Source organism: Colias eurytheme, chromosome 11 (genome assembly GCF_061535395.1).
Source record: "Colias eurytheme isolate Ceu_HAF_F1 chromosome 11, ilColEury1 Martin Lab GWU primary, whole genome shotgun sequence".
NCBI classification, from domain to species: domain Eukaryota; kingdom Metazoa; phylum Arthropoda; class Insecta; order Lepidoptera; family Pieridae; genus Colias; species Colias eurytheme.
Window position 1 is genome coordinate 2,774,705 of NC_142990.1, and position 520,908 is coordinate 3,295,612.

Genomic DNA, 520,908 nt, shown 5'->3' on the forward strand with positions numbered 1-520,908 from the left:
TGATGTCCGGTCATTTTCACGGCGTATGAGTTCTTCACTTGTTTGAGCGCAATATCTATATAAGAGGAATTCTGTTCTCGACTTCATAGTCAACGAACAACCTCGCAAGCTTTTAGTTCTAGCAAATAATGTGTTATTGATCTGTGAACATGTTCAGGACATTGTGTATACGTGTGTTGTGTGTGTGTGCGTTGGCCAGGACTCAAGTTATCCCGGGGAAGGCTAGGACAAATGATGGAGAATATAACAGTGTGAACACGGACGGTTCTTTTGATTTCGGGTACGTTAATTTTTGTGCTATGTTTTAATTTTTCTTCCTTAATAAATTCCTTGGATGTATTTTTAGCAATTGAGCAGAAATAACAATTCCTTATTTTGTTGTACTTTCGTAATTATGTGAAAAGGGTTCTAAAAAGGAAAAGATAATCTTATTTTTTTCAATTTTGCATTTTTTATTTATTTTTCTTAACATAGTAGAGCTTAGCATGATGATCTATTATTCGTGTGTTACAGTATTTATACATTTATATTTTTTTCAAACTCACCTTTTCATTCACATAATAGATACGCTAACAAAGATCGAGGAGCCAGCTACCACCTAGCTCGTGGTAATGCCAACGGGGTGGTAGGAGGCAGGTTTGGGTCCCGGGAACCCGGCACTGAAGAAATTAAGGAAACTATTTATACTGCTGGTCCTAGAGGGTGAGTTACATTTCATTATATTACTAGGTAAATACTATCCATAATAATAAGTAACAAACAAACAAAAATACTTAATTGTGCACCACAGAGAGAAGTACAATTACGGATACAATATGATACAATAATAAATAAATAAAAGTACTATCCGAATGGTATCTAGGTATCGTAATTTAATAAAGTATTATGCAAAACAATGGAATTCATTCTTATATAATTATTTATTGACAAAATTTTCATCTAAATGATGAATATCCGAAAAAAAAATTCTAGCAATCGAAAACTTAGGAAACACCAATATGTGCCTAACTACGTAGTACAAACTGTATCTTGCAGAAGAATTATTTTTTTCAGATTCTTTAGCAACTCATTAAAAATCTACTTCGCGATCGTACTACATAAATGTTAAATAATACGTGATTATTTCCAGATTCCGCGCAAAAGGTCCAAATGTTCACAGAAAAATTGATCTCGACCAGCGGCCAAGAGGGCCGATTGGAAACAAAGACGATCCCTACTTCGATCCCAACGAAGATCCGAGTTATTCTTACAAAATCGACACGAGAACTTACTCCAAAAATGAAAATGCTGATAGCAGAGGGGATGTTAAAGGTAAATAGTAAATAGATAATATAATCTTCATTTAATAAAAGATTTTTCATTGTAAAAAGAAATATCAACCTATTACTTAAAAATTTGTTTATCACTAATGATACCTGACATTTTTCTTTAATTACGCGATGTTAATAAAGATGTTAGAATTAAAGTATTTATAACGTGTTATATTTTTTGAAGTAAATCTTCAATTGTGAGCAAATTCTGTAAACATGCTTCTAATAATTATTGGTAGAGCAATATAGGGCTTTGAATTACGTGACTACAATAAAACAACATTTCAGGCCACTATTCATTCGTCGACGATATCGGCGAACGACATGACGTATCGTACATAGCTGGTAGGGACAGTGGCTTCCACGTATCGTCTGCTTTCCCTGACTCACCGCGGAATATCGGAAGTCCTTTCCATAGAGCACCGTTAGTACGGAACGAGAAAAACCCTAGAGGCAAAACTGCCGTACAGCGAGGTTTGGATGGCTCATACAGGTGACAGATTCAGTTTATTACAATATTATTCGTGTGTTACAGTCATTGTCCTATAGATGAATTAGCGTCTTTTATAAGATAAGCTTCTAAATTTAAGGAATTGTAAAATCAGCACTTGCTGATCTATATCTACTTAGATATAAAAAAATCTATTAGTACTTAAATAAAAAAATGTCAAATTGTAATGAAAATTTAATAAAGATTATAATAAAAGTTGACCTCACAAATCTAACTGATAAACTTATATTTAGATTTATATCTGCTGGACCAGACCAAAGACGAACGGAAAGCAGCGATTCCCGCGGCAACGTCAGAGGATCTTATAGCTTCTTAGACGATAAAGGAGTCCAAAGGTAATCCTAATATTTATGTATCTCACGTTATTGTACAGTTTTGACAGGCATGTATAATTGCCAGACGAAAACAGACAATTGTCCAAATAACTGTAACTAAACAATACCTAACATGAATTCATTGGAATCTTTACACTTTCAGAACGGTACACTACATAGCCGGACCTGGCATCGGCTACCGTATAGTGAAGAATAGTAATGACCCGTTCATTCCATCTTACTTCCCGACGCTACCGAGCCAGTATGATCCAGCGTTCAATGACGTTGGACCCGTCGTAGCTTCCGTAGCACCCGCGTATGCGCCGAATGATGAAGGCAGTGATGACGTGTTTAAAGGTATGTAAGACGAAGAATGAATGTTTTTGCTTAAATTAAATTGTTCTCTTATGCTCACATTCTCAGAAAAGAATAAAGTATAGAAAGGAGAATGGGCATTTTACTATGGAAGTTGGGCCTGAACACTTGAGTTGGACCAATACACATGAGATATTGATTTTATAATAGATCATAACACATACATAACGGGAAAAATATATATAAAAAAATAATCAACCGGGTTTTTGTACAGTCACATCAAGTTTTATTACTTTGTGTATACTATTTTTTGCAATTAATAACTGTTGCAAGACGATGACAATATCTTTATGTTACTCCTATTCACTTTCACTTACAAAGACGTACTAATCTGAAGCCTTCTAATAACCAAAATACACTAATATTATGTTTTGTAACAGGTACCTATACCGTGTTTATTATATTTCAACGTAGTTGGACGTTTTTTATGGTTAAACTCAGTCACTCAAATGACATTTAGGTTTATATTTACTTCACTCGAATTAAAAACACCGTTATTGTGCGCAAAATAAATAAAACTTTTTGCCTTGACTGTACAAGAACCCGGTCGATTTATTTTTTTATTTTATTTTTTTCGTTAGGTATGTGTAATGATCTATCACAAAAACAATATTTCGTGTGTATTGGTCTTAGCCCAAGTTTCAGGCCCAATTTGCCCATTCTCCTTTACACCGGTAGTTAACATAATTGTTCTCAGTAACGTAAAGTGAAATTTTCAAATTCAATCACTTCCACTTCTTATTAAAGTGAGTAAAAATAAAATCCTGATGCATAATTCAAGAACTCTAATTACTTTTAAAATGTAGAATGAATATACCTCAGATATCAAATTTAAATTGAGTGGATAGAGTTGAAGTGTGTAGACAGTTTTTTCATGTTACGGTAATATCAATCATTTATAGGTCCAGACGGTACAGCTGCATCAGGACATGTAAAACCACCGCCGTTCCCCACCTCCGAACCAGACAGACCTGATAGCGATACTAGTTCAGGCGTTAGTAGTTCTGAAGACAGCCTCAATGGATCTGATAGTTACGGTCAAGCACCACCCCTTAGACCAGAAACAGACAGTGGAGACATAAGCTACGTTGACCAAGATTCGTCCAGTTTTGGAGGCGTAAAACCAAGCAAAGGACCAGGTGATGAATAGCACCGATAGAAAACAATTGACGTTGGTGATCTTGTATTTAGTAATTAAGCCGTGGCTTTGATAACTTATCATGACGATACAAACACGAAGAGTCGCCGTTCTTTTAGTAAGGAAAGAACGAATGATATTTTTAAATGTTAAAAACAAGATCACAATATTCAATTAAATTGCACTGAATGAGAGAGAGCTTGGAATGAGTTTAAAATTGCTTGATCGCAATAAATTGTTGTTCACAACCCAACTGGTTTTTATTACACCATCACCTCGGCACAAGAGCACCGCGTTAGCGCACGAACTTAGTAACAATTACAACTTGCAGGCAAACCTTGGCGACCGACCAGCAAACCTTTTAGGCCGACGAAGAAACCTTACGTACCGCTAAAGCCTTCTCAAGCCCCATTTTTTAAAGACGAAGACGATTCTGAAGCCGACAAAAATAAACCACAATTCGCTGTAGGATTTAATGTACACCATAGCAAGCCCGGATCGACAATTATTAAAAACATTGGCAACAATTATTTTGGAATTCCTCCAGGAGTGTCGGTGCGGGCTCACGTCCAGAGTATAGACTTGTACCCCTTCGGCGCTAAGCCCATATCGCCTTCAGAGGCGCTTGAAAACGACAAAGTGTAATTATATTTCGAAATTAGTGCCAAGCCATATAAACTTCAATAAAATGTGAAATTTGTGGACATTTTTTAAATATAAGGTGATATTTAAATAAAAAACGTTACTAAGAATTTTTTGAAAAATTTATTTGAACACGACTGTAAATTTAACAAAATGCAAAATAGTAACTATTACAAGGAGTCTAGTAATGTTGTTCTTTGTTCTTTTATAATTTACAGTGGCATCGCTCCAGAAAACAATTACTCCTTTCTAGTTTTCCTTCTATCCTATAAATATGGTTATCTCATACATATATTAAAGTATATATATTAAAATTAAATTAAGTTCATATACACACGATGGTCACCATATTTATAAGATAGTCTTAACATTATGCAAAGACATAACAGATTAATAAGAATTTATAAATAGGAAGGATAGTTTGGCAATTTTAGTGAAGTAACAGGAATATAGAAACATTAGGCCTACATAAATATGAACAAGTATATATGCGAGATTGAACGGTGTCTAATATATTTAATTAAGTGTAAAATACAATTTTTCTTATGACATAAACAAGTTTCATTTTACTTAACATTAACTTAACATTAGTGCGCAGAACCTATTTATAAGTACATAATAAAATATAATATAAAACAAGTTTTTATGCTAAATATAATAATATTACAAAAATATAATTAATAGACTGTTGCAGTATAATAAATAGTAAATAATCTGAACTTTGTTAGACCAAAACCTGTGTGCAGAAATAGACTTAAAAGTAGAGTAGATACGGAATCTCTATATATATAGCGCATCATAACAGTGTGAATATTTTTTTAACAATAAAAGTATAGAAGGGTTCTGTTAAAGTAAAGAAAAAGCTTTGTAACTTAGTTGTGACAGAACTAACACATAGAAAACATTAGATTTATTCTTTTTATTTTTAAAGTGAAACTTTTATTACATCGTCTCAAACTTTTAGGTCTGTGTAGCGCATGTCGCGTGACGGTCGGCTGCCGAGTAGGTATAAAGCAGTGTTCGGAAAGTTTCACTTTTACTGTGGTTTCATAAAACCACACAACATTTTTTTTATAATACATTGTACAAAAAAATTGTTCTAAGACAAGTTTATAATCTGTTGAAGAACTTTGCGCCAAAATGTCTGACAAAATAGGTTACTTAATACTTATATAATATTTTTGCTGTATATTTTTATTTGCACGTACATTTTAACGCAGAACGCCTCGATCACAATATTTAACAAGAGATTAGCAAAATTAAACTACCCAGAAGCCTTGCTCTGCCTTAATATTTATATATATATATAAGTAAAGTGTATATTTGAAAAATATTAACTATGAAGCATTCCTAAATGTAGAAAGATTATAAAAAGGCCTAATTGCGAATTATAATATCAAGCAAAGTTACAGTGGAAAGTGCTTGTTTAAAGGTAAATATCTAATATTAGGAAATATTTACAAACAATTCATAATATAAACAGGTTTCTTCTCTACAAATATACATTTGGAAGAAGGCTCGTATTTCAGGTCTACGGTCATAGATACTTAAGGCATAAGTTAGGTAAGCTAATTAAAATAGTGCAAGGAGGATACAGTTACAGGTATTTATTTTATAATAATCCGCTAATAAGCTTCTCTTTGAAAATCCGTTAAAATATCTAATTCATGAAGGCTATATTTCAGTTTAAATAAGCAATGAGATGCGCTGTCAAATTAAACTATGTACCTGGTCGCAATTTTTAATTCTTTAAAACACTGTATAAATTCCATTCTCAAAAGCATATTATGTTAAATAATTAGATGCTGTCGCCTACAGCTTCGGCTCATTTTACAAATTTGGCTCCCGGCCAAAAGCGTCGTCATTTAGGTACAATAAAATTGTAGGGTGTTGAAAAAAATCAATAATACAAGCAATTTGGCGCCTTTTGTTAGGCGTTATAATAATAAAAAAATATTTAATACAGATGTTCAATGGGAATTGTAAAAAACACATAGAACATTCCCAAGTCAAGCAACCTAATATTTTCCGCGCCTATCATATTTATACAGGCAATTACGTCTTGGATCGTATTTTAAATTTACAGGTAGTATCTACCTTTATACTTAAAAAGCTTACACTAATCGAAATTCATTCAAGCATTATCAATAAGTAAGTATTACTATATAGATGAACAAGGCAAAAACGTGAAGGTTTATCATAATATTATGATAGCAACTAAATTTTTCAAGGAGTCGTTACTAACCGACTTGGTATTTGAAATATTAGCAGATGGATTATTCACATTAATTTCACAGCCTTCATTTAACCTACGGCTTTTTTATTCCTAATAATATATCTATTTATACTTACTAGAAACTAGAAGCGACCGAAACTTGTCCACAGATAAATAAAGTGGGCTTTGATTATCAAGATGAGAAATCTATAAGTCACTAACAATATTATGTGGTTATCATTTGTTAAAATCATTGTTTTCTTTACAATATGTGGACACGTATAAATTTCCCTATATGATGGGGTTTTACGACCTATACACGCTACGGCATAAAGCCGAAATTTCATAATTTACAATATTAACAACAACGATGTGATCATTTACTTAATATAAATTCTTATATTTTTTTCATAAGAAATAAAGTTTTAGTACACATAGTGTGATGACACATGTTAGTCAAATAAAATAAAAATAAAAAACTCATTCAATATTTAATCAAAAACAAACTAAATCAGTACACGAAATGTCTCAATCGAAAAGTTAATACGTTAAAATTAAATTCATATACATATTAAATTATGCTACTTAAATAAAATTCGAGCAAATTGCCTAAGCACCAATCAAGGGAAATTATTATTATTTGTGCTTAAATATTATTTTAAATTAATTATATTAATACAAGTTGTATGACATTTTTCATACAATTAGTCTATTTTGTGCAGTTCAAGCGTATGTAATTGAAGCATTTTTAATTCTGGCAAGCGAAAGGAACAAATAAATGTATAGATATAAAAATATTTGAGTCTTAGTTATGTCCAGAAAGACTAATATTCTGCACGGACTAGAAAAATTCTACTAAATTCTTTTAAGATTAAATTATACTAATACAATTGAATAGTATTAAATTTATTAAGCTATTGCATAGCTTCTATCGCGGGATTTGAGCGCGGGGACCGAATCGAGAAATTCCGTAACGAAAAAACCTCACGCTCCCCACTCCGACGGGCTCGGAGGTGTGGCTTGAAGGCATAGCATGCAATAGCTTTACCGCGGCAGTCCCCGAGTGCCACACATCTTTTTTTAATCCGATTATAGTAATGCTGTTTTCAAAAACTAAATACATATTATTTAGTCGTACTCAATTTCGTTTACAAACAGAGTAAAGAAAGGATAAATTTCTCCATTGACTTTCAACAAAAATAAGTTACTTAAACAAAACAATTCCAAAAAACAGTTAAAATACGACTAAAATAATTTAGTTTGTAATAACAGACAAGAATAATTAGTAACAGAATGTTTGTTTCATTAAGTTAATTGGCACAGATTAAACTATGTCAAAATAATTATTAATAATAATTTATTTTAAACACTAGTAATACAAAATATAGCTAGAAAGGAAACTTCAACATGAGCACGATTTAAAACACTAATAAATATAAAACTTTTTCTAATAAAATTTCATCTAAATATAAATACAATAAACTCTTACTAAAACAAATAATTTAATATTTTATTACGTAAATTATCATTACATTGGGCTAAGGACATAGTGCAGATCTTTAAGTTTAAATGTCAAAATTATTAAGTTCATAGTTATTGATATGAATTATTGAAGTTCAAAAATTGATCTAATGGGTAAAAACATCGTATTATAACAACACATTAAATAATGTAACAATTATTACTAAATCATCAATACTTATACGTAAAATACTCGCTATTGTAATAATTATAATAAAGAAAACAAAATAATCACAAACTGCTAAATAAATTAAAATAAAAAAGTCATATAAACTGTACATGTTGCTTGCAAATTGTCATTTAAGTCATAATAAAAAAATCTAAATGTTTTACCCACCCAGTCAATTTTTTTTTTCGAAAATTACATTTTTTTTAATAACGACCATAGACAAATAGAAAGGACTGAAAGGATCTATAAATTGTAAAATAAAAATACATTATGAGGTAGAAAATTAACTGAAAAAATGTGCGCGTTAAATCATTCTAATGCTTTCATTGGTCCTTAGATATTTGTATCTATCAAAATAAATTTTCTAAATTGTTCTATTTACTTGAATTCTGTCCTTTCTCTTGACTATGTACCGACCAACTACACAAAGAATCAATTAAATATCTTCAAAACATTTTTCAAGTTTCATTTAACACAAACATTAAAGAACATTCTAGATAAGTAAGTAGTTAGTCATTTATAGAATAATAAACAACTATAGAGATTTTGTGCGAACAAAAAGCATTTGAATACTAAAAATGTTATGCGCATTCAAAATCAAGCATAAACTCGACATAGAAAATACGCTTTTGTGTAAATGATCTTAAAGTTCACTTTCAAATAACATTTCATAGACATATAATACTGTCAAAGAATTGAAATTAAAACAAAAGATAATGAATAGGATACGTATTTGTTACTATAAGAAAACTTGTGTTCGGACAATATCGTTAACATTTGGTCAACATCCTTAACTAAAGTATTTTACTATTTAAATTTATTTATGTATTTTACTTGTCTTATTATAACTAAAGATGTATCCATATCAATTGGCAAGCCTCTATCTAGTTTTTTGGTTTAAAAATAACTTTAACAATGTATTAACAGCAATGTCAGCTTAAATCTCATATATTTTCAAAATGTGTACCGTGTAATTTTTCACTTTATTTTTTAAAGTGACTTATGTGGTTTTAACAAATAAAAATTATTTTAGCTTTGAGCATTGTTTAAATATAAATTATATTTATAAATTATAATGATAACTTTAAATAGACAATCCAATAAAACTTTAATGGTGTATATTTTTCAAATGATATATTTACCTATTTTTATGTTTTGCAAAACATTTATTTTGGCTTACAAAACAAGTTTTCACAATTGAAAATAATGCTTATCCTATTTTAAAAGAAGCAACACAACCAAACGTTTCGAAGAAAAAAACGAAGAAAGAATTCATAAAACAGATTATATTAATATTAAATTTAATCTAAATGAGCGCGAAACAACATTTAAAGCTAACGCATTAAAAAAAAACTATATCATAAACAAAACACGATACACATTTCGAAATTCAAAAATGCACGACGCAGATTCAACAAACTACTATCTATGGTTCGCGCGTTTTCCGACGCGCCATAGACAACTTGTATTACGTGATTTTTATTTTTTTCGTAGTTTCCTCTAGCATGTCTTTGATTTTGGTCAAGGGTGATCTCTTCTCTTCGGCTTTAATTGGTGGTGGCAAGTGTATGTTTAGCGGATCGCGAAGACGGTTCAAGTCCTTTTGGAGTTTGTCAATCTGGAAAAAAATATTATAATGTTATTAACTAGATTTTTTTCGGTCAGGTATATTACTAAATTAAGGGGTACAATAAGTCGGTTTGTCTGTTGTTTATAGAAGAAATAAGTTTAATTAATTAAGTATGTTTAGTTGATAATTGATATCAATTAAAATATATTATTTCTTAAATGTAGAAAATAATAGAATAATAATAGATTTACTTTAATATCCAACACAGATAAATTCATACTTCATCTACATTAAACAAATTTTCTGAAAAATAATATATTAATTAGTAGAAACACTCTTACCTCATCCTTGAGTTGATTATAATGATTGATGTCTAAACCAATCTTTTTCGCTTTCTTGTGCAAAATAATCAGGTGCTGCCTATCTTTGACGTCGGGCAAGATGTATTCCTGGAAAAAAAGTTCATTCAATATTGGCTGATTGAAATAGTCTATTGAATACGGTACGAAATTGCTATGAAATATAGAGATTAATTACTTAAATGTGCATTAAAATAATTTTAATACAACCGAAATACTTTAAATATTGAAAGATTTTATAATTCATATAATATATGAATTATAAAAACTATAAAAGAGACCGTGTTTTGGCTAACCTAACGAAATTATCAGTCATGTTCAGAAACACATAGAATATTCTAGGTATCTCTGCGCTTTAGCTTATCCATAAAATAGTTAGTTTGTTTGCCGGCCAGCGCAACGCAAAAATTCCACTCATCCTACTAATGCTCTAGATCCGAATATTCGTCCAGAATGTCAGAATAGTGTTTAAATTGTAAAATAATATTATTTGTTATTTATTTAGTAGATAGGTAATGGTGTGGTATAAAAAATTGACGCCTTCAATTCGATGCGCGTGGGCGTAGCACCAAAAACCACTACAGAAAGTGTGGAAAATTAGAAAATCTTGGTTTAAAGTTCTGGAAATAAGGAACTTTCTACGTCCACCAGACGTTTATCGATATAAAAATATAACAAGAATATAGAACCCCAACAACAAAACATAAATAGTGACCACGAAGGCTGAAAACCATTTCCAAAGTCCCATTTCTTTAAGGCAAAAAAATGCTATAGTTAAATAGTATACCCGAACCATTAATGTATGTGCCTCTTACTACCTTCATCAAAATAGCCCCTTTACTTGATTCCAAGAACCTCACCTGTTTCGTCAGTACAAAGTACGCGTACAAGGCCATCGCCGTGCCGTACGTGACGAAGTACGTGACCGGCTCCATGATGTCCCACGAGTACTCCCACCAGGTCAGTCGAGCTAGTACACCAAACTGCACGCCCATCAGACCGAGCCCAACCCACGTAAGGACGGACGTCTTACGGGTTGTTTCCACTTCGAGGGACATGCGTTTCTGGAAGTATAAATTGGCCATCATAGTTTAGAAGAAGTTTATAGGAGTATGTCCAATAATAAACGGTTGAAATTAAATTTTAATTTTAATTTAATTTTAAATTAATTTTTAATTACCCGACTGCCAAAGAAGGAGGGTAATGTTTTTCGAGTGTATGTAAGTATGTATGTATGTCTTTTCCTTTGTGACCACCTGTAGCCTAAACGGCTTGATGGGTTTTGATGTATGAGGTATCGTTAGATTTGTCTTGATTACGGGAGTGTCATAGGATACATTTTATCCTAAAAGTCCCACGGGATAAAGACATAATAATATTTTTTCTAAATTTCCCTTTAAAAAAATATGTATGCGGTATCATTAGATTCATTTCAATCACGGAGTAATTAATATAGCTCTTTTTTTAGTGTGCAGTCGGGTATTTTGTTTTTTTAATAATAATTAACTTGTTTAATTCTAATGATTTATGCAAAAAAACCTTTTCTGTTTGTTTGGAACGTTTTCATACCTAAACTATTAATTGAACTAAAATATAGATTTTCTATGATCATCATTCGATATCAGCATGTATTCCAAAGATGCATGCTTTATGTTTAGCACCTGTTTTTTGGACATCAATAAATAACCTTTAACTAAACACACGATACAAAATCAAAGAAACTCTGACTGACCAATAATCCATAATCCATACCTCTTCCAACGGTTGCAATTCAGTGGACAGCTTCTCCAACTGCGCCCGTAACTCCCGTTCCTTCTTGATCTGGTGCTCTCTCACGTTCAAGGCTTCATACAGTTGGTTCACCAGGTTTCTGACGTCACTCAACCGAGTTATTTCTTCAGCACTTATACGCTCCTGGAATTTCAAAGGTTTTATCTTGATTTCCTTTTCATTTATAAATTTATTGACCATGCGAAGGGTCTAAAATAGATGAAGTAGAAATGTGTTTAGATAATAATTAACTTGATTTTTCAGTACACGATATAAAGTTACATGGAGAATGGTGACCGTAACGCGGTACCGCACATGTTACATAAGCATAAGTAAGCATGTGTATTACAATTTAACCAAAATTATATTAATTCGAAGACTATCATCTCTTATCGGTCATATACTACGCACATCTTCCTATTTTACAATCGTGCCATTCAAGTAGCTGTAACTGTAACCTTCTTCCAGCACTTTAAGGACACAAAAGAAACATTTATTTTGAAAAAGTTGCGTAAGAACCAACGATAACATTAAAATTCCTCAATAAAACGTGAGTGTTAGCAAAACATTCCAACAATTCCCGACATCTGCTGAGTACGCAGTATTGGCTTGTTGCCATGGAGAATACAATTGAAAACGTTGCTCACCTAACGAACCAAGTTAGACAACAGACGATTGTTAGCGCTATCTTAAAATTGTCTATTTTGCAAGGCTCAAGACAAAAGGGGCTGTTGCTTTATGGACAATTAAAAGTTTACGAAATTAAAGGATAAGGAGAGTGGGTAGTTTATAGCAATGCATTATAGTATTGCAATACCTATGCATAGTTAAAATTTAGCATACCTATATAACGCAAATGTTAAATATGCTAAATGAATAACCAAATTATTGGAATGGAAGAAAAATACCAATCACAGGTAACTAAGTAAATCTGGATACAAAGATGTCTTAGTGCAGTACTGTAAAATGTTCTGTCAATTGACAGAACATTTCCGAGAATACCCATGCTCTTCCCTGCTTTAATCCCCGGAGTATCCTATGTTCCGTAATACATTGAAACCTTCCAGGAAGTAATATAACAGCAAATATTGTTATTCGTTATTTACAATTAATATAATAAAAATAATATTTAATCTACAAAACATAGGCGCTGCTGTTGGTCGTGACATGTATTTGAACTAGGAAAAAGAAATACAGCCTCGGCACTAACAAGGATAGTTAATATTATTAAGCTAGAAATTAACACAGATCTTTCATGAGATTACGGTATTTCCCTGGTGCGAGGCTGACCTAAATTGTGAAGCTCTACTGCTCTTTATGTATGTTATACCTTAATTACAAATTAAATACCAAAATAATATCTTTTTTATTACCGTTAACCGAAAATAAAAGATATTTATACTTTCATGTACAACGTAATCAAACCCTGCTACATGAATGAAACAGATTTAATATCAATCGAAGTATTTTATTCACAATTTTCATTGCGTGATCCTTTCAAAATATAAAAGCGTCGAATTTACCTTTCCGAGATTAATTTTGACGGCTTACTCGCGGCCTATTTAACAAAATTTAATTAAGGTTGCTTGTAAGCTTGTTACCAAAGTAATATACATATTCGGAAATATAGGCCGCCGCTTTCATATTGAGCTTATTAACGTGCAAAGTTTGACTAACACACGAATAGGGAGAATGAAAAAGTTTGGATTTTAAAAAATCTGTTAATTATGAGTATTCATACAATACAGATAGTCGTGAATGCAGGCGGAATACGAACGTGCATTTCTGATCACTTTATAATCAACTCTCTATAGGCTATTTCTATTCAGCATATAATTTAAATTCAATGAAAAGAAATAACATTAAATTTTATCGCTTTTAAATTGTGTATGTATATTCACTACACAATTCAATACAATCGCCACAAGCGTTGATCGTGTATAAAAATAAATTAATAAATTAAGATCCATTCTCGCTTCGTAGGTTCCAGAAAAAACAGTTCAGAATTATAATAATATTTGGGAATAAACTCGTGACGTCATACTTTCCCAAACAGTTTTAAACATCTCCTTTGCAGGGATGCACTATATCAATCACCAGTTCATAATCCCATTTGCACTTAGTCGATTTTCGGTTTGCTATTACCATTCTATTTTCTGAGAGCTGAATCATTGTTTACCCCATCACCGATATATTGCATTTGTTTTTTTTACTAAACCTCTTTAACAGTGTCTTTTCAATAAATGTTTAGTAAACACTAAACAAAATATGTATACATGAAGCTGTAAATCAAAATATAAACGCTTGTTAAGTTTATTAATAGTGAAGTTAGCCACTAGGAAAGAATTAATAGCAATTTAGTCAGCTAGCGGTTGGCACAATACCTCATTAGGGGATTGACCTCATTTGATGTTTTAATTAACGCGGAAATCATTTGTAGCCATTCACACTTTCGCTTTTGGGAAAAGAACGCGAAATAGTAATAAATAAAAGAACAACATTATAGACGGTAGTGTAGAAAACAATTAATTATTTATGTACCTATAATATTAAGCCTGGAAAGCCGTCCAAAAAGCAAAAAAAATGTCATCTATATATATGTAGATACCCTATGTACCTAATAGATGTTGTAATTTTTCCGTCTGAATAAGTACAGACTACTAAGAAGAGCGCCATTTAGAGTCTCAATTTCATTCTTCTTCGACCTGGTATCGTATCATTTGTATACGTAGTATATTATTATTTGTCTGCATTTTTGTCTGTGGTATCATGGATTGTGTACTAAGTAGTGTGTAAAATAAAAACTAATTTTGTTATTATATTACTTATCTTATAATTTAAGGAGAGGTGATTAATGCTAAACATTTATAATTTAAACGTGTTTAAATATTACTTTACCTATCAAATTTTGCCACGATACGAGCTTCCTACCTCGTCTGCCAAAACATTGACATAAATCGAGCCATGAAGCCTACAATACTAGCCAACAAGTAACAGCGGAAACAACGCATACCTACAACAGATTCGATACTATACTGCTGGCAAACGTAATTCAACACTGAAAATCGCCTATTGGCAGAATACGGCCGTAAATAGCAAATTCCATAGAGAAGACTTGCTTTGTTTAATGTATCGATACCTCAAAGCGAAACACAATATCTGCTTCTGAAAAGCATCACATTCGTATGAAATTAAATGAAAACCCGGTTTGTTCTCTTTGACTTCTCATAATTACTACGCTAAAAGGTATAGCGAACTATTATAGAACCTTTTAGGCTCAGGAAACGTCTTTGTTCTCAAGTATTATGTTTTGTCTTTGATGCTGCGCTTCGCTTTTATTAAATTTACCTACATTTAAAACGTAATTTACATAAACAAAATTCTTATATTTAATAGACTTAAAAAGCCCCAATTTTCTGTAATAAAATACGAGTTGTCATACCATTAAAATTAATTAAATAATTATCTAAAGTGTCCCATGATCTCGTAAAAAGCATCTTCATAAAAACATAAGTCTTATTTTGAGCCAGCGACATTTAAACCGTATTACACCGAGAAGTCCTGGCTCCACTTAACCTAATTGCGTCGATAATTAGTGGCAAGCTTATTCTTAATCAACCTTGGCTGAATGACTAAGTGACCACAGTCAGGTCATAAAAAAAAGTAAATCGCGCGGGAAATAGAACGTCGAATGCAAATAAAATGGCGGACTGGGATTTTATCTGCTTTAACGTAATTGAGATTTCAGCATTCTCTTTGTCAGCTAATATTCATAGAAACTATTTTTATTCCCATGCGGGATTTGGGTGAAAATTAAGAAATGTTTTCAGCATAAAAGTTATAGTTCAGAAATGTGATTATCACTAGTCTTGCATCTGTTATATTCAAATACATACAACTGTTGCAAACAAAGTTTGATTGTTAAGTTAAGGAAATTGTTCAGTTAAAGCTTAATACGATAACTGACTTTATAGTGTTGTATAAACTAATTGTCAATTCTATAGAAGTAGTGCTTAACAAAAGCGCATTTACACAATTACAAGATACATAACTAGGCAAGATCCTACATCATACATGGATCGTATGCCATTAGTGAAGAATTACTACATGTAAGTACATACTTATTATTGTATGTACTACCTAGTCTAATATTATGCAGGATCAAGTGTTAGACGTAATCAGCTTAATTAATTATAACGGATACAATGATAGGTAAAAATCCTGTTAATAAATTGATTAAACGTAAACTGCCTATAATAAACATTTGAAACACGATAGCATATAATATTTTTAACACATAAAAACATCATTTATCATTAGAAGCTATTCACCGCAAAATAGTTCCATATTTTTATTAATAACAAAGAGAAACACAAAGTTCATCATAATTGCTAAAACAACATGAATTTAAACAAAAATCATAACGTTCTTTCATTAATTTCAATGTTTAATTTAAAATTGTACAAAACCAAGGTAAAAATGCCTGCTGGCAAGTTGTAAAATTAGCAAATAATAAATCCTTTCAACCCCAATTCAATACACTGGGGCAGTATCATTTACTCAATATAATTTTCTCTGAAACCGAAATTAATATCCAACATCCAATTAAAATGTTCCCGAGCAATTCACCAAAAAGCATAATATTGTGTAACTATATAGAGTTGATAAACCTTTCATTTATATAAAGTTTATTTTAGATTATGAAATATGATTCTATACAGAGATGATCTTTCATTTTTCTTTATTCAGTTTATTATAATAAATTATAGAATATGATACTGTTAATGCTCCACAAAACACTGCAAAGATGTTATGATAATCTGCTGTGAGGTTTACATTTTATGCAAGTTGCATTTATTTTAATTAATGTTGATTCAAATAATAATGAGTGTATTTCGATACCTTTTCTAACGTTGTACAACTTGTTTAATTCGACATTATACAGCACTATTCAGAATGAATTTCAGGTAAAATAAGCAAATAAATAAATTAAAAGAAATATAAACTCTATTAAGTTTCTAGCTACTCGTGTAGTTTATACATTACTTCTAGTATAGTATTATATTATCTGTGACATTACTGCCCACTTGTTCCCATCCGTGCTGAATAGCAACAATTGAATATTGCCTTTGACACTCCTAAAAAAGTATTGGTGAAATCATTTTCATGATCGGATCCATACTCCCTAAGAATACCACCTTCAAACACACATAATATATAAATTTTACCTTAAAATAAAATTTGTATTATGTTTCCTAAGACGTCCGTAGTCCATTATGAGAGAGTACATCGCCTTTTTCCCCGTGAAGTCGCTAGATGGTGCTAGTTTTAAGCCCGTCACGTGGTACCGCCGCCAGCGCTGCGAGTGGTGGGAGACAAAACTCACCACAGTTCCGGCAAGCCACCAGAAATATTCTCATTGTTCGTCTCATAAATGATACGGAATGAATGGTGCAAAAATAACACCAGGAAGACCTTATCTGGACTACGGACGTCTTAGGAAACATAATACAAATTTTATTTTAAGGTAAAATTTATATATTATGTGTTCCGTTTGACGTCCGTAGTCCATTATGAGAGAATTGTTTGTTATCTCCTGGTGGCTTGATAAATAAGATGCAACAATGTGATAGAGTAATGCCCCAAAAAGCTTATATACATCCTATAAACAAAGTATATAATGTATAAAATCATGACTTTGATAATTATTGAAAATTTGTCTCAATACCATGCATAAAATACATCCATAATTAATATACTACAAGTATATCTTGTCAACATTTTAATCAGTATAATATGCACTTAAACCTGAGTAGGCTGAAAAATCTCGATTGTGATTACTAATGACTTCTATTTTGATTAGTATTAGATACACTACGACAATAATATTATAATAATAATTCCACCCTGTGGCGGAAAGACGGGGGTTCGAATCCCACCTTGTAATCGAATTTATTATATTCTTTATAAAATTTGTAAGTAAATAATAATGTTTATAAACATATCTAGATATAACTAGATATTTCTCCAAATAGATTGATGATGCTACTATAACTATGTAACATTACCCAGATTTCAAACTCGACTCTAAAAGAGCTCACTTTACCCTGCCACCTATGATAGCCGCTGTAGCTGGTCTCACCGGATGCTGTGTAGTAATAAACAGATTAGTCAGAGAACCTCTTATGGATTGGAAAATGCGCTTGAAACTGGATTCATATTTACATAATATGTGACAATAATTTAGCTAACTTGCGGAATGCGAGGTAAACGCGTCTTCACTCTCGACCCATTGTTTTGAATTGCAATATAAACAGGAATAAACAGAGAACACGTCCAAAAGCTAATAACAGTATAGTAGCTGCGCGTTAATAAATGCAAACAATTTATTAATTTTATAAATCACATAGTTAAATAATTATTTTTATTATGCTGATTTATTTTAAAAATATCTCGATAAGAGTTTTTGAATAACCTTCCTTGCCTTCCGGATTTGTAATTTTGAAAGATTTGTTCTAGCTAAGGAAATACCCTAAGGTAATGTTTGCTTAAATGATCAGATGAAATTTTAATATAATATTATTTTAATACAAACTGACTGATTTTATGTATAAGAATAGTGTACTAAACCGTCAGTTATACATAATTTAGCTAAGTATTTAGCATCCTTTTATAGCCTGGTCAGTGGCCACCAGCAGTCTATGTATGTTTTTTTTTTTTTTTTTAAGCTGTCCATCAAGGTGTACAACAGGTTGACCTATTCAAAATGAGCCATACTTTCAGCTGTAGGTTCTGTATTTGCTTTGGAGCTGAACCTGTCCGTGTTTGTCAGTGAACGATTGAGAGGACTTATCCTGATAGTAGCACGCCTCTTGAGGTCTGGGTGCAAAGAGGGTTTCTTCCACTTGGGTACTATTATAATGAACTCGAGGCAATAGAGCCGGTTGTTTAAGACTGTCTTACTTGAAATAACGTAAGCTGTTTGAGCTGTGATTAAAATTTATTTGTAGAATTCGGCTTCCTAGCTGTACAGCCCTAGAAGGTTGTGAAGTGTTAAAACGTTCAAACTAATAAACTCTTGGCAAAGAGATTTCGTTCTGCCTTTGAATAAAATTTTTTCTTACTACCTCGACAGTCAAGATTAGGAAAGCTATTACTGCAAACATTTCAATGGCACTGGGTCCAAGGTCCTTTCATTCACTGCCAAGACTATCCTGTGAATTGGGTACGGCTGGTAGATATTATACTTGTTTTTTCACTTACTTGCTTTTAAAAGATGTTTTTGAACTAGATCTTTAACAAGAGCGGCAGTTCATTCTTGCCCGGAGGGAGACAAAGGTTTCAAAGTTGATTACTCCAAAGAGGCGTTCCTGTAGCGTTGTGGCGTGTGTCAGTACATCCTTCCCCGGAGGGTAAAAAAAATTGCAACGATGACAAACCTTGATAGGCGTTCCTGTGGCGCTGCAGCGTGCGTAAATGCTTCCATCCCCGGAGGGTGATGAAGGTTTCAAAATAAAAGGCCTGAGAGGCGTTCCTGTACCGCTGCAGCGTGCTGCGCCACTGCATCCATCCCCGGAGGGTGATGGAGGTTGCAAAAATAATAATAAGCCCGTGGGGCGTTCGTGTAGCGCTGCAGCGTGCTCCAGTGCATCCTTACCCGGAGGGTGATAGAGGTTGCAAAAGTGATAAGCCTGTGAGGCGTTTCTATAGCGCTGCAGCGTGCGCCAGTGCATCCTTCCCCGGAGGGTGATGAAGGTTGCAAAGGTAATAAGCCCCGAGAGGCGTTCCCTTGGCGCTATAGCATGCGGCAGTGCATCCTTCCCCGGAGGGTGATGAAGGTTGCAAAGTTGAGAAACCCTAAGAGGTGGTATGCCTGCTTGAGGGACCAACTGCCTGCTATTAAGCCTGTTTTTAGGCACTGACACTTTCAATTTAATTTCCATCGCCAATTTCAAATTTGCTTCCGTGCTCCAAACCATTCGTAGAAAATCTTAGCAACGCTCGGGTGTCAGAATAGATTCTATCGGATTGATATTCCAAAGTAGGTTAGAGACGAACTTTATTTCGAATTGAATTGAGTTGAATTGCAATTCCAAAGTCTCTGCAAGCCAATCAATTGACTATTTGTGCGGAATAATGAAACAATATAACATATGTAAATTTTTCACATTTCTTGCAAAATAAATCATTTCATTTCATTTCATTTCGTTTCAAAGTGGTGTACATGCCGTTCTGGTGAACGCAAATCATTGCCCATGTAAATCACCAAGTAAAGGCCACAGTCCCTTGGTTCTTCAAACATTCTTTGAGCTGACGCTAGCCCGAAGGGCTGATACGTTATCTTAAGTAATTGACCTTCGTTTATGATGTATTTATAATTATAATATCGACATGGTATACAATAGTCTTACAAGGATATAGGAGGCGTCGATACGTACGGGTAGTCGATAGCCTCGCAAATACAAAAATTTATGATTTTATGTTGAGTATGTCATGTCACAGCTGGGTGTGAAATTGAAAATTACTCTGTATTTGCAGAACTTGCTTTTCTTAATTATGAAAAGGGGTGATTAACAATAGTCATGGTGTTCGTTTGACGAACCCCTGATTTTCAATAGTGACTTGAATCTTCAAAGACATAAGTATGATATCAGAGATAAAGAATAAATAAGTATTATTACCTCTTAAGTGAAAACTATGGCTGGTTTTCGAATTACATGGTATTCGAGGGTGACGAGATTAATTTGAGCTTTTATTTGTTGAAAATCTCCCCCCCCCCCCCTTTTTTATTCTTTTGGTGTTTCCTTTTGTATTCATGAAATGATTTGAAACGACTTAAAAAGTCGATCTTAACGGTTATTGAATGTACTGGTAAAAACTGATTGTGACGAGTTTTAAACCAACTTATCAAATCCGCCTATCTGCATATGCTACTAATCATGTTAGTAAGTTAAAAATTCTTTCCACAGCGGGAGGAATTTTATAGGACTTTAAACTTATCAAATCCCCACTAATTTAATGCGTCAGGCAAAAATTATTGATAAATTTGTAAGAATTCGTAATAATTTACCTATTTCTATTGTGCTTACAAGATATAGGCAACTACATTCTACTTGATTCGACTCGTATCGGATGAATTTTCTAATCTAACGAGATTAAGAATTCGTTTTTGATATTTACCCTCAATTCGGAAAAGGAAGGCACAATTCACATACATTTAGAATGTCCGCGTAGCGAATACGATTCAAGGAGGAATAAAATCAAAAGATCGAAACACGTTTCGAATCTGCTTTCGGCAATTAATATACTATCTTAAACCCGATATTTGTGAAAATAGGTTATCTAACGCGTAACATCCAGTAATAATCATTAACGTTGAAAGATTTGTATTGAAATCATCGTAAATCACGTATAATGTATTAATAACATGACTCACCGTGTTGAGACAAAATCTCAAACCTGCACACGAGCGGCTGAACGCGCGCTGGCGGTGCCATACACGCTGCGGCGGCTCCTCGTCGTCGCTGGAACCCGAACAAGAAGAACTCAGCTCGGAACACGTAGAAAACGCGCTGTTAAGACGCTCGACACGATTCGGTAGGCCCTTGGCCTGCGCTATAGTCTTATGGTCGCGATGCCACGCTCGTGGTTGCAGATTTATACTTCAAATAAATCCGATTTTCGTTATTCGTTAGAAATAACGATAACGCAGGTAACACTTGAATATTCATTTCACTATGAAACGTAACGGACTTAAATAAAAACTATTTAAAAAGAAAAAACTGAACTTTCTACTTCAATCTCGAAAGTTCGTATAAAATTATTATTTAAATTTAAACTATGTATGTAATTTAAAATACAGTATTTTAAAATTACATATAATCTAACGACTTGCGTACGGTTTGAAAAACGACGCAACAATGAGAATATTTCTGGTGGCTTGCCGGAACTGTGGTGAGTTTTGTCTCCCACCACTCGCAGCGCTGGCGGCGGTACCACGTGACGGGCTTAAAACTAGCACCATCTAGCGACTTCACGGGGAAAAAGGCGATGTACTCTCTCATAATGGACTACGGACGTCAAACGGAACACATAATAACAAACTTCAGCGCTTTATAATATTATAAGTATAGATATATATATTTACCAATAAACCCCAGTAAACACAGTTGTTTGATGATAGATCGTGACTACTCCGAACTCAGTGGTAGCAAGTATAATTGGATAGGATTTAATTGCCATTGGAATTGATTAAGCAGTGGATTATGGGGAACAGTTGCGGTTGCTTTGTGTTAAGCGGGTCGTGATTCCAATGAGGTATTATTGTGTAATCAATTGCTGCTGATCATAATTTTAATGACATAAACATAGATATTATTATCTACTAAACCTTTACACAGATTAAACATGCTACATTTCAGTGGCTGCAGATCTACAACCCTTATTTCTAAAAAAATGACCCTTCGAAGATTAGACTTTTCATCAATATCGAAAATGTTTTTGTTTCCATTTAATTTTAGATCAGATTCTAGACAATCTCATAGACAAACTTGATATTTTAGAGATACTTTATAAGACGGAACAACGATTAGAAAATAATAATTCTTACAATGTATTTTTCGCTAAATAATACCTGTACCCTCTGCGCGGGAAAATTAATTGGCCCTTGCCATAGTTACGCAGAGAACTATCATACAGACTACATGGCTATATCACCGTCGAGCGCAAATGCGCAATTAAAAGCTTCTGTTTCAAGTTCTACTTATATTGCGGGTAGTATTAATTACTAACCTGTGGTGGACTCTTCACATAGTACTCGGTATCATTAATGACGAGTCTGAAGTCATTCTCCAGAAGCGCCTCGACGGTGTCACTGGACGCGATACGCACTCGGTCGTCAGCCGCCATCGCGACCGCACGCTCCACGCCGCGGTCCTCTGCTTTTAGCTGAAAAAAAAAAACAAAAAAAAATGGTCAATGATACCAAAATGTATCTTCAAAGAAAATTGTAATTATGTCATTTTCCATATTTGACATAGATAATTATTTTATGTTAATTTTGTGTATTGCACATACACAAAATTAACATAAAACACAGATAACAAACAGAGACAAGTAGTGGTATAGGTACCTACAAATTGCGGTCTTATCGCTAGGTAGCGATCTCTTCGAGACTACTATTAATATAAATATACAAATCAAAAGAGGTGTAATATTTTAATTAGCCAGAAATCTTTTTAATCCCGAAAGATCAGTTCAGAAATATTGTGTTAAAAAAACTTCAATCTTCAACTTAATTAAATTTGGATTTAGAATTATCCCATTTCCAATTAGAATTCAGTCAGTACGTCTTTTTAATTCCGAAAACAGTCCAGAGAGATTGGATAAATCTGTAAGTATAGATATTGTCCATTTTTTATTAAGCTTTATAGCATTGTTCTAAATAAATTGCCTTAAGCTAATAACATCTTCGTCACGAAGATAAGAAATGAGTATCTAATAGATGGTTCATTATATACTGTACATGATATTTTATTTGTATAATGAATCTCTCATGAAAAATTGCAACATTATTTAAAATAACAACACAATTTAAATGAAATAAAGATTCAAGATTAGATAAATGTATTCCATACTGAGATTAATAAAATATTATAAACGAAACTAGTTATATTTCAATCCAAACTTAATAAAGATATACCATAGTCTGCTGAATTAAATTCCTAGCTTTGTTAATAGAAAAGTCACATAAAGTCAATAAATTTGCAGTGATTTCGGTAAGAGGCGAACCGCAAATGCAAAATGCTGAACATATTTGGTTCACGAAATGATTTATCGTCGAAGCGCTAAAAGCAATTTACGTTGTTGCTTTGCGAAGTAAAATTGAAGTTTATTAGTACAACTTCGCTTTGGGAATCAATTCCCTTTGTCGTTGAATATAAGCCTGAATACAAGTGGCTGACTAATTAAATGTATGTTGATATAGAAGAATGGACAGCTTACAAACTATGCCAGATAGCGGGTTATGTTAATTTTTTACAGTGACTCAACTATTTAGAGTTACTATTTAGCAAAAGTGCATGTACGGCATATTTGTTTAAATTTAGGTTTTATTAGATTAGTAACACACTAAATTTAACACTAAATTTGAAATGGTGCCTAAATTAACAATAATATCCTATTTGTTAACACTGTCTCGATATTTTTCAACAAGCTAGTGATCCTCGTATGGCGACTAATGTATCTTTAAAGTACCTATCATGACAATGTGCAAAATAATTGTACATAAATTTTAGGAAATCTTTTTAATTATCTCACCTGTTCCAATAGATCCCCCACAGTCTGCGAGACAGGTCGTAGAGTGAACCGACATAGCTCCCGACGCGACGGCAGCGGCACCGTGATGACGGGCAGACCGCGTTTGTATGTCACCGACACTTCTGTAGACAAAGCAAACAAAATACTATTTAATATGTATATTGATTAGAGCCTATGTTTAAATCCCTAAAACTTAACGGTCCAATAAGTGAGATTTAGTTTTTATAGCATTCAAATGCTTTATAAATGAGAATTTTTTAATGAATAGAAACAAAAATAAGTATAAGTGTCACCTGTATAATGGCAAACGACCGGCATTTGACCGGCAACACAATTTTGAAATTGTGGTTTTATATTTTATACGAATAAGTTGTCCAAAGATTGAAAAATCAACCCTTAAAAGTTCAAGTTTTGAGATAATTCTACATATTACCTAGACAATACGTTTCCAAAAAACTAATCAAACAATCATTCCAACCCATCAAAACGCGCCAACATCATCCACCATACACCACATACCATCACCAATTAACACAAACAATAAACACATTATGGTAAGTGAGAAAGAAATGATTCCATTATACCATTAGCACGGCGTCGTACCCTGATTGTTCGCTCCACATACCTAGCCGAGTGTTACTTCTGCTGAGGAAAGCATAATTGCGAGCTAAATGAGTTATTCACTGAGGTATATGGGCGGTTATATAATTGGGGAAAGTGAGATCCAACTGCCCAGCTACGCATGGGCGTAGCCAGCCATGGGCACAGGGTGGGGCAAAAAAAAACCCGGCCAAGTGCGAGTCGGACTCGCGCAACAAGGGCTCCGAATAAACCTACTTTTTATTATGTTGTAACTCTAAAATGTATGTTTTAGCAATTTTTCCTTTATCTGTTGTGTCTGTGCTATAAGACATAGCTTTTAACCAAATTTCAAGACTCTGTGTTCACGGGAAGTACAATGTAGGTTTTGATTCCCTTGCGAATGTCGAAATTTCCGATAATTTGCAGCATAAAACGGCTGTATCTTTTGATTGCGTAGGCTTATAAGTTTGATTTTTTCACAGCTTTAAGAGACCGTAAACTTGAGTATTCGATATAAATTTCAGCTTGATACATCCACGCGTTCTTGAGAAAAAGGGTGTTGACAGACAAACAGACAGGCAGACTTTGTTGTCCGTCTGTCTAAAAATACCTTTTTTTTCAAGAACGCATGGCGGTATCAATCTGAAATAATAATGAATAAAACAACACAAACAAAAGATACAGCCGTATAAGTTGCAAATTTCATCCCTATATTATGTAGTTTATCTTTCTAATACGATTATGTTAAGATTCCTTTTTACCATAAAATATAGGTAGACATGTTTAGTACATGTCTATGTAGTTAAATGGAAAAATAAACCATTTCAAATGGTAGACATAACTCAGTAAATACCTTGCACTTCCGATCCAATTTCATGTTTGTTTTAGGTTAATGGTCACTTATTGACCATAAAAACACAAAATGCTGACAAATCCAGGTGGAGCTTTGCTCGCAATCTTATAGTTTTTGACCGATATCTCAAAAACTATCTACTTTAGGGCAAAAGTTACTTCGACTTTTTAGTAGAAAGTAAAATTTCGCATCTTTTATACTCTGTAAACTTTTTTGTAAAACTTACTATTTACGGTTTATGGCCTATTTAATGAACCAGTTTTTCGTTAAAATAAGTATGTAGGTACATAGTTTTTAGATCACTTTATTCTCTACAACTTTTGTTTGAATTTTTTTTTTAGTACACATATTTTTTGAGTTGTTCTACGTATAATGTAGAAATGCCGCCGCTCGGCGGGTGACGTGGCAGGCCAAAAGTTTTTTTACGGATGTAATGAAAACGAAGAAGAAATTTCCAATGCATGCAAAATTTTTGATTTTTTTTTAAGTACATAATATACAAAAAAATTTAATACATTTTTTTAAATATTTTCCTTTCATTTTCTTTTATTTTATTCTTGCATCCGAATATAAAATAACTACTCAATATTATTTAGTTGTACGAAATATATACGAAACATACATAAGTACCTTGAAATTTTCTATTTTTCGCCAATCGTTAAATAACTCAAAAAGCATTAGAAAAAAGTTTCAAATAAAGTAATCTTAATAAATGGATAATGCATATGTATATATATACAGGGTGTAATCGTTAAGTGTGCACAGGCGATTATTCCGTAACTATTACAGATATCAAAAAACTTTAAACTGATATTGAAAGTACTTAACCCAATGAGTAAAATGGCCATAATAAATTTTTAAAAATAAAACGAGAAATATCTAAAAAATTCTCTTGAAACCCTCCCATACATTTAGTATGAGATATGACTATCCCATGTACATGAGTTGATCCAAAAGTAATTATAATCAATATTAAACCAGGTCATTACAGTTAAAATATTTCGCTAGATAGTCTTCTAACTAGATAATATACTTCGATATTTTTTTTCCAAAACTTAGAAAAAAAACTTTGACTTCATCCGTAAAAACCCCTCAACGCGGCCATCTCTTCGCTATCGTCTTAAAATTTTTTGCTAAGACGGTGTTTTTTGTGCCGAGGAAAGAGATAGAAATAACTAGGAGCTAGATCTAACAAACAGGGTGGGTGTTCAAGCATTTGGAATGCCGATTTTTGAATGGCAGCCATTGCAACTGACGCTTTGTGATCTGGTGCGTGGTCTTGGTGAAACAACATTCAAGCCCGCAGTTTGCCATGTCTCTTTTCCTTACTAACCTACCGCAATCTTTTAATATGGTCTGTGCAGTAAGAGCCTAACATAGTGACTACCTTCTTAAAATATTCCACCAAAATTATTCCTTCGGCGCCCCAAAAAACTGCCGCTTTAATCTATCCCACTAATTTTCACTTTGAATTTCTTCATCGTCACTTTGGAAGCTCGCATCCAGGCCATTAATTGTTTCTTGGTTTCAGCATAAACATGGTGAACCCGGGTAACGTCCATGGTCACAAATCGTGCCAAAAAATTATCCTGATCTCATTAAGAATTTAGAAATTCACCCTCTAAATGTCGAATTGTTGTTTCTTCTTTTTGTCGGCAAAAATTCTAGCACGCACGGTTCACATTCAAATTAATGTAAATACTTGGATACGTGGCCTATTGATATGATTTTTTTGTGATAACTTAGTGAGTACATGAGCAAGCAAAAAACAGTTATTTTATATTTTTATGTACACAGGAAATACCCAATTATCATTACTTTTGGATCAACCTAGTACATTTAATATGAAAGATTTTAGCTTTTTCTTTCTTTTTTGGTTTTCTGCTTAAATTACTTCGCAAATTTGAAGGGAAGTTCATTTCGAAACTGCAAATAGAGCTCCTCATTGTACTGCACAATGAGGACGTCACTTCGATAATCTGCTATGAATACAAAATGTATGGGAAATAAAATGTATGGGAGCGTTTAATGTAACATTTTTGGATATTTCTCGTTTTATTTTCAAATATTTATTATGGCCATTTTACTCATTAGGTTAAGTACTTTCGATATCAGTTTAAAGTTTTTTGATATCTGCAATAGTTACGGAATAATCGCCTGTGCACACTTAACGATTACACCCTGTATATATATATATATATATATATATACAATATATTAATGCCTATGCATTTCATTGATTAATCCAATGTTTAAACTTTAAAGAGTTACTTGCCAAAAACGATTAATCGGCTAATTAAATAGGCCATAAATCGTAAATGGAAAGTTTTACAAAAAAGTTTACAAGGTTTATACCTTGTAAAATTTTACTATCTACAAAAATTCCCAATATTTTTTGCATTTAAAAAAATAGTTTCCGCGATATCGGAGAGATATCTTTCATAAAAACTTTTATGTAAGATTGCGAGCGTAGCTCCACCTGGATCTGTCAGCATTTTGTGCTTTTATGGTCAGTAACTTAACCTAAAACAAAAGTGAAATTGGATGGGAAATTTAGTGCGAATTTGGCTAAAAAAAAACAGCTTTGAATGGGGTAACAGTACTACACTACTTTTTCTGGCACCAAAAGTGGTTTAAATCATGTAACATAGAAGCGCAAGCTTTTTGTTTAGATCGCATTTTTTTGTGTCGACTGACAACAACTTTCGAGTGAGAAATTTTTAACGGATATTAGTTTTGTTGTCAGTACCTAGATAAGTTTTTTAGATTTGGGTAGGTACCTTCCAGGTCAGAGCCAGGGTGGGGCAAGTGCCCCACCCTGCCCCACCGTGGCTACGCCCATGCAGCTACGTATGCAGATCTTCGGGCAGATTAGTTCATTTGGAATCGGTGTAACTACGTATGGAGATTACCGCATTGCATTTGTAAACATTTGAAGTTTCCTTCCTGTCAGAAGAATGCTTATTTAACATAAAAGACCCTAGTACACTGTTAGGAAAATAAATTTAAGATAAAATTAATTGTAGAAGCGATTTCTGCATCTTTGATTTGTTCTTATATTTATATGAATTATGTTACAATTTATGATATTATAAATAGCTACCCTAAATGCTCTACTATTTTTAAGTTCCAAAGTCACTCCTACTAAAAGTAATTTATCTTTCAAGTCTTCGTTCACTTTATGTTTTTCATAGTCTCAGTTTGGCTTTTTAATTTCCTTACGTTCAACATGGGTTGGAAGAGTTTAGTAATGTCTAAAAATTGCAACTTCCTTGCTGTTGCTTAACCCGCCATTGGTGACCTCATATGTCTGTGAGACCGGGCAGTTAAAGAAACCCAAATATTTTTGTCACCGTTTATCGAATTGCACTGTGGTTTCGAGTAGCTGTCTAATTTCGCGCCCCCTACCCTACCACCTGCCAAAACCCGGTGCGTGAGACCGGCGTCACCAACTAAGTAAGTAAAATGGTTATTGTGTATTTTTTTTATTTTACTTATTTTGATAAAGCTATTGTTGTAATTTATAGTTTAATCATATAATTCTATTATTAGTAAGCGTTTTGCTAGATTTGATCGATATTTTACAAGAAATTCTGTGTTTTTTGTTCAAATTGTGAACACTGTTTCAGCATGTCTTACGAAAGTAATCAGTGTCGTCTCGAGGCTCTTTTGCAAGAAGCAGTATCTGATGAGGACAGATTACAAACGTCATCGGAAAGTGAATCTGGAAGTGACTTCGAACCAGATAATTTCGAACCAGATCGCACGTAGTACCAATAACTTGCTCTAGTTGTTTGGCTGTTGAAGATGAGTGATTTTAGTATTATGTATATATTTTTTTTTTGGTCGAAGTATTACCATTTATGTTACTTCATTTTATGTTTTCAGTGTTATAACACTGACTAAGCCTAATTTTACTGTTAAATAATTAAGATTGATGCTTTATTTTTGAGTTTTAAAAAAACTTTGTTAAAATACTTGACAATTTTAGTTATTTCAAAGATGTTGTCTTATGCTAATAAAAGAGATTTGATTTATTAAATACCTATGTTTTATTGACAATAAAAGATCAAATTTTATATCTATCCCAATGAAAAGTAGCATGAACCGTAAATCTATACATATAATAAAATCGTAGGAAAGTCAAAACTGTACATTGAATATTTTTTTGAAAGAATACATAATCCATGATCTATAATCGATATAGAAGCCAAAAATATAGTTTTTAGAATTTTTGTCTGTTTGTCTGTTTGTCTGTTTGTCTGTATGTTTGTCCGAGCTAATCTCGAAAAGTACTGCATAGATTGACTTCAAATTTTGCATGAATATTACTAACAGGTCGTGTGAGGTTTTTTTAAACATATTATCATGCTATCACCTCCGGGGGAGGAGCTGTGAACCTTTACTTTTCTTACGTATTCCGTGAACTACGACAGCGTACAATCTAAAGACTCATGTTTAAATGTTGTTTTTGAGTAAGCCATGCTATTATCTAGCTTTACACTATAAAAACTACGTCATTTACGTAATTTGGGCAGAGAAACTGTTTAATGAATCTTAGTACTATAAAGACAAATTTGATTCAGCGCCATCTATGAGATTTCGTAAAAATCAAATCAATTTACATGTTAACACTACTGAACACAATGTTAAAAATTAATAATTTAAATATAATTATGTTATTTATTTATTTAACTCTTTAACCCATAATAAATCTTCCCTTCCCTATAAGGTGCGCTTATATAATTCGTGTGAATATACTACATTTTTAAAAGTGAGGGTAGATGTATATTATTTTAAGTCAAACTAGACACCATTACAGTTAATCTAATATTGATTGTGTTCATTGGTTACATTTTTAAAAATCTTCGTGTTTTAATAATTCGATCACGAGGCGGGACTCAAAAGGTTAGTTCGTTGATAATTATTATTCCTTCATCATTTACATGTTGTTAGTAAAAATATACTTTGACTGTTAATACTTTTGTTCAGTATTTATCTGTATGATTATTGCTTGGTAATTAATATATTTTCATGTCGTATACCTAATTATAAACATAAGTGTGATGTGAAACTAGCTGGATTTATTTTTACACACTCATTCTTATATTTTGTGTTAATGTTAAAATAGTATTAATAGTGTAAATCATAATATTTTTTCAAAGTTAAAAATATTTCCTTTTTTCTGATGGTGTTGCCATCGAATTAAACCGCGCTGTCGTTTCGTTCACAAAAAGTCATGTTATTAGGACCGAATATGTAGCCGCCTCAACTTACGGAAACGAGAGTAACCTGCGTTGTCTGTTAGTTATTATATAGTCGAATTTAACGTTACATGGAAATTGGAATCTAAATATATGTATACCTACTTATATTAAATCTGTAGAGGTCAATTCTGCACATGAAATATATTTCCTAAATAACTATCATGAGGTGATTAGAGATCGACATCGACGTCAAAAATGTTTGTCCGTCTGTCTATCTGTATAACCGTTATAGAAACAAAAACTACTCGACGGATTTAAACGAAACTTGGTACAATTATTTTTCATATTCGTGAGCAGAGCAGCAACTCCATTTTTAAGCTTTCGTCGCGTGTGCGTTCTTAATGCGTGTATCTTAATGGTTAAAGCTACACAGAAATCAAGTATGAAAGAAATGTTCTCCATATTATATAAAAAATATCTCCCGACATCATAAATGTCTATCTTTTATGGTTGAGCTTAGCTTTCTGATTATATTTGTCTACTAGCTGTCCCCGCGACTTCGTTCGCGTGGAATAGTGACTATGGGACCTATGACCATGGGCTCAGGGTGGGGCAACAATAAAAAAATCATTTTTATTTTCATGCTCCCACTCCCGCGCCCACTCGCACTCCCACGCCATATGCCACGTTCAGTCCCAATCCCACGCCCACGCCCACTCCCCTTCACAATTAGTTCCTACCAGATCAAAGCCAGGGTAAGCGCCCCACCCAGCCCCACCGTGGCTACGCCCATGCTGAATTACTATTTAACATACAATTATTGAGTAAATACGTACAACCATACTGTACTGTTGTACTACCATAAATAATTAAAAGAATTGTTATTAAAATTTCTTACTAAACTGAGCTAAAAAACTTACGTACCAAATTATTAAAGAAAATCAAGAAATGAAATGCCTAACCTATACCAAATAGTTACTACATATTGTAATTAAAAATTATGATTAGTATATATGTAATATCGAAAACCAAAAAAGAAATGCCTAACTAATTCTACGTAAAATTTCTTTTAAATTATGTCATATTATTTTTTAGGAACCAGGGGGGGGGGAGAGGAGCAAATTCTATTTCCTTCCTTTCTTAAACGGATGTTTTTAATAATCTATGGTGTAGCCAGTAGCCACTGATCAGCTTAATCGATACTCAGTTTTTATCAAATCCAGAAACAAATCCAAATTAGATCTTTCCTGTCTCACGCACGTAACTAAAGGCTGAAGAGAGAGAGAGCACGTAACTAAACCGTTTAGACGAAGAAAAGTGTATAGAAAAAGGAATAAATAATTTCATAAACTTCCCGACGATCTTTAAAAATAAATTATAACTTTCATTTTTTCATTCCCACTTTTACCCCTATGTAGGTATAATAAGTGGATGAACCAATTTTGATACACTTTATCTAAGAACCAGCGTCGGAAAATATTCTGCCTAACAAAAAAAACCGCATCTAATTCGGTTTACCTGTTAGCCAGCTACGGTGCCATAGACAGACACACACACACACACAGAAATACATAGCGGTCAAACACATAACACCAGTCTTTTTGCGTCGGGGGTTAAAAATATAATACGACATAATTTAAAGGACATTTTATGTGGAAAATTTACCTATACACCAGGGTAGATAATTTTTGAAACAAAAAAAATCGCAGTAGGATGAAACCCATTAGAAAAGGATATGATAAAAATGTAAGGAAAAATAAATTACGGTCAATCGGAGTTCGGGAAGTGGGAGGGGGGGAGCTTTTAAGAGAAAAAAATGGTTTCTCTCGATTTCTCGATAATAATAACACCTGCTAATTTTTTTCTACATATTTTAATTGTACAGACATCACTTTTCCACAATTTTATTATATGTATTGATGATGATGATTGAGATTATAACACTCTTAGTCCGTTTTAATTTTTATTCACCCGCAAAAGTGCCACCTAAAAAATCTTTATATATCGAAATTCGAGCAAAGTTAAGAAAATGAGAAATAAGAGTTCTCAAGGATCGTTAGAGATAAGAGGCTTACTATTGACCGAAAACAACATGTGTTATGCCGAACCTGAAACCGCTTCACAACGAGAATTGCGGCTCACAGCTGACCGCGAACGGCATGTACTATCCTGTGAGACCGAAACCTTCACTGAGGGTATATATAACGTCTCACAGCTGATCGCAAATGGCATATTGTACTATCCCGTGAGACCGAAACCAGAAGCGTAGCGTGCCTTGGCGGGGCCCCGTATAAAAATTTGTTTGGGGGCCTTTAGGAAGGGTAAAGATTTCTCACAAAAGCGCACGTTGGGGGCCCCCTTGGTGCGGGGGCCCCGTATAATTGATACGGCAGATACGGCGGTAGCTACGCCCCTGACCGAAACCCTCACTGAGAGGGAATTACGTCTCACAGCTGATCACGATCGTCATATTTTATCTCGAGAATTCTGAAACTTTTACTCAATATGAAGACCGTTTGACAAATAATAGGGTGCACCATAATATTATTCGATCTCTCGAAGATGAACATGAGCATAAGCAATGACTAGAGTAGGGACGCGAATATTACCATTATTTGAGACAAGAACGATTAATAAGTTTGTTTAATGAAAGATTAAGAATTGAAACTATTGGTCTCTTTAAACGGACGAATAGCGAGAGGCCCGTCTTATTGCAGACAGATTTCGACATAGTCTTAATGACTTAGAGGTAAACATAGAAGATCAATCTACAAATTCGGTGGTGTGGTCCGACAAAATAATATAAAAGTGGGTTTGCTTATAACCTCACAATTGATTACAGATCATCTTCTGTATAGGCGATATTAACGTAGTATGTTCTTTTTGTAATGCTTTAAAGTGGAGTAAGGAGTCGGCTTTCGTTTAAAGATACGCCGGAACCTTTGAAATCACTACTTTTAAGTTTTAGAGGAACATGTGCAATCTAAACAGTTCTTAGACAATATTAGCTCTTATAGTATTGCGTTTTAAATGATCCTTTGGTGCTCAACAATTATAAGATGCTCCTTTCATTCTTACTTTTAAGATACAAGGTCAAGTTTATCATTTGATAGGATCCCTTTTGCCTGAAGGCCAACCTAAGTTTCTTTAAATATATTTTGTATTCGACTACGACGAATAATCGAATACAAGAAATCAATATTTCTCGAATTTAAAACTGAACTCATTTCACAATTTTAGAACATGTTAATTCATCAGGTTAATCCGTATATATGCGTTTTAAATCGACATTAGAAGCTTTTCCTCAAGATGGTGATATTAATATAAAATTGGTATAAATGCCGATAGACGGAAGTCTATCAGCACTCAGGAATTCCCTGAGCGTGTTATAACGCCCAGGCCGCAGTATTACAATTTTTCCTACAGTAGGGCGACGAATGTATTTTCGCATAGCAACGGAGGGGAACTCGTGGGGGGTAAAGTGACGCGGGCCACGTACCACAAACATGTTTAGTTTGTGGTACCGAGCGCGAAAGAAAGTCATCGTGTTTTTAGTAAAGTTACTATGTAAACTAACGTAATTTATTACTTAGGTACATATTCTATAATGGTGCGCTCAAACTGTTAATCTACATTTAATTTAGATTATTATTTTAATTACTAAGAAATGTAGAATTTAAATCACATTCATTCATGTTTTCCTCAGATATTCGATGTCTATGATTTTCGATGATTTTAAGATTTTCTTATCAGAGTATTCAATTTTAATGTAGTTAAATTTTATAAGAGACAATTAAGAACATTCAAAAATAAAGTGTCACGTATTTTTTTTAAACGACGAATGACGAAAAACGACCGAATCGCGGACGAAGTCGCGGGCAACAGCTAGTTACAGATAAACTCGTAGTCAAAAACCCCGGTGCGTGAGACCGGGGTCACCAACGCTGTAAGTCAAATTCACGTCACCAATGGCGGGTTAAACTACATTAATATTTATGATTAATTTTGTATGAAAATACTGAACGTTACCGCAAGGAGTGCACGAATTCTTCATTTTTATATTTTCTTTCTAAACAAAGAACTGTTCTGTTCATTTCATTTTCATATTTTTCTTATTCACGAACAATAAAGCTAATTATCTAAAAACAAAAGAATGATAAACTCACTTCATTATCTTCAGACTACTGAAATATATTTTACACTGTAATATAAAATTGTTTAAGAGCTTTCATATTCATACCAATGAAAATAAAAATATTGCAATAGTTATTAGACGTTGAGTTTCTCCCTTTATTTGCACTCTTCCATTGATTATTGTTATGCATGCCTAATTAGTTAATTTTAATTTATATCTAGAATAGGTAATAGGGTTAATTGTTCTCACGATAAACAAAAGCTATATTCAACTCCAAATGCTTTTAGTTGCAACAAATTCAACCAACACACAACAACACACCACTATCTAATAACCTATAAAGTTCAAGAATGATTTGAATACCATTCAAGCTTTTTAATTATAAATTTTTAAATAATAGAAAAAATTCGCCCACCTCGTGATCGATTTTTTCTATTCTACCGAATATTTTCCACAGAACCTCATAACTTCCAAAGGAAAATTAAATTACTCATATTATTATATCTTTAACTATCATAGATCAACATCAACCTTGTTTCATATCTATCTTTTGCACAGACGCACTGATTGTCTTCACTTTCTTAATAACTATCATTCCGATCATTTATATCATACATAGTATTTATCGAGTTGTTATTTATTCGACTTCTGATTTTATCGAATACATTCATGGTAATGAAGAAAACTTGTGTTTGCGTGAAAGTGTGATGGAGGCATGATTATTTAGTACATTCTATAAGCTTTGTTTTTTTTTAAACAAAGACAAAATATAAAATATAAAATAAATATCTAGTACGGGACCATTGTTTTGTGTATTTCATAATTGTATGGTTGTAAAATAAAGATATCTTTATTTTTTCTTTTTATTTTAAAGAAGACGTGGAATTATTGAAAGAATTGGCAAAATTATGTAGGTAAAAAAGAATTTACTTACAAAAGCAAACCTAACGTCCTTCAGTGTGGAATTTTATATTTTAAAATAATTCAGCTATGCGATATTATACGGCAATTTCATCGGTCATTTTTTCGAACCAAATCGCCGCTGAAATTTCTGTACCGGTAAATTGAAATTCGTAGAACATTTTTGACTTCACATTTTACTTAGAGCAATCATAAATCAAATTTCCAAGAAAAATACCAGAGCCAGTACACGTATAAGGATGTTTAACAAGATTCTGAGCTCAAAACTAACACACATGCATCATTTTAACTTTAAATTTGAACAAAGCGTGAATAAGAGTTACTTATATATGCATTAACGTCATTACAACGGAATCTAATAACGATTTGTTCATCAAACTGACCAATATATACTTAATCGTAATTTATTTCGCAATTGTTAAGTGTAAATCGATTAGCATGTAAATAGATTCATTATTGGCACTTTCCAATATACGTTTGGCAATAAATTGTAGTCACATCTAAACGTTGCAAGCAGTACATTACGACCGTTACTAACATGTCAGCAAAACATTTGAAATACGCATGCAAATAGGGGAAAAATACCAAGATGTCAATATAGATTAAGGAAAAAACACTTTCAATGTTTGATGTATGTGTTTAAGAGTAACTTACGTATTCCATCTTCGTTTCTATACGTGTTTTATGTAATTTTATGGGTAGCTTATGAAAGTAGAATTATAGAACTGAACTAAGTTTGTAAGGTTAGTTGGTTGATTTAACGCGCTAATATAGGGAACTAGGGGTTAGGTTTAAAAAATTATTTCAGTTTTAGCTAACCCATTTATACGTTAAGAACAATACGAGCGTAACAACGTGGGTAAAACCGCGGGGCACAGGTAGTGGAATTATATGTAAACAAAAGTTACTTAAGTTTCGAAACCCATTATGTGCCAATTTATACTTGATACTGTATACATGTTTAATAACCAATTTTACCGTACAATTTTTCCATCGCTATCGAGGGTGAGGTCTTACAAAGTGCTCACAGTGACAACAAAGCCTGCACCCAACCAAGCGTAGACTTGACTTTTATTCGGCAATGTTTGTCGTTTGCTGTTATTGAAACATTTTTGAATCTTCAACTTAAAAAAAGTGCAAGCGAAGAATGTATTCAATAGCTATGTGCAATTTATATGCTATGATATTTTGTTAATATTAAGGTTCAAAGTTCGCAAAAACATATATGTATAAAGGCATTCCATTAAATAATTTTTAGACAATGAAAATTTGAATTATTAAGCTATATTTAATATTCTTATAAATAATAAATATAACTATCAGATAGGCGCGCGAAAATTCCGCAAAAACGTAAATATAATGCATAAATTATCATAAATGCATTCCATTTATTTGTAGACATTGAAAAACATACAAAATTGCAACCGTACCTTGTGATACATTTCTAGAACGCATTTACTACACGCTTGCTAATGTTTGTATTAAAAAATAATTTGCCCCAACTAGTCAAGTAACCATGAAATCAATCGATGTCAACATTCATGTTTTTAATTAGCTATGAAACGTTTAAAATTCCTTTGATGTATTTAACGGCATACTTTTCCGACATTGTGCAAAATACTTCAAAAACGTTCAAATAAAATAAGAGAAAATTCTAATTAGTATAGCCTTATAATTATTTGTAAATAAATAAAAATATTACAATTCTCCAGTCAGTAATCTTAATAAAAGAATATCAAGAAATCCGAGTAGGGCATGTAGATAGCGTAAATAATGTATGTAACTCATTCCGACCTATTACATTGTCGTCAAGCTATAAGTGATTACGCGTCAAAACATATTTGAATACCAAATATCCATAACTAGTTGTTGCACACAACTTCACCCGGTCTCAATAAATTTTCATTGTACAAACTTTCATCCCCTATTTTTTAGCTTAGGGGTATAATTGTACAATTTTTCATCTCCTATTCTATGTCTTTGGGGGTAAATTTTTCAAAATCCGTAGCGGATGTCTACATCCTAATATTAATTATTAGCTATCTACCATGTCTTTCAGTAGTTTAGGGTCTACGTTGATAGATCAGTCAGCCACTTTTGCATTTCATATACAAAGCTGGCATTAATCGAACATTCAACCTGATTACAGCATAAAGATATCGAATCTCAACAGCTTCATACAAATAGCAATACATTATAAGATAATGCGACGGTATAACCACTCGGGGCGGGAAATCTCGTCACCTAATAGCCCTTAACACTAACGACCCTATGTAGCCTTGCTAACCACATCTTATACTGACTTACGGAGGATTAACCCATTGACCACCGTAAGGCCCGATCGGGGCGCGACACAATAGATTTTCTATTGTGTCTGTGATTCCGAGGACTGATGGATTAAACTGCAAATGTAATCAGGGACAATCACTTACTTGGGTTTAGTTGTAATATATTGAATTATGTAGCTTTTTACACCGGTAGAGCTTCTAAACTTTTGCAGTCTAATAGGAGAAAATTCCCTTTTCTCGTTACTATAAGAAGTATATTTCTAGTAGTAGTAACAGACATTTGACTTTTCTTTAAATTACGGCTAAATACGGCTTTTATTTAAATAGCTTTATCCAAAATGTGTATATTATTCTATCTCAAACTTAATGAAGCATTCTATCCGAGATAGAAATTCATTCAAAATTAAAATTTAAATATTCACACAGAAACCATTCTTTGAAAGTCAATTTGTTTTTTTTAATGATCCCCTTAGGAAAAATAAGGGTGGAAACAACTATAGACATTTTCTATCGAATTTTCCGCTCATTGTCTGTCATTTGCGGCGGAAATAAAGCCTCGCTGGATTCGCTTTCAAAGAGAACCTTTTAATGATGCAACACGCCATACATTTTATATCTATCTAAGGGCTGGTGGACTTTTTACAAGAAAAAGAATAATAAATTAGTTTTACCTGACGAACTAGATAAACATTGAAAGCTGAATACAATGTTTTATGTGACAAATAAGAGTTAATATAAAAAATCATACGAAACCTACAACTTCACAATGTTACAGGAGTTATATATTTATTAAATAAAGTAAAAAAATATCAAAATGTAATTTTAATAGACGTAGAGTAACCTTCTACACATCGCAATATATCATTGTTACGAAAGAAAATAAATATATTCGATAAGCAATAATACGTGTAACAACATAATACTTTCCATATATTCTTCGTCTACGGGTTTCGATCCCATTCTTATATAATATTCATGAAGTCATGTTATGCGCTCGATCAAACTCAAAGTTATAGGAGATATTTGAAGGTCAGTGCTTTTTTTTAAGCCTTGTCCACATCGTTAGGCTTTAATTAATTATTATTATTGGAACACTTATATTTATATGCAATGTAAATCCTTACTTATTAGTTTCTCAATATTACATTTTTGTATATGTAAGTGTGCATTGGAAATAGATGTATTTTCTTTCTTTCAATGTTTATCATACCTTTTATTTTTAATACTATAATTAAAAATGAGATCCTAGAGACATTAGAAATCAAAAAAGTAGATACTTACGTATATTTTAATTAAGCATGTAGGACTTGTATCGGAAAATATTGTACATCGTAAAGTTTTAATTAATTCACACGAATTGCTTTGCTAATTAATTATCTACTCAGAAACTTTTTAAAGTGTTACTAAGAAAACGGCCGAAATAATAACAGACAAAAAACAATATCCCAGCATTGCACACACGGCTCTCTTATCAGGATTGTTAAAACAAACCCTTCATAACCAGTGACTTTTTGTTTATCAAAGGTTCGCTTGACAAATTCCGACGTTTAGTTAAAACGCAAGCACGCTATTTGCATACGAAAATCACATCTAAATATTTATATGAATCACATTCAAACTTGTCCGCTGAACGAAATTTACATTTAAATTTTGTACTGAAAAGCAATTGCCGCTGAATTTAGTTTGATAGAAATATAATTATATATAAGTACGTATAATAAATTCTCATTTGTGGTTCTGTACTAAATAATAAAAATGAATCGCTAAATGTGTTGGTATGCTCAAAACTCAAGAACGGCTGAACCGATTTCGTTAATTATTTTTTTATAAAATTCCTTGAAGTACAAGGCTGGTTCTTATGGAGAGAAAACGTAAACCTTTACCACGGGCTAACCCGGGACGGATCGCTAGTTTTGTATAAATTTAAGCACTGACAGACGTACAGAGGAACAAGCTATTTTTTGCAAAATCTTTGAGGGAATAACTGACGGTAATGTAAATTTCTATACAACGGAGCAATACAATCAGAGCCACAATCAGAAATCTTGACGTGATGTAATCCCAAAACCAATATCAAAGCTACTACTAACCGTATAATTTATGTAGAGTAGATACGTCAATGCATTAATTAGTCGCAATATATTCCAAGATAAACAACTTGACAACCGAACATAACCACAGTAATCAAATTTCAGTAAACACAAACATGTTATTAAAATTACAACTGCATCCATACTAATATTATAAATGCGAAAGTAACTCTGTCTGTCTGTCTGTTACTCAATCACGCCTTAACTACTGAACCAATTTGCATGAAATTTGGTATAGAGATATTTTGATACCCGAGAAAGGACATAGGCTACTTTTTATCCCGGGAAATAGGATAGGTTTTATCCCGGAAATCCCATGGGAACGGGAACTATGCGGGTTTTTCTTTGACTGCGCGGGCGAAGCTGCGGGTGGAAAGCTAGTACTAAATAAATTTAATTTCTAATTAATCAGCACGTAATACCAACATATATGAACGATCAGCATCTTCAGCCTATTATCGTAAATTTTTTACATCTATTTTTCATTATCATCTTTTACGATGTTATTATGGTGATCCTTTACCGCGCATAGTATTGGTCATTTGAACAATTTTATAGGTTATGAATACTCTGAATTAAACATCATCCAATCAGTCGTTAAAGACTTTCACATTAAATAAACAATAGTAGGATAATATTACAAGGATAAACAAGCGGAAGGAAAAAACATAAAATAAGAGGCGTGCTTAATGTTCTTTCCACGCAATCATTCAACCCGCCCTACAACCTGCATGGAGAAATTACAGGTATTCAATAATGTTAAGGGTCATCACATAGTGACTAGCGATTGCGATTTGTTAAAAAGCAACTAAAAAATAAAGTGTTAGTGTTAATATAAAAACAAACATGTTTCTCTTCTAGATATTAATCAACCTAAACTATTTAAAAACAAATATATAAACTGTGTGATATTGCACTAATTAAACGATAGTTAAAAAAAAAATATCAATCACGAAGCTGTGGAGGTTTTATATAACAACATAATCACGAAGAATCACACAAGAATATTTACTGAAATCTTCCAAGAACATAACCATCCTTACAAATACATGTCAGGTTTCGCTTTTCACCATACTATGCCTATGGCTTTCCAAAGGTACAACTTAAACGGATTCCATCAACCTTTATTGAGATGGAGTAAGAGAGGACGCGGAAATATTTGTGTTTAAAGCCACAAATGTGGGTCGCGAAGCTATTTCGCTATAAGTGATCGCTTTATAGGGCAAATAGGTCTGATAATCGGGCATTTTATTTAACGATAGGGATCAATTCTGGTTGTTAGACACAATATTGTGTGGTGTCGGATTGACGTTTGGAGTGTCGGTGTAGCTCTCAGTTATTTAAAATTTTAAAAATAGTTTACTTACTTAAATATACGTTAAATGTGAACAGTTTTTAAAAACACTTCAAGGCGCGTGTACCACAGTGATATTGTATCAACGTACTAAGTTTTAAGTGCCAAGTTAAACAATAAACATTTACAGCTGACGATCAGCTGTTAGCCATACTGGACACAGGTACCCGCTAACTAAAAAAGTGAACATAATACAACAACAAATACTTTTCATGCGAGAATTATCTGTTATATTGCTAAGTAAAACTACATAAGAACAAATATATTGTCCGATATTATTTACTTTGTTAAGTTTTGTAACCAATAGAGGAGATTACAATTTTGAATATAATAATTTCCATAATATAAAGCACTGCTATTAACATCCGCGCCATCTTGCGGTAACATCAAGATTTACCAGGATATTATCAATTTATAATAACATGGCCAATAAGTGCTCCACTTGTGGTAAATTTTACGCGGCAACAGATGGCGCTAAATGTATGAAATGTAATACATTATATCATAGACAATGTCATAATATAAGTCCGCATACAAAACTCAATTCTAATTGGCAATGCAAATCATGCTTAAATAAGATAACTAAAATAACACAAGATACGGATGCCGACGTATTTGTGGATGTGTGTAACGCCGATTTGGGAAAAGAAACACCCACACTTGCGCGCGAGATTCAACTTTTGCGCGCGGAATTGTCCGCATTTCGGGAGGAAATGAGCCGCCTTACTAAAGTCGTTGGCGATTTTAGCTCACGGTTGGACGGAGTGGAGGAGAGGGTGAGACTGTTGGAGGATTGCAACACGGCGAAAAAAGATGCGACTGAAGAATTAGAAAACCTAAAAAGACAACTTAATGAAAATGAGCAAGCGCATCTTTTAAATGATCTGGAAATTTCGGGAGTTCCCGATTTTACTGGTGAAAACACTATGCACACCGTTGTTACACTTGCGCAAAAGCTGGGTGTAAAACTCGAAGAACGGGATGTGATGTGTGCTTACCGTGTAGGCGTGAAACGTGACCGCGCATCGAGTATTGACAGCCCGCCCGGCACTAGCGCTTCGCGGGCGCGCCCGCGCCCTATTGTGGTGCGTCTCGTGCGCCGCAGTGTGCGCGATCAGCTGCTGCAGTCGGCGCGCGTGCGGCGCGGGGCCGATACGTCAGGCATGGATATACCGGAACAGCCGCGCAGATTTTATGTTAACGAACGCCTTACGTCATTAAATCGTCACCTATTTTATCTAGCAAGAGAGGAAGCGAATGCAAAAAAATGGCGTTTTATATGGACCCGCGGTGGACGTATCTTTGCCAGACGTGACGCTAAGTCATCTTCTCATTTGATACGCTCAGAAGCAGATCTGCGTCAGGTTTTTGGTTGCTGAACCATTTAGCAATCATTGTTGAATGCTATATCCTATCCGAAATTATTATGAAACATCCATACTATTTGAACATAATATTATGTATACTATTTTCAAACCTAAAGTCATTACACATTTTTGTTAAGTTTTTTAAAACAATGTATAATAACATATTGTACTGTAGAATTTTGAATCGTTCTTATAAAGACATAGGGGCTAATATTACAGATGTTAAATTTATGACTTTGAAACCTTTATTTAATAAATATAAAATTGGTGTAAGACCTTGTCACCTTATATTATATAATTTTATTTCAATTGCAATAATTGTATCCGTCATGCTACATGCAAATAATACTTGTTACGCTCGGAATGTATTGTGTTATAATTATATAAAATATTACATTGTGGAATTTATATGTGTGGTTGGGTGGCTCGATTTTTTAAAACAATATATGCTTATAATTATTTATATTTCAATTAAACTCATATGTCCATTTCATTGTTATAATATACCCATAATATATTATTTAAAATTACTAGATTTATTATATATGTTTATTTTTTATTATATGATTATTTCAAATATTAGGGTAAAATATATACGAAGAATTTATAATTTTACAGCCAAATGATCAGAAACAAATTTTTAAAAATTGGTTTGCTAAATCCGGGTTCGTTGGGAACGAAACACGATGAGTTGATTGCAGCGGTGGAACGTCACGCCGTGGACATTTTGGCTCTCAACGAAACCTGGCTACGAGAGGGAGAAGAGGGACGTGCTCCTCGCATACCCGGCTATCGCCTTAAACATGTTCCGCGCCCGCCCAGTATTCGTAATCGAGGTGGTGGGGTAGGCTTTTATGTGGTGCGCGGGTTGTCGTTTAGCATACTGTCATGCCCTCCACACCCACAAGTAGAACAAATGTGGATTAAATTAACAATACGAGGTAAGTCTATCGCCATTGGTACTGCATATCGCCCGCCATGGTTGGACTGTGACACATTTTTAGATGCAGTCTCAGACTCACTGAGCACATTTGTGTGGTGCGATTACATAGTCCTCTTAGGAGATTTTAACATTAATTTAAAACAAAATTCAATAAGTTCTAATAAATTCAAACAATTTATTCAGGCCGCGAATCTTACCCAGCACGTTACTGAGGCAACTCATTTTGTTAATGATAGTGAAACATTGATAGATTTAGTTTGCACTAACGCTCCAATCTCGCACATACAAGTAGATCACGTAGAACCTCTTAGCAACCACGCCTTTATTGTTTGCGACGTGAATATTCGAAAGCAAAAATTTGGTTCGAGATGGGTTACCTACAGACCGATTAAAGACATTGATTTGGAAGAATTCAATGATTGCCTGACTAGAATAAATTTAGATTTTATATTTAATTTAGACGATGTTAATGAAATGGTAAAATATATGACAAACTTTTTAATAGTACTTTTTGACAATTATGCCCCACTTAAGACAACAAAAATTAAGGAAAAGAATTATCCGTGGATCACATATAATATAAAACTTATGATGGCGCGCCGAAATGAAGCTCAGGTTAAGGCGAAGAGATATGCTCGATACAAACCTTACTATAATGATCTGAAAAAATATGTTAAGTCCGCAATACTGCGAGAAAAGGATGCCTATTTTAATAAATATGTTAACTGCAACATCGATAAACCTAAAATATTATGGAAACACATAAAGAATCAAGTACATATTAAGCCGGAAAAAGAGATGTCGTTACCTGCGCACATAAATAATCCGGATCTAATTAATGCACATTTCATGAACATACCAGGAAACAACAATATATCACAATACCTGATAAATTACTATGAAACGGAACGTTTTAGCCATAATGTGTTTAATTTCGCTCCCATACGTGAATCTGACACTGTTAAAGCCCTTAAAGCTCTTGAGTCCAATGCCATTGGAGTCGATGGATTATCCTTAGAGATGATTAAACTTGCTCAGTCGCTCATAGTGCCAGCCCTGACTCATTTGGTGAACAAGTCTTTTGATACCAGTATTTTTCCGGACCTTTGGCAAGAGGCTATAGTCAGACCGTTAAAAAAAGTGCCTAATCCACAGGGAATCAAAGATCTCCGCCCCATTAGTATCTTACCTTGTTTTTCCAAGGTAATCGAAAAAATTGTTCACTCACAACTTTCTGGTTTCCTCGAATCTAAAAACATTCTTCCACATCGACAATCAGGCTTTAGAAAAGGTAGGAGTACTACAACCGCTCTACTGGATGTAGTGGACAATATATTGGAAGCTCAGGATGATGGTAAGTGCAGCATTTTGGTCTTGTTGGACTATTCCAGAGCATTTGACACCATAAATATTGAACTTCTTTTAGCTAAATTAATTTACTACGGTTTAAATGACCCAGTTGTTCATTGGTTCAGGAGTTATCTTAGTAAGCGATGTCAAAGTGTGGCTGTAGAAGATGATGATGGCAAGATTTGCTATTCGCAACCTGTAGGTCTTAAGCGAGGAATTCCTCAGGGTACGATATTGGGCCCTTTACTTTTTATCCTCTACACCGCTGATATAATTAACAATATACATCATTGTAAATACCACCTTTACGCAGATGATATTCAGCTGTATATCTCATTTACGCCTCAGGAAAAGCTTACAGCCATCGAAAAACTAAATTCCGATCTCACCCGCATAGCTACATGGTCTGAAGAAAATGCCTTAGTTTTAAATCCTTCTAAAACTAAATTCATGGTTCTGGGGTCTCAACATCACATCAAAACTATTGAGCAAACGATTCCTCCAATATACGTAAATGGAGAGACGATAGAGCGGGTGAAAGAGGCTCGCAATCTCGGCATCGTCTTCGACGAGTCACTGCGGTTTGAAAAACATATTAACCAAACAATTTCCAATTGTTACTACCGGCTGAAAGTTCTCTACCGTATCAGAAACCATTTGTCGACCAAGCTCAGAACTAGACTATGTGATGCCTTAGTGTTGTCCAAATTTAACTATGGGGACGCGTTGTATGGAGATCGAATACTCGCGCGTTCAAAGAAAGCTATACAACGAGTACAAAATGCGTGCGCCCGCTTTTGCTGGGATGTGCCCCCCCGATCCCATATAACGCCATACCTGAACAACGCCAGGATTTTAAACATGCAAAATCGTCGAAGGCTGCATTTTGCCGTTCTGCTGTTTGCAGTCATACGGTCTAATGTACCTTCATACCTTTTCGAAAAATTATCCTGGTTGGGAAATTCGGACACGGTATACAGAACGAGGGCGTCTTTATTTGGTTTAGCTGTGCCTCGACACCACACCATGGCATTCAGAGGTGCCTTTAAATATCGAGCAACTAAATGTTGGAACAATTTGCCTCCACCATTACGAAATAAAAGCAGTTTGCCGAGCTTTCGTAATGGATTCAAAAAACTTATAATACAGCAACAAATCAGCCAACCTTAGTTGCTCTTTAATAAAATAAAAAAAATATCTATATATATAACTATGTATATAAAAATAAGGCAATATTATCTTAGTCTATTTATTTTTACTTTATCTGTTATTTTATTATTTTTATCAGTGTGTTGAATTTTTTACCTTAGAATAGTATTAGCATATGATATATAAGTAAATAGTATATTTAAATATTCTTATGTATACGCATATAATGGATGTATATTTTAAAATGTGTATTTAGATTTATAATTTATTAATTAATTTTAAGTAATTTATAATTTTGTAGCACCTATCACTGCAAACGTCAGTTGCGATATGGGAACCACTGAAAATCAGTGCTGCGGCTCTAAAGCCACAGATTTCCTGAGTGGTATCCCTATCCAACACACATATATTCAACCACACAATACCTTTGACCTATTGTTGTATAATGTAAATGGCATGCATACTTCTTTTTATTGTAATTTTCATATTGTTTTTGTTCGATGCATGTTACTTTGTTGTTTTTTCTTTGTATGTTTTATTTCTTTTATTTTTGTGTGTTGGATTAAATGTTTTTTCTTTCTTTCTTTCTATTGTACGTTGTCCCACATTTATACAGCTTATTTAAGGATACATTTCTTCAAACAGCAATGTTTTATAGCAGTGTTAGTTTTGCGATATGGGGACGACATTTAAACAGGATTACCATGACGTCTTAAATCCGTATTAATACCAGTATGGGAAACTGCCAGTGCTATATAGGTGGTCTAGCGCTATTACTTTCCCACGATGGAATTAATACTGCTTTAAGACACCATAGTAGCCAGGCGTGTTATCTATTGGTAAGCATCACACGCCAACCTTTGGCAGATTTACTGGGGATGCGTTGCGTAGGAGCTAGAGTGGAAGATTGACGTCTTTGCTGCTCCCAGTCTCCGATCTTCTGCGGTAAGGTGCTTTCCCGGTCAGCACCCCCCTCTTGTTTGCTTTTGCCATCTGTTGAAATATATCTTCTTGTATGGAGATAGATGACTTGGACAATGGACATGTATGTATGTATATATAAATTTTCATGTGTTTCATGTCTATAGTTACTCGTTATTTTCATATAAAAGAAAGTTACAATTCTTATAAAACAACAAAACAATGTGTAACATACGAATTAAGAGAAACGTAGTCTTTAGTAATAAATATCGATCACGGACACTGAAGTCTATAATAATAATCATTCTTGATACGCAATAAGTTTCAGATCTCCTTTTGAAGGCAAACTTTGGAATGATATTTACTCTCGTAACTCGTAATATTTCCAACCGCCGAAATACAATCCATTGTTAATACTGTAAAGTCTCTAATAATTCTTGATTATACAGTGTGTCCGGACATGACATACCGATATTTGAAGGGGCTATTCTCCAGGTATTTTTATCGACAATTCAACCCCTCTACAGTCCCCTACCTCACCCCCCTCAAAATGGCAAACCTATCAATTCGGATAGTGAATTTATGAAAATTGTAATAACTTCGAAAGTGAGTGTCACAAAATACTAAATTTGGTTTTATTTGAACAATAACAAGTTATTCTAGGGACCACTTAACAAATTTAATTGTTATGAGTGATGAAACATCTTTAAAAAATTCGAAAACCATTTTGAGGGGGGTGAGGTAGGGGACTGTAGAGGGGTTGAATTGTCGATAAAAATACCTGGAGAATAGCCCCTTCAAATATCGGTATGTCATGTCCGGACACACTGTATATTTCCTTCAGAAGACTATGACCATTGAATCCTATATTAGATCGAGTACTAGGTATAACATTTTTCACACATTTATCCCAGCGAAATGTCATCTTCTTTTATTCTCAAACATAAAACCTGCATAACAATTTAATAAAGCCTTTCGTGACAAAGCTCATCGGATATTCTGGAAAAGTCCAAAAATTGGACGGAAAGTTCAAGCTTAGCTCGAATATTGTCTAAAAATACGAACTCAATTTCATCGTATTCCCGTGCAATGCTGAACGTTTGGGCGTGCACAAATATTTACGTTAGCGCAAAGTTAATAGTACAAACATGTCTAAGTATTCAATCTGATATCACTACAAATTAATTGCGCGTGCATAGCATAATAGCCTTTATATCTAGTAAACAAGTATTGGAACAGAAATGGTGTCTTTATACTTATGTATCTATATAAAAAGTGTAGTATTTGTTTAGTTATGCAAATTTGTCTTTTAATTCACATATATTACCAATAAATACAACTATTCAAAATTTTTCATTATTAATTTCCACTTGTGAAATATAAAGCGCGTTTAAAATATATCAAATAGCACAAGCGAAATCTCTAAAAGCCGTCAACAAAGCAAGAGCTTATTTCACTTTAAAAGTCTAGAATTTGCAGTGCATAAATCTCAGGCGTATTACTAAGTTGTGGGGACACCTGTCTATGAAAAAATTTATAGTCACTTTATACCTAGGGAGTTCCGAATAAACGACCACTACACTGAATTGTTTCTCGAAATAAGCGACGCTTTTAAAACCAACATTACATTGTTTATTTTTTAAGCTCTCTATTATTTTTCTATATAAATTTATGGTCGTGGAACTGATAAGATACATTACATATTTGTATTCTATAAATTATTGATAACCAAGGAAAAAGGACCGTCATCTATAATCATGGGGAAATATAAATACTGCTGAATGAATCTCGGATTGTGTGGTCCCTTTCTTAATAAATTGTGTTATTACTTATTTCACAATAAATGTATCATAAGAACTTAAATATTTATTTATTAAATTACACTCCTTCTAAAAGAATTGCTCATATCATAGATTAATATTTGAGTACATATTACCGCTCTAACTACCGTTTATACTTTTTATTAATCGAACATGCTATTTACAATTACAAGATATTGGTCAATCTTTATCTTAAAGATTACCATCCATAAGTTCACGTAGCGAATTTTAACAGTAACAACATTACTGTTTAATTATCTATCTCTCTCTAACACATTACATTTCTACAAGAGAGAAAGTGACAGTGCAAGCGTTATATATCCGGGGCAAATCTCCGAAGCGAATCGAAATGTGCAATATTCTTTCACTGTGTTAAGATTTACTGACAAATTATACCAATTATTTATGAAAATATTTCGCAAGAGACAGAATTCTCTAGAATTTTAATACTTTCTTATGACGAAAGTTTGATGTAATTTTGACTTAACTTTCTCATACACGTTTCTATCGATCTTAATTAACACTAAAAACTAGTCTTACAAAATTAAAAAATTACACAACTTATTCTCCCCTTTTCTTAAAAAAATGTCACGTGTTGTTAATATACCTTCGTCCATTACCTAGCACACCTTCCTCGGATTTAATAAAGCCCTGATTTCGTGAGTCTTTTCTCTTATATATTTCACGTCCAAACAAACAAAGAGCTGATAAAGTATGTTTACATTGCAATTTATAACTAGCTTCACGCTCACAGGTGGACATTAACTATTCTTTATTTATTTTACTTAAAATATATGTGTATTTTACACAATATGCTAGAAAATATTACGTACGTAGAGTCAGCTTTGCTTGAGATTTGCTTAGCGAGTGAGGAAATCTTTTCTGAGATTGCCTGCTTAAAGTACACGAAACAATGTTTCGCTCCTTGTACTCAAATACTGTTTGAATAAATAAAATTTGGATAAAGGCGTGACTTCCTTATAATTTTCAGTGATTTTTAAATTATATAACTGCACAAGTATATAAATAGACATTTTCACATTAATTATATGTAATTAAACCGCAAAAAATAACCGTTTTACTTTAAGCTTTATGTGTTATTGTGAATTATTTCTTGTGAATATTATCACATTAATCATAAAGGCATTATTATAACTATTATACCGAACCTATTATTACACTACAGCCCTATTTTTGTTATTAAAAACACAAAAACCACATACCTTAATCGCTAGTTTATCTTATATTGTTGTGTAAACTTTCGAAGTATTTAAAGAGCAGATTCTAGGCTATTAGCGAGGACACTTGACTGTCGCTTGCTGTACGTTTTTCATTGAGAAAGCAGCCGCTTTGTAATTACTAGAAACGAGAGCGAAGCGATTTTTAAAGTCGCGATGCGCAACGATTAGCGCACATTATGTGTTTGTAATTTATAAGCAAACGCGATTTAATTGATCTACTAGGTATAAATAATAATTAATCTTTAATAATAAAAGAAAAATATATTTAATTTAAGAAAAAATTTACAATTAAGTAATTCAAAGTGCTGGTCATGTAACTAACAAAACATAAAATAAATAAACCTTTTTATAAACCTATACACTACCATGGAGTTATATTAAAACTAGTTGTAAAAATGGATTCAATATTTCTAAGAACACTCCTATATATATGTATCTTCATATCGCACACTATCCCAAATCCAGTCCGCCAAATTAGTTTCAATTAAGGCGAATTCCCCCGCAATTAGCTCGCGTACGGCTGCGCTTGCGACGCTACGCTTCACATGCCCATACGCGCGGGCACGATACGGTACCCCACACGGTACCTGACGGTCCCATAAAGTGCCCCACGGTACCCCAAGGTGCCCTGCGGTGAGTGAGTGAGTGCAGTGTTATGGGGCAGGATGGGGGCAGGACATAGCGCCGATGGGGACGCGGGGGCATACGCCAGCGACCCGCCAGCCTCTGAACGGAAGAAGGGACATAGCAGACGCCGCAGGTTAGTGGATGGTGTGAAATGGACGATATATTGATGAGTGATCATGTGATTCATGGTTGCGAAAAGATTGAGAAATAGAGCTAAACCTTGATTGTTTACGTTATGTTTACATGAGTCAATTTGAATCTTAATACATTTTAAGTCACAACAAAATGCGCTATATTCCTTAGACAGAACTAAAGATAATAGAGAAAATTTATATTTAATGCTTAATATATTTTATTCTCGTATAAAGTATAACTATGTATTAGATAAGAGTGAGTAATTTAAAAACAAAAAATATACCTATTACAACTTGTCATTTAATATTTCATCTTTCGTTAGTCTTAATTATCTAGTGTCCAAGGTTATTAATGTGTCGAAAGCACAGTCATCTAATTGTCCTCAATAAAGCCTTCTAATTTAGCCACGTTAGAGATATTTTACCTCGGGAGGTTTATAATTTAAATAATACATTAATATCATATGCATTGTTCCCCTTTGCTACACGAAAGCCATTCTCAAACCACACACAATTTTCGTAGCACACACTCGTATTATAAAATTACAAAATTAAACACAAGCCGAAACGACTACTACATTATGTAGACTCAAAGGGCGCTACGAACGCTCGTAGCCTCTCGTAGGCTTTCAAGTTCGAGGGCTATTCACCAGAAGGAAAACATTTAGCCGACATAAAAGACATTAAGATAATAGCCCTTAACAACGTCGGTACAAGGGTTTTTTAATACGAGGAAATAAACAGAAATAATTATAAGCCAACGACCTTTTCAATGTATCTTGAGAAGTACTCTGCAAATTAGAGCCTTGTAAGAGGTACTCTGTGAAATTAAACAGGACTTTGTAATTTTATAATTTATTTTCGTAATAATATTATTTTACTACCCTACTTAACATTGTAACATAATGTGTAATATTATCAAGTCTTGTATAAACGAATGCAATATTATAAAATATATAGTAAAGAAATTGTGTATCTTTGCATGCGTTTAGTTGGAGAGTACAAAAGTCATGAGTTGTTAATAATACAAAACTAATTAATACTATCACTTAAAAATATGATACTAGTATCAGAAAATTTGCACAAAGCTCTATTATGTAACCTACAAAATGTTCCATTTCACTGTCGTATACCAAAATAAATTATATTGCATTACAATTGTACTTATTATTATTTAAATACATCAAAACTCATCAAAAATACCTCGACGTAAACTGCAATTAGTGTAAAGAAAAGAAAACAACAAATAAGAGCGCACATTTTACGCGACTATGCTTATTATATAAAAAAAAATGTGTGCGTGTACTAGAGTACACACGTAAGAAGTGAAACTTCTTTATGTCCTTATTTTTCAAAAAATAATTTACTATATACAATATTAAAGAAATACGTTAGTCACACGCTCGTCGCTACCTACTTAAATATTTACACCGGCCGCTGCTGCAACTCGCTCGCTTCGCTCGCTCGGCTCGTGCGGTAGTTCAAAAGTTAACCTAAGATGCTCGTCGCTTCGCTCCTCGCTACCTATTTACATATTTACACCGGCTGCTGCTGCAACTCGCTCGCTTCGCTCGCTCGGCTCGTGCGGTAGTTCAAAAGTTAACCTAAGATGCTCGTCGCTTCGCTCCTCGCTACCTATTTGAATATTTACGCCGGCCACTGCCGCGACTCGCTCGCTTCGCTCGCTTGGCTCGTGCGGTAGTTCAAAAGTTAACCTAAGATGCTCGTCGCTTCGCTCCTCGCTACCTATTTAAATATTTACACCGGCCGCTGCTGCAACTCGCTCGCTTCGCTCGCTCGGCTCGTGCGGTAGTTCAAAAGTTAACCTAAGATGCTCGTCGCTTCGCTCCTCGCTACCTATTTAAATATTTACACCGGCCGCTGCTGCAACTCGCTCGCTTCGCTCGCTCGGCTCGTGCGGTAGTTCAAAAGTTAACCTAAGATGCTCGTCGCTTCGCTCCTCGCTACCTATTTGAATATTTACGCCGGCCACTGCCGTTTTCAGCTTATAAAGGATTTCGACTTAGGCGGATTTTGATTGGACAGAGAGTTTGAGGTTTATTCTTATAAATTTTGAATTCATAAAATTATAATTGAACACCTGACACCAATCAAGCAAACACGTGTTTACGTGAGTCATAGATTTATTATCGTATACTCCTAAAATGTTTTCTAAGAAACAATAGTGTACTTACATTGTCGGCACGTTCTTAAAGTCGGTAACTTATTTTTGTTCGAACAATAGAGGTAATAAATTCCTAATGATCAAGTTGTAAAGGTTGTAAAATAAAAAATATTCTATATTAAAACGTATATATAATATGTGCGTCATTAATTTCTGACTGTTTCGAAATTTGGTGCAAAATAAAATAGTGTGTAAATAAAATTTGTAAAAAATCAATAAAATAAAACAATTGAGTAAAGATCTATAGGCATATTATGTATGTATTTATACAAGATATGTATATTATATATTTATACAGGGAACTTCTCAACGTGTTATCTATGAAATTATACTTTTACTCAATTGTTTAATTTTATTTACACACTGTTTTATTTTGCACCAAATCTCGAAACAGTCAGAAATTAATGACGCACATAGTACATAATATATACATATTAAGACAGAGGTTAAGCTTAAATAACTTGAAAAATAAATAACATGATCACGCCCACGTGTTGGTGTTTTAAAAAATTCAATCAAAAACTGAGGTTAACTTTAAATACAATTTTAGAAAAATAAATACCACAATCAACATTCAAGTATTAGAAAAAATTGATACCATAATTCCACCCACGTGTTAGTGTATTGAAAAATACAATCAAAAAGTGAGGTTAATCATAAATAACTTAGAAAAATAAATACCATTATTACACCTAAGTAACTATTAGAAAAATAGATATAATTACTTATTTACTTTTTTTAGAAATTCACTGGAATTAGAATTAAAACAAACCCTTTGATTTTGCTGATCACTTTAATATAACATGTATATAGTCACGAGTACGGCGTAACGCAAAAATGTAACGCGCGCGGCGTAACGCAATAAATGTAACGCGCGCGGCGTAACGCAAAAAATGTCTCACAAAATTTTTGTCCACCCCCGATAAAGAAGTTTCACTTCAAAAAACATACGACAAATAATATTCAGCTTTCTTCAATACTTTGTTTTCTCAAGATGTCTGCTATGGTATATGAATAATAGGAATGTTAATAACTGTCTGTACTCGGTACAGTTATCGATCAAGCATTCAATGAGCCAATATTAATTAGGTATACAAGAACAATGCTGACCGTATAAATGTTACGGACGTTGACTGGAGTCATGTTTATGATTATTCTTAAAAAAAACATAGATCTGTCTAAGACTAAGACATGATAGAAATACCAATCAAAGATAGTAAAATGAATAGAAAGAACCAAGTAAAATGATGAAAAAGGAATACTAAAAGAGATAAATATGTAATAATGTTAATTCTGTTGGACCAAAATATAATAAAGACAAAGAGATAATGAATGATGAAAAAGAAATTGATCACTACAATTTCTCTGTTCGATTCAGTTTTATATTGACATGTGACACATACATGGTCAGTGAAAACTTCCAAATAATATGCTCACAGCGGTACAAAAATTTTAAAGCTATTACAAAAAAGGAATTGCTAAGCCCCGTAGGATAAATTCGACGCGACGAAGCGAAACGAAAAACCCGCCAAAACATTTTCCAATTTCAAAATCGAACCGAACATCAACCGTCACATTTTAAATTCGTATTCTACGTTTCAAGACTATAGTGTAGGTCCACACTGCGAGCCTAGCGCGGTTGCGACGGCGGGCGCGAAATATCAAACGTATCAAACGCGCCTTTGCGTCCACATTGAAATGACTATGGCGGAAGCCTAGTGCGACGGTAATGAGCGAGCCAGCGCGCGTAGTTTTCAAACTCTCCTATCCGCGCGTTCTGGCCACACTACGGGCCTAGTCAGCAAGCGACTCAATGCGCGGACGGCGGGGGTATCAAACCAGTTCGGTCTTGTCGCTCGACTTCTTATAATATATCCTTTATTGTTTTTCGTAAAATAGCGGTAAATACTTAATTGTTGAAGTGAAACTTCTTTATTTATAAGTGCGATTCAATCTAAAACACTTATATACACCACAGTAATTTTGTAGGGTATAATCTCAATTCTTCATATAAGATTCACCCGTTATTCCTCTGTTTTATTTATTTCGTGTACAACTTCTATAATGATCTCATCTCAAAATCGGACTGTCCAGTAAAAATAGCAAATCGTCCAAAGTTTGCAACACCCGAAAAACGTCGAACCGCTACTTGAGCTCGCGCGTCGGTGTGGCCACCGCGAGCGCCCGCTCGTCGCGCCCGCCTAGGCCGCCGCCACCGCGCATTCAGTGTGGACGCACACTTAGAATGTCCTCAATACGTTTGATGTATAGAATGTCGATTTTCCACGTTTTCTATAGGATATCGGATCCATAGTGAATATGTAGACGGTGCCGTTTGTGTGCAATTAAATTGAAAAGAAAACTTTTAACTATTTAAATATTCGTACTAAAGCCATACAAAGTCTTATATAATTTATATTTAGATAGCTTCTAACGCAACTTAACTTTTTTAGCTCCGCATCTTGAAAAAGTTGTACTACATTTCCATAAAACTCGCTCCTAACAACATAATTCCCCAATCAAAACTATTAAAAAAGCTTTTGCCTAACAAAAAATCATTGGCTCTTTCCCACTTCACAACTAAACCCCGCTTTGCATACACTATTCAAAGTTCCCTACTCTTTCATTCGACGCTTTTCCTTACAATTCCCCACAAAACCCTCCGGTTAATCTGTAACATCCACATTGTAAACCGTGGCACGGTTGTTACGGTCTTCATTTCGGAAGCTTTTCATATAAGCGTACAGAATAAAGTGAAACAACGTCGCTGTTAACTAATTTTGTTGCCTACTCTATGATATAAATTCAGTAAATGAAACACAACTTTCTTTGTGTGTAATTAAGTTTTGATTTCTAAATTCCATCGATGCCCGTGTAAGATAAGAAGTAGGTAATAGCTGGACGTTACAACTTTTTCTTGGTAATTGTTGATTGAATTGAAAAATTTACCTTCGATAAGATTTAATCGAAATAATTAGTCTAGAACGACGAAAAAAAGACCAATTTTATTTTAAGCTATTGCATATTAGCTTCTATCGCGGACCTTGAGCGCGGGTACCGAATCCAGAAATTCCGTAACGAAAAAACCTCACGCTCCCCACTCCGACGTGCACGGAGGTGTGGCTTGAAGGCATAGCATGCAATAGCTTTACCGAGGCAGTCCCCGAGAGCCACGCGTCTTTTTTTTCTATAAATATAACGATAGATTATCCTAGTCATATAATTTCTACGTTGAAAAGGTTTTAAGCCTACAGGGACTTGCAAACTTGGCATTTTACGGCGGCCAACGTAAAAATGATGGCCACATTTACATAAAGCTATAAGCTGAAAGTGTTATTTTTTACTTGATTACGTTTTTATTTAAACGTTTTAAAACAGCGTTAAATGAGCGAATGATTGCAATTACTTTAATTGTACAGGACCGTTTATTGGATTAATTATTCCGTGAAGAAATGAGTCATTAATAATTGCATCAAATAGCTTATTATTTATCACAGATTACAAACAATGGGAAGTAGTAAAATTGGTGAAAAATTTATTGTGTGTGAAATTTATTTTAAATTATCTCGTACAATGAGATCAGATCGAAAATCGATGCAATTATACTTGCAGATTAATTTTATTGTGCAGCAAGTCATTTATAATAAACAACGTGTTGTGAAATTAATTAAAGTAGTCGTGAAAATTTTTAATAAATTAAACGGTAATTCTCTTCTAAAAATGTATTTATACAAATTAATTATTATACTACTCGATGTCCGCGACATTGTGCGCTTTCAAAAATATTTTTCGTGGCAAAATTATGGATACCATATTATATAAGTTTTACACTTTTATGTACTTACAACAAAACTGTCATTCCATCCAGTTTCTTCAAACTAAATTACTTCTTATTTTCTTTTACGTAAAAAAGTAGTTAAGAAAAAAATAAAAACAGTTCTTCATTCATAAATCATAACAAACATCATAGCTGACGACCTTTCTCTCTCGTTAAAAGAACGCTTAACAATAAAATGTCTTTTGCATAACTACAATTGTGTTTAAGCTTCAGCTATAATTGAGTTTTAGTTTGAACAAAGTATTTGTGCATTATTTGAATTGAAATTTTTTTTATTAAATTTCGACATAAACATTCCGATAGTGAATGCGATAATTATTTTTAAGATAGATATTAAATTATTAATTTATTTTAACTGCTTTAAAAACAGCTTACTATAAAAACTGAATTGCTTCAAATGATCAAAATTGGACAAAGTATAAGCGGGAGCAACCAGAAGGCACTGGATTTGAAATAAAAAAAAAGAATCATCAAAATCGCTTCATCCAGTCGAGTTCTGATGTTATCCCAAAAAAAATAAAGTCGACTAGAGAACCTCCTCCCTTTATTAAAGCAGTTGATAAAATGTTATAGAAAAATACCCCACATTTTTCGTAGGATCATAAAGCAAAAATCCATCGCTCTCGTCGGGTTAACCATACAAACCGAGAATGATGAAAAATAGACCTTTCAATCAATCACCGTCATAACTTATTAATGGAGCCGATTTCTGCGTCGTCAATCTATCTATTAGTGCTGACATAAAACCTAGAGCTGTTACAAGTCTATCGAAATCTCATATCATTTTAGATGTAGCATAAGGTTATCCATTCATATTCCTTTTATTGAAAATATTATATTATTATTAATGTGAATTATTGCAAATAAAAAACACAATATACGCAATAAATAATGTAAATTTTTAATCGCAGAATATGCATTATTGCAGACGAGATTATTTTATAACCATTTACCACCATTTACGCTATCTTCAGCCTACGGTTCTGCTTGTGTAAAATTATGCTTTTCCGTAAGAGTATATTTATTCATTATAATTATAACACACCAGAGACAAACAAACAGATCTACATAATTTCATATATACAATAAAAACATAAAACTTCAAAAATAAATAATTTATCAATAAGGTGTCCAATTTTCGCTATGAATGATTTATAAGTTAAGTTACACAGTTATTTTCGCTTACTTTCCATAATTGGCTACTTTTGAATAAACAGAATTTCAAAAATTAGCCGTTACAGTAAACTTCCGAGAATACCTGGTGAAAGTTAAATTTTTGTTTCAGTTTAAATATTGAAGCAGCTGGCGATATTCATTTTAAACTAAAATACCATTTCCAAGTAATATGAATGCAGTTTGTACTGATACCATCTTTGCAAACTTTTATTCGGACTTTGTAACTTTTAGTGGCTGGTTCGCTGAATTTGCAGAGGAAAATTATCTTTCAAGTAATAGTAATGGATTGCAATTCGCCGGCACTTGGAATGCGGTTTAGAAGGCCGCTAATTGGGGGATTCCTTAGCTCCCTTGAACATATTATGTATTTAAAACAACTCCAAAAAGACATATAACTACGCCTTTAAGCATATAATATACACGATTTACAATATTGTGACACAACTTCACTCTTATTATAAAAGCGTTATATGTAATTATGTGAATTCATTATTAAGAAATTATGTTTAAAACGATCATATCAATTGTCAAATACCGCGATAGTTTACATGATTTATATTTATGTTAATACCGACCGTAACGCGCAAATGAGCTTCATTTACTATTGCGTAGAGAACTATTTATTTTACTAAAACATAAATTAATGAATATTGCAGATAAATGTATAGGTATAATTATGTATTAACTATGTTATTAAATATAACATAAATTAATGTATTTTGTAAATAAACAATCTCTATAATATAAATTATTAAATACATGTATTCATAAGTTTTATCCTAAACAATACAGGCAACTGTAGTATCCATTAATTTACTATTATACCTAGCAGTAAATCAATCTCAATCAATATGTTCATTGTTCAATACCTTAACGTAGTTCCATTCGAGTTTCCGAGATTGGGTTCTGGTAATTAATTAATTATTTTCTAGTTTGTGAGGCGTATAAAGCTAACCAAGTCACGTCTCAAATACATTTCATATTGATAAGATGATTAGGTATTAGGTATTATATAGGTATTAGGTAGTATTATTAATTCAGTTTGTGTATTGGTTTTTGTACGTGCCAATATATTTGTTGCTTTTCTATATATAATCTGCCGGATACCTTATATTATTAAAAATATTATGCTCTTTCTTACAGGAGATGATCTGGCAGCTACGGGCTTAAGCTAATGAAATTATAATACTAAAGCTCGCACATATCTATAGATACAATATCAGCATGTATATAATATGTATGTTAACGAAAACTCTTATTCAATAGAATAGATAGAATAGAAGATTCTTAAGAGGATTCACAAGCTTAAGGAAAATTAACATTGGCAGCCTCTGAAAGCACATAAGTCGTTTCAAACAAATAAGTACGATGTTGAATTACACAGTATACTTAAGACGTTGCAACTGCGAGTGTTGCAAATTATCCGAGGTAATTCAGTTCAAACGACATGAATGGTAAATGTAAGAGGTAACGTTACAAAGTCAAGTGATTCTTTGCAATTTAGTTGTGTTACGAGATTCTGCAGTGAATATGTTTGGTGATAGTATATTCAGGTATATATTAATCTATATTCTATACTAATATTATAAAGCTGAAGATTTTGTTTGTTTGTTTGAACGCGCTAATCTCAGGAACTACTGGTCCGATTTGAAAAATTATTTCCGTGTTAGACAGCCCATTTAACCAGGAAGGCTATAAGGCTGTATATCATTACGCTAAGACCAACAGGAGCAAGCAATGCGAGTGAAACCGCAGAGCACAGCTAGTGTCATAATATAAGTATTCTATAGACTAGGAATAACGATTGCTTGTTAACGTTTACAATTTTAAACTATAGTAGCACATTAAGGCTATTCTATGAATGGCTATATTTAGTCCATTCCGATCCAATAAGCCGCTTCAATTAGACCCTTTTGAAGGTTATCGGAAGACTCATACACCTAATGGATTTCGTATAAACTTTGATATGGGGTAAGTCGTTAAAATATATAACTCTATTTAGGATTGAAGTCATTAAATTTATAACATTAAATTTATCGTCCGTTCAAATATGAATGAGCGTCAAATTTTCTATAAACTAAATTATAAATCATTTAAATGCTATAAAACTAAAAAAAAATATACCGGCAGAATTGAGAACCTCCTTCTTTTTTGAAGTCAGTTAATAATAAATATCAACCTCGTTAAATTTTGCCATTACTTAGCTTCACTGGCCGGCAAAGCACCTTAAACATAACCAATTTTACTAGTGTTTATGTTGACCACTAAGCATTTGATGGTCCCTTCTTATAGATCCACAAAAAAGACCTAACTTACAAGATTTTAACACAAGTGAACCTCCCTTCTTATTCCACAAAAAAGACCAATCTTACGCGATTTTTCACAACTATAAAGTCCATATAAATATGTATTGCACACGGTATCTACGTACATCTGAGATCGCGAGCGGCGGAGTAACTAGAGCATATCCTAACTGGACAATACTTACTTGTCCGTTATCAGACTTGAAGAAATCTTGTGAGATATATTATATTATAATAATAAGTTGTTTTATAACAATGTGATTTGGTGAGTTAAAAATAATTCACTGTTTATGTAGAATTATATTTTTTCATTGCTTTGTTGGTTTCGTTCATTGAATTAGGTGTCTTTATATTGATTTTTTACTCACATTACTGTTGACACCTATCAAAACAACATTAGACCAATCGTTAAAAATATCGATAGGTCTCATCGTACGTAACGCCAAGTAGTGGTAATATTGTATAACTGTGAAGAGAGTTAATTAAATTTTCTTTGAAATATAAAAATAAAAAAAATGTGACGCAAAAATCTCTATATCTTACTATTTAATATCGTCAATCATTAACATTTCATAGAAATCGATCTCATTAGCAATGCATTAAACAATGTAGGTATAGTTTAATTTTATATTCACAAATTCATTTTGTTTAGAAAACAAATCAAATTATTATACAATTTACAAATAGAACAATACTAATTTTATTTCATACGATTCGCAATATTATGAATAGCATAACAATACACGAATTTGCATTTTAATAACTAATTACCAAATAAATTAATTATTATCAGAGTATATTTTATGTGCGTGGCTTTAGTGCCGCTTCATTAGTTATTATGTATTTAATTTAATTATGTGAAGGTATACAGGGTGTCCCACTATTGGTATACTAAGCGTGAAGAGACTTGTAGTTTAGCATACACTGATCACGTAAAAAAATACTTAAACAACAAAATTACGTCAAAAAATTTTTTGCTAAATTTTTGCTGAAAATCCATGTTTTCTTCTCTAGCTTCGCGCAGTCGGTATATACCGCTTCGCTAATGTGAGCATTTTGTCTATGAAAACATAATCTTAAACGATAGCTCACGTGCTGGTGGTAAAGTTGGGCGGGTTGCTTGTTATGGGTGTACACATAGAGTTCTAAGAATTCATCTATTTGAAAAAAATGCGTCTGGAATTTTTTAAGTATTTTTTACGAACACAGCGTATGCAAAACTATAACCTCCTTTGAGCTTAGTATACCAACAGTTGAGACACCCTGTATATTACGATAACTATTATACCTAATGTATTTTATTTGGATATCGTAAGAGAGAGAAAAAAACTAATGTAAATTCACTTTTCCTACAGCCAAAAACTAATACAATAGAGAGAAATATGTTTATATTTATTTGTCTAATTATTTCTGAAATTCTCGTAAATTACTACGATAAGGAACATTCTGTTCTAATTTGTTTATTCCACAAACAGTATTGTTTTCTGTAAAACTATGATTGAATATTCAAAGGCTCTCATACTAAACTTTATCACTTCAATCGTAATTTTATGCCGTCTTTTTTTAATAAATTACAAAAGAAATATTTACTAAGAAGCTAACATTTAAACATTAATCTTCATACTACTCATATCTTCATCACCAAGTAACAGCTAGTTTAATAAATCAAAAATGAAGTCATACATCAAATGTACCTATGCGAAAAAAGTAAATATGTATACGTGAACTTGGTATTCCGAAGAAAAATGTGTTGTATTTCGTTAGGAAGTCTTATTTAAGGAAATGCGGAAGACTCCACCTTTTTGTCATATTGCGGATGTAATACAACATTTACATACCTTAGGTATTTTAAACATTACTGCTTGTTTGAATGTTTGAATCTACAAATACTTATAAGGTACTTTTGCTGCAAGCGGGTATAACATGTTTCAGTAAATGAAAGAAAAAACTATTGTCGGAGATTGTGAATACTATAAAATCTACTTTTTTATGAGTAAATAAATTATATCAGATCGAGGCATTAACTTACATAACAACTATAAAACAAATAATTAGAACCAATTATAAATCAAACAATCTCCACACACACACACAACTATACAATAATCACGTCTAATATAAAATTAAACGTACAAAAATAAATAATAATCAGCAATACGGTAATTACAACGCGCTGAGCCAGCAGAGCGTGACAGCATCTCGCGTTTCTCTTCACCGTTTTTCAGTTGGAACATGGCACTTGGAGCTGCCCCACCACGCTAAATAAACACGTTAGATTATTGAGATTCAACGATAAATGCCAAATATTTGCAACTCTACTTAAACATACGTTGTATATTTCCGCGAGTGGCTTCGCCCAAGTAGTCACAGAAAATAGTCAAAGAAATATCCCATGGCAATGACCGAGGTTAAACTTAGTTTAACCAGACTCATATCAATATCTTACGTCGCTCCATAAAGACGACAAACAAACAAAAAAACACAATACAATATTAGTAAGAACAGTAAGGGTAAATAAGCTCCTAACGGTTACGTATACTGTAAGTCAGCAATCATTGAAATGGATACGAGCTGGTTTCCTTTTTCCTAAAAAACATATTTTCACCTTTGAAACCAGAAATCTACGAATCACTTCGTAAAGTTATAATATGTTTATACATATTATAACTTTAAAATATGGGCTATTTATCTCAATATATCTCAAGACTTGGTATATTTGGTATAGCATACTATTATGAAATGTAATACATTTATTTCTAGTTCTTCTTGTGACATTACCATTCACCGGCAGAATTAACATAAACATAGCACCACTATTTTTATATAATTACGAAAAAACCGCTATAAACATTTTAAACTAGGTTAAAAATATGTTATTCGGCTAATGACAAGAATATATAAAGAAGATTTGCATAAAAAAGCGGTTATAAAGATAAGAAGCAGACGAGATGTCTGTGAGGTTTAAAATATATTTTACTAACATATGCTCGACGCTTCGCTGGCGTTGTTCCTAAAAAAAGTAAACTATGGGTCATAATATATCCAAATACAAAGAAAATGTAGGTATATTTACAGGAAGTGAATGCACAACCACGATTGCCACATAAAAAAAACATAACATTTCACGGACGTCCAGAATAAAAATACAGAAAAAATAACAAGAATAAATTACAAGAAGCTTCTAGAACTTGCCTAATTTGTTTCATAACAAATAATATCTAAGTGTTAAACAAAGACTGACCCGTCTCCTTCATGGTATTACAATTGCGATCACAAGGGAAATGCTTCGAACTAAAACGAAAAAAGGAATTAGGTGACAGAGATTCGCTTTTATACTAGATGTGTGCGACAGTTATAAATGGACCAAGAATGGTTGGATTTATAAGGAAAAGCTTTTATGAAAGCCTACATCTTAATAACATTATCATTTATTAAGTACTTGCTCATTGGTATACGTCATAATATGACATATATTTTTCTTTATAACTTCTTGTGATCATCAAAAGTTATTGTGTACATTTACTTATGGGAGTTATAGGATTCTTTACATAAGCATATAATATAGGTACATATAAAAATCCTTCATACTCATACTTTCAATCAACTCTATTTACCGTTTGATGTGATCGTATTAAGAAAATGATATCATTTTTATACCTATGACTCAGAATATTCTTTGCGTACATATATAACAGGCATCAGCTGTGCGCATCAAATTATTTTTTATCGGTTCGCCTCCCTGAAATAGTGGTTAGATCGCGTCACTAAAAAGCCTTGCTTGTGGATAAAAAGTTTCACTCTAACATGGTAGTACAAGATGATAAGACTGAACATCTTTTTTCCTACTATGTATTGACAATCGAAAGTCTAAAATTCATCTGCCACATGGGAAAAAATCCACTTTTCTAAAACTATCCACATGTTATTTTCCACCTCTCGAACAAGGAAATACAAATAGAATAAAACAGATTATCAAAACACCCCGCTTGCTTCGAGCGCTGCATCATAAAACAACATCGAAGGTTTTCCGCACCTCACGTTTCTATAGAAATAGGAACTTTGAATTGTAGCCCAAGTCGACAGAAATGTAGTCCAAGTCGAGAAAAATGTAGGCCAAGTCGAAATAAATGTAGCCCAAGTCGTGAGTCACGTTTAGATCGAATAAGTGCACAGTTCGCGGTAACAAGATAACGAAGTACGGGAAAATCTTTTCTGAATACAAACAGAACTCGTCGAAACAGCATTATACGACTTACGAGCTATTAATAGTTCGGAGCCTTAAAGGTTCCAAATCCAGTTATGTAACTTTTAATACATTACCTTAGTAGGTAAACAAATACATATCTATACTAATATTATAAAGCTGAAGAGTTTGCTTGTTTATTTGAACGCGTTAATCTCAGCAACTACTGGTAAGATTTGAAAAATTATTTCGGTGTTAGATAGCCTATTTATCGAGGAAGGCTATAGGCTATTATATATCATCACGCTAAGACCAACAGGAGCGGAGCAATGTGGGTGAAACCGCGGGACACAGCTAATTACTTATATTTTACTATTAGAATTGTTAAAGCCAAAGCTCAAATTTCAATACTATAATATTAAATAGAAATATTTTCGAAGAGCAATTGAATCGTCATTACAGCAATTAAAATAGCGTGTTTGGATAATATAAATCTTTGTTCTTAAGTTAAATTACTTTCACGTGTATGAAAATGTTGTATGCTGGCCTTGAACTGCGTGTATCGATAATAATGCTGAAACCGAAAAAAATACTTTTTAAAGAAATTGATGAAAACTGGCGATGATATATTTCAATATTTATAATCCGGTGAAAATCACTCCACAATTAACGTTACAGCGTATTGTCGCTGGTGTGAAAAGTAGCTTTTGTTTGATAATTTTTTAAAGTATTCGATTAAGCCTTTAATTACCTACTCAATATAATCTCGCCCAATTGTATGTAATGACAAAAACGTCATACCTAACCAATTTACAAATTAATTTACGTTTCGAAGAAAGCCTGTCTCCACAGCTTACACATACACACGCCCCTTTCAACATAATACTACCTAATACCTCACTATTGATATGGTCTGAGTGTTATCGGCTACCACACATGAATGACCCTCGTCAATCAAGCACCAATTAGCCGCCAACTATACAGATATACCAGATATAATCTTGGAAATCGTCGCGTGTTATAATATAGCTCTATGTGATTTATTGAATGATGAATGATAGATATAATATGTCGAGTGTTTTATTATTGTAAGAAAGTTTGGTTGAGTATTAATTTTAGGTTTTTATGAGGTGCAATGTGAGGATATTTTTGGGAAGCCTATATTCTAAAATGTTCAAAAAACTTAACTTAAACTTTGAACATCTCAAGTATATTTTAAACGTAATGAACGTATTTTATTTCTTTCTGATGTTTTTAGCAAAGCTTATGTTTCGAATTTAAATGCAAAAATGTTAGACAACTTCTGAACAGAATTTCCCTCAATTCAATTTCAAGTACAAACTTCATTTATGGGTATGCAGTTTTAAATTCAAATTATAATATAAATTTACATTTTATGTTTAATTAACTTATTTTAAAATATTGTTTAACAACTGCAAGCGATATAAATTAATGGGATCAAATTGAATCCATTTTATCTGAAAATTAAAAAGAGAAGAGGAAATAAACATTTATTTTCCGACTTGTTGATTTTTCCAACGGCACTCAACAGAATTGTAGATTTCCCTGATCGAGGTTGAGCATTTTATGATATTCTCGTTTATTATAGGATCAGTAGCTTTCATTTATTATATTCACTCGTAACTATATTTTATGAAATTTAAACCGTCCGTCTGCGCTTCATACGATAAAGATTTCTAGTATCGCACTTACATACTATTTGCAGCGATTTATTTTATTGGTATGAAATATTACATCTATAAATCTTCTCGCACCTATGTTTCGTTTTGCCTAAAGTGTAACCATTATTTAAGTAAATGTATATTTCTTGGGCTTAAAGATGATACAAACTGTGTATAATTTATAATACATATTATATTACTGTAAATAAAGATAGAGTAAAGTAAATCAATATAGATAACACTCGTAATAATCAATCGAATAATTGATACTTATTTATAAGTGTGGGTTCATTCAAGGAAAACACACCCTAAAGAATACCGCACTCAGGAAGCATATAAAATAATTAAAACTAGGAAAAACATTCCCACAAACTCATTATATATGCGTCACGCACGCAATTAGTTAATTGAAACATTTAAATACACCCTCATCTAGTGGGGTGGTTTTAATCCCGTTACATTCAGTAGATACTAGCTTTCCACCCCTTGTGCCTGCTTCGTCGAAAACTCAACAAATTTTATACTAAAACCTTCCTCGAGAACTACTATATCTATTTAAAAAAAACAGCATCAAAATCCGTTGTGCAGTTTTAAAGATCTACGCATTGGGACAGACGAGCAGAAAACGGGAAGCGACTCTGTTTTATACTATGTAGTGATAAGCTCTTATTTTTTATTTATTTGATGTATTAATGCACACGTATGTTTCCTGGTATTAGTCAGGAAAACAAAGCAATATATCAATTGATTCAAATGTGAAGCTACCTTCCGCTGTTTTATCGATTCACCTTTACATAAATTCAACATCGCGCAAACAGAATTTATACGCCATTTCTATACAATGAACTCCCTAAATACTGGTCTATAACGGCTGCATAAAATACAGTTAGACTTTATACTAAACAAGGATATTCCTGCATCTGTATACTTAATGGTATTAACCCTTTCAAGATAAAGACAGCATTATACTGTAATGTGAGAGCAAAAGGTTCAAGACAGACATGTCATCAGTCCCCAAAGAGTCCCCATATTAATTGTTCTCTGTTCAACATACTGTGTAAAATTAATGTTAACACGACGCCATGATAATATGGTAAATACTGCGGATTGGAGCAAACATGACCTAATTCGAAACGAAACGTGTGGAAACGTTTTAAAACGACTTGAATTTACCTACTGAAGTATTAAAAAGGTTTTATAAAAATCATAAATATTATAATGCAAAATACACATGTAAATTATTTATCTAATTCCAAATTGTATGGTATGCCATCCGATTTGCGGTTATAAACCACACACCACAAACCGTGTATCTTTCCTAAACATGTCATGTACATTTATATTCCGAAAACTGTTCATAATATGTCATCACTACAAAATATTATAAGGTTACATCATCTTTAATATAACCATTGGGTCAGTTTAAACTTTAATCTTTTCGTGTTAAAATATGAAATAAAGGACACTGTATAATTTATGACCTAGAAAGATCATAAATTTAATGTATAAAATATTGCCTCACTGGCCGCAAGAACTCTGTAGAGTAGAGTAAAAATGTACTGGTATCAATATCTGAGACGGACCTTGGCCCTGTATGTAGCTTATTATAAAGTAATAAGTCAAAATGTGTATTCCCTATATCATTCAAATTTCAAATACATATACCCAGAACGTGGTGTATTAGTGAATTTATGTATCTTGCCATCTATTCATTTTACTCCGAATAAGTCGACTGTCTTGAAAGTGCCTAACACAACATCTATTTTATAATTCATATTACGACCATACTACGACGCCGACTAATTCTATCTATTGCTCAAACAAAAACGGATAATGTATAAAATAATCCTACTGTCGAGAATATCAAAAACCTGAAAGCCTTTTCCATATAACGTCCAACATTTTGCACTTATCCTACGCTATCTTTTACTAAAAGTACCTATAAGTTTATCAAAGACATGAAAGCTGACACTTACACAATGGAGTTTCAGAAAGAAAACATTCTACTTGATACCTACTTATACGTATACTTATGTCGTCTTTCCAAGAGCACTGGGACATTATTATATTGATAACGCTGGGTGTCATTTACCCATATCATTGTAACTGAGTGGATTTCTGATTTCAATATCAGGGCGATATTTTTTATACGACCTGTGATATTTTCTTGGTGGGTTATGTACAAAAAAGTTAAGTAAGACCGTTTTTTAAGTCCTCATTTTCCTGATCTAATACTAAAACATCGATACAACATAACAATAATCTTCTGAATCTGTGTTCCCCGATGAGGATTTGGAGGTCTTCAAGAGCAGAGTGAACAGGTACATTCTCGGGAAGCGCGCTCCATCTTAGGCCACATCTCAGCTTACCATCAGGCGAGATCGTGGCCAAGCGCTCCCCTATTGTACAGTAACAAAAAAAATCTTTTAAAATATAACAATACGATAAATTTCTCCCAATTTTTCCATGAGCTAAATTAAGGCTTTCGAAACATAAGTCTGGCCGCTACCAAAAGACCAACTATTAAATTAAAAACAATCTATCTACGTGCAAATCATTATAAACTTTACAAAAACCTTCTATCTGCGAATAAACCGCGCGCCATAACAGAAAGCAATACACAAATACACATTGTTTGCAGACACTGCAGTGGACACTTCTATCGGATTCGCTTTCAGACCCGATTGCACTGACCATTCTCACGAAATTGAATCCACTATCCGTAGTTTGGAAGCCAGTACTAAGTTTTCCTTACAAAGTCGGGAATAATAGCTGCCTGTATAATAGAATCTTTGCCGGATTGTTGGTATTTGATAGCACCTACAATTATTTTGGAGTGCTATCAATATTTAATGGAATAGATTTAAGGTAGTTATTTGAGTACGGTAAATGGTAATTATGTGATAGCGTGTTTTGGATATAGAAGCAATAGTTTTGTGTGTTATCTTTGCAGCCCATTCACATCATAATGACGTCATCATATTTTAGTTATTGGTGTTTTAATAAGCTTTATATAATATTTTTGAAATTTATATCTAACTTATTCACATATTAAAACTTCTCTGATTTACGAGCTACGCATAATTCAATAATATCATAATCATATGCATAAAATTTTCAAGTCTAGATAATAATATTTCTCAATTCTATTGCTTAAATACGACAATGGTAGAGAAATTGTTTCCATAAAATATCAATTCCAAATTGGCTATGAATACAAAGGCGGGTTAATTATTTAGGGGTGAATGTATGAGAAACTTCACCCGCTATGATCAAAATTATATAAACAGCAAATTACTGCACAAATTAATTACTAAAAATAAAGGATATTTTTCATATTATTATAGTAAAAAACGTATAAGAAATATTTTACTCAATGTTCAGCAGGTGATACAATTTTGTGAATAATAAAACGAATGAAGGTTTTTTTAAACACGTACAAATCGTTTATTTCCATAATAATTTTCCTAATATACCTAAATCATATTTTAACTAACAAACTAACCAATACCAACCAAAGTCGCCATAATCACAAACCAAACCGCTCTACATATACCTAACCAAAATTGAATTAAACAATTTTGGTAAACTCATTCTTAACCAGACTCTCGTTAAAGCAATTAGAAATTATGCCGGAAGACAATTTCTGTTAACAAGTTTATGAATAATGAAATAAATATTCATGGGGATCCAAATATTACATACGCTTGAGTGAAGATGAAGGCTCAGTTTAATAATTATGAAGGAACCTTATGAACAATCTTTGTAAGTACTCCCAAAATAAAGCCTTATAAACAAGTACAAGCTATGTTGCAACGATATAATTATAAAGTGTATAAAACCGAGGAACTTTTTAATGAAATTTCTTTATATTTTCTTTATTGTTTCACAAGTACAATGAACCCCTTGAGAGGTTTTCGTGGTCTTCCGCATAAAGAGAGAACAATGCAGGACTAATATGTAACTTTCCTTTCAAAGACAGACTAAACAAACATATATAATATTAATAATTATTGTTTTGTTACAAGTACTGTATTCGTTGAAATAGATCTGAAAATATTCTACTAAATAAATGGTCACTAAAATACAAACTAAAAAAAAACCGCATCAAAATTTTGAAGAATTAGGCATACATACGGACAAAGGGACAGAGAAAGCGACTTTGTTTTATACTATGGAATGATATGTACTCATAAACAACATCCTTCATCGAGAATGTCGGTTAAAAGGATAACCCGGTCACACGTTTGGAATTCCGCAATACGCATTGCAGACGCACCCCCCTATGGAGCATTCTACACGTAATTCTTTATTCTTCATGTCACACGACCTCGCTTGTATTTTAATAGAGTAAATATATAAAGAAAGGTTTTCACAACTGTTGATCCTTGAAATGTTATAAAATCAGATCAATTAAATAAAACCGTAACAGTTTCAACTCGGTAAAAAGTAGCAAATGCCACTCTAGCCTTTTAACAACCTTCAGACCCAAAAATTATATAATAAAATCGCTCCATTGCGACGTGACAAAAATAAAAATAAAGAAATACACTTTCGCATTTATAATTATAGTAAGTATTCGTAGATCATTAAACTAGAAGTAAATAAATATTAACCAGCATAACTCGCTAACAAAAAACGGCAATGGTAATACGTTGCTAATATTATTAAGTGCATCAACCGTCCCAGCAAATTGCATCAAGCCGCGACTATCATGCATATTGTACAATCAACTGTGTAGACTCAATTCACGTCGTAATTCAAAGAAACACGTCGGAAATAAGAAGATAAATGCTTTGAATTTTCCGTTTCAAAATGTAATAACTTCCAGAATTCTATACGTTCGCTTATTAATACAATTCTCAAAGGAAAAAAGGTAATGTAAGGTAGCTTTATGGAAAAGTTTTACATTTGTAAAATGTACGTTGTGAAATCCTTTATCAAACGTGGAAACGTACATTAAAAACTTCCTTCTAATAAACCAGTAAAAGTAACAGGAAAATAAATGTCTCGATCGCCTTTGTGTTTACTAATCCTTATTCACATAATTCTTTTGAAATCAGATAATGTTTTAAAGTAATTTAGAATCCTAAAGATAACATTATCTCTCCCTAAAGTATTTCCTCCCTACCCTTGTATTTTATATAAAAAAATAGAAGAATAGGTCTTCTTACATAAAAAAAATAATATCGCGTTATTAAAACAGAAACAGATGCAGTATGTCAGTTAAAAATTGCTTAAAATACATCCCAGCATAAACAAAATGACGCACAATCAAAAATTATTGCCATACTTTCTTTTGTCTCCAGATATTGGCTATAATTTCCCTCTTTATTCTAACCGCAGACCACATTTCAAGTTTACCAACTTAGTACTCTGTAATCCACGAAGTTCCAATATGTCGTTCTAGAATAATATGTTATTGCAGACTTGTAGAGCTTTTAAAAGTATAAAGTCCCATTTCAAATCGAATATATGTGGCAATACCGTCGTACCTAAAAAGTATAGCATACCACTATTATAAATGTGAGCGTAGTGCACGTATCTCGTATTTTACGTTTTAAAAAAATCTCTTAATGTATTTAAGAATTAAAATTATTTATTCAATTCCCAAAACAAAACTTTTATGGAGGACAAAATATGTCGGCCGATAATATACGTCCGTTTCGGTGACCGGAAAGTTTCTATTCAGTACACTCTAAAGAACTAACAGCAAAAAGAACTGCAGACTATAACACAATAAATTATATTTATATGTATTCAGTACAATTTTATTCTTATATCGTAGCTAGTCTTCATAATGCAATCGATTTCAATAAACACAAATTTAACTCTAAGTTTTTGTTGTTTTACATAACATAAAACAAGCACCTTTATAAAGTCAATTTAAACTTTATGCTTGTTCAATCCTTAACATTTAAAAAAAAGTGTTTTTTATTTGATCTTGTGAAAACTTCCACAAATTTTGTTGTTAAGAACAGTTTTAAGCAATTTTCATCAAGTACATCCAACAATACAAAGGGTTCAGATAAAGCACTAATTAAGGATTCCCTCGAAGGACTTGTTCTAAAACGTAGACGATCCTATAATTTGTCTTTGATTTATTTTTCAACGAAGGATTTGTCTCGTTAAGTACACGTCGTTAAAAATAACAATGGGATAATTTTACAAAAATACTGATGAGTCTGCAAAATATTTAAAAGAACGCTTGTTTTTATAACTATTAAAATCGTTATTTTTCCTTTGGAGTGAAAAACATATTTACGTTTATATTTATTTTTAGGGTATACAATTAAAGCAAGGACTTTGACGTCATCATCTTTATTCAGAACCGATTATAGACTTCATCAAAATATATAAACATTTTAAGTACTTGGCGGAAACAAAACACAAGCAACAAACTAAAATAAATACATCTATTTCAAAGTAAACCACACAGAATACATCAGCCAATTTATAACATAAATAGGATCATAGCTAGTAAATAATAAAGTAAAACAGCCCTTTTATTAAACATTCAAGAGCTGATCGGCTTTGCTGAATAAAAAGCTCCAAACTGGATTAAAATGAAAACAAATTACATTAATATCTAAAGCATTTGAATGCCATAAAACCAAAAATATAAATTCAACAAATTATGTACATTGTACAAAAAAAATATCAAAAATTCCATACAAATAGAATCAAAGTATGCGAAATATACATACCTAATATTATAAAACTGAAGAGTTTCTTTGCTTCAACGCACTAATGTCCGAAAAATTATTTCTCTGTTAAATAGTCCATTTAACGAGGAAGGCTATACGCTATATATCATCACGCTAAGATCAGTACGACCGGAGCAATGTGCGTAAAACCGCGGGATACCGCTAGTCTAATATAATCTGACATGTTTACATTTCGCTCCTGCTTTGCCTTGTTGCAAAAACAAGAACGGCGAATTTATTCAAAGCGATTATGGTAATTGTGTGTCAGGCGGCCACCCAACGATTTATGTAAAGCAAAAGCAATTAAAAGTGAAAACTCGACGTCACGCTCACAGCCCTTTCCAGAAGAGTGCCTGCAGTGAAACCGCCTTGTTACCTTACAAAAACTTTTAACGCTCATATGGGCTATATTGGTGTGATTTATACGCTAATAAGCTCGCACTTTTGCGTTTGTTTTTTACGGCGTTTGGCAAGCGATTTTTATCCTACGCGTATTTAAAGATATGACCGCTACGTGCGGATAAACAGTTAAAGCTGACTGCGGGTAAAATGCGAATTACGCACGATTTGCATTCATACTTTATCTCGTTTACGCGTTTAATATGTTATGCCTTCAACAAAAACCTGGCTTCGGGAACTCATAAAAATTTAAGAAGCGAGATCATTACCTATTATTAAATAGACCAAGTTATTTATAACCTTATTTATAATATAGTACTCAGGCATAGAAATCCGGAAAAAAACAATAAAAATAAAATAAACCAACTTTCCCCAACTAATACAGGATGACATATTATATTATGTTTACTACGTACTATTATTTCCGCTAGATCGTTTTTTAGGGTTCCGTAGCCAAAATGGCAAAAACGGAACCCTTATAGTTTCGTCATGTCCGTCTGTCCGTCTGTCCGTCTGTCCGTCTGTCACAGCCGATTTACTCGGAAACTATAAGTACTACAGTGATGAAATTTGATGGGAATATGTGTTGTATGAACCGCTACAAAAATATGACACTAAATAGTAAAAAAAAGAATTGGGGGTGGGGCCCCCCATACATGTAACTGAGGGATGAAATTTTTTTTTTCGATGTACATACCCGTGTGGGGTATCAATGGAAAGGTCTTTTAAAATGATATAAAGTTTTCTAAAAAACATTTTTCTTAAAGTGAACGGTTTTTGAGATATCAGCTCTCAAAGTCGTAAAAAGTATGTCCCCCCCCCTCTATTTTTATAACTACGGGGTATAAAATTCTAAAAAAAATAGAGGTGATGCATGCTAATTAACTCTTTCAACGATTTTTGGTTTGATCAAAGTATCTCTTATAGTTTTTGAGATAGGTTGATTTAACTGTAATTTATTATATTTGCTGCTACGGAACCCTTTGTGCGCGAGCCCGACTCGCACTTGGCCGGTTTTATTTTAACTAAACTTTCCCAAATATTCTTAGCATTTATCGGTCCGGATTTTCCATTCCACATTCCGTTTATCGCATGTTCTCTAATACTTAACAGTTTAATTACACTTAATAGCTCTTTGAGCAAAATATGTCAGCTAATTATTTGACGGGATCTTCAATCAAGATGTAGGAGCGGTCCAGTGATATTATTCGCTTACTTTATTACGAAACAGCATTTATAGCTTCGAGTATGTGGTAAACAAGCGTTTCTTGCTTATAAATATGCAAAGATTCGCTTAAAATTATATCTCTTTCATCAACATCTATTTCAACGCTCCAGGATCGAATTATTATTGTAATAATAGTTTATAGTAATCAAAGGACAATATTGCAAAGCTCCGATCACTTCCAAAACAATAAATACAAGAAAAACAAAAATAACCGAACTATTAAGACACATAGACCTCATAAAGTAACAATAGTTAATAAAAGATCGGTATTTCATAGATAAGTTACGTAACAAAAATGAAAAGCCCAGGTCAGGAAAGCACTGAAGCAGACAGACATGATTGGTATCTTTACGTGCCTTTAGAAAATCTGAGAACTTACGAAACAGGGATTTAAGAATTCACTTCAAGTCTATCGTTTAATTCGATAATACCTTCGATCTTTTGCTATTTAGTAATAAATTTACTGTAAAGAATTGGTAGTAAATTTGAGGGTAAAGTTTGATAGAACAAATGGCAAGTCATATTCTGGTTTTATTACAAGCGCTAAAATCTTGTCTTTGTTACTAATCTAAGTACAATCTACTTTGTTTCCATTCTTCGTTGCTTAAGTCAATAATCCTTAGTCCCAGTATAATTCGTTGCAGAAAATAAGGAGACAGTACCTTTGTAAGTCTATTGATTTTTCAAATAAGCAAGTCCAGAGCAAATTAGCTACCGCTATTTGCTTATTGCAGGACGCTTCCACTTTTTTAGTCTGTAGGAAATGCAGTTTTTTGCTTCTCTGTGGAAGCAAAATAAAAAACAAAATCGCCATTTACATTTCTTTTGAACAGCTAAAAATTAAAACGTAAATTCAAATTCAATAGGGTTTTTCTGTGAAATTCTCTCTGTTATATAAATAAGATTTGAAACGGTTCAACCACAGCGTTGAATAAATATTTTTCGGTTCGCGATAACGTCGAAGTTGAGGCTTTTCCGACTTTCCGCCGTTCCGTTTTTTGTGACAAATAAAGATTTATGAAAACTCATCCATTATGCTCGTTTGTCAAAGTTCTCGACTCCCACGGCCCACTTGAAGTTTGGATTGTTACATTGAAAAAAAATAATTTCGCGACGAAAAAAGTAATAGCACGAACATAAAAATAAAGTTAGACAAGTATGATCATTATTTCAAAACAAGCGGTGTTTTAAAATACATTTCTTTTTCAACAATATCTATACTACTACTTCCAATAAGATAAAACTACATCCTTTATTATATTCTTTAAAACAACGAAAACAGAGCAATATAACGTGGGACATTTTATCCCAGTTAATTAAACCCCTAAATGTCTTTCAGGATAGCAATTAATAAACACAATTCAGGAAGAGTTTCTAACTATCATCCTACATCTGTAACACGATGTAAGGGTAAGGGACTTAATAGAGGTGCCTTTAACATTATATCATTACATAGTATCTATAAAACAAAGTCGCTTTCTCTGTCCTTATGTCCCTTTGTATGCTTAAATATTTAAAACGACGCAACGGATTTTGATACGATTTTTATTTTTAGATAGATAGAGTGATTCAAGAGGAAGGTTTTAGTATATAATTTAATAGGTGTTAGACAAAGAGGGCGAAGCCGCGGGCGGTATGCTAGTAAACCTAAACTAGGTGTATCTTACACACCGTGAAACTTCTATAAAAGGGCCTGAAATAATATCTTCATCACTGAAGGTGTTATTTTAGTCTAGGCATCCCTTAAGACAGATGACATGCTAATTTCGTAGAAATTATAAGACAACATTAGTTTATATGCCCAAAATCAGGTAAATTATTAATAAATCTTATCTTATAGGAACGTACTGTAGGTACCCTATTTATAAAATCTCCATTTGAAAAGGAATTAATTTTATTTTTGAAGTCCATAGGAAAATAAAGAAAATGATCTACTGGCTCTACTATTCAAGTTTATATTTTTTATATAAGTATATTATTGTTCTAATTTGTGGATTTTGTGCATGTTTCTTTTTACTTCTATCCATCTATGAAATGAGGTGAAATTTCACCTCATTTCCCGCCATTCCAAGCACTAGATAATCGCGCCAACCCAACCCAACAGCTCAGTCAAGTCTTTCTTGGCGCCAAGACAGATGCAAATTATGTCCTCGGCGCTACAACATTAATTCTAGCAACGTAAAACGGGACATGTCTTTACAAAGGAGATGTTATACTGCACTTGTGTTGTAGTCTGTACATTAACAGTTTATTATCTGTAATTAAACTACGTTGCTAAGTACGTTACTACGTTATTTGGTCAATATTTTGTGAAGTTGTAAAGTTGGAAGCTAATTATTTTTAGTATTGTAAATATTTATAAATACATGGCAATGTTTAGGTCTGTACATCGGTAGTTAAATTTTTTATTAAATAAGCAAATGGGAGTCTGAAGAAGTTTCAATTTATAAAGGATCTTTCTAATATTTTCATTATTTAAACACAAAACCCGAAAGCTTTTCATCGCAATAGGCAGATTTCAGCAAAAATAAGATGCATACTATAAAAATTCCACCGAACGCACAATCAATTCAATGATCAATGAAATACAATTGAACTTTTCGATAATCTTCTTTTTGTACTATTTTTGTGCTGTCTGCATATTGCAAATCCTAAATGAAATATCTTTTTAAACTTTAAATGCGAGCAAATGCTTATTTTTTGTATAAAGAGCCCTTTGGATAAAAACTAACGAGATTATTTGTTACATATCTTCTATCGTCTATCTTCTGTATTAATATGTTGAGTAGTTTTTAGTTAACACATACCTTTTTTTTAAGTGGGGAAATCTTGCATAGATACCCAGAGCCTCCGGGGAAGGGGCCGTGGGTTATGTCGGATTCCTACCGACCAAAACCCCACTGTTTTCCGTCAAGCCGCATCAACGACGGGGCCACGGGTATGGTAACACATACCTAGTTGTTTTTATTCTTCATTCAAAATTTTCAGCTTACGCTATTAACATTTTAAAAGGTAGCTTTGGCGATAAGTCATTGACGCGCTCTTTATTTAATATTAAGACTACAATCAACTAAACAAATCACAAATGTAAACAGTCAATGTCCAGTTGACATGCTGTATCAATCAAACTCAAGTTAACTCAACATGCTACAGAGGCACGCGATGTTAAACAGACGATTGCTTTATAACTACCTAAAATATTACGTACACAGAAGCTAAGGTATTTTATGTTAGCCTTGTGCATTTGATCTTGATGTATCCTCTACCACTTTTTAATTTTAAGGTGTATCTAATGCACGGGGCTTTCGCATGCCATGCCAATATTTACTAAATATAACTATTACCATAGTACCTACTATGTGAAACAAGCGATGGTATTTTCATCAAATTATACGTATTACTAATTAAGATACTTATAAGTAAAAAAAAAACGAAGTAGAAGATTTTTCAATTATAAATAATACAATTTAATCATCTTCATTTTACAATCTACACAACGTTTTACAAAAAACGAAAATTGCCTTCACGCAAAACCTCAACCAATTCCCAATTCCGAAATTAAGATAATAATTCAAAACGAGACCGGACGAGAGATCAGATCTCAATATCCGACTTGGCTCGAGGCTTAATCTCTTCTAGATGCATTAACTTAGGAAATAAATTGCTTATAGACTGTGCATAGTGGAGCGACAGGGGCTGAAGTCAATCGCCTACGATTATACCCGGAAAAGTTTTATTGCCTTCGCCTTTCCGAAGATGTATACATAAATAATAGATACATAAATAATTTGTGAGGGAATCTATCTTGTAGAATACAGGTCACGTGAATGTGTGGAGTAATATGCGGATAGTGGTGATATTTAAGTGAAAATTTTGCAAATATTATTCTTGTAAAATTAAAGCTGCTTTGTAAATTATGGAATGTGCATAGATTGAAATTAAATAAAAATTAATTAATTATATAATTATCTTGCAGACAAGATACGTTAGTAAAAAAGCATAAATAATTAAAAAATGCATCAGTATCCCGTCCGCTAATTAAGCATGTGAATGAATGAATACAATACATAAGAGTAGGAATATATTTAAGAACGCCTTTTATTAACAACAAGCAATTGTGCTTTACCAAAAAGGCGTTACAATAAAGGCGTTAATACAGGCGTTTTTAATTATTCACAACCACCAGCAGTCGTTTGTTGTTCTGAATTATATAGGTAAGTACATATTGATATTCCAAGTTTTTCATATGGAAGTAAAACAAAATTCCAATTTTCAATTAAACGAGAAAAAAAAACATTTCGTACGCAAAACAACTACAAATTACTGCTTCAACTAATACAGAGTGAAAGACGCAACTGTCTCAACATTCATATAATTTCATAAAACAATTAAATAACTGGCCAACTAAATTCTCGGTCCAAAGTTAATGAAAAATGCAGTGCACATTTCCCAGGAAAAAATACGTAAATGCAGACATGAAAGATTCATTGCGGCCTCCTTAATAACATTTCTGTTTTCGGAACTGAAATTAAAATTTCCGCATGTAAAAACTCTGCTCTATGATTCACTGCTGAATCTTCTATTTTACAGTTTGTACGAGTTTTTGAAGAAATTAATAGAACGTGACTTGTAAATTAGCAATTATGATTTTGGCTGGATCTAAGAATTCACAGTTACTAGGTTATAGGTATGGTCAGATAGTGACTAGACAGGAGGCTACAACTAAATTTGCCTGCCACAGAATGTATATAATAAATAACATAAATATCATTTCATAAACCAGTTAGCGTATATAATTATATATCTTTTTGTTTAATAATATTACAAAGAATAAAAAAAGTTTATTATTAAAGTAACTAACTATAAGAAGTAAGTAATAAACGTCCTTATGCCTAGGCTACGCTGCTACGACGTAACGCGCTACGAGATTGGCACCCGAAAACTTTGTTGACAACTCATAAAAGTTTTCACAGGAACTCGTAGTATCTCACTTATCAAACATGAAGAACAAGATTAAGGATTAAACTATAAAATATGTGTATGAAGGAAGCTTCAAGTAAATTTGTTCAAAACTGATCGGGCGGAAGATGTCCTATGCAGTGGTAGGTAGATTCATACTGGCTTCATTCATAAATTACTATTTTTTTTTATAATCAGAAACAACAATTGGTCAACAAACAAATAAGTGTACAGTTTTAATGTCTTGGACTAAAATTTGGCTATTTTTGTTATTTTGAAAATGAGCTTTAACCGTCCGAATACTTCCAACCTTAAATGACCAACACACGTTGGCAAATGACACTATAATAAAAAGACAAAGAAAGCCCTCATAAACTCTATGGTTATATCACAGTTGACAGATATATACTACGTACATACAGTTAGGAAACTAAGCCCCCCCCATGAAATTATGACGTATAGCTATAGGGCTGTTACTTTTTGATATTTAACCGACTTGAAAAATAAAGGAGAAGGTTATCAATTCGGCCTGTATATTTCTGTTTGCTTTTTTTCACAGTTGATTTTGTGGTAATTTGGAGATTAAAACCCGTTAAAATACAAAAATGGTGTAGCCTAAATATGAATTTACAAGAAGAAACAATCCGAATTAATACAGCTTGTAAAAGTAAATACGTTTTTATCAGTGCTATATTTCGAAATCTTGTTTTGTTATGGACGCCGAAGGCTATCTAATGTACCTAAATTATTTATAATGCTTGATATTTGTATTATACATATATTCAATAATTATTTTAAACCAGAATTTACAATACTTGTATGTAGGTATACCTACTAAATTATTTTTAAAACGATAAATTAAATTAAATTAAAAAACACAAAATATGCAAAAATAAATTAAAATTATTATTATACGAGCATAGAACCTCTACCTTTTTGTTTTAGGAAGAAAAAGAAAATAGTTTGACAGGCTTAGTGCTTGACAAAGTGGAGACGCCACGTATCGATAAAAATACAATAATTATAATATCTATCTTTTTCTTCCCTAATATTTACGTAATTATGCACATAAATTTAAACAAGATTTTTTTAAGGTTTCCTTTTTTTATATTTTCGTGCTCTTCTAGATTGCGTAAAAAATAGATGCGATCTTTAAACAGACTGGACTCCTAATAGGTACTATTTGTAGCTATCATTTTGATAGAAAATATGTCAACATAATATAAAACTCATACTGCCATATCTATAGAAATTAAAAAATAGTCTCTTTTTAACTTGTAGTCAGATATGGTATTTACAAATATATTTATTGAAAGGGCTACAAACTGAAACAATCGATATTTATTTAATGTGAATTGACATCACTTTAAACTTTTTTCCATACTATATTCAAAATCTGTGGATGTGTCACCCGCTACTATCGATCCCCCTCAATACCCTTGTAAACACGCTTGATGGGGGGGGAGCCATTTCGAACATTTTGTATGAAGTTTCCTTACTGTATGTATCTGTATATTGTGGTTATATTCCGGTAGAATTTGCTCACAAGGCCTACAACCACGCCCAATTTGTACTGAAGCTTCATGACACAATTTTACAAGTGAATAAATATATTATGTCACGCTTGGCTCTATCTGTAAAGTGATGTCAACTTGGGCTGCGGTATAGTAGTTTATTTTATACCGAAGAAAGTATGTTAATAACAAGCAAATGCTTTATAAATGAGATTTTTTTTAAATAGAAATAAATCACGTGTTTCAGGCGTATGGCAAAAAGACGCGGGTTCGAACCCGTCGTCATCGAATTATTTTTTAAAATTTGCTTAGTTGTTTATATATTTGGTTAGACGACCTAAAAAGTAATATAGGTTTACATTAAACACCCTATGTTTATTGACAAAGCCTGTCCTATATTATTCACATATTGGCGGGATAAAGGGCGGTAAATCTTCTTAATCTTTAGCGTATGCGGAAAAAGTTGCGTGTTAAGGGTACGTAAGCCGATATAACCAGCCACGTGGTGCGGATATTATTTATTATTGTGGCAAGTTATGCTATTGAATAGAAATAAAGAAATTGTATAAATAAGTTTCAGATGCCATTCTTTGTTAAAAATAATGATTGAATTTATTGTATATTTATTAAAGTATAGTTTTGTGTGTTACTGTATTTGAAACGTATCATACAATGGATGTAGTAAAACCCAAAACTGTCTATAAACAAGAACTAAAACCTGTAACATACTATTACCCACAACAATCACAACTAACCCACTAAAAACTTTCAGTGGAATATTTTACAAGAGGTCGTATATAAATAAAAGCTTTAAACACACCCAAAGAAGCATCATATTGTTGTACTCAGATGATAATAACATTAAGCTCATCTTTTCATCTTATATTTTGTTTCAACGTACCGTTAAAACATTTGTTGTCAATCATAATAACCGTGTCGGCTCCGTTTATTTTGTGGGTTATTTTAAATTGTGAAGGTAAGAGGGATTTAGTTAAATGTATCTGAGCTGAAAACACAGGGATTTCGGTAAAATAGGTTCATACGAGTTATTTTAACACCAAATAAGCGAAAACGTTCTAATTCTTTTAACACTCTATACCTAAATGCATAAATTAACCGAAAAATGTTTATGAATCTGTAGTGAAGACCTAAAGTAAAATGATTTGAATAAACATCTTAAAATGCATGTTTTGTTATCTACTTACAATATTTTAAACAAAGTGACAATACTTCTACTTTGAATATGCTACATGGATAGGCTGAACACAAGAAAAATATAATAGAGCGTTAGAAAACACTTAAATAATAATTAATCAGAAAATATTATCCCATTCAAAGTCCCATTGTTTATTATAAGATACCACAATTCATTTTGCCTATACTTTTCTCAAAATTATAAGCGCACTTCTTGCCAATAAAACACTTTACTAGTCGGTTACCTATGTATTGTTTCACCAAGCTAACCAACCATTCTGTACCAATAGATTTTACGGCAACTCTATAAAAACGCGATTGAAAGCTCTTTTTATCGTAAATCGTAAAACATAAAGGTGTAAAGCCCCTAAGAGATAACACGCCTACGGTAAGTCCCGGACGAAATTAGTTTGACAAAATTCAGGCCTCTTTTAACGCCCACGAAGAAGAGATGCTCTTATTTATATTGCAAAAAGCTATGAATTTTAACAATCGTGGTTTCATATTCGTTCAGTTCCTTTTACGAGTTGTACTTCAAAATTTATTAATTAAATTCATACGCACAATTAAAGTGGTAATTTTAGGAATTGCGTGTTCGATATAATATGCCACACAAATATGAAAAATGTATGGAACTCTGAATTTCTTTCCAATGTTTACAAATAAATCATTTTTAGTAATTATGAACAGTTAATAATCTCATTCAAATAGTGCGAAATAAACAATTAAAGCACATAACGAGCACATATTCAATGTAGTAATTTACGGGTCGTTCCAATTAAAACAATTATTGCTAATTGGTTAACAATAATAATGCAATCATACAATTTCACTTATTACCATATCCGTGTTAAATGCTAACAGAATAATATTAAATTGAATAACCATGTGTATTCTTAAAGCCGACTACTCACGTACCTGCCGCAGGGGCAATATTGGAACAATCTCGGTTGCGCGGCGGTTGGAGCAATTTCTGCTGTTCTCTAAATTGCCCCTGCTTGCTTATACACATCACAATTAAGGAGCCAATTAAGGGTGCAATTCCAATATTGCCCCTGCTGCAGGTACGTGAGTAGTCGGCTTTATTAGCTGACTAATATGTGCAATAACTTATCTTAGTCACGCTAACAAATTGTAAAATTGCATCTTCAAATCGAACATATGACAAAAATGTTTTTACATTATGTATCGCACACGATCGAAATAGCTCGTATTGCACAGGAATGCAATTAGTCCGTAAAAATGTAATTGAATTTTCATCGAACATACCGTCGAAACTAAATTTACTTGCACAAAGGAAATGCAAGTGGTCAGTTATAAAAATAAATGATTTATGAGTGAGCAACTGACTATTGATTGATTGATTACTAGTACTGCAATTAGTAAACTGCAATTGAACACTGTATGTAAAAAAATAACAGAAATCAATCTCTTAGAAAAATATAAATGATCGCGCCTGTGAGTTCACGTGAGCTATTACGCATATCCATTGTAGAGCTAACATAAAAATATAGAACGACTTGTTTATCGCTCTGTGTAAATAAACATAAATGCACTCACTCTATTATTCAAGTAATTAAAAATTATTGTATTATTATAGCTCTATAATTTCCTGAGCGCCGTAGCGGCTGTTATTTTCGGGATAATATTGCCTTCTTTTTGTATAAAGATTTTTTAAAGTAAATGCGTAACATGGGACATGAGCTAATACGAAACGTCTACTTATTTTTATTTTTTTATAATCTTGTCAACTTTATTTTACAACTGCGTCTCATCATCATCATTTTTACGCATACAGAAAAACTCTAATGAAAAATAAAATATTGAACGAAATTGAAAAAAAAAAACAAGCCAAAGCCTCCTCTTTATTCCATACCAATTTATCCTAATAATACGTGTATACTGCTAATTAGTAACCCAAAGGGAACGCTTACACAATAATTACATACGCCTGTTTTAATCGAAAAAGGATAAAACATAAACGCCTCACTAGCACATTCTCTTTAAATAATTTAATCGGCCCTACACATGTAAAACTTACTCAGCCGTATAATACTGGCTACTTACACTTATTTATTGATTAATGATTTAGAATAAATATACCTCATATACAAGTATTTACGCGTAGCATTTTATTTTCCTACATCAAAGGAGGATTATCCTTAGCAGTAAATTGGGAGGAATTAAACATTTTTAGAAGACTTTGTTCTTATTTTTATCTACTACATTTCTTACTATTTATTTGTGTTTTTCTTACTGTTACAAATTATAGGAAAATGTCTTTCATATATAATTTAATTATCAGTGTAAACTTACGAATCTTTAAAAAGAAATACAGAATATGAAGCCTTACAAAATAACTCGGCAGCATCTTAATTAGACGAGATAAGACGAACAACTTTTAAGCAACCGTTGGTGGCTTGTTATGGACTACTTGAGCGCTATTTGTCTTCAATAATTTAAGAAATTCTTAACAAATACCGGAGCATTAAAATTATTTAACTAAACCTGAATGAAATACATAAAATTGCACACAATTAAAACGAACATAGCTTTGTTTATTTTTACTACTTATTTACTCGGTAATTTTTATGTATTCATGAAAAAGAAACAGTCTTGATCACGGATTATATTACAATTTATTCCGATGCGAATACTTTCCTTTGTACGTATTGTCACGAATCGAATTAACGTAAGAAATACATAATAAAAATTATTTACATCATGTCTGTCTGACTGTCTCAGTCTGACGAAAGAGTAGGTATATACAGCTGTCGCAGCCATCTGGAGGTCATCATTGAATGAACGCGCTAGTCATTCAATCAAATAGCTGAATGAACCAGATGATAGCGACATATACAAATGATTCAAAACCATCCCTCCAATCAATTAATTACACTTTAACGAACCAATCAATCACATAAGCACTAGTTAACGTTTAACAGTACGTTTAAATCCTCAAAGCATTCCTAGTACGTCGACGTGACTGATATAGCGTTGAGCGGAACGCGCCGAAACGCATGGGCGGCGCTTGTTTCGAGTGAGAGCAATCGTGTCCGTGTTGCCAATTAACTGATGCAAAAGTAACAGTTTTATTTTACTAGCCCATAGATACACGGTTAAAATAACGCATCTCTGAAATGCGAGCGCCCCGGTGGATAAAGATAATAAATAGTAAATGTATTGTAAGATTTTCTAAAAAAAATTTGCTTTTGCGATGCTTTTTTTTGTAAACCGTATTTGAGAGCCAAAATGGCGTCATCAACGCCAAGTGTCAAGTTAATATGACTGCGTTGTAAATACTTTTTTTTGTATTACGGGTATAAAAATAATTGCAACTCATCTGATTTAATAGTGTAGAAAATTAACAGAGCTACTAGGATATAAGTCGTCTAGCGCCATCACTTACGACATTGGAAATAATACTGCTTTAAGACATCATAGTCCATTTATTAACACCGTACGTATATGTCTGCCTGGTCTTACAAATTGCGCCTTTTTGGGACTATAAGCAGTGCTATTAATATAAACTTACCTTGGGAGTGATTGAGGCTGGGCTTACAGCGGTCGGAATTTAGGGACAGATAATCTACGTTACCTGAGGCATGTAACAAATGCTTATTTCTCAATAGAACTGATACGGCGTGTATGAAGTGTCTAGATGTCTTATAGCAGTACTTATTCCAGTGCGGGAAAGTGATGGCGCTACACGACCCATCTAGAGTTGTCGCTTTTCCACACTAAAAACAGTACTGCTCACGGTAATAAAAGGGTATTTTAATACTGCTTCTTTATTTCTATTAAACACTGACATCTTAATCTAAGTCTCACAATAGTTGTATCGTGATTCGTGATACACGAATGAAACGAATCCTTCAATCATTACTGTATAATATTCAATGTACACACTTGCATTTTTTCCATTTCGGAGATCGTATTAATGAATGATGCTTCACTATCGAATGATTTGCACGTTTCGTGTCAAATATATGATCCAATATTTTTCATCATGTTTTATGTTAATTGGTTCGAATTCAGCTGAAATTACAGCGAAAGCTGTTAATTAAAAATGAAATGGTTTGCTCGTACATTAACCCAGTAGTTTATTAAATTTGAAACTTGCTAAAAATCTGTACGCGATTTTTCCTCCGTTGCAAAGTATAAAAATCAACAAGTGAACATTGTTAGGAAACAGCTCAAAGCTCTACGTCTTAAGACCTCTTGTGTTGTAGCAGCATAAAGCGCGAATTTCAAAGGGAAAAACTAGCAAAGGCGACCCGACGAACTTGCGAAATATCACTTTACAGTTCACTACAGAACTTTTAATCGCTATTTTTGTTTCATTTTGTTACGTTTTATATGATTTTTGTCTCATAAATATTTAATTAAAGATTTATTTCCTACTAAGGATTACATCTACCTAATGAAAAAATATAAAAATTGTTTTATAACAGCTGTCTTTTGTTAGGATCAACAATAAAAATATAGTATGGCTTCGTGTCTATAATGTTTAATTATTACATTTATACATACATACATAAATGTATACTAATAATCTCTGTTCCAAGAGACTAAGTATTTTCAATAATAGATACATATTTGAGCACATAACTCCATCTGCAAGCATTCATTTACAAATAGAACATCTATTTTTCGCGCCTGTGACACATTTTCAGCAAATGTTTAAAGTTTAAACAACATAACTCCACGTTGTTTTCTTGTCTCATTCTAATTGTCTAGTAGACCTTAATCTTTTTTTATAAAAATGGGATAAATTAAACGGGCGAAAATATAATCCTACAAAATTAATTTGTCACAACACTTGGATGTATGGAATTTTTCTAAGAATGTTGTTGAAATAATTTGGAAACAGAAAATATACGAAAGCATTTTTATTTTATGAATGATATTATTATTCATTTTAAAGTGAAACTTTTATTACATCGTCTCAAACTTTTTGGTCTGTGTAGCGCATGTCGCGTGTATCGCGGCTGCCGAGTAGGTATACCTACTCGGCAGCCGACCGTCACGCGACATGCGCTACACAAAGCAGTGTTCGGAACCGTTCGAACAGTTTCACTTTTACCGTGGTTTCATAAAACCACACAACATTTTTTTTCACATGTTAAAGATTTCTACGTAATTATCATTGTAGCTAATTAATGATAATTATTTTATTTTATCAATGCTTTCTATCCCTTTCACGATCGAGAATTATCATTTCAATTATACATTGTAACAGGACAGCATTCAACTATAAAAGAGCATTTGCCACAACTCGTTTCATAGGAAGAAAAAATGTAGAAAAAGAGATACTTTATAATGTAACATTTCACACCTTTATAACCTTTCAAAGAGATTTTACATTAAGAAGAATATCGAAAATCCTGTTCCAATCGTAAATTATTATTTTTCCATTTGCTTCATTACTTTTATTGGTAAACTAGATTAGATTCATCAAAGGAATTTTCTATACCTACCTATAATATTCGGTAGAAGGACCTTTCTACGAAATACAAAATTTCCTTTCTCATTTCTGATTTTCTGTCGAGATACGTATTAATCTTGGTTATTTTATATAATTTAGACTTTTAGACGCAAAATATATTTAGCTTTGGATAAAGATAAGCCAAAGAGAGACCGCACGAAGAGATATATTTTAGGGTCACTGGTCATAGTTATTGGACCTTTACCTACTCAGGTTAATCATGAAATTTAACGTAGCATAACTATTTCTTATTCGTGATCCCAACAATATTAATTGTGAAACGTTTTTGGTGTTTAAAAGCACAGAAGAGACAAAAGAAAGGAATTTGGCAAAACGTTGGTAAAAATAATAATAGCATATTATGATTTTTAAAAGTACCTGTAACGGGTAATAAACAACTTTACCTAAAACGAAGCAAATTGTGGAGAGTGGTTAATGGAATACCTATTTATAGATTTAAAAAAGAACATAAAGATGACTTAAACAATTTTATTCACGACAAGAGCGAAATTTTTGTATTGATGCCAAATTTTCTGCAGTCCAAATTGTTATCCAAGGAATCATTGTGATACAAATTAACGAGGACATTACTCATAAACACATAACATCATAAATTCACAAATCTAAAATTATGCATGACGGTACATGTGAAAAGAATAATTCAATAAATTTTTCATTTGTTTCAGGTAACAGACAACGATGATTGGCCGTTGAGATCCGTGCTGCATATCACTACATAGTAAAAAACAACGTATAAATCTGTCATCATGTATGTATCTTTAAAACTACGCAATGGGTTTTGATAGGCGTTTTTTTTTTAATAGAGTGGTAATTGAGGAAGGTTTTAGTATATTTGTTAAGTTTTTTACCAAACGGACGAAGCCGCGCGCGGAATGCTATTTTCAAATTAAAATACAACAGGTTAAAGTAACTTGGCACGGGACAAACGCATATAAATTGAATGTAATAAAGATGACAAAGTCCATTAGCGTAATGCAAACATTTAAAATAACTCTAAAATTTCAATTTTATTACGACATGTTTAGACTAAATTATGTTGATATAACATTATCCCGGACATAGTTTTCAACGCGTGCATTGCATAAGTAGTTTGTCGATTTATTAAAAGTTCGTTAGAGTTCGCTCAAACCAAGAAAATGTTATATGAAAATTGATGCTGTTAAAAGTAGCACCAAATAAAAGGCTACAAAATGAACTATTACGTGTAAGATTTTCCGTTTATTGAGATTGACGATGTAGTTCAAAGTGAAACGATCGGCGCCAACCAGTTGTGTTTTCAGCGATTTATAAACATTGGAAACATAAGCATTGATTGACTAGTTACTAGCTCAATTTATTGATCAATGAGTTATTATGAGTGAAGTGTGATAAACATATTTGCCTTCATAATATGCTTGGAAAATAGATGATTACGACCTCATGAATCAATTATTTATCTAGACTCTAGAGCGTTATAAAAATTATTGTATTTATTGTTCATTTTTTAACGAATATAACATCAAGCATTTTTAATTATTCTAGAAAATTACCAGCATTTTTAAACGAATACAACAGTCTCTAAGGAATATGAACGAAGTTATATCGATACTCAACTGTTCGGGTAATTGTATCAAAACTTGATAACCATATAAGCCGCAACTCCTTCTGCAAAATGCGAACATAATGTGTTTAATAGCTTCAAAAGACTGGATGAAATTATACTAAATAGAATAGAACGTTGTGGGTGGGATTAATTTGTGTTCTATATCAGATAGAAACTTTTTAGAAATTAACAGTCTAGCCTAAATAAAAGACCTATAAACAGATTATGTTAAGTACATACTACCTATAGTTACGTAGATTTGTACTTGATACTGTATTTTGATAGTTACGTAGATTTTGCTAACAAGGCAGCAATTATTTAAACTCAACTTGTATCTCTGAATTTTGGGGAAACAAAAACAGATGTATAGTTAACTTTTTCAAACAAACATGAGATATGAATTTTCATAAGCCACGTAGTACCTACATAGGTATATTTAATGTCTCATCACAACTGAATACAGTTTTAAAAGCTTGCTCGAAAGTTTTAATAGTTTTGCTTGTTCGTTTGAATATCGTCGAATTTTCCAACAAACTTTCCAACCCTTTGACCCGCTTAGGCTTTGAATTCGTACAATTTTTACAAAGTGGACGAATCTACATTCCCAAGGGTGAAAAATAATTGTTCAAATTTCTTGCTTTTATGCTATATTTAATATTTTAGGGCTCCATTATGATGAATTTGTTTAAATATCAAGGCATTTCCTTTTCACCGGAGATGCAAAAAAAATTAGGAGTTGCAAAATGTGTATATTTTAAATATACAAACATCACGGATTTATGCAAAAACCTTCTATACTTGATCAAACTATAGGCGAGGTGAGATAGAATCACGTCACTATCTCCGTGGACGATTGGAAACCGTCAAATCCCTTGGGGCAATATTTGAGCACGTTCAATCAGTATATACGTGTATCACGAGTGTTGATATTCAAGATTGATCCATCTATTGCCAGGCCATAACTTTATATGTATCAAACGCTGTGTCTAACGCTCACTAGATTGTTTTCGTAGTTATATAGCGCATACACTTAGATCTGGTTTCGCTGTTTCGTCTCATATGCTCTTCAGCTTATCTGTTACTTATAATGACAAATCTTAATATATATAAATCTCGTGTCACAATGTTTGTCCTCAATGGACTCCTAAACCACTTAACCGATTATAATAAAATTCGCACACCATGTGCAGTTCGATCCAACTTGAGAGATAGGATAGTTTAAACATGTAGGTACCACGGGCGAAGCCGGAGCGGACCGGTAGTAAATGTATATATTTTTTCATAAAAATGTTAAACAGGATATCAGGAACATTATCAGCACGCGTTGAAGTTCTTTATAAAGGCTCTTTATAAAATTACTCTATGACTTATAAGTTTAATCATAAATATGCTGATAAGTCCCGATCTACCAATGAGTCCCGAGAAAATAGATCTATCCATTTCAGAAATTAACCGGAAAAACAGACGAGGCAGTAATCTAGTTTCTTATAACCGTTACTGAGGTTCGATATCAGTATATCTCAATCCTTATCGACCTTTAGGGTGCGGAGTCGTTAGTGTATCTTCCCTCTGATTGTACCTATCTAATTTTACTGTTAAAAGGACAATTCCAAAACGCGTGCTACGCTGCGGTAATACTTTAAGAAAATGGCAACATTTTTCCTTGTAAAGAGATCGTCTTGTTTTATTGCTGACTATTAAGAGCAAGATAATCTTCTTGTTTACTTTTATCTATATTTTACAAGAAAAAATATTAATTTGTTAATGTTTTCACACAAATCCAGTTTCGCCCTAGAAGTCGACAGTTATCTGGATAACTGTCGACGAGAATATACCTGGCTATATTCTATTATTTCATTTTGCTCTATGTTTCTCTTTAACCAATTGATTTTTTATAATGATTTATAATTTTGAAAATAAATATTTTAATTAAATTACTATCAATTTACCCTTAAAACATCAATGTTATGTTCTCGATCTGTAATGATGGTTGCGTTAATTAATAATTAATTAATAATCAATATTAAACCCGCCTTACTAAACGATGAATCCTGCCTTACTAAACGCCTCATCGAATTTCCTTGTTAACTAACAACATCTTAATAAAAAATTTAATTCCGTAACAAAACACTTTCATTTATACAACGAACCTTAACAAAACGCAGACAAATTGACGCAATTAACAGGTCCGCAGTCGTTAAAAGAGATTGACTCTTCTGACCTCCTGGTTTTTACTTAATAACAATGTGATTAAGTAATTTTATAGACAATTTCTTCTTGTATTCTGTACATAGATAACGAGAGGTAGAGACAGATCATTTTATATTTTTTTATTAAAAAAATACAGCTCGTTCAATTATATTAAGAACGAATAGAGAATACGACGGCTAATCATAAGTTTTCACGTGTATATTACTTAAGTACTAACGTCGATTAAAAAATAAATCTACTATATTATATAAGTAAATATCGTTTATCAACATAATTAATGTATAACGATATTTTATTTGCCTTTGAAAATGTATTCAATTGAAATTTACACGTACGAATAACAGCCTATAATCCGGGCAACGTAACGAAGTGTAATAATCATCATTCCCTTTGATAATAATTTAACCCCATAAAAGAGGAGCATGTTGTTTTACAAAATGTTTGAAAATAAAACAAACATTACGATAATTATCACCGTAAAATAATCATGTAAAAGAAGCACTGCATTTTCAAAGGTGGGCTTAAAGAGAGTTTCAGTTGTTTCCTTGTATGTAGGCACCTAATATAAGGAGCCAAAGCTGGAACCGACCGTCATATTTACTAGCAGTTAGTTACTAATTCAATATTCATTCTTATTTCCACTTTATATAATAATTTTACTAAAAATTATCATTTCAATAAACCGTCGTAATATCCGTAATATTGTTTAATAAGTTACCATTTGAAAGTAAAATCAATCGCATAAATCCCTATTTACGCTATATCCTTCGCTATTCCTATAGAAAACAGCATTAGGATAGAATAAACGACTATTCCTAGACCTAAATCAGACCATTTAGCAAATATCGTCTATACGATATCGCACGAGATGTCAGGTATCATCAACAAATTGGTTCATGTAGGTTCAATGCCCTCAAATGGAGCATTTTGGATATATTCCAGGGATACTAAAATGTTACTACAATTTGCAACTACTAGACGCTTTAACTGCGTCTAAATGTTGCACAAGCGGCAGCGATGAGCGGAGCGATATAAAAATCTTAATAATTTTTTAACATATTTATAGGTCGTGTTGAACCACATATAATATGTAGTTATACCAATTTATATCGACGACTAAAAGTCGACGAGGACCTACAAAATAACATTAATATACATATACTAATTCGTAGGTCACAAAATAGTTCTATTACCGAACATAATTGTTCTAGCTCTACAATACCGAACTCTAGGGTTCTTGAACAAACATCGAGCATAATTAAAATTAAATAGAGACAAACCAATATGGTACAAATATTAAATAAAAAATTAGACTTTTAATGAAAATAAATGTATATAAACTACAACATTTTTCATAAACATTTACCGCAGCCGCTCGCTCCGCTTCTGATTCCGCTATCGCTTATGCAGTAGCATACGCACAGTCTAAGTACATACTACAAATATATCGTTTTGCTAAGAAGCCAACACTCCGTTTCTGAGGAAAATATATGGTTCATTTTATTTATGTTATAGCTCACAATATTTACAGCATTTTTTCTTTAATAGTGCATTTTGCTCTATTTTCGTGTTTCACTTCAAATTTTTGTTATTTTAATTCGTTTTCAAATATTTCAACATTCAGACTTCCAAAAAACAGCTATTTGAGTAGTCTGAAATCTCAAAAATCTTATAATTATGAAACCCGCGTGTAATGTTTTTTACGTCTGATGAACAATTAAAAAATCAATTAAAGGTAATCGAAGGAAAGTTGGAATCCTGTTTAAGTTAGTTTAGACATTTAATCTTTCGATCGAGTGTTTATTTCATATAATATATTAAAATTTCATAGATATACGTTACATATACCAATCAAGATTTATAAACAGGCCTACGCTTACGACAATTCTAAAACGCAAGTACGTCAACGCAAAATTGAAGAGGGCTGTTTGCTTTCTTAATTACACTATTAAAAGCTTCATTATAATACTCCCAATTATTTCAAAGTGGTTTTCTTTATCGTTGTTTTAACTTGCATATACGAAGCCGCAACGCAGCTTGTTCCATTTTATGCGACCATAAACCGAATAAAGGTTTTAACTATTACATTATTTTATTAAAAACGTCACACGAACGTGCCTTCATGTGGGTATTGTTAATTAATATTTCTTAAGGGAATACTTCGCTTGTTTACGTTATTAGAGGTGGCAATAGTACACTCTATTTCATTGTCGATTATATCCTGCATAGATAAATGTACGTACGTTACTTACTAAAACTACGTTAGGTATCCTGTCATCTACAAGCAGTTTAAATAACCTCTCACCAGGCGTAAGCAATAGAAATCGTTTGAAAATCGTTGTTTTTGACATCACACTCTATCTCACCACGTCTCTTGACAAGCAAAAAGGGAATAAAGTGAAGTGGAGTGAATTATAAAACCATCACACCAGACCGTCGTTAAATGACATAATCATTTCATAGGTACCACAACTTGATCCTCTCGGGACGCGTGAAACTCGGTCAAATTGTCAATTAAAATACCACCTTGTCACTTCGGCTTAAAGCATATTTTACTCATTGTTTGATTACCCTAAAAGCATTCTCTTGGGATATAAGGATTAAATGATTAATCCGAGAGACATGTTCGCACGCCAAATTCGAGAAGTTATTAATAATGGATGCCGAATTACAAGTCAAGAACTAAGTTAATATTGCATTTTAGGCGATGAAATATTCATGTAACTTTATAAAAGTTAGAAGCGGAGTTAACTTTTGTTAATACTTGTGTATACTTGCGCTGGTCTTATGTAAATACAGTTTACTATGTATATTTCTATTATGGGTGTTAGATGCAGTTAGTGTGTGTTAGTTCTCTGAATACAACCTGTACTTCCTGTAGGTTTCAGAAAGCTACATTGGACTATGTAGCTTTAACTTTAAAATACGTAAAGCCCGATTACGGTGTAGAAGACGTATGCTAACAGCAATCTTATATTCAATAAAAACTTGAAAATAAATAAACTGTGAGAATTCTAGTTATGTAGGACCGACGAATGAAAATATTTTTATAGAAATTTAGCTTCTGTATGAAACCTTTGAACAATAGTTGTCATTAGGTATTGGCTTTATAATAGTTATAATCACATATCCTTGCCAAGTACCCACACCACAAGATCCTAAACCAATTAAATATGGAATACATTAACAAAATTAATCTAAGGCGAAATAACTACAAGCATTTGCACATTTGCATAAATCACATGACCCATATCAATCATCAACCCTGAGTACTCTCATTAATACCGTAAGGCTTTGGTAAGGCTACACGTATCACTTTATTCTTGACGTCTACACCCATAAATTGAGATTTTCCGGTCACGATATAAAATCAACTATGTCAAGTATTCAATAACATACAATTATTTAATAAATACTCGTTATAGGATAAGGTAGAGTCACTGAGAGTTCGACCTTCAATGTAACGATAAATTTCCACAACATATTTATTTTATTTGATCTAGCTTGTTGTTCAAGTCACGTAATAATATTATCCAATCCTAAATTCAGAGCAACATATTTCGTCAAAAATATGAATGAAATCCCTGAATATTGAAGGTATTTTAGTCAAAAATGGTTCCTCAGATAATTACGACTATCTCATTCATATAACCAACTTTGATCCTAGAAATTACATTTCTAAACCTATAGGTATACCAAACCCAACCTACAAAAACTTAAAACACCAACCTTTCAGTTTTCACCGCAACAGATGTGATATATTTTTATATCCTACCAACTTAGACCAGAATTATACTTCTTAATACAACCTATATACCAAGCCCTACCTACAAAGACTTCGAACCTTTCTTATTTCACCGCTAGACAAGTGATAACACCGTGGTCACGTATACAAACACGTCGCTGAAATAGAAGACCAACACGACCTTTGATTGCTTTTCCTAATCAAAGTAAAACTACGGAATTGGTGAGACGTGATACGGGGTATTCTTAGAAAGATTGCCAATATATACGGTATATTGTTGAGACAATACAATTGGATTACCTACATGAAGGATCACAAATTATAACTTAAATCGTGGAATGACTACACCACGGAAACGACGTACTAAGGTACGATTTTTACTACATTTAATGATATTGCTGATAATTACACATAAATTCACTATATTATTAATATGAATTATAAATTGCTTTATTTTAAGGCTGCAGTCTAGCAAAATTGCGTTTTCAACAAGTTATTTGACAATTTTTTCCCGGCTAATAAAATGATAAACTGAATTTTTTTTTTCTTGTTTATCAATTAGTGTTATATACGCAATGCGCGTGAATTTTTTCACATTTATAAAGTTACTTTATGTTACCTTAATCAGGCCTTCAAGATAAGTCTCTTTCCCCCAAAGACATTTCGAGCTAAGTTTGTGCACTCACTACGTTGCAACCGATTACAATTTATACAATCTGATCAGCGCATTATTATCCTTATATAGTCGTCATTAAAAAGTGCTGAATACAATTTCCGAAAAACTTATGATTTTCCTAATTAGAACGTTATAAATTCATTAAATTTCCCATTTTTTGCCTTACAAAATCTATTGATAAATACTGCTAAAAGTTATTTTTTCCATTAATTTATTCGAGTTGGTTGAAGACCAATGAGTATTAATCCTTTAAAAAAATTTTTTTTAAATTTTGATAATTCTTTAAATATTAAAAAAATATTTAAAATAATTAGTAAAAATCCTAGCGAATTTCTTTAGTCGCGCTCCTTGGGCCGGAGCGTTCTGACGTGTGCTCTACGCTCGATTTTCCTTCATACCGAAGTGAAAGTTGCTCTACTTCATTAAATTTAATATTTTTGTTAATTGATTATTTTTATCTTAGTTTTGTGCAAATATTCGTATTTTTAAACATTTGATTTCGATATGGAAAATAAACGAAAAAAATACGCGTGTAACTACTAGAAAAAAAATTATCTTCGAACATAAAGTTAATGAAACCAAATAGATTGCAAAGGTGATTGGTAACAATTTCTTTATTTTACGGGGTGTCAGTAAAGGGATGTATATTTCTTTAAAACTAAAGTAAGCTCATAAATTTTCTTATAATATATTTTTTTTTGAAGTTCCAAAAATGAATAAACATTTTTGGAACTTCATTTTCGTTTCGTTTGAGAAATACGAAATATAATATAAACTTGTATTGAGAACTTGAACTTCCCAAGTTCATCCGGGGAAATCCCCATACGGGGAAAATTATTTGTTTACTCCAAAATTATATGCCGAGGTGTTTTAATTTTTTCTTCTAGTCATTTTCAACGTAGCGGCATGTTGTTTGATTATTAATTTTGTAACTTAAATACAGGATGTTGGTTTTATATTCTGATCTTACAGACGCGCTGACAAATTTAGTCCGCCATTTCTAGTTCAGTCCACCAACTCTAAGTAACAATATTAAAACGAATGGATTATCATCACATCATCAAAACTCAGATGTAATGGAAGATCACAATAACATAGAAAATTCAGTGGGTGATGAGAACTACAAACAACAACTAACAAACACAAGTAACAGAGACGCGAAGAATAAAAAAAGAGGACGAAAACGATAATTCGTTGATGCTTTCCCTTTTCGACGTATTGTTAGGGTACATCACCAATCTGCAAAAAACAAAACTGATGATTCCCAATTGCTGATTAAAAATGAAAAACAAATAATCGACAACAGTGGTGAAAATTTGCTGATCACAATGAAACATCCTTCAGTGGTAGCAGATTTACTCATTTAAAATGTATCGGTGAACAGCGTAAAGGAGAGGAGGACAGGAAAACATTATGAATGTGGATGGTGGATTGTATACAGGGTGTAATCGTTAAGTATGTGCAGGCGATTATGACGTTATTATTGCAGGTATAAAAAAACTTAAAACTGATATCGAAATTACTTTACCTAATGAGCAAAATGACAATAATAACTTTTTAAAAGCATAACGAGAAATATCTAAAAAATTTACTTTATACACTCCCATATCAAAAAGGGAAAATGGGACTAGTAGAAGTTAAATGTCTAATTCCGGCAAAAGACATGAATGCGGAAGATGCGGTTAAAAATAAAAAAAATTAATATTTGAAATACAATGCAAAAAATAACACTTTTGAAATACAAATAAGCAGACTTCTGCTTCTGTATATATATAATATATATCTTTTGTTTTCATTTGCGTATTTTTCTATTTTATAATTTTTTAACACAAACATTACATTTTTTTATTATATACAAAATTTGTTTATCCGTTTTATTAGTTAAACTGAACAACTTTCACTAAGAAACTTAGGTCGAAAAAAATGTATAGAGTTATGCATTTTGCAGAAAGCTTATTTTTTTTTATATTTCGTCCAAATTTCTTTGTAAAAGTTGATCAGTTATATAATCCTGAAGTTGAAGATATCAATAGAAAGTATTCGCAAATTTTGTGTACTGATAAAAAAAAATCACCCGGTGTAATTTTCACGAAAATTGTTTCAAATTGTCATTTTTGGTACTTATTACGAATATTAAATTATGCATACGAATGATTTAATTTTTAAAAATTAAGTGGAGCAACTTTCCCTTAGTACATTTGTATTATTTACATATAGGATGACAGGATGCATTTGTTTGCACTACTAGACCAAGCCCTTAAGGCGTTGCTCATGAAAACCGACAGAGGGTCTTTATCGGTAATAAAAGTCTTCAACTTAAGGGTTCCTCGTTAATTTATTTCTGGAGAAAACTTATTCTTACGAAATACATTTATTGTCTTTAAGAGGTTGCCCTTAGACCTGTGGGAATACTTAACGCGTTAGGTCAAATAAACTTGTGCGAAAATCTCAAATTGGAGCAGATAAAAATAATAAAGATATTATTTTTCTTTTGTTTGACATATTTTGTCAGTAATAATATTAAATATGTTATGATTATTACTTTGATTGTCAACTGTTGTTAATTGTTGCCATATATATTTATAGACTTTACATAGTTACACCCCGTTCCATTCTGGATATAAATTCTACGATACCTCTTCCACCTAATTGTCCCTTAATAAAAAATTTCACTTACCTACACTATGCACATCGATATTAAAAACATCATAGCTTTAAATTCATAAAATATTTTTTCATAAAATAAACATACAACATTTTTATGATAAAACTCTAACACACCGTATATCAGATGTAAATAACAACATACTTAAAAAGATTTACCTCGAACCTTTCAGCCTTCAATATTTTACGTTAAGCTCGAACATAACGAGGAAAATTCTCATAAAGAATCTATTCATTCACATATGCGTGAAGAGAAACGCGTACGGTGTTGAAACATACATTTCGTATGAAAAACTTTGAAAAGCTTAACATTTTTGTATGAAATTCGCAACACGAACACATCTAATAATGACACATTCAAAAATTAACTAAAAAATCAACATGCTACGGAATATTGACGATTTAAAATTATTCCTTGTCATCACAGCTTGTCATTAAATAATTCTGCCTTCAAGTTCAATCTTTTCATGTTATTCCCATATCGTTTATGTACCCATTCCACGTCATATCATACATAAATCGTACAAATGTTATATAAATGTTATAAACTTGTAAATGTTATATACTATCTCATCTAAAAAGTTCAACATTAGTTATTTGAATGAAAATAAGCAAGATACTTCTTTATTTTTTCAGAATAACAAATAACGAGTTTGAAAACATACTTGAAAACTTCAAAAGTGCTCTTTAACCCGTGACGCGTCCGGCGCACAGCCGGCACCGATCCCGATAGTGTCAAGGGAGTTCACGAAATCTAGCTTTTTTTATGACTACCGAGTTTGAAAATTTTATTTACCCTATTGTTCTATAATTATATGCCATGTATGATATATTTTTGGAAAGAGGAAGAAACTAGTTAAACATAAAAATGTAATCATGACGATATATTTTTTCTATAAAATTATAAAAAATTGATTTTCTTTTGTTTTAATTTTAATTGCTTACATACTAACACTTACATGATAATGCTGAGTCATCAAATGATCATATTCACGTTTTCATATCACTACACGATTGCCAAATACATTCACTTATATTTTCACACATTTAACACAACGTATTTCACTATGAATAATAACAAATCTCCATTATTCACAAACAAGAAAAAAAGCGCCATTTTGCGTCTTCCGCACTGAAAAGTTGAGACACTTTTTCACTGAGTATTCTTCAAATATCCCTAAAACCAATATCATAAACGTATTCTACGTAAAATTTCCAGTAATATACGTCTCAATTATCACTCATCTAATTATTCCTCTCGGCATAATTCACAATCCAAATATTCGTTGAACAAGACAAATGTCACAAACTATGGCCGATGACGCAACTCAATCAATGATTCACTTTTTTTTTTTTATTTTGTGGTTTTGGTCTCTATTGCCTGTCTCGGAGTCGTGTCGATTCGAATTATAAATGTTTAAGGCATAGAGAAATATTTTTTATACTGGAAACATTCACTTGTAAGAACTACAGGTGACCTTCAAAGTCATTGGCCGCGTTATGAACAGTCGTTGTTACGCAGGACGCTACAGTACCATTTTGAGTTATGATTAACCGTCTGTACATAGGACGCGTCACGGGTTAAATGCTTCTATTCTGGCAGAAGGCAACAATAAAATTTTCAGGGGCTTACTTCGTTATCAACGAGTAACTAACCGCCTTTGGAGTGCTATGCAAAATTCGAGAGAAAACTCATTCAAATCCTATCTAATAAAGATAAGGGTATATATAAAAAAAGAGACATTTGCATTATTTCTAAGTTCTTACCGTTTAATAATAATTCAAGAATATTGTCTTACTATTACTTACTTACTACGAAACTCATTCAAAATCCCCTCAAATAATGATAGGTAAAATAACATTAGAGAAAGCTGCATCAATTCTACTGATTACCATAAATTTAACAATTTTAATTATCATTACATCGTAGCTATATTACGATATTTAATGAAAAATATACAACTCATTTAACTCGCATTAGAAAATAAATTTTACCTATAATAAGTAATGAAAATACTAGAATATACCTAATTAATGTTCCTCTGCTATCTTGAAGACCACAAATAAATCAGTCCACAGTGGTCCAACTAGAACTGATCCAACTTCTGAGATAAATGAACACTAACTAACCTTCCGAATTAAGAAGAATTAGCCGCTCAATTCAACTTACCTGGAACAATATAATTAATTATTTACTACAATATAGACACATTAAAATCAGAAATAAGTAAATATAAAAAGCATTAAAGTGTAATGTATAGTTTGTCCTTTATATTACAGATATTTTATTTAAATAAAATAAAGATAGAGGACATGCATGCAGGTTTCAGTAGCTCAGTACGTAACAACATACTTTCTTGTAACGAAAAACATTTGTTGAAAATAACAGTTTTCCCATTCCCGTAAGTAGATACAGGACACATAATACTTTTAAACTAAAAAAAAAAAGACATCACTTTAAAACGATAGTACTAGCACTAATATCGTGACTTTACTGAATAAAACAAAAGACGTAGGTACCTGCACAAACTAAGACTGACACGAAGTTCAGGTAAGTAAAAGGAAAAGCTCAGATGGAAGGCGTCATAAGGAAAGTTTTGAAGAAAACGGTGACGTTATAGGAAAGAAAATTGGAAGAGAAAATATGCTCATCAATATGCATTAACGTGTTTACACCTGAGCCTTTGAAAATCTGATGTCTTTATACGTTGTTACCTTTATTTTTAGTAACATTTTATCTAAAATCAGTTTATTTTTATTACCTACATTATCATAAGGATGATTATTGTATAGGCTTGTTTAGTATACTAAAAATCGTAGTACTGTAGTAGTAAGTGATTTTTCATCAATTTTGAATACAAATGACGAATTAACTACCTTTAACAACCTTGAACCTCTTTGTTCATTCAAAGGCCTTTCAGTACCATTCACGACCAAAATAGCATCAACAATAAACTAATTATAATAAAAATAACAACGAAAAACTTACGACCAAATAATATTATTAGTACTGAACAGAATACATATGACTTTATCAACCTTCGTCTATAACCTTTATTCAGTCAACTATTATCGAGCTCGGCATAAAGGCCTCCCGGGAGATAATCTCTTATATTGGCCCATGTAGACAAACAAAATACAGTGAAAATCCCTAGATAGAATATCTTTCAAAACAAATAAAAGTTATAATAACAAAAAACTTATAATAGGTTCTTATTATTAAAAAAACTTTATTATAAAAGTTAAAACGTGATCGAGTAAATAATTGTATAGGTCAGTACAATTATTTACTGTAACTGCACTTCGAAAAAACCGCAAAGTGCATGAACAAAATACGATTCATAGCAACAAAAACCGATGTTCTTTCAAAAAAGGTTACATAAACTCGGAACCGACATTGAACTGTTATTTTCCGTGTATTTTATCAGATTTTATCAGTCTATTTGGCAAATAATGAAATAACTAGCGCGCAAGATGAGCAAATCGGATAATCTGTGACAAATCCATTTTGTCGCCTTTTAAATTCGAGCTAATCTAATTCTTAACAAAATTATTATTTCTATTCGATCGTCTAGACTAGTTTTAAAAAAGTCCATAATGTCATATATTTACGAATGCGCATAAAGTACGAATTGAAATATTAAATCATACAAGTTTACTTATTTTTTAACAATTAAGTAAACGAATCTGCGGGCAAAAGAAAGTAATTCTATAGTTTAAGCGTTGTTCTGATACATAAGCTTCATCATTGTTAAATATCAATTTGTTTTTTCGCGTGAAAGAGTAACAAACATACATCCTTTCAACAAAATTCACGTTCATTAATAATCATTATATTAGTTAAAAAAATAGTTTTGTATACTTGTTAATGAACATTGGTCATTAAATATAACACGAGGATATTCACAAATTAAAAGTTACTCGTCATATTAAACCAGGTCAACTACAGAAGTTTTCACCTCGTTGCCTACTTGTCAAGATTTGCAGAAAATTGAGTTCGACATGATAAACATATTTTACATAATCATTCACTGTAGTTGCTTCGAGACACGAAGGCATCATCGCGTGTCTAGACAGATATAACGTATGTAGATTTAAAACTGTATTATTTATTGAGTCTATATAACAACTAAGACTAACCGCCGGTTGCTGATATGTTCTGGTTCATCATCACTACATAATATAAAACAAAGTCCCTTCCTACGTCTTTCTATAGATCTTTAAAACTACAAAACGGATTTTGATGCAGTTTTTTTAATAGATAGAGTGATTCAAGAGGAAGGTTTTAGTACATAATTTCTTAGGTCTTAGACAAAGCGGGCGAAGCCGTGAGCGGAAAGCTAGTGATGAATTATGCAAGAAAATTTAAGTCCAAAAGAGTCACATAGTACAGGAACATTATACGCAAGCGGTGAAACAACCCCTCGGTATGGTAACCAGAGGCATTTCACGTAAATGACGTCATAAATCGTTCGAACTTCATTAACTGAACTAGGAAAAGGCAGGTAGGAAAAGTGCGTTAATATTTTATGAAACGATCGATATCTCGAGCCTTAAAACATCTTAATGTAAATTCCACGCTTGTTAGCTCAAATCACGCGATTTCATCACGTAGAAATGAAGAAAATAAACGGTGTTATTAAATTATTTATTTCTTAACAGACATGTTATTAGAAATTGCTAATGACACGTGAACGTTTTATTTGTATTCATTGTAATTTCTCTTTGCAGTGTTGCACAATTTTTTGCATACGATTGTGTTAATGTTTATTATCTATTAATTGTTTTACGAACGTTCGAAGTAACTTGTAAAATTAAGCAATTTATTTATAGACACATACATAATTTACATTTGATTGTTCTTTCAACATAATGTGTGGCACTGGCAGCTCTATTTTGCACGTACAAATATTTCACGAATTAAAATGAATACTATCTTGTAAATTGTTATTTTAATCCAGTTATATGTATTTAAAGTAATTAAGTGCCGCGCTATTTGATAAAAGCATTTCAATTAATATAATGATATTGTAATTTATTTATTTTTCCAGAACGTTTATTTGAATCCCAGTGGGTTCTAAATCAAACAAATAGTTAAATAACTGATCTTGAAAAGACTAAACTGAAAAATCCTGACTGAAAATCTTACACGTGTTGGCAATAATTTTACGATATTGCGCATTGTAATAACATTTAATACTGTGGCATCCAATAAGAGGATGATTTCATATATATTTATTTATTTTTGGTAATCCAACAGCGTTACATTTAATAAGATATGAATAAATAAAATATGAAATTATGTATGTCAAGTAATATCCGAAAGTGGCACGTCAGAGAAAGCATTCCTTCCGGCACAAAGAGTATAAGCTAGACTCAACGAATCTATCTAGAATACTAGTAATATTGCTTTTTCACCAACGTTAATGAACAACTTAATGAAGAGTCGAAGAAATTTGATTGCCGAAGCGAATTCACGGCACGGGTAGGTACCTAGCCGAGACCTACGCGCTGCCCCGGTTTGGCAAAAAGACGCGATTTCGAGTCCCGCTTCGCGATCGATTTTTCTATTCTTTAAAAAATTTCTAACTTAATGAAATCAATTGAGAACGAAATTGGTATTTCAAGGTCAATAAAAAAGCACCCGTGGTTTAATTTTTAGCACATCATATATCGAAAGCAAAAGCCAATTGAAAATTAATAGAAACGTGACTTGCGAATGTAAAGCCTAGTTTTGATCGACAAATCAGTCTGGCTGCTTTGGCTGGCCAATTGACAACATTTCATTTTTTATAAGGCCATGAAAGAAAAAAACCATTTCTTTATTTTGCTCTTGCGATTATAGAAAAAAAATTATTTCATTTTTTAATCGCATATTTTAAGAGAAATTAAATAAAAATGATAAATGTGATGATGACGTCATACATACGGAGGAATAAAAATGCGCCTTAGCCTTATTTAAAAAAAAGTTAAAAAAAAACTATCACTGACATTTACAGGGTATGGCATGTGTCAAATTTCATATTAATGTCATTTTTGTGAATTATTCATGTAAACAAACTTTTAAATCGTGTTATTGTGTTTTGGTTTTCTAATTTAATCTCATTAGCGTGATGTTTGTTTGATTGGAGTTGGACCAATTCATTTATATTATACAAATAGTGCCTATAGTGTTCATAATTTTCTTGAAATAAAAGACTTTGTTTACTTACTAAAAGTTGTATTTATTTAACACTTTCCAACGTTTTTGGGAGAGTATATTTGTTTCCCAGAAATTTTCAGCACCCCTTAACAAATCCTGCATAAAGTCATCATCATCAGTACTTGTGAATAAGTTTATTTTGTTTAAAATTTGGATCAGCAAATAATAAATAACAATATTTACAAAGCTTGACGAGTCAAAGTGACAAATGTGCCAAAATGTCAACTGTCAAGATTTTTTTTTAAATTTAAACTAGGTATGTGGCAAAGGAAAAAATGTATTCCTCCGTATGTATGACGTCATTTGGCGCTTACGACATTTTAGAATGAGATGATTTTAAAACTCAAAAAGATGAATGAAAACTTCCATATTTAGAAAAAGCAAAAAATACGTGTATCATAATTTTTGATCTAGTTTTCATTAAAATAAAAAAATAAGTAGCTTAAAATTTTGAAATGTTGTCAATTATTGTTACGAGTAACTTGCCTTGGTTTTACGATGTTGTTCTGGATATTACGTTTTACAAAATTGTGTACTTTTTATTTTTATGTCTTTACTTAGGTACTGCATTAGATAACTTGTGTTCTTAAAAATAAGTGTACTTCAAGCAATTATTTACTATCGTACGCCGTTTCGAGGGATGCTATACCTATAAGCAAAATGCGTAATTTTTCTTCCTTTAACAGATTGTGCGTGTCGTAGAGCTCCGAATATTTGCGGTGTGGCAATGCGGTCCACTGTTTCTAAACTAATACATTTTACATAGGTACTTACATAGACATCTTAATTAAATATCTGTGTCTACTTATTCCATGATTTCGTGTTGTGTTTTATTAAGTATAGAAAGGATTTACATTTTAAAGAAAAAAAACCGTAATCAAGTTATTATCTGTTATAAAAAATGTAAGTAAAAAATAGACTTAAACAGAGGAAGTAATGAGATACGCCTAATACTCTCACTCAACAATTTACAACCTTGTTCTTGAAGGGCATCTAAATTAAGTAATTCACCATCTATTGTTTAAGCTTATTTCTCGCATCGATTATGTCCTTATTCTGAATTATGGCATCTAATAACTCCTTCACCACCTTCATAAGTAATAAAAATTACGTAGAAAAAAATATTATTCTTTTCATATTATATTAAAAATAACATGAATAAAAAGGGATCGTCTATTACTATAAAACTCAAACTCAAACTCAAACTCAAACATTTATTTATTCAATTAGACTTCTTAAAGAAGCACTTTTGAAACGTCATTACATATTTTAAAATTTACCACCGATTCGGAAAGCAGTATCTACGGAGAAGAAACAATATAGCTATCGGGGTTCTTTGATACATATTGACTCAATATACGAAGAAGAAAATATAAAAGAAATGAGTTTCTTTATTGTTTCTTGATTGGTCGGAGAAACTAAACTAAACGAAGTTTGTTTCGAGTTAATACGAAATACGGGCTGAGTTAGGAGATCAAATAGAAGGTACAAAAAGATTCTTTATATTATGTTAGATATAAGAAATAAAGTACCTAACTTTCGTTTGTAATCGATTTGGTAAAGTAGTTGTATTCTGAGACTACTAAAAATAGTATTTACATTTAACATAAATATTAAATATTTAAGTACTCTATAAGATGAATTTGCTCCCGCGAAAGTTTCATGTGGCAAGGTAGACAGGGGATGGTATATAAGTTTGATGGTATATATATATGTGTAGTTAGTAATTAAAAATAAAAATTGTAATAGGACATTCTCTCGTGTTTGTACACAGTAGGTTCTAGCGTTGCTACAAAACATCTACCTTTAATCTCGGTTTTCTCTCAGCATAGGTAAGATTTATTTATATTTCCTGTTTACTCCGATTACCGAGCTACCCTTTGTCCCTGTTAAAGTTGACCCTAATAAAGATAAGCCAAAATAGGAGCTTAATACTCTAGCCAAATTACAAAAATAGAAACTCAAGGAAAGGCCGTAGACGTGATCTTTCCAAGGTTTTGCTCCAGGTAAATTAAATTTCCACACAGATTACGTAGGAGCTGCCAGTGCACGAAGAACAATGTAAATATTATGTCATACATTTAACTTAACTGTTACACGACTCTATATTTATGTATATTATTAGAAATATTTCACGGAAAAACTGATAACTATTATAAATTATTATTTGTACACGCTGTTAGACAAATCGTTTGTTTATTTCACAATGCACGATTAACACTTTAATTCTTAAACACATTATTTTAAAATATACACATAATATAAGTAACAATGTAAATATATCATGACATAATTTCCAAAAATTTGACTTACCGTAAACGAAAAATAAAAAATGATCCAATAAACACGCTCTATAACTTTTTAACGTTTTAACGTTTTTAACTTTTAAAGGCACAATGGAATTGAAATTCAGTTTTGCATACGCGCTTGGGCACAGTTTATCAATTGAATGGGTGCACTTAATTGTACATGTTAATAATCACAATACAAAAGATTGCTTGACATCAGGTGACCCACTTATTCGTTTGCCTACTCTGCTATAAAAATGTAACAATTTACCGACGAGGCCTTTCACAGTTGGATCATTTCACATGGATTTTGTGAAAGGTTTTCTGGTTAACAAGTTTATATGTAAAATATTATTATAAGGCATTTATCCTGAAAGTTTAATAGATAATATTCGTGATTATAAAGTATGTAATGATGAAGGATATATTGTTGAGTTTCAGTTTTCTACATACTGCATTGCATAAACCTACGAGATTTCAAAGTGAGGAACAAACAGCAAGACAACATATTCCTTTAACAAAACAAAATTATAAACGAAAGGTCCTAAATCGCATGATATCGTTTCGAGTCCCATTTTATTCCACCTCTTAATAATTGACCTAATCTATGATTTCGAAATATTATCATGTTACTTGCGTTGGTTTGTTTTGAAATCCTATCAAAATGAAACATGTTATGTTTGAAAAATTAATTACGACTATATTGGCACATACTCAATATGGTATTGGTAAACAAAATTTGTGGAAGGTCTCTTAAAATCGATTGCGATTAACATCTTGTCATGTTGTGACCCCGAAACTTTTACCGTTGCATGCAAAAAGCCTTAAAGAGGTAAAATATATGCGCCATAATAATCTTACAATAATATTTATATGGCATGTTATAAAATAAGTTATAAGGCAGATAAGAGTACGCCTTATTAAGCTGTGTAACTTTCAGTATAATTTTTCAATAAATTTAATGACTGTTGATTTACAAGTTATATTAAAATGTATATGGAAATATTGAGTTTTAAATGAAATAATTAGGTCCAACATTAAATAGTAATCTATACTTATAATAAATCTGTAGAGAGGCCAATTCTGTACATGAAATATATTTAAAAAAAAACTATGAAGGGGTGATAAGGGATCGCTACTGATGCCAAAAATGCAATCAGTAAAATTTTTGTCTGTCTGTCTGTCTGTCTGTCTGTCTGTCTGTATATTCGTTATAGAAACAAAAACTACACGACGGATTTTAACCAAATTTGGCACAATTATTCTTCATACTCCTGGGCAGGTTATAGTAAAAGAATCATGTAAATCGGTGTAGAAACACCAAAGTTATACATGAAATACGCTATAAGTCATCGCGCGTGAATACAGAATCATGCCATAAGGATTATTTTTGTGTATCAGTTGCCGCGTTCGACGCGCTTCGCGGCGGGAGCTATAAAAAGGCGGCGGGTCTGCACCCGTTTCGCGTTGTCACGGCATCACGTGTGAACGGCTGAACCGATTTCGATAATTCTTTTCTATTATATTCCTTGAAGTACGAGGATGGTTCTTATGTAGAGAAAACGTAAATATGTACCACGGGCGAAGCCGGGGCGGACCGCTAGTACATAATATAAATCCATTTGTAATACATGCATGAATGAAACTAAAAAGGTTTTTCATATATAGTTGGTTAAAAATTAATGAATTTCTAGAACCCTCTTAAAATCCCGAAAATTATCTGCCTAGTATATTCAACCAAACAAAATTAATTTTAAAATAAAATTATTTATCCACTGCAATATAAACTGAAAATACATTCTGATCTATGTACCTACTAACCGAACAGATAATTATTTGAACAATGCACTATTAGCATAAATCTCCTAAAGTATGGATTACTAAATACTCTTACGTTGTATTTTGTTTTGTCTATACAAATATTATAAAGAGGAAAGGTTTGATTTTTTGTTTGTTTGTTTGTTTGTATGAATTGAATAGGCTCCGAAACTACTTGGCAGATTTGAAAAATTCTTTCACGGTTGGAAAGCTACATCATTTCTGAGTGACATAGGCTAGGTTTTATCCCGGAAATCCCACGGGAACGGGAACTATGCGGGTTTTTTTTTGAAAACGCGGGCGAAGCCGCAGGCGGAAAGCTAGTAAAACATAAATGTGAAGTACATAATTATTATGTTTAGCAAAACAACGGACAATTATAGCGTAGACCTGCAGCTCACAGATGTTATGTATATACATTGTTTTTACGCACAAAATGATGTGTACATTTAAACGCAAAGAAAAATAGAAGTACCTATATCAGGCCTCCGTCACTCGCTCAAGGTCGCGCTATAAGTGCCTACCGCACAGTAGGTCGGTACCGACCCAAGCGGCAGTTGGTTGGCACACGCGAGACTGCGCACCCGCGTCACGTTTCCCGCGCTCGCTACCAAGATGCCCGGTTTTTGCGATGTGGACGGGTGTCAGAGTTCAAGAGTGAATAACAAGGAATTGTCTTTTTTTCAATTGCCTAAACTGGAACAAACCTACCAGGCTACTTTTTATCCAGGAGACACATATAGCGGGTCCACGCGGGTGAAACCGAAGGACTACTATCAATAAGATTTCATTTTTTTATTGTATAATGTAACAAATATAATTAACAATAAAAAAATACTTAAGTGTTTCAGCAACTCTGTGTTTAATTTACGCGCTCGGTACAACCCTAAAGTTTTCGTTTGATGACGCAATCACGTGGCGTACGCGGGAAACTCGCTTCTCGGTGGGTGTTCGTAGAGTACATTTCTTACTGCAGCCGAGTTGCGGCGCATTTTGTAGGTAAATATAGCGTAGGTATTTTAGCTTTTGTATGGGAGTGATGTATCTGTTACGAAGTAACTATTCTCTAATCTGTGCCTATATGTAGTTTTTCACTACAAACTTGAAATAGGAATTGGTTTTTGATCTAAAATCTCACCTAAACTTATAAAATATAAAATATTTTTTCAATCTTACAAATACAAAATGAAAATCTATTTGAATATATTTAACAACGATTTATTTATCAATCGTCTGCCTACGCTGATTGCTAGGCACTACTGAACCAAAAACTGATTTTATCGGAATAAAGATATAGGATCTACTTTCATTAACGCCTACTAAAGTCTATAATTTAAAATTTATATTACTATAACATTTATATACTTTACATTTATACTTATTTATACGAATTTTATAAAGCGCTAAGACCAATATGAGAAATAAGAAATAAGAAAGAATAATAAGAGCGAAGCAATGCGCGTAAACCCGCGGAGCATAGCTAGTAGCTAATATATTATAGGTACTTATGTAAGTTGCTACAGCTTGCTAAATTTTAACAATAGCATTTGAAGAGCATATTATTATTGTTTATGAAATTAACATGACAAAGCTATTTTATCTTGGTTGTTCCATAATATTGACGTTCTTCGTGAGCTTCGATTAGTCGAACGTGATTTGTGTTCAATGATAACAATAATTAGCATAACACGGACGACACTTACCTACCTACTGAATAAACCAATCCAATTATATCGAACATAAAATATTTAATGATATATACCTATTAATACAAATAAAAATGTTTTTCTTTTTACTTAAGTTCTACAGATAATTTGAAATTTGAAATTGAAGTTCTACAGATAATATGAACACTAAATATTTGTGTACAAAATTTGAATAAATACTCAATTATGAAGAGTCATAAATCCAATGACTAAGGCATTTGCAGATCATTTTTACTTCAGTCAATTCACAATCCCATTACCTTTCAGTAATAATAATTTAATTATTGATCATTTAAATTGTAAAATAACACGAAGTCTGGCCAGCACAATATTTGTTCATCTAGAATCAATTACAAATAAATCGAATTTCAGCTGTGAGTTGGGAATTATCTCGCGTTTCATGTTTATGTTGCCTTTTCCGATATTAATCACATACATTTGGATGCATAAAGTGTACACACAAATTAGATTGAGCGGTATGGACATTTCATTTCAAAATACGCTAAAACACAAGCTCGTTAAGTTCTGTTTCTATTTGCACAGCTTTCAGCCCGAAATGTAGAAGTGTTTGATACACTGTATACTTTCGCGACGTTGTGAAGTGGCTGTTGATTATACCACGAAGTTTTTATAAAAGTATTGGTTCCATTCTAGAGTAAAGACGACCGTTTATCAATATTAATATACACTGGCTATTGCAAAAATTAAATTGTTCATAAGATTGAGATATTCATATTCAATCAACAGTTAAATCGACATACTTACTACCCCTCTCAGGCTCTCAACAAAAACATTATTGTTCTACATCTTAATAGCATCTAGAACTCATACATTTACACGTACATCCTTCGATACAAGTCGTTCCAACTTCGTACACTACTTTTACATCCATTAAAGTTACACATTTTATTAACAACTAACTGCGCTTCGCCGTTTCACCCGCGTAGCTCCGCTCCTGTTGGTCTTAGCGTGATGATATTATAGCCTAAAGCCTTCCTCGATATCGGCTATCTAACACCGAAAGAATTTTTCAAATCAGACTAGTAGTTCCTGAGATTAGCGCGTTCAAACAAACAAACTCTTCAGCTTTATAATATTAGTATGGATAGATCGAATAGTATCCGACCAGCCGGTAGAGCGTGAAAAGCCGTTAGTTCCACTACCAACCGCAGCGCACCAGCGCCACAGCCGCACGTGATGCGCCCGCGCAAACAGACGCGTTCCCGCGGCAGCCTCTCATAACTTAACCGACGCGAAACAAACCGCGCGTATAGTGAAAACTGAATTAGTGTTGTGAATTGTGAAGGATGTTCGTCAAGGTAATTCGGCTCACCTTGCACTTGACTTAGTGTATCTCTGTAAGCTGTTTTTGTTATTAAGTTTGTTTTCAGTAACTGTTTCAAATTTTGCTAGCAATATTTAAGCGTAATAATAAATAAGCGACATTTGTTATGATCTTAATTTTATGTTATTATCCCATTGACCACCGTAAGGCCCGATCGGGGCGCGACACAATAGATTTTCTATTGTGTCTGTGATTCCGAGGACTGATGGATTAAAGTAAAATATAGTCTATTTTATTTGTGCATGCAGAAAATTATAGAAATAAATTTTCTTGCGCATCGGAAATGAAAAGTATCACGGTCCATGCTTCATATTTTATAGTATTTCGTGTCGCATTAAAATTTGAAACATGTTCTCTTTTGGGGTAAAATATATTTCTGGGTTTATTATGAAAGATATGTTCATAAAATATTCCTAACTACATAATATACTCAGAAAAAAATTCTGACTGATTTTTTCGGTAAGTTAGTTCGCTTGCGTTAGTTTCATTAAATGTTTCCATAGCTATTAAAAAAATATACTTGCTATTAAAAAAATCACACGTTAATTCTATATACGGCCTTTTATAGGTAATTAGTTGGAATATTAGTTGGCATTAAAGTGTACTTCTTATTCTAGTGAATAAAAAAAAATCAATTGACTTAAAAACCATAAAATGTTCCATCAAAATGCTAATATAGATATTACAAATTTATTTAAATAACCTGCATAATGTACTAACATTTATTATTTACATAAGCCACTACTATCTACTACATCCACGGAATTATGCAAATAATATGTGCATTGCGGATATCTTTATAAAATACATTGTCTTTCGTGTGAACATTTAAATTTTTCGTGTGACTAAATTAAGATATTTTGTTAGCGATTGTTAAATGACGATATTCTAGTTAATTGTTAAAAACACATAATTAATAAATAAGTTACGCTTCTAGTAAGTAATGAATAATTCATTAGTTACTGTTATAATTCAAGCAAAACCTGTGCGCATTGTTAATATATAACTTCCCTATTTACATACTTCCTGTTGTTCTATTTATTTTAAACTATTGTTGGAGAAAGTAAAACTTCAATATAAACATTTAAATATTTACCGCTAACTGAAATACTTTGGTGCGAAATTTCAGCTGTTTCATTTTGATGACATGATCGAGATATAGTCAAATTTCTCACCGAGATACGTTATCTTAACTGATAACGTGAACTGTATTTTGGCCCACCCTGTAACATAATATTCCGCGAATATTTATAATTTTTAACTTTAACTGATTTACTTACTAGTTTATCAATTTCGTTAATTTTACCTCAAAACAAATCAGGATTATTTTAAATGTAACAGTCATGTTATTGTGTGTACATATAGGTCCTACAAATAAAAATAACTTAATATTTTTATAATCATATGTTACCTACGCATTAAATAATAGCAGACGATGATTAATTAGAAATGCATGTTGAATATAATAATCGCGTATTTGTAGCATTTATAAGAGCTTTCTTAATAATGTAAAGCTGTACGTAGTACGTAAACATATTATTAATCTATCGTCACTAGAGAAATCCACGAACAAAATAACACAATTGAATAATTGACGTATAATGTGATACAAGCCTTTACAAGCATTTTACATCATTACAATCAAATACAATTGTCATTTCTTCGCGCATCATAACCGCATTATCATAACCCACGATTATCACAAATACAAGGTCTCACCTATTGTTAATAAGAAATCGTTCCCACAAGCACAAGAAGCCTATTTATTTCCTCGAGGCTAAATCATTATAACATACGTGAAGTAAATTTGGCCTTCAAAAATCACTTTGCTTAAAGCGATAACTATTTTGCGAAGCCGTGACGTTAGTGCTAAACATATTACAGGCCGGGTAAGTTGTATACGACGATAAGACTAAGTACATGCATAGATTGTAGTTAAGGTCTAATTTTATGATTATAAAAAGCTTTATTAGAAGGATATTCTCTTAAATTTTTCCGTTTCTTATCTAGTTGTACTTGTATGGTTATATTGTAGACGATTGTTTTTAAATTATTAATATAAACAAAGGTTCATAATTATACGTACCTACGCATAAATTCATAATTTTTGGCATGAAATCTGACCCGTAAAGTCTTGACTGATAAATTGATACTTTCTCCTTTTTTAGTAATTTATTGCACGTCGTGTTAAGAAGTACGTGTGTTGTTTGTAAACATTGTATAATACAACTTAGGTCATGCTTATAAAACATAAACCCTTTTTACAGCTAGTATTACGTACAGTTAAGTATGTATTCTGAATACATACGATTTTTTAGTGTTATTTCCGATTCTTTCGATAAACGATCGAATGATGAATGTTAACATTTGCATTGTAACTATTTCGCCATTTATTTTACAAGATTGTTAATGCTCAAGTACTGTGTATTCTATCGGGAAATTTAAAACACATGGAAATACTTTCAGCTTTTGTTCCCGAGTCATTGATAAGTAATTTATTTAATTTATGTATTATGGCCATTTAAAAGCGGTCTAGTTGAAATAATTTTTTCGAGTTTGAAAATACTTATCAATAATATATTTTTTTCATACAACTATAGAGTATCATTATTGTTATAATAAACACAAAGTTTTAATGATACTTTCGCTTCACTCAACCATATTGCCGTTAAAACAGCTGTGTATGAAATCCATTGAAAGGTTATAACATTTGGGGTTAACGATCATGCGGGTATTTGACAAGTACGCCACCCGTGTTCGGGAAGTATTTGATAATGTTTTACAATTTATTTACGTCTCAATTGAAACACGGATTGAGTTTCAATTTTCTCCAAAAATTAATTAATAAATGTAACCTTAACCATCGAAAATAATTTGTTTCAAAGAGAATACTTACTCCTTCTTCCTTATTTTTAAGGCCAATCAATTCTGTTTTACGTTTTAAGTCTACAGAGTATTACAAATTTATCTCGAAGACCTTTATTTAACGTCACGTTTTTAAATAACAAGAGCTAAATAAATTAAGCCATCTATTTTTAGAATATTTTGCAAAACAACAACGATTTTTCACACTTAACATATTATTAGGTAGGTAAGTATACCTATTTATGTATTTTTCAATTTTTATTTCCAATATATTGGCTGGATATTAAGCGTGAGAGCGAAGTTTGTATAGATTGATGTTTAAGGTGATGAATTAATTTTTCTAACATTTACGGCCCTTTTTAAACCTTCGTAATTTTTATATTATTAAAGTTGTCGTGATGAAAATTCTTGACAAGAAAGTTCAATAGTAACACAATACGTCTACCGTTTTAGAAACATGATTCCATGATATTTTCTCGATAGAAAAAAAATACAAAGTTCTCATTGTTATTTTTTTATAATCTCTGGCATCTTCAAAATAACAAACGTAAAGTTACGACTTTTTGGATATTAACTATAAAATATACAACCTATACGTCTACCGATTTAGAATTTTGAAATATGCGATGGTTTTGAAATAAACAAGAAATACTTGAAATTAGCGCGCGACCAGCCAATATAGCGAGAGCCGCCCTGTACATTCCTACCCCGATCGCTGCACGAGTCATTCCCGCTACGGCCGTCACACGGGGAACTTGTATCGCTCGCGCAATCGTAAAAAAGGGTGACAACACGATAAGACAAAATGAGACAAATGGGGACAATAAAGAAAATAAGAAGAAGAAACATAAAGGTTGGAGGAAAAAGAATGCTTACAATTGGAACAAATTAATGAAGTAAGTTGGTTTTATTTTAAATTTGATGATAATTGTATTATAGACGATGTTTGATATGTACCCCTGTTTTAAGTACATAACGAATGTGTAAGATTTTTTCATTTATAGCATAGATAATCTTTTCAGAAATCCGGAATCCAGAAGGAAAATAAACCCACTGATTGTTCACAATGTGAACCCACTCCTTCGTAAGTACCTTTATTCAGTCAAAAATGTATGTTATCAACGTTCTACTGGTTTTATCGCATGATTCCATTTTTAGCAAAAAGCAACAAAGTGCAAAGAAATAAAAAATCATGGTGAACTCAGTGGAAGTATGGCGGACATAATATGGAACAGGAGCTCATTGGAGTAGTATTATATTTAAAAAAATACGAAATAATTTCAAGAATTACATTTCTTAGAAGATGGTAGATAAGTATGTTGTATAAAGAATTTGATGTTGATATTTATTTCATTTATACTTACTACACCTGTGCGGGAAATTGCTTAGTAATAAAACAGGTTTATATTCATATTTACATAGTAATGTGAGTTTTCATTTCGAAAAATTTTGTGTAAGTATATTAAATTGAGTTCCTGGGTGATCTGGAAACACAATTGGGCCCGGAAGATGGCGCTGCAGTCACTCCTCCTAATGACATGAACCGATTTGGATGAATATTTGTGTGCACATTTCATTTTTGTGGGATGATTGGTTGATTCGCTTTCACATTAGCTAATATTATGTATTTTTGTTGTTAGAAAGTAAACTTAATTTAATGTTTATAATACATTATTATTGGTATAAATAAGCCTACCTACCCTACCAGGGCCTAACTTTGTTCTGGCTATTTTATTTTGATTATTTGTAATGAATAATTACAATTATAATAGAGTGCAAAAAATAAATACATGCGTCAATATATTTTGTGTTTTTTTTAAACAATTTTTTTATTTAAAAAAATATCATTCCGACCGCGGCTATGCCCGCGTGGAATTAGGTTATATCGTGAATCCTGTTTTATCCCACAGAAGTGTTCAGTTCGGATAAAAAGTATCCTATGTGTAAATCCAGGCAATTAGCTATATTTTATCAAAATTGGTAATGTAGTCTTGACGTGATTAAGTAACAACTAACAAAAAAATATACAAATTAACATCCAAAGTTTCGCATCAGTTTTACTGTATTAGTGATATCTTCCACTCTTGACTTTGACTGAGAAGAATTAGGGTTTATAACTTCTTTCAGAAATAGTACCTTTCATTTCTGGGCATGATGTAATATCTACGTCAGCATCAAATTCTATCTAAATCAATTCAGTAGTCCGCGTTATTGAGTACCATTTCATTTTTTCAGAGTAACAATATTTTTTGTTATTTTAAAGATTATTTATAACCTGTATTATTTTGTGATAAAGTAAACATTACGAAATAATAATAATTATTAATAATGTCTAAGTAGTTGTTGGAAAGAAGATTATTTGTTTATAAGCAAGAAAATAAAACCAATAAATCAACAATTGAATAAATGTATAACAATATTATAACTGTATGACGACTCCATACATGTTTGTCCCGAGTCGGCCAGCGGCAGCGCGGCGAGTTTGCAATGAATGACTTCGGGCACACCGGCGTTCGCGATAGCGAGCTATTACTATTAGACTCCGCCCGCCAAGCAGTGGATTTTTTTTTGTGTATCGTCTTAATAAAAATTTTATAAACAATATACCGGCAGCATTATTAAAAATTTAATGATACCTGGACCCGGGCGTAAAACATGAGTTTATTTCTGAATAAAAATACGCAATAAAGATAGCAATAATGCCTCCAATTTTACCTGTTTCCTCGACGTTATTAAATTTAATGTTGTCATAGATCACGAACATCTTAAGCAAGGCTAAGTCATTCTCTAGTTTACGCAATTCAACACGACATCATGTTTTTTTTTACAATTTCGTATGACATTTATCGTACAAGTTAAGTTTCATATGTGTATAAGGTTGCCCTAAGGCTTTATCAAGGCAAATAATTATTGCCCTTTATTATTACCCTTGTTATTGTAACCGTTCATAATACTATTATTCGGGGTCTACCCAATATATATTTTCATGTCATCAATATGACTTACCCGGCTTACTAACGTGGGAGAAAATTAAATTGTTACAAACAAAATATATGCGAACATACTATCTCTCCATATAATCGGCGCCGGGTCGTTGGAACAAAAGGACAGGAACTATGGTATGAATCCCTAAAATTATTGCGTTGTCGCATACTGAGCCTTATTTATTTGGCAATAACAGCTATATCAGCAGTAATTTTGCCACCATTTTCGCAAGCTTTAATTACCATTTTCGTATGTATTATTGAACTCGCTATGCACCTGTTGGACATCATAAAACTGATCACATTTAGGTACCTGAACGTATGCTTGCTCTTTTTAAGCAATGATATTAAATAATATCTGCATTAAAATATTGTAATATAAATCAGAAATCACGGTCTCTACTACAGCTCCCATCAATGATTTACCGTTACGTAGGTAGATACAAATGTTGCTAGTTATCCCCAAATAGAGAAACATTGCTAACCATTTACTATGCTCTTTAACCGTTTCGAAAGTAAATATGGATTTAATGTATGCAATTACTCATTCGACCAAAACTTTTATGTAGCAATGCTAAAATGTACCATAACGTAACACAGGAATCGAGTGAAGGTAAACAGTATTAAAAGTGCTTAATTAAAATAATCACGTGTAACTGGACGACAACAAGTTAACACGACACTCAAATTGCACAACTGTCCGCCGATTGCACACGAGATCAGACGTTACCGTGAAAGTGAGTCCTATGCAATGACCATTGCCACATTATCTGTAACATTTGTTATGCATTTATGACTATTTATGTAATACACATTAACTACTAACTATATGTGATTCGCATCTCACGTCGTGACTCGCCATAATTTCGATGTTATATGGCTTATTGTCGATTGACGATTAGTCGAGAACCCAAATACGTAACAGAAGTTAGAACTTATTGAGCAAGTTAATTATTAGCTAACACAAACGGAAACTGTCTGAAATGTATCGTAGGAAGTAAAACGAGACCGAGGCAAAATATAGCTTCCAGCTTTAGTAAAACAGCTTTTAAATACATACTCTGATTTCAAAAACCCCAAGATGATGTAAGTCCTTAAAAGTCAATTTCCTTTATGTTGCATATATTAAAAATTCCGTCAGTTATCCGGTAAACATTTTAATTTTATGTAATCGGCTAAAGTGTACAACGGTATAAATTACATTAAATTCGAGGAATAGTTCCAAAGACGATTAGCAAATTTAAGTTTCGTGCGACTAACTGCGGAAGCGAATAATACTTAGACAAAACTTCGCCTTGGCACGAGATTATAAAAGTACAGCAACACATTCATCCTGCTCATAAAACTTGGTATATCCAAACTTTGTGAGGGATGATGTACCTATACTCGTATATACGAGCATTAACAGCGGGTGTAAAAAAAACTTACAGTTAGGTACTGTTGTTTTACTCTTGATATATCTACACCTACCTACACGCTACATTATGCTTGCAAACAAATTATAAGGCTAACAGTGTTTACATGTTAAAACTCTTAATTAAAGTTACACTTGGTTGGTATCGTAATTAACAATGATTTAACCATGTTGGCTGTATGGCAATATTATTTCTTTAACTCATAGATACGTGATTTTGATCGTAATGACACTGACACACAAATATTCCACAAAATACATTCCATTCAATACAAATGAAATGTACGGTGCAACAGCTTACAATACTGTAACAGTGAATGAGTATTTAGACCAGCCAGCACGATCGGGACGTTTCTCAATCATTTACGCTTCATTACTTGACAAAGAAGCACTACCGTATTAGCATTTCAAATTCTAGACAACTGTGATAGAGAAATCTGATTTGCTTATCAATCGAACCGAACATAGTGGCATCGTTAGACACTAGGTTTATCATAACATTTCCGGGATTTATATTTTTTGAAGTAAAACTTCTGTAAAATTTCAAGTTGGCGTCATGGCAATACCGCATATCATCCATGACACCTTACTCCCTCTTACTTCAGTAGGGCGACGATTTTTTTCTCTTTGAATCTTGCCAAAGAAGTTTCACTTTTGACACCCACGCTCATTTATAATAAAATTTGTGTCGTGAAATAAAAACATTATAAGCACATTAAATCATAGCAAGGAAAGGTAAATAGAATAAAAAATATGTCGTATGTTTTGTTATCATTGTTTTTCATCTGGTGACACATCTGCGATTAACTGATTCTGTTCTGTTAAAGTATAAAAATAAAGTATAAATAATTGTTTAAAATAATTGCGTAGGTATATTTATGTTTAATTCTCCTATATTCATTTCGTTTTGTTTACATAAATTAAGTCACAATATAAAGAATTGTACGTGTTTCATTATAAAATGCAAAGCATTATTAAATCGGCAAATTTCTAATCTTTTATATCTACAACGTTACGATAAGGAAGGGACGCTGTAGCCTCCCTGAGCACGTTGCATTGTAATGCCCGTTTATACTGAATGAATATTAAAGCTCGTATTTGCAGATGTGGCTAGCAAGAACGCCAGTAAAAGCCGCTTTCCTCCACCCTGGCATAAAGGGCATTGTAGCTTTTCTTAGTCATATGTTTTATCTTAACAGCATGTATACGGTTTATTATATCAAACATAGCCTCGACCCACAAGTCTAGTTCTTACAGCAAGTCATTGCACTGACACTCTCTACTGATAACATAATGAGACTTGTTAAATGAACGGGGATTGTGGTAAACGCTCTCATTAGCTTATTCCCCACATTTAACAAGCTACTGCTTAAGACAGTTATTCTTTTATTATTATTACCTATACTAGCGGTCCGACCCAGCTTCGCCCGTCGTACATGTTTAAGTTTTCTCTCCGTAAGAACCATCCTCGTACTTCAAGGAATATTATAAAAAAAGAATTAACGAAATCGGTTCAGCTTTTCTCGAGAATTAGCAACAAATTTAGCGTTTCATTTTTATAGTACAGATTGTAAAATTTCCTGCAATTCACAATACTTTTAATAAAGTTTATAACTTAATGCACCACACAAAATAGTTCCAAATTACACGTTGACATATTATTAGCAATAAAGCCTCAAAGGCCATAAAAAACAAATAAGCAGGTCATTGACTTACGATAGTAACGATAATGGAGATTATATATTCAAAATGGTTCACTTTTCGTTTACCAAGACGATTAAGCCGTGTAACTTTATGATCACGTTTGCCAAGCATTGAAAATTTTATGATATCCGTTTAATTTACAACTTTATTAAACATTGTTTTTTAAGCAAAACATATCATGTGCAATGCTGCCTTTTCGGATACAAGTATTGGCCGGTAAGCTAATACACTTTTCCATTCCATGTTGTCCAACATAAAAATAACAATCAAATAATACAATCCTTGATATCTACGCGAGTAGAAAAATTTTCGCAATATATTAAATGTTAGAAAAGTAATATGATATGATAAGTAGGCCAAGCAAACATTCCCTAGATATTTTAAAAATGGTAAGATGCTTTCCGCGGCAGCTTTAGACTTATTTATATTGCCAGGAAAATTGAAACCTTGTTAGCTTTTTCTCGATTCTACGTAAATAATATTTTTATGGCATGTTTTTGCACTGTTAAACATTACAACAAAACATGCCAATAATATTGAAAATCATACATAAACATGATTATAGTTGTTACCATGTTAATGAATGTTTAATGCCAACGTATTAATTGAAAACATTTTGATACGCTGATGTTTATAAAAGCTCTAGGTACATAAAGTTTAATCGTCATTAAAAATAAAGTTAATATAAAAGTCCTCAGTTTTAGAATTACTATAAATATAACAGTTGTGTAATATTTTTGAAACTATTTATAGAATAGATTTACTTGCTTAACACACATCATTAGATAAGGCACGACCATACTGATGATTGCGTAAGTTAAATACGCGTCTAGTGTCCATATATGTAGTAGTACAATAGTATTTAAATTCTTATCACTAAATATTTGTACACTTGAAACCATTTTAAAAGAATATTAAAATTGCTCCACCATTTTTAGAAAATTAAATATCGAGCTATGTTTATTTAAATGAAATTATTATTTATAATTGTTTCACACTATCTACGACAAAATTTCAAATTGTTCTTGAAAATTCAGGTATTTTATTGCTAGGTAATGTAATTGTAATAAAACATTCATGAATGAAATTTCCGTCTCTTTGCGAAGGAAAACTTTTAATGAATTATTGAGTTCGTTCAGACTGACTTATCTCTAAGATTAATTTTCTTGGAATAAATTTCGACAATTGTATTAACGTGAGAAATTTTAAAGGCCTCAAAGACTTCGCGTTTCGTAATATTGTTCGAAAAATAGCATTGAAATACTATATCGTCTCATTTCATATCCGTTTGGGCAACTGATTTAGTTTCAACATACTTACTTGTTTTTTCTATGGTAGGTGTTAATTAAAAATATATCTATAGGTTACCTATACATTACATGAAGATCTAGTAATATTCTGAGTATTGTATCAATCATTATTCAAACATATTCTACGTAAGCATCGTGTGAGTCGTGATTGTATATATTTTGACTGATTAACGACCTTCCTTCAATCACGCTTTTGCTAAAATTACAAAAAAAAATATCTAGTTACTAGGTATATAAAGTGAAGAAATATAATTTCATAAGTAAATAATGAACATGATCTTGACATTTCTCACTGAGAATCTTTTATTTTTTCATATAATATTTATCCTTAAATTTATTATAGACATCACGAAATATTTTTACCGATAACCTGTAATTTATTTGTAGCCTTGTTTGGACAAAGTTATAATTAAGTTATGGTTAAGTATACGGAAAATAGTTAAATTCATCATCTAATGATAATTTATTTTCTAGTTCTAACTTCCTCCATCTATTAAAGAAATCGTAGTGTCTGGTTCAGATTTGTTCACAATTGCCAGTTTCAGAGAAATGTGTCAAGATTGCCTCGCTATCTCCAAGTCAACCGCCGGCCTTTTCGCACTTATCAGCACCCATTACTTTTTGCCAATTAATCATTTGTTATGAACTTCGTACCGATTAAATTTGGCAGCGGTTTCATTTTTTTTAATTCTTTCAATTTTTTTTATACAGACTGATCAAAGTTTAAATTTATTAGTGTGTACAAAAATGATACATGTACGCGATTTATTAAATGAATATTACGTAGAATGTCTGTTAATTTCTAACACTGGAAAACTGCCTTAGTGTCGCAAGGGTGTTTGTAATTAATGTTATTACCTATCCTACCTACGCAATGCGGTTTTTTGTTACAGCTAGAGTCTGAAATAACTCTGTTATTGTTTTAATTATTTCGTAAATATAGATAAATATGTCTTATCTTTTGGATATAGAAATTAATCATCGTGTAATTTTAATATAACATTGTAGCGCACGCGACTAATTATTAATTTTTAAATTTTTATCGACTTACGATTAATTTTTAAACATTTGCAAGTAGAATGTTTTGTAGATTAACTCCTTACGAAAAATAATATAAATAATGGTAAAAGGCATAAGTATCAAAATCCATTCGGTTGTTATTATGTTTACCTACTGCGGTAAGACGCAGGCGCAGCTCACGCGACATTCAAATTTTTATCGGCTTAGGTACGATAAATTTTTAAGCATTTGCAAGTAGGATGTATTGTAGACTAATTCCTTACGAAAAAATCATATGTCTGAATGTTGAAAGCCATATCAAAATCCATTCGGTTGTTATTATGTTTATTGCGTTCAGACGCAGCCGGTGGGCGGTGAATGTGCCTTATAATGGGAAAACCCTAGAAAAACAGATGAAACAAATGACGTTGTAATCACCCTATTAATTCTTTACTACCTTACATTACAGTCGAATTAACTTTAGTTATACCTATTTAGTATGACTAGCATTCAACTTACAGTTTCCAATGAAAAAAATCAATTAAAATAAATCGATTAAAATGTCCTGCAAGTGACAAACCTTCCGTGACCTTCACTCTGCGACCTTAGCACCGTTGTGAATCTGAGCGACAATCGCTATTCAATAAACAGACTCATTGATGCGGGCGATTAAATTTTACGCTTTAAGATTGTACGTTTCAATCATCAAAACATTCGCCGTGAATGTCAAGTATAAAAAATAGCGTGTGTGCCGAGCACACGTGTCAGAAGTGAAACTTTTTTGGCAAGATGCAAAGATACCAAATGCATCTTCATCGTCATCAATCAGTGACGGTATTGCCATGAACTTGAAATTATACTCTCGAACGCGCTTAAAGAAGTTTCACTTCAAAAAATAGTACGTGTAATTTTTTTTATACGTAGATACATACCTAATTCAATGCATGCTCTCTTTAGCAGGCGGGATTTATATGAGCTCTCGACTTTTCAAGAGCGATGCTCTATTGCGTTAATTGGTTTAATTGAACTCTTCAATAAAATTATTAATAGGAAAGCTGCATAAAAATGTATATTGAAAATGGTTTAATCGTTATCTTGAAGTCAAATATAAATAAACAATACCAATTCCGATGTTATCTTTGTTTAATCTGTAAGGTGTGGTGTGTTTGACCAATACAGATAAAAATAAAACTACAATCTACGTAAATTTTAATAGCTTCAAATACGTTGTCATTATCTCTAGACGATATCCATCACATTCATAAACAGTAGTGTACCTACACTTAACGAGCATCATATTAAAAGAGACAATTTAAATGTAACAAGCTTTGTTCTCGCCAAACAATAAATACTCGTGCACGATCACCTACTTCAAACACGAACATTAATCATAAACCACGTTCACCCATCTTGTGTTTTGTCACTTTATTAGTCCCGCATGCTGCTAACCTTTTATCTACGTTATCAGCTATGTGTCGAGATTCTCCTTTGTATTCCACTCGTCCATTAGTGATGCTTAATGATCTGAAGACACGCCGGTACGAATAAATACATAATACGGTTCACGACTTCAGTGCTTGCAAATTTAATCAACGTAATGTATTTAGTTTATTTATACAACTCATCAGACATCAAGAGCACTTACATCCTTGTAACTTTGCTAATTGTAAGCGATAATGCTATTTTGATACAGTTACACTATTTGTTCAGAGCTAATGGATAGAATCTCTATTATTCGGCAATTGGTGCCAATCATTTGCCAATGTTAGATAATAATTTATTGTTACGAAATTTAATCATAATCAAAACAATATTGACACTGTATATGAGTTAACTAAAATTGATTAATTTTATAATTGATAAGAATTTTAGGACAGTTCAAATACAAATAATGTTTCATCCATTTCCTCTTTAGAGAGTTCTCAAAATACTGGTACTTACAACCGCATTCCGTGTTTTAAATGTATTTCAGAGGAAAGCTTTGAGTAGTAATTTCGGCTCCACAATACAGAAAATCCCATTGTAATACCGTACTGCGGTTTCCAGAGGCTTAGTTCCGGAACATTTAAATTATTATGATAAAAAATTGCTTCAACTAACTTGCTTTGCTGACATGGGTCCCTCGAAGGCTATAAGATGCTGGAAATGACTCAATTTATTTTAATGAACATGAATACGAGAAGAGAAGAGAGCTTTAAAATTAAATATTTAAAACCGTTGGGCTAGGAACTTCTGGCTTGTATCTTTTCAATTAAATAACTGAAAGCGCTTGAACAAAACAATGTAGCCTAAGTTTTTAGTTATTTTCAGTGAGAATCGAGCCATGCGCGAATTAGGTCATGCTCCAAGTGTTGAATTACTAAAGAGTGCCAATATATTCAATAGTACATTAACACCCGCTTTAGCGACAATCTATTTCTAATGTACTCTTTGCTTTCCATTTATCTATATTGAGTCATCACCATTTCCCCGTACGGTAGTGATGGTAGCTCGTTTAAATAGTGCAAACTAATCCAGAGCAAGGTGGGATTGTCTCTCTTAGATTAAGTTAATAATCGGGCGATGAGAACTCCGATAGGAATGGATTGAGAAAGTTTTCAACTTCGAACTATTAACGGCGTTTACGAATCGTCACCGTGTTATCTATCAAGACTATTGTTTTATATAACCCTCACTATTTAGTATAATCAATTAATCATATATACAATACTTAATTGAACCTACAAGTAAGATAGTCAACGATAAAATATATCTACGATATAAAACATAATTGCATTATCTAAATATTTAATGAAAAACATTGTTTTTGTTTGTTCAATTATCACCAATCAACGTCTAGTTTTTCGATCCAATCAAGTTAATTGATCGTTATTTTATCACTACAGCTACCGTATTCGATCGTTGATCAAATTTAATTGATCGTGTACAATACGTTGCTAACACAATAGGCGGGAAATGGGAATACACAGAGCGAGCAGCCTCGCGAAACAACTGCTATGCGAAGCAGAAGGGTTTTTTATGCTATAGAAGAGCAAACGAACAGACGCGTCGCCTGGTGTTAAGCGATTCACTCTGCCCATAAGCATCCACTCTTCTAGGTAGTGTTTCTGTTGCTGTCCTCAAAAAGGAAGGTTAGAATGTCAATAAAACAAAAAGCACGAACAATCGTTTCGCTTTAAATTCGAATATTTAAAGCTTGACTTGCACTTCAGTTGGCCTTTTGATTAAAAGGCCGTCGTCTTAAGTGACATTCTAACCCTACAGCTCGGTTTAAGTGGACATGCCTCAAACTCACTTTCCTCGGCCAACACAGGGCCACACAGATTGATTTTGCGAAACAATTGCTTCGCGAGGATGCTCGCTGTGTGGATCCGCCTATTGATAACTGGGGTGTCACGGCCGGAAGAAATGCGACCCAACAAAACATTACAATTGATAGCATCGCGTTCACACGACGATAAGTGTGAATTACATTTTTTTAATTATTATTGTTGTTGTGGTATAATATATCTAACTGTTTTTATTGAGCTTTGATGTCAAATGCAGTTCGCATACATTTTATTTATGAGAATTAATATATATATATTAGATAGTTTCTGTTGAGCAATGCGATCTCTATGCATTTTAAACTTTCTTTGAAACAAACTGTTCACTTAGTAAACTTTTGGATCAGTTTACAAATAAATATCGTTCTGAAACTGCCACACTCTTTAATATCATTTCGTTCATTACAAATAAAAAATTACACACATAAAGCCCAAATAAATGATTTTCTATTATCGCTATGTTATATAAGAAGTTAATATGAAAAATAATCTAGAACTGTGGCCATGAAGGCGAAATAAGGACATGTAGTTTTCTAGTTCACTCGGCTCATTACTTGCGGTTGCCGAAAAGCTTGAGCAAAATGGTACCCATTTAAGAAAAATATATTAAAGTTACTTCTAAATGTATGGTTTGACCTAATGACCCGATAATTTACCTATTTTCATTCAACTTTAAGCATATTAAAGCAATTTAAAATACAATACTGAAAGTATGAACGAAAAAACAATAATCATAAAATTTAATAAAAATCCAATTACAACGAATCTTGTTTTGATATTTTCCAACGGTTAATCGAATAAATATCAGTTCGAACGTGTCAAATGGATTGGCATAACGACCTTTCCAAGTTCCAATCGTCCAACAAAATGTTTAGGGAAAAACTACGTTCGTTGTAAAAACTGAATAAAAGATCGAACATAAATCGTAATAGTAAAAACAACCGTGGTGAATAAATAACAAGCAGAGGTTACACAGATGACTTTTATAATCTTAAAATAAAATCAACTCTATCTCAACAGTTGTACGCTATTTCCACATCTAAATTAATGTTTTCCCGTGAGTTCATCTAGAAAATTCTTATTTAATTAAACATTTTCTTTCTTTCATTTATTAAACGTATAGAAAATAATTTACATCATAAGAATTAAATGTTCCAATAATGCAGCTTTACTATTGTTGCTAAAGATTGGTTAATAATATTGAGCAAAATAGTTCCACTATATTTTATTATTTACACATACGTGTATTGTGACAAAGTGTAGCAAACACTTAAGTTATGTAAATAAATAAAATGTTGCCAAAGAAGTAATGAAACGAAACCGAAAAATGACAGCTAAAATATAAAATTACTGAATAAGTTTACACAACGCCTATATATTACTAGACTTTTGCATAAACATGAGGCGTCAAGTACATTTCGCAAAAAATTCTAACGTATAAAAGTGAGCAATATAACACTCAACACTCCATCGAAAAATATTTATAATTTAATATTAATGCTATAAAACTTCATCAAAACTTCATTATAATGATTCGACGCGGTCATTGTCATGGAGATGAATCGACTTAAATGAAAACTGAAATAACCTTACTTCACCTTGGCTGACGTAGATCGCGACGTGTGATACAACGATACGAAAATAAGAAAGTATTTTCGTAAACACGCCCGATTAACTACGGTTTTTTTTTTATTTTGTGTGGTGTCTCTCAATGTTAGCCAGAAGGGCTTCTACATTTTAACGCGGACGCGGGGGTGAACTGAAGGTTCACCCTGGTAGCGACATGCACAAGGGCGTCCCCCCTTGACGGGGACCACGAACCTCGGCTTGAGCTGTCGCTTGAGTGGAGGAGGCCAGAAGGGCCCTAATCGGACGGGATTAACTACGGTCCTTATAGCTTTAGTCTGGAATATTATGTGAGCCAGAGATATTGAGGACTTTAAACATTCAACGATTAGGTGATGATTGTATTGAGCGCACAGCTACAGGATAAGGGGAATATAATATCAAAATGTGCATAGGATGCGTTCATTATTGTGTTATTGTTTATAGTAAAAATACGATAACATACTGGCATAATTTTTATGTTCTGGGGGAGTGCAATAATGCTATAAAGCAGTGTAGAGAAATGAGGACGCTAGACGATCCATATACTGCTGTCATTTTTCCACTATGGAATTAGTACTCTTCTAATACACTATGGTAACCCCCTAGTTACCTTTAAATATGAATCATATATTCTTAAACTTTTTACTTTACATTGATTCCATTTTAACATTAAACGACTTTTTGTATCTTTTGTCATCATTTCTATATAAACGGTGTTACAAAAAGCTTCTAAATAGAAAGTTCTGGAATATAATGGTAATGTTCAATGGAGTGAATGTTATATACCTACGTCTTCCGACATGGCTTCTGATTGTTCGACAATTTATTGTTCAAGTTTCAATTCATTTTTATGAGTCAAATGTGTCCCGTACAAATTTACGTCACGAAAATAATTTAGGTAACTTTTTCTACCAAGATTATGAATATTTGTTGAAAGCATAACATTTTATCTCAATAGAAAACAATCAACATAACCATAAAAACCTATTATGATAATATTACATTACATTTCAAATTGTTTCGTTCTAACACCGGTACATAATCTGACACTTGAGAAAATTTGTGTTACCAAGGAGCATCCCTTCACGAGGGTTGGCAGTTTCCTGCAATGAATATTTACAATGGACTTTCTTACCGACACAACCCTTGTAACTTTGGCAAGTTTTCGGACATATTTCTCTATTTACGCTACATTTAACCTATAACTTTTATAAGGAATGATTTATCGTAACACCCCTTACTTAATACTAGAATAAGGCGATCCTCACACTGCCCCGCATCACGCTGCATGTTGCATGTCGAAGCACCTACGCGCGTTCCTGCGGGAGTGCAGATCTGCATCATCGTGCGGGTTTTTTGCGCACTCACGCGCGTAGGTGCATTTGTAGATTCACGCACGGCGCGGCGGCTCTCATTAATCATATTTTATTCGCCGTTCTCTGTGGTGTGAGCATCACGATAGTTTTGATAAAAATTGTTAATAGTGTGGAACTCATTCAGGACGCTGCCATTAAACTAACTGTTTGGTTTTTGTACGGTCAAATTAAAAGAAATCGTGCCTATAGAAGATACATGGGTACATCCTTATTTACAAACAAGATCTTTAAATGGGTCATTTGTTAATAAATCGATCGATAATTCAAAATCCCATTCAAAATCACGCGCGGCACTGCGGGATTCGGTGTGCCATACCTTGCGTCTCGCCCCGCAGGTACGCGCGGGGATGCATGTTTCTCCGCGTGTATGCGCGTGACCCGCATGAACGCGCGTGGTTGCATTTTCAGTGTGTTGGACTGTGCGTGTTTTCTATACAAACGGAGATACTTACAAGTAACGTTAAACACGCGGTCACGCAACATGCAGCATGATGCGGGGCAGTGTGAGGATCGCCTAAATATTGTAGTTTAGTTTTGGTTATATGTTTTAGTAGTAATATCGGCTTCGCCCGTGTTAAAAAATAAATAAACTTAAATGTTACTCTAAAGTCTAATCCATTCTCGTATTCATCTGAAGTAAGACCACACAAAATATTTCATTAAAATCAGTCCAGCCGTTTAGGAGTTCATTCACTAACAAACACACCATACCAGTAATAATATGTAGGTAATTATTAGAACAATCGATCGATCTTCCGATGAAATTATAATTGTATTACATCAACGTATAGTGAAATATATAAGTAGTGATTCATTATCGAATCGAATTGGTTGGCATTCTTTCAACAGCACTTTGAACGCAAAGTGATCAATTACTAATCATAATATGAAATATGGTTTACAGTAGACACCTATACTATATAAATAGATATAAAATGATTACTTGATCATTTATGTATATAATTTTATCAAGAATTGTTAACACTAAACTACAATCGTACTTATTTTGAATGCTAAATTTTGTATACATATATTTATAATCTACTAAGATTTTTGGAGAAAAAATATTAAAAGCGATTTAATTTGGTACTTATTTTTTATTTATTTACTGTAATGTTCGAATAACGTAGTGTTAACATTGATAACGTATTGAATAGATAATATCTAATCGGAAATACTAATAAATACTATGCAATCAGTTCATTTCATAAAATAACGTTTTTATAGCTTAAAATTCCTATAGATCCCATTAAACCCATTTGTCTAAATAAATTAAACGTTTCATTAAACAGAATTTACAATTTACATCAGCCCTCAAGAAGCTTTGGCGCTGTGCCAATGTGTCCACAGTGAAATGACGATAGAAAGTCATTGACGTCTGCAACAAACAACTACTAAAGAACCCGTTATCTTTTAATTTAACATGTTTTTTTATTGTATTCATATATTATAAATATATTTTTTATGATAAATCCATAGCTTCGCCCAGTTAAACGAGGCTTAATCATCAATATTTGATCTCTTATATGGTGCTATTGAAACATACCATGACGTAAACCGTTTGCAGTATAATCTTGTACAAACAAATTTATCTCAGATCCAGCTTTTGGACTTAATCTAATCTGGTTTGTTTTCTATTTCAGACATTCGGTGGACTCGGTCGCGTCGTATTCTAGCCAGAATCACGTTGACCGAATACGGACTCAAAATTTCTCAGCGGCTTCTTGTCAAGACGATAGTGACTTTGGATCGATTAAAACAAGTCTCTTCAGGAGGTCTTCATCCAACTTAGAATATCCTGCGAAACGTCCAGACAGCGTCACTTCTAATACAAGCTCTACAAGAAGCCGCCTTCGAGAATTTGTTGAAAGGAAATCGAGTCAGGACGAACATAGATCCGGCGCAAATCCCGTCGTTGATATACAATACTTTGAAAATCCCGCGGAAACGCTAGAATTTGACAGTCCACGCAATTCGCTTGATTCGAGAAAGAATCAAGACGAACGCCCAAAGAAAAGGAAGTTATCAAAAACTAAAGAACCAAACGATACTAAGAATAAAAAACAGGAGAAGTATCAGAGCAAATTAGCAGACTATTACAAATTACCCGTTCAACTGCCCCAGGACGAGTTTTATCAGCACTTGACCAGGTCACGCGCGGCAGAAGAGTTCTTGCAAAAACGCTTTTCAAACTCCGAAACTGAGTTTAGTGGAAGCTACGGCAGGTTGTGCAAGCACAGAGACATTGAAGGCTCCAATTTACGCCGCAGTAGAAGCTTAGCAGTCATAAGAGAGGAAACATTTACGGACCTTCAAATACAAAACCACGGAAAAAATAAGAGATCTCAGCTAATTCCACGAGCTCGTTTATTTGATAAACCTTGTTTTAAAGACAGGTGAGTCATTATTTTCTGTTATCCTTTATAATGTTATCATGATTAAATTAAAAATTCAATGATAATAATTATATTAGATTGATGATGCATTTAAGATAGATGACTAGGTTTAACTAATTAGTGAACCAGATACTTAACACGATGAGATAGAAATCTAAATAACAGTGCCTTGTTATTTAGATTTCTATGGGTAGAACTGATTCATATATGATATACCCATGAAATATGAATTTTTATTGAATCATAATAAACAGATTCACTGTAGTAGTGCTCTATGCCTTTAAGCACTACTACAGTGTTACAGATTTATTAATCTGGCGAGACTTATGGCACTAACATTTCACTAAAAATATTTACACAAATATTCAATATCCAATATGTACACTACAAAAATAAAATTGTAAATTGTTGATTAATTTTATATGTCTATTTCATTACAGGTTAACGGGTCGTACCAAATACCAAACTAAGGAAGAAGTCTTAGAAGGAATATATATCGACAGCACAGTTTCGTGTTTTGCTGATATTAATAGACAAGGACAGGAGGAATCTAACCCAGCGCCTGTTACTAGCGACAATAATTCAGCAAAAGAAGGGTCTGTATGTAACGAGAGTCAACATTCTAAATCAGCTAATGGAAGTTGGGCTAATCTGACCGAAGAAACAAAACAAATAAACTTATCGGAAGATAGTATCGGACATTCACGTAACCCAAGTGAAATAGATAGTTTGGATTCAAATTACGTACGTAAGCATTATAACTTTGAGGCTCATTTAAAAAATTGTAAGGAAGGCTCTCCATCTACAGGCCGATCTCTAGCTTCACCGAGTTGTAAAGACTTATATATTGCTACTGATGAACATGATAGTGAAAATGAATGTGGACTAAAATCAAAAACCCCAAACTCAGCGTGTAAAGAAAGAGGACCAAGTGCGCAAAGTCAAAGAAATAATTATAATGAAATAGATAGTTGTCACGTGGATGATCACGTAACATATGACAAAATATCGATTCAAAGTAAAGAGATTGACGTGAAAAATAATCAAACGGACCTTTATGGAAATTGCAATGAAATAAAGGACAACGGTGACAATCAATCTATTATATCTGAAAACGACGGAACAATATCAAGTCCACCAGATAGCATCACTTCGTATATTTCTATTTCTATTGCTTCATCGACGGAAAAATCGCACAAGTTAGAATACTTGGCACATTCATTAGCAGAAAAAATTGATGAATATTGTGACTCACAGAATCGTGAGTCAAACCAAGTATCTACAAAATCACCTGTATTGAATTCAGAAAATCAACCAGACAGAGAACCTATTTACACATCAGTACAAAAGAAAAAAACATTTGCTGATTTACGTAGAGAATCCTTTGCCAGAAAGCAAAATTCTTACCAAGAAAATATAAATAACGGACACGCTGATACGTATGTAAGTCGGACTTATATTGATACAGAAACATATGATAAAAGAAATACTTGTGCATCAAAAAATATAACTACAGAACCTTTCGTTACTACACTAATAGAAAATCAGTATTACTCCTTGCCCGATATAAATATAAGCAAGTGTCTGAGGAAATCTGAAAGGATTGATGCACAATTAAGAGAAGAAGATCCAGAGGACAATCCTTGTGAAAATACGTATGAAGTGGCACAAACACATTTTAGAGAAATATTGTGCAATAAAAGTAACGAAAATTACGGACAACTTAATAAATCCCTTGTAAATATTACCTCTGACCACAAATTATCACATAATACATCTATTTACTTACCTGAATATTCCGAACCTCAAAGTTTACAAAACTGTACGAAATTAGAAGACGATTTAAAGTCAATTATAACTATTGAAAGTTCCAATGCTGACGATCACGCTAAAGAATTTCTTTTAGATAACCATCAAAACGAAAGAGAAATAAATGAAATAGAAGGCACAATCCGTAACACCAAATTAGTCACCAAATCGGAAAGCTTGGCAGTAAATTCAGACTCTATAAATAGACAAGACCATAAAATACTAAAATCTTTTTCGAATGACAATATACCTAAAAGTGTAACGGGAAAAACAAAGACAAATATCAAGAAGCACTATTCCCTAAGACAACGTGATCCAGTTGATTCTGTTCCAATTCCAAGTCCTGATACTGTAATAAGAGGCCTAAGAAATAAAGATACAAGCAGAGTGTTTTCCAATCCATCATTTGCAGAAGAAATAAAAAATCACTGTCTACTATCTCGAGTAAAATCATTTAAAACTTCTCAACATTCAAAGATTGATATTGTCCCTTTAAGTGGTCATCAAACAATTGTTATAGATCCGCCCTTGAATCAAAGTACAGATAAACCCAGACCTCCTAAACACTTAGAAGAAGAATTCACCACTTGTTCGAAAAATAATAACGATAAAGTAATATCACTATCAAATGAAGAAATACCAGATACAATAAAACCTTGCGAAACACAGACCAAAGAAATAAATTCTACGGAGACTAAGGAGTCATTTTTCACGATAAAATTAAACAAAGTAGTCAAGACAAATCTACAGAAATTGCATACTAATACTTGTGATCATATAGACTTAAATACACAGCAGGTGATTAACAAACCACCATCAAAATTAATTATAAAAGACCATAAAAACTATTCACTTACCCGACAATTTGATACCACGAATAATAAAATGACTCGGCCGCAGATACTACAAGTAGTTGATTCCAAAAGTAAGAAATATAATAACACTCTAGAGAAAAGTAAACCATGTGAAAAACTGGAAACTAATAACAATAAAGGGGAAGACAACCAAGACAGTAACGACTTATCAAGAGTACTTAAAATGGAAAATTGCCAAGTGAAAGATAAATTAGATGATGCTATTAAAACAGACATTGAATACCAAGTAAAAATTAACTCAGTGAAAAATTACTGGTCACAATTGATAGATAAATCTCCTGAACATTTAAATAAACAGGAAAAGGAAGAAAGTGACGCTCCGAATCAATTAAACCAAGGAGAGGAAAATGAAGTAGAAAAAGAAATTTCCAAGCCGTTAAGCAAAGATAATACTAGTTTCATTCCTGAAGTGTCCGTGGGTAAAATAATAAAATCATTAGAGAACGTTAAAATTGTCGACAGCATCAAAAAAATAAGTCAAACTAAATTACAATTATGGAAAGATGATACAGAGAAAGTAAAAAGCGATTCAGAAATAGAAGAGGCACCCATTGAAAAAATTGTAAAAGATAATGTGAATACTCAAAACTTCTATCAAACACCCAAAACCGAGAACAATAAACAAAAAACTGAATCAGACTCCTACAGAGATACTCCAGAAATAGAAATAGTAGAATTAAGCAGTGACGATAACCAAAATCAAAAAACACAAGCAACTTTAATAAAAGCTAAAGGATATGAGAAGGGCTGTGACGATTTTGATCATGTTCGCTATAAAGTTATGAAATCAGAATTGTTTAAGAATAGTATGATCGCGAATTACCGTAAAGAAGCACAATTTGACGGATTACTACAATATTTGCAGGATTACAGCTTTCAGGAACTTCTGACAAATAATAACATTGTTATCATTGAACCAGTGAGAACGAAAGTAGAACCAGCACCTAAAAAAATTAATAACACCGACCCGTATAAAATTCATCCAAGTCAACTAAAAAAGAATGAGTGCTTGTCACAAACAGAGAAGACGAAAAATGCTATACGAAGACACTTTTTCTATCATCCAATAAGAGTAAATAAAGAAATAATAGAAGAAGAATTACCTAATCCGGATACTGTAAAAAAAGTAAGAAATTTATTTGAAGATACATTGAAAATGAAAAGCCCGATGACTCAGGATCCACCATTAGTAGAAGAAAATATAGGCCTCACAAGACGTTCTACATCTTACAGGAACCTGACAGAGGAAGTTAAAAGCAATAAAAGTGTTGGAAGGAAGAAAATAGTACGACAATTAACTATCGATACAAACTTTGGTCATAAAAAATGGGACAATGCCAGTCTGTCCAGTGGAGTTTCAAGTGGTGACTTAAGTTCCAACAATGATTATGAAGCTGATGCTCTTAGTCCATACTCAAATAAAAATATTAAAGATAATGCATATAGTTCAAGCGAGGAATATCTTTGCGATTCCGCAAATCAAGACTTTTGCTGTGAAAGCCAATATGTCAGCCCAGATATATTGAAAAAAATTCGAGAATGCGGAACTTCTGTTACCTATTATGGTGGTAAAGTATTAAATTCTAAAATGGGTTCAAATGTGAGTCCAATGACAAAAGCAATTATGGATGAAATAAAAAGTTTGCAGCGAAACTGCAGCACAAATTGTTATTCATGCCAAACAAAATGTAAGGGAGAAAAATGCGCCTGTTTAATAGCAGATAAGCACAGGCAAAATCTAGCAGAAAAAGAATCACAACGCGCTGTTGAATCTGAAAACATCTCCACCCCAGAAAAACAATTAAGGACAGATAATTTTCCAGGATTTAAATTTAAACTTGTCAAATCAAATAGTTGCAGTAGTCGATTAGAACTTACCGGTACAGATGATAACAAAACCTTAAAACGGTTTAGAAGACAGAATTCAAAAGATGATCCCCCTTTAGTACACGATGAAGAAAATTCCGTGAAGAACAAAATTTGCCGATTAGAAAGTTATAGTAAAGGACAAATAAAAACACCAATTAAAATTAAAAACAATGACGAAAATAAAAAATATCAATCGGAACACAGTAAAAATACTGAATTAAAAACCAAAGACAGCGTAAATAACGAAAATAAATCTAGCACTGACCAGGAAACAGATAGCCAGAAAGATCAAATACAAGATATTGCTTCAGGTGACAGTCACAGTTTTGAAAAAAAATTCTATTACGTTAATAATAATCTAGAATACAACAAAGTAGACACTGTGGGGAAATTTGGAGAAATGGTCTTCGAAGAATTTGAAGTGTTAGAAAACTGCTACGATAGTTTAAATAGCAATAAGTCTTTGAAATAATTTTAAATATTAATTAAGAGCCCGTAACTTTTGCATTGTGATCTGGTTACAAAGATTACTATACTGATATAAATTATTGCTTGTAAATGTAATTTCTTATACATATTAATTAGCATAATTTATTGTGTAGTTTAGTTTTCATGTACCTACTAAAATTAATGTAATTGTCGTTCATCATTTGTATTCCTTAACCTTTTATACCATAATGTCCTGTAGGGTGATGGTATTAGCCCCTATAATGAATAAATAAATGAATATATTATATAGAAATATCACATCCTTTGTTTCTATTTAACCTTACCATCAAGTTTTTCTTCTATCTTTGTGGGTGTTGATTTTGATCCATGCACGCAAATGCTTGTAAAAAAAGCACGACGTGTCGGCCGCCATCTCCAACACCACGATTCCTGTTAATAAATAAATATTAGAAAGCGCTTATCATATTTATTTTGGGTATTTTTATTTATAATTGGATAGATAAAAATCCTACTAATATTATAAATGTTAAAGTTTGTGATTGTGACTATGTAAGTATGGATGTTTGTTACTCTTTCACGCTAAGACTATTGAACCGATTGCAATGAAATTTGGCACACACAGACGATAACTTGGATTAAAACATACGGAACCCCAAGAACGGGAACTATGCGGGTTTTTCTTTGAAAACTCGAGCGAAGTCGCTGGCGGAAAGCTCACATACTATAATTGTATAAGTATTATAAAAAATTTCAGCAGCTGAACGAAAAAGGAATTGACTTGTGGTTGAAGTTACTACTCTAACCAGTCTCAGATATGTTCCACGTGTCCCAGTAGATCATTAGAGACATCAACTTTATATTATTACAAACACATCATCGCGATACGTCGAGACAAGTCTCAAATTCGTATAAAATGACGACCTGCTGCGAATTAATATAATATGGATATTGTACCAACTATGCTACGTGTACATTGAATTGAAGAACACCTCATAGAATTACATGATTTTCATAGAGTATCTTTTAATTTCTCATTTCCTTAATATGTACCATATTTTCCGAGAAGTCACCTGGTGACTGGAAGGTTTACGTAATCAGTGACGAATCTAATGTATTGTGGGCACAATACATAGCTTGCATGAATACACTTACAGATACAAGCCTAGACCTGCCATTATGACTATTTGTGCTTCACGCAAAAAGGGGACTTTATTCGTTAGTTTTAAGGTAAAAAAAAACTTTAGCGAGTTCTAATTTTAACATTAAATTTATTGAAATAATAAATTATGTTTTAATTCATTTTCTAACCTAATGATTTCTAAAATAACTACAACTGGACATGTGCCAACTGCCAATAACAGGTTACTTTTACAAGAGTTAGAAAAGTTTTTAACGGTGTATCACGAACTCGATGACTCCACGCCATCATAAAGTAAGCAATGTTCTAAATAGTAGTCTTATTTTCCTTTTCTTAGGAAGTTCTTAGGGTTCTGAACCTCAAAAGAAAAAAAAACGGTTACTTAATTGTCCGTCTGTATGTCTATCAAGACCCTTTTTCTGAGGATTTCATGGAGGTATCAAGCTGAAATTTATATTGAACGCTCATGAATTCCTTCCCCTGAAGCTGTAAAAAATGAAACAAGCCAACGCAATCAAAACATACACCTGTTTATGCTGCAAATGTTTACATTAGTTCGGGAATCAAAACCTACAGGGTACTTCCCGTGAACACACGTGGTTAGAAGCAACGTTGTATTGCAGATATAAAGGAAACATTTTAAAATGTATACATTCACAGTTAAAACATATAAAAAACAGGTTATACAGAACCCTCGTTGCGCGAGTCGGACTTGCACTTGGCTGGTTTTATTTTTTTACAACATAGGTGATGACGCCGCGCGGATAGCAACTAGTATAAATTAAGCTCTAGAAGTTGGGTATTTCCATTAAACAAGATCAAAAAGAATTTACTAGGAAAATAGAACAGCCGTCTAGTCTACACGAACTAATTTACGTATACAGAATTATTGACACTGTGGAAGAAGACCAGCTGTACCTACACTACTAAAGTATGTACTCAATTGCCTACTTATAAACAGGAAAATTATGTTGACTTTGATATTACTATTTAGCACCATATACAAGTATCAAAGTATCAGTATGTATTTTTAATATCAATTTCCCATGAACTGAGCAAAGCCTAAAAAAGCATATTCTGGACTAACTTTAAAAACTCAAAAATCACGCGTGTCACGAGTGAAGATTATTAAGAAGAGTAGGTAATTGCGCAAATAATTTAAACATGACAATGAGTAAGTCATTATTGCGTGAACTGTCCATAAGCACTGAATAAATAAAATTTCGTGTACATCATGTTATCTAGCATATCATAAGTGAATTGGTCTTTATTGTAGTAGTATTTTCTAGAAAATCTATACCAAGAGCCACACAAACTACACATATACAAAATATTGTGTTATATATTCTTCAAATACATAAATACTTATCCTTGTAAACTTTTAATTCAATTAGCTGGGCTTTAATTAGGTAGGTATACAATATATTAATTTTTAGCTTACCTTTATAATTTATTGCAACATGCATAGTTTTTAAAAGATTAACATTCGTTTTTATCTGAATTGAGATTTTGACGAATAATAAAATATATTGTAACTACATTTAATAATATATTTATAAGGCACACATCCAATGATTGCAGCCAGTTAATAAAATGTTGTCAAGTGAGCTGAGTGCAAGAGAGAGAGCAAAGCATTTAACATCAATTCTTATTTCTAAGGTTGATTGATATTAATTAGCAAGTAATCATCTTAATCATTTTACTGTTGTCTGTCAACCAAACTAACGGATAGCTGCCCGCACATAAGTTTAAATTAAATATTTTTTAATTCTTTGTACATGGTGGTTGTTTTATATTCATAAATAATTGTAGAAATTTATATGGATACAATTTTTTGAGTTTAAAAATATTCCTCAAATTACTTGGATATTTTTTTTTTGAATAAGTGTCAAATATCTTCACGTCAATACAAACAACAACTGGGCAAAGTCCATATTTAAATTCCAGTAATGACAGATATTTATGTGTCAATTCCAGATTTTTTATCTAAACATTAAATTCCATAAAACTTTATTCAATCAGCATGCTACAGTATTCAAATATCACAGAACAATTAAATACATTGATATCTAATAATTACAACATATTATGATCACATATTCCTAACTATATGTCCTAGGCTTAGCCTCCAATATGAAAAAAAATAAAAGTTAATACTAGTCAACCCAAACAAAAATCATTAAAATTTGTTCAGGCATTTGTGAGTTATATAGTGTAAGTAACGCAATCTTCCTTTATTTAAACATAAATACGATGAGATTTTTAGTAGAGACATGCATGTTAAATAATAATAAAAATCATGCACATTAATTTTATAATGAAACATTTATCAAAGTATACAAATCTGTGAAATGTTTGTTGAAATTTTATTTTTTGATTGATCTTGTTTATTTTTAATAGTAGCATAATAATTCATTATTTTTTTTATTGTTATTTGTCTTAATTTTATACTGTACTTAGCACATTGATACTGCACAGGATAATAATTTATGCTTATGGGTACATAATATAACAGAAAATAACAATATATATATTTTTTTTAATAGAATTGAAAATTAAGAAAATATAAAATCCGTATACAAAGAGAAACAAAATTTTGTACTTAAAATGTCCGATATACGCTGTAATTTTAAATAAAATATAATTTTATTTAGGATATGAATAACAAGGATGTTAAAAGAACGTTAATATTTTAATGATATTCATAACTGTCATATTTATCAAATATTGCAGTGTGTACGATAAAATGTCATCGTTATCAGTTCCACATAAACACATTTTACAGGATCATTTATTTATTTTTGTCCAAAACAATTTTGTTTTCACGAAAAATAATAAAAGCAAGTAAACAGAAACCCAATCCAATAAAGATGACATTTGACAGCAAGTTTAAAAATAAATATCTATACTATATATATAGATTCACGTGCAAAACGCTAAGGTCCGAAAATTAACTTGACTTATATGAAAGTACGTAAAAATAAATCACTATAGCACAGAATATAATAGATACTTACTTTGTTATTTGATAAATCTCTAAATATCGGTGATAAACACAAACCACGATTTATTTCTAATTTTGATAAGAGTCGGCATCTAGAAACACACACCGTCGACGCCATCTTTACACTACATAAAAACAAGAGTCAAGACGTACAGTACAACACCCAAATATCTTGAGCTGCTACCTCTGGCGCTGTCTTTGAAAAAAATATTTAAAATCGAAAGAGCATATTTAAATAAAAGTAAATTGACATTTTGATAATTTTATAATTTGTATTCGTCTCGAAAACCAATTTCAAAGGTCAAATTATAGCATAATGATTGTTCTTGATTTTAGTTGTTAAAGTTATTCTAAGTATACAATAATTTCTTCAAAGAAGCAAAAGTTTGGAGCTTTTTATTATATTGTTTTGAATTAAACATGAAGTAAAGATTACATAAGAAATGAAAAAAATAAAAGTTTAGAAATATTTCAACTTGATGTTTGAAATTTTCGCGCTAATTATTTCGTTATGTTGGCAATTTCAAAGTTGCGTTCAATAAAATATATGAAAGTATTATTGCGTAATAATTTAACGATATATTAAAATTTTAAATAATATATAATTTAATATTTTCTTCATAATTAGGTTATGAAGTAAATTTAAATTAAATAAGGATACTTTAAATTTAATTAATAATTATTTTATACAATTGTCAAATAACTTTGTATCCTTGCATCAGCATATATCGTACGAAAAACAATTATTGACAAGTGACAAATGACAATGCCGTTTGTTTGATATCCAGAAATCATAGGTCTACTGAATAAGTTTTTTGTAGTTTTCAAGTATCTGGAGCTAAAGTTAAGCGTATTATGGCTATCCCAGACTATAAATTAAGCGCTGTCCTATGCGGCCACTCCATGGATGTGCGTTGCGTAGCTAAAACAAAAGAGTATTGTATATTATCAGCATCTCGTGATAGAACCGCAAAGCTATGGCATCCGGAAGGGTGAGCCTTTTTCTTTTGTTACACATTTAAATGAGTGAGAAGAAATTGTATATATTTTTCATAATTGAAAGTATTAAATTCTCCACAGGGTGAAAGATTTCGTAAACGTAGTAACTTACAAGGGACATAACAATTTCGTGTCGTGCGTTTGTTGGCTACCGCCGTGTGAAGCGTTTCCCGAGGGCCTGGTGATAACTGGAAGTAATGACAATACAATTCTCGGTTATAATCTGCAAGACGCAGCCGTGCAAATTAATTTAAAGGGCCACGAAAATGCAGTATGTAGTGTTATACCAGGAAGAGATTCTGGTATACTTTTGAGGTATTTACCAATGTATTATATATTTTTACTGTTATTACTGTATGCATATGATTATTCTTCCAATATCATGTCTTAACTAGTTCATACTGTTATATTATAGTTATTTTTTACAATATTTAAACAGAAATTCTTATTAGAATAATTAGTACAAAAACTTTTATTTCACAGTTCCAGTTGGGATAGTACCGGCAGGATATGGAATATAAACTCGCCACAGATGGCTCCCATCATATTGCAAGGACATCAAGCCGCTGTGTGGGCATTTGTAGAACTCGCTAATTGTACTTATGCCACTGCATCTGCGGATAAAACCATCAAATTGTGGAGAAAGGATGGTGGAGTGATAGCTACACTTACTGGTAATTTAAATAAACAGTTATTGTTATTGTACTTATAACTGAGATCATATATTTGATTGCAATGTAGCAACAAACTTTCTGTAGTTAATATTATTTAAGATAAGAAGTAACTATTTTTTGTTGTTTTTTATTCCTATTGTGTATAAATGTGCCTATGTATATTGTTTTCTTTTTATAGTTCTTAAAACACTGTTAAGCTATATTCCTTATAATTGCAAACTTTTATCATTTGTATTTGAACACAGAGGACTGATCTTTTATATGCCCACAAAAATAATGGACATATGAAACAGGCAATTGGACAATTTTAAGGAATCTAATTTGATTCATATATTTAAACTTGTCATTCCAATTTTCCAGGACACACAGACTGTGTTAGAGGTCTAGCTGTAGCGAGTAATGAAACATTTATCAGTTGTGCAAATGATGCTTCCATTAAACTATGGACTAATAAGGGTGAATGTCTTAACACATATTATGGACATACTAATTATATTTACAGGTATGAAGCCAATAAAATGAAATGCTTTTCATTGTTTTCTTTGTAACAAATTTATTTTAGAAATCTGAAACTTCACTACTATACTAAACTGATTTTTTGTCAATAAATATGTCTATTACTGAAAGAGTTACATGCTCTAATAAGTTAGTATTTTTAATAAGTATTTTTTTTTAATTAATATGTAAAATGTATTTTTATTTGACCTATCGCATTTGGTAAATTGTAATGGTAGGAATGGTTTTGTAATATATAAGTAAATGAATTATTTTATAAAAAAATCTATTATTACATTTACAGTATAAGTATAAACCCTGCTGTAGAGCACGGTTTTGCTAGCTGCGGTGAAGATGGTAGTGTTCGTCTCTGGGCAGCAGGGGACTGTGTCAGGGAATTGAGACTGCCCGTGCAGTCTGTGTGGAGCGTCACTTGTCTGGACAATGGGGATATTGTTACCGGTAAGTTTTATATGTAGGATCAAGGAATATAAATAATAAAAAAAATGTTGTGTGGTTTTATGAAACCACGGTAAAAGTGAAACTGTTCGAACGGTTCCGAACACTGCTTTGTGTAGCGCATGTCGCGTGACGGTCGGCTGCCGAGTAGGTATACCTACTCGGCAGCCGCGATACACGCGACATGCGCTACACAGACCAAAAAGTTTGAGACGATGTAATAAAAGTTTCACTTTAAAAATAAAATTGAAATGCCATTTTATGAGTTAGCGAAAGTTAAAAACTCATTTATGGGCCAAGGTATACTTTTTTACAACAGAATTCCTCATAGTATCAAAGAGTTTAGTAGTGCTAAATTTAAAAATTATGTAAAAAACGTATTAGTTCAGAGAGCCTATTACAGCATTAACGAATATATGGAAGATAAAAACCCATGGAGGGTTGTCGCGTAAAAACCACAGGACAGTTCTCTGGCATATTATGATAATATACAGTTACATGTTTTGTAAAATTAAATTGTAATACTGATATGATTTAAAAGAGCAACTATGGAGTTTCTTGCCGGTTCTTCTCCATAGATACTGCTTTCCGAATCGGTGGTAAATGTAAAAAATATGTATTGTTGTTTCAAAAGTGCTTCTCGAAGAAGTCTAATTGAATAATTAAATGTTTGAGTTTGAGTTTGAAATAAAGAATTTGTTTTTGTGTATAATTTGATTTGATATAAAATTGGAAACATTTTATTTCATTGTATTATTACGCAAAAATAAGTTTAAAATATTAATTAAATTAAAGTAGATTTAATAAGCATTTTAAAAACTCAGTCTCTACTTTAGAAACCTATTGATTTATTACTCTAATAAAACATAAATTTTTAGGTTCAAGTGACGGTTTAGTGCGTGTTTTCACAAAAGACCCGGCGCGATACGCAGATGAAGTAACTTTGAAGCAGTTTGAACAAGATGTGGAAAAAATGACTATGGCATCTCAACAGGAATTCGGCGGATTTAAACTTTCTGAGTAAGTTTTGTTGTAAAGATTGAAATTAGATAAGAAAAAAAACTCCTTATAGCTGTATTGTTGACAGGTGTAAAAATTATTTTTGTAGTTGTATCAAATCGTCATTCAGTCACTAAGGTTTTTTAATAATTTTTGTGCACATATTTACACTTGTAAGAACGTATTTAAATGATAACTAACTGAATCCAAGAATGCATCCAGAAAAATAATCTAAAAGTTCAAAGACTCAAGAATTTTGACACAATTTTTTCTGAAGGTCTAAGTTATTTTATATACTACTGACATATTATTTTACCTGATAATCCTATCAGCTTAGAATAACTTCACATTACAAAATGTTTTACAGATTGCCTGGTCCAGAAGTACTCCTAGAGCCGGGTAAATCAGACGGACAGACGAAACTCGTCCGTCGCGGTACAAACGTTAAATGTTACTCGTGGAGCGCTAGCGCAAACACGTGGAACGAGATCGGTGACGTCATGGGTGCTAAACCGGCGAGCGAAGGGAAGACTATGTATCAAGGACAGGTATCCATACTAATATTATAAATGCGAAAGTAACTCTGTCTGTCTGTCTGTTACACAATCACGCCTAAACTACTGAACCAATTTGCATGAAATTTGGTATAGAGATATTTTGATACCCGAGAAAGGACATAGGCTACTTTTTACCCCGGGAAATAGGATAGGTTTTATCCCGGAAATCCCACGGGAACGGGAACTATGCGGGTTTTTCTTTGAATGCGCGGGCGAAGCTGCGGGTGGAAAGCTAGTATATAATAAAACACAATCATTTTCAATAATTCTTGTTTCTTAAGTCTTTATTAGGAGGATAAGGCTCGCTACAGAATAGCAAACCTAATCAAACCTAAGAAAAGCTGGTAAATTTCAGTGTTTTTATTGTATTGTATTTGTTCTAGCTTTCCGTCTGTGACTTCACAAATTTGATCATATTGAACTGAGTTCATTATTTTCTATTTTTATTTGAATTTCTAAAAGTATCTTAGCAACATTTCTAAATGAAAATAGTCAAGTTAATATTTTAATCGTGATAGTTAAAAGCGTTACAAAATACACTTCAATTAAATTGACATTATGTTTCAGGAATACGACTTCGTGTTTAGCGTGGACATAAAAGATGGCGCCCCGCCACTCAAACTACCGTTTAATAAGACTGAAGACCCGTGGGTGGCGGCACAAGCGTTTATACACAAGTGAGATTTTCATTTTTTTTTTTTTTTTTTTTTTTTTTATTATTATATCTGCGATCAGTCGCTAGACTATAAGCGGATATGTTGAAGGCGCGTATGGCAGGAAGGATGCTGCTCCCATTGGAGTCCACCCTTTATTTTATCGGGCTTGGTAGCCGGCAGTGTTGACTAGTCAAAAATGTCTCGTCGCTTTTTGAGACGACGCACGTTTTCAGGTTCAAGCAGTTTTGTAGCAAGAGGGTTTGGATGTTTTCCCAATCGCACTTTGTATGAAAGATGTTGCGTAAATATTTCCTCTTTGATGGTTGGTATGTTCAAGAAAGTGTGGACCTCTTCTGTTCTGATGAACCAGGGAGCACCTGATAATTGCTTGAGAATATAGTTTTGAACTCGTTGCATTATCATTATATTAGAGTTACAGCTTGCACCCCAAAGTTGCAGTCCGTATGTCCATATTGGTTTAAGGACTGTTTTATAAATGAGGAGTTTGTTGTTCATGGACAGTTTTGAGTTTCGACCTAGAAGCCAGTGGAGTCCTCTGTATTTTAAATTTATTTCGTCCCTTTTTTTTTAATGTGTTCTTTCCAGGTAAGTCGACGATCTAGATGCATGCCCAAGTACTTGACAGTATCACAGTGGGGAAGTTGAGTACCGTTTAGTTTTACAGGAGCACAGTTATCTTTGCGAAGAGTAAAGGTCACGTGTACTGATTTAGTGACACTGGCAGTAATTTTCCATTTTTTCATCCAGGATTCTATTTCATTCAGTGCCTTTTGTAGATTTTGGGATGCTTGCATCGGACATTTGTGTGATGCAAGTAACGCTGTGTCGTCTGCAAACGTCGCAACTACTACATCTGAGTTTCTTGGAATATCGGATGTGTATAGGGTGTACAAAACTGGTCCGAGTACTGATCCCTGTGGTACTCCAGCAAGGATATTGTAGAAGCCTGATGTACATTCGTTTTCTGTGACTTGAAATATTCTATTGGATATATAAGATGCCAAAACTCCATAGAAGGTATGTGGTAATAAATTTTTGATTTTGTACAATAGGCCTTTATGCCAAACTTTGTCAAAAGCCTGCTGTATGTCAAGAAATGCAGATGAACAATATTCTTTCTTTTCAAAGGACTTTCTTATGCTTCTACAAACTCTGTGGACCTGTTCCAATGTGGCGTGTTCACTACGAAATCCAAATTGATGGTCAGGGATAATTGATTTTTGTTTAAGGATGTCATTAAGTCTATGGAGCAGAGATTTCTCGAATAATTTGGATGTAGTTGGCAGAAGACTGATCGGTCGGTATGAGCTTAATTCATGAGCAGGCTTTCCAGGTTTAAGTATCATTATGACCTGCGAGACTTTCCATAAATCAGGAAAGTGCCCTAATCGCAGTATAGCATTAAATAATGAGGTAAGAAATACTATTCCCTTTCGTGGTAATTCCTTCAGGACCTTTCCATCAATGAGGTCAAACCCTGGTGCTTTGTTACTGTCCATGATTGTAATGTTCCTACGGATTTCTTTAGGAGTTACTAGTTTTAGAGGAAGATCGAGTTGGTAGTCCTGCATGAGAACTGAATCAATATATGTTTCATCTTCATCATATTCTGTTCGGTTTGACTGGAAAACTTGGCTAAGATGGTTTGCGAAAGCTGTAGCTTTGTCTTGCGGGGATTTAGCCCAGTTCCCGCCTTGAGTTCGAATTGGTGGTTTGTGATGAAGTGGCCGGTCAAAGTTTTTGCATGCCTTCCAAAGTGAGTAATTTGTAGCTTTGGTGTTTGTTAGATTTTCCAGATAAGCTTGCATCGATGCATCATTGGCTTCGGATAAAAGAGCTTTCAGATCCTTGGCGGCTTTATTCAGTTTCCTTTTATCGTTTGGGTGTCTACTTGTATGCCATACTCGCCTCAGTCTCCTTTTTTCCAATATTTTTGTTTTTATGGATTCTGAGATAAGCTTGTCCTGAGGTAGGCGGTTCGGTAAGTTGGGAGTACATGTCCAGCAGCATTCCTGTATTGTTGTGGTAAAAATTCTTGTAGCTTCATCTATATCTGTCTCAGTCTTCAGGGGTATTTTCAGATCAAGCCTATCGTTAACCAGTTTGTGGAACCTTTTCCAATTAGTGCGTGTATTATAAAGTTTTATACTTTTTGAAACTTTAATAGCATTTATGCCAATGGTTAGTATAACTGGGACATGATTCGAGTCAACGTCCAGGCATGTTTGTATGTGATGGAATAGGCTTGATAAACCCTTCATTATAAAAAAGTCAATAACATCAGGCAATCTTTTCGAATCACTTGGCCAGTTGGTAGGATCTGGTGTAGAGATGGTTCCTAACATATTTTTGTCAATACTCTTCTTGAGTTCTCTCCCCCTAGTGTTAGTGAGTCTTGAAGCCCAATGAACATTTTTTGCATTCCAGTCCCCGCCGGCAATAAATCGAGTACCAAGTGTGTTAAAAAATTCATTGTACTGTTCATCTGTTATTTTGTGCTTAGGAGGACTGTAAACAGCAGACACATTAAAATTTCCAATTTTATCCTCAATCGAGATGGTGGCTGCTTGCAAGTGGGCTGTTCTGTATTTAGGTTGGGCATGATGTTTGATGTTGGACTTGACTATAACAGCAGCACCGGCGTGAGCAGTACCATCTGGGTGGTTAGTTGCATATACATCATAGTTACTTATTCTAAAAGTGCTATTATTATTGAAATGTGTTTCAGCCACAAGAAGTATGTCAATTTGGTGTGAGTGCAATAGAAGTTCAACTTCATGTTTTTTTGGAGACAGACCGTCTGGGTTCCAAGTTGCTATTTTGAGTGACGTCATTTTGATATTTTGGACACGAGGGTAGTAATCAGGTTGATTAGTGTGCTCATTTGTTGAAGTATAAGATCAAATTTTTCAGCTTGTCTGAGTAGCATGTCTTCAATGGTTTTGTTTGTTGGTGGAATTATAGGATCATTGTTTTTATTACCTCGTAGTACATCAGAATATCTCATGTTTTTGTTGCTATTAGTATTTTGTGTGAAATTATCTTTAGTATTTAGCAGTGGGTTTTGAGTGTTAGAGTTTTGTATTGTTTTATTTGTTTCTCTATTTATAAGATGTGAGCGGTTCTTTTCTTTTCTTTCTAGAATTTCTCTGTACACTTCACAACCCTTATAATTTGCTGGATGTGCACCAAGACACAGAGCACATTTTGCTGGAGTAGTACGATCAGTCTTTGGGCAATCTGCCGTTCTATGAGATTGTGCACATTTAACACAGCGATAGGGCCTCATACAATAATTCTTGGAGTGACCATATTGCTGGCATCTTTGACATTGGACAATAGTGTTTCGTTTCCGGGGATCTTCTATAGTGACTGCTTGGTGATAGATGAATTTGATATTTTTTACAGCTGTATTGTTCGAATTCTGTTTTAGGTTAGCAAAGAATGTTGAAGTTGGTTTCTTGTCTGGCCCGTATTTGGCATTAATTATTTCTCCAATAACTATATTTCCAGTTTCCTCGATGGCTTCTTTAATAATTGTGATGGGTGTAGTATAGTGAAGGTTTTTGATGACGATTCTACAGGGGCGTTCATCTTTGCTATTAAATGTGTGTCCAATTAAACCTTTTTCTCTGACAATAGATACTGTTTTCTTATAAGAATCTATAGTTTGGCAATTAATGCGTAATTGGTTTTGGTTGACGATTTTGTAAGTAAAGTCTTCTTTGCTAATGATGTTTTCTAATAGTTCAGTAAGCTTATTGACATCTTTGATACCATATAATATTATTGGAGGTGGTTTTGTTACTTTCTTGATGGGTTCACTATTTTTGCTCAAATCATCTTCCCTTTGGTCAACGGGAAGACCGCAGTACTGGTTGTGAATTGATATTCTTTCTGGAGATGGAGAGGATGTTTTTTTCCGCTTGGCATTTCTTAGGGAAGGGACTCGTTGCCAAGTAGGAGGAATAGTGTCTTGGGTTAAATCGGAACTGGACTGAGTTTGGATGTTTTCAATTTCAGATGTTGATATGCTTCTAGGTTTTGACATGAATAAGCTTGGGTGAAACGCTTGTTGTACAAATTTTTTGTTGCTTTGTTTACAAGCAGTGGTTTTATTAGGTGATTTCTCATTATTCCTTGGCATTAGCTGAGTTTCAGTTTCATTTGAAATACAAGTTGGGGAGTTTTCATTATAATTACTCATTTTTTTTCAATGATTTCAATGATCAAACTAGTAGCATGTTTATATTCATTAATCATTATTTACTTATTTATAGTATTATGCTATTCAATATTTTTTTTTTTTTTTTTTTTATTATTTATTATTTTTATAAGTTAATGATATTTATATTCTATTATTATTTATTTAGGTAGTAGCAACACAGGTAATATTGTCTATGGATTGTCATGACATGTCAATGTCATGTCATCTTCACTTGACAATAGAAATGTAAGGTTTAGTTGAGGGTAGTCTGTAGTTTGCAAAAAGTTTTAAGTGTCACTATTGAGTTTTAGCACTAGTTTTTTTTACGAAAAACACAACACTTTCACTGGATAACAATCACACATGAACTTCAGGTTATCTTTTCCACTTTTTTCACTTTTTAACGACATAAACTAGAATATTTCCCGTAGTAACGATTTTATCTTCACGAGAGTATGTTTTCGTGGTTATGACAGTTAGTTACACAGATTTTCATAATCTGTACATTTATTAGTATATTGGATGTATAATTATTTTCTAGTAATTTTTTTGAAGTGAGAACTTCTTTAGCCACGTTGAGCACTTTTTCTGTAATGGGTATAAAATCTTAAACTCGCGTCAGGACACGTGACCTGATCGAAAAAGCGTAAGACGGATGGATATCAAACATGCTCAACGTTAATAATCAAGTTTTCACTTCTGCCGGCACTCCCGGAGTGCAACAAAAAGCGGAACCCTTATAGGATCACTTTGTTGTCCGTCTGTCCGTCCGTCCGTCCGTCCGTCCGTCCGTCCGTCCGTCCGTCTGTCAAGACCCTTTTTCTCAGGAACGCGTGGAGGCATGAAGCTGAAATTTATATCAATTACTCAGGTCTACTGTCCCTTGAAGCTGTGAAAAAATCAAACTTCTAAGCTAACGCAATCAAAAGATACAGCCGTTTATGCCGCAAATTTTCGACACTTGCAAGGGACACCTACAGGGTGCTTCCCGTGAACTCAGAATCTTGAAATTTGGTACGAAGCAACGTCTTATAGCATAGATAAAGGAAAAATTACGAAAACCATAAATTTTTAGTTACATCACATAATATATTTTTTTTTTTAATAATTTTAAACTTACTACACATTTCCTCATAAACGCGTAGAGTTATTAAATTGAAATTCATACCAAATACTCAGGTCTATAATACCTTTAAGCTGTAACAAAATCAAACTTCTATGTCAACGCAATCAAAAGAAACAGCAATGTACGGAACCCTCGGTGCGCGAGTCCGACTCGCACTTGGCCGGTTTTTTTTTTTATCAATACACATCTATTTACTAGAAGGATGGTTGCTGTCTATGAACAAAAAAAAATTATGATATCTATTATCTATACATTGTTTCCATTGTGTAATAAAAAATTTAATATGTCTATAATATTTTTCCATTCTTTTCAGAAATGACTTACCCCAAGTGTACTTAGAACAAGTAGCTAACTTTATAATCACAAATGCGAAGCTGGATTCGTTGCCCGCTCCAAGTAATGGGTAAGTTGGACAAATATACTTTTTACAACTAAATTAGACATTATTTTTAATCAACACCATATTTTATAAATAACTGTATATCCGGCTCGAAGGACCAAAACGAATCGAATATGAATGTGTGATGCAATCTTTAATTCATAACAATTGGAACTTTCGCTTCTTCGGGAAAAATTTTTTGTAGAGAAATGATGCAATTTAAATTTTTAAAAGAAAACAAAGATGTTTTTTGAAAGAATAGTTGATACCTGGAATTGAATGTTCACCGGCGCAATTTCATAATAATTGGAAAAATCTTTTGGATTTAACAAATTAATTTATTTTCTCAAAATCTAGGTGTGTAATTTTTAATTGACGTGACAACGTCTTATAATTCGATAGAGCCGGTTGCACGCACGAAAAAACATGACTCATGCGGTGTTACCTCGCTCTGAGGCGTCCCTTAGGCCTGAAGTGCAAGCGACAGCGCGGAACGAGCGACAAAGAAGCACAATCGGACGTTGTCACGTTCAACTGTCGTCAGTAAACCGACTTTACAGACAACCAATTTTTTATTAAACGAACATTGCCTATAATTTTTAAATGTTTACACTGTACAATGTTTCGTTATAGTTTCGCGTACCCATTGTACGTGCCGTGCAATCTAACCCCAATAGAATCTATAGTATTTTAACTATCCCCAGTTTCGCGGACCCGTTCACGGGCGAGTCCCGCTACGTGCCGGGCTCGGGCGGGCCCGCTCCGGTCCCGCACGGGGCCGACCCGTTCACCGGCGCGTCCGCGTACACCACGGCAAGCGTGCCGCCGGCCGACAGGCTGCTGCCGCACGACTCGTACATACGGTGAGTCTCAACCAAGAAGCTTATATCTAATACACTGGAGATTGCACTATGACCATTAACTTGTAACAAGAAAATATGACGTTGAATGACGCCTGTATGTTTTTTTTCCCTTTCACACCTAACTTGGCAAGTTGGTGTGAAAGGGATAATTCGATAATTCGCTATAATTCGATAGAGCCGGCTGCACGCACGAAAAAACATGACTCATGCGGCGTTACCTCGCTCTGAGGCGTTCCATGTAAGGCTTGAAGTGCAAGCGAGAGCGCGAAACGAGCGACAAAGAAGCACAATCGGACGTTGTCACGTTCAACTATCAGTAAACTTTACAGACAACCAATTTTTTTGATCGTTTTTGGAACAACTTCATTTTTGAAGTGAAACTTCTTTATCAGGGTTGGAAAAAAATTTAGTGTAACATATTTTCGTACGCGTGACATTTTTCCGTTACGCGCCATCTTTTTCTAATCCCTACCACGCGTGATTCGACGTATTTCTGTAAAGTTGCATAATATATGTAGTATGTAAATTATTTTTTGAAAAATAAGGTCATAAAAAAGTTTCACTTCTTACGTGTGTACACTAGTACACGCACACCTTTTTTTTTAATGGTCGATCACAAATTAAGAGTAAAATTCCCTCCAAGCTTGCTATCTTAGTTCCCAAAAAAAAAAATCCATATAGAAGATACCGGGTTTTTAATAAATAATTTTCCGCCATAACCTTAAATGCCAATCTGTCTGCCAATAAGGGAATCTTATTGACCATTATTAAAGAGCTTCGCAGTTTCAAATCGCAAATGTATCCAAATCTTATTTAAATTTCGTGACTAAATTATTCAATCCAAAAGTGTAATCCTATAATTACTAATAATAAGATAAAACTTGCAATCACAGTTGTAGTAATATCCAAGATAATTTATTTCAACATATTTGATAACATTGCTTAGTTGCTTGAGATTCCGCAAGCCAAACTAGAGGGCGCTATCACGCGTTGAATCACGCTATTGAAATTTTTAGTTACTTCTGTATAAGGACTAAGCCCATTTCCATAAAACGGGTTCGTTGGTTCGGAGAATCAAGTTTAATAATAATAAAAAGTTAACGGTTGTTTGTGTCAGCGTTCTGTCCGCTCTTAAATAAATATCGTTTTGTGTATCGATTGGTTGGAAAAATTTTATATAAAAAATAAAAAAAAATAATAGAAAAATCTCCAAAAAAAGCTAGAATCAAAGCTTTACTCTGTGAACTGTGAAGCGAGAATATTGCTTAATCAAAAAAGGATTATAATTAAGAAAGCCTTGGCTGTAATTCATTGGATTCATAGAAACAATTGGATACAGAACGCCTTACGTAGTTATGTATAAGACCAATCCCAGCACTTCTGGTTCTTCAGAAATTCCCGCAAATAAGCCAGAAGAAACCGCTACTATAACTCGTTTTGATGCATACATATTTCTGGATCAAGAGAGTAAAAAAATAAATGGTTGCTATGGAAAACCGTTTGACCTATCCAAATCGGAACGTAATATTCTTGTGAAATGTCTTCTTGCAAATATATTAAAGAAACCACTTTCAGAAGCACAAGAGAAAAGTCTGGACACTGCTATATGCCGATTTATTTCCAAGACTACGACGAGGTATAATGACAGTAGAAGAATTATGGTACAATTTCGGAAAAAGAATAAAGACTGGTTGAGCAAACCTTTTATGAATGACCTTCCTAAAGATATAATTTCGAAACCTAATGTTGTGAACGTTCCTTCGCTAGTTTTGGACGAGTGCCAACAGCAAAACTGATTAAATAATTCAAGTTATTAAATCCTAAGACAATATTTAACACAACTTTCAAATTAAAAACTGTACATTAAAACTGACTGAAGCAAACGTGTAGCAAAGAAATTCTCTTGCTAAATCCAACAATTATTTTTGCCTCTGCATATTCAATACAGAAAAGAGTAAAAAGAATTTATTCTTAGAGACTTATGTCGTGCAGAAATGGAAATTTTTCAATAATAGTAACAGGAACATCGAAAGGCAATTCATATTAAAACAAAACAAAATTAACTATGTATATCTTTGGTAAAACTATTTATAATTTTACATTAAGTATCATAGATGGTCATCATGGAATATCATCTATATTGGAACAACGATTAATTTAGAAACTAAAAATGGTATGGCCCTCTTCATGTTATATATATGTTATATATGTTATATATATTCATGTTATAGGGTTTTTAGGGTGCTTACTCCAATTTGGGTAAGGACGTATCTTAAGACGTCAGAAATATATTGAAAAATTTAAATTTAAATATTGTTTACTTTTAGGTTCGATCAAGCAAATTTAAAAGCGATACACGAAAAATTAAAGGAATTCAACAGCAAAGTGGGCGATGGACTGAGCGCGTTTACAGATGCGCAACTAGAAGATATCGTTAAATTAGGTGAATTGGTAAGAAAACTATATATTTAATATCTATAATCTATACATTATATCTATCTATACTTTAATAAAGGAACTTAATGATGACATGATTAAAAAACTGATTTTTATATTTTAAACATTCAATTTAATTTAAACCTTTCTTGCGTGTAATACGACCTAACTAAATTATATTGTATTTCAATGATTAAAACATCAAAACAATAACTGAAATGTTTTTTTAATTTTATTTTAGAATACAACTTTTAATCCCGAGACTGTTACTGCCTTGAAAAAAATGCTGGAGTGGCCAAAAGGTAACTTAAATTAACTATCGTTTTATTTAATTAATAAAAAGTATGCAATTAAATATAACTTCAACTTACTTTTTCAGAAATATTATTCCCCGTTTTGGACGTAACGAGACTAGCAGTAAGGAACAAAGACATCAATGGGCTAATATTCGACACTTCATATGGACCGACGTTTGTTCAATACTTACTCACTTTATTATCTCCAGGTAATTAATTTATTTTAATTGATTTATTAATATCATAGTGTTTTTTCGCAATTGGTTTTAATCATTTTTTTTTTTTCATAAACTTATTATAATATGCGTGCATAGTCTAAAGTTTTATTTTTATTCATTGACCATTTCATCTTTCTTTTTCTGTTTAACTTAGCAGATAACAGCTTATTAAACTCTTAATAATAAAAAGATTCATTAATTAATCATAATTTTTTACGGTATGTTTTTGTCAATATAACTAAATCGCTATAAATAAATTATTAATTATTACCAATTTCAGACAACATACCAGCGAACCAAATGCTCTCCATGCGTGTGCTAGTCAACGCATTCAGTGACTTACCCGGCGAGATGCTCGTACTAGCCGCGTGTGAAAGTGTCGTGCACGCTATCATCTGTCTCCCTCAGATGAATAATAACGCGCAGGTGAGCGAGCGGGATGGGTATATGATGTGTTTTAAAAGATTTTTTTTAAATGTTGAGTTGGTTCTTATGTGCGTTTAATGTTGTGTTGATATTTTGTTTGCTTAACTCTAACTCAAAGATGATTGATACTTGTAAACTTTACAAGTATTTATGAGCAGTCTTTTTTGAAGACTACCTCTGATTCGAAATGTCATTTTAAAATAAGTTTTAAATAGAATAACTATTTTAAGGAGTGATTATTTATTAACCGACTTCAAAAAAAGGAGGAGGTTATCAATTCGGCCGGTATGTTTTTTTTTTTTTTTTTTTTTTATGTGTACGGTGTACATAACCGATTACTCCGAGGTTTCTGAACCGATTTACGTGATTCTTTTTTTGTTCGATGCGGGATGGTGTCGAATTGGTCCCATAAAAATTTTATTCGGATAGGCCCAGTAGTTTTTATTTTATGAGCATTTTTGTCTGTAATTGTAAATGTTGCAAGTGCAAGTTTGAAGTCGGTTGTTTTTAACGCAGTTATCACTTGTACCATTAAAGATTAAATTGTTGCCGTTGGAGTGATTATTTATACCATTAAGATTAAATTGTTATTAAAATGCCAACTAAAAAAAAAAGAATTCATATAAATTTATAAAGAATAGAAAAAATTCGATCACGACCCGGGACTCGAACCCGTACCTTTCACGCTAATCCGGGGCGGACGCTTGACCAACTCAGCCTCCCGTGACCCGCCAGATTCTATTCTTTATAATATTTATAAAGCATTTGAATGCTATAAAACCAAAAATATCAAATTCAAATTATATTCATAAAAAAATATTTTTTTCATTTTACATATTACATAGTATGAAAATACTTAATTTATTTCTATAAATGTTGTTACAGATAGCCGCATCGTCTCTTGTACTAAACCTGTCAGTCGCGTTGGCCCAACAGTCTGATACAGTGGAGTTAGCGGATTGCATCATACACTTGTTGAATAGGATCACCGATAAAGAGGCTTTCTTTAGGTAAATATAAATATATTGTTTCTGTTGAGATTTTTAAGCTATTGCATAGCCTTGAGCGCGGGAACCGAATCCAGAAATTCCGTAACGAAAAACCTCACGCTCCCCACTCCGACGGGCGCGGAGGTGTGGCTTGAAGGCATAGCATGCAATAGCTTTACCGCGGCAATCCCCGAGTGCCACACGTCTTTTTTTTAATGTTCAAGTTATCATAATAGCCGATATCGTCACATTTAGGTAGTGAAAATTTCTCCGACTCTTAAAATCCCGTATTGATTACGAAAACTTTTTTTGGAAAATTAAATATTAAAATAAGAAAAATACTTTAGATACATATTTATATAATAATTCCATCAAAATAAATGTAAAAAATGTATGATTATACCCCTACTGTATGTGAATCAAAAACTGAATTAATTTATTTTGTTTACAGAGGGCTAGTCGCGCTCGGCACCTTGTTAGCTGAATCTCCAAACAAAGTGATGATTCAAACGAAAATCGTCTCAAACCCGCAACTCCACAACAGACTGAAGGCAGAGAGTTCCACTGTCGACCCTAATTTTAAGAAAATCAACACTTGCGCACTACAAATACTGAGAATGTTATGAAAAAACGTATAGTTCTAACTCCTGTTTTTCCTGATATATGCCGTTAGATGATTATTGAAAGACTAAGTGCCCACGCTCTTCAAATGCCACAAACATCATGAATACATTCAAATAAATGTTAATACAGTCTCGTTTTAATTTAAATTCAATAAAGTAAACGATATTTAATATACATTGACGAACGATAAACAACTCAATAACGTTCAAAAAATGTCCAAAGGCTACTCTCAAAACTCTGCCTACGCGTGTATTGGGTAGAGTTTTCTAATGAGCGGTACAATCGACTTTGAACATTACTGCCACGAAATAAGGTATTAAAATGCTGTTTACAAAGCCTCTCGGACATTTTTGACTTTCTTTGGTGCGTTGATTGTGAGTCTAGTTAATTATGATTATACTTAAATTAAAATACGCTCATATTTAACTGTAATTCATTTCAAAACGCCAATACGTAGTTTATAGGTATCTGTGTCTTTTTATATTTACGATGGCATTCTCTTATTTATTTGTTAGAATAATTTTCGGCTTTGAAACTGTATAATTTAGTGTGTGGTTCTCAAAAAATGTTTTTTATTTTGGTTTGTTATCGTAGTAGATGTTTTTTTTATTATTATTAAATAAATTTAAGGAATAAGACTTTATAATTCATTCATTTCGGCGAATTAAATTTGCTATATTACTATATCACATACATACCAGGTAATCCTGGTTTAAGGTTTTGTGAAATTTTATTCAGTCAATGGATAAATTTGTCATCTTTTTGGCTGTTAAAAATATAAGTAGGCATTTTTGATAATTCAAAAGTTCTATTGTATAGCAATATCGCTATTCGCTATTTTCAAGATTTTACTTAATAGGCGTTAGCAAGCTAGTAAGCCATATCCGTAAACATATATTCTACCTGAAAATAACTATGTATCATATAATATAAACAAATTGATAGCTAAAAATGGGCACTGAATGATAAAAACAAGGTTTTACGGCGTTTGGAAACTATAGCTGTCAAGTTCTAACTCTTTTTGTTATATCTGTGTCATTATTAGTACTTTTGCTAGTTTGCAATTTGAATACTCTTATTGCAATTTTAATTGTAATTCCTCAGCAATTTTAAACAGTTATTAATGTGATAAACAGGAATATACCTCCATGATAAACCTTATTAAATCGTAATGTGGCTTAATCTTAATTGGGATGTAATAAAAAAGCAATATTGAACAATGGTTTAATAAATGAATTTTATACATATTTATTTTATTGTATTATTTATCACAATGTACTGAGTGACAATAAAATTCAACCTTATCCTAAGCGAGTATGATACAAAATTAAAAAAATATCTTTCATTAATTCGATACACATATTTACAATAAACATTTCATACATTGAATTAGTAAAAAATAGTGGATGACTTGATTCAATACATTGAAGCAGCATACATAATGAGTGCGGGTGTTAACTAAATATATATCACCACTTGCAGATCCTTATTTTCAACCAAAATAACATTAAAAAAACAAAGCTCTATCAAGCGAGTACAATCTTGTTGAAGTGAAACTTCTTTATCGGGGTTGGACAAAAATTTAGTGTTACATTTTTGCGTTACGCCGTTCGCTTGACATTTTTGCGTTACGCCATACTCGTGACATTTTTAAGGTTATAAAGAAGTTTCACTTCTTACGTGTGTACTCTAGTACACGCATACATTTTTTATTTTTTCTTCTTCAACTCTTCGAAACGTCGATTCAGATCTTCAAAGTCGATTTCATCGGGTGCATTTGGTTCATTGGACGTGTTTGAATTGGAACTATTCGGCACTGAGGGTAGAATGATATCTGATGGAACTGAGGGTAGTTCTGGAAGTTCCGGGAAGTAGTTATTATTGGTCGGTGGTTTGGTTCTCGGTTGTGGTTGAGGCGCAGATGCGTTACTCGGACTCGGTAAGTTCGGTGGCTGGAAAAATATATTTCAGTTGTACATAAAAATGTAAAACTTCATATTTGTGGTATTTATTAAGTATTTTGGTGGTGTAATTAGTATGAGTGTGTGGAGCTGCCACGGAAACAGTAGCATGTGATACAAAGCTAAAAATCATGTTAATAATCACTTGAAATCTGTTATAATAAAGAGCAGAAAAGAAACTGCGTGATAAAGTATATGGTGATTTTAATGTGTGTTTTTCTTATTTATTTTTATAAACTAAATTGAAATAGCTTTTGTTCTCAGTGGTTGATAATATGCATAAAATAAGGCATAATATTATAAGACTATGATAGTGACTTGAATCTACTATAAATAGTATAATATAGATAAATGTAAAGTGTAGTACAGCATCTAATTTATAACTACAAGCTCTAAATGAAAAACTCGCAAATTAAATTTTAATGAAAAAAACCTTATATTAAATGCTTAGATGTTTGGTAGTCTATAAGGAGGCATTTTCATGTATCTTTAGTTAATAAGATTTTTTTGTTTTATATATCTCTGTCTTTGTCTCTGTATGTTTTCCAATAAAGAAAATAGTATTTTAGTAGTATGTTTTCATTATTACCAAAGAGTGATCAATGCTGTCATAAGCAGGTGGTAGGTTGCACATTTCCTCCTGTGGAAGGAAAATTTTAGGTCAACTTAAAAATTAAAAAATCCATGCTTTGAAGTTTAATGTATGTTGGATCTCAAATTAAAAAAAAAACTTGTGTTAATTGAGGCATTGGAAAAACAGAATAAACTTTATTTCAAGTTAGGTCAATTTATGTGTATAAGAGTGTACTGTTTTTTGTGTAATCATAGCATTTCTAGGGACACAAAATGTTTCTCAAATGAGTCTTATGGTTCCAGACTACATAACTAACAACTTTAAACCTACACAATAATCTACAAAGAGTAAAAAGCAGTCGCAAACTAATTAATTATACAACATTAATTTAAACTAAAAACAAAAAATCATTCTAAATAGCAAAACTAACACAGATCATTAGCAAAATTAAATAAAAACATTTACCTGCAAGAAACTGTTATTCAGAGTCTTAGAATCAACACCTGGTGGTACATTATAGCTCATAGGCTTGTTTTGACCACGGTAATTGGGTGTCGCTATAAAACCACCAGCCTTGCCACCAGATGGTATCTGAAATTAATTACTAGAATAAGAACTTGAACAAGTTCTGTTATGTCAATTTTTTCATAAAGATTCAGACTTGTTTGGGAGATTTACGAATTTATCTATACTAATATTATAAAGCTGGAGAGTTTGTTTGTTTGAACACGCTAATCTTAGAAACTACTGGTCCGATTTGAAAAATTCTTTCAGTGTTAGAAAGCCCATTTTTCGAGGAAGGCTATAGGCTATATATCATCATGCTAAGATGGACAGGAGCGGAGCACTGCAGGAAAAACCGTGGGGCACAGCTAGTGTAATATACAAGTAATTTGAAAACATTCAACGAAAAAAACCCTTATAAGAGTAGCCAAAAGAGGTTTTATAGGATATCATTAGGAATAGATAATAGAGGTTTTATAATTATCATTAAGAGAATAGTCATTTTCCAAATAACGAGTAATCATAATTGGATGATTTCTATTGAGTTTTCTAGAAAAAATTAATGATAGACAAAGTTCATTATACACATATTAAGACACACATTGGCTAAGGATCAATATTTTTAAATAATTAACTAAAAGCTCCAGTCATACTTACCGATGGATAGCTAAAAGGTGTAACAGAAGGTTGTGGTAAATTGGGCATTTGCGTCATTTGGGGCATTTGTGGCTGCGGTGGGTAGCCAATAAAGCCAGGTGGGTTTGGTGGCCCATTTATATCTATTAACAATGCATCTCGAGCTGAAACCAAACATTAAAACATTTGAATAATAACTTTTCTTGTTTTTATTGACCCATTTTTATGGAAAATTGCACAAGATGTTCATATGTCAAAAATATGTGTTTCATCCAGTTTTATCAGAATCACTTTAGAACATAAATTATTATTATTTTATTGACCATGTAGAAACTTTGTTAAATACCTTCTTCCTCCCTCATAACTTGCTCATCAGGGACATATTCCACATTATAATTCTTGGCAATCTCAATGAGATACCTCTCAATAAGTATTTTTGGAGGACTCTGTACTGATAGCTTGTGACGCAGCTTCTCACTAATGGTGTTGACACTTTCATTGCGACAAGCTTCTGCATAAACCTTTCCATACTTGGCTGTCAGTAAATCTGATATCACTTTGAGTTCCTGTTCAAACATATTATCTTTATCATTGTGTTGTTTACAATTGTAGATACTTCACTTGTACATTCATAGTTTATTTAGATTAAGTTAATTTATCAAAAACATGATATTTGCAAATAACCTTCTTGTCTTTTCCAGGTCATTCTAAACAAACATCATATAACACTAAAAACAATCAAATTACCTGTACATCAGTATGCATGCGGGGGGCAACCCATATGAGACTAGATATAGCCTCCGCCAACCCCTCATCTAAATCCTTCATCTGTGTAACTAATCCGAACCGTGCCAATACTAAATCACAGTACATTTCCACTATTTCCATGGCTTCCACCATGTAATCCTCTCTGTAAATTGCGAAACAATTATTTGTAAAAAACAATTTTAATTTCAATAAACTATAAACCATAACGATAACTAACCGGATAATATGCTCCACTCGAATCTTGGCCCGTTCAGTTTTTCCTGAAGCTATGTATTCAGCAATTTCCTTTCGGGCCTTTTGAGCCAATTCTGTTTTCTTTTTCTCCAGAAGTTTCAGGCGATTCACAGACAGCCGAAGATGTGTCTTCAACTTTGTGTAGTTTGGATTTGTTGAAAACATCTTGTTTAAGACGAAATTAGTTTATGTAAATAATTTAACTTAGAAATGAGTACTGATTAATACGATTGTATTGTTTGTTGTAATAATTTATGAATCACCACTTGACCACTATATAACTGTCAACTGTGACTTGCTTGACACTTGAGTTTGACAGTTCACACTTTAACAGATGAATTCATAACCAAGCGTCAATCGGTCGACTGTCATCAACTTGGTCATCAAGTTCATAAAGTGCCAAATTAGGCTGACTAGAGCGCCGCCACGAAAGAAGTCCCATGGCTAAGGTATCCGAACGAATCTTAGAACCTGTGAGAACCTGTTAGAACCACAATTAGAAGGAATTAAATACTTTGGCAAGATACGTTGAAAGGCGAAATCGTCGCCTTACTCCATGACATGAAGTTAATGCACGCGCCTAAAGAAGTTTCACTTCAAAAATCTTCAGCTCTAGCAGCTTATAACACAACGCAAGACTCAACGACTGAACAGAATTTATGAATTTTTTAGGATAATAACTGTTTAAAAAATGCATACTTACCCGCGCGATTGGCGAGAATCTATACTAATACTAATATACTAATTACTAATAATATTATAAAGCTGAAGAGTTTGTTTGTTTGAACGCGCTAATCTCGGGAACTTCTGGTCAGATTTGAAAAATTCTTTCGGTGTTAGATAGCCCATTTATCGAGGAAGGCTATATATCATCACGCTAAGACTTAGGCGATTAACACACGGCACCGCGCACCGCGGCGGTTGGCAGTGAATCCCTACGAGGAACGGACCATTCGACCGCGGGGTCGGGCGGTGTATGTGTGTTTGGTATCAACGGATTTAATAGAGGCCAATGCAACTTGAGAACCGCTTCACCGCCAACCGCGGCGGGACGCTGGCACCGTGTGTGAATCGCCTAACAGGAGCGGACCAATGCGGGTGAAACCGAGAGGAACAGCTAGTCTAGTATAATAAGATTAAGAGTATAATAGTTAAGTATTTTTTTGTTTTCCATTAATCGCTGAGCTGTATATTGCCGATTCTCCAAATATTAACGTTTAATTTATCTTGTACTAGCGGTCCGCGGCGGCTTCGCCCGTGGTACATATTTCTCAATAAAAGGTAGCCTATGTCTGTGCCAAATTTCATCGAAATCGGTTGAGAGGTTTAAGCGGGAAAGCGTAACAGACAGACAGACAGACAGAGTTACTTTCGCGTTTATAATATTAGTAGGGATTATTATTTGAATAATATTAGGCCTGAAAATTATTATCCGCTCAACGGTTGTGCATTTTAATTTTAATTATTTGTTTGTATTCCTTTTGAATTTCATCATTAAATTTCACTGTACGAATTCAAAAGTGATCAATTGTATCGTAGGAGGTACTATAATATTATGCTTGTATGTCCACCAGATATCACTTTGAGTTCCTGTAGAGCCACACCCGACACCCAAAACATCAACAAAAATTTAGGATTTTTATTAGCAATAGAAAGAGGAGAGAAGGGGAATTAATTTTTATATAAAAAAACGTATAAGTATGTTTTTTGTTATAGGACATAGCTACAAGGACATAGAATGAAATAAGCAGGTAGGGTATTTATGTAACTATCGCAAAAAATAATATGGCTAAAATTCAAACAAAATATATTAAAAATTAACATTTGTTTAATGATACATTCATTTACATTAAGTACTTATATTACACATAATACTCTTATGTTCCTATCAAAATAAACATTTGATCAAAACACTAAACATTTAATACGAAATCTTTAAATTTATTTTTAAAGAATAAGTACCTCCTATAGCTGCTCTAAACAAATTATTAATCAGATCTATATATGGCACAGTTACATTTCATCAAAATATTACATATAATTTCTTATTTGTATAAATCTCCAAGCAACATAGAAGTATGAACGTAAGTACTTATATTTTTGAAATAACGTCACTTATTTAATGGTACATTTACTTACAGACGTTTATAAATAGATATTCACATTAAAAAAGCTACAATGAAGAAAATACAATACAATGAACACTGGTATATTATTCTTATAAGCATTCGTTACGCAAAAGATGTAATAACATTATTACACATATGAGTGCATTTAAATATTATTTTTCTCTTGTATATTACATAATTGAGCAAAAGCTATTTCTTCAATTGACGTAGATTGCCAAGTTTTGGTGCTAACTATCACATTACATTCAGCAAGTCTTTACATGGCATGCCCTAAGTTAATAACAAAATACAAGTGATGAATCTAAGCTCGTTTCTAGTTATATTGTCGTGTGTGTGAATTTTTATGTGATAGTTATTGTCACAAAGTTCTCAATTTGAAAAATTTAAACTAATAATACTGCAATAAAAGTCACAATAATTATAATACAAAAACATATAGATAAAGGTACGATTGAATAAACGAATCGAGTAATCTGCAACCTCACCAACTAAAACGATCGTGCAGGTATTAACTTTAAATAAATTGTCAGGTTTGGAAACGTAAAAAAATGTATATAATACTTTTGATTAGGAAATAATACTTTTAAGTTGTAATTATGAACTAATACTTAACTAAAACCTCAGTCATTATTTGCGTTGTCTGTATTTTTCTCCACCCTATTCTCATATTCTTCGTGTAACACCACTGTAGTCGCGCTAATATTGGAAGGACTTTGAGAGTGCGTTACATTTGTGCGATTACTATCTGCTAAATGCTCCAGTTCATGGCTCTCCAAGTTTGGTACTCCAGAACAAATGGAGCTGACTCTCGATACCGACTTCTTTTCCTCCGTTGTAATGTCTTTAGATGAGTTTCGTCCAAGAAGTTGTAGCATTGAACACAAAAAGAACGTAGCATATAACCAACTAACAGACATAATAAGGGCTAAAAACAATCCGATTTGCGAGTAAGGGAGAAGATTGGATCGCAATAAGAATATGCCAGCTAAGCCCGTGGTAAGTGCGGCAGCTGCTGTGGGACCCGACGAAGTACACAAGGCATATTTAACTCTCGATGCTTTTGTACCATTGGCATTGGTATAGCTTAATGCATAGTGTAAACTAAAATCGACAGCAAGACCTGCTGATGTTGAAATAGAAACACTTTCCAAAATATTTAATTTCCACCCACTCAATACCAAAATTGCTATTGTGACAGTCGAAGAAAACACCATTGCAATGAGAGCACAAATGCTAACCACAAAACTGAAAGTTGATGGTAATAAAACGATAAACCCTAATGCCGCTGATAGCAAAAGCGCCATGACTGTCCCACTGGCTAAAGTCCTTTGTAAGTCATAGAACTGAAGATCGGATATAAACCAACCACCTTTCATACTTGGCGGTGCGGACTGCAATTCATATTGGGTCCAATTTTCAACTTGAAGAAAGAATTTATTCATTTCCTTGTAAGACATAGAGTAGGGGACAACACTTTCAAATTCCACTACCAGAGCAGCTACAGTGGGCGGATTTGCACTCCTTAAAAACTTCGGACCCGCTACTCCGGGTAGGAAAATTTCACCTGGAGTTTGATATAGTGATTCTATAGCTTTTATGATACAATGATCAAAAACATCTTTCTTATATGGAAAACGCGAAGATTCGCAACACGGTGTTCTGTTCATTTTATCGATAACATCGAAACAACGTCTACTCATGTACATTTTAAAGCTTTCAATAAAGCAATTTGGTAACAAGGGACCTAAAGTCGGTTGGTAAAAAGGTTGAGCCTTTATATTTCTACAGAATTTGGACAACCATAGTTGCGATTGAGGCTCTGATATACTAAAGTTTTCGTCAAAAACTAATTTACCCCTCGATCCGGGGTCCATATGATTTCCGTTGTCAATAGCTTTGACACCCCATATCCATCGAAGTGGCATTTTCACACCAGATCCAATATCTCTACTAAACTTTTCAAATATAAAATTATCACTATATTGGAGATCATATTTTTCAAAGGGATGGGAAGTTTGGAAAAGTTGAAACTGTTTTGTGTCTGGCAACTGCAGACCTGGATAGTAAAATACTACAATAATACTGCAAATTCCTATAGCACCAAGGATGATTGCTAAACCTACATGCAATCTCATGATACAAGTTGTGATAAATCTATTCAATATTACTTTGATATCCTCTCCAATTTCATTCATAATCCTCCTAAATACACCTAGTAACACATATCTTGATATATACAATTTAACATCTAATATGAAAACTGACGCTGGCAACCAAGTCATCATTAGAAAAAAGTTGACTAATACTGTTGTACCAGCAAAAACACTAAAACAGTTTATGGCAGGAATATAACTAACATATGACGCAAAAAATGCAACAGCAGTTGTTACAGTAGTTATTAATATTGCAATAACAGTATGCTTCAGAGTTTCTTCAAGTATTTGTACCAATATGGTTTCACCAGCACTCGAAACATTTTTAATATCAGATAAACCATTTTCCTGGATAACTATATTATCTCTTATTAATCTCTTGCTAACCATTGTCCAAACTTTTACATATATAAATGCATCATCAGCTCCTATCCCTATCACAACAACAATAACTAATAAATTCATAAATGGAAAAAATTCCAGAGAAAATACATAAATATACAAAAAGTATGCTACACCAAGAGAATATGCTATAGCTATGAATAATAAAATCGTAAGTAAAAGTGACTTGGTATAAAACCAAACACCTATAAGTACAAAGAAGCCGCCCAAACCTATTAACCAAGTGTCTTGAATTATCCAAAGATCAAAGAGTGCATTCCTTAAACCAAAATCCATAGCTGGTATAAGAAGAGAATCACATGATAAATTAGCATTTTCCAGCATTTCATAATACGGCAGTACAGGGCTGCTTGTCGGTAAAGGTAAGAATAACATTGAATTTTTAACATATGAGTTTGTAATATTTTCAGGAGAGAAAGCATCTGAATCTATAAGATAAAACAGTAAATTATAGACAGCGTCATGTTGGGCACAATATTTTGGAACCCTACATCGATTCATTTCACAGGATGACATTAAAGTAAAATTATGGAAATAACCTGCACATTTCTTCAGAACTTGCACTGTTGTATCAACATCTTCTTTTGTAACATTTTCGCATGAGTTTTTGCCAGAAATAATAGCAATGTAATTTGGTACACTCCATATTGGACAGCAAAGTTCTTCTGAACGAGTTGATCTTTGGCATAAGTTGACATACAAATCATTACCCAGTTCGACAAGCTTATTTTGCAATTCACACACATTTTGCATATTTTCAAATGTTAATAGCGATGTTCCATCAGCAGTTGTCACTACTAAGTGAGCATAGTCCGCTACAGGGCCTCCACATACACCAGAAGCATAATTATGATGTCCATACATACCAGATGAACTTGGCATGTCTTTTATAATTTTCCATTGCATTCTAGTATGGTTTCTAAGGAAAACTGTATCTTCGTCTTCAAATGACACATTTTTACCAAAGCTCCAATGAATATGATTGACTGAGATGTTAATTTCAGCAGAATTGTAAGAAGTTTTTGCAAAGGCAGTGTTGTTATTTTGTTTTGTCTTCTTATTACGCCCCTTCTTGTGGCGGTGTACAGAATGTGATTTGTTTTTAATAACTCTATTGGTAAAGGTGTGATTCATACGAATTTGGTCTTCAATTTCTTTAGGGTTTACAGCTAGTCTTCGGGACGGTCTCGTTTCATCTATAAGATTTTCCCAAGCAATAAAACGGTTAGCTAATGTGGTTCCTCTAGTTTCAAATCCAAGCACCGGATCGGAAAAGGAGGGTAATGGGTGACAAACAAGTGGTATTATCGTTAACACTGTGGATATGGCAGCTACACTGAAAAGGATCAAATAAGAATGACGCACTATAAACCTGGCGTAAGCGGACAACATTTTTAAACCTGGATATTCTTGGCTTCATATTTGGTTACTTCATCTTCTTTTGCAGATTTCACTCACAAATATAGTGTTTAATTTTTGCAGCTTCGTTACGTTGTTACATCGCATATTATTATTTGTTACATTTTGGTAAAGTATTCAGACACAGGACGTTTCAATGAAAAATAATAATTTGTCGTTGTTTCAAATCAATAATTCGAATAGAGTACCCCGGCAACCATATTTATCACTCAATTTTTTTTTTAAACAAAAATATAAATAACCCAGGTGTTTGAGGCGGAGACAATTTTGATAAATTTGACTTTTGTCAGTTGTCAATAATTGTTTCATGTCATTGTCATGTCACAGATAAAGTATTTTACTACAATCTGTTGAATGTAAAAATAATGTCTATGATAACTACTTTTTTTGTGTGTGGACTGTGGTGACCTCAGAGGTGGTGACTCAATGTTAGATTGTTAGCTAGAAGGGCTTCTACATTTTAACGCGGACGCGTGGGTGAACTGAAGGTTCACCCTGGTTATGGTAGCGACATGCGCAAGGGCGTCCCCCCTTGACGGGGACCTCGAACCTCGACTTGGCCTATCACTTGAGTGGAGGAGGCTGGAAGGGCCCTAGTCGGACGGGCCACATGACGGCTAACATGACGATCGATAAAATTATAATATTACTCAAAATAAACCGTGGATGAGATTTAATTAAGTCCCATGTATCATGTATCCCGTACACAGTTTATATGTATAGAATACCAGAATATTGTGGTCTCTATTCTGGTAATAAACTTAAAAAATTAAATATGTAATAACGTAATAATTATGTAATTAGTAATTAGACTTAATTATTTATAACGGTAGTAATTAGAATTAATTGGCTATATAAATATTTCTAACCTTATGTCTCACGATATATGTTTTATTTTAAAATCTATAAATATATCTATTATTACGAAAAAAATTACACCTCGTAGCGATAAATGATAAATAGGATAAAAGTGTAGTCGTAGTGCATAGAAAAAAAAAAATTACAACCAAAGCTGGGCTGGAGCGAGGAGTTTGGTCTTGGAGTTTGGTGGGAGCGGTGGGAGTATATTAAATAAAAAGTTTAAAAATTTCATTATTTTTGGCTTGTAAAATTGTTAAGAATGTGTTTATGGTTTAATGTCGTGATCTATTTCTTTTTCTATCTGGCAAGCCTAATTTTGTCTCTGACATCTTGTGATCACAAGACTCCTCCGTTTTGAGTTTTCTGTCAAGGTAGGAATTGGAGGAAAAAAGGCCGTCCCAATTGGGATTATTAGGTTCAGGAGCTCCAATAGACCAAAAATATATCTCCAAAATGAGATACTTTCTAACTTACCTGTTTGTGCTGCTGGTGGCGATCGTGATACCCATATTTTCTATGTACTATCTTCTCAATGGAAAGGGTGAGCAAATAAGTTTCGGATGGTTCTTGGAGAATACTTCCCCCTACATGTGGGGAACCCTGGGAATCGCCTTCGCCGTGGCATTCTCGGTGGTCGGCGCAGCGATGGGCATCCACACGACCGGAGTGAGCATAGTCGGAGGTGGTGTCAAGGCGCCTAGAATTAAGACCAAGAACTTGATTTCCGTCATTTTCTGCGAAGCCGTAGCTATTTATGGACTCATCACAGCCATCGTACTGTCGGGAATGTTGGAGAAATACACGGAACCACTTTTGGATATCACCATCAAGCAACAGAATTGGATGGCTGGATACGTGATGTTCGGTGCAGGATTGGCTGTGGGCTTAGTAAACCTGTTCTGCGGTATCGCTGTCGGTATCGTGGGCTCCGGTGCTGCCTTGGCTGATGCTGCAAACGCAGCGCTGTTCGTCAAGATCCTGATCGTTGAGATTTTCGGATCCGCCATCGGTCTTTTCGGCCTCATCGTCGGCATTTACATGACGTCAAAAGTCAAAATGGGCAACCAGTAACTTAAAGAGAACATTATATTATGTGTAAGTATAACCTTATCATTAAATATTTATTTAAACTATATAAAATCTTTTTTAAAGCAGTGTTAACGAGAAAAAATTGAGATCATTCAATCAAACTAGGCTGCTCGCTGGAATTTTGAGATTTTATTTTATCTCTAACTCAAAAACTTAAGGTAACGGCACCAGTGGTGGACAAGCATCCAGTAATGGACAAAATAAATATAAAATTTAAATATTAAGACCAAAATTAACGTTATATAATTTGGCAATACTTAAAATAAAAGTTTGGTTCATAAGCTATCAAAATACGACACTTCATCTTATTCGGCCAAAACGTTTGAAGATGGCAGAACGTTATGTTTAGTTGCTGCGACTCGTTTCGAAGAAATCCGTTTTTACTAAGGAAATCCTTAAGGAAGTGAGGACACAATTTTGGTTATAAGAATTTTTGTATAAATGTTAGCAAAATTTGATATTACTTTTATTTATAGTAGTTAATTGTACGAAATATTACACGATTTAGTATCATAATAGGTTATGTTGTTTAAATAAAATTCTTCAGTGTCCATAACTGGATATAATTCTATGGATATATCCATTTATGGACATATGTCGAAAATAAACTTTTTTTAAAGATATTAATTACATGCGCTTTTCTGTATTGTCTATTCATTCTGATTAATAATATACCTATCACGACCATTTCAAACAAAGGGTTCCATTATTGTACAACAATTGTCCATGACTGGATTTGCTTTGGTTCCTATAATGGACATTGATATTTTTTGTTAAAATTACACTAATGGGTCCAACAACATAATATCTATCACTGCGTAGAGAAGTCGCATACTTATGCGTATTGTAACGCATCTATCATAGAGAGTTCTCTGATGAACTGTTTGGATCGTTGTCTGCTGCTAAATTCCACCACCATATAGCACACACGCTTAAATTTCATCCACATCCATCTTGACAACAGTTAAAAAAAGCTTTTTGCCTCGTGCTACAATTTGGTATCCATATCGATGGACCGATCAGATTAAGGCTGTTGGTGGATTCAGATTGGCGATTCACTTTACGAGTGTAACGGAATGCCAGGAAACAGAGAGATATTTTTTTTTTTTTTTTTTTTATGTATTAGCGGGCAAACGAGCTGGCGCGTCACCGGATTAATGCGATGATTGGCGCCGCCCATAATCACCCACAAGACCTGTATGGTTGCAGGTGTGTTGCCGGCCTTTTAGGGAAGAGTACGCTCTCTTTTTGAAGTACCCTAAGTCGTATCTGTCCGGAAATGCTGAGCTCGGGAGGTCGTTCCACAGAGGAGTGGTGCGTGGAAGAAAGATATGGCGGAATATCGTGAAGCGGGTAACATCTACCCCCCAAACCTCATGTTGACCACGTTCGCTCTGACGAGAGTAATATGACGAAGAAGAAGAAGTCCCAAAATGGATGGAATGACTGTTTTTTTTAATTATATTTTTCATCCCTGACTTATTGAGAAAAAAAAACCCATATTGGTTTTTCTTATCGGACATAACTCGTATTTAACGATGCATTTGTCCAATTTTTGCCTATAAAATGGAAATTAAGACTGTTTTAAATGTTATAAGTATGCAAAATAATTAATAAGTACTATTTTTTTAAATACATCCCCGATTTATTATATTCCAATCATCATTTTCAAGATTCTATTGATAACTATAAGTCTTCTCCAAGTATAAATAACTGGGGAAACAACATTAGGTACAGTCCATAAATGGGTGTTCATAACTGGATGTTGTCCAAAACTGGGTGTCCATCATTAGATTTTTCACTGTCCAACACTGGTGCAAAAAAGTGGTTTTTTAATTTATAAATAACTTCATTATTTATGCATTGTAATCTTTTTTCTAACATAGGTTACGTTAAACTAACATTGAACTAAAGGTATAACTTAACAATATCCAATAAAGTTAAAAAACCTACGAGAAATTTGCAAAAAACTTCAATTTTTTCCTTAATCTGTACAAGACTGGTGCCGTTACGTTACTGTTAAAATAAAATCCTGTTGTAAATTATATAGTTCAAATATTAAAAATTTATATTATCATTTTTTCATCTTTATAACAATCCACTCACAATAATGCCGTAATGACTCATGCCAATCATTTTACTGCATGTTGTTTTTTTACTTACAGATTATCCCTTCAATATTAAGCAATATTTATTTTACATGTGTTTATGTTAACTGTTAGCTCATAATTTTGGTAGTTAGTGGTTTCAGCGCCTTTTAAGCATTATTTTTAACAAATTCACCTTAGATATAAAATGAAAATCATCAAAATTTGATTTTGGCTGAGGTTTAGTAATACCAATTTTTTCACTGTTTAACAGTGAAAAGGTCTTTCTTTGCATATTTTTTTGCAACAGAGCAACTAATTGATGTAATTTTGACATCATATTATTCAATTTTTCTTATAAATGTGTATAATTTTGTGCTAAGAACAGAGAAATACAATTCATGAGTTATAATAAATTTTATATTATACAGATTGCTTTTACTAAATATGTACATAATAGAATTCATTAAGGCTCAATATTGTGTCATTAAAATCTTCTAAAGTATATGTTTTTATTTACAAAAGTTATCTTCTTGAAGAGATGTTGTATAGTGACAATACGTAAGTCACATGACAGTCAGAGCATGATCATTTATAATAATAAAAAAAAAAAAATATTTGGCATTGAATATTCTCACAATGCTAATTGTTAGCAGAATGTTTTAGTTTACCTAGTTTTGGCTAGTTAATTTTATGAGACAATTTTGGAATGTTTTTTTATTTCCATATAAAGTGAAGTCCCATGTCCCCTAGTGGGGTAAGGGGCAAAAGCATTATACATCTGTTTCACTGATTGATTTTCTTTAGGTAAAAGTAGGTGATCATCCTTCTGTGTCCTGCCAGACTGAGATATTTTTTTCTTCGTCTCCACCGGGAATCAAACCCAGGACCTTGAAACAAATGATAATCTAAATTTAAAATATTTGAACTATATAATTTACAACAGGATTTTATTTTTACAGTAAGCTTTTGAGTTAGAGATAAAATAACATCTCAAAATTCCTGCGAGCAGCCTAGTTTGATTGAATGATCTAAATTTTTTCTCGTTCACACTGCTTTAAAATAGATTACACTACTTACTACACTCACGTGTCAACCAATTAGGTGTATACGTACATTCAATTTTATTAAGATTTTGATTTATGTAAGGGGAAACTTATTCTTAACTTTTAGTGCAATAAAACCAAAGGTAAAAACAAGTATATCTTCAGCTTGAAGTTGCCAAAATCAGTTCAGTTGCGTTTTTCGTGAATGTGTATATTACACACAACTTCATAAACATTCATATTTATGTTTATAATACATTTGAAGTTAATGGTGATTTCTATTGTTCATCGTCGATCATTAATATATTAATTGTATAATACAATTCTCTAAATAATTATTTAATTGAATGTTTTATAAATAATATTTATTTATTTGTTTTCAGTGTACAAGAGCACTGGACCATCTCGCCCCAACCTACAACAAAATGACACCTAATATCATCAGTGCTTGAAGCTATATTTATATAAGAAGCAATTTTAAGCTTGAATTACATATTTAAGTGTTGAACTTGTGTATTTCTGATAATATTGTTTTGTTGATGTGAAACTTTTAATGTATTTAATTTTTTAAATAATCTTGGTGGTTACTGTTTGTGTAATATTTGGTCTTAGCTCCCGATAGCAAATATTTTTTCATCTTAGCTGTTTCTAGATTACAATATTGAGATTATGAACAATAAATACAATTAAGCTAAGACCCCATATTTGAGCAAACAGGTCTTGATTGTATTGGAGTGTTTCTAGACAACGTTATAACAAATATACTTGTGTTGTTTAAACCATATCACAGGGCTATATTGAAATGGCTAGATATACAGTGATTTCTTTAGATATCTTCATTTTAGTTCATTTATATAATAGTGTTCACTACTTGTAAATTGAGGCACAAACACTGTTGTATCTATTCATTTTAAAGCTTTAAACATTCCATGAAATCTTATTACAACTTGTGAAAGCTTGGATTGGTATATTATAACTGTATATAAGTTTATATAACAGATGACTCTACATATTATTTTTCTAACTAGACTCAATGTCATAATAATTAGACCTATTTTTGAAATAGTTTATCTTGTTTCTAACTTCAGTGTTACAAATGTGTCTAGTGGGAAAAATTGCCTATGATTTTCGCGTGCGGCCCATAAACCCCTTTATTTCTTTTTATTGACTTCCACTTGTAAATATTAGTTTGCCTCCTCGTACTTTAAAAACACTAATTTATTGTAAATTTATATTCACAAAAATATATTATAGGTGTCGACATGAATGCTGCTCGATTGCAGAAATCGTCTTGCAAAGCTCAAACCATTTGGGCGTATGAAAACAAAATCGAAAAAGTATTAATATCAGTCGAAAAACGATTTACTGATGTTTATAAGTTAAACATATTTGTGCAAATGTAGATATTATGTATGTTGATGAATAAATAGCTAAAAGTTATTTGGTTTACGTGTTTTTTATTTAATAACTTTGTAATGGTAACCTTGCGTGACGTGACAGTGGTTTTTTTTTCAGATTTACGTACTGAATTTTTAGTCGTTTGTTTGAATGTGATAATCTCAGGAACTATTGAATAGATTTCAATATTTATTTCATCGTTTGATATGTAATAATGTTGTTTAATGCATTTGATTTGAGTTCAAATCCTATAATATAAATTACAATACCCTCCGCTTCTACACCACAGATATTTGACGCTTCACGCTATACTACATAATAGGTACCTACACCTAACTATATTGTTGTAGGTATTACATAATATTATGTATTATGCTGATAAAAAGTATAAATAATGTCACGTGCTTAAAAATTTGAACAAACAGATATAATGATAATCTCTGAAAACCAGCGAAAGCACCAATTCATTCTTGAAAATCACAGTTGAAAATGAATTATTGTAAGTAGGTAGTTTCCAGTTTATCCAGATAAAAAAAATAGAATTTTTATAATTATAACGACAAAGTATATTGTGCGAAGTTATCCTAAACACCGCTAAATTAGGTACACAATCATGCTGCCATTCCTTCAAAAGTGAATTCCCGTATCCCCTTGTGGGGTATGGGGCAAATGCATTCATCTCACTGTACGATTATTATATTATTACGAACAAGCCTTCTATGTCTTGTCAGACTTTGAAATTTTTTGTTTGTTTGTTGTGACCGGGAATCGAACCCAGGATCCGTCGGTTCTACCATCTACGCTCGCGCGCACCTCTGTGCAAAGATATAAAATATGTAGGTAGTGTAGACTGTACAAACTTCTTCACGATCTAGAGATGTTAGATACTAGCCGATTTCTTCGGCTCCGCCCAGGTTGACCATGGACACGAACGGGATCTTGTAACTTGTTATAAATAACTAGCGGTCTGCCCCCGCTTCGGCCATAAGTACCATCCTCGTACTTCAAGGAATATTATGAAAAAGAATTATTGAAATCGGTTCAGCCGTTCTCAAGTTTTGCGCTTGCCAACGCGACTCATTTTTATATTATAGATCGATCGTACGTACCTACCTACCTAGTTTAAAAAAGTTACTGGCAACATTATTTTCAATTTAGGATCAGTAGCGTGGAAATATCTCAAAATTAGTAAAGTCGTGGACCTTGCCCAGGGGTTGGGGCGTCTGGCACCCGATGAAGCCCTTGTATTTACTAAAACTACCTATATATGATTATATAGGTATCTTAACTAATTTAGCGGTAGAAGGAAAGAAATAAAGAAAGGTAGGTAAATAAAACAACCAAATTTTAGCAATAAAATATTTATTTTTTATATAAAATGGAATGTGTATTTGTACCTCTATCTAAAACAATTCCAGAGAGATAGTGTACGTAATTATTATGCTAACAATTTTAGAGGATTGTATAAAACTTTCAAAAGAAGTTCAAAAGAGCAAAATTTCTTGCCAGCGCAATAAAAGCATGCGAAGAATATTTTACAACTCATTAGAAAATTGATATTTTATTATTCGAATACTTGAGCAGGCCAAATAGTATCAAAATTAGTTCTCACATATAATTTTTTGTAGATACTTAAAATCAATGCTAAGGCAATGATAATAATTATAATATCTCTCCCTAATAATATTATAAAATAGAGAGTAATGTTCTTATTATAGGTACTACCGACTCAACTACTATGGCAAAATTATTCATACTACATAAATAAAGCTTTTAATATTTACCTATTTAATTTATTTCTACAATGTGTAAAAGTCTAAGTATTTACAAAATAGGTGGACTCTTCGTAAAACGTTAAAAATGCACACAACACTCCTATTTACGTAATTATATACAAAGAAAGAGTAATAGAAAACTATTATTTGAATTCTTTTAAAAGTATTCAAATTTGTATTAATACAAAGACTTGATCTTGTATGTTGTGATGCTCGATGTTATACAATAATTATTATTAAACTACAAGTAATGTGAACCTGTTACTAACATTGAGATAATATTAATAGGAGACGACACCGCCTACATCACTTACCTATGTTCCACTCAACATATGTCATGTGACGTATGTTGAGCGGTATTTTTTAATGGTTTTAAAGTGAAACGCATCAAACATGCCTTCGTGTGTGTTACGATATTGCACAAATAATACAAATAATACGGAAAAGTGCAAAGGAATAACTTTCATCGTTAAGTACCTAACTAGATAATAATTTTTAAAACTTAGTTAGAGCAAAAAAATGGCGCACAGATTTTGTTCGTGGTGTCTCCTCCATACGTAGTAATATTATCTCAATGGTAACTAAACATTATCTATCTTTTGGTGTCTTATACAAAAATAGCTTATCTTTACACTTATATTATTACTTATCATTAAAACTATTTACACATTTGACTTTGGATACTAACATAATTTTTATAATATAATTTTAATTCATATAATTTGATTCGATATATATTTTCAAATACCATTTAAAATTGTTTTGAGATGATCATTAATTAGGTAATGTTAATAATTTTCGTAGCAGCAAGTTTTTTAAGGCATAAACAATAGACACTAAATAAGCTAGACATACACTATGGCAGTGTCCGTGGGGATATTGCGACAGTCTTTAAAAATGATAGCTAAAATAATTATTATTTGTAACTAATATTATAATTAATTCATTATGTGTACAAAATACAAATAAATTACTAAAATAATTGAGATTCATTGGAAATCTTGTACTATGTAGTCTTATACTCTTGTTTCAGCGTCGTCTTCAGTAGTAGATTTCCTATAACAGATAAATAAAGTAAATTAATGTAAGTTGTATTGATGGTTTGGTGGATATTGGAACAATTACTTATTTTATTTAATAATTTTATAACCATAAAAATAATTAGGGTAAAGAGGTCACAGTTAGTTAAATACATTTGATTACCATGCTATGTTTTTGAATTTGTGAAGCCAATAATGACCATAAATTAACACACAACATTTTTTTTATTCCATGAAACAAATACAATCAATCTTTTCCAACCAATTTCCATTCTTTTATAATTCCTTCAATTGTATTGCCATATCCGCTGTGTAATTTTTTAAATGAAAATTCCCTCTATCCTATAGATTCCTTAATAAAATGTGGTGTTTCATGTGATAAGGAATATTAAATTATAATAACTATAAAAAATAACTATAAAAAATATAAGTAAGTAGGTACAAGTCATGCATAGTAAAAAAAAAATATTACCTCCTCCCTATGGTGAATATAGATGATTTTGAGCACGGTAGCACCACCAGTTAGCAAAGCAAAAGATGATTTTATAAAGAGTGTTTCTCATATAACCGCCACCATCTAGTGATAATTTGTAATTTGTAAAAGATTTTAAAATTAGACACAGTAAAACAAAATTGTATTACTTCTACAGTTTCAAAGTTAAGTAAGATAAAATTATATAATTATTTAAATGCTAATAAAAGTAGTTATAATTGATGAATTGGCAATTATTATTTTACTGTGTCATAAATTCATTTGTTATTCTTTTGAAGATAAATGTTCTATCTCCTAAAAGTTTGTAACTGTGCAAAATAAGTGCACGTTTTAACATTACATGCAAAATTGACTCAAATAAGTTAAGTCAAATAAGTTAAAGGTTTTGGATGTATGGAGTGTTGCTTAAATTTGTATAGAAACGAATTATGAGATGTGATGTCTGATAAATTTGAAAAATAATTCAATTAACCTGTGTTTATTGTAATTTAACGTGAAGTATCTTGTACTTAATTTGATGTTAGACAGGCATAGACAATGAAGGTTACTCACTCGCTAGTTTCCCCCATGCTCGCTAGAGGCGCTCCCATTTGTTGTTGACCGTCAGCTGTATATTATCATTTATTAATATTATTATTACAAAAAATAAATTTAAATACGGTGATATTATTGAAATCAACTAAACTTTAGTCGTACAATATAATTTCAGAGTTCAACTATACATTCAATTGACTTTGGTTATTATGGTGCTATGGTTGGTTATCTGCTAGTTAAATAAGCAAATAAAAAATACAATAATAATGTGTCAAACATGAACTAAAAATATAAAAAAAACACACAAAAATGCAAATGAAATAAAAAGCAGTGTAGTTTACCTGCGTTACTATCACTACTAGGCACTTGCGGCGAGTGGTTGATGCCGCGCATGTTTATGTGGTCCTCCTCAGCTAAAGCAAAGCGGAATATAAACAAAACAATACATTATATTTAAATTGAATAAAGAGTGGATATTTATTAATTAATATTCGATTATTTTTTGAAGTGAAAACTTCTTTAGCGGCGTTGGGTATAAAATCTTAAACTCGCGTTCGCGATTTTTTTTTTGTTAGCCCTTATATTCCATGCGTAAGACGGATACCATTCCAAAATATCAAACATGCTGAACGTTAATAATCAAGTTTTCACTTCTTCTTTTTTTTATTTAACAAAGTATTGGTGATCATCACTCCACTATTTATTCAATCAATAATTCATAAGCGTTTTAAGCTACTCAACAATTGTAATACGTGAAACGAAACAACACACGTGAATCACTCAATCTCTTATAATCAAATCCTAAGTTTATTAAAACTTTTCGAACAACGATTAGCTCCTTTATTATATTGACTACAGCTTACATAATACATATGTATATTACAATATTTCAATATTTTTTTAATTTGCCTACTTATAACTAGATAACTGGCTAACCGAAAAACTTACCAGTATACGGGAAGTGATATTTATCATGCGGGTGGTGTTTTTCCGACCCGTCAGACATTCTATCCGCGTACTCCCCATACTCCATTTTCCTTTGATAATCGTTCTTAAGCATTGTCGCTATTCCTGAATCCCTGAAATCCCTTGGATATCCTTCGTGCTCCCTTGCGTATCCTTCATGAGTTCCGTCGCGGGAGCCGTATACGTCTGTGTTCAAGTATTTGGTAGGGCTGTACCCATAGTCTGATGTTCTAGACGAAAGGTAGGTCTTGGAGCCGTATGGGAGTCGGTACAGATTGGGCGACAGAGGGTAAGAAGGATCGTAGGGAGTCTGTTTGTCAGTTTCGCTAGGGAGCACTCCGTACATTAGCTCGTCTTCCATCATGCCGTATCTGAGGAGAAAGTTTTTGGTAAAATAGTTTGTTGTTAAGATAATGCCATTACAATATTTTAGGTACTTTAACGCGAAACGTTACAGGTGGTTACAGTATTAATGCGTATGTTCTTTCCATACCTTGGTCTTTTGTAGAGCATTAAATAACTTTAAAGTTAAATCAAATTAAAACATCCAAAATTGTAATGAAAAACTTGTAGTAATAATTGGTTCGGATCGGTTTTAGAGAGCTTAAAAGAAAATATTCATCTTTTTTCTTTACAAAAGTACCTATACTTAAGATTAGTATATAGTAGACGTAACGCATCCGCGCTAGCTAGTGCATGTTATTAAGTACCAGTCGCGGGACTTGCGGTACTCGTGCGAGTTGTGCACTCACGGGTCTCCTGCAAGTTGTGGGACTCGTGTAAGTTGCTCGAGTTGACTCACGGGACTCGTGCGAGTTGTGGGACTCGTGTAAGTTGCTCGAGTTGTGTGTTACGGGACTCGTGTAAGTTGCTCGAGTTGTGTGTTACGGGACTCGTGCGAGTTGTGCTACATACCTATTATCTAGCGGCAGTCTCGACGCGTCCACACTCGCCACGTACGTATCGTGCACGTTCTCTAGTATGGAGGGCTTGAGCCGTGAGCGCAGGAACACGTCGGACGTGAGGTCGGGGTCGGGTAGGGCTACTGGAGAGCGCGAGTCCGACCACTCGCGGGACTCGTGTGGGTTGTGGGTGTCACGGGACTCGCCTAAGTGATGAATAATATGTCATTATGTGTGGTAACTCGCCTAAGTGATGAATAATATGTCATTATGTGTGGTATAGGTGTTAAATGATATGTACGTTTGAACGAACCAAGCAAAATATTCATTGGAAATATGGCAAAGTAGATAACGATAGATTTTGTTTTAAAATTTCGATATGAATAAAGTTCAAGCACACAACTGCACAAACGTAACTCTTGTTGTATTTTTTCTACAATATACGAAATTGGACAGCTATCTTGTATGAAGTTGTGTACGAATTATGACATTGTATACCTTCTCTCATATGTTGTGGCCACCGTGACGGCGTTCCCAGCGGCGCGCCCTCCGTGATGTTGGGCAGGAAGCTGTTGCCTGCACTACTGCCACGCTCTCCTGGTGTGGAAATTAATTATTATACATATGTAAGAGACAAAATACGTACATAAAAATCGATTGCAATTTGTAAGGATTTTTGAAATTACAAATTACAAACAACTCTTAACAACACAAATCACTTAATTATTACACATCCATAGACAATATTTTCTAGAAAAAAAGATTTCTTTTAATTTTTTGAAAAAAATAAATGAAAAAACCGTTAAAATTTATAATAAATAATATAATAGGATAAGATTTTACTAATACTATATGGGCTATGTGGCCTGAAATAAATGAATTTTATTTATTTAATAAACTAACGTGTAGCAGAGGGCGGGTGGGAAGACCGCCTAGTACTGGTCTCGTCATCATCCGACGAGTGGCTGGACGCGAGCTCGAGGCTCCGCGCGCTCGCCTCGCTGTCGCTGTCCGTGTTCTCTGTGCCGTGGGACGTGGGTTCAGCGTCTTTGCGACGGCGACGATTTTCTAAAGGAAAAATGGATAAAATGAGAACAAATAAAATGAGAAAAAAAATTTGGTTGTCTGTAAAGTCGGTTTACTGACGATAATTGAACGTGACAACGTCCGATTGTGCTTCTTTATCGCTCGTTCCGCGCTCTCGCTTGTACTTCAAGCCCTACATGGAACGCCTCAGAGCGAGGTAACGCCGCATGAGTCATGTTTTTTTGTACGTGCAACCGGATCTATCGAATTATAAGACGTTGTCACGTCAAAAAATCTTCTAAATCTAAGCTATAACTATCGGAAATATCAATAAAAAAGTTAAAACTTTAAATTGAAATGATTTTAAAAGAGCAACTGCGGAATTTTTTTCCGTTTCTTCTCTGTAGAAACTGCTGTTTGTAACTGGTGATACTGCTTCTAGAAGAATTCTAATATTATAAATAAATGTTTCGAGTTTCTGTTTGAAAAGTTTTTTTAGGTAAGTTTTACAATCACACATTTGCTGTAAGATAAGAAATGAAAATAAAAGTTACTCGAAGGACCAAATATTTTTAAAACTGCTAGAATAAAGCCATATGTCAATCGAATTGAATTGAATTAATTTCATTTGCATACCATCTTTCCTCTTGCTATGATGCAGAGATGAATCAAATCCTCTCAAGTAAGCCGGCATGTCACTGGCGCTAGTGTTGTAGTTTGAAGTCGACGTGCTTGTATGGCGCAGTTGGCCATCGCTTCTACTGAACATAAATCATACAAAATATTAAAGGAATCTGTGATATCGTAAATTATCGTTTATTCGTTTTATTACTGAGCTAAGTTCTGACCTGAATTAACAGAGAATGTGTGTGTGTGTAAAAAAGAATTTACATTTCAGACCATAAAAGCTTAACAGTAGTGTGTATGTCTATCACTTTCACTCACCTGTAAGGGCTGGAACTAGTCTTTGTAGTTGATCGAGACGTTGTAGAAGATGCTGAAATACCGATGTTACGGAGTTGTCGTGCTTCCGTACCACTGTGGTATGCCAGTGAAGACCTGATAGAGAAAAAACAATTTTTTTAAACCGATTTCAAAAAACGGGGTGTGTTTAAAGTATTAAATTGTACAAAATATAACAAGGCAAATAAATAGGAACAAAATAATAAGTTAAAAAGAACAGTGGTTGTTAAGTATTTTTTCTTAAGAAAGTAATTTGTAAAATGAAAATATAGTGCTTACCGGTTCGTATGTGATAAATTCTGTGCACTGGTACTGATAATAACTGAAGTATCAGCAAGCGGAACTTTCTTTCCAAGACATCTTAATACCGACCTGTTGAAAAGTATTAAGTTAAATTTTGCATTAACATTACAGTAATGCACAAAAGTAATTGCTTCGTGTTAGGAGAAACGATGTAAGTTTTTTATTATGTCTCGCTGTTCCAAATGAGCACATACGCTTACGTCACGCTTACAACGGCACGCAGACGCTCACTGCGAGTGCGTCACTCACACTCACCACGGAGACGAGCAAAGCGCAACAAGCTCTTGTCTCGGTCATGGCGAGTGACGTCACTCACTCACTTGCCACTTAACTAAGCGCGCTGCGGAGAGACGAGTGACGTCACACACTCACCGCTTGAGGTTGTCCCGCACGCGCACGTTGAACGCGATGTACCCGAGCGCGGCGGCCGCGGCGTGCAGCGCGACGGCGGCCGCCAGCAGCGAGCTCAGCGCCGCGCGCCGCCCGCCCGCCTCGCTGCCCAGGATCAGCGCACTTGCCCACGCGCCGCACAGGAGAGGCAGGCAGATTATGCTCACCGCGAGTAACATTCTGTGGGAAATTAAGTTATAATAATTTATGACGCTATCATATTTAATACAGTTTAATGGGTTGTTTAATAGTTAAAAAATTGGTTGTTTGTAAAGTAGGTTTACGATCGAGATGTTTACGTGATAACGTCTTATTGGTGGCAGCACTCGAGATGAGACGGGAGATCGGTCCGTCTCTCTCTCGTTATACCTGCGATCGCGCTCGTGAGGCTTTGGTGTGATACAAGTTTCTGAACATGTCACCCGACTAAAACGATTTTAAAAACGTTATCACGTCAATTTTTTTTTTTAAATTTGTATTAATTTCAACATCAATATTAAATTTAAATAAAGGATTGAGTTAAATAATAACAATAATAGCAATTCAACTACAAACAAAGGGAAAATTTAATAGTTGTTTCTCACCTTAGATTCCCGAAGCCAATAACATGGTCCCGTACAGTGAAGGCAGCACGCGTGGCACCCGCAAGCAGTACGACGGCGGCCAGCGCGTACGCGCCCGCCGGTACTACCACCCACCATACTACTGCCTCGTGACAGCTCACCCAGCAACTGCGTATGAGATATTAATTATGCAACTTATTTTTAAAGGTATAAAATATTTTTAGAATTTTATATTTTTGGTTTTATGGCAGTCAAATACAGGTATGTAATTAGAATACATTTTTGAAATGGTGGTTTAATACGTTATTCAATGAATAAGTTTTAACCAAGGATTGAAAAATCGGCTTTAAATAATTTCTGAAATGTCAGTTCATTACAGTAGCGGAGTTTAAAAAATATTTTTTTTTGAATGATTTCAAGAAGGTATAAATTTTGAACAACTAATAAATAATAATAATAATAAGCTCATGCTGTTTGTTTTCTATGCTTTATTTATTTTGAACCTTTACTGACATATATTTCCACCATTCTATGAACGAAACGAATTTAAACAAACGTCCAAATCATCATTTCCATGGTACTCACAAGAGCGCGTTCCCATACTGGTGCTGATGATGCGCCGCAGCGAGCGCCAGCGCGACGGCCGGCGCGGCGTACGCGACCGCGAGGTGCGGGGCCAGCGGGCCGTGGTTCACGTCGCGCACCTCGCGCACCAGCCGCCGCACCTGCCACGCGTCGCACGCGGCCCAGCCCAGCGCCGACACCCACCAGTAGTGGAGCGACATAGCTGTCACTTTGCAGAGGAACTGCGGATGGAAAAAGTTGTTGGTAATTGTAAGGTGTATAGCCCCATAGTGTTGAGAAACAGCATAATTATTTATATTTATTTATGCATTAATTAATTCATTTTATTCAATTTTAAAACATAATATGTAACCTAAATGTAATGCACCACCACCATAAAATATGTATTCCTTATGTTTTTTTGGGTTGTCTGGCAGAAATCGCTTACAGCGATAAGACCGCCCTCTGTACATTTTATAACTTGTATCACTCTTATTTTGTAATCTTGTATTTTTGTGTGCAATAAAGAATTTAAAGACTTAAAAGTTAACTTTCATAAACTTGTTCATAAAATACAATCTCACCTCATTCTGAACCAAAGTATTCCTTGCTTTCAGCGCTATAAGGTACAACAACTCCGCCATGAACACGCAGAATATCAAATGTTTATGTATAGAGTTGGACACTGTTGCCGCACCGCCGCGCATAAGCGACAACGCCGCCCACGTGCAAAGCAGTAGTGGAAGCGATATGCTAAACCCTGTGTATGACGTCACTGATTCTAGAAGAGATGGTTCTGGAATGAACTGGAAAATAATGAAATTGATTAATAAAACATAGCAGGACATATTACATAAAATAAATTGTTATTTATAGGTTCCCATACTAAAATTAAATCGCCGAAACATACCTCTATATCAACTTCGTCGACCAAAACAGCAAAGGTAGAAAGGTGGTTGCATGTACAGTTGATAAGAAGCGGTTCATTAGAATATGGAGACCAGTTGTAGTCTATCTCTGTGTGACATCCAACACGAGACCATTCACCCGTCCTGAAAATAAAAATATTTAAAGTAGAACTTTATACTTTTAAAATGCCTATTATTTTTTGTATAAGAATCCTTACCCTCTTAAAGTTGACCAATGAACACATTGCGGATTCGTTCTCGAGCCAAACGTTTCTCTATTTATATCTAACCACATTTGCAATCTTATTGGCTTCTTCAGTCTTATTCCATTCAAACTTTTATACACTAACTTTTTATCAGTATCTTTGGTTATATTGCTATCTTTGTTTTTAACATCATTTTGATCCATAGTTAACGCCATTGCTTGGGGCTGACTTTCTAGTTTCTCTGCCATAAATGTGGATTCGTTTTCTTGCAAATTATCGTCTGTGTAGGACGATTTGTCTTGTTTTTTGAAAGCTGGTTGAATAACTACTGGGCCGTGGTTGTCTTGATTGCTATTTTCATCAGTAGATCCCCAAGGATTTTTGTTGCTATTGCTATTATGATTGTTAACTTGGGTGGGATGTGGATGACCTTTGTTGACATATGTTATTCCTGTGTGAAAGAAAAAAAAATGTTTGTAGATTAACTTGCACGAAAGGACTATTTGTTTTATAAAAACTTAGTAGAAATTGGTTGTTTGTAAAGTAGGTTTACGATCGAGATGTTTACGTGATAACATAATGCAGTGGCAGCGCTCTAGATGAGACGGGAGATCGGTCCGTCTCTCTCTCGTTATACCTGCGATCGCGCTCGTGAGGTTTTGGTGTGACACAAGTTTCTGAACATGTCACCCGACTAAAACGATTTTAAAGACGTTATCACTTCAAAAAAATGTTGTGTGGTTTTCTGAAACCACGGTAAAAGTGAAACTTAGGCACAAAATTATCGTATTTGTACGATAATTATCGTACGGTTCGACCGTCACGTGACATGCGCTACACAGACCAAAAAGTTTGAGACGATGTAATAAAAGTTTCACTTTAAAAATAGCTTTAAAACTAAAAATCTTACCATCCATATCCTCTATATTATTATCAGAAGTATCCTCTATTTCTTTGGACTCTTTGATCCAAACGTATTCAGGTACAAACAAGGAAACTTGTAGAATAGGAGATCCTATGGTGATATTAACTCCCCAACGTCTACTGACTGATTCGTCCATACGTAACGGCATTAACTGTGATGTGTTCCTCGAGTATTGGAGGTAGGAAAATACTGCGCGGGATTCGTACATTGTCTCTACATTATCTGTGGAAATATTGACAATTGTATTTTTTATCATAGCCACTTACTGCTTATTGAAAAAAATGGTATTTGTGATGTGAGAGGTTAATGCGGATGAAGTCATTATAGTCCTTTCCACCTAAGATGATTTCTGTGACACATCGATTATTGACACGTGTAGAGATGTCGGTTACTGAAATCGTATCAATTGTTTCCGATAATCGATAAGATTCTATATGGAAATGAAATCGATTTGAATAAAGTACCAAAATTAGTTTTTTCGGCATTTCGCCAACAATTAACTAAGGAAACTTAGCAAACAACAGCAACAAAAAGTCAACAATAACAATTAGTAAAAATAACAGAATACCACGTAAAGGCAAGGCTGACGTACTCGTACAGACGATTGACTCGATTGACAAACGATCACAAGATGGGCGCCGATTATATGATTTTCCAACTCTATGATTTTTCAACGATCCATTTCATGTACACGAATTGCGTAGGTATTATATTTTTGTGTTATTTTATTTTATTTTTCATTATATTAAACTAAACAATACTGTTTTTGATTTATAAGCTTAAGATGTTTCATTTTTATATTTTTGGTAATAATGCCGCCGTTAAATAAAAATATTATGCACTAAAATTATTTTGACTTTTTAAACATAAAATACGTAATTCGGAACACGATGAAGTGTCACAGGAATCATCTTAAATGAAAAGGACTATAATTGGTATAGTTAAATTTCTTTTAAAATATAATCTTGAAAGTTTTATCATGCATATAGAATTCGATACTATCGTATTAAATCTGACATAGGTAAGATAAGAGTTCACTGATAATGCTGATAGGATAATACCATACTGAGCAAGATATGACACGTCTCACAAATAACTTCCGTGTAAATATTTTCAATAGTCTTACCTTGAACATTATTTATCCCAATCAAATCCAAAGGCAGCAGAACTCTCGAATACTTATCGAACTTATTCTTACTCTTCACGTAATTATTATACTTTGGGAACGAAACGGTGGGACTGGATGGTTTCTTGCTTTTGGATTTATTAATTCCATAATATCCAGTTGTTTGTATGGGAGAGTGTATGAAGGATGATGTGTCAGGTAGAACTACTCTCTCTGTTGTGTATGAGTCGATATTGAAACGGCTTAGTTGGGTTGGCTCGAAGCCATATATGGATTCCGCTGTTACTATATCCACGCCGATTACTGGAAGATATCAATAGTTATAGAATCTAGTCATTTACATTAGAAAAACAGTATAGCAAAATATTCATGAACATTTTTTTCCTATGAGAGATGATAAAAAAAAATATTTAAAGGTGCTTTCAAAGCTAATTTTCAACAAACATGAAACATCGCTGCAGAACAATTTTATTCAGGGTTTAGGGTAAAAAAGTTCACAATTAGCCAAACAGATAATGCTCTATTTTAGTTAGGTTATTTTAGTTAGAAACACTTACCCATATCACTAGTAACGATTTCAAACGGATTAGTATACGTATCGTGCTGACTCTCAGCAAGTACTGAGATGTACTTATCAAACTGTTGCATCAAATGTTCTGAGCCGCGACCAGTTAGCTCACTGATGCGGCGCCATTCTCTTTGGTATTGCGAGTTTAGGATCGTGTTCGATGATGTTATTATATTCTGTGTGGGCGAATGAATAATGGATTAAGATTTTAATTGGAATAATTGATAAGAATGTTGGTAGTAATTTATTTATTTATTCCTTACATCTATGTTTAAATAATATAAGTTGTGAAAGCTCAAATGGCAAAAAAACCTGGATTGGACTTTGTCAATGCCCTGTAGTAGTGTATTTAATATATCACCTCTCTGTTTAAAAGATATCAGCACCGTTTACCGTATTCATACACGGAGTGAACATGTTTGATTTTTTTGTATGTTCAGTGTTCGCATATATAAGTGCTCTGTGTTTACACACATGACACATCATGGGCAAGTTATCCAGTAGATGGAAATATCTATAAAAAAGACTCACCCGAACATAGTCCTTATCCTGACTGTGCGTAAGGTTCAATCCAGCTTGTCGCAGTTCATACTGTATCAGTTCTAGTAGTATCCCCTCAGTGACTAGAATATCTGCACCATATAAGCGTTCTGTGTTCGCACACGCACTAGATAAATCTTCTGCTAGACGTACTCCGACAAATGTGTTCATTGTTAATTCACCTGTTTCTATTTTGTGCAGCTGAAATAAGTATTTGAAATGGTAATGAAGTTCGTTCAAGTCTTAATAAATGTGAAAAGGGGAGTTAAAATAACTAACCTGTTTTCGTAACTGATAGAACGTGGATGTTGTACAATTAAACGTATCTGGTTCTTGCCATGGTATTACTTGGCTTTCATCGCACATTCGTGTTGCTTTTCCACTTGATCCTATATCAATGAGAAATTAATATTAATCAAGTACTAACATATTGAAATTTATTCAAAAATGGTTTTAAAATTCAGAATAAATTACCTGGAGGGCAGTCGGTGATAGCTTCTATCCCAAATTTAGTTCGTGGCCACCATACTCCAGCCGCAAAAGATTTTGGGCATCCATCATACACAACTGCAATAAGATTATGAGATTATTATTAATGCAATCTTATAACGATTCATCTAAACGAGTAACCCACGACTCGTTTAGATGATATTTTAAAATGACATTATTTTTATGAATACCAGAATACCAGTCAATGACAATCAAATAATTGCAATAGATTACAATAAGTAATAAATAAGTGTCATCTAAAACTCTTTTTAATTTATTTGTAAAGTTGGATTAACAAGCGATTTAAGATGAATTATTTTTTTTCTAATTCTAACAAATAATTAGTTTGCTACACACTCATGCGCCACACCGTGAGGCGTGAGGCACTGCATTTGCCGTGACGTCTAATCCTGGAGCTTTCTGGCGGTAGCGGGGACTATAGACACTCACCCATACAGCCCGCATTGGGCGTGACCTCCGCATACACATTATCGCACGAGTCGCACGCGCGGCCGATGACCCCACGCCGGCACGCGCACTGCCCGCGCGCGCCGCACGAGCTGTTCGCCGAGCCCGCTGCGTAGCACTGGCACGGGATGCACGAGCTCGAGCCTTCGGGACGGTAGTGGTTGTCCTAAAGGATAAAAAGATATTTTAGAGATGAATGTTTGAGAAATAAAAGAGATTTTAAGTTGGATAGTTTTCACAAATAAATTTTTTGTTTTTATAAATAACTAGCTGACCCGACAGACGTTGTCCTGTCTTCGTGCAAATTCTCACACCCGTGACTATTATGCCCGTAATGTTATCGCCTTTTTTTACACTTTTTTTATTCTTGAGTTTTTCTTTCATAAGATCCTTCCCCTGACAATAACGAACAAATGAAAGTAAGAATTATCGAAATCAGTCCAGCCGTTCACGCGTGATGCTGTGACCAAGGGAAATAGGGATTCATTTTTATATATAGAGATTTTCAATACATTGTATCATGTATGCAGTATCAAGTTCACAGTGACCTATAAACAGTATACTGTATCTTGAGTACTGCACCGTTTGCCAGCTGCTAGTATAGTATATACCTTGCAGTGACAGAGGCCGGTGTCCTGCGCGCAATAGGGGTGCAGGCCGCGTGCCGCATCGCAGTCGCACGGGCCGCAAGTACGCGCGCCCCACCACCCGCCCGGGCACTGCGCTTGCGTGCGCTCCTCTATACATTCCCCCTCTGTTGAAATACACAAATAAATTGAAAAATAATGTAAAAGAAATGAAAAAGTGCCAATTGAAATAACATTGACCTTTTATTTTAAAACACAGTCACAAATTTAGAAAAAAACCTGAATACAAAATATATTTTTACAAAAAAGCGCGTGTGTGCCTAGCACACGTGTCAGAAGTGAAACTTCTTTGGCAGGATTCAAAGATACCAAAATCATCGCCTTACTGGGACGCGACCTTGAAATTTTTCTATTTATTAAATTTTACTAAAAAAAGTTTCACTTTAAAAACAAACTCATTCAAATAACAACATCACCACACAATACAACCCAAACATTTACTTCCCATATATACACCACTCACCGCTCATAGTATACCCCACGTGGCAGCTACACATGTACCCACTTGGCGAGTCATCAGGCACACATGTCGCATGTTCCCCGCACGGTTGCAGCTCGCACGCGGCGACGCACTGCGGGCCCACGCGACCGCGCTCGCACTCGCATTCTGTGCTGTCCCATGTGGATATGCATTTGCTCTGGAAAATTGTTTATAACGGAACTTGTGAAACAAACATATTGATTTCCCAGATTAACCTCTCAACCACCGAGAGGCCAGATCCGACCGCGACACAATAAATTTTTTTATTGTGTCGCGATTTTCTATTGTGTCTGTGATTCCGGGGCCTGATGGATTAAGGCATGTGGAAGCACGTACAGAGTACATCAAGGCGCTGAGCTTGCATTCGATATGACCCAAATTATTTCCAACATTTTATATTTTACAATTATATTAAATCAGTTCATCGCCGACGGTCATTAAGAGCACCGCGCATGACTCACTTATTAGATAGTTATTATAGTTTCCGTTTATTATATTATTATTCATGTAATATTAATTAACTATTCACAAGTACGAATAGCCCGTACATTCTGGTCCTTCGAGCCGGATGCAGTATTGCTTCGCAATATTTTAAGATGAAGGGTTAATTTTAATAAGAGAAAGAGTATTTTTTAACCAAAATGTAATATGCGGAAGTACTATAATGCGTGCGACTTTTTCCCTAACCTAAATGTGGAAAAAACATAAACATTGAAAATGATGCATGAAATCAAAGATTATTTGATAAAAGTTAACTATCGAGATGCTGATGATAAGAGAAGATGAGAAGGAAGAAGATTCGTAGTAGGTAAGTAGTATTCAATACTTACATAAGGTGGACATATAGACAGCATGCAATCGGATCTAGATTGACAACCGTCTCTGACATTTTCTCTCACTGTTGGTCTATTCAGCAATGACTGCGCTGTGCCCACACGAACATCCTAAAAAGTTAAAAACTTTATAGTCACTAAAGATAACATAGTTGTAACTTAGCAAGAACCTAGCGATAGTTCTGACATAGGTTTGAGTATAATTGGCAAATATGAGTATTGAGTATGCTATAATTTTTGAGATATGGTCTAAAAGTTTCTATAATGTTTAATGAATTTTTGAATTTTACCAGTTTTTGGTATGTTGAAATATATTACCTGAATGCATCCTTCAAAATATCCCACATCCGATGACAGAATCCCGGATGTAGTATCTGGTCCACCGATGAGTATTTTGCCAATATACTGTCCTTGTATCTTATTGGCCAGCATCGGTAGCAACGCGTTTCTAAGTCCATAGTCGATGGTAACTGATATATCAGTTCCGAGCCATTTGATTTCTATGCGATGCCATTCGCCATCAGCTAATGTTGTGGATGGTAGGAACATGGTTTCTCCATTGTAGGCGTAGTGGAGAAGTCCGGATTTTAGCTAAAACAAGGAAATAATTTAGAGCAGTGTTGAATGGAAAAAACATCTTGAATATGAACTATTAAGCATGTAATCCATTTTTCATAGGTGAATATTTAACTGACATTATGATCAGGATAGATTTTGATCCATAAGTCTGAGTACAGAATATTTAAATGTCCTGTCTTTGTACTCCGTACCTACTCAATCTTCATATCTTCGTTATACTCGAGAAGTCTTTTATTTCGACAATCTGAACATTTTTCAGATCACTGTGCAATCATTGTATTCCATTATGTTTTCTTATTATCCTTCCCAAATATTAGTATCCTGTAATACTCACAGTGAGCAGCACGGAGCTGTTCTGTCCAACTTGCACGGACATAAGGAAGGCGTCTCGTTGCCGCGTGCGCACGGACAGCGCGTTGAGCCACGGCAGTTGTATCGGGCGGAGCAGCGGGTTGAACGATAGGGAACCGTCGCCGCTGAACCGCCAGGGTGGTGCGGTGGCTGTTGGGGAGAGGGGGTTTGAATGATGTCGAAATTTAAAGTACTAAAGTGTTTGGGAAGTTTGCTCATAGATATTCATAGAAATGAGTATGAGAAAATATCTTTTCTGAAATAGATATTCAATACTTATTTCTATAAGTATTGAATTTTTTATTTCAGAACGCTGGCTGAATTAATAACCAAAAAAATATAGTTCTCCGAATGTTTGGACAGTAAACGTTAAAAAAATCATGTTCAAATTGCCTGGGAAGTTCAATGAAAGTGATCAATTTTGAACTTCTCAACCTTACAAAAAAAGCTCAGTTTTGTTAGTTAGTGACTGCAAGCGCTTCTGCGGGCACTACTACCGTGCCATTGTATACTAACCATACTCATATCGCTTACAGCGATAAGACCGCCCTCTGTACATGTTATTACTTGTATGGCTCTTAGTTTATAATCCTGTATTAAGTGTGCAATAAAGTATTTTTCATTCATTCATTCATTCATACTCACACTCGGCGCAGTCCTTGCCCGTGTAGCCCTCAGCACAGTCGCACAGGAACGTGTCCCACAGGTCGCGGCACGCGGCGCCGTTGTAGCACGGCGCGCTGCTGCACTGCGAGCGCTTCTGCGGGCAGCCCGCTACCGTGCCGTTGTCTGCTACGTAGCTACGAACGTAAAATAGTGTAACACATTGTTCTGAATCGCACTTAGAAAACTTCACACGCTACGAATACGCTACACGTCATATATTGGTGCAGGTTTAGCGAGTAGCATCTTACAGGAATTTGCAATTAAAATTTTTTTGAACGTTTGCTTATTTATTTTTATTATTTAGGAATAAAATATACACCCTTTTACACAAACAGGATGAACATATTTACTTCAATCAGCTATTTACTCCTACTGCATCTTTACAATATTTACAAATCGTGCAATAATACATCAAAAGGGGGATGTCTCAAAGCTAAGAATTATGAAATTTTTCCATTCAAAACAGTTCAGAAAATTATTTACCTGTTCAGATCGATAAACTTGTGGTCAATATATAGATCTGAGATGCATCCAATAAAATCCTTATTCTTGACTTGGAAACTGGACGGTATGTTCGGCAAGCCGCCGATCTGTAGCGGGCCGGTGAGGTCCAGGAACCTGTGGATAGCACTGCACAGTTTATTTTCTATGCCAATGTCTGTGACTTGGGTCATTATAGAATTTTTAATGGTTTATTGTCAAATTAGGAAAAGGTTAAGTGTAGTAAAACTTTAATATTAAAAGAGCGTGTATGCCGAACACACGTGTCAGAATTGAAACTTCTTTGGCAAAATTCAAAGATACCAAAATCGTCGCCTTACTCCATGACGTGACTTGCCATGACTCGACCTTGTAATTTTACTCTCAACGCGCCTAAAGAAGTTTCACTTCAATAAAAATTTTATATGTATATGTAGAAAATCTTTACCTGTGGCAAGTTTCGGTAGGAATATCGCAGCGAGGTGGCAATAATTTTCTAGTAAAATTTGCGCATGCATACTTGACACCAAATTCCGCTGCTCCAGCCAATGATAACGCTTTATCACAATCATCTAGGATCATTGTTGCTGTCTGTAAACAAATAAAACATTTTAATTTAGCTCAATAAATTATTATCTTATTCAATACATTAAACTGCGTTGCCAACTGGTTTACTGTATAATAAATGGTTCCTTGTACATTACGCCGTTTACCTTCTTCTATATTTACACCTTTAACCCATTGACCACCGTAAGGCCCGATCGGGGCGCGACACAATAGATTTTCTATTGTGTCTGTGATTCCGAGGACTGATGGATTAATAAGACCGAACTTGTTATCCGAAATTAAATGAAATTCGTTATTCGTAACAACTTGCACAGTGCTACTCATTCTGATTCATTGACCATAATAACACATTTCATTTATTGGCTAAATTCTTTAATCTGTCTTAACCAGACACTCACCCGGTTATAATAATCCACTTGTACGCTATGCCATTCTCCATCAGCCACGTTCCCCTCCACAGTAACCTCTGCCCTTGCTCCCCCTAACGCGAAGCTGAACCGCAGCCCGGTTCCCCCGCGACCCACACTCGATACCACTTCTAGCGCGATGAAGTCGTGCCGCTCGTTGTATCGCCCGTTGTACAGGAGGAGACCGGACGTGGATTGGGTTGCGAATCTGAAAGGTTATGTGTGATGTAATATGGTGAATTGTGATGATTTTTATTTTTCAGGATAAAATATAATGTATCTAAGTACGTGTTTCATTAAGTTGTAAGACACATAGTTTATTAAAATAATAATAGTTTAATAAAACATGATAAATCTAAAAAAACACGCTTTTTATAGAAAACCGAACTAAAAAATAGAAAATTTTATCAAATTAGTGTATTGTCATCGGTCCTCAATAAATCTACAAAGTTTGAACGAAATCTGGCCGTTTAAAGTGGGTCAAAATCGCGCCCAAAGAAGTCGGTTACAAACAAACAAACATACAGGTGAAGCTAATATAAAGTGTAAAAAACTAATTACCGGCACTAACGACAAAAAAACTGATTTCTTGTAGTCTATTATGTAAAAAATTAACTTCACATGAACGTCAGCTTACATAACTGAAGTAAACTTATGATGCCCAATCGCGATGTGCTATGCACTGCGACCCACTACGACATAGCGACCCATCTTCTTTATCTACTCACCTCAACTTCAAATGAAACCGATGCCGTTTCTTAATGCCTGGGAACGTCAAAAACGAAGTGGGTGGGAAGCTCCTAGCACTGAGCTCACACATGGGCGTAGTATAAAGCTCATCTATAGAGCAGCCCTGGCATAAGATACCGCCTTCACGCCGCGCCACACATTGTGACCCGCTACGGCAAAGTGACCCATCGTTGAGATCGCAAGTGGCCTTCGTTAGTATTGTCTCGCAGTTCTCGCCTGGGGATGTGTATAATTGTTAAAGTGAAACTTTTATTACATCGTCTCAAACTTTTTGGTCTGTGTAGCGCATGTCGCGTGTATCGCGGATGCCGAGTAGGTATACCTACTCGGCAGCCGACCGTCACGCGACATGCGCTACACAAAGCAGTGTTCGGAACCGTTCGAACAGTTTCACTTTTACCGTGGTTTCATAAAACAACACAACATTTTTATTGTATTGGTAATGGTAATGCCATTGATGATAATAACATCGCTGATGATAATGATATTGGTAAAAGAATAATTCAAGTTATTGACATAAATAAAAGTAGTGAAATGAATAGTAATAGTGAAGCTTTAGTGAAGGGAATAAATGGCATTGATGTTTAAAAAACATTACTCCAGATATAAACAATAGTGATAATATTGATGGCTTGACATTAGAATTAGAACAATGAATTAGCATGATTATATTGATAAAGCTTTAGGAATACAATTGACTGAGTTATAAGAAGTATTTATAGCAGTAACAAACCTGTAAATCCAGCAGGGCATACGCAAGTATAGCCCCCCTCCCGTCTGATACAAGTCCCGTTGTTCACGCATGGAGATGAATAGCATAGATCTACTTCGGTGTCACACATGTAGTGTTCCCGGGAACCTAAACAAAATTAATATATTTTTAAGAATAAAATGTACCTAATTCTGAATATTACATTTCTTATTATCAGATATTTTGGCACAATAAGAGATCATTTTTATTCAAAGAAATATTGGACTCTATAAAATGTGAAAGTAGAGACGCTTACCTGTAAATCCTTTAGGACACTGACAAGTGAATGTAGTCACAGGATAAATAGGTCTGAATAAAACTGAATCGCTGTTGATAAAGCCGGAAGCGTTTCCAAACTTAAGTACAGTGAGACACTCTTGGAAGTTGAGGCATGGTTCGTGGACACATACGTTGTCATCGAATGGAAGTACCTGTACATTTATAATTTTGATATTAGGATATGATTGCAGTCTATTTCCGGTTACACTGAAAATTAAATACATTGCATAGAGAGTTAAATTTAGAAGAATACTAATATAAATTCTATAAAAAGTGAAGTCCCATGTCCTCTAGTGGGGTAAGGGGCAGATGCATTATACATCTGTTTCACTGATCGATTTTCTTTAAGGACAAGTAGGTGATTAGCCTTCTGTGTCCTACCAGACCGAGACATTTTTTTTTCTTCGTCTCCACTGGGAATCGAACCCAGGACCCATCGGTGTTACGCTCACGCGTCAACCACTGTACCCAGGAGGTGGTCAAATAAATTCTATAGGTCTGTATTTTTGTCATCTGAAATAAATGTAATAAATAAATACAAACCTGTACAGTAGCAAGTCTAGCGAGCGTAGTGCGGTGCAAGTACACTCGCTCGCGCAAGTGCGTGGGCGAGTAGAAGGGATCTTTCTCAGATTCACCCGCACTACGACGCGCTGAGAACGATACGTTCAGAATATTGCCCGATACGTCTGTGTCGTCCTGTGGGAGTAAATATAACAGATAAAGTAAATCCAACCTTATTAAATTAAAATAGAGTGGGAATTACAATGCACCAATACTCTGGTGGACATTTTTTGTTACTGATTGTGTATGATGTGTTTATAGTGTAATTTATTAAACTGATAAATTCGCACACACTTATGCTGTAGAAACGAAACCCGTAAAATTATTATACATTAATTAATGATCGATGATCACAGAAGATCAAAGAAACCTTTCTGTGTAAAATGGGAAAGACTTTGAAGTAAACCAATTTAAATAAAATAGCAAATTTACTGGAATTTCTAATTGTGGATGTAAATAAAACTTCTGACAATAATCCTTAAACTAATACTTACACCATTAAATCTATTGTAAACCTACCTGTATGCTAAATATATAGATATTCTCTTTAGGGCACGGTATAATAGCCGCAAGTCCATCTATAAAGAAGCCCAGTAGTGGAGACAGGAATCTTTCAGCTGTCATATCGTTTAAACGCACTGTGATGGAGTTAAACAACATGTCCTCTGTTATGAGTCGGACTAGCAGTTGCATCATTGCTTTTACTTCGTTTACACCATCTGAAATTAGGTTAAAATGTTTTTATTTTAATTTGGGAGATTTGATAGGTGTGAGGTGTGAAACTCGATCAGGTGGCAAATAATCATGTTGTGTCTTAGCATATTTCACTTTTAATATTTTCAATAACAAATGTTTTTTGTTTTAATATTAATATTTTTTTTAGAATAGGGAAGCACTTGGCCACAATCTCGCCTGATGTCAAGCTGAGAGTTAGTCTAAGATGGTACGCGCTTCCCTAGAAGGTACCTGTTCACTCAAATTATTATCAATGTTGTGTGATAATTGTATCGTATGCAAAATTTAGACTACGATCATGATAGATCAAAATATAATGGTTGATAATTTTGGGATAATACTGAGGAAATTTAATGTACTAACTACTTACCTACTTTTATTTTGCTATAATTATGCAAGGGGATTTTATTTTATTATTATTTTAATTCGAAATAAAAATAACATTGCGGTTTTTACCTGTGACCGAGATTTCCATAGTAGCCAATTTCTGTACATTAGTATTCAGCTGCGGTGAGAGCGTCATCGAACCGGACGTTTCGTTCAATAGAACCAGATTCGCGTTATTTCCTGATACTATGCGATATTGGAGCTGAAAATAGGAATAAAATTGTTAAGAAATTGATCAAGTTTGGTTTCAAGTTTATGATCTGCATTAATTTTATATTATTAATGATCCAATACTTTTCTACCATCACACCTATATTTCGTAATTCTTTCTCAAATAACACAATCCAGAATAAAAACTATTGAATTATTCCATTAAAGAATCTATACAGTCCAGTACAGTACGATATAATTTTCACAAACCTTATCCGAAACATCAGCATCATAAGCAGGCACTCGTCCAAACGGTCCCACAGGAAAGCAATCCTTATAATTATTGAAGATCACTTGGAAATCCTTCATCATTGGCGCATTATCATTCACATCTGTGACCAGTATTTCTATTCTGACGTCATTCCACAATGGCGGACTTGCTGCTCGAATCACGAGTTCGTATTTCTTACGAGGACTTTCATAGTCCAGGTCTACCATTGTTACGAGTTCTGCTTTGTCTGAACCTTGGCGGGTTTCAAGGGAGAAACTGTTTGAATCGTCTCCACCTATGAGAAAAAATATAATTAAATTTAGCCAGTGTGATAAGCATTCATTATTACTGATATCTAGATTTTTAGGTGCATTTAACTATATCCCACAGAAGGTAACGCCATAAAGATGTTAAATCAAACAATGCTAATAATGCCAGTAAAATTGTGTTTTTAATGAAAATATAACTTGCAATATCTACTATTTAGAAATTATTACCGATCAGGAGACTGCACAGAAATATAATATGACTAACACCTTAAAAATTTGACGCTATAAACAAGTATCTTTTAATTTACCAGTGATGACCAATGACTACTATGACAATAAGGTCTTTTGAATAAGGTCTATCCAGTGACCACTGTGACAATGAGGTTTATGAAATAACGCAAAAGAGTTGACCAATTTAAGAAATCTTACCTTTAATAGAATAATGCACCACAGCATTAGCCCCTTCATCCGGATCATTAGCATATATCTCTCCCACTGTGGTGCCGATCGGACTGTTCTCTGGGATGTAAAATGTGAGACAATCGCTTGAAAATACTGGCGGAGAATCGTTTATGTCCTCGATTTTTATGTGCACTATTACCTGTGAATATAATTCAGATTGAAATGTTGGTAGGATAATAAACAACGATAATAAATGATGTAGGAAGAGTGAGACTAAGTGAAGTTAGGCATTATTCTAGAAATGATAACTTTTGTTGGTAGTTTTTGGTCAGAGCAAAATAAATTTGCAAAAAAATTTAACAGTTGTAAAATTTTTCGTTTTAGGAAAAGGCTTAAAAAACAACATTTAACAAAATACGTTAATATTGAGTTATAGATGTGGTAGATTATGGTAGATATTTTTAATCCCTACACTATCCTCTTCAGAATGAGGAATTGGAAATGTTCTGAAATATTAATAATCAATTATGTAGATTCTCTAGATTTTAAACTTACAGTAGAACTCTGCGGAGGTGAACCTCCATCAACAGCCAGCGCTTTCAAATCATACGTCGCTACTGATTCGCGATCCAATGCCTTATTGGTTCTAATAACTCCAGACGCTGGATCTATAACAAACGATCCTTCTTCCCGATCTTTTGGATCTAGTTCATAGTGCACTCGACCGTTGAGACCTACGTCCGCGTCTGTTGCGGCCACTTGAGTTACTGAAGTACCTGGTAAAGTAAAAGAATATTATTAATTTGGCTTGATTGTATCATCCTATGATGAAAATTGCATTAAGTAGGAATAAATTGAAGTACCGCAAAGAAATTATAACAAAATGTTATAAAAATGACACAATAAATTGTCAATGAACATGTTCACATTAAAATAAACACTTGTTTAGAGGAAATACACAAACTTATTTTATTATAGCAAAATATGGAAAAAGAACACATAAATACAATAAAGTTTATTAAATCAGTCAGTCTACCAGTAACGTTAACTCCGAAAACATAGAGTTAATACATGAATAAATAGTAACATACCAACTAAAGCATCCTCCATTATAGTGGCTGTATACAGCTGTTGTTTAAACACAGGCTCATTGTCATTAACATCAACAACAGATATTTCTACATCAGTAGTATCAGATAATGCTGGTACTCCACCATCTCTTGCTGTTACTGTTAGTAAATACCCTGGAAATCCGATTTTGATTTAGAAATCGATTATTTTAGAAATTAAAGACTTTTTAAATGATTTTAAACGCGATTTATTCATTATATTATTTTCCCGACGTTTCGAACACTTTAGAGCGAGCGTGGTCACGGGGAGACTGAGATCGCGTATAAAATCCGTTAAAAAGTCTTTAATTTCTAAATGTATAATACGCGCGTAAAATCAAATACTAGAAAATACTATCGATTATTTTTTCATGTATATCTTAAAGTGCAAAAAAGTGCAAACATGTTAACAAAAATTTGGTAACATTTGAAATAGTAAGAATCTATAAAATATAGATTTAAGGATGAAATGTATGAATTGACTTTTATTCGATCCAATTTCAGCGATAAACGCATTCCAACCAAGTGTGAGTTGAGATCGAACGATAAAACATCTTTATATGGACCGGGCCTTTGTGTTTAAAGATACGTGCTTTGAATGCACGTACAATACGTAATCATTTTGTAGAAATGCTCCGGAAAGAAAATTCAGTCTCGAATCTTACGGATTCTTTAAATTTAATCCAGTACTGACTTTATACTTACATGTAGTGTAAAGAAATAAATTTTTTATTTTGAGTACACAATTTACGTATTTTTGGGGTTTGGAAAGTCATTTAAAAGCTTTCGCCGCGTATATTGTCACCGATAAATAAAAATAAATAAAAATATCTTTAGGTATTTGCTCAAATGTGGTTCACAAGTTATTACTTTAAGGAAAGTACAGCACATTCGCCAGGTACTATTTTAATTTTGCTTTTATCAATCTACTCACCACTCATAGTCTCTCGATCCAGCAATTTATTAGTAGTAATAGCACCAGTTTGTGGATTTATAAGGAATTCCTGTTCATGATGCGCTACAGCTTCGTTCGATATTTCTGAAGTTAATGTATATATTATTTGGGCATTTACTCCCACATCACTATCTGTTGCTGACACTACAAGAACTGTTGTACCTACTGGAGCATCTTCAAACACCTGGAAAATTAATTAATTTACGTGATTATTAATAATAAATTCCTAAGTTTTTATATTAGTCAGGTTTGGGTGTTCTTCAAGGGTCTTAGCTGGGACCAAAAGTGTTAAATAGTTACGCTAGTAATAAAATCAATACTATTGGAAATGAAAATGAAAATATATAATACTTAAAATATTATAAACTCGTTATTTATTTAATTTGGGAACATTATGCTATCTACAACAAATTAACGGTTCTTTCCAACTTACCGAAGCGGTATACGGAGCGTTTTCAAAAACAGGCGCGTAGTTATTAGCATCAGTTATATTAATATGAACCATGGCTGTATCAGATCTTCCTCCAGAATCAGTAGCAGTGACTGTAAGGACATATCGTCGTTCCTGTTTGAAGTCAAGTGGTTGAGCCACTGTGATCAGACCGCGGCCATTTTGTGATGTTATGGAGAAACGACCGCGCGTATTGCCGCCTGTTATCTCGTAATGTAACCTGATAAAATTTAACTTAGTTTAAATCTATAATTATAAATGTTTTTAGGTAAATAGTCGTTTGAACTAGGTAGCCTTTAAATGACTACTTTTGAACACTGTTCAATTCATAATTCAAATGAATGAATTATACACTGTTTCTTAAAATAATAATTCACTTTCCATAATATATTCACAACTTGATCACTTCTTTTTTATAGTGTTTATATCAACAATCGAAATTCACATCAATACTTAGGAGTACCTACTACCTATCTACTATATTCTGACACTAGTTATTCTCTTATTTTTCCATACTTATAGCTTGATCTATCAATAATCTAGTTTTCCTTTCTTTTAAATAATTATAATTCCAACTTACCGATTATCCTCATCAGCATCAGTAGCAGTGACAGTAACCACTGGAGTACCAGGCGGTTCATCTTCAGCCAGTTCCACATCATACTGTGCGGGCGCAAATACTGGGTCATTGTCGTTCACATCTTGTACGACCACTACTACGGATGCTGTGGCTGATCGAGGTGGTGTTCCGTTGTCTGTTGCTGTTACCTGTGAGTTGTTAGTTTTCTTTGTTTAAAGTGGAGTGAATGGATTTTGTCGTGTTATTTCATATAATTTTTATTGATAAGTCAACTTTAAGGATATATCCTGTATTATATTCGGTTGTTGAGCTGAACCTACCATTTTGTTTTAGTAATGTAAATTGGATTTAGATTTTACAGAATTTATTTAAATTTATAGAAAATCTGAAAGCTCTTCATCGAAAGTCCATAAATAGTTTACATATTACACACATAATAATTATTTATAGAAAAAAAGGTAATGTAGCAAATTTTAAAGAGTAATTTTCTAAAATCAAAATGATTATCTCATTCAAATAAATAAAAAGAATGAAATAATTCGAATCGAAAGAAGACCCGTATCTAACTTACTTGTAGCTGATATTTAGACTGCACTTCTCTATCCAAAGTCCCCGAGGTATAAACCCACCCGGATCTCGGGTCGATAGTGATTGGCAGCTCAGTGTTGCCGTTATATTCCTTATCGCTCAAGTTGTATGTTAGTTCGGCGTTCACACCCTCATCCGCGTCGTAGGCTTGTACCTGAGAAGTTAATTTATTTTTAATATTTTCAAAAGTTTTTTTTTAATATTTGGAGTCTTTTTTAGAAGGATTTGTAGTCTAAGTCACCTTGAATACAGTGTCGTCAATACTAGATATGATGATCAAGTAAAAAAAATCCAACTTATTAAAATGAAACTCATAAAAAATTATTATAGTGCAGCCAAATCTGCAATTACATTCGATCCGTCAAAAGGAGTGAACTATCAACTAATATTTTATTGTATAACAATTAAAAAAAAACAGAAATACATAATTTATTCATCTCCAAAAATAAATTTTAAACCATTTAATTATCTATATAAGTATTTATTTAAAATTATATGTATATGTATTATGTATTTTTATCAGCCATCTGGTTTCCATAACACAAGGGAAAGCTTAGTATGGGATCAGATCGTGCCGTGTGTGAAAATTGTCCTGAAATATTTATTTATTTATTTATTTATTTATTTATCCTTACCCTAACAATACTATAACCAACAGGCACACTCTCGCTAACTGACTCTTGGAACAGCGAAGTATAGAATCTCGGCGAGTTATCGTTCACATCCTTGACGTTGACTAGAAGCTGTGTAGTGTTCGATCTGGAGGGACTTCCACCGTCTGCAATATGAAAAAAATTCTTTATTTGTTTCAAAAAATTTTTTTACATAATATTGTTACATATGTTGCATTGAACCCCACACTAGAATCCCCTGTGTTGTGAGGCTCAATCTCTTTCATCGTATTACATAACAAAACAACAAAAAAAGAAATATATATATTTTAAACAAATAATTGCCATTTTAAGTATTGAGAGCGTGTGTGTATATGCGTACGTGTATATGTGTGTGTGTGGTTATGTTTATTTATTGACAAAATAAGTATTGAAGATAGATGAAGAGATAAAAAGGGCGTGTGCCGAGCACACGTGTCAGAAGTGAAACTCCTTTGGTAAGATTCAAAGATACCAAAATCGCCTTACTCCATGACGTGACGCATGACGCGATCTTGAAATTTTACTCTCAACGCGCCTAAAGAAGTTTCACTTCAAAACTTGTGGATTTTAATTATTTAAGGTAGTTTTGTTTAATTAAATTAATGAAACTTGAAAGTTTAATTTGAATAGGTTAAGTGCTTAATTTGAAAGGAATAATGTTCATGAGAAAATCATGATAATAAGTTCATAAAGCTCGGAGTTTGATCAAAGTCAATTAATATAGATAAAAATTCGTATTCAATATTTTTAATTAACTTTCAGAGCCTTTCAGAAGTTTTAAATCGCGGACGCTTTAAACTTTTATTATATCTACATACTAACGTACTACCCGTGGTTTCGTTCGCAAGGCAACATAATGCGATAGCTCTGTTTATTCAAGTAATATTACATTTTACATTGAAGACTGGACTATATTGTATAGACTAACAGTTATAAAATACAAAACTTTGTTTCTCTATTTCTTCAAATTTATCAAATCACATCAAACCATTTCGTCCCACATAAACATACATACATACAAAAACCAACAAACCTTGAGCCCTTATCACGAGCCGGTAGCTCCTCACTTGTTCATAGTCAAGCGGTTTGACAAGCGACACATCCCCACTCAGGCTGTCTATAGAGAACTGCATTTGTGTGTTCCCGCCAATAATGGCATAGCGGATAGCCGCATTCGCGCCTATGTCGTAGTCTTTTGCTCTATGGATTGAAAATAAATAATATAGGTTATGTAAAAAAATAGGTACGTAAAACTGAAGAATAGAAGAAATTTGATTATTGAAGGTGATTCAGTCAGGTATTGCCATAGTATAGCAAAATACTGTGAAATAAATAAATAAAATTCATTTATTTCAGGCCAGATAGCCCATATAGTATTAGTAAAATCTTATTCTAGTGTTAGTACTAGAATTATTACCTACATACCCGTCTCATGATCGACTTGTTTCCATTCTTTTTTTTTCATCTATAAAGAATTAAAATTAAAAAACTTTATGGGCTTCGTTGTTCCGATCATGGGTAAGTAATAATTGAATAAAATATAGAGCAAGGTTAAAAGTTCGTAAAATGCATTACCTATTGCACATGTTATTGTAAGCTAAATTCCAGTAAGCTATCAAGTATAAATAAAGTATTGCAAAGCATTTCCTAAGTTTTGCGACAAATGTCGTTGCTTCCTGGATAGTTCGGGAAACATTTTCAGACAGCTGTCATTGTGCAATACAATTTTATTTTGAAACTTCATTTCAAAGTTAACTTATTGGATTAACGTCAAAAATAACACTTTAGATCAGCTAGTTTTCTTTGATATCGAATAATGTAGGTAGTATAGTTTGATTTTAGTAGGTATACATATAATACGAGCTTTTGTAAAGGAGGTAGGTATTTACAATTTTTATATTCATTACAATCGGATTTAAATCTTGCATATTTAAAACAAAAATGTCTCCATAAATAACACTTAATCTTATCTCTATCTTTAATTAAATAAGTTGTAATAGTAAACGAGAGCGGAACTTCATCCTACCAATTTTACATTGAAAAGACCAAGCGAATTGAAAAGAACAAGAAAACTGAATGTTAAAAACATCGGTAGCATTCAAACATAAGTAACTCACTTTAAAGCTAGAGGGAAATACAATATCCGTAAATAACGAATCGCTGTAGTTATAAATTCGCAGACCCGCCGCGGGTGTTCCGCCGTCTGCTATTGGAGACTCCAATATAAATAATTTTCTATTTGTGTTTTATTCGCGACTTCTATTAAAGTACCTCTTTTCAAAGATAAGTGGGTGAAACGGGAATCGTTATGAAAAATATACGGCTTATTGAATAGACTGTAATTTATGATCTGTTTTAGATGAAAGCTTGACGCAAATAATATATTTGTATGAAGCCAGTTTGGAATAAATTGATGGTCTTGTTGCTTGATGTAGAATGCGGTTTATTGAACGATTCCAAATCTAGCTTTTATGAATAATAGTGGATGTAAAAATTCGTGAATGGACAATTAATAAATTAATGTATTGTAAGGATACATTTTTATAGAGTAATTTTATAATACGACTTTACACTTAAAATGTAATTCATACAATGCTACGAATAAAATATTCCAGCCCAATATAAATAAAATTTACTAAAAAAAACTTACTTGATTCTAGCAACAATAGGGTTGTCAGCAACACTGATGTCTTCATCCACAGTGACGGTGTACGTTTTTTCACTAAACTGCGGGTAGTTGTCATTGTCGTCTAAAATATTCACGTGGATTGTGGCGCTGAAATAAAAGTTAAATTATAATGGGAATTGTAATAATAAAATTAAACATTTTTTCCTACTATTGAAATAAATATAAAAGGAAAATGCTCTACAATGGTTATATACGATAGCTTTTCATCGTATTTCATGCAATTCCGTGAAAATTCGACTTTGAAATCTAATCTCTATCACTAAACGTAAAATCCCTATATTTTATTAAAACATGTTGTAATAAATAAATAAATTGTTATAATAAAACATAACGACAAGGGAGTGAACCCAAAATACTGGCAGAGTTAGCAGAAAGCTTTGCCAACGCGTTGACCGAAATATTTGCTAGTTCTTAGTTTTATGGAATATCGTTTAAAACAAATTGTCTATTTCCATTTTTTGTTGTTTGTTAGAACAAGAAGTCTGTCAGCTTTATTAATTGTTTCTAACAAGTTCTGAGTTCGATTCCCAGTGGAGATAATATGAAAAAGTATCAATCCATTAGGTCAAATCAGGTTAACATCGATTAACCATTATCATAGATGATGTGATATTGATCCGTGCAATTTAGCGTCCTCAAGAGATTCACATACATTTACAAAATTATATTATTAATTAGGAAAAACATTTTTAATCTTTCACTTTTCTTACCTGCTAGATAACCTATCAGCCACCGGGCTAGCCTGGTCCGTGGCTTTAACCACCACCGTATATCTAGACACTTTCTCTCTATCCAAAGATGCTCTCGTAAGTAAGGCGCCACTTCGACCATCTACACGGAATATGTCTTGAGCGTCTATTTCTTTTATATCTATGGAATCATTGTCTTCGGGGTTCAAAATGTCGGCCGTTACGGAATCTATTGAATATTCCACCTGTGAAGGGTTAAATTACTTTGTATTAATTGTTTTCTTTGTTTGAAGAATACGAATAGTACCTCACTATTCTTATGAAGTCTTTAGGATAGGATAGTGTAATGGAGTGTAGTAGTACAGAGTAGATTTAAAATTATTATAGTAAGCATCTATTAAATAAGGTAATAATTTAAATATTGTTATCAAATATACTATTTTTCAAATTTCAATTATTTTTTCACTTAACTTAAATCCAAAAATACTCCGATGGAAGTATTTAAAATTTATTAATATAGTAAATCAGAACCAGGATTAAATGATAATATTTATTTTATGGCTACGCAAAGGGTTATTTTAGTTAATTGAAAAACATGAATTTTCCTGAATATATGTGTACAAACAAAATTACTATTTATATTATGGATGCATTTACCAGTAAAATATATGAAAATTGTTTTGTTAATTAATTACTCAGTAATTGTAAGTGGAATTTTATTGTTAATTTTATCAAATTGAACTGCAATGGATATTTATGGAACCAATTTAACATTTTAGATATATTTATTTATTTTACCGCTACCCTTTTTATAATATGTAACTAGCTGTGCCCCGCGGTTTTACCCGCATTGCTCCGCTTCTTTTGGTCCGGATTATAGCCTATAGCTTTCCTAGATAAATGGGCTATCTTACACCGAAAACATTTTTCAAATCGGACAATAGTTCCTTAGATTAGCGCGTTGAAACAAACAAACTCTCCAGCTTTATAATATAAGTATAGATTCTTCAGATTAAAGTTTTGTGGAAGTGTATTATTATTTACCTCAGAGTTTTTGCCAATATCTTGGTCCGTAGCTTTCAAGGTAAGAACAGTAGTTCCAGGACTGGCTCCTTCTCTTACTGAAGCTTCATATTGCTGCATTTCAAACACTGGCGAGTGGTCGTTGCAATCCAATACGTTAATCTGGGTATAAGTAATATTTATAGATATACAATAAAATATTTGTAGAATGAAAACAATGTAATTAGTGTATAGAAGCATGAGAATTATGAAATCTTTACAGGATGAAAATATGATTGTAACTAAATTTTAATATTACCTACAATTATATAAAATAAAGGTTTATTAAACATAGATACATACAGAAAAGCAAAATATTTTGATAAATAAAATGAAATCTGAGATAATCTCATTAATACGGTACCTACCAATGAACATAAAGTCGTAAATATATCTTTCTAAACAGAACCACCAACCTGTAAAGTGGTAGTACCACTCCTCGGTGGGAACGTATCATCTTGCGCCACTACTCTGAAGTAGTGCACGTCTAGCCGCTCCCTATCCAGCCTGGCTTGCGTGGTAACCACCCCAGTACGGGTGTCCACTGCGAACATGCCAGCTGAACGGGAATCCAGGAGACTTGACATGGAGTATGTGACTGGACTGTTTTCTGGGTCGCTGTTGATTATGGATAGAATTTTATAATTTACTAGTGGTCCGCCCCGGCTTCGCCCGTGGTACCTACATGTTTAAACTATCCTATCTCTCAAGTTGGATCGAACTGCACATGGTGTGCGAATTTTATTGCAATCGGTTAAGTGGTTTAGGAGTCCATTGAGGACAAACATTGTGACACGAGATTTATATATATTAAGATAGTATTAATTTATTTGGTGTAAACGTAAATTTAGGGCTATTTATATCAGACCATAAAATAATATACTTAAGGTGTTAAATTGTGTCATCAAAAGTGTCAAAAGTCTACACACACACACTCAAAATGGAGAGTGTTAGATGTTTGTAATTTGTATTTTCGGTATTTTGTTATACAATCTTACGTTACTTTATGGAACTGCGTTTTAGAATATTTGATTGCGATACTATATGTGAGACTATTTCATAAAATAAAATGCAACTAAACAAAAGTTTGTGAAACATTGTATGGTATGCATTTGTAAAATCTATCTTTTGTTCTCTCTCAAAAGACCTATAACGATATAGGTATTGTATGTAAATTGCGTTGTTACACAGGTATTCGCGAGTCAGCAAAAGAATATAACGACTATAACATGGAAAGTACCTATCATGGAAAATGCTACATAAAAGTTTTGTAACTATTTGTGAGCCAAAAATTCGAATCCCTAACCCTTTCGCTTTCAATAATCCCAGACCGATCCCCAATTATTTAGAGATTGGCAACACATACCCTATTCATTTTGCTTTTTTTCTGAAAATGTATACTACCATTTTAACATAATAAAATGACGTGTTTCTTGTTACCTACAAATCAATAGATATAGGAATCAGATCATCATTTATTAAATGTTTTGTTTACAATTAATTTATAAACTAAAATTACACAATATAAACTAGAATTGATAGAGCAATATAAAATCGAACGGATCATTTATCTGTAAGTGTAATAGTTTGTGTGCAATGCGTTTAAAATTCGGCACCGCTAAACTTTTGTTTGTACGAATAGTACAGATAGCCGGCGGTTTTGAACTTTTAATCATTCGAAAATTTCCCAATTTAACTGCTTTTCCTTTGGTCCTTTAGTGCTTGAATCTGTAGTAAAATAATAATTTCTTGTAATCATTACACGCATCTGAAGCTGTCATGGGCTTTAAATTACATTGAGATTACAGGTATTAAGTTGATATTACCACACTCGTTTCTAATTACATGTGCAACGGTATAATCTTTATACCGTAAAATCCAGTAGTGAAATTGAGGAAATGAAACAAATTGCTCGATCTTTGTCTATTATACAGGGTGTACCAAAAAGTAGTGATGAACGGAAGCTGAGAGGTAGAGGACCTAGAGGGCTATCCGAATCACCCCCATGTATGTTATGCGATTTTTCGTATTTTCGGAGTTATGACGATTTTTTCAATTTTTCACCTATCGCCGAGTACGATGATATTTTCACTCATGCTGATGTCAATGATTGCGGAAGATGCTTGATTTTTTTTGTGTGCTAAGCTGAAAGATAGGCCAATTCAGTATGGTAACATTTACTATCGTTGGATCTTTGAATGGAATAAAAAAAAGAATTAAATGGCAAGAAAGATAAAATTACCCAGTATGTTCACCACTTCAAGGGCCCGTAAAAAAATAAAATCACATAAAAAAAGTTTTCCGTTTGACTTTTAAAAACTTGCTCTATCTATCAGATAGCTACCCTGAAAATTTCATTTTATTATTCAGAAGGCTTCAATCGAAAAATTTAAATCTAAATGTGGTAAGTGCAAAAATTGAATTAACATGATGATCATTAAAACCAATAAATAGGTGTTTAATTACCAGAAATTTTTAAAATAACCCCGCTGTTGCTCAATGCAAGTGCGACATCACCGTAAAAAGTTGTCTTTTAAATGCCTGAATGCCCTTTTATCATTTTTAATGGTTTCTTCTGCTACTATGAATTTCCGGGTCGTCGGGTTCATCCAAATTGTGGCATTCTCTCATGTAGCCGAGGTCTTTTTAATATTCCCATTGAAACAAATCAATGGGGTTTAGGTCGAGGGACCGTGGAGGCCAGGCTTTAAGGCAGGCGTCACCGGCGCATGCGCAGGCTGCAACGACCAATCCATCTTTCAGGGTATCTTTGCCCTTTAGCCTGGCCTGCGCGGTCCCCGGACATAAACCCTATTGATTTTTTTCCGTGGGGATACTACAAAGACGAGAGACTGCCACAATTTGGGCGAAATAACCCGGAAATTCATAGTAGCAGAAGAAACCATTAAAAATGATAAAAGGGCATTCAGACATTTAAAAGACAACTTTTTACGGTGATGTCGCACTTGCATTGAGCAACAGCGGGGTTATTTTAAAAATTTCTGGTAATTAAACACCTATTTATTGGTTTTAATGATCATCATGTTAATTCAATTTTTGCACTTACCACATTTAGATTTAAATTTTTCGATTGAAGCCTTCTGAATAATAAAATGAAATTTTCAGCGTAGCTATCTGATAGATAGAGCAAGTTTTTAAAAGTCAAACGGAAAACTTTTTTTATGTGATTTTGTTTTTTTACGGGCCCTTGAAGTGGTGAACATACTGGGTAATTTTATCTTTCTTGCCATTTAATTCTTTTTTTTATTCCATTCAAATATCTAACGATAGTAAATGTTACCATACTGAATTGGCCTATCTTTCAGCTTAGCACACAAAAAAAATCAAGCATCTTCCGCAATCATTGACGTCAGCATGAGTGAAAATATCATCGTACTCGGCGATAGGTGAAAAATTGAAAAAATCGTCATAACTCCGAAAATACGAAAAATCGCATAACATACATGGGGGTGATTCGGATAGCCCTCTAGGTCCTCTACCTCTCAGCTTCCGTTCATCACTACTTTTTGGTACACCCTGTATATGGTCATTAGTTGCCATTACTTAGTACTAAGTATTTTATAAGTACGTAATAAACTTAGCATTTTATTGAAATGTATTTGATCCTTTTTGTGGCTTTTAAGTTCTGAGTTAATAATATTTTTACCACAAAAGTAATAGTTTTATTTGACAGCGCTGATTTTATAGTTTTTTAGCGCAATTATTTTTATTGAACAGGCGAAAATTCTATCGAATTATAATAATAAAATTATAGTTGCTTTTTTTCATTCAGCAGGCAAAAATTCTATGCAATTAAAATAATAAAATTACTACTAGTTGTAAAGCTTTTGTCTTCCATTAAAATTCTCTCCACATTTTAACCTTCAATTTTACATAAACATTACGCTTTATATACTTTCCCTTTCAAATAAAACTAGACCATGAATATTAGAATAAGCAAATGAGCTGTTTATCCGCCAGTCATCGCACAAAAGAGCGCGTCACCGTTGTAAATTGAGATATTTCAGCTCACGTCTCTATTGTCCGCGGTTGACATTATTTCCGGAACGCATAAAATAGATGACTTCATAAAAGCCCAACGAGCCAGCTTAAAGTCAATTAAAGCGGCAGATGGTTTACGATCAGAAGGTGCTATTTCCATGGCATTCATGACTCAGTGGATAGCGCAATGGTGTCTGTCTGCTGTTGGTTAATTTGTCACTTAAATGCATGAGACAATTGCCGAGAATATTAATAGCTTTATAAAACATTTATAGACCACCACGTATTCGCTATATCTGTCAAGGTATATCGATCAATGCAACTTGTGATGTATTTCTGAACAAGTTTAATATATATTTATACTAGAAATGAAATTGAAAAAAACTTACCGTGCTCTGACAGTTGTAACAATAACACCAGGTGGTTGTTCCTCAGCCACTGATGCTACATATAAAGCCTGCTCGAAGTAAGGAGATTGATTTCTCAACTCCCTTTTCACTCTCCTCGCTATATCTGTATCATTTAGCTCCTGGTGGTGATACACAATTTTCAGTCGATGGTCAGAGTCAATAATATTTGTCCGATCACAATTGAATGTAAATAGTACAGAGACTTTCCACATAGGTTCTTGGATACACACATCATTACTTGCAACCAAATCTCCTTGGCTACTCTCTATAACAAATCTTGGATCACTAACATCTAAAAATTGCACTTTACACATTTTTTGAACCGTCCGTGGCAAAAATGCCGTCAAGGAATTCACAAACTGCGACTTCTTCAAGCATATCCCTTGCCATCTATCCGTGGTCGGTATTGAGAAGCTCGCATACGTCTCTGATATCCACTGCTTAGCCTCCGCAATCTTAATATCTACAGACATATCAAAGGGAACTAATAGAGATCGTTTTCTCCTACTTCTATTTCTAGCAACATAATCTTCGAACATATTGCTCGACCAGGGATCGGCAGTGGACAGAACACTAATTTGACTAGAGCCCAATTCATTTTCTTCTAATAATCTCCAGTCTATACTCTCGTGATATATTACTTCTCTTTTATCTCTAATGTGCTCGTCTTCATACTGCATCGCGGAGTCATCCTGATCGTAGACTCGATCGAAATCAATGTCATACAAGTCAGCGCGTCTCCTGCTGCAGTCGTCGCCTACTATTAAGATTCTAATTGGCAAGCTATAGTAGTCTATATCTCTGATGCGTTCGGAGGTAGAGTCGACGTAGAATGTGAAGAGGTTGGGGTACAGTACGCCGTCACATCTTAACCGCTTGCGAAGGGTAACGAGTCCAGTTGTCCGGTTGACTCGCAGGATGTGATGGACGAAGTTAGCGGTGCGGTGGACATCGATGGTGTACGTTCGTTCGGAGCCAAGTTTATAGACTGCGGCATCTATGACGGTGTGGCCTGGTGGAGCTGTGTCGGGAACTAGGATGAGGTAGGCGCGGGCGGCTGACAGCAGCAAGGCCGTCAACACCGCGTGCGCCCACCGCGTCATTGCTGGGCTTGTTCACCTGCAACACCTGCGCCTAGTTCTTCGTATGTGGTGGCCCATCTGCAACGAACAAAAAGATTACGTTAGATGTTTTGTAGTTTAAACCACTTAAATTCTTTTGATCATACATAGATAATATTATAATAATTCTGTAAGATACAACTTTCTGAAAAAAATGAAATTAATATATTTTCATTCAAAGTGCGATTTGAGTCTAATGGTTATGATGTTTATATTTGAGCAATAGCTTATGGTTGTTAGGAAAACGATGGCAAATCTCGAAATTTGCAAAATTCGAAACTTAATCCCGTATAAGCTGCAAAATAAGCAGTAATAACAATTTTACGTATAATAAGTCGTCTTATCGCATTAAATCCTAGGATTAGCGCGCCAAAACATAATCTCGTGTTAAATTCATAGCGGGTGATAATTACCGTTGGTAGCGTATGGTGGAATTTTGGCAGGAACCATGTGTTTTCGCTCGGTAAATAAGCTCCCATCGAGTGATAAATGATTCAACATCAACAAATCATAGATGCGTATTTAAATGTGGTATTTAAGGTTGCTATTTCTAATAGTTTGGTATAGTTCAATGTGAATATAGAGCGAAAATATTAACCTCAATCGATAACCATTGGGAAATTGTTTAGGGTAATTAAAGTGTAATTATAACACGAAATTTTATATATTTAAAAGGCACATGAAACTTCACAGTTTTTTTATTGTGAAATATATTTTTTATATATTACAATTTAAAATTGCCAATAACTTATGTTGGAAACAAATTTGTAAATGCCCCTTAAATATACGCAATTCATGCACATACAATTTTTATGACTTCAAAAATTTGCAACACTCCAACTCAGATCACAAGCGAAAAACACGTTCGAAAAGGGATTTTTTCCATTACAAAATTGGCATCACCATAGCCCCTAACACTAATGGTGCTATCTATTAAACGTGTCAGGAATTGCCGATTCGATTGCTATCTACGCCATTGCCCGGTCATTTGACATTTATTTATACGACGGATATAAAGATACGAAATCCTAAATGATCGACGGTTTTCATAGATAGTATGAAAGTAGCGAAAAATTTTTTGGCCGTGTTTATTATTAATTATATTATAACTGCAATCATTTTTTGTTGAAAAAATAATTTGTCATAACAATTATGTAGTAGGTAGGTTACATGAATTTCTATTTCTTCTTCCCTTTTATTAAGCTTTTCATTGAAATATTTAAAAACCCCATTTCCTTTTGCGACGGGTGTTTTAAAGAAAAGTAAACAAGCAACTATAACTTAAGTAAGAAACTATTTTCTTCTTTGTACTTAGTTAAAACGGAGATTATTATCTTGTATCTACATTTAAATATTGCAGCTTTAAGCTTAGCCTTAATTTATAATTTAAAACATTACGACACAAAGGAAGTTTAACTTATAAATTGTATTGAGATATTAAATAACGGTATGGTTTTTGTATAACTGCGTTCAATTCCTGTGTAACTAAAAGATCATTTTAATTTAAAACATTTTAATAACTATTATTTTTGTATGTGTGTGTTTTTTTTCAGATTACAAATAATTAGTTAGCTATTGAATATGATGAAAAATGTGAGGCGAAGAAACTTATCAACTGAAACTAAATAATAAAGATTGAAATTATCATCTGAATTAATATTATTAAACGATTTGGTTAGAGATTATATATAATTTTTCACCTGAATAATGTTCTTTTCATGATATTTAATAATAAACGAATACCTAAAACAGATTTCAATAATGTAAAACACATGAAAATAAAATATATTAAAACGTCAGAGATTATTTTTACAAAAATAATTAATAAAATAAACTAAATACAATTTTTTCAAAACATTTCAGCTCATTTCAGGTATTGAAAATTTAATTAATTAATTATTTAAATGTATTGTTCATTTTCCCGCCTATACAATAGGCACAGATAAAAAATGGCTCGACGTATAATTTATATACCACTTAAACAAAGAGGTTGTAACACTATCAGAATTCCAATACCATATTTCAGTACAACAACAACGCACAAATAAAAATTTACGCATACGTATTCGTATTCCTCTTAAAATAATACATTTTAATGCCCCGTTTTGCACAAAGTCGTTTGCTTTCGATTTTAAGACAGACAGCATGCCTGAAGTTATCGTATTATTGAGTTTTCTAAATGTAGTAAGTCCTTTATATGAGAGATATAAAGGGCTACTACATTTAAATATCATATTTAAATAGATTGAGTAAGTAAATAAGTATATGTAACTATATTTTTTTGTGTAGTTATTTCCCAAGTCAAGATTGTATTTTACATACTTATAAAAATTCTTATCACGCGCATCATATACGCTCCGTATGTGGTTACATTTGTAAAATTTGCGACTTGGTGTGAGCCCTTGATGAATAGGGACCCTGGCGGCCCGAAACTATGATCATTTATCTTTCTACTTGATTTACTGCTTTACAGCTATACACTTTCCTTGATTTCATTTAACCTGTGTGCGCAGTAAGTTTAAATTCATCGTATTTCAATACTCGGATGCTAGTGGTGATTAATAAAGTTGGAAGCCAATAAATATAAGTACAATTTTGTTCAGTGGAATTGGAATTTTAATAACATCTGTATCGCTAACTAATTACAATGTGTGATTAAGTGTTGCTTTACAAAAACTTCAATTGAAATATTACCGGTTATATGATTAGTAGGAATGAAATAACGTTAAATTATGATAAATAATTCGACTTATTATAACTTTATTGACGTGTTATATTTTATTGCTAATTTATAAGAATTTATACGTGTATTTTGACAAATTTATGAACATGAAAGTTAACGACATCGTACGCGGTATTAAATTGTAATCTGACAGCTTATTAGTCACGAAGATAATATAATAAGTAGAGTCTTAGAGTAGAGTTTATAACTTCATAAATAACACTCCTTGTTTAACACATTCATGTCATATTTACTCACATATATGTATACAGATAAGCTTAAAATTTTCTGTACCAATGTTTTAATAAAAAAATCCTTCGATAGTGGGAATATTAAAAGGGATTGAGTTAATGATGAAGCTTTTTAGTTACATATAAATTATAAATTTAAATAATAAATTTGTTGCAGTTTATACAACACGTATGGAGAATACTTTTCAAAACACAAAGATGATACGAAGTGAAATTCTTGCTAGATTATATTATAGTAATTATTCAAAAATTCTTAAAATTAATTTAATTTCAATAACATATAATTCTGCTTTCTTTCTACTGTAGTTACTATTTCTTTTTCATATAAAGTACGAAAATACAATGTTTTAGTTTCCTCAAGCATCATTTCCGAGAAAGCTGTAGGTACGTAGAGTTTACTTTGTAATAATATATTTTATGAGAGCTTTCGATGCACGAAATATTGTGACGTCGTAAAGCTCTGTCTCGTATATCGTATCTAGAAAACTGGCTAGTTCGTATCGAATATTAATATTTGTAGAAATGTATGAGTAAATATGGAATATCACTCGTAGGTATTTATTACTTCTAAATCACAACATACGGCTCTCTGAGGTTGCTGCGAAAAGTAGCGTAATTCAAACAATATTACTAATTTCATAAAAGGGAAAGTTTACATGGACATGAATAATGTATTTGATGGACGTACCTACTCAAAGGACTAAAATTGCATATATGTACTTACAGAAATTATGTTTGCAGTACTTAATAATATAGACAACTAGCGGTCCGCCCCGGCTTCGCCCGTGGTACTTATTTACGTTTTCTCTACATAAGAACCATCCTCGTACTTCAAGGAATATAATAAAAAAAGAATTATTGAAATCGGTTCAGCCGTTCTCGAGTTATGCGCTTACCAACACATTTTGCGATTCATTTTTATATATAAGAGAAGATTAGGTATGATAATAAAATAGTATGATGTATATCTATATTAATAATATAAAGCTGAAGAGTTTGTTTGTTTGTTTGTTTGAACGCGCTAATCTCAGGAACTACTGGTCGGATTTGAAAAATTCTTTCGATGTTAGATTAGCCCATTTATCGAGGAATATTCTATCTCGATGTATAGACTATATAATATCATCACGCTAAGACGAACAGGAGCCGAGCAATGCGGCTAAAACCGCAGGGCACATTTAGTGATTTATAACTAAACAATGAAATCTATCTCGTCACGTACAATAATATCATATTTCATGTTCTGAAACTTATAATACCTGTGTTATTATTTTGTATTTAGGATCATCATCGTCGATCATTAATAACTCGAATTTCTATCTGAAAGTAACAAAGCATATTCTCAATGTTCATTATGTAAGCTTTATTTCTATACTACGTCTTTACTACATAATATAATACAATATTAATGTGATAATATTAAGTGCGTTAACATAACCTAATATTATGTTTGGAAATGTAGAGCTATGTTTTATTGAATCCCGCCAAAAACTGTTATTTTTTTTTTTTTATTATTCTTGGCAGTATTTGTACCTCGTATACCAGAATAACATCTCAAGTTTATAAATGCTACCTTTTTTGTCCGTTACATAATATCGGTTTTAGGGCAATAACTCCACTGTCTAAGCGAGCGAAGCCGCGGGCGGTCACATTATAAATTACGCCAAAATGGAAGTCGCGGATAAGAGCTTGTCTATATATCATAAATAATGTTGCAAGCATTACTTCTTTAAAACGTAATGTATTCGTATTAAACATAGGTATGCAGTACTAGTTTTAATATGTTCCAAACACATATTTACAAAATGTACACGCTCTGAATATTTAGTTCGTCAACAACATTAAAACACAATATAGAGTCAGGTGTTAAGAAACTATTTCCTTTTTAAACAGTTTACGAACAAACGGAGTGTTCAAACTGTGAAACATTGAGTTAGTGCAATGTTTGCGAAGTCATTGAACTTGGGAATACTGTAGAAGGCTTTATTGAATGATTTACGCCTCACACTGTTCCTATCTGTGTCTAGAGACTTGGGAAGTTTTTCTTGAAGAGTTTTTTGTGTTTATTTACGGCATTTTCTTTATAGTATTGACAGAAGTACTCACTTAGAATTGTTAAATTTAGTACATTCAACTAATAATCATATATTTTTACGAGATTCAGAATAACTTCATAAGCTACATAAATATATGATATGTATCCAATAAATAATAATACTAAAAAATTTAACAAACAGCTCATAAAATTTAATAAATATTTTGCATGTATTCGATATTAATAAAGTTATTAAACGAGAAATCTGGTTCCAATTAAGCGCCAATAATGTGTACTTAGACTAATTAATCAAATATGAAGAAATTTAGAATACCTCAAGGTAAATTTAAAATTCCTAACTATGTAAGCAGATTCAAAATAGATAAAAAGATGAATGTCTGGAGTCTGGACAACGTGTTTTAAAACAGTGTTAAGCTAAAAAAAAAATCTTTCCAACATAATTATTATAGAAAAATTAAGAAATATGTTTTTACTGGTAAGATAATCTGGATCAGGATAATGGTATAATGTTATTAAATACAATGATTAAATATTGCATCGTCATCGACCATGATAAAAATCTGATATTTGGCGAGTGAAAATTACGATCTTAATTTACGTTTACATACAATGGAGGGTAATAAAAGCGTGTTAACAGGGAATGTTTGATCCATTAAAGTCATCAGGCTTCAATACATGAATTTATAAAGTATTGCCGTATCGACCGCTAGAGGTCGCCGTCCTATGATTGCCATGTAACACTCGATAAAGGGAATTTTATAATATGTTCTGTTCTAGAAACCGTACTGCGTTTTAATCATTGAATACTTTAAACTAGGTTAAACTGTAACTGGTAATTTTGTAAGTTTACAGCAATTTTGTTGCGCCAAGGAATATGGAATATTTTATAGTTTTGCATGTTTCGATTTTACCTAATTGGTAGTTGTTATTAACACTACCGTATTACATTTTGTATAACACAAATGATATATATGTATAAATATATCAGAGTTAACAAAGCCACTTGATGTGAACAAAAACAAAAATCTTATTCAAACACGAACAACAAATAATCACGTAATTCGTCTTCCAACCGCCAAGCTCATTTACTTTTTATGTCCATATCAATTTCATCGACTTCACGGTGAATCCGAATCTGACCAGAAACAAAAATAAAACCTCTAATCATTGTACTAATGGAGACGAATGCGGTGTAATATCAAAGACAAATACAGCCGTGGCTATGATGTATAGCTTTGTTCAATGCTGGTCATTCAATGCATTATACAATTTGGAATTATTGGTTGAAGAACTAATTTTAACACGCTTCAAATGTAGGTATGTTTGTGTGTTTGCATACCATACTCAGTTATCAAGGAATTTTAAACATAAACCTATTTCATTTGATCTGTAAAATGCAGTTACTAATTTATAAGTTTACTTATTATTTAATAACGTTAAAAACTTAACATACATAAAGATACAAACGGAGATTGAACTCTGAAATATTATATAATAATAATATTATAATAAATATTGCATAGCTTCTATCGCGGGCCTTGAGCGCGGGGACCGAATCCAGAAATTTAGTAACGAAAAACCTCACGCTCACCACTCCGACGGGCGCGGAGGTGTGGCTTGAAGGCATAGCATGCAATAGCTTTACCGCGGCAGTCCCCGAGTGCCACACGTCTTTTTTTATTATTTTACTGAAAATATGATAGCTTAACTATAACCTATCAAAGTACCTAGTACCTACATTACTAACTAAAACAATTATCATACATGCTTCTATTCATTTAAATATCTATATACTATTCATAAGTGTAAACGCTACAAGTTTCGGATAAAAACAGCCGGCAAAGGGAGAAAAGAGCGTAACTGAGAGCTTCGTTATCTAGACGCAGACGGCGCACGTGTGAATGGCTATTTGACGTGTCTGATACACTAACTAGGCTAAGAGATGACGAACTATAAATTATAATAAATGAAGAAGAATTTGGAAAGGAATTCAATGGGAGTATGGTGGTTTGGTTATTTTATTTATGCTTTCAATGTGTTCCGTTTTGTTAGATTTCAATCTTTTTCTACTAAGTTTTTTAAGTAGGTTAAAATTTAAAAATAATGGTATTTAGTTTCATAAGCTTGTATTTGTAGAAAGTGGTTATGTAACGTCATTGAAATTAAAAACCATACAAAGGTAAGGTAAGATATATACCTACTTCCTATTTACTTACTTAACGTTACATACAATCACCATTATATTGAAACATTTTGTACACGACGAATACACCAAAACTCCATATTATACTTTTCGTAGAAAATTCTTTACATTTTATCTTCTCAATGAAGATCTGGAAACATGTCTCGAAGGACATCAATGAACTTATGTTGTTACCTTTGTTGTATTGTAAATCATTTCTTTCTTCGCGTCACTTTAATTACACTTTACCGTTTTAAGACTGTGACTCCGCGTTAAAATGTAGAAGCCCTTCTGGCTAACATTGAGAGACACCACACAAAAAAAAAAAAAAAAAAAAAAAAAAAAAGACTGTGAAGCGATTATTCTGAACTTATATTAATGTTTTAAAATATTCATTCTTTAAATTTTAATTTATTAATATCATTGAAAAGCCATGCTTAAACAACAGTAGTTACATAATTTTAAAAAAGAAATAAAACTTTTGTAATTAAAAGCAAATGATTGATAAATTTCATATTTTTCTCCACAGTTTTCTTCATAAAAATATTTCATCATACACACTTTAAACATCGCAATTCCACAAAGAAGACTTAAGATTAAACAATTTTATTTAGCAACTCTGAGCTTTAAGTATTACCTCCTTAATTAAGAGGGAAGTTGAGTGGTCTGGAACTCACAATGCCAGCTATCCTCTCGGTTTCGAAGGGCGTTTATTGTTCTCGAATCGTTTTTCGTAAACTCATGTGGAAATTCTGGAAACTTCGGTTTAATAGGGCTTTAAGTTAAATTTGAACGGCTTACCCGTTTTAATTAGGAAGATTAAGAAACGGTTTCAGTACTTACTGGCAATGTTTCTGGAAGCTTATTTTATAATTTTCCGGACAAAGGAAATAAATAGAAAATATGATGTTCATTCTGAAGACCAGGAAGGTGCGTCTTGATAATATTTTAGATATTTTCACTATTTGTATTTGCCCAATTATTATACAGTGTTCTGTGCCTACATTATTATGAAAACTAAACGTTTTCAAATTTTTATATTTACTTTGAATTTTTGACACTATTTTTACAAGATATTTTTCAATAGACAATTATTCGGGTCACCAAACATTGCACCCCATGATCTATAAAATGGTATTGCTTCAAAAAAGTAATGTAAGCAATATTGAATCACACTTTTTATGAATATGAATACTTTTAACGAGCATGATCATTTGGAACGTGAATGGTTATAACAGTAATACTCTGTACATAATATGTAGTTATAAACTCATTACTGCATAAGCATGGCGAAAAGATCATTTTGTGGCAATAAAAAGACGATCTTAAGACGATATAATAATACGGTAACATCAAGATCTTCGATGTAGGTATTATGTTTTATAGAGTATTTCTGAATACTTCGATATTATATTTACTATCTGTTATTAGCTAACCGCATTTTAATTAATTTTATCTGAACAAAATTAAGGTGACCATAGTTTTCAATCGAAAGGTATGTATAGATTTTCTTGTTTCTTCTCGTCAGTCCAATCAATCAGAAAATTGAAGCCATAACACTTCACAATTAAACAAAATCTCAGAATTCTGTGATATGAAGTAAAATAAAAATGGCTATAATTAAGCAAATAAAAGACATTGATCACCTGTACATAATACCGATCAAAAACTTCCAGATACAGGGAATTAGAAAAGAAAGGTCGGAAATATTTAAAGGGATATATTTTCTGAATAAAACGCTGTAAGATACCGAAGGAACCATTACTGGGGTTACGTTTGAAAAGGAAGTGAAGATCCCATCCATTCACCTCGCCGCAGAGCGTTATATCGTCGATTCAATACAATCCTTTGTGCCGACGGAAAATAATGGTGCACCTTCCAACAAATATATCAAGATTCTTTTAGGTGTGGGCTTTAATAGGATTATCTTTTCCGCTATATTCACTCTGATGTTTCACGTCTGTAATACTGAAAACCATGTTCATTATTGTAAGTTCATTTTTGTAAATAATCTAAGGAATTAAATAATTAAATAATCTAAGGATTGGAACTCTCTACCGAATACAGTTTTTCCACCTTCTTACAATCTGTCCAAATTTAAAGCAAATGTGAATAGGCACCTTCTAGGTAAACATCTTCCAACTTAGCACGCGTTGTCACTTACCATCAGGTGAAACAGCGGCCAAATGTTTACCTATTCACGAATAAAAAAAAATAAAAATAAAGATACACTACTAGATATCATCGCAGTTAATACCGAGAAAGCTGGGAAATCCGGGAATGAACCGCGTAATGACACATCCATAACCAATACCAATACAATTTTATATCAATTCCTCTCTCTTTTATTACCATTCTCATTCCTCCATTTCATCAATTAAATGAAATGATTCTATTTCAGGGAGTTTAACTTTGAAAACCGACCAAAATATTTAACAAAGTCTCATTCAAAGCGATTCCGTTGAAGCTTTGTGCGAAGGCCTATTCACTGTATTGTCTGCTTTGGAATCAGAGTAATTTCTGATACAACCAGTTTCAGTGAGCTTCGAGATAATGGAACTAAAGTATAGATTGTGGAGGAAATTTTCAGTTGCGGACGGTTCAACTTAGAGTGGTCTATTGATAGCCCGGATACTTCGTTTGGGTTGTTATGGAACAAAGTTTATAGAACGTTTCTTTATATCTACAAATTGTAAGTTTTATAGAAGAAAGGACTTACGGATGTATGTGATTTTTAACAATAGTTAAAGCTTTAATATAATTTAATTACAAGCACTCGCTTCACAACATATTTATTAAATCAACTAAATATACGTTAACGTTATAATATCATCGTTTTCTATGAGTAATAAGAGTATACTTTGTTTTTTATATGATATACGTAAAATATGTAATACCTACTTAGACCAATAAAATACAATACAATACAGCCATATTAAATCATCAAAGTGCCATAGTATCCTTTATAAAAATCCTCTTCTCCTTAGTACTTTTCTTAAATAAAAATAATAATAGGACATAAAGTAGGAAGTATGGAGAAACCCAGGAAATTAATAAAGCGCATCAAATTAGCTGCGCGTAGGCGCCCCTATGTACCTATCTAATAACAAGCCACAGGCACTTTGTCTAAAAGCCACCTGTAATTGAGACAATTTTGTATCAAGACGAAGAAGTTTCTTTAGGTACCTTATTAAATGTTTTGAATTATGGAACTTGCGGCTCGAAATAACTTTCCAAGCACGTATTTATATATTTTTATATTGTGTGGTGTAAAGATACTGGTTTATTATGTGGTTTGACAATAAACTGATCTCGGTGAAAGCAAAAGCAATCAAATCTATTTGTAAAGAAAATTAATCAGTGAAATGAATTGTTAATGCCTCTCCCTAATACATAGATAGGTTACTTGACTATGCTCTTGTTCTCTTAATCCTAATTATATATTTGACATGAGTTGAGGGTTCGCTTTCGCACTCCACGGTACCCCGTTTGAATTTTAATCCTTAAGATGGAGATATCCATGCTAAATCTAATCAAAATAAATTGAACGGTAAACCTGTCTAGCGTAACAGACAGTTAGATTTTCATATTTATAATATTTCTATGGGCTCTTTCAACATGCGTCGAAATTTCAATGAATAGACAATTTGAATCAAAATTATCTAAATGTACTGTTTATTTACGTTAAACAAATACCGTATGTTTTACTAAAGACCTTGCCATACAATATTCATAATGGGATCCAGTGTTGTGACGTCATAACTAGATTCATTCGTCATTTTGGCCTTTTGTGGTTTTGTCCTATTCAAATGCACTCACAGCCTGGCCTCATTAAAAACAATTGTTTTAAGCTTTGATACGAAATGCAGTCCTTAGTTTGTGTGAATCGCCTTTCTTTTAGGATAAAAGAGCGTTTGTATGATACCCATATGGAATGTTTGCCAAGATAAAAAATAATCAGGAAAAGTTTGTAGAGCAAACATACAATAATATGAATAACATATATTTTAATGAATAGGTACTAAATCTATTACTTATTTTGTACCGTGGTCACTTTTTGTGTTATAAAACCACACGTTTAATCAAATACAAGTATACTGTAATGATATCTTATAACATTAATTACTATTCATATTCATCGCTATTTTAAATATAATTACTCAGTTTGGGCTCCTGTCTCCCACTTCAGTAATGTATAAAATAAGTTTTTTGTATTATGTATTTAGTAATTATTGATTGTGGGAGGAAATAAATAAATGAATTCGAATCTACGTACTTCTTGTAAAATATACGTATACACTCATTAAAACAAATCTCCAAAACGCGGATACTCCGCTATAAAATACAGGAATCTCAACGACGTCTTAAGAAAAGCAACATCGCAAAGTCTTTCATACCCCAAGGAGTACGGAACCCTCTTCAGCCACGTTTCACGTATCGATGGTACTCAGGGAGTCAAGTGTGGCTCAACCCCCACTCAACAAGATATACATTTACTTAGCAAGGGTACAGGTGTACAGGCATTTGGCCCAAATCTCCAAATGGTGTATAATTTATGTAAAACGATAGGAATAATTCTCATTTATTACGCGATACTTATGAATTTATATTGTACATATTATGTTTGATATTGTTGTGGCGTTAGCATTAATAATGTATGAGTCATTAATATATATTTCTCTTTCATTAATGTATATTATATGATTCTTATATATCTCCCTTCTAATCTCTTAGTGCGGTACGTAAAATTGTATTACTTGTTTGCCAACCATTCATATACAAAATTCATTTTGGGACAGATCGATACGCTATCATCGTACGATATAAAATACTTAAACCTGTGCGTATAACCGATTTCCACAAGTAAAATAAATAAAATGAAACTTACGTAGCTATACATATATTTTGTAAACCCATAAAAAGTGCTTACCAAAACATTCATGTCGTTGTATGGCTTCTAAAAGGTGATCCTTACTATAAGAAATGTAATAGTGTTAACCTCATTTTTAGTTCGGTAATATTACCCTAATGGAGGTCTTATCGAAACTGGGAAACTTATTCATGAGCTTTATAGAATTTTGTGGGCTTTCGCTTTATATTAAAAATGTATATAGCACTAAACAGAGAATCGATTTTGTAATACATATTCATTGTACCATTTGAAATATAAAGGAGACCAAAGAAAGATAAAATTTAACAAAATTGTTATGGTATACCTGTCTTCATTTCGGCGTTATATGAGACTAATTAATATTTTTGTTAACTCATCGCTTTAGCAAGAAAAGCAGATTCAACAGTATCCGAAAATTCCAACGAAGATTAATAGCTAAAGCGTAATTTTGAGTTGAAACAGGCACTAATTTGTAGCCGTGTGCAAGCGTATTTAACCTAATTAGTTAAAATTATGCATGGCGCTGGTAATGCGAATAATACCATTTCATTCATGTGTTTATTCACGTCAAGCTTGGATATTAATTAAAGATGTAAACACTGTGGTTTTTAATTTTATAAACTTTTGAATTGATAAATCTGTAACATATTTAAATGTTCATAGGAAGTGAATGCGAACGTATGGGCATTGAACATATTTTTATGAATAGTTTTGGCCTAAGTAAGTATATAATATATATTTTGATACAATAACTAAAAAGATGAAATATGACTAGAGTCTCTATCGCATTATAAGAGAACTCTAAAATTAAATGAAAGATATTATTAATTGTCTCATATTTTAGTTAAAACGAACAAAAACAGTTCTTTCGTATCATCATTATTTTAGGTTTAAGTTCACTACTTACTATTTATAAACGGCCCCAAAAACTTTTAAGGACCCAGAGAAAAACTTTATTGCTTATAAGTACCGCTTATGACCGTGATTCATTACTTTAATAACAAAAAAATATAACAAATTGCGTAAAATATGATCGTTACATAGAGCTGAACAGTGTCCATTTTCTACGAGGGCTTGACAGATTGCCCCAGTATAATCCCACGGCAGTACACTGAGGTCATAGACAAGGGGATTTATTGCCGAGGCGATGCGTAATAAAAATACCCTTTTTAATAAATCTAGAATAAACATGAAAATTGGATCGTCCTTTTTTCATTGGGTGAAATTGGTAAACGAAATTGAACAGAATACTAGCTGAAGTAGAATGTTTTTATTTAATAAATTCCTAATAGGAATAATAATAAAAATAGGGGTTTCATTTATTGTCCCACGACTCTAGAAATCAAATAAAACTCATTTAATTACAATAACCATTAACAAAATACACATAAAAGAGGTGTAGAAGGCATAGAGAGGTAAAAAAACTTTATAATTAAAGACTGTATCAAAGTTGAGATGAAAATGTGTAAAAGTTTGGCTTCATGACGTCTCGTCATTACAGGGCCGACACAGCTTCTCGCTTACAAAGTTCGCGCAATTTCAAATTCACTGTGCTATGTGTGAATCGGCAATTACATTACAAACGAAACAAAGTTAAAATTGGATAGGACGGAATGGGATTAAATCTGGGGACACGCTGGTCGCTGCGTGAGGCGAGTTTTAGGATTCGATTAGTATGAGCATGGACTAATAAATATTATTAGTCCATGGTATGAGCTTGGGGAGTAAATAAATAAAAAAATATTACTGCGGAATTATTAAAATGTTAATTTTAATGATTTAAAATTGAAAATAACTCGACATGTGTATTTTCCATTCTACATGAAATTAGTATCACATTTAGATACGAATATTTTTTAGTACATACTTACATACCTAATCAATGTATTTGTATCTTTTATTTTTAATATTTTCTTCCTAGAATAATTTATCAGTAGGTACCTTATTTACTCAAAATTATAAGTATGCATCGAGATTAACGATTACATATAATTCTCTTCTTCTCGTAGCTGTATTTACAGAACAACTAGCAAAGGAAATGTTTGATCTGAAATAATTTTCCATATAAAGTATCTTGCAATCAGTTGAACAGCATTATTAAATGCACACAGGTTTAATTAAATGTAAGAGGAACGAAAAATTATATCAACTCGACGAGAGTATTTTACGGTTGACTGACCACACTTAAACGAATTAGTTAGAACTTTTCAAATTTTCATTCAATTGAAAATTTTATTTTAAAACTTCTACCGAAGTGGGCGAGAGAGCTTCAAACGAAATGGGAATTTATGGGGATGTATATCTATAAATGTTTCACATCAAATCGCAATGAATGTTTACTGTTTATAAATAGTTTTACGAAAATTGTTCGACTGGAAGAAATGAGTGAATTAACCTTCGAATAAAATAAGTTTTATGGGGGATACAGCAATAATTTGCGAATATCACAAAATTATAGGTACATATTTTAATTGCTGTTTCGTCCAAATAGACAAACTTATCTTATTTATTTATTAATACTTTATTGCTCTTAGAATTATTACAATAATACTTAACCTAAAAATACATTTAAACAACAAACTTATCTTCTAAAATAACGCAGCTCAAAATATAACAACGTCAGTAATTCAGTATTTAACAATTTCACATTGAATTTCCATTTTTGATTTACGTATTCACGATTTTCCCTGATATGATAATACATTACAAATATTTTGAATTACGTTTAAAAATGTTCACGAGATGTGAATGAAAACCTTCCTAAGAGGATTAATACATATCCGGAACCGCACATAAAATGAAATGAAGTCTGCATCATTCAAAGCCGCAAAGGGTTCATAACGAAAGCCCATCAAATCCCTGAGGGAGATATTAGCTCCACCACTTTGTAAGATGCATGTTCAACTTTATTAAAATTGTCTCAAAAAATACCAGCACGCGACCGATTTTGGTGTTCCAAATTGAATTGTAAGTGAATGTGATAAGGTTTTAAATAGATTGGGCAGATTTCGAATTCGGTAAGCAATTTCCGTTAATACAAGGCTCGAAACCGGTCCCTGTCGTATTCGTCTGCACGCACCTCTCCCACACGTATGATACCTTTCTTATGTGGCGACTTCCGATCGTTTACAGGATTCCTAACATATTCGCCGTTCATACAGAATATTGCTCTTTAAATGTACGTAGACGTAGGTAGTATAAAAATTGCATTTTATGTAGGTACGACAAATAAGAACCAAGAAAATTTGTTTCACACTTTCTATACTATATTGTTATAACATTTTTTATAGGTATGTTACGGTTAAGTTGACTCTATAATTATAATAGTGCATACATATACCAGTTAACTAACTTCAAAATATTGATTTAAATATTAAATTTGACGAACTTTTCTTCATCCTTAATGAGCTTAATCAATACTTAGCAATTATTTATCTAACTTACGTACCAATACATAAAAGTTAACTATGAGTTCTTATCAGGAAATATCACACTATACTGTACTCAGTACTGTCTTTCTTATTAAAAATTTTCCGTATTATATCGTTAAAACAGCGTTATAACAATAACATCTGCACATTCCTACAATACTCAACACTATGAATTCTAGAAACTAATATGATGCCCAGGAGAGTCATCAAAACTTCATTAGTACTGAGAATGCAAAGGCCTTTCTTACTATTGTCCGTACAATATGCAGAGTATGTGTATATAATGATGATAGAATCTCTCGATACAAATAATGTTCAACATAGGAATATTTTATAAGGTTTTTTGACGTGACAACGTCTTATAATTCGATAGAGCCGGCTGCACGCACGAAAAAACATGACTCATGCGGCGTTACCTCGCTCTGAGGCGTTCCATGTCAGGCTTGAAGTGCAAGCGAGAGCGCGGAACGAGCGACAAAGAAGCACACGGACGTGGTCACGTTCAACTATCGTCAGTACCGACTTTACAGACAACCAATTTTTTTATTACTGAACTTTTACCTTAAAAGTCGATATCTTTTTTTGACATTTGTTTCATAAAAAAAACAGTATTTCGACACAAATACAGTTAGACCATAACTAAGCAAAGCTAGAACTTACACAAACTCAAACTTAGCACATAAATCCATCTCCTTTCCGCACTAATCACTCATCTTTCAAAGCGAGTCATGTAACATCCATCCTTTACAACAACATGACAGTAAGTTATAAGCCATACAAGTCTATTGGAAATCAAACACTTCCAATGAATTTACCGTAGATTAGTTCAGAGATAATTTGAAACAATTTGCAGTTCTTGCGTGTGCGGAATCTCACGTATATGGAGTCGACCGGTCCTTTTTTTTTAAACATTTCTTCAACGTGTTATTGCAAGCCGGTTTTATTCTGGATTCTCTACTGGATTACGCTTGTGTATATCAATAGTTATATCTTGAGTAGATATGAAGACAGTTTGTGCATATATTGTGTGGGTTAATAGTTCTTCTTTTTATGTAACAAAACGAAAACTTAAAACAGAGAAGATAGAATAAATTATATTCATCATACTCATAACTCAATGCATCCGTATTGAGATAGTTGTAAAAGTTTACATACTGTTTTAATTTCTTCATAAAATACTAACATTGTTGTAAATGATGGTTTCAACAAATTGATATTATTCCTAACAAATTAAACCTTTGATATTGTACAAGACAAATCTTTCATTATTATTTTTATGTTAATATTTTAAATTGGATGTTAACTTTTGCCAGATAATTTAGTCCATTTCTAAATTCACCTCCCGCAAGAATAACAAATCGCGGATAATGGAAACTTCGGGTTAATCGAGTAACTCATCAATGAACAAAGTCCGTGGGAATATTGTATTTTAATTGCCTTAATGATTAGTATGGTTTGATTTATTTTAAAATGTATTCTATCTAACGAATTAACGAAAAATTTATATACATATTAAAGGTTTTAACGGATTTTAAACGCGATTTATTCATTATATTATTTTCCCGACGTTTCGCACAGTGACCACACTCGCTGCAAAGTGTGCGAATATAATGAATAAATCGCGTGAAAATGTTTTATTTCTAAATCTATAATACTCACGTAAAATCAAACACTAGAAAACTTTATTTATCTTATGTTTGACTTACGAATGTGCCCTTTTAATAATAACCTACTGTTTAGATGCGATAAGTAAATTTAAACAGCAATTTAATTAAACATGCCCATTAATAACACCAGCAAGTCTATTAATTGTCTTTGTGAACATCTTAGCAAGGGTTGGATCGGGTTATACAGGATGTAGAGGGAGTCGACCGCATGCGCACCGACCATTCAGTTTTTAACGTGATATCTTGCTTTTCTTGCTCAGTTAGATTCCTTTGAATGTAATATAATATCAGTCGTGTATTTGTTTAATGTACTTTAATCAATACAATTTATAAATAAATATTCTGTGTTAAAAATTCAAATTCTTTATTAAAAAAGTCACAGACTTCATTAAATCATACAATTTTTGCAGACTAATAAATTAACAGTTCGTAAAATGTTCGCACATTTCGTTGAAATTAAAAAATTACAGTTTACTAGTAGCAGAAATATTAAATATTTCCAGTGCAGCTATATAATTGAAAGATTTTAAAAAGTCGTAAAAGTGAAAACGTGCACCGCTTGTAACTGTCCCGAATTTTACTTTTAACATTTTTCAGAGCTCGGAATATTGTTTTTCGTTGAGGATAGGATGCTATACTTTTCTGGAAATTAATCCTTTCCTTCTTATACATAAAATCCTAATACACTTTATTTCGTATATTAAAAGCAAAAAAAAACACATTTCTAATGACAAACTTTTTCTTAAAGTTATAGTTGAAGGCGGGGTTTGGTCTATTTAGTATTGAGCTCTGCCTAATACATAAGTATTAGGCAGACCTACATTTGATATTTAATATTACAGCTACAAAATTTTGAAAGGCTCGTGGAAAATATAACAGGTTACATTGTTCACTTACCAAAAATATACATATTAAGGGTTCGAATTACATTACTTTTATGCATATTGGCTAGTAATATCACATGCAATCTTACAATAAACTTTCCCAATATGCACCAATTTTTACCATACTATCCATACCGTAATAAATTCACATCCTCTTCACATCAAGCTAGGCTTTGTCGGTGTAGGCTACATGGCGTCACATGACGTCTGGCTTAACTACGTTACGTTGGCATCCGTTTTGGATCGGCTAGAGTCAATTAGAGAGAGCTTTTTGATGGTTAGAAACCAGGCGAGTGGGGGTGAAATTTGATAGGGAAAATGTTTTAAACTGGATAGACATTTAGCAGAATATTAAATTATTTTGGTATTGTACCATGATTGCTTCCTGAAGATTGTACTGCGATGCATAACTAATTAATGTGATAGGCAGTTTTGTGTGATTTCTATCAATACGTGTGATATAGGTTTATATTTAAGAGATTTATGTAACTCTTTCAACCTACATTTAAATAAATAAATAGTTACCTGTTATTGAAACTCTATAAATATTTTGTTATATACATTTTGTTATTTATAAAGATGAAGACATATTATTCACGCGTGTCTTTTCAATCACGACACGAGTTAGATATTTGGTACAATACTTAATATAAAAAGGACACAAATAAATCTTTTTATAAGTTGATAAGGAAAATGATTATTTGTATTCCGAGTTATAACTGTATTATTGTATTGGGGATAGCGACAATATCACCTCAAATACATAGTGTAGATCTCAATTACGGCGAGACACGTAGCGCAGGGGACGTTAATAGTTTATTGGTTAACTTGCCTGTTTGTTTCATTAGGGTTAGTATGGATGGTCTGTTTGTAACATATCTATGGACTATGTTATATAATCGACAGGTAGAAATGTCTGATAGAATATATAGACGTTATATACTATGCACTATGAAGAAGAGTTTTTAGAAATACTGGCGAACTGAATACTTCTAGTTCAATAGAAATACTGATTATTATGCGTCAATTTTAACATTTTTCAGAGCTCGGAATTATGTTACTTACAGATCATCAATAAATTAAGTTAATTTTTAATGTATTTACGTACAAGTTTCGCTTAAACTATGTAACTATAATTATTTATAGACCCATTTGTCACTTATCTTACTATGTAGTCGAAATAGTTTTCAATATCAATACAATCATAGAAATTTATTGACAAAGATAACACGACAAAACTTATAGCACATATATCACATACATTATCGACTATACAGAACCATTATGTAAATATATTACAGGGTGGGTAAACATAAAATATACGGTATTACTGGCGGGACACAGGCGCAAAACTTATCACTTTATAGCGCTGTAAACACCGTTAGTGCTCTCACAAATTTTACACCAGTTCAAACGATTGTTTATTACGACAACCGTGATAGTTAACATTTTATCTGTCTGACGGTAATTATTTATAAACGGGGAGAAAATATTTTTGGATTGCGACATTAGATTTAGAAACCTTTATTTGGATCTCAAGTGTTGTTGAAGTAAGCTTACTTTTCTTTCTTACTACATCAATGAATTCATTAGGTACTAAGGTTAAGCTTTAAGCACAAATCAGGAGAGCAAAAAAATGTAAATTGATGTTTTTTACTTAATAGTCACCAATATAGAAAACTTTTTCAATTCATATCGCACCGAGAATACCAAACATACAATTCAAGCTTACTTCTTTGTACTATGATCGAATAATAAATTCAGAGACCGATATAAAGTGACAAATGAACACCCTATATAAAACCGGTTCAAACGGAAAATCTCATTGTTATCAAAAATATGAGCATCCTTTGCCGCATAACTTTCAAGCATAATGATCCGTGAGATAATCTGAGACATCCGTGTCTTGAAATACGACTCTCAAAACAGTAAACGCCACTTTGCTCGGCCAATTTCTTAAGCCAATTATTAGCATATCCTGTACCCGCATCTATTTTGTTGTTATATCTGTCACACGATATCTATTAATTTTGCCCTAAATAACAGTAAGTAGCATCCTTAAACACTATAAAAGGCTATTAAAAATTATGTCTGTTTTTAATAGGCTCTATACTCTTCTGTTATGTTAACCAAAGTCTGTAATATTTAGTTACATAGGTTTTTATTCAAAGGAAAGTTTCTAAGGAGGACGTAGTTAGGGTACTTTGTAGGGACAAAGCGGAAAATCAGGGAAAGTAAAATACAAATTTAATGCTGACGAAGTTGGTGATTCGTCTGATCCTATTGGTAGGTATACGTATTCAATATGTCTTTCAAATAGATTTTGATTCTTAAACATTGATGTATTGGAGTTATTTTTGAAAATATTGAGTAAAAAAATTACCATTATAAGTAAATATAATTTAAAATATTATTATGGAGAAGTGTTAAAATGTATAATTTGGTCAAAAATTGATCCATGTATATATTTGGTATGAAAATAATTTACTTTATGAATATAAAAAGCAATAAGCATTCACTGCCTCAAAAAGAACACCTGGCAAGCTTAAAATTTATTAGCATCAACAACAAGCAACAATATAACGAATATAAGATAAAACCATGAAAATCAATTTATGTACGACATCCTTATTAAGTATTTGCCCCATAAAATTTATGCAAATATGACTTCATAAAGTTTATGTCCCTTTTACGTTTATGGCAGTGTATGTCATTCCGTTTGCTTACCGAAGACTGCGCTAACCAATTTGCATAAAATTGGATTAAAGTCCACACGGCTCGTATGGTTTAATTCTGTGTTTTTTGTTGGTAAAAGGGCAAACACGCTGAAGGTTTTGTAAGGGAATACGGAATGTTTTACGCATTTTTAAATTCCGTGTGAAATATTGTAACATACAACAACAGAATATACATTTAACAGATAAACATTTATGATAAAAAATCATACATTTCGAATTCCTCTTCATTGATAGAATTGTAACAAAACAAACTATTCTTCATATTATATTATGTATTTTACGAAAACATTGGCAAGAAAGTTCCTTTGAAATTGGTTTCCTTAAAAACCGTCTTAAAATACTATTTCAAATATGCTGTACAGTCTCTTTTCAATCAAGCGCTTTTCAAGATTGAATAGTTGGAAATTTCAAAATCATATTAGAGGAAGGTTCTAGAAATTGTGCATTTAAGCTGGCAACTTCTTTAGTCTAACTAAAGAAACGTCCGTGAATTTTAAACTTCCACGACCTATTGGAACTGAAATCTTAGAACCGCTTTCAAAGCATCTTTTTCCTTCTTTCGAGAAAGTATCGAAATTATTCTTGTAATTTGTGAGACTTTTGATATTGTGAAAAAGAAATGTACCTAGTTAGTTGCCTTTTGCGTAAAATTTACCTTCCTGCGGATAGTGGATGTTGCGTCGTTAGCATATGACATAAAATTTACATGTAAATATATTTTAGTAATATCCAAAAGTTAATAATAGTAACGATATTTTATTCAATTTACTTGAGTTACATAAAAGGTTAGGTTGAAGGTTACATAAAGCAAGTAGATTTTGAAAATGAAAAATGTATTTTTATAGTTATTAAGCAGTGTAATTCTAATTAAAATACCTTTCAACGCATCAGCATTACATCTTACCTGAAAACAAAATATTATTTATTAGCAACAAATCAAATTAAATAATATTCTACACCATTTCAAAGGACGCTATGATGTTAAAAATAACATATAAGTAGGTAATTTATAATTTAAGATTTTTATAAAGATTACCAGTATTTAATGACAACAAATACACTTTGAAGTATAGATAACATAAAAATGTCGTTTAAAGAAAAACATTAAATTGTTAGCTTTGATATCGTCCTAAATACACAGCGGAACTTTGATGTTCGCTAATTGATCCATTCAACTTAACAAACAAACGGTATAATCGCTGGAAATAGCGAAATTATTAATTTAGTTTTAGAAATTAATAAATCATTTCATCACAGTACTATAAAACAAAGTCGCTTTCTCTGTCCCTATGTCCCTTTGTTTGCTTAAATATTTAAAACTACGCAACGGATTTTGATACATTTTTTTCAATAGATAGTGTGATTCAAGAGGAAGGTTTTAGTATATAAGTTATTAGGTTTTAGACAAAGTGGGCGAAGCGGAAAGCTAGTGAATGAATAAAAACACTTTATTAAACATCGTGAGCAGTTTATTTTTGCGTCGCGAATACTTGAAACTGTCGAATTAAACTCTACCTGTCGAACTGGGTCGCAATTCATATTTTTGAGTGCGTTTTGAACAGCCGGAGTGACACTTAACATCCAATTTCGGAAAAGAAATTGTAGTTTGATATCGAAAGAGTTTATTTCACATTAAATGCAGACTATTTCACCACAAATGTTTGAGAGAAAATCTATGTGACATAATTTCAAAAAGTTACTTTGTACACATACGTATACATTTTTCGTGTATGTTTTAGGGATCATATTAATTTGCACTAATTAACACATACAATAAATATATAATATTAGATATTAGATAACTTATAGATAAACTAATCAAAATATTAAACTCTATTTTCAGGTGTTACTGCAAACTAAAGCTGCTACGCTTTAGCAATTTGAAAAGACGCCTTTACGTGTTTTAAAAGTGTTATGTAAACAGACTTTTATTTTGCGCCTTACAAAATAAACATCACGTTAGTTTCACATTTTTCCGAACACCGCTTAAAACCAACCAACGATGCAAGGCTGTTATCCAGGCAGTAAATGTAAATGGTGTCTAGTGGCTACGTCTATCGATTTCAAGCAAGAGCTGTAATTTGTTTGTTTGTATGTAACCACACACTAACCACAATATGGCCTGTGGCATCAACATTGCTAGTTCTGTGTTCATTTGATGTTTGTGCTCGTCTTCATCTTAGGTATGTTAAAGTTTAATACTTTGGTTTAATTACAAACTTTATTGACGTAACGAATACAGCTTAACTAATCTGAATAAATACTATAAGTTGTTTGAAAGTTTGTCAAATTATACGTTTATTAAATTGGTAATCAATTCCGTGTTTGCTCTATAAATTGAGACGTAAGGGACGTTATAACGGGGCATATTTCTAGAATATACTTTTAGAATACGATGAAAGTAGACCAGACTGTATTGAAAGTTCAGTTATTGATTGCTCTATACATCAACGGAGGTATCTAATACTGTAACAGCTTGTCACGATCGAAAGTATGTGGAGACAGTATTGTTTTCCGTATTCCGATAGGAGAAATTATTATCTGGCCACTGTATCTGATAGCACGCTTATTACGAGACTCTGGTATTTCGGTGTAATTCAAACAATTTGCGAACCCAATACGACTATAATTATTACCGTATAGGAATATTTAAAGCCAAAACCTTATCAAGTTTGTATTTTGTATGTTTTGTGCATTATTTTATAAAAAGTTTAAAGTTCAATCGCCGGGTAACTTTAACACTTAATATGTAATGCAAGATTATTTTGTTTTTAACTATTCCTTGTTTTGTTTTCTGTTTGCTGCTTAAAATAAATGACAAACAAACCGACAGTATCACTTAATAAATTGACATTTAAAAGGTATACACACAAATGCTTTTGGATTATTTTGATAAATTCAACATGCATAATAAATAGGCTAAAATAAACTTTTATGACGAAAATGTCGGCGACTGTACGGCCTAATTGAGCGTTAAACATGACAAACTGACCGAAACCATTGCGATGATTGCCCGCTAGCTGCCTACATATTTATAGCGAGTAAATACCACTTTATACTATGTTAATTCATTTACCATTTATACAATCTGCTATAGTTTAATAGCTTTGTATCAAACGCTAGGCTATCATACAGTTTAACGTTATCCTTAAATTTTATGCGAAAGCTTGTCACTAGTACTAAGAAGTATATAGGTAAGTAATAAGTGTCCAGTCGCTCCTCATCCTGTAATCAAAATGGATTTGTAAGGGAAGAGTAATTTGTATAGAATTATAAAGCTCGTATTCTTACTTGAATTGTATATTTGTGATTTCGAAGGCATAGACGGAAGACTGCTAATAAAATTAATTTATTTAATCTCAGGCTCAAATTATAAATTATTACTATTATCACAGATATTTTTAAACACACACATATAACCTATGGATGATTTCAATTTGTATCAATGTTTTATTTTAATTAAAACATAAAATATACTCAATTATTGGCAGAACAAAGAAACATTTGTCACGACGTAGCAAAAACACAATCGGAGCCGCGAAAGCACTAATAAAATAAATAAAATGAAATGAGATTTCCCTTTTTAACATTTACAGAGGCTTCTGTACGTTAATTGTTTTACAGAGGACAGTTTTTAATAAGATAACGTTGTTATGAATTAATTTGAAATAATAACTTTTAGGGACGAAAACGCGTTACTCTGATTTTAAGAAGAACTTATTATATTTGGGCAGAGTAAGTGTTTTTAAATGGTGAAGAGTAATGGAAGAAGTGAATTTCATATTACCTTTAAATGTGAGAATACTATTTTAATTTCGCTTTATTTAGAAGTTTAAAGTTAGTAAAAGATAAAATTGTGTTACAATGTTGAAAGCTCAAATTATTTTAAATTAACTCTACGCATAAATTGCTACAGTTTGTTCCAAAAAGCCGATATGATAAATAACCATTATATCTTAAGTCTCCTTCAGATAATGGTTGTGATAAAATTTCACTGTTCCCAATTAGAAGGATCTACGTTTTTGTTCGCTTAACCTTTTTAAGGACCATTTGTCGGCTTTTCCAATTATCTAGCTCATTGATTAAATGAGATATTCAAATCGTTTTATAGATAAGACTGATATAATCTAATAGGGAAAAAAGACGTGTGGCACTCGGGGACTGCCGCGATAAAGCTATTGCATGCTATATGCCTCCGTGGCCGTCGGAGTGGGGAGCGTGAGGTTTTTTCGTTACGGAATTTCTGGATTCGGTCCCCGCGCTCAAGGACCGCGATAGAAGCTATGCAATAGCTTAAAAATAAACGTAAAATTATATAGTTACGGCACTTCAAAACATCGTACATATTATTAAAGCTTTGATGTAAAAATAAAACAATAATATAATTTGATTTTATAATTACTTTTCTTTGTGTTTGTTAAGTATTATACATACTTACTATCCTTATTATCAAGTAAACCCTACAAACATTATAAAACATTTTGTAATCCAAACTGTTACACAATACCTTTGAATGTGAACACAAATCTTCTATTCAAAAAGATATTAATTAATATTGACGCAACCCTATATAACCTCTATAGTATAGTCTATACAGATAATGAAATATAATATTTCACCATGAAAAGGGAAAGGCTTTGTAATTTAGCGTCTAATTAGACAGGGCTGAGCCCAGAAGCAAGTTACTTGCATATTTTAATGCGTTTATCAACTGCTTGCCACGATCACAGCAGGCTCCCGCTTGTTAATAAATATCTTAAGATATCCCGTTTAAATAACATTATTAAAACCTTGATACTTCAGAAAATATTAGGAGAATAGAGATTGAAAAGTCTTGTAATAGGTTTAAGAGAGAATGGTGAAAAAAGTTTATTTCAAATTATATATTTAATGTACCTAATTCCTATATATAAAGAAAAATGCGTGTAATAAAATTCACAATTAACTTAGTTTTGCTAATAAATTATTTTCATTTATTCTGGCAAAACCTGCATGCAGCTGGGGTGAACATCTTGTTTCAAATACTACAAAATAGACAAAAATAAACTAATAAGTTGAAAGCTCTTTCTAAAATATAAAGGTTGCATTTAACAAGCACGTCTGAAAATGGCCTCAAACCTTAATCTGATGGTGACTCGTAAAAACAAGAGAAAATATGCTTACTATTAAATAAAGAAATACTGTTGTGAAATATATAAGATGTCGATTTAATCGGTAAGTGGACGATGATATTAAGATTCGCGATAAGTTCTGGATCTTCGACATGAAACAAAATAAGATTAGACGTAGTAGATGATAAGACATATACTTATTAACTATTACCACAGATAATGTAATTAATATGTATAACATAAAAAAAATAATGTTCTGGGTAATATGCATATTGTTTTATGCTTTTAAGTAAGTACACCTTGTTTTACTATGATATGATGAAAAGGGCTAATTTGTTACACTATTTATTACTCTTTCTTTGTTTAAGTCCAAAATACATTGCTAGATGTTACTCTGTATTTAATTTACACTTAAGATAAATGTTCGCAGTACTTTACACCAAGAAAGGCCGTATATATTTAGTTTCTCTTAAATGGAGATTCTACGTTTATAGAGAAAACATTTGTAGTGATTTAGTTACTGGAATGGTTAGATAGGCATGTATTTATGTCCCTACGATGTGGATTCTGTTTATATTGACTATTGGTTAACTGATGACGTTATATCTGGTAGTGTGGAAATTTTGCCTACCAATGCAATGAAATATGAAATAGGAGTAGAGCAAATGGCTTGTCAACAATCATAGCATAGTTTTATTGGATACCGTTCAGTTTATGTTCTATGATAATAATAGTTCTCTTGACCGTATTACAGTCACGGCGTCCATTCTTAAGACGATACACAAAAAAAAATCCACTGCTTGGCGGGCGGAGTCTAATAGCTCGCTATCGCGAACGCGGGTGTGCGCGAAGTCATTCTTGCAAACTCACCGCGCTGCCGCTGGCCGACTCGGGACAAACATGTATGGAGTCGTCATACAGTTATAATATTGTCATACATTTATTTAATTGTTGATTTATTGGTTTTATTTTCTTGCTAATAAACAAATAATCTTCTTTTTAACAACTACTTAGACATTATTAATAATAATTATTATCATTTCGTAATGTTTACTTTATTACAAAATAATACAGGTTATAAATAATCTTTAAAATAACAAAAAATATTGTTACTCTGAAAAAATGAAATGGTACTCAATAACGCGGACTACTGAATTGATTTAGATAGAATTTGATGCTGACGTAGATATTACATCATGCCCAGAAATGAAAGGTACTATTTCTGAAAGAAGTTATAAACCCTAATTCTTCTCAGTCAAAGTCAAGAGTGGAAGGTAATATCACTAATACAGTAAAACTGATGCGAAACTTTGGATGTTAATTTGTATATTTTTTTGTTAGTTGTTACTTAATCACGTCAAGACTACATTACCAATTTTGATAAAATATAGCTAATTGCCTGGATTTACACATAGGATACTTTTTATCCGAACTGAACACTTCTGTGGGATAAAACAGGATTCACGATATAACCTAATTCCAAGCGGGTAAAGCCGCGGTCGGAATGATATTTTTTTAAATAGAAAAATTGTTTTAAAAAAAAACACAAAATATATTGACGCATGTATTTATTTTTTGCACTCTATTATAATTGTAATTATTCATTACAAATAATCAAAATAAAATAGCCAGAACAAAGTTAGGCCCTGGTAGGGTAGGTAGGCAGGTGCAGCAATGTGAGACGAACACTGGCTTATTTATACCAATAATAATGTATTATAAACATTAAATTAAGTTTACTTTCTAACAACAAAAATACATAATATTAGCTAATGTGAAAGCGAATCAGCCAATCATCCCACAAAAATGAAATGTGCACACAATTAATATTCATCCAAATCGGTTCATGTCATTAGGAGGTGTGACTGCAGCGCCATCTTCCGGGCCCAATTGTGTTTCCAGATCACCCAGGAACTCAATTTAATATACTTACACAAAATTTTTCGAAATGAAAACTCACATTACTATGTAAATATGAATATAAACCTGTTTTATTACCTACTAAGCAATTTCCCGCACAGGTGTAGTAAGTATAAATGAAATAAATATCAACATCAAATTCTTTATACAACATACTTATCTACCACCTTCTAAGAAATGTAATTCTTGAAATTATTTCGTATTTTTTTTATATATAATACTACTCCAATGAGCTCCTGTTCCATATTATGTCCGCCATACTTGCACTAAGTTCACCATGATTTTTTATTTCTTTGCACTTTGTTGCTTTTTGCTAAAAATGGAATCATGCGATAAAACCAGTAGAACGTTGATAACATACATTTTTGACTGAATAAAGGTACTTACGAAGGAGTGGGTTCACATTGTGAACAATCAGTGGGTTTATTTTCCTTCTGGATTCCGGATTTCTGAAAAGATTATCTATGCTATAAATGAAAATATCTTACACATTCGTTATGTACTTAAAACAGGGGTACATATCAAACATCGTCTATAATACAATTATCATCAAATTTAAAATAAAACCAACTTACTTCATTAATTTGTTCCAATTGTAAGCATTCTTTTTCCTCCAACCTTTATGTTTCTTCTTCTTATTTTCTTTATTGTCCCCATTTGTCTCATTTTGTCTTATCGTGTTGTCACCCTTTTTTACGATTGCGCGAGCGACACAAGTTCCCCGTGTGACGGCCGTAGCGGGAATGTCTCGTGCAGCGATCGGGGTAAGAAGGTACAGGGCGGCTCTCGCTATATTGGCTGGTCGCGCGCTAATTTCAAGTATTTCTTGTTTATTTCAAAACCATCGCATATTTCAAAATTCTAAATCGGTAGACGTATAGGTTGTAGATTTTATAGTTAATATCCAAAAAGTCGTAACTTTACGTTTGTTATTTTGAAGATGCCAGAGATTATAAAAAAATAACAATGAGAACTTTGTATTTTTTTTTCTATCGAGAAAATATCATGGAATCATGTTTCTAAAACGGTAGACGTATTGTGTTACTATTGAACTTTCTTGTCAAGAATTTTCATCACGACAACTTTAATAATATAAAAATTACGAAGGTTTGAAAAGGGCCGTAAATGTTAGAAAAATTAATTCATCACCTTAAGACATTCTAACTACGCAGGAGATATAGTAACTATGTACATACAATTTACAAAATCTAAATTCTAAGAAGTTCTATAAAACGTTAATTCATTGCACTAACGTACCTCGACCATAGATTTATAAATAGTTCCCCGACTTCAAATAACACGGAGTTTAACCATTTAAACTTTTAACCGAGTTTAACTAGGTACATACTTAACTCATAACAACTACCACGAACGGTGGACCAAATAAAAGGAACTCGCTTTTCTCTGTTACAGATAAATCCTAAAGCGTTGCTATAAAAATGCTAATACGTTTGGCAAAATTTCATCCCGTGTGGCCCATTATCAGGGCGAGGCAGATACCCCCGCTATATTTCATACATTTTACCGATTCGCATAATGAAGCCTTCATTTTGGCGTCGCACGTGTTACTGTGAGTCGTAAGTGAATAGCTTGATATTCACATTTTATAGCTATCGATATTAAAATTGCTTATATTTTGCTGGAAAAGCGAAAATGGAAACTGAACTCTCTTAAGCTTTTAGTCTTTTATAATTTTACGTCGTTTAAGATATGCTATTACGTATCTGCGCATACCTACTGTGTATATTTGAGATTCAAAAGTATCTATCTTTTGCGGTGAAGCAAAGTTTACAAGAAGTCAAGTCAAGAAAAATAACAGCTAAAATAAAACTTTACTCTCTCCACATAAAGTGGCACCAAAATTAACCATAAAATAATTAGGCATATAAAAGCTCAACCATGAAGTGAATTAAGGCAAAGACTAAAAGTTTTACTCCGTCCATTTTATCTTACTGACCTTTGTTTCTAGGGAGCGATTCGAGTTGAATACAAATTTTGTCGTTTTTTCTTCGGTTTTACGATTGTAATCTTGTCTCTAGTGGCAGTAAAGGCATAGGGTTTGTACCATAGTATAAAGAGAAAAGTAAGTTATCTTCAAACAAAGGTACATCGCGCCGTTTATATTTACGCGGAGCGCTTGGCCACATCCCCCGTTCATGTACGTACACACAATATAACGTACATACATTTATTTAAAATATCAATAATATGTATTTACAATAATTTAAAATATCAATGTGACAAGTGACAACTCTGCGCCTCGCAAGTTTAGGTACCGTGCGCTCCTAAACGCCGGGAGTTGGCCTACTTTTCTCTTTATACTATGGTTAGTAAGGATGAAATTGGCGGCAATCGAGCCGTAATGAGATGCGTAGCTATTTTGTTGCTAATTAAACCACTTGAGATGTGTAATTCCCTAGGTGCGATTGTTAAACATTATGTTTTGTGTTTAGATCCTTAATTAAGTAAAACTAAGAAGCTTTGAGCAATTAAAGCCGGAAAATATAGAAATTCGTTAAATTATAATAAAATATAGAAAGTTAATTCAGTGGTTACAATAATACGTATATCACTAAATATTATCACATTATTCCTCCTATTATAAACTCCAAAACTACAGCAGCGAGTTTCATTCTGTTTTCGCTAGAGCAGTCGCGGTCTGAAAGTTAGTACAAAAGACAATCAAAGATATCATAGAGGAAAATTGTATCATACTTGCCTTTGTAAGTTCAAACGTAAGAATTATCTAGACCTATATAAGAACTTAAGAAGCCAATCAACACACAACATTCTTACCTAACTTTCACCTTGACGCAACTTTGGGGCTTACTGAGAAAGTTAAATGAACACGTAATCTCGTAAAAATCCCTCAATTAATCTGACTTGTTGAAGTTTCCCGCCAAAACTTTTGTTGATTTAGCGGTTTTCGCTAAGTTGCTACAAGCCTGAAGTTCGCGATGAAAATAATTTCGCAAGCGTGGTTAACATGATTATATTTCTCAATTTATGAAATTAAATATTTACTCTTTTGTACGGGTTTGAAAATTTATATCGAAAATTATTTGTCATGTTTTATAGATATTACCTGCTGCTTGAGTTCTATTTAATTGAAGGTATTATCCTTGTATTATCGCTTAGCGATGACATCGCCCTGTAATTAATATATTTGTTTATGATTTTAGTACCAATACATTGTAAATTCGTAATTAAATCTCTCTAATTGACGTCAACGAGTGCAATTTCTAGAGAAAATACGACTCGCACTTGTCTGGCTTTTAATTGCGCGACGAGTTTTTCTAAAGCACTTCTCGTAATTAATTCATAGTAAAGTCTAATGAGATTTCAATAATTAAGACGATCTCATGCTTTTTATTGTTTATAATTTTACATACAAGATAAGGAACAGTTATAATTTGACCCATATTAAGGTATATTATTTTATGAATTTTAAACGTTTGAATTCTTAGTACGAAACAGAATAAAAATAAATGAACAACAAAAAAATATACGTGTAAGTACCTCCTAAAAAACTTAAGGCAACGCGATCCATCAGATTAGAGTTTTATGAAAACAGTGACTAACATTTGTAACAACGATCGCAATTTATAAACCCATAGAAAGGTTTAGCAATAAAAGGAGCAATCTTCATATCTCATGATCCCTGTATTATAACTTCCCTGCCATTGTCCGAATCGTTCGACCATTCGGAAGGGTACAAATGACATTGTATAGTGATAACATCTTACCTTTTCAGGGAATGTTACATCGATAACAAGGGTATTTATACAAAGTTTATTGCCTTTATGTGCTACGGATCCTTTTAATGAGTTTTTCTACTTACGGGATTAATGCGACGTCGACTCACTAAACAAGCTTAAGAGCCAATGTTTTCAGTATTGTGTCTAATGAATAAATTCAAACATCGACCTTTTACGGAAGCTGAAGGTGTAATCAGATTTTAAATTGTACATAATAATAAAGCAGTTAGTTTAATAGCAGTTAGTTTAATGAGCTTATAAAACGGTGATTTACGCAGAAATTATAGGATTGAGTACACATGATTTAAAAAGGTATTAATTGTTGTTATGCAAAGTCTCTGTATGAATTACAGTCAGTCACAATATGAAATGAAAAGGCGAATGCTAAAAGCTTTTATTTCAGAAATTGTTCGAGTATTTCTTTCGCTGGTGATACATATTAGGCACATTTTGTGTTAAATTGACTCAAAGGAAATAGGTATATTGATTATTCAACCCATACTAAGAAAGTTGTGAATTGTAATAAATTGCGTCTTTAGATATAACAAATATTCTGTAACTTAGCAATATAAACTTTTATCTCGTACGTATACAGTTAGTTTTGTCATGAATAGCAGGCCGAAATAATATGACTTCAATTACCTTATTAGTTAAAATTTTTGCCTGCGTTTCAAAACAATGCTTTTGTTTAAATTACTGCAGTTAAAGTTTATTACGATCAGCACTCAAGACAAACAAGGAAGACATTGATCTGGCTAAAATATATAATAATGTATAATAAACAAATCAACAGTTACATTGGATCGTTATATAAATCCACAGCATTATAATAATGAGCTACCACCGCAGGCGAGACCGCGCGATACGAACCGGTTTCAGAAAATTGCAATGTTCTACTTTGAAACCTATGGTAGAACCATAGTATAAAGAGACAAGTAGGTCGTCTTCCGGCGTTTAGGAGCGCACGGTACCTAAACTCGTTGTCACTAGTCACATTTAGGGCATGCAGAACCGAGTCCGGTTCCAAGTTTCTGAAACCCGGTTCCAAATCGAGCTCAGAACCGGGTAGAACCGGGTTACCCGGTTCTTTTATAATACTTCGGAAAAAATACGAAATTAAACAAAAGTAACTGTAAAAGTACCTGATGGACCTTTTATTTTACGCGGCTTGTGTCTTATTTTATTAAATTAATAAAGAAACAAAATTTCAATACTTCTCTTTATTTATCAGTCTTATAAAAGTACCTTGTTATCATAATATCACATATAAACTTAAACCTTATTCATTAACTGCAAACTGTAAAGCAAAAAACTGGCCAAGTGCGAGTCGGACTCGCGCACCGAGGGCTCCGAACAAACCTATTTTTTACTAGCTTCCGCCCGCGACTCCGTCCGCGCGGATGTCGGTCTTCGCGTGGATGGTTTATTTCTCCATTAACTCTGACAATGACATCTTATTAATATCTATTGGACCCAAATACGGCTAGGCCTATAATAATACGCAACGTGTGTTCGCGGTTCTACAGAACAACGTCTATGGATAAAACTGAAAAATTAAGATAATTTTTTTTCTACGTATTTTTCCAGGATAAAAAGTATCCTATTTTACGCCCAGGATAATAATGTATAATTATACCAAGTTTCATCGAAATCGAACCGTTAGTTTTCACGTGATGTCTTCACATACAGACAGACAGACAGACAGACAAAAATTTTTTTAATCACATATTTGGGTTTGATATCGATCCAGTAACACCCGCTGCTATTTATTTTTTCAATATTTTTAATGTACAGAATTGAACCTTCTACAGATTTATTATATATGTATAGATAATGTTATAACTGTAAAATTTATGTTTCTAGCAATTTTTCCTTTATCTGTGTTATAAGACGTTACTTTTACCAAATTTAAAGGCTCTGTGTTCATGAAAAGTACCCAGCTGTAGGTTTTGAGTCCCATGCGAATGTCGAAATTTGCGAAAATTTTCAGCATTTACGGCTGTATCTTTTGATGCGTTGGCTTGTAAGTTCGACTTTTTCACATAAAAGGGACCGAGGACTTGAGTATTCGATTAAATTTCAGCTTGATACCAAAAACAAAAACATGACTGGATCATTATATGAAACAGTAAAATCAACAGCTTATCAAATTCACGACAAATCTAATAAAAATATTTCCGTAGCATAATTTATGTCAATTTCGAAGCCTAATTTTTTTTTTTGTAATACAACCGTAGGAAACTTATAGCATCTAAGGTTAGACAACCAATCAGAGCCAATCTTGAGGCGTGGCACGAAAATTCGCGATGCACGTGAGTCTGACGTTGCCAGATACAATAAATTTGTTAAAATAATGCAGCAAAATATAAATAATACTATATATTTTAATATTTTAGTCGGAACCGGGAGAACCGGGTTTCATACTATTCAGACCCGGTTCTCAAGATCATCAAAAAACCCGGGTTTACCCGGGTTTTTCGGAACCGGGTAAACCCGGGTGCATGCCCTAGTCACATTGATATTTTAAATAATTGTATAAACAAACACCGACTGCTCACAACAATGGCACGCCCCTCACGAGACCGTTCCATGAGAAGGAACCGAGCGACGATGTGTGCGTGCGTCAAGCTTGCGTACGAACATGAACGGGGAGCGTGGCCAAGTTTTCCTCGTACATACAAACGGCGCGATGTACCTTTGTTCGATGATAACTTGCTTGTTCTCTTTATACTATGGCAGAAGTATCTCTCGATAGCTAGAATCAACAAAAACGAATCAAACTGAATGAAGACATAATGCCTATCTCGATAGGTAAGAAGTAAAAAGCAAAGCGTCACTCGAAAACCGATTAGATTCACACGGCTTCAGTATTAAATAAAAAGTAGATTGAGATAAGTGAAAATGTTTTTGAGTCCGATAACGGGATTTTTTGGTAAGATTATTATTATTTATTACTTCTCGTTACGCTTTAGTAATAATTTCACAGTAAAAAGTATATTATGTATATTGAATATTACCTCACTTTGAAGGTAGCCATTTTTTTTCTTCCCTTGATTTATAACACTCTATAATTATTTACGATTTGAGTTTTACAATCGTATTTATTGTATAGAGCTTGCATGGGCTGTGCTTTCAGTATATACTTGTAGGCATTTGATATTTAGTTTTATAACATTCAAATGCTTCAAAATGAGACATCCATACTAATATTATAAATGCGAAAGTAACTCTGTCTGTCTGTCTGTTACTCAATCACGCCTAAACTACTGAACCTATTTTCATGAAATTTGGTATGTAGATATTTTGATACCCGGGAAAAGACATAGGCTACTTTTTATCCCGGGAAAATGATGTAATTCCGGAAATCCCACGGGAACGGGAACTATGCGGGTTTTTCTTTGACTGCGCGGGCGAAGCCGCGGGCGGAAACCTAGTTTTTAAATAATATAAAAAATTCTTACTTGTATGCATTTAAATTATATGCCAAGTTCCGAAAATCAAAGATAAAAATAGTCTTGGAAAATTGGGAATTCTCTTCACAATTTAGACGTATTATGTGAAAAAGGGTCAAGGGAATTAATCACCTGTCAACCCAACTTTACTGTGAAGTATTGGTGAAATGTGTGAACCGATCTGTTCCTAGCCAAAATAAAATGTTAATAGCCATAGAACATTCCAGTAAGATATGTTTGGTATTATTGCATATAGTTAGTTGGAGCCAGTTGTAGAGTTTTTATCTATGATAATAATTTATCAAAAGTCTGAACCTTGGTAAATATGTACTTATATTAGCGTATATTACTACTGAAAATCGGAAAACTAAAGTATAATTTCATACAGTAATTGTGGTCAAGTGCTTCCCGATTGACAATAAAAAAAAATAATATAATTTTAATACAATTTAAATTACATATCAAGTATATGAACGCGAATATACCAAAATATAACTTAACACTTTATATCACAGAAATTTACATTTTCTGAATTAATCTGGCGAAAGAAGTAGAGGATATGCCCTTGAAAACTGTAACTTTTGTATTCGTTAGCACGACCCGTGAATTATTCATGTCCTCTTGAATCCCTGTTGAAATGTGGTTTTTAATTTTTTGAACCCGGCTATAGTTAGTGTCACTGCCTGTGGCCTTTCATTTGCTGGTGTGGTTTCACGCCAAAATGAAAAATGCAAGTAAAAATGTTTGTTACACAAATTTTGCTTTAACTAATAGTAATACAGTTTCATGAAATGAGTATAAGTATCTTATAATAAATAACATGTATTTTTTTCTCTAATTAAATGAGTAGGTACCTAAAAAGGTACCTACAAAGAGAAACGTTGGAATAAACTGTTAAAGATGTATTTGAAATTATTTATAGAGTCGAGTCGAGAGAGAAATTAATTTTTAATAATTTCGTTTGCTTAGATCTTCTAAGGTTTCCTGCTTGACGGGAAACCTAAGTTTCAATTTGAAATAAAAATTTATTCATTAATTAAAAAAAAGCACTGATTTATTTCAAATTAAACACCGCGAAACCACCCATGGACACCAATTTTTTCTCCCGCCAAAAACAGTTTTACCGGTGCGTAATTTTGACGAAGCTTAACCAAAAAGCCAGTACGCAAAAAGCGTAAACAAAAATCGTCCTATGTAAAAATCTCCAAATAAAATGTCACTCGATGTCGAGACAATGTCGCGTGGATTAAAGTATTTTTCATCCTGGGTTTGTTTGAATAACAGAGCGTGTGTTATTTAGGCTATTATTCTGTTTGTTCAAGGTAGAAACGAGGTGGATGAAATATGGAAATACTTCATTTTTGCACGCTCTTTTTTGCATAAATGAATTTGGGAAACCGGAGTAAAAAGAAGCTCATTAATAAGATGATACAACTTCCTTTGATTGATGCAGATATGGGCAACACACAATATACCAATTCAAAATGAGCATACGTATATTCAGAAAATCATAAAGATTAACACATTTACTCCTATCATGAAAAATAAAAAAATCTTTACATTAAAAGACTAATATTCATATTTTGATTACCACCAAACTTTCAAACGTCACCAAAAACATCTCAATAACAAAATTATCAAATCACATAAATTATTAATACGAAGATACCGCTATCCTAACGTTACACGAAGCCACAAAAACATAATATTCCACCAACATTTTGCAATAACGTTAATGCCTTCGAAACTTTCATAATCAGAGCTCGTTTGTCGCGGACCCTCATGAGCTTAATTTGAATTATGTCAGGACAGACGGCTTCATGCCACTACGTACATATATTCATATTTATGTCCCCCAAGGGAGGCTTCGGTTTTCATTCCAATAAGTGGGGGGGACAAATTCATCTTGTTAAGTACGCGTATCAATTTTTCATTGACTTCCGCGGATAATGCTGGGGTGATTACATTTTCTAGGATTGCAAGGGGATAGTTTTCTAAATTGAAATTGCAGGATGTATGACTAGTAGGTACTATTAATTTCAGTATTAATTTACTACTTTTTAACTTCCGATAGTAAACGTAAAAGTTATTATATGATATATGTATACAGTATGTATATCTACATATTATTCAAATTTCATATCGTCATTTCTATATGATAATTAAAAATATAAATGTCATGTGCACACACAAGCAATTAAAACATTTTTAAATCTACATTAATGTTTTAAAAAATATTCTGCTTAATATTTTGACTAAAGAAACGAATGTATGAATTTCATGTCTTTATTAATTCAGAATATTTTTACGATATCAATCGTAAAGAGCGAGAACTTTATTAAATTTCCAAGAAACCTGTTGTCCAATACACGCAGACTTGTACGCGGATTTAAACATTTAGAAATGATAATTGTAGCAAGCGATTTTGTTACGTACACCCTAACCATACGGACTGTTTTTAAACGACGTATTTTTGGGTTTAAATGTGATACAGATATGTTTTGCATTACTTGGAATGTTGTTAGTTTTATTATCCCATAAACGATTGATATCATTAAGTACTTAATTATCGATACGGGCGCCTTTTTCTTTTTTGTCTTAAACTTATTTTGTAATTATTTAAAACCTTTTAACTGTAGAGACAGGTTTTTTTTCACATGTGTTTATAAGGCGGGCACACAGAGTCAGAAGCCTCGCGAAGCATTTTCCGCGCGATGCTTCTCGATCTAATCATCTATGTGGGTCTACCGATTACATTTTTACGAATATCTTTATGTTATTGGAGAAATTTCTTTATTCATTTTCTTAACATATAAAAATATTTTTATTTGCAATAGGAACGTCTTCAATAAATCGATTATAGTCACTATCCAAACACATTATCAAAGTTGCAAATCCCTCAATTAATTATATAGACATTAAGGGATTATTCACACACACACACACACCATGCGTGTAACGTAATATCCCTTTATTTACGAGCCTAATGAAACGTAAACAATACCCGGGAGTTACACACACACTCTCAAACCGGATATTTTCAACACGTTGCGCCCCGCGGAGATCCGGATAAGCCTGCACTATCCTTATCTGTAGATGACTTAAGTGGAGGCCATTAGATTCGCGATATTGAGCCTTTGAAGGCTGTATAGTAATTAAGTAAAAAGTTTTGAATAAATATGACGTGGTAAACGCTCTTGGAGAGATAAAAGAAGGAAGATGATATTGCCAGTATTAGTTCTACATCTAAAGTTGTATTATCAATACTATACGAAACAGGTGTTCACAACCATATATTATAACACAGACATTCAGAAGAAATATACTTCCAAATAAAATACTTATACCACTTATGTAATATCATAATATCGCGTAATTTCTAACAGTTAATTAATTAAATGTATACGATAATAAAAAATTGTTAATTGTTAAAATGAACCCATTTGCTCACCTTTTCAAAGCTGCCTATTTCACACAAAAAATCTCCTTACCTAATAATCAAAAGCTCTACATAGCGAGTATGTTTCATGGCCCCATCGTCTAATTGATACCAGCTAACAGGCATTAGTAAGTGTAGATTTGATAAGGCGATGCCTTAATGCTCCAGCGACGCAGAAAATCTATTGTAAGTTTTATTGGATAAGACAGCTTGAAGCGCCTTACAAGACTTTGCTATAATCCTATAAGAACTTAGCGCGAGACGTTATAAGAACACATTTTTCATTTTGTATAGCGAAAGGCGTAAATGTATTATTTGTAACACATTGTAAATGCGGTAACTAATATAGGTAAATGGTATACTGGCGTAAAATAATGTAGTATCTAAGCTTTTTGAGGAGATCTTTTGTGAATATGTAATCGAATATAGACTATGATAAATATTTTTAAATAGTTTTGTTATCTTTTACCTACATTATAATTCGTTGTAAAGGATACTGATAGACTAATCCATACTTATAACTTTTATAAAAGAAATCGCTTTTGACGAGATAATTCAACATACATAATTAACAACAAAGATGTATTATAACTTATTAACGTAGTTATTAAACACTAGCTTTCCACCCGCAGCTTCGCCCGCGCAATCAAAGAAAAACCCGTATTGTTCCCGTTCCCGTGGGATTTCCGGGATAAAACCTATCTTATTTCCCGGGATAAAAAGTAGCCTATGTCCTTTCTCGGGTATCAACTTATCTCTATACAAAATTTCATGCAAATTTGTTAAGTAGTTAAGGCGTGATTGAGTAACAGACAGCCAGACAGAGTTACTTTCGCATTTATAATATTAGTATGGATCGTATTAGCTTTATAATAGTACACATTAGCAGTAGGTAATTGAATAATTATTTTATAAAATCAATCGTAGTTAGGATCTTTTAATTAAATCAATTTAAAACAAGTGATAACAGTATCCGACCGGAACCGTTGCTATGGTTTCCACAATGTTAAATTGTGCCTCGAAGCCTCAAAGCAAGCCACAAACTCGGTTTATGAATTTCGATACAGCCTTTTACTAAAAAGATAAACATGAACAGATAACAGAAAGCTATTATCATCCAATTAATGAATGTAATTAAAGATTTCATTACTCGAGTCATTAATTATTTAGAACGGATATTTCTCTAAGATTATTCGAATTAAATTCACATCTTAGAATGTCCTATAAGAAACATATTTAAATATATACGACGTTTTAAAACTTTAAACTTTGGGAGACATTTTTATCTTACGCACGTACTTAAGAAAACTTGTAAAAGAGAATCATAAAAGGCCGGTTTAAAATAAATTCCCGGCAAGACGGCAACCCTTGCTTACGCTCTTTTAAAGAGATAAAAAGACCATCTATAGGAAGTAGCGAAGTGAGACTAGATTCAATACAAACTGTAAGCAAAATAAGTACCTATTTGGGGAGCGAATGAAAGGATTTGGCGAAATGTAGCATAAAATCGATCCCTATGTTGTATTTTTTCTTTAGAAAATAAATGTAAAAGATCAAAAGTTATGCAAGAAACAATGGTTATCTACAAGTGAAATTTCAATTAAGGTGATTATTGTCTGGACTAAATCTAAATTTGGAAGAATGCAAAACTATCGCAACATGTCACCATATAAGATGTTTTGTATTCGTGTATCTTTACAAACCTTTGGCACAAAAACGCCACTTTCTCATAAACTAACAACTCAGAAAGTCACCGTTATCAATGCGAAAGCTGCACAAAAACAGTACGGTACGCTCGCGTAAAACTAGAAGCAATATACGAAAGTGTAAGTATGATTTATCGCCTGTTATATCATTTAATACCGTTAATTACATACATTTGTGTATGTAGTATGTATAGTGCCGCATGACTGCCGGAGCGAGGCGGTTCACTTTCGACGGAGTCTGTCAGTGACAAATGTCCTTGGATCTTCAGTTTATGACGTCATTACGAGGATGGACGTTTGGTTAATTTGAGGATGGTTGAATACCTTTACAAAATTTACATAAATTGCGGTATATTTTGCAACTGTGATTTTCTATTGAGGTAAGTGCTTAAAGAGCTTTTTGCTCAGCAGACAAATTTGTTCAACTAAATATATTTAGTATTTTATCAATCGATAAGAAATAAGCAATTGAATTACTCAGAAGAGACAACAATACAAACTCACTATTAATTTTAATCAAGTCATAAAGATATCACATTAGAACATGTCCGTCCAAATTTTAAACCACAAGTTATGAAATGGTCAACTCAAAAACCGGAATCAAGCTCAATATCTCCCACATTTTACGCAAAAATGATTCTTAAAACCGGGGCCATTAAACCCAGTATTGCTGGGTAACAGTATATTTTATCAGGGAAGTAAATAAAAGAGCTAAGTGTCATTTAATTAAAGGGAAACCTTTGAAGCCCGGTCAGATTAAATTGGTTTTAAATTAATTCTAATTGAATTACACAGTTTTTCTTACAACGAAACGGATTAAGCTTATGACTATTTAACAATGGAGCTCTTGTCATTATTAAATGCATAATATCAATTACTTTTGGGAATTTAATGACCATGAAGTTATATCATCGCGTTGTTGTAAGTAAACATATGGAACGAAATGTAGCGAAAAAACAAAACAAAGGAAAAATATCATTTTATATCTTTTAATAATACTATCATGATCACTCTTCAACTTTATAGTTCACACTATCAACTTTATACACTCAAATCTGAAATGTAAGAACTTAAATCTACCAACTAAACGAAAAATTTGATGCTATTCGTAACAAAGCAAATTGCCCCGTAATACAAAGTTGCGGATACCTCGTAAGAAATTCAATTTAATTTTGAATGGATGGATTTAATAAATTATTCCCGAGTTCGTTATCAAGACTTGTTTGTTGAGAAATAGGTGGAGTTTTGTCATTATTTTTCGACGGGTATTAATGGTTTGAAAAATATAGCTTTGTCTTAGCTTACAAATAGCTGATAAGTGATGGTATGCCGTTGAGTTACGCTATCAGCCTTATTTGTTCAATGAGTTCGACCTTTTCAGTGAATATTTGGTATAATAAATTCCTAACGTTTTCTATACATATTACGGTATCTAATAAACAAAAGCTCCTTGTTTTAAATGCTTTTATTTTTGTATAGGTGTTTTCTTTGAGCTATTGTGAATGTAATTTTTTTCGCAATTGTATGTAAAATACTGGCATAAGTACCAATCAAGAAGCTTATATCTAATACACTGGAGATTTCAGTATGAACATTAACTTGTAAAAAAACATACAGGCGTCATTCAAGGTCATATTTTCTTGTTACAAGTTAATGTTCATACTGAAATCTCCAATGTATTAGATATAAGCTTCTTGGTACCAATTAATAAAATGAATTTATATAAAATACCTGACAACGAGTATTATTTCGAATGAAATTGATTTGATTAAGAAAGTTTAAAGTAACTTGCAAAAGTTTTGCCAAATGCCAGCCCCAGTAGAAAGAGGGAACAAACCGTGAAATAAATTTGAACTTAACGTTTTCAAATGCAATATTGTAACAATTACATTAGTTAATTCGTAAACTTTGTGTGAAACAAAAGAACAACTGATATATATTTGATACATAAAGTCGTGTAGACGGTAATACAGCATTACATGCATTACTGTGTGCATTAGGTGGTGTCTTGCATGAATGACAATGAATGACATGCAAACTACATGCTGGTAGATGATTGATGAAGCTTTCTTTTTTCTATCTTGCAAGTATAACTGATATGCAGCAGCAGTATAACTGATTTGCTTAGATCAGTTGCTATCATGCAAATGTTTGGAGTCTTTCGTGCACTATACTCAGACTACGCGAACTATAATATAAAAATACATGATTTGATTTTTTTGTCACTCATGCAGCATGAGAATTCGCTTAAACGCATGTCATGCTTTCATTACCGTCTAGGGACTACATTACAAGCAATATAAACAAACAATAAGAAATAAAGAAACTTCTTATTCAAATACCGTGTGATGGCCAATTTATATGCCTTTAATTACGATTCAGCTTTGGCCACTAAACCGTTTAACAGTTACAAATCCGGTCTAGCCAGTCTCTATACAGACTTGGACACTTAAAACGTTCCACCCGTTTCTCTATATGGTTAGAACTGCTTAAAATGCAATATTTTAATGTATTTGTAGATAAATGGATAATTCCAGAAGTTGAGGCGGTCACAACTTAAATTTTACGTGAAAGAGCTTTCAACGCCGATAATTTTATTACGTTATAAACTAAATGTTTATTCTTATGAGCTTTAAATGTTTTATCATTTATGTATATCTTTTGTAGCTAGTTATCGATGAATAGTAGCTAATGATGTAGCTAGTTTGTGATAAACTCATTATCTAAATAAGATTAATTTAGAATACATATAATTTATCAAAAGTATATCAGCTAGGTTAAAAAGTATGTATAGGAAATTTCGATTTTTTTTTAATATATAACTCTTATTATGATTTTAATACTATTTAAAAGTTCCTTTATAAGGGTTTCTTTAATATTATGATGCAGTTACTGTTACACACTAACTTATCAGCGACGACAACAATGCCAAGGAACGTTATAATTTTCCCGCCTTCACGTCTCTTCACGAATAATGGCAAAACCGTTAACATTAAAATAATAAAAATAGCATTGCGATAAGGTTAAACAAGATTTGGTGGAATCAAAGCTATGGACAATGCCCTCGTGTATTTATAAACCTACGCTTTTTACACGCATTCGTACGCTTTATGGCTGTGAAATCTTTAATTGTTACCTTTAATTTTTATCTTCGTTAGCATTGTCTGGTGGATTAACTTTTTCCTTTGTATGGAATTATATTTATATGCATATGTCATTTATTCAGCGTTGTTACTCAAATAGAGTGGGCTCTATCTTCTGATCGTAGATACAGCTTTTTAATAAGTAGGTATAAAAGAAGAAAGGTATATAACTCAATGTGGAGATGTGGACATAGGTAGTACTTAACTAATATTATATCATGCTAAAATATAGGCGAAAGTAAGAAATTATATAACGTAGTCTCGTGGGAACAAAATCCTTTAAATTGTCTATAATTTCTAATCGTTAAATACTCGCGTAAATCCAAACATAAGAAAGCACTCTAATCAGATCTTCATGAAGTCATCAAGAGTGACAATATTGACCTATTTTCTTCAAGACATAATGTCCGCTAAATGTAGCGCAGATTTTTAATAGGAAAAAGTTTATCGTAGTACTTATCAACATAGTTTTAGCCAAAGAAAGGATCATACACATAAGTCTTTATTTTTATAAGTAACACGTGTTAAAATAGACAATATTGCAATCATAAAGAATAAAATATATTTTTACATAATATACTATTACGATTTGAGAAACTTAACAATAGTCGGGTGTTGAGTCCCAAATGTGACCTTGGCATCGACCAACGATCTCGACCTTGAACCGGCATCACAATGGACCTCTTTCGTGGAAACCACTGAACTTTTACGAATACGGGTTTTTATAATTAATCTGTTAGCATTACCTGTAATATTATGGTAATAAGGTGATTACGTGACTCAGTTTAATGGGGTAGTTTCAGGTGAGAAATAATGCTTTTGGACACGTTATTTCCAGGCATTTGATTAAAATTATAGTGATTAAAGGCGTAGCTTAAAGATTAAAATTAAAAGAACAATCACAAAGTAGATTTATAAAAATATGTGTATAAATAAAAGAAACAGCTTTTTAGTATTTAGAGAAAAACATTTGAAACTAATCATACATTAACTTGCGTGCGTGTTAATTGAATTAAATTTTAGTCTGTTTAAAGTCTAGACTGAAACGTAAAACTGTCTAAATCTATAAATAATTCCAATAAATATACTCAATTACGATAATTAATTTCCAGAAACGTTACAAGTGTACCGAGTAAATGAGAAAAATAATTTGTTTCTACAGACAGTAAGAGGTTGTTCATTAAATTTTCAAGTTGCAAATTTCGCGGGGAGCTACATAAGCGGCTTGCCAAGAAATGTAAGTTCCAACATTAACTCTCGAAGCTTATGGAGTGAGGGTGCTTTTCCACTAGAGATATATACTATGCAGCTATGCTGTGAAAATGTAATAGCTATGCCGTGACTCTATGTGACCGTTTCTACTGATACTAAACTATGTAGCGGTGCGAGTAAAATGTGCTATGAAGATGCACCGACGCAATGTATAGCTGCGTGAGAAAGATGTACAGATCGAGCTATGTAGGCTTCACGCTGCATATAGCTACAACACTCGTGACTATTGTCCATAACCTTATCTACATAAAAAAACGTATTTTAGTTGAATCCTTTTTCACCAGTGTTAAGCTCTCTTTATACTATGGTTAAGCTATATAGTATATATGCATTATGCTGCTCATTTATATGAATATGATTCATTGGTGGATATCAAACGCATCCACACCCGTGGAAAAGCACCCTAACTCTCGAAGCTCATGGAAGATAACTTTATGAACAATTAGACCTTGTTGCATCAAACTTCTAGCAGCCTGTGGCAGTAGTGTCTCGTGTACGTATGTGGCTTGGATTAAATTATATGTTGTTACAATTACATTTAAATATTATATTATACGTATTTCAAAGCAACAAAGATTTGATTTATTGTAGTACTAGCGGTCCGCCCCGGCTTCGCCCGTGGTACATATTCACGTTTTCTCTACGTAAGAACCATCCTCGTACTTCAAGGAATATAATAAATAAAAAATTATCGAAATCGGTTCAGCCGTTCTCGAGTTATGCGCTTACCAACACATTTTGCGATTCATTTTTATATATAAAGAAGATTATAATGGATGAGTGAGTTATATTCAAAACGTTTATAAATCGGTTTTGAAAATACTTTCACAAGTGGAAAACAACATCATTGATGAATGACAAAAACTTATTTTTAATATAAAATACAGCAACGAGAGCGGGACATCCACACAAAGCATTTTGAAGATACCATATTATATTGTGTATTTTCAGTTGAAACATATTCAAGTTATGACTGTTGAAGATATGTGTTTAGTTTCGTAGAAATATGGATGCTTTAAGCTAATGAATTATTTTTGGTAGGTAAACATTTATTAGTCAATATTTTGGTAGCATAAAATATTTGATCCCAATTGTATGAATTATAGAAGCTATATTTCACAGATATATGTACTTTTGCGGGTCGGGGCTTAAGAGTAAGTCGTATCGAGTTTTTGATTGAGGACTTTAATTGAAAAAAGTTTGGCCAGATGTTTATCCAGCGGGTCGTAAAATATCCCATTATTGTTTGACAGGAAGGCAGGTGACGAGGGTTTCAAGTACTTAAAAGATTTCTATTAAACATTATGCCTAAGATAAGTAGTCTGATGTTCTGATTTAAACTATAAAATTGTAGAGACTTAGAAATAAATATTGCTCAAAGTACATAATATAATAATGTTAATTATATAACTGCTAGTTACTTAAAAAATAGATAAATGTACGAACATAATGTATGACTATGCCTAGTGCATTATTTTGGTTGTTTTTTATCTGGAAAAGGTAATAAGGAGTGATCAAACTGAGACTGTAAAATAGCATTTGATAAAAAAGCTCGTTGTATATTTAAATTAGATTATACACTTTTTTTTTAATAAATGTGCAATTAGTTGGTAGTAGTTGGTAGTGGTAGTAGTAGTAGTAAATTTAAACAGTATTATTAACAACAGTAACAGTCTTACATTTGTATTTTATTCATTATACAAAAGCATATAACCCTATTCGTTTACCAGGAAATAACATAAGTACTACGAATTTGCCAATGTATACGAGTAACATCTTAGTTAGAGTATGCATTTCAGAGTAATTAGGGTGGAAGCTACCACAATCTGTGTCAAGAGTTTTGAAGTAACATACGCATTACTTGTATTTGTTGAGTACGCTTTTCAAGCTCGGGCTTCAACGTATAATCGTTGAAAACATTGAATAAAATATGAAGCATTGAGGTTGGTAATTAATTATGTTTGTTTCAAGTTATAGAATGTATATTGAATGAAAGATTTGGTCTATTTATTGACATCTGTTTATGATGTGCTGATGTATTTAGTTATCTAAACTCTAATACATGCGTATATGTATCCAAAACGAACAGTAACCTATTATCACTATTCTATACAAATATTTGAGTATTCAAACCATCTTATTTCTGATCGTATTAAAAGTATTTTCAGATTTGTATTTTAAAGTTATTTACAATAAACAACTGTACAATATAAAAGTTAAATGTAGTTCGTCCGAACTCTATCTTGAGATCTTATGCTAGCCTAGTTACTAGTTTCGTAATATTACTTAATCTAGATTTAGTCTCTGGAGTTCAAAGCATTTCTTATACTTAAATTACACTGAAATACTCTTGAGTACTCTCAAAATTCTATAACATTAATACTGATTAAGAAATACGGTCTTACAGTTTAAAACGGATTCATCGCAACATTTACAGTTCAGCTTATTCTTTATGTTATAAAAGAAACATAAGCAAGCAATTATTTGTAGTGAAATTAAGAAGAAATATGTTCACTTACATATATATGAACATAAAAACAATTGAAAAAGGCATTTACACCAAGCAGAGCTTTGATACCTATTAAAACATCTTTATTCTATTTAAACAACATCTCAGTACTGGGATAACTACTCAAAATTCTGAATAATATGAATGGAGAAGTAGACACTTTATTTACACGATTTAAATAATCCATGATTATTCATTGCTTCGAAATTATGAAACCGTTTTAAACGCTTTATCTTAAGTCATTTGCAAATCGTTAGTTCGCTCGTAATTTGATAAATAATTCATTTCGCCGGTATAGTTAGTGTCTCAGTAACATCTCATGAAATGCAGAATTGAGTGCGACATTGGTATTTATTTGGACCATTTGTATTCGGGCTACGTTCGGCTGCAGACAGAGAGTGCAAGGAATGTTGTTCCCGAATTTCATTTTATATTCCCGTGACGTAACATACAATTTTACTTTCATGAAATTTACAATTCCCCGGCTCCTCGTTTTCTTATTTGTGTAGATTGCTAAAAATAAATCTGTTATGTTTACCTACTTTGGAAACAACTTTCGTAAAAGCTTATTATTATCGCAATGTTGAACAAATATTGTGAGAACATACAACATAAAATTAGTTTTCTTTGTGATATACAAAGAATAATATTATATTATTTATGAAGTTTATATTGGTGTATCTTGTGCTATAAATATATCTCATCTAAAAGTCGATTTCAGGAACATAACACATTTTATAAAGCCTTTATTGACAGTAAAGTTACATTTAGGGCTGATTTTTCAATGGTTGCGTTGCAGTTGGTTAAAACTTATTCTTCGGATAACGTATTAAACTAACATGTCAAAAATGCATTCTAATCACAGATCTAGTATTCTAATTGTCCGGATTTGACAGTTTAATGGTGACATTTTAATATTATTGTGTAAATGTTACGGCTAAAGGTAGGTGAGAACATAAACTTAAGATTAGCCGGCTAAACTTAGGTTTATTTTCGACGAGGTGTTAATGTTAGTTTGTTCTATCTTTAGCCGGCTAAACTTAAGTGTAACCGCAGGCCCGTGGCTAAAAATGTCGGGGTGGGTAGATTTGGTTACTATAATACATGTAAGGAACAGGGCGAGTGTTTTCTGGCACTTCGCCGGCTGCTGCCGCAGCACGCTCGCTGCGCTCGCTCGGCTCGTGCGGGTCTTAAGAGTTCTAACCTAACCTAACCTAGCCACCAGCTTTCTGCCCTGAGTCGGGGTGGGTAGATTTGGTTACTATAATACATGTAAGGAACAGGGCGAGTGTTTTCTGGCACTGTGCGGGCCCCTCAAGCCCTCCACCGGCCCGGCGCTAACCAAATCTACCCACCCCGACATTTTTAGCCACGGGCCTGCGGTTACACTTAAGTTTAGCCGGCTAAAGATAGAACAAACTAACATTAACACCTCGTCGAAAATAAACCTAAGTTTAGCCGGCTAATCTTAAGTTTATGTTCTCACCTACCTTTAGCCGTGACATAAATACTTTATTGGATGGATAAGTTTTAACCAAGGATTGAAAAATCGGGCCTTAGTTCAATAAGAAATAATATATTGTGTAAATAAAAACATTTTGGTTTCAGGTTACAAAAGTATCTTATGTAAAAGACACCAGTGTTATAATTAAGGAGGTATTGTTGACCGAGTGGCTTTGTGCCGGAGGGCGAGGAAGGAGGTTAAGGATTAGTCCTTTGACCTCCTTAGTTACCGTGCAAAATAAACATAAAATATTTAAAATAGATATCTGCTGCGATTGTTATCATTAAAATGCTACCTACGGCTCGTTCTATCACTATGGTAATTTTTAGAAGAAAGTCGTGTTATTTTAAGGGTTAAAAAAGATACGCTACGAATAGCGTCGGTTAACAATACAATACGGCATAAATAATTGATATTTTTAATCACTTTCACAAAGGTATCACAATTTTATATTCTTTATAACAATAGATACCTATCATAATAATATGTGTGAATGTAATATTCTAGCTCTACAATGGGCGAACCAATTCGAAATATGTTTTATATTCGTTAGGGCAACACTTAATTTTAATATTCCAATACAAAAAGTGTGTCCAATAAACATAACAAATAAAAGGATTTCGGTTGATTAGCCCGGACCCTTGTAGTCGTATTGTCTGAACATTAGGCAATTTGTTCCGAAATTTTAGTTTATTGTAACTTCTAAGCCTCATAATTTATAAATACGTACGCTTATTTATTTGATTGTATCGGTTGATATATTTTAACAGATGGATAAATAATAAATTGGTCGTATTAATGTGTTCTTCTAGTTAAAGATTATTATTTCAAAGTTCTTTGTAACATGATTTTTAATAATTAAGCGCTTCGTTAAAAATAATTTTATTCCATCCTTGTTGTGACATATTTTTTATTTTGTTTTGATAGTCTTTTGTATTAGTTCGTGTGTATGTGTGTGTTATGTCGCTGATAAATGTTTCATTCTTTCCTTTGATTTAGTGCAGATGAAACTTCCATAAAATTGTATCTTTCAAAATATTTTATTACCGTTATAATTAAAGACGTTAAATGATGCTTTAAAGTCACTTATTCAATGAATACATTACACAAACATATAAGAACTACGGCGACACTCAATTGAATATATCAGATTCATTCAGAGTTATAAATATTTATATATCAGACGGGAACTTGTGCCGCTCTGTTGCATGAGAATTGTGGGGCTGGGAACCTTCCTTGAACTTTAATTACCTTCTATAAGAAGCTGATCACTTAAACCTAGAACCATAGGTAATTAATATGCATTGCATAGATTATAGACGCATGTTTATACGATTTGAGTTACGGATTTCCTATGTTTATGAGAATCTTGTACTTTATCATATTTATTTAGAAATGATACCTCAATGTTGCCATATTTAAATTCAAATTTAGTTATATAGTTAGTAATACTCATGTTTTATTGTTGTATTCTCGTAGGTGGTTATTTTTCATATTTACTTCGTTGTCTATTAATTGCGCCTTTATACGCTCATTCATTCATATTCAAAATATGAATAAATAAGCACATTTTAGAATCTCTATTTTAATCAAATTCATTAGCAGATGTTATACATATATATACTGACAGGTGTAGTTAATAACAAGTTTGATGTAAACGATGTCCAAGAGTATAGTTTTCATCTCATTAAGTTAAAATGCATCTTAATGTCTACTAATAGAGGTGTATTTGAAACAATTGATAGAAGTGTGTCTATGGTCAAGGAAATTCCTGGCAGGTTTTTTTGTTAAATAAAAAAATGTTCTGTAATTACTAGAGAGAACGGTATCAGTAACTCAGAGAGCCATAGAGGGAGTCTTGTAACGACAAATAAAATAATGGCGTGTAAGTATGTCTTGTTTTTATCACAGGTTAACAGTAAGAAATTGTTTCTAAGAAACAGTGGGTAAGGAAAAGCAGTATTATGTGTTCTTTATCTAACTATACGCATAAAATATAATATAGATAGGCGGAAATTGGTTTGTAATTTTTATAGAGCGAAGAACATGGAATTTTATCCGGTTTATTTCATTCTGCTTGGGTTTGGGGAAAATACATATTGATTGGTTGGTTTTGTTGGGATTAAATTCAAAATATATTAGACTGATTTTGGAAATACCAACCACACACCCGCCAAGTGTTTATACTTATACACATTCTTGCCATCCGGCTTACACAATTATTTATGAAAATTTCGTAAAATTTCATGAATATTATTCCCATTAACGTAACAGGAATAACTATAAAATTATTTTTTAAATTAACATCAACCTGTCTACTTAACTCCTCAGAACAGAACATAACCAGTCATCCCATAGAGTTATTTATTCAACAAAACGACTAGTCCTGCCGGTCAGACCACAAAGATGCTCTTTTTATTTATGAGAAGGCAGAGACTTATCTAATCTGTGGCTATAAGCTTTCACGATATTATTATCTATGCAGTTATTTTACTATCACTCCTTTGAAGAGGTTTTATTCTGGTCGTATCAGATTATTTACTGGCCAAGTTATTAGCTCAGAAGATTGTTTATCGATTTAAATCGTTTTATAAGAAAACGTGACAAGTTTATTTAGAATATTTATTATATGCTTATGTTATGGATGGTTATGTTGTTCCTTTTGCATTCGCAGCTATTCAACATTTAGTTACGGAATAGGAATAATGTAACTAACTTACATGTTTCCTAAATACAGTTAGACAATTGAAAAGACATTGAAATACTAAATTCAACGATTATTTTTTATCTTTGTTAGGTACTCAATTAACTGACCTGAGATCGTAGATCCTGAGAAATTTGTGTTTAAATTCAGCTACAACATGGCCCAAACTAAGGAAACGTCAATTGCATAGGTGCAAACTGAATCAAACGTCTCAAATTACAGCTAGTCAGCTAGTCGTCTTTAAATATTGGTCTTACATTTGTGGATGTATTTACCTATCCCGATATGACGGTATCTGCTTACGACGAGTTTTTCAAACAAATATGAAGTTGAACGTCTCATATTTGCTTACTATGCAAGAGACGCGTGTCTGTTTATTCGAAGTTCTTCTGCTTAGAAGTAAGAAGTTTATAAGAATTTATAATGCATTTATAGTACTTTAATACGCGTTTAATTTTATATTATTTACTTACTTTCTACGAATTATAATTATTTTACCTTCTAAACATGTAAGTAGAGCATAATGCATATTAATTATTGTAGAGTCGTATGATATTTTGGGTGTTTGTGTGTATGTCAACGCATAATTTTTGTCTTATATTTACCACTAACTCCTATCATTAGAAAAATAAATTAGCGAAATCGGTTCACCTATAATTTTTGATACGAAATTGTTACATAAAATCGTTTGCTACATTGTCTTGTTCGTACCTAGGTAGTAGGTACCTACACTGTAGTGTGGCTATATCAATGTATCAGGGAAATCATAATTCCCATCTTGTCGCGTGGATCGACTGCCTCAGGAGTAACGAACAGAGATTCCCGTGGGTACTACGCAGGGCTATCAAAATATAGTTTTAAGCACAGGTTTTTAAGTTCCGGTGAATAGGTATGACACATAAGTGATTTAATCATCATAAGCATCGCAATAATATTCATATATATAAAAATGAATCGCAAAATGTGTTGGTAAGCGCATAACTCGAGAACGGCTGAACCGAATTCGATAATTCTTTTTTTATTATATTCCTTGAAGTACGAGGATGGTTTTTATGTAGAGAAAACGTAAATATGTACCACGGGCGAAGCCGGGGCGGACCGCTAGTATTCACTAAAATTATACATTTTGTCAAATTCAAATGTTTAGCAAAATTTACTTAGCTTGGTAGTTAACTACATTCAGCATATTTGTAATAGTACCTAGTGACTAAAATTGACAAAATACCTACTTACATTATATTGTACTAAAAATATGTACTGTAAATAATATAATTCAAAATAATCAAGGACTTTCCAGAGCACATAAACAGGATACCGACAACCAAAGAAAAAATTGTCAACATTAACAACAATTACATGAAATCCTTTTTCATATTGAAGTCTACACACATTGAAAAAGCCAGTTAAACAGTTTTACCAACCCTAATGATACCCAAGGCCAATACACATTTGCGATGCGACACACGTCCGCCGCGACCGGTATGCGACTGGCTTTGTTCGATTACCATGCAGTACTATTATTATTGTTAACACTTAATGTTCCCAGTTTTATAATAGACTGGCGCGAATGCACCATGCTTACAAGGCAAGTCAATGACTTATTGTTTTAAATTTAAGGTTTATTGTAAGTTGTATAAAAGATAAAATTGCAAGTGGAATGAAATAATTCATTGAGAAATAAGGAATTACGAAAGATGCATAATATCATATAGAAATTACCTAAGAATAATCAATAATCGGACTTATTTTTAAAACTCTGCGTGCTCTACATTCTTACACATTAAGTTTTAGTATACAAAATAGTCAATTAGTAGACAAATAAAGATTTTATTTGATTCTCATACTATTTAATTCCTCATTTCCAATAAAGCAAGCGTAGCCACAGCTTCTCCTTAGTGTAGTCCATGTAAGATCAAACAAAAGAAACCAAAAAAGTGTGTAACATTTCTTGAACGTTCATCTGTCTTCGTTTGTACCCGATCTAAAACAAAACCCTAATGAATTCCTGCTATCGCTTCAATGGTTCATTCAGCGTCAGTTTAATTAAATCTAACGTTACAAAGACGTAAATGCGTTTTAAAAGCCCATTTTAATTGATCTGTCTGGTGACAAATTATTTCCATATTGCTTACTGGTGATCAATCATTCGGATCGCGGTCGGATAGTGAATGCTTGCAATTAGGCGCCATATTGCATATCTACTTATTGCTTTAATATTCATATAAATATAAACTCAAATACTACCTACCTACTGAAATGAGAGTAAGAATAAAGATAAAATATTCAATATTAGTCGTACGTATTGACTAAAAATAATAACGACTTTCTAAAACCTAGATAATATAAATCCCATATCTCATACATTTAATTTCGGTGTATTGTCTACATAAAACTATCAAGGATGTCCGTACATGTCTGTAATTAGATAAAAAAACATACAAAATTATTATAACGTACTATTCCACTCGTAATTTCCACTAATAAAAATATAACCTTATACAATCTAATTATTTTTACCCACCCATGGAAAATAAAAGCTCTGAATGCTTTAACAATATAATACGTATGTTAAACGGGCATTTATATCGAAAAATCGTTAACAATGAAAATACCTATTGATCGCAGGTTCGTTAGGGTATTTTGTTAACTGCAGCGTAAAAGCACTTTTCAATAAAAAATTACAGCAAATTTTTCTACAGTATTTTTCATGTTCATGCAATTATATGAAAAAACGAAAGGCAAAATACTCCTCATTCAATTAATAGCATGCAAATCCATTAAGTTTTCGATCATTTATAACCCCGACGTATCTTGGCGGATTAGGAATTTTAATTTGGGGATTTTCCCTGTTAGGGTGGTCAAAACTTACAAACAATGTCTACCTTTATAACTACAAACAACGTATACAATAACTGCTTAATTATTATGGACTTATTTATAACTTTATTAAAAGTAGGTGAGGTAATGTTTATTAATCGAAACGGACCGGTAAAATCTTATACAACCTATCGTTATTAGAATTTGAATTAAATCAATAATATTTAATTCGATAGAGAGTACCAATATAACTTCAAGATAATTTAAAACACGTATTTACTTTAATAAAAGCCTGAGAATCCAACAAGAATCTACATATAAATTGAGTTAATTAAAATTTGATTACACTTTCTTGTCTCATCCTAATTAAAAATACACAGCAATAGAAAGATTAAACAAATTCTAGATCTACAAAAATTATAAAAACATTATGCAGCAATATATACAATTTAAAAAATTATATAAAGAAAGTCTTGTACCAAAACACATAGAAAGATTGGAAACATTCATTACACACAATAAAAATGTAAAGCAAATTCTATCGCGCCAGTCTTGTACATAGTATATTGTATAAATAGAATAAATGAATCCGGCTACTACGTACCACCCCTTGTGACTCATGCTCACAGTGCAGACACGTATTTCAATGGAAAACCACGCTGTAGCCAGAAACCAACTTCGGGACGCTTTTTATTTTTCGACAGCGTAGGGTTAACTTACCGTGGATGATTTCCAGCTATTGTTCTGTAAAGAAAACGTGATGTTAGATGTGTTTTATGCAGTTGTTTTATATGTTAGTGGTAGTTATTTTAGATTTTATCAACTTCATGAAATAAATGGGAGATTCATTGGAGAAATTAATTACAAGGAGAACAAAATATACATGTACTAAAGTAATGAATAAATAATTATAGAACTACAGCCGTGCGTTATTCATGTCTATCAGTCACTGTAATATAATCTAGGCAAACAAGATGATATGTTTATCAGAAATAATTAAAAACTTATTAAAAATAACATTTTGCTATGCTATAAACTACACATAATTATAAACAATTCGCAATAATTATAAACAATTAAATAGGTACTATACCTAAACGAAATATTTGCCATTTGGAAGCCGGAAAAACCTCTAAGCTCTAAAAGATAGATTGAGTATTATATGAACACTTAGTATGAACATAATAAACCAATACTCGATAGAATAGTTAAATCATTAATAACATAACCAACGCGAGTTAAAAATCTCAACACGGGGGGTCCATTATCAAAGTGCACGCTAACTATAAAAGTAAACACGTCTGACGAATTGATACGAAGGGGAAAGAATAATGAACAGAAGCTTAGAATATATGGACTGATAAATTGATAATATAGTTAGAGGATAGGTACGTAGCTATTAACTAAACTACTGATTTCTATTATTTTCATATTTCTTTCTTTATGTTAATGAAATTATAGAAACTATGAAAGCGATAAAACATGAAAGCATTATTAATAAATTGTCTCATTATAATTTTCATATCAACTAACAAGTTAATAATGCTAAATAAGTAGCAAGTTTTTTGGCTGTAACTTTTTTTTATTTCTTTTACGTTTCTTTTAATTACAGTTTATTTTTCACAGATTAAACAATAGGTACCCATTTACAATAAATATAACTTCATAAATACACCAATTAGGAACAGTTCTCCAGAGACGTGTATTCAAAGCTTGCTTTAGCCAAACATTTTACATGAAGTGAATCAAAATATTTGTCCATAGCCCGTTCCTACCGTCCCTAATGCGTAAAGTTTGTAAGGATTCAAAGAAATTAGTCTCTCTGAAATTAACCCTCCGTCCAGAATTCTCCCTAGTTACTCTAACAAGGGTTAGGGAAGATGTAGTCAACCTTTTTTCGCTAGTTTTCTAAAGTACGTACATTTCCTGAATGTAAATGAATTGGCCTGCCTAATTGTATGACTAGTCGTAAACGTACAATACTTTTGTTTTATAAAGAAAACTAATATTATTATATTATATTATTATTATTATATATAGGTCTATGTTTGCTTACCACTATTAGATCGTTTTAGATGATTATTTCAGAGATAAAAGGTGTAAGAGCTTTGACATTTCAACAGACTTTAAGACTTTTGACAGAGCACAATCATTTCTGTTACTAATTATAAAAGTGTAAATGGAATAGATTAAATCGATCGACAACTGTTCATAGCATCAGTAAATTTTTATGTCTAGACTAACGTACAAAGCAGACACTTTGTAGGTATTTATATTTTACCACAAAGGTAAGTTATGTGTATAATAATTTTTCATAACGTATCCAAAGGTAAAACATCCCAGCATTTTATACATAACACTATAATCCGCGGAATTATACATTAGCCATGCTCGTATCAACCCCTTACACATAGAAATATGAAAATACGCTGTCAACTTTTTTTTATGGCGGGAACTCAAGTTAATGATTCTGTACATTTTATTGTTATATTTTGTCGAGTAGCACTTAATTTGAATGGTTGCGAAAAGAACAACCTCAATAAAGACGAAAAATGAATGTTTTAGGAAAGCCTAAGTATTACCTAATTTACCGAAAAAATCTGTTGCTAATAGGTAACAAATCATGATATTCATAACTCTCTACCCATCTTATTAAAAGAACCCTAAAAGAAAAAGCGAACCTATAAATCGCTTTAGCATAACATCGCATTTAACTTACCAAAAACGAGAACAAAAGAGGCTTTATATCAAAAATGCAGAGCATTATATTCTGTACACACCTTGTAGCTTTATCTCCATTAAAAAGTTAAAAAATCCTTGAAATGTGCAGAAAATTCACTCTGTAGCACATGATTCATGTTATCTTACATGCCGCTAGCCGTGGAACAAAAACAGAAAGTTGCCTGAAAAACAGCTCGTTTTACTTGTAAAGTTTTTCCGGCGTACGACAGAATTATGAGTTGAAGTTTGTGCGGCAACAATATTTACAGCTATGTTAATTGAAACTATATATTGGTTTGATTTGTTTGAAGTTTTGATTTAACTACAAATGAAATAGTGACCATTTTTTTAAATTTTTTTATCAATTTTTTTAGTTTTTCACTAAAATATTCGATTCATTTGTTTTGTTTTTACTTTTGTAATTTAAAATCAACTATGTTTAAAATCCACATCTCTATCAATTAATTCTCACATGTTTAACTTTCTACTTTTTAATAAACATCTTAAAAATAACTTCTTGTACGAAATAAATTTTATCCATATGAAACATCAAAAGATATTATAGAATCACCAAATGCGTGGTAAAAATTGCCTTAATCAAATCGATATTTTCGCCCTTCATAAACTGCAGCAAATGGAACGGAAGTTAAAAGTTTTCTCAAGTAAAGTCTCCATCAAAGTTATAAAGACGTCAACTTATGATCATTTACTGAAGATTTTCTATAGCAACGATAAACTCTTATAAAATATTTACGTGAACGACTATTACACGTTCGAGAGATTTAGCTGAAATAAGTTGCGAAAATCACTTAGATATGATGATAGATTTTTATAGCATCTAATGCACTTGTGCGTATTCATCTGTGGTAATTCTTTTCTACGTTTTTTTTCGTTGTTGGAAACCGATTAAATAATACAAAACTCGTTTTAAAAAAAAGATTTGATAAAAGGTTAAGCCAAGAAATGGCTTAACCTTTTTTACAGTCATCTAAGACTTCGTAATTCGTATGTTCGTTAAAAAGTTTTGTAGTGCGACAATGCGGCTGTTTTTCTATAATATTTACATATTTATAACATTCAGTTAAAAGTAATAGACATTTGAAAGTGTTTGTTTCATAAATTAACTCAAATAATATAGGAGTATTAAATATCTAAAGCCAGATAATTAAACACGATATTATGGACTTGTTCAAATGCAATTTGCACTTTCTCCGTACACATACATAATATGTTATCGACTATTTACTGAGAAAATATACTTTTATGTTTACCTCGTTTATAGCTAATTCAATTACTGAGAATTTATAAGGCAATTCTATCACCAGAGAGAGATTTCTCTTTCCTATAAATGTAGTTTGTTATTTTATGCAACAACAAATCAACGTAATTGACATTTAAGATATTATTTGCATAAGGATAAAACATTTGTACTTGTATACAGGGTGTCCCACTGTTGGTATACTAAGCTCAATGGAGGTTATAGTTTTGCATACGCTGAGTACGTAAAAAATACTTATAAAATTCCAGACGCATTTTTTTTTCAAATAGATGAATTCTTAAAACTCTATGTGTACACCCATAACAAGCAACCCGCCCAACTTTGCCACCAGCACGTGAGCTATATGTTTTCATAGACAAAATGCTCACATTAGAGAAGCGGTATATACCGGCTGCATGAAGCTAGAGAAGAAAACATGGATTTTCAGGAAAAAATTAGCAAAAAATTTTTGACGTAATTTTGTTGTTTCAGTATTTTTTACGTGATCAGTGTATGCAAAACTACAAGGCCCTTCGCGCTTAGTATACCAATAGTGGGACACCCTGTATATTATATTAGCATATTCAACTTTTATACTACTTGAAATAATATGTAAGTAGGTAATAAATATTCAATAACTAGACGAAAAACAAGAAAATCTTTCATCATCATCAGCCCATATACGTTCCCACTGCTGGGACACGGGCCTCCTATGAGAGTACATGCCATAATCCACCACGCTGGCCAAGTGCGTGTTGGTGGATGACACATGTCGTCGAACTTTTTAATTCTTCGACATGTCGGTTTCCTCACGATGTTTTCCTTCACCGTTCGAGCAGTGGTGATGTTACAACATGCGCAGATAAATTGAAAAATCAATTTATTTCTTGCGCGCTCGCCTGGTCTCGAACCCCGGACTTATCGATTCGAAGTCCGAGGTCTCACCACTGAGCCTCACACTGCTATAGAAAGAAAATCTTTGGTATGTTTTATTTATTTATATTTGTAAAATTGTAATGGATAAACAGTGTGAAAGGTAAGTATTTCTTGAGTTTTGTACGTTTTTATCATTTAAAATATCTCATAAATGAATAAAAACATATAATAAATCGAGTTCGACTCATATTTACTGTTAAACCCATACAAAGGAAATACACTATAGCATACTACTCTCCCATTACTAGTTAATTACTAAAAGATTAGAAAACTTCCCAGAACACGACGATATTCAACAACCTACGCAAAGTTCTCGCGATCAAATACCCGACGTCGAATAAGAAATACCTTCACATAGTTTTACGTTAGTCATGACTCATCAAATGATATCTAATGTTGTATGTGTATAACAAATATGTAATTGTAAATGGAGACAATAAACCCGCGATTTCCATAGATTTAAAGAGAATTTAATAGTGACTTTTATTTAGGTGGTGATGTGCAAGTTACTTTTTCTTGTCGGAGTTTTCTTATGTAATAAATGTTTATTTAATTGGACATTAACATCATTTTCATGTTATGAAGACTAACCTGTAATAAATATATGTATCTTAAAAATCTTAATTTAGTAAGAAGCAATTTGGTAGCTTTTACCAGAAAATCAAGATAGGTACCCACTTAATTTAAAAATTTGGTAGAGAAACCGTTTAATTAATTACAACATATATAAAATGCTTACCTATAACAAATTTATTTTATGACAAATTAATCAGATCTTTTCACTCTAGGTTTTGAAATTTAAATTAATTAGTATCCCATCGTCAGTATCGTAGTCGTTACTATTAGACCGGGAGATACTGACACAAAATTTCGAGTCATTTGTAACAAGGATGGCGGTTCTACAGGGGTCTTAGTACGCAATGACAAAAAAAAAATGATGGTGTGAACGCTGGTACCGGTGGCTTAGTCGCGTGGGCGTTTGTCGAACTCGTCGGAAAAATAGCGAAAGTCAAACGATTTGTAACACAAAAATTTTAGAATTTACCGATAGCCCATAAAAAAGTAGTAGGCGGTAGTGTCATGCCATACTTTTCCGGTGTGACTTACAGCCCGCCATACCGACGCGAATGTGTTGATTTAAATAAAACAATCATTCAACCATTTGTACCAGGCTAACTTTTGCACAGGTAACTATCGTCGTGCAGCCATTTACGAAAATCGCCATGCCATACTTTTCGGACGATTCCAAATGGTCGCCATACCGCCGAAAATCTGCAAAAAATTTTTATTTCGCCAAACTTTTTGTACCAGTATTGCATTTGGATTTTTGGAGAGTATTTGATAAAATGTGACCATTATTATATTTGCCATACTTCTAGTAGGGGGAAAAAGTGCTGTCATACTTGAAAACTTAATTTATTATTAATTTATATAAGTGAAGATTTCCAACACATAGATCTTTGAAATTTTGTATTTATATTTGTTGATCCTCAAACTTACAGGAAAAATAAGTGCCATACTGTTACAAATCGTTTGACTTTCGCTATTTTCCGACGAGTTCGACTAACGCCCACGCGACTAAGCCGCCGGTACCAGCGTTCACGCCATCGTTTTTCTTTTTGTCATTGCGTACTAAGACCCCTGTAGAACCGCCATCCTGTTACAAATGACTCGAAATTTTGTGTCAGTATCTCCCGGTCTATATATATTGTTTTCGAGTTCAAAATACATCTATTGTTCAAACAAAGGCGGCAAACAAAAAACGGTAACACACGTCACAATAACGTAAAACCGCTTTAGAAGTTACAACTAAATACAACGGACTAAACTCTTGTTTCCGAACTGAACAGAGTAAGCGATAAAACTTTCAAAGCACTCCGGTTGCATTCCGATCGAGGAAACATAGGTCGTTGGTCTCTCGTTTGCAATCGTATATAGTATTTAAGGCTACTACGTCATACAGTAGTAGAAAGAATAATGAATGAAATAGTACCAGCAACGTAGAACTAATATTGATTATTGTTAGTCACGCGCTAAAATCGAATGTAGGATGTTCATTTCACTTACCTTTTCCTTACTTACTACCATTTATGACGATGCAGATGGCTGTGTATTTGGTTTTGAATACTCACTACTATATGTACCTATCTACGTGTATTACCTATGTAGCTTCAAATGAAAAATTAACTACATTCATTTGAATTGATGTTTCACTTAGTTATTACGCTGCGCTGCTCTAACGGTATTGGCACAGATAAATGTATTAGTATACTGTATAACTGGTTTTGTATACTTGCTACTATATTACAATTGAGAAATAAGCTATGTGACTTTGAATGATATTATTTATGGGATCAATGGAACGATTAACAGGTTTATGTGATTAATTTAAACTTCTTCAATGTAGATGTTAGATTAGAAGTGTGAGTCGAGTGTTACAACTTTAAAGATATTATAAATTCTAAACAGATACATGTCTTTAAAATATTCCATGCTGCCGAAATCACGACTAAAGACTAGTTAATATATTACTTCAAAAACTTTTCTTTTATTTGCTGATTGCCCTAGCATACGTGATCGAAATAAAAAATTTATGTAATGACTGCGCGACGGTGTCTCCCCTACAAAAAGTTGATAATTTGATGCGGTACTAAAAAGCATTCATGTAAATATCTATTATATACATATAGTACTGAAGTTGGAATATTTCAGAAATTTAATGGTAAGTGACGACAAAACTTAGACACTAATTCGTTAATTACTATACACTTGGGAGGAACCTTTCCCTAACTGAAGGTCAATGTTCAAATACTACCTATAAGTATAAAATGTAGTATCTTGTTTATAAAGGAAAGAATATGTAGGTTTATAAAAACTTTTAACTTGTTATTTTATTTTCCAGTAATATTTTAATGTGCCTTATAGCATCATGAACTGGAGGGAAGCGTTCGATGATCATTATTATTATATCTACCAATGGACAGTGCACTAATTACAATAAAAACTACATTACATATACGTCTGAATATAGTACAATTTGTATGATAAAGTATTCAACACAAACACAATCCTCCCCATTTTATTTTATTGCCTTTTCCAAGCCTTTTCCATTACGCTCTCATATTAATGGTCAAAGATCGTGGGGCTGATTGTGCCGAATAATAGTAAAGTATTCCATTTGTTTTAGGCTACCCAAGAACAATTAAAAGCACAATCGATCGAGGATTAAGTAAAAATAATAAATCAGCGATGAATCGTAATAAGCGTAACGAACAAAAAGCAGCAAGCTATTGTGAATACGCATTTGGGGTAGCTTGCACTAGGGGAGCATCCCCAACAAAGATGCCTAGCAACGCGTTTGTATCGATTTAGAGGCAGACGTTTTAACATTCCCTAATGAACATGGTCAGCTAACAGCTTAATAATAAGGATAATTTTGTTAGAATGGAGTTTTTTAAATATGTATTATCGATTTTTTTGTGTTCGTATTGGTCTTAGATCATTAAGTAATGATCTAAGGTATTGGTAGATTGAACGCAGGATGTGGTTTGGAAACAATTTCCATGAAATAATAAGAGAATTTTTTTTTTCTTATAATATACAAAGTTACTTTCATAAATGAAGACCTAAAGTGTCCATTATTCGTGACTTCATTCCAAAACCTTGAATACGAAAATTCATTGGAAAATAGTAGTTCAAATTTTATCTGGAGGTTCCTACTATAAAAAACGTATGAAAAAAGTGGTTTACCTTTGTAAGGATAGGTTTTGATAGTAAATGTGTACATACTAAATTACTAACGTACTGGAATCTTTATAAGATAAACGCTTGCAACATAATTGTCCTGTTCCCCGTGGATCTAATTAAATTTCTAGCTACAACATACATTGGTATATTGCTAGGAGTATACTGTCCCAGCACAAAACAATAACGTTCCGGCGATTATCCAATTGTCAAGGTCAATTCGGATGGACCTAATGATAGCGGTGGGCAGTCACGGTCATTATATATAAAGCAATTCCAGTAAATAGATGCAGTGTTACAATGTATCTCATAGCTAGTGTGGTTTTGGTTGCGGTCCTGGCGTGGAGTAATGGCGCGCCAAACGATCGTGAGTTATTGCTTTACGTTATTTTGGGTGTAAATACGCTTTTGACAGATTAACCATGATTAATTAGAGATAAAAATCGTTAATAATTAACTGTTCATTCGTCTATAAACTATGAAAGAAGTCTGGATTTGCCTAAATAATATTAGAAGCCTAAATTTGGTATAGCCTAGGTTACGTATGTATAAGTATCCGTATCTGTTTTAGTATAAGTTTCAAGATTTTTTTCCCTGAATTGAAAAGGTGTACGAGAAAAACTCATCGTTGTGAAAAGTATCTCTACATGATAAATAAAGCTTGTAAGAATTTCCCGCTATGAATATGCGCACTATGTTGTTTTATTGCCATCCTTCGGCAAAATAAGTTATTTGATTAGTCTATAACAGTCTTTATAGTCTACGCATGGCATCACCGACCCTGATATTAAAATTATAACAAAACAATATAAAAAGTGTACATTTTGCAAGCGATTGTATTCAATGTCACGTTTACAAACATACGTACTTACTTTTAGTGCAAACAAAAAACAGTGATATAAACATTTTTAGTTTGAGTATTAAAATAAAAAATAAAGTATCTAAATTGATATTATTTCGCAACCTCTGTATCCCAAACGTTTATTCGACAAGATATCCTTGAAGCCAGCATTCATTCCCGATTGTTTCTCAGTCTCAGTGGTCTGTATGCATATTTAACCGTACACGAACGGGTTTACAAACTCTGGCTGTTATCCGTTTATTCGGTTTTTGCGATGACATAAAAGGAAGGCAATGATGGATTTTTTTAACGCAATATTCCGTATGGTTTCACGTTTGTCAATGGCTAAAGTTAGAGAATGACTCAATACAGTTGTGGTAATTATTTAATCTGATATTGGACCATTCTGCTGATAGTTTACCAGATAGACGAACTGCAAGGCATGACTGTTGCAGCTGTTATCTGAATTAATAATCTACATAATATATCATTTGAGTGCTTTATTTTAAGAATCATGTAATCTTTTTTTTTTATCTGTAACGGAAAGCGTATAACTACTAATTTTATAAGTCTTTACCATAGTCTTTACCTAGTATTTTAAATTCAGAATAATTGTATCCATCACAAAAACTGGCAATACACAATTTCTATTTTAATATCAAAGACAAAATAGAATTATATTTAAAGACCTTCAATACATATTTTACAGACAATAATATATTATGCGTAGGTACCACGGCTCGATGGTAAGTCTATAAATACACCTAGCCGTTTCCATTTCAAATAGATGAACCCACGAAACTTTAACCTCCCTCTATTTACCGGGGCTTAAAAGAAAATTTGAATTTATGACATACCTTTGGATATTAACATTTATCAATATTGGTATGTAGGGGAGGAAACTGTGGGCACTCTTTTTAAATTAATATTTGTATGTTGGTACGAACGAAGTACCAACGTAAGTATAGTAACTATTATTTCATCTGTGGTTATTCTTTGATTTTACATTTGTTGTTTTTCATTAATTCAAGGGCCTGAATATGTAAAAATTTTTATGAATTCAATGACTTGCTGAATATGTCAAAAAAATTACTGGTGTCTTTTATATGCCTGACATATTCACCATTACTCCTATATACGAGAATTATAGTAATGTAATGGACTTAAAAATATATTATATCCCTTACATATGGACACGTCATGTCGATTATACACGCATTGTACTATGATAGGAGATCTAATGCATATTTAATTAACAAGGTAGTGCAAATGGCTTTGTTGCAGATGTCTATTAATTAACTAAGGATAATACGGTTTGAGTTATGTTAAACTTTTGTTTGAATTTGTTTTAGAATCGTTTGAAATGTCCAATTAGGTTAGTGTAAGATGATTTCTATTGAACAAACCTTATTATTGAGTTCTTGTCTCAGAAATAACTATTATTAGGTGAGTTATGGTGATGTTTTGGTATTGTTATACAAATATAATTTTTATTCACACACGAAATATGAATAAGAAATAATTAGTGTACAAGTACTTAAATCATCTTCAACTCTACTAAAGAAGTTGATAAATTGTTTCATTCAGTACATTCTTTGAATGCACTTTTAATATATTAAAACTATCTTAAACCGATCGATTATCTCTTTCATTCGTTTTCATAAAAGAGAAAGAAACAGATAGAGTAAAAAAACTGATAGCCAGAAGCCAGTCCATCCATCTTGAGACCCGACAGAAACCCGTTTACCCGAAGCTCCTGATGGTCATATAATTGGTTCAAATTTAACAATGCAATTCTCAACTCTATCCTCTACATACTAGGTCTAGTTTTGAACACAATAGCTAGCAAGTCCTAACATAGTTTGTAATTATCGATTCAAAATAAAAGCATTCAAGTGAATAATCAAGTCTGTAATAATACGTTGGAATATGAATCGGAATGAATAAACAGACGGCGGTAATGATTGTAGGAACTTTCGATCTTGTTTTTTCTTTAATTATTTCGTTCAATTGTTCATTAATGAAAGGTTTGTAAAATTTTATTGTTTATTTAAACGTAAATTAATCTTTAAACATGATTATTAAAAGTAGGTATATTGTCCTAATAAATTATCTAAGGTTTCATTTATTTAAATGGATTTTTAAATACTGTTTAAACCTATGGTTCAAACTCTCAAACATGAATAATATTAAAAAAATGTTTTATTGCTTGGAAATTATCAGTTTGTCAGTTAAAGGTTAGAACACACCCATTAATCCAAATATTAATTACATCAAGTAGATAAAAACGAGAACCCAAAAAATATAAATTCTAAACAGGTAACCGTTTTTTCGGAAATTATTTTGAACCCATGTTTAAACCCGATTCAACCTAATCACTTATATCCCAAAATAATTGGTACCTTTACCAGGTACATTTTGTTTTTAAAGATCACAAAAAATGTTAACACACCTCAATGCTCTTCATCATTGGTTTCAAACAAAAATAATTTATAACATTTCATATGTGTGATATCGTTTTGTAAAACGAATATTTTATTTTTATTTCCTAAAGGTAATGTGCATAAGGATAAAATACATGTTATTATTTTTCGATCATAACTTTTTTTTCAGACTAGCAAAAGCTTAATAAATTTACAAACAGCATAAAGACAAAACAGCTTGTAGCTTTTTTACGCTGCATACTTTCCTATATAGTTACCTAAAGAGAAAGTGTCTATAAAATCAATCATTCACAAATCTCTGAGTTTAGTATTCACAATTCCACAAGACTTTACCTTCTAATTTGAAGTCCAAGGAAATTAGAACTTTGTACGGTATGAAACTCATTTAGGATTCAGAAAGGTAAGTTGAGAGCACTTGTTAACACTAATTAGGACAGACAACCCGTTGGATTCAGCCTCAAAGCCTTTCCGGACGCTCTACAAATTAACGAGATTCCTCTGCAAATATTTAGTAATGAATAATTTGAAGCAATTAGATATAAATCGAAGTTTACATATTATATAGTAAGTCGGTGTTATGAATGTAGATCTACGGCCGTTTCTAGTAATATACTAAATGTATGAATTTGTATTTTCCTTTTTGATGAACTAACGGGTGATTGACATTGAAGAATATTAGAAAGTAAATAGATTATATATTGCAAAAAATATTAATACTTCTTGTCTAGAAAACTTGAAAGAGAATGAACTAGAGAATAAAATTCGGAACAGGAATAGGTTCTCATACGATACGGTGAACAAAGCCGTAGAACGTACAATTAATGTAGTTTAAATACAGAATACATTAAAATTAATTCTAAGACCCACACACACTCTTGATTGTGATTTGTGAATGCTTGTAAGAACAATGTTACATGTAATAAAACATTATATGACCCGCTGTTGAAAAATTGTTATTGCTATAATGAAATAACATTATACCTAAACCAGTTGAGATTTTATCGCAAAGCTCATAAGAGATCTGGTCTAAATGACCCATTTCCAACATATGTTGTAACAAGTTTAGCAGCGTCCTAATTTAGGTTTTGGATTTAATTTAAAATGGTCGAGCTTAGGTCCGGATGGAAATTATAGTGGTTTTACTCGGTGGAATGGATAAGGGTCGATGTGAATGCTATAAATTTATTCCATTTCAATTCCCACAAGGAAATTGGTTACCAAAAGTTATAAAGGGATTAGGAATAGACAAAATGACGCACGCAAATTTAAGCCCTCCTCTCTATCATATCATAAAATATAGATATATTAATTTTGTTACGATTCTTTAATAAATTAATGGTTTCTTTTATGATAATGATGTTTATTACGTCTGTATTGTATGGAAATAAAGAGTAAATTATACTTTTGTTTTAGTTTATTTCCACACATCGATTTATTGAAGCACAGGCTGCAACAGACAGCGTAGCATCCTTGATGATGAATTGATTCCAATACCGTGACCATTAATATAAGTTCAATAGTATTTCTATAGCGATAAAAATGGTGCTAGTTATTCATATTGAATTGTGTTTATATTGTATGTTAAATAATTATATTACACTAGTACAATTTCAAAGATTTATATCGAAAATATTGCATACTTACTAGAATTTAGTGTGTTCATATAAACAAAATGCAGTTAATTAAATAACGACACAAGAAACACGCGCCTAACAAAAATGAAAAAATAAATGAACACCCATAAAAATTAAGTATAATTTTTACGTAATATTTAACGTGAAACGTGATTTCAAAGGATCACGATTAAGTTTATTGCTCCCATAAATTACGAAATAATAATAGAGTTCAAAAGGTTAGGTTTTAACTTGAATCGCACGTGAGCATTAGTCACATGTGAATCTAAACGTAATCTGGGGACTATAAATTGTAAATTTTAATCCGTTTATCTGGCGAGCCCATTGTCCTCTTTGTTTGAAGCGATCAAAATAGATTTTCTGAGGATTAGCAATGGACAGGGTACGGGAACGGCCATTTTTAGATAGGGCCCTGAAGATTTTTGAATGTTGAAGTATTATTCAGTAGAGCATGTAATAACTTGTATTATTTTCGGAGCTAAATTATCACTTCATTTATATGTAGTGATCAAAATTGCAGTGGTGATTAAAAATACATAATTTAACTTTTTTATTGGTGTAGGTACGCTTGCGTTGTCATGGTAATAACGGACATTTCTCTCACCCTCTTAAATTCTTAAGGGCTTGGTCTAGTAGTGCAAACAAATGCATCCTGTCATCCTATATGTAAATAATACAAATGTACTAAGGGAAAGTTGCTCCACTTAATTTTTAAAAATTAAATCATTCGTATGCATAATTTAATATTCGTAATAAGTACCAAAAATGACAATTTGAAACAATTTTCGTGAAAATTACACCGGGTGATTTTTTTTTATCAGTACACAAAATTTGCGAATACTTTCTATTGATATCTTCAACTTCATGTTTATATAACTGATCAACTTTTACAAAGAAATTTGGACGAAATATAAAAAAAAATAAGCTTTCCATACAAAATGCAGAACTCAATACATTTTTTTCGACCTAAGTTTCTTAGTGAAAGTTGTTCAGTTTAACTAATAAAACGGATAAACAAATTTTGTATATAATAAAAAAATGTAATGTTTGTGTTAAAAAATTATAAAATAGAAAAATACGCAAATGAAAACAAAAGATATATATTTCTGACTAGCTTCCGCCCGCGACTCCGTCCGCGCGGATGTCGGTCTTCGCGTCTTCTACAGATTTATTATATTATGTATAATATATAGATTTATATTGATAAACCTAATAAATCTTTTGCTAGCATTCTGATGCTTTATCGGTTGCACTGGATTTATCTCTTTTTTTTTCAATCGCTTGAATGATATAGGATGGGTCCTTGATGGGCATCGAATGCTGAAGTCTCGAATCAATCAATTCTGACAGTAGGCAATTTATGTAAAATCTTGATAATGGTCCATCATTTTATTTTGCCTAAACGGTACATAATTTTTTATATATATTCTATTTTTAACGAATGATTCACTCCAGTCCAAACAGCAAAGACTTTTGAAATACAAATAAGCAGAAGTCTGCTTATTTGTATTTCAAAAGTGTTATTTTTTGCATTGTATTTCAAATATAAATTTTTTTATTTTTAACCGCATCTTCCGCATTCATGTCTTTTGCCGGAATTAGACATTTAACTTCTACTAGTCCCATTTTCCCTTTTTGATATGGGAGTGTATAAAGTAAATTTTTTAGATATTTCTCGTTATACTTTTAAAAAGTTATTATTGTCATTTTGCTCATTAGGTAAAGTAATTTCGATATCAGTTTTAAGTTTTTTGATACCTGCAATAATAACGTCATAATCGCCTGCACATACTTAACGACTACACCCTGTATACAATCCACCATCCACATTCATAATGTTTTCCTGTCCTCCTCTCCTTTACGCTGTTCACCGATACATTTTAAATGAGTAAATCTGCTACCACTGAAGGATGTTTTATTGTGATCAGCAAATTTTCACCACTGTTGTCGATTATTTGTTTTTCATTTTTAATCAGCAATTGGGAATCATCAGTTTTGTTTTTTGCAGATTGGTGATGTACCCTAACAATACGTCGAAAAGGGAAAGCATCAACGAATTATCGTTTTCGTCCTCTTTTTTTATTCTTCGCGTCTCTGTTACTTGTGTTTGTTTAGTTCTCATCACCCACTGAATTTTCTATGTTATTGTGATCTTCCATTACATCTGAGTTTTGATGATGTGATGATAATCCATTCGTTTTAATATTGGTACTTAGAGTTGGTGGACTAAACTAGAAATGGCGGACTAAATTTGTCAGCGCGTCTGTAAGATCAGAATATAAAACCAACATCCTGTATTTAAGTTACAAAATTAATAATCAAACAACATGCCGCTACGTTGAAAATGACTAGAAGAAAAAATTAAAACACCTCGGCATATAATTTTGGAGTAAACAAATCATTTTCCCCGTATGGGGATTTCCCCGGATGAACTTGGGAAGTTCAAGTTCTCAATACAAGTTTAGATTATATTTCGTATTTCTCAAACGAAACGAAAATGAAGTTCCAAAAATGTTTATTCATTTTTGGAACTTCAAAAAAATATATATTATAAGAAAATTTATGAGCTTACTTTAGTTTTAAAGAAATATACATCCCTTTACTGACACCTCGTAAAATAAAGAAATTGTTGCCAATCACCTTTGCAATCTATTTGGTTTCATTAACTTTATGTTCGAAGATAATTTTTTTTCTAGTAGTTACACGCGTATTTTTTTCGTTTATTTTCCATATCGAAATCAAATGTTTAAAAATACGAATATTTGCACAAAACTAAGATAAAAATAATCAATTAACAAAAATATTAAATTTAATGAAGTAGAGCAACTTTCACTTCGGTATGAAGGAAAATCGAGCGTAGAGCACACGTCAGAACGCTCCGGCCCAAGGAGCGCGACTAAAGAAATTCGCTAGGATTTTTCCTAATTATTTTAAATATTTTTTTAATATTTAAAGAATTATCAAAATTCAAAAAAAAAATTTTTTAAAGGATTAATACTCATTGGTCTTCAACCAAGTCGAATAAATTAATGGAAAAAATAACTTTTAGCAGTATTTATCAATAGATTTTGTAAGGCAAAAAATGGGAAATTTAATGAATTTATAACGTTCTAATTAGGAAAATCATAAGTTTTTCGGAAATTGTATTCAGCACTTTTTAATAACGACTATATAAGGATAATAATGCGCTGATCAGATTGTATAAATTGTAATCGGTTGCAACGTAGTGAGTGCACAAACTTAGCTCGAAATGTCTTTGGGGGAAAGAGACTTATCTTGAAGGCCTGATTAAGGTAACATAAAGTAACTTTATAAATGTGAAAAAATTCACGCGCATTGCGTATATAACGCTAATTGATAAACAAGAAAAAAAAATTCAGTTTATCATTTCATTAGCCGGGAAAAAATTGTCAAATAACTTGTTGAAAACGCAATTTTGCTAGACTGCAGCCTTAAATGCATACTGAATACCGATTACTGATACTAAATATGTTTCTCTAAATACACAGTACCTATATAATTACTTGATATATCAGCTTTTGCGTCACCTGTATTTCAGTATCTTAGTATAAAATTATATTTTGTGTGTGTCAAAGTATTCACCAAGGTGAAGGTAAAGAATGATAGGTATTACTTAAATTAAATATACAGACGCGACGTGGGATAAACAAAGGCTCACACGAAATTGCCTATGCGTAAGCTAGACAAATTTGCCTTTTAAAATAAGAAAAATAGAAACACTCTATCGCTAGTTCTTCACATTACATTGAGGTCCTACGCTTAGAGATTTGAAAATTGGTTATTATTTTTACTGTAGAAGTCTAGTTGAATAAATAAACATTAAGTATAAGTACCTAAGTTTCAGTTTAGTTTTCTACAAGAACTACTTACAATATATTTTTGGGGTTGGCAATATATTTTTGGGGTTGGCAACATTCAATAACCAATTTTATTATTGACTTATGAGACTTGATCGAAAATGTATGATAGTATTCCCAAATTATTAACAAATTGTGTGTGTCAAGTGAAATTTAAACAATATTTTAAAAGAACAAATTTTTGTAGGCCAATATTTTTTTTTGTGAATTATAAATATATATGTACTTCTGATTCCATACCCCTATAATAAATAACCATGGGACCTTACGATGCTAGTTCGTCTCTGTGACCTGCACAACGTGTGAGAGATTTAACGGTCCACTGCTGAAATACGCCCGGGCCAAATGTTAATGCTTCCATATCATTTCGTGGATAATTAGATTTGTAGCAGCGCCAAGATATTTATGTATTTATTTCACATTAAAAGGGATTAATAGGCTGGCGTGAAATCAGATTACCTTTAGAGTTTATTGCTTATTTGGTTTCATTTAGCAATAAAATTAAAATAAGTAGGATTAAAGTATAGATTAACTGTATAGAACTATTGGTCTAAATCAAAGGGCACTGGGCAATGATTAACTTTATTCCATAGACCGTATAGATTTCTCTCCTTAAAGTTAGAATATTCGAGAATCCAAATAAAATGTAGTTTACCTACCCATGATACTATTATTTACAGACAGTTTTCTTGTCTTGCATTCAGCAAAGTATAAAATGTTGTATGAAAATTCACGCATAGAACTTTAAAGTGTGCAACTGGCGACCGCGTTGGCTACAAGCGCTTAGGTATACGACGGGATTTCCGCGGTTTACGTCACAGGCATATTAGCTGTTTCGAATGAGCGCCTGCAATTCTGCGCGGGAAAACCACACAATGAGTTCACACAAAACACAACCCTAATTGATCCGCTTGAAGTCTATATTAGATTGCAGGATTAGAGGCTGTTTTGGACGTACCATAGTAGTTGCAATTAACGCGTATGTTGTTTTCGCCGTTAACCTGTCTACATAGTCTAACATTCTCTACTTATTTGTAGGATTATATACTCACTAATGTTCGGTGTTTTAATGTTAAGGTCCCCTCTGTGGTTCTTTTCGGTATAATTTTTGAGGACTTTAAAAATTTACCTTTACGAGGCCCATGCCAACAAAAGGTGCAAGAATTTTCACCTTTTCCGGACTTACTCCGTAGGAATAGTTAAAAACTTTACAAACTATTGCAATTGCTATGGAAATAAAATAGTTAATTAGGGTTCCGTACCTCAAAAGGAAAAAACGGAACCCTTATAGGATCACTTTGTTGTCCGTCTGTCCGTCCGTCCGTCCGTCCGTCCGTCCGTCCGTCCGTCTGTCTGTCAAGACCCTTTTTCTCAGGAACGCGTGGAGGTATGAAGCTGAAATTTATATCAATTACTCAAGTCTACTATCCCTTGAAGCTGTGAAAAAATCAAACTTCTAAGCCAACGCAATCAAAAGATACAGCCGTTTATGCCTCAAATTTTCGACACATGCAAGGGAATCAAAACCTACAGGGTGCTTCCCGTGAATTCAGAATCTTGAAATTTGGTACGAAGCAACGTCTTATAGCATAGATAAAGGAAAAATTACGAAAACCATAAATTTTTGGTTACATCACATAAAATATTTTTTTTTAATAATTTTAAACTTACTACCCATTTCCTCATAAACGCGTAGAGGTATTAAATTGAAATTCATACCAAATACTCAAGTCTATAATACCTTTAAGCTGTAACAAAATAAAACTTCTATGTCAACGCAATCAAAAGAAACAGCAATTTAAGCTGCATATTTTGAAACTCGCAAGTACTCGCAAGGGAATCAAAACCTAAAGGGTACTTACTTCCAGTCGACCTAGAATCTTGAAATTTGGCATGAAGCAACGTTTTATAGCACACATAAAGGAAAAATTCCGAAAACCTTAAATTTTTTGTTACATTACAAAATATATATTTATTTTTTAATAAATATAAACTTATTACTTTTTTCCTCATGAACGCGTAGAGCTATCAAGTTGAAATTCATATCAAATACATACTTAGATCTAATTGCCTTTAACCCGTGAAAAAAAAAAATTGCAGGTTTGTACGGATAACGGAACCCTCGGTGCGCGAGTCCGTCTCGCACTTGGCCGGTTTTTTTTTTATCAAACAGCAAACCTAGCTATTGCAGAAACATGGTCCCCAATGACTAAATGTAACTCTATGTTATGCTTTGTAGATCAAACCGCACTCCATCAACAAGCGATCGTGTATACTTTTCATTAAAACTGAGACAGTAAACAATACAATACACGTGATCCCAGACAATCCCTTCGTGGGCTTTAAATTAAAATCCATTTACAGATAGCAAACTGCGCGGGAGCGTGCCCCCGCGCTTTCAACCCTAAATTTATTATTTCATATCGCTACTGCTATCAATGTTTAATACTTTTATGAAACTAGTTCGGCTGTTCTGCAATATTTAGTATCGTATGCGCGTGTTTAGTTTATTTCTAAAAGTACTGGCTTGTTTATTGTGAATAAGTTTAAACGAATTCCTTTAGTATATCAAAAGGTTCCTACCAATTCCTTTAGTGTATCAAAAGGTCATAAGTAAGTACTTTTTACTAGGTACCTATATAAATTGTTAATGATTACAGAATGCTTGATAAATTTAATAAATTCTAGATAATATATCTTTCCTTCTTTTTGTTCATTTTTTTGTCTCTTTTTAGATGTATAAGTTTTATAGTTGACCTCGACAGCTCGTTTTATTTTGAAACACAAAGGACGTAGTCGTACAAAATTGAATTTAATAAACAATGGAACGATACTTCGAGTATTTATATGCGAAATACAAAATGGTACTCAACGGGCACCGAAGCAATCACTGTCTGGAATTTTTAATATTAATCCAGGAGCAGGTATGGAATTTCAGGGTAGAATTTTAACAATTTTTCATAATATGAATTATGAAATCACATCGAATGGGCCGTGACCCGGGCGTTAATTGGTCACATATTTCGCTTTTGCCGCGCAAACTGCTCATGGTCACGTACGGATGATAATATTCCTGATTAATGGACGCCATTTCCCAGCGATTTATCGAGATTGTATTCTTTTAGTGAATCGTGCGTGATTGTCATTAATAATGTGAGAAAAGCTTGGTGTATTTCCTTTTCAAAGCAACGATTTTCTACTCTTTTATTGTCGTGGTACGAGTTTGTGGTATGAGTTAGTGATATTCAGTTCAAATAAGTTTACTATGTAGGTATGTTAACTTGTTTGTGCATTAACACATGCTAAACAAGCAATGCGGACTGTCTATGGTATGATGTTTGCTTATAATTTAGGTTTTCGTTTAACATTCCGCTACTTTATAAATTATAACATTCAAGAAACTTACTGGAGTCAATATCAGTTTTAGTGACGTAATGAATTTATTCTCATTCAAATTAAGTGTGTAAATCGTATTACTATCCGAATAGCATGGTTAAACAATCTAAATAGAGCCACAACAACACATTTCCTAAATCTCCCATTCATCGTCTTCAAATTGCCCACTATTAATCGTTAACTTTTTATCACGTCCGCTATCAACAAAAGATAAATTGCATCGTCTTTTTGCAACCGTTACGCATTCGTAGCGAGAATTCTCGAACGGGTCAACGACCTCAAGTGATCAATCAGAGATCTACAAAAACCTTGTCACTGGAACGTCGTGTGCGCTTTTGTAAACCTTTTGCATGTGGCAGGTTTTTTCCTGAGAATATATTTGTCTCTCTGTACAACGGTTGTAGACGTAGAATAATGACGCTTAGATCTTCAGAAGAATGTTCAATGTACGACTCAACTTTATGTACTGTCGTGAACAGATGGCCTCTGTGAGGAATGTCGTTTATCATACCATGTCATAGCACGCTGTAGGGACCCCATTTGTGAGCTTTTACCTAGAAACATTTATTTAGATACGCGTTTGCCTAATTACCAATTACGTGATTAAAATACTATATCCATTAAAGCTGCAAAGAACACAGAAGTTATTTTTTTCCAGAAATAAGAGGAGTAAATTAAATAGTAGGCGGGAAATTACAATATTCATACAATCCGACATTTACAATTTAGACGGCGCCATCTTCAACATAAGAACTGTTTTAAAAACGAATCAAGGGCGTGCTTGAATGGAAAATCTCATTTAATATTCATAGGGAGGAGTGGAATTGTCCGTAATTATTATTTTGGCACAAGTTTTGCTATAAAATAACGTAAACTCCCGTTTTTGTCGTAAACCTCTCTGGAGACTGACAAATATGTGCAAATATGTTACCTACCATATAAATTGAATATTATTTATTTAGGTTATTTATTTTGGCTAAGTAAATATGACAAGCAGGCAAATATTTTTCATAATAATATTCGAAGTAGCTGCAAACCCGTTGAATATTTGGATTCAGAAAAACCGTGTTTAATTATATCTCTACCTACACAAATGAAACAATTACATCTATAAAACCATAAGGATACAGATTACTGATACATTTAATTAGCTCAGAATTGTGTATATCTCACTCCCGATTTATTAAATTCTTTATTTTCCAGTTTCCACATAACGAACAAATTTCACTACCCTCTCAAATTTTCCTCGTTTTACCAATATAAAAGACAGCCAAAATAAATCTTTGGAAGTAAATAACCGATGGGGAACGCTAGTCTGTGTAAGTTGGCACGGCAGTTCAGTGAATCACCCAATCGATTTGTAGTAAACAAAGTTGGTGCGTAAATCTAATAGCGGCAGTACACATGGGGCCAAGGCGTTGGGCCAACGTGTTGGGAAAAAATGAAGGATATCAAGATTCCTGTTCACACATTGGCGTACTGATCATTCTGCATTGGCGCTTCAAAGATGGACGTAGTCCGTAGAAGTTCTTGCAGCCGCGGCAATTTATTTATATACAGTGCGTTTAATTATTACGTACATGTGCATCAATAACAATGAGTGTACTCTGCCGTCTGCGATGATACCATTTTCCAATCTCTATTGTCCTTTTTTTATAACTGTACTAGCAGTCCGCCCCGGCTTCGCCCGTGGTACATATTTACGTTTTCTCTACATAAAAACCATCCTCGTACTTCAAGGAATATAATAAAAAAAGAATTATCGAAATCGGTTCAGCCGTTCTCGAGTTATGCACTTACCAACACATTTTGCGATTCATTTTTATATTATAGATAAATAAAACATTATTATGTTTAGATTTTTTCAAATGTTTAAAATGTGTACATTTTACATTTAATTTAATTTTAACTACCTATAAAACGAAACTTTAAAGATTAGATTTTAGATATTATTTTATTAAATGATAATATTATTTATGTAATAAAGCACAATTTGATCAAAATCATGCTCATTGTATATTGTTATTTAATTTTTAAGAACAAGTAACTTTTTAATACTATTTTACTCATTTTATACTTAAATATATTCATTTTTTTATCGCATTGTATGAAAGTTAGATAAGAAAAACATCTAGAATAATATAATAAATAGAAAACAGAACATCTAATTTATTGAGTCATATGGTTTTATTTTTGTGTAGTTCATGCCGCGGATTCCAAATTATTCCTTCATGTCGATACAAATCTACGAATTGTAAAACCTCGGCGCCGCCATCGCTATCGGAACATGGTTAAACGTAAATTTCATTGACGAGTAACGACGACGAGTAACAACAAACTGAACAAGACACCAACGTGTGAACGCTGTTTGTGGAGCGCGCCAAGATCCTTTGATGTGTGCACAAAAAACCGACAACATTCGGTTGGCCTGCCAATATTGGCGCCAACTAGGCTAATGAAGCCAACATACCGCCAAGTAGCTCTCTACACGTTGGCCCAACCCGTTGGCCCAACACGTTGGCCCAATGTGTACTGCCACCATAAGTACTTTTACGGGCTAATGGTCACGTATTTGCGACTAATCCGTTTTGTCGACATACGCTTACGGTGCTACGAAAAATAGTTCGCAACGTATCGAATTGATGTATCTAATGAATGTTTGATTTGTAATAACAAAATTGGCCATTGTTATTAAAAAGTATTTAGATATTAAAGAAATATGAATAAAATGTAATTAGGTATGAAAGTTTAATTTTATCTAAACTTTTTGAGTAGTAAGCTTTGCACTACATATTGTTTAAAAATAATTAAAAGAAAACCCTGTTCAAAATATTACGGTCATTACAAAGAAAAGCAATATTTTTAACTCAAACGGCTACCTACTTATGTATTATCACCTGCGTATCACTAAAATTAATTATTTAGAATGTTTAAAAATTTCCAAACAATTTATAAATCGTGTAAGAAAACATGCTGCATGCTTTTAAGCAGTAACTCTATTATAATACGGTGCTACGTGAAACCGACACGAAGGATATAAAAGTTTTACGTACCTACGGAGAGCGTCGTAATTTTCACGGTGATCGTAAAGAGGCGCTCGATCCCCCATGTTGGAAGAGCATTTTGGCGGGAACCCTTTTTGGTTAAGTAAAAATTTGAAGGTAATGTATTTTTATTTTAAATTAATATTTCAGCATTGAATATAGCTGTTAACTATTTTATTTAATATGCATGTGTTTATTGTAAATATTGCTGTAATTAGATTAATTAATAGAATTGATGCAGATATTATGGTTTAAAAATTTACTGATATAATCTGGCAATGATAAATAAAATAAACAATTAAGTTTTCAATTTTAATTTCGCTTTTAATAACGAACTAGCTACTGAATCATCAAACAAATTCAAAATTTATGTATCCGTCTGATATTCATAGCTTTTTCTCTATCGGAGTAAACCTATTGGAAAGAGATAGCTACAGTCGCGTGTACAACGTTGTGTGGACGCAGGATCAATTCGATGACATGTAATTTGTAAACTGAACATAAACCCGAAATGACAGAATGTTAATCGAGTTATTGCGGGAGTATGCCAGTGCCTACGATTATATATGAATTTATGAGCATGTTAAATTTTCCGCATTAATCCAATTTTGTAAACTATATGATGATTTCAGTTTCTATATTAATATGCTGATGATAAATAATGTTATTATTTGTTATGAGATTATTATGCTTGTAAATAATTCGTATTCGTGTAAGTATGTAAAATAATCTTCTATTAAGATATAGTTACGAACTAATTTTTAGCGATGCATGTAAAAAATAGATTGTTTTGATTTATTGAGCAACTGGTAGCTATGAACTGTCGCTATTGCCTAATAAATCATAAAATTACCATAATCGTCTGCTATAAAATAAAATAGTAATAAAAAAGTTTCTTTAAAAATGCAACCTTTGACTTTATTCGTTTTTGTTTTGGGAGAAATTTAAAATTGCTTTTTCCAAAATAATAGATGGTAATTTAGCATTGAGATATTATTACTACGTACCTTGTACGTAGTAGGTACATAGTATGTATCTCAGTGTTATTTAGCAACTTTTATTTCTGGTAGAAGTTTTGTAATTGACCAACGGTTTGCAAAAACAAATATTGTATATAGTCTATGATATTGTGTCCCTTACAATTAGTTTATTAGTCAACATATTATAATTTAGCCCCACAGGAACTAAAATTTATTTTTGTACAGAACCAATCGCACAGTTTTGTTCTATACCAAGAACACTTCAACCCTAAAATGCGAGCCGAAATTCGATAGGTCAAAAACTTATTAGATGGTCCCAAATACCCCAGATCAATAGTGAGTGCATGTTCTGTACTCCCTCAGTACAGAGGTACCTACGTGCAAGGGTCCTCCCCTCTGAGTCATAAAGAGGGTGGCGGCCCTCACTTTTGAGGGTTTGGTCGATACCGCTCTCTTTTGTTTTCGCACTTTGAACGCATTGCGTCTCGTTTCGCTTAAACTCGATTGAATAGTTGGATAACTATTGAGTTGCTGAATGCTTGCAGATTACAGATTAGCAGTGTGAAGATGAACGGTTCTTGACAACTCTTGAAGTTGGTAAAGAAATTACGTTATTATGTGGTAAAAGTAAAGTTATGATATTACGTGGCACAAATATACTTTTGGAAAGTACTCAAATTTTAAATGCATTTTTTACAATATTTATAGTACCTAGGTACATATTTCATTGTTTTTTCAAAATTTTCTGAATAATTTTATGAATGTACTTAGTAAGATATAAATACGCAAAAAAATTTAAATTGAATATTAAAACTGACCATGACTAGGGCCAGAAAAAATGCACCCCAAATTTAATAGCATCGGTCATTGAACTCGGGGTGCATAGGTTATAAGCACAAAATGTTCAATTCATAATAGGGATGTAAATTACATTTTAGCTACTCATAAATTTATGTCCGAGAATAAGCTTCAAAGAAAAGTCTATTTTTCTTAGTTAAAATAGTAAAAACACGAAAACTGCAAATAAAATATACATAAAAGTTTATACCTCAAAATTTAATAATTGCACATATACCAAAAAATACAACAAATTTAATACATCACTTTAACCCGTACACAAAGTGCAACACATCACGGCTCTACACATTTCCATGGCAAAAATACAAGGACTCCATACAACAACAGCTAACAAGAACAACATTACATCCGCAAATTGACGCCAAACATTGAGAATTGATAAACAATGTGGATAAAACCAGGGACAACGATCATATATCCACATAAACGGTCTCTTCCTTAAAGAGCTCATGAAAAGATTACAATGGAAATCAATGCGTTCTTTACGCCGTTTTTTCTTTATATTGCGCATCCGTTTCTTCGGATTATTAATGTGGATTAAATAATTCGTCGCTGGATATTGTTCCAGTAAATCTGTCGCTGATTTTACAGTTTCCATTGATTGAACACGCTTCGCTACTCTTCTCGAAGTCGCTGCCACGCCACTGTCACTGTATGCATTTTTCAACGACTTTAGTATCAGGTTAGGATTTTCCTTCATTGATTTCATGTTGTGTAAAGTGTGTTTTGGATCTCTAACACATCTATATAAAATGCGAAGCAGGTCGGATACGCCTGTAATGCCCAATTTTGCAACATCTACAACTGATTCAGTCAATAACATGGCATCGCTTGCATCTTTTTTTATTGATTTTTCGAGTCGTAAATTTTCTTTAAGCCGATGTTTTCTTCGAATACTATCGTCCCTTTTTTCTTGCTCGGACAGAATTTTGCGTCTCTTCCGATACGCTATTTCACTTAATTCCCTTTTCTTTTGCCTTCTTTTCTCCATTTCTTCTCTACACGTGCAAACCATTTCACCGGGACTTTTTGTTATTTTATGCATTAGTTGAGATTCTTCTCCACATACCGGACTTCCACATATGCATGGTTTCAACTCTTTTGATTTCTTATCTTCTTGTATGCTCAATCTCTTTTCTTCAACAGTTTTCGCGCACACTTCACTTCCACAGGTGCATTTCTTTTTACCAAATTTAATACCTTGTTTTTTACTTACTTTATTAGATTTGTTTACAGTCTTTCTTTTTCCTAGACAAATACAGCAAACACATGATTCTCCGTGTTTCTGAGACTCCGTTTTGCCTTTAGGTGTATATAGTTCTTTAACTTTTTTATCAACTTCATCTTTGTTGATAATTTTTAAACTATCCGACTCTAGATAAACATCAAACAATGGTTGTGGAGATTCTTTTTTTATAAACTCTTTTTGCTGTATTTTGTTAATCAAAGTCTTTATAGGCAACTTTTCGATTTGTTTCATGAAAAAATAAAAATATTGTTTAAATTGGCTCTCAGATTTGAAACAAACTTTACAATATTTACATTTTTCATCAATACTTTTAGCACAATTTTCACATACATTTTTAGACTTTATTTTGTGGGCGTTTGTTTGTATAGGCAATCTCTTTTTTCTGTTTAATTTTCCTTGTTTTTCTATCGTATGAGGAGAATCCTTGAAATTAACCTTTAAATTTTTCCTTTCTGTATTGTTATGTATAGCCAAACATTTTGAACAAACAAATTTTTTATCATCAGTGGACTTCATTGCAGATTTCATCAGTTTAGATAAAGGTGCCTTATACTCATCGCCTTTTTGGAGTAGATCAGTCTTGAGAATCTTCAATTTATCCAAGTTTGATATATTTTTATCTTTATGCGATAGTTTAAGACTTTTTGAAGTCCTTACTGCAGATACTTCCTTTAAATGTTTTGATTGACGCTCACTATGAGAAGTTTTAAGGTCACCAACGCATGGTCCACATTTTAGGTTTACATCTTTAGTTTTTTTCGGAACTTTTTTATTCGACTGTTTAAATGGTTTTTCCTTGTTATTTGTAATTTCATCACATACTGATTCTGAAAATATTGGCTTTCCTGATTTCAAAGCAGCATTATTAGCACAGCGACATAGGTACCGTTTAATAGCGTATTTATTTGTTTGATTAGAGGAAGAAAATTCAGTGCAATTAAAAGCGTTTTGACTCTTTTTCCTGGTTAAACGTTTACCTTTTTGGGTGTTAGTAATGGAAGGCTTCACAGGGCGTTTTCGGGTTGATGCTTTACCATGGTTTACAAGTGTTTTGCTCACATTCTTTTTAAATTTGGTCGGTTGGTATGGTAAAATAGTTTTCATTTTGTTGGTATTTTTTTGTGATGAAGGTTTATCTTTTTTGTCAGAGTTTAATAACGCAGCATCAATTTTAGTACACACATTTCTGCATTCGGTATTAGTTTTCTTAGATATTTTCTTTTTATTGCTCTGAATTTCTACTCTACGAACTTCAATAACTTGTGAATAAGGCGCCTTAGATGCGATATTTTCATTTTTACTTTTTTGTAACTTCAGGGTACAAAAACATCTTTTTAACTTATTGACTGTGTTAGATCGTTTATTTGTTGTTTGACATTTTTAATTTGTGACTTTTTACTACGCACATTTGCTCGTAATGCTGGTATATTTTTGTTCTTTAAGTTTAAACAATTTGATCTGTCACATGTTTCATATTTACTTGGTTTCAAATCTTCTTCTTTAATATCTGACGTGTCAAGAGGAACTGGAGGTAGTAATTCTTTATAAAATTCGATATTAAGAGAAATATTTGAACCAAATTTGAGAGCTGGTCTATTTTCTTTTTTGAAATAATTACTAAAGCGAGGTATTTCCACAATACCCTTTTCTTGTTCATTGTAAGATTTCAATGATATTGTATCTTTTACTTGAGCTTGTACTTTTTTTGATTTTTTGGATAGTACTTTTGCTTCCACAGACTTATGTAATATTTTATCCTCATTACCGACTTTGTTTGTGCCTGTTTTTATATGTTTTTCTCTACATACTTTAGACTTACACTTATTTGGAATACACATTAAAGGCGGACATTCGTTAGAACACGTCATGTACGATATAGTAGTGGTATTTTTAGTAGATGTAGTTTTTTGTTTCGGTATTTCTCCTTTTTTCTTATTTCGTCCTGGCTTCTTTTGTGCATTGTGGCTATTATTCAGACGTGCTGCACTTTTATGAAATTGCAAAGTGCAAAAACATCTTTTCAGTATCGGATCGGTAACCGTACTGCTTGGCTGCGTTTTGATAGTAGATAATTGTGATGAATCATATTTTTTCACATTATGAAATGATTGCTGTCCTGTAGATTTATATTTAGGTTTTTCTTTTTTTGTACTTCCTGAATCGATAGCTTTTAAACGCGTTGGTATTTTTCGTATGGAATCAGGTGTCGACTTATCTTTAAAAAACTCTATATCAAAGCTAAATGATGAACCTATCCTTACAGTTTGCTTATTATTTTCTTCACGATCTAAAGAAACTGAATGATTTGGTTTCGAATTAGGCACAACTAAAGGCAATTCTTTCTTTTCTTTTGCTGGTTCTAGTTTTAAAGGTTTTGTTTTAACATTACGGCTTTTATGCGTTTTAGTAGGCGTAGAACTAGAGTGAGTCTTGAATTTTATATGTTTAGTCTCTGTTGCATTTTCACGTAATAATCGTTTCTGTATGCGTTTTTCACATTCGTATGGATCACATTGGCCCGGTATACATATACCAGGTTCACATTCATAAGGATCAAGTTTCCATTGTTTTTGTTTATGTGGTTTTATTTCTACTTTTACCATTGGTGAATGTTTTTTTGTATTGTCTTTGAGAGCACATAAACAATTTTTTATGAAAGAACTAATTGCTGATGCTGAAGATTTAGTCGTTTGAACATCTTTATCCACAGCTTTTGATACTTTATCCTTTTTCTTGTCCTTTTTTAATTTTTTATCTTTTTTGACCTTTTTATCTTTTTTATTTTTTTTCAATTGCACCTTTTCTTCCTTAATGTTGGCTTTCTTTTTGGTTTTCTTATCTTTTATAAGTGCCAGCGTACAGAAGCACCTTTCTAAATTTGATATTATACCAGATTTAACAGATTTGGATGTAGTTAATGTCTGTGACTGGCCAGCATGCAAAGATTTCTTATCTTGTACAATTTTGTGTTTTTTGGTAGCAGGTTTTGGCAATTCCTCTTTGTCTTGTTTTATATATTTGGTTTTATTTTTTCGAATTTGTGAATCATCATATTGTATTCTGGTACTATTAAGCCCTGAATCTTTAAAAAATTCTACATTAAAGCTGAAATTCGAACCAATTCGTACAACTTGTTTTTGTCCACTTTCAACTATAGGTTTAGGTATACTTGGCTTCGCTGTCGGTTTTGGCTCATCATCGACATTCTGAAATTGTATCTTTTTATGTTTTTGTTTCTTAGATGTTGGTGTACTGCCAGTTGATTTTTTTGTTCGAGTTTTTGTCTCCGTGCCCAAACTTTTAATTCTTTTATTTCTCTGTTTAATTCGTTCATAACAAACTAATGGATCACATTCGCCTGGTATACAAAATGAAGGCTCACATTCATATGGAAGAAGTTCTTGAACATCTTTTATATCTTTTGTCATCGTCTTAACATTTTTCTGTTGTATTTTTTTGACATTATGGATCTTTTTCTTTTCTTGTTTTTGCTTTTCTTTTTTGCGTAATTGTAAAGTGCAAAAACATCGTTGTAAAAAAGGTTTTGCATCTACTGACGAAGTTTTTTGTGGTACTTTTAACGTTTGTGACATTTGCGATTGGGACTTCAGATGTGTAAAATTCTGTTTATTTCTTCTTTCTTTGGCTACGGGGATTTGAGGAACTTTATTACTGTGCGTATACTTGTCAGTTTTAATAACACTTACTTGATTATCAGAAGGTGAGCTATCCTTATAGAAGTCAATATTAAAACTAAAGGTAGAGCCAATTCTCACTGTTTGTCTTCCAGTATCATGAGGATAAGTAACCTGTTTATATTTTGGTTTCACTATCTCAGAATTGAATTTCGGTTGGCGTTTTGGCTGTACATAAATTGCTCGGGATTTACGTTTATGTACCGTGCTTATCGTTGCACTAGAAGTAGTTATTTTTTTACGCAACACTGTATCGGTACCTTTTTCTTTGCGTTTCCTCTTATTAATCAATTCAAGGCATTCATATGGATTACACTCACCTGGTATACATATACCTGGTTCACATTCATATGGCAATAATACTCGAGTATTTTTAATGGGTTTTGTATTCTGTCCTCTATTTACCGTTTTCACACTGATTGATTCTTCACGCACTGTATTGGCAGTTTCTTTTTTCACTTTTTGTTTTAGCTTACCTTGCTTTTGTAGTTTCAAAGTACAGAAACATCTTTGTACACCTTGCAAAGCTTGAGAAGTTTTAGCCTTTACTTTATATAGTTTCGACTGTGATCCACTGTCTTGAGTATCAGAGTTTGTTTCTATTTTTTTTTCTTTTGTATCTCTCGTTCGCTTTGGTGGTTTTTCTTGGAAGTAAAAATCGTCATGATATTGTATTTTGCCAGGCTTATTTGAACGTTTTTTATAAAATTCAACATCAAAACTAAAATTTGATCCCACTCGAACAACTTGACTTCTATCTTTGGGCTTTGACATTTTCTGCACTGTTGGTTTCTTTTTATACTCGGGTTTCAGAGATACACTGGTTATATGTGATTTGGTGGGTGTTTCCTGCGTTTGACTACTAGACATTGATCTAGAATCTGTTCGAGTACCAGATGACTTAGAAATTCTTTTTTGTAGTCGCCTAATTATCAATTTTTGGCATTCATAGGGATTACATTGCCCGGGTATACAAACACCTGGTTCACATTCGTATGGCTTAAGTTTTCTGTTCATTACTTTTTTATTGTCTACCTGCATATTCATAGAGTAAATGCAGCTATTTAAATAATGAGCAAGGCCAGTTTTTGTTTGATTTATTGATACTGGATTAATGTAATTATCTTCAAATTTTTCAAAACTTTCATAATTTCCTATAACGATTTCCTTTTGACATTTTGTTTGATTTAATAAAAATTGGCGATGTGAAGATTTTTTAATTAGTTTTACATTTATACTTAGATCTGAATTTATTTCCAAAGATTGTTTGCCTATAGAATATTTTCTTTCTTGATTTAAAATATGCAAAGCGCTATTTTTTCTTGACATTTCATATTTTGATTGATTTTCAGAAGTATATTCTTCACTTTTGCCACATAAACCAAGTCGGCTCTGCATTCTACTACTTATTAAAGCTGTATGAACTGTGTACATCGTATTCTTAGGAATATGATAATATTTATCCTTATCTCTCCTACGTTTCTTATATAAATTAAGTGTACAGAAACATCTTTTCAAAATTGGTCCAACAACAGATGATTTGTTTATTTTTTTATTTCTTTCCATTTGTGTATCGATGTCATCCACTGTAATTGTATCTAATTTAATTCCCTTGTGTTTCACTTTTCTTTTTGTTTTACCGTCTAATGGAATCGGTGATAAATCTAACTGGGCTTCCTTTGCATTATAAGTTTTAGAAAACTCTACATTAAAACTAAATGTAGATCCCACAGATACTGAATTTCTTAATTTATTATGAATGTTTGATATTTTGGGGGTATACACGACCTTACTCAAAGGTTTGGGTTTTGTTTTTACTGAAACTTTCTGCACTTTGGTATGTGGCTTAGATTGAACGTAGACATCTTTGTATTTTCCGTATGAATATGTATAACTCGATGTCGATCTACTCTCAGGATTGATTGTACCGAGACTGATTTCTTTTGTATTATTTAAACGTTTCTTAATATTTTGAAGACAAATATATGGATCGCATTCTCCTGGAATACAAGTAAAAGGCTCACATTCGTACGGTTCAAGGTGGTAATAATAGCTCAAATTACTTCCTGTTTTAGTTGCCTTACTGCGCGTCTTTTTATAAAAATTCCCACTCGTTTCAGTCGCTGTACTGGACATCAAAGGCAGATTTTTATATTTCTTTTCTTTGATTTTTTTTGGCTTTTGTTTAATGTGTTTCTTATCTTTCATTTTTGGTTGTAATTTTAAGCCATGGAGATCAAAGCTTTTTTCATGGGTTTGTTTGGGAAGTGATTGTTCATTTCCTGTGTCCCTATAGAAATCTATATTGAAACTTATAGTTGAACCAATGCGCACAACATTGCGATTGGGTTCTGTGACACCATTTTTGGTTTGCAAATTTCCTTTTTCCTTTTTTGGTACATGCATTCGTATCGGTATTATAGCAGACTGTACATGTTTTGCTTTAGAAGTCTTTTCTTTGGGTGTAACGCTTGATGTTGATCTTGTTTTTCTAGAACTGGTAGTGTAAGAATTTTTTGTACGGATTCTCTTCTTAGTGGCTAACCTTTTATTTTGTATTTTTAAACAATGATAGGGATTACATTTGTTTGGCACACAAATACCGGGCTCACACTCATAAGGCAAAAGCTCCGCATTATGATATTCACTGTTAATTTTATTTCTATTAAAATCTCTAGTTTCCATTCGATATTGACCATTAATATTTCTTTCGTAACTTTTAAATGTAGACATTGTACCAGTAGATTTCTGAGATACTGATTTTCGTCTTTTTGGCTTTAGTTTCAAAGTACAAAAGCATCTCTTAAGAGCATAACCTTTCTGCTTTATATCTTTTATTGACTTGTTTAACTTTACCTGCGATCCCTTCTTTCGTTTGGACACAATTGGCTTTCTTCCTAAACGACTAACTTGTGTAGTGGATGATTGCTCAACATCAGTTCCTTGTGATGGATAACTCTTTTTTACTTTTGAATTTGATTTATTCTTAACAAATTGAATGTTAAAACTAGCCGAAGAACTAATTCTAACTGCTGGACGCGATCCCTTAGTTTGTTCAGAACTGAACGATGACAACGTTGATCGTGTCTTTATTTTTCGTTTGTTTTTAGAATATTCCAGGCCTTTTTCTTTGTTTTCCTGAGACCGGCCAGAGACCTGAGACCTGTTAGACCTGTTATTAATATTAACACCCTTCTGTGCATGTTTTGTGCCTTTGTGCACTACGATTTTATGGGCTTGAATGCCAGAGTTTGATTTTTTTGGCAATATATTAACAGTTACTTCTCGACTACTCATTTTTCGCTTACTGGAGTATCTATAGCGTTTATCACGTATTTTCTTTTTGTGAGCTTTTCTTTTTAATTTTTCATAGCATTCTTCTGCAATACATACTCCTTGGATGCAATCATTCTCACATGTCCAATCTTCTAAATATTGTTTCTTGTTCAAGTTTTCTTTAAACTTTCGAATGGAATCCTTTCTGATTTTTAATGCTAATTCTTTTTCAGGACAATCACATATAACAGATTTAATGCTATCCTTAGGTTTTTTCATTTTCTCTAGCGATTTGTTAAACTGCAAATCCCGAATTTTACGTCCTTCTTTTTTTATTTTAAATGACAATTCTTTTTCTTTTGCGGAAATATATTCAGGGCACTCACATATTACAGATTTAATTTTATCTTTAGCTTTTTTAATTTTCTCTAAAGATTTTTTAACCTTCAAATCCACTTTTTCATCTACTTCCTTCTTGGCTTTAAAAGCTAAATCTATTTCCTTTTCTGAAATATATTCAGGACATTCACATATTATAGATTTAATTTTATCTTTAGTTTTTTTCATTTTCTCTAGAGATTTCTTAACCTGCAACTCCATTACCTCACCTCCTTCAAGCATTTTATTTTTTAACTTGGCTTGTGACATTTTTAGTTTATCGCGCGACGATTTTGCAAGGTTCTTCAATCGATTTGTTTTAGTTTGGTATTCATTTACCAGATCGGTATCGAATGCCATTCTTTCTGGAAACTCTGTATTCCTTTTTAATCGATATTTCATCCTCTTAATTTTTTCCAACGATTCGTTAGTATGAAGCGCCAAAGACTCTTGTAGCTTTGTTTTAGAATCATGAAAATTGATCATACCCGCATCTATTTTATTTTTGAGGTTTGTTTTAGAATCCTCAAGTTTTTGTAAAGATTTTTTTGCTATTGCTTTGAATTTATTCGCCTTATCTTTTGTATCTGTACTTTCATTGCTATCTTCGAATTCCGGTTTTGTTTGAATTTTCGCTCTACTACTGAATTGAAACGTGCAGGTGCAAGGATCAGATTTTATATGTTTAGCTTTAAAGCGTACTCCTCTTCTTCTTTTAAATTCATATCTATGTTTTTCTGCCACATGTTTATGTTTGTGATGTTTCTGTTTATGGTCACCTGTCCGCATTTTCAACGAACAACTGCAGCAGCTACAACATTCACTAAGTTTTGATGATTTTATAGCAGCACCTTTATCTACTAAATTAACTAGCTCCAAAATAGCACTGCTTTTTTCTGTATCATCAAGTTCACTGCCTGATGAATAGTGTTTAAAATTCGCATTTTTCTGTAAACTTCCTGTACTATCTGTGACTAACTGAGCTCTAATATCATCATAAACTGCTCTAGTTCTTACCAATTTATCTAAAAGTTTTCTTTCTCGAAGGGGAATATATTTTCCATAGTAAAGACGATCTATTTTAGAGCCACTCACCAAAAACTTTTGTAGAGAATGACCATCAGTATCGCTATTGAATATACAAGACGTACAGGAGCAAGTCTGACTATGCGGTTTTCTTAGAGACTTCATGATGTGTTGCCTTTTCTGTGACTATGTGTAGATAGTCATAAGAAAAAACGCAACGAATTTGTCAATAAAATATCAACATTCTTCCACATAATTTGACAGATTATCCACTTGTCCACTATACAATAATTGGACATCTGTAAAGCGATCAAAAAGTTTAAGTTTAAATGTTTTTGATTAAATTAGAGTACCTAGATTATGTCTAATGATCAGGAAAAAAATGAAATCTCATTTATAATGTTCGGCCTTGATTTATACTGACTATAGATAAAAGCTAATAAAAATATTACTATAATTATCATCCAGAGATCACTTGCTATTACAGCTAACTCACAAATCTAGGTATGTACTGTAAAAGTTTCAAAATAATTTTATATCAATAAAGATGTACCTAACTAAGTAATATCCATACTAATATTATAAATGCGAAAGTAACTCTGTCTGTCTGTCTGTTACTCAATCACGCCTAAACTACTGAACCAATTTGCATGAAATTTGGTATGGAGATATTTTGATACCCGAGAAAGGACATAGGCTACCTTTTATTGCGAAATATGTACCACGGGCGAAGCCGGGGCGGACCACTAGTACTAAATAATCAAATTAAATACCGTAGCTCTTAACTTTTAGTACTATATTTTGTATAATATAATAGGTATTATTTAATATATGGTTTTAACACAATCTATTTTGGATTTAAAATGCGATTAAATTCCGTTGTAGACGGTTCAATATTACGTATCATAGTGACGTTTCCGTTGTGATTAGATTCAGTATTAGATCTCAATCAAAAATCACCAGATTAGGATAGTTCGTTCTAAAACGCTTCTTAATTAAATGTGTCTAAACGAAAATTTTATTTCCTATAATAACCATAGAATAGAGATTTATTATTTCTACAGACTACAATCACAACAGAATATTAACTTACCGGACGAAACAAGTACCCATTCAAATATTTCGACTTATCACACCGTCGAATATTTTACATGATTATAAATTGATGGTCGTTTTTATAAGAACGTCCATACGATGATCCTTATAGTAAACACCTCACATTTAAAATAATTTAGTTAATTATTCTACAAATCTAAAATATCGTAAACATTCATCGAAAGATCATTGTTTATAAATGAAAAGTATCCTTGATTATTTTTGACGTTTCTAAATTTAAAAAAGTATTTTAAAGATACGCTCTATGAAGGTCGGTTTGCAATACAATCAATAATTTGGTATGGCTAAGATAAATTAAATCGTTAATTTTTAAAGATTTCAAAATTAATAATAATTCGAAACATGAAACGAAATATGATTCTTAACATAATATTTTATAAATTGCATTTAATGCTGTAGAGTGTAGACTGACCTAGACTGACAATAAAAATAATAAATATTTTATTAACCAACATTTAACATAATATTTTAAGAGTGCCCACATATTCTTATTGCTTCCTAGGTAGGTATATGAAATTATATAAGATTTTAAAAGCTCTAGGATTGGTATCTAGTATCTACTAAGTTCCAACTATCTACAACAATCTACAAACTATCTATTACTACTTAGTATGATAGTCATTTCCATTTTCGTGTTTTAAATTTGAAATTGGAATACTAGATTAGAATAGAATTTAGCGCACAGGTTTACCTACAACCTAGGTACCTAGTTTAAGTTATAGGTAAGTACACAAAGCTTATTTCGATGACTCTACAACAAAGCGCAACTACCTAAATACATTTTCGTCCCTATCAAATCTTATAAAGATGACATTCAATTATAATTTTTGAACCTTTTGTATTTTAAAAAATTCATTGAGATACTTAGTTACACCTATTCCCCAAATTATATAATTATGATTAAGATTTTAGACAAGGCGGGCGAAGCCGCGGGCGGAAAGCTATAGTATTAAATAAAATCGAAGAACATAACATTCTTCTTGGACAATCGAGCAAAAAGTTCGGAGCTTTTACATTTCTAAGTACATAAAGCCTTATTTTTCCTTTATTTTTAAAGGATAAATTTACATTTTCGTTAAGTACATAAAAACATAATTTAAATAGGTACCTATGACAAAACCTTTATAATTTTAAATTATCATTTTTGAATAAAGATTTACAAAAGTTCACTAATATTCCACTAAGAACTTTTCTTTAATAAACAGTCACAATGATAAATAAAACAACTTTATAATATTATTTGCTTCAAAAAAATACATTTCGGAATAAGTTATAGGTATCAAATAATTTTATTAATCTATCCATAGAAAGCAATTTTTTTTCATCGGAGGTTAGTGACTCGAGACACCTGCGTGACAGGTTGCAACTAAAGTAAGGCTTTAACTTATAATTACTTATCTAAGTTACCTTATCAGTTGAAAATTGTCCGTTACACTCAAATAAGTTCACTCATAAACACTACACAGAAAACACAAAATATTAAATCACTCACACATATTATATTGTATTATTTAATACATCGCGTGTTCCAAACAATAACTTCGCTCAACATAAGTCAACTCCCACACTTGAACTACAAAAGCAAACTAAACTTATCGTAACCGAAACCTCGACGACTGGACACATGAGAGCTTTGAGGTAATCGGACTCTACAACGTTATTACCGCCGTCTATTAGATAGGTGAGGCAACTTTTTATATTGACAAATGTTTACTCTAGATGGCGCTGTTCCAAGTTTATACATTGTGGATACAATGTAGTTCAAACAAAATTTAATAGATGGCGCTAAATTCAATTCTGATTTAATCGTTGAACAAGAATGTTATGAAATTGAAGCACAGACATAATATAATATTGTCTGTGTTATGAAGACACGACGAAATATTTTTTCATCAAATTAAAAAATTTGAAGTTCACATCTGGTTCTGAAATTCAAAACTTGAAAAATATATATTTGCTCTGTGAGATAAACAATTTAATTTTATTAATTTGTACTAAAACCAATGAGTTTCTTTTTCAATACCTATTATTTCAAATAAATATTATGTACTTATGTAGTAAAGAACATTTAGCTACAAATAAATAAAATAGGAGTGTTTATCTGGCTAAACTGGTTTTACCGATGTTGACAGAACTTTCACTGGCAGATAGCTGATGTAATAAGAAGTAACTTAGGCTTGTTGAATAATTCCATGCGGAGTCACAGCAAGTCCAATAATATAATTAAAAAGAAAAAATAATGTGTGATAACTGATAAAATTTTTTAATAAATAGAAATCAAAACACTAAATTTGTCAACATTTTATATTTAATACATAGAAATAATTACAGATGCTTTTTCATAATCGCAACCGCTGTACCACACCTAAGGTACAATGTGAGGCAGGGGAAAGTACCAACCGTACCATTTCTTTCTAACTTCTAACTCATGCTCTTTCTTACCTGGACCCTGTCTCACCACACATACCTAGGGCGCAGTACACACTTGCAGTCAAGCTATAGCTAACATTACTATAAATTATTTATTAACAAGATTAACAAGTAGAGTTTAGTTAACAGCCGTTTTATTACAATTTATTTTTTAATTATGTTTAACAGTGTCATAATGTTTCCATCACTTGTCAGTGATTTTATTTGACAAATTATCGAAAATCAATTGAGGCGCAGCCCATTCAGGCCTGAGTACACTTAAAATAAAGCTTAAATAAATATATCCTAATATAGTTTAATCATGATTTGTTAGTCTCATTATCTGTTCCTGAATCTGAACTGCTGGACGGCCACATAGATCTTGTGTCCTTTTCATTTTCAACATCTTGTAAATATTTAGTCTGTGCTTCCAGCACACTCTTACTGTCAGTACATAAAGCATACGCTTCTAGGGCTTCCGAATTTAACTCTAAAAATGAATGTCCCCATGAGAATTTGGATAAATAAAACTTTGCTTCCCTTTTATGACCAGTGATAAACATAGCAGCAGCTAACGCTTCCACACAGCTCAATTGATACGGCTTCCCGTAATTAATTGGATTGGCCGCAACTAAGAACGGCAGTAATCGCGGATGTGGCGACTTCATACGACTGAATGGAGTCTCGTCGATTTTCGCCCAAGAGCAATCTATCACAGCCAAACCAAATTTCTCAATAATATCCTTGTCATTTGGACTGACGCATTGTGTACCAACAGGAGAGAGCACCAATCCTTGAAACCGCTGACCCAATTTTAAGTTTTTTATTAGGTTATGTCGCAGTAGTTTTCGACCGGAACATTTTTTCGGATCACAGTGATTTAAATCCCACATGCTCACAGCAAATTCGGCTTCAGAACCTTCATCGTCGGAACTGTTTGATGAGTCGCTTTCTTCTGATGATTGGACACTTAAATCTTGCATCCTTTCTGCATAGTCTCTAGGCACGTGCTGGTTTGAACGTTTGCCACGCGCAGCATTCTTTTTACCTGGCGCCATAGCTCTTTATCATTTAGGCAAAAATAAATAAAACACTCTTTTCAACTTTCATCAAAGTAAAGAAAAATCAAACACAGAATGTTTATTTGTTGCAAAACATTTCAGCCTTTTTGACACATGATTGATGATAATACTTGACAGTATATGTCAACGTAATGACAATGACAGACGACACTTTTGCACAGAGTAGCTAATACGAAATTGTTGTAATTTTAAAAACGTTTATTAGCATTACGAAAAAGGAAAAAATATTATAGAAAAAAATGTTGTGTGGTTTTATGAAACCACGGTAAAAGTGAAACTGTTCGAACGGTTCCGAACACTGCTTTGTGTAGCGCATGTCGCGTGACGGTCGGCTGCCGAGTAGGTATACATATTCGGCAGCCGCGATACACGCGACATGCGCTACACAGACCAAAAAGTTTGAGACGATGTAATAAAAGTTTCACTTTAAAAAATAAACACCTTTCCTGTTAATTTCTGTGTTTTTTTTATCAAATATTGTTTTTTAATAGATAACAAATTATTTATGTAATTACAAATTAAACACTTGACCGTAATTTGAAGCTTACTTCATTGAGAAGGCACGTAGCTTTTTCCGCCTATTTTGCCCTCTCTTTCCGTTGTATATATGCTATCTCTCTCGCACACCTCTCCACCAGGTGGCGGGGCGCACGATAATGTGCGGGCGCTGGATGTTTTTTCATTGGCGTCTAGCTTCCGCCGCGAGAAGGTTGTCTACAAGACTACAACCTTGGTGCTATTAAGTATTAAGTATTGCTTAAAGCAAGTGCTAAAAGTGTTAAAAAGTGTATCCCGTCGGATCGGTACAGTGAGTTATTTTTACATCTATTCTAATTTAAAGTCAACGCCGTTGACTCAACGGTATAATCGTTGGACTTTACTTAAAATGCTGAGGTTTTTAATGAATCCTTCAGCAATAGTTTATTTTTCAATATGCTTAAATACTTAATAGCATGAATAAAGATATTTAAAATTAACGATACAACCGTTACATTTTACTTGAAATAGTAACTTTTCTTTTGAAATATTTCATTATGCAATATGTACTAATTAATATTTGAATTTTTAATACTGTGAGTAAAGCTATTTTAACGGTGTTACCGTTCGGCTTTACTCGAATCGTTAATATTACTTTTGTGATTATTTGATATTACTAGATATATCAAATACCCTCTCTTGTATATAGATATTTTTAATTATTTATTTCATTTTTAATAATGTGTTTTTATTACAAGGTTACAAGTGAATTTTTCTTGGAAAAATTACAATTAATACCTACTTAGTATGGATATGAGCCAACTCAAAGCTTTACAGGCATACAATCCATTGCTACGACTTTATTACATTGTCATTATCGCTAGGAACGGTTCGGAATTCCTATAATAGTTTATTACTAAAAATTATCGAACGAGATGAGTCAGCTCCAAGAAGTCACGACATGTCAGAACATGTTGTGATATTATTTTATAAATCGTACGGGAGTTACCGCTCAACTGAATAATGATGGAATTCGCTCATGTATAGTAGATGCGTACCATGAATGTACCACACATTCAAAACTATCCGTAGTCTATACGTGTCCTTTTATGAGTATTATTCTGATCCGTTTTTATGTGAAAATAGACATATTACACACGGCTAATTTGATTGAAAATTACGTTTCCTATGTTTCAAATGATGCAACTTTTTTGTTTAAACGAGTAAGTACCAAAATTTTACAATTAAATTCTTTGGTTTACTGAACTTGTGCTGAAAGGGTTATCGTATAATAATTATCGAGATACCTTAATATAAATTAGATTTAGATACATTTATTTCAAAGGATTTACAATTCACTTCTAACGTTTTAGAATAATATTATAAACTTGTACACCTTGACAAAAAGTAAAAAATTGCGGGTGAGTGGAGATTATTTTGTGCAATTAAATATAACGTCCTACGACGGTATGGTTGCGTTCGTAAGGAATGTTAAAACGGATATAAAGCAACTAAATGTTACATCGATTGCATGAACAAAAATAAATATGAATCGAAGTTCATTTTAAAATTTAGTGAATTGATTTGAATTATGAATTTATTAAATAGTTAGTTCTTTTTTATATGAACATAATAATTAATTACCATTGTCAAATCAATTCTTATTAATTCATCCTGGACAGTTGTCGCTAACATTGGAAAATAAGTTAAAGGACCTTGTTAATTGCTATATTATTTAAATGATTATTTACTGCTAATTTTATATTAGCACTAAGGTGTATTCTTGCTCGAAGCAGAATACATAAATGTGGCCACTACTCCTCGCAGGGGTTAGCCAGGTCAAATCCACCCTCGCAGGGTGTCTCTTAAGCATTTTTTGGCAGGCCCTACTTATTTCTAGTTACAAACATCCCTCGCGCAGCTGTCGCTCGCAGGGAAATGGTGCAAATATATATCGGCCCTCGCGGGGCTTTGATTACAATCGTCCCTCACGGAAGAGATGGTGCAAATATATATCAGCCCTCGCGGGGCTTTGATTACAACCGTCCCTCACGGAGAAATGGTGCAAATATATATCAGCCCTCGCGGGGCTTTGATAGCAACCGTCTCCACGGGGAATATATCAGCCCTCGCGGGGCTTTGATGGCGATTGGTGCAAATATACAAAGGATTGATCATTAAAATGATCATAGATATTTGCTTTCGTCAACGAGGACCCACGAAAGAAGTTTTGGATATGACCGTATCGGATCTTCACTCTTCTAAGGTAGGTAGAAAAAGGTTTTGAAATCTACTTCACAGTGGGCAGTATAGTAATATGACCTAATAAATACAATAAAGGTTAGAGACGTCAAATAATGGGCGCATGAAATTGATACTTCGTATCCTAAAAGGTTACCGCTTACGCTTATTTGATCAGGAAACCACCATTGGTTTACCAATTATGGAAATTGGAATTGAACAAATTGTATTTACCAATGTAAAGCCTATTCACAACAAAGGAAGGCGAGTCGGATCAAATATCATCTCGCAGATGATTTGTGGCGGTGGTTTCGAGGATTGTCACCAAGCCTTGCGTCAACGGTATGTTTGGTATCGTCATTCAATCGCACTAGCCGACCAATTTTCATATAAAAACATCGGAAGAGATTTTTTAATCGCAAAGCGATTGAATGTAACAAATGACGATTGATTCAAAATCAAATTTCAAATTTCAAATTTTAAACGATTGATTACGTATATTTGACCTCTCATAGGCCTATTTTAGTTGCCCGGTCTTGTAGGCAATTTATTTGACTCGTTTTTCAACCCATTTGACCTCATTATTGCACCCATGAGGTTTTTTCTTCAGGGCTCAAACAATAAATCGCTGAGGGATTAGGATAATCGTTTGTTAGACAAGTTTCTTGTCATCCCACCAGGATTATTATATTGTATAATAAAGTTATATACAACTATTTACGTAAAACGTTTAAGTACTCAACGAATACTGAGAATACCGACTGTTGAGTTACATAGGATAGAGGATAAATAACGGAAAGTCAATCTATCCAAACAAAAGCCTCTTATTATTAGATATTACTTGGAACCCCTACCCTAACGAGAAACCAAATGACTGTTCATTTCTTTGCTTTGAGGGGGGGGGGGGGGGGGGGGCAATAAATGAAATGCAGTAGGTACAGACTATACGGCTTTTAAAATATAAGTCTGGTAAGCGAACTAAACTTTGCTAGTTTAGTTCTTGCTATATCGCTGTCCGTGGCTGCCTCGCGTGTTTACGGATGAATAAAGTAATGTCCTGTCTTCGCATCCACAGCTAACTGTCCTATACTGTCATAATCTTAACACAGATTCATTGGACATAGCTCCCCACGAGCTCTGTTCTTCATTTTTCACTCGCACAACTGTGGACAACACGAGAGCAATGCCTGCATTGGTAGCAGTTACAATCAAGGGCTAGCAAGGTAGGCTAGCCATATTACGGATGTTGGAACAACCGACTATATTTAGGGCAATTTTCTTTGTTCAGTGTAACGTTTAGACTGTCGTAGCATTCCTACGGAACAAAGATGGGATCAGATCTGCATCCTTAATGAAGTTAATCGAAAGGAGATACTTTCAGACGACGATAGTATTCAAAATCCACCATATTCCTGAGCATAATAATGCATAGTTAAGCTTATAATCTCTCTTGCCATCATGCTGGGGCCACACTAACGGGAAATGCCATTAATTAACGCGATAATGGACGTTAACTTTAGGTGTAGCCAGTATTATTTAACAACGGCATTAACATTGCCGTTTGGCGAGGCGATAGCTTTATCGCGAGAATTAACGCAATGAAGCGGTCACACTACGTCCATCTTGCTAGAATTTTAGTAAAATTAACGCCGTTTTTATCGCCAACAATCGGCATTTACGTTGACCGTTCAAGTGTAGCCACCCACTTAACGCCTTAAAAATTATCGGAATAGTTATCGCGATAAAGGGCATTAGACGTTAGACGTTAGTGTGGCCCCAGCATTTAGAACGAGCGAGGTTGTTACGATAATATGAGAAATCCTGTCAGTTAGAGACCTGAACGACGCGATAGAGTAGGCGCGAAGGGTGAAGGTATTCTGGAAAGCGGAACTGAAGGCCCGGTCAGCAGCACCAGCCACCTAATAGACAGTGTTCAGTGCTGCACTGCTTTAATCTGCAAAATGACTGACGGTATGAAAATGTGGAGTACATTTTCAAAATATCAAATGATATAGTTGGAATAAAAATCCTATTTGCCTCCGTCTACCCAAAAGACGTATGGAGTAGCTAGTAGTAGTTGGTTGAATTATAATAAGTGGTCGCGCCAATATAAAAATATACGTAAATATATTCTCGATATGAAAGTGGACTGTATTTAGATCTACGTGGTGTTAGCAAAGAGGGATAGACAGGATCATACGGCACATACCTCGTCGGAGGGAGTAGCGTCCAGAACACACGCGCCGCCACGCGGTCAGGGTCCTCCAGCTCGCGGCGGGCAAGAACGGCGTCCAGTCCCACACTCCACACAAACACACACGCGGCGGTGAGCGCGACCAAGGGCCGGGGCACGGGATACCCCGGTGGTGTTACAAGGGCACAATGCCTGATGATCTAGAGAGCCTCGTGGAAGCTCTCCGGCGGTGGCCGAGTCCCGAACCTCGCGAAGGAACGGAGCGAACTCGACTAGCTTCAGCGACAAGCACGTCGCGTTCACGTCTTATTGGACGTGTCACGTGGTTAGTGACCACGCGATGATTGGTTGTGCTCGTATGTAGGGAAGGATGAAGGAACACACCACAAACAATAAACGTTTAATTTCTACATTTACTATTTTAATTATATTGGCGTTACCATATCCACCCGCCCTAAATGGGTCACCATTTAAAACCAATCATAAGATACAGCGAAAAACGACTCTAGGATCGCATAATGCGCGCGGGTTGATAAAAGTCCTAAGAGCCACGGCGGTAATATAAATAACAAGTTCTATGGCTCTAGGAGCGCAAAATGCGAGCGGGATAATAAAAAATCCTAAAAGTCACGGCGGAAATATAACGAACAAATTCTATGACTCTAGGATCGCGTAATGCGAGCGGGGTATATAAATTCCTAAAGTCACGGCGGTATTACAACTAACAAATTCTATGACTCTAGGATCGCGTAAAGCGAGCGGGGTATAAAAAATTCCTAAAGTCACGGCGGTATTATAACTAAGAAATTATAAACGAAAGCGGTGCAAAAACTTAAAATTAAACTTAACTAACTGCGGTAATATATTAATTATTAATGCGATATAACTATTGTCTTGGAAGCGGACATAAACGAACGACCGGGCGAAGGTAAGTTCCCTTAGCGGTTCTAACCGTACAAACGCGCGCGACGTCGTCCTTTGAAGGATGTACTTTCTCTACGACGGCTAAAGGCCAGGTTAGGGGCGGTGCATTATCATTTATTACAACCACGACCGTTCCAGGAGTAATAGGTGTGGAAGGCGTATTCCATTTCTGCCTAACCTGCAAACCGTGTAAGACGTATTCCAATCTCCAACGTTTCCAAAACGACTGGACTAACTTGTCCAGTAGCGAATGCCTATCAAGCAAACTGACGTGATCAGATTTGACTTGCGGCGCGGGCAAAGCGCGGTAATTAAAATAACACGAAACAAATACGTTATGATATACATATATTTAATATGATAATAATCAATGATCATGATAATTATGTGATCATTGCGCGGCAATATCACTGGATGCTTATGCGCATATTCCAGGGCGGAATCGCTTAGACGTCCGATGAGGATAAGTCTGTTGCGAATAAAAGGCCTCAAGCGGTTGAGAGCCTGCGAATAAAATTTATAATAGAGTATATTATAATACTCCTCTGCAAAATATTTATTTTGCAGGGCGGGAATTATTTTATTCTCAGCGAAATTAGGTTCCTCTACGGTCATCATAACACCGCGGCGGGTTAATAATATAAGGAACCTATAAATATAAAATACACGACGCGACGAGACGCGAAGGGCGGTATCGTATAAAGCGCAATGCTTTATAGGCGGGCACACAGTGTGCGCTATTAATTTTCGTTCGGGAATGTCTGCAATAGACTCACCATTGAGACTCCTAAGAGGCCAATCAGATGGGTCCGAACGAGCCCACTGGGATCCGTGGAACCACAGAGGGTGCGATAAGAGATCTTGTGGCGTAATGCCACGCGAAAGAATGTCAGCGGGATTTTCAATACCAGAAACATGGTAGAAATTATCTGATGGGATGTTATACACGACTGTGGGAGCAGCGAAGCCCATCATGTCCCACAGACGGGCGGTAGTTGACAAGATGGAGTGCTTAGTGCACATCACATCGGCGGATGCGGTAATTTTAAAATAAAAACAATCATGAACAGTAGACCAATGCAGACAAAGTAATTTATGTTGCACGGTCTTATCAAACTCCACCGCGGAGGGTAAAAGTTTGTGCGAAGCGGGAAGATTATCTAACACATTTTTGCTATTACTATTCCATTTAATAAGATCCCACTGAGCTCCCTTAAACAAATCGATGAGCTGCTGCGACGCGGAAACTGCTTCACATTCCGTGGGAATTGAGAAGGCGATATCATCCATATACAACGAGGAAGACGCAATGCCACTCGCGAGCGGATATTTCGCGCCGTCATCTTCTACGAGCTGTCTTACCGTGCGCAGTGCATGAAAAGGACTAGACTTGATGCCGAAGCAAACTCGATTAAATTGATAAAGAAGTAGCGGTTCCTGCGGGCTGAAACGATATAAAAAACATTGAAAACGACGATCAAACTCACGCACGAATATCTGCAGAAATTGTTGGCGGCAATCGGCGGTCATGGCAATCGCGTGGAGACGAAAACCTAAAATTATTGTAAACAAATTGCCTTGTAAATTCGGCCCAACATGCAGAAGGTCATTCAATGAACGCTGGCTTCCAGAAGTTGGCATGCTAGCATCTAAAACCATGCGCAGCTTAGTCGACGATTTATCCTCGCGCAGAACAGCGTGATGCGGTATAATATAAATAGGTGTAGGGTCACGCGGATCATACGGAGGCGCGGGTGAAATATAATTTTTCGTTAGATAATCTTTTATGACGTCATCATATGCCAACCTTAATTTAGGTGAAGCTTGAAGCTTTCTTTCGAGGCATATGAAACGTTTTGCGGGCAATATTAAATGAGTCACCGAGAGTGTAGAAATCGTCCTTAAATGGAAGCGAAACAATATATCTGCCACTCACGGGATCGCGGGTTGTAGTTAATTTATAATATTCTTCACATTCAACATCATCGGGATGTTGAACGGGCGGTGCGGTAGGAAGCTCCTCGAGCTCCCAGAAACGCCTGACTAATGAGTCAATAGCGGCGGTCTCTTGAACGTGACAACACGTCAAGGGCGGTTTATGTATGTTAGGTATGGTGGGTACTGAACCCATTATTACATAGCCTAACACCGTGCGCAATGCAGCGGGCGCCGACGAGTCACGAGATGCATGAACTACGTCGGGGAGAAGCAGATGAGGGAACAGAGAAGCACCGATTAATAAATCGATTTTATTTGGCGTACCAAAACTCTCATCTGCGAGCGGTAAATGCGAAATATGCGATAAGACAGAAGTGTCTATAACAGCGGTAGGTAGTAAATCCGTAACATGATCAACAACTAGCGGTGAAATATCAAAAGATATGTTGTTGTCAAGACGCGAATAAAATTTTATATTTACGGAATTACTATTTATAATTTTTTCTGAACCACCGAACCCCTTAATAATAGTACGTTCGGTTTTCTGCGGTTTAATACCTAAACGTTCACAACATTCATTCGTAATGAAGTGACTTTGCGAAGCGGAATCTAAAAGCGCGCGAATAACAAGCCGTTCGCCTTTACAATTATAAGATACGACTTCAGCGGTTGATAATAAAATAGTACATTGTTTATTCGCGGGCGCGTTGCATTGAAATGCGTTATCAGTATCAGCTGTATAGCTAGCGGTACATAGCGCAATGTCGGAGCGGACGCACTCGCCCGACGCGGACGGCGGTGACGGCGCAGGCAACGGCGGTGTGCTGCGCGGCGGGGGGTGAGACGCAGGCGCGGGAATGGAAGATTCGCGTTTCAAATGTAACATTGTATGATGTTTTAATTTACAAATGCGACAATTAAAATTCGACGAACAACTAGAAACTCGATGTTTTACACTGAGACAATTTATACACGCGTTTTTATCCTTTACGTATTTCAAACGTTCCTGCGGACTCATTTTATGAAAACTCGAACATTTATATAAATTTTGATGCGTAATATTTTTACAAAGACAACTATAAGCGGAATCAGCGGTTGTTACGTAAGACTGATACGTCTTAGGCGGTGCGGAAGAAGTATTATTTAAACTGCGGTTATAATTATTCTTTCGAGGCGGTTTATTTATTCCCGAATTTGTGGAAGGACGAATGCGTTCTAGTACCTTCGCACGAGTTTGAATAAATTGAACTAAGTTATCAAAAGTAGGCATTTCACTACCAAACTTAGTCTCGAAAGCGCGAACAGTATCTGAGTCTAACTTCTTCAACGCGATATGAACAATCATTAAATCTGTAATATTATCTAACTTTATATTCTGTAAGGCGCGCACTGCGCTAACAAAGTTATCTGTAAATAAATCAAAGTTTGTTGCGGATGGAGAATGCAAAGGTTTAAAATCAAACATTTGATTTAAATACGCGGAAACCAACATACGTTTATCATCATATTTATCTTTTAAAGTTTGTAATATTAAATTATAATTTTCAGCGGAGGGGGTTATACCAGCTATAACAGTTGTGGCTTTCCCCGTTAATTTACCTAGTAAATAATATAAACGCTCGGCATCTGTAAGGCCGGGATTGTTATGAACAATTGATTCAAAATTCGAAAGAAACAGCGGAAATGAGCGAATATCACCCGAAAATGGTACTAATTCGATAGGCGGTAATTTAGGCCTATTTTTATGCAAATTATTAATATCTCCGTGTGACGGACTTGGTTGCGAATATTGCGATTTAATTCTTATAACTCTGCTATATAAAGACTCGAATGCAACGAGGCTTTTATAATCAGGTTTCGCGGTAGGTGTTAATAATAATAAGCGAGTATTGTATTCGTCTAAACACTTTTCAAATCTTTCACGTAATGATTCTATCTGCGCGGACTCGTCAAGGAAACTTTCCATAAGCGAGGCGTTGTTATGAACGTTTAAAGACAAATCATACATTTGTTGCACCATTTCGAATATAACTTCGCGTTTAGCTAATAACATGGATAACTGCGAATCATTTATAATTTATATCTTCCGAATCATTAACATCCGAAGCGTCACTATCAGGTAACTTAGTCATTTTCTTAGGCGGCATTTTTAATAACAAAAGTATATATTCAAACAGAGAATGTTACAATACAAGTTACAATAACAAGTAATACGACTAAATAAAGTAGGTCAGCGACGCAAGCGTAATATGAACCGAGTATGAATTTTCAATATGGTCGGATTATAACAGCGGATCGCGGAATGACCTAGATAACGTTATAAATTTCGAACGCGGGTAGCGGATAAATAAATATGATGAAATATGTTCGATTTATAATGATTTTAGCGTTATAACTGCGGATAAACGATATGAATATAGTTTAAATTAACTATTTTAATAATAATATACGCGTAACTTAATGTTACGGGCGGAATAAAATATATTTTAAGCAAAAAATAATAGATGACGCAATGTCGATCTATGCGGTATATTATAGTTATTTCACAATGAATGTACTATTAAATCGCTTATTAGGGCCTACAATGAGTATCCTAATAAGGGCGGGTTTAAAATATATTTTATATGAATAGTAGAAGACGCATTGTCGTTCTATTATATGCGGTATATTAAATAGTATTTCGCATTGAAGATACTACTAATCGCTTATTAGGTCCTACACAATGAGTATCCTAATAAGGGCGGTGGAATCATCAGGTATTATCCTGCTCGAAGTGACCACTCAATGGTTACTATCCGGCTCGAAGGTACCACTCAATGGTCGCGCCAATATAAAAAATATACGTAAATATATTCTCGATATGAAAGTGGACTGTATTTAGATCTACGTGGTGTTCGCAAAGAGGGATAGACAGGATACACACGGCACGTACCTCGTCGGAGGGAGTAGCGTCCAGAACACACGCGCCGCCACGCGGTCAGGGTCCTCCAGCTCGCGGCGGGCAAGAACGGCGTCCAGTCCCACACTCCACACAAACACACACGCGGCGGTGAGCGCGACCAAGGGCCGGGGCACGGGATACCCCGGTGATGTTACAAGGGCACAATGCCTGATGATCTAGAGAGCCTCGTGGAAGCTCTCCGGCGGTGGCCGAGTCCCGAACCTCGCGAAGGAACGGAGCGAACTCGACTGACTTCAGCGACAAGCACGTCGCGTTCACGTCTTATTGGACGTGTCACGTGGTTAGTGACCACGCGATGATTGGTTGTGCTCGTATGTAGGGAAGGATGAAGGAACACACCACAAACAATAAACGTTTAATTTCTACATTTACTATTTTAATTATATTGGCGTTACCAATAAGTATAGTTAAAATCCTTTATTACTGACTGGATAAATTTGGCTCTTTTCCTATCTGACGTTCATATAGCTGTTGACTGCCTAGTGTTATGCACAAACACTATTATAAATAAGTCACATTATGTAGTCCCGAGACTTTCGGTATATAAGTTCTGATGTAAATCATAATTATATCTTAAAACTGAATTGATTAAAAGTAACGTACTTAGCTGTAGTAATTGCAGTTTTGGGACACAGATAAGCTCTTTATCATTTTAGTCTCTTGAGTTCAGTATATTTGTTTCCAGTACAGAGTTTATGACCTATCAGTTTTAAATAAATAATTCATGCATTGTACTGAAAGTACCAGCCATGTTTAGATTATGATTGCGACGTTGGCTCTAAACATTAAAAGATACCGCACGGTTTAGTTGGATGTTAAAAATCTGTATTATAATTTAAACCATTTACCTGTTTTGTTATTTTATTGCCTTATTCAAGAGGTGACCTTTTAAATTTACTTCTGACCCCAAAAGTAAGGACCAAGGTCTCTTCTTGTCCGCTTGTAGCAGGTTGGGTTAAAACTGTGTGAGTTGAGACATTTGGTAATTCTATGTTAAGATGATTCAATGATGCTTCTGCAGAGTTCTAATTGAATAAATAAAGGTTTGAGTTTGAGGTATTTTTGCCTCGTCGGGATCAGCTGTTGCTTCATTTTGTAAGTGGGTCGATCAACTTTTAATGGTCCGACGGTACACGCATCATGTCCCTGAACGATAATTAATAAACATGAAATCAGAAAGAGTTAAATTGGTTTTAATTATATTCCTCTTAATATTTTCTAACATTATTGTGAACAATATTTTACTTGCTTTATTAATTTGTGCGTAGTTTCATGGTTGTCCAGAGACTAAATGCAATTTTCCAGTACTATCACATTTGTCCCCAAGCTACTATGCATAAACAAACTTCGCATCACGAACACATACTATCACGACCATAAATACCAAATAGACTTCTTGATTCAGTTCATGATTATTGACATAAAAACATACAAATATTTTTTTTTTATTGGATATAATACGTTTTTCAGGCATTTTACTTTTGTCCCCATAAATCATCTACATGGCACAGGTCTCACAGACAACCGTAATTTAGTTATGGAAACAAAACACAAATGGCGCGGTAGATTCCTAAACAACAAGCTAAACACAACAATTAACTGTCGGGCTCAAACGCCATTTTGATTTGTATAAAATCACGGCAACAGTCGTCCGAGCGATGTTGGTGAGTGTGGGGTGGCTTTATTGTCAGTCCGTCAGACAACTGTGATTAAAGCATAAGTACTTGATGCATTGTTATCAATTATACTACACGAGATGCGCTTTCGTCTATAATTTAGTGTGAGCTGAGATTAATATATAAAATAACAATAGTATTTGCTTGGCGGCTCAAAACGTTAAAAATGTCCCGCGGACAACCAGTCACTGGGCCAACCAAAGTGGTTGTACCATGGACAATTTGGTTGTACCTAGGACAATAATTATATAAAACTTATACTTTAACAGTTAAATAGTTCATGTTTTGTTTATTACTCGGCTGTTTCGGGAACACATTTTTATTACGCGATTTTATGTCTAGTTTAATTGTAATTTTAACATTTCAAAAATCAAGACGCTACTACTACAACTAAGATGTCCCCATATGAAAATCACATTATACTTCATTCATTCAGTTATATCGAGAATCAGTTCATTTTAATTAAGTAAAATCAATAATACGATACGTAACAACCTCGCCTTAATAGTTTTTTTGTAAAAAATATCACTATTTCCGCTTTACTGAAACTTTTTTATATATGAAACATTATTTGGTTGTTCAAAAGACATCATTCGTTTCAATTCTAATAAAAATATTTCGTATTTTGGGTGTAAATAGAACAAATATCAAAATATTATTTATTATTTAATATTAGAAGAATTTGTTTTAATTCTTAAGGGAATTTAACATTTAAAAAAGTACTATTGTGTAAGTTGTCCAAAGGACATTATTTCCCGTGAATAGATCGGTTCGTGAAGGTAAATCCACAAATGTATTAAATCAACTGCACTGCTGCTTATATAATCTTAATCTACGAAGAATTATCTTCTAAATGAAATAGTAAAATGCTGAAAATTAAGTAAAAAAAAAAATACGAGAAAATTATGATCGGGACCTTTAAAAATTGATTGACCCAAGTAACATCTAAATGCGTAATTGAAAGTCGTTACTGGCGCTTTCGCAGATTTACGCTAAAGATAGTGGAAATTGTAGTAACTTTAACTTTTCAAGCCCAAAAAGGTTAACTAAGGTACGCTTGAACCAATCTCATAAGTTCTAATACTTTTAATCATTATGATTAACTTTTTGGTTCTTATTTGATTAACTTTTCATCTGGGATTGTTAATATATTATATAATATAAAAATTTGTGTGATTTATTAGTAGGTATACTATCTGCACACCTTACTCTTTCAAATAAAGAAATAAGTAATTACTTATGTATTCAAATTCACATTGGCGTCACATTGTACACCAGGTGGGTAACAGACAGGTCTCAATGAAGTAAGCTTCAAATTACGGTCAAGTGTTTAATAGCTGTGTTTTACCTGAAAATAAAACACATATTAAATACTTACCTATATTTGAAGCTTACACTTAACGTCTACCTGTTGTGGATTTCGACTCAATGAAAAAACATCCAGCGCCCGCACATTATCGTGCGCCCCGCCACCTGGTGGAGAGGTGTGCGAGAGAGATAGCATATATACAACGGAAAGAGAGGGCAAAATAGGCGGAAAAAGCTACGTGCCTTCTCAATGAAGTAAGCTTCAAATATAGGTAAGTATTTAATATGTGTTTTATTTTCAGGTAAAACACAGCTATTAAATGATACTGGCCGAACTTCGAAAAAATAACGTTGAAAGATAATGTCATTTAGTAATATTTCGTGCAATTATTTTATTATTAAAACTAATTATAGAAATATCTACATTGATACTTGGAAATAAAGTAAAAACACAGCTATTTTTATTACTATTAATTCAGCGTGAATTTTTTTTCTGTGGACAATAAATTATTCAAAATTGATTTCACTCGGGGACGTATGAGCAGCGCCTCCATGGCGGGTATGTTTAAATTTCTATGTTTTTAGGACTCGAGCTAATTAAAATCAGTTTCAATAACTCGTAAGTAAAATTTAATTAAACTAAGTACGAATTAAATAATACTAACTATATTTAAATAATATGTAGTTTACAGTCAGTACCTACGTAAAACGCTGGGTAATCTTAGACTAATTAGTATAAAACTTGTTTACACAATGATAACGAAAATGGATCTAACTATGTGTAGTTTAAAACGTTTCATAGAAACATTAAACGTATTAGGATCGAACTATTCATCATAAGGATGGAATACATGCCTATAATTGTCAGCTAACAACTTTAGTTACCTATATAGGTAGGCCACAGGGTAGGCGGTGTTACTACTGTATACCTAATATTTAGTAATTTGTGCTTATAAGTCAATCCTACTTACAATCCTACTAATCCCACAAGTGAAAGTTTATTAGAATGTATGGATATATTATGTTTGGTGCTCTTTCACATGAAAATCACTGCACAGATTTTGTTGCTACGGCATTGGCGTAGCTTACGTATCTATGCTTGGGTGAGTCGCCAAGTCGCGGCACTCTCCACGTACGCGGTGGGGGTATAAGGCCTGGCTGTTAACCCCTGCCGCCGAAGGTGAACGGTGGCCACCGTTGGGTTTTAGTAGGTATGGCTTCTCGCGATTCCCACATACCCCCTCACGCAGAAAAACTGCAGAGGGGGATGCGTAAATGCATTTCCCAACGTTAAAAAAAAATTTGTTGTTTGTAAAGTAGGTTTACGAAAAGGTTTACGATCGAGATGTTTACGTGATAACGTCTTATTGGTGACAGCGCTCGAGATGAGACGGGAGATCGGTCCGTCTCTCTCTCGTTATACCTGCGATCGCGCTCGTGAGGTTTTGGTGTGACACAAGTTTCTGAACATGTCACCCGACTAAAACGATTTTAAAAACAGCTTACGTATCTATTAGAATAAAGTATAAGCCATACACAATTACAAATACTTACTTTCGCCCGCGGATTCATAAGCAGGAGAAACCGCGATTTCATCTAATGATTAACTAACGGAAGTAAACAATTTATATATGTATTACACCTAACAAACAAACTTGGCTGTATCAAATAAGGATGAAGGTTACACGCCTCTGCAACGTCGTACTATGTGTCATAGCTTCATCTAGATTCTAGTCTCTTACGTATGCCAGTCTTGCCCTAGTATCTGCAGTGTTTTACCTCATAGTGCCTGTTTTTATCTTAAATTTTATCGTAACTATCCGTAAAGAAGCGAATCTTACAAATATACTTATACGTAACTAACTATATAAGGTGAGTTAACTAGTACTGAAATTATTAGTGAATGAGAATTGCCGGTGTTTTATGTAATTTGTTATCCCTTGGGATAGTCATGCTTTAAGTTAGGATGTTTTAATTTTCTTATTAGAGAACAACTCAAGTAATTGAAATTGATATAGACATCTACCTACCTACTAGTAGTCGGAACGTACTCGGTACCTACCTATCTACTTTTTAAATTCGGTGATATATAATTCTGCATCATTTATTGTGTACTTAATTGAAAAAAAAGCATTGATGTGTTTCTAGTCCTATGATGCTATTGAATGCAAATTAGGTTTAGGTATAAACATTTAGGTAGGTATCAAAGAAAAGTGATTTTTAATTTTTACAATCGGAATTTTTTATATGTGTTATAGGCAAACTCCGAAGCTCCGGCGCTCCTAGGTTGGACTGGTCAATCCTCAGGTCAGACTGAATGACTTAGTCAAAGCCCAAACAAATGTAAATTTTCGGCCTTTGACTAAACAATTTTCGTCAAACCTGGGAGAGACTAATTTGGTCAGGCAAACGTCAAAACACAATTTTATTAAATCGGGGTTTGACGAGTCAAACTCCGATATAGGTATGAAGTGTCTTATCTTCGTATATTTGGAAGCATTTTATCATTTAAGCAGCTTTCAAGTCTTAAGAACCGCTTAACTCTGCCAGTTCTGACACCTGATTGGTCAGCTTACGTGATTTTCACTTTTATATTTGAGATGCTTTGAGAGAATGCCGTGTGGCATTAGGCCCGCCTTTTGTACGATGTGCAATAAAGTATAAAATAAATAAATAAATGCTTTGGAATATACGGAGCTTAGTTTGTATAAGATTAAGTATAAAAAAATAACATTTTTAAAATTTTGATGTTTATTGTTTTAATAATTTCTTAAGTAATTAAAATGAAAAATTAATCATTTTTCTGACATGGTGAGGCATTAACTTTAATGTTAATTGTTTTAATAATTTCTTAGGTAATTAAATTGACAAATTAATCATTTTTCTGACATGGTGAGGCATTAATGTTTTAATAATTTCTTAGGTAATTAAAATGAAAAATTAATCTTTATTCTGGCATGGTGAGGCATAGTCTCGTTGATGAAAAATGCGTCGACGACCCATTCCTAGTCGGAACACCGCGGTCCGCGAGATACATTATGAACCTGTTTAAACATGTTCAGATCAACGTTTGACCGAGAATTGCAGTCGCTTCTAGGATTGACTAGGCCAAAACCGAAACAGAATAATTTACTTTCGACGTTTGACTGAAAAGTTAGGAGCTCCTGGGTTTGATTAAAAATACTTCAGGCAAAGGGCGAAATTGAAATGTATTTCGGGGATTGCCTGATGGCTTTGGCCAAACCTAGGATAAACCAGTCCTTCCGCGAAGAGACTGTGTATCGGACTTTGACTATAACATATGTACCTATTTTCCTATCCATACCTATTCAAACTCAAATTCAACTATGAGTTATAAAAGCTCTTGCATTGTCACGTTGCATTTTATTGCATAGTAAGTTAGTAAATAGCACTAGTAATGCAGCTTTTTAATTACTGTCCAAAGACAAAGGACCAATAAAAAGTCAACGCTTTGTTTCGAAAATTATAGGTCATTTATGAGATTAATTTATACATATGTATAGATGAGTATATATAAGTAGAGATAACAACCGTATCATGGATTTATGCGGCAAAATAATAGAGCTTTTAAATTATTCACATTTTGTTGTATAGCATAATTAGAGCTATCGATTTCCCATAGCGTGTAACATTGTATTCAGACATCATTATTGAGACAGTGGCTTTCAGCTATAGCCGCTTTGACATCATATATTTCGTTCAAATCGGTGAGTAAACATTTTACGATAAACTTTTGAAGGGAAAGGTAAAGCATTCTTTAATAATATTCTGTTTTGTAAAATATAATATCTTTAAGTATATTTGTTTAAAAAAAATATTTATGAAGTGAAGTGATACATTAAAATGTAATGCAAAGATAATTTTTTGCACTTTTTATTGACTTTTTAATTTACTATGCTGAATAAACTTATTAAATATAGGTACTCCGTTACTCCGGTCCCTTTGAAAATTTAAATTCCAATTTCCAACAATATTTTCACACTTGAAATGCACATTAATCAATGCTCTATGTATCTTTTAGTATTTTCTCAGTAGATTCAATCGTAGCGGAAAACTCATGAATGGAAAATGTCTGACGCAATAATTACAATGCACTCTATCACTAATAGGACATGATTGTAGACGGTCATATATTGATCTAAATATTTCATGCTTGATGCTTTGAGCATAGAATGGATTGTCTCTGTTCCACATGAATTAACAGCCAAACCTTGTTGAGGTTCGTCTTAGGGTTATCGAATTTTATTGTATGAATTTTAATAGGCAAAAGGAAGGCAATTGAGTGTACTGTTATTGTCTATTGTGAGTCATCGAATGGCTATCGTTGTAAAAATCCAACAAATGCTTAAATACCTATGTGTTTTGATATGATTTAGGATTTTGGCACAGTTAAAAATAATATCGATAACTAAACAACGATATTTGATCAATCGTACCTATTCCAGTTTAAAAAACACTTTATTTTCTGCTGTAAATCTACTCATTTATTCACCTAAAGATTTATTTCTGTCAAAAAGAAACCTATTGTTTTTCAAAAAAGCTTTTCTCAGCGCTAATATGAGTCTTTTGTTTCAGCCTGCTTCAACTACGAGAGTTCGTCGAAGCCTACAGCGAAGGGCGATAAAGACAATAGCCAGCTGAATATCATGGATGCTGGTAAGTTTGTACATATGTTGTTAAATTCGTAAGTTCTGTAACTAGTCGTGTGTAATGTGGACGGTAAAAAGTAGAGGAATACGTGTATTACGTGAAAGGCTTCAGTTATTTGCCATATATTCTTACTGTTAATAAGAGTGATTTATTATCTCATTCATCGTCATATATCTGTACATCATTCAGCATTCTATATTTTGTTAGAGATGTTTTTATTTGTATCCTTATTCCTACCACTCTTCCGAATCAGAGAAAAGTGAGAGCACATATATAATATAATACCATACTAAGGATCAAGATATTGTAGAGCCTTGTTTTATTATTGTTGATGCATTCTATTTTTAAAGTATGTTTATGAACATGTACCTACGTGTATGTCGATACTTGTAAGGATCAACTTTAATTGCTTCAACGTTTACAGTACCGTTTCCCTTCGATAATGCTATAATTATGCGGGCATACACCACTTTTCAATTGTTAAACTATCGGCTACAGCATATATTATTTTTCATTTTACCAGTAAATTTTTTTATAAATGTAAAATAGATAAGCTTTTGAGTAAAACGAACGAAAACTTTCAGGTAAGTATAATAGTTAAGTACCTTATTTAAAAAAATAGGCTTCCTTTACAAAAAGTAGAGTACCTAGAGAGTAGTCTAGATAGAAAAAATAACTTGGTAGGTATTATTCAATTTTAAATGTAAAAGATGGATAAGTACTTAATAGTTAATTAAATTTGGATTAAATCTAAAAGATCTCGCTCTATTACACGTAGGTATATAGACATACCCTACTTTGTGACACACGATGTAGATTGTAGACAATACACCAATTACCAAGCCTATAAAATGAGTCATGGTCGTGAAATACCAAATACATAACAATTCTAGACTATGACAGTGGACATTATCTGTGATAAGCCTAATGGTATATGTGATTCATAATTCATAAATACTAGATCGATATAATTACTAATAGATATATGACTTGCGTCTGTAGAGCCGAAGGTATTCACATTAGTATTAGACTGGTTTAATATTTTTAAAATATCGATTGATGAACATACTTTTCTAATCTATTTCAAATTAAATGAAAAAATAATAGAGGATAACTTTATTACTAAAAATATAATTACTATTACATATTAATACATACCTAGTTAGTAGATAGGTAAATTATTATTTTATTATATTCGACGTTTGAACTTAGCATAAAAATTGTAAGTAAGTAAAAAATAAAAACATGAGTTTTGTTAGTTTTAAGTAATCAAGAAAATATTATAAATGAGTTTTAATATCGATAAAACAACGGTACTAAACTACCGCGTAGGTACTGCGTACATAAAACAATTACAGTAAAGTGCGCTAGAAGTAATTATTACTAGTTACGCGTCCCTCTACTTACACATAATGATTTTGTAAACAACAATTAGTTCATCAGTAAGATCTAGTTTTCATTATTAAAAAGGTTTGATTTGCTATCTTTTCGAATAAAGGAAGTTAATTTAAAATAACCTACCTTTCGAATCGAATATTTCGATATCATATTTTTACCAAGAAAAAGATTTCATATGTAGGTATTTATAGACATTTTAATTTATTTCTTTGCATATATGATTTTTAAATAAATGTATATTTTATATAGATATATTATTTCAATTGCCATACATTGTATAAACTCGGGTTGGTATTCGAATCCTTTTTACAGTGAAAATTGAAAACAAACATTATTCATTACTAAATACTATATAACCAGCCGTCGATTGTTAATTGTGTTGTGTGAGTAATAAAATCGTTTGCATGCTATTTATTTTGGAATACATTTCAGCACGCGACCGACACACGACATCATACAATTCGAGCCCTTACTTTTGACGGCTCTGTATAGTGTAGTGGTGTGAAAAAATATATAAAAAGAAAAAAAGCTATAAAGTATTATACGCAACTTATTATAATGCTGAATTTAATGAGCAGTAGTTTAGTGTAGAGTTAGCAGAGAGAATCTTTTCTACTACTAAAAAAAACGTTATAGTCTGTCTAAATGTCCAAAAAGATGCAATGTCTTATAATGCGAAATCAATAATACAGAAGAATAAAAACATCGTGAAGAAACTAAGAAGTAAAACCGGTATGGTAAAATGTTCCGCATTTTGTGATCAGAACCTTCGTAGTAGGTACAGGTAGGACCCAGGACGTGGTGTATCTACAATGGAAACATAATATTATACAATGGGCTGGAGATAATTTCCTTTCAAAACCTATTTACTTAGTAACTCCATGTATGTTGAATTCATATACCCAATAGGTAGGTTTACACATTCTTAACAGTAGCTAAACGCTAAAAGTACCCAAGCACTAATTTTCTCCAAACACAACAGTGACTAAAACGTATTATTTACGATAAGATCTGTAGCCAGAATTCGTTTTTGGGCAATGTAATGTACCTATTCGCTGAAGGATATTCACCGCAACTTAGCTTCATATGTCCCTGAACTGAGGTAACAAAGGGAAAACTTGACCTACCAAATTTGGTAAAAGCGTTTGTCACGCTTCTCAATAAAGACTCATACCTTTAATTAAAAGAATTCAGGTACCTTTCTGATTCAAGGTTAAATAATAACAGGTAGAGGGACTGTTTTGGTTTCATGTCATTGTTGGAATAGTGAAAGAAAACCTTTAAAGTCATAAAGAAAAGTTTAAGAACTGTAGAGCTAGAGAGAGTCTACCTACATAGCAAAGGAAGATTGAAAAGAATTATTATAAATCAAAATATATTGGGAAATTACTTTCAGTTTCTGTTTTTTGAAATAAAAAGTATCTCAAAAGTTTACCCGAAACAATTGAGGATTATCAATATAGAAAAAAATATCCTGAAAAATTTCAAGCTGACTTTATATAATACTAGCGGTCCGCCCCGGCTTCGCCCGTGGTACCTACATGTTTAAACTATCCTATCTCTCAAGTTGGATCGAACTGCACATGGTGTGCGAATTTTATTTTAATCGGTTTAGTGGCTTAGGAGTCCATTGAGGACAAACATTGTGACACGAGATTTATATATATGTATTAAGATGTAGAGCTACCTGCTGGACTTAAATTTCACTGTATATATTTCATCGTTACCTTGTAATAGTATTAACTAATTAGGTACTCAAAGTAATTTATCATTCGTCTGGCCTCAATAAATTACCACTACGTTGGAAAAATTACGAATTACAGAATATGGGATCGGCTGTTTTAATAGGTTGATTCCTTAGCTTTGGGAACATACCACTAGCTATGTATCTATATTGCTGTATAGTATACGTACCTAATTACTATTAGTAGATATACACACGAAGTGTATAGGATTAGGAATACATAGTGAAGCCAGTCGTAACAAACCCCTTGAACTATGAAGACGTTTACGAACTTTCAGTGTTTTTGTTTGCGTGAAATGTCTCTGAATTGAATTGTTAGTTTAGTTTTTTAGTGGCTCCATCATCATGTATCGTGCTAAATACAGGATGACGTCGAATAGTAAGTTTAAATTTAATTGAAGTTACAGGGTGGTTATATGGATACGTAATAAACGCTCGAAAGGCTTTCTTTTGATATTTCAAGGCTTGATTCTTGAATCTTAGGGCTTATAAATGGAGAATTTCCTTGCTTTTGAGGTCGTGTTTGAGCACAGTAATTAGTTTAGGATCTGTTTTGATTTTTAGTGAACATACCTACTTATTTTTTAATATTTATGGGTATGTTATGCGTTTGCGTTTTTTATTATTATCTATTCCGGAAAAATTCATCGGAAAGTTTGGAAAACATATTTTGTAGCTTTCTAAAACACTATGATTATGAAAAATATCAGTATGATTATGAAATATCAGTAGCTGTGTTATTTTAGTATACTTACCTACTATATTAATTTTATAAATGAAAATATCCTTCGTTACGCGTTTCATAATTCCTATGTAGGACAATAAGTTACATTATTAAAAAGGTCGATATTGATTGGTATCGCCGGGTTTTTAACCCCAATAGATAATGTTGGCTCTAACTTATAGGTGTTTACCAGGGTTGCTAGTTAATTTAAAATGTAGCGCTCGTGGGCGCGTACTGAAACTTTATTTATAGTAAGTATATTAAAATGTTATTAGATTTAGGGCCGATTTTTCAATGCTTGGATACAACTTATTCGTCGAATAATGTATAAAACTACCATTTTAAAAACGTATTCTAATTGCCCGTATTTGACAGTTTACGTGACATTTTAATATTATCGTGTAATAAATAAAAAATATCCAAGCATTGAAAAATCGGCCCATAATTGAGTATTGGTATCCATGTGATACGTTGTATTTTTTCGTATGTAATATTTAACTTCAGATGTTTGTTCGTTGATCTTCAAAGAATCATATCTTTTTTGCTTTAATATTTTTTATCATATTATGTTGTTTAAGCGATTTTTTTGAATACGCGTAAAATATTTTTACTTTAAGTTGTAGCGTTATATCTAGGGCTCAATTCTATCCAACTTGCGACAATGGCTTGATGAGAAATGGAATTATGGGCATGTTAAACTTTTAATCGAAGCTTTTTATTTCTGTACAAATCACAATCAAGTTATAGTGGTCTTAAAAAAGCTTTTCTATTATAATTTGTCCTCAATAATTCTTCGATATATGTAGTTGCCATAAAATAATTGTCTCACAATACAAAAATGTAACCCGCAGTAGCGATGCACCGGCCGCAATCCGCTTCCACTCGCCAGGATGAGGAGCTCATACAGAAGAGCACCAGGGCGTTGGCAAATACAACAGATCCCCTGGAAAAGTTGCGGCTGCTCTGCTTGTCAAGGGGGGCTGTCGGGATCTTGGGGCTTGGGAGGTAGTTATTTATTTTACGCAAGTACTATATACTTAGAAATTAAGCCATTTTTATGGATTTTAAAAGCAATTCACCTATTAAAAAAGAGCGTGTATGCCGAGCATAGGTGTCAGAAGTGAAACTTCTTTGACAAGATTATAAAATACCAAAATCATAGCCTTACGTGACGTGATGATATTGCCATGATGTGACCATGAAGTTTTAATCTCAACGCGCCGAAAGAAGTTTCACTTCAAAAATTTTTCAAATGGCTGTCGCTGGCCACTTATAGTAGCTGTCGTCGTCCTAAATCTTTCGACAAGGCTTAAAAACAATGGCTGAATGTGTGATTATGTAATTATATGGCAAAATGTTATGTAAATATTTGGCTCATTTGGGGCAACAACTTGACAGTAATTACCGTTGATCAACCGGATTAAATTTAATCTAATCAGACATTTAGATGAAGCCTGTATTTATTGCTTGGTTTTGCTTTTTAACTACCATGAAAGAATGTGATTAATGATATATTAACTACAAATCGCCAAGTTTCCGGACTGAGTATGCTTTTGATATTTGAATTTTTTGTTACATCAATCTTACTCCTTATAACAACCTAACTAGCATTTCCACTATGGTAAGCCTCAAATTCTCTTGACGTTACGTCTCGATTAACTGACTATTTATTTGCAAAAATTTCAGAGTATTCCGTAGAATGGACGACGATGGCAGCAAGCAGCTCAACAAAGAGGAGTTTATCAATGGCCTCAAAGAAACTGGCCTCGAACTGAGCAAAGCGGTATATATTATACGAAACTTCGGCATCAGCATTATCATCAATAGCATCACCATGATAATTGTCATTATTATCAAGACCATTTTCTTTTGGTCATAACTCATAAGCTTATGTATTCCACATATTCAACTCTCTGCTGTATCGTAGGTCAATGCCTATATTAGATTAACTATTCACTTAGCTCTAACATTTTCTGGAAATTTTGTTACAAAACTATTTTGTACTGGTTCTAGAGTAGAAGTAATGACAAGTTGAATACAACAATTAAAATTGTTTAAATCGGATGTCCCGAACATTTGCTTTGAAATAATATATCAATAATGCCTTTATGATTAAAAATAGGAGTGTTTAAACGCTATTGTTATCTAACATGAAAATAAATATCAATTCAATGTTTTTCGTTTCTACAGGATGCAGAAAATTTGTTCAACCAATTTGATACGGATAAGAGCGGATCTATCAGTCTTGATGAGTTTCTTGTCCATATTCGGGTAAGAAGCATTTCAATTTCACTTATATAAAAAAAATATTGTACTGTAAATTTTGATTGACTCGTAAATGGATAACTTTATCTAGTTCTGTTTAAATATACCTTGTTTACAAATTGCATAAAATGCAGAACAAACTTACATATAATTTTGACACTTAAAAAAATGTCTCTAACTCTACGTCTATCTTTAAGGAAAATTTATCTGTAGATAAATACTTCAATTTACTGTTTGAAATAATGGCCTCCCTAAATATTATATAAACGTATGTCTATACTCTATCAGCTTATATATCTAAGTTTAAAAAAATAATATTTTCAATATATTCTAGCCGCCAATGTCGGAATCTCGTCGCGCGATAGTGGAACAAGCGTTCAAGAAACTGGACAAAACCGGTGATGGAGTGATCACCATCGATGATATACGTAACGTGTATGCTGTTAAATCGAATCCAAGGTATGTGTGAGGATTTGTAGAGGAAAGTGTGTTTGTATGTATGTTCGAGTCGAGTGTCTAAACGGTGGAAATAATTTTGATGAATGGAATCAAGGAAAACTTTGAAAGGCCTTTACAACGGAATGGCTTTATGAATTTCAATGCTCTATGTAATATTTTTTTTCTTACTCTTCTAATTGCACATGTAGGTAACCATATGTCTAGTGCTCAAAGGGTTGGCGAAAAACAAAAAAGGTGCTAGTTTGAATCCCATGTGATTTCTAAAGACTATTACTACTATAACTTTTACGTATGGCTCAAAATGTCAAATATCAAGATAAGTAGCATTAATGACCATGTTTATTTATAATTTTTCTGTACATTTATAGATACATGAGCGGCGAAGAAACCGCAGACCAAGTGCTGAATAAGTTCCTCGCTAATTTCGAAACGGAGGGCTCTATCGATGGAAAGGTTTGTCTTTTTCTATTATTCATTCTAAAAAAAGTATAGTCACTAGTAAAAAGAGTAGAGTAATAAAGAAAATATTCATTAAATTAACTAAAAGCAATTGTTATGACTAACTATCATTTCTTTTGAAGTCACAATATGGCGCTAGGCCAATCCCATTCTTATTTTAATCGCATTGTGTTTATTTTTTGACACAACGTTGAGATTAATGAAATTGGGGAAAATGCTGAAGTTTTCTTCATCTCAGAAAATCTCTCATAAAAATGATATTTTTAATAGATACATTTGAAAAAATATTTCAGGTGACCCTCGAGGAGTTTATGAATTATTACAGCGGGATCAGCGTCTCCATAGACAATGATTGCTATTTCGATCTAATGATGCGTCAAGCTTACAAGCTGTAAGCGCGAACATATATCCGTCCTTCTCTCACACCTCAATATCCCTAACACGTTTCATGTAAAAGAGAGATAGATATATTATGGCTTGTTTCGACTCATGCGCAATTTGAAGGTGCAAATTTAGTAACATTTTTTGTCGCATTTAAATTAAGAAAACGGGTTAAACAAGCGTATATTGCACTGTTTATATATTATTACTTATGTATGTTATTATAAAAAGAAATATTAATAGATTTATTAAATTATTATTGCGTGATTATTTTAATAAATGGTTAAAAATTTGTGTTGTTTTATTTTTGTATCCGCCCATAGAAATCTTTCTTAATTTTAAAATAAGTGTGGATAATTTAGAGATATAAAAGCATGGTGGAGTAGAAACTACAGGTAAATTAGCTTGGAGAAATTTTTGCATATGTAGTGGTGTGTATATTACTCAGATCTTATAGCGCGTTTCCACTATATCGTTCTGGCCTATACAAAAATGTTTCGATATCCTAACATTACTGTTTAATTTTATACTTATTCCTAGCAACACTTTTGTTTTCAATAAAAATTTGAAAGAAAATGGTTTTGACTTTATAAAAAAAAAAATATATATCATTCAATTTTACGTCCTTGAGCAAACGACAAGGCGACTACCGTGAAACAATAAATTACGTGTCCATAATAATTTGTTTCATAATTAATATTTGACCATAATAATTACGAAACAAAACAAATAAATAAATCGTCACTTGGTAGTGGAAAGTGGAAACACGCACAAAACCAGAATAAACCAGTTTACGCTGTCCGCAGGTGCCACGTGCAGTCGTTTGGTAGCGTTAGAACATAAAGCACACATTTCATTCAAAAATTATAATTATTATGTACGTAGTTTAATTGATAAATTTTGTATTTGTTGATTGTTGTTATTATTTGTTATTATTGTTATAATATTTGTTGAAGTAAATTACATGTCCCGCAGCCGGAGGCCCCAAATGAAAACTCAGATGTACTTAAAAACTACATTTAATAGCTAAAATGAGACTTTTACACCCATGTCTGCACGATGCAGACCGGAGTTAAAGAATGAATTTATACAGTTTAATAATTATAAAGACGTAAGCTTGGATGCTAACTAAGGGAAATCGCATCCACATTCTATTCCCGTGCGAACGGCGTATTCAGCAGTTTTGTATGAAGGCAGGGCCATAACTAGTGTTTAATTTGTGTGTAAGTGTTGTAACTTTATATTGTTAATTCAATATGGCTCCAGTGTTAAAACATGGTCGAGGCAAGCCTTTGACTTCTCAAACTAAAGAATTAAACTTTAAATGTCGTTTCTTTTTCAGGTTAGTAAATTTTTCATTTTAGTAACATTGTTAATGTAAAAGTTATATGTATGTTAAATGTGCAAATATTAAAATAAAGTCTCATCTTTTTCAGAGGAGAAACACATATAGTTTAATTTAAAATCCCTTATATATACAGGGTTACTTGTAAAACACCGGCAACCTCGCAGGACGAGATAGCTAACATCATAAGTAACAACATTTGTTCTACGACTTTTGATAATTTGTTAGATTTTATTTTCATACAAAAATAAATATTCATTTAATTTTCCGTCTGAATATTATAAACTCTACGCCTCCCAAAAATTACGTAAACAAAAAGCGAACGAGAGGGGGAAGGGGGCGTCGCGTCGTCCATCCGATAATGAATAGAACATAGACTTACAAAATATGTTAGGAGAGTACAATAAAAGTTTAAAAAATCATTTAAAAATTATTTATTGCGTTATGCCAAAAGTCGTAGAACAAATGTTGTTACTTATGATGTTAGCTATCTTGTCCTGCGAGGTTGCTGGTGTTTTACAAGTAACCCTGTATAAAATAAAAACTAAAAATAAAATGTTGTTTTATTTTATTTGCTGACCATACACTATTACAAACGCAAAAATTTCTCCAAGATAATTTACCTGTATGTACTACAAAATATATCGCTTTAAGGCTGCAGTCTAGCAAAATTGCGTTTTTAACAAGTTATTTGACAATTTTTTCCCGGCTAATGAAATGATAAACTGAATTTTTTTTTCTTGTTTATCAATTAGTGTTATATACGCAATGCGCGTGAATTTTTTCACATTTATAAAGTTACTTTATGTTACCTTAATCAGGCCTTCAAGATAAGTCTCTTTCCCCCAAAATCATTTCGAGCTAAGTTTGTGCACTCACTACGTTGCAACCGATTACAATTTACATAATCTGATCAGCGCATTATTATCCTTATATAGTCGTTATTAAAAACTGCTGAATACAATTGCCGAAAAACTTATGGTTTTCTTAATTAGAGCGTTATAAATTCATTAAATTTCCCATTTTTTGCCTTACAAAATCGATTGATAAATACTGCTAAAAGTTATTTTTTCCATTAATTTATTCGAGTTGGTTGAAGACCAATGAGTATTAATCCTTTAAAAAAAATTTTTTTTGAATTTTGATAATTCTTTAAATATTAAAAAAATATTTAAAATAATAAGGAAAAATCCTAGCGAATTTCTTTAGTCGCGCTCCTTGGGCCGGAGCGTTCTGACGTGTGCTCTACGCTCGATTTTCCTTCATACCGAAGTGAAAGTTGCTCTACTTCATTAAATTTAATATTTTTGTTAATTGATTATTTTTATCTTAGTTTTGTCCAATATTCGTTGATTTCGATATGGAAAATAAACGAAAAAAATACGCGTGTAACTACTAGAAAAAAAATTATCTTCGAACATAAAGTTAATGAAACCAAATAGATTGCAAAGGTGATTGGCAACAATTTCTTTATTTTACGGAGTGTCAGTAAAGGGATGTATATTTCTTTAAAACTAAAGTAAGCGCATAAATTTTCTTATAATATAATTTTTAAAGTGAAACTTTTATTACATCGTCTCAAACTTTTTGGTCTGTGTAACGCATGTCGCGTGTATCGCGGCTGCCGAGTAGGTAGGTATACCTACTCGGCAGCTGACCGACACGCGACATGCGCTACACAAAGCAGTGTTCGGAACCGTTCGAACAGTTTCACTTTTACCGTGGTTTCTTATAACCACATAACATTTTTTCTTGAAGTTCCAAAAATGTTTATTTTTCGTTTGAGAAATACGAAATATAATATAAACTTGTATTGAGAACTTGAACTTCCCAAGTTCATCCGGGGAAATCCCCAAGGAAAATGATTTGTTTACTCCAAAATTATATGCCGAGGTGTTTTAATTTTTTCTTCTAGTCATTTTCAACGTAGCGGCATGTTGTTTGATTATTAATTTTGTAACTTAAATACAGGATGTTGGTTTTATATTCTGATCTTACAGACGCACTGACAAATTTAGTCCGCCATTTCTAGTTTAGTCCACCAACTTTAAGTACCAATATTAAAACGAATGGATTATCATCACATCATCAAAACTCAGATGTAATGGAAGATCACAATAACATAGAAAGTTCAGTGGGTGTTGAGAACTAAACAGACACAAGTAACAGAGACGCGAAGAATAAAAAAAGAGGACGACAACGATAATTCGTTGATGCTTTCCCTTTTCGACGTATTGTTAGGGTACATCACCAATCTGCAAAAAACAAAACTGATGATTCCCAATATACAAACAATAACAAATAATCGACAACAGTGGTGAAAATTTGCTGATCACAATGAAACATCCTTCAGTGGTAGCAGATTTACTCATTTAAAATGTATCGGTGAACAGCGTAAAGGAGAGGAGGACAGGAAAACATTATGAATGTGGATGGTGGATTGTATACAGGGTGTAATCGATAAGTATGTTCAGGCGATTATGACGTTATTATTGCAGGTATGAAAAAACTTAAAACTGATATCGAAATTACTTTACCTAATGAGCAAAATGACAATAATAACTTTTTAAAAGTATAACGAGAAATATCTAAAAAATTTACTTTATACACTCCCGTATCAAAAAGGGAAAATGGGACTAGTAGAAGTTAAATGTCTAATTCCGGCAAAAGACATGAATGCGGTAGATGCAGTTAAAAATAAAAAAATTTAATATTTGAAATACAATGCAAAAAATAACACTTTTTTCATAGATAAGAATCATGACTATTTTTTCCAAATTCAGGGACAACTAAACGTTGCAGAAGCAGAAGTCTGCTTATTTGCTGTTTGGACTGGAGTGAATCATTCGTTAAAAATAGAATATATAAAAAAGTATGTAACGTTTAGGCAAAATAAAATGATGGACCATTATCAAGATTTTACATAAATTGCCTACTGTCAGAATTGATTGATTCGAGACTTCAGCATTCGATGCCCATCAAGGACCCATCCTATAACATTCAAGCGATTGAAAAAAAAGAGATAAATCCAGTGCAACCGATAAAGCATCAGAATGCTAGCAAAAGATTTATTAGGTTTATCAATATAAATCTATATATTATACATAATATAATAAATCTGTAGAAGACGCGAAGACCAACATCCGCGCGGACGGAGTCGCGGGCGGAAGCTAGTCAGAAATAAATATCTTTTGTTTTCATTTGCGTATTTTTCTATTTTATAATTTTTTAACACAAACATTACATTTTTTTATTATATACAAAATTTGTTTATCCGTTTTATTAGTTAAACTGAACAACTTTCACTAAGAAACTTAGGTCGAAAAAAATGTATAGAGCTATGCATTTTGTATAGAAAGCTTATTTTTTTTATATTTCGTCCAAATTTCTTTGTAAAAGTTGATCAGTTATATAAACATGAAGTTGAAGATATCAATAGAAAGTATTCGCAAATTTTGTGTACTGATAAAAAAAATCACCCGGTGTAATTTTCACGAAAATTGTTTCAAATTGTCATTTTTGGTACTTATTACGAATATTAAATTATGCATACGAATGATTTAATTTTTAAAAATTAAGTGGAGCAACTTTCCCTTAGTACATTTGTATTATTTACATATAGGATGACAGGATGCATTTGTTTGCACTACTAGACCAAGCCCTTAAAGTTTCTAGAATTTCAAGATTTTTGCAACCGAGTACCAATACATTCACTCGCAGATTAATTGTCCGCGGACGTATCGCCACTCGCCAATTGACAAATTTAGCGGGCGCGCCTTGGGGCGCGCTATGAATGGTAGCCATAAGCAATAAAAAAAAACTAATATATTCTTCTTAAAATATAAACAAACATCTATTGTTTATTGTTTGATTTCAATTTACTCTATGGATAAAGATGTTTATAGAAAGATCTGTGATAGAAATTATGTTTTGATAGTTGTTGTGTCATTGTGCTATTTTTTGTGAATTTTTCATTTGTATTCAAAAATGTTATTGTATGTTGCAATTATTATGTTGAAATAAATTAACCGGACAAAATAAACAAAAGTAAATATTTCTTACTCCGTCTGATCTGCCTACAAACAATATTTAAACAAGATTCTGTAAATTAACCCTTCGTGTCACCTTGCAATACTATTCTAAAAGATCAGGTTTTTTACAATAAAATACGTTTATTTTATATGATTCTCAATTTTCAGTAATTTCAAGATGTGTCGAACGGTGCACGCGGTCTTGCAAACCGTAATATGCGGTATCCAAATGCTTGTACGTGTCTTTATGACCGTGATTCTCATGTTGGAGAATCTGATTCGAATGATACTGCAGACCCTGTACAACTTCATATCATTCCTTCTCCAAATGGTATCATTGATACCGATTTGCGCAGTGTTCTTGCTTACGGCACGGTTGAAATGTTTTATGTGCGGTGGCGGTGGACCCTGCCCAGTCAACAGGGGAGGCGCCTGCGACTGCATCATGTCCGCTATCGCGATTATCATCCTCTTCTTCATCTTCAGAGCGACGGGCGTTTTAGACAAAATATTCTACAGCCTAGGCTACATCAAAACCCGGAGCACCCAATTGAGATTTGTGCCCACCCCCGGTGATATTACAGAGTGTTCTAGAAATGAAAGCGATTATACAGATGAAACGGATACTACAACTTATTCTGAACCCACCTTCCTATATTATGAAGCCCTGTCAACAGCTGAAACATTAAATGAAAACCCAACTCAGGAGTATCTTTTAGAAGCAGATGCTGAATCAGTATCTGAACCTACAGAGGAAAAGAATACTGTGTTAAGAAATAATTTCTTTTTCCCGAAGCTTTTAGGACGAACTGAAAATCCTAATAGTAACAAGAATTGGACTACAATATTATCTAACTTTTAATTTACCGACTATTGTCACGACAATATAATTTAAATATGTTTGTGTTTAATAAAGTTTATAAATGTGTACCTTTTTCTGTTTTTGTTCTCAATACATATATTCTAGCTGTCCCGGCAAACGTTGTTCTGATTTCTGCCTTACTCTTTAGAGGGATGAAAAATATTCATCCCTCTAAAAGGCAGAAATCAGAGGGAGAATCAGTCAAGCAGCTTTGGAGTTCTATTATTTTATTTTTATTATTTGATTATTGAAGTGAAAACTTCTTTGGCGGCGTTGGGTATAAAATCTTAAACTCGCTTCAGGACACGTGGCCTGATCGAAAAAGCGGACGGACTTTTTTTTTAGCCCTTATATTTCATGCGAAAGACGGATACGATTCCAAAATGTCAAACATGCTGAACGTTAATAATCAAGTTTTCACTTCTGCGGGCACTCCCGGAGTGCAACCCGTCTTTTTTATATCCATAGAATATCTGCGAAGATGGTCTATTTATGTGTAGATTGACGATTGCTTTACATGTTCGTTAACAGCTATGGGTGTGCTATGGGGTCATATAAGTGGTCCATCACTATACTGAACATCATACAACAACATCTGATGATAATGAGAGCTTATTTGTAATAGTTATATAGACACCTACTATAAACATTAGATTATTAATAAGTACGTAGTTATTTAATACATGGTTTTCAGTCGAGTGTCGACAACCATTTAAATGGCATGAAGCCTTCATGAATTCATGATGAAGGTATTCAAAAAATGCTGAATCCATACAGGAAATTCACAGGAAATTAAAAATAATTAAAACAAGTAAACTAAAAATTACATTGTCAACGAAATGTCATTCTAAAATGTAAATTGAAGGAAGTACCATCACCTGCAGTTTTGTAACTATATGAAAATTTTAAAGTATCAAAAAAAATGAAAAACATTAAAATTAAACTAAAAAAAATATATCCGATTTATGATCTGAACTAAAAGCAACTTATAATGTGCTATACGATTTATGTTCCAATAATTTGTGCTCTGCAAATGATATCAAGGGTGTTTATCGCAACTCTGTATGCGATTGAAGATTTAATACGCCTCTCAATTCATACAGTTCATAGTTACATATCGATGATACTGCAATTTTGTTCTCTTTTACCCATGTGCTGCGCGTTCTGCTTCGTTAAACAATGTCTTAAATCTGGAAGTTGTTCCTCAGGCTGTACACCGAAAATGGGCTCATATTGCGTTTACAATGGGGCTATTATTGTTTGTATCATTCTTGTTACAATTATTTTCTACTACACACACTGGATAGAAAGTTTCTTCCTAGACTTGGGCTTACAACCCTGTAAAATATTCAGCAAAATAAAGCAAGATGCCTGCAATTTTGTTGATAAAAAACCTACCAAAAATATTACTGATTCAGCTAAAAAAAATGACAAAAGACAAAGACGTTATACTATATCCAAAAGTAAAATAAAGAGATATCTGGACAAATATAGAGAAATACAGTCCGACGACGAAGATTATTTTTACGATTCGACGAGCAATTCAATACAGGAGGTGGTAAATGATCTAAAAAGCATGAATCTCAAAAATATAGATGTTAAGAATCAGACCACTTTCAAAGAAATTCCGGTAAGATTAAATAATCGTTCGCGAGCAACTTCAACAGTGTCTTTGAATAACACTGATTTCAATTACTCTTTACATTTGAAAGAGTTTCATAAGTATGCCATTATCGAAAAACTTAAAAGGAACAAAATTCTAGGAAAGGGTTTTAAGAATGAACTCTACTTTAACGGAACAACGACGTAAGGAAATTAATGTCCTATGTATAATAACTTGGTTAAAATGTATTTGCTTTTTCATTAAATCGATTTAGAACACAATTGACTTCGTTTCAACTTATCTTCCTTACTAATTAACCTAATCCTGAGACCAAATGAGATCGTCATCAATGATATTATTAGAGCGTATACGCATTATGCGGGTAGCCGCATTGCGGGTAGCCGTCCGGCTGACCGCAAGCACAATTATGTACGTAATATTCATTTCTATGCGCACTGTGCGGTCTGCGGTAGCCGCATCGCAGTGCGCATAGAAATGAATATTACGTACATAATTGTGATTGCGGTCAGCCGGACGGCTACCCGCAATGCGGCTACCCGCATAGTGCGTATACGCTCTTAAAGTCTTAAAACGGGTTCAAATAAACGCAAAAAATCGAAGTTATTACTTATGGTCAGGATGAGAAGTTGGCTTTTCTTATGTAGATGTTCTAGGATATAATATTACGTGATTCATTGGCAATAAAACCATATTTCGTGGAGTACCTATCTAAGTTGGTCATAAAATTAGATATAACAAGACTATATTTTTATGCTTAGCAGGTCAAAAGTACCTACCTATGTGATCTTCACAGGTGATCTTTGTACGTGACACGACATAATCTTTGGAAATAAAAATATCATTAATTTAAGTAAATACTTAAATAACCAGAAGTTTTTAAATTAATTTTCCTATCAATTTCTGGAATTAAACACAATAAAACATACACAAAAACATAATAAAATTACTATTTGTTCTATACCTACCTTATTTTTCAGTGTCAAGAAGCAAAGAAAGTTGTTATTGTCTTTTGTCATAATTTAATCCTAGCGTATTTAGGTTAGGTTATTTAATATGAGTCTATTTTAATATATTTTATTTTAGTATATAATATAGTGTTATGTTGTTGAATCAGCAATCATTAATGGCCATAAATTAGTTTAGTTCATAAATGAAGAAGAATTATTAATACTGTCTTACAATCCCAATAAGTACTTGATACTATTAAAATAAACTTACTATTTCTATTTGGGTATTATGAAGACAAATAATAAGTGAGCAAAACCATTGATTGATGAAATTTTCCATGTAAGATTTTGCTATTTCATAACAATTAGACTTCTAAAGTTCGTTTATTTGAAAATTATATTGAAATGAAAAGTCCTAAACCGCATCGATCACAAAAGAAAAGCAGCAAAATGAAATGCAAATCGCAAATATCGGAAATTAATCCTCTAATCAAAAATAATGAGGCAAGTAATTTTAGGAAGGAGGTAAATATTTCCCAGTTAATGGAGGCTCCAGTAAATAATCATGCAATTAATAGAGATGTATGCACTGCTAGGGAAACAAAGAATACACCACAAATGCAGCAAGAAAGCGGAAAAATGAATACGTTAGTGAAGCCAAAATTAAGCGTTGGAAATAAGGTTAACTGCAAATTAGCTCGGAGGCCAATAAATTATGATTCTGCTCCTGAACAAAGAAAATATAAGGCGGTTCTCTACAAGGATATTTGTATAACAGGTGAAAAAATAAGTATATGGAAAAAAATTAAGTCTGGGCTTCTTTCATCTATTTCTGATTTCAACGTCAAAAGCAATCCTGTTTTGACCCAAATTCCTTCGAAACGCACTACGACATCAATTGAGAAAGTAAAAGATCTTACTTCTTGCAAGCCACAATACGGGCCCTTTTCACAAACTTATTGGAATATGCATTTTAACTGTAAACATTCGCCAAAAGAAAATTGTGATGAATGTCTTAAAAATAAAAAGCCATTTAAACCAATATGTAGAAATAAAAAAGACGAATGCTTTAAATTGCCGTTATTACAGTTTCCTGATGTTTCACAATCTTATTTGTATAAAACAATGTCGCCCGCTACTCAAAGTAAATCTAATGATAAAATATTTCACAAATTACACTGCTCAACATCATGTAAAGACAACAAAAATTCAAAGGGTTTCAAAGTCAATGTAACTAAGAGTAAAAAGGCGATAATTATAAAATCAAAGCAGTCTCTTTGTCAGACAGAAAATACTAGAAAATACGTGAAAGAAAAATACACTCAGGTATGCAATAAGAATCGAATACTTGTACATAAAAAGCATTCAACTGATTCTTGTGATGTAAATGGAAGAAAAAAAGTAGCTGGTGTACAAGCAAGTGTAAAAAAAAGCAATAGTGAAACATGCACGCAAAAATATAACACGAAATGCAAATATAATAATAATATCTCTGAGAAATATTCGAAACGAAGAAATAATGCTAGACGTTTGCAAGGGATAACAATAAAAAATAGAAATAAATTCACTCCAAAGATTATTGAAATCGGATGTGGAGACAGAGTACAAACTATTACGAAAACAAAAGCACAGGAAGACATCACTGAGGAGACATCGTTGATTATGAAAAAAAATACAGTTTATGGACAAGTAAAAAAATTATTTTGCAAATGCCACAAACGATTAGCCGAACCAGCAAAAAAGGATAACACATCATATTGCTCAATTACAAAAGTTTCTTATAGTAAAAAGACACAATGTAATTCATACTCTAAAAAATCTAAAATAACCAAAACCGTATGCATTGGGACACAGTGCAATTTGTTTGAAAAAGGATATATTCACAAGGATTCGAAAGAAATTGTTAGTATTAATAAATCTCATAAGTATTCTCAGAAGCAAAATATAAAAGCTGTTGCCACTCAGTGTATTTTGCTAAAACAGAAGACTTGCAAACAAAACACAAAAACTAAATCTAAAAAATCAATGAGTCGCATAGGGCCGGAATTGCGTGTATGTACGGTAGGAACTCAATATAATAAAATTATAAAAAGACCTCAGGTATGCACGTGTACAAAAGATTTCTTTAAATCAAAGTCGATAGGTAATTGTTGCTGTTACGTACCTAAGCAATCAATTTATCCATATTATGTTACGGACCGAAAATGCAAGTGTAAGAAAAAGCCTGGAAAATTTTCCCGATTTAATTTTAAATCATCCAAGCCTAAACCTTGTAAATGCGCTGGTCCAATAGTTTTATACACTGGAAAAAACAAAAGGAAAAAGAGAAGCTTATTTTCTAAAATAAAACACAATCAGCCACTAATATATCCAGTCATCTGCGACAACACGTACCTTGGCTATAGACAAGGAAGACCTGGCCATCGATGTAAACATGCAAAAATAAGTCAACATAAATGTCGGCACATTAATAAATGTACTGAGAAAAGGGACAAAGGCATACAGATGCAGGCAACGAAACCATGCTCGCCAGCTCCTTGTACATGTATTGCCTCGTCACCATCCTGCAGTTTTATTAACTGGGCTTTATATCCATGTACTGCCAGTTGTGGAGATCACCATTCGTCCTGTGAAGCTTCCAATCTTTGCCAATTTTTCTTCCCTAATAAAAAGTCAACAATCTGTAGAAACTATCAACATGCACTATTTTGTTTCCCTTGTAAGAGGAACCAGCTATGCAATTGTTTTCTTTGTTTACCTAAAAAGGTTTTTAAACTATTCTATTGTATAATACACAGGGGCAAAAATTCGAGATGTAAACGAAAGAAAAGTAGGGATGTGATGGATTACAAATGCGACAAAATATATATGAGAACAGTAAGGCACAGGCGTTGTAAATTAATATATAAATGTTGTCCATGGATGTACCCTGAATTTTTAAGTTTTCTTAAAGTTTGTAAACAAAATTTTCAATTGTTTCTTGTTTTTATGACGTGTATTGTATGGAGTCCATTTGTATTCATGTTCGAATTGTGTAGAGTGTGTTTTTGTTGTTGTTGCTACAATTAAACTGAGAATTCAACTTTGTTGTTTATTGTTTATTTTTTTTTGCTAAAAGAGTAACCTAGCTTTTAAAGAAAAATTTTCCATAACATTTAACAGCATAATTTAACCGAAACCTACCTGTGAGACTCGCACGTTTTTATGTACGTATATATATATAGATGGCCACATAATATAATTAAAGCAACATAATTTTTTAAATATTTTCGTAACAAAAAGATTTTGAATGTTTATTTAAATAAAAAATAATTGAAAAACCAGTATTTATTTAATATATCACAATTAACTTAGTATAAAATCACTGTGTACAAACAACACAACACAAGAACGCACGAACTAATTCCATCATCATAATACATGGAGTCCAACATAATAGGGCTCCTAAATACAACAAAATATGAAAAAAGTTAGTAAAAATCGTTAAAAGACTCAAACATTGAGGATAACAATTGGGGCATATGTGGTATACCCACAAACAAGGGTGCTTCCTTAATGTGGTAAGGAGCATGTGTCGACACCCATAAAGTGCAGCGTCATGACGCTTTCGCATTCTCTTTTTACGTGATTTAAATTTCCTTTCGTATATTTTCCTCTCCACTTGTGTGCGACCTTTATTGGTAAACGTTTGGAAAACTGCGGAATCCTCTAAATGGTCCGCAAGCACGTTAATCGCGTTCGAATCTGCTATGGTTTTGTAAAATTTTGAGTCTTTTGACTTCCAAGTATCCACAATCCAACGCTTGAAAGATTTCGCTGAATCAAGCGGATTGGTTACCTTGTCTTTCGTGTATAAATAACTGTTTATTGGATCGAATATGATAGATACTATAACCGTAAAAAATCGCCGTACAGTTTGTAAGGTTAAATTAAGCACACCGTTAACAAAATTTCCTAAAAAATTTGTATTATTAGTTTCCTTCATAGCTAGCTTTTCAATTTCTTTTTGAAGTTTTATTTTCTTTCTTTGTTCCTCTTTTTCTTTCTTTCTTTGTTCCTTTGCTCTTTTCTTTTTCAGTTTCGAAAATTTTTTTTCTTGCTGATGAAACTTTTTTGACATATTTTCTTTCTTAAAAATACTAGTACGTTTAGCGACTGGATGTTTCTTTGCGAGTGGTTTACGTTTGACTTTCTTTTTCTTATTTTTCTTAACAGATTTTTTGTCACATTCGCAGTTGCACATACATTCAACATTAGTATTATTTTCCAAATTCCTCCTCACCCCACCATCTGTAACAAAATATACCTATATATTATTTCGGCTTTTACTATTTCGATTCCTTATTGTATTCTTCTCCTTCCAATACAAAACATATTAGGCAATATTTTAGGTACTTAATATATAAAGTTGACTAATAATTTTAGACAATTTTTCAGAACCTATTTCAGTTTATCAAGTATTTAATATCGAGTATCTAGTTGAAGATGAATGAAATTATTATAAATATTTAAAAAAACACCACCATTTAAGGGTGCACTCACACACATCAGTCACCGTCACGGCACGTCTCCGGACAGGATTAAAAAAAAATATGTATCAATAGTTCTAGTATGACTCTGTTCCCACACGACAGTCGCCGGCACGAAATCTATCAGTGACGTCACCGGTCAGGCACGTCAAATAATCTTTCCATACATGTATCATACTTTTATCCCCACTCACCCGGTGCCGTCACGTCTCAGTTCAGTCAGCGTCGTGCTACCGTCAATAATTGCTACATGTTCTCTAGCGTGACACACGTCTAATCACTGACTAACCTGATGTATGTGTTCAATGATTCAGTTAAACCGGCGACGTGACTGACGGACAACATGACGGTGACTGGTGTTTGTGGATACGTACACAAACCGTCACCGATCAGTCATCGGTGACTTGACGGTGACTGATGTGTGTGAGTGCACCCTTACAATGTTTAAATTGTCGGGTAGATAAGTAGGTATATAAATAATGTAATGTTATCTCATCTCATGTCATAAACAAAAAGAATTTTTTGTTGAGAATCAGTACTAATATCCCTACTTAATTTTATAAATGCGAAAGTAACTCTCTGTTTATCTGTCTGTTACGCTTTCCCGCCGATTTTGATGAAATTGGGCACAGACAATCTTTAGACCCTGAGAAAGAACATAGGCTACCTTTTATTGCGAAATATGTACCACGGGCGAAGCCGGGACCGACCGCTAGTATTTAAATATGATATGCATAATAAACTAATAACAAAGTTGATTAAAAAATGATCAATTAAAAATTGTCCTTAATAACTTACATTGATTAATATTCGGACCTAATTGCAGAGCTCGTCTTCGATTTGGATTATAAGTACGGCGGGCAGTATTCCAATCATCAGTTCCGCTGAAAATTCTTGAGCAAATAATATAAAACAGCGATCTCTTGGGCTTACATGTACGTTCATCACATTCGTATAGACCAGGCGAAAGTTTTTTATTTACGCATTTACAGTTTAAAACGGCCCTTTTATTTCTAGCGGATTGTTTGCAAACCCCTGTTGGACATGTTATGCCTGTATGTGACGCGGTTTTTATTACGTCTTTAATTTCTCCCGTGTTCAAAATATTCATGTGATTATTGTCTAAAACCATTTGAAACATAGGATTATTTGTCTTAGGTGAAACGTAATTATTTATTAAATTTTTCCTTAATTTTGTTTGTTTAATGAATGGTTCATCACATGTCGTATCACTGCATTCTACAATAGCTTTTTTTACACATTTACAATTGAAACGATTATATTTATCTTTTCCCGCTAATTCACAAATTCCAGTTTCACATGTATCACCTATACCGTATTGCTTCGCTTTCTTTAATCGTGATGGACATACACATGTCTCATTTTTAGCAACGTTTCCCATAGCTTTTACTTTACTTTTTATTTCGGCTGAGTTTAAAACTTGAAAATTGGAAGAATCGACTTTTACTGCAAATAGAGGCGCCGGAGGCGGTTGTTTCTCTATGTAATGTTTTTTATGATTTAGAAATCCTAATATAACATTGCTGCATTTTTTCTTTACTTTTAAAATTTGATCTCCAGCACCAATTCTCGAAAGAAAATGTTTCATGTCTGGCGAGACCTCTTTTTCTTCCTTATTTTTAAGATACTCCTCTTTATAAATTTCTTCAGTATTAGTTGGGAATGGCTTTTTAAAAGCATGTGTTTGTTTTTGTTTCGTTGTTGCTTTATTGATTTTTTTCTTATCAGATAAAGGTTCTGGATATAGTGTGTTATCAGCTGTAGGCTCGAAGTTAAATTTTACTTTTCTAGATTGGTTACTCTTATTCTTAATCTTTTCCATTTTACTGTTGTTAAACTTATTATTTTTATTATTTTGGGTTGCCCCAGTGTTTGCAAGTTTTGGTTTCTTCGTTTCTGCAGTATTTTCATTTTTCGTGTTAATTTTGTTGTTATTTACCAAGTCTTGGTCCGTACGTTCTATTGTACGATTAGCACGTTTGCGATATAAGCTAATAAGTGACATTCTTTTTGGATTTACTTGATAACTACGTCTCCTCTTTGAAAATAAAGTGAATCGGCTTTTGTTGCTCTTTTTATTTATTGGGTTATCATTATTGATTTCAGTAAGATTTGAAACATTTTTCAAGTTGTATGTTCTATTCTGTTTTCGAAGTTTACATTTACATATATTGTATCCTTTGCACTTTTTATTAGTAGCATTACTTTGCTCAGTCTTTGTGTATTTTGTTTCATATTTATATGGCAACGGAGAAATGGCATCATTAATAAACTTTACAGTGTTCTGAGTGCCTTTATCATATTTTTTTCGTTTGCTTTTCAGAATACTGCCTACCTGATAACAGTAAATTTCGCGTTGCATTCTTAAGGTTATAATTATATTATGTTCATAAACGTTAGATCATTTTTATTGTGAGGTATTTTGAACATAAGAAGTCATAATTTTTCACCTAATATCTATATTATTATAGGCCAAAAATATTTTTTTTACCTAATTTTAAATCATCACTTAAAATTTTTATAACCTCGATTTAAACACAGCTTATTTTTTTTTTGACATTGTAAGTCATAATAATAACAGATGGAACCTTTTTATTGTCAATTTATTATAAGGTTTCATCTCATCTCATAAGTTTACTCTTGGTTTATTTAAATAATTACTGTTCTGTGGTTGTAAAAAAAGGTTTTATTTTAGTTATTTAGCACCCGAAGTGAAAGACACGCAACGTATATAGAACACAATAATTATAAGTACATAGTACTATATTAGGTATGTACTTATAATTATGTTTTATTATTCCTATAATGACCATTAAGTGATAAAGGTGCAATGTGCAGTGTGAATTGTGTACACATATTCCCCATTGCCATTTGCCACGCACACTTCATACTTTATTTGTTTTTACTGTTCTGTGCGTGACTGTGGCACTGGTTGTGGCCAAGTTGTGGCTTCAAGTGTCAAGTGGTGTCAAGCGACAAGCTGTTAGAGCGTTTTCACATTATCCGATCCGATATCGGATATCGGAAGCCGATAGCCGATATCCGATATCGGAGGGAAGTAAAATGTATGAAATATGTACCTGTCTTTCACATTGTCCGGTCCGATATCGGATATCGGAGCCGACACCGATATTCCCAGTGGCTATCGGACGATAATGTTCAGTGTTGCCAACTCAATTTTCGAAAAGGCAGTATACCAACAGCAAAAAAGCACTAGTTTGTGTATTTTCAGTCTTATAGGGCGCTCAATCTTTAAAAAAATTCTTTGCTTTTAACCTAAAACCCTTTCTATTAAAAGAAACCTTTTTTTATTAAGAAAACACACATTTAAGTATTTATAGGCATTTAAAATACGATTTATACGGCAGGTATTTTTATTTGCCGTATTAAAATATACGGCAATTGGCTGAACTGAAGTAAACAAAAATATATTGCGTTCTTAAATTCAAATATCTATCTTCGAAAACATTAGTGTCTATCATCTTTATTTTATCTCATTCTGCCTCGCTCCTCCTCCTACTCGGATGTTGGTTGTGCTGTTTATTGTATTGTTGTCATTGAGTGCTTTGTTTTTAACCGACTTCAAAAAAAGGAGGAGATTTCACACCGATTTTATTTTTATTTTGAATTTACAACAAAGAATACAAAGTTTGAAAACTCTTAATTCTAAAATAATTGCTTATGACAGTAAAATAATTTATGTATCTTTACTTACAGGAAATTACAACAATCATATTACAAATATATTTGAACGAGTGACAATATTATTTTAGGATATTACAGTGTAATAAGAAAAAGAAAAGAAAATGTGAACAAAGATTGTATCACTTAATAAATTTATCATAGGTACTGAACATGAACTGAACATGAACTTTTATAAATGTATGTAGTGAAAAAATGACTAAATGACTAGGTACGTCTTGCTAAAAATACATTTAATAGATTTTGAAAGGTATTTACTAATATGTATTACTAAAACTATTAACTAACTAGGTTGTAGTAGGTATTGATATAAATTTATTTAATTTATAATGTGTTAACATAAGTATATTATGTTATACAAATGACCGATATCAAAACTATTTAGTAAATAGCACATTTAAATAATATGCAGTAATTTGTGATATCAAATCTTTTTTTACATTTTACTTTTCTTTTTTGAAGTTGTTTTTCTTTATCGTAGTTATTTTTAATGTACATGTACAACTATGATATAATATTTGATTTTTTTTAATTATACCTTTTTTTTATCAACTGGCAATTTAGTTTAGTTTTCTCTAAAAATTTCTGGCAACACTCATGATGATATCGGAACGATTTTATCGGACAATGTGAAAGGGCAAATTGTATCCGATATCGGATATCGGCTATCGGCGTCCGATATCCGATATCGGATCGGATAATGTGAAAACGCTCTTACTCGAGCTGTTACTTGTTTGCTGTCAACTAGACACAAGTCAACATTCAAGTTCACTGTTCAACTGACAACTGTCAACATTCGAGTTGGAGTTACAAGTTGCGGTGGACGTAGAAATTGTGTTTTAAATTGTGATTAGCGTTCATTGCTCGGGCAATTTCGACGCGAAGCTATCGTCATTGAATATTGAATTAGATATATGAAGTTGTGAAACCGGTTGGTTCGTAATAACTAATTTCGTGTGTTTGAGTATTATATTTCGTTTTTACGTAATTAAAGAGTCGTTATACGAAAATGTATCTACAATACTTCACGTTTGCTGTTATTATCGGTAAGAATTTTTTTAATTTAAAATGATTGATTCAATTAAAAATCCTATCTGTAATCTGTATAGCTCAATATTCTCAAAATTCTTGAATATATATTTGTTAAAAAAGAACTTACTGTACGTATACAGTTAATAAATTTTAATATACCTACTCACTAGGATTATTTTTTATACATTTAAAATATTTGAATTACATATTTCAACACTTGATTGATTTTAATAAAAAGGTACTACCTATGAAACTAAAGCTTTTTCCAATAAATTTTAATTATTGTTTAGTCCAGAGACTATCTATAACAATCTTATTCAGATTAATACATTTTCACACTATCACAGAAGAGTAGTTAAATAATAATTAGATTATTAGGCCACCATTCTTCACACAATATATTATTGTTTTAAAGTATTTTGAAGATCTAAATGAATAAATTCCTTATTAACATTTTTAATAATTGTAAAGGCTTTGCTGTAATTTCCTATAAATCAATCTAAATTACTACTATTTAAATAATAACCAATCTATTTCCATATTATTATTTTTTTTATTAAATCAATGATAGTACTGATTTCAATAGTAATGATTTCATTCAGGTCTCGCACAATGTCAGTCCACGGAGCCCTCAATAGCAGACGCCATCAACTCCCTGCCTCCAGAACTCCAGGGGAAGGTGGACCAGGCGCAGCTTGAGGCCATCAAGAACAAGTCAACGGAAGTCTTCAAAGAGAAGTGTGATAAGAATGGTGGGCCGGGCGCGTATGACAATGCTGAAGTAAGTGCTTTTATGTTTTAGTATTTAATGCCAATTTCTTGGTGTAGATTGTGGCAATTAAGTTTGATTTATGGGTGCAAAATGCTCAATATGTGGCAATTTCTGACAATTTAAATAAAATTTACAGAAAGGTTTAGATTTGCTTATTAATCAAAGAAACCAATATTTTGAGTGAAAGGGTTTAACATTCACACCAAAGTTATTTTATGAACCTAAAAAAAATGTGTACAGCTCCATTCATTTATAAGTAGTTAATATTTTAAAGAATCTTTTGTTACCTCAGAACCTTGCCTCTTATCTATTAGCTGAGAAATCATAAAGAATAATCATTTTGAATATAAGACTAGGCTCTTTATTAATTGGTGACTTTAAATTATGTCTCCTCATTAAATCAAAAGCCTAGGCTGTTAATGAAATAGCTGATTAAACCAAAAGGCTGCAACATATTTTTTAAATGAATGTATTGAAAAATAATTAAAACAAGCATTAAAATTGTAAATGGATTGTCTATATCAAATTATTCATGCATTGAATTATTACCAAAACATTGTCATGTAAATTATAATTTAATAAATGAAACAATGGAATGACAAATCTACCGGAAGTTCAAATTGTAAAGATAACAATTATTTGTTTTCATTATTACGAAAAGATCGGCAAGGCGGCAATCGTTAAGATATTATGATAAATGAATTAAGACTTGCTACTACTATTTTATATTTATAGCGAACATTAATTAAGATAATTTAATAAAATATTTGAAGAAAAAATAACAAAAAATATCCCTATACAAGCTGACCATGGCTTCTATCGCAAGTTTTTTACCCTATCTACTCGTTACTTTTTTCAATAAGAGTAGCCAAATTACTCGTTATATAGCCGGTTAAAATCCTTTAAAATTGATACAGTCTGGGCCTGTATAGAGACATTTTTAGACAAGAAGTATGCTGTTTGTCGAATTGATTCTTGCAGTCTATCATCTCTTATTAATTGAACTCTTTATATTTGATATGTACCTACAATTAGTTAAAACTACAAAAAATAGCGTCAAATTTCATACGTAACTAATATGCAATTAGGTAATATTACTCTATTCCTTGAACCGTGAATCAGCGGTTTTTTCATGAACGGAAGTTTGATCATTATTTATTGCTATACGAAATTGCCTACAACAATTTTTGTTTCTATCTTGTTCGTAGATTTCTTTAATATTTTATAGAAGCATTAGCTGTGGTTTTACCCGCATTGTTTCGCTCCTATTGGTCTTAGCGTGATAATACATAGCCTATACCTTCCTCGATAAATGGACTATCTAACACTGAAAGAATTTTTCATATCGGACCCGTAGCTCCCGAGATTAGCACATTGAATAAAACATTCAATCTGTTCAGCTTTATAATATTCGTATAGATTATTTAACTAAGGGGGAGGCTTGATGACCGGTGACTGATCTTTATTGGAAAATTACACTACGGTATATATGCAGGTGATGTGCATATTATATCAAGGTAGAAATAACTCCTTATCATTTATAATTCGTTGCGAATTGCGATAAAATTCTTTCTTCGATCACGAACTCTGGAAACGTGTTGTTTTTATGAGGGTATTAATTGTTTTTCTTTTTAATTGTCATATGTAAGTTGATGGATAAACGACGCTCTAAACGGGTTATAATTTAAAACAACCTGTATTTATGTTAGGTAATAGGCTATTTGTTATTCATTTGGTACCTTCTATGCTTTCTTTGTCTCATGGAAAATATCTGCTAAAGCTGAAAATATTAGGAAATCTCTCTATATGTAAAATAGTAAAGTTTTTCTGGTAACTAGAACAAGCTACACCTAAATTAATAATAATTATGCTATAGAATAAAAACAACGATTTGACTAATTTCGATTCTAGTTTCATATAACATGTTTTATCGTTGTCATTTATCATAGGTACTTATTTAAATATGTAAAATTACAACATTTAATACAAGAAATTATATAATAGATACAACGAGGATATTGTATATCGACACCTAAGTAAATACCGCTTATTAGGCATACATTTTGCATATAATACCTACATATTGCAATATTTAATTTATTATGTTGTTGTATTAGAAAATAGCTATATATATGATTATACCTATAAATTATGATTATAATTTATAACTATATAAATTTTAAAGAAACCTCTCAAACAAAGAAGGTCTTGTGGTAAATGTTTTGAAACCTACATTTATAAATTGTTGTTATATAATGCTATGCTTCAATGCTTTGCTTAGGCAATGTTTACATTACAAGTATTCTGAAGAAGGTTCCTGTTCTTTTAACTACCTAACTAACGGTTCTTTCATTGTAAAATAATACCTTTTATTCATACGTTTGTTGTAAGCAAAATGCTAAATTGTAGAAATAATAAATTGTTAATTGCTAAAAATGAGGCGCCATGACCGGCATTTGGGGTCATTGAATAAATAACGATATATGTATTTGTATATTTTTTTTCTCTTTTTTATAAATGTACATTTTTATGATATAAGGACTTAAAATCTACTTAACCTTTAGGTACATAGAACAGAATAAAAATATAAAATATGAATCAAAGGGTCCAAACTCGGCGATGCTGTTTGAATCGTAAGAAATGAGAAAGCAACAGCGCTGATTCTCAGTCTGGTCCATAAAATGTGATAATATTATGATCCTTTTACTTAAGTCACCTACGGTACTTTATTAAGAATGTACAATAAAAAATTGCACGACTCATGATGCGAAGCATCAGAGAGTGCTTTACGATCGAAAAATTTTTTTCGCCTCATTTTTGCAGCTATTCTTATTATTATAGCCTTGTTAGTTCACGGAATCAAGATATTTTGCATACTATTGTCGAGATAATTTAATGGAGATTAATCCCATACTTTTTAAAAATTGATTTACTTCAATAGAATTGGAAAAAAACACCGAAATAGGTCAAAAAAATTTCCTGTCCGTCATGTGTGAAACCTGAAAACACTATAACTTGTGAAAAAATCCATCATTTGAGTTGAATTTTTTTTTTAAATATTCTAATCGACGATTGTAGGTCACTGAATGCGAATGATTAATTAATTCAGTGTCGTTTAATTGCAATTAATAAAAAACGAAAACTACAATAAGTTTTTTTATTTTTTTTTATTTCATAATTAAATGAGCATTATGAGTCGTGCACTTTTGGATTTTCCAAACTTTTTTGATTCTTCAATTGTCCGACTGAAATAAATTGATATTCTCTCTCTATGGTTTTCAACGTATGTTGCAGATGAATAAGGTCAGTCTTATAAAGATTGTTTATATGTATATTGTTTTCCTTGTGCAATCTAAAAAATTATAAACATATTATACGTAGTTCGTTGTTTTCTTTAAAAACAATTGGATAGGCAATAATATATTATTTAGCTGTTTATACATGTCATAATGTGTTTATCTACAGAACGGTAAATATGTGCTAATATTAAATTAGCATATGCCAGTCAAACATCTAAGACCGTTGTACTTGGAAATGTCAATAAACTTTTTTTTATTAAGAAACATGGCTGCGCGGCGTAGTCTCATATATTTACCTAAAAAAATATTACCAATAAATTATTTTCGTAAAGAAATACATTTGGGGATGAACGACGAACGTTGTGTGGAAATTTCCGTAGGTAGGTATATCGATTTAATATGGCTCAAAAATTCAGTAATATACGTAGGATTTTTCTAGTAGGTGTGCATTTGTAAATCATGTATTTTACGCCTAATAGGTACCTATTTAGATAGGTACTTATTAGAAACAGGTCGCAAATTACTCTATAAACACGTTATTTTCAAATTCACTTTGTCCATATGTTAGTCATAAGGGTGAAGAACCGTATGGGGTCACCGTACCAGTTTAACACCCTTGAGTGACTTCCTTGACCATCTGCCCTTAACTGCCGAATCTGAGCAGTGATTCGTTAAATACTGAGGAAATTTGATACAAAGACCTTGTTACTAAGTGGTTTGGCGTATTTTAATAGTTTTTAAAGTTGACACTTCCGTTCTTATAATGTCGTGTGGACTTTGGTGATATTGAATGATGCGTGTGTGGCATTTATGTGGTATTGCGTGGAAAAGGTATTAATAATGTTACTATAAAATTTTAATCCAAAAAATTAATACATAATACTTAGGAACATTTTCATATAAAGTTTGACGCATCTATAATTGCTCCTTAGCAAGGACTTCCAAAACATCGGGAATATTCGTTTTTCATGCTACTGACAATAATTATTATAAAGGGTGATTGTTATTATATTAATTAGTTAATGGTTAAGAGGGTTGAAAATGTTTCTCATTCTAATTGTATTATCTAAAATTTCACAACACCCAGACTGGTCATGGGTATTCCCAACATGAATAAGCTGATTAAATTCGGGATCGTTGTTTTTTGAACTTAAATTTACATACAATAAATTATACAAGAGTGTAAAGATTTAATTTATTGACTAAGTATACAATTTAAAACGGCCATTGCCACAGTTGCTTCACACACATCTTATTGTTAAAATAAAAAAAATGTTTTAAATCCATCATAAGTTTTTATCGTGAACATATTTAAATAATTATATTTCGAGTAGGAATGTTGACATAATATATATCTAAGTATCCACTTGGCCGACAACTTTCTCAAGATTCTTTAAGTACCTACTCCATGTTACTTAAGAAGGTACGCCGTTTACGAAACTATTAAATTTTAGTCAGTAGATTGACAGTAAAAAATGTTGGTTCCCGAAAATATATTTTTTATTTTTTTCTTATTATAAATAAGAAAAAAGTTTATGTTAGTTATACAAGTTATAATTCAAGAACGACTGAAAGGATTTTAATTATTTTTAATATCCGCTTCGATCAGGCTAATTTTGAAAAGTGTTTAGGAAACTATTTGTATGGCAAATTTTATCCCGATCTAATCAGTCGTTTTTGCATGAAAGATGAATATTTGTTTCCTTGCATATTATTTAAAGTGGTAGGATAAAACATAACGAGTTACTAACGTCATATAATTTTACATACATCGAGACCTCGGATGGGCAAAAAAATTTAAATACTTGAGTAAAATCATTGAAATGTGGTTTTTGTCACCATTGTATACGAAAATAACAAGTTTTTTGAATTTATTTAACTTAATATAATTTGTTTGCAGTTCTTTCTGTGGAATTTTACCCTATCTCGTATATTATTATGAAATTTGATTTCAAATTTATCGATACACACTGATACATGAACCAATGCCATCAAAGATTTCTTCATTAACGAATTTCAGATAAGATTAAAACGATATCGACGCCAAATTATTCAGTAATTGTTATGATTTAAACATGATTTAAAGTAAAATAATAAGTACCTACTACTTTGTTAGAATTCAAGTTTTTATTTGTACAATTTTGTACTACTGCATTAGTAACACATTTCAATAGAAATGCCACAATATTTTCAGTTTTAAAAATATAGGAACAATTAACTCATGTATATTATATACTTGTACTTAATAGATATGTGAAACTAGGTCATGACCGTGACTTCGTCCTCGATTAATAAGAGTTTCGCGAATAACCCTAATTGTTTTTCCAAGATAATGCAGCTACAGTTTTTCCTCTTAACATTCAGCTATCTTCCAGTGAAGGTTCCATTATAATCGTTAAACATTTACGAGAAAAATAAATAAACAAAATAACAATTTCGTATTATAAAAATCTTTTCGATATACGTTATAGACCGGGAGATACTGACACAAAATTTCGAGTCATTTGTAACAGGATGGCGGTTCTACAGGGGTCTTAGTACGCAATGACAAAAAGAAAAATGACGGTGTGAATGCTGGTACCGGTGGGTTAGTCGCGTGGGCGTTAGCCGAACTCGTCGGAAAAATAGCGAAAGTCAAACGATTTGTAACACAAAAATTTTAGATTTTACCGATAGCCCATAAAAATGAAGTAGGCGGTAGTGTCATGCCATACTTTTCCGGTATGACTTACAGCCCGCCATACCGACGCGAATGTGTTGATTTAAAAAAAAACAATTATTCAACCATTTGTACCAAGCTAACTTTTACACAGGTAACCATCGTCGTGCAGCCATTTACGAAAATCGCCATGCCATACTTTTCGGACGATTCCAAATGGTCGCCATACCGCCGAAAATCTGCAAAATTTTTTTATTTCGCCTATCTTTTTGTACCAGTATTGCATTTGGCTTTTTGGAGAGTATTTGATAAAATGTGACCATTATTATATTTGCCATACTTCTAGTAGGGGGAAAAAGTGCTGTCATACTTGAAAAATAAATTTATTATTAATTTATATAAGTGAAGATTTCCAACACCTAGATCTTTGAAATTTTGTATTTATATTCGTTGATCCTCAAACTTACAGGAAAAATAAGTGCCATACGTATATATAAGTTTACTTTCGCTATTTTCCGACGAGTTCGACTAACGCCCACGCGACTAAGCCGCCGGTACCAGCGTTCACACCATCATTTTTCTTTTTGTCATTGCGTACTAAGAACCCTGTAGAACCGCCATCCTGTTACAAATGACTCGAAATTTTGTGTCAGTATCTCCCGGTCTATTACGAAGTTACACTGCTTTGTTTTTTGCGTAGATAATAATAAATTAAACAAAATAAATGCCCATTAGAATTTAGATTTAACCTTTGAATATTCACATCTTCCGTGTAGTTCACGGAAACTTGAATATATTATGTATGTGTATAATATACATGCAGCTCAGAGTCGTCTATTGTGAATTTGTGAATATCCGCCAAATGCCTAAAGACAATACCGTAATGGCTACAAAGCTAAAGGGGTAGTTTCGTGAGCACTTGAATGATATTACTAGATACCTACATATAGTATGTATTTCACTTTCGTAACGTTATGCACTGCTATTTTTCTTTGAAGTACCTAATAGATGTTCAGGAATAGTAAATATGAATATAATATTATGTACTTATAACAATTACTACCTGCATACTACATATTTTTTTCGACTTATGTAACGATATACAATTGGTATTTTCGTTTGACCTGTACTGGAATGGTAAAGCGGATTTACACGTATTGCTAAGTTCCCATTCTTTACGTGATGATCTACCAGTGAAATAAATTTTAAATTGGACCAGCAAACAAACAAACTCTTCATATACTCTTCAATTGAAAGACGTGCCAAACGTATCATCAACAACCCTTCCTTAGTTGAAGCTCGGCTGACGGCTCTTGAGTCTTGAGCATCGTCGTGAGGTGGCATGTCTTTCGGTGTTCTACAGATTGCATTTCGGAGAATGTGCGTATGGATTACACAATTTAATTCCTCCATCTCCATTTCATAATCGTACCTCGAGGCGCTCCGAAGGATATCATCCTTTTATTGTGGATATCCCCAATATTCGAACTCGCCGCTTCGAGTCTTCCTTCATCATAAAAACAGCTAAGCAATGGAATTCACTCCCTAACACCATTTTTCCTAAACAATACAACTTGGACCTCTTCAAAGCCAGGGTGAATAGGCTCCTTCTAGGCAGACGTGCAACCAAGTAGGCCACATCACCGCTTCCCATCAGGTGGGATTGTGGCTAAACCTCTGCCTATTGCTAATAAAAAAAAAAAAAAAATAATTTGGAAAATCCAAAAGTGCACGCCTCATAATTTTTTTTTAATAAATATTTATTAATTATTATTTTTGTTTATTTAATAACAATTAAACCACATCGAATCAGACCCTGAAAAATGAAAGGGTTCTATTCCTGAGCATACTCAAGCGTAAGAGAAAAAAAAAGACTCGATTAGTAAAGTATTTCGGTCGCTATCGTGTTAACAAGAAAAAGGATCCGCACATACAGACACACGGACGTCCAAGACAGAACTTTTTTAAACTGTTTTTTAACTAGTTTAAATAACAAAAATGACATCAAAAATATCATGAACGTTAAAAATAGTGTTTTTTCTTAATATGTGTGTGTATGTATTATCTTACAAGTGCAATGTATGATACATAAAGACATTTTAAGTTTGAAAAATCAGATGTTTTGCGCGAAGTGATAGTAGTGGGTACTACTGTCACTTCGCGACAGTGGATTGAGGTGGGTACTGGGTACCTCAACGCTTCGCTTATGAGGCGTGCAATATAATTATACCTTTTAAGTAAAAAAGGATATATCACGGATTGAAGACATTATTGCAATACGGGCCTAATCTTCAAGGTGAAGGCTAATCGTTTAGTCAGTCTTTTTTTGTTTAGCAGAAATACATCTTTTTGACAAGGTCTAAAGGTACTCCTTTTAATGTTACCTATGGAATAATTATGTTTATATGATTGTTTTATGATTTTTACAAGAAACGTAATGCTTTTGCTTCTTCTCAATTGGGCTTCCAATTTTAACTCAAATAAAATTAATTCGTATATCTATCAAAAGCAAGCTATCAAAGCTGTAACTAACTACCTATGTCTTATCTCTGAAGTAAAGATGCAAAGATATTATTTATTGTTAAATATATTATAATGATCGTGAGAACATCTACTCTATGTCAACACAGCATAATTGTTGTATTTTCTTAATTGAATTATTATCTAAATAGCTTCTAATACCAAATCGTCTTTACAAAGATTTTTTCAATATTTCCCTTTTATTATGTTCTTATCTTTCACAATACGAGACTTGTACAATAATAAAATTATCGTAACGACATCCATAATATCTATATTATAATGATAAATTAATTGTCATGACGAGGAAAACCGAGAAAATTTTATGGACATTTTGCCTCGTAATTAGTTTACGTTGAGACATAATTAAAAAAAAATAGCTCTAAGTTTTTTCTTGTTTTGTTTCTATAATTTTTCACTACAGTTGTTACAATATATGTACTTTAAACACTTACCTCTTAGATACCTCCTACAATTTATAACACTTTAGGAAGTCGAAAAAGAATTTTGAATTTGCTCTAAGTGTGCGATAGCCGATATCCCATGTTTGAAATGTTTATGGTTCTAAAAGCCATAAATAACAAACCCACTTGTTTTTAAATAACAATCACTTGAAAACAATCTTGAAGTGGCCTGGGAAGTAGGTACTTATATAATATTATAAGAGTGAGGTACAAATTACAATGAGACCTTAGTCTTGAAAGCACAATGTATAATTGCTGCTATAATTTATTGTGTTTTTATGGAAATTACATTTGTGGTTTTATCCGATACATTTGCATGATGGGGGTTTCTCTCGTTTATGTAAATAAGCGCTAATCAAACAACTTTATTTTTTTTGAAGTGAAACTTCTTTATCGGGGTTGGAAAAAAATTTAGTGTAACATTTTTTTGTTACGCGTGACATTTTTCCGTTACGCGTCTTTTTCTTATCCCTACCACGCGTGATTCAACGTATTTAGGTATGTAAAGTTGCATATAGTAAATTATTTTTTGAAAAATAAGGTCATAAAGAAGTTTCACTTCTTACGTGTGTACACTTAGTACACGCACACATATTTTTTATTCGAATTGTTTGAATCATGTAAAATTTTTAACGATCCTCCTCATATGCCTCCTCCTCATATGCCTCCTCATATACCTTTCTACCTCCTTAGGGAAAGTTTGTATGGAGCGTACCTAGTTGTTCAAAAGTCCGTTAAGATATATCGATAAAATATTGACGCCCAGTGAAGGGCACAGGTCAACTAGCGTACTACAATTCACAAGTGACAAGTATTATCTACGTACATATAAAATTAACCAATGTGCCCTTGTGACCTATACTATTTTAATTTGAGTTCATTGGCATATATTCCGGACGATCTTGAGTATCAAATTCCTTGTATCCTATTTAGCCAACTACGGTTTGAATTGTAAGCAGCTATAAAAATGTAATAGAAGATTGATATCTGGAAAAATCAATATTAATAAATGTATTTTTTTATACTAGGTCATCGGCGTTTTATCCCAAGCACGCCTTGAAGGTTTTCTGTTTTCATTTTTTGTAATCGTTTACCTACACAAAAAGTCTGATTATGCATTACGATTTACGATTACGAACTAAATAATATAAATTATAAACTATAGCCGCTCGCCCCGGCTCCGCCTGTGTCGAAATTTACTTTTTACTTCGCACTGCATACTGCAATTCCCATTGAAACCGCACAAAGTCGCGGATATAAGCTAGTATACACATAGCATCAGAAACATGAAGTTACGATCTGTTTCATAACAGTTTTTCCATCACGTGATTGAACCGGTTTTTTAAACAACCGTACCTTATAACTTGTTATTTAATATTATTTCTAATTAAGTTACATTAGCAACTTATTAGCACTAAAAATTAACTAGTTTGCAAGCCGATAATAAATAAATATTAATATTTTTTTGTTTGCTTGTAATCCATTTAGATGTTAACCATTATGTATGAAAGTAAATAAGGTAATAACATTATACATATCATCAAATACACTAGCTATAAGAAATTACATGTCTACATGTTCGAATGTGTGTTCGAACAATATTTGTAATTTGTATGCAGCCTCTTTTTTTAATAATAAAATATCTAATTAGTTTTTAAAAGATTTCGAAAAGTTTTGAGATTTAAACAAGTTTTAGAATATTTCTAAAACTTGTTTTAAATTTTAATACATTTACGTATTTTATTTGCATAGTTAGAAGGTAAACGACCAGTGAAGTTTCGAGTTTTATCAGATCAAAGGGATCCTTAAAGTATAGCATAATATTGTAGTAGGTAATTTTTATCTAGAGTTTAAAGTTCAAACATCATCATCATCATCTATTCTATGCTATTATATTATTTTAAAACTTTTGTGAAAATTTACTATTTATTTTTTCTACGTAGCTGTAGGGATCAAGATGAAATACTTATTCAAGATGCATTGTTAGAAAAAAAAAAACAAACATATCACCTTAATTCAAACATTTACTTGAATAAGGTTATTTTATATCTATCTCTGTATAATCAATTGTAGAATTTAATGTCGTATAGCAGTTTTATAGAGAAAAGCGAACCGGCAAGAGTAGTCTCTTCTGTTTTCAGATTAAGAATATCTGCCCAAAAATATACCTTATAATAAAATAATTTGAATGTTTTTCTTTCCAGGCAGCATTCAAAGATTTCTCGAAGTGCGTGAGTGCTTTAGTAGATCCTACAAAATTGCAAGAAGAAATCGAAAATGCCAAACCCAATGGTCAAGTGGACGAAGTATTTAAAAGGTACCTATTTATTTATAAATTATTTCTACAATGAAGGTATGTACCCACGATACTTCGAGTTGTTTTTCTCGTTATCTCCCTCCTCTCTTTACAATCAATTTATATTTGCATCCTAACTAACACGATACCTACAATAGTTCAATGTTCGCAATTTTAGATAGAACACGACCTTTTTTAACGATCTATAAAAACCGGCCAAGTGCAAGTCGGACTCGCGCACCGAAGGTTCCGTAGGTATAGCCCAGCTTTTTTCATCTGTTGTAACTTTAAATTTATGCTTTTCATAATTTTCCCCTTATCTATGGTATGACATTGTATCGTTACAAGGTTCTGTGTTCACGGGAAGTAAGTACTCTGTAGGTTTTCCTTTAGTGGTTGGAATAAATCATTTATTGAATTAATAAACAAATCATTGAATTAAATTCCCAGGTATTGCGACAAAACCCCCGACTTCAAGGGCTGTTTCCGCAACATGACGGACGCGATCCAACCTTGCCTCTCTGAGGAGGAGCGCGGGAACATCAAGACGGTGCACAATATTACTGAGCAACTCGCTGAGTTCATCTGCTTTAAGGAGGGCGATAGGATTGCTTGTGAGTTGAACAAAATATGTTTTATGTACACAGATAATATAAAACACGATTTTTGTCTTTGTCTCGTCTTGAAATCGTCTTGAATCTGCTATTTGATTGAATGACTAGCGCGTTCATTGAATGACGACATTTAATTGAATGACTAAAGGACAACTCGTGAAGTGGTTGAACGTTCAACGTCATTTTTTTAATAGCAAATAATCGGCAAATAGCAGATTCAACCAGATACAGGGTGCCAAGCATGTAGTGTGCATGTTGTGTACTAAGCTCAGATAGGTTATAATATTGAAATACAATCAATTTAATTGTACACTTCAAAATGAGTATCGTCAATTGCGAATACAATATCGAAAAATTATCAAACAATACGCGTCAAGGAACACTGCCAATACTCGAATTAATTTTTCCTTTTGAAAGAATGGAAACCGAAGACTGCATTATAAGTAAAGCAAAAACTATAATATTACTAGCCTTCCGCCCGCGGCTTCGCCCGCGTTTTCAAAGAAAAACCCGCATAGTTCCCGTTCCCGTGGGATTTCCCTGATAAAACCTACCCATGGGTTAATCCAAGTTACCCTCTATATGTGTGCTAAATTTCATTGTAATCGGTTCAGTAGTATTTGCGTGAAAGAGTAACAAAAACACACACACACATCCTCACAAACTTTCGCATTTATAATGTTAGTAGGATTGGTTAAGAGTCTCTGTAGACTTTAAAATATCGGTTTTCTCAAGTATTTCAACGAAGGTTATAAGAATATTGAATAGATTAACTGGCCTCTGGACTTTAGCACTAAATCGTTTTTTTGCACGTTACAGTATACATGCAAAAGAGGATGCGAGAGCAAATTATAGGTAAAATTGTGTGGGGGATATATTTTGATATACTATGGGTATGATATAACTTATAAATGTATGTATTTATAAAGTTTTGTTATATATAAAGGGATTTAAAATTAAACAACAGGGTATAGAGTGATAATGTGTTAGTATTTTTTCCATCAATATCAACTTTCATTTATGTCTAGGTTACACTTATATCATTTCATTTTAACGCTTCGTATTTGTTAATCTATAATTTTTAATTTCCGGGAGACATTAAAATATATTAACTAAACGGTATATATACCTAATTAGCGATAGGTAGTTAGGTACTAGTAAGTTTTTATATAGACGTTTGTTTACCGAATGCTTGTGTATTGCGAATTTGTGATTTAAATCACAAATCCACTCTGAATGTATTGATTTCATTATTTATAGAATCTATATGCGATATAAAAAGTCAATGTATTGTCTATACATATAGATCAATAGGTACAATACGACATTCGTGAAAACTCACTATTAGGATACTTGACCTGGTTGCGGTCATCTAAATATAGTTTTATGGATTTTCAATAGTAGCCGTACCCTTTCTACCTTTAGTGTCAATATTCTTACTTACTAGTTACTACTAGTACTCACTGTCAGTAGAATTTATTCACGGAAATTAAGAGTAAAGGTATTTATAATTTCCTTTATATGTGTATTTGGCATCTTCTAAAACAAAAGGAAGCAAATAGTAATAAATTCTATATAATCTTTGTCTAAAATAAGTTTGAGTGTACGAAAATTGTGTTACTTACTCCCTATTATAATAACAATTTGGGAAGAAGCGTCTGTATGATATTTATTTACTAATTACATAGGTACTAAAAGCATCTTAATTGCGGCGGACATTGAAAATAATATAATAATATTCAACATTTCATAAGGGATCATTAACTTTAATCGCAGGGAAAGTAAAAACATTTAACTTTATGAAATGGTAATCATCATTATAATAAGAAACATTTGGGTTATATAATATTATGATTTGGTGCACTTTTTGTTTTTTTGACACGTTTGAGAAGTGAACTTATTATAAACTTTATTTCAGAGATCCAGGTAAGCTTTCTAGTGCCTTTATTTAAACAAATTACTTCTGAAACAAAAGAGCTGGAGTGTCTTTGTGTTGAAAATATGCATTTTTTTGTACAACAGCAACATGGAAATTTCCTGTAATTGCATTTTTTGGAGTGTGGCATTTTTGCGTATTGTTACTGTGTCACTAAGTTAAATGTCTAGAAAAAAGTAAGAATGTAACCCTTATCACCGTATTTGTGTTTTAAGTGTTTTTTTAGTAGTTAAATACTCAATAGACAATTCATATCCTGTTTACTGCTAGATACTATGTTTCCATGTCATTCCGGAAACTAATTATAATAAAAAATGTATGGACTATGGTTTATGGTAATTAACATCGCAGTCTATTGAGATAAGTATTCAGGTGTAAATAACGTGTTATTCTTTGCATACTTGAACTATCTGAAAATTATAAAGGCTTAGAAACACTCTAGGATTCTATTTATCCTACTTAGTTCTTTTTTCAATTATTTTTTTTAGAGTCTTCTTGTAATTTGCGTAATGGGATATTTACTCTTAGATTTTAAAATACAGATATATGAAAAATATGATTGACTTATCATCAGGTACCTATCGTGCTTAAGAAGTACTTCCTCCATACTTTTACCTTGCCCAAACACCACAATTTTCCTTAAGTCTTGTTTTAATTCAATGCCATATATTTTTCAGTGTTCATCTCAGAGAATGGTCCAGAATGCATCCAAGAGAAACAGGACGAGATCCAGCAATGCTTGAACACCACCTTGGGATCTAGTTTCAACTTCAACGCGGGATCCATAACTGCTGATAACATTCCTATGATCGTGTTTGGGGTATGTTATCCTTTCTGGTATAATATTATTATATTATTTAATTAAAAAGCGAAAATTTGTAAGAATGAATACATGAAGGGATATTGTTTGTACCTATATTTGTTACTAGTGTAGCGACACATCGCTCTGAATCGTGCAAGCGAAATGTTTTCACTACAGAGCATATATACTTCGTAACTTTCATTTATTGGAGCCTTACCGGCCGGCCAGTCGTATAGACTCGTGATATCCTTCCTTTTTCAATGAAGGAATTTCACTTTCGTTCCTTCTAGTTTAAGAATTCCACACTAGAACACGCAAAACACCATGTATCATGATGTCTTAATTTACAGCGCTATACGACCTTTAAAACGCTGTAATTTTTTTTCACAATGAAAATACTGCTTTAAGACAATGGAGCAGGAGCTGATCGAATCTGAATGAAACTTTGCACAGAGATAGATGATAGCCTGGATAGATAGATAGATAGTCTACATATACTAATTACATCTGTTGACTAACACACATATGAAAATTATTATAAGAGATTTTTCCAAGTGACCTCTATGTAATAAATATTTAAATCCCTTTCGATTATGGGTGATCAGATCTTTTGGTTGAACTGTTTACATAAATCGTGTTTGAATAGTAGAAGAAAATATGTATGTATTTAGAAAAATAAAATAGGTACTCTTCATTTTATGCAGCTTTTAACTTTAACCGTGTGCTTTGTATAGTTGCCAGACGTTTTTATCTATGATAAAAATTAGGCCGAAAATTTTTATCTGTCGGAGATCCCCCCCCCTGATATTACCGAACGCAAGCGCATGACTCACGAAGTGCACTTGGACATGGCCGTGGTAGCGGACGGGCATTCAAGTGTTGGAGCTCGTGCCGAGCGGACTTGTCTGTTCGAGTCTATATCAGTCTCTATATTAGTTTGAGTTTAGATTCGCTATACAAAGTATTCATTTCAGTTCATTAGTGATTGTCAGTGTTAGATTCCGTTTATGTCTTTTGATGCTCGAAGTTACCCAAGATGCCCAATGTAGAGGATATAACCAGCCCACATAGTCCTAAAATCCAGCCGTCGCCGATATCAGAAGCGGGATTGCTTTGAGCACAAAGAATAAACGTGATTTTTACAATCGTCATGTGGTAATGTAGACGTGTTATAAAATTATTTTGGAGGTGCAAATAGTATCATGTGACGTTTAATCGTAGCCATAAGAAAACCGGTGAGTGCTTACAACATACAACAAGTGGAACAACAACGTGCGTGATGTAATGCCATTGTCCGTTGATCTGTGTTTTGAAAAACGCCGTTAAAGTTATTATTTGTTACTATTTGCTATTTATGATGCGTTAAAGTGCTTTGCAGTGTCTATCATGTCTCTTAATTTATTTTCTGGTAGCAGAGGGACACAGTAAGGAGGATTGTTACCGTATTGTGTAGCGTAATGTGACTATGTTGAGCCCGCTGCGGCTGCTTGTGTTAACTTGCAGGGTGGCGAGCCAAGTGACGCGAGTGCCTATCGGTGTGTGTCGTCGGGTTGTGTGCGTCAGTGGCTTCGTGGCGATATGTGAGTGTGAAGGAAGTTGCCGCTTCAACCGTGTTGTCGCGTGTTTCACGGTTTGACAAGCGTTTGCAGCGTGTGGCCCTTGCTACTACTGAGTTTGTTGCCGAGGATTGCTGCAGCGAGAGATCAGGGCAGCCGTCTTTATGCGGTGAAGGGCTCCACAAATTAGTGACATTTACAGGACAAGTGCGAGGCGTTAAAGTGCTGCTTCGCTGACTGTGTGCTATCAATAAGTTTGTAGGAGACCTGCGTGTGAATGCCATCCGCAGACAGTAGATGGAGGGCGCGCGACGGATCAGCAGGCCTCTGAGTGCAGGGTTTAACCATCGCGAGTCATTTGTTTCATGTGTGGCGTGTCTAGCCACTTTGCATCGGAGTGCACGGGCGGATAAGGTGCTAATGATTGCACTAGGCATAGAATCACCGAAAACAGCAGGTCAGGTACATCCACGTTGAATGGGCGCAATCATTAAGTCAACACGTGCCGTGTGGCAAACTTATGGACAACTGTGAGTCATACATGTTTAGTTTTGTTTTTTTGGTGCTGAGTGTACCCTTATCAGAGATATAATTGCTAGTAGCAAATTGACTAGTAAGCGTTTTTAATAATAACATTAATTTCAAAATAGTCTGTTAACATATTGTAGACAGATCATAACAAGGTTTATGGCAAGTTACAATAGGCGATTACTTTTTAGTAATTTTAATTTGTGTTGTGCCTAATCATTATTATGATAGCGATGCTAGCTTATTAGGTTGAGAAATTAAACACAAAGTTTACATGTGTGATATTCTAATGTGTTACATTATTGCGTAATAATGTTCTTATTAATTGTATCAAGTCTGATACGACAAATTGTTTTGATTTTTATCACGCTTACATTGGCTTCCTTTATTGTTCGTATGTAACGGACTCGATTTTGAACTACCTACTTTAATGAGACAGATTTAGTTCACACTGTGTACATTTACTAAGGAATAGTGACAATACAATAATTTCATCTTATTGAAGCGTGTTGCTTAGTTAATTACGTTTCTCTCTATTATACACTGGTACCGATAGAAGAAAGATACCTAGCGGTTTGGTAGGCTTATGTAGGGACATAAGTCCAACATGCAGAGGCGTGAATTTCAATTAGAGAATTTTAATGTGTTGTGTTTTCGTGTATTATTATTATTACATTAGCACTAATTTACCATCTGAGTAACAGCTGTTGAAATGTGTCTTTTCTAGAGGAAATTTGTGCGTTGCACGAGCAGCAGGTTGCGTAACAAAGTCAATGAGTTTTTAACAGCTTGATTAATGAAACCAAGTAGCTATCTGGCTAGCTTCTGACGTGGAACAAGGTACAGTGCGCTTCCAGATTGTAGTGAGGAGTGGAGTGGATGCTTTGAGGAAGATAGTATCTTCTGTAAACCTATCCAAATGTAAGTTTTGAAAGCGTAGTGTTGAATACTTAGGCTTTGTTATTAAGGATGGTAAAGTACAGTCACATAGCTTATACAGCTTCTTATTTCTGTTAATTTATTAACAGTTTTCGTAAATTATAGCACTATTGTTTATGCTTACCTACGAGTTACAAGGGAAGTAAAATTAATCGGCGATTACTCATCATCACATGAGCAAATCAGTTGAACGTTTATTAGTCTTTTAACATCAAAGCCTATTCTTATGGTGTATGATCCCGGTTCACATAGATCCAAGCGCGGATGGATGTGGTACTGAACTGATACACAAACATGACGGTTAATAACATCTAGTTGCTTACTACAGACGTAGAACTACTTACTGCTTTAGAGTCCAGGTTTTACTCCCATGCACATGAGACCGCAGTTTAAGTTGTAGCAGCATAGCATTGGTTAATGCAGTTATGCACTTCAGGTATTATTTACAGGTTTGCAAGTTTGCAGTGGTGACTGATTGCAATTCGGTGGGAGCCGTTTAGTAAAAAGCAGAGTACCTAGTGTCTTCACGTGTTCACAGGTAGAGAGGGTCTGCCTCCAGTCTTTCGACTTTGATATTATTTGGAGAAAGGGCGCTACGATAAAGCATGTTGTTTGCTTTTCGCGCAATCCACATTCACTGTCACAGTATGTATTTCGATTATTGCAAATTGTATGGGGCAGAATGAAGTCAACATAGCCGAGCTTTCCGTTGACTGGTTGCCAGGACCATGAGAGGCATTTGGACGTGCTGAATGAGTTGTTACATGTTGAGTTATTACTGTTGTCTGGAAGACATATGCGGTAAGGTTGCAAATTATTTGTCAAGGTGCAGATAAAATGGTAAAAGATCAGTGGTACATAATATCCACGATTTAGTCATGCAACTGGGCTACATGTCTAAGTTCGGGCGTAAGTTCGTTGTGAACTTTATCACTTGCTAAATCTCTAAGCCTAGCTCAGGTAGAATTCAGGCAGAACTCTTAAGTTAGTATTCCGTGCACATTGATGCTACAGGGGAACTTAGTGGGAAGAATGATGTTAAGGAGTATGTTTAAGTCTAATTGATTCTTTCACCCGATATGTTTTGCTCTATTACTTTAAAAATGTGTAGAGTGGTTTAGTAGTACTAGAAGTAGTATAACGGCACTAGAGGCCAGTGTTAATTTGTTTTGATAACTAGCCAGTATTATTGATAATCTGGCAGGTGCTTGGAAAGTAAATGCTTTCTCAGTTATTTTGTAAAAAAAAGTTACATTTAGATGTAGTCTCCACCGGGGGTAGTGGTGTTAATGATCAGGTAGATAGTGATGAGTACCTACGCTGAAACGGTGTGCTCATGGCAGTCATCATTCATCATCGTCAACATAATCAGCCTTTTGCAGTACACTGCTGGACATGGAAGTCATCATCATCGTCATCGTCAAAATCATCTGCCTTTCGTACATGAACATGGAAGTCGTCATCGTCATCATCATCAACATCATCAGCCTTTGGTTGTTCACTGCTAGACATAGCAGTAGAGTCTAGCAAACATCGATATTGTCAAGATACGTTAGGTGACGTACGACTGGCAATGAACTTCACTATAAACCGTGTTACAAAAGCTAGATAGCTGAAGGAGCTATTATTTGTTAAAGGAGACTTTGGGGTTAATGTCTGTAATTGATAATGAAGTCTATCAAGTTATGATAAAAGTAAAGCTAACTAATGGAAATTTAATATTGGTGATAATCTTCTTTTCGACATTGAGGAAATAAATCAAAGCAAGCTTGACTTGAAGTTCAAGGATACGCTTAAAATTGTTGAGGTTATTAGTGCCGCTTCAAATCATTCAATTTCAAAATCCTCTCAACAGAGTCAGGAAAATATCCGACCATGAGATTATTAGTAGTAGCTAGTAATGGTAGTAGTTGAAATGACGTAAGAGCTTTGTGTAAAAAGGGAGATGTAAAATGTTTTATCTGGATTTTGTAATGCATTGTAGTGCCGTTTGTTGAGTGGTAGTAGATGCAGTTGCCATTTGTCTCCTGTCTTGTTCTTCGTTACGTTGGTACGTTAACGATTAATGTCGTTGTAGCGACGGGTTATCCTTGCTTTCGTTGGCACATAAGCAAGATGAGTCGTTGTAGCGACGACATTTAGAGTTGTCCTTGTTTACGTTGGTGCGTTTACGAGATGAGTCGTTGAAGCGACGATATTTTGAGATATCCTTGTTTTCGTTGTTGCGAAGCGAGATGAGTCGTTGTAGCGACGTTATTAAGTGTTAGCCTCATTTCGTTGGTGCGAAATTGTGGTGTGTCGTTGTAGCGACGATGTTCCGTGCTTTAGTTACTTCGTTGGTGAGAAATTACGTGACGACCTAAAATGGTTGACAAGAATCAGTATGGCCGAGCAGGATACTGTGAGTATGTAGTCTTTGCAGAGACCTCACACGAGGACGTGTGATCGTCAGAGATGGCCGTGTCGGAGATCCCCCCCCTGATATTACCGAACGCAAGCGCATGACTCACGAAGTGCACTTGGACATGGCCGTGGTAGCGGACGGGCATTCAAGTGTTGGAGCTCGTGCCGAGCGGACTTGTCTGTTCGAGTCTATATCAGTCTCTATATTAGTTTGAGTTTAGATTCGCTATACAAAGTATTCATTTCAGTTCATTAGTGATTGTCAGTGTTAGATTCCGTTTATGTCTTTTGATGCTCGAAGTTACCCAAGATGCCCAATGTAGAGGATATAACCAGCCCACATAGTCCTAAAATCCAGCCGTCGCCGATATATCTATTTAAAAAAAGTAACTTTTAAGTCTTTAAAAAAAGTAGACTATGTACCTCTTAAATATTTAATTATTATCATTCCAAGTTTCATTTAAATTGGTGGCACTAAAAGAGAAACAAACAAACTTAGGAATTTATCATATTTAGCTGTATTCGGTCAAATCAGTGTAATATCACAGATAACTAAATAGTAACAACGTTTTATAAAGCGTTCAGTTTATCGCTGTTATATTAAACAATCGTGATCCATTATTTCACAACAAGTCACATAAAAATGTGATTATAATATCATGTTCACAGTAATCTTGATAAAACTGATGTTCTTGTAAATGAATGAGGTTTATTTTTAGAACACTTGAAATTCGATAATTGAGTACGAATTTTGATATGTAAAAGGTAAGGTCAATGTAGGATAAAAGCAAATGATTGTATTTATTTGATAACGGAGGGGCTACGGCGACTTAGCAGTACTAATTCAAGTGTGGAATTGGTACAGATTGTTAAAGTTATACTTCGATTGTAGTATTATGAAGTTAGTTTCTATATGTCGGAGATAGAATTGAAATAAAAATCCCGTAAATTACTATTGATCAAAAATTATTAAAGTTAATGTGCGAATACTACCTAAATTCGAAAGTCGTTGAAAAAAAGGGTTTAAAAATATGTAATATTAATTTAAAGTACTTACAAATTCAATTTATTTTACAGGAAAAGGAATGCAAACAATTTACGGAACTCCAAAAGTGCGTAGTATCAACGTTAGAAACATGTTCGGCTCCCACATCGGCTAATATTGTGGAGTCTCTCTTCAAATTCGTTCTCAAAGGCACACCTTGCAAGGATATGGCGGTAAGTTATTATTTATTATCTACAAAACCACGATCAAAAACTTTTATCCCCTACTAGCTGCTCCGCGCGGTTTCACCCCCGTGGCTCCACTCCTGTTGGTCGTAGCGCGATGATATATAGCCTATAACCTTCCTCGATAAATGGGCTATCTAACACCGAAAGAATTTTTCAAAGCGGACCAGTAGTTCCCGAGATTAGCGCGTTCAAACAAACAAACAAACTCTTCAGCTTTATAATATTAGTATAGATTTCTATTCTTAAGCAGCAGATTTTTAGAAAAATAAGTAGTCCTGGGGTGGATTTTCAACTATTTCTATTACATTTGTTTTTACTAATATGTAGATGATTTTGCTGTGAAACGTAAACCAAGTTTTATTGAAAAATTTTAAGGATTAGAATTATTGTATTGTATAATAGAATGTGTAAGATTATGAATAAAATTAGTAGTTCTTTTGGAAATGAGCCCTTCTAAATTTTCTTCCATAAAGATGTCTTGTATAGATAACAATGAATGATATAAAAAACATTATGTAAATTTACTATGTGAAATATTTTTTAACATATTTTTCTTTTCTTTTACAACCAACAAAAGGAGGGTAACAAGAGAACTACAAAAGTAAGTTCCTGACATTTCCGTGTTAGTGTTTGGGAGCTCTTTGATGTTCTGTTGTCTATGCTTTGTTTGTGGTTTTTATTTTGTCTATGGAAATTATCAAAATATCTTTTTTGTCCTGTTTTATTTTTGTTAATGGGAAATTTCATAATTTTTGTATGTTTTTGTTTGTAATTGTGCCCAGGTCATAATCATTTACTATTTATAATATTTACATTGAAGACGGCGTGTTTGTATTTAATCATGAGTAAAATCTTTCTTTGTATTTTATTTTGATAGTTATTGCTTTACTATAAATTAATCGATTGTTCCATAATATTTTGAGGTTGTTTTTGGGTTCGCGTGTGTATGTTTCTAAACAAGTGCTATAGGAAATCTATTTTTATCACTTTACGTCTATTTAAATTCTAATTCTAATTAATTACTTACTTTTTCAGGTTGAAGGCAAGAAAGCCAACTCAGCCACGGATCTAACCGTCAGTAGCTTAGCTTTTGGCGCATTAGCCATTGCAGCTTTATTCTAAGCCAAATAATACGACTATTTCTTCCATGACATTCGATATTGAGCCCCGTTATTTCGATACAGTAATTATTAGTTTGGGCTTTATTAACGCTACGCATAAAAGTGACAATAGAAGCCAATTCGACCTAAATACAGATAGTTTGAACAACGATCTTATTGTTAAGCTAAAGTATTATTACGTAATGCGATGAAATATGGCAGATCTGATGTACCTGACTTTATTATTGCAGTGAACTTTTCATTTACGAAATGGTAATTAAACTAAGAATTGTGATTCTCAGTTTCTCTCTTTCTAATGACAGTATTTTAAATCCAATATCGTATGTATAATTTAAAGTAATTTCGTTTTGCAACTCTTTTAATAAACATAGTTTTAGTGGGATATAATATTTTTTTCAATATGTCAGATCTACCATATGTATTAATACAGGTCTGATAGTTAACGTTTGGGATTTAGTTTCCAATTTCCAACATTTTACTATAAAATAACACATTCCATATAACGGACTTGTTACCTTTTAGAAAATATTTATAGAGTATAAGAGTGCTTTAACAGAAGCTTAAACCCTGAGCGAGACGGCTTTAAAATGTTACAGTATTTTTGTAATTAGTGATAACGTGGTGTTGGAAAAGCGACATCTATTGGACATTTCTTTATGTTAAACAACTTTAATCATTCCAATTATTATTCTATTCTATTTTATCCATACTATCATAACTAATAGAGCAGCTTTTTAAGTCATATAAATGCGACTGTAGCCTTACATAACAATAATTATATATTTTTTTCGATCGTTCAAAGACTTGAAAAGTCTATTCCACAATGCTGAAACATGAACTATCATGTCCGTTAATAAATTCTGAAATGTACGGAACTTCATGTGAAATGTCTTTATTCCATCTATTATTTCCAAGCGAATGGACCATAGACAATGTCGCTTTTCCAGTACCTTCTAGATTCCTAGAGATTCGCCAAAAGTTACATATCCTCTAGTGAACCATATCGCCAACGTGTTGCCAAACTATCGCTTCCAGCATTAGGTTAAGGATTTGTCCATGTTTATCTATTTTCATAGACTATAGACGTGATACGGTTTGTACCTGTGTTTAAAACGCCATTTTTCCATAGAGTAAAGAGTAGCCATTGCGTAGTACGTTTTAGAGAATTGAAGTCGTGCGTAATTACCATTTTAAAATGTGATTTTATCGTTGTATGCACTATTTTTTTGTTTTATTTCTGAGTTAATGTACGATATCTGTTTTTTAAATTTCATGCTGTTTTCGATGTTTATGGTATAAGTTTTGTTACCACTTGGTTGTAAAATTGATGTTGTGAACAATTTCAGTTTTAAGGTTCGTGTTTAGATTTTAATGGCAGCTTGTTGTAATGTGACAGCCCTATTTTAGACGGTGAATATAGCAAATAAAGCAATTTATAAGTGTGTATTCAATAGTGAGGAAAAATAAGTTATGAACGTTTTTATGTTATGTGCTGCCATTTTGATAAAAACGTAATTTTTATCAAAATGGCAGCACCTTTTAAATAATTCATTGTTAACGAAATTTTTGACATATTATTGTAAAGTCCCTGATGGGGTTGTCACTTAACATTTTATTTTGTATATTTTCATGTTAATGTATGGCAGCTCAAAAACAGTGCATTTCTTATAAGCAAATTACTTTGTCCTTCGTATACACGGGTGTTATTGTATAATCGTTAAGTTAGGCATATATTTTTTATGACAAAAAATTGTATATTTTCTTATATCTCATACTCATTCAAACAATTGGAACCTATTTTATAAATTGCCTATATTTTGCGACAACCTTGTACTGTTTAAATTTATCATAAAGCACTGAATTGGTGTCATAACGAAGCGATTTTAGCTTTTAATTATTTGTGATAATTTGGTGTTGCATTAAAGTATAATTTTTGTAATGCATTTTCGTTTTATTTATTTACTTGTTCCTTCCTCCCTCTACTGCTATAAAAATACTTTTATTTTCAAAGATAGATAGATTTCATAGTTGTTGATGGTAAATTATAAAGAATAGAAAAAAAGCGATCGAACTTGCGTCTTTTTGCCCACAGTTCATGTTCTATGCTTTATTTTTCTTTATTTGTGATAAAAACAGTTATGTACATTAAAATAAAAGACATAAACTACTCAATTCAGAAAGCACTGTGGCACTGGCATTTGTTACTTTTAGGTGGTATGGTGGTATATATGTCGATAGGTTTTTTTTATATACATTTTGACAATTCAAAAGTGCTTATGCCTTATACCCTTATTGATCAGCGTGATGATAATATATAGCCTATATCCTTCCTCGATGTAAACTATCTACGGGTTGAATAATTTTTTAAATCGGTCCCGTATTGTATTTCCTGAGATAAGTGCGTTCAAGCAAACAGACAAACTCTCTAGCTTTATAATATGAGTACTACAACTAGATGTGAATCACAAGAGAATAAATAATATTCGTGTTACAATAATAAGGTGTAATGAAACAAGTAGTTACAGAAAAATGGTGCGTTTATTATTTTATACAAAATTTGAATGGCACTTAAATGACAGTCTTTTCACGATGGGTGAGTTTAGTTTGCCTGAAACAAAAACACATTTGTTAAATACATACAAAAGTAAAATAATTCACACAAAAAATATTCTTAGATGAATAAAGGGAGAAGAATTTAAATTCAAGATAAGTATTGTTTTACCTTTACCCTAATCCTCAGTAACGTAAAAATATGAATCATATTTGTATTAAAGTAACCACTTTAATATATTACTAGTTAATTAATCTATAATATGTATATTATTATATTTTTTTAAATACTCCATAAACTAGACAATTATACAAACTGGAATGCCGTCTAGACTACAACAATGTATTAATTACATGGATGAATACAATAATTTATTACCTTGCATGGAGTTCCTTTCCTGATGTATCTCATGAGTGATTCAGCCATGTTACCAGGGGTGGGTGTGGAGCATTCCTCAAGGGCTTTGACAACGCAAGATGTCAGATCGTCGAATTTGGCGCATTTCTCCTAAAATAAACAGTAGGTTAATATCACGAAGGGCATTAGCGTACCAAAATATATATGTAAAGACCTTTTTTAACTTATAAAGGTATCGCTCGCGTAAATGAGGAAAGAAACATCTTATTTTGAGGGCTTGTAAAAGAAATAAATATTTGTTTTATAATTCTGCTTATGCTCGCATCGTTTGCGCGTGGTATTCGGTGAAAATAATCTATTTGTATTCTAGAAAATACTACCTATATCGCAGTTCGAAGCGATTGCCACACTAAATCCAAACAAATTGTAATAACTAGCAATTTTTACGTGTAGCAAAATATATTAGTGTGTAACTACCAAAGAATCAAATATTTCATTAATTATTACAAGAAAAACGTACATCAAGAGAAAGGGCTTTTACGGAGTCAACGTCGGTGATGCCCTCGCGAGCCTTGTTGGCGCATTCACGGAGAGAGTTGCTCTTTTCTTGGAAGCACTCGGGGCCTCCCTCGGCGATGAACACTGTAATATAATAGATGATAGATAATGTAAAAGATTTTAGAATGTTGCCTGTAATTGCTATGTAATAATTTTATACCATAATCTTCGTTTTCTTATTCAGCCGACTTCAAAAAATGGAGGTTTTCATTTTGTTTTTTTTTTTCGTGTTAGATTTGAACTTTAATTTGTTGAATTACAACCTGACTTAATTGATGTCTTGGTCTATCTTTAATCCTTCCAATAACCCTATTTCAAACACAAATGTATCAATTTTCATAACATAAACAACAAATCTGTGGTAATACGTACAAGCAATCCTGTCTCCATCCTTGTAGCACACGAAGTCGATCAGCTGGTCGCTGGCGTTCTTGCCGGAGTTGATGTTGTCCCGAATGTTGACGGGCAGGCACGGGGACACGCCCTCCGTGAGTGTGTGGATGCAGGTCTTCAGCTCGGGGGATTTGGCGCAGTACCTTAGAAAATGTATTGTTTGTTTATTAATTCCATTGCAAAGTAATTGCACGTCTACAACTAAATAAAACCTTTCTTTGAAAATGAAAGACGACGAAGTTTCAAACACTTCTGTGAAAAAAAATTGGTTGTTTGTAAAGTAGGTTTACGATCGAGATGTTTACTTGATAACGTCTTATTGGTGGCAGCGCTCGAGATGAAACGGGAGATCGGTCCGTCTCTCTCTCGTTATACCTGCGATCGCGCTCGTGAGGTTTTGGTGTGACACAAGTTTCTGAACATGTCACCCGACTAAAACGATTTTAAAAACGTTTTCACGTTAAAAAATATAAATTCTAAATAGATATTCTAGATATGTACTTAATAGTCGGATAAAAACAAGCAAAAACAAAAAACTTTGATTCTATTTATAATCTACTTACTTCTTGAAGACCTCATCGAGGGCGCCGTTAGGTTTAGCTGCTTCGATTTCGTTTTTGAGAGTTTCAAAGTTGAACAGAGTCTTGACGCAGTCGACGAAGTTCTTGATTGAGTTCTAGAAATGGATAATTTAAGTCAGTTTAATTTATAAACTTGCGATTTAGTTTACTTGTATTTATATTTAGCATCAGATGACTTTTATTTACAATTTTTTTTATGTATAGGAAAATGCTACAAACGTCACTAGTTTTGCTTAAAACACGAAGTAAAAAAAATGACCGTAAATTTCTTCACATCATTATAGACTACAAGCCCGCATAGGACAAAAATATGGGTCAAATGAACCACCAGGGGACATATCTAGAACGATAGCAGAGCAAAAAATAATAAGATTCATCACTATGCCGTCACTTGTAAGCTGTCCAACTGAGTGCAGATGAGAATTGAAAAGTACAGGTAGACTCGGTAAATTTTGGTCATATATTTTTGTACGGCATTATTAACCATCGATAGATCCATTAAAAATAATAAGAAACCGCTCAGTGCCGTACAAAAATGGTGGTCCACCAAGTCGGAATTTTTATTTAATTTCCGAGGGTTACCGGGGTTAAATTTGGTCATTTGACCATGTACGGCATCTGTGTCATACTATTGCTATACTGCTTTTAATCCATTATTCCGCAACGCCGTACAAAAATCATGGGGACAAGGGGAAAAAATCGAGAGTTGCAATCCCCTCTCTTTCCCCACTCCAGGGGGTCATTTGACTAAGTACGGCTTCGGTTCCAAAACATTATCTAGCACTCAAAAGTACTATTAAAAGCAATGCCGTCAAAAAATAATTGTTCTTTTAAATGTATACCAATAATCATCTTAATTTCATCGAATTCTTGATATAAAGAGCTGTAAGGTCATTTGACCCTGTACGGGAACTTTTTTTTTAACATGATATTGTAAAATCCAATTGTTGTATAGTATTGCCGTTCAAAAGAAACCGTTCTAAAAAAATTTATGCGTGTACTAAAGTACACACGTAAGAAGTGAAACTTCTTTATGACCTTAAAAATGTCACGAGTATGGCGTAACGCAAAAATGTCACGCGTACGGCGTAACGCAAAAATGTCACGCGTAGGTACCTATGGCGTAACGCAAAAATATTACTTACACTAAATTTTCGTCCAACCCCGATAAAGAAGTTTCACTTCAAAAAGTTATAGATAAATGCAAAACCAGAAATTTTGTTAAAGTTTAAACATCGTAGATTAATGAAATATAATAGTTTTCTACACTTTATTCGTTGTTTTAAATAGTATTAACATAGATAAATTAGGAAAAAACGATGCCGTACATTTTTGTGCAGACCACATCTTTTAGGCTGATGAAAGCGACGAAAGCTACAATTTTAAGGGTGCTTTATGGCCATTTGATACAGTACGGTATTAACATATTTTTACCCAACTACGGCAAAGCAAAAGGAGGGTTATGGTTGTTTACAGGTCATGTATGTATGTTCATCTATTCCCTCGTAACTTCTAAACTACTTATCAGAATTCGACAAATGACATATCATTAGAAGCGTCTGAATTGTTCACTGGATAACCAGCGACCAGCTAGCTAAAGGCTATATGGGGTTTCACAAAATCTAATGTGGCGCCCTCTAGCGGACAAAACATACAGAGTAAAAAAATAAAGTAAAGATAAATATGCAGTGTTTGGTATCATTTGGAAGCGCTTTACTTGTACATTTTGAATATGTATATATTACTAGCATTTGCTTGTGACTTTACCTGTATTCATGGGCTGATTGCATATAATTCACATCTTTTCGTTCATAGCTTTTTTATTAGTTCATCAATTTAACGGAGTCCATTCCACCTGACTCCGACTTTCCAAGGTGATAATTAACCACCTCGAGCTTCTTAATATTAATGTATATTTATATTTTATTATCAAAATATAAAGCAAACATTTCGTTATATGGATTTTTTTCTTTTTCAGATTTTTCCCCTTTGAACCAACGAAAATGTACGGCACATGAAAAAATATTATCTATGCATAAAATACTTTAAAAATAAATTTATTTCGTGTTGTGTCAAATGACCCCCTGGAGTGGGGAAAGAGAGGGGATTACAACTCTCGATTTTTTCCCCTTGTCCCCATGATTTTTGTACGGCGTTGAGGAATAATGGATTGAAAGCAGTATAGCAATAGTATGACACAGATGCCGTACATGGTCAAATGACCAAATTTACCCCCGGTAACTCTCGGAAATTAAATAAAAATTCCGACTTGTTGGACCACCATTTTTGTACGGCACTGAGCGGTTTCTTATTATTTTTAATGGATCTATCGATGGTTAAGAATGCCGTACAAAAATATATGACCAAAATTTACCGAGTCTACCTGTACTTTTCAATTCTCATCTGCACTCAGTTGGACAGCTTACAAGTGACGGCATAGTGATGAATCTTATTATTTTTTGCTCTGCTATCGTTCTAGATATGTCCCCTGGTGGTTCATTTGACCCATATTTTTGTCCTATGCGGGCTTGTAGTCTATTAGGTATAGTGGGGAAATCTTGCATAGATCCGGCTCCCGGGGATGGAGGAGTGTAATATAGATCTATCTAACGTTTTACAATAATATATTCGTGCTCATATCTTAATCTATCTTAATTTTACCTCAGCCTCGTCGATTTTATCAGCGGCACCGTTTTTGGTGCAGGTGTCCTTTATGGCATCCTTAATTTTCTGACGCTGGTCTTCGCTGAGCTTGTACTCACCAAGGACTCCTGTTGATTTCAATTAGGTTGTGTTATTTTCAAAAAAGGAAAAATAGAATGTTGCTATTTTTTCGCTCGCGTACGCTCTTTTAACGGAGTCGTTCTCAAAACGCAAGAATCTTCTAAACTCGTAGCTTTTATTTAATTTTTTTCGAACCGTGTAGACTGTAGAGATTAACATTTATAGGAATGACATCGTTGTTATCACCTTTTTAAAATAACAACAGAGATTATAAATAATATTAAGCAATATAAACTTGTATTAAGTAGGTAGTATAAACATTTGCTTCAGTAGGTAACCTTTTAACCCTAACTATCTAATCTAAACATACATTTACTCGTTAAGCAATTAAACATTTCTCTGTATTTGTCAGATTTGTATAAACAAGGTCATTAAGAACTTATATATTATATAATTTATCACCTTAATAGTAATAAAGAAGCGTAAACAATACTTCGATTATCCATGCACTACACTAGCGACCCACAAACTAATTTCACAATTATAGATTAACCATTGTTTGAGCATTGATTGTTACACTTTTAATATAACATTAGTGTAACGAATAATACTAATCGTTACCCGTTTATAACTACATATTATATATATTATAATTAAATCTATAGGTCACCCGTGTAACCAAACCTATATCGTATGCAATAAATAATAATACCAAACTAGAAATTTAGAGTTTGGACATACATATTAGCATTTTACTTATTATCCAACTGCATTTTTCTTTCAGTTAAATCACTCGGAAATAAACCAAGAAATATTTACATATTGAAATGAACTTTAGATTTCTTTTATAATTATTATGACTTCTAAATACATCTATTGTACTACGATCTTCGATAATTCGACACAATGTGATAGTATCAACACAGAAACAGGCCAAATAGCAGAATGTTCTAAGCGAACGTAGCGACGAAGTAAATTGGTAAATGGCTTGCACAGGAAGAAGGGGACTTGCACCATATTATGACGATCTGTGACCCAGACTGACATTAATGTTGTCAATGCAAACGGAATTCACACTAGGAACCGACCAGGATATATACCTAACTACTCTGTTACTATTTCTAGCACCATTTTCAATAGGGCTTCTTTATAGAGCTGAAAGCTCTTTAAAGCAACTCTTTCAAAAATATTTTAACGTCTTGTTAAATTGTTTAAATAATTAGTATTGTATCCTAAAATGGACGATATTTTAATTCATGGCTGCAATTTGTATTCAACTACAAACGATTAATTTAAAATAAACATGTAAAAGTCGCTACCAACTGACGATTTAAAAACAAATAGGTTATAAAGTTATCTAAGCTCGGACGGAGCTTTTCATTATAAACAACAAATAAAGTTTTACACAATCATGAACAAGATCTTTAATTTTTACCTACATATCGTGATATCGATATTATTAAGTAGGCACTTTTTATCACCTTTAATCTAAAATGATCCATATGTAAAAAATAAAAATATAGGCTCATATGTGTTATTTTTATATGTAGGTAATTTAAAACATTACGTTTGGACTCTCGGTAATTAAAATCCGAATAAAAAATTATTTAAAACATTACAAGAGATTAACGAATTTATATTAATTAATACTAATGTAAACAATTTAGAAGCAGGTAACATTTAAGTTTAAGCTACATTTATCAATAAAAAAAAATAAGCGCTTTCCACTTTCCAAACGATTTTTTTTTTCAGTAAAGCACATTTTTAAGGCCAATATATTTAGGTACTAAATAGGAACAATATTTATCGCAAACTTTTACACAGTTTTTTATTATTTTTACTCTGTTTTCCTAACTAAGTACTTAAATCGTTTATAAATATATTGAACTTACCGACTGCCAAAAAGGCCACAAGGAATACTTTGAAAAGCATGATGAAGCGTTCAGAACCCAGGTTGCGTGATGACTGAAGTTACATCGGATCAACACAATATATATTAACAGCTATGCTTGACTCAATAAGCGTGTATTCTCAAAGCGTTCGATATGGTTTCGCTTGATATTGTCGTACGACACTTAATTCGATTTTTTTTCTAAATAGGACCGAAATTTGGATTTCCAGGATTGTAAAATAAGTCCTTAATTAATATGGGAAGTACTGGTATATCATGGTAAGTTATTATAATTTTTTCAAAGGTTCAAAAAAATAAAAAAGGACTTTTGTGGCTTCTTTAATGATACTGTAACTTTCATGTAACATTCTTAAATAATTGAAAGCAATATCTTCACAAATTGTTTACTTCATATTGCTATTTTTTAATTTTTCCAATCACATGTCCACTACATCCTTGTATTTGATTTATTCAATTTTATTTATAACTGTAATCAATTTTATAAATATTAACGATCTAAAATTATACCTACCTGTTATTGTCATTCTTATTAAAAAAAACCTGGAGAACTATTTGCTTGAGTAGGTTAGCTGTTATAGAACATTTGAGAGTGAATAATAAACATATTATTGGATAAAAAAATGTAATTCTTGAATAGCAATAGACATATAATTAATAAATTATTCAGTTCAAGCTTCTTTTTATGGCTACGCATTTTATATGGTAACACATACAGATTGATATTACATATAGCATAGGACTTATTAAAGTAGGAAAATCGTCGGTTATAATATGTATTTGCAATTTGCATAGGATTGTCATCTTCTTATAGAAGTTTTTTCTCATATATTCTTTTTTTGGCTTAAATTATAATTTCTTAATTGTATTGATTATGTATAAGCGATGTTTTTGTATAAAATTCTATCATAATCGACAATAGAGTGCTATGCTTTATTAATTTAATAATAAATTAATTTAATTTCAGATTATCGTATTTTTTTTAATGCAGATTTCTATAATGGTAGCTCAGTGAGTCTATCTAGTGATCGCTATCTGGTTGTATTTTGGTATAGATACACACAGGTACATACTCATATAGTCTGCCAATTAGGCGATATACTATTAATTCACGAATAACGTAAATGACAAAAGCGAGTTATAGGTCCTGTATATCGTGCTTAATTTAGGTCTATGAGAAAGTATGACGTTGACGACTCGGGTATGATGCCAGCAATCCAGCCACAGAGTGATGGAGCCATAAAATGTTCTCGAAATAATTCGTTTTCAATACAGAATACACATTACAAATATTATACGGAATCCAGTCTCTTGAAGAAATAAAGTATTAGAATAGGTGCCTAATGATCAGTATTTGAACGGTTGTCAACTGTATTGTAAAGTATCGTTTGACCCCAAGCATCGTATTCCTCGATAGTGAGGGTTATCAATGAATTACCAGATGCTTTCGTTTTTCAGCTTAAATCTACACCTTATGAATAATCGCAAGCACTGATATGATATACGCAATTATTTTTGTAATTTTATAATCGTTTAAGATTTCAGTCTAAGTTTTATTATTATCTAGCTAGATTTAACTAAAATATTTGGGAGTATTTTATACGATTATTTTGTAATACTTGATACATGACAAAAATAGAGCATAATACCCATTAAGAAAAATAGCTCTATTTTTTTTGTTGCCCAAAAAGACAATAAGTATCGAGATATAAGTTTTGGTATAAAAGGGTATAAACAGGGTGACTTGTTATAGATGTAATAGTTTTAAAGGGGTGAAAGTATCTCATTTGGAGTATAAAAAAGTAAACATTACCTAGCCGAAAATTATTAGAAATTTTATTGAAATATTAGGGATTTTATATTTTTTTAATTTTCATATTTGAAAGCACCTTTTACAATTTCAATGTGAAAAAAAAACTTTATATTATTGCGTTAATAAAGTTGAATGTGATTCCAGCTGCATTAGGTATGTAAATAGATTAAACCGTGTAATGTAATTAATTACGGATGATAAAGTTTATTGTGCCATTCGCCATATCCGCTTAGGATGGAAAATTTAACAACTCATTAACAGGCCATTTTCTTACAATTGCCGCTTCCGTCAATGCATCGAAATACATGTCATTGAATGTACTTGCTAAAAAGAATCGATTAATGCTCTACAAATTTGTATCTATGTAAGATTAATACAGAATGATCTATTTAAAAAAAATATCTGTGGCATGCTGGCTGTAGGTTATAAAAAATATATGTAATTAGCTTTTTTTAAAAAATGCGTCTCACCATTTTTACATCAAGAGGTATTTGTAAGTTTACGAAGAGATGTATTTTGTATAATAATATTATAAAAACATATTAACTATGTTCTTTAGTTTCAAGGTAAAGCCCCATCAGATCGAAGTATCTATTGTTTTAAATGAATGAGACTCTAGGGATTTTGTGGACTCCAAGGAGACGTTGTTTATTAATTAAAATAGCAAACAAACAAGAACAATTTATTAGCCAAATATACCCGGAAATATAGTCATAATAACAACCATCGTATATTTACTTATGTTTTGATAGATATTTATCATTATTCCAACGGGTAAACCGCAACTAGCTTCAGTGATAAGCCACCGAGTTAAGTGTAAACAACTAATTTAATTATTAATTGATACGAAAATGTTGTTTTATAAAATATTTCAAGTGATTTTAATTTTATTTTGTGTGCATTATGGATTGTGTAGTGAGAAGTTAAAGTTTAAAAATAAAAAGGGTTATCCCCAGTTCATTAGCATCTTGCCTGTTTCGTTTTTAGATGGAACGGAAAATACTTCGACTCCTAAACATTATAAAACATAATTTATATATTTGATACTCCGGCTTTATATCTTAAATAAATTAATATTGAAATTTATTTGTTTTCATTTCTTTGGTTAAGTATTTTGTTTGTACCGCTGCGTTCCCCGCATCAAACTGTAATTTAGGCATATTTATATACCTACTTAGGTATAATTTAAACTTAAAATGCAGGCATTTTTTTTGCGATATCTTTGATTTGAAAGACATTAAGAATTTCCGTTATCTAAATGAAAGGATACCTTTATTAAATGTGACTAATAAAAATCACATAAACAAGTTATACAGTGTAAAATAAAAAAAAATATTAACTTATGAACACCATTCTCTAAAAGGTCAAAATTTGTAAATAAACCAAAACTTATAAATTTATAAAGTATAGAAAAAAATCGATCAGGAGGCGGGACTCGAACCCGCATCCTTTTTTTCTATTCTTGATAAATTTATATTTATAAAGCATTTGAATGCCATAAAACCAAAAATATCAATTATTTAAACCAAAACTTATTAGGAAAAATAAAACCGGCCAAGAGCAGCGAGTCAACTCGTGCACCGAGGGCTCCGAACAAACCTATTTTTTATTATGCTGTAATTTTAAATTATTTCTTTTATCTGCTATAAGATTTCGCTTTTCACCAAATTTCAAGATTCACGGGAATTACCCGGGAATAAGTAGGTTTTGATTCTCTTGCGAATGTCGAATTTGCGAAAATTTGCAGCACAAACGGCTGTATCTTTGATTGCGTTGGCTTATATGTTTGATTTTTTCACAGATTCAAGGGACTTGAGTATTTAATATAAATTTCAGCTTGATTCCTAAATGCGTTTCTGAGAAAAATAGTCTTGACGGAAAACAAAATGGTCCGATAGGGGTTCTGACTTCTGTTCTTTGGAGATTCAGAACCCAATAGGTATATAAAACTCAAAGGTGACTGATATAGTGATCTATCAACGCACAGCCCAAACCACTGGACGTATCGGGCTGAAATTTGGCATGCAGGTAGATGATAGGACGTAGGCATCCACTAAGAAAGGATTTCCCGAAATTCTTAGGGGAACGGGGAAAAACGGGGATGCACGTACAAAGTCGTGGGCGGAAGCTAGTAACTAATAATATTCTTTGAATTTGAGGCGGGGAGTTAGTTTGATATAAATAAAAAACTTCAATTTATTTGTCCTTTATTTAAAACGTCCAATAATATGAATTGATTTGATGAACGCTACATGTTGATAATTACTATAGTATGTATTTATAAGTTACAATATATCCAAATATTCATGATGCATAGATATCATAAGGAGCCGTTTTTTGATTGGTTGTACATAATTTACCAAATACTTATAAGTTATATGTTTACATCACATATAAAAATCCGTATAAGAAGCGATTTTTCTAGAATTAACTGATCTTATATAAGCAGTTAATCTATTAAGTATTAATATGCATTATTCATCATAACATCTAATAAAATGTATTGATTCTTTTACAAATTCCTCTACGAAGTGGAAAAATCGCTTCTTAGCTTTAAAGAAGTTAGAAAAGCTTTTTATAGTCGACATATATATTGTTACGACTCTACTTCTGTACATATAATTTTCTTCTGTAAGAAGACGCTTAGAATCTAACAGATGTTCATATGTCATACGTATATTAAAAGATGTATTAATTAGAGCTTTCTTTGAAGCTCTGACAATTGTACATTATTTTTTATTAGTCACATCCTTCGCATAGATAATAACTAAACGTTGGTTGCCATGTTGGAAAAAATCGAATATTCATTTTATCTGGCAACACATTCGCATATAAAATAAAACTTTCTACGTTTTGTCACAAGAACTCTTACTTTCATCTTTTACGAATATTAATCTCTACTTGATGAACTGTTGAAGTACCTACAAAATAAAAGCAAAACAAAAATAAAGTATAAATATTTCAAAGTTTATTTTCAGTGCTACATTCATAAAAGTGTCATTATAACAAGGAACAATATTATATTAAATCATTTTCATCGTATGATCATCATCATCAATATGAAATAAAATGTTATTGGAGATCAAATTAAAATTCAAAAGAACTCCTGACATCGATTAAAATCAAGTACCTACTTGAAATAAATAATAAGATCCAATACTTAACTATATATATTAATAAAATATAAATAAAATTCATTTGTGTCCAAGACAAAACAAAAGATATAAAAATCTAAATAAAACTACGGTATAGACTTGTTACACAAGGATACTTCTATATATATCATAATAAATCACAGCTAATTACTTAGTACTAAGCGTAGTTAAATTATTACAAAACCTCTGTGAGGAAAATAATAGTTAAATTAAATAAATAAAAAATATCGGAAAATCATTGAAGATAATATTGCAGCTAAGCCTAACTGTAGTACCTATGTATGTAGCTACGCTGTCAAAAATCGAGTAAATGTAAATAATTTATTATTTCTATAGATATATAGAAATAATAAATTATTTACATTTACTCGATTCTATTCGTCTATGTTTCAACTTACGAACTGATTATCAAATACATTTTTAATATGTATGCGCGATCTTAATTATTCTTCAACCATATTTATTAATACCAGTGCATTAATAACATATCTCTATATTATGTAATGTGTTGCGAATCGACCTTTTTCTGAACAATTTCAATAGAAACTTCATTGTGTAATTTTATATTACAGTCATTATACAATTAACAATGTACTTACCTACTAAGATGTTAAAATTTAATAAAATATATGATCACTAAAATCAAAAGTACAAAGAAATAGCTCTGTGTTATGTCCTTTCATATGCAGAACATATAAAGAGCGAAAAAGGCAAACACAGATTATGTCAACCATAGACTAAAAATGTATCCAATGACAACCTCAATTTTCACACAACATTTATATTATTTAATAGATGATTTTATGTTTTAAGCATCAATTCATGTTTACTAGAAACGGACATCACTCATACATTCACATTAATATTTTTATCGTACAATCAGGTTATAATCGCGCGCCTCTATAATATTAATATAACTATGTATAGCTATAACACAATAGATTATAAAACACTTTCAAAAACGCGCCAACAATTAACCACTTATAAAAAGAAACTTGTGACAATATAATTTTTTCGTTTGAACCATTATAATTTTAACAAGAGATCTCCATAGAATTTTAGTTATTTAGTTTTCAGTCGTATTTAAAATCTAGTGTTATAATGGTAATGCTCTATTTTTTTATAAAATTTCACTAAATAACTTGTCACAATAAATGATTATTTTCTTATTTACCTAAGTTGTAAACACGACAAAAATTAACGATAAGAAAAAAAATCATAAAAATAATGAATTCGAATGTTATTAATTAATTAGAGTTAGATGAGTAATGTCCAATAACAGGAAATTATTAACTAATGCAGATTATATAAAATAAAAAATATTTTAAATAAACCATAGGAAAACGCATCCGCGTGTGTTGGTACTTACGACCTACGCTGTCAAAAATTGGCACTGTTCAATACAAAACTGAAATCATGCACATTATTTTAAAGCTACATGTGTGTACGTAAAGTAAAATGAGACTAAATTTATGTTATATGTAATTATTTTTAACATTACTATTTTGATTTTTTTCAAAGAAAGTTCCAGATTTCAGAGATCAGAGACAATAATCTATTTTAATTTTTTTATTAAGCTATTGCATAGCTTCTATCGCGGGCCTTGAGCGGGGACCGAATCGAGAAATTCCGTAACGAAAAAACCTCACGCTCCCCACTCCGACGGGCGCGGAGGTGTGGCTTGAAGGCATAGCATGCAATAGCTTTACCGCGGCAGTCCCCGAGTGCCACACGTCTTTTTTATCTATTTTAATAATCTCTTTGTTGCATCAAAAACTACGTGTTATTTTTATTTTTTATGTACATTTGTATTGCCATGATGTTTTCGCAATTTACAAAGTCAAAATAATACACTTATTAATACATTTCTATGTATTATACATACTATTTATTTCGATATATAGAATTTAATGTGGGCTCGTTAGTAAATCCGTAACACTTGTACATTAAAGGTGTCATTAAAGTATAGAAAATATTAAATTCTTAAATAAATACAGTTACACATCTTTGCAATACAAACCTTAGGCCATATGCCTTTGTACTTATAAAGTCGTACCCTCTTGTCTAAACATTGAAATTTAAACTCTAAACGAGATATGAGAGTACATTCATAAATGATTATTTTAAAATTGATTTTTACTACAACATTGTAAGTGTCACCTTCAAAACAACGCTCAATTCAACCTCTGTTATTCTTTAACAAGCCTGAAAAAGAAATAAAATTTTATTATCAATTTGACGTATCAAAAATATATTTTTAAACATCCTAATTATTGAGACTGGCTAACAGTTAAAACTCAATGACAAATGAAAAAAAAAACATCCTAAGTGAATTGTCAATTTTTTTTTTTGAAGACCATAGATTATATAAATGTGCACGATTAAAACTTTTCACTGCAAACCTTTTTGTTTGTTAATGAGCGCGTTCAACAATTTGATCCTGGCCTTAATAGATTTGTATTTTTCGTATTCTTCCTCTCTGCCCTTCTTGTCGTCACTTTGGACCTTCCTACTGTTCTGTATTTCGAAGTTTAACTCGTACTCCTTTATTGTTCGACGAAGTACCTAAAATGATATTGTTTCTAATTAATTCAATTAATGTTGTAAATTTGTCATACTTTGGAAAAAATGTGAATCGTTTCCATTATCGAAATTTATTTATCGATACTTTCGCACTAGTCGATAAATGCCAACGATGTAGGTACGTTTTGTAGGATGTAAACGTAAAGTCAGATTGATATAATTTCTCGTAAATGTTAAAAATTTTGGAGTATCGGATATTTGTACCAATTACCTATACCAAAACCGATTTCGATCGAATTGGGTAAGCGAAGTCAAATACAGGACTTTTTAAATTCATTAACCCTGCCTAAGCCTTCTATACTTTAAGATAAAATATAGGTTACCTATTTAATATTTTTATGTTCTTAATCTGCGACTACAATGGAATTTAATTAGGATAATTGTTAATTAATGAGAACATAATTAGATGTCAAATACCAATGATCCCATTTAAGTATTATTTAATTTTCGATTAATTTGAACAAATATTTAATTTTGTAATACTTACACATTTCTGCATCTTGGCCTCACTAAGGGCTCTGGCCAGATCATCCAAGCCCAGGAAATGCAAGCCTTCATTGGAAGGTGTCTCCTCACTTGTAGCAGACTTGGCTGAAGATGTGGATGAAGGCATTTCTTCCACCACCTCGCGTATTAGAGGCGATTGTAACGGGCTTTCTTCTGCTGTTTCCTGTGCGAAAATACACCCTTATTACTTAGGTATAGAGTACAATTTTGCTGAAGCATGAGTTCATCCGTACATACTGATGTATATGTGTCGTTGTTTCATTGCGACGAATTTATATTTTTCTTTTAACAAAACTTCCTGGTTGAAAATGTGTTACAGTGCATGATATCTCTTATCTCCATAAATAGGTAGCTCTATCTTACCTGAGAAGTGTCCGATGGTTTCTCCTGCGAGTCACTGGAGCTATCAACGCTTGTGAACAGCATCGCTTCGTGTTCATGAATAGTCGCTAGTTCACCGTTAGTCCCCATCTGAAATAAAATATATGCCACTATATTCTTACAAATTCGGGAAATACTAAGCATTTTTATATTTAATACTTATATATTAATTGTAATTATTTCTTCTCCAAAATTGAAACCATTATTAGGTAATGGTATTTGCAAGCGATATTTCGTGTAAGATATATTCAAATAATCAGATTATGAGGAAACAACTCAACAAACCCAATAGCGATCCATTATTCTACTTATTGATTCAGCGCAAGATTCTTTGATGATTCAACCAGACATTAAAAACACCTTTATATCCTTTATTAATCTAAGAATGCTATTTATACTTTATATTGCAATAATGAGATGCAAAAATGGTAATTAAGTGGATTAGACTGATCCACTATAAGCTATAAAAGGAATAAACAAGTTAAAGTTATCCTCAGTCGCAGTGGCACGCTACTTCCCAAATAACGCGTTAAATACTGATAAGTGATAACAAAAAACACACCAATGTGACCTACTCCCCTTTTATTACTAGATAATAATATTGACGAAATATTTTGACTTAACAATGTACTAATCTATTCTATCGTTCGATATAATTTTATCTATTACTGAGTTGTCTAGGCAATTACTGATCCCCGGAAGTTCGTTGTTTACTGATGTTTAAATTTCTTCTCTTTTAATTATGAGCCACCTTTATGCTCTGGTACTCTTATTTCGAAGTGGCATTTCATTTTCATTATATAAACTCTACATATCTAAAAACAGCTAGATAAAGGATTAGTAGATATTTAGCACCTTTATACTAAATTGTAGAGTTCGCTTAGTAGTTTTACACTTCATAGATCTTTGCTATTGTGCAACACGCTGGGGTCTCATATAGAATAACCAAATCGCATAATTAATCCATACTAATATTATAAATGCGAAAGTAACTCTGTCTGTCTGTCTGTTACTCAATCAAGCCTAAACTACTGAACCAATTTGCATGAAATTTGTTATGGAGATATTTTGATACCCGAGAAAGGACATAGGCTACCGTTTATTGCGAAATATGTACCACGGGCGAAGCCGGGGCGGACCTCTAGTGTAAAATATGGTCCTGCCAGTATGTAGCGAAATCGGAATACTTTTAGCTGAAAGAGTCGTTGCATTAAAAAAAACTCTACAAAGCAACTCACTATATCAGATCTGGATTGTAGAGCGCGTTTCACAGCTCTATATCTCTCATAGAGGTGTCTAGCGGCACCTCGCTCTGCGGTATTAGCGGCTGGTCTGCCTCTAGCCGCTTCAAGGCGGAGTAAAGCGCGTTGCACACAGGCCTTCTCTGCGGCTAATTGTGCTGAGGTCCAAGTGGTCTCGGAAGCTATAATTCGGCCAGCTGCTTGACGACAACCGTCTATCCACTGAAAGTTAATATTGTGTTGTTATATTTGGAAATTTAGTTAGGGTTGTCGCACATTGAAATTTTTTTAAAGTGAAACTTTTATTACATCGTCTCAAACTTTTTGGTCTGTGTAGCGCATGTCGCGTGTATCGCGGCTGCCGAGTAGGTATCTAATCGGCAGCCGACCGTCACGCGACATGCGCTACACAAAGCAGTGTTCGGAACCGTTCGAACAGTTTCACTTTTACCGTGGTTTCATAAAACCACACAACATTTTTTTTTAAACTAAAGTATTGAAAATGCTTCCAAATTATTGATTGGGTAAATATAAAATATGCAGTAATTTCGCATGGTTCGCACAATAAATATAGAAATTAGTGTATTAATATTAACAGGAATGTCAGATATAAAATGATAAATAATTTAAAATAGACAGGTTGGAAATAAAAGTTTAAATAGATAAAGTGTAAGATAGTTTACCAATATTCCAAGTTTCTTGATAAATATCGAAGAAAACGAATGCAGGATACGGAATGCAGCTATGAAACTCCAAGATAAATGGATAAATTCGGCAAAGCATATATTACTTGGCAAACGGAATATTGAAGTCACACTTGGGCAGGTTGCCCAAAAGTAAACATACATGTAATAAACCTCGCCTTGACCTATCCTACTATTGGAGAGAAATACGTTTATACTACATGATTTAAATATAGTATGAGTTTAGTAGTCACGTACACCAACAAATCAGAATTTGTTGGAAAGTTTTGGCTTTAAATTCAAAACATTAATTTACAAAAGAAACAAAATCCAAACGCTTTGCTGCGTGCTCGTACACTGCACTTACCTCTTCAATATCCCGCACCACATCTACCATCGATTTGTCGCTTTTCAGCGCTGCATCCAGCTTTTCATCTCTTTCCTTCTGCAATTTAGCGGCTTTAACTTTCAGAGCGTATTCCACGGGGTCCGCTTTGATGCAGCGCTTTTCTGTTTGCAAGCGCCGCAGGGTCTCATGCATGCGCGTCAGTTGGACGTCAGTCATTCGATCGCCGGGGGATATAGCACGCCCGTTTTGGGTTTCGAAGTCGTTCTCGTATTTGGTAATTGACTTCTTGAGAACGGCGATCTTGAATGACAAACAAGTCATATGTTTAGCTAAACTGCTTAATTATTATTGAGTACGGAATGAGTATACTATTGATCTTTCTGTTCATCTATATGGACAATTAATTTGAAATTAACCAAATATATTGTTATTTAGTAAAGTATTCGGCCAATTTAGATGGCAAATAGTTTCGAGTTATAACACGTAGTTGTTATTGTACCTATTACATTGATTCTTAAAATAGCGATACTCGGAAATTAGTTCATGAAATGAAGTGAATGCAAACCGTAACTATAAACTGTTTGATTAATGTTTCAATGATCAATTAAAACTTCAAGTACAGATAACATTGAGGGATTCTAAATGCGGCGATATCAAAACGTGTTCTAACTTCTACATTATGTTTGCATGCTTGCCGCTATGTTAATTAAGGTTGAAGGCTAAAGATGCCAATGTACTCCAGATAAATATAAGGCAAAATACTTTTCAGAAGGCGTATTAGGCAAAGAAAAATGGGCATTTTATTTCCATTCGGTACGCAATGTAACATATTCGCTTGGATTTTAGTTTTGAGAATCATATATCTTCGCATTCCACACGATGAATCGAGGAAAATAGAAACTTTATTATTCATGATTAATAAATCTGTTAATATACCTAATCAGGAAACTGTTTCAGGTATCCGAAGTAACTGCAACTGAATACTTAGTGGGGTTTACTACAAACTTACTCGGGCGATATCTGTCTTAGACCATCAAGTAGATTGCTATCCAAATCTCTCAAATATCTCAAAAATCAATCGCGTGTGGAAAAGCGTCTTTATCTTTTATCGCTCATACTAGTTCCCATGTTTCGTTTTTTATCCTCATCACAAACTACTTTGATAATATAAACTACTCCTTTCAAATTTAAAATGCTTTCAGCTTTATTAGTCTCTGACCTATCCTTTTCTGCCCGACCCCTTACTGTTACTGATTAAATAGCACTAAGCTCATCGTTATCATCATATTTTTTTCATACGGCAACCAAAACCTTTTACGATTGTTTTCCAAAGACAGTTTAGGCTATAATACTCCGAGTTTTGGTATAGCCATTAACCAGTGTGGGGTATCCCACACTGATCAAATACGGTTAGCAGATGGCACATGTCGTTGAACTATTTAGCTCTACATAATATGCCAACTTCCTAATGAAGATTTTCTGCAAATTGAAACATACCTTCTTGTTAATTTTCTCAAGTCGTCTATCGGGACTGGGCTGCGTGCGGCGCGGCGGCACGCTTCGCTCGTCTCGACGCGCGTGTTCCGCTTCTTCGCGTCGAGAGCTTTGGGAGCGTTCGGTTTCTTCACATACTGGATAAAATTTGATTAATTAATCCAATATTTTCTTAATAGGCAAACTGTGGGGATTTTGTAATTGCGGCTAATCTTTAGAAATTGTTAACTTATGAGATAACGAAGGCCGAATGTTAAGTGTATTTCAATGTCTTTCAATTATGAAAATCAAGCAATTCACGGTTTGACTGCATTGCAGCTATAGGAATTTCAATGTAGAATATATGTATAAGCCGTGAAAGTGAATTAAAACCTGATAATATGTAAACTACCCACCTTCCGGTTTCTGTTGAACAACGTATTCAAAGTGCGGAGGTGTGCCGCAGCGGGAGTCCTCTGCGGACACATGATCTATTTCCCGGGGCTGTCGCGGGAGGCGGGCAGGCGCGCGGCGTCGCTTTCCGAACTGTGGTCTACGTGCGCGAGACAGCCTTTCTGCACGACGTTCGGACTGCAACCAAATGTTTATGACTAATACATATTTACCAAGCAATCTGCAGTGCTTTATATTTCTTAGTAATGTTAATAATTTTTGCCAGGACAATTTCAGCTATAACAAAAAAGTAGTATTTAGGTTAGGTAGTTGTTTGAAATTGACTGATCAACTGATTGGTCAACTTTCTTTATAGTTTCTTTTGAAATACATATAACTTTTCATTCAGTGAAATTAAGCGCAGCGACTTAAATTTGCTAAATTAAGGGATTTAACAAACCTCAAGACGATTGTGATCATGTAACGGTGGCGGCGGCGGAGGAGGTGGAAGTCGTTCTTCGCTGTGCGGTCTCCTCTCTTTGCGCTCGTGCGCACAGCCCGAGTCGCGACGTTCTCGCCGTTTACGGGCCTCGCGCTCACACTCAGGGGCTGCCATGTCTTCCCTCTCACTCCCCCGTTCCCGATCCTGCTCGCAGCACTGCGCACGCCACCCGTTTGTGGTAATTACAATGCGACGGTCGCTCGAGCAATCGGATGGTGTGCCGTAACCCTAATGTAATGTCTATGTTAATGTGTGTGTTATGCATGGATTGATAAGCTTGAATTCGTTTGCAAATCTGCTAGGTATGTTATGAGATGTCTTGGGCCGTGGTATGAGTACATGATTGTCGGTGTATTAGCAATATATATTGTACGAAACCTACTTGTGTAGATTTATTTGAATTGTACTGCCTAAAGCGTTTTCTACTAGGGCATTGTAAATATTCTTTTAGCTAGGTTTTTACAACGCGGCTATATCTTCAAGGTTACTGGAACCTAGGTAATTTTAAAGAAATGTGTTTATGATTAGATTTTTTTATGTTCGAGTCACTTTCTATCCAATAACCTTGTTTGTGCCAAAGCTAATATTATGAAGCTTATAAATCTTGAAAATAACTCTTCAAAATATCGTGGATCTACATAAAAGTTTATAATAAAATTTTACCCCGTCACCTAGTTAGTACCTGATCAATTTCCAATAGTACCATCTTTGCTTCTTTTTTAAGACTACCCTCGAAAATAAATCCCCAATTTCCAAAAGTAATCGGCCGAAATGTGTTTCTGAAATTAAATGACACCCACATCTAATGTATCTCATACCAAGAAAAGTTTAATTTCGGCGCTTTAATAGCCAATTGTGGATCGTGTGTCCTGAATAAGATTTGACCGTTTGTGACGATAATACTTACGATGCAGTATCTCGCAGCGCCTACTATGGAGTTGAGAATTCTGGAAATGTTGTCCCGACTTCGACTTGCCAGGGTTCCTCTGGGGCCCAAACCTGGGCGAGACCCCGGGTGATAATCCACAACCAATCACTAAACTACCGGGCTATTGTTTATCCTTTTATGTAAAACAAAATGAAAGAAACAAAACGAAACGGTAGCACGGAAACGAGCGCCGTTTTGGCGGTAAACTATTCACTAAAATACAGATTATTAATTGTAAAACAGCACAGAGTCTCTATTTGATGATCTCACAGCTCTGCCTCAACATATCGCGGTCCCGGCACATAGTGTTACAACACGAGCAGTCTTTGAAGAGTTTAATGTCCAACAAACTACGGCTGCTTCAAGAAGTGCGTTGAAACTAGCCTGTAGTTTAGCATTGATAGATAAGTAGTGAGTTTTAGAGCCTTTTAGCTCGCAATAGTCCTAGAATAACGCTTTTATCATCATGATAGACGAAAGGCACATTATTCTATTAGGTTAAAGTAACTTTCAATTTTCGTCTATTGTACTAGACATTTTGGTAACACTTCACTTGTTCTTGAATAACACTCGAAGTCACAGGAAGGTCTGGAACAAAAGAAAATGTTTAAGTACCCAAATAAGAAGTAATTATTTGAATTTTCTTTATTGTTTTACACGTGTATGACTGATGAAATAACCATTAGGTAAGGTACGCAATAGAATACGATTGAATTTCCTTCTCAGAAATAAAACAATTTATTTTTTAACATTTAATTTTAATTAATCATAAATTGAAAACCTATTGTAGTCATCCACTTGGTAGTCATCCAATGATTGAGTTATTAAGTTAAAGATACACCTACATACAGACATACAGACCCAGTTAATACAATCTGTAGGTAGTTAGGTAGTTACATAAAATCAAATAGATATGTTATTGTTATACATGTTTGTATATATAGCTATCTTTCTTAGCTATCCACAATCTTACCATAATATCACAAATTCATTCACGTCCTGTATTGTTCTTCAGAAACTAAATACATAAATTGGACGACTGCCAAGTGCCAAGTTATACCTAACGTGAACTTTTGTCCGTAAAAGCCTAATGGTATAATAGAAGTCTGCTGTATACGGAAGAGAAATTACGCCTCATTTTACTTTATTCTTATTGACATAATATGCGGGTAATTATTTTTAACACGCTTTTATTACCTTAACCGACTCGTTGAGATTCTATTTTTACCAACTTTTAACGAACAGATTTAATTCAAACCTTGTAGTTACACTTAAGGATCGGTGACAATACAATAATTATATGAGTTAATTTTTATCTGTATTTATAATATATAATATAAACAAATAGTTATGTAAACAGAAAGGCGTATTTGACCTGATTTTCGCAGGGTTCGCTGATCGCAAGTGGGCGTGTCACTGGCGGAGCGCTCCTGTACCAATCCCCGGAGAAAAGCCGGTCTAATTGATTACAATAGCTCAGATATATTTCATAATGTTTTCTGGTTTCGTTTTACCGTAATATAAGAATAGGTTGAGGATTGATTTGATATTGCGCAAAATGAAATGGTGCTAGTGGTGCAAATGTTATATTTTTATCGTAACTGCTCTGAAATCTTTTATTTTTGAAATGATTATTTTTTTCCATGTTTTTATTTATTAAATGTAAAGACTACATAATATTCTTTTGTTTTCGTTTTATTGTTTGTCGTTATCCCTTTCGGTAATTAATGTACTTAAATAAAGAATAAAAATCCGTCTAAAATACAGTTCAAAAACTTAGAAAACATTTATACAATTAGGTATCTAACGATAAAAAAATAGCGTTCCTTTCTTATAACATTGTCTTAAAAAATGTTAAATTATATTATGCAGTAGTCAACATAATATAACACCCACTATATACCTAAGTAATAAATAATATGTACTGTAATACAATGTATTGTAACTGTAAAATACATGTAAATACAAAACAAATGCACAAACTGTATTACCTCATTCGGAAATGCATATTTATGACCCTTTCCCGAGCAGCCATTCAGATTCAATACAGAACAAAAGCTCTCTATTTACAGAGCATCTGAACAGACAAGGACGGAAAACGTCCTTGAGAAAAATTCAATAAAACCTTCTAGAACCTACGATATAAAAGTAAAATACGTATAAAATATAGTTTAAATACCTGTGGTAAACAGTTTATTCTGGAAGGTTTATGAAAACTAGGAAGTATTTTCACAGAATGGCGTCGCAGATAAAATGGCGGAGGGAAATGTCCTATCGCGAACGCCAAGCGAGAGTAACTGAAACGTTGGGCGGTGTGCGCCGATGCTCTAATAGTGCTAGACCAACATATCGATAGAAATGTATTCTTGACTTTACAATGTTACAGTTTTAAGTAAATTGAATTGGAAACCACTGATAATGTTATGAAGATTCAAAAGTGCTTCTAGAAGAAGTCTTATAATAATAAATAAATGTTTGAGCTAAAGTTCGAATTGAATTAAAGTAAAAAGCTGTTTAATTTTTAATCATGCGCCTAAGTAGATATTTTATAGAGCTAGAGCTTTATAAGCTCTTGGTCGAAATTTTTAAAAGGTATCTACAGAATTATGCTTTCATAATTTAGTTTCAGTAGGTTACGTTATGAATTATAACTTATAAATATTAGATAACATGCCATTAACCCATTGACCACCGAGCGCCTGATGGATTAAACACATTGTCCATACTCCATTCGTATTTTAAAACAATAACATTTCTAAATACCTTCACCACCTTACTAAAGACATTTTTTTTAAAGTATTTATTGTTTGTTGACATCGATATATAACCATCGATATTTCCACTATACATCACTACACTCGTAAACAAGAGCGGAGCACGCCTTCAAGCCGGCCGGCCGCGGCGTAGCTTACACAGAAGGAGAATTTTAAGAGCTTTCGTAACCTTCCCAGCGTGCTTCCATTAAATAACTGCATAGTCTACTATCTCCGGAGACTTGGCTGAGCTAAAATTATGTTTTAAGTACCTTATGTGTATAATTACTTGGTACGAATATACATTGTCATTAAACCCTTACTGCGTCACTACTTCAGCGCATTTAAATTACTGCGTAGTAGATTTAAAGAGGACATTATTTTTTTGTTGTAATATTTTTTGTCTCCTGGTTTTATAAGGATTGATATACATTAAAACACCCAAAACTATTGAGTCTATTTTACAGTATCTTGGAATTGACTACGGTTAGGTAATTGTTTCAACGCTCACATATTAACTACAACATAATATCATGAACATATTAGGTAATATAATACCTATCTCACTAATACAGATATATAAGTACATATATGTTCTTTATTTGGTAAAAACAAATGATATTTATTTGATATCTAATAGAATACATTAACAAAGAATATAAATCATCAAGAAATAGGAACAATCTAGGTATCAAATTACTTAAAGGATATTCGAGTAAATTTATTGCATAACCAATGTTATAAAATGTAATTGATCGGATCAAATTGCAACAGGCATTGTTACACGTGTTACTGTGTAAAGACTAAAGATAAATTAATCAAACAAATTACTTATACTTACTTATACTTATAATAATTCTGGAAAAGAGCCTAAAGCCTTGTGCAGTGTGCATGTTTGTGGATTGTAAAATAAAGTGAGAAAAGATTGGCCCAAATTTTGACCATATAAAATAAAAATACATCGGTATTATTATGGTTTCCCTCAAAAAATTATGTAAATATTTATCGACAAGGAACGGTAAAGACAACACGTCAACTTATGTTTACTTTGATACTTATCTTTCTTACATAAATATTTTATATATGGAAAACCTTTTACCGACTGTATGTGTGTACATAATAATACGTTAAAAAGTTGATAGGTATACCTATACACTTACGTATTTAATAATCAATCATTTTTCTTTCCGAAGGATGAACTAAAGAAAACAAAGCTGGCATGTTATTTTAGCATTTCTAATAGACTTTCATCCACTGCCATCATCGTGTTTTCAATATGTAATAGGTAACAATCGAATTCCAACCGTTTACATCAACTGTATAATTTTCTGTTTATTTATTCCCGATATTAGATTTTATATAGACAATAGATATGCTAATATGATAAACAGACTAAATCTAAATTGATAAACAATGTTTCCAAATTCCAATGCTCCTAACTAAAAAGAAAATCGTAAACACTACCCTATTTTCGTATTTTGTAGTAAGTACTTGACGATCTTTGTTTACCAACATTTGCCATCATTCTTTCCCGACATCCCCATCCCCACAGAAGATGGCTGACTATCCCCCGCTACGGATCGATGTGACCTTGGCAGTGGGGGGAACCCCAGTAGATAACTACCCTAATGTATAGGTAATTTAATCGTATGCGTGGCTGAAGTCACCAAGGGTAATACCTACTCTATATTTATTGTGCGTATGGTTATGGATATTCAACGATTATATTGCAGCCTTGAAAGCGTTATGAATTCGTTTAGTTCAGTCAGCCTGTGCGTATAATTATACAGATGGTTTTGTGGAAGGATATTTATGTAATAAACAAAGTTTGATTAGTAGAAGGGTTGCTTTTTGGTTTGAAAGGTTACCTAACAATAATCTGAAAAATACTACGTATATGTTTGTCATTTTCACTCGTTTCAATAGAATGCATTTTATTGTGCAAATTATGTGAACTATTTTAAACATTAGTCATTTCAAATTACAATATGTTTAAACAATGTTTCATGTTAGAATACTTATTCAAAAATACTTTGTGAGTAAAGACACTTCTCGAACCGTTTTCTCTTTATTCAGAAGAAACAATTACAAAATTATTTTCCCGCTACGTATCGCTACAACAATAACTTCAGCTCTCATTTTCCTCTCAAGTTTATTCTAGGTCACGAAAACTTCCATACAAGCGCTCTTTGTTTTACTCAAGCCAATTCTTCAATATAATTTTATACATAAATTTCATTTTATATGGTTTCTTTTGCGCAGTTAAATGTTAAGTTGTAAAGTAATATTTTTAGGTGCATAATGTACAAAAAATATAAATATTTGTAAGTACACAAAATACAGAAAAAAGCTCCATATCTCTTTTATAGGTAGCTACATTGGTATACGTATACGAGAACATAATATAGCTCAAAGATAGTTTGGCTAGAACAATAAAATAAAACATACATCAACGTTATAGGTACGACTATTACGTAAACATATCGTCTGATTATTGATGCATTTGATACAATAAACACAAGGTCGATTTATGAGGAAATTGCCGTTTTATATGAACTGCAGTGATGGAAATAGTTCTGCGTGGGTTGCATGCTTATCGCGTAGAGGGTAGACAAATATCGTTCACGGTTAGTTAGCAATAAGGTTGCGAGGTAATTAAGGGATTAGTTCGTTTAAATATAAGTAGTTGGAGAGTCAGAGCTTGTCTTATGTAAATCAACTACGTATTAGCTATCGACGTGAACACATTCTACATGGACACAATTTTTTTACAATAAGTACAAAAAATTACCTATTATCGACAATTTAGGAAAGTATATTTGTCATAAAATACCTACGCTAACAAGAAAAGAGAAAAATCTCACTTCTTATTCATCTTTTTTTGCCCGTTCTCTCTAAGTACCTAATAAATATGAAAAATACCTTTAAAAAAAATATGATTTTGATTTTACCCGATATTCAAAATAATGCAGTTTAAGTTAAGTTTCTAGTTAACAAGGAAATATTAATGAGAGCAGACAAAAAGCTGCTCTACTTCTATTTACGTATAAAAACACTTAAATGCGGTTAGGAGTGCCTATGCTAAGTATGTATGTAATTGAATTAGTGCTTGAGCCCAGACAAAGACATTTCTGTTTCACTACATCGCATCATAGTACCTATCTATAACCGAGCACTACATTCAGGTTTTGCTGAGGGGAGCAGTCGATAGCATCGCGCATGCGTACAAGACCATTTCATTGAGACAAAGAAAATTAGACTCTAAAATTATAAACACTAATAAATAAGAAATTATATGAGGATTTAATAAAGAGGTAGACAAAACAAATTAATCTAATTAGTCTACCTTTTGTTGTAAACAAATTACCGATATCCTAAGAATTAGGTGCATTTTGTAGAGCTAAAAAATTCATCCGTTTTATTAGATCATGTTTCTATTTTTACACGGGCTAAGGAAGTCTTGGTAATAGGATAATATATAATAAGATACCTAACTAAAGTTTTAACACTGTTGGAGAGATTATATTGTGTTTATATAAGTGATTTGTTGAAACCTTACATCGATAATCCACGCAATTATATCGTAGAACAATCTCCTTACTTTCATGTAGAACTTATGATTTAAGGGTAACATGTTATATTATGCTTCAGTTAGATATTGGTATTTAATACCTATGTATATTGACGTACAATTTAATAATATATTATGAATGTTTATGAAACAAGTAGGCTATATAAATACTTATTAATAAAAGTAGAGTCCGCTGCGTCTCTCCATCTGTATGCGATAAACTCATAAACACGTATAATTCTGCTTTCACCAATGGATATAACAGGGAGGATATTGGAAATAGGTATTGAAAAAAAATTATTAAATTACAGACAACGCGAACGGCGACGAGGGCGGAAAGCTAATTTGGTACAAATTCTTCAATAATCTCGATGAACTAATAAATTGAATCTAGATTCAACAGTATTGATATATATTTATGTTTATTATGTATATCAATAAAAAGCCTTCCACTAAAAACTTTGCTACGAGAGTACTACTATGGTTCTACGTCACAGAATAAAACAAGTAGGTATGTATCATTGACTTTTTTTAATGGCGTCACGCTACACGCTACCATTCTTAATTTATTGATAGTCAATAGATATATAATCATTGATTTGCGTGTTATATAATATATAACACGCATATTATTGTATTTTAATGATTGAGGATTAATTTTCTTTCCTTCAATAAAACTATTCTTAGACATGATTGATTGGAATCCGGCTTTATTCTATATTTTCATATAGAATTTGAAGATACATAGTAACTTTTACCTTTTATTTTAATTGGACTAATTTTAGGTGATTACTTCAAAATTAATGTGACTGTAGTGATGGACTATTATTTTATGAAGGTTGGAACCAAATTAAGTAAAAGCTTTCAATTGGAACTATTATTGTAATTAAAGTGTGGATGAAGTCATAGCGCACAAAGGGACCTATTAAATATAAGGTCACGTTTTATTTTTGCTATTATAAGTATTGCTACTTAAGTTATTATTAATTAAAAATAATAATACTTTCGCAAAGGCAAGTAATAGGTATCTGTCATATTATAATAATAAAATTAGCAATCATAATTAATAAACAAACGACGAAAGTACCTATTTAGACGTAAGAACGTAGCACAACTTATTGTCTCATCAATGTTTATTTCAGCATAGATGCATAAACCTTCGAAAGAAAACTAAGCGAAACATTAGTTTTCGCTTTTCAATCTATCACGGAACGAATGAAATTACGGATCGTTTGTCGGGATGTATTGGAATTGTGCCAGACAATCTCACTAAGATAATATATTTGGATATAGACATAGTTAGTTCCTAACTACATTTTACCTAAGTAAGTAGGTAGGTAATAACCAAATGTGTGATTGTATCAGAAAAAAACCCTACACAATCCGTACAGGTAAAAGACATGTTATTTAGTTCAACTCTACAAACACATTGCTGAAGTACCTATCCATCACATAAAAAAGCAAAGCAAGCAACTAATAATTAGGCACTTTTATAGATATAATCGAGCGTAGCTAATCAACATCAGCCCTAATCAAACATCTATAAATTAACAACTCAATTGAGAACAGTGTTTTACAATTTAATTTTTCGTAGGTACCTATTGTAAATCACACCAGTAACATTACTTTATCAAAAGTTCTCGAAAATTTATTCAATTTGGGTGACATGGAGAATATAATCAAATCAAAAAGAAAAGAGTAAATCTAGCGCAATGCTTACCCGGTCATTTAGAAGGTAAATTCTTTAACCGATACAAAGACACAGTGTCTAGGAAATGCCCTACTAGATGTAGGCAAATTAAGTAGGTGCGCAAGAAGATATCTACATATTTTCAATAAACAAAAAGGAGATATTAAGATAAAAATTGTAAAGGCAATAAGTAGACATTTATCAATGATAACTTATCACGCCAACGCAATCCAATTTAAATATTAATGACAACGACATGAAAGTTTTCCCGCTTTTTTTAACCACAGACAATTTCTAATCTTGTCTACAACAACAACAGAAAAGCATCAAACGAAACAAATTCAAAGCGGAAAACAGTTTTACATAAACATTTACTCACCGATCATTCCAGATTCATAGGCTATCGTGAATAAGATGCAGTACTGATCGATGCTGACCCACTTCTAGGTCATACCCCCCTCCGCTAACCTACCCCTCTTATTCTACAGGTGCGGTAGGTTATGGCTGCATTTTAAAGGGAAGAAAATAATACTTTTGTCAGCGTACGGAAAACAATCACTATTGTTCATAATTAGCCTGGTCATTTTCATTAGTCTACTTTTTTATAAAAGATCTTAATTATCCTTTGGTCTCTTCAAAATATGTAGTAATATTCATTCAACATTTTTTTGAAAACTCAGCTTATAGAAGTGTTATGATATACCTACCTACTTAGAGAATTTTCAATTACATTGATGACGACGGACGTCTTAAAATTATACTCATACCTACAAGAAATTTTAAATACCATATATCTTCATATTATAACGGAGAATTGTTAGTAATTCGATTCTTTATAATAGGAACCTACTTTTGATGATCTAATCACTAATGCTTGAAAACAGCCGTACCTACAGGCTGCATGGCATAGCTTTCCAAACACTTGCAAGATGCCAAAAATAAGACTTGATTGATTGATTCCATCTATTAAACCACGGACATATATCAAGATAGACTAAGCGAGTGTATGTACTTCCCGTGTCCAAACTACGATTATGAAACTTACTTGACGCTGGCCTACACTCAGTCCGCGCTTGCAGTTCGCCAAGGAAAGACGTGAAGCTGAATAAAGTAAAATGCCGAATTACGCCGTTATAAACTGTAGAAACTCCACAGCTGTGAGTGGCCGAGTTAGCAGAGATGTTTCCTTCCACCGGTAAGTAATTTTCTAATCAGAATATGCACTATTTATTTTAAAATCAAATAAAGAATATCTGTGGAAAACGATCGTGACAAACACGGATACCAAATCATACGAAATGATTCGGAATACATTGCGGCTTTTACTTGGCACGGTAAAGATCGCGTCGTATGATAACAAGCAATGAATAGCGTCTTCTCATTTTTCTGTTCTCATTTTTCTGTCCAATTTTGTGGTTAGTGATGTTCATTTGATGCAACAGTTCTCGATTCTAATCGATTTTATAATCGAACAGATAAATGATAATTTGAAGGAGCAATTTTTCAGAAAAAAAGGCATAGATTTTTTTTGTCATTTAATACGACTTGACCTAGAACTTTTAAGTATTTTAATACAAAGGTACTAAAAATAAATATTATGACATGGACGCCATTAGTTAAAGTGTCATCTTGGGAGTTTTTTAAGAAAACTCCTTATTGCTTAGACTATGTTTGTTTTTTCAGTTTTCCAAGTAACCCGAACATAAAAGGAAAATGGATCGATGCAACGGGACATAAAGATTGATTGATTGACAGTTTCATTACTTTCTTTCGATGGCCTCTCTAGTACGTAGTACATGGTAACTCAATGGGCATATGTAAGAAAAAGCTAAAACACATTAGTTTACTTGTTAGAATATTAAAAGGTTTATAACTTTATTTTATCATCCCTCTGTCTATGGTAATTATCATTTTTCTGTCTTGAATCGATTTAGTAATCGATTACGATTCATTTATTTGACTACCTCTTAGACATAGATCTAGTTTGATCTGATTTCTTTCGATTTACTTCGATGGGATAGGACGATACTAGAATCGCCGCGCGAGTGGCGGCCTAATCGATTTAGCGTAAAATGAAATTAACATCACTAAAAAGCGCTCGTGACGTCATAACGCGTCAAGGTCAGTACAAAAAATATGACACGCTTGGTTTTCATACAGATCGCGGTACTTGCGTTGTCTACTTATATATACATGTCTGTGTATTAAACTCAAAATAATCAGTTTATCTTTTTACTGCCATGCGGGCAAGATTTATAAAATACTATTACTTTAACACGTGTAACTAAATCATAATATTCCATAATTTTCTAGATCGTAGTGTAGACGGTATACCTAATAGGTTGGCAATTACCTAATGAAACCCCACAGTATTAAAACTATTGAAGGCCAAATCGATTCGTGGTAGAAGCAAATTAAACTTCGATCTTTGTATTGTTCGTTTATTAAAGTCTTGAGTAGGGAATGCAATCCCGATCCCGCGGGATCCCGATCTCGCGAGATCTCGTGTAATTTTTCGGGATCAATCCCGACGCATCATATGACGAGATCCCGTTCGAGATTGACGGGATTGGGCGGCAGTGGTCAGCGACGCAACACACAACCACTCGGGGCGCAAGCTTATCAATTTTTCCTAATTCCCTTGAAATAAGCTTATTGTTTTGATTACCTAATTTACCTACGTTAATTTCCTTACAACCTGATTATTATTTAGTTGGTAAGATTAAAGAATAAAGGATTTTATTTTCTTTTGAGTAATATGTTATTTTAGTTAACCTAACTAGGGGCCATCCATAAATTACGTCCCACGTTAATAGGGGGGGAGGGTATCATCTTTATCCACACACACACACACTCTTTCACACACACGCACACACACACACACACACACATACTCAATACGTATATCCTTTCTTTTAAATTCTTTTAGATTTTTAGTTAAATTTCTCTCATATATATATGTATATATTTTTTTTTTTGCAAAGAGTTTATTCTTTAAAGTCATCAAATTTTCGGCTAAAGTGATACTTGCATAGTATAGAATTGTTATAATATTCAGGTATATATCTTGTATCAACGGACGGATAAATGTCTCCTGTAACACAGGACATTTCCTAGCATAGGAGACATTGTTCAAATATTGCAATTAATTGTACCTACAGCTACGATTTATGTTTTACTTATATGTAAGTTATCCTATAATTGCATGTACATGTATATTTTTTGTTGTCAAATAAAGAATTTATTATTATTATTTATTATTTATGTGACATAATGTGAAAAGGGGCAGGGGGGATCAAAAGCTTTGTGACGTGACATAATAAAACGAAACGAAATTTTTACGCGAGCAAAAAACTTTGAACAGAAAATTTTTAATCTACCTACCTATATGTATTTATTAATAATTTCGCACTCTCGCTATAAGATTATCTCTTACGCAACAACATTTAATTCCTAGAGTCATGTTGTAACTTGTAATGCAAGTGGGACACTAAAGTTTACGATTTTTTAAATTTTCGATAATTAAGATTATTTAATAAGTAAAAATAAGTAAAAAAATGAAAATAACTGTTTTCTTTTGATTATTTTTAGATACATGCATAAGTTTGAAAAATGTGTCACGTCACATTAGGGGGGACGGGGTACTAAAAATGTGACAACGTGTGACAAGGAGTGGGGGAGGGGTTGAAAAGTTCTAAAATTCGCGTGACGTAATTTATGGATGGCCCAACTATCACAAACAAGCAGTTATTACCTTTTTCATTCATCTGAATTCAACATTTTTTTTATATTAGACGGGATCCCGAAAATTCCGGGATCCCGCGGGATTGATATTTCTAATCCCGCGGGATCCCGAATTTGCAATCTCGAGTCGGGATTGCATTCCCTAGTCTTGAGACTGTATTATGTATCTACCTGCAAATATTTCAAAAATACCCTTGAAAAGGTAATGTTTTTGTTGTAATAAGACGATATAATTTTCTCGGCTGCATAGCAATTATACAATCTGTATACGTTTACATAGTTATTAAATGTGACGTAAAAACATTTGATCGATAGTAAAAATGCAATCACCACATTATTTGACAAATTTAATATGTGCCTAGTTTTAAGTATAGTAACTTTCTATTTTCTGTTAAGTTTTGGGTATTTTTTGCCTTGTTTCCTATAAGATTAACCAATTATTAGAATTGAAGAAACTAAGTGAAGAATCTAGTACATATGGGTGTATAATGTTATTGGGTATATTTGAGGGTAAAAATAAAAATCAATGTCTGTTAAGTATAAAATTTATTTTCTGCCACCAGCTCACAAAAGCCTATTTCTACAATACATTTATATTTCATTTAACGTATGAGATTAAAAATAATAACAGGGTTAAGGATTATATTATGTACAAAATATTTAAATAAAATAGCCTATAGATAACTTACAACAAAATATATTCTGTATTTCCTATCTGCATTTTGTATTTACACGACAAAATTAATAAAACATTTAGCACCTGTAATTTTGTTTGGTGCTGATAATTATAATCGATTGAAAACAACATTATTTTAAACAAAAAATACTTCTTTATACAAAATCGTTTCTTTCACCGTCATATCCACTGAACAACACTGCACAAACAAATACCTACTTGTATTTTTTTTACAATACTGTTTCAGATGTTTAATGAACTTTTTTTTAACAGTTCTATGGTTTTTGTTTTTTTGCGTGTTGTTTAACAATTACTAGCTAATAACGATGTCTATTTGGATATATGTTGGGGTTCTGCACATTTGGGTTGGATTGTTGTACTGGGTATCCTTGAGTTATACTGCCTGGTTTCGCCGTCTGAAAGTATGAAAAAACATTGACATTAAAATGTAGGGTAGAAGGAAAAATATTGCATTAGTGCACACTGCACAATTTTCTTAAATTTTAGTCAAATATTGCAATGTCTTATGTCACTAACCATAGATTCATTTGAATTTTTAATTAGTTCACCAATTGAGGCCCACGTCTTGATTATTTTTTAGTAGCATAAAAAAAAACAATCCACAATATTTCTCTACACGAAATAATAATAAACACTTCCTTATAACATAAACTTGCTTCATTTTTTTCGGAGAAAAGTCGACACTTTATAAAACATTAAATGAACTCTGTATTTAAAAACCACTACACTTAACTACTCTACTCTACAGAAATCACTTATTTAACTACCTACTTAACATAATAGTACACTTCTCTATCTAAACTATACCATAAATAAATATCTCTCACTATACCTAATTTTGCACGCCTCATAAGCGAAGCGTTGAGGTGGGTACTACTGTCACTTCGCGCAAAACATCTGATTTTTCAAACTTAAAATGTCTTTATGTATCATACATTGCACTTGTAAGATAATACATACACACACATATTAAGAAAAAACACTATTTTTAACGTTCATGATATTTTTGATGTCATTTTTGTTATTTAAACTAGTTAAAAAACAGTTTAAAAAAGTTCTGTCTTGGACGTCCGTGTGTCTGTATGTGCGGATCCTTTTTCTTGTTAACACGATAGCGACCGAAATACTTTACTAATCGAGTCTTTTTTTTTCTCTTACGCTTGAGTATGCTCAGGAATAGAACCCTTTCATTTTTCAGGGTCTGATTCGATGTGGTTTAATTGTTATTAAATAAACAAAAATAATAATTAATAAATATTTATTAAAAAAAAATTATGAGGCGTGCACTTTTGGATTTTCCAAATTATTTCTAATCTACCCTCACCTGTATATTATTATGTTGCGGTGGATGTATCGAAATGTGTCTAGAAGCCGGTGGCTGTGCGTACACTACACCACTGCTCACCGCTGGGTGGTGAGCTTCACTTAGACCGATTAGTACTTGTGGCGCCTGCAATTTAATATAGCACTTATGACTATGACGATAAGGTGTAAATTTCAATTCATCAGTGGTTTCAGTCAATGGTAAGTGGTATTATAGGTAGGTATATTTTTAGAATATAGTACTTATTCCTATTAGAATATGGTTTACATTACACGACTCGACAAAAAAATTTTCGTTCTTTGTCCTAAAGTTTATACTATTATTTTCCAGTTAGTTATGCACAAAAACGAAAAGAAAATACCTTTTTTCGGTATAAAGTTTGCTTTTGTGATAGTTATAATAATAATACAAATTTTTCAATTTTTTCATAAATTTTAATTTTTTAAAAAGACCGCGTGGTGAGAGTGGGATATTAACGTTTACACTGTGCCGCTAGATGGCACCCGAGTGATAAACAACCATTTTGTATTATTTACAAGCCCAGAATAACTTAAAATGTCGTCACGAAAGTGCAAATTACGATGCTAATGCATTTTGTTTTATATGTGGTCAATTTATTAAAGTTCGAGACGTGAAATATGAACTAAAGACATCTCACGTTCTCTGTGAAGCCTATGAAGCATATTTTGACTGTCCTGTATTTTGAACTGTATTTTGAATCAAGATAAGCCATGGGCTCCACATGTTGCTTGTAGATATTGTAAATGGTGTTTGGAAGGTAAGGCAAATTCCAATTACAAATATTAAGGCCATGGGCTGCAGGATGTCATTAAAAGTACATATGCTGCATGCTCATTTGGATAAATTTAAAAACAATATGGGAGCCTATTCCGAAGAGCAAGGAGAACGTTTCCATCAGGACATCATGAATTTTGAACAACGCTATCAAGGCCAATACAATGAAAACATGATGGGCGACTATATTTGGGGTTTATTGAGAGAAAGTAGCTATGAACATAAAAGAAAAAGCAAAAGTGTCCACTTTTCTGTAAGCTAATTTGATAGTAAAACTTAATAAAAATAATAAACATTTTTATTTCAATAGTTTTATTTTCAATCAAAAATTAAAATCCGAGATTTTTTAAAATTTCCTTCAATCAGTCTTCTAAGCACAAAAGCAAAGTTTTTCATGCCATATATTTTTTTTCCGTCTAATTACGACCTAAACTACGAAATTTAATGCTTTGCAATCAAAGTCAAATTTCATGGTGACCCGTTGTTATCAATTTGACAGTGAGACAGTGCGCCAACCTCCGAACGATATGTTCTTGTGGTGCCTGTTATTATAATATTATAATAACTGAATATAAATCTTGGCTTGGATTATAAATCTTGAAGGCTTTAGAAATAAGATCTAAATTATCCGTGGTTTGGCGACAAGCTCGCCGCTATTCCAGTAACAATAACAAAGTACAACTGCGATTGCGGCGCGGGCGCATACATTAGATTCGTATCGTGTGGTTTATGTGGCGTATACCTTTTTTTTTAACGTTGGGAAATGCATTTACGCATCCCCCTCTGCAGTTTTCCTGCGTGAGGGAGTATGCAAATGTGGCGTATACCTGTATTATAGAGTGTATTCCACTAACCTGAGATTCCTTCTTCTGTTCATTATGTTGCTGACCCTCCCTATTCTTCAGCATATCCAAGTACAACTGTGGTTGCGGCGCCGGCGCATACATTAGATTCGTATGGTGTGGTGTATGCGGGGTATGCGGTGTATGCGGCGTATGCGCATGATGCGCGTATAGCAATGGCGGCGGTCGTTCAGTGACCACGCCCACTACGCCTGAGGTTGGCATTGCGTAGTACGCACCAGACGATCCACTCACATTGGACGCGTATTGCGACGTTTCTAGATACATTTTGTATGGTTAATATGGATTGTACAAGGTAGGGTAGTGGATAAATTGAGCGGTATATTGGAGCGGCTAGCAGCTGATTCAATATACCATTGGTAAATGCCGATTGTAAATGGAGATATAGATTAGTTCATATTTGAGGGGTATATTGAATTGCCTATAGTTAGCTGATTCAATATACGTAACATTTGATGGTTAACTGTATGAAATTAATATTCATCATAATTATAAATATTTTTTGAGGAATAAGTACTTAATATTATTCAATTCTAAGTATTTCTAAGAAATCAATATATAGTAGAAAAAAACGGTTCTTGTTTATTTTTGTGAGTTAAAATTTTTATGCACAATACCTTTAACTTCTTAGTTAAAACTATAATTTATATTTAGGTACTTAATGTTGCTACTACGTAACATTTTAACGCTGGGTTAAGTATAATTCTCGGTATAACGTGAACAATTATGCGTGAGTTGAACCTACAATGGGTACAGAATAAAACAAATTTGATGGAGTTTTTGTACATTTTTTTAACTAGAAATAATAGAGGGAGTGAGTGAAGTAAAATTGAAATTTAATGAAAATGAAATGGGATATATTCTGTTTTATTGCACCAAGGTGTAAATTTATGATTCTATCTACTTTTTAGATTTGAACACGTGAAAAATCACTAAAAACTAAAAAAAAAAATCATTTCTACACTACTCTTAATAAGTTCCTATGATTACTTCAAGACAAAACGAATATTAGTTACATTAAATTAAACCAGACTATTCTACCACATTGAATGCGTTGAAAAGCAAATAAAAAGGAAAAATGGATGGAATGAAAAATAAAATTTGGATTAGTCGAGTTTTAGTATGGAATTAATGCCGAGAAAGAAACAATATTTTAACTTCCATAAGCGATGCTGAGAAACAATGCAATCTTTTTATCCAAAATACTTATTATTTGTTAAAGAATGTATGTATGTATGGGTTAGAAGTTAACAGGTTTAAGTTACAGGCCGTATCAAAATTACATTATTATGCTTCAAATTAACACAAAAAAAACCATATGTTACAGTACCTAGACTTATTGAAAACAGTTCAAAGTAATCGCGTCAGAAAAAAAATCCTAATTCAGCATCGTAAGTGGAAGTTCGAAAGAAATAAAATGCAACACAGTAAAGACAGGTCAAGGCCAATCACGGAGGTACAAATAAAGTATAACATGAAGGTATGAAAATAATGAAGGAAGGAATTTAATACAAAATGAAGTTATATATTGGTTGGGGGGTTAAGTAGAACACAATGAAAAACGCGTGCACAAGCGACATTAGCGACACCTAGCGGACAAAACTCACTGTTCCATAGTACAGCTCGAGCCATTTGTCGGCCCATTCGGCCATCCTCTACTTCTGCAAAAGATTTCACAAATCAAATCAAAATAATCTCTATTCGTATAGGCTTAAAGGCTAATATCCTGCTGATGTAAGTCAGCCCTTTTCTGCGATGGGGATAATAGCTTGTAACAATTATGTGACTGTCTAGATATCAAAATTTTATAATTTTAGGATTGTATAAAATATTTTAAGTGTATCTAAAATTAGAATAAAATATTTAATGGTACAAAATTGAAGAACAATTGAAATACAAAAGTTTAAAGACAAAATGCTGATTGCAGCCGAAAAAAAATTTTTTTGCAAAATAAAAAAAATAACAAAACTTACTATGATCAGAATAAACAGCGTGTTGTTTCATAGACGGTTGGTGCAACCGATGTGCATACAAAGCGTACGTCGGCGAAGGGCTCCGTTGCCGCTTAACCCCCGACTGTATAGGGGCACGGACAATAGTTTGCTGTTGTGGAAACAATTTGTACTTTGAGTAGTTTTTCTTGAACAAAAAGAGAACACCTTGAGCCCCATGTGTTATCTACCACAACATCGAGAGGAGGGTCATCGCAAGGTATAAAGAAAATAAAAAGTTCAAAAAATTTTGGAAAATCCAAAAGTGCACGACTCATAATGCTCATTCGCTGAAAAGAATATATGTAATTTTTAATTTGAATTTTTCGTAAATAGCTATGAAACGGTGCTTAATCATATTGTTACTATTTTCGATACCAATCTCCACATAGTCGATCTCAAGCTAATTAAAAATAACATGATTTAATTAATAAAGTTTAACGCAAGCATGTTTCAAATTTAAAAAAAAGTGTTGTTTGACCAGAATTATCTTTTTTCTATAGGTACCTAAATTTTTTCCGGCTTCATTTTCTTGTATAAATTTAAACTAGTGAGAGTACATATTATTAATCTCCATTAAATCATCTATAAAACGATGTTCAGATTTAGGAGATTCCATGGATCAATCATGTAATTGATTAAATAGATAGCAACAAATTTTTTGATCGTAGAACACTCTCTTATGCTTCGTATTATGAGTCGTGCAAACATAGACAGTTTTTAAAATTGATGCACAACATAACAGAGATAAAAAATAAACACATTTAAAGCGACACCATATCTAAGTAATACAGTTTCATCACAAGGCATGACATTGATATTGTAAAAACAATACCTGAAGCATCCATGTAACGAATTATTAGTAGACCTTTGCACTGCAAGTTAATTGTATTATATAATCTGTTTCAAAATATAAATGGATAAAAATTATACACAGTTATTTTAGAATTTTTTTGAAACTTTAATGGAAACAGGAAATCCTGAAGATTTCCTTTATTTAAGTTTAATTGCTACGCTAGACTAGAGAATTGACCTTAGATGATACTCTATAATTTTACTATTAATAAAATCATTCCCATTTCATAAAATGTTAACACATAAACAAATTTCTTTTGCCTTTAATTTACGAATGTAAATATTCTATTATAATTATTTTTTTTAGGTATCAGCTGACATTATTCTTAACATTGTAATATTATGAATGTATTCAATAATTTTTATTTGTATATTCCAACTAAATTATGTCACATCCCTAACATTGTTAATAAAAAAACAACATTTTAAATATATCAAAATATCGGAATGGCATATACATGAATACCTTATTAAGCATGTTATGTGAATTGAGATGTGAGGGTCGACCCTGGTTCTGTGGGGGTTCCCCTTGCCCTTGCTGTGACGATGGCATCGAAAACATAGGCATTTGAATATTACCTAGAGGCATTTTCATTGGTTGCATTTCACTGAAAAAAGAGGGATTAAGATAAATTTTATCTATTAGAAACAAGTAACAATTATTATTGTTTGTGATATTTGTGTATTATTTGATATTGTTGATTTGTTTTAAAATTTAATACAGTTGTTTAGATGTTTTACTACACTAATAAAGCTAATCAGCTACTTTTTCTATACTATTTAATTCTTTTGTTTACTTAACGAAATTCACAATTTGAAAAAAGGTTGTTTGCGCTTTAATTTCATAGTTATAATAATTTTATGAGTTGTTATAAGTCATAAGAATCCTTCCCTTTAGGACATAAGATGTAAGGGATATAAAATATAAGAAATAATAATTCATATGTGAAACACATTACATCTCTTTTACTCACTTAGCCTCCTTTTGTTGCTGTCTCTTTCTAACCTCATCTTCATTCAACACCCTTTTCAACTGCATGAACAGTTGTTGTTTCTCCTTTTCTAATTGTTTGAGCTTTTGCTCCAATTGTTCTATCTGCTCTTTTGTTTCCTCTGAAATAAATTGTTGTTGTTGTTAAGATTTTAAACATGGTTTATTCATTTATTTTTTGCAAGCATTCCACCTGTGCTGCGTTTTCACACATTTTATCAAAAACCTAAGAAATTATATACTAAGAACTTCCACTTGAATCATTCTATCTGTAAAAATAATCATCAAAATCTGTTATGTAGTTTTAAAGTATAAACCATAAATACACACAGACAGGTACAGGAAGCAACTTTGCTCTATACTATGTGGTGATTTGTACCCACATTTTAATGTTTGAATTATGCCTGAGTTGACTTTTATAGATAAGGGAGAAAAAAAGAGGCTAAACCATACTTTAAAATAATATAAGCTTTACATATTATTATGTTAGACTAGCTTTCAGGCCGTGGCTTCGCCTGCGTTTTCAAAGAAAAACACGCATAATGCCCATTCCCATGTAATTTCCGGGATAGAACCTATCCTATATGTTAATCCAAGTTACTCTCTATATATGTGTGCTAAATGTCATTGTTATCGGTTATGTTCATTTTGCAGGTTTTGTACAGTGTGTTTATGGCATTAATCTTACGGCTTACCCAAAGTCATAACATCCTGTCTTTCCCTGGCTTCACGTTCTTTACGTAATCTTTCTTCTTCCACCTCAGCCTCATATTCTAAAATTATAAAATATTTAAAAATTTTAATCTGTTTTGGAAGCTTCAAATACCAATCTATTGCGTCTTGAAGTTTCGATTAACATCAAATTACCTTCTTTTCTTCTCTGTCTTTCACGTATAATATATCGCTTGAGAGCATTCCACATTTTTTGTTCCGCTTCATTTTGATCTTCAGCAGTTGTAGAAGTAACTGCTGGCATTTTTGGGGATGAGGTTTCCAGGACTGGTGTTATGATGATAGCTGTATCTATTAACCTCCACAAATTAAAATATTGGACTCCTTAAGCCTACAAGAGTTCGTATTACTTATTATTAATAGTACCTATTTATTCTACAACCTAAGTCCTAATCATAAAAAAGAAATTAATTCAAAACTATTTTTTATTCTGTAACAAAATATAGCAAACATCAATTTTCAATAGACAATATCATAAATTCATAAAACCTATCATAGACAACCAACAATTTAACACAGATAATAAAATACAATAGATGATGATAATAATCACAATAATAATATAACCTCGTTAAAATCTGAGCAATGAATATTCTAATCAGTCTTATATCTGAATGTATATTTAAAACAAAAACGAGAATGAATAATTAAATATTCCCGATTCAATTTGTTAACGCGCGTTGAGAAAAATAAAATAAAAAGACGGGTTGCACTCCGGGAGTGCCGGCGGAAGTCACGCAGAAGTGAAAACGCGCGTAGTAGAGAGGGGATAGCTGTCTACTCTCCATCCGTCTTACGCTTTTTCGATCAGATCACGTGTCCTGACGCGAGTTTAAGATTTTATACCCATTACAGAAAAAGTGCTCAACGCCGCTAAAGAAGTTTTCACTTCAAAATTCATGGTCGCGTCATGAGGTAGTAAGGCTGGTGACGATTTATTGTATCTTGCGGCAAGTTGCCAAAGATTTTTCACTTCTGACACGTGTGCACGCACGCTCTTTTTTCATTTCAAGACGAGATAGACTAGGGCCGAAGCCTTCAAAAATGATTTAAAATTAAAAATTAAAAATTAAGTAGGATGAAATCCAGAAAAACAGGAGGGTCCGATTATGATAAATGAAAGGAAAATTGAGTTTTACTATAAATTCAGCTTCACAACTCATTTTTAAATTTCCTGAAATAAAGGAGAAATTTTGCTGCAGCAAACCTTGTTAATACTACGGCCACACTACCGTGATATGCCAATAATTATTGCCACAACTTTAACAACACCTCGGTGTAATCACGACTTATGGCCATAATTCTACAATGCCAATCAATATGACAAATGGCGGTAGGCAATAGCTCCGGCGGCGGTATTCTTTCGCATATCAAAGAAGATTACCGCCGTAATTATTGCGTATGCGGCCACACTACCGTTTGTTCAGTGTGCAATATGAGCTCACCGGCGACGCACGTATCGACCGACATGGAGTGGTCAAATGAAAAAGCGCTCGATGGTGCAAATTTTTGGAATTCTTGGAATTCTTCTCTTTGGGATCTTGGGGATACCCAACAGAAGAACTTTAAACATCGCAGTGTACACAATGATGCGTGGTGTCGGATCAAACAAAATTTATCATTTCCAAATACAATAGATGATTTGAAAGAGAAAAAATCCTTTTTAAAAAGAAATAATCCTTGATGAATTATTACAGAAACCATATTATATATTAATTATTAACTAATATTTTTTTGCTGCGGTAAATGCCAATAATTACCGACATATCTAGGTAAACTGTAGTGTACTTAAGGCTGCAGTCTAGCAAAATTGCGTTTTCAACAAGTTATTTGACAATTTTTTCCCGGCTAATGAAATGATAAACTGATTTTTTTTTCTTGTTTATCAATTAGTGTTATATACGCAATGCGCGTGAATTTTTTCACATTTATAAAGTTACTTTATGTTACCTTAATCAGGCCTTCAAGATAAGTCTCTTTCCCCCAAAGACATTTCGAGCTAAGTTTGTGCACTCACTACGTTGCAACCGATTACAATTTACACAATCTGATCAGCACATTATTATCCTTATATAGTCGTTATTAAAAACTGCTGAATACAATTGCCGAAAAACTAATGATTTTCTTAATTAGAACGTTATAAATTCATTAAATTTCCCATTTTTTGCCTTACAAAATCTATTGATAAATACTGCTAAAAGTTATTTTTTCCATTAATTTATTCGAGTTGGTTGAAGACCAATGAGTATTAATCCTTTAAAATTTTTTTTTTTGAATTTTGATAATTCTTTAAATATTAAAAAAATATTTAAAATAATTAGGAAAAATCCTAGCGAATTTCTTTAGTCGCGCTCCTTGGGCCGGAGCGTTCTGACGTGTGCTCTACGCTCGATTTTCCTTCATACCGAAGTGAAAGTTGCTCTACTTCATTAAATTTAATATTTTTGTTAATTGATTATTTTTATCTTAGTTTTGTGCAAATATTTGTATTTTTAAACATTTGATTTCGATATGGAAAATAAACGAAAAAAATACGCGTGTAACTACTAGAAAAAAAAAAATTATCTTCGAACATAAAGTTAATGAAACCAAATAGATTGCAAAGGTGATTGGCAACAATTTCTTTATTTTACGGGGTGTCAGTAAAGGGATGTATATTTCTTTAAAACTAAAGTAAGCTCATAAATTTTCTTATAATATAATTTTTTTGAAGTTCCAAAAATGTTTATTTTTCGTTTGAGAAATACGAAATATAATATAAACTTGTATTGAGAACTTGTACTTCCCAAGTTCATCCGGGGAAATCCCCATACGGGGAAAATGATTTGTTTACTCCAAAATTGATCCGAGGTGTTTTAATTTTTTCTTCTAGTCATTTTCAACGTAGCGGCATGTTGTTTGATTATTAATTTTGTAACTTAAATACAGGATGTTGGTTTTATATTCTGATCTTACAGACGCGCTGACAAATTTAGTCCGCCATTTCTAGTTTAGTCTACCAACTCTAAGTACCAATATTAAAACGAATGGATTATCATCATCAAAACTCAGATGTAATGGAAGATCACAATAACATAGAAAATTCAGTGGGTGTTGAGAACTAAACAAACAGAAGTAACAGAGACGCGAAGAATAAAAAAAGAGGACGAAAGCGATAATTCGTTGATGCTTTCCCTTTTCGACGTATTGTTAGGGTACATCACCAATCTGCAAAAAACAAAACTGATGATTCCCAATTGCTGATTAAAAATGAAAAACAAATAATCGACAACAGTGGTGAAAATTTGCTGATCACAATGAAACATCCTTCAGTGGTAGCAGATTTACTCATTTAAAATGTATCGGTGAACAGCGTAAAGGAGAGGAGGACAGGAAAACATTATGAATATGGGTGGTGGATTGTATACAGGGTGTAATCGATAAGTATGTGCAGGCGATTATGACGTTATTATTGCAGGTATCAAAAAACTTAAAACTGATATCGAAATTACTTTACCTAATGAGCAAAATGACAATAATAACTTTTTAAAAGTATAACGAGAAATATCTAAAAAATTTACTTTATACACTCCCATATCAAAAAGGGAAAATGGGACTAGTAGACGTTAAATGTCTAATTCCGGCAAAAGACATGAATGCGGAAGATGCGGTTAAAAAAAATTTAATATTTGAAATACAATGCAAAAAATAACACTTTTGTCATAGATAAGAATCATGACTATTTTTTCCAAATTCAGGGACAACTAAACGTTGCAGAAGCAGAAGTCTGCTTATTTGCTGTTTGGACTGGAGTGAATCATTCGTTAAAAATAGAATATATAAAAAAGTATGTAACGTTTAGGCAAAATAAAATGATGGACCATTATCAAGATTTTACATAAATTGCCTACTGTCAGAATTGATTGATTCGAGACTTCAGCATTCGATGCCATCAAGGACCCATCCTATATCATTCAAGCGATTGAAAAAAAGAGATAAATCCAGTGCAACCGATAAAGCATCAGAATGCTAGCAAAAGATTTATTAGGTTTATAAATATAAATCTATATACATACTAGCGGTCCGCCCCGGCTTCGCCCGTGGTACATATTTACGTTTTCTCTACATAAAAACCATCTTCGTACTTCAAGGAATATAATAAAAAAAGAATTATCGAAATCCGTTCAGCCGTTCTCGAGTTATGCGCTTACCAACACATTTTGCGATTCATTTTTATATATAAGATTATACATAATATAATAAATCTGTAGAAGACGCGAAGACAGACATACGCGCGGACGGAGTCGCGGGCGGAAGCTAGTCAGAAATAAATATCTTTTGTTTTCATTTGCGTATTTTTCTATTTTATAATTTTTTAACACAAACATTACATTTTTTTTATTATATACAAAATTTGTTTATCCGTTTTATTAGTTAAACTGAACAACTTTCACTAAGAAACTTAGGTCGAAAAAAATGTATAGAGTTATGCATTTTGTATGGAAAGCATATTTTTTTTTATATTTCGTCCAAATTTCTTTGTAAAAGTTGATCAGTTATATAAACATGAAGTTGAAGATATCAATAGAAAGTATTCGCAAATCTTGTGTACTGATAAAAAAAATCACCCGGTGTAATTTTCACGAAAATTGTTTCAAATTGTCATTTTTGGTACTTATTACGAATATTAAATTATACGAATGATTTAATTTTTAAAAATTAAGTGGAGCAACTTTCCCTTAGTACATTTGTATTATTTACATATAGGATGACAGGATGCATTTGTTTGCACTACTAGACCAAGCCCTTAACCACACCAGTTCATGCAGTAATTTAGACGGTAATTTAATGCCATAATTATTGCGGTAACAGCCCGGTAGACGGTAAGGTAGTGTGGCCGTAGCATAAGACATCGCATCGTAGGTTGTGGCCACGTTGTGGCATTTATGTAATCCTAGTATTATTTTATGCTGTGATTTTATCGTGATTTTAAGCTATGGAATAGGTAGGGACAAGCTCAGAGGGGGACAAGGGTAGTGATTTCAGGAGGATTTCAGTTTATCATTTGTGAATTTTTAATTGTCATTTGTCATTGTGACAGCATTGTGTCAATATCCGCGACGTAAAGAAATACAGTAAAGAAATCTGTGAAAGAAATAATGAAATAATCATTGTAAATTATAATTTAAAATTAGGACACTGGGCAAATGGTCAAAGCTGCACAGTGCAGCACATAGTGCAGAAGTACCTGTAAAGCTAGAATTTACTATTTGATGCACACAACGACTTAAATCAAGGTCTATGACTACTAGCCGACTGTTTATCTGTTCTAATTTTTTATTGATAGCTGAACGATACCATAAAATCAATAATAGTTATCGTAGAAACCTCTGATAATACCTATTGAACAATTAAAGTTATATCAATTTAAATAGTTAAAGCCATGGATGGACCCTCAAGACCCAGGAAGAAGCTCAAAGCAGTAAGTAAACTGTTTGATTTAAGTATTCGAATCAGAAATTCCTTTATAAAAATAATGAATAGTAATAGATTAAATAATATATATATATATACAATAAGTTTCTTGATAAATGTTGAAATATTTTTTTTTGTAAATTTAACCACTTTCTTAACTTATTAGTACTTAGTCTTATATATAAAAATGAATCGCAAAATGTGTTGGTAAGCGCATAACTCGAGAACGGCTGAACCGATTTCGATAATTCTTTTTTTATTATATTCCTTGAAGTACGAGGATGGTTTTTACGTAGAGAAAACGTAAATATGTACCACGGGCGAAGCCGGGGCGGACCGCTAGTTATAAATAAAATAAATGAATAGAATTTATAATGTTAACATATGAAATATTGTGTAGCAAAATAGCATATAATTTGTTAAATTTTCTTTATATTTTAAATAGGTATTTTTCTTTTTGAAGAGAGATCATGCACCTATATATAAGAAAGGTTTTAATTTCCCTAAAAACTCTGTACTTACTAATTTTAAACAACAGTAAAAAATATTATGCTTGTAAGGAATCTAATTTTTTCTTCATTTTATCTTTTTAGTAAAGATAAAGTAAAAAGCTTTTTTATGAGTGTCATAGTTTTTTCAAAAGAAAGTAGGTCAACTCTAGTGAGCTTGTTACAGGTTCGTATGGTAATACCTACTGCATTAGAAGTAAACCTAGTTGAATAAATTCATGTCTGTATTTGATGTTTCCTTAAAAGTAGTTCTATTACAACATCAACATGATACCGATATTCATATTTCAGGACTAATATTCATTATCATTTATATTTTATCAGATGTACTTTATAAGCTCTTATCTGCACTTATTGTGTATTATATGTGATACCATAAATTGTTTAGATATCACTGAAAAACATTCTTTATATGCATCTCTTTGATCTCTTAATTCTATTTAATTTTATTTATCACTAAACCCAACTGCATATGTGTGCATATCACATTTATCTTAATTTTGAATGTAACTTACTTATCTGTAAAGTGATATAATAAATATTGTTAAGATATCACCGACAAACATTGTTATATGCAGCTATATGTTCTCTTAATACTATATAATCTTATTTATTACTATAAACCTGATTGTATGTATGTTGTATGTATAATAAAACAACAGAATGAAGTGCAGAACAGAACTGACTTGTTTTATTATTTGAAACATATATGTATATATACCTATATCACCAAACCAGCCAGTACAGTAAGAAGTTCACATATAACATATTAGATATTATTTTTCTACACCCCCACTATATCTAACAATGTTATATTGATAAGTGTACAATAACAAATAATTCAAACATAAATATGCTGAATGAAAAAATGAAAAAACAATGAAAAAACGTGTTGAAAAAGCTTTTTAACACTCGTACCAAAACGAAATTCTTGTTAAAAAAAACTGCTTTTTTACTGATTCTCTGGGCCCATAACCTATAATAAAACAACAGAATGAAGTGCAGAACAGAACTGACTTGTTTTATTATTTGAAACATATATATATACCTATATCACCAAACCAGCCAGTACAGTAAGAAGTTCACATATAACATATTAGATATTATTTTTCTACAGTATGACTGGATTATGTAAGAGCTAGCGCGCACGAGCAACTTTGTCTCCGCAACTATTTTGTCTCCGCAACTATTTTGTCTCTCCCACCTATGGGCTAGTATGAAAGTGCGCACACGTAGCGACGCAACTCCCCATACAAATTGATGGGAGAGACAAAATAGTTGCGGAGACAAAGTTGCCCGTGCGCGCTAGCTCTAATAACAATTCATTTTATTAATAGTGTCAACAACAAACAATTTATAAAAAAAAATTGGTTGTTTTTGTTGCCAAGTTATATTTTAAATCATTTAATGCTCATTATAATATGCATAAAGTCAGATTAATGCAATGAAATATCACAAGGATATAATATTCATCAACAATAGTCAATATTGTATTCATTTCATTAGGTCATGGAAAAATTTGTTACCACAGTCTTATTAACAACATATGGGCGACGACGCTTCTTAATTTTTTTTTATATTCAATGACATCAATTCTTAATCAATTTCCATTTTATCTCTTTTAATCTAAACCAGCATCGATGACGTTTCTATAGTAAAATTGATTTCATTTCATAGATTGCGATAAATAAGCCGTTATTGTTGTGATAAATAAATAAAGGGAAATAATTTATCGTATACCAAATACTAATCTTATTAAAACAAGCCCAAGATAATAATATTATGACGGTAATTAACAAAAGTATTTTCTCCTATTTATCAATCGAAAATTCTTATTGTGTTGACATTAATATATAATATATAGTGCATATAACGTTTTTAAGTCTTGCGGTCATTTCCTATTTAGGAGGGTCAATGAACTGAGGAATCGGATTGATTAACTAAGTGGTTTATACTTTATAACATATATACATTTTGTAACAGGTTTTGAATTTTAAATAAATTAAATTCTAAAATAATTTTTTACCTTTTGCGGTAGTAATTAGGTACATTAGGCCTATAATAGATAATTAATATTCTAAATTGTATGCTTCATCTTTAGCTGTTACTTGGGTAAATTTCGTAATACTACGACTACGACGACTATTGTTATTATCTATTTTTTTCACTGAAATATAATAATTATTTGTAAGCGCCTATATTTTTATTTATGAGACTCTACGTAATGAGGAAACAGTCGAGTAAATCGCGTTTTCAATTATAATCTAAGGTTATTTATGTATTAACTAGGGTACTATAAAACCTACTTCAAGAACATTGCCGGCAGTGGGAGAGAAATGAACTGTCAAACAACAGTCGATTAGTGTTATTCAATAAAGCGTTCGCGCTGCCGCGGTTACAGTTCGGCAACATTTTAATATAGTCTGTGTTTGTAAACACGAAGACGCTCGCGTCTTTTGGCGGGAAAGTTTTATTTTATTTTTTTTTTAAAGCTAATTATTTTTTTCAAAAATGAGTTTGGAAAAACGGAATAGAAAAGTTGCAGAAACTTTTGAGAAATTTAAAATAGGCCAGTGGGGAAACACACTTTTAAGAACGGTTTGTAGATATTTATTTATTACTAGCGGTCCGCCCCGGCTTCGCCCGTGGTACATATTTACGTTTTCTCTACATAAAAACCATCCTCGTACTTCAAGGAATATAATAAAAAAAGAATTATCGAAATCGGTTCAGCCGTTCTCGAGTTATGCGCTTACCAACACATTTTGCGATTCATTTTTATATATAAGATTTGAATAGTGCTTATATTGTTATAATTAAAGAAAAATAATTGTTGTTTTGCGGATTAAAAGCGAAAGTGTGAATGTGTTGCCAATATTTACCGATAGCGCGACTTCTATGAATGACTCAACTTTCACTCATGTTTATTTCCTCAAGATTGTTGTAAACTGGATATTCACTTTCTACTACATTTTTAGTTTCGAAACCATAATCAATTAAAATTATAACATCATATGATATGTTATTCTATAAAATAATATATATTGTATTATTTATTAAACACATCACATAAGTAAAGCGTAATAGCGAAATTATCCGGAGGAATATAAAATTTCAAGTGTTACAGGTAATTTCAATTCATAAAACTTTGAATTCTAGGTACCTACCGACATGTAATAAATAACTTTGGTACCAACACGGATTGTTATCAAAATTATATATAATTCAATTATGTATTAAACAGCCGATATAAACGATAATCTCTCATTTACCTACTTAATTGATATGCTTATATTTTTTTGATGACTGTGCATTTTTATTTTTGTTTTTGATTTATTTATAAATATGATTATTTAATGAATAAATTAATAACAAATAAGTCATTATTTTCATATTGTTACGATTAACGATTATCATACACATAATAGATAAAACAGCTGTTAAATTAGCTAGACTCTAGAGCCTAGTGTGCGTGTTTGAGACCTAAATCTGCCCATCCAATTGCGATATGTAACATAAATTTATTTATTTAATTGAACTATTAACGGTATGAAACTCTAACGTTATAAATACCTAAGGCCTTTTGTGTGATGAGTGCTGCAAGTTCAAACTAACACACATTTTTGTAATAGAAAAATATACCTACTTATTTTCCGATTTTAAAAAGAGGAGAGATTTATTGTTCCATTATTTTTATATTTTTTACTTAAGTAGATTTATGAATGCCCATAAAATTGTCTCATTAATAAATAATTAATGGGTCTTTACTCTGTAATAAAGCTATTTAGTATGAAACGAGATCACGGTTTTTGAATTGTATGTTTTAACTAGCTTCCGCCCACGACTTTGTACGTGCATCCATTCCCGTTTTTCCCCGTTCCCGCAAGAATTTCCGGAAATCCTTTCTTAGCGGATGCCTACGTCCTAACATCTACCTGCATGCCAAATTTCAGCCCGATAATATGTCCAGTGGTTTGGGCTGTGCGTTGATAGATCACTATATCAGTCACCTTTGAGTTTTATATATATAGATAGGTAAATAGCTCATGTAAATACAGATTTTTACATGAAAATAATATACTTAACTACTTAGGTACCTAACTATTTATTCCTTTTAAATTTTAATGATTAAACTTTTTAATTACCTTACCAGTTTTTGGGTTTGCTTTATCTATTTTGGCATAATATATTATTTATTTTACAATTCATAGCTATTTTATTGATTGCTCTACTATCGGAAATGAAATTAGCAACGTTGATGTTTAAACAGTTGTAAATATGATGCATTTATTTTTAACATAGATATGTAAATTTTTAATTCATAACATAGTTAAAATAGCTTAGTAAACACATTTTCGTCTTACAAATTTAATTGATAATATTTTACACGTGCGGCAGTGTAAAATTTATTTCTAGTAACGCAAATGATAAATATAAAATATGTTAGTATTTTACGTTGTGTAACACCTTTGCCTACTGGAATATATATCTACTCACGCGTAACATGCATATAACTCATAAATAATAGGTACAATATCTATGGAATTCATATATTTTCCGATATGAGCACTTATGCAATTATTTCAATAATTCCTCAAGAGATAAGAGAATTTTTAAAGTCATAGAGCGAATTTTTAAGCGCTAGTCGAGTAGGTACCTACGAGGTTCCGTAGTCGGTATTTATTGTTCACTAGCTTTCTGCTCGTTGTTTCGCCCGCGTTTTATAAAGTTTAACTGACTATAATATACGTACTAAAACCTACCTCTTGAATTACTCTACAAATGGTATTAAAATCCGTTGCGTAGTTTCAAAACGACTTTGTTTTATACTTTGTTGACTCTGAGTTTTATTAGAAACTATTTACTAATCTGAGGTTTCAGAAGTATCAATCATAGGATTATGTAGCTTTTTATTCATACAAACAGCTGTTATTCTGCAGACCATCATACAACGATGAGGCAGTAGTAAAAGCGAAAGCTTTTCAAAGCTTTTTGTTAGAGTTATACTTACTTAAATATACTTATAACAATCTTTAAATAATTGTTTTCTTAAATTTAATATTATTATATTGATTGTGTCGAATCGCATTAGTTTTACATGAATATTAGTTATATGAGTAATATTTCCTAGATTGTTCTTAAGACTACCTAACTACAAGTCCTTTAGACTTTTTCGGGATTAACGAAAATCATATCATAGGTACTTATGATACCTACCTGGTACCTACATGGCGAACGATGTGCGATTGAAAAAAAAAAACAGGGAAAATATTCCTTTTCAAAACATAAATCACTCGGTCAGTTTACTTATTTAATTAGCCTGTACATTTAATCATAACATAAACATTATATAAAAAAAGCTTCATATTATGACCGATTAAGCGGAAAAAGGAAGGTAGAGTTGTAACGCGGACATCATCTTATAATCTAACGTTCATTTATAATTATTATTATATGTAACTAGTCATCTACGTTATAGTTTTTATTGCTATCCTGGTAACTTAATAAATAAATAATTACCCAGTCATACTGCGGCATTTACCATATTTAAGTAAAGACCAATCAAGGGCAAATAGGTTTTTAAAGTCTACTGTAATTATGTAAGTTTCTGTTCATGCAACATGACCTATTAGTTGGAATCGTATTTCTGTTTTATTACTACAATTACGTTCATACATGTAAACATTGCAATGACTGATGCATAAAACATCAAGTTTATTAGTCCCTTGCATTTTATATTTAATATATATATAAAAAAGAATCGCAAAATGTGTTGGTAAGCGCATAACTCGAGAACGGCTGAACCGATTTCGATAATTCTTTTTTTATTATATTCCTTGAAGTACGAGGATGGTTCTTATGTAGAGAAAACGTAAACATGTACCACGGGCGAAGCCGGGGCGGACCGCTAGTATTTAATAAAATAAAATATACGTGATTAAGATTGCAATAATAAGTATCTACTGAGATTAAAATTTATCGTGTGCATTTTTTAAGATAGTAATAATAATTAATAAGTATCTATCGAGATAGGAAGGTATCTTGTCGAATTTTGTAGAGATAATAATTAGCGGTCATTGTAACAAATATGCAATCATTTTATAAACCAGGAAAATAGTAAGTATAAGAAATAATGAGAGTAGGTACACGATAAAAAAGTATTTTCCAATACATTGACCCCAGCAGAATGTTATCTGACTCGGAATTGACCTAGTAACCGATTCAGATTTTAGGTTCATTTCAATATTCAGTGTTGGGAGTATTATTATAAAGTTATGAATTTAATGTCTAGATATAAAAATGTTGTGTGGTTTTATGAAACCACGGTAAAAGTGAAACTGTTCGAACGGTTCCGAACACTGCTTTGTGTAGCGCATGTCGCGTGACGGTCGCTACACGCGACATGCGCTACACAGACCAAACGGTTTGAGACGATGTAATAAAAGTTTCACTTTAATAAATTCCATTTTTCCATAGGGAACAGGAAGTAAAGTGTTAACTGTCCAACCTATTTTTTAACTGACCTTTCGCAAGGTCAGGTTTGATTAGTTTAAAGTTACTTCACGATCAATCGAATGCAATATAGCTTGAAATTGGATTTTCTAGCACGTTCACGGAAACAATTCAAACGAATTGTTTTCTGAAATTGTACTAATGGAAAAATTATGCTACCGAAAATAAAGTTTCTTTCGCCTATTAGGTACATAGATAAACAATTAAACATTCAATGAAGGAAAAACAAGTTAATTGGTTTCAACTATAGCATACCTACCTAATTTATATTATCATGTATATTATTCTTTTTAAAATGTATTGAATTTAAATTGGTAAATATACATACTTACAATACACTAATGTATGATTAGGTATGTTTAACTAAAATGTAGAGCCTCAATTAAATGTTAATTAACTATGGCCTTCATAAACGCCTGAAAACATAAGAAAACACTTCACCATATTTTCCATACGGCTTTATGAGGTCAAATATATTAGCATAATCTATCCTTAATTTAAATCAACGCACATTCCCTAAAAACTTTTTGAAATACCAAATTTCGGTATATAGGCAAATTTCTGGAAGGTCATGTGTTTGCACCTTGTTGTTTTTATTGCATTCTAAATAAGATTTTTATAGGCTTGATGATAATAAATATTCGTTGCAGTGCGCGCAAGTAGCAACCAACGTTGTGGAGCAGAAACACCAAGTTTCCAGGGCCAAGCGAAGCAGGGCCTTCGGAAGTAAGGCCTTCAGGGGCAGCACTGTTTGGTTCACTGGTCTCAGTGGAGCGGGCAAGACCAGCATTGCCTTCGCATTGGAAGCGTATCTCGTATCCAAAGGTAATCCTTTTGTTTTGACAAAATTGAAGGTCGCACTTATCTAAATGACATCAGTCTGTAGAGATATGTATTATTAGTTTTTGGGTAATTGCATTTCATATAAAATAATGTTTAATACTTATAAATGTTTCTGTAAGACATTTCGTAATATAAGAGATGTTAGCTATCACAGAATTATATGCTTAAAACCGAAGTTTATGGTCCGGGAGCCAGCAGCAGATTTTATGACCAAGTTCCTCTCAATCGGTAATTAGTAAAATGCATCAAAGTATAGTATTATGAAGCCTCGTGAACGTCAGCTGGAGCTCGGTTGGGGGGATGAGCGGCTGTAGCCTCCCACGCACGTAGGAAAAAAAATATATTCAGTCATTTCCTCTCAGCTAAAAATTTGTCAAATTGTAGCTAACCCAATATCTCAACGAAAAAAAATAATCAGCTGGTTACAGCATGGTGTATTATGGTGGTGGTGTCTACCAGCTGACGTATAAAAAAATCAGCTAGCAATAAGTTGAGGAAAACCTAGTCAGCTGATGCATATAAATTGGCAATAGATGCTTCTGTCTAACACCTATGTAATAACTTTCAAAGTATCAGCTGACGGTTTTTCCACCAAGATACAGCCAGCTGACTTATATATTTATCCACAGTTACATATAAGCTATCATCAGGTAAATTTTTGTTTGAGAGGAAATCACCGAAAATAATTGTTCTTTTTTCATGTTCGAGACACCAGCTGACGTATAATACACCACGTTGTAACCAGCTGATTATTTTTTTTCGTTGAGATATTGGGTTAGCTACAATTTGACAAATTTTTAGCTGAGAGGAAATGAATGAATGTATTTTTTTTTCCTACGTGCGTAGGAGGCTACAACCGCTCACCCCCCCAACCGAGCGCCAGCTGACGTTCACGAGGCTTTATAATACTATACTCTGATGCGTCTGACGAATTTTCTCTTGAGAGGAAATAATTAACCAAATTTGCACCTGGCTCCCTAACCAACATTATATATTATATATCCTCATTATATATCAATACTTACTGTGAGTAGTAAGTGCAGGACTTGTTATGCTATTATTGAATAATAAAAAAAAATTAAATGTTTCCATATTTCCAATCGATTTCACGTTAACTTAATATTCAATTCTCAAACGTATTTTTATATGAAATCATTTAGGCACCGTTAAATTCTCCTGGTTTTCAATAAAAGAAAGTCGAATATGTAACTATGTATATTGTTCAATTATTTAATAACTTCTTTTGTAATAAACTGCAAACAAGCTGCAAACACACAATTTTTGGAACTTGTTTGAAAAAAGGCGTGTTTACCGTCTACAGTTTGCAAATAAAAAAGTGCAACGCTTTAATGATAAATTTAGATCAAGGAAAAAAAGCTGGTCTTTTATAAAATCAACAAAATTAGGTATTCTATAAAATTGCAGCAAGTTGTTTTATAATACATCACATAAAATTAGATGTTAGGAAAGTTCAATATATCATAGAGCTTATTGCATAATCTAATTATTGAGAAAATTGTAGGGTAAAATATTATTACATAAAATCATTAAGTTTTTGCCTCGAGGTTAGTGTATGATGAGGCCAATTTCTCGAAATAGGTATACGTAAGACCCTTAAGAACTTTACAAGTAGCTTTTTAAAATAACTTGGATCTAGAATTGACAAAAATAACATGTAAAACTAAGTTATGTCTCGGATTATCAGTGAATTTTATTTCGTTGTTCAATTCAAATATTAAAAAGAAGCCAAGTATCATGGTCGATCCTACATGTGTTGCTCATTAGTCTTGTCTTTAACAAGGAATTGTTTATTTTCTTATTACATTTCTCGAAAAATGTTGTCTGATGAGCATTGGATTTCGTAAAACTGTCTTTTTCTAATTTATGGTGTTCGTTGTACAATATTTGAATAACACTATAAAATTTAAAGATAACTGTAAAACAGGTTTCTCCTTGAATTAAACCTTCAAAATGAAAAAAATAATGACAATTATTTATTTGACTCAACAGTACCTATGAACAATTTCAAGGATATTGTTAGGACACAACGACATTTGCTCTAAAATTATAACGAGGAAATATTTCATTATTCACCTATTTGTAATTGAGAAATCATTACACATAATCTACAATTGATAAATCAACTAACATCTTCGAACTACTGGACATAACTAGCACAAATTCATATTTTATCCTTTGACTATGGTCTATGGGCCTTAGACCATATTTTCTCCCATTTCAACACAGGTTAATCCAAACAGCTAGACGCTAGTAAATAAAAATAGCAATATTCCAGGCATTCCAGCATACGGTCTAGATGGAGACAATATTCGCACAGGCCTTAACAAGAACCTCGGCTTCAGTAAAGAGGATCGGGAAGAAAATATCCGAAGAGTGGCAGAAGTGGCCAAACTTTTTGCGGATAGTGGCGTCGTCTGTTTGTGCAGCTTTGTGTCCCCGTTTGCAGAGGTAATGTGATGAATTTGTAGTTTTGGTTCTGCTTGCTGGGAAGACCTTTTTTAGTAGCTTCACGTTTGAATGTAATCAACATGATTGTATGTAGCCGACTCCTTTAGAATAGATTTGGAACTTATTTCAAACGGATAGATTTAATTCAAACTTTGTCTTATCAAACAGGATGGGTGACAAATTGACAATACATCATCATTTAAGCGTGTTTTTAAATTTATTAATTGCCTATTAACAATTATTGTCGAAACGATTTTTTTTAATGGAGATAATAATTATAGAAAGAACCAACAATCATTAAATTCAGGAAACGACTTTCTTTTTAATTTAAATGTAATGTGTATTGTGTAATTAGTTTTTATAGTAGCAATGCGATACTTGTAATGAAGGTTAGCTTTTTTGTTGTTTTGTCTAAAGTATTAATTACATTTTATAGAAATTTGAAGGTAGAAAACAAACATTTAGATTTTGTTATGTCATTTAACATGCATTTTTATTGCATTAATATAACAAAATTGTTTCGCTAATATTTACACTTGTTTTGATAAACATCTTAATTCTTATAATTATGTTCGACTTGATGCAAGGTTAAAATTAAGCCTTTGGTAGATTTCTCTTAATATTAAATAACGATCGCAATTATAAGTATTAATTTGACCTAATATGTTTGTTCAGTTTTATGATTATAAAGTTTGAAAATCGTTTCCATAGTAAGATCGAAAACTTATGAATGAATTGAAATTCAATTATATTCTGTTTTATCTACCTATATTATGTAGGAAGTGAGGTTATCATTTCGAATTATATTTTATTAAATTAAATCTATAATATCTATATTTGTAGTTTATGTTAGGTAGAAATATAAAAAGAGAAATTTACAAAAAAAAAAAACTTATAATGAAATTTTTTGAGATCATAAATATTACTGATATTTTTTTTGTTATCTTAAACACATTTTATGGCTCAAAATTGAATTGTCATTATAGACTGGGGTAGAAGCCTTTAAAAATAATGAAAAGATAAAAAAAATCGCAGTCGGATGAAACCCATTAGAAAAGGAGGGCAATATGATAAAAATGTAAGGAAAAATAAATTACGGTCAATCCGAGTTCGGGAAGTGGGAGGGGGGAGCTTTTAAGAGAAAAAAAATGGTCTCTCTCGATTTCCGACAAAACTACAAGTCCTACGGAAAAAAGTTCAATGGCAAAGTTGTAGGTAATAAAAGGATCTACAACTTTTGTATTCACAATTTTTTCACATAACCTCAAAACTTAGGTGAAAAATTCAAATAACCAAGTTTTTGGTTTTTTATTTTTATCTACTTCAAAATTTATTGTTTTTCTACGAAATTTGGTGAAAACTTATTTTATTATGTCCCAAATACACTGTAATTTATTTGATTGAAAATATTTATTTTTTCGCCTTATTTTGAATTAATACCAAAAAAACAACCTAATTTTCAATCGAAAAGTCACCCGTCAAAATATCAGTTTATTTAAAAAACTTGGGGTGCCTTTTATTCATTGAAATCTCTACTTTCATATGGTGTAAAAAAAAATAAACACCACCATAGTAAATGTTCTCAGGAAATGCATACAAACAGTGTGATAATGAGCTTTTACTAAATCAGGCACACTTCTCGAACTCTATATCCTCTCTTGTATCGGCTTTTCGGTAATATTTCAAAAGAAAAATAATTATCTGTTCTAAGTTTAATATTTTACAGCATATTCAAAACCAAATTGATGTCAATAAAAACATTTCAGGTAGTTCGAGAAGTGTGCCTGATTTAGTAAAAGCTAATTTTCACACTATTTGTATGCATTTCCTGAGAACATTTACTATGGTGGTGTTTATTTTTTTTACACCATATGAAAGTAGAGATTTCAATGAATAAAAGGCACCCCAAGTTTTTGAAATAAACTGATATTTTGACGGGTGACTTTTCGATTGAAAATTAGGTTGTTTTTTTGGTATTAATTCAAAATAAGGCGAAAAAATAAATATTTTCAATCAAATAAATTACAGTGTATTTGGGACATAATAAAGTAAGTTTTCACCAAATTTCGTAGAAAAACAATTAATTTTGAAGTAGATAAAAATAAAAAACCAAAAACTTGGTTATTTGAATTTTTCACCTAAGTTTTGAGGTTATGTGAAAAAATTGTGAATACAAAAGTTGTAGATCCTTTTATTACCTACAACTTTGCCATTGAACTTTTTTCCATAGGACTTGTAGTTTTGTCGGAAATCGAGAGAGACCATTTTTTTCTCTTAAAAGCTCCCCCCTCCCACTTCCCGAACTCGGATTGACCGTAATTTATTTTTCCTTACATTTTTATCATATTGCCCTCCTTTTCTAATGGGTTTCATCCGACTGCGATTTTTTTTTGTTTCAAAAATTATCTACTCTAGTCTATTATGATAACGCCGGATTAAATAAGATTTTGTTTAATTTGAGGAAAAGTTCTTCAAAATGTAACTATTTAGTAATCTGTGATAATAGCATGAATTGTAATTTCCAGCTAAACTGGCAAATTTTAGTGAAAACAAAGTAAGAAAAAATTCTTCGCAGTAACTATATCTCCTTCAGTTGTAAAATGAAAACAGTATAGAGATGAGCTATAACGAAAAATGTGTTTAGATATTGTTCATTGAAGGGGAAAATTCCTGAGAGACAGCTTACCTATTTAGGCTACTGAATACAATACATCTACTACGTATCTTGTGAATACTAATTGTCATCAGGTTATCACAAAATGATACATCCGCGTATTTTCCTTCTTGCACCTAAAAATAAAGAGCTCTATATAAACCTCATATCTATTTGGCCTTTGACTTTATCGTGTTCGATTGCTATTTAATAAGGTTCGTTAACACTAATTAATACTAAATCTTATTCAGATTTGATTTATCGTTAACTAAGTAGGACATGGAATGGGTTATCTCGAAAGTATGGCAATGATAGTGAAGGAGTTCCGAGTTATTGAACTCATGAGAAATGTACTAAAAAATGTTTACTAAATAAGTAAATTGTGGGTCAGCAGTAAACCAGTTTCTGGGAAACTTGATTTGAGCGTTGCAATTCAAGTTTTTTCACGAGCAAAAAATATTTTGTATACAATGCAATATTTACATACTGTCTAGTAGGTAAATATGCTTTTGGAACATTTGCTAGTTTAGTTTTGATAGTAAATCTCAGAACTGGTAAAAGCTGTTTTGAGCTGTCCCTGATCGCAATCTGATTACATAAAAGTCTGTTAATGTTTGTAAGCTAAAACGTAGTTTGCGGCGCCCAATATTAATACATTGTAATTTATAACCTTCAATTATCTAAATTGGTTTTATCATTAGTCCCTTTTATAACCTAGATTTCTTTGTTCATTATTAATCTTAAATAGTTTGATAATTATCAACTGACTTCGAAAAAGAGAGGAGTAGACTGTTTTTTACCACAAAACTTTCGACTGGGTTAACCTATTTACTTCTTTTATTTAAAAGCTTATGTATTCCGGCTGGTCTCATTTAAATAATCTAGTTCTGACCATTTAAAGGTGGTTTAGTAATTATTTTTTTATTTATAGGATAGAGAGGTAGCTCGTCGTACCCACACGGATTCGGATCTGCCGTTCTTCGAAGTGTTCATTGATACACCGCTAGAAGTATGTGAACAACGTGACACCAAAGGGCTGTATAAGAAGGCTCGGGATGGACAGATAAAGGTTTGTTTTTGTATCGACTTCATAGTAATATACCTATTTTACATAATTTTTTCGCAACTTACAGTTTCACATAAACTTTTTAACTTATTGAAATGTGAATTTGCAAATACATTTTTTTTGTTTATGTTCACCCTTACTATAAAAGGAAGCGTGGTGCAAAATTATTACAAGTTATATATGCATGGACGTATAAAAAAAGACGGACGGAGTATCGCCTAAACATTGAGTGAAGCCTAGTATAAATAGCGGTGACACATCCATGTGTGTGTGCCAGGTTGATTGCCAGATGCAATAAAATTACCCCACACTTAAATATTTTTATTTTTCAATTTGATATACTTTTTATGTGTACTCTAACTATTAGAACCTATATATATATATACCTCTAACTATTATAATCAACCACTGGACGCGAAACCAAAGGAAAATGTATGAAAACTTGTTCAACCAATATTGGGGGGAGGAGAGGTAATGTCTCCTTAATTATTATTAAAATAAATAAAATAAAATAAATAAATCAATCTTTTTTTATACGTCCGTGTATTATAGTTTATAATTTCTAATCACAACAAGTTCTAATCTCAACAGTTTGCGTTCTCATGCTATTCTATCAGACGACAGGCGTGTTACCATGATGTCTTATAGCTGTTTTATTGAAAGTGATGTTTCCACACTGGAAATATGCTGAATATATACTGCTTTGAGACATCTGGGTGTGGACTGTGGGGGCACTTATAGTTACCATTCTTTTTCTATACTTTAATAATTAAATATTTAACATAGGTACTACATATAATATTTAGACGTTTTCAACAATTAATGTTTTTTTTATTTATATTTAACTAGCTTTCCGCCCGCAGTTTCGCTCGCTTTGTCTAAAACATAATAAATTATATACTAAAACCTTCCTCTTGAATCACTCTATCTATTAAAAGCCGCATCAAAATCCGTTGCGTGTTTTAAAGATTTAAGCATACATAGGGACATAGGGACAGAGAAAGCGACTTTGTTTTATACTATGTAGTGATTCGGTTTAAATTACAGGGTTTCACAGGAATCACGCAAGAGTATGAGCGTCCAGAAGCTCCTGAGTTAGTTATAGAGACAGTTGGCCGGTCTGTGGAAGAATCCACCATGGAGGTTATTAAGCTGCTTGAGGCTCAGGTATGTTATAAGTGAGATATAATAGAATTGTAGGTTGTTTTGTTCCGGTCGCGGAAGAATTCTAACAAATACCCGCGGCCCCATCATTAAAGCGGCTCGACGGAACACAGTGGGGTTTTAGTCGGTAAGAATCCGACATAACCCACGGCTCCTTCCCCGGGGGCCGTGGGTATCTTTGGAAGATTTCCCCACTATAAAAAAAAAATAAAAAAAAAAGGTTGTTTTGTTCCCTTATAGCTTCTAAACAAACGAGATGATTGTCTTCATTTATAGTAAGCTAATCCTTGTATTTATTGGTTTGGAATAGTTGATGCTGTTGGGGCATAATCTAAACAAGTTTTAAGGCGCCTGTTTTATTTACTTTATAAATCTCTTTTTAACCCATTGAACCCCGAACGGCCCGATCGGTCGGTATTCCGGGGCCTGAGTTATTACAATGTCGAATAAGTAATAACCATACAGAAATATCAATTAAATTCTTCACAGTTTTCACATCTTTCAATTAAGAGCTTGTCTTTTGGTTCGGCCAGTGGCGTCCCAGATTTTAAAAGTATTTGAAAATATGCTTATTTAAAGTGCACTATACAATTACTATGCAGTATGCACTATTAACTATAATTCTGGCTTATTTCGAGTTAGGTTATATGAGATTTTAGAACAAGTTTATACATGGTTTTTACTATTCCAGGGAGTAATCCCCCACTTCGAAAGCGTATCTGGTGTTGAGGAGCTTTTCATATACGGCAATAGATTGAGCAGTGCTATCGAGGAAGCTGCAAGGTTGCCGCAAATTGAGCTTACTAAGCTCGACATGCAGTGGGTTCAAGTAAGTTTTGTTATTTTCTAGCTTAAAACTAACGTAATTTTGATATTTATTTAACATTCAAATGAATTATAAGTACTTATATATATTTTTTGAAACCGAAAGAGTAGAATAAATGCTCTGATTGGGGATCACGGGTGGCTTAGAGGTACCAGGCGTCGCGCCGGCAAGGCGAAAGACGCGGGTTCGAATCCCGCTGTGATTTTTTTTCTATTCTTTAAAAATGTAAAACGCTACGCTGCTACAGGCTGTAATAGCCTGTAGCCAACAAAGTACCTATTATTTCTTAATTTAGATAATGCTTTTTTTATTGTTTTGAGTACTCGACATTTTAATTAGAAAGTGAAGGCTGCGTCCTTCGTCAATTTAATTTGAACTGAATAATTACGTAGTTGAAATGTAATTGAAAATAAATAAAAAAAATTAGAATGATGAATTAAAGTTTTATTGTGAATAATAATAATAATGGATGTTTGCAGGTATTATCGGAAGGTTGGGCGTATCCATTGAAAGGATTTATGAGGGAAATTGAATATTTACAAGTAAGTAATTTTACGTATTTGTTTTAATATTTTTTAACGGGATAACTACCTACCTTAAAATTTTATGTCTTTTTGACTTAATAAAAAAAAATGTCTCGGTCTGGTAGGACACAGAAGGCTGATCACCTACTTGTCCTTAAAGAAAATCGATCAGTGAAACAGATGTATAATAGATTTGCCCCTTACTCCACTTGGGTACATGGGACTTCACTTTAATTGACTTTGATTATGAAATATTCAATATCAAATATTGTTTTTTAATAATTATTCTAATATTAACAGGCGCTCCACTCAAACTGTCTAACACTATCCGACGGCACTATCGTCAACCAATCCGTGCCCATAGTATTGCCAGTTAAAACGGAAGACAAAGAACGAATGACCGGTTCTAAAGCGATATCCCTGGTGTATGAGGGTAAAAGTGTTGCCGTGCTACGGTCGCCGGAGTTCTACCCGCATAGGAAGCAGGAGAGATGCAGTCGCCAGTTTGGCATTTATAATACTGGCCACCCTTATATTAAGGTCAGTAGCTTTTAGATTTTTTGAGAACAAAAAGGTAGATTTCAACATTTGAAGCGATATTTTATTTTGACTTTAGTATTTTATGGTAGGAGTTGAATTTTTCAGTTTATTTTTTTATGCATATTATTCAAATTGAATAAAATTTAATCATACGAAATGAATATTACCCTGTTGTCTATGAAAAATAAATCATTATTCATAATACTTGGTAACTCTTGGTACTTCTCGATGGTACTGCATTTAAGACCTTATTGTCCTCATAATATGAGTGTATAATATGAAATGTACATGTTGGCATCAATTTACGATAGCAAGTGGAATGCATCTCGCATAGAAGTAATCAAAACTTTGTTCACGGCCGTACGATAAACGTATAACGAGCGGCTGATGCGACGTTGCCGGTCCGGTGACGGTGTATGTCGTGCCTTTTAAGCGGACAATAGATTTATAACTATGTATTCACAAAATTAAACTCACTAGTTTCATTTATTTTATATATTTTACACATATAATAATTACAACCTGTTTCGAAAGATTTGTATTCATGTATTTTTCGGCTTATTTAAAATTAAATAAAACAAGCGGAATTAATAAAGTGATTGCCAATCAATTGTAAACATCTACTTAGAAGTGAATTGAATCACTTTTCTCAAGGCACTTTCTTTGAAATTAAGAAAATTTATATAAAAATTATATATATTTTTATAATATTATTCATTTATACACCAGATGATCGAAGAATCCGGCGATTGGCTAGTAGGCGGTAACTTAGAAGTGTTCTCTCGGGTCCGCTGGAACGACGGGCTCGATGCGTTCCGTTTGACGCCCAACGAACTGCGGCGCAAGTTCAGGGAGCTCAATGCGGACGCTGTTTTCGCTTTTCAGGTACGTAATAAAAGAAAAAAAATGTTGTGTGGTTTTAAGAAACCACGGTAAAAGTGAAACTTTTCCGAACACTGCTTTATACCTACTCGGCAGCCGACCGTCACGCGACATGCGCTACACAGACCAAAAAGTTTGAGACGATGTAATAAAAGTTTCACTTTAAAAATATAATTAAATAATAATATATATGGCTTGAAAATAATTTTTAATCATGTAAGAACGTATGTGAACGTACTTTTACTAGGAACAATAAGAAAATCTGAAAACAATGACGATCGTTCATGATATATGTATTCTACGTGTATAAATTTATTTTTTTGATATGCTTCTCTTGTCATTGTCTCTAAAACATGATTGAGGTCTTTAAAACTAAAAAAAAATACGGGATTATTTTTTATTTATTCATAATTTATTTTAATTTGTAGCTCCGCAATCCCATTCACAATGGGCACGCTCTGCTGATGCAAGACACGCAGCGGCAACTTATCGAAAGGGGATACCAGAAACCGGTACTTCTATTGCATCCACTGGGTAAATATTAAAACCTATAGTTGAGCCAATTTAATAGGCAACATTTGACGTCTATCAATTTTATCTTTGAAGAGAGGTAACCTGCTTAAAAACATCGATTAAAGTGAATTAATCGATACTGACTTGAAACATTTGTCAATCGAACTTGAAACACATTTATTAATATAAGATGATTTTTATTCAGAAGTAATCAATGCATTCGATTCTAGATGTCAGATTTCGATTTTTAGAGTAACGTCTCTGGTATTTAAAAAGAAAAAAGGTTTATTGACACAAAATTGTAGCGACGTCAGTTCTTTAATTCAGAAATTGTTTATTATGTTTAGAATGGTTTATCAGTAAAATGAAATCTTAAAATTACTTGTATCGGTCATTATTATTATAAATATGTAATCGTATTTGAAAAAAGTTAAGCAAATGTGCAGTTCTAACAAAACGAAATATCATGTTATTCAATGTCGTCGTTACTAGGTTACATTGTTGAATTTTGTTGAACTGTCAAATGTTGCCTATTAAAATGGCTCTACTATAATCCCTTATGACTATATTCCCTTATTATTAAGACTATATGATATGCATTTTGGTGTTTGTATGTGTTCATTGCTTCATCCTAAAATACTAACTTAACAAATAAAATATTATTTCTAGGCAATATTTTCAGGTCTTTTTTTGCGAATAAGTTTGCACGCCATATCCTACCACATCCTATCCTATTTTGCCACAGTCCTGTTCTATAGAAATTCTATTTACAGTTTAGGCAATCATCATTTTGTTACTTGTGGTTTTACTTAGTGTAAGTGAAACACAGAACATAATATTGTTAAATTAATCAATAACAATATTTGCCACAATCACACTTCCAAGTACTATATTTCATCCATACTAATATTATAAATGCGAAAGTAACTCTGTCTGTCTGTCTGTTACTCAATCACGCCTTAACTACTGAACCAATTTGCATGAAATTTGGTATAGAGATATTTGGATATCCGAGAAAGGACATAGGCTATTTTTTATCCCGGGAAATAGGATAGGTTTTATCCCGAAAATCCCACGGGAACGGGAACTATGCGGGTTTTTCTTTGACTGCGCGGGCGAAGCTGCGGGCGGAAACCTAGTACCAAATAAATTTAATTTCCCAGGCGGTTGGACGAAAGACGACGACGTGCCTCTAGAGGTCCGTATCAACCAACACAAGGCAGTTCTCAACGAGGGTGTTTTGGACCCGCAGTCCACCATACTGGCTATATTCCCCTCGCCCATGATGTATGCGGGACCTACTGAGGTGAGATTTTGTTTAATATTTTAGTTTTGAACGTTTTATTGAAGTGAAAACTTCTTTAGCGGCGTGGGTATAAAATCTTAAACTCGCGTCAGGACACGTGGCCTGATCGAAAACGCGTAAGACGGATTTTTTTTAGCCCTTATATTCCATGCGTAAGACGGATACCATTCCAAAATATCAAACATGCTGAACGTTAATAATCAAGTTTTCACTTCTGCCGGCACTCCCGGAGTGCAACCCGTCTTTTTTTATTTAGAATTACACTTAGGTATCTACTATGTTATTTATGTATTTTTTCCAATATAGCGTAGTTATTCGATTTCCATTTTCACTATTAGAACATAATATAAATATTTAAATATTGATGTGATTAAAGGCATTTCATGAAACCTGTAATATATCGAATTTGATTTGCTTTAAATACACAATTCCTATATAATTAAAATGCAAAATAATGCTCACTCCAAGTCAATTCGCGACTACCCTCAATTTTATAAATTAAATTCCCGCAATATCAAATGGACGAAAAAATTATTATTTTCAAATTTTTTCACGCTATATTCAAATAATTTTTTTTAAGTGAAACTTCTTAATCGGTGTTGGACAAAAATTTAGTGTAACATTTTTGCGTTACGCCGTACGCGTGACATTTTTGCGTTACGCCGTACGCGTGACATTTTTGCGTTACGCCATACTCGTGACATTTTTAAGGTCATAAAGAAGTTTCACTTCTTACGTGTGTACTCTAGTACACGCATACATTTTTTTTATTTCCAACTACCCTCAATTCACACATTTCCCTCCAGGTACAATGGCACGCGAAATGCCGTATGAACGCAGGGGCCAACCACTACATAGTGGGGCGGGATCCCGCGGGCCTGCCGCATCCCGACGGGTCCGGGGACCTGTTCGACCCGCGACACGGCGCCATGTTGCTGGCTGTTGCACCCGGCCTTAATGATCTGGAGGTGAGTAATATTGTATGAACCATAGAAACTAAATAACAAGACACAGAAGTGTTAATACTATTATAAAGGCGAAAGTTTGTATGGATGTATGGATGTTTGTTACTCTTTCACGTAAAAACTACTGAACCGATTACAATGAAATTTAGCACACATATAGAGGGTAACTTGGATTAACACATAGGATAGGTTTTATCCCGGAAATCCCACGGGAACGGGAACTATGCGGGTTTTCCTTTGAAAACGCGGGCGAAGCCGCGGGCGGAAATCTAGTAATGTCATAATTCGTATGAAAACCGCTGTCGCCAAAATCAACACATTTAAAGCGATAGCTAAACAGTACACACAAGTAAACTATGCCTTTTATTGGACAGCTTGATTTTAGTGAAAACTAACTTAAATATTAAATTAAGCTTTTTAATATGTATCCTAACGCACGAATTTACGGTTTATTTTAGAATAACATCCCTAAGTATATGAGACGTTTTGTTTATTTTTGCTCCAATACGAAAAAATTCGGCTTTTCTACAACAGAGGTTGTCAATTTTCAATAGATATAACTTTGAACATAAACTCATATGTAGTAATAAAGTTGAAATTTGTGTTAAACGTGGTAATAAGAATGGTCGACTGTGTCATTCATTTTTATTTCGATTACTATGGTGACACTCGTAATACTTGTAAATCTTATATATAAAAATGAATCGCAAAATGTGTTGGTAAGCGCATAACTCGAGAACGGCTGAACCGATTTCGATAATTCTTTTTTTATTATATTCCTTGAAGTACGAGGATGGTTCTTATGTAGAGAAAACGTAAATATTATGTACCACGGGCGAAGCCGGGGCGGACCGCTAGTATTCTATAATTTTAAGGAAAAACGGCAATATTTATAAACAAAAATACTTACCGGTGAAATTTTATTCTTTTATTAGTATAATTACAATTTATGGAAGAATTTCCGCACTGGGAAATGCTGTAACACACCATGTTTACTCACGCACGTTTCAGGAATAACTGAAGAACGAACTGCTGGTATAGTGGTGGCATGGTAACCACCTGAGCGGCGACAATGTCACGCGCGCTTACCACTTATATTGCCTTGTTATTTAGATTTCTATGGTTTGAACGCGTGCGAAATTATGATGGTCGGGATCCTGCGGGTCCGAGAAAGAAGTAGGTCAAGATCATAAATAGAAATCATTACATAGTAATAGGTCGAGATTCTGCGGGTCCGGGTATATGTTTGTTTCGCGATAATTATGGTGCTACGCTTTACACTAGATGACTACCCAGAAATTTTCAATGTTCAGAGATTATATTATTTTAGTGGTGCATTCTTCAATGCCACATTACATTTGTACACATTCATGCAAATAGCAAGACGACTCACGAACATAATATGTAACTCTCGACTCGATATTCTCGTAGTGCATCTTGCAATTTGCGCGCGCGTTTTAAGAGCTTTTTTCAATGGTAAATAGTAAAAAAAATCAAGAACATTCGAATTTTAAACCTGTTTATTGTTTATAGATCATTCCATTCCGCGTTGCCGCCTATGACGCTTCAGTTGGCAAGATGGCGTTCTTCGATCCCACCAGGAAGGAAGATTTCGATTTCATATCTGGAACAAGGATGAGAGGTATATCAATAAACAGAATATATTGGTTACATTTATTACTTTCCTATTATATTCTTAGAAAATTGTGGTTATAACATGTTTTTCTTATATATTTCTAGTATGTTATACAGACAATTAAATTATAAAAAAGAAGAGGTAAATTATTAACCCGTATATTAAATTTCTTAGTATTTTCCATAATTATTAAAAAAAATTCAAAAAGGCAATTTTATTTATTTCGAGGGCTTAAATCGTTTTTTTTTATGTTTATTATTAACTTAATCATGTTATTCAGGTCTCGCTCGTGCTGGCAAGGAACCGCCAAAAGGATTCATGGCGCCATCCGCCTGGAAAGTATTATCAGAATATTACCAGTCTTTAAAATCCAAAATGGACACAAACTAATTATAGTAACTTATTTAAGATCACTATTTAATAATCGTTTATTTGGCACAAATGTTTTAATTTATATTTATTATATTATATTATTATAAATCAAATATTATTGTGAATATCTCAATGTGAGTGCAATGTTTAATGTTTTTATTACATTCCTATTTTTGTTTGTGTAGTTTTACACATTCCAGTATTTTTTGTCACAAAATAGCGAAATCGATGTATATTACTGTTAATTTATTCGGTTAAGAACAATAGCTGAAGTATTATATTTTAAATATTTAAAGGGAAGGGTCCTTGTTAATTTTTAAAAGATTTTAAAATGTCTATTTTAAACATAAAGTATAATTATGGTGCTTGAAAATCAGACAGATTTATTTAATTTTAATATACAAATAAAGTGATATACATAGTGTAAATGTTGTTTTATTTTCATCCCTTCACAAATTTTGCCATCATACTCGTAATCAATGACATTATTAACTTTAAATAACATTCAGAAATACAATAATAATGCGCTGTTCTTCATTATCAACCTTATTGCTATGAATTAAGATTTAATTTCATCAATATAACGTTTCGCTTTATCGATTCGCTTTTGTAGAGATATTTAACTGTAGAAAATATGAAAATATTCAAGACACAAATGTTATAAAACTGCAAATATTCTGAAAAATAAATAAAATTGTATTTTTATATAAACAAAATTTGTTAATATGTTGGTACCGTAGTAGGTACTATCATGATGTTAGGTTTAGGCACGAAACAAATACTCAAATTCTAACACAAACAATTATTATCAAATTCAAACAACAAAGTCGCTATCAGCGTATGTTGACCCTTATCAGTATGCATAATAATCAGTTCAACAATCAACTTTGTATTGACGTAATAAGGCTCATAATTCCTTAAATGTTTTTGCTTATTTGCGATATAAATGTATATTACATCAGTATAAAACCGGTAACATGTCTTTACGGTTGTGTGTCAGGAAATTACTCGCTAAAAATGCGAAACCAAACGTAAGATGTATGTCGTACTATCCCATAGATGAACATATATTTGGATTGAGCAGTGAACAACAACAGGTAAAAATATTTATTTATTTTTTTGTACTTGTAATAATTTGAGTATTGTTTTTGATAACTATTAAAAACAATGATTTATTATTATAGCACACTTGTATAAAATAATTATTGAATAAAATTTAACTTTTCAAGTAACTAAGTTGATTAAATATGTAATAGTATTTTTAATTTAATCTGGTGTCAGTTTGGTCAAGGTTAAAATGTAAATGATAATTTTACTGGTTGGTTAAACTCGTATATTGTTTTACAAATGTAGGTATATCGAGCACAAATATACATTGTTTTATGTGTTTCTTATAATTGCTCATACATATTTAAAAATACTAGGTAAATAAAATATTAAATAATATTAGGTAGGTACATGTTTAGTCGAATGTGAAAAAAATCACGTGAAAGTAACTACATACCATCTTGCTATCGTGTTTCCACGATACTAAACTACCTTAGTTACAAAATAAATTGAAATAAAATCAGCCGTTTATCTACATTATACATAGTACCATGTCTGGTTCACTACATACAAAAGACGATTAATGCCATCCGTCTACCAATAGATGCCGCTAAGTGTATCATTTTAACCAGCAAGAAACAAAATTAGATTTAATTGCAATTTCATTGCTTTTTATAATTTTTTACATACTTTTGTAAATGGAACCTACCTATTTAATTTAATTTTCACTCGATTTTAACTAATTTTACAGAAAAGTTTATATTCAAAACAACGCCATCTCATGAAACTACTATAAACAAGTTATTCTCCTCCGATTTGGCGATGCTAAACGAATACTAGATGGCACTAAGACGTTTTTACGTTACTTTTCACGTTTTTAACACAGACTAATAATAATATCACAGACCACAGACTTATAATAATATATATTGTGTACTACGTTTTTAATACATAACCTCATTGCCTTTGCAGTACCTATAAAAAATATTGTAAATGGGTTAAAGCCGTTATTAATTATTACTAACTGCGTTCCTGTAGCGGCTTATATTAGGTAGGTACCTATAGTCTGTCCACTTCCACTATAAGAATTGCTTTTTGACAGCTCGACGGGTGAATGGTGATATAGTACGACATAAAAGAGATGAAATTAATTATTTTGGAACTAATTCGTTTTTCATTACCTGGCAACCCTGAATTGCCAATGTAGCTGTCAAGTTGAATAAAAATTTGTTGTTTTTTTCGTGAAGTGGAGAATTATTGAGATAAAATTGTTATTTAGAACTAGAAATTTAAATAAAAAAGGAGACATCATGAAAAAGGTTAAACGTAGCGGTGTCCGTGATGTCGTGTATAAAGTTTTTATTCGGTGTTTGTCCGAATTTCAAGCTGGAAAGTTATTGACTGATTTGGAAAACGTTTACAAACGTACTGCAGAATATACCGGTGAGATTCCATTTATTTTTGCTCAGTACTACGTAAAATAGAATATTCAATTAGTGACGAGTGTTTAATGTATGTATGTATGGCGATTATTACGTTTTCGCAATTTAATTTGAGGTTATTAGTATGTAAACAAAAACTAGTTTTTATAGTGCGACCAGCACAATTTGAGTCAAGAAGTTATATCCAATCCAACCAGCCTCAAATAAAGTACCTAGTTTAGATTTTACTACATAGTATAGTGATAACTGTTTTCATACAGCTATCTATTAATCAATCAAACCATAAGAAAAAAAATCACATTTTAGATTTAGCTTACTAACTACCTACTTACTAGAGAAGCGCAGGGACGCTGGCCTCCTACATTAAAAAAAAATAATAATAAAATAAAGGAAGTTTTAGTTTTAAGCTACTATAAAAATATGTTAAGTGTACTATTTGATTTTATTCATCTTAATTCTTTTGTTATAGGGGTTTCTGAAAGCACAGTACGCAGGATAGTAGAGGAAGGGAGTAGAAATGAAGGCAAATTTTCAACGCCAGCCAAACATAGGAGAGGTAGACCATCAAAACCCTGTACGAAGACATAGAGAAATTTATTATTCACGTTGGTGATGAGAGCAGTGAAGATGACTCAGATAGCTGTTATAGTGCTGAAGAACCAAATGATGATACTGAAGATGCCCCGTACCCTCTTGCCAGTACTTCGAAACAGAGTGATGATCAGTCCTTTGAAGGAGTAGAATATTTAGATTTTGATGAATTATATTAATGTACAAAATTTATCTACAAAAAAAAATAAAAATATGTAGTTTTCAAATCGCCTTGTTTTTTTTCTACCCGACGCGACGGACCCAGAAAGAGGGTAATGTGTTTGAGCTGCATGTATGCTTGTTTGTTTGTATGTTTGATTCTATGTGCGCCTCTGCAGTCTAAACACTTGACCGATTTTTATAAAATAACTAATTCCAAATACATTTAAGTAAAATTTGACCTAGGTAGGTCAATTAAAATACTAATGTATTTTTGTCTTAAATTTATACTATTGCTACAATGAAACAATTATAACGGTTTAAATCGCGGTATTTATTTTAGATAATATTATATAGATTTTTAGATTTTTATTCTATAGTATCAAGATCGCTTGCGTCGCAGTATCAGTGTTGCTATATGAGCGACGGTGGCGCCCTCATTTATTTTCATCTCTTTTGTGTCGCACTGTACCAGAAGTGATGTTCAAAAGATTATCGATTGTGATACCATTTCAATTATAAATTTAAAATATTATCATAAATCGAATCAGGTACGTAAATAATAATTACAACGTAAACGTACTAATAAGATATGTAATAATAAGACCACATATCTATGCATTGTATGTTAAAACTAAACTAACCACATATTTTATTATTTATTGGTTTCTATCTTACAATTCGGTTGTCTTTACGTTTAAATTATATAACATAATAGAAGAGTTTTTCTGTATCGGATATATTTTACAGAGTATTTGTATCGATTATTCTAATCTATCGACCCATTATTGAATAATTCTGTGTAGGCATCACTAAGTGGGCGGGACCTGTCCATGAAGTAAGATAATTATTTGTATGACATTTTAACATAGACAATACAATCCTACATAGGCGTGAAGCTGTCAAAAAGCAAATAATAATATAATGGACAGAGTATAGTGTATTGATCGTTTTCATACGAAAAATGAATTGTCGGAAAACTTGCGAGATTGTGTGAATATTTGATTGCAAGATCTCATTACAAAATAATAATAATAATACAACCTATACTTAAACCGTAGTAAGTATATTATTTCTAGTCACATTTAATTATAAGTATATAAATTATAAATAAATATTAAAGGACAATATTTCACAAATCGACCTAGTCCCACAGTAATCTCAATTAAGGCTTATGTTGTGGGTACTATAGTCTGTCCACTATAAGCTTAGATGTATAATCTAAGGGCGTATTCAGAAAGAAAGCTTGAAACTTATAAGCGCTTATAAGCGCTTATCGGCGCTTATAAGCCCTGGTAACCCGCGCAGGAAAATATATGAACATGCGCTTATAAGCGCTGATCGGCGCCGACAAGTTCCAACAAGTTTCAACAAACTTGTCGGCGCCGATCAGCGCTTATAAGCGCATGTTCATATATTTTCCTGCGCGGGTTACCAGCGCTTATAAGCGCCGATAAGCGCTTATAAGTTTCAAGCTTTCTTTCTGAATACGCCCTAAGACTATAAGAATTGACTTGACTTTTTGACAGCTCGACGGGTGATACCAGAAGTGATGTTCAAAAGATTATCGATTGTGATACCATTTCAATTATAAATTAAAAATATTATCATAAATCGAATCAGGTACGTAAATAATAATTACAACGTAAACGTACTAATAAGATATGTAATAATAAGACCACATATCTATGCATTGTATGTTAAAACTAAACTAAACTAATATTTTATTATTTATTGGTTTCTATCTTACAATTTGGTTGTCTTTACGTTTAAATTATATAACATAATAGAAGAGTTATTCTGCATCGGATATATTTTACAGAGTATTTCTATCGATTATTATAATCTATCGACCCATCATTGAATAATTCTGTGTAGACATCACTAAGTGGGCGGGACCTGTCCATGAAGAACGATAATTATTTGTATGACATTTTAACATAGACAATACAATCCTTCATAGGCGTGAAGCTGTCAAAAAGCAAATAATATAATGGACAGAGTATAGACGATGATAAATATAATTTAATATTTTATAAATACATATATAGATAACACCCAGACCCAAAAACAAATAATCAAGTTCATCACACAAATATTTGCCCTGACCGGGGATCGAACCCGGGACCGTCAGCTCAGTAGGCAGTTACTTTACCTCTGCGCCAACCGCGTCGTTAAGAATATCAAGAAATCATCATAATGATAATAAATCGAAACTAAAGTTAAATACCTACCTACGTCATCTTGTTTTATTTTCTAAATAATCCTATCAGATTACCTTTATATGAAGTATTAACCAAAAAGTTTTGAGATTTAAACCGTAGAAAAGGTTTTGAATGATCCTTTGCGTTTTTTTTCTTTATGCGCCTAAAATTAAATATTTCGACATCGATTCCCATAAGAATGAAGTATTTTCCCGTTATAAAAAGTAGCCTATGTTCATCAGGTAGGTATAATTTTTGCTTCGAATGGTGAAATAATTTTTCAAATCAATCCAGTAGTTTCGGATCCTATCCAATACAAACAAACAAACAATCAAATCATTTCTGTTTTGTAGATAAATACGAAAGTTACTCCGTCATAGGACAAAATAGAAAATAGTGGGACCACGAGAAAATAGGTATTCCCGCACGCGTCTGAACCGATTTTGACGGAAATTTCGATATACATACACGGTACATACCTACGTTGAAAAAGGACATCTCAATTTTGTTGCATAAATATTAGTTGGATTCAAGGTGTAGGAACAGGGATTGAATAAGGCACACGGTTGAAGCCGTAGAATGAAAGTTGGTAATTTATAAGATTAATTTATTGTATAATAAACTACTTCATTTTACTTAAACATATTCTATTTATCATTCATTGACTTATCATAAACTTTTGAGTCTAGTTAGGTACTAGTACCTACTATGTGAAAATTTTGAAAAAAATGTTTTCTTTAGGAAATTATTTAGCATTAATTACCTTGTCTTGTCATTAATTTATTTACCTACTTGGTAATAATCGGTCGAACACTTGTTTAAAGTTTATTTTCCTTGTCTTTTTCAGGTAATCTAAATTATTTAATTTTTGCAGTAGGTAATTAATTCATTTCGGCTTGAACAGACAAGGCCATTAGGTGAAGCGAGATTGCCAAATATGGGTGATCTGTGGGGTGATCTGTAGATTGCCGTCCTGCTGTCGAGCGTTCGCGGTACGGACGCCGCGCTGTTGCCGCACCGTGCATTTTGTATGAAAACAAACGACCGGCCGTGCGCCGTACGACAAACGCACAGCTTCGGCACTGTAGCGACTAGCGGTCCGATACGAAACGCATAAATTGAAAGAGCCATAAGTGTTGGAACAACATTCCACCACCATTTAACCAGTTTGACAAATATTAATAATTTTCGTTTCCAATACCGGAGACATATTTTAAAATCCTGTTCTAACCCTGCATTTGTATCGAATTACAGTTTACAATTAAATATTTATTTTATTTACTGGTTATAATATAACATAACATTATATAGACCGTTATTTTCTGCCTATTTATCATTATAATTATAAACATTGTAAGTATATGTTAACGGAAATGTATGTAATCCGTCATTGTATGAAATTCCCAGGAAATGTATGTAATTCCTAAAATCGCATGGAAATGTGTGAAATAAATTATTTTATAGTACACATTTCCTAGGAAATCCATACATTTCCTAACTAACAGTCGGAAATGTAAAACATCTAAGATATTGGAAGGTACGCGGGACGAGGGGTATGTATGTCGCAATCGGATTGTATAATCCGCCGAATTACAAACGGCCGGCATTTTGTAATATGCCGAAAATTCGTAATCAGAATTTTTTGGTTTGGATAAGGGGGTGGGTTAGGTTAGGTTCGTGTTTTTTAGAACTATACAGAAATAGGAGCCCCACGAAGTGGGGCTCCGTCGGCTCGCGACCGTCTTTTTGTAGAATGTTTGAAAAAGACGAATTTCGGCATATTACAAAATGCCGGCCGTTTGTAATACGGCGGATTATACAATCCAACTGCGACATGTACACGGGGACAGCAGGACGAGGGGACTGATTACCTTAAGGACGCTGTCACAAATCTGCGTTACTCAAATTTAGGTATATTTAACGTCGCAACGTGGTTCGCGGGACATCACGCTCACGTAAACATAGCGCAATCCATTTTATAGACCATCTTCATACTTGTTTTTTTTTTTATATTTTTATTGAAATTGATTCCAGAAGATTACTGGGAACTTTAAAAAATTCATTTTGTTACTTTTATTAGTAGGTACGATCCTTATAAGTATTTTAGTGTATTCAACCAACTTAAAAAAGTGGGACTATTTTACAACAATTTGAATATGAATTGTATTATTGTATACAATATCGAAGCTTTTTAAGAAATGTATAAAATACTTTTTTAAGAATTATTATCATACATAATATTATGTTACCGGCAATATATTAAACCCGGCATTGTATGCAATTCTTAGTAAATGTAGGTATGTTATTCCGAGAAACAGTCGGAATTAAATAAATTAAATTCGTCACATTATCTATACCTTTAAATCTGAACTTTTCCTAAGTAGCAAACACATTTGCAAATGTGGGTGGTTTTTGGGGTAGCTATTAACCAATATGAGGTCAAAACTAAAATCCAAGATGGCGCCGACGAAAATTTGAAATCTTTTCGTCATGGGTGTCATTTTCAAGGAGTTGGAGTAGCTATTAAACAATATGAGGTCAAATCCAAAATTGCGCCGACGAAAATTTGACATCATTTCGTCATGGGTGTCATTTTCATGGTTTTTGGGGTAGCTATTAACCAATATGAGGTCAAAACTAAAATCCAAAATGGCGCGGACGAAAATTTTACATATTTTCGTCATGGGTGTCATTTTCATGGTTATTGGGGTATCTATTAACCAATATGAGGTCAAAACTAAAATCCAAGATTGCGCCGACGAAAATTTTACATCTTTTCGACACGGGTGTCATTTTAATGGATTTTGGGGTAGCTATTAACCAATATGAGGTCAAAACTAAAATCCAAGATGGCGCGGACGAAAATTTTACATCTTTTCATCATGGGTGTCATTTTCATGGTTTTTGTGGTAGCTATTTACCAATATGTGGTCAAAGCTAAAATCCAAGATGGTGTCGACGAAACTCTTACATCTTTTCGGCATGGGTGTCATTATCAAGGTTTTTGAGACAGCTATGTAGGTAATACCAAATCCCCAATGTAACCGTCGATAATTAGGTATATTTTTCTTACTCCTTTAAAGTAAACTTAAATAAAATAACTAAAACGTTAACAACTACAGTTTTGTAGAAAGTCTTAAAAAAAACAAAGAACATTGAAATGCATATGCATTTCAATGTTCTTTAAAATTGTGTGTTGTGTTTTATATTACATTTCTAAATTCTAAATATTAGAATTTAGAAATGTAATATAAAACGCATCTCTGTGGCAACCATCATCTGTGTTTATATTCTGACAGATATTATTAACTTTAAATATATTCGCTAAACTTTTTTTAAAATAAAGTTTATCTAAAACATTTAAACGAAGATAATAAAAAAAAGAACGTGTGTGCCGAGAAAACGTGTCAGATTCATAGCTACCAAAATCGCCGCCTTGCTCCATAACGCGACAGTATTACCATGACGCGATCTTGAAATTTGACGACCATCTTGGATTTTAGTTTTGACCTCATATTCGTTAATAGCTATCCCAAAAACCATGAAAATGACACCCATCACGAAAAAAGTCAAATTTTCGTCAGCGCCATCTTGGATTATAGTTTTGACCTCATATTCGTTAATAGCTACCCCAAAAACCATGAAAATGACACCCATGATGAAAAGATGTAAAATTTTTCGTCAGCGCCATCTTGGATTATAGTTTTGACCTCATATTCGTTAATAGCTACCCCAAAAACCATGAAAATGACACCTATGATGAAAAGATGTAAAAGTTTTGTCGGCGCCATCTTGGATTAGAGTTTTGACCTCATATTCGTTAATAGCTACCCCAAAAACCATGAAAATGACACCCATCACGAAAAAAAGTCAAATTTTTCGTCGGCGCCATCTTGGATTTCAGTTTTGACCTCATATTCGTTAAAGCTACCCCAAAAACTACGAAAATGACACCCATCACGAAAAAAAGTCAAATTTTCGTCGACGCCATCTTGAATTGTTTTACCCCACCAATCTATTCAACAACCCATAAAAAAGAGCATCTGAAAAGTATCAAATATTTCAAATCACGAAAACGACAGTGCACGCACAATAATCTTTTTCTAATTCGTTTTATTTTTGGGACAAGGAGCGATACACCCGTCCTTCCAAGAGCGCTTCTGAGCGCGGTCTGACGACCCGCGAGAGCAAAATGTATGAAGAAATCAACAAGTATTTTTAATTTAGCTAATAATTGAAATAAAATTTTGATTTAGATACAAAAAAATTATCAGAATCTATAAAGGACTTCCCTCCCTCCCTCATCCTCCTCATCCCTCAATAATTTATAGGTAAGAAGATAGATTAGGCTTTTAATTTTCTTAAAATTGTACCGTTTTAGACCCCATTTTTTTGCATTTTATGCGATCATTGTGCTGGTAAAATCGTATTTCAGCGACAATTTTGTATGACGTCGTACAATTTTTATAAGATGATCGTAAATCTGAATATATTATCTTTAAATTAAGATATTACTTTGTTCTCACGTGTAATTGCTTTGAGTTAAAATGGTACCGTAAAATAGCGTTTTTTGTTAAAAATCGGTAGTAGGCAGTAGCACCCTTAAATAAATGAAAATTTGATTTGATTGAATATAAGTTGATTTAAGAAATGTTAATTAGTAAGATAATATGAACATATTATTATTATTTTACGGTAAGACTGTTACCCGATTGTCTCAATAAGTGCTATAATAAAAAAAAATAACAACGTGTTTTATTACAGAAATCATTTACTTTATATACATTTCCTAATACGATATTGGAATTATATATAATTCCAAGGAAGATTATACATTTACTAGGATATGTATGCATTAAATAGTTTATTAAACAATATTTTATACATTTCCTAAGTGGCATCGGCATTGTACACATTTCCTATTAGTTTGAGACCCATTCGTAAATAAGTCTTCAAATAACGTTTGTTTTATTATCTCGAAACTGCAATTAATAAAAAATGAAAATTTTTTTTTTTATAATCAATAAAAAATATCCTGTCCAGGATTTTTCCAGTCAAACCATTTTTAATACACTTAATTTATTATAAAATTGGTCTCATTCTATTATCACGCCGTTGCATTTCGACTTATATTCGGATCTTAGACCACTAGGATTTGTATACAATTCCTTGATTTCATACATTTCCGGTAACATATACATAATTTCATTTTATTTATTTACATTAAGTATATACATAATTACATACTGATATTATATCTACCTATACATATATATATGTATATCATGTTTTAACTGATGTATTTATTTATTAGTATTTATCATATTATATTAATAGAAATATATCTTTCACATAATATACTCATGTTAAATTATCATTATATACAATTCTAGACTGAAACTCCAACAGTCACTTGGGGTCACTGAAAATCAGTGGTGGTGAGGTATTAATCACCTTGCCATCATATACTGAGTTGGCTCCATTTGTCAGGTCACTCACTGCCACATTACAGTTCTTAGGAATAAGATTATTTTTATTTAATTATTTTTCTTTTTATTTCTTTTTGTTTTTCCTTCGTTTATAAATGTATCTCGTGTTGTGATCTTGACAATAAATGTGTTTTATTTATTTATTTATTTAATGTCCCTTACTGCATGCTTTTCATGCAGTTGTCCGCACCATATGTATTGTGGTCTTTGTCCATACACACTTTCTCCAAAGCCCTGCTTTGGTCTTGTTTGATGTAGGTATAAGCTCCTGTATATTAGTAAAAGTTAATCAAATATTTAATTCTTATTTCTTGAAATTTGGTATAGTATTCTTTGTGTGATACAAATCAAAACCAACAGTCAGGTTAGGTAGACTACAATTTACAAAACTGGCAGGGTTGCCATGCAATGGTTGGTGGTTAATGAAACACTTGACTCGACTGTAAGCTTGTATTGAACTGCTTAAACTGTAGAACAACAGGACTATATATTCTAGACGCACACATACAATAGATTACTTACACACTACACTGTAAACTGTAGAATTAATATTAAAGACATAGTTCACTATATATTTTGTAGTCTTTGATTATTTATACAACAGACTAGAAATAAATACTATGTATGCGATTATACCTATTCTAGCCATCCATTTTAGTGTTCCTTAAAATTAAGTACATCTTAGTCAAAGGACAACTTATTGTGTGTTTGCCCGTAATGCACTCATAATAATTTTAAGTTGAATGTTTGTCATTCTTTATGTACCAAACACAGTCACGGCCACGGCGCTCATTCCATTTTACTGGTATTAAAACAGATGAAATCCTTCATGATCCCATATCCTTCTTAGTAGCAAATGTAGAAATCCCTTTCTTGTGTCTACAATGTTTTTGTGGAGAATCGTATTTACATTTGGGATGGATTAATTCTTCTCCTCTCTTGAACAAATTTGTTATTGCGAACGTAAGCAATAAGTCTGTAATAAAACAATCTTATATTGGGTTACAAATCCATAAACCAATCATTAAAAATCATGTTTGTAAAAATTTATGTTCAGAGAAAATATCAGTTTACCATATAAAGCTTATTTTCTGCCGTTTTTCTGCCTGTAGATTCTACATAACCTCCATCAATCATATTTACTTAGCACTTATTTTTCAACAATTAAAAACGAAAACAAACAAAGCTTCTCGTTTTGGTTTTGACAGAATCTCGTAAATAAACTGAACTAAATACCAGTCATAATAATGTAGGTACTCTGTGAGTCAGCTTTGTTTAATTAAAAATCCGAGTAGGTACAAAATATTATGTTGACAGTTGACAGTTGACACTTGACGCCAATGACTTGAAAATAAAACTTAGAAAATAAAAGGTACGTGTACATATATTTACATTAGTGCCATCTAGTGGCTCTGGAAGGAAAAGAACATCAAGTCAGTGTTTAACGTGCCATCTAGTGTGTTAAAAGCAAAAGACTAAGAGATATAATCGAACACGTAGTACGTTATTTCCCCACTGGCGCTTTAATTGCGTAAATTCATAGTGCAACTTTTTTTGTATGGAGTGCACCGTCTGTTGTATACGTAGTATATTATTATTAGTCTGTGATAGTACACACTGTGGGGAGACATCCTTACATTTTCTATATTTTTCTAAAATCTAATGCACTAGGTACATTCGCTATAATATTATGTTTCAATAAAAACATTTCATTACAGCTGAGGCAATCAGTATTTGACTTTGCACAAAAAGAATTGGCGCCGAAAGCAGCTGAAATAGACAAGGAAAATAATTTTAAAGAACTAAGAGAATTTTGGAAAAAGCTTGGAAATCTTGGTCTGCTTGGTAAGTAAAATAAATAATTCCGTTTTTCTGGCTAAAAGTCGCTAAATGCGAAGGTTTCGTTATCATATTGGAAGGTGTGGGGGTTTATTTAGAAATTCATAAATACTTGAAACTAATATTTTAAAAGTAACGTCATTATTGCAAGTATGTACATAGATGCCAATGTTCAAAGATTTTCAACCAAATAGTGTTCACTAATGGTCCAGAAATAAACCGAAAATCTGTGAGAATGAAACTCTTAAGACCTGAGTTAATATATTTTAAATACTTTTTCAAGGAATAACCGCAAGTCCTGACTATGGAGGCACTGGAGGAAAGTACTCCGACCACTGCGTCATCATGGAAGAGCTTTCAAGGTAACCTACAATGATTTTTTCCATAAATAATATTATCCAAATGAACGATTTGAAAGTACTTTTCGATGTATCTATAAAAAAAAGTTGTTACAGCATATTAATTTTAATTCCACTGTTTAATAAGCTTTATTATGTATTTTATTTTTCAGAGCAAGCGGAGGTATTGCCTTATCGTATGGAGCACATTCGAATCTTTGCGTGAATCAAATAAATAGAAACGGAAGTCATGAGCAAAAGAGCAAATATTTACCAAAAGTAAGGTCTCTTTTTACTCTAATTTTATTTATTTCAAATAAATAGGACAATTTCCAGAGATAGTTGAAATTTTTTAGAAGAAATTGACGAAATATTGTTATTGCAGTTATGTTCCGGAGAGCATATGGGTGCCTTAGCTATGTCCGAACCTGGTTCAGGCAGCGACGTAGTATCTATGAAATTGAGGGCAGAAAAGAAGGGAGACTATTATGTCTTAAACGGAAACAAATTCTGGATTACAAACGGACCTGATGCTGATGTATTAGTGGTATGTAAGACTACAAGCTATTTTTAGAATCCATATTTTGAAGTGAATAAATGAAATCATTTTATACAAATAAATATAGTCAGCTATTACAAGTCTTTTCGTAAATGTTTAAAAAAATAAACAAGTTGTATTTTTCAGGTATACGCAAAGACAGATTTAAACAGTAAACCGCAACATGGAATAACAGCTTTCATAATTGAAAAGGACTTGCCTGGTTTTTCCACAGCACAAAAGCTGGATAAATTGGGTATGAGAGGTTCCAACACTGGTGAATTAGTGTTTGAAGACTGCAAGGTGAGTGAAAAATAACAATGTTTTTTGTGGTTGTTAGATTTTACAAAAACTTGAAAAATGCCGACAGGCTAAGCAGGCCAAAAATTTTGCCTACAAATTGTTAAAAAATAACCATAACGATGGCATTAAAAAATTGCTTTACACCATTGAGCTACTATTACTACTAGCAACTCAATGCTTTATACACCTAAATATTTTTTCTTCAATGTGACATTCAAGGGAACTTGAGGGAGAGCGATTGAGATATAAATTTTCGAATATCCATTAATGTATTTATTTTTCAGGTGCCTGCATCAAATATATTAGGTGAATTGAACAAAGGTGTATATGTCCTAATGTCTGGGTTGGATCTAGAGAGGTTGGTCCTAGCGGCTGGTCCAGTGGGACTGATGCAGGCTGCGATTGACACTGCATTCCATTATGCACACACTAGGAAACAATTCGGGAAGAATATAGGCGAATTTCAATTATTACAGGTAAGGTTTTGTACATCATTTTGTTTCAGATTAGGAAGATACATTAAAAGTTCTGTGATTTTTCTGATATTTATAAAAAAGGATGAAATAATTGTAAAAGTAAGTAATAAAAATATTTCAGATATATGAAATGAGCAATGAAATAAATATTATTCAAGTGAAATAAATTCAATATTACCCAAGTTCAACACAAAAAGAAAGTAATTAATTTTTCCTATATAATCACTATTACAGGGAAAAATGGCAGACATGTACACAACGTTAAGTGCAACTCGTTGCTACTTGTATAACGTGGCTAAAGCCTGTGATGAGGGACATGTCAACAGTAAGGATTGTGCTGGTGTGATCCTGTATAGTGCAGAGAAGGCTACACAAATGGCTTTGGATGCTATTCAAATTTTAGGTATGTGGATATTTCATATTAGTAAGTATAGCTTAAACATCTGTGTCAATTTTGTGAAACTGATAGATAGAAAGGTTCAGTTTTTTTATGTTTTTTAGTAAGTAAATAAACATGTTATAACTGTTCTATTTCTTATAGTGAATAAATAATTTCTTACAAGTCAAATTTAAAATCATAATATGTCGACCTTTTCAAACAGTGGAACTAATATTATGGAAAAAATTTGTATAAACATATTTGAAAATATATTCTGATATATTTTTTCTAGTAAAAAAAATTCAAGGAAAATATTCAAAGTAATATTGTTTTTAGGTGGAAATGGTTACATCAATGACTACCCAACTGGCAGAATACTCAGAGATGCAAAACTATATGAAATTGGCGCTGGCACATCAGAAATCAGAAGAATGCTTATTGGAAGGGCTCTGAATAATGAATATAAATAATACGAGAAATGTAGGTATATAAAATAAATTAATATATTTTTACATACCACTTGTTTATTCTTCTTTAAACTTTCTCCTTATTCATTTGTTGATATATCATACAATCTCTGTCAAATCTGTCCAATGTAACTTCAATAATGTAAAAAATGAATTATTGCCACCAGAAACTGACTGAAAAGCTAACCGATAAAGATTCAACAAAATGCCACCATTTAGGTGGTATATACAGCATCTGGCCAGGTTTCAATATACAGAAGTATGGTGTAGCATTTTTGTATTCAGGATATTTTTCAAAATCGGGACTTCTTGGATCCACTCTAGCTGTATTGTTTAATAGTTCATGCTCATGAGGATAGACATATTCTGAGTCCTTTGGTGAAAATAAATATAGCCTTTTTTCACCCACTACTTGTGCTAATAAATTCTTAGTAGGGTCATGATGTAAGGGAGATACGGTGCCTTTAGGCCCATACCAAGCCATTATATTAACTGGATCATTTGTTTCTGAAAAACAGCAGTATTCTGGCTCTATTATATCATCTTTCAGTTCCGGAATTTGATCAAACAGCTGATACTGAGCTAGATATCCTATTGGTCCATCAGATTGATAAATGTAATTGCTAATAAAATCTTTCATAGTGGTTAGTTTTTGCGTCCAATTTGAATCTGTATATTCTTTCCCTATTTCTATAGAAACTGTTCTCAGTCCAGCTAGTTTTATGAAATAATTGTTATCTCTCCACTTAGACAGTGCAGGCCAATGATCAATACATTTTTCTAAAACAACTGGTTTCTCTAACATAATGTAATTTTTATAAAATGTTTCCATACTAGGATTGTTTACTATGTCTATTGAAATAGCTCTTTCATGTTCATAACTTGGATTAATATCTGGTTTATTGTTTATAATTTTGTTTTCAAAGTTATTCTCATCTTGTTTTGTAAATGTATTTACAATTGAGGCACATTTCTGAAGTAGTCTAGGTTCTGCATTAATGGGACATCCAAACATAATCCCAAAGTCTATGACTACAAATAACTCCTTTATCAAAGTATCAGAAAGTGAATTACAATTCAATAACATGGCTAACACTCGTAAATAGGAAGCAATGGTTATTGTTTTACGTAAAAATATTCTCACATCTTTCCAATTCCCAATGTTGACTTGTTCATACATATAATCAATTATACCTTGAATTTTTATTGATGAAGTCGAAGTTATAGTTGTAATATCCTTTAAATATCTAACAAGTATTGCTTTACTGGCATGGTCCAATTCAGAAACTTCATATATCGATGCTAACACAACTGATCTAAATTCTTGAATTTTCTCACACATACATTGCATTTTTAGTAGCTCAGAAGTAATCAATTTCTTTGGAAGACGAACATAAAAGATTATAAAGATATTTTAAGGTTAGGAATTCATTTTAATTCTGAAATATATCTTACAACAAAATTCTCGTCACTTAATTATTTAGAAATGTATTTTATAAGTTAATAATTAATAAGAAGTTTTTAAATTAAATACAAGAAATATATGGAAAAACACGGGAAAAACTATAAATATGAAAGTAAACAAACACCATAGAAAACAGAATAAGAGATTAAAAATATTCTGAACCACAGATTAGTAATGTATACCCAGAACTGTCAAAATGACAGTTGATATTTTTACCCGTAGGCCATCATAAGTTAAAAAAAATGTAAAATCGTCGAATTCGTTGCAGCCAGTCCATTTTATTGTTAGAACTTTTCATTAATCAACCCCTAATTTATTAATTATATACATTATAATTTATCTTTACACCCTTTCCCCTTAACCTTGACCTTTTTAATGTAAAAGTATAGCTCTTGTCTATGGTGAATCATATGACTCGCTGTCATTAGTTCACGTGATCTGTCAGATTATTTTTATTTACATCGGATGTTTTTTATTGAAGTGAAAAATATTGATAATATATCATTTTCTTGATTTGTGTTTAACATGAAGATGAGAATAAGAATCTTAAACGGGATTGCTGTGAAATGTGGTGTGTGACGTAATGGCATTGTTAGAAAAAATCTTTGTTACAAATGGAAAACTAAGTTATGGCTTTAGAAATTCACTCCTTGGGAGCAGGTAAGTCGTAACGTACGTACATTGTTTCTATTATTCGAAAGTTGTCTGAATGAATTGGCGAAAAAGCGAAACAGATCTAAAATAAATTATTGCGGAGAATGTTGGTGACGCACACAGTATTGTCAGTTCTTTGAACAGACTGTCAGTCGTCACCGACAACGACTGGCAAGTGGCAAATACTAAATAGCAAGGGAGGCAGAGGTAGGCCCGAAGCATGTGATAAGCGAGGTTGGTGCGGGGGGCAGCGTGGGCGACTGCCCGATGACGTCACACAGGAAGAGGGGCGGCCGCTACTCAATCAATGTTTACTTGTTATTTACACGCGACCCAGTACACTCGCACATTCCACTCGCATCGGCTGATTGCCCATCCTCCAGCCGTCTAAGTGCATTTAAAGTGTTCTTGTTGCATTTCCCGCATGTAAAGTGCATGTGGTGTGTATCTCTTTGATGCTAGTACATAACATTTGTAGAGAACAGCTGTGAATAATTTGTAAGCGACTATGAATTAAAATGCTATTGAGGTAAATTAAAAAGTTGGTGTTTAGTTTATAATCAAATGATAATAGATAATTGATGGTGCTTTGTAAATTATTACATTGTTAGATCATTTGCTGTTCTTTAATAGAAACTAGCATTATGTAAACAGAACCCAGCAAGCACAAAACACCATTATAACAAACTTATGATAGCACGAGTTCATGTACAAAGCATTATAACCAAATCGTATATCGGCTGTATTTCTTTTATACGACTCTTATAAGTAAAATTTGGGCCCCCCCTTTAGACAGCGTTGAGCTATATAAAGGCAATTTAATAACATTATAATTATCGTATTAAATCATTAATTAAGTCAGTTATGAGCACATGAATAAACAAATGACATTTTTTGCGACTTCATTACAGTCATTATATAGCTTTTAAAATTACAATCTGTTATTAAAATTTCATAACAATGCTAACGGTTGTAATTCCTTTGTAAAAAAGAAAATCTTATTTATTTTAAAAATATATTGATCTGTTTTTGATCGTGCAACGTTATGTGGACTTGAAATATTTAAATGTGAAAATTAATATTGAATGATGGGTAAGTACCGCCTGTATTTCTGAATGTTTTGAGTGAAATTAGCTGCGCGCATCAGTTTGTCGGGTGAAATATACATGTTATTGAGAAAGAATACACGCGCCCTCGCTAATATACTTTATTAGTATATTTTTTTTTTATAAAACATAACCTATTTTTAACAAATATCACAAAATTTAGATTATAGTAATAGTTTTAACAATTAAAGTACCTTATAAAGATATTGGTACAAAATACAAATGATTTCATTCCCTTTCTAGTCAGATCTTAGTAACTTGTATTATTTTTGTAAGATAGGAAAAGGAAAGCAAATGGCGACAAATGAAATTAAAGCTTTAGGCATTTCATGATAGCATAATAGTGCTGTTAATTTTAATATGGTTTGTCACAAAAATTAGAGCTCGTATATAGTGTAATACAAGACACTTATTATGTTCAGCCATATAACAGCACTTCGGAAATATGTTATGATGCTTAAACTCATTATACGTATTAGTGACTGATTTTTATCGAGCTTATCAGGGAACCGTAATTAGTTAGGTACTTGGTATAAAATAAATAAGCCAAGATTTTTAATTAGGCCATTTAAAAAACAAACTTGCTTGTTCTTTTCAGAACCAACATGCCCTGCAAAGTAAAGCGTTTCCCAACATAATATGAAGATGCCGATGAAGAATCTTTTTTTGTTTACTACAATTATTATTAATAAAATCAGTATACTCCTTTTTAAGTTTTCATTTGAATCCGCCTGTTTTGTAGTTTTATTGAAAGCCTTTTTATCCATTAACCAAATTCAAATTACGATGTTATTATTACTCATAGTTCTAACAATACTTTTATTTCGATCAATATATAGCTATATACTGTAGAGATGAATAGATTTGAAAGAAAACGGAGCAAAAGCAATAATTGTTATAAATTCAATGTTAATATAGGATTAGTATTAAATTAACACAATAATGGACTATTATAAAGCTTTTATTCTTTAAAAAACCAACATACGTTCAAAGGCACTATAAAATAATTTATTTATGCTTATTTAGAGCGTAACGTTATTAAAATTACCAATATAAGATAATAGTATTACTATAAGTTTGAAAGCTGTTTTAGAAGCTGTAATTTAGAATTATCCTACGTTTATTTAAGATTTTTGACATTGTAACAATTTTTTGGTAACCATAATATAACAGTTAGCATTATTTGATGAAGCAAATGCCTTTATAAAGTACTTATATTTGGATAGTGACGATTTAAATAATTAATATAACTTCAAGTCATAATTCTGTATATATTTTTGGTTAATATACAATTTATGTGCTTGCTGGGAAGCAGTGCAAACTTGTTTAAACGACTGCAGTTATTATTAAAAGTGGGACAATTAATGTTGAAAGTTTATAGCAAAATAATAGTTAATTTTATTTCCAAAAAAAAGTGTTTTTAAAATAAGATTTTTTATTTAAATAAATAAGTTAGTGTTACTATTTATTTTGCATTATGTTAAAAAGCTAAGTGTAAACAATAATGATTGCATATTGAATGCAAAGTGGGCACATGACTTGTATTGTGCAAGAGAAAGTTTTGGAGGTACCTACAGTTTAAACTCTTCTTGATTTCCCAATGCTGATTATGTATCAAGCTTAATGAAATAATATGGAGGGTTGTCGCGTAAAAACCACAGGACAGTTCTTTGGCATATTATGTAGTTAGGTAGATATAAGTTACATATTATGTAAATTTATTGACATTATTTAAAAGAGCAACTATGGAGTTTCTTGCCGATTCTTCTCCATAGATACTGCTTTCCGAATCGGTGGTAAATGTTAAAAATACTATGTAATGACGATTCGAAAGTGCTACTAAATAGTAGTCTAATTGAATAAATGAATGTTTGAGTTTGAGTTTGAGTTTGAATAAAATCTACATGTAGCTTAATAATCTTTTAAAATTCTTCTGTTAATAGCAATATTAATAATTAATTTATATTGTCTGTAAACATTAATTTTTAATTTTGCGGCAAATAAATATTATTTTCAAATACACTGGCTCACATAATATTTAAATATGGAATTATTAGAGACGTTAAATGATAGTATTGATGATAATAAAAAAAAAACTTATTAGAACATCATAAAAATAAAAATTGTTATTAAAACAGATCTCGTGAAGCAGAATTGGAGCAAGTGCGTTTGCTTCTATACAAAGAGTGTGATAGACGCGGAAGAAGAGTGCTTTTTGATTCGTCAACTATAGAAAAGTTACCAGCTAATAAAAATGATGTGCCAGATTATGGAGAGACCAAGAAGTTGCCATGTATCGTGGAGGTGGTGGATGGATTTAAATATTTCGTAAGTTGATGTTTCATTGATTTTCTTATTATTGAATATTGTTTAGGGATCATAAGTTATATTTTCATAGGTGATATATTGATGATGGTGGGGTGATGATGATAATTCATTTGAGTAACATAGTTTGGTGTTTTTATAGGATATTTTGTAAAAAAATTCTCTGACCATAAGCACTGATAAAGTTTTCTTTATTACTCAAGAGCCCTTGCAGTATTTCATCTGAACTTCAATTTATGTAATTAAAGTTACATAATTACAAGTTGATTACATATTAACATATCGGTGTGTTTTTTTGGATTAATCCATCATTAAATTATTGTGATAATATATTACTTCAAAAAGGTAACAATAATTTTTTTTATTTAAATGATACAAATTAAAAAAAAAAGACGTGTGGCACTCGGGGACGGCCGCGATAAAGCTATTGCATGCTATGCCTTCAAGCCACACCTCTGCGCCCGTCGGAGTGGGGAGCGTGAGGTATTTCGTTACTAAATTTCTGGATTCGGTCCCCGAGCTCAAGGCCCGCGGAAGCTATGCAATAGCTTAATAAATAAAAAAGCTTCTGTAATTCAAGTCACTTAATAAGTAAACATAAATATAAGAATAATAATTATTATTGCGACAAACGGAATAAAAAAAATAATCATACCTGACAAAAATACAATAGTCATTATTTACCTTAGAACGTTTAATTTTATATAATGGCTTATGCGATAAAGCTCAGGGTCAATATATTTCTGAAATATCATCTATGCTGCTTACTAAACAATCTTAAAATAAATATAGAATCTATTTTCGGTGACAGGTAATTGTGTTTTGTGAAAGTGCCGAAACTGTTTTTAGCAACGAATGACGAAAATGCCTTTGACAGATGGTTATGACAAAATAAAAAAAGTTCCATTTTTGCTCTGTATAACTCGGAAGATATTATGACTAATAAGTTTTTGTAGCTTAAAAAGTGTTCATACAAGTTGATCACACCTGCACCGGCCGGTCCGGCAGAAAAAAAAGTGTAAAAGCTAAATATTCTAAATTTTGTACTCGAGAATATTTTTTTTTTTTATAATCATTAAGTACCTACTTCTTTAGTATTAGAAAAATTTGAAAAAAAAATCTGATCACTTGGTCTATTATAAATGATTACTGTTATTAGCTTATTACCTGTTGTTAATGTAAATTTTGTAATCATCATTATGTATCTAATCATAATAATGCTTAAAATAAATATCCTGTTGAAACGAATTTAAACAGTTTTTGTAATATAATGCGTAAATCTTCAAATATCACGTGACATTCAATTTAGCTAATTTGCATTCGTTTCAACGCAAGTCGTGTCGTCTAAAAATGAACTTGCCTTTTTATTTTGGCATTTGACCTAACTATGTATGTTAATTTTTATAGCTTGGCTAGGTATTTCATTCTTTTAGGGTTTAAAAAAAATGGCGACTAACAAATACCTACCTAATATTTTGCGTTCAGTGATCTTTTTTTTCTCATGTAATCAAAAATTATAAGCTGGGTTCTTGTCCGAGACTTTTTCGTGAGTCATTGACTTTTATCTTCATCTCTAGAGCGTTTCCTTTACAGCAACACACGCTTCCAGAAGAACGCTTCTATAGAATCGTTAATGTAATCCTCGCTATAGTACCTGTGTAATACTATATACTCGAGACACGGGTTGACACGGGAAAAAAACAATGAAATATTTTTAATCATTTACATTGACAAAATATATGAATTTTCAAAATAGGCAGCTAGTAGTTACAGAGTTGATTTGGATAACCAAACAAATAAACAAGAATCGCAATGTAATTAATATTAGGTCAGATTTATGGAATGCGAAATTAAAAATTCATATGAACTAGGTAGGTAAGTATATAGTTCCGAATCCATTCTCGTTTTACTCAATGCCGACCTTATTAGAGTTCTCATTGTAAGGTATTATAGAAGCCATACATTATTGTTCACATGAGAAATCCTCGCTATAGTACCTGTGTAGACCTTCATAGAAAATACCATACCCTTGACCTTTCACATGAATCGAGTTTTACGCATGAAGGCTTATTTAATAATCAATAATCATTTAGTTTCTAAGACAGATCCTTATAAGAGAAAATAATAGAATAAAAAAGGGAAGTCCCACCCTCATCTAAACAATTGGTATTTATATCATGTCAGAAGCCAATCGCGATAACGATTTTTCATCAATATAATCGTTTAGATATAAAAATAACACTACAATTGTAACGTCACGAGACTCAATTGCCTGTGTATGTGTTCGAAGTACTCGCATCTATTTTTAGATCACTTTATGTTAGCCTTTTTGATTACAACGTAAGTGATCCTAAAGAATAGTTTCTGTGTGACTGTAATTTTAGCTTCATTGTGATTAATAAACATGTACTATTATGGTTGTGACAAATGGTCGCATGGGATCGTTTAGTGCGACCAATTTGGTATATTTACTCTATATGGAATATAGACGCTATATAAAGTAAATATGCTAATTAAATTATGCTTTTTAGGTTGAGTGTAAAAGTAATTCTATTTTTGTAACAGCTGAAAATACAATAGTCAAACAAACTCTACACAGGTGTGGGTGTTATAACAAATGAGTACACATTAAAATGTAATTCATATATTTTATTTATTTGAATGACTTTAAAATATTAGAAACAGTATGTTTCAGTAATTAGAACCTACGTTATTTTCTCTTCGTGACTTTCAGCAATATTTATTAATTTAAAAATATCTTACGATTGTAAAATATACGGGGCATTTGATTTCAAATCGTTATTAATTTCCTCCTATTGTTCAACGGCCGGTGGATTTTCTAAAACAAAAACTCACAATTGATTACGAGTTTTCCTTGAGGAATTCAGCTGTCCAAACATGACAAGGAAATATTTTCATAAAACCTGACCGTCAAATAATTAGAACGATAGGCAATTTAATTGCTGAATTATTATTGTGGTCGGTAAACATTAAACGTGAATAATGAGCTTACTCCACAATGAAAACTGTAATTAAGACAAGTCTGTTTCAGTTTATTGTGTTTTACCAATGATGTTTACCTATTTTATATTAAGGTAATATTATCGGCGTTTATATCTTTTTATTTTCATTTACGTAAGTCAATAATGAAATTCTCGTATAATAAGAAAGTAATGATTTATTATTATTGTCAACAATATTATCGTATACATCCGTTGTATACATCCATAACAGTGTTGTCAACTCAACGAATCTAAAACCTGTCCACATAAATCATTTGGAATTGCAGTCACGTGACGCGGCTAAGAGATTGAACCATGACATTTTATATGATCAAGTCTGAATGACCCAGAATGACCTAATAGTGTGTTCAAACTAAAGTAAAATAGCTCGGAATCAGAATTATGTTGCTTTTTTACTAAACCTCAATTCTACGGTGTATAGAATATTATGATTGGCTTACAGCATATCTGCTGTTCTTATAGCCTTTTGCTGTAGGTATCAAATAAATTCCACTTTTAAATCAAACTTGCAACAAAAAATAAAAATAAATAAAAATAGACAAGGCATTTTTCGAATAACTACTAGCAAAACACCGTTTTCCTGTCTCTGACAATGTAAAAACCACGCTGACTCAGTCGTATGACTTTTTATGAAGCGCTCTATAAAGAGAGCCACTGACCATACGTCAAATTAATTAAGAACCTTAAACTGATTATTGGCAATGTAGGATTTCCTGGTCTATCTAGAAATAAATTCATTTAAAAAACAACTTAAGTACGAACCGCTATGAAAAAGTTGATTTTAATTTTTAATATTAAAATTATTTTTTCCTTACCATAGATTATAGAAGCTAAAGACCTTCCTTACTATAGAAAATTCTGTTCTGTATTTCTGCTCGATTTTCCTTGGATTATGACCTTCGGATACTGTCCGGTGGAATAATCGCGAATATGTGTCATTAAAAAAGACGAAATTAATTCTAAATTGCCTACAATCACGTGATCTCGAATACGTGTGTCTTGATATGTCACTTCCTTGATTATTAAGGTATTACTACTTACTAGTTCTTTGTTCGTTGATTGCACAGAACAGTTTTTACTGTTCTGTGGTTGATTGATATATTTGATCTGTTGCGGATTATTCGTATAAAAAATAAAATAGAATAACGTTGTCTGTGCATTTTTATGATCATTTTATTTATCTATTGATTAGTAGCTTTATACATTTTTCCCGACTTCGTGCAAAGTAACCGTTATAAACAGTATGTATTAAATAAAAACGTAAATAGCTAAACTAGAATTAAGCAAAATATGAAGGTAGTCTCATAAAATATGTACATGTAATTGCAAACGTTCGATTGTCATTTATTTTTCTAGTATTAAACATATTACTGTTTCCGCATGATTTATATAATTGCTCAAACAGACGATTTTCTTTATAAAATGGCTCATACAGACGATTTTGCTGGAACATTGGCGGCCGCCAGCGGTCGGTGTGAATGATCTCTCGTAGCCCGTAGGGTCAAGGTATAATATGCAGAATTTTGATTTTCTCTTGCAATACATAAAGTAAACAATATGCAGATTGTAAACGAAAACAAAAAGAATAAGTATTACAGTCCTGAAGCAATATTATTATTTTAAGTTGATGTAATAATTGAGAGGAGAGATAAAGCTATGCTAATAGAAACTAGAGAGCCGAACAAATACTACCTCTTAACAGAGGTAGTAAGGTAAATATACTTATTTTATACTAAATTACTCAAAAAATTTCTAAATAGAAAATGTTTGCACATAAATTGCGGCAATTAAAATTAGGTTTTATCACGTAAGTATACATAAATATGCTATGCTAACATAATAATCATTGGTAACAACACATGTCGATGTTTACAACGACCTATCACAATCAAAACTGTTTACCAAGTGCAAACAATATTCCATAGAACAGGTTTTGTTTTGAAGATTCCCCGCCATTAAAATTAAAATACGCATCTGCTTTATAATTTGCAGCAGATGCTTTTCCTTATGCGTCATCTATTACGTTCTTAAGTCGTCAAAGGTTGGCTGATATCTGCATTGCAATACATATTTACAATTGTATGTTTTGACAGTATTTTTTCCTTCATACTTATCGTTTATTATATACTAGAGGTCCGCCCCGGCTTCGCCCGTTGTACATATTTCGCAATAAAAGGTAGCCTATGTCCTTTCTCGGGTATCAAAATATCTCCATACCAAATTTCATGCAAATTGGTTCAGTAGTTTAGGCGTGATTGAGTAACAGACAGACAGACAGAGTTACTTTCGCATTTATAATATGTATTAGTATGAATTCATTATACCAGTTAGCAGGTTTTATGCACTTATTGCCTTGCAAATAAGTTTAGAATTAACAATTATGTATTGTTAATTCTAAACATTATTGTGACCTTGGTTCTCTGATCATTTTTCCTTTCTGTTCCGTATGATTAAGTTCAGTTTGAATCTCACTCAAAATCTCTTTCAATTTTACTTCCTGTTAGAATTAGAGATGTGAAAGTTTAAATTCGACACCATCACAGTCGGTTCGCTGATTAAATGAAGATAAAATCTAGTTTAATATAGATCTTATCTTTAAGTATATTAAAACACTATTTATTTACCTTAAAATTTTGCCACCATGGTTTGCATTTATATTCCTGATATTATATTATTTGCCGAAATCGACCATATTTATTTATATTAAATGTACCTAGATTTAGCTATTTGGCACAATAGATAAGTTAATATTGTTTTAACGTTTGTTTATAATTAACCCAGATTCTATTGTGGTGAGGACAAATAAGAGGAATTCAATTGTTTGAGTTATTTGAATTTAACACTATTTTAAACTAGCTGCTTACCTCACCTCCCCTGGGGTGACAATTTGTTATAAGCTTTCCAATTTCACCAAAATGGCAAAGGAGACAAATCTAACAAATAAAAAATCATTAAAATACGATCGTGTATGATCCGAGTGGTGGAACTAATACTTACTTGTGTATAAGTACATTGTATAGATAATGCTATTATGGTGTCTTAAAGAAATTGTTTCTGTTCAGTATAAGGGACCAGCATCAGACGCGGGCATGCTCGGTGAGATGATATTCGGCGCTGTCGCTATGAACTGCAAGAGTGTGTCATTCAAAATCCACATCATGGACGACCCGAAAAGGTAATTATCTAGAACATAACTGTTGATTATTATCAATCTCATATGTGACATGTATATTTGGATAGTTTTTAATAGATTAGACGTTATTTATAGTACCTACATGAGGCTTAAAATATGTAGTTTAGCCATATCAGTATTTTTAAAAGTTGTTATATTGTCGTCTATAAATATTACTTAGTATGTTGACAAAATTGTATTTGTAATGTCGGACTTCCTTCGATTGTTCACTAATCACTCTGTTCATCTTTGCAACTTCTTTGATGATATTAAAGAAGTTGCAAAGTTGGCATTTCTTATGTAGAGAAGGACGAATTTGGAAGGATCTTTTCTACAAAGACGATATTGCAAGTTTTATAGTTAGCATGTTAATACAAAAGTTTCTGGTTTTGATTGAAGTATGGGGTGATCAAATAAAAAACAAAATTAAAAACTTTTTGGACACTAAACATCTAAAAGGAGAAATGTCCATAGAGATGGGTCACAATGGGTGGTCCAAATAGACGAAGGAAATATCATTGCAGAATTACCGTTAAAACGAAATGTAGAATTTGACCTTAACCCTATGAATTCGACTGTATCTCAACATCTATAAATCGTTCCATTTGTATCACGATCGTAGAAATAGATTGTTTGAATACGCGAATAGCAGCCGGCCGTAAGTGGTGGGAACCAGATTTATTTTGATTTAGGTAATAATCGCCGGTTCAGGCAATTTATTATATGATCGTTTACACAACGAAGTAAAGCGGTTCTTAAGTGATTAAGTAGAGCGGTGATTTATTGAATCACGCTATCGCCATGATAAAATTATCTCGTATTCTAAGGATGGAATTTCAGAACAGAAGTTCGTTTGGGGGGGATAGATACTTAATGATTGTAGTTCCCTGAGTAAATACTGCATAAAATACTCAAACTCGACAATTCTTTATATGTATTTCATAATGTAGTGCTTTGGATTCTTATTGAACTACTAATTGGTACCACCGGTTCAGAAAGCAGAATTTAAGGCGAAGTGACAACAAAAAGCTGTTATCAAGATCGATCTTCTTTTCCAAATTATATTGTTTATGTGTGTAAAGAGAACTCTGTGAACTTAGTCTAGTGTCTCTTACAAATAAAGATACACTTGTTCTTATATAATACGTTTATGTAATATGATATTTTCATTGCACCAGTATGTTCCTTCCATTACCAGTGTCCTTCTTAATGTGTGCTTATCAAATTGCCAAGATACGGTTACATTGTGACCTTAGTAAATATTCCTCAGTATATTTAAACGATTTATTAAATATACATGAGACTATTAACTTTTCTTGTATTGTAATATCATTAGAATGGAATTTCTCTTTAAATTATTTTGTTTAAGTATGTTTTTTCTTCTTTTGAAGACGATTTTTGCTCATCTCTAAATTGATGAATCTTAAGTGCTTTTATATGTTACATTCAATCGTTTATAATTTATATTTACATTCGTTTCTCAAGAAAATATAAATATCAACACCTCGTAACCATTAGGTTACGAGGTATTTTCTTATATAATCATATATAATATGTAATCATATTAGTAGTTTTAATTCATAACACTTTTCTTTATGTCGTTTAAATTTTGCGCTATCTGCTAATGTAACATAGCAGTGTAGGTACATTAATGCCCTAGGAATTGACATGGACCATATTTCAAGTCTATAGTATTAGGTAGGGATATTAAGAATGGTTTTCTAGGATTTTTCTTTCACCCATATTGATGTGTATACAGATGTTATACTAACAGTCAGTATGACTGATATGAAATGTTATGAATAAGCATTTTTCTTCCACCCAGGTTGATGTGTACAAAGATGTTCTTCGTCCCGAACTCCCGGCGGATCAGTCGAGCGGATCGCAAGACGGACATCAATGCTAATGTTACCAGCGAGTTACGGAGTTGTTCCACTCCTATGAATATGCCGTTGAGGGAAGAAGGAGTGTCACTAAGCTTCTCGATTGATAGAGGAGATTCTGGTAGGTGCTTTTTCTCATTATTTGATTGTCTTAACTAGGATATACTAATGATATAAAGTTTAACAGTTTGTTTGATTGACGCTAATCTCAGGAACTACTGGACCGATTTTATACGATCGTATACGTGAATTCTGAGTGTTTCAGGCTATGTAAATATACCATAGGCGGAGTAGGGGCGGACGGCTAGTTCAGCTATATAGTTTTTGGGTAAACAAATGCAGCACTATTCATATTAATTTTATAATTGTGATAGTATATCGTGCTTGTATGTGTATGTGTTTTTACGCTTGTCGGGTTTTTATGAATGTATAAGTAGAACAAAAGGGGGTGAAATACGAGATTATAATGAGGGATGGCTGCCACACAATAGCGTGATATTCACGCGAGCGATGCAGCGCGTATTTTTATTATGTTTATTTTTACTATGAATATAATATGTATATAGTAGAGCCATTTTAATAGGCAACATTTGACAGTTCAACAAAATTCAACAACGTAACCTAGTAACGACGACATAGAATAACATGATATTTCGTTTTGTTAGAACTGCACATTTGCTTAACTTTTTTCAATAACGATTACATATTTATAATAATAATGACCGATGCAACTAATTTTAAGATTTGATTTTACTGATAAACCATTCTAAACATAATAAACATTTTCTTATTTAAAGAACTGACGTCGCTACAATTTTGTGTCAATAAACCTTTTTTCTTTATAAATACCAGAGACGTTACTCTAAAAATCGAAATCTGACATCTAGAATCGAATGCATTGGTTACTTGGGAATAAAAATCATCATAAATTATTGACATGTGTTTTAAGTTCGATTGACAATTGTTTCAAGTCCGTATCGATTAATTCGCTTTAATCGATGTTTTTAAGCAGGTTACCACCCTATGAAGATAAAATTGATAGACGTCAAATGTTGCCTATTAAATTGGCTCAACTATAGTATTTAATATTTATATAGTAAAGAATAGGAATTATGGTTCATTCAACACCAAATTCTAATTTTTTTTTAATATTTTGAAAGATTAGAAATTGGAATGAAAATTTTCGCTATCAATTCATTTTTTTTTTATAATACTGTTTCAAAAGGCACGAAATATGTACAGGGTATAAATACATATTACATACCTTTAAAATGGTCTAATTTAACATACCTACGTGTGATCATAATAAATGGCGGTTGGCAGTAGATTCGAAGCAATTCAATTAGGCATGGGAAATAGTTATTGTGTTTATTATTAGTACCGTGAAATTAAATAGCACTGTATCTGTTGTCTGTATTATGGAGAACCTATGTTATATTGCGTATTTGATATATGTGCTTGATTATAATATTGACATTTTACATAACTTTTTTTGGAAAAACCATTATGAGTAATTGAATCGTAACAAAATATGTTGTAAAGGAACAAATAAATATTACACATATATGCATATAGATTTGAGATGCGATAGTGCAATCGAAATAGCAAATAAGATGAACTGCATTGGCCAATGACAATTATCACCATCTGTTAATTTTTCTTTTGAAAGGGTCGTATTAAATAAAAGGAAGGACCCAAATTGTAAACTGCTAATTTTCATCGAAGTCAGTTTAGTGTTAAACTTCCTTATATACAATATTGGTTAGGGAGCCAGGTGCAAATTTGGTTAACTATTTCCTCTCAAGAGATAATTCGTCAGACGCATGAGAGTATAGTATTATAAAGCCTCGTGAACGTCAGCTGGCGCTCGGTTGGGGGGGTGAGCGGTTGTAGCCTCCCACGCACATAGGAAAAAAAATACATTCATTCATTCATTTCCTCTCAGCTAAAAATTTGTCAAATTGTAGCTAACCCAATATCTCAACGAAAAAAAATAGTCAGCTGGTTACAACGTGGTGTATTATACGTCAGCTGGTGTCTCGAACATGATAGTTAAATTTAAAGAAAAATTTATTTTCCGTTATTTCCTCTCAAACAAAAATTTACCTGATGATAGCTTATATGTAACTGTGGATAAATATATATGTCAGCTGGCTGTATCTTGGTGGAAAAACCGTCAGCTGATACGGGAGGCTACAACCGCTCTTCCCCCCAACCGAGCTCCAGCTGACGTTCACGAGGCTTCATAATACTATACTTTGATGCATTTTACTAATTACCGCTTGAGAGGAACTTGGTCATAAAATCTGCTGCTGGCTCCCGGACCATTAGTATAGATACCTACTTCTAAAAACTCATATGGAATTGTTGCATCTCGTAACTCTTTTTCTATTCATTGCAACCACAGAACAATAAAAACAAATAGAAGTGCTTTAATGTCATAATTAGTATGAAAACCAGTGTCGCCAAACCCACACATTTAAACCGATAGTTATACAGTACACTACAAGTAAACTATGCCTTTGATTGGACTGCTTAATTTGAGTAAAAACTGACTTAGGTTATAAATTCAGCATTTCAATATGTACCCTAACGCACCATGTTACGGTTTATTTTAGTATAACATCTCTAGGTATATTAGCTGTTTTGTTTCTCATTGCACAGAAATTCCAAATTCGAAAAACATTCAGCTACTCCACAACAGAGGGCGTTAGTTTTCAATAGATATAACTTTGAACCTCAACACATAGAAATAAGGTTGAAATTTGTGTCACTCAACATTAATGACATTAACTTGATATTTATCTGATGCTATGCCCTGAGGGATGTCAGCCTTGTTATCGATATCGAGATATCGATAATTCACAAATAAATATTTTTTGTGTATTTTTTTTTCTTTCTATTATACGAGTATAGTATAATGTGTCACATTTTGGAGTATGTTTATTACTACTAAGTACGTCTTTTTATATTATTATTATTAAATAAAAAACGGAATAGAATAGTATTAATCTATATTTACAAAATACAAACAGAAAATATGCATTATTTTAAATCTTGGAACTGCCGTAGGTTTGCTGTATCGGTGGCCTTTGTTAGACTGCTTAGTGCTGTTCGGCATTTAGTTAACTCGTCACGTTGCATTTATCCATTTCTCTTTTAAATTAGCCTCTTTGGAAAATCTGTAAATAAATTGGACAAATGAAAGCTAAGGAAAAATAAAATAAAATTTAATATTTATAATGTTTGTCTTTTCTAAAGTATCGATACTGTCGATATGCGCCACAAGCATCACTAAAGCGACATTCGTTTGTTTATTGCAATAATATTCCAGAAATTCTTGTTTGCTGTTCAATCTATAATAGTACTAATTTCTTACGGATTAAGGTTCAATTTGACTAGATATTTGTATACAATTTTGACAAATTACAAGCGAAGATATAACATAAAATTTTATATGTAAAATAAATAAAAATAAGACTTACCGATGGTATGAAATGCCTCCATTGCTGATATTATTTCGTCTGCTATCATTTTTGCACTCTAATACCGAACAACACGTCCTAATTAATGAAAAAATACGGAAAAAAGGTTTGACAGCTGACAACCGACTCGAATATTTTTCTGCGCACAACTGAGAGCAAGTTAGGTGATCTTACCTTACAAGTGACACGTGGGCCACGCCCACATCACACTTCTATCTACTTTACTGTTCTGTGATTGCAACAAACATGTCAATGAATATTACGTTGCAGTATTGGATAAACTCGTATCTTCGTTTGAGTTCTCCTCCCTATTAAAAAGTCTAATAGTTCATAATATGATGCGTTATAATCATGGAAGTTCTATTTAGTTTTCGTGTTTATTCTAAAGATTCTTGACAGTATATTATCTACACCAGACAATCAGATGTTACATATTATTATCTAAACATATCAATCTTATGCAACAATCACGTTATTTATTTTTCTATATTCACGCCATATTCGCCTTGTTTTTCTCCTTGGTTCAAGAGCAAGTTTTATTACGTCAGTATAAATTAGAACTCTGGAAATCGGAGCTAAATTCATTAGGTGTTCTATGCGTTTTAGGTATTTGGGTAGTTACATAACTTTGTTAATTAATAAAAAACAAAAATGAAGGGGTTCTGGATTAAATTTCGAAAAACTAATTAATGTTCTTTAATGCATGTCGTAAAAAATATTAAACTAGCTACTTACAGCTAAGCTACGAAGTATATATATACACCAAACTTCATAACATCCATTGACCTGCATCCTATAATATTTACTCTCTATAAGAAGTATTTCAGTTATAGTTCAACATGATAAAGAAGAATAATTTTCAGGTTTCTATGGCGACCATTCGTACAGTACTATTGGCTCTAATGTCGATTTCTTCTCGATGCTCGACACGTGGGATGGAAACATGCAATCTGAATATTCGTTTACATGTAAGTATTTACAAAATAAATGTGTTTTTATTTTTTGATAAGTTTGAGTCATTTTCAGATAATTTTCTAATTTATAGTTTTTTATGTGTATTGTTTGAGTTAAAACTTTTTGACTAAGTACAATTTGTATTTAATATGTCACTTACTCCCAACTTATTTACTCCGATCTCCAATCAAAACGAAACAGTTGAAGTCTCCCTTTAATTTACCTATGCTATTATTTACCTTATAACAATATTATGTAATAGTAAAATTACATATAACTTAGGCAACATTTTTCTATCAAATTAGTGTTATTGTAAGTATAACAGATATAACAGACAGACAATTATATTAATTAATAATGTTCATCCGAAAAGAGACACTAAAAAATTTCTACTACTAGAACATCGGCACTTTACTATATAAATAGGCGTGTAATACCCACCAGCGTCGCCCGGCCGCAAGCTGAGCTCGAGCGGCAGCTGGCAACGCAGAACGTTCCAGAGCATGGCGACTCGATTCGATCTCACCTCCACGTCGCTTCGAGTTCCAACGGTGACGACCGTGTCTAGTAATGACTCGCAGGTATGTGGAATGTTCCAGAGGTTTTGGTTATGGAATTATGAATTGTGTTTTTCTTTAAAAAATCTTTGGTTATGTACTTAAGGTGGAAGGATATGGTTGGAAGTTGGTTACTTAATTTTGGAATATGAGTTGAATAACTTGTTGGGATGCGATGTTTTTGTGGTATGTGTGTTTTTGGTCAATTTTATGTATGAGAGATTTTGCTAAATTTTGAGTGTCATCATCATTAGTCGCTATAGAATAAATGCGAAAATTACATAAAAATATAAAAGTAACTTTGTTATGTGTTGCTCTGGCCTTGATTTTTAGCATTTATTTCTAACTTATCATTACCACACACAAAGTGAAATAAAATTTAATACCTTAATAACGTGAATTTACGATTTAAGCGTGTAATTGTTTACACAGGAAGATTACTATCACTCGTGACTCGTCACATGAATGACCGCTATCGTTAAGTCATGTGAACCTCTTATCTGTGTGACGATTTATTATTATTGTTATTTAGGTGCAGTAGTGGTGTGATAATTTCTATTGTTTATTTCGTGGCGAGAATTGTTTGAGATGTTGATGTTTGATGGATCGGGGATTATGTCTATTATCCTTGGTCTTGTATGTGTTGTTTCTGCCAAGATTTCAGTTCTGGCTTTGAAAATGTAACATGTAAAACTGTTTATTATCATGATACATGTCTTTGAAAATGTAACATGTAGAACTATCATGAATGTAGTTATGGTAGAAAAGTAAAAAGCTTATTAATTTACAAAATTGTTGACTCAATTCCAGACATTCCAGAATAGAAAATGGAAAATCTGAATTAGGGCAGTGTTATTTTAGTAATGTAGGATATCATAATTTCTGTCCAAGAACGTATTCGACTGTTATAATAGCGAATGCATTTAGTTTTTACGATGTCTGCTTTTCCTACAATTATTGTAAACTAGAGGTCCGCCTCGGCTTCGCCCGTGGTACATATTTCGCAATAAAAGGTAGCCTATGTCCTTTCTCGGGTATCAAAATATCTCCATACCAAATTTCATGCAAATTGGTTCAGTAGTTTAGGCGTGATTGAGTAACAGACAGACAGACAGAGTTACTTTCGCATTTTTTAATATTGTAGTGTGGATTCAACACGACCAAGTTTAATAGACAACTATGTACTATTCTTAGCTATTATTAGACTGGTTAACATCATCGTAACCTAGATTAACATATCTAACATTAGTTTCAATTACACGACAGCTAAATGGTCGCAGATCAAGCAATTGATCCTTGTTCTATTTGATGAATGCTATTGAAAATAATAGACGAGGATTAAGGAATTATATTGCCGACATTATGTCAACTAAAATGGCTTGGGAACTAACATATTTTGGATTTCAGAAGGTGTCTAGTTATTGAAAAAAAATTCTGTGTAGATTTAAACTGTAGTATTTGTATGCAAAGTTATTCGTTGTCAATCTGTTATTTGTTGCTCGTTCTTATCCTGTGTGGATTGAAAAGTTATTTTGATATAAACAAAAATTAAAGTAAACTTTAAATGCCTCAGTGTTGTGTGAGAAAAATGCTTATTTCCTTATAAACTACTTCTGCCTTCATAAAATGCCCCAAAGATATATTATAACTATCTAATATGTTGTCATACAGATGTACAGCAACAGTGTGACAAGCGGGACAAGTGATAGCCTCGCGAGTTCGTCGGTGATGTCTCGAAGGACCAAATTGGGCTTAGCACTTTTGATCACTGTGGCTGAAAGTGCTGATATGTAAGTATAAACATACATAATATATCTACTATATAAAATAAGTCGGGTTTTCCTTCCTGACGCTATAACTCCAGAACGCACGAACCGATATCCACGGTTTCGCATTCGTTGGAAAGGTCTCGGGCTCCGTGAGGTTTATAGCAAAGAAAAGGTGTCTCTGGTGGCGAAACGGAGTTCGCCCGGTTTGCTAGTACTGTATGGATGTATACTTGAAATTTTACGAGAAATACTGATTGAATTTTTACTGACTTCAGTCTGTAACACTCAGTTATAAACGACCAATTATTTTATAATAAATATGATCTAGTTCAACGAATCGACTCATGGAGGCGGTAAATCTATTTAGCTAAGATAAATTTTAAGAAAATGACAAAAAAATATTAGTAGAAAGTTCGGTCATCCAAGTACTAATAATAATAGACATACCACTAGTGGCAATCAACAGAATCGACCTTATGACTTTTATATTAAAGTACATTTTAGTAGTACACTGCATTTGAAAAGTGATGACTATTTGTTTACTAACGTTACGACATAGATACAATTTATAATAGAACTTGGAAGGTAAATATAAAGTTCCAAAATATAACGTGTTTATGTCAGGTGACACGATAGAACATTATCTCGCTGTTTATCTAAAGTAAACGGATAAACTAAATTATCTAAATATATGCTTAATTTATTTAGATTTAACGCACAAAATAGTGTTTAATTCATATTCTGGAACAAATTTCAAATAATTAATTGCAAATGTTTGCAAATATTTACTACGAATATAAATATTTTTAAATATAGCTAGAAAACCTGTTATAATATTTAATTTGATGAGGTATCATTTGATAGCATTGAGGTAGGTTAATTTTTGGCAGATGTCCCAACAAATACGTATTTATAATATAATAATATTGACTGTATAAAAACAATTTGATATCGTTAAGGTTTAAAGAAAATAAAATAGAAGTGATATTAATTCCAAGTGTATGTCCATTATACATTATTAATTTCCACTCATATTGTCATTTTTTTAACATTAAATTTTTGAAGTTGTGATTGAAAATGTAGAAATATTTATCGGTGAAACATCGAGATTTACGATGTACAACACTCTTAGGGCCGAATTTATAATGCTTGGTTAAACTTATCCGTCCAATAATCAGGCCTTAGTAAATAAAGTATTACACGATAATATTAAAATGTTACGTAAACTGTCAAATACAGACAATTAGAATACGTTTTTAAAATAGTAGTTTTATACATTATTCGACGAATAAGTTTTAACCAAGGATTGAAAAATCAGCCCTTAGGGCCGATTTTTCAATGCTTGGATAAGACTTATCTGTCCAATAAAGTATTACACGATAATATTAAAATGTCACGTAAACTGTCAAATACGGGCAATTAGAATACGTTTTTAAAATGGTAGTTTTATACATTATTCGACGAATAAGTTTTATCTAAGGATTGAAAAATCAGCCCTTAGTAAATTAAACATGTTGATAGTTGTTTGTTGTAATAAAGGTTAGGTACATTGAGTCTAATCAATAGCCGCGTCCAGACCGACCGAGCGTGGCTCGCGAGTCCCGCTCGCGAGCCAATAGCTCGGCCGGTGTGGACGGCGCTCGGGCTTCCTCGGGCGCACGTTGGCTCGGCCGAGCGCCGCTCGACCCCGAGCCATGCGTTGTCGGTTTTTGGCGATGCTCAAAGGCGGCTCAGTCCGAGCGGCTCGCCCGGTGTGGACGGACATAACGACGCTCGCGAGCCAGAATCAAAAATGGATAAAGAAGACAGTATTCGCTTAATACAACTTTATGGAAGCTTCAAAATGTTATGGGATTCGAAAGATCCAGATCATTTAAATAAAAACAAGCGAGTTCCTGTTCCTTTAACAAACTGTTACCGTATTGGTTTCGGTTTTGGTACAATTTTTTAATCCAGATTTTTTGTTTCTTTTTTCTTTTTTTATGATATATCCAGACAACACAAGCGCCGCAGCAGCTAATAAAACGTAGTTTTCCATCGTTGTACGGAGATAAACTGAATGCTCAAACCGGCTCACCTTGGCTCGCGAGCGCGGCTCGGAACTTTTCACAAATAGCTCTGGTGCCACGGCTCGCGAGCAGGAAGTCTGAGCGCGGCTCGCGAGCCGCGCTCAGCCGGTCTGGACGCGGCTAATGGATTTTGTAGTAAATCATGTGACAATGAGTCATATCGTGTACAAATTATATTATCGATACGTAGCGAAAATTAATACCTTTCATCATAATATTTGCACTCGAGATCAGGTGATTTTTATATGCAAATAGCCCAAATATGATACGACGACACTAAAATAAATAATGATGAAGTAGAATGTAAATGTGTTGAATATATTGTTATTAAGAATTTTTCAGAAATTGCGAAATACATAATATTATGTGGTGCAACTGCAAGGTGAAGAAATTGTCTTGATTGCGAAAATGGGATACGATATAGTAACTTTTTCTTGAAATATAGATTGTGATACATTTTCCGGACTTTTAATTCATCTATTATGAAAGACAATGATCGAATTTGGCGTCTTTTTATTTTCGGGCGGCTATCTACCAAACCTTTTTTAATACAAAATAAATAAACCAAACTTATTATTACATGTTTACTTCTAAACAAAATCTGAACTGAGGTACAAGCGTTGTTTCATTAATTATCATCTTAATACATATATGTATATAAATCTCGTGTCACAATGTTTGTCCTCAATGGGCTCCTAAACCACTTAACCGATTATAATAAAATTCGCACACCATGTGCAGTTCGATCCAACTTGAGAGATAGGATAGTTTAAACATGTAGGTACCACGGGCGAAGCCGAGGCGGACCGCTAGTAACTTAATAATAATAAAACCCATAGGGAAGTGATCCGTCGCTGCGTGCAACATTCCAACCAACTGCAGTCGCTCGTGTGTCGATTGCGACTGGCGACGCTCAGAGCGGGCGCGGAACGAAAATTCGTGTCTACCCTACATGCTGCTACAGAAGATGCGGTTAGATGGTAAGTTATAGTTACTGTTACTTGCCACTATTATATAATTTACTGCTAAATGGTTTTGATGTTTTGCAATTACTATGGTTAGGGAGCCAGGTGCAAATTTGGTTAACTATTTCCTCTCAAGAGATAATTCGTCAGACGCATGAGAGTATAGTATTATAAAGCCTCGTGAACGTCAGCTGGCGCTCTGTTGGGGGGGTGAGCGGTTGTAGCCTCCCACGCACATAGGAAAAAAAATACATTCATTCATTCATTTCCTCTCAGCTAAAAATTTGTCAAATTGTAGCTAACCCAATATCCCAACGAAAAAAAATAGTCAGCTGGTTACAACATGGTGTATTATACGTCAGCTGGTGTCTTGAACATGAAAGTTAAATTTAAAGAAAAATTTATTTTCCGTTATTTCCTCTCAAACAAAAATTTACGTGATGATAGCTTATATGTAACTGTGGATAAATATATATGTCAGCTGGCTGTATCTTGGTGGAAAAACCGTCAGCTGATACGGGAGGCTACAACCGCTCTTCCCCCCAACCGAGCTCCAGCTGACGTTCACGAGGCTTCATAATACTATACTTTGATGCATTTTACTAATTACCGCTTGAGAGGAACTTGGTCATAAAATCTGCTGCTGGCTCCCGGATCACTACTACTACAAATTGTATAGTCGTATTAGTATTAACCCGTAGTTGAAACTTGAGCTTATTCTAATAAGCTCTTTTCGAATTTTACTACACGTATCTTGATGATGTACTATTCATACTCAGTAGAATAGCATTTTTATACGAAAATTACCATGTTGAATGATGATAAACCACAGTGATTATAAGCAAAGGGAACATCCTAAAAACCATATAATTGTTTGTAAAACGGTCGGTATAAAATTCGTTAAAATTTGTAGAAAACACGCCAAGCTACTATGAATACGTTCATTTCTAGGATGGTAAACATTGTTTTGTATTCTTTAAGTGCAATAAAGAAATTTGCTCGAAATGAAATTTAGGTCATGATTGAAAGCGTGAAATGATATTTTTTGCTTTTTACGAAGTTTCACTTGTCACATACTTGATGTCTTATACCTATGTATGTTAGTAAACTATTGCTGCTTATAAAGATTGCGGTCTTTAAGGCGCTTTCAAGTCTTATATCTTCAATAAATACATGTTGTTCATACTATTCTATTCTTATCGATAATTTTATAGTAAGTTCTGTATTCAATAAAGTGCTGTTAAATCAGTTAAATTAGCTTTACGTTAAATACACAAATAGTATCGTAGGTGTAATTCTAGGACGTTCAGATTTGTTTATAAGTGCATCGTGAAAGCTGAATATTTAGTTGCCTTGATATTTTACATATTTAGTTCTGCCTACGCTATTACCATCACGTAGAGATATTAAAACTAATTTGTTCGAGCCAGATTTTTCATGAATCAAAAGTTAACTTTTGCTTCTTTTTGATATAAAAAAAAACTCAAAAAAAAATTATACTTTTAGATTTAGTTAATGGATATATAACAGGCGGTGATGCCCAATGCCATATTATTATGGATCGATACATTTTGGAACGCTCTTTAGACATTGCCTCCCATGCTTTCCAAATATAGCGTAGTTAGCTGTACCTACGTGTTTCCTGTCATACGACAGTATTATGCAGTGAGCGTGGCAAAATGCCGAAATGACGATAAGTGACGAAGTATATAATGCATACACGAGTTTGCTACTCTCATATCGAGTAGAACTACACGGACTTCTTTCTATACCTTAGAATTTATCAACTATACGGGCCTTTAACTAAACCCATGAACGTTTACTCGAAGAAAGGTTACTAAAGAAATATGTAAGAATTTGGCTATTCTTTCAGTAAATGATGCAATCGTTTTTAACATTTTTTACGAAGTTTTGACGGGATAGTAATAAAAAGTGACACGTGTAGATGAAAATAGATCATGCGTCCGTTTCGATATTACAATTCGTGAAGGGCGGGGCGATAAAGTTAAATCTCTATAGACTATTTCGTTAATTAAAAATAATGAGAATGTGGACTTCTTAATAATATTTAATTAATGACTAGACGTCAAATTGGATTATATTCTTTATCGTAACATAATTTTTAAAAATAAGATAAAATACTAATTATATAATATATGAAATACCTAATCGATTAAAACTACGATAACGAACATATATTTGCTATCAACCATATCTAATACATTGACCTGTGCAAAAAATACCATTGTTTATCGATACAAAAAACATTTTTGTTTTACTGGAAGCATGCCTTAAAATCGGTGATACAACTGTAATAACATAATATACTGGTATATAAATATGACTATGTTGGTGGATTTATAAAAGAGCGCCGTTATTTTCACCCACTACAAACAGATTTATGATCCCTCTTTCATGATACAATCTATTAAAAAAAACTAAAATTTAGAAACTTATGTTTCAGGTTATCAGACCTAATGTTCGGCGCGCGTTTGCAGCCGGTATGGTTGAACCTAGTCACCAGCGAGCAAAGACAGAGGAATAAAATAGCTGACACGTTACTATCCGATCTGTGTTCTGTCATCAGTGTGGGAGACACGAAGAGTACTAACTTGTAAGTAAATGGAACCTTATGGGCTGTTAAATAAGGTTTATAATAAGATTATTGACTTAAGCAAAAGTTCTTTATGGGATGATTTGCGAAACATTTGGACATGGGTTAAAACTTCTTTATGGAGACTATAGAGAAATAGGGTATAATAATATATAAGTAGAATATTCTTCTGAAGTAAAGTGAAGTTAAAGGTCATTTTTATGAAAGAAAGAATGCGACTCGACCTTTTTTTAAGTTCTTTAATGAAGATTTTGATCAGTGTTTCAATGATAGTGACCAGATTCGTTTTACGGTAGTATTCATATTATCGGACATGTTGATTATCTGTTTATCAAATAACAGAAGATGATCGATTAAGGATAATAATATTCGGATTTTGTCTAAATGGTAGTATCTGACAAGATAGATGGTATTATTGCAAGCTACTGTCTGCACTTAAAATGCCTTGAGATTTATTTTATTTTAATAAAGTTATCGAATAATACAAATAATTTTGGTTTATAAATTATTATCAAATGTTAAAACAATGAAGCCCAATTCAGTGAAATTCATCCGATTATAATATCAATTTTTATATTGCTATCTACATCTAGGTATCTGCACAGACTCAATTAAGGCCTCGAGGCATTTATAAATTGAGTAAGATTTAAATGTTCAGTATTAATAAAAAAGAAAAAACTGCGCGTGATTGAGCGTTCGTTCCTCTTATTATGATCTCTTTATTACCAAAAAATCCTATCTAGATTTTTGTTATCATTAAATCAGACGTAGGTTGTTTTATTATATTTTTTATTCAATTATTTATCTTTATCTTGGACATTTTAAGCATTAGTAATAATTATCAAAATCTAATTTTATTTCGCAGATGATAACAGAAAAAAAAAATCATAAAAAAATTGTTACGTAAAAATAGAATGATACACTGAAATTCTAATCTAACATCTCGTTTAATTTTTTATTACAAAAGAAACTATCTGTTCGAAAAAAAAGATTCTATTTAAGTTTTAACATCACACGGGTACTGTTTATCTGTAAAATCAAAACGTCCCTTACAATTGACGTCTTTGTTTCATTCGTGTTTTGATATGAAGCCAAATGTTAATACTATTGAACCGGCTAGACGTACATATATACTAGTTTTGAAAAAATAAAGAAAAAATATCGGTTTACGTAGTTTACAGTTCACGCTATGTGCTTTTCAGTTTTTTTTTCAATTTTGTTGGATTTTTTGAAGATTTGAGACAAGTGAAAGCAACTTTATGTAATTAAAAATTATATTGTTGCCAGATGTTTGCATGAAATGCTAAACACGTAAAAAGTAACGTGCGCAGGTGATAAAAATATTTTAACACTATATATTTTAAATCGGCCGTACATTCTGTCGTTTTAATGACGTAGCTGCTTTATTACAAACGAATCACATGATTGTTAAGGTGTGCACATAGAGACGTTGAATTTTGATTACTTTACTTTTTATAGTATTTTTTTAAGAAAAATATAGTCGCTAAAGGAATTCCTTATTAATGAATTGTCCTATTAAGCATTTAGATAACATGTAGTAGATTCTCGGATGTGCAAATTATCACGTATATGTCAATTTCATATAATAGTTGTCACACAGTTGTATTTAGCACACTTATTGGGTAAATATAATCTAAACGTTTATATTATATGGGTATTTATTAGCCTAGGATATTAGGATGAAATTCTTGACAGATCCTTGCTTGGTGCATGAAGCTTAACTATTGCAACATATGTCGTAATATTATTTTATAAGAGAATATTTCTTGTTAATACTATTGTATTAATTTAATGTGAATGGACATTAGGAACGTTAAATTGGCTAGTTGTCAATACATCCGTAGCATGAATCCGAATTCGTAATGGTACGTACAGGGAAGTATTTAAGAAATGTCATGTGTGAGCGAGAGACAGCAATTAGTACGCCACAATAAAAGCATTCAATATAATTAGTAGTTAAACTTCGGTTACACAATCGCTTAATCTCACGTAATTAATCCGGTAGTGAGACGTTGATAGATACAAGACGTTTTCTTGGACAGTGTCCAAAGCGCTTTCACGATTAATGATCGCTAAGCGAAAAAAGAAACGCGTGTCTTTGGCCCGTAACTTTTGTCCGATAATTACATACGCGAACGTGTGAATGGAAGCCATGTCGAGAACGCGGTATATTTAGCCGCGGCTTGTATTTTCGCCGCTCATATTTACGTCCTTTGTTTACGCGGCACTCACGTGATGCGAATTACTTTCAAGATTGACGCTTACAAATCGTAAGAATCCGTTGTGTAACTTATGTGGGCGGGATTCGTGTGATGAAATTCGATTCTATAATTGAACAGATATAAAGTAATGTAATGAGGCTTAAATAATTGGCAATTGCGTACTAAACTTCCTGTTTGTAGGATGTTTATGCCAAGCTATCGTTAACGTATCGTATGTCGTATTAATATCAAGGTATCAATGAGCATGACGATTGCACGAGTCTTTTATTGAATGGTTTACACTTCACGTAACGTCACGTAAACACGTGCCTATGATAGTTCTATACGATATTTATTAAGAGTCAATAAAAGATATTTTTATTTACAGTTTCATCAGCACCCTCCTAACCCACGTGCTCACGTATCATCTTGGTTGGGTTACAACCGTTAGTCCCTACGATACAGTCGATCCAACCAAGCTCCCAGTAAAGCGAGATTCCCAAAGAACTTACAACGCACTGTGGGCGCAGTTAGGTGACCTGTGCGGCAGTATCGGCTTCCCGCCAAGAACTGCAAGGACTATTGTCGCGGGATCCACCAATAGGCAATTCATCAACAGACTTTTAAGTGTCTTAACATACTTCATGCGGTGTGGCGACGTGAAGAGAAACGATTTTGTGTACCAAGACTTTGACCACAGTCAAATCAGAGTGACGTGTGTTAAAAAGACAGAAAAATCTTTCATGGAAAGCTTAGAAGTGTGTTCAGTGCAAAATGTCAGTGGTAGTGATAGTACGTTGTGTAATAAAGACAATTTAACGATTACGTGCAATGATCTGGTGTCGAGTGATAACCAGAAAAGTTTGTTGAGCGCGGTCGAAGTTGGCCTCAAAAAATCCACAACAGTCACTAATTTAAGTCAAAAGCTCTCTAAACCAGAATATGCTTTAGATTCTAGTTCTCGTTTGAGTAACGCGTCAAAGGGTAATCAAATGCGCAGGAATCCTTCAATTATGATCTCGTTCAAAGACTCTTCGGATTCGAGTGAGAAATCATCCGTGTCGGACCAGAGTGATGTGGATAACAAAGTGTTGTTTGTGCTCGGTGATAATGAGAAGCTAGTCGGTTTGAAGAATAAATCTGGCGGTAAAAGCGTGAAAAAGTCGTCGAAAGTTCAGAACGAGCCGGTCAACTCGGAACTTCCGACGACGGGAACGGAAGAGAAAAAAGAGGACTGCACTGAAAATTGTAATCGTAATCAGCCCAACGGCAACAGCAGTACCAAGTGCTGCAACCAAACGCTTCAACATTCCAAACCTATCAAACATTCCGGTTTTAAGTTCGAGTTCGATAAGTATCCACAGATAGTGACCAATTATATGAAGAGCAAAAACTTAGAGATTCTAGATAGACACTATATCGGGAAACCGGGGAACTTGAAGTTGGACAATTTCCAGTTTGATCCGACGGTCGTGCCGCAGATACAGGAGGAGACGTGCGAGACTTGTTACAAATGCCAAATGATGGAGTCTTTACTGCAGACGCCTACGAACGCTTCGGAAATGGAGTATATGAATGATATGCCGAGACAAGCGGAGCCGCAATACGCTAAGGAAACGATCGTACACGAGCCAGAGAAACATAGAGAGCTATCGCCAAAAACGTTCGTTAGGAAGAAGAAAGAAAACACAGTTATCATTAACGCTAAGAAAAACGAGACTAGGAGGAAAGAGAAGGATATAGTAGAAGTTAGTAAGAGAGAGACTGTAGATGTTAAAGAAGTGATAGAGTTTCCCTTGACGGGGATAAGTTTTAAGACTGCACTGCAAGTTCGTTCCGGTTTCGATGTGTCGCTACTGGGTGGAGTCACCGACCATTATGTACCTGATTTAATTTTACAAGGTAAGAATTAACTGTATACTATAGTTATATATCTTAAATAATAATAAGAAACGTCTCATTGCTACTAAGTGCTGATATCCAATCTGTGATCAAACAAACTATTACCAGTCGTGACTGATGAAATGTGGAAAATACCCATGTATATAATGTAAATAAATAATAACTAGAATCGTTTAATGAACTTCTAAATACAATATACAAAAATGTTATCAAAGATAATAAGTTTTTTAGAAATTTGTAACATATTGTCACTATCTGACATGATAAGGAGTGTCAGGAAGGAAAGGAAAAATACAGTGAGATAGTATTTGTTATCTTTCAAATATTTAGTATTCTTGATTGAGCTGATTTTTTTAGATATAAATTTCACTGAAAGTAAAATACCAACTTTCATCTTAATATCGTGAAATCTCGTGTCATAATGTTTGTCCTCAATGGACTCCTAAACCACTTAACCGATTATAATAAAATACGCACACCATGTGCAGTTCGATCCAACTTGAGAGATAGGAAAGTTTAAACATGTAGGTACCACGGGCGAAGCGGGGGCGGACCGCTAGTTTTTTATAATTATTCCCGATATGTTTATAAATGTACCTAATAGTTACATATATACTTAACATTATATTACACTAGCGACTCGCCCCGACACGACTGCACAGCTTATCTTTCTATTATAAAAACCACATAAAAATCCCTTACGTTTTTATAAAAAAACTAAGCAAACGGGTTCCTGGGTTCGATTCCCGGTGGAGATGAAGAAAAAAAATGTTTCGGTCTGGCAGGACACAGAAGATTGATCACCTACTTGTCCCTAAAGAAAATCGATCAGTGAAACAGATGTATAATGCATCTGCCCCTTACAAGCAAACAAAAGGACAGACAGACAGCGAGACGTGACTTTGATTTAATTTTTTTATGCTATGTAGTGATTGGAGACCAGTTGCAAATTTTCCTGTCCTTTTAATTAATATTTTTTTTGTTTTCGCAGGGACGCTAGCAAGTCCAAAAGTTTGGGAAGCGGATTTGAAGAGAGATTTAGATTTGACTTTGTACCTGAATAAAACTTTAGATTCGCCAATGCAGGCGGTTGCTATTATAGGAGATACGAATACGTGGTAAGTTTCGGTGTGCTACGGATATTTAATTATTCTTTTAAAGTTTTAATGTTCTACAATTTGTATAAAGTCTACATAATTATTAATAAGTATGGAAAATAAAATTCACAGTTTCTCTCAGTTCATGTAACCTTGTATTCAGGCTATTTAAGATGCAGTAGCTCTACCATGAGTTTACGCACACGATACTCGCTAGCGATTGTAGTAAGCGGTTTGTATAAAATTTCGTACAGCACACTAGGGGCTAGTGTGCCGTAACGGAACGAAGACTGAAACTTCACTTGCTTGCAAAAATGCGTACAACTTGCGTTCTGTCGTTGCGTATGCTCTCATGTATGTAAAAAAATTGGTTGTCTGTAAAGTCGGTTTACTGACGATAGTTGAACGTGACAACGTCCGATTGTGCTTCTTTGTCGTTCGTTCCCCGCTCTCGCTCGCACTTCAAGCCTTACACAGAACGCCTCAGAGCGAGGTAACGCCGCATGAGTCATGTTTTTTCGTGCGTGCAGGCGGCTCTATCGAATTATAAGACGTTGTCACGTTAAAAAATGCCGTCTTTCACTTGTGGGATTGCGTATTCGAGCAAATGTGAGGTGAATGTTCGGTATAAGTAGTAGATAAATAGTTGTGGTTTTGTTGCAGGGAAGTTCGTGTGGTGGGTCGTGGTGTTGGTTGTGGTGGGCTGTCGCCGCTGGTGGGAGGCATGCTTGACGCTCTGCCTGCTATGCGCCGAGCTTGCGTGCCACCGCATCAGGTGAGTGGTGTTGTAAATGCGCTTTTTTTTTAGTTCTCCATTTATTAAGCTATTGCATAGCTTCTATCGCGGGTCTTGAGCGCGGGGACCGAATCGAGAAAGTCCGTAACAAAAAAACCTCACGCTCCCCACGGGGACGGGCGCGGAGGTGTGGCTTGAAGGCATAGCATGCAATAGCTTTACCGCGGCAGTCCCCGAGTGACACACGTCTTTTTTTCTTTTAAGTGCGGTCATCGGAGCTGGCGTGTCGCTTTATGGTAAGCTATCATTACTGCAAAACTCGCGCGTGCGCGTCCATTTTCCTCGGCCAAGCCACGATCACACTGAAAGAGTTACTTGACGACATGAATAAAAAATGGCGGGGATAATAATAGATGTCTCTCACTCTCTATCTCATCGCACAAAACATGGAAACAATAAATGTTATTTGACGCCGATATCTAGTGGGGATGTGGTATATTCTCTGATACGAATATAATTATTTCTTTCTTTCTTTCTTTCTTGATACGAACTGGCTCATTTCGCGCTAAGCGGGTTCGACTCCCACATTAAAAAAGCAACACAATTATAATTATTGTGACATGCATTCTCTACAGATTGATCCACATGTTGACCAAATTAACATTAATCCATCAGTCCCCGGAATCACAGACACAATAGAAAATCTATTGTGTCGCGGCCCGATCGGGCCGCTCGGTGGTCAAGGGGTTTGTCTTATAAGTAATACCTTCCGAATAATTTGTGGAGTGGATAAGATTTTATATCTTAAATAACAATTTTTGTTGCAGTGCCTCCTCTTCCTAGAGAGCAAGTTACGCGAATTCTGCGTGCTATCCAAGACCCTCGCAGATATGTTGATGTCAACTGATTTTTGCGATATAACAACACTCACGAAGTCTCTGAATATCGATGTTAATGATGTGCCTCTGTTACTAGCGGTAGCGACTACACATACTCCACAAGTGGCTGCAAGATATGGTATTAGTTATAGGTAGAAGATTAATTGGTGGTTCTTGTATGGTACAGGGTAAAATCAAGATAATTGGCCTGTTATTTGTTTAGTAAATTAACGAAGATATGTTCTTCATACTGTTAGGAGAATGTTCTTGGTGATCGTCTATGAATCACATAATTTTTGGTGATCAACAAATTTGTAAAATGGTTTAAAATTATTTATTTAATTACAATAATGCCACTTTACGTTGTTAGACCATAAACTACAGTTATTAGAGAAACTCATGAATAACTGTCCATTTATTATGATTTTACCTTGTACCCTATGCTTCTATTATAAAATTGAACTTAAAATCAAATTAAATGTGATGTTACAGTCACGTTAATTATTTTTAACTATCTCTTCAATTGATTTTAAACCTTTTCCTTTTGGTTTAAAAATTGTAATTCCCTTAAAAAATTATTTATGACATTTTCTTTACTACAAAATTACAAGGGTTATTACTTATTACACATTTCTCACAATTCAAGTCGTCAGAATAAAAATGTATTAGCATATTTATAAGACTCAAACACACAATTTATATATAAAGTTGATAGAAAAGCCATGTGTAAGATTCATTCAAATTAATTATTGAACATCGGATTTAAGCGTTAAAAAGTATTAGGAATATTAAATTATTTATGTACTTCAAGAAATTATATAATATAATAATCCTGTTGTATGATTTGAAAGTGTTAAAAGCTATATTGATTATGAAATGTTGTGTAAAATAAATTTTAACTAGTATACTTTAAAGCATTTTTTAACTTTTAAAAAGTTGTAAGATGTGAAGTCTATTTTAAGGTAATATCTGTGATTTCTGTATATTTATTGTTCATAGCTAAGAATCTAGCCATTTAAACTTTCATAACTTGCTATTATATATTAGAATTTTAAAAATTATCCCAAGTAGTAGGCGAAATTAATTAATATTATACTGGCTATATTTTAAGATTTTTAACCTCTTTCGTATCCGTTTATTTTTATAGACTCAAGAGTGTTTGCATCGAGTATGATTTCTTATCTGTGGTACTTCTGCTTAATGGTCTTAGAGCAGAGTTAATAATAAATATTATCTGTTATCTATGCAAAGTATAGAAAAACTTATGATGTAAAAATTTGCAGTCTGGTGGGGATTTTAATTTATTTTTAATTATTTAGGCTTTTGAGATAATCAGGCCTTGTTTCGTTTTTCTTTAGCAAATTTTGTGACCCATATTCCATCTCATGTAGGCGCATAATATTTTAAAATACATCTAGTTAAATAGTTAGTAATAAATTTTAAATTTGATTTATATTTATTATTTTACTCAAATCATGTACCTATAAGTGGATATAAGTTATAAAGTATATCTTGTGATGTAACAAATTTTATTGATATTTTTATACGTTTTAGTCGATTAATAAATTATTTTTTCATATTGAAATGTGTTTTTATTCATTTTAAAATATTATAGACAAGATTACCGCTTACCGTTTCAAGAGGAAGGTTTAAGTATATAATAAATTATATACTTAAACCTTCCTCTTGAAACACTCTATCTAAAAAAACCGCATCAAAACCCGTTGCGTAGTTTTAAAGATTTAAGCATACATAGGGACAGAGAAAGCGATTTTGTTTTATACTATGTAGTGATGAAACTAAAAGCTCCTTTTGAAAATAATTTATTTACTATTGCCATTTTATAAAAATATTTTTTTTACTACAATCAAAACACCACATTCACTTTATAAATCTATTGTAACGTTTGAAATAATATTTAAACTAAACAAACTCATATCATAAAAAAACTTACACAGCAGCCCTCGAAATAATAGCTTGGGAACATCATAAAATACAAAAGTGTTTGCTTCTTATTTACATATAGAAAGGAATCTCGACAATGTTTTTCCTCTTAAGAAATGATTGTGAAAGCTTTTCAGGTAAGTTTCACGCGGTTGTATTGTGAACGCAAATATGGTATGTTTAAAATGTACGTTGGATTAGTCAAATACATTTTTTAATGCTGTAGAATTTTTAAAAGAACTTAATTAATTTAAATTAATAAGCTGTTAAAATGGTTTCAAAGTTATAAGAACAGTAGTATTTCAGTAGTTAGTTTTATGAGATTATCTATTATATTTTAATTAATTAAAATGTTATGTAGCTGAAGAATTTGTATGTTTGAACGCGCTAATCTCAGGAACTGCTAGTCCGATTTGAAAAATTCTTTCGGTGTAAGTTAGCTCATTTATCGAGGAAGGCTGTATGCTATAATATCATCACGCTAAGATCAACAGGTGGAGCACTGCGGGTAAAACCGCGGGGCACAGTGAGTAGGTTTATATAATGTACTTAGGTATATTCGGTAGGTAGGTATATGAATCGGTCGTTAAGGTTAAGGTTCGGTTATCAGTCGTTATGTATACTTATTTTTCATACCCTTAAGTGATAAGGGTGTCCTGGCAGAATATCATTTGCCGGGTCAGCGAGTTACGATATATTAATTCATTCATATTCAGTTTTAGTACTTATCCCATAATGTACTCCCTATAAAATGTACTGAACAAATTTATTTAGTCCCTGTACTGAACAAATTTATTTAACTGAGTTATACGGGACACAAACACTTAGCCCAAACATGATCGTAAAAGAAAACTAAAAACAAAATTATGGCTTGCAACATTAAAGAAAAAAAACTAATTAGGCATAGCTTATATTACCTATTATATGATGTCTGAGCGTCAACGGAACCAAAGAAATAAGAAATAGAATACAGATAGGTTCTCTCGATCAACCTTTATATCTCAATGACAACGGGCCGGACACATTTTCTGGAATTCAGACAACACGGAGTTTTCAAACAACAAAATGGATGGAAACGTTGTTGTTGATTTAATTACTTAAAACTGCATAATTGGATGGACTTTACTCAGCATAGAAAGTATGGAAGGGGAGAGAGGTTTTTATCCAATCACGGATTCGTGGAAATAAACGTTACACATTTAGGTAACACTGAAACGGCAACGAACAACACTGCATATAAAATGTTTTTTTGAATGGTAGGCTAGGTTTCTACCAAATAAATACAGCTTTATTATAAGGTGGGTGTCTAAATGAAACTCAAACTCAACAGTTTGTTTGTTTTTTTCGACGTAAAAAAATAGCGTTAAAAACAAACAATAAACTTTAACTGCGATATTATGAGGTTAATTTGTATTTTGTTATAAAGCAGTTAAATAAAATACGTTAAAATTCCTCTGAAATTGATAAAATTCAATGATACCGCAGCTAGGGGATACTTCACAAGCTTGGGAAAGTTTTGAACCATCGGGATATTATGGAAGCAAAATAAAGTTTAATTAAAATTGTCTCTAAGAATAATGCCTAGGTATATGTTTTTTAAGTTCAGTCCGCCTTAATAACCGATTTTAAATAATCTTTCTTTCTGTGTTTTTTTCGAACAATCAATAGAGTAGTATACATGAATTAAAATATGATATAAGTAGGTACCTACCTATAGAGTAAAAGATAGAGCAAGTGAATCAAAATAATACCTACTTTCAATATATTATATTTTACTAGTCAGCAAGAAAAGCTTCAGTAGGTAACAAAAGAGTGCTAGACGCTTTATATCACAAACTTATTCATTTGAAACGTGATATTATTTTCAAATCGAGTTCTTAGCTTGCTCTTTATGACTTCAGACTTATAATAAATAATGTTCATTGTAGAGCTCATAAATAAGTTAATTAAACTGAATATTACTATGCAATATGCAATCTGTTTCTTGCGAATTCTATTTTCATGGCAAACAAAGCTATAAGAGCATTTCTATTAGGTAAGTACCCAAATACAGGGAAGGCAGACTCAGCAATTGCATTTAAATTATTCACTTTCGTTTTGATACAAAGGAGATGGTTCGAATAGCGAACGTATATACAATATTGATTTCTGCTTCTGATTTAGGTAATTTCATTCATTTAATTTTATTGATTAAAAAATTAATAACGTATAAAAATTTACCTTAGTTACATTTTCGACAATTTTCTATGTGAACAACGAAGACCAATCTTTGCTGTGATAAAAACGTCTAGTGGGGCTTTTTGTTATTTTTTTTTAATAATAGGAGGAAAATACAAGTAAAAACACCATCGAAAATAAACTTACCGAAATAAAAATCCATACAAAAATACCAGACGAAAATCGATAGCATGTGGCCAGTGTTAGTTATACTAATAACATAGTTCGGTTATGAATGGGAATGGGATGGCAAGGGAAAATCGTGTTCATATAATGTAGTTGTAACACGGGAACTATCAGCACAGTGGGTAATCCAGTCAATTCATCAGTCTATGTCACTGTCAGCCCGCTTCTAATTTCCAATCGCTTACGATGTTCGGCACGTGAAGCATTCACGAATTTGGTTATTATATAGGGTTATTATGTAGCGTGATATCGTGGAAAGTGGATTGTTTTGGAAGCATTAATTTATGCCTATGCGATTGTTCTCGTATACTTTTTATTATGTTCTGTTATCTGTAAAGAGCTTTTGTAATGAAGCAAAAAACTTAATGATGCTTTTTAGTATTAAGTATGATATTGGATATCGTTCAGAATTATTTGTCTGGGAGTTCAAATAACTTGTAAATATGTGTCCTCTTGGTCTGATATAAATAGGTTTGTTTACGAAGTTAACAGGTTATACAAAAAATTGGACTTTGTAAGGAAACTTCGCTAATCAGCTGACAGATTTCCATACAAAGTCCAAATTTTTTTCTACGAATTCAGCATAGTTGTAGAACAAAAGTTGTTCAGTTTCATGAGTAGAAGCTCCTGTCTAATTTTTTCAAATGTCTTACCTTTCACCTTGTATAAAAAATATGTACCTACCTACTTCTATATCTAAACTTCTCTTTTTTATTATAATGTCTACAGATTTAATAAAAAGAAAAGATTTTTGCCATGTATTAGAAGGTTAAGAAATAATTCAATCCAAACAATCATAATGAACCATTACTCACCCTTCGTAGGCTAGGCAGTACATTATTAAAAACTGCTCTCTTTTAACTAAGCCAGAACTTTATTAAAGTTTCATAAAGTCAACGTGCAGTCGGCATAAAATCAGATTAAATATTTAGTAATGTTTTGCAACGGATTCATTTATGTAAAAGCTATTAATTTACGAGCGAACTGCGCTCCAACTGAGAATGCGAATGGATTTTAATTAAATATTTTTCTTTTCTGTTCCAACATCTGCCTCCGCGCCTTATTACAGTTGGCACTTTTAGATTAATTAATCATAATGTGGAAACTCATTAGTCGTGTTCCTCATTGCATTTCATGTTTGGAATTTTATTGTATGTAGGCTGTGGGCTGTATATTAAGTAATAACTTATGTAGGTACTTACATGTTTCCCATATAATTTTTACCCATTGTCGTACTGCGTACATTTGTAAATCATGTAAAAATTCACAGGACAAAATAAATTTATTTCATTTCATTTTATTTCAGTTAACTTAGCTGTCTAACTTATATATACCAATCTATTATAGATTCCTTATAAAAACTGGAAGAATAAATAAAAGTGTTGTGTAACGCAAGAATAATTCTATTGTACCTAAATGTGTCGATGTCATTTTATAACGAAGGTTTTGAAATATGCGAGTGAATTCCCTTGAAGGCACAATGTAATGAGGGTTGAGGGCCCAGGCTCGACATGGCGGCCTACTTTTCATGCATTTATGAATTTCTCCCTTCAAAAAGAATTCTAATCAGCAAGGGACGGATTTGTTTCATAATTTTTTTGGCGTCTTACAAGTCATTTATACGTTGAGACGACAAATATTTTGATCTTGCTGATGGGAGTGGATTGTGGAATTGCTAGCTGTTTCTCAAATTCCGTCTGCAGTATATTGCAGTATATTGCGTAAGAACTGAGCACCTACCTCCAATATAGGCATAATTTAAAAATTTGCAATGTTTTATTTGTTATTAAAAGTTTTCTTATTACTAAAAATATACATTAAAAATGGTGTTGTGATCTCTTAATGGCAAAAAGACAGCCTATTACGCTTTCTAAGTTTATGTGTTCATTTCTTTTCAGTTCCTGATAAATGTACAATGAAGTATCATAGGTAAATAAATAAATAAAAAGGAATCGTGGTTATTGATTGTCGGAATATAATTTACGTATACATTTATCCTATTTTCCTAGGAATTATCCTAGAAATCCTTCATTATTAAATGAAAAACACTTTCTAATAATATAATATCAGAAAAAATGAAAGTACCTAAACTTAAAACACGCACTTTATATTTTTCTTCTCGGAAACTTATCATGTTTTTTTGTTCCGCAAACATTTGAAGCAGCTTTCAAGTTTCAGCTTCAAGTAGGTAATCTAATATTCTATTCATTTTTGTTCCAATATCAATATGATCTTGATTTAAAATGAGAGGAAAATATGCGTTCTCAATAAAGTTATAAAGCGGTATTGGATTTGTAGAATCTGTTTAAATTTTCCTTAAAGTTTCTATAAATGTTAATACTTGTGCTATAAAATATTATAAAGGGATTGAAGTTCATGCAGTATAATGTCTAGATGCGATAAACAGTTCTGGTTTTAGTAGAATTTTAAGCATCACTAATTTCGTAGTAGGAAGGTACTTTATAGTTTTAATTATCGTGACTATAAAACCAATTATATCACACTAGGTACCTTTTTAAAAATTGCAACAGTAAAATTTTCAAAATTAATAAATTATTGTCTTTATTCCAGTCATTCAATATTCACATTATTGGAAAGGGGCTTATTTCATTTGTGTTATATGTGTGTCGCTTAATCGCATTAACACCCACAATCATTTATTTTTCAATATCTATAATCATTGATGAAAATTCATTTGTTTTTACTTCGCAATGGCTAATTGAATGACAATAATAAACACTTTCATTTTATTCAGTAGAATTTTAGTTTTGTCATAAACACATACACATTACTCATAGGTACTGTATACGTACCTACGTTCTTATAATCATCATAATTTTAATAACGATAATCAATTCTATAATACTTTTTATTACAATCTATTCTATAAATACAAAGGAAAATAATATCGAGGTATCTACTATATAGCGTGCCGATTTTGCCTGCCTTTGCAAACCATCATTTATTTCTATTACTAATAGTTTTCCATTTCAGCAACAATTTAGCCCGCTATATATTTGATAAATAACATTCGCAGAACCATTAAAAATATAAGAAATATCGTAATCATTCAGCCTTAGTGGAGCTGTGACAAATCGTTGTTTTTCCGCGACCCCTACCCGACTGGGGATCATTATTCTTGATTGCTCTCATCTCTTGGTTCGTTACCTCTGCCTCAATTAGTTTATATTTCAAAACAGTGCGAATACTCCCGTTTATGATATTCAACGTAATTGGAATATTTATTTATTTATAATGAATATGTTAATAGATCTCTTTGTACGTATGTAGATATATTCCAGATATAATCTTGTTTGCGAATTATGACTACAAAGCAACGATTGATGTTCTAATTCGTATTCATTTTCATTTATATCTGAGCTGTAGTATTTAGCTATTTCTATGTTATTTTTCTATTTGATCCTTACTGATATTGATACCAACCGGTAATATTATTTTTTTTTACAAAATTAATGTTATACCTAGGGCTCAGATAAAGCTTTAAGATCCTCACTTGCCTTTCTATTCATCGTAAATTATCATTTGTTTATTAACACTGTAACTTTAAAAAATGTAACCTTTCACCCTCTTATCTTACATCTATTAAGGTTTGCTCATTTTCAACACTAATTATACAGTTCTAAAGTACTCTACTAGTCTTAGGAGAGCTCTAAGCACATTATGTGTTTTCATCAAGCATGAAACAAATACAGCAAACCCTCCATGTCACTTCGCACATTCGACAAACAGCAAAAAGCTTTTAGCGTAGTTTGGCCCAGGTGAATTGAGTAATGCAGCGTCACTTACCATATGAAATATAGCGGTTGAATTTACGATGTTTTTATCTTTTATGTTTTTATATACAAAACGATGCTCTCGTATGGTTTTATTAGTCGCAGGTCTTTATGTTCATCCAAATGTCATGGTAGGTAGACAGACAGTTTGAATGTAGAGTTTTTGATTGAACTAGGTACAGGTGAATTTTTTAATTATAGAAACATAGTAATAAGTATAGAAAATGAAAACAAACGACGAGTCAAATAGTGGCTATAGTAGTAGTCCTTTATGAGATTTCTGTCGCTTATTTTCTTGGAGGTTTTCAAATGAGATTAGAATAACTTATATTCATGCTTCTTTGATTCAGTAGATGAACGTAGAACCGAGAAAGCCAAAAGAATACGATTTTCTGTACATAAGAACACTAATTTCATGTGAAGAGCTCTTTTATTGTCGTCTTTCCAGTATCAGGAAGGCTAAATGTATTGTGTTTTTACGGCGCGGTGTCGGATCTCAGTGTATAATTCTATATTCTACGAGCTCCAGGCATATAGAGCATAATAATAGAACGCTCGAAGCTCAAACGTGTTGAATTAGTAATGGCGCAAAATCTACATTGCCTAATTGTACCTTAATGCTGTGTATTGTTGTCACAAAATAAATGCTCTCATAATATATGTATATCTTCTTGAACAATGAACTTTCCATTTGGTTATACATCGAAAAATAGTGTGGAACCTTTTTGCTAATAGATAGGTACCAGAGATAAAAGGTCGATAAGGATAGATATAAATAGATGTTTAAATTTAAAAATCATCTTTTCATTTCTAATTTCATATTTTAATAAACCAAGAAGGTACCTCCTAGTGATATTATTATTTATCAATAGATAACAATTACGTTTAAGGATTACAGTATGATACTTCAAAAGAAGCTCTTATTATTTACCCTGTTACTTCATTAATTACGATACAGTAGTATCATATTTACCGCTTGTTCCCGTAGGCTCTAGAGAGAAAGAACCTACATGGAAATAACCTGCCCTATGATCAAAGAGTCTCCAGTTAAAGTAATCCATCTGGAAAACACTGTTAATAAAGGAGATAGTTGGAAATTCTATGAATATTTAATTTAAACACATGCTTTGGATATGGTAGATCTTATTTATAGGTTGTGTGAAACGTTATAAATGTAATATGTATTTATAGCCTATTTTATATCGCATATCTCATATGTGGATATGTCGTATAAATAATAAAAATTCGGTTATTGAAGAATTTTTAAGAATGAATGTGATTTTTAGTCGATTGGACAAGGATGGTTCAACGCTGAGATTATGTGTTACCATTATATTTCATAATAATATTTCATTATCCATAGCTTAAATGAAAATAAACGCTATAAAGTGTTAACGTAAATTATTTTCAGCAGTCGCGTTTCAAGTTTCGTTATTAAAATACAAAAAGCTCGTGTAAATGCTTACGTAAACAAAGAACATGAGCCTGTTTTTATGTCATATTGAATACAATTAAGTATCATTTGTAAACAAGTTAATCGAATAAGAATGGAACTGGGTCTACTGTTCTCAGAAACTCAATATCACTTGGAAAATAGGTTATACCCAATAGGTATGCTCTCAAAAAATATCAGGCCACTCTTATTATTTGTTAAATATTCCTAGATACATTGACCCGGATACATTAGTAAGTGCTTCTATGAGAACGTGATATGTACGTTCATAATGAAGTTGGGTAATTAGTAGTTCGTTTAGGGCTCTTGTAGACTACTGACTAAGTGAGAAGTTTTGAAAAGGCTTGAAAATGTGCCTAAGACTGACGACTGACTGATGTAGGTAAAATATTAAACTAAAACCATGCACGACTATTTATTACGAATAAGATGATATTTAAATTTCTTTAGTTTCTTCATTAAATAAAGTAATGAAATGTACCTACATGCATTCCAACATCTATCATTCAATTAATTCTATTTCATCTAATTAATTGGGTATGATAGGTATATTGACTACATTAGTTTTTCTTAAAAAAAAAACTTCGATACATACAAACAAAATATAAACTTACAACGTAATATTATGAATATATATATATTATTATTATATTAACTATTTCTAATTTAAGATAATATGTTAAACTTGCAAAGTTATATTTCACATCAACATCACGTTGTAAATTGCAATACCAGGTATTGAAATATGTTTATTCGTTAGATAAATAGGTCCGTATTGGAGATGAAAGTTCGAGGAATACCAGGAAATATATCTGCGATTCAAATACAGAAGCAATTACGAGCACCGGGGTGCAAAATACATAGCTCTATTTGTGAAATACAATTCTTTTTTCATTTTTGACGATGATATTTAAATCATTTTATTAATATCCGTCAGAAGAGGTATCTATAGAATTGAAATGAATAAAATGATAATAATAATAATAATAAGGGCGTAGGGATGTGACGACCCCATCGCCCACGGTTGGAATATCTATTGTTTACGTGACAATAGATATTCCACCCGTGCAATCAGTCAACCCGCAGGACACCTTGTGGCGGGGTGTCGGGGAGTAGCGACCCCGCGGGAACCGAGTGCTCCCGGGGGAGGCCCCTGTCTTCATCTCCGGCTCGCCTTCACCGGCCGGTCGGAGTGAAGCCTGACGAGGACAGGACCCCCACCTCTGGCTTGCCTTAACCGGCCGGCCAGAGTGGAGTCGCGAGAGCTTTTAGCTCGAAGGGTGGATGCGAATCATAAGTGGCGAGTGGGCACGTGATGCTGGACCCTCAGGGAGCGCGTGATCGTAGTTTAAAGTCCAGGGACGCCTCTCCATCCTTAGCTGCTCACAATATGTTGCCCCCTTGTCGCACTTTTGCAGCGACTTATTTCGGGGGCCCATACAGTGAGAGGGCGAGTCACCACCTGCCAACATATTTTTACTTTATTTTAGTAGAAAGGCAGGTGCCATAGTTTCCCATAGTCCCCAATACCAGTCCATTTAGCATCCCAATCCATAGCCCAATTATTAAATTTCCATACCCTGCAATAGTCCTACATCGGCCGCGGACTGCCTAGGGCTGTATCTCTATAGTGCAGTCATGGGCAGGCTGCGGCTGGTGTCCCAAAACACATTAAAATTCTCGAAAGGGCCTCTGCGTGTTGGATCCGTGTCCCCACGTAAGCCTTCCAAAGATCCGGGTACTGTCCTTCTGGTGGTACCCGAGTATTATGGAAATGAGAAACATAATAATAAGGGCGTAGGGATGTGACGACCCCATCGCCCACGGTTGGAATATCTATTGTTTACGTGACAATAGATATTCCACCCGTGCAATCAGTCAACCCGCAGGACACCTTGTGGCGGGGTGTCGGGGAGTAGCGACCCCGCGGGAACTGAGTGCTCCCGGGGGAGGCCCCTGTCTTCATCTCCGGCTCGCCTTCACCGGTTGGTCGGAGTGAAGCCTGACGAGGACAGGACCCCCGCCTCTGGCTTGCCTTAACCGGCCGGCCAGAGTGGAGTCGCGAGAGCTTTTAGCTCGAAGGGTGGATGCGAAGCGTAAGTGGCGAGTGGGCACGTGATGCTGGACCCTCAGGGAGCGCGTGATCGTCGTTTAAAGTCCAGGGACGCCTCTCCACCCTTAGCTGCTCACGACATGTTGCCCTCTTGTTGCTAAGTTACAGCGACTTTTTAGAGGGCCCATCTGTGAGAGGGCGAGTCACCGTCTGCCAATATATTTTTACAAACTTTGTTGTAGAAAGGCAGACGCCATAGTTCCTATAGACCCAGTAACCTGTCCACATAGCACCCCTTTCCATAGTCCAGTTATTTATTTCCATTTTCTGTAATAGTCCTACATCGGCCGCGGACTGCCCAGGGCTGTATCTCTATATAGTGCAGTCATGGGCAGGCTGCGGCTGGTGTCCCACAACACATTAAAACTCTCAAAAGGGCCTCTGCGTGTTGGATCCGTGTCCCCACGTAAGCCTTCCAAAGGACCGGGTGCCGTCCTTCTGGTGGTACCCGAGTATTATGGAGAAGAGAAACATAATAATAATAATAATAACCCCGCAGGGCACCTTGTGGCGAGGTGTCGGGGAGTAGCGACCCCGCGGGAACCGAGCGCTCCCGGGGAAGGCCCCTGTCCTCACCTCTGGACTGCCCTGGTGGCAGTTCGGAGTGAACAATGACGAGGTTCAGGATCCCCCACCTCTGGCTTGCCTTTGTTGGCCGTCCAGAGTGGAGCCGCTAGAGCTATATGCTCGGGGGTGGAAGTGTCTAATGGCGTAATAGCGGGGAAACCCGCTCCGGGCCCTCGGGCCCGCGATGGTGAAACCGGTGCCGCACCTCTCTACACCCCTAGCCGTTCAGCTGATGTTGCCCCCTTGTTGCCATTCTCGGTAACCTTTTTGGGAGCCCATCGACCGAACTGGCGAGTCACCGTCTGCCATTATTTTCAATTTTTAATATTGAAAAGGCAGACGTCCATAGTCCCCATAGAACCAATATACCAGCCCATCTAACACCCCCTTCCATAACCCAGTTTTATTCATTTCCATTTTTCTGCAATAGTCCTACATTGGCCGCGGACTGCCCAGGGCTGTATCTCTATAGTGCAGTCATGGACAGGCTGCGGCTGGTGTCCCACAACACATTAAATTCTCTAAAGGGCCTCTGCGTGTTGGACCTGTGTCCCCACGTAAGCCTTCCAAAGGACCGGGTATCTTCCTTCTGGTGGTACCCATGTATTATGGAGAGAGACATAATAATAATAAACACATTTATTGTCAGAATCACATCATGATTACAAATTGATTTACAAAGGAAAAACAAATAAAAGAAAAATAATAAGAATAAGAAGAAGCTTATTCCTAAGAAACAGTAGGTAATGTGGCAGTGAGTGACCTGACAAATGGAGCCAACTCAGTTTATGATGGCAAGGTGATTAATACCTTACCACCACTGATTTTCAGTGACCCCAATGATCTGTGACCATTAACTATGTTACATTCAAAACTCAATACCGGTCAAAACCCTTTTTACTGCAATATTTAGACGAAAACGTTTTTGCCCGACGCTCTTAGTCCAAAGTCTTTTTTGACCGATTTCATTATTTCAAATTGATTTTGACCAACAATGAGTTTTGACTATAGCAACTATATTATAGTCGAAAGTAATAATTTAAATTATTTGGGGATGGTGTAAATAAAAACGCTAAATTAGCCCATTTTAGTTTATTATTCCTTTACCGGTGAAAAAATACAATCGTCCTTTACAACCAAAACACAAAGTAATCTACCGTAGACAATCATAGATTTATAGCAAGAAGCTTATTATCTAATACACTGGAGATTTCAGTATGAACATTAACTTGTAACAAGAAAATATGACCTTGAATGACGCCTGTATGTTTTTTTATCCATTTCACACCCACTTTTAGGTGTTATTATTAGAGTGCGTTTCACGAAAGAGTTCCCCTGCCGTTATGTTGGCTTACCTGACTGTCAAAAACGAAAATATTTTTTTTTAATCAAAAATGACAGAGAAAATATTCTCCTTTCTAGGCAGCCGACCCCGTAAGATACGGGATAAGGCTAGGAAGAAAGGAGAATATTTTCTCTGTCATTTTTGATTAAAAAAAAATATTTTCGTTTTTGACAGTCAGGTATGCCAACATAACGGCAGGGGAACTCTTTCGTGAAACGCACTCTAGATATAAGCTTCTTGATTTACAGACGATATATTCATAGTTTCTTCATAGAAAATACAGACTAAAATTACTATTTATGAAATATTTCTAATCTTAATTTAGCCAATTTATCCTTTTCCCACATTGATGACTAGATACAATGCCAGCCTTGTATAATCCTCATAAATGTAGCTTGTAAAGCGAACTAAAAGTTGAAATTCTAATGACTTTCCATTAGTTCTGGCAGCTGTGTAGACAGTTGTTCGCAATTGCTGCACTAGTATTGAGTTAGAACATGGTTAGGACATAGTTGCTGCTGGACTGATATTGTAGTTCTGTATCTTTGTTACTATGTGATAAAGTGATATCTGATTCTGTGGTGTTCTTTTTGTTTTCAAATTATTTGTTAGCGTGTAACATTCATTGGGTAGGTATATTACGAAACCGAACAATGATATTTCCATATAGGTAATAGGATGTTAAAGTATAATTTTTAAGGAATAAAATAAGGGAGTATTTAAAATCGATCGGTTTACTGCTGTTTTCCAGATAGTCGATACGACCTCTTACGCATGGTATAATATCTATTGTGGTGGTTACTGGTTAATGAAAGCGAATCTAATAATGATGTAATGAACAAAATACCGGCGGTGGAAAATTAGATAGGTACACCGTTTTCTGACTAGAAGTGTGCCAGCAATCAACCTATCAAAATACTTTACTTATAAACATTTTTATTGTTAACTAGCTGTGCCGCGCGGTTTCTCCCGCATTGCTCCACTCCTGTTGGTCTTAGTGTGATGATATATAGCCTAATAGTCTTTCTCGAAAAATCTAACTGAAAGAATTTTTCAAATCGGACTAGTAGTTCCTGAGATTAGCGCGTTCAAACAAACAAACTCTTCAGCTTTATAATATAAGTATAGATAATTCCAACAAAATAGTTCATAGTGTTTTAATACAACAAATCTACTTGGGTACTTAGGTAGAGCATGGAAAAACTCATTTTCTCAAAGAAAAGTAAAAAAAATGTCTCAATTTAGGATATGGAACGCTGACAAGTGAAATAGCAGTGGGATGCTAATCACGGGCATGGCATAAATGCTTTGAAATGCATTGGAACTCCGTACATTTTATCAACTATGCCTTCATAAGGATTCATTTAGATTCGAAAAATTTACTCTTAGATTAAATACGTTTGTTTTTGTAGTGTAGGTGTTACAGGGAATGGAAAGTAGATAGAAATCTCAATCTGAAACGGATAATTGAAAAGAATGAGTTTTAAAGACATCTCTTTATACTTACAGAGTTCACGGTCATATCGATTTGTTTCTTTAGAAAATGTAAGAAAAACAACTTCATAATATTTACAATCATAGCGGGTGGTATTTCGAAGTAAAGGCGTGGCCACATTGGTGTAGAAACGTCTAAGATTTTCTTCGAACTATTTATAATATTCCCACATGAAATATTGATTGGTGGATGAATACAATGTGTACGGATTTTACCGAGCATTGAAAATTACAGTTTCTTAGTTAGCCTTTCTAAAAACAATAAAACTCTAAAGTAATATGATAAAAGTCAGCATTGTTATAATAGAACTGGAGGAACACTGACGACAATTCATACACAGTGAGCTTTGGGGAACTTTTTGATGACGTCGTAATGTGACGTCACCGCAAAGGCGTTTATGAACTTCAACTTTAAAATTGTTCGTAATACACGTGCACTGTTTGCATCAATAGAATACAAGCACGTGTAACGGTCTCCATGAAAATAAGTTTACATTTTCCTCTGATCATTTCACAGAATGCGTTTCACCCTGCAGCTCGCCCATTCTTATTAATTTGCTTTTCCACGAAACAGTGGGCTGCCTGGAATAGTTGTTAATCCTTTAGTGTTTTCGAACGTTGTTATTGTTCTTGTACATTCAATACAATTTATTTATCTATTTATTTATTTATGCTTTATTGTACATACATACCAGGACAAACAAACTTAGACTATAATTTTATACAATAATAACACACGGGCACATATGCACGAAAAGGCGGCCTTATTGCTCAAGAGCAATCTCTTCCAGGCAACCCTGATTGTAAGGAATGTTGAACGAGTACGCGTTGGCGCAAATTCAATGTCTAAATTGATACATTGTTTTAAACAAAAATTTTATTTGAATTTTAAGTTCTATAGATACATTACGTGTATCAATAAAAGGCCTTCTAACAGATTTTTTTACAGAGAATTTGTGTTGCGTAATGCTTACATTACCTACCTTTCAAGGTAGCAGAAATAGATAACTTTTAGTGCAATTTAATTAATTAAAGATAAATTGAGTACCCTCGATAGAACTTCAGTCTCACTCATAAATGAAGGCCCCAAAATATAAAAGCATGATATACCCATTTACCAAAGTAAAGTGAATTTTAATAAATATAAAACATTTTAGAGCAACTTCACGTGAATTCAAGCGTTAAGGATCTTACTAGTTTTCATCTCACTGAGTTTCCGAGTAATTGCACATTTATTGCAAAATGAAGAGATTAGCGATTTATTGAAAAGGTCCACGGCGTGGAGATTGAAAATTTAATATTGCACCCAACAATAACCTGTTTGTAATAGGATTCTTTTGTGGCTTAGAAATCGATTTGGACGAAATGTGCACAAGCAGGGGAAGCCGAAATATAACCCTAATTCAATATCGTGAGATGTTCTGCTATTTCATAACACGAGCCGAGCTGTGTTTTTTACTCCAGATTCAGAGAATACTTATAATAAAATATTGTGAAGAGTATTGTGATCCTCTTAGCTTAGTTTGTAATCCGATGATATTTTATTCTTCGAAAAGCATAAAATTGTTTTCATACTGCAATTTTCCACTAAGCTGTAATAATGGAAAGCCTTGAAACATTTGTTTCAAAGAAAATTCTTTGCTTCGTAATTCATTTTATAAAAGCAGTGCGTGATTTAATCTCCTTATAATAAATGAAAGATAACTTTGAATCTTTATTATTGTCACTCCATCACATTTGTCATTATTGTTAACGAGCATTTCATCAATATAATAATTCAGTTATTTCAAGAGATTATTATTTCCCACTTTCCTAAATGATCCTCTTCCGACTCGATTCCCTTTCATTGTTTTTCGGGTCAAAAATGTTCTTAGAAATTCAGATTGAGTCAAACAATAAATGACAAACCGCGAATTAGGTCGTGAGTTGGGTTCATATTATGATGTAAAGAGTATTTTGTGAAGATGTGATGTCATCGTAATTTTGAAGCTCCATTTGTCAAGGCTTTGTTGTTATCTAAGCCTTTGGATCCTTTGTTCAAAGCTAGTCAATAAAAGGGTTTGGTATAATTTTAATGCTATGGCAGCAAACTGGATTTATCGTTATTAGGAGTAGGTATATTTTACTAGTATTTATCCCCTATGAAGCTCGTTTTAAATACCATCCACATTTGTTACAAGTATAACCACATATTTTTGATTCATTAAGTTGGAAGCAATACTAAAAGTATAAGATCTAAGTTTTACAGCTCGATATAAAAATTACGTCAAAACTTAACCGACCGAACAGTAACGATGTCTTCGCATTCTATACGTTGATACCTATAAATTATTCCTTTTCCATTGGTAGATATAAGATATACGGCAAGTTTTATGGATATATTATTTTTACGCTTACGACTCGATCCACATAACCTTAAAACAGACGACGGAAGAGGAATGAAAGAAAATTACACATTGGGATCATCGATCGAACATCAAAATGCCATCTCTCTTTATAGTAGACTGTTTAATTTCGAGAAAAGCCGGGCCTTAATGTTAGAATGGGCAAATAACGGGAGGGAAAGTTCAATTTTCGTAATCCTTCTCCTGTGTAAATGCTACATAATGCGTCTTGTAACTTTATTCCGTATGATGGATAGCATTTGTTTTCGAAGTTCATTTCATGGAATAACAGGTGCTTTTTATAAGCATTTTCTTTCATTATAATAATATAGCCTTACAACAAAATAAAGAATATAGCTAGGACACTACAAACTTTTACTATGCCAATCTATCTCATTTCTTTTATGCTGTGAAGGCATTAGTTGATTAATATTTGTTTAACGTTCTATTTTTAATCTGCACCTTTTTAAAGCTATTTTTCTGTTATAATAAAATATTAATTAAAAAAGATATGAATAGAGTATGATAATAGAACTTTTCACAAAATTTTATAGTTTTGATCAGAATCGCGAAGCGTTAACGATTGTTACCCAAATCTTGGCACAATTTTGTCTTCTAATAATTATTGACGACATGGCCTACTTTACCGAAAATGGTGTTAATTCATAGTTTCTTCTTCTTCTATCTGTCTTAGTGCTAATATTTTGTGGATTTAATTTTATGTTTTATATGATATCGTATATGTACTTCAAAATGAAAGAAACGGCTGATTATAGTAATTCTGGTCTCTAGATATTATTATAAAGTGATTAAAAATCAGCATTGTTTTATAATCAATTGGCAATACATAAGTTTAAACATCGAATGAGCAAGCTCGCGATGGCCATTAGAAAGTTCCAACAATGGTTTACTGCAAAGTTATATAGTTAAGCCAATTTTATTTGTATCAAGTAGGGTAGTTCACGAGTTGTATCCTCTACAGTCTACACACTGAGCTCATAGTAGTTTCAACTGTTCTTGTATTTTGTAACTAATTGGTACTTTGGTGCTATTTTCCTGTTGGGAAACTTTTATTATCCTGGGTCTAGTTTTCTATCTAGGCAGTTGTAATGTGAAATACATAAAACACGGTTTGAAAAAATTAATTACAAATGTAATAAATTGTCTCAGAGGGCTTACATTATTTTCTATGGGATCTTAATTCTGCGAAAATCTACTGCTCTATTTTTCTCTTACGTAGGTACCTCTTTGTAAAAGATAGTAAACATGACTTAAACGAGAAGATTCGTTGATATACAGGTTAAATAAATTGAGTACAAAATGTATATGGTCAAAATTTAAATATGTATCTATTTATTCACACATCTGCTCTTTTCACGAAAATTTGTCATTGTTAGCCATATCCAAATATTTGGAGGTACTACAAGATAAAGTGGGCCAAAGCGAATGTCCCACAGAGGTAATCAATTTAGTTTATTTCTGACAGCTACAAAGCCTGCCGTGTCTCGTTATAGATGTCGTATTGAGTGGGCGAGGCGGGACGGGGACGGTAGGCGAACCATATAACATGATAATGGAAGATTGCCTTGTTTGCAGGGTACTTTTCTTTTATTTTTCGTCGTGAAGGTATCTACATAATGTGCCATGGAAACACATTTGTACTGTAGATATTTCCCTTAAACATTTATTGACTGATTTATTGATAATATGTATTGTCATTCATATCTTTCCCCTGGAGCTGTGCCTGGAGACTGGAGGAGGTATAACGTATGCATTATGTACATAATTCTATTCTAAATACCGACGCTGACCAAATCCTTTGGCGAGTATGACGTGACAAATAATGATATAATCAATGTGCATTGTGTATTTAAAATTTTGTAAGTACAACAGACACTATCTGGTCACCTTTTGTACTTCGCATCCAAACAGATATATATTATACTGTACATTGTAATATTAAATGGTGTGGTACAATAAATGAATAAATAAATAAATAAATATCTGTGTTTTTAATAATATTTCCTTATAAGAAGCCCATTGACCACCGTAAGCCCCGATCGGGGCGCGACACAATAGATTTTCTATTGTGTCTGTGATTCCGAGGACTGATGGATTAAATTAATCTTATCGTGACACACTCTACATTACCACAGGATTTTTAAATCTGATTAGCGGTTTCATTTGAGGTAAGAATATTGGTGGCTTTATCCATGCTTAAATAAACAATAACTACTTAATGAATTACTTATTTCAATCCCTTGTTATTTGCATTTATGGAGACACCAGTAGCAACACTCCATCATATTTTGTTTGCCAATCCATCGCTTATAGACGTCAAAATTCGAAGCGCGTCGGGTTCCTTTTCATTGTTAGAAATATTGGCAATTTTCTAGAATGTTTGGTAATATTGTTTGTATCTTTAACACGAGAGGAATTTTTCTAATTATGTATTTGTTTTTATGACATATATTTTAAAGAGCAGTGTAGAGAAAATACGTTTATAACAATTAGTCAAGTACATAGTTATAATTTGAATTAGAACAGAGTACGCTTATCAACATATTTTTTTAAGAATATACGGGTCGACCTTCTTGAAATAAAAATATTCAAATAAATTCTTATATTATCACTCTTCAACTTTAATAGGAAAAAAGGTTAACTACAATAGGAAAAAAGGTTACTTAAAATTAAAATCAAAATACGAGCAAGCTTATTTGTAATCTAAGCGAGCAAGTATATTGAAATTTGTATTAAACCCTGTACGCCTCAAATGGTGACAGCAGCTGTAATATTGATTTTATTTAAGCTTCCTTGATGTTTAAAGCCAAAATTAATAACTCTTGTAATCATACTTTGGGGGAGTTAAAAGCACTTGTGTCGATATCAATACAGCGTTAATTAAATACTTTTGTGAGTCAGGATTCGACCCTGCGAATATTTACCTACTTTAAATGTTGCAAAAATGGTGTAAAATTTTCCACGGCAGGAAAATAGGAATGAGAATTGTATAGGAAGCTTTTTTATTTGGAGTTATTTAAAACTTGTAGGTACAATTTCACGTTACATTAAAACAATGTTAGTTACTTCTTAGATCTACGATCAGCGGCTTGACAACAACATGGGAAAAGCACCTGCAACCCCACCAGTTGTCACCAGTCACGAGTGCTTATCTGCTCCTTTGCTTGCTCTGGTAGAAAAAAGCTTCTACAAGAAATCCGATCAATGGAACACAAGTTAAAATATAAGTCGTATTCAGGAACCTTCTGTATGAATTTTTAATCTTTATAGGATTGTTACGGCTGACATTTAATAATTACATATTATGTTCGTTACTACATAAAGGTACTACATAGACCTGCGGCTAATAATTACTAAATAATTTATTGTGTGAAATGTTAATACGATGGAGGTATACCATGAAATATAATTATAAGTAAATATCATTGAGAAATCGCTTTTATTTTTTTTGTTATTTATGGACAGTTTATTTATTGTAAAAGGGATATAAGAATAATCCCTTTACGTGGAAGTTATTTTATCAGCGGGATAGAAACCGCATCAGTGACGTAATAAAACCATGCAGTACCGCATCCTTTGTTACCATTACCATAGCAACGGAAGGGTTCTAAGGGGTTATAGAATCCTCATATTGTGTATGTACGATGGTCAATGAATACTCTGGCTGTTGCCTCGGACAACGCTTTTGTTGAAGTATGTAGTTGAAATGTGAACTATCGATAGCATACCATACATCCTTTATTTTGTTATTCGTTTGCATTTGTACCGAAAACATTGTATTTTTCTGAAATACTGAAACCTGATTGTTACATTCTCTTAAGTGAAACCCAATGAGTAAAGTAAGGATTTGTCGTAAGGGATTGTCATAGATTACAAGGAAATATAAATTCAAAACAAAATTATTAACTTACAAAAAAAAACCACGAGAGAGCTTTTGTAAATCGTTACATTTAACAGTGATTAATGAGGCAGTAATTTTCCAATTCCTGTGAAAACTTAAAAGAAACCAGAGCTTAATTTTCTTGTAATTGGAAGGAACGAAATTAAATTTATACAAAATTATAGCCCTCATTAGTGAAGAAATAATAGGGCAAGATATTTATAAAGAGCTTTTATTAAGGTTCACCTGTCCGATGCTAATTAAATTTTGCATACTAATTTTCGTGCCCTTAATTTTGCTGTATTCAGACTAATATAATCTTTAATTAATGAAAAAACATGTCGTTAATTGATTGAGTTATTAAGTAAAAGTAAAAACAAATTATTTCTTCAACTTTATTTAAATAATGAATTAAAAAAAATTAGAACAAACAGAATAAATATGTTAAAAAGCATCAATTATAATACAGTGTACCTCTACTGAAACGTTTTCACAATACTTCAAGAAAAAGTATTTAATATTTATTTACACTTTTTAAATATAGTTAAATATAGCTTTTGATAATATAGTTAAGGTATGATATTTTTTTCTTAAAGATTGTGAAAGCTTGAGGACCTCGGATTTATTCGAAAAGTCCTTTCGGGGCCAGATAATCGTGTATAAAATAAACAGATAATTTTTATTTAATCTTAATAATTCACATCACCATTACTAGTGCAGGAATCCGGCATCCAATAGTTAAAAGTTAGACGACATGTAACACATGCCAAACCGCATTTAGCCGTCATGGTGGATTATGGGAAGCTTGTGACCCTTTACATCAAATATGGGCTAATGAGGGTAATTTATATTTTTTTAAGTGCAGGAGCAAAAACATCCAAATTCACATTACGTAAATTCACATTATTACAATAGGTATTTGCAAATAAATTTTTGTCCATTCCCATTAAAGTCGAAACGATGTTCAAAATATAGCCTGATATTTTACGATATTACATTTCGAGGAAAGGGCTAGTTCGGTTTCACTTAAATAGTGGAAAATTGAATAGATTTTCCTCAAGGCAAGCGATCAATCCGTACAGTTGGTCAAGTGGGTGTCGGGTGTCACTAAGCTTATACTGACAAAGCCCTAGAGCCATTTCCCGCCACAAAGAATTTGAGGCTTTGCTTATCTAAAAGTTAGGGTGAGAAAAAAAAGTTATAGAACGTTCATTTTGATCAATACCTTTATTTGATTTGAACGTGTTACACGATGCCTTATGAGTGGTGATGATGAATATATGAAATTATATTCTTTGACAAATTTTCATTTTTATATTATTAATTAGTTAACGTTGACTTTGTATGAAAACTCTGAATTTCAAGAATCACTCTAACTAACCCTAAGAGCAAACTTTCCAATTGATTTGCTTTCCAAATTATTTCTCGGTTTCCAAAGTTTAGAATATTTTTAATTGGTAAAACTGAACAGGTTCCTATCAAATTTCCATTGCATACCTAACCTTTCCGAACTATAAAAAAATAAGACTTATTTTTTTATTAAAAATTCTTAAATTAAGTATTGACGTTTCAAAAGTGCTTCTCGAAGAAGTCTAATTGAATAAATAAATGTTTGAGTTTGAGTTTAAAAACATATTTATAATTATAAACACATTGAGAAACTCCACACAAACCCACAATTAAGAAATTTAATACACAATGGACGTAAACAGTGAATAAAAAATTACGAAACATAGTCACTACAATGCTCGTTATTACTAGTAGGTAACCCGAGTTCTATCCATGTTCTATCATACCTTCACTTGAAAACCCAATATATCGTCATATATATACCAATTTCATCGAAATACATGAAATGGTGAAAAAGCATACAAATAAAATTCACATTTTAATTGCATATTATTTAATGCATTGAATAACATGAAATGAGTTCGGCCTATTGTCTCATCTTGCTTTTAATTCTCTGCGTCATATTGATTCGGTTGATTATTATATTGAGTGTGTTGTAATCGAAAACCCTTGAAAGCATAATAATGAAATTTTAACAAAGAAAAGTCTCGGTCTGGCAAACACAGAAGGCTGATCACCTACTTGTCCGTAAAAAGCATGCATATCCCTGACAAGAGGACACGGGAATTCACTTCACTCATTATTAGTCGTAGTTTTATCAGTTTTAGTCATACCTGTAACATGTAACATAAACAATAACCAAGGACCCAGATAGATTTATAGCAAACATATTTATCCACTTAAATAGCGCTACAGCTGGAAACGTCTTTTTTTTTATGAGAGAGGAGGCAACAGAGCAGACGCGACGCCTGATGGTAAGTGGTCAGCGTCGCCCATGAGCACCCACAACGCCGGGGACATTGTGAGTGTGTTGCCGGCCTTTTAGATAGGAATACGCTCTCTTCTTAAAGGTCCAAAGATTGTAACCATTCGGGAACACCGCACAAGGAAGCTGGTTCCATATGACTGTTGTGCGCGGAAAGAAGCTCCGTTTAAAGCGCGCAGTTGCACGTCTAACCAAATCTCAATTCACTTGTGGTGAATCAACGTAGTATGTAATTCCTGGAAGTTCAGCATTTCGCAAGTGTACTGTAGGTAACTTTAGATTGTCTCCAAACTAATTTGAACTTTGAAGATGCGAGTCACGACTTTAAAACAACCAAGCAAATGCAAAGTTTTTGAGGAAGACATTGAAATTAAACAAAATTCCAAAAGTTCAAAGTCACTGTTACGAATTACGCATTTCACCCTTAAGATAATCCTAAATGAGATTTATGTCTTATCAAATATTCTGAATAAATTATGTTAATTGGTAATACTTTATTAATTAAAATCAGGCAAGCAGGGAAGGATAAATAATCTGTGATACTTTTGGTTTCTCAGAATTTTGTACCGGGTTGAGGAAGTAATAAATTTGTTATGAATAGGTATTCTAAATAATTTTATTTTCCAAAACAACTACAAAAAATGAATATTCGTTGTTATTAGCTAATCATAATAAGAAAATAGATAGGTTGTTGTTAAAACAATGTAACTACCTAATACTTGAAGACAAACGTGGAATTCATTCTAATAAATCTCTCAGATTAACATTACAAATCTTATATACCTACAGAGAAGGTATACAGTTCAGCATCGTAAATTATCTTAATTATAAGAAGAATAGAAGGTGGAAATTCGAAACCATCCATTTTAGTAATGCGTTGAGCTAATGTTGTTTTGTTCTTGTTAAAATTTAAAGCGTCTTCATTTTGAGTGTAGTGTTCATTCTTTCTTTGGCAGAAGGATTATGTTCCTAAATGTAGGCTATCTCAGTATTGTATAAAAAATATATTGTATTCCTATATTTATTTGGTGTACAATATTATCTTTTACCTTAAAGTGTTACACCCTTAACATTCGATAATCCATACTAATATTATAAATGCGAAAGTAACTCTGTCTGTCTGTCTGTTACTCAATCACGCCTAAACTACTGAACCAATTTGCATGAAATTTGGTATGGAGATATTTTGATACCCGAGAAAGGACATAGGCTACCTTTTATGCGAAATATGTACCACGGGCGAAGCCGGGGCGGACCTCTAGTTAAATATAATTAGGTTTATACTAGGTGTTCTTCTCAAAATTCTAATGAAAACAATTTGTACAAATACTTTATTTCACGTCCAACGAATATGATCGTGTTTAAAGGCGTACAGTCTGTCCATATTTCCATCCAAATCAGGATTTATGTATACCTATAGCTATCAGTTTTATAGCTATCAGTGGAGGCAGAAAAATTCTTGAATAATTCCATAGCATTGTTTTTTACGGTCCAATTTGTATCACACTTTATGGGTACAGCGATTGATATCAATTATCAATCATGGCTTATGCAATGTATAAGATGTTTCGCCCATTCATTTATTTGCTAAGATCAATCGCTTGAGACGAGGGTTGGGAAATACTTTTTCATTTTTGTGTATTTCTCTTTTGTTTAAGATACTAGGCAGTTGAGTACTAAAATCAGTTACAAATTTGATTGTAGTTGTTCCTGCTAGTTGCAATATCGAAATAGTTAAAATTGATGCTATTTTAATGAAGATGACACATACCTAATAATTTCAATGTATTTAGTTAGTTACTTTTGTTATTTTAAAATAATTTTTAAGTTAAAATTTTCATTTACCAGTAAATACAACATACTTAAGAAATCACACGGGATTAAAATAATTATTTTTCGTGAAATTTACTAATTTATTAAAATTCTAACCAATTAAGGTTAAATGCAGGAAATTTGCGTTCATTAAACATTACATTTCAAAAGAAATTCCGATGGTAATTTTATGGCTTTTATTTAAGGATAACCAATAAAAGGAGGCACTTTGGAGGGTGATGTTTGTTGTGTTATTGTTTGAAATTTCGAACTTTTAGGGATCTTTTCTGGCTGGTCATTAATCGAAATTCCCTTAGCATATAAAAGTACTATTTCGCACAAACTCTGACTTTCACTCTGACGCCTCTTGAATTATTTATTGAGTAAGCTTCTCAAGTTATTTGGTTACGAAAAAGCGTTTAAAATAAATATTGGAATACGCTTAATATAGCACTCTAGTTCATTGTTCATGCAAATATTATTGTGACGTGTAGCAAGTTTATTGCGTTGTTTGGACGGAATTTTTTGGTTAGGATTCCCATTAAAATAAGTTTTATTTGTACGAGTAGGTAAGTATAACTAAGTTATACTGATTTCATAAAAAGTCATTGTTAAGATTTAGTCATATTTCCATAAACTTGAGAAGTGTATTTTCTTCGTCCAAAAACCTTGTTTGTCATAAAAATATTCGTATAATAACCATCTATTCCCCATTGCCCGTGATTTGTGAGCGTTTGCAAAAAATACAACCATGAAGTAGGAAAAATATTTGTCAAAGACGTCATGGTATGTTTTAAAAGGGAAATATCCATATATAGCTGTGCGATGGTATCACTTGGTACAATAAGGTAAATGTCATTTAAATCGAATACTTTACCCATTTATAATTGGCTCCCGTGGAGACCAGTTCTTGACAAGATGTTAAAAATGCTCGTATGTTGCCTAAAATGGCATCACAAACTAGCTTT

The 520,908-nt window shown here is 32.9% G+C and overlaps 22 protein-coding genes and 1 long non-coding RNA gene across 34 annotated transcripts; 11 read left to right on the forward strand and 12 right to left on the reverse strand.

Moving 5' to 3' along the window:
- Positions 1-96: 96 nt before the first annotated feature.
- On the forward strand, positions 97-4,402 carry Cpr73D (Cuticular protein 73D). The gene is made up of 8 exons (XM_090107306.1): positions 97-280; positions 565-702; positions 1,130-1,311; positions 1,599-1,803; positions 2,055-2,156; positions 2,299-2,492; positions 3,413-3,649; positions 3,980-4,402. Exons 1-8 carry the CDS (start codon positions 150-152, stop codon positions 4,291-4,293), a joined length of 1,503 nt encoding a protein of 500 aa, XP_089963432.1. The 5' UTR covers positions 97-149; the 3' UTR covers positions 4,294-4,402.
- A 4,975-nt stretch (positions 4,403-9,377) lies between these two features.
- MCU (mitochondrial calcium uniporter) lies at positions 9,378-141,553 on the reverse strand. Of its 2 annotated transcripts, XM_090107397.1 has the most exons (9): positions 141,449-141,553; positions 137,617-137,722; positions 47,310-47,444; positions 24,213-24,334; positions 22,686-22,841; positions 11,877-12,038; positions 10,985-11,188; positions 10,107-10,214; positions 9,378-9,813 (listed from the first exon to the last, which is right to left on the reverse strand). In XM_090107397.1, the coding sequence occupies exons 1-9, from the start codon at positions 141,551-141,553 to the stop codon at positions 9,664-9,666; spliced, it is 1,248 nt and encodes a 415-aa protein (XP_089963523.1). In that variant the 3' UTR covers positions 9,378-9,663. The 2 variants fall into 2 exon arrangements, with proteins under 2 accessions (XP_089963523.1, XP_089963524.1); XM_090107398.1 differs by lacking the exon at positions 47,310-47,444 and having other exon boundaries at positions 9,380-9,813.
- jv (javelin) lies at positions 50,972-137,590 on the forward strand. Its single transcript, XM_090107395.1, has 3 exons — positions 50,972-51,193; positions 131,538-132,290; positions 132,731-137,590. The coding sequence occupies exons 1-3, from the start codon at positions 51,099-51,101 to the stop codon at positions 137,313-137,315; spliced, it is 5,433 nt and encodes a 1,810-aa protein (XP_089963521.1). The 5' UTR covers positions 50,972-51,098; the 3' UTR covers positions 137,316-137,590.
- LOC149904402 (uncharacterized) lies at positions 107,548-116,860 on the forward strand. Its single transcript, XM_090107006.1, has 4 exons — positions 107,548-107,659; positions 115,847-116,069; positions 116,196-116,257; positions 116,332-116,860. The coding sequence occupies exons 1-4, from the start codon at positions 107,548-107,550 to the stop codon at positions 116,370-116,372; spliced, it is 438 nt and encodes a 145-aa protein (XP_089963132.1). The 3' UTR covers positions 116,373-116,860.
- A 642-nt stretch (positions 141,554-142,195) lies between the features above and the next one.
- Positions 142,196-159,106, forward strand: Plap (phospholipase A2 activator protein). Its single transcript, XM_090106813.1, has 16 exons — positions 142,196-142,427; positions 142,516-142,749; positions 142,918-143,108; positions 143,469-143,610; positions 143,908-144,065; positions 144,941-145,082; positions 145,429-145,609; positions 146,186-146,295; positions 151,942-152,031; positions 152,712-152,870; positions 155,198-155,321; positions 155,548-155,608; positions 155,686-155,811; positions 156,101-156,246; positions 157,132-157,256; positions 157,687-159,106. Exons 1-16 carry the CDS (start codon positions 142,291-142,293, stop codon positions 157,859-157,861), a joined length of 2,301 nt encoding a protein of 766 aa, XP_089962939.1. The 5' UTR covers positions 142,196-142,290; the 3' UTR covers positions 157,862-159,106.
- Positions 159,070-162,821, reverse strand: Ist1 (increased sodium tolerance 1-like protein). 2 transcript variants are annotated; one of them, XM_090106814.1, is made up of 7 exons: positions 162,520-162,820; positions 162,282-162,444; positions 161,881-162,100; positions 161,556-161,698; positions 160,860-160,985; positions 160,410-160,460; positions 159,070-159,811 (listed from the first exon to the last, which is right to left on the reverse strand). In XM_090106814.1, the coding sequence occupies exons 1-7, from the start codon at positions 162,699-162,701 to the stop codon at positions 159,569-159,571; spliced, it is 1,128 nt and encodes a 375-aa protein (XP_089962940.1). In that variant the 5' UTR covers positions 162,702-162,820; the 3' UTR covers positions 159,070-159,568. The 2 variants fall into 2 exon arrangements, with proteins under 2 accessions (XP_089962940.1, XP_089962941.1); XM_090106815.1 differs by lacking the exon at positions 160,410-160,460 and having other exon boundaries at positions 162,520-162,821.
- Positions 162,822-164,398: 1,577 nt separating this feature from the next.
- On the reverse strand, positions 164,399-168,897 carry disp (RND transporter family member dispatched). The gene has a single exon (XM_090107148.1). The coding sequence runs from the start codon at positions 168,610-168,612 to the stop codon at positions 165,286-165,288; it is 3,327 nt and encodes a 1,108-aa protein (XP_089963274.1). The 5' UTR covers positions 168,613-168,897; the 3' UTR covers positions 164,399-165,285.
- A 922-nt stretch (positions 168,898-169,819) lies between these two features.
- On the forward strand, positions 169,820-175,162 carry VhaPPA1-1 (Vacuolar H[+] ATPase PPA1 subunit 1). The gene is made up of 2 exons (XM_090107223.1): positions 169,820-170,595; positions 174,106-175,162. The coding sequence occupies exon 1, from the start codon at positions 169,954-169,956 to the stop codon at positions 170,569-170,571; it is 618 nt and encodes a 205-aa protein (XP_089963349.1). The 5' UTR covers positions 169,820-169,953; the 3' UTR covers positions 170,572-170,595; positions 174,106-175,162.
- A 2,316-nt stretch (positions 175,163-177,478) lies between these two features.
- On the reverse strand, positions 177,479-305,946 carry stan (Protocadherin-like wing polarity protein stan). Its single transcript, XM_090107265.1, has 55 exons — positions 305,786-305,946; positions 268,625-268,648; positions 212,606-213,786; positions 208,631-208,832; positions 208,197-208,337; positions 207,174-207,397; positions 206,425-206,550; positions 204,808-204,974; positions 203,757-203,899; positions 203,105-203,275; positions 202,534-202,721; positions 201,936-202,173; positions 201,482-201,686; positions 200,530-200,682; positions 199,994-200,214; positions 199,466-199,637; positions 198,767-199,062; positions 198,416-198,548; positions 197,744-197,943; positions 197,204-197,359; positions 196,638-196,812; positions 196,364-196,489; positions 195,609-195,846; positions 194,872-195,088; positions 194,355-194,497; positions 193,910-194,044; positions 193,406-193,560; positions 192,744-192,910; positions 192,149-192,421; positions 191,828-191,941; positions 190,980-191,154; positions 190,481-190,623; positions 189,852-190,035; positions 189,387-189,479; positions 189,192-189,301; positions 188,904-189,113; positions 188,362-188,548; positions 187,805-188,107; positions 186,664-186,900; positions 185,766-186,204; positions 185,550-185,691; positions 185,224-185,445; positions 184,661-184,881; positions 184,097-184,243; positions 183,495-183,692; positions 183,099-183,191; positions 182,802-182,915; positions 182,493-182,617; positions 181,734-181,898; positions 181,329-181,427; positions 180,844-181,036; positions 179,911-180,299; positions 179,304-179,375; positions 178,981-179,035; positions 177,479-177,951 (listed from the first exon to the last, which is right to left on the reverse strand). Exons 3-55 carry the CDS (start codon positions 213,727-213,729, stop codon positions 177,912-177,914), a joined length of 10,359 nt encoding a protein of 3,452 aa, XP_089963391.1. The 5' UTR covers positions 213,730-213,786; positions 268,625-268,648; positions 305,786-305,946; the 3' UTR covers positions 177,479-177,911.
- Positions 276,849-333,982, forward strand: LOC149904408 (calcyphosin-like protein). 4 transcript variants are annotated; one of them, XM_090107261.1, is made up of 8 exons: positions 276,849-276,930; positions 326,186-326,266; positions 330,978-331,131; positions 331,813-331,909; positions 332,317-332,397; positions 332,726-332,850; positions 333,219-333,303; positions 333,603-333,982. In XM_090107261.1, exons 1-8 carry the CDS (start codon positions 276,864-276,866, stop codon positions 333,702-333,704), a joined length of 792 nt encoding a protein of 263 aa, XP_089963387.1. In that variant the 5' UTR covers positions 276,849-276,863; the 3' UTR covers positions 333,705-333,982. The 4 variants fall into 4 exon arrangements, with proteins under 4 accessions (XP_089963387.1, XP_089963390.1, XP_089963389.1 ...); XM_090107264.1 differs by lacking the exon at positions 276,849-276,930 and adding an exon at positions 323,329-323,461; XM_090107263.1 differs by lacking the exon at positions 276,849-276,930 and adding an exon at positions 325,233-325,317.
- On the reverse strand, positions 293,617-303,754 carry LOC149904409 (uncharacterized). Its single transcript, XM_090107008.1, is given in 2 exon segments — positions 293,617-296,269; positions 296,272-303,754. Coding segments are annotated over 2 exon segments (9,540 nt in total). The 5' UTR covers positions 303,428-303,754; the 3' UTR covers positions 293,617-293,885.
- Positions 306,762-307,942, reverse strand: LOC149904410 (18S rRNA aminocarboxypropyltransferase). Its single transcript, XM_090107070.1, has one exon. The coding sequence runs from the start codon at positions 307,843-307,845 to the stop codon at positions 307,108-307,110; it is 738 nt and encodes a 245-aa protein (XP_089963196.1). The 5' UTR covers positions 307,846-307,942; the 3' UTR covers positions 306,762-307,107.
- Positions 333,983-339,244: 5,262 nt separating the features above from the next.
- Positions 339,245-339,928, forward strand: LOC149904411 (uncharacterized). The gene has a single exon (XM_090107123.1). The coding sequence runs from the start codon at positions 339,245-339,247 to the stop codon at positions 339,926-339,928; it is 684 nt and encodes a 227-aa protein (XP_089963249.1).
- Positions 339,929-345,860: 5,932 nt separating this feature from the next.
- LOC149904412 (uncharacterized) lies at positions 345,861-348,637 on the reverse strand. The gene is made up of 2 exons (XM_090107050.1): positions 347,827-348,637; positions 345,861-346,789 (listed from the first exon to the last, which is right to left on the reverse strand). The coding sequence occupies exons 1-2, from the start codon at positions 348,635-348,637 to the stop codon at positions 345,861-345,863; spliced, it is 1,740 nt and encodes a 579-aa protein (XP_089963176.1).
- A 2,898-nt stretch (positions 348,638-351,535) lies between these two features.
- On the forward strand, positions 351,536-376,866 carry LOC149904413 (27 kDa glycoprotein-like). The gene is made up of 7 exons (XM_090107532.1): positions 351,536-351,797; positions 352,386-352,564; positions 363,702-363,814; positions 364,244-364,407; positions 367,021-367,163; positions 373,649-373,789; positions 374,840-376,866. The coding sequence occupies exons 1-7, from the start codon at positions 351,761-351,763 to the stop codon at positions 374,924-374,926; spliced, it is 864 nt and encodes a 287-aa protein (XP_089963658.1). The 5' UTR covers positions 351,536-351,760; the 3' UTR covers positions 374,927-376,866.
- Positions 376,867-377,444: 578 nt separating this feature from the next.
- On the reverse strand, positions 377,445-384,089 carry LOC149904414 (27 kDa hemolymph protein-like). The gene is made up of 7 exons (XM_090107163.1): positions 383,982-384,089; positions 382,027-382,136; positions 379,348-379,460; positions 378,764-378,927; positions 378,354-378,475; positions 377,855-377,983; positions 377,445-377,533 (listed from the first exon to the last, which is right to left on the reverse strand). The coding sequence occupies exons 1-7, from the start codon at positions 384,019-384,021 to the stop codon at positions 377,525-377,527; spliced, it is 687 nt and encodes a 228-aa protein (XP_089963289.1). The 5' UTR covers positions 384,022-384,089; the 3' UTR covers positions 377,445-377,524.
- A 3,925-nt stretch (positions 384,090-388,014) lies between these two features.
- On the reverse strand, positions 388,015-398,591 carry LOC149904415 (protein FAM13A). 3 transcript variants are annotated; one of them, XR_016457232.1, is made up of 11 exons: positions 397,986-398,591; positions 397,037-397,234; positions 396,600-396,774; positions 396,208-396,341; positions 394,729-395,010; positions 393,676-393,900; positions 392,420-392,527; positions 392,037-392,219; positions 391,369-391,531; positions 389,566-391,171; positions 388,015-388,732 (listed from the first exon to the last, which is right to left on the reverse strand). XR_016457232.1 is itself a non-coding variant. In XM_090107190.1 (10 exons), the coding sequence occupies exons 2-10, from the start codon at positions 397,190-397,192 to the stop codon at positions 391,146-391,148; spliced, it is 1,452 nt and encodes a 483-aa protein (XP_089963316.1). In that variant the 5' UTR covers positions 397,193-397,306; positions 397,986-398,591; the 3' UTR covers positions 389,309-391,145. The 3 variants fall into 3 exon arrangements, 1 of the variants encoding a protein (XP_089963316.1); XR_016457231.1 differs by having other exon boundaries at positions 397,037-397,306; XM_090107190.1 differs by lacking the exon at positions 388,015-388,732 and having other exon boundaries at positions 389,309-391,171; positions 397,037-397,306.
- An 11,711-nt stretch (positions 398,592-410,302) lies between these two features.
- On the reverse strand, positions 410,303-418,392 carry LOC149904416 (uncharacterized). Of its 2 annotated transcripts, none has more exons than XM_090107367.1 (9): positions 418,148-418,392; positions 417,976-418,053; positions 417,264-417,402; positions 416,756-416,897; positions 415,417-415,546; positions 415,051-415,104; positions 413,435-413,700; positions 411,786-411,911; positions 410,303-410,856 (listed from the first exon to the last, which is right to left on the reverse strand). In XM_090107367.1, exons 1-9 carry the CDS (start codon positions 418,254-418,256, stop codon positions 410,758-410,760), a joined length of 1,143 nt encoding a protein of 380 aa, XP_089963493.1. In that variant the 5' UTR covers positions 418,257-418,392; the 3' UTR covers positions 410,303-410,757. The 2 variants fall into 2 exon arrangements, with proteins under 2 accessions (XP_089963493.1, XP_089963492.1); XM_090107366.1 differs by having other exon boundaries at positions 415,417-415,582.
- Positions 418,393-426,294: 7,902 nt separating this feature from the next.
- Positions 426,295-446,675, forward strand: Papss (3'-phosphoadenosine 5'-phosphosulfate synthase). The gene is made up of 14 exons (XM_090106777.1): positions 426,295-426,573; positions 431,139-431,313; positions 433,628-433,800; positions 437,385-437,522; positions 438,567-438,686; positions 439,375-439,512; positions 439,989-440,051; positions 440,334-440,573; positions 441,303-441,458; positions 441,884-441,989; positions 443,132-443,274; positions 444,081-444,242; positions 445,773-445,881; positions 446,156-446,675. The coding sequence occupies exons 1-14, from the start codon at positions 426,487-426,489 to the stop codon at positions 446,263-446,265; spliced, it is 1,920 nt and encodes a 639-aa protein (XP_089962903.1). The 5' UTR covers positions 426,295-426,486; the 3' UTR covers positions 446,266-446,675.
- A 518-nt stretch (positions 446,676-447,193) lies between these two features.
- On the forward strand, positions 447,194-461,571 carry LOC149904418 (isovaleryl-CoA dehydrogenase, mitochondrial). The gene is made up of 9 exons (XM_090107199.1): positions 447,194-447,344; positions 458,898-459,024; positions 459,302-459,380; positions 459,530-459,635; positions 459,742-459,903; positions 460,042-460,197; positions 460,482-460,673; positions 460,908-461,076; positions 461,389-461,571. Exons 1-9 carry the CDS (start codon positions 447,225-447,227, stop codon positions 461,520-461,522), a joined length of 1,245 nt encoding a protein of 414 aa, XP_089963325.1. The 5' UTR covers positions 447,194-447,224; the 3' UTR covers positions 461,523-461,571.
- Positions 456,444-458,477, reverse strand: LOC149904419 (uncharacterized). The gene is made up of 2 exons (XR_016457266.1): positions 458,254-458,477; positions 456,444-458,155 (listed from the first exon to the last, which is right to left on the reverse strand). It is a non-coding gene; the product is annotated as an uncharacterized LOC149904419 (long non-coding RNA).
- Positions 461,572-461,663: 92 nt separating the features above from the next.
- Positions 461,664-463,100, reverse strand: JMJD5 (Jumonji domain containing 5). The gene is made up of 2 exons (XM_090107198.1): positions 463,054-463,100; positions 461,664-462,897 (listed from the first exon to the last, which is right to left on the reverse strand). Exon 2 carries the CDS (start codon positions 462,868-462,870, stop codon positions 461,674-461,676), a length of 1,197 nt encoding a protein of 398 aa, XP_089963324.1. The 5' UTR covers positions 462,871-462,897; positions 463,054-463,100; the 3' UTR covers positions 461,664-461,673.
- Positions 463,101-463,424: 324 nt separating this feature from the next.
- On the forward strand, positions 463,425-494,561 carry LOC149904421 (folliculin-interacting protein 1). 4 transcript variants are annotated; one of them, XM_090106861.1, is made up of 13 exons: positions 463,425-463,644; positions 466,883-467,072; positions 473,155-473,267; positions 475,090-475,268; positions 479,496-479,600; positions 480,031-480,167; positions 481,815-481,933; positions 484,821-484,961; positions 487,411-487,560; positions 490,171-491,684; positions 492,676-492,802; positions 493,445-493,556; positions 494,345-494,561. In XM_090106861.1, the coding sequence occupies exons 1-13, from the start codon at positions 463,568-463,570 to the stop codon at positions 494,549-494,551; spliced, it is 3,171 nt and encodes a 1,056-aa protein (XP_089962987.1). In that variant the 5' UTR covers positions 463,425-463,567; the 3' UTR covers positions 494,552-494,561. The 4 variants fall into 4 exon arrangements, with proteins under 4 accessions (XP_089962987.1, XP_089962988.1, XP_089962989.1 ...); XM_090106862.1 differs by lacking the exon at positions 463,425-463,644 and adding an exon at positions 463,855-464,167; XM_090106863.1 differs by lacking the exon at positions 463,425-463,644 and adding an exon at positions 463,861-464,078.
- Positions 494,562-520,908: the final 26,347 nt, after the last annotated feature.

Excerpts from the sequence above, each read along its gene's own strand:
- Cpr73D (XM_090107306.1), top strand. The coding sequence starts at position 150 with ATGTTCAGGACATTGTGTATACGTGTGTTGTGTGTGTGTGCGTTGGCC. Across the intron at positions 1,312-1,598 it reads TAGCAGAGGGGATGTTAAAG|GCCACTATTCATTCGTCGAC; the intron begins GTAAATAGTAAA and ends ACAACATTTCAG. Across the intron at positions 3,650-3,979 it reads AAAACCAAGCAAAGGACCAG|GCAAACCTTGGCGACCGACC; the intron begins GTGATGAATAGC and ends TACAACTTGCAG.
- jv (XM_090107395.1), top strand. The coding sequence starts at position 51,099 with ATGGGGGCAGGACATAGCGCCGATGGGGACGCGGGGGCATACGCCAGC. Across the intron at positions 51,194-131,537 it reads GGACATAGCAGACGCCGCAG|ACATTCGGTGGACTCGGTCG; the intron begins GTTAGTGGATGG and ends TTTCTATTTCAG. Across the intron at positions 132,291-132,730 it reads AAACCTTGTTTTAAAGACAG|GTTAACGGGTCGTACCAAAT; the intron begins GTGAGTCATTAT and ends ATTTCATTACAG.
- LOC149904402 (XM_090107006.1), top strand. The coding sequence starts at position 107,548 with ATGGAATTGAAATTCAGTTTTGCATACGCGCTTGGGCACAGTTTATCA. Across the intron at positions 116,070-116,195 it reads AATTGGAACAAATTAATGAA|AAATCCGGAATCCAGAAGGA; the intron begins GTAAGTTGGTTT and ends TAATCTTTTCAG. Across the intron at positions 116,258-116,331 it reads CAATGTGAACCCACTCCTTC|CAAAAAGCAACAAAGTGCAA; the intron begins GTAAGTACCTTT and ends TTCCATTTTTAG.
- MCU (XM_090107397.1), bottom strand. The coding sequence starts at position 141,553 with ATGGCGTCGACGGTGTGTGTTTCTAGATGCCGACTCTTATCAAAATTA. Across the intron at positions 137,723-141,448 it reads GAGATTTATCAAATAACAAA|GAATCGTGGTGTTGGAGATG; the intron begins GTAAGTATCTAT and ends ATTTATTAACAG. Across the intron at positions 24,335-47,309 it reads CCCCAGTAAATCTGCCAAAG|AAGTGTCGGTGACATACAAA; the intron begins GTTGGCGTGTGA and ends CTTTGTCTACAG.
- Plap (XM_090106813.1), top strand. The coding sequence starts at position 142,291 with ATGGCTATCCCAGACTATAAATTAAGCGCTGTCCTATGCGGCCACTCC. Across the intron at positions 142,750-142,917 it reads GATTCTGGTATACTTTTGAG|TTCCAGTTGGGATAGTACCG; the intron begins GTATTTACCAAT and ends TTTATTTCACAG. Across the intron at positions 156,247-157,131 it reads AGATGAATAATAACGCGCAG|ATAGCCGCATCGTCTCTTGT; the intron begins GTGAGCGAGCGG and ends ATGTTGTTACAG.
- Ist1 (XM_090106814.1), bottom strand. The coding sequence starts at position 162,701 with ATGTTTTCAACAAATCCAAACTACACAAAGTTGAAGACACATCTTCGG. Across the intron at positions 162,445-162,519 it reads CGAGTGGAGCATATTATCCG|AGAGGATTACATGGTGGAAG; the intron begins GTTAGTTATCGT and ends CGCAATTTACAG. Across the intron at positions 160,461-160,859 it reads TGAATAACAGTTTCTTGCAG|GAGGAAATGTGCAACCTACC; the intron begins GTAAATGTTTTT and ends TTCCTTCCACAG.
- disp (XM_090107148.1), bottom strand. The coding sequence starts at position 168,612 with ATGTTGTCCGCTTACGCCAGGTTTATAGTGCGTCATTCTTATTTGATC.
- VhaPPA1-1 (XM_090107223.1), top strand. The coding sequence starts at position 169,954 with ATGAGATACTTTCTAACTTACCTGTTTGTGCTGCTGGTGGCGATCGTG.
- stan (XM_090107265.1), bottom strand. The coding sequence starts at position 213,729 with ATGACGCGGTGGGCGCACGCGGTGTTGACGGCCTTGCTGCTGTCAGCC. Across the intron at positions 195,847-196,363 it reads ATGCCCTGCTGGATTTACAG|GCGAGAACTGCGAGACAATA; the intron begins GTTTGTTACTGC and ends ACACATCCCCAG. Across the intron at positions 182,916-183,098 it reads AATTTATCACATACGAACCG|GTCTTCACTGGCATACCACA; the intron begins GTAAGCACTATA and ends TTTCTCTATCAG.
- LOC149904408 (XM_090107261.1), top strand. The coding sequence starts at position 276,864 with ATGTATCTCATAGCTAGTGTGGTTTTGGTTGCGGTCCTGGCGTGGAGT. Across the intron at positions 326,267-330,977 it reads GCTGAATATCATGGATGCTG|TAGCGATGCACCGGCCGCAA; the intron begins GTAAGTTTGTAC and ends TGTAACCCGCAG. Across the intron at positions 331,132-331,812 it reads GGGATCTTGGGGCTTGGGAG|AGTATTCCGTAGAATGGACG; the intron begins GTAGTTATTTAT and ends CAAAAATTTCAG.
- LOC149904410 (XM_090107070.1), bottom strand. The coding sequence starts at position 307,845 with ATGGCGCCAGGTAAAAAGAATGCTGCGCGTGGCAAACGTTCAAACCAG.
- LOC149904411 (XM_090107123.1), top strand. The coding sequence starts at position 339,245 with ATGTGTCGAACGGTGCACGCGGTCTTGCAAACCGTAATATGCGGTATC.
- LOC149904412 (XM_090107050.1), bottom strand. The coding sequence starts at position 348,637 with ATGAAACATTTTCTTTCGAGAATTGGTGCTGGAGATCAAATTTTAAAA. Across the intron at positions 346,790-347,826 it reads AGGTCCGAATATTAATCAAT|ATGGTGGGGTGAGGAGGAAT; the intron begins GTAAGTTATTAA and ends ATTTTGTTACAG.
- LOC149904413 (XM_090107532.1), top strand. The coding sequence starts at position 351,761 with ATGTATCTACAATACTTCACGTTTGCTGTTATTATCG. Across the intron at positions 367,164-373,648 it reads TTCCTATGATCGTGTTTGGG|GAAAAGGAATGCAAACAATT; the intron begins GTATGTTATCCT and ends TTTATTTTACAG. Across the intron at positions 373,790-374,839 it reads CACCTTGCAAGGATATGGCG|GTTGAAGGCAAGAAAGCCAA; the intron begins GTAAGTTATTAT and ends TTACTTTTTCAG.
- LOC149904414 (XM_090107163.1), bottom strand. The coding sequence starts at position 384,021 with ATGCTTTTCAAAGTATTCCTTGTGGCCTTTTTGGCAGTCG. Across the intron at positions 382,137-383,981 it reads TGTGGCCTTTTTGGCAGTCG|GAGTCCTTGGTGAGTACAAG; the intron begins GTAAGTTCAATA and ends TGAAATCAACAG. Across the intron at positions 378,476-378,763 it reads GGATGGAGACAGGATTGCTT|TGTTCATCGCCGAGGGAGGC; the intron begins GTACGTATTACC and ends ATTATATTACAG.
- LOC149904415 (XM_090107190.1), bottom strand. The coding sequence starts at position 397,192 with ATGGCAGCCCCTGAGTGTGAGCGCGAGGCCCGTAAACGGCGAGAACGT. Across the intron at positions 396,342-396,599 it reads TGTTCAACAGAAACCGGAAG|TATGTGAAGAAACCGAACGC; the intron begins GTGGGTAGTTTA and ends AATTTTATCCAG. Across the intron at positions 391,172-391,368 it reads GCTCATTAACAAACAAAAAG|GCTTGTTAAAGAATAACAGA; the intron begins GTTTGCAGTGAA and ends TTTCTTTTTCAG.
- LOC149904416 (XM_090107366.1), bottom strand. The coding sequence starts at position 418,256 with ATGCCAGCAGTTACTTCTACAACTGCTGAAGATCAAAATGAAGCGGAA. Across the intron at positions 417,403-417,975 it reads ACAGGATGTTATGACTTTGG|AGGAAACAAAAGAGCAGATA; the intron begins GTAAGCCGTAAG and ends AATTTATTTCAG. Across the intron at positions 410,857-411,785 it reads CGCAACATAATAATATACAG|ACGGCGAAACCAGGCAGTAT; the intron begins GTGAGGGTAGAT and ends TCATACTTTCAG.
- Papss (XM_090106777.1), top strand. The coding sequence starts at position 426,487 with ATGAGTTTGGAAAAACGGAATAGAAAAGTTGCAGAAACTTTTGAGAAA. Across the intron at positions 431,314-433,627 it reads AGCGTATCTCGTATCCAAAG|GCATTCCAGCATACGGTCTA; the intron begins GTAATCCTTTTG and ends GCAATATTCCAG. Across the intron at positions 437,523-438,566 it reads CTCGGGATGGACAGATAAAG|GGTTTCACAGGAATCACGCA; the intron begins GTTTGTTTTTGT and ends TTTAAATTACAG.
- LOC149904418 (XM_090107199.1), top strand. The coding sequence starts at position 447,225 with ATGTCTTTACGGTTGTGTGTCAGGAAATTACTCGCTAAAAATGCGAAA. Across the intron at positions 447,345-458,897 it reads TGAGCAGTGAACAACAACAG|CTGAGGCAATCAGTATTTGA; the intron begins GTAAAAATATTT and ends ATTTCATTACAG. Across the intron at positions 461,077-461,388 it reads GGATGCTATTCAAATTTTAG|GTGGAAATGGTTACATCAAT; the intron begins GTATGTGGATAT and ends TATTGTTTTTAG.
- JMJD5 (XM_090107198.1), bottom strand. The coding sequence starts at position 462,870 with ATGCAATGTATGTGTGAGAAAATTCAAGAATTTAGATCAGTTGTGTTA.
- LOC149904421 (XM_090106861.1), top strand. The coding sequence starts at position 463,568 with ATGGCATTGTTAGAAAAAATCTTTGTTACAAATGGAAAACTAAGTTAT. Across the intron at positions 491,685-492,675 it reads ACCTGATTTAATTTTACAAG|GGACGCTAGCAAGTCCAAAA; the intron begins GTAAGAATTAAC and ends TTGTTTTCGCAG. Across the intron at positions 493,557-494,344 it reads CTTGCGTGCCACCGCATCAG|TGCCTCCTCTTCCTAGAGAG; the intron begins GTGAGTGGTGTT and ends TTTTTGTTGCAG.